The following is a 488,696-nucleotide window of genomic DNA, read 5'->3' as shown; positions in this document are numbered from 1 at the left end:
GCGCGGGCCCGGGGGCGCGCGCGGGGCGGACGCGGACGCGGGCGCCCGGGGAGTCTGCGCCTCCGCGTTTTGCGCGCGGCCCCGGGAGGGGAGGCGGCGGCCTGGGCCGGGCCCGCCCGTTTTGGGGTGCGGAGGAGGACGCTGGGAGGGGCGGGCCGCCCTCCGCCGCCTTTTTCTTTTCCTCCTTTCCCTCCCTCTGCTCCCCGCCCTCCGCTCGCTCTCGTCCTCCTCTTTTTCTTCCGCTTCTCGGGCTCTGCCCGCTGCTCTGCCCGCTGCTCTCCGCCCACTCCCCTGCTCATCCTCCGGCCGCCCTCGCTCCGGCGAGAAGTCCGGCTCTCGGTCCGACCTGCCCCGAAGCTCGCCCTTCCCCACCTTTCCAGGACCCGCCGGTGCTCCCGGCCGCGACGCTCAGGTTTTGCGTCCGTCCAGCTGGCCGTGCCCTGAGAGCTGCCCGCACCCTCAGCCCGCACCCAGCGCGGCTTACACCCGACCGGAGCAAGGGCGTGTTTGTAAATCATCGCTCGCGGACCCTATCGCCTGCCTCTGCGGGGCTGTCTTCACTTGCATCTTGTGTAGGACTCTAGTGGGCACGTGGGGTAGTTAAAGGACCTGCCCTAGTTATTTATCCCGTCGTTACTCGCTGGCGATAGACCGACGACGTTGATGGTCAGCTTTTCTTGATTTTGCAAGTCCAGAGCCTTAATTTAGAAATCATTTTGCATCCCAAACTAATTACCGCAGTACTGGCAGGTGCCGAGTCCAGCCAGAACACTTGTACTACTGAGTAAAACTGCCTGTGAAAGGGTAGCTGTTACGCACCTGCAAAGACGCCCGCGGGGATGTACCAGCTAATCATTTGCTGAATATGTATTAGTTCTGCCTCCAGGACGCTGAAATATGTAAGGGAAACAACCATCCCCCAGCATTTCACTATTGTTTCACCTCATTGCCGGATTCACGAAGTTCACAAAACAACTACACTGAGCTGAAGAACGTCAAGAAAAAGAACACGTTGTTTAATCCTACAAGAAGTTTGGAGGGGAAAAGAAAAGGAAAAAATCTTGGAGGGCACATGTCCTCTTAGAGCGTACCACAAAGATCGCATAGGCTACCATGTTTTAAGATTGCCTAATTGAATGCTTGATTCTAGAAATGTCCTTTATATTTTAGCAAACGTAAGCTGTACTTTGCTAGCCTACTTACAATCTCTTGAGCCAGTGTTATTAGTGTTTAAAGAGACTGCACCTGCTTGATACCCTGGTCAGAAATTTCACCAGTGGTGACAGCCCCTCCAGGCCAAGGAGGCAAACAAACAAACAAAAAAAGGCAGAGGCAAGGGAAGGAATGAGAAGCAGGCATGTTGGGAAAATAGATCAAATTTTTCACAAAACACTGTAAGCATCATTTCCAAGCCATGATTGTTTATTATTCAATGATCATAAAGTCAATAGAGCACAGTAGAATGAAGCCTTCTTTCCTCATAACTGTCTTAAGAGTGGTCCTCACATATGCTATGAAGACAAGATTCTATTTCCCTGAAGCTTTGATGTAAAGGTAGAAGAAAAACATGGCAGAATTGGAGGGTCGGGTTGCTGATACTGGAATCCCTGAGAAAAGTAATAGGGAAGATGAGTTAAGAACCAAATGGCTATGGCAGCAGCATCATCTCCCAGGGGTGGATTAGAATGATCGCAGCAATGGGTAGACCAGATGGAGACAATAGGTTTCTTTGCTTTCAGGTTGTGGCTTTGCTTTCTTGCCTCAGTTATGACTGTTGTTCTTTGTGGGTATAGAGAGAACCAGCTAGAAGTTTGTGGACTGATAACTGGGCTAAACTTCAGCACACAGTTGCCCTCAACTTAGCACAATTGTGGGGGCAAGGGGACAGAGACATACCTGGAGTAGGGTTCCCAAGCAGTGGGAAGGACTGATGGCAATGTGAGCCACAGTTTGCTCCTACAGCCACAGGAGAAGTCTCCTCGGTAGCCCTGAAGTAGAGGGGCTTATGGAAAGGAGGAGAGGGAGTGGTCGATCAGTCCTGGGCATTAGTAATTATTTTAGAGTCAGCTGTTTCATGGAGAAGGTGCAGGAAAGAACAGGGAACGGTAGACTAGATATACAGTCAGTCAGAACCCTGCCCTTGCAAAGTAAGCTTCAGACTCTTTAGAGAGGTGCTGCTTAGACCAGCAGGACCCAGAGGCTGGGGGCTGGGATCAAAGTCAGGCCACAGAAGTGGTGATTCCAAACCAGAGTGGTTTCCTTAAAACCAACAACCTTTATGATACAACCTGAAACTTGTTGCTCTATGCGGATCACTAGTCTGTTTTCAAACGGATCAGGCCATTATCAAATTCAGCAATACAAATTGCTCACAGTATACAAAGCTTGATTCTGAGATTTTAGTAGCCGAGATAATTTAAAGACTCATGTTTTGCTCTATGCACTTAATCCAAGGTTTAGGAGAGCTGAGACAACTCGTGGAATATATAATTACTTAGGCAGTGTTTAGAGTTGGGGTGAATGGCTGGTCTCATGAAACGGGTTTCATGAGAAACCCGGTCTAGCTCGGGAGAGGCTGTTGCTGGTTAAGTTAGGGAGACAGAAAATATTTCCTAGGGGTTGGTGGGTCAGAAGTCCCATCAGAGGTTAATTCCAGGGCTGCTGGGTATGGTTGTACAAGAAGGATAGGGGCACCTGGGTAGCTCAGGCTGTTAAGCGTCTGCCTTTGGCTCCGCCCCCTGCTCGGGCTCCCTCTCTCTCAATCTGCACTCTCTCTGTCAAATACATAAAGTCTTCTAAGAGGTGGGGTAGGATGGAGGAAGAGTTGGCGTTCACTGTGTCCGCTCTTGTACTTCAGAACATTTCTTCCTAGTTTAAGAAAAAAAGGTAACTTTGAAAAGGCCTGAAAACAAAACACCACAGATTTCTAACAAGATATATTGTATCAAAAGAAGTCCATCGTTCGGTCGTAAGTAGAAGAAGCAGGATATAAAACGATATTCAAAGTAAGATTCCATTTTTTAGTTTTTTAAGATGTTATTATTTATTTATTTGAGAGAAAGAGAGAAAGATTTGGGGGTGGGGGAGGGGAGCAGAGGGAGAAGGAGAGAATACTAAGCAGACCCTGCACCGAGCACAGATCCTGAAGCGGGTGCTGATGTCACGACTCTGATCTCATGACCTGAGCTGAAATCAAGAATCAGACACTCAACAGACTGAGCCACCCAGGTGGTTCAAGATCCCATGTTTTAAAATTTATTTATTTATTTATTTGACAGAGAGAGAAAGAGAGATCACAAGTGGGCAGAGAGGCGGGGGTTGGGGGGCGGGGAAGCAGGCTCCCCATTGAGCAGAGAGCCCAATGCGTGACTTGATTCCAGGACCCTGGGATCATGTCCTGAGCTGGAGGCAGAGGCTTAACGCACTGAGCCACCCAGATGTCCCCCAAGATCCCATTTTTTAAAAAATGTCTGTATGCTTACATCTATATGAATATAAATATGCTTATGAATGCACACACACCTGCATATTTAAAGGTACATATAGCAAAATGTTCGTCCAAGTGACTTTCTCTGGATGGTGGGAATATAGATAGTATTTTGCACTGGAAGAGAAGTCTTTGGCCTACGACTCAGAGTTTGAAAGGACTTTACAAGCCATAATTTGTTCATGTTTTCCTCTAATCACAAAAGAGGCATTCATTATTTTAAACACACGAAGTTTGATTGCCAAAATGTTGTGGTTGTTGCATGGAGTAGAAACCATACCGATCTGAATGTCAAATATCTGAGAAGTCTCTTTTAAACCACTGACCCTTGACTCTTCCTTAGCCCTAATCCACAACGGGGGTCGATCCTGAATGGGCTACCTAAGGAAGCTTCTTGGTGTCCCGTGTTTGACCTCCCCGCCTTGAAGTGTTTTTCCTCCACTTTCTTCTGGTTTTCTACAGTAACCGTGGCACAAATGAGATGTGGGTTCAAATATTAGCTTCAGCACTTAACTGGTCTGTGCAACTTGAACAAATTAACTTCTCCAAGTCTCTATTTCCCCTTCTAAAAATGGAGATATTCTTAACCTAGGATTTTCTTAAGCATCCAACTAGGTAATGAGTGTAAGTGTTTAATCAATCCTAAAGTTTCATACAAATGCAGGGTAGGATGGTCCTTCTTAGCTCTACCAAGTCTGCATGTTGGAGAAAGAGCGCTGAGAGCTCCCCTCTCTGAAGCTAGTTCTTCCTCCCAAAGGACAAATGTGTTTCCCTCCACTCCCTGTGACTATGGGATGATTCATGGAAGGAAGTAGAAGATTAACATTGCAAACATGCACCATTGCCCCCCATCCTCACCTTTAAATTGTTTTCCGGTGAAGGTCATAGTGCCTGGATTCTCTGAAAATGCTGGTTGAAAGACAACCCAACGGGCGCCTGGGTGGCTCAGTGGGTTAAGCATCTGCCTTCAGCTCAGGTCATGATCTTGGGGTCCTGGGATGGAGCCCTGCATCAGGCTCTCTGCTCAGCAGGCAAGGAGTCTGCTTCCCCCCTCTCTCTGCCTGACTCTCTGCCTACTTGTGATCTCTCTCTCTGTCAAATAAATAAATAAAATATTTAAAAAAAAAAAAAAGACAACCCAAGCAACTCCCATGACTTCCCATCCACTCTTAATCGAAATTGCAGTGGGTACTTAAGAGTTATCTCACTTTCCCACAGCTGGGGAAAAGTTTCTGCCCACCTAAGTGTGAAAGTGAACTCCATGTACCTATTACCCAGGTTTAATAATATCATCAGTTTGAGACGAATTCTCTTTCACCTATCTCCTACCTCATCTCTTTATCTCTAGGGAATTAAAACCTTGAAACAAAGTAAAACATGCCAAAACTTCAACACCAGGAGGAAACTTTTTGGGTGATGGCTACGTTCATTATTTGTTGGTTCCCCACGATGTTCACATATCAAAACTCACCAAATTAAACACTTTAAATTTGTGTGCAATTTATTGTAAATCAATTATACCTTAACAAAACCTTTAAATTTTTAAAAGCTAAATAGCTAAGAACACTAAAACAAATTGACAAACCAGAAGAAGACCAGTAGAAAAACCAGTTGGCCCTTCCTCATGGCATTTAGCTGCCCTTTCCCAGGGCACTAACACAAGGCCACTGTGTCTGGTAGGGGACAGTCCACTTTTTGTTTTTTTTCCATTCTAGTACACATTGAGCTACAGCCCTATGGCAGGCAGTTTGCTACACCCAGGAATACAGAAAAAGAAGATATGTTCCCTGCCTTCAGGGAACTCAAGAGTCCTTCAACAATAGCCCAAAAGGAGAGACCTTCAGCCCTGGAGTGGAGTGTTATTTGAAGACATACAGTCCAATTACCAAAAAGAAATAAAGTTAAGGGGATCCTGGGTGGCTCAGTCTTTGGGTGTCTGCCTTCGGCTCAGGTCATGATCCCAGGGTCCAGGGATCGAGCCCCATGTCGGGCTCCCCGCTCAGCCCGAAGCCTGCTTCTCCATCTCCCACTTCCCCTGCTTGTGTTCCACCCACCCCAATAAATAAATAAATAATATTTTCTTTTTAAAAAGAAAGTTAAAATTAAAATAATGTAATTTATTTTTTCAAGTGCCTCAAAGGGAATCAGGCAAAAGCCAATTCATAACCAACCTCCAACTAGACTTTTCAACCGCCTTTTTCCCTCTTTCTTCCTTGCCACACTCATGGGGACTTCTCACATTCTCAATAGATTTTCATAAATCCCCTCACCCCCCAGAAATAGTTGTTCCCCTACCCACAGCTCTATAAGCTTTTTTTTTTTTTCACTCTCTCTCCTCCCCTTTGTTATTTTTTTATAACCATTATTATATATTGTTTTAGGCAAAACCTATCTCCACCTCTCCCTTCAGGGCAGGGCCCTCTTCTGTACCTTTTCTCTGATTTTGCATCACCAGAAGTCTAGGATGGGTTTTAAACAGGGTAGGTTAGCGGAGGAGTGAGTTTTAAGGCAGCTGAGCAGAGGGTGAGCTGGCAATGACCAGCTCTAGGGCCATTTGCATGACAATGAAAGCTAGGTCCTGAAATATTAGTATAGTGTCCTATACGTTTGTTATACTTTTGCTATAGTTTGCTATAAGTTGCTGCCCTGGTGAGGCCAACAGATACACTCTCTGTCTCTGTGTAACTTACATTCACTTTGTGCTTTGAGTGGGAGAGGGAAGGAAGTCTGGGCACACTTCCACCTGGCAAAATTGAACTCACATATGCTCATTTCCATGTTTGATGACAGTCCTCCTTTAATGCACGTGCATAACCACCTTCAAAACTTTGATCTCGTTTTAGTTTGGATGTTTCGTGTTGCATGCAGTAATGGAGGACAAACAGCACCACTTTCACCAACTGGCAGAGGCCAAGATTCAAACAAAACTTGGAGAAGCAGCTCAGAAGGTATGTCCAACATAGTTTATACAGGTGGATCAGGAAGTGATGTAGAATGCCGGCCTCCTCTGGGGTGGCACTGTTTTGCAAGGTTCAGTGGAGCGGTGAAAGCTTGGTTCTCTTAAATGCACACTAACTACCCTTTTTTTTTTTTTTTTTTTTTTTTTTTTTTTTTTTTTTTTTTTTTTTTTTTTAATACAGACTCTGTGATCTGCAATTGAGTGTGTGTTTGGCATGGCCTTGGAACTAGAATGGTGAGCCCTTGGATTCCCAAAGCCTTGGAGTCCATTCAAATGTTGTTTCAATTTCTGTACAAAGTGTGGCCGGCTCTAACATATAGGAAGAATAAGGGAAATATTTTAAAAGGACACGATTTATTTCATAAATACTGATACAGCACGGATGGCCTGTGTGAGCACCGTTACAGATATTGGGGATGAAGAGTGGACAGAATTGACAGTTTCAGTGGGTAGGTGGGGAGCATCAAAGCTTGTTTGGAGGGGGTTTCAGGGAGAAGGGAAGAAGAGAAATTGAAGTGAGAAATTATAGAACGCTATTGCAAACCAGGGCAAAAGAAGCAGAGAAGGGCAGCTATGTCCCCAGAAGCCAAACTATGGAAAGAGCCCAGATGTCCATCAACAGATGAATAGATAAAGAAGATGTGGTTATATATACGCAATGGAATATTACTCAGCCATCAAAAAAATGAAATCTTGCCATTTGCAACGACATGGATGGACCTAGAGGGTGTTATGGTGAGTGATACAAGTCAGTCAGAGAAAGACAATTATTGTCTCTTCTCACTTATGTATGGAATTTAAGAAACAAAACAGAGGAGCATAGGGGAAGGGAAGGAAAAATAAAACAAGACAAAATCAGAGAGGGAGAAAGACCATCAGAGACTTTTTTTTTAAATTTTAAAAATTTATTTATTTGACAGAGAGAGAGAGATCACAAGTAGGCAGAGACACAGGTAGAGAGGGGGAAGCAGGCTCCCTGCTGAGCAGAGAGGCCGATGTGGGGCTCCATCCTAGGACCCTGAGATCATGACCTGAGCCAAAGGCAGAGACTTAACCCACTGAGCCACCCAGGTGCTCCCAGAGACTCTTAACCATAGGAAACCAACTGAGGGTTGCTGGAGGAGATTGGGGGGCATGGAATAACTGGGTGATGGACATTAAGGAGGGCACATGATGTAATGAGTGCTGGGTACTATATAAGACTGATGGGTCACTGAACTCTACCTGTGAAACTAATAATATGTGAATTAATTTAATTTAAATTTTAAAAAAGTAGAAGAGGGTGGTCACTGAGCTCTAAATACATCTTTTATCGGCAAATAACATTACATTGGTGTGATAATGGGAACCACCCTGGAGCGGAAACAGTAGATAGATCTGTCAAGTAGGTATATTGACTAAGTACGGTTCATAAGTGTTGGGGAAGAAAAAAAATTTCTCTGCCCACTTAGGTTCATTGTTTGGAGCATGTGAATTAGACCGACAAATGACATATTAACAGGAGAGAAGACCGAGGTTTATTCACATACCTATCCAGAGGCACACAGAAAAATGTCCCTCAAAGGGGTGGTTAGAATTTGGGACCTATCTGACATCTTAATAGAGGTAGGAAGGAGAGAAAAAGGACACATACTCAAAAAACAAATGACTTTTAGAGAGGATAAATGGGCCTTTAGGAGAATAGATGGGAAATGTGGTATTTTGTGACAGTATCTGTTCAGGTGACTTCTTATCCCAGTGATTTCATTGACAATGATAAAAGTTAGGAAACTCCCCAGGAAGGGGTTTATGACAGTTGAGTTCTTTTGGATGGCTCTGTTTTTAGGCAGATAAGGAGAATGGAGTTTGCGGCAGAGCAACCCTGAAAAAGGTTCAAGTCCACAGGCAGTCCCAAGAAAAGTCACCCTTGCGGTCGAAGTTGTAGATTTCATTCTCTTTTGGAATGTCTGGCAATTGCCTCAAGTAAGTGAGGAGGCAGTCTCAAATGGCGGGTACAGTATGCATGTCTTCTATTCAGTGGACGGACATTCTTCATCCCAAGGGGATCTAGATCCACCTGTATGGATGATAAAATACATTAAGCCTGCAGCGTTTGGGGGCACCTGCATGGCTCAGTCAGTTAAGCTTCTGACTTTTAATTACAGCTCAGGCCATGATCTCAGGATCGTGAGATTGAGCCCCATCCCCTACCCTCTTTAGTCTCTGAGCTTGGCAGGGAGTCTGCTTGAGGATTCTCTCTCTTTCCTACTCTCTCTGCCCCTCATCCTGGGGCGCTCTCTCTCTCTCTCTCAAATAAATACAAGAATATTTTTTAAAAATAGCTGTGGTGTTTGTATGATTTCATTGATCTTAAAAATAAACTATATACTTGTATTAGAGAGAACTGGACATAGAAGGGCTTTCAACAGATTTACTTTGTGTTTCTAATTTCAAATGTGCAACCGAGTAATGGATTTAGACGGTGATCTCAAGTTGAAGTCATACTGCCTTTATAGGCAGAAGTAAGGCACTTCAGAAAATTTGAAGATTCATCAGTTTTACAAAGTTTAATCCCTTCGATTTATAAAACTTAAGGAGTAAGTCTTAATGGGGGACCTGTGTTTGCCAGACAATTGGTACTTCACCATAGTTTGTTAGGGTTTTCTTGAAGCATCTCTAAAGTGATTTGTAAATAAAAGAGTAAGATTTTGTAAATTGAACTTAAAAGCTTAAGGAAGAACGTAAAAACTTTTAAAACTTAAAAATTATATTATAAATTAAAACTTAAAAATTTTTTAAACTGCAACATTAGTAAATTTAAACATGAAGGTTAACAATATGCTCTGAGGGTTTTTCTGGGAAAAACAGAAGAAGGACAAAAGTGGGACATAAAAACTCACGTTGACCGTGTTAAATAACAACATTCAACCAAGTCAGTTTGAAGATGTAATTGGCTTTATTCACCAATTCATGAATCAGGCAGTCTCCCATCTGCCTAGTTGAGGTGTTCCCAAGCAGTGCAAAATGGAAGCTGTTATAGAAGAAGGGAGGGCAAGAAAGTTATCAGCAAAAGAAAAGAATTATTCCAGGTGAGGCTGCTTTCTAGCAGGAAAAGCAAGATGTCTTATCACATAGATTACCTCCTCTTTCTTCGGGGAGCCACGGAGAGGACCCAGGTGGCAGACACACTGAGATGGACTGAAAATTTTCCTGGTTGACGTGTTAAGTACGACTACATTTCTGGGGAAATGGATTGTATACAAAGCATCTATCTGGGAACTTGGGTCTGAGTGACGCCATCTTCAGCCTGTGCTCTTCTTTTTAACAACAGCTTTGTGGGTGATTTTATCTTATCCCCAGGCTTACATGGAGATATTTTTTTTTTCCTGCCCTTGTGCAAGGGTCTAGGAACTGTGGGAAGTCCAAGTTCCAAAGCTGGGGTCCTGTGTGCCCATACATTTCTAAGAATGCATGAGTTGTTTTCCCAAAAGTACCAAACACATCTTGAGAGGGAAGTGGACTAAAAGCTGTCAAATCTAAATTCTTTACCTTTAAAACTTGGTGCTTCCCTGAGAGCCTAGGAGTCAGGAAGCAAAAAGTGGTTTGAGCTAAAGCTATAGGTATGTAAAAATATGTACCTTTGTGTAGAAAAGAAGATCTAACGTGAAAAAGAATCTGGGCTACAAATGGCTCTATAGCCTTAGAAAACAATGTGAGTGGAATTTCAAAGGAGTGAATTAATTGAACACGGAAAACATCCCCTTGATGTCAGCTGCTCTCACACAAAAATAATGACGTCCAGGGTAGTCTGCCCAGGCACAAACAATGGTATTCTTTGCCCATTTGGACCAATGAAATATAAATGATAAATTTATAAACACCATCTCTAAAAATACCTGTAATAGACACCAGATCATTTAGCACTCTATAGCTAACCTAAACAGACTTGATAACTTACACAGTTTAGCGGGAGAGAATGACAATAAAAAAGCACTTAACATTTCTCGGGGGCTTAATGATGTCCCAGGAGCTATTTTAGGCTTTTTTAAAAAAAGATCTTATTTATTTATTGGAGGGAGAGCAAGCACAAGCTGGGGGTAGGGGCAGAGGGAGAGGGAGAAGCAGACTCCCCTGCTGAGCGGGGTGCTGGGATCATGACCTGAGCCCAAGGCAGACATTTAACCCACTGAGCCACCCAGGCGCCCCTATTTCAAGCTTTTTACAGGCAAGTGTTAACTTATTCAACCTCACATCATAGGAGTTGGTGTTAATATTATCCCCCACGTAACCTACAAGGAGCAATATGGAGAATACAGAGACACTAAGAGGTAAAGTTACATAGGCACTATCATGCAACTAGGAATTAGCAGAGCTGAGAGATTTGAACCCTGGCAGCCTGACCCACTGCGCACGTCCTAAACCCGTCCACTCACCGGTCTGCCATGTGCAATGATGGGTCTGGTGGCATCAGCAGGTGCCTGTCGACTCTACATCTTGACAAGAGGAATTCTCCTAAATTGGTTCTCTCTACGGTAGCATGGGATTTTTTTCTTTTTTCTTTTTCCAGTTTAGGAAATCGTTTGGTGAGGAACTAAAGCTGCGGCTGACAGAATGTAAATATTGAAAGAGTCGGAGAGAAGCCAGTCTTCCATCTAGTGGTGTGAGAATGATTTGTAGCGGTTGAGTGCAGAGCTTCCTTAATGGAGCTCAAAGTAGGAACAAACAGGCAAAACAAATATTTCAACACCTCTATCCAAGTCACTACCTCTTTTGTTAGGCTTTTCTCCTTCGACAGAGTGTATCATTCACCTAGGAGCTCCCAGACTCAGCAAAGAGCAAAGATGTTGCAAAGGAACACAAACTCCAATGTTTGATACATTGTTCTTCTGCAACTATGTTAGTCTTAACCTAAGACGGTGAGAATCATTAATGAATAATCATCTGTTTTTGTAAGCTAAGAACTAAAAAAGGCACACACAGTGGTTGTGAGCTATCCTGTGTTTGTCCTTCCCTTATGTGCCCGGGAGGATTCTGCTTTTATTTGCAATCATTTATCACAGGGATAGAATATGGTAAAGAAAGATCATATTATGGAGACTATCAAAGTTGGATAGCAACAGACGGTGAATGGTTTATGGTTCTTATGGCTTTTCCAGTGCAGTTTCTTAACCACATACTAGCAAAGTCACTAAAACTACACTTGATTTTAGCCAAAAGGCTGAGAAGCGATAAAGTCCCTAAAACTGATAAAGATGTCTTAAACTCAGGGCACCTGGGTGGCTCAGTGGGTTAAAGCCTCTGCTTTCAGCTCAGGTCATGATCTCAGGGTCCTGGGATCAAGCCCTGCACTAGGCTCTTTACTCAGTGGGGAGCCTGCTTCCCCCTCTCTCTCAGCCTGCTTTTCTGCCTACTTGTGATCTCTGTCTGTCAAATAAATAAATTTTTTAAATTTTTGAAAAAAAATTCTCTGGTATATAAATGACACTCTAGACAGACTCCAGCCACATACCCCCAGTTTTATACCATAGGTGTGAGTAAAGTGTTGCGAATGAACTCTGCTACAGCTCCTTCTAAGGGGTTAGATATCTGACCATCAAGACAAAAATACCTGGGCAAAAAGTTTCTGCTGGACTTTGCATCAATAAAGAGAACCAGGCAGCCCTTGGGCATGTCACTGGTGCGGTCAAGTTTGTTTCCATTTACCTCTTTCCCAACTCAGTAGTGTTAGAGCCTCCCTTTACCTATTAAGTATTCCTTTCTTTCTGTGCCCTGTCTTTTTTCTCTTTCTCCCCCAGCCCACCCCCTCCCCCAAAGCTTATCCCTCGCAAACTCTGGGACAATTATCTTTTCCTATTCAGTCTCCCCAACAGCAAGCTTTATAAAATCCTTTCTTTGTACCTTCCCACTTTCTGGCACAACATCTAGCACATTCCGGCTCCATGCATTCCACATCCAATAAATATTCCTAGAGTGCCCACTGTGTACAAGCAGTTACTAAAATAAATTCCTTCTTGCGGTGGAGCTTCCAAATCAGTGGGCTAGGCTGAACTGAACCAGCAGAATCCCAAAGGGAATCTGGTCCCCGCCCTTCTCACATTGACCCAAGCCATCCGTTGCTTGTTAACTCCCTCAGTTGATCTTCTTTGCATTTTTAAATCTTTTCTATCTATCTGCGGGTTGTCTTTCTGGCTTTTTAGGTAAGTCTTCATGATCGGGGAAATGGGAGAGACTTGAGAGGACAGGTAGCCTTCTCGACCTTGTCATTCCAGCTTTACCGAGGGTCATGGAGCCACATCCCACTTTTGGTGCCTACGAAATGGGAGATCATGAGAAGGGGAAGTTAATCAACCTCTTCCCTCTTCCTCCAATCCTTTATTCCCCGTCTCTGCCAGGAAGATGATTCTCAGGGAGCCCCAGGTTTCTGGGGGATGTTGCCCAATCTCTCCCTTTTTGTGCCCAAGGATGCAAACTCTAGAACCTGTCCTGTCTATCAGAACCACGCTTGCCCTGTCCTGTTCTCTCCCTGAGTCCTCACGGCTCTTCCTCCATCCCGATGCCCCCATACCCTCATGCCCCTGAAATCTCAGTTGCTCCAGGGATGGCCCTCCTGTGCTCTATCCTCTCAAGCACGGTAGGCAGAGTGCATGGCCCATGGCTTCTGATGCTACTCAGACGTATTCCTGGATCCTTGGAATTGGAAATGGAAGCTAAGCTTCCCATCTTCAAGAAGCTCAGGGCCAACTTGTTTCATCTAATGGCTGATTATCTTTGGACGATGCTCTGACTTCACTTACAACTAGATCATAACCATAACAGCGACCTTTCACTCTTTAGTTTAAGTTCTTCTGATTCCCAATTCAAGCCATGAATCATCTTTAAAACTTACTAGGATAGGGTGCCTGGGTGGCTCAGTGGTTAAGCCTCTGCCTTTGGCTCAGGTCATGATCCCAGGGTCCTGGGATCGAGCCCCGCATCAGGCTCTCTGCTAGGCAGGGAGCCTGCTTCCTCCTCTCTCTCTCTCTCTGCCTGCTTCTCTGCTTACTTGTGATCTCTGTCTATCAAATGAATAAATAAAATCTTAAAAAAAATACTAGGATAAGTTTGAAAAGCTCTTATCTGAAGAAGGTCTTTACGGAATTAAAAAAAGAAGGACTTAGTAAGAAAACTATTTACAATACTTCTAATTTATCCTTTCATAAAATTCCATTTTCAGACATAGGGTCTCCTACAAAAATATAAGCACACCCATTTCTACCCACTGCAGTGTCTAGAAAATGTTGGCTTATTGGACTGAACTATCAGACACCAACCTTTTTTTCTCAAAGAGTCCTGGGGAGGCCCGGATGGATCAGTTGGTTAAGTATCTGACTCTTGATTTCAGCTCAGGTCATGTTCTCATGATTGAGATTGAGCCCTATGATGGGCTCCATACCCAGCGCAGAGTCTGCTGGACGTTCCCCCTCTCCTTCTGCCCCTCCCCTTGTTCTCTCCCTCTTCCTCAAATAAATAAGAGCTTTGAAAAAATAAAAAGAGTCTTTTGGTAACATAAAGTAGCCTAAGAGTCACCAACTTGCCTCCTGCTGCTTCATGTGAGAGTTAAATAAGTATGTGTATTTTAAGGAAGGGCGTGCAGGATATGGAGCGATCCTCTCTTGTTACTGTTTCTGGATGCTGCAGTTGCACGTCCCCAAGGCATATGCAAAGTGGATTCCCTTTTATTGGAAAAGATTCCATGTAGGTTTCAGCGGCAGCTGCCCGAGGTGCTGGACCCCTTTGCATCCAGACAGAACCAGGCAGGGGCCCCAAATTAATGAATCTTGAAAGAAAGAAAGAAAGGAGGAAAGAAAGAAGGAAGGAAGGAAGGAAAGGAAAGAAAGGAAGGAAGTGAAAAGAAAAGAAAAAAGAAAGGAAGAGAGGAAACACCACTTACAAATGGGGATGAGGGAGCTGGAGCTTCTTGAACAAAACAAAGTGGAGAGCTAAAGGCAATGTGAGTGTTCCTGAAACATCCAGAGAATTAGAGCCAAAAAAGTTTTCCCCCAAATGTTCAGGAAAAAGTCTCGTGTTTCTCCTTCCCCCTGCATTGGGTGCATGGGACAATGAGAACCAGCCAGAACAAATCAGAAGCTGGGATCAAAACCCAAAGCCCTTCCATCCATATTTCTCCCTTTTAGTGATCTTAGCAACTGAGATACTTTGTAATTTACAACAGGCATGTCAGCTTGAAAGGAACAGCAATGATAGGTTTCTAGTGACTCTCTCCAGAAAGGGCGAGTTTCTCAAAAACAACCTTTATTTGTGCCCCCTCTTTTGTGGGGGTGTTCTTTTTTCATCTGAACTAGTATTTGTTTAGCTTTTTTTTTTTTAAAGGGCTCAGATAGGCACATGGTAAAAATACAAATATTAGAGAAATGTTTTTCTCCCCACTGCCTCCTCCCTTCCCAACCCCCAGAGGTAATCTCTCTATATACTTGCCTTTTAAAGAAAAATATTCATGTTGCACAACACAGTGGCTTGATCCAAGTTTTTTAAAAAGTGAAAGACAAAATGCTTCAGATAGCCTCCATCACTGCCATGCCCAACCGACGTATCAGCAAATTTGTTCCACTAGACATTTGGAATGAAAAGGTTAATGGGCCCCCCCATAAGTTAGGATCTCATTTTCTAGCTACAGCCAATAATTTCTTCGCATGTTTACTCAGCTTTAGAAGAAATCAGTAAATGTTTGTTGGTCAAATAGGTTGTTTTTGGTTCACTAAAGGGCCTTCTAATGAGAAAATTATAAACAAACACATGATCACCACCTTTTGCCTCTTTTACCACAAAAATATGTTCTAAGGCAGGTTTCCGCCGATAAAAGAGCCTCAGTGAATGATCAGAAATGTAACCTGGCCTGGAGAGATGGAGGGAGGGAGACACACACACACACACACACACACACACACACACACGCAGGGTCTTGGAAAGGCCTCTAGTGGATTCAGTCCAAATGCTTTATTACTGCTGATCATCCAAGTGGGGGCCAAAACCCTCTTGGACTTTTTGTGAAAAGGACTGGAACTGTAACTGTAGAAAAACTCTGTTTATTAAAAACTCTGTCAATGTCAAGTTGTTACGAAAGTTGATACTCTTTTGTCTGAGAGATCTGTAAGCCGAGGCCTGCCGCCCCTGGTTCCCACTCACTGTCGCTTTGCTCCCAGATCAAGTGGTGCCCCTGGAGAGGGCTGGGTGAGCAGCTGGGGGCTTGCTGCTTGTCTAGGCTCACAGAAAACCCAGACAGACAGCCACAGCTTGGAGTCCTCCAGATCAACCTTCTGAGGATTTCTGAGTAGCAAACCAGTGGTTCTTGATAGTAAGACAGATCAGAACTTTATAAAAAGCAAACAAACAAAGAAACAGGGATTTCATGTCTGTTTTGTGAATTTATACTCAAATAAATAATTACATTTCTGCAACTTCCTGATAGCACTTCATGGATCATCCCAAAAGTGATGGAGAGAACGAGGGTTTTGGAGACAAATAGATCTAGGTGTACTTCCCAGGGGCAATCTATTTAGTTGTGTGACCTTGATAGATTATTTGACCTCTGTGAATCTTAATTTCCTGTTCTGTAAAATGCAAATAATACTGGAACACCTCCCCCACCACCACCACCACCAGACACTACTGGGAAAACTTCTTGGGATAATGGACATGAGGCTCCAAGCTCAGTATCTGGAACATAGTAGGTGCTCAGTAAATATAAGTTCCCTACCTAAGGTATGTAGTAGGGGTGGAAGAAAGAAAGGATCTTTAAGGAAGAACAAAAAGCAGAAAAGGAAGGGGACATCAAGGGCCAGCAGGACTAAGACTAAGAAGGTAACAGAAAGCTTTTTGTGATGAGAAAATCCTCGTTGCTGTGAGCACTGGGCTGGTACCTCTTCCAAGGTCTCCCTCCTCCTTCCTGCAGATCAGCCTCTGGCCATTTCAATGCTCATTAGCACCTGCCCTGGGAAGAAGGAGAGAGAGTAGCTGAAGCCCAAATCAATTTCGCTGTTAGCAAGTCTTGTCAAGATGGAGTCAGGAGCAGAAAAGATGCAGGCAAAATAAAGGTGAGAGCTTGTGTATGTTTCTGTTCTCTCTCTCCTCTTTATTCTATTCTCTCTGTAGAGACATGTGGGTCCTACAACTTGTCTTCCTCAGCCTGCGCTCATTGTCTAACCCTTGTCGTGTGTCTTCTACCACACCCTACTCCCAACCCAACGCTCTACCCAGCCCACCCTTTCCAAAGTCTTTAGTGACTTCTTGGTTGCCAAATTGTATGGCCTTTTCTTGGCCTTCATGTAATTACTATGACTGACCTTAAAACTCACTATTTCTGCAGCCAGCTCTGCCCCTGGTGTCTGAGAATACTAGTTGTCTACCCAACGCCTTTTGCCCCTTATTTCTTGCTAGCCTATTCTGGAGCCTATTCTGGAGACGTTGTGCTGCTAAAAATACCATGGGCTCCTTTGCAGCTAGAATGTCCAGACAGATGTAAGCAGGATTATGTGCAGGAAGGACAGCCTGAAAGGTCGTCCCCCAAGTCTTCTAGTGGCTTGAACAGAAACTTGACTGTAACTTGCTTTTTCACCCAGCCTTGGGAAACCAGAGATCATTAAGGAAACATTTCCCTGGGACTTACAAGATTTCAACTCTTCCCTCCTGTGAGTGTGGAATAAGTATTGGTGGTGGGGGTGTTGGCGGCCTGCTACACCTTTGGGGCCCCTAACATGGAAAGTGGAAAACTCATTTGGGAGAGAAGGGTTTCTTCCTTCCTTCCTTTCTTTCTTTTTAAAAAGATTTTATTTATTTGACAGACAGAGATCATAAGTAGACAGAGAGGCAGACAGAGGTGTGGGGGGGAAGCAGACCCGGAGCCTGATGCGGGGCTCGATCCCAGGACCCTGAGATCATGACCTGAGCCGAAGGCAGAGACTTAACCCACTGAGCCACCCAGGTGCCCCGAGAGGAGGGTTTCTATGTGAAGTGTTGTAGGTGAGTCTTGGTTGTCCTCACTGGTGGTAGGGCGACATGTCCAGAGGTAGTGGAGTTGCAGTGAGTAAGAAAGAGAGAGCCCAGAGTAGAGGGGCCCCACCCTCAGTACAAGGAAATGTCAGTCTGGAAAAGAGGACCTTTTAGTTAAAGCGGAATGGAAATGCCCAGGTTCTTGCTTGTGCCCACAGAGTCCGAAGAGGACACAGAGGGCAGGGTGCTCTGTAGAGGTCCCTGGAAGAGGTCAGCTGGCCTGAAATCTCAGCCAGGGATAGAACCCTGTCTCCACTGGGTGGGGGGGCGGGGTGGAGTTGAAACAGGGTGGGGAGCAGGCAGCGTGGGAATGATGGGGCACTGTGCAGAAGAGCCAATCAGGAAAGGATCAGTAAGATATGGAAAGGTCACAGGAGGGTGCATATAATCGGAGTGGGGGCCCCTGAGCCCCAGTGAGTCACCGCAGCACAATACATACTCCCTGCTGGTCTTGTTTTCTTAGTGACATATCTTCCTGATACACTGCGGTCACTCTACTGGCTGATCTGGAAGTTTGTGCCAGCCTACTTAGTCATCGCCTGGAAAGTCTGTCTTAGGTATTTAATATCTCTAAAGGATAACTCGCAACATAGGAGGGAAGTATCTAGGAGTCAGATGAATCCCTATGACTTTGGACAAATCCTTTTTCTCTCTTGAGACTTAGTTTTCTTGACTGTAAGTTGGGAATAATAATAAAACATTCCTATTGGTGTTGTTTTCAGGAGTAACTGAGGTCACATATTGAAAGCCCTGGGTCTCCCACTTCAGCCACCCGAAGAATGTTAATCGTGTCGAATTTTTATTAATTTAAAACATTTTTAATTCATTAATGAAATCTTTTCAATCTCATTAAAATGGGCCCTACCTCCAGAGTTTCTGAATTAATAGGTCCAGGTGGGGCCTCAGAATTTGCATTTTAAGTAAATTCCTGCATGATGCTTCTACTGCTGATCCCAGTCCCACACTTTGAGAACCGCTGTTTTTAAAGTATTTAGGCTCAGAGTGCCTGGGTGGCTCGGTCAGTTGAGCCTCTGACTCTTGATTTGGGCTCAGGGTCGTGACATCGAGCCCCAGGTTGACCTCTGTGCACAAGACAAGAGTCTGCTGGACTTCCTTTCCTCCTCTGTCTTTCCCTCTCTCTCAAATAAATAAATAAATCATTAAAAACAATAAAGTATTTGGGCTCTTTCTGAAACTTAGACATGGATTTAACAGGTTCCTTTTCTTCCTCCTGTCCATGCCATGGGTATCTCGAAAACAAGACTTAGGCTTTTGAGTCATTTCTTTGTACAGATACTATTAATTAGTGCTATTAATGCTATTAATGTTATTAAAAAATAACATATATAGTATGGTCCTTCTGAGGAGAACAGTAACAAAGCTAACATTTGTATAGACCCTTCACAAATATAATTTAATCCGATCGTTACCAAAGCCTCATTTTAAAGATGAGGACATGGACGTTGAAGAGGTGATGGGACTAGGTCAAACTCACACAACTGGAAAGTTCAGAGTCTGGCCTCATTCTCAGCTCTTCTGATCGCTAAGCTGCCATTCTTTCCATCAAATGCTGCGGACATCATTTTTGCTGTTGCCATTGTTATAACCTAGTAGGAAGGTGGGCTTTCCCCCCCTGCTGACCCTGGTGAGGCACATGATCACTGTAGAGTCTGTAGGCTGAATGGCTTTATCACCTACAGCCCCCAGCAGCAGCCACAAATGGTCTTAGGGGTGAGTGGTTTTCTAGTGTTTGCTCACGAGACATGCTCGGTTTTAATCGAGGAAGAAGCTAAAGCGGGTCATTACAGGAGAGATGCTGCCGTGTCTCGGACTTGCCCCTTCAACAGGGATACCTATCCCTGCCCCGGAGCACCACCCTGGCTATGTGTTGTAGAGAAGAAGAATTCTTGTCCCCTTCGAGGTCCTTCTAGCCAAACTAAGAATCAAATGTCATGAGACAGATTAACAGCAGAAAATAAAATTTGATGGTGTTTGTACAGGAAACCTACAGACACGGGAATTCCAAAGATGGGCAAAACGAAGTGTGATTGTCATTCTGAACAAAGGAGAGGGGCTAGGGGCCTGGGTCTTCAAAGGGAAGGAATGCAAACTTCAGGTAGAGAGAAAAGGGAGAATGTTTGGTAGACAAATGTTGGCTGGGCAACTCGGACAAAATGAGACCCAGAGGACTTTAATCCAAACAGCCTCGCTAGGTTCCTCTCTGTCTGTCGTACCTCGTTCATATCATAATCATATCTATGGTGATATGATGCGTATCATATCTGTGGTGATAACTCTCTTTCTGGAGCGGGTTTTCCGTGTAAATTCTTTCAAGGCAGTCGAGTGCGACGTAAAGAGCTTCTCCTGAATCTGTTGGGTTTGAATTGCTTTTCAGCTCAAAAGTGTCTTCATGCCAAAGGGGTCCCTTTGGGGGCTGCCGGCCCTTCCTTGGCCCCTCCGGTGTTGAGGACGAAAAAATTCAGAACCGCATTCAACCCATACAATTGCTGAAAAGCAAATGGAAATTACACTCTGTCCAGGGAAAAGGAGAGCCGAGCAGTGATGGAAGCTCGTAAGGCTGGTAAAGTAGCATCTGGCGTCATTTGCAGAGGGATACGGCGCCAAAAAGTCACTCTCACTCCAATGCAATTAGGGAATTACAGTTTTGCTGTGAGGAGCACTGCAGGAATGGCATGATGATGATGGGAAAGAAGACAGCGGCTAGAACCAGACGAATCTGGCTGCCGGGCTGGGCCCTCCCCTTCCTGGACAACCCTGAGCAAATTCCCAGCCTCTCTGACAACATCTACCTGCTGCTGTGGGAACTCAGTGGGTCTCTGTTAGTGTAGTATGCACCAAATATGTGGGTTCTCTTCCTCTATACCCTGGGATCCCCTTATAGGGAATGTCTGGGGGGGTTGTTTTTTGTTTTTTTGTTTTTGGGGGTTTTTTTTGGGGGGGATGATGGATATTTTATTTTTCTTACCTTACACCAGCACATGCTTCTTATTTGGGTGTGAGTCTTGGGGCCACAGGCTCTGTCTCCCTTTATGGAAGGTGGAAGAGCCTCATTCTCCTTCCCCCTGACCCTGGAAGACCAAGTGTGTCGATGGATTGTGCCAATGGTGAACTTGCATTTCTTAGCTTGAGTTGCCTAAAAAGCAGAGCCAGAGACAAGGACTCAGGTTTGGGGAACTTATGGTGGAGAGAATCCCCAGGAGCAAGCCTGCAGGGGCAGGGAACGAGCAATGGGGGAAAAGGGAGCACAGTGAAGGGTGTATTACTGGGCTGCCTCCAGGGTGGGCCCTGGGGCTCCTCCATCCAGCGGGAGACCATCTGGAGAGCAATGTAGAATGAATCTCACAGTTGTCTTTAAAAATTGAAAGACTAGAGGGGTGCCTGGGTGGCTCGGACGGTTAAGCCTCTGACTCTTCTTTTAGCTCAAGTCGTGATCTCAGGGTCCTGGGGTCGAGCCCTGCTTCAGGCTCTGCACTCAGTGCAAAGTCTGCCTGAGGATCCTCTCTCTCTCTCTCTCTTTCTGTCTCCCTCTGCCACTGCCCCTGCTCGTGTGCTCTCTCTCTCTCTCTCTCTCTCAAAAAATATTTTTAAAAAAGAAAAGCTAGAGCAATTCCACTCCTACTTGTATACCCAAGAGAAATAAAAACACATGTTCCCACAAAAACTTGATCCCAGATGTGTTTTATAGCAGGATTGTTCAGAATAGGCAAGAGAAACAACCCAAATGTCCATCAGCTGATAAAGGAATAAACATAGTCTATCCACACACTAGAATATCGTTTAGCCACAAAAAGGAATGAAGTATGGACACAAGCTGCAACACGGATGAACCTTGAAAACAGGATGCTGCGTGAAAGATGCCAGACACAGGAGACCACACATGATGTGATTCCATTCACGTGAAGTGCTCAGAACAGGAAAATCTGTGGAGATGGGAACATAGGGTTGTCTAGGGTTGAGTGGGTTGGGGCAGAGGGTGATAGCTAGAGGTGTAGGAACAAAGGGGAGATTATTCACAATACAACCCAGTAATTCACTTTTAGTTACATCCCCAACGAACTGAAAGCAGGGTCTGGAAGGGCTCTTTGTATACCGGGGTTCATAACCACATTATCCACCATGGGAAGGAAACCAAGCCTCCATCAACAAAGGAATGGATATCAAATATGTAGGATATACACACAGTATCATTCAGCCTTAAAATGAAAAAAAAAAAAAAATCCGGTTACCTGCTCCAACACGGATGAACATTAAGGATGTGATGGTAAATGAAATAAAGTCACAGAATGACAAAGACCATAGGATGCCACTTATATGAGGTAGCTAGAGTGGCCAAACTTATAGGGACTGGGAATAGAAAAGTAGCTTCTAGGGGCTTGGGGGAGGGGCCCACGGGAAGTCATTTCATGGGGACCGAGTTTCAGTTTGGGAAGATGAAACAGTTGTGCAGATGGATGGTGGTGACGGGGCCATGGCGGTGAGAACGTGCGGCATGCCACCCACCCAAACGCTTGCTGGGAATGTAAATGAGTGCAAAAAAAGAAAAATAAATGAAATAGAAATACAATATGATCTAGTAATTACCACCCTGAGAATTTATTCAAAGGAAACAAAAGTACTGGGACACTTGAGTGGCTCCGAGGGTGAAGCATCCGACTCTTGATCTCAGCTCGGGTCTTGATCAGAGGGTGGTGAGTTCAAGCCCCACACTGGGCTCCAAACTGGGTATGGAGTCTGCTTAAAAATAAAGCTAAAAATTAATTAATTAGTTAATATTAAGAAGTTGAGTTTCTTAAAATGTTTATGGCTTACTATACAAGTGGGTTTTTTTTTTAAGATTTTATTTATTTATTTGACAGAGAGAGATCACAAGTAGGCAGAGAGGCAGGCAGAGAGAGAGAGAGAAGGAAACCGGCTCCCTGCTGAGCAGAGAGCCTAATGGGGGACTCGATCCCAGGACCCTGAGATCATGACCTGAGCCGAAGGCAGCAGCTTAACCCACTGAGCCATCCAGGCGCCTTACAAGTGGGTTTTTAAAAAGATTTTATTTATTTATTTACTTATTTATTTATTTATTAATCTACAAGGGACAGAGCAAGAGGGAGAGAGAGAGACTCTCCAGCCAGCTCTGCACTGAGCACTGGGAGCCTGACTCAGGCTCCATCCCAGGACCCCGAGATCATGAGCTGGGCTGAAATCAAGAGTCTGACGCTTAACCGTCTGAGCCAACCAGGGGCCCCTGTAGAGATATATATATATTTTTTAAGCACTGGGGGGGAGAGATTATTCACGGCAGTCACGTTTCAAGTCCTGTGGTCTCTGGTCCTGTCTGCCCAGCGCCACAGGTGGGTTTCCTGCCGCTTCTCCTCCTCTGGTCCTGCCTTTTCCAAGCCTCATTCTGCAGCCTTCTGGCAGAACCCACAGATGCCCTGATGTGCTTCTAATGCATTTCTTTTGTGCTTACAGTTGCTGGAGTTACTTGCTGTCATTCGAGGCTCAGAACCCTGACCCACAGACATCTGGGATAGGATGAGCAGAACAGAAGTTTCAGGACATTTTCTACTGCAGCCATTTATGAAGGTAAATCTTAGGGCCAGACTTAACATCAAGGACGTGACTGTTCAGCAAAATTTAGGCTTTGTTAGCCGCAACATTAAGCAGGTCCGGCTGGTGATTCAGGAGAAGTGGGCTTTGGGAAATGCCCATTCCTGGTGTGGGTGGGAGCGGGGTCGGGGGCACTTTCCATCGGCCTTCTAGAAAATGTAATTGCTATGACTGTGGGGCTGCCGCAGCTATCCCTGGTTGACCTCAAAGATGTGTTTGTTCCTCAAAGATGCTGAGGGCAATGCCAAGAGCGGGGAGCCAACCATGGACTCCAGAATTACTGAGGAAAAAAATAGGTCTTTAACTGGGGTTCTTCTCTCCATTCCCCACTGGTTCCCCTTCCTAAGAAGGAGGGGCCAGCATGGCACGTCCAACAGCACATTGTGGATGGATCTGCAGAAACAAGCACATGAGAGCAGCTAGAAGGCAACACGGGAGGCAGAAATGAGCAGAGGGGAGGTGGCTGTTGACTCGGAGTGTGCACAAGCAGGCCTTTTGCATGCAGTACCTTCAGGGCACTGAAGGGGGCCTCAGAGCAGTTTGGAAGGGCACTATTTCTGAGACCACAGAGCAACAATGTCTGAGACTCTGAGACCATGACTTGGTGGGACGCAAGCTGATCTGTAACATTTTGGAGGCCAAAGAACAGCTTGAAAGATGGTGGTGAGGAGGGACCAAGGCCTCGGCCCTAGCTTCTGCCCCACTTTGCCAATGCCTCTGAAGGCAGAGAACTCTATGACCAAGAGAGAGGGTGGTGGGACCCTCCAGACTCTCTTGGGGTTGACCTTTCTGCTAGTCATTGGGTAGGAGCCCAAAACAATTGGAAGCTGATTTTGATACATAAAGTAATGGGATTTTTGCTGGGTCTGAATTCACACTCAGAACATACCTTTCTCACTTTTCAAATTCCAGCCTCCCCTGTTGATGGGGCTCAGGACAGTCCCCCCAGAATGGGCCACTTTGGCATGTGGGTTATGGAGAGCCAAAGGCTCTTGAGATCCTGCAGGCTCCAGAGGAAATTTTTCCTCCTTTGCCCACACAGAAGAATCTAAATTGGGCTCTTTCCCAGAACAAGGGATTAACAGAGATCATTTTTTTTTTTTTTGAGGGCCCCATCTATTTGGACAGGACAACTATCTCATTACCAAACATCTGCTCTCCTTAACCGTCCATGAAGTACATTTCTGCCCTCTGAAGCCCTCCGAAGACTTCGCCCTTCGCCTCAGTTCAGAATGATATACAGACCCCATTTTGCCCGTGTTTGGAATTTCCATGTCTACGAGGATTCCCCTTCGCTACACCTATCAAATCAGGTTTCCCCTGTTAATCCATATCATGTCCATTTTAGTCTTCATCCAGCTAGGAGGACCTTTGAGGGGACAAGAATTCTTACCATAGTCTATGACTGTACAAGCAAGCCAGGTGCGTTCATTTTGTTATAGAAACGATGTGTGTGCGCAAACTTCCCATCTTGGGTGAGGGCTCTCCTCCCTTTCTTGGCTCTCCAGGGGCCTTCTGGGACCTCAGGGTCTTATCCCAGCCCCTCTCCTCATCCAGCCACTTGAACTAATTGGACAACTACTTGAGGACAGCAGTCCCCAGCCCAGTGGCCCTCAAACTTGTCAGTGCATCACAACCACTTGGAGGAACACAGAGACTCCATCCAAGTCCTGAACTGAGGTCCCATTGAATGAGAGGCTCCAGGAATGGGGCCAGGCATCCAGATATTCAACAGCCTTCCCTTGCCATTCTAAAGCACTGCCAGGTTTGAGAACCATTGTCTTGGCCAGAGCTCCTGGAACTGCCTACTTCCTAACCACGGAGGAGAATCAGCAGAGAGCCCCTGGGAGGAATTTGGGCCCATAGATCAACTGCCTATTAAAAGCCACAGTGCCTTGGAAGGCTGCTCTTTTGTCTTCGAACTCATTTGGGTCCAGATTTCTTAACAGGTCAGCTCTGCCCTCTCTGACTGCTAGTCTTTTTTTTTTTTTTTTTTTTATAAATTTTTTTTTAAAGATTTTATTTATTTATTTGACAGAGAGAAATCACAAGTAGATGGAGAGGCAGGCAGAGAGAGAGAGAGAGAGGGAAGCAGGCTCCCTGCCGAGCAGAGAGCCCGATGCGGGACTCGATCCCAGGACTCTGAGATCATGACCTGAGCCGAAGGCAGCGGCTTAACCCACTGAGCCACCCAGGCGCCCCACTGACTGCTAGTCTTGATTTTCTCTCGGTGTTTGTATCACCAGCAATGACGAACCCAAGCTTCCCATCACTCCTCACAGAGAAACACTTGTACTCCCTAAGTTACCATGAAAATATAAATGCAGTCCCGGGGGCTTTATGTAATTAGCGCGATCAGACCCTTACAACAACATGCACGGAGGAGAATATGGTACCCATTTCACAGATGGAGGAAGCTGCAGTTCAGATACACGACATGAGCCAGGAAATGACAGAACCACAGCTTTTCTCACTGTTCGTTTTCCATTGTGGTAAAAGGTACATGGCACGAAATTTACTTTTTTGTCCATTTTTAAGTGTAAAATTCAGTAACATGAAGTAGCTTTACAATGTTGTGTGACCATCATCACCATCCATTTCCGGAATAATTTCATCCCAGACAGAATTTCTACCTGTAAAACAGTCACTCCCCATTTCCCCACCCATAGTCCCTGCTAACCACCGTTCTGCTTTCCCTAGGAACTGGCCTATTCTAGGTGCCTCATATTTGTGGGATCATACAACATCTGTACTTCTATACCTGCTTTATTTTATAAAGCATAATGTCATCAAAGGGCAAGATTCCTCCATATTGGAGCAGGTGTCAGAGCCCCCATTCAAACCCAGTTCTAACAGATTCCTAAATCCATGCTCTTTCCACTTCCCATTTTGCCTACAAGGGGGTAGAAGAGGAATCAACCAGATGTTTCTGCTCATGGAGCATAGAAACAATATCATCGGTGGAAGTTTCGGAGAGGCCAATTCCAAAAGGTTGAAATCATTTTGTCATTAGAACGGACTCAAAATATGGGGCATTTGGGTGGCTCATTCGGTGAAGTGTCTACCTTCGGCTCTGGTCATGATCCCAGAGTCCTGGGCTCGAGCCCTGTATCAGGCTCCCAGCTCAGTGGGGAGCCTGCTTCTCCCTCTCCCTCTGCCTCTCCCTCTGTTTGTGCTTGCCCTGTCAAATAAACAAATAACATCTTAAAAAAAAAAAAAAAAAAAAAAAAAGAACAGACTCAAAACGAAATGCAGCCATCCCATTAGGTAGTGAGTTACCAGTCACTGGAGGTGACCAAACATAGGCTGAACCACCAAGTACTAGAGCTGCGCCCTTCTCCTAGCCCATGGGATTTTGTTTGGGAGACGACAGGGACTGGGAAAGAAAGAGCTCTTTTCAATTGCTGCTCCTGAGATTATACCAGAATCACCTGGAAAGCTTTTTAAAACCAGGACCCCTAGGTCTCCCTGCAGATTGTGACTCATTGAATCTAGAGTGGACTCCGGGGTATGTTTTGGAAGACCTTTTGAAGACCTGGATTACATAGACACCCCAACCCCAATAAGATCTTTGAGTCTAGGCTAGGTAGGCATTCTCTGCCAGAGAATTTAAGTTCCAGCTCATTTATTAAAGGGACAAGGTCTGCGCTGAGACAGACTCCAAAGACTGTTAACAGTCTCTAAGAGACAGAGGTCAGGGGTAGGCAGCTGTGTCTTGGTTATGACTCAGGCACCCAGGGAAGCATTAGAGCGGCAGAGTGTTCAAGCCCATTAACATCATGAAACATTGCCAAACTCGGGGGAAATAGCAGGAAGAGTCATTTTCGTGTCTTTGGAAGTAACGAGACCAACCTCAGCATCCCCTCTGGAACTTACTGCTTGTGGTATGCCAGCCTTGTCCTCTAGCTAACAGTCTGCCCCATCCCTCCCTCCAGCACTGCTGGGTCCCCCCCTATCCCCCGGGTATGCAGGTGGACCAGGAGTAGGTGGGGAGGGGAGGCACAGCAGTCTAGAGCAGGCTGGTCCCTGGATGGAGTAAGCACATGCTTCACCTGGGAATCTTGTTAAAATGCAGACTTTCATTCAGTTTGGGGCATGGCAGGAGGGACCAGAAATTCTACTTAGCATTTTCACCAAGCTCCCGAGCGATACTGATATTCTCCACTGCCATATCCCTGTTCTGGGAACCACACTTGACCAGCAAGGGTGATGGGTTCACGGGGCGGGTTCTGGGGTCAGAACGTCTGAGTCCGAATCCCAGCCCTACATCATAAGAGCTGCGTTAGCCTGGGTAAGACACTTAAGCTTACGGAGAGCCCCAGTTTCTGCATGTGGGAAAGGGGGACATAATCGTACTTATGTCACAGAATCGTTGGAACTGTGCTCCAGCATTAATAAACGGATGGAAGCTCCTGGAGCCCGGGCTGGGAGGGGAGGCAGCGCGGACAGACAAGGTGCTGAGCTGGGCTCTGGGTGTGGCCATCTCTTCTGCTGGTTCTCCATCCCACCCCACGCATTAATGCTCGACCACGTGTGAGAGCTGCTGGGAATTGCTGCTACTTGGTCATCTGCGTGTTTTATGAAGCTTGTTCCGATGGTGCCGGTTGAAACCCACATCGCTGGTGGGAGCCGCTTAAGCGGTGCCCTTGAATTTGGTGCCGTGCCTTGATGTGCTTTGGATCAGCCCTCCCTAAATTGCCATCCTGTTGCTTCAGCCCAACTATAGAAAAGCCAGTAATGAGTCCAGCCTGATGAGCGATTCAGGTAGGAACATTTTTTTTTTTCTTTCCCCGGTGAGACTTCATTGACTATCCAGGCAAGACCCAGCTGGAGCCCTGAATTATCATCATCTTGTTAGCAGCCGTGGCTTACCATTGGCCGGGTCCTTGCAGAGTGCGGCAGAGCATGCTGGGGAGGAGGGGAGGGGGTGGGCAAACCCTCAAGCAGGCCCACTGACCTGTTCTTTTTTGCCAATTTCCTGGATTCTCAGTACACCTCTTTGTCCTATTTCTTTTCTTTTTTTTTTTTTTAAAGATTTTTATTTATTTATTTGACAGAGAGAAATTACAAGTACACTGAGAGGCAGGCAGAGAGAGAGAGAGAGAAGGAAGCAGGCTCCCTGCTGAGCAGAGAGCCCGATGCGGGACTCGATCCCAGGACCCTGAGATCATGACCCGAGCCGAAGGCAGCAGCTTAACCCACTGAGCCACCCAGGCGCCCCTCTTTGTCCTATTTCTGCTGGACATTTAAGACTCTGATATGTGGTCTGTGAGCTCATCTTTTATTTGCAACTATCAAAACCTGGTGTTACTCAGTGGGCAAAAGAAAAAAAAAAAACTTTCTTAGGAACATTGGGGAAAAAAAAATCTCTGGGTCCGTGAGGGTAGTATGAAGAAGCTGTTCGAAGTCCCTTCTAGAGCAGTCTCATGGGGCCTTAATTAATTAATTAATAGCATCCCTGGGTGGGCTTGAACTCATGATTTCTCTCTGATTATTCAGAAGGATGAAGGAACAGGTCAGCTCCTCTGGGCTTCTCTTCTGTTATTTCAGGAGCATTCATAAGTTAAATTCAGACTCCTGGCCTTTCCCATGGATTGTGTCCAGTCTCTCCAGGCTGAGGGCTAGAGCGGGGTGCAACATGGAGCCCTTTAACAGTAAAAGTGAGATGGAAGAAAAGTGAGATGTAATTGCTCTGGTGAATTACACCTTGAACCTCAAGAGCCAGAGCATTTCTCGCTTTAACCATTTCTTACACAGATCTTTCTAAAATACACTTCGCACATCACTCTATGGAAACCTCAACCCGTTTTCAGGGGCTCGCCCACCACCGGGATATCCATTATTTCGGCGACAAGTTCAAGAAGCCTGGAGGTGTCGTTGACCCTTGCACAATACGGTGCTGGGTCTCCAACTTTTTATAATTAACCTTGATTGGTTTTCCTGATTATAGAGTGAGAGTCTTAACATTTAAAAAAAAAATTATTCCTTTTGTAATAGCTTTCAGACTATTTAGCTACCTACTTGCTCCCTTTGGCTCTCTTGAGTACATTCTAGCACTGTCCCTCTCTTTGGTTAGGCTTGATCTAGATTTAGGCTGGGAAGCCTCGCAATCAAGCGGGCTACGATTGTGTGTGAAGAGTGCCCTCAGCATAGACAGACAGCCAGTTAATATCTCTATTAGGATAGAACTTTCTAGTGCGTTAGGAAAGAAAGGTTATGGAATCAGATACGTCCAAATATGAATTGCTTTTCTTCTTCTTTTCTTTTTCCTAGTGGCTTAAAACAAGTATTTTATTATATCTCACTGGTTTGTTGATCATAAATTTAAGATTCTGGTGATTTGTCTTGTGAATTGCTTTTCTAACTCTTACTGGCATTGGGAGCATCTGCAAATGAACTTACCACCCTCAGCTTCTGTTTCCTCAATGTTAAATTAAAATAATGACACCTAACCTACGTGGTTATCATAAGGACTAAAAGTTGGGACACAACCATCATAGCCTTTGGCTCTCTGTGAGCACTTGTTCTCTCTCCCTCTGCCTCCCTCCCATGTATCATGATGTCGTAGAGCAGAATGCCTCTAGGACAGTGATTCTCAAACTAGAACTTGTGTCAAAATCTCCTGAAGGGCTTATTAAAATACAGGTTGTTGGGGGCACCTAGGAAGCTCAGTTGGTTGAGCGTCTGACTCTTGATCTTGGCGCAGGTCATGATGTCAGGGTTGTGAAACTGAGCCTCATCGGGCTCCACGCTGGGTGTGGAATCTGCTTAAGATTTTCTCTCTCTCTTTCCCTCTGTCCCTCCATCTCCCATTCTCCTCTCTAAAAAAATAAAATAACATAAAAACCAACTGCTGGGCCCTACCTCGAGGGTTTCTGACTCAGAAGGAATAGGTTGGGGCCTGAGAATTTGCATTTTGAAGAAATGTCCAGATATGCTGGTGAGGCTGATGTTACTGGCCCAGGGGGCCACACACTGAGAACCTAGAACTGGTCTAGGAGATAGGTTTTGGTCTAAATACTGATGGCTACTCAGTAATTGTGTTAATTAATGCATATCATCTAGCTTCTTTGAGCCATGGTTTCCTCATCGAAAATGTTAAGTATAACTTCTGCCTCATGAAGTTATAATAGACATTAAATGAGATGGCAGCTGGAAAAGATCTAGCAATTAATAGGTCTTAATAAATCTTACTTTTTCCCTCGTTGAGGCAGGGTCCCTTCCTGTTCGGCTTATGGATTTTTTAGTGTCCCAAGGAACTGTAACAACCTGATGATTTTTGCCCCTAAAATTACATAATTCTTCTCCTCAGATACATCACAAATGAGTCATCTGTCACACACCCAGGAAAAGCAATGACAGACTCTGTAATATGTAGCGAATATTGATCCCATACAGGTAGCTCAGCAGATCAATTTCATTAACTTCTTACCTGTTTACCTTGTTAGAGCAGTGATGGATTGATTTTAAATTATCCCCCCTGCAGACTAGAAAGTGTTTCACAGGTGGGTACACACAGGTCAACAAATGCTATCTCCAGTTGTAGAGATGGATGGGTGAATGTGGGTTGTGGGCTGTGGGCTGTAGGTTGGCGCAGCTATTTAAACTCAGATGGAAAAGTATACTCCAGGGGCGCCTGGGTGGCTCAGTGCGTTAAAAACCTCTGCCTTCGGTTCAGGTCATGATCTCAGGGTCCTGGGATTGAGCCCGCATTGGGCTCTCTGCTCAGCAGGGGGCCTGCTTCCCCCTCTCTCTCTGCCTGCCTCTCTGCCTACTTGTGATCTCTGTCTGTCAAATAAATAAATAAAATCTTTTTAAAAAAAGTATACTCCTAAGTTGCAAAGCAGGTGCAACTCTAATCATATTTATTCTGTTCCAATGACACACTCTCCAGGAAAAAAAAAAAAAAAGAATGTTTTTCTGCTGTGAAATTGGTTTGCTGGGGTACTGCCAAAAGGAAGCCTTATCATAGTAAATACATCAGCTTTAATTATTCATTTCTATTTGCTCGAGGAAATATTCTTATGTGACATACATATGTTCATACATTTTCTTGTTGCAGCAACATGAATTAAATAAGTTACTTTCACACATAAAATGCAACTCCAAGACTTATTATCGCTAACTTGTGTTCTCTATACCATTCACACATTTTCCATTCAGCTGGAGTAAAGGTAGTGTTTGGATGATGGGGGAGAATCATGGAGCAAAAGATGAAGATCTTTTTAGTGTTCTTTCAAGTAAAGGGGGGGGGGGGAAACACAGGCTACCATCTGCTATTGCTGATGAATTGAAACATCTAGATCTATAGGGATTCGTGGATGTACAACTGGTTCGCCCAAGTCGTCTACTCAAGCTGCAGAACCAAAATGAGGTGCACTTTGGGGGGCGGGGGGGTCTGTTTCGCCACCTGGTGTCCATTGAAGGAAACGTCCGCTGAGACCTGAATTAAACAACCAGTGTTTCTTGTACATTATTGGCTGTTGTGAAATTGTTGCTCTCTCAGTGAAAGACAATTCCAGAATGTCTGTCAAATTCCAATAGAAGACAGCGGTTTGTTTCGAAACATTAGTTTGGAAGTAGTTAAGACATACTGTTCAATTGCAGTTGGGATCTTTTTTTTTTTTTTAATAAGATTTTATTTATTTGTCAGAGACAGAGAAAGACAGAGCCCAAGCAGGGGGAACAGCGGGCAGAGGGAGAAGCAGGCTCCCCACTGAGCAAGGAGCCCAATCAGGGACTTGATCCCAGGACCCTGAGATCATGAACTGAGCTGAAGACAGATACTTAACCAACTGAGCCACCCAGGCACCCCTGGGATCTTTTAACTCGTACTCAGCACACAGCTTCCATGGATGTTACAGAAGATAAAATTGGCCCTGGTCCCTCGCTGTCTGTGTCTTTCTGATTTCTAACCTCCTCTCTCTGCTTGGACCAGTCACACACTGGTTGCTTTGTTCTATCTATCACCAGGACTACCTACCTCTTTCAAGACTCTCTTTCCATTTCAACCAAAATGCTTCTTTCTTGAATGCTACCATAGCTGATATCTGTGCATTTATCATATATTTATAATATATATTTGTTATATTTATCATCCTATCAAATCAATTTTTGTTATGATATGGATGAGACTTAACTTTTCCAAGAAGCACTTGTACTTTCCAAAGAAGTTTCTTAGCAGAAGTGAATCGGAAGTTGGTGAGTGTTGCTGGAGAAGTGGCTTTGAACGACCCTGTTGCCTGATTCCTTTCTTCTCCCGTCCATCAGCTGACAGCTGTTTATGTTGCATTGACTTGTGTCTTGGGTCCTGTTCTAGGTGCTGAGGATGCAACGGGTGAAGATGCATGAGTCCTCAACGGGTCTGCACTCCAGGTGGAAAAGTAGATGGTAAATACACAAGCAAATCAATAAAGGTAATTCCAGGTGCTGGTACATGTGATGAGGAGGTGAAGCAGGGCGGTGTGGGTCTGAGTGAATGGGGGGTCAGGGTGATGTTTTAACCAGGTTGGTAGAAGGCAGGAGCCCCCAGTGATGAGAAGGAGAGCAACCCAACTATCTGGGAGAAGGGTTTTCCAAGCAGAAGAGAAACAGTACGAAGACTTTGGCCTGTTTCAGGGAAAGAAAATGAGACTGCAGATTTAAATACCACCAATAAACTCCCAGATTCATCTCTCCAGCCTAGATTTATCTCTTCCATTCCAGATTCTTCTATCCAGCTTGACTTTAGTAGGTGTCCCAAATCTATTGGGTAAAAACCTGCACTTCTGGTTGCATGAACCAACCTCAAAGTCAACCCCATCCTGGTCTCCTTCTCTCCACACATGGCATCTCTATTTCTCCGATCGCTGTAACTTATAACCTGGGTCATTCCTGACCGTCTCTTCTTCTGGAATCTCATATCCCATCCATCAGCCAAATCACAATGACTGCTTCTTCCAAATGAGTCTGATCACTGCTCCTGACTTGGTACAAGCGTAAACAATGGTTATTGCCTCCACAGGAGTTAGGGTGTTGGGTAACATGCTGGACTAGAAATACCACCCTAGCTAAGTTGTGGAATTAAAATACAGGGGTTCAAATAAGGTAGCTGCTTATTTTTCTCTGGCCAAGATGTAGAGGGCTCTTTGCTGTCAGGTCCTTCAGGTCATCCTTCTTGTGTCTCCAGGATTCCTTAAGTTATTGTTCTTCCCTTCATGGTTGGAACAGGCTCAACACCACATCTTCTTTTCCAGCCCACAGCCAAGGGAGAGAAAGAGCGTGAGGATGTGTGAGTGTGTGTGTTGGAGAGAGGGGGCTGGCTTCCCTTTTAAGGATGCAACCCTGTAGTTGAACATATCACTTCCTCTCACATCCCATTGGTCAGGAAGTGGTCCCACAGCCACACTTAGCTGCAAGGGAATTTGGGGAAATGCGGTATCCAGTGGGACAGCCCTTGACCCTGATAAAACTTGGGGATGTTCTTAGATAGAAATGCATAAAAGAGAAACTCCTACAGTTTCTGCATCTACCTTTGTGGTAGTCACACAGAGGTACGACCAGAATCTTCCATCAGGGAAGATTGCTGCCCACTTATAGGAAGTGTGGCCAGCACAGAGCCCCCCACTGTCCTCTCCTTTGATGAAGACCTACGGTCTTTTCCCGATGTCATGCCTGTCCTGGGCAGTGTGCATCCTGTACCTGGGTCAGAAGGGGACATAGAGGCCCAACTGATTTAGGACACTGACAGACAATACTTGCCCCAGAGCTCCCTAGTGGTTTGCCCAAGGCTTGCTGGCTTTCCATGTCAGTTCCACTTCTTTCTCTGCCAATCTAGCCTCTTCTCCTTTCTTCATTAAGTGTTGGTTCCTGTTTCTAATAAACCTCCAGCCCCCCAAACTGTCTCAGCGACTATTAGAGAGGCCAACTTCTAGGTCTTCCTGTTCCTGCCTGTGTTTACCTCGAGCATACTCCCCACATAGCCACGAGAGGGATCCTTTCCCCATGAGCTCCGCTACCCTCCCTTCCCTGTTCTGTCCCTTCTCCATCTCAGACATTACTCGCTCCTTGCTCACTCCCCTCCAGCCTCGCTGACCTCTTCCTGGGACATGCCTGTCACCTTCCTGACCTGCAGCTGTGTCCCTGATGCATCCTCAGGGATCCCTGGGGCTCAGGCATCCGTCTTCCTTTCCTTCAGATCTCTGCTCTAAGTCACCTCCTCAGAGAAACCTGCCCTGATTGCCCTATTTCAAATAGGACTTCCTTCTTTCATTTGCTATTCCTTTTCCCATATTTATTTTTCCTCATAGCACTTACCACTTGACACTTCATTTATTTGTTTATTATTATTATCTTCTTGTCTTTCTTCTTCCACTAGAATCTTAGCAACTTCAGGACAGAGATTTTTGCTGGCTTTGTTCACAGCTGTCTTGGCATATAGTCATCCTCAAAGAATAGTCACAAAATAAATGAATAAATAGACAAAGAGCAGAAAAGGAGAGAGAGAACTGAAAATATAGGTCAGCAGGGACCAGACTATGGAATGTGCTATAGACCACAGTGAGGAATCTGCATTTTGTTCTAATTTCAATGGAGAGAACCATGGAGTGTCTAAGGTTGATTCCAATGGAGGGCCATGGAGTGTCTAAGGTTGATTCCAGTGGAGAGCCATGGACTGTCTAAGGTTGATTCCAATGGAGAGCCATGGAGTGTCCAAGCAGGAGAGTGGGCTGACCTATTCTTGGGATGATCATGCCTTGAACTCGAAGGACCCAGAACCTTGATGTTACCAGGGACAGGACACTCACCATTTCTTAAAGAAACCAATGTTATTGCTGAAAATCTTTCATTATTAAACATTTGTTTCATATATTGAATCCTTCTTCCCTACCAATGCTGCTCGTTCATCTAAGTTTTGCCCTCAGGAACAATTCAAAATGGATCTTGAAAGATTTGGAGACAGCTTTCTAAGTCTTCCTCCTCTCTAGGGTAAACATCCATGATCCTTTGAATTATTATCCCTTTACATGACTTGGAAACTATTCATTGTCTCTCAGAGAGTTCTGACTTCTCAATATACTTCTTAAGAACTGCCAAACTTTGGTCTGACCAGCACAGGACAAAGAAGCAATTGTGTCCAAGACTGGATTGCCTATGTCTTTGAACACAGCCTACATCAATTACATTTCAGCCCCAACCTAGGAGTCAAGCTAAACTTGTGGTCAGCAGAAGGATCTGGAAATTCTTCAAGCGAGAACTGCTCCATCCCATACTCAATCAACCTACATGCTGTGATTTACATTGCTCTTGTGAAATTTACCCTGTGGTTTTTGGCTGATGTTGCCTTTTTTATGATCAATTCTGCATTCTCTTGGTTTGGGAAACATCTGAAAACCCATGGGAGTGTTGTTTAGACTTTATCTGATTGTTGACAATATTAAACAGAATAGAACCTGGGACAGAATTCTCTAGTTTTCTTCTTGCAAGTTTTTCTACATTATCAGCTTTTTGTATAATAGACTGAATAAGGAGAGGAGTGTAACCCTATGCACACAGTGCAAAGATCCTTAGCTCTAGGATATGGATAGATCAAAGGAAATATTAGAAGCAGGATGAGGACATGAAGGTGGGTGTGCGGTGTTGAAGAAGCTGACATGAGAACTCACAGAAACAAAGGGGAAGTCATGAATGCCCTTGACAGGTTAAATGGATTTGTTTTCACCCAGGAGATAAGCGAAGTCATCTGTAAAGGTCCTTGACGGGTTTGTGCAAGTTCATATAATTAGATGCCTTAGGAATGTTTCTTAAAATCCATGATCTTTGGGGCACCTGGGTGGCTCAGTGGGTGAAAGCCTCTGCCTTCAGCTCAGGTCATGATCCCAGAGTCCTGGGACCAAGCCCCGCATTGGGCTCTCTGCGCTGCAAGGACTCTGCTTCCCCCTCTCTCTCCACCTGCCTCTCTGCCTACTTGTGATCTCTGTCTGTCAAAGAAATAAATAGAATCTTTTAAAAAAAAATCTATGATCTTCTTGAGCGGCTCACATAAATCAACATTGTTGGGTGTCTATATCTACTTTAAATGTAAAGATTAAATTTTTTAGTATATGTGCTGCTGAAACGAGCACATTTTTTAAAAAAGCCATAGATCATATTCGTGGGAGAGATTTATGCCTCCAACTGTCTTAAAATAGCGAACCACTCTCAAGACCTCCCTTGCTTTCACATAGTCCAAGGCTATTGGAGCTACTAACCCCCAGTGGGGTTTGGTTGTCTTGTTGGAGCTATTGTACAGACCTTTTCACATACACTTTGTACAAGTACTTGCTAAGTCAACTAATAATATGTTGGTCTGATCCACACTTCATTTTTTTTTAAGTTTTATTTATTTAATTTAGAGAGAGTATGTGCACAAGCAGAGAGAAGGGCAGAGGTAGAGAGAGAATCCTGAGGCAGACTCCCTACTGAGCATGGAGCCTGAGGTGGGGCTCGATCCCAGAACCTCAAGAGCATGACCTGGGCTGAAATCAAGAGTCAGCCACTTCATCATCTGAACCATCCAGGCACCCCTTTTCTTAAGTTTTAAAATTTATTTACAGAATCTCTACACCCAGCATGGGGCTTGAACTTACGATCAAGAGTCCCACGACTGAGTCAGCCAGGCGTCCCAGTCCAAACCACTCTTCAACAGCCTCTCCCGGGATTCTATCAGAAGGGAAGTCATCAAAGGCTTTGTTAAAATGGAAACTCACACTACAGCTGGAGTATTTCCCTGCATCTATTAACCTAATAACTGTGTCAAAATCAGACTCATTCTAAACCTCTTAGAGGAGAACCCACATGGGTTTTGGGTGATCATCTCACCTTCATCCAAGTGCACAGAATAACGCATACCATTGGGCTGTGTCAAACTATGTCAAACGTGCTGATCTCCATTTTCACAATCTATGCCTTTTCCTCCTCTATCCTCAGGAATCTCTCTTCTTTATCATTTTTAAAAATTCATTTTTTTCTCCCCCCACATAGTTTTACAAACTCATTACATAAACTTTGGAAATGGAGAAAACAAGAAAAGAAAATCTCTCCTCCTACCTGAAATACTCTGAACATTTTGGTGCCTTAACTTCTAGCATTTTTTTCTATGTATATTCTTTACAACATCACGATGTTGTGCATGTATGTTTTTAAATCAAATATTCATGTTATCAGATGGTCTTCCTTACCATCCTATATTTTAAAGATTAATGGCAGTGATGTTGGGGTCAAAGCTACAAGTTCTTGCAACCTGGGATATATTTTTCTGGGTTAATAGCCCTGAAATGCATTTTTTTAAAAAAAAGATTTTATTTTTAAATAGAATCCCAATGTGCGACTCGAAGTTACAACCCCGAGATCAAGAGTCTGATCTATATCTGATGAGCTCAGCTATAGAAAGAAAAGACGTGCTAGAAAGAAAAAAAGGAAGGAAGAAAAAAGGAAGGAAGGAAGGAAGGAATGTTCCACCGACTGAGCCAGCCAGGTGCCCCCCTCTGAAATGTATTTTGGACAAATAGTTGCTCATAGAATTTTCTAGCTGAGCTTCCATTCATCTTCATGATGTCTACCTTAACTTGCTTTGTGTGAGTATAATCATCTTTGCTAAATAAGCCAGAAGAAGACTAAAAATCAGATAACTGAGCTCTCTCTTTGCCCTATGTTTAAATCCTTCAAGCCCTGGAGGGTGGGAATGTAAATTGGGCTAATCTTTCTGGAAGACAACCATGTAACATGTATCAAGATATCCTTTAAAAATGTTTTGCTCTTTATTCAAGTCCTTCCGCTTCTAGAAATAAGATCCTAAGGAAATAATGCGTTCAAAGTTTTTGTAAAAGGATCTTCACTGTGGTGTTCGTCACAGTGGTAAAACATACCATCGAAATGTCCGAAAGTCAGGAGATGATTAAACGATGCTTGATGAGGGATAATACAGTCCCTTTTCCAAAGCCTGCCGTTAAGGCGTAAGTAATGATCTGGGCCAGTGCTTATGAGATGAAAGTAAAACACAAAACTACACGCCGTGTATGATCCTGATTTCGATTTTGGTCTATAAATATGCTGCAAGGACATAACTCTACGTGGCGAGATTATAGGATTTTCATTTGTTTCAAACGTTTGTTTTCCAGATTGATGAGACAGATAGAACATGCCTTTATCATGAGTAGAATAAACATAGAATTCTCCGCTGTATGAACCTTCTTCTTTGTGAAGCAGAACACCCACCCCTGTTCTCCCTGTTCTGACTCCCACCTTTGTTGTCCTTGTAGCTTATGAGATCTTCATCTCAACTTGGACTTGTTTGAGTCCGTTGAGCTCCTGATATTTTACAGGCTTGATTTATGCTGCATTTGTGTTCCTGCCATGTGCTGTTTCTCTCCTAACGTCCATCCTTCCTTCCTTCCTTTTTTTTTCTTTCTTTCTCGCATGTCTTTTCTTTCTATATCTGAGCTCATCAGAGAACTTCTTGAAAAGTCATGTTAGTTTCTCTGGCTGCCTCCTCATTTTCTTCTCCATCAGATCATCAGTGAACACGTTTTCAGCATTTTATTCTCAGGCCCTCATCTGTTAAGCCTCATCTGTTCCCTTCCAGAATCTCCGGTAATGAGATCATATGGATCTTTCCTTTCGATTGCCTACAATATGTGTTTCTAAATAGTGGATGACATCGATGGGAAAGATCCCAGTGTTCTCATCTTTGTGTTCCAAAGCGTCAAGGCCTTTTTGTCCCAAATGGGCCCTAACTCTGAATTGCATGTGAAGCAGGGACCAGGAGTTGGGACCAGGCACCAGATCCAGGAGCAGGGGGGCTGAGGAGCCTGACTCTGGGGGAACGGGCTGGGGTTTCTGGTGATCACTAGACATTACCTGGGTGACATGATCACTCTGCTTCTATTTCTCCCCAAATTGGAAATAGAATTTCTGTCTTATCTACTGATCGGTTTTGAAAAATCAGTGAAAGCAAAATAAAACAAAAGCTTGACATAGTAACATGAAGGAAGAAAGTAAAATACTTCTCTTCCACCACCTAAAGATAACTGACCTTTGCAGGAGGGATGGAATGTGGCTCTTTTGTTTTGTTTTGTTCTTTTGTGTTTTCTAATAATGAACAGCCATTCACTGAGCCTTATTGAAACCTATTACAGTTTTGTGTGGGGATTTCCAGGTCTTGGGGGTAAGACATCTGAGTCACTGATATTCATGATAAGACGATGGTTAAGGAGAACAAAATTTTCTCAAGCACTCGGTATAAACCAGGCACATTGAAAGCACTCTGCATGCATCCCAGTTTAATCCCGACCATCAGCATTCGCCATAGGTTTTCTTTTCGTGCCCATTTTAGAGATGAAAACTTGATGATAAGAGTATCGCTTGCTGAGGATGCCGCAGCTAATACGACACAGAGTCAGAACTCAAACTCGACGTAGTGTGATTAAAGCCTGTTTTTGCTGGGACACCGCCTTCCCTCCATTGTGGTGGCCAGGACACCCTTCCCCCACGGAGTCACCCTCCAAAGAATGACACACTGCGCTCCGTTTCTCTATTTGGCTCATATTCCCCTCCGTAGACTCTATACCACAGTTATATCTGGGCACAATTCTCCAAATCCCGTTTAAAAACCTGAACATCTAGGTTAGGGACTCTGCCAGCGAAATTCCCTCCAGTTCGGACTGCTGTCCTCAGCCCTCTGCTAGGAGTCCATTCTTTGGGAACAAAGTCCTTTATTCCCTCGGTCCTCCCTTTCACTACCTTCAAACTCCTAATCACAGAATATAAGAGGCTCTGTTACCTAGATCCTACCCTCCCTCCAGACTCGTCTCCCGCTATTCCATACCTGAAGCATTCTGCTCCGGCCACATTCAACCGTTTGCAGCTCTTGGAAATACAGCTTTGCCGGCGCATCTCCTTGGACTGTCTGATCTTTGCCTTGCCGTTCCTAACCCCCCTCGCCCCCTTGAACCACTAAGGTTCTGTCAAACATAATCCAGATGAAGCACCCTCTGTGATGTTTCTGCCGTCGCTTTTAAGGAGAATAAGTTATCTTTGACTTTCTTCTTCTTCTTTTTTTTTTTTTTTTAAGATTTATATATTTATTTGACAGACAGAGATCACAGGTAGGCAGAGAGAGAGGAGGAAGCAGGCTCCCCGCTGAGCAGAGAGCCTGATGCGGGGCTTGATCCCAGGACCTCAGGATCATGACCTGAGCTGAAGGCAGAGGCTTTCACCCACTGAGCCACCCAGGCGCCCCTTTTTGACTTTCCTCTATTATTTTATTTATAACACTGTATTTCAATCCTTGTCAACTGTGATTGCCTTCCAGGCAACAATCAAGTCATGTATTTTTCTGAAATTCCAGTATCAGCTACAAAGCACAGCTTAGTAAGGGCTTAGTAAATGTAAGATACCGGATGGATTTGGGGTGCCTGGGTGGTGCAGTTGGTGAAGCATCTGATTCTTGGTTTCAGCTCAGGTCATGATCTCAGGGTTGAGCGATCAAGCCCCACATCAGGCTCTGTCCTTAGTGCAGAGTCTGCTTGAGATTCTCTCTCTCCCTCTCCCTGCCCCTCCTGCTTGTGCTCTCTCCCTTTTTGTCTAAAATAAATAAATCTTTTTTTTTTTTTTTTTTTAATGAATGAACTCATGGAACCCAGAGGTAATCCACAAGAGCTCAAGGAGTCACATAATACATACAGAAAGTATGGAGAGTAACATCACTTTGGCAAGAGAGAGTAAGTATGTGGAGGAATCCCACGGGTTGAACTTAGGTAAGTATTAACATGATGAATCAGAGGGTCTTAACCCTCACTGCAATCGTAATTATCTCAGCACTTAAAAAAAATTAATCAATGCCTAGACCTCTACTACCCCTCAGAAATTCTATTCAACTTTTTAAAATTTAATTTAATTTTTTAAAAGATTTTTTTTTATTTGTTTATTTTTTAGAGGGGTGGGGGAGCAGTAGGCGGAGGGAGAAGAAGGCTCCCTGCAGAACAGGGAGCCCAATGGGGGACTCAATCTCAGGACCCTGGGATCAGGACCTGAGCTGAAGGCAGACACTTAACTGACTGAGCCACCCGGGTGGCCCTTACTTTTATTATTTTTTTTAAGCATTCTGGGAGATTATAATGTGCCACCAAGGTTAAGAATAACAGCTCTAGGTGAAGACTGAAATTGTAGTATGTAAAAGACATTAGTTTTTTCTCTATTTACATTAGGGAATTTCAAAATTCACACAAAGGTGTTTCAGTGCTGACTTTGGCTGACCATGTGTGTATTTCTAGATGCATATAATCATGCCCATTAAGCCCTGTGACAATGGTCCTTTGTCCTCTCAGCAAATACGGACATAGTTCCTGATATTCTGCTATCACAGGAGCAAAGGCACTTGGATCTTTCTGTTGGGACCTTGTTGGTAGATGTTGGCTAGAATTCCATCCCAGAAAGAGACAATACTGAAAGGGTTTTTTTTTTTTTTTTTTTTTTTTTTTTAAATCTAAACTGTTGCTAAATGTTTAATGTTATGGTCAAAGTCTCTGCTTGTAAAGTAAATAAGAACTTGTAAAGTAAATAAGTTTTGAACATGTGATGCAATGTGATGTTAGGAATACAGAACCTTGGTCTCTGAGTCTAGGTCTCTATAGTTCAATTTACAAAGGAGAATAGGGAAGGATATGTAAGTAACATGTTCAAGTACAAAGTCCTGTGTTTCTTATAAAACAAATGTTTTCACGTACTCTTCAGCCCAAGTGTCTATGTGTCTGTGTGTTCCCGTCCATGGTTAACAAAGCAATATACCAAGTCCAACATTGAATCCAAGGGTTGGTTAATCTTTAGTGGTGAGTATAAACCTCAACAATACGAAACAACCACTTGCTTTGCCAAAATTCCTAGGGTTCTTTTTTCTTAATAGTTTCTCCCTTTGCTCTGCCAAATTAAACTTCAATGGTAAGTTTAAATGTGTCTTCAAAGTACCATGTAACCTTGATGATCAGCCAGCTTCTCGGTTATTATCATAAGGTAGTTAGTGTGAGTTGAACTATAGGGAGAAGATAGATCGGACTCCGGGCCAACCACATGGTGCTGAAGTTACGCAGAGAAATGACTCACCCATGCAGGGTGAATGATTGCATCTCATCTTAAGGCTCATTGTGAAGGCTTTCATCAGACCCATGTGTGTTTTTGGAAGAACATCTCGTAATTCTCAGACATGTTCAAGGGCAGTACACTCAGGACTAATAATAATTATAATTTATTAATTGTGCAAAATACTATCCATTATCTTTATATTTAATTATACAAACAAGGAAAAATTTTACTAACAAAAATAAGGGGGGTTAAAGAACTCCCTCTCCCCCTACCAAAACCATAAACACATGTGACTCTTCTCAAAAGCTGTCAGACTAAGTTTGATTTCGTTGTTTTCTCATTGGCTTGTTACTGTATTTTTGGCACTATTTTCCATAGCTTACTAGGCAACAAATAGGAGTGGGATGTCAATGGCTCAAAATTAATGTGTATGCATAATATATATAACTACTTAAAGCTCTTTTGCTTTATACACATGCACATACACACATATATGAAATTAAAGTTGAAAAAATTCTGTCCATTACACTTATTTTTATGGGGTGATGCCAAAAAAGTTAAGGTTTGGCTTAAGAACAATATTTTATTGGGCGTCTGGGTGGCTCAGTCAGTTCAGCATCTGCCTTGGGTGCAGGTCATGAGCGCGGTGTTCTGGGATCGAGCCCCACGTCAGGCTCTCTGCTCAGCGGGGGGTCTTATCTCCCTCCCTGCACTGCACATGCTCCCCCCCCCCTCTCTCTCAAATAAATTAAATCTTAAAAAAAGAACAATATCTTATGAAGACCACTCTCAAGGAAACCACAAGAAAGGAACATATTCCTTTTCACTGCTGTTATATTTTTAAGCAATTTCACATTTCAAATACACAGGAAATTTCCAAGAATAGAACAAAAGCCTCCATATACTCCTTACCCAGAGACTCCATTCAACCTTCACCAAAATCCCCTCTGGCTCTCTCAGCAATGGCATGGGACATGCCCTTGGCCACTCTCCCTAGGTTCCCCCAGTCTTTCTTTGCCTTTCATGACCTTTGCCATTTTGAACTTCACAAGTTGGTCATTTTGCATATCATCCTTGAACTTGAGTATGTGTCATATTTTCTCAAGACACAACCCAGGTCTTTATGTTTAGGGCAGGAGTATTGCAGAAGAGATGCTGTGTCCTTCCCATCACATCTTATTCACGGGGCACACTATGTCACTTTGTCCCATTAATGGTGGGAGAACTTTAATAATTTGATTCCGATGGTGTCTGCCAACTTTCTCCACTATAAATTCCTTTTTTTCCCCTCTCTTTGTAATAAACACGTTTTTAAGTGGAGACGTTTTTAAGGCAATATGAGTGTCTCATCTCTAATCCCACTATACCTCCTCGTTTTAACATCCATTGATAGCTCTTGCCAGAATTCAGTATTTCTCTGATGATTTCCAAACTGCAATTTTCCAATCCCAGTACTCTTATTATATTAATTAATTGGCATTCTACCACAAGGAAGAACTTTCTGATCTTCCCATATACTTGTTAATATGTTTATTGCTATCAATAAACATGGACTCATTGATTTCCATTTTAGTCAATGGACTGTAACTTATTATATCATTACTTAACTTAACACTCAAATGGTCTCATCTCTTCAAACGCCTTCCGGGTCCTTCGAACATGTCCCTATCATTCTCTGAGCATTTTCTGCACTACTCTTCACAACACAATGTTCCAGAATTGTCTTATAGTTTCCACTGGTAGAATCAGCCAATTTTTAAAGGAGCCTTGGTGCCTTTCCATGGATAGTTGTTGTAGAAACCAAGATCTGTGCTTATGGCTACTGAGTATATTGTCATTCCCAGGTCATCTTGGTGGAGAGAGCTAGGAGTAATATGTATGTCCAGGCATACATACATACACACATGTGCACAACTTTGTATCTATAATTTCTGTGTCTGTCTAGGTGTATGCAAAATTTATACCAATACCACTCCTTCCAATCCAACACTACAGGGTTTATTAGAACTTTCCTTCTTCCCCTTTTGCTCCCTCTTCTCACCAGTAAAAATCCCAACTCCCATTATCCCTAATATATTTGCTTGTTTGCTCAATCCCTTTTTGTAGCGAATCCTGTGACAACGCTGGGTTGTCATCATCACAAGGGTCAATATGACTGCCCCACTGGGTTTGCCCCAAGACTTTTGGACAGAATTAGGAAGGAAGGACAAAAGAATGGAGGGAAGGAGGGAGAGAGAGAGGCAAAAAGAAAGGAGTGCATCGTTTTTAATTTGAGGTATAATTAGCATATAACAAAATACACAGATTTTAAATGTTTACTTGGATAATTTTTAATATTTAATAAATTATTCTTTTAAAAATTGAAGTATAGCAGACACACGATGTTACATTAATTTCAGGTGTACAGCATAGTGACTTGATGAGTCTATCCATGATGCTGTACTCACAGGTGTGGCCATCCTCTGACACCATACAACGATATTACAGGTCCGTTGACTTTATTCCCTATGCTGTGCCTTTCCTCTCCATGACTTACTCATTCGGTGACTAGAAGACTGTACCTCCCACTCCCCTTCACCCATCTTCCCCATTCCTCCTCCTCCTCCCCTCTGGTGACCATTAGTTTGCTCTCTGTTATTTAAGGGTCTGTTTCTGCTTTTTGTTTATTTCTTTGTTCATTTGTTTTCCTTAAATGAGTTTTGATCATTTCAAGTACCCTAGTAACAAACATGTAAAGTATAGAATGTTCCGGCCCCTCCAGAAAGGCCTCTCAGGTAAGGGTGCACATCCATTAGCAAATACTGTGAAAACCCCCTCTTCTGTCAATGACTCCTCTCAACGACTATCACTCCATTTACATCTGTTGCCCAAAACATCTCTTCTTAGTTTCACCCTTCTCAAATATATTTTCCTGATGCCCAGCCTGTTTGGTTTCTCTCTCTCTTTCTCCATCTACCTCAGATCTCTATTATGTAGAACAACTCGGCCTTATTTTCTTTAGTTTCTCTCTTCTCCACACATTGAGGAAGTTCTCCACAATAAAACAGAGCCCGTGAATGATCTAGAAAAGCCTTAGAAGGGGAAGGTTGAGTGAGTGTATGTGTGTGTATAAAGACTTTGATTTAATTACAGAGGGGGAAGGGCCACAATATTTTCTATTAGTGGGAGTATACTTTTCTTCTTGTTACAGAACACAGTGTTCATCAGAAGCAAAGTTCAAGAATCACTGCCTGACAAGAATTCTTCTTAAACTAATGTGTGTCAAGCAACTTTAGACCTCAAAGGCCATCCAAATAAGAACCAGCAAAGGCAACTGACTCAGAGCTTGCCATGACAAGGGAGTCAGCCATCGTTATTTGTGTTTGGCAGAGACTCAAAGTCAGAGGAGTAGTCAAACTTGATTGTGGACACAAAGGGCAAATTTCAAGTATGTCTTGATGGAAGGTTGCTGGTATGATAAGGGCAATGGAGGTGTACTAACTAGAAGCTGGGCATCCTATGTGATTGATTAAAGAACATATTTGGCTTTTTCTAGTTTGTCCTAAGCTGGGTTGATTGCTATGGAGTTTGGGATTTGGCTTGCTGGATTGGTTGCTACAGACACTAGGGGTCAGAGTTCTATCTTTATATATCTTCTGGCCATTGTCCACCTGTATATTCAGTCCCTCCGAAAGTGGAGGATGCATGAGAGGACTAGGGAGTCATGGCTGGTCCTCTTTGAACCCTCCAAGCAATGTCATCATCATTGGCCATTGTCGCCTCCTACTCAACTTCTGTTCTTCTCAGAGTCCCAGATTGTAACTTCATGTCAACTTTCTAAAACAGATCTAGAAATCTGCCTAGACAGATCTAAGAAGTATTAGGAGTGACGAGAAGGACTTCGTGTTGACTTGGCGTGAGAAGACCGAGGATTTGAGGATAGCTTTGAGGTTGCACCTGGAGGTGCCAGAATGATCTGTTACTAATTGCCAGTAAAACAGAAATCTGGAAGAAATCATCGTTTTTCTGAGGGAAGAAGATGAACTCAGGTTTTTAGGCATTGTCGTTTTAGATGCCTCCTTGTGGATGTTCTTCAGAATCTTACATCTGGAAACAAATATCATTTTAGAGATGTGGACACTGAAAGCTAGAGATGGTCCAAAATTTCTACATCAAGACTGTGGGGGAAGAAGGTGCTCCAGGCTTCTGATTTTCCACCCACTACATACACAAAACTGAGGATGGAGGATGAAAGGTCTGGAGTAGAGCCCTGACAATCTGGGAATCACCAGAATTCTATTTGATGATAATGGACCATGTTGTGCCATTAAAATAAATGTTATGAAGATGGAAACCATTTGCCAAGGATTTCACAACAGACACACAGAAGTGAAAGTAAATGATTAAAAAATGTAGGTCTCAGAGTTCCTTTCAAATTGTGATATTTTACCTTCTATTTACAGAGGTAAAAGAACACAGGAGAAAAGGTTAATGTTTAAGCACTTTTATATTTGCATCCCTCTTTTTAGCAGAAGAAACCATTTGGGTAGTGCCTGTGTGAGTCATCCACAATGATTTCTCTGGGGCTCTTCTTGTTCTCAGGTTTTCTCTGCCATGTTGCTACTGCAGGACGGAGTAAGTACTTTTTGCTTTTGCAAATATAATTAATACCTCCAACCCCCTAGTATATGACAGGGATCAGTAATGATGATTAAAATTCTTTCTAGTGTGGATGCTGGGGAATCTGGATTGATACTGATTCTTCACTATTGCCACACTTAAAGCTCCTCCCTAAGATATTCAGCCTGATGAAGCCTCGATGTATCGACCTATAAAAGGGGGACACCTATAGTACCCTTCAAAGTTGAGGAGATTAGATGAGATCTTGCATACGTGAAATATTTGGTACAGAATTTAGCATAGTTACTATTGGCAGCATTAGTTTTTTCATTTTTGTGCTAGCCAGGCTTAAAAATGAAAATATAGATTTCTTTTTAAAATGTTGTTTAAGATCAATTAACATATAGTGTATTACTAGGTTCAGAGGTAGAGTTTGGTGATTCATCAGTTGCATAGACCACCCAGTGCTCATTCCATCAACTGCTTCCTTAATGCCCACCAACCGGTTACCTCATTCCCCCCACCGCTTCCCTTCCAGCAACCCTCAATTATTTCCTACAGTTAATAGTCTCTCATGATTTGTCTTCCTCTCTGATTTTGTCTTATTTTAGAAAAATGTAGATTTCTTAACTAAACACTTCATGCTCTATTTCAGCCTGTCCCAAACCAGATGAGCTACCATTTGCCACCGTTACTCCATTAAAGAGAACCTATGACCCAGGGGAGCAGATTGTGTACACCTGCCGTCCGGGCTATACGTCCCACGGAGGGATGAGGCGGTTCATGTGCCCTCTCACAGGACTTTGGCCCGTCAACACCCTGAGGTGTACCCGTAAGTCAGTGCCTTCTCTCACATGCTGTCCCCTCATTGGGATTCAGGACACTTGGCGCATAAGCCCCCTTTGTCATGCTGGGGGCACAGAGGGCCAGGCGAGCCACAGAATGGAAGGCTGTGAAGAAACCAGAGGGCCTGGGTGGTGTTCATGGGAGGGGAGAATAGAGGTAACAGGTGCTATTTAGAGAGGAGGAGGTGAGCATAGCCCAGAACTAGAAGAGATGTAAAAAAGAGACCCGCTACAATAAAAGAGAGAGAGAGAGAGAGAGACTGCAAATGTAAAAAAAAGATGTACAGATATTTGGACCTGGCCTCAAAACGAAAGCATCCTTAATGGAATCATTGTATTATAATAATCTATAATAAATATAATAACATAAATTATATATGATTATATAACCATAATTTATAATAAGTTATAATATTATATGTAAATATAATATAAAAACTTAAATATAAATTTATTGCTCTCTCCTTATGGTAGATGGTTGCTTTTCTTTATTCCTCAGCACATGGTTCTGTGCTAACATACCAGCATTACTTTTTATAGTTAAATATGGAGCAATTAACCCGAAAGAATTTCTGACCATTTAAGTAGAAGTTAAAGAGTAAAAATCACTTTATGGGTCTCTCTGAGCTCTGGTTGTTTTGGTCATATGGACAAGACCTTGGTGAAACTCCTCTATTTCATACAAGTGATTTGGTCTGCTTTTTGATTCAAAAAGGACTAAACACGATTTTTCATGAAAAACAGCTATAATAGGGCGCCTGGGTGGCTCAGTGGGTTAAGCCACTGCCTTCGGCTCAGGTCATGATCTCACAGTCCTGGGATCGAGTCCCACATCGGGCTCTCTGCTCAGCGGAGAGCCTGCTTCCCTCTCTCTCTCTCTGCCTGCCTCTCCATCTACTTGTGATTTCTCTCTGTCAAATAAATAAATAAAATCCTTAAAAAAAAAAACCAGCTATAATAGCATGAGGGAAAAATTTTCTTTAAATTGGTCATAACTGGAATACTAACAATTTCATTTTTTCAAGTTACTTTCCATGTGTATATTTTTGCATCATTGCAGAAAGTAGGTACCATTTTATATTTTTCTATATTCATCGGCATAAATATTGATAGTGTCTCCATAGTCTTCGTAATTCATATTTTGTTGGCTGCCTAAGAGTTCAACTGTTGATTTACCATAATTAATCAAGACAACTACCTGTTGTTAGGCTGTCTGATTTTTGTTATTAGGCAGTGCAATGAGCCCCTTTGTGCATATATCATTTGGCTAATTTGAGTTGTTTTCTTAGAATAGTTAACAGTAGAGTTATTGGATCAAAGAACAGAAATGAGTATATATATATATATATATATATATATTTTTTTTTTTTTTTTTTTTTTTTTTTTGACAGACAGAGATCACAAGTAGGCAGAGGGGCAGGCAGAGAGAGAAGAAGGGAAGCATGCTCCTTGCTGAGCAGAAAGCCCAATGCAGGGCTTGATTCCCAGGACCCTGGGATCATGACCTGCACCGAAGGCAGAGGCTTTAACCACTGAGCCACCCAGGCGCCTGAGTTTACATGTTTTTACTCTAATAAAAAAACTCTATAAATTGAAATTTACCTCTCTATCTTTAAATTACAGCCAGAGTATGTCCTTTTGCTGGAATCTTAGAAAATGGAGCTGTACGTTACACAACTTTTGAATATCCCAACACGATCAGTTTTGCTTGTAATCCTGGGTAAGGACTTCTAGCTAACAGAGGCAGAACCATCTCTGTGCCCTTACATTAAATATCAAGACATATTTTATTTTTGGCCTTCAGGCTGGAGTTGCTGAATACAAATTATTTGTAGTCCTGCTTTTAATCTGTACCACAGTGGCATTGGGATGGGGGAGGGGTAGAGACTTGAACAGCTAGTGACACATGAAGTTGCTACTGGTATCCAACTTCCCCTCTGGTCAGTTACTTAACTAAGGAGGTGCATTGGAACCCTTAAAACTGGATGGTAATTCTTTATCATCTCTGGGACTTGGCATGAAGGTTAAAATACTTTAGGAATTGGACTTGGGCTTTAGATATGAACCTAATTTGATTGACTGACCTGGGACTCTCCAGGAGGGTATTCTCTTGTGAAATAGGGAGTGTGATGGTCTAGAAGGCAGTTCCGTTGATCAGCATCTCTAGCAAGAAAGCACGTCCAGTTGGTCACATAGCTCAGCTGCCTTATGAGCAAAGTCACCCCCAATGACATGGTCGGTATAGGTCAGCTGGCTGTACCTTAGGGCAAAATTTTACTGAGGATTCTTATTTGGGATTGGAAATGAAGAAATACTATGTGTGAAAGAGAAATGAACTCTTTTCATCCGAAACACCAATTAACTTGTGGGTCTGATGAAAAAGGACCTTGAAGCAATTGGTTGGATGAGACAATGTTACATTTTCATTGGAAATAGATGCATTGTTTCTACCCATTTATCTCAGTAGAGTGAATAGTTTTAGGAAATGAAGAGTAGCCATGACTCAGTTTGATTCAGTTTTGTGACCCTGAAAAAGAGCTGCTTCTTCGCTCTGCCTATGAAGCAGTTATTTTTGGTCTACTGATTGGAAAGAAGGGATCTGGGGGTTTGGCTTCTATGCCTCCAGCTGTGGAAATTTCTCATTCTTCCATGAGTTCCCTGAAGCCCTGGGCTGGGAGATTTGATGAGCCTTAAGAGTGCTGAGCTCCTCAAGAAAGCAGCCTTACAAAATAGGGGAAAAGTTGGTAACATGACTCCGAGGCAATGCTCAGTGATGAGGACATTTGAGATGCCATCGTCGGGTGATTTTACTGATGGGTTATATTGTCCTTTTGCAGGTTTTATCTGAATGGAAGTAGTTCTGCTCAATGCACCGAGGAAGGAAAATGGAATGTTGACCTTCCTGTCTGTACTCGTGAGTCTGTGGGTCCCCAGTTCTGGGGAGAGAGATTAGTTGTTTCGCCTGGGACTTTGCTGGCCTCAACACTGTACACTCCCTGGCCTGGAAACCCCTCAGTCCTCACTCCTTGGGATGGTTACTCATCCTTACAGAGAGTGTTCCTACCAATATCATCTTACCTTGGAGGATGCAACAACCCTTTTGGAAGGACAGAAGGGAAGCATTCGACTCTAATCACATTTGTATCCTTCACCTGGTGAAACCAGTGGTATTTGGGCTTATTCTTCCCCTCACTCTCACAGTTTTTGGCAGGGGCTTGGCTACATGTGATATTGGTCAACCTGGGATGGCCATCATTTGACTAGAAGAACTGGAAACAATCTTCCTGCCACTCTGGGATCTCATTCATTCATTTATACATTCACCCATTTATGTATCTCATTTATGAGATACATAAGAGATATACATATGAGATCTATCTCATTTATGAGATATTTATCTCATATGAGATCTCATTATGAGATACATAAATGGGTATTGGGGACCTAATGTGGGTCATGTCCTGTTCTCAGCACTGAGGCTGTATGGCTGAAGGAGACTTTGGTCTGCCTTTCGGCGAGTGTGTCTAGTGATGAGGAACATAGGAAAGTAACCTTCGCAGTGACCTTAGATTCCATCAAAGGGCCTTGCCTCATAGGAGTGAAGTGGGTTTGCTTCAAAACACACTGCTGGTTTATTCTGGGACCATGCAGTCAGGGGCGGCTCTGGACATTGCTGATGGAGGCAAGGGTGTTCTGATTGTGAGTCATAGGAGTCCCATCTTTGACCAGGAGTCCCACACGTCACAATCATGGTTATGGTTCCCCAACATTTCAGTGAGATCTGTCCTAACAAGAGCCAGTGAAAAAGTCAAGCAATTTCAAATCAATGATCATTTGAGTAAAGTTGAACTACCCAAACAAAAGGTTTTTAAGGCTAAATTAGAGTTCTTTACTCAGCAGTAAAAATCACCACTGTTCCTCTAGTTTCCCTTGGAAGCAGGTTTACATCAACTATGTAAAGTCACTTTTGCTTCTTGGTTACAAACAGAAAATCTGCTTTAGCTTCCATCTAATCTAAACCAACACTCCTTGTACTTTAATGGACAGGTGAATCATCTGGGCATCTCGTTAAGAGGCAGATTCTGATGCATGAGTCTGGATGGCGTCTGAGCCGCTGCATTAATAGCAGGCTTCCCACTTGGAGTAGCAAGGATTTAAATAATTCAGATTAAATCACATTCTGCTCTGCACTAACTTCCTTTACGTTAGTATAACTCTCCCTGGATTTATTGAAACCCTATATTAGTTAGGTCAGATGACAACCCTGACCATATCTCCATGTAAAGTTACTTGTGCAAGCTCCAAGCATTCAGAGTGCAGAAGCGGGAGATGTTCAGTGGGAACAAACCCATGTAAGACAGCAGTGGAATGAAGATGTCACAGAGGACGTTGTACCAAGCACTCTCATGAGCATTCATGAGAGTTGTCCATCCTCTACTAACTCTGACTTCCAGAAACATCTAGCATTTGGATCAAAGCCTTATGGAGACCTATGTACTGTGTCATTGTAAGAAGCAAATTCGCAGGGACAAGACTTAAACTTACTTCATTTTTCAGTCTTTTCACTGGTTCGGTCATCTAATTTTTCAGGTCATATGTTCTTCCATGACTTTTGTAAGTGATTGTTTTTCCCCTGGAGTTTGATTCCACTTTGCACTTCCTCAAGTTAATCTTTGCTTGTTTGTTTGTTGTTTTCTTTTTCTGGAAAGAGTAGCTTTAAAAGACTCAACTATTTCATAAAAGTGATCGTTCTTTCTTTTTCCAGCTGTAACCTGCCCTCCTCCATCCATTCCTAAGTTCGCAACCCTTAGTGATTTTAAGTCATTGACTAAAAACCACTCCCTCTATGGAACAAAAGCTGTCTTCGAATGTTTGCCGCATTATGCCATGTTTGGAAATGATACAGTTACCTGCACAGCACATGGAAATTGGACTGCATTACCAGAATGCAGAGGTAGGTACAAGGACAAGACAAAACTATTATGATAGTGTAGAATCCCATTTTTGAGAATGGAAAATTCCACTCTCATCGACTGTTTCCAATGGTCTTGTTTAATACATGTTTATTGGCATCTACCACAATCTGGGCAGTGTGCTGGGTGTTGGGGATACCAGATGAAGGATGCCTGGCTTCTGACGTCAGGAGAATTCTACATAATGCCATGAACTATTTGGAGCTGCTTGGGAGGGCTTCCCAGAAGAGGAGAAGTGGAGAATGAGGGGAAGTCATGGGAATTCAGGGAGCCGTGAGAGAACAGGGTGTATGCATGGACAGTCAAATATGGTAGTGAGATTGGTGGGGAGAAGCCAAGATTAAATTGGGGAGCTCTAGGAGATGACGGTGAAAAACTGGGCTGTAGTCGGATTGTTCCAAGCTTTTATTTTTTTTTTTATTTTTTTTATTTTTTTTTTTGTTCCAAGCTTTTATAGTCCACCTAAATTTAAGAATCACAAGAACATTTGATTTAGGGGCACCTGGGTGGCTCAGTGGGTTAAGCCTCTGCCTTCAGCTCAGGTCATGATCTCAGGGTCCTGGGATTGAGCCCTGTGTTGGGCTCCCTGCTCAGCTGGGAGTCTGCTTCTCCCTCTCCATCTCCCACTGCCCCTCCCCCTCCCCCTACTCATGCTCATTCTCTCTGTCTCTGTCTCTCTCTCAAATAAATAAATAAATACAATCTTTTTAAATAAAGAATGATCCCCTGCCTTTTTAGTAGTCTTTACTTGACATTTTTATTTTTATTTATTTATATTTTATTTTTATAGAGAGAGACGGAGTGTTTGCAAGGGTGGGGAGGGGCAGAGAGAGAAGGAGAAAGAGAATGCCAAGCAGACTCCATGTCCAGCGTGGAGCCAGACCTGGGGCCCAGTCTCTCAACCATGAGATCACAACCTGAGCCAAAAATCAAGAGTCAGATGCTTAGGGATGCCTGGGTGCCTGGGTGGCTCAGTTAGTTAAGCATCTATCTTTGGCTCAGGTCATGATCCCAGGGTCTTGGGGTCGAGCTCCACATTGGGCTCCTGGCTCAGTAGGGAGCCTGCTTCTCCCTCTGCCTGCTGCTTCCGCTGCTTGTGCTCTTTCTTTCCCTGTCAAATAAATAAAAATATTACCAAAAAAAAAAAAAAAAAAGAGTCAGATGCTGCTTAACTGACTGAACCACTCAGGTGCCACTCCTTGACATTTTTAAAGAATATAGGCTAGCTGTCTTGTAGAATGTTCCATACTCTGAATCTAGGTGATGATTTACTTGTGATTAGATTCAAGCTAAATAATTTCATTCCATCACATCAGGAGGAATCACTGATCATGGTTTGTTTCATCCCTCGGTCAGGTAGGTTGTGTCAGATCTCTTGGTAAAGGCATCTTTTCCTCTTCGGAAGCAAATGGTGGGTGATACTTTGAGACTGTGTGAATATCTACCCTCTCACTGACATTTTAGCATCCTCTGGTGACGCCCAACTTAGTCAATTACAACACTGGTGGTTGCAAACTGGTGACTTTATATCTTTTCTCCTATATTTATTAGTTTGCATTCTTCTACAGAAAAATGCTTTACTTTTCTTCCATGGACTATTTTTAAAATATTATTATAGACTCATAGATTCAGGTGCCAGGAAAAACATCATGTTTCTCCCTCATATTTCATTCTGGCTTCTCATATAGACTGAAGACATTCATAAGAATTAGATTTGACATCTAGGTGTTACCTGGGTGACTCAGTGGGTTAAGCCTCTGCCTTCGGTTCAGGTCATGATCTCAGGGACCTGGGATCGAGCTCTGCATCGGGCTCTCTGCTCAGCAGGGAGCCTGCTTCCCCCTCTCTCTCTGCCTGCCTCTCTGCCTACTTGTGATCTCTCTGTCAAATAAATAAATAAAATCTTAAAAAAAAAAGAATTAGATTTACCATCTAAAATCCAATAATGGTGAGCTAGTGTGCGTGGAGGGAGACTTTGTGTTCTAATTTCATGGTTTGTTGATTAAAAGAGGCAGAATCATTTTTTCTTTTTTAAAACCCACCATTTTAGACTGCATGCAGATGAAATTTGGAATAAATAACACTTTGCTATTGTATGAGAGCCCAAAGCACTTGGTAACTCATTGATTTACTTTCAAAGTATTGTTTTTTCCTTTATAACATCTAGGGTCCTGTGAGCATAAGAAAAGGGGGACCGGATTAAGCACCCAGGTCCCTAGAAATTGAATTCCAGTTCCAGGAACACCCAGTGACTCAATAGGGAAATGGAGATTAGAATGTAAATATTTTGTAACTGCGGAAGAGTACTACATATATACTAACATGTCTTACTGAATATACTTTTTAGAAGTAAAATGCCCATTCCCATCAAGACCAGACAATGGGTTTGTGAACTATCCTGCAAAACAAGCACTTTATTACAAGGATAAAGCCACATACGGTTGCCATGATACATACATCTTGGATGGCCCAGAAGAAGTAGAATGTAACAAATTTGGAAATTGGTCTGCACAACCAAGTTGTAAAGGTATGAAATAGGGGTGCAGTCTTCCTACGTCCCCGAACTTACCCAGTGGATTACTTTTACTTGCCGTTTTCTTGTTCCAGTCATTTTCTGCTTGTTGCTCAGACTTGCTTCACAGTTATTTGTATGTGAAAGACTTTAGGACTCACATGTGCCTTGGGGAGCTTCACGCTTAGCAAGTGTGTTTGAGATGAAACTGTAGGAGATACACAGATCCTTTGTAAGCATTGATGATACGTTGGAAAATGGTGTGGGTTTCCTATGCTCATTTTTCTGTGAGCATCCTTTTCTGCTTTGTCCTAGTCTAGACTCTTCTTGTTGCTGCAAAAAACCAACCACACATTCAAGCTAGTTCAAGGAAATAGGGATTTATCATAAACAGGCTACAGGTGATCATATGGACATTGATGACGAATGACGAACACATGAAATGCAACTGGTCCTCCTGAGGATTTGAACTGAAGCCAGGCCCTATGGCTACTCTTCCCGTATCTCAGTGACCTCATGTTCTCTCTCTCTCATCTTCATGTTTCCCTGCTCTCTCTCCTCAAACCTGCCTTGACTTTTGCACCAGGACCTCTTAAGCAAAGGGCTCAACACTAACTGGCATCTTTTCCTGGAAACACTGGTTCCTTATGAGTTAGGTGTCTATCCTTGATCCAGGGTCATGCTTATGCAGAGAACAGTTACCTAGCTCTGTATTTCTATGCTGGTTGTTATAGGGCTGGGAAGTTTAAGCAGAAAAGGAAACTAAGCACAGCAGGCAAAATGATGTATTATTATTAGTGTCTTATGTTGGGGTCCCCTAAAAACAGAGCCTGAGACAGGGATTCAAGTGCAGGTGATTTACTCAGTGAGTGTCTCAGGAGAAAGTGAGGCAGGTTGGCTCGAGTAGGGCACTGGTTCTCAAACTTCACTGTGTCCCAGAATCATCTGGAGGGCTTATTTAAACCCAGAGTGTTTGATTCAGTAGATCTGGGATAGGACCTGAGAATTTGCTCAAGTTCCCAAATGATACAGCTGCTGATGATCCTGGGACTAAATTTTGAACAAACAGGTGGTCTCAAATAGAGTCTCGTTTTAATTTCATCCCCTTGGCAGCTCTGGACCATGAATTCTACCCCAGTTGATCCCACCAAAAGGCATGGGGACCTGCTTTTTGTATCCCCTTATTGGTCCGTCATTGGCTATGGGCTGCTCTCTTCCCTGACCCTGGTGTGGAGGCTGATTTCTCCTGGAAGAGGTGGCTCCCTTATGGCTGAGGGCAACTTTTCAGAGAAAGGAGCATTTGTGAACTATCATCAGCCAACTCTCACAGTAGCTGTTGGATGGCTGCATTAGCTCAATAAATGGGATGTCAGTGGGGCAGTGGAGGTTTACATAAAATGGCAGTATCTCGTAGAAGTTCTTTTTCTTGGAAGCCTAAAATCTGACACTTCTGCTCTGACCTTATTATGTGGGTACTACAGGGGGAGAAAAGGGCGTCTTGGAAGCCATGATTAATGGTTCCATGGATAAAGAACTTCTATTGGCCATGACACTGACGTTACTCACTATGAACATTCTTGGAATCTTCCTGTCTTGAGCAATGTGTTTGAAGCATACTCAACTACTGATTCAACTGCTACATTGTCCTTAAGGAAGACTCACTGAACTCCCAAGTCTTGACCACGAATATTGTGTCTTTCAGCTTCTTGTAAATTATCTGTTAAAAAAGCAACAGTGCTGTACCAAGGACAGAAAGTAAAGCTTCAAGACAAATTCAAGAATGGAATGCTGCATGGTGAAAAAGTTTCGTTCTTCTGCAAGAATAAGGAAAAGAAGTGTAGCTATACAGAGGATGCTCAGTGCATCGATGGCACCATTGAAATCCCCAAGTGCTTCAAGGGTGAGTCCGACCCTGGTGATTTTAGCTGGGATTCTCTCTTGCCTCTCACCATAGGAAGTACTTTAATTACATATGATTACAAGAAGCCATGTGAGTTTGGCCTCTGGATTTTCTTTCCTTTTTTTTTTTTTAATATTTTATTTATTATTTTACAAAGAGAGAGAGAGATCACAAGTAGGCAGAGAGGCAGGCAGAGAGAGAGGGGGGAAGCAGGCTCCCTGCTGAGCAGGGAGCTGGATGGGGAACTCTATCCCAGGCCCCAGGAATCATAACCTGAGCTGAAAGCAGATGCTTCACTGACTGAGCTACCCAGTTGCCCCTGGCCACCAGATTTTTAAAAAGAGCAGGGGAGTAGGAGAAAACAGTGAGATAAAGCAATAAATTGATTCATTTTCTCCACTTGCATTAACATTTTCCTTTCCAATTCTTTTCCTTAAAGCTCAGGGTTGCAGTTTTATTCAGTGAATACTGAGATGAATTATGCCATCTTGCATAATTCTAGATTAAGCTCAAAAAATAATATTGCATGGAGTATTGAATAATAATAATATTTACTTGGGGTGCCTGGGTGACTCAGTGGGTTAAAGCCTCTGCCTTCAGCTCAGGTCATGATCCCAGGGTCCTGGGATGGAGCCTGCTTCCCCCTCTCTGCCTGACTCTCTGCCTACTTGTGATCTCTGTCTGTCAAATAAATAAATTTTTTAAAAACTTTAAAAAAAGTTGGGGATTTAAAAAAAATAATATTTACTACCCCTTGGTCCCAAATTACAGAAAACTCACCCCAATTACAAAGTAGCTCATGGTAATGGTGATTAGTTTATAGATCTTCTAACATTTTTTCCTCTTTCTTCAGCAATTCCTGGACTTTGAAAAGTCTTCATTAGGGCAAAGTATTCATTAGAGCAAAATACTTCAAGGAGGATGAGGTTATGTTTGTGTGAGATCAAGAAGTATACAATGATCAGCATTTAGAACTGCCAAATTTTTAAATTTTCAGGTTTAGGGCTTAAATAGCTTTGTACTATGAAGGAAGAATGAACCAGAGGCTGAAGGCACTATTGCCTCTTAGTTTAGAAGTGGGATCCAAGAGGGATGCCTGGGTGGCTTAGTTTCTGCCTTTGGCTCAGATCATGATTCCAGGGTCCTGGGATCCAGCCCCACATCAGACTCCCTGCTCAGCGGGGAAAATACTTCTCCTGCTGCCTGCTGTTCCCGCTGCTTGTGCTCTCTCTCTCTGACAAATAAATAAATAAAATCTTTTTTTTTTTTAAAAGATTTTATTTATTTATTTGACAGAGAGAGATCACAGTAGGAGAGAGGAAGGGAAGAGATCACAGAGAGAGAGGAAGGGAAGCAGGCCCCCTGCTGAGCAGAGAGCCTGATGTGGGACTCGATCCCAGGACCCTGAGATCATGACCTGAGCCGAAGGCAGCGACTTAGCCCACTGAGCCACCCAGGCGCCCAAATAAATAAAATCTTAAAAAAAAAAAAAAAAGTTCCAAGAACGCTGACAGCCGTATACTGGGCAGGCAGGTTAGAGAAGATGAGGGGTTTGAGAAATGACTAGCTAGAGACAGAAAAGGGGATGAAAATATCACCTACTTCATAGGTTTGTTTACCAGAAATATGATCCATGCCACAGAGGAAGTGCTCAAACAATGATAGTTATTATAATCACTAATGGTTAGAAATGCACTGGATAAATTGTTATTGTTTCAAATATAGCAGACCCCCCAGGCAGATATTAAATACTGAAATTGACAGAGCACCTGTAGCCTCATTCAAATCAGTGCACAAAATATTAGAAGAGGATAATTTTAAAAAACCAAGCTGAGTTTTGTTGATGTATTTCTTCAGGCCATTGTTCCTTACAGTCTTCAGACAGATATGGCACTGTTAGTGCATCGAGAATAAATAAAAGGCTGATACAGTTGGTTTTTTTTTTTTTTTTTTTTTTAAATCTTGACTGTCAGAATTAGACAGAACCTTTTATTTTCTCTCTTGGAAATGAGTGCCTTATCATTTCCCTGATGTTTTCTCCTATCACTGAAACCTCACAGTCCATGGTTTTATTCATATAATTAAATTTTCCCACCCGTTGGTAAATTCTATTTGATTTGGCTTAGGCACTTAGCAAATTTAAGAAATGATCATTTCTCTTAGAGTCTTTCTCTTTCTCTTTCCGAACAGAACACAGCTCTCTGGCTTTCTGGAAAACCGATGCATCAGATGTAAAACCGTGCTAAACTGGTTTTCAGATTCAAAATTAAATGGCACACTTGAATCAGTGTTTGTCCAAGGAGCATGAAAGAAGTGGAAAAATAAAGTGACTGAATTTATTCCATTTCTCGCTGCAGCGTGGTAGCTTCCTTTTAGTTATGTTAGTTGGTTAAGAAACCCAGACACTTGGAACTTGGCCGTTTCGTGATGTGGAATAGGAAGGGTACATAATTACCCAGGTAACCTAGTTAGGTCTCCCTGGCTCTACTCAAATAATTTCACCTTAACCAACTGCAGTATTTTTCCTAGAATGGTCCCGAGAACCATCACACGAGCCCTCAGCTCTGCCTGGCAGTCTTACCGTATTTCTCTAATTTGTGCACTCCCCTCTTCTCCAAGGTGGCTACTTCTCTTCTCAACCCTCCTCAAGCCACCTTCTCTCCCCTCACCCTCATCTGATAATCTTCCTCTTCTTGCACCAAGAAAATAGAAAAGACCCTTTAAAAGACCTTTCTATAGGGCACCTGGGTGGCTCAGTGGGTTAAGCAACTCTTGATTTGGCACAAGTTATGTAATCTCAGGGTTGGGGAAATCGAACCCCAGCAGGGAGTCTGCTGGAGGGTCTCTCTCTCCCCTCACTGGTACATGCTGTCTCTAAACAAATTTTTTTTAAAAATAAATAAAATAAAAAATCTTCCCATGACCAAATCTGTCAACTTACTAGTACCTGTACCAGATTCTCTGCCTTCTGTCTTGTTGCAGTGGATAAACTCAGTTTCCATCTAGGGGCAAACCATATGCACTGGATCCCATCTTCTCTCTCCCACTTAAGGATTTTGCTCCTGCCACGAGTGATCTTCCGTTTTTATTTTTTTTTCTTCCTATTGGACCATTTCTATCAGTGTAGAAATATACGGTAATATCACCCTTTACAAAAACCCTTCCTATTGTCTGACATCTTTTTCCAGCTACTGCCCTGTCTTTTTCTCCCTCTTTTTGTTTTTATTTTGTTTTAATTTATTTTAATTTTTAATTATTTTTAATTTCTTATATTCCTCTTTTTTATAAAAGTACTAGAAAAAGGTGTTTCTCTTTGCCAGCTCTACAAATAAGTCCTGTCACTACTCTTGAAATCTGTCTCCCCAAAATTCCCTCACTGATGCTTTTTCATTAGGGTTTGACCTGCTTGCTGTGGGTGGGGGCCAGAGCTCTCTTCCAAGATATTTCTCTGCCCCCACCCCCAAGGTGGTCATTCAAAAGCTCCACATTTCCATTACTTAACCTTAAAAAAGTTTTACTTTTCTTCCTCAATCTTTCCTTTCTGTATGGTCTTTCCCTCTCTGGGTCTTTGGGTTTGGGTTTGAGACCACTTATTACCCCCTCTTTGTAAACCAAAAAGCCCTATTTGGGGACTTTGCTGAGCAAAAGAGCCTTCTGCTCTGGACTTCCTCTCTTAGCACAAAACTTTACACCCACTGTTTCCTTTTACTTCTTACATACTATTTTTTAAATGAACCTCCCAGGGTACCTGGGTGGCTCATTCGGTGTCTGACTCTTCATTTTGGCTCAGGTCATGATCTCAGGGGTCGTGAGATAGAGACCTGCTCCACACTCGGCACAAGTCTCTTTCTCTCTCTTCCTCTGTTCCTCCCCTCCTCCTAATATCTCTCTCTAAAAATAAATAAATAAGTAAAATCCTTAAAATAAAAAATAAAAAAATAAAAGAGACCCTCCCCCCCATCCCGTGTAACAGGACTAAGAATGAAAAGACAGCAGTAAAAATTTTAGAGCATCTCCTTTTGCTCCAGACGTGATAGCAAGGTTTGCTCCAGAAAAGGAGAGAACATGTTTTTCTATTATCCTCCTTTTTGTTACAAATGTTTTCCTGATTAATTTTATTATTTCAAAATTTTAAAAATACATAGGAAAAAATTTTAAATTGCTCACTGTCCCTCAGCTCACTTGAACGGGACTATGGAGCCATGAATGTCAGTGATTTTCTTTATTTGGTGAGTGGTTATTGGGGGACTTTCTAATGCCGACCTGAGCTTCAAGGCCTTTTGCTCTATCTCTGAGGGCCTCTTTTTAATAAAGACTCACAATTAAGCTTTCCTGTTCTTTCACGAGGCCATTACCTACTTGGATCAACTGAGACATAATCCAGAATTTTTGAAGTTCTATAGTCTAGTTTATACCCAATGAACAAACATACCCAATGAGGGATTATTTACTTAAGTATTACCACCCATCTCAAGGGTATAACCAGTAGGATATGGGACAATCAGAATGGATGGCTGTCTTGGAGTGGGGGCTGGGCTGGGGTGTTGGGGCTGAAAGCCTCCCGATGTATGAGGTGTTACCCTTCAGTTAGACTGGTGAAAGTAAGGCACAAGGTCTTATGGGAAGAGCTGTTGGCCTCGTGGTTGGTACTCAGAGATTTGGGGCAACAGCTATCTATCAACTGGTGTAAAAGGTTTTCAATATTTTCACACCGTGTATGTCCTACTATGCCTCCTTTCAAGAAAGATTTGGAACATCTTGATATTGAAAGGACGTAAACAACATAAAAAGAAAAAAACCCACATGCAACAAAGAAAACAGAACAAGAACATATATTGTATATTTAAAATTATTATACCTTTTATTTTTTAATGCTTTATTATTTCTTTAGAGTAGTTGTAGGTTTACAACAAAACTGAGAAGAAAGTGCAGAGGTTTCGCACACACTGCCCATCCTCACACACGCAGAGCCTAGCTGTTATCTGCATCACTTACCGAAGTGGTACATTTTTAGCCAAAGTGAAACCTACACTGACATATCACCCCAAGTTTACCTTGGTCTATTTCTGGGCTCCCTGTTCTGTTCCATTGATCTATTTGTCTATTATTTTGCCAATACCACACTCTCTTGATAACTGGACCTTCATGTCTGTTGTTTGGTAAGATCAGGTGTTCATAGTGCCAGTTTCCTGAGCCCAGAACTCCTATGTTCAACCTACAGCATCTCTTTACCTCCTATGCCCTTAACCTGCTCCACAAAGAAGCTCCTAGAACATTGTAGGTTTGTTGAGGATGGCGTTTTGCACCATTTTTTTTTTTTTTCCAATGGAAGGCATTTCAGGCTTCTGGATAGGCTTGGGTCCCTGAAAAATTAATCAGAGTAGACTTTAAAGCTTAAGCCATAGTCCCGAGTCTTCTAATTTAATGATATTTTTATAGAAAGAAAAATCTGCTACTTTGGCAATTTGGATTAGAAGGCCCAGTCAGTAGAAACTGCCCAGTTCAGCCCTCCATTTCATGATTATGTGGTCCATTTAGCGACACAGGTAGATTGTCTTTCCCAAATGCTTTTCTTCTTAAAAGCTTTGGTCATCAGGTCACCCAGCATTAAAATTCAGCTATCCCCTCCCTAGTAGGTGTGCAGTGCTGACAGAGCAGGAAGTGCCTCCTTCCGCCTCCCACAGGGTCAGACAGAGAAAGAGTGAAACTATGGTTAAGGAGCCGGTTATCATCCTATATTTTAGCATCATTGAATTCATCTTCCCATGTTATGTGATAGAAATTAACTAGCAACAGCAGACCCCACCAACACTATAAGCTACATATGGCCAAGGAGGACTTCTCTCAAGACAAGGAGGTCCCCAACTGTGCCTCCTAACGCCCAGCTTTCTTCTCTTGGATGATGGCTGGTTAGATTTCTCCATGCAAAGGTGTCCATGTTTTAGCTTTTCTCTCACACTGTCCTATGTATTTGTCAGGGGTTTAGAGTATCAAAAATGACTTCTCTCATTTCTAAGGCATTGACCAGTCTTTCAATATACAGGGTCTCATTTCTGAGGCCCCAAACTCAGTGACAAATATTCATCAGCGAAATTTCTCATGTACCCTGAGGATCATTCCCTACCTTAATCCCTAAGTGAAAGATGGAAAAGATACAAGAAACAGAAAAAGAAAAGAAAATCACCTGGGATGTGTGCAAGTGTGTGTGTGAGTGTGCGACATATGAGTCGACATGAACGTGTGTGTGTGTGTGTGTGTGTGTAACTATGCAATGTATGCTTGTGCACAAATGTGTGGGCGTGTGAGAGAAATAGTTCTTTATGGGCAAATGCTGCCTCCTAGTGGCATCTCTTACTTTCAAAAGTGTTTGCGAGAACAGTTGGCAATGAATGAAAGAAGATAACCAAGTCTCCTAGGGTCAAGCATCAGGCAACTTTCCGTGTATCTCACCTTTGTTATTTTTATTTTCCCAGTTATACCATTGGGAAGGTAAAGAAACTCAAGCTCGGGGAGGTTATGTCACTTCGTTTATCAGAGTCACAAAGCTAGTGACAGTTACCCAAACTTCAGAACTACGTCTTTCCTACCACTCTCACGCTGCTAATTTAGCGATTAATTTTCCTGGTGGTTTGTCAAAATGATGGCAATCTAAAGTTAGAATTTCACAGCTTTGGGAGAAGTGCTGGAACATTCGTGGAGAGATTTCCTGGCAGGTGGTTGCCAGCGTGTAAGCACGCTGGCTGGGGGATATGCGTATTTCTGAAGGGGAGAGGAGCCGGTGTCTCTCTGTTGATAGCTCCCTTATGGCTCGTCCAAGAGGGCAGGATAGAGCAAGCCACAGGGACAGGGATCGAACGCCAGATGCAGCTTACTTCCGGCGTAAGGATGGAATCCAGCATCACTGTAATAAAGGTGGTAACTCTTTTTCTTCTTTTTTTCTTAGTAGTGAAGAAAAGAAAATAATGCCTCGCAATTCTGTTCCTGCTCTCTTTACACTGCATCTATCTTTTGTCTTACGATTTCTATTTTATGACCTGAAAATAGGAAGTTCTGAATCATTTCCTATCCAATTTAAGGAATTTGCTGGCTGTAGGATTATTGTGATATCGACCTCTAATGTGTTTACATAATAATAATCATTCTTGGTATTTGTAAATTGCTTTCCATTTAGATAGCTGAGATTCATTCATTTATTTCACTCTAATAATACAGAGTATCTTGATAATGCAAAATGGTGAATCAACTGAAACTTGAGTAGTTAGATTCTCAGCTCATGCTAAGTACTGTGTGCAGAGGCATTATTGGTTTTGAAACGATAAATCAAAATATGGAAGTTACGGACCTCATGTCAAATTCTAGAAAAATGGGCAAAGGGCTAAAGGGGTCCTTTGCAAATGAATAAAAAGAAAAAAAAACTAATAGAGATTTTAAAAATATATCAATTTTTCTAAGAGTGGAAAAGGCAAATTAAAGAGGACTGTTTTTAATATACAATTAGCACAGATTAGAAAAATTGTTAATGTGAGATAGCCTCTCTCAGGGACCATTGGGTGGGACTGGAAATTTGCAAAACACTCCTAGAAAGAAATTTGACAATACTGATCAAAAGCCTTAATTTTTTATGCTCATTGGAATATCTTTTATGGAGATAGCTGAAACTTCAACCAAGGTGCATATATTTAAAGATATTTATTGTAACATTATTTATAAGAGTAAAAAATTGCTAATAACTTACATGTCCAATCATGGAAGAAAAATTAAGCAAATTTTGTTGGATCCAAATGATGGAGCAATAAGTAGACAGTAGAGCAATTACACATGCACACACACACACACATACAATTTGAGGAAATATATGCAATTATTAATAGTGGTTATTCTTTAATGGTAGAATTATACATAATTTTTATTTTCTTCTTGAAACCTTTCAGTGTCTTCCAATTTCCGTATAATAGCACTAAAATTTTGTAATCTGATTTAAAAAACAATTCAAAAATCTCCATCTAGAAAAAACATTTCATTTCTCTTTATAGGTAACTTTTGATTTATTATTATCATTTTTAAAATATTTTATTTATTTATTTGAGAGACAGAGAAAAAGAGAATGAGCAGGGGGAGAGGCAGAGGCAGAAGGAGAAGCAGTCTCCCGACTGAGCAAGGAGCCAGATGCAGGACTCAATCCCAGGACCCTGGGATCCTGACTTGAGCCAAAGGCAGATGCTTAACGGACTGAGCCACTCAGGCGCCCCTATTATTCTTGCTAGTAAGTGGGGATAACTGCCTGATAGTCCACTGAAGTGATCCAAAGTCACTAACATTTGTTCTTAGGTATTGTACTTTCTCTTTTATATGTTTATTATTCACAGTCTTTCCAAATAGTGGACAAATTCACATTGAAGCTCTTGAAGCCCTGACTCAAAAAAATTTTAGAGGAAAAATAGAGTAAATTTCAAAATTTTGGGTCTGAGTCCATTTTCCCAAAAGAGTGCTATTTTTGGAGAGATTTGAGGCTATTTAGAAAGCAAAGCAGAACTTAAAATATGTTTAATCACTTCACCTAGAGAATCACTGGCCACATTTGATTTGTATTCTTACATGTTTTCCTTTCTTTGTGTGTCTGGCACGTATGTAAAATAGAATCATCATATTTTGTAATGCACTTTTAGTATTTATTAGTGCAGACTTCTACTTTCGATATGACTCTTTAAGGCAATTAAGGTATCACAAGAATGCCTTTAGGAAATTGTAAGTTGCGTTTTTTTTTTAATTTAAAGATTTTATTTATTTATTTGACAGATCACAAGTAGGCAGAGAGGCAGACAGAGAGAGAGGAGGAAGCAGGCTCCCTGCTGAGCAGAGAGCCCGATGCGGGGCTAGATCCTAGGGTCCTGGGATCATGACCTGAGCTGAAGGCAGGGGCTTTAACCCACCAAGCCACCCAGGCACCGCTTATGGTCATGTTTTTACTATCATGTTCATATTCTATTATCGACTGTGTTACCCTTGGTTTTTTAAAAATTGAGGTTAAATATTACTAGTTTTTGAAACAAACTTCTTTCATTTAAGTCACTTGTAGCTGATAGAAAATAATAGGTATTTTTGGAAACAATATTTTCAATGATAATGTTTCAATTTCAATCCGGTTTCTAACGCTGGAGCTAAAACAAGGTTGGGTATATATTTTCTTATCCTGACTTTATAATGACTATATAGTGTTTGCTTTATCTCCCCTCTATTCCCATAACATACTTTTTATATACCTTTCAAGCCAGGTGATGTAATCTGATTCCAAATATGGTTATTTGGTGTTTGTCTTATTACCTCCTACTATACGTTAAACTTTTGGAGGGTGGAAACTCATCTTTGTTTTCAAACTCCTGAAGCTTTGTTGAAGCTGGAGCCATTTGTGAAGTCCCCTTCTCTGAGAAAGGAATCCTGATCCTTGTCCTTCAGCACAAAGGTGAGCTACTAAAATGTCACGTTAATACAGCGGGATGCCCCATTTCCTGACCACACAAGTGTTCTTCCTTGATTCAAATTAGACCAATCAAGTGCACTCTCCCAGGAAGAAGTTTGGATTCAGAACAGTTAGTCTTCCGGGGCCTCTTGAATGAAAGCTTTGTAAACTAGGAAGTTAAGGGTGGCCATGTTCCACCACAGGTGCAGAGAAAGGCTCAAAAGACCCGTCTGCCTTCATTCTTTGACTGATAAACATTTACAGATTGTCTGTAAGTGGCAGGTATTCTGCAAGGTGCTGAGTCTCCAATGATAAACACAGCATATATGGTTCCTCTCCTTGTGGATCCTACAAACATTTGAGAAAGATTGCTAGTTTAGTGAATAATTGATTACAAATTTTGATAAATGCAATGAAGAGAAGGAACAGGGGCTTTGAAAGAGAATAATGGGTGCATTAAGAATCGATGAAGGATTGAGTAAGTGACATTTAAGCCGAGGTGAAGAGCAAGGTGTTAGAACATTCCTGGTAGAGGAAACATTCCCTGTAGATACATACTAGATGTTCACTGACACCTAGTAGCATTCAATAAATACATTTTCAGCTGAAAATTATCATGCATTGTAAGAAAACCAGACACAGAAGTCCTATTAGTTGGTTGCCCTAGGTGTTTGGCCTTAAAAGGTTTATGTGAAGCTCTATTTTTCAGGCCACATAAGCTTGGGGCCATATTGCAGCAGTCACAAAAGAGTATTTATCTGTCTTCACCCTTGAGGTCCCTGAGTGAACTCTGATTCTCGCCATTTCTTCCCAAATATTAATGAAGGTTCCTAGGGTGGGTCTCATGCATGCTGTGTATGTTACTAAACTATCATAGGCTTGCATCATTTATTTTTCTCTAAGTGCCCGTAGCTATGAGGATGCTGTTATTCTCACTTCTTGTCTCTGATGCTTGATGAAGGTGTTCCTGGTGCTAATTTTCACTGATGCTGCCTTGAGGTTGCTGGTGCCCACACTAGGGGCAATGTTGTCTGTACTGAGTGTGCTACCTTCAGAAATTACATTCACAAATGCCGGTTATGGCTTCTGTTCTCAATGGTTAAATGGGTAATCAATCCACACCCAGGAGTTCTTAACCTAGATTCTATGGATGGGCTTCAGAAATTCTGGAAACCCTTTGATTTGTATCCATATTGTGGGGCATGGGGGCATTTGATGGTGAAGGAGGAAGGAAGGAAGGTTATACATTTTTAATATTTTCGAAGGATGTTCCTTACCTCTAAAGATTAGGAATGACTCTGTTACAACAACAGGAGGAGAACTGGAAGCCATTCCAAGGCCAGCACTGTGCTTTATGGAGAATAGCCTTTCTCTTCAATTTTTTTTATCGTCATGGAACCAGACCTGCTCACCATCTCTTAGGATGAGTTACTTCCTAGCAGTTCCTTGATTCTCATGTAAAGAGATTCTTTATATTTTCCACCAGACTGCTCACTAAGATGTATATAGGCTTAAATCCCAAGAGAAACGCAGCTTAGTCTCAAACTGGTATCCCAGCTTCATATTTATAACATAAATGACACTAATAACCTCCATGCATATCATAACAATATTTTCGTCTGCATAAATATATATGTATGTACAGTTGACACTTGAACAACATAGGGATTATCCATGTTGAAAAGCCATGTGTAATTTTTAACTCTCCCAAAACCTAACTACTAATAGTCAATTTTGACCAGAAGTCTTACTGATAACACGAATAATTGATTAATACATATTTTGTGTGTTACATGTATCATTTACTGTATCCTCACAATAAAGTAAGGCAGAGATAAGAAAATCATAAGGAAAGAAAAAAAACATTTACAGGACTATACTGTTGTTATTTATGGGAAAAAATTGGTGTATAAGTGGACCCAGGCAGTTCCAACCCATGTTGTTCAAGGGTCAATATACTTTTTTTTTTTTTTTAAGATTTTATTTATTTGACAGACAGAGATCACAAGTAGGCAAGAGGCAGGCAGAGAGAGAGAGAGGAGGAAGCAGACTCCCTGCGGAGCAGAGAGCCCAATGCGGGGCTCAATCCCAGGACCCTGGGATCATGACCCAAGCTGAAGGCAAAGGCTTTAATCCACGGAGCCACCCAGGCACCCCCAATATACTTTTTAAATGAAAAAATTGGCAGTCTCATAGTTCTTAAAAGTGGAAAGGGAGATTTTCTTATCTTCTTACCTTCTTTCACTTATTTAGGGAAAATACTTAAGAAGTCTACTTTCTTAATTTTTTTTAGTAATGACTTTTTACTTTCAATCATATTTTTCCTGCAATTATTTCTGCTCAGATGAACTTGACTTTATTTTTACCTTTGATCTCTTTTTTCACCTTCCTTTTTTTTGCTCATTTCATTTAGACATCAATTGTCAAAAACTCATTTCACGTTCTCCCTTCAATGTGGTTATATATTTCGAACTTCACTGAGTGGTCAAATTCTTGCAGTTAATTGCTTGCATGGGTTTTGCATCCCTGAATCTCATTGCAAATGATCTGGATGACTGATCATTCTTTAGCCATAAACATGCTTTGGAAATATGCTTTGGAAAACTAATTTCTAAAGCATTTCAGTTTCCTTCCTTTAGCCTTTATAATTTGTCATGGAAACAATGAAGAACTGTTGATGCTTATTTCTGGTAGGATGAGTTTGAAAAAGCACCTTGGAGAGAATACGATTTCCCTCTGGAAGCTTGAAAGTAACGAGTTACTTTCTTTATGGAAAAACTGAAAAGTTGCTTCAAGCTGTGCTTATGTTAGATTTGGCATCACACTGAGTGTATCGCGGATACTGCAGAAGAAATCCTGTTGTGAAATTAGATGAGAAACAGTGGTAAACTGAATTTCACTTAAGTGAGTGTTTTTACAATTTAAATTTTGTTTCTGCCTGGTATTTGGATAAATATACTTCAGAGCTCTTCCAGAAATGTAATAGAAGACCAAAAAATATCACAACATAGCAACGCAGACATGGAGACTGCCGTTGAGGTGCTTGAGACTTCCTGGGAGTAAAACAAATTACATTTTCCCACTGGATCTTGCTATTCTACACAGGACTGGTAAACACAAAACCCTTTATTTTATTTCAGCATCCTCAGAATTTGGGGCCCAGTTTCTTTAGACCTCGGAGAGTTCTGAATGCAAAAAACCAAAAACCAAAACCAAAAACCAAAACAAAACAAAACAAAAAACAAGCTAATGCTCACTTTCCCCCTTTAATCCGACCTCATCATTCACCTTTGGTTCCCACTTCTGAGATACCAGGCAGTACATTCTCACTTCTGTAGACTCAATGACGTCTGTCCACATGGGCACACCCTTCTGTGAACACCCCTCCAGCTATTCTATTTCTTTTTACCCTTTACCTGTTTCTTCTCTACAACACCTAAAATGTTCACAAGAGACTCTCCTCGCTGGATGACCCAGGAGAGCAGTGTGCCGACAGCGATCGTGTTACCTTGGGAACCTCTGCCTACGTACCATCAGGCTGCTCAGCCAGCTTGGAGGCTGCGCGACACCCGGGAACGTCGCCATGGCAACAGCGCCCGGCGCGCTCACCGGGATCTGGAGGGAACGAGTACGGAAGTCCCGCCTCCGAATTGCCGGGAGCGTCGCCATGGCAACGGCGCCGCGCGCAGGTCGCGAGCGGCGGGGTGGGAAGGGGGCGGGGAATGAGGGCGCGGAAGTCCCCGCCCCTGGGCTGCTAGGGCGGCGGCGACCGCCGCGGCCCGCAAGGATTTGAAACCGTTTTTTCTGTGGCGGAGGTGGCGGCGGCGGCGCGGCCGACCGGAACGCTTGCATGTAGGGGCGCCAGGTTCTCGACTTCCCGAATTTCCCCGCCCCGACCCTACACCCGGGTTCTCGAGTGGAATTTTGCGCGGGAGGGCGGCCGCCCCTCCGTGCGGGCCCGTTCGGGGAGGGGCGTCGCCCCGCAGGCCCCGGGCCCGTTCGCAAGGCCTGTGGGGCGCGCGCCCGGCTGGGGGGTGAGGGTGAGGGGGGGTATTGAGGGTGGGGCTGGGGCGTCGGGGCGCGGACCGCTGCGATTCCACTTGGGGGTGAAACCCATTCCCGGAAAGTTCTGGGTAAAGTTTGCTAGATGGATGGAGCTGGTCGGCAGGACGCGGTCCCGAGGTCGGACCGCAAGGTTGGTGCTGGGGAGGAGAAATCTGTGTCCTGCACAGGGCAGGCGAGCGGCCGCGGCCTCGCGGGCTCGCAGCCCCCCGCCCCGCGCCCGCTGGCCGCTGAGACACGGGAAGTTCCTCCGAGGACAGGATGGGCGACCCCGGAGTTAGGGCCGGACGGGTGTGCTGGCTCCCGTGTGGGCGACAGTCCTGACGCCCGAGTCCTCGGAATGGCCTGGCCCGGCGTCACGGCGTGCGTGCGGGGGACACCGAGTGTCCCCGAGGTCCGGGGTTCAGGAGAACAGCACCGGTGCAGACGAACAGCTTTTGTTCTGATCCTTGTGTGGCTGTTTTAGCATTTGTCCATTATATTCAGAGATGAGTAAAAATAAGGTACAGAAGGCGAACGGAGTGACAGGGGCCTCTGCGTGGTGGCCAGGCTGCAGTCTAGACGGCGCGCACGACGGCGGGCACACAGTGTCCAGGCCCAGCTGCCACTTTCCGTGAGACTGACTCTAGGGCAGTCACTCCACGCCGCTGAGCCTCGACTTCCTCCCTGGGGAAATGGCCATGAAAGAGGGCCGGTCTCCCAGGGCGATGACTGGGAACCGTTTGTAAAGCGCACAGCATGCTGCTGGCACCGTCGGGGAAGTCCTAGTCCGTGCTCTGGTAACTGTCCAAGCATCACGTGCACCTGTAAAACTTCTGATTTACCGAGGGACGCAGGTCAAGTTTTCTGGAATGACTCACCATGCATTTAAAATAATGGTTTGAGGAAAACTGATTTTTGCAACTTCCAGGAGTTTGTTTATTGTGTTTGGCCGAGGTGTATTCTTTGGCAGTGTGGCTTCTTTTCTCCCAAGGCCTTTTAATATGGGTGGCTTGCATCTGCTTTGCTGATGCCTGTGGAGGCTAAGCACCTTGAGAAGGTCTTAGCCCATTTAATAGGTGTCCACATGTAAATAGGTTTAAAAAAAGTCAATGCCAGTGAGTTAAATAAAAGACGTGGTCAAATATAGATTATTACCATAAGCAAGAGTGACCCAACTGAGTTCTTTTTTTTGCTTTTAAAGTAATTTATGTGATTGGGTAGGCACATGAGACATACTGAAATACAGTTTTAAGTAGTGATCAACCTTTTTGCCTAGTTGGAACTAAGTAGATAATAGTTTGTTTACAAGATGTAATTTGGGTAGCAAGAATTCCTTGAAGGTTTGAAATAACTTAATTTTTTCCTTTTTGCATTTCTTAATTTTGTTGGCAAATAAGTAAAGGATAAGGAGATGTAGATTTTTAGCTTTTTCCCAATATCACATTGACCCTTGATTGAGTTTTTAAAAAAAGTGTACTCCACTATTGTGTCATTATAGTGATTGCCTTTCTGCTTTTCAAAATATGTCTTTATTAGTTGGAGATGTCTCTGATGTTTATGTAAATGCCCAAGAGGTCAGATATAATGGATCTGAGAGCTAGGGATTTCAGAATTTTAATCTGAGCTTTGTGCTTAATTTCATGGCTTTGAGGCAGTATTTCAGCTGTTGAGTTTTAGTTTTCCCTAATATTAAACACTAACATCTCCTGTGTGTGTCAAAGGATTTATTGTGAATTAGTGATTATTAGAAATTTTTTTGTTTTAGCTTTATCTATGGGTGTTCTCAGGCAAATGTTTGAGCACCTGTGCAGGTTGCACTGTTTCAGTCTGGGAGTACTCCTAGGCTAGAGTGGTGCTTAAAATTGTGAGTTTGGGAGGTTCTATTTGTGTTTTCATCCATTTTAATAGTTACTTTTTAGCTTTATGATCTAATATCCTGCAGTAGTAACATAGCCCTCTGCTACCAAGTACCTTAACAGGTGTAATTATACAGGAATGCCATTAGTTAGTGTAGGAATGCCAGATGACCAACCAAACATCCCCAAGCCAACTAACCAATCAGAACATGCATTTAAATAAAATTTGACTTAACCATGTCTTACATTTGAAAATATGTTTCTTCTACTGTGATGCACCAGGTAGGATGACCAGTTATGGTAAATAAGAATTAAGGCCATGTACTATTTCTATTCTAGAAGATCTATTTGGTACTTGCAACAGAATATTCTAAAAGAATTATTAGTCTCACTTTAAAGTGGGACATTATTCTGTATTGTTAGTATTTATGTACCAGTCAGTTCTTGAGCTTCTAATAAGGTGCCACATAATGTGCCAGGTACCTACCAAGACGTGTACGTCATGGGCCCTGCCTTCCAGGAGCATCTCACAGATGGTGGAAGACATGTAAAAAACGAACAGAGATTTACGAAAAATAATGGCACAGTGAGTGCCGCGCCACACATGTGATCAGTGCACACGGAGAAGGGAACACAGGAGTCTGGGCCGAGTGGGGCAGGATTTTCTCTGAAGCGCCATTTGGGCTGCATTTTCCTGACTGCGGGCAGAGGGAACCCCCTGTGAAGAGGATGTGGAATCATGTCAGGGCTTGGAGTGTTGCAAGAATGGCGCAGAGGTCATGGGCAGGGATGTGGCCCTTGGTGGGTAGAAGAATTAGGCAGAGAGGTGAGAGGTGGGCTCAAATGCAAAGGCACTCGTAGGCCCAACTTTGGGTTTGGGTATATGTTGATGCAGTAGGTCAAGAGAGATTCTTAAATAGAGAGTGATATGCTTAGCTTTGCACTTAGGGAACTTACTCTGGTACCAGTGACTGAAGTAGGGAAACCAGACGGTGGGGAGGTCGGCTGGAGGAGGGCAAGGGAGTGGTGGGAAGGGCTTTCTCGGAGATGGTGACAGTGAGAAGCGAGACACCAGCAGGTCTGGAGACATTTCTGAGTATTTGTTGCTATATTGGCTTGAGGGGGGTTTAGAGAGTGGGAACAGTGGAGGGGACGGAGGCCATGGGGATGGAAAGTTTGGACCCACGAGGAGGTAACTGAGAGGTGATGGAAATCCTGGCATTAGAGACGATAGTTAATGCTTCAGACACAGAAGCAAAGGAGGGAAGGAGGTATTCTGTTCTCTTAGAGGTAAGCCACCACTGGATTATTTTTCCCATGAAAGAGGAGGTAAGATTTTTTTAAAATTGAGAGTGAGGGGAGACAAGAGCAGTTTGAGGGGCTTTGAGCAGCTTTTAAGCTGCTTTGTGGAGGAGGAACTAGGGAAAGACACGTGGAGGGCTCGGTAAGGTGGGAAGCTGTCTGACTGCAGGCAGCGCCATCTTTCTCCCAAGCCCCTTCCTGAGGGAATGAAGGCGGGCGTCGCGGGAGCGCGGTCTTGCTGAGGAAAGTGTGCGGATTTCTAACTTAAGGAATTTCTTCAAAACCTATTGACTTTTGGGATTCACCTTCTTATAGGTAGTGTTTTTCTTGCCAATTTGGAAGAAATGCGAGGACTAATGTTAAGGTTTTTTTGAGGGGAATTAAAAATTTTGAATGTACAGTTAAAAATCACTTTTTTGGTATACAGTTCACTGAACTACTACACATGCATAGAATAGGGTCTTATAACCTCCTGTGCAGACAGTAAACAGAACAATTTCCAACACCCCAGCTCCTTCCCTTGTGCCACTTCTTTGTATTCAGCCTGTCCCCCAACTGCTAACCCCTGTGAACCGCTGATCTGTTCTCTATACTCCTACTGTTCGCCTTTCTAGAATGTCATACAAATGGATAGCTTGAGTAGATAGCCCTTTGAGGATGGTTTCTTTCACTCCGCGCAATACATTTGGGGGTTATCCATGCCCTGTATGTTAGTAGTTGGTCTCTTTTCTGCTGCTGGGCCCTCCCTCCGTTGGGCGGATACACCGCAGTTTGTTTCCCCGCTGAGGGACATTTGCATTATTTCCTGTGTTTGGTGATGATCCAAGAGCAAAGCTGCTTCAAGCCTTATATTCAGGTTTTTGTGTGATTATAGACGTTGTTTCACTTGAGTAAATACCCAAGAGTGGGATTTCTGGGTCATATATGGTAAGGGTGTGTTGGACTGTGTAAGAAACTGCTAAATTGTTTTCCAGTGTGGCTGTGCCATTTTGCATTCCTCCCAGAAATTCGTGAGAGTTCTTGTTCCGTGTTCTCACCAGCATTTGGTATCGTTTGTTTGGTATTTTTTATTTTAGCTGTCCTAATAGGTAGAGTGAGATCTCATTGTGATTTTATTTTTATTTTTATTTTTATTTTTTTTTTTTTTAAAAGATTTTTTATTTATTTATTTGACAGAGAGAGATCACAAGTAGGCAGAGAGGCAGGCAGAGAGAGAGGAGGAAGCAGGCTCCCCACTGAGCAGAGAGCCCGATGCGGGACCCGATCCCAGGACCCTGAGATCATGACCTGAGCCGAAGGCAGCGGCTTAACCCACTGAGCCACCCAGGCGCCCTCATTGTGATTTTAATTTGCATTTCCCTAATGGTTAATGACACGGAGCGTCTTTTCATGTGTTTAGTTGTCATTTACACATTTTCTTTGGCAAAGAGACTCTTTTTTTTTTCCTACTTATTTTTGTTGTTTTTTTCCCCTTATGATTGAGTTTTGAGAGTTCTTTGTATGTTTTTCATATAAATCCCTTATGAGATATATGATTTACAAATATTTTTTCCCAGTCTGTGGCTTATCTTTTCAATCCCTTAATGGAGTACTTTGCAGAGCAGTTTTTTATTTTGGTAAAGGTCAGTGTGATAATTTTTCTTTTATAGGGAGTGCTTTTGGTCATCATATCTGAGATATTTTGTCTAATCCAAGGTCATGAAGATTTTCTCCTATGTTTTCTTCTAAGAGTATTATAGTTTTACATTTTACACTTTAGGGCTTTAATTTCTTTTAATTTTTGTATGCAGTGTAAGGTCTAGGCCAAGATTTATTTATTCACTTTGTATATGGATGTCCAATTGTTAAGGCGTTTAAAACCTCTGTTATAAAACCTGTTATTTCTCCAAAAATTGCACTTTTGTCAAATACTAGCTGTCCATACCTGCATTGGTCAATTTCTGAAATCTAGTCGGCCCTGTGAGCCTGTGTGTCTTATGCTCTCACCAGTACTACATGGTCATGATTCCTTAGCTTGATAGCACATCTTAAGATCAGATAATTGAGTTCTCCAACTGTGGGTTTTTTTTTTTCCCCCAGAATTGTTTTTGATATTCTAGCTCTTTTACATTTTTACATAAATTTTAGAACCAGCTTGTGCACATTTACAAAGAATACTGCTGGAATTTTGATTAGGACTGCAACATATCTATAGGTCAATTTGGGGATATTTAACACTATTTAACACTAATGAGTTTTTCTTGATCTCTTTCATTAGAGTTGTGTAGTTCTCAGCAGACAGATCTTAATATTTTAATTTTAAATCTTTTATAGACTGAATTATGGAAATTGGAAGTGAAGAAGAAAAATGGGAGAAGCTGGATGCAGAATTTGATCACTTTGTGGTAGATATGAAGCCCTTTGTTCTAAAATTACCCCATAGGTCAGGTAAGATTATGATTGCAAACCAGATTTTAAGATTAATTTTTCTTTATATTATCTTTTCAAACCAGTGAATTATCACAATGAAGAGAACGCTTAATTTCTTTTTTTTTTGGTGAAAGATTTATTTATTAGAGAGTAAGTGTGTGCATGTGAGCAAGGGGAAGGGGAGAGGGAGAGAGAGAATCTAAAGCAGACTCCTTGCTGAGCGCAGAGCCCGATCTGGAGCTCGATCTCACTATCCTGAGATCACGATCTGAGTTGAAACCAAGAGCTGGATGTTCAACTGACTGAGCCACCTAGGCGCCCCCAAAAGCTAAATTTCTTTAATCACAGTTTCATGTTAAGCTGATGTAGAATTGTGTGCTTTGAGCTATTCAAGGGTATATAGAAATTTAGTGATAATATCCTAGTAAACTGTGGGAAGATCTAGTAAACTAGATCTGTAAACTGTGGAAAGAGTGTGATATCACTCTCAGACATCATGAGTTTAAAGCCCGTGGATCTCTAATGTTAGCTACAGCTGTTTCTTCCTGCATCTTTTTCCTCCCTGAAGTGCTTCCTCTTTCAGGAGCCTACTACTATCCATCTGTTCTCCGACAGTTTTATTTATCAAAGCAGAAAAAAGAGTCTATTGATCTTGTATGCTTATTGGTTGACTGAATGAAATCAATTGTGAATGAGTTTTTGTTACTATCTTGTCTGTGCTTCCTGGCCTGTTTAATAATGGGATGAGAGTCTTTGTATCAAGTCAAAGACTTTCAGATGACTTAGGCATCAGAGAACAATTGGAGAGAGTTTGGGGAGCCAGGATGATTCTTGAAGCCATTGTAGGCTGTAAAGGTTAATGGCATTTGTTAGTGGGGAATAGCGCCAAGATACTCTGGCTTCTACCCATGTTTTGTCCAAGTTCCCTGTTTCCCTGAGGTGTATAAGTCAAGTCCATGTTCAAAATGAGGAAGCAGCTTCATATTAGATATTTGTTCCAGGGGTCTGCACTGGGAGAAGGGAATGTAGTGTATGAGTTATACATTCTGTGGTCACCTTCTATTCTGGGGCTATGGCCTTACTTAGGATAGCTTGGCATGGTCTTCCTTCTAAGCTTCTTTCTCTACTCTCTTCTTTTGCCTCATCAGACTGCATCTTTTTCCTCCCTGAAGTGCTTCCTCTTTCAGGAGCCTACTACTATCCATCTGTTCTCTTCATTCTCCCTTTGCTAGTCTTTAAGATACATATTTCATGTCCTGTGGCTCAGTCATGATCATTTGTATTGTTTGTACATTATTTGATTAATTGTATTTCTATTTCATGATATCTATACTGTGTTCTTTTCTGATATTTCCTACCTTTTTTGGGGTCTTTTTTATTCTATTCTTTTGTATTTCTATTTCTCTTCTTTTCTATTTCATGATATCTATACTGTGTACTGTGTTCTTTTCTGATATTTACTACCTTTTATTTTGTCTTAGATCTGCTGATTTGGACAAATTTGTATTAAGTCTCTCATATTTCATTTAAAAAAATTTTTTAAAAAGATTTTACTTATTTATTTGACAGACATATCACAAGTAGGCAGAGAGGCAGGCAGAGAGAGAGAGAGGAGGAATCAGGCTCCCCGCTCAGCAGAGAGCCCGATGAGGGGCTCAATCCCAGGACCCTGGGATCATGACCTGAGCCGAAGGCAGAGGCTTAACCCACTGAGCCACCCAGGCGCCCCTTCATTTTCTTTTAAAAATGGATGTTAGGTTCGGGCACCTGGGTGACTCAGTGGGTTAAAGCCTCTGCCTTCGGCTCAGGTCATGATCCCAGGGTCCTGGGATTGAGCCCCTAATCGGGCTCTCTGCTGAGCGGGGAGCCTGCTTCCTTCTCTCTCTCTCTCTGCCTGCCTCTCTGCCTACTTGTGATGTGTCTGTCAAATAAATAAGTTAAATCTTTAAAAAAAAAAGGATGTTAGGTCGTAAGGTTGGATTAATTGTAATCTTTGGTTCATGACTCATTGTCAGTATTGGTATATCCTGCCCTTTAATTAATTAATTCATAATGAATGTTCTAGAACTCACATCCCAATCAAGAGCTGGAATAATGATGAAAACGTATATCTTCTTATAGCTAAATGCTACTTAACAATAATGGCTTTCCCCAGTACTTTAAGTAGAGTAAAGAATTCTTTTCATGGACTAAATTATACTAAATTTTGGCCATTAGGTTATTATTTAGATTTCAGTTTGCAACAAGGTATATAGAAAGTACATAATTTGAAAAAAGTGTTTTCTTAAGTTTATCAGTTTCACTTTTTCCCCCCCTCAAAATACACCAAGTATTTCATGAAGTTTGCTTTGTGATTATATAATTTTCAAAGCTAAAAATACAAAAGTTCTTTAAAGGTTAGCCCTCATACCTGTAAGTGATAAATCTGGTATAAGCAAAGTGGTAAATCCGGCCTGAGTGATTTTTGTAGGTAAAACAGTAAATGAATATGACCTTTAGAAATAAGAGATTAAAGCAGAGTTATGATTTATGTTAGATATATAATCCTTAAATTGAGTTAAACTGATAAAAGATTAATCTCAAAATAGTTTTCATGAGACAGGAAAATAATTCTGTGTAGTGGTCAGATAAGGTAGTCAATGGGTCATTTTATGTGGATTATATGTATATTTTTAAAGTAGTTTTTAAAGGGATAATTATTTTGCTAACTTACATGTTGATAGCCCTCAATTATTTTTAGAGAGGTTAAAAGAAAACCATGAATTAATCAACTACAAATCTGAAATTTATCAGCTTAGTAAATAAAACACTTGAGATTGAATTTTAGGGTAAGTTTAAAATGCTTAAGTAAGATTGCATTTCAGCTCTCCTTTGGTTTGTATAATTAGAATTACAGAAAGATTTTTCAGCCCAGCTAAAATTATCTTAGAGATGTATTTATAGCATAATTTTTCTCAGAAATTATTCAATAGCGATCAGAGATTTTATTTTTGAGAACATATTTCATTTGATCAGGCATTTGTCTTGCCTGATCACTAACTAAAAAAGTTAACCTTTTCACGGGTTGGCAAACCATAGCCTCCCAGGGCCAAAACCAGCTTGCTGTCTTTTCTCTAAAGTTTTATTAGAAAATACTGCTGCCCATTTGATCACATGTAGCCTGGGGCTGCTTTCATGTTATGGTGGCAGAGTCAAGTAGTCATGTCAGGGACCGGCTGGCCAGCACAGCCAAAAATGACGGCCTGGCATTTTACAGATAACGTTTGCCGCCCCTGGTCTAGACCAAAAAAGATGTTTCGTAGGCCTTTACTGTTTTATTTTCTGAAAAATCAAGTTTCTAATGGTTCTTATGTATTTCTAGAACGGCAGAGGTGTGCACTCTGGATCAAAAAACTGTGTGAGCCTTCAGGAACAGGTGCAGGAATAATGGGCAGGAAGAATCGGAACCTGTATGCCAAACTGCTACTGCACATGCTGAAGCGAGGAGTGCTCGAAGGCCCCTTTACACACCGACCTGAACCGGGGACACTGAAAACCTTACCTTCGTACATGGTAGGTGTCATTTACCAAGAGGTGTCTCAGCTTCATTTCTTTAAAAATGTGAACTCATCATCCCAGTTGGGAATGGTTATATTATTACGTTACAAGTCCTGGATAATATATAAGTTAAAACTGTTTTTTTCCTTCCTGATTCACTTTTTCCCCCTTTGAAGAGAAACCAGATATTGGCCTTATGGGGATTATGCATATTAATCTAGCCATCCCACAATATTCTCCCGAATTTCTGAAAAACAGAAAGTAAACTTCTTAATATTGAGCCTTCGTTTCCCCACTAGTTTTCACTGGACAACATTAACCATTATTTATGTATATCAGTGAATTTTAGTTTATTAATCTCACATACATCATTTAAAAATCATGAGAGGTTGGATTGAGTGACTTTCTACTCCAATAAAATGACGATAGTAAGTTGGAGTTTATACTTCATTTAATTTCACTATCAAAATCAGCTGTTACAGAAATAGTTATAATTATGTTTGATTGGTGAGTTGCCACTGTCTTGATCTTTGTAACCATGAAATATGCCTTGGTTTGTGTGGTGTTTGAATACTTGAGAAACCTGACTTGAGTACTTGGTATTGATAGCTGTTATTAGGATATTTATCTATTTAAAAAAAATGACTTTGGTTAACTTAAACCAAAATGCAGTGAAGAGGCCTACTGCGCACTAGATGGTAATTTTGTTGATCAAGGAGAGATGCCAAAAGTTGTAATGCTGGTTCCAACTGTATGGTAAAGTAGAGCCGCGTATTTTCCTTCATCAGTGGGCTTGGGGGTAGTAGTAAAGTTTCTGGTTAATGCAGAGTTTCCTTCAGAAGTGTGTCAGGAAGCTCTGCTCACTTTAAAAGCAATTAGTGGGCCACTGCCATTCTTCTTAAAGACTGAAGGTAGAACCTTGTCTGAAGCACCTTCAGATGTTGAGATATGGGTATGTTGCGTCATGTTTTTCCATTCATACTCATTTCACAGACTCATTGGAAGGTTTGATTTCACAAATAGTAACAATGAGAAGGCCCAGGGACCCACCTTGAATCTTCTAGTTAGTTTATGGCCAGAACTAAACTCCAGGTCTTCACCTCTATTGCTCCTCCTTTACCTTATCGAGGGATTCTTAATTTCTGTTTCTGATTTTTATGGATTGTGGTTTCTCTGTCCGCTGATTTTTTTGTGTGTGTGCAGAGTAATTAGTGGTGATCACAGAAAGAACTAGAGCACATGATTTAAAAAGAATTTTCGATTTATCTTTTTTTTTTTAAACTGGGATTTCTAGTATTCCATTTCATTTTCACTATCAGTTTATTAGCCATATCTCTCCTTTTTAGTAGTTGCCGTAGGGCTTACAAATTGCATCTTTAAGTTATGGTAGTTTACCTTCAAACATATTATACCAATTTATGAATTATGGAAGAAGCTTCTAAGATTTCCTCCTCCCATTCTTTGTGCTATAAGTTTTCATCTATTTCACTCCTCCATGTATTTTATTTTTAATTTTAATTCCAGTATAGTTAACACATAGCATTATATTTGTTTCTGGTGTATAATATAGTGATTCAATATTCTGTACATCATTCAGTGCTCATTGTGATAAGTGTATTCTTTTTTTTTTCAGGTTTTCTTATTCCCAGTTTTATTTTTTTTTAATTTAATTTTATTTTTTCAGTGTTCCAAGATTCATTGTTTCTGCACCACACCCAGTGCTCCATGCAATACTTGCCCTCCGTAATACCAGCCACCAGGTTCACATATTCCTCCCCACCACTCCAAAACCCTCAGTTTGTTTCTCAGAGTCCACAGTCTCTTATGCTTCATCTCCCCCTCCGATTTCCCCCAATTCACTTTTCCTTTCCTTCTCCTAATGTCCTTCATGTTCCTTATGTTCCACAAGTAACTGAAACTATATGATAATTGACTCTGCTTGACTTATTTCACTCAGCATAATCTCCTCCAGTCCCGTCCATGTTGATACAAAAATTGGATATTCATCATTTCTGATGGAGGCAGAATATTCCATTGTATATATGGACCATATCTTCTTTATCCATTCTTCCGTTGAAGGACATCTTGGCTCTTTTCACAGTTTGGTGACTGTGGCCATTGCTGCTATGAACTTTGGGGTACAGATGGCCCTTCTTTTCACTACATCTGTATCTTTGGGGTAAATACCCAGTAGTGCAATTGCAGGGTCATAGGCTAACTCTATTTTTAATTTCTAAAGGAATCTCCACACTGTTCTCCAAAGTGGCTGCACAAACTTACATTCCCACCAACAGTCTACGAGGGTTCCCCTTTCTCCAAATCCTTTCCAACACTTGTTGTTTACTGTCCTGTTAATTTTGGCCGTTCTAACTGGTATAAGGTATCTCAATGTGGTTTGATTTGAATCTCCCTGATGGCTAATGACAAACATTTTGTTGTGTCTGTTAGCCATATGTATGTTTTCTTTGGAGAAGTGCCTGTTCATGTCTTCTGCCCATTTTTTGACGTGAATATCTGTTTTTTGAGTGTTGAGTTTGAGGAGTTCTTTATAGATCTTGGATATCAGACTTTTGTCTGTAGTGTCATTTGCGAGTATCTTCTCCCATTCTCTGGGTTGTCTCTTTGTTTTGTTGACTGTTTCCTTTGCTGTGCAGAAGCTTTTTATCTTGATGAAGTACCAAAAGTTCATTTTTGCTTTTGTTTCCTTTTCCTTTGGAGACATGTCTTGAAAGAAGTTGCGGTGACCGATGTCTAAGAGGTTACTGCCTATGTTCTCCTGTAGGATTTTTTTTTTTTTAAAAGATTTTATTTATTTATTTGTCAGACAGAGATCCCAAGTAGGCAGAGAGGCAGGCAGAGAGAGAGAGGAGGAAGCAGGCTCCCTGCCGAGCAGAGAGCCCGATGTGGGGCTCGATCCCAGGACCCTGGGATCATGACCCAAGCCGAAGGCAGCGGCCCAACCACTGAGCCACCCAGGCGCCCCTCCTGTAGGATTTTGATAGATTTTTACCTCACGTTGAGGTCTTTTTTCCATTTTGAGTTTATCTTTGTGTGTGGGGTAAGAGAATAGTTGAGTTTCATTCTTCTATACATAGCTGTCTGGTTTTCCCAGCACCATTTATTAAAGAGACTTTCTTTTTTCCACTGGATATTTTTTCCTTCTTTGTCAAAGATTATTTGACCATAGAGTTGTGGGTCCATATCTGGACTCTCTGCTCTGTCCCACTGGTCTATGTGTCTGTTTTTGTGCTAGTACCATGCTGTCTTGGTGGTCACAGCTTTGTAATAAAGCTTGAAATTAGGCAACATGATGCCTCCAGTTTTGTTTTTCCTTTTTCAATGTTTTCTTAGCAATTCCGGTCTTTTCCGCTTCCGTACAAATTTTAGGATTGTTTGTTCCAGCACTTTGAAAAGTGACGGAGGAATTTTGATCGGGATGGCATTGAAAGTATAGATTGCTCTGGGCAGTATAGACATTTTAACAATGTTTATACTTCTGATCAATGGGCATGGTATGCTTTTCCATCTCTTTGTGTCTTCTTCAATTTCTTTCATGAGTATTCTGTAGTTCCTTGAGTACAGATCCTTTACCTCTTTGGTTAGGTTCATTCCAAGATATTTTATGGTTCTTGGTGCTATAGTAAATGGAATTGATTCTCTAATTTCCCTTTCTGTATTTTCATTGTTAGTGTATAAGAAAGCAACTGATTTCTGTACATCAATTTTGTATCCTCCACATTACTGAGTTGCTGTAAGTGTTCTAGTAGTTTGGGGGTGTGATAAGTGTATTCTTAATTCCCTTCACCTATTTCCCCCTTCCCCTTCACCCACCTCCCCTTTGATAACCACCAGTTTGTTCTCTATTAAGTGTCTCTTGGTGGGTTTTTTTTGTTTGTTTGTTTCCTTTTTTTTGGTTGTTCATTGGTTTCTTAAATTCCACATATGAGTGAAATCATATGGTCATTTATCTTTCTATAAAGCTGTAATTTTTTATAATATAAATAATTATCAGATTTATCTGTTATGTAATTTTTTTCATTTATCAGATTTCTTATACAGCAAAGCATAACTAAAATGTAAAATGGTATCCACTTTATGTTTTTTAATATTTCATAATTCATTATGCATTTTTAATGTAATTGAATTTAAGTTGAGTATTTGAAAGGCTCTTACCAGACTTGAAACTTGGTGGAAATCTTAAGTATTTCATCATAGTACATTTTGAAAGAATAATTTTTCTAATTTTTAAACATCAGTCCATCTATTTTGATGAACCAAATTCAGCACGAGCAAAAGGTTCAAGCCCGGAAGGATTACCAGACTGGGTAATGGGTGAGCTGGGGACCAGTGAACACAAATCAAATGAATCGTGGAAGCTTTCATCTGGAGAAGATTACTCTTTGGGGCAGTCACCAACTGATGTACACAGGTATGCTATGAAAGTGGGATTTAAACATGATTCATTATTTAAACTGTCTTCAGATCTGGTTCATATGTTGCTTTTCCTTGCGAGTTTTTTTTTTTTTTTTTAATGGTAAGTAGTTGGCTTAGTTTATAATTTCATTATATTCGAGGGCTGTGAAGGGATGTCAGGTAGGAAAAATAACAGTTTTGCTGATTCTGTTCTAATTTTAGCCACTTTTTGGGTATTTGTTATATATATATATATATATATATATATATATATATAACTTCTGAGTATGGGATGGATATATACATATATATCCTAATGTTCACGGATATATATGTATATATCCATCCCATACTCAGAAGTTAGTGCCTGAGAACCTTTAAATAACTTACTTGTTTTCCTTTATGACAAACATGAATTAAGAACATTGTTAATGACTTTGCCAAGATGTAACATCCTGCGTATTCATCTTGAAACTTATGCTTGAATTTCTCTTCTTTTCCCCTCATTGCACAATATTTGTTTTGACTTAATAAAATAATGAATGTGAAGGTAAACCCCAGTCAACTGTGTTTTCTCACCAAAGCATGAAACTTAAGTAGGATTTTTAGTGCAAATAAGAATAAACTTCTAAGGTTTTCAAATACACAAAAAGTTTATTATTGTTGTAGTATAACTTTTGGCCTTTAGGAGGGATAGATTTCCATTGGACTTTTATCAAATTTTGAATTTAACTTGGGCATTGTTTTCTGAAAAGTTAAAATTTTGGACAGTGGCAAATTGACATGGAGCATACTTGATGCTTTACGCCTCACCTTTCTCTTGCTAGAACTTGATGTGATTAACAGTATAATCTTTCTCTTTTTACTGTCATTATTTTTTTTTTTTTGGTTTATTCCTTAATCAGATAGAGAAATGTTATTAGTAATTTGAAATGTTTTCATGGTTGATGTAGTCTAGTTACAGGCTTTTCAGACCGCACATAATATGATGAAAAAGAGCAGACAGATGAACACAATCCAAGAAATCCAGTCTACATGAAATTTTTTTTTATTAGAAAGGGGAAAAAAAATGGAGAGGCAATAAGGAGACATTCAGAAGATTAAAGAGAAATGAACAGATGAGTTAATAACAGGTGGTGTTAGATACTTATTTTTTGCAGTCACAGGAGATTTAAAAATAGAAGAGGGGTTATTGTGGCATTTTTGTCAGCCTTGTAGTTGGTAAATGGAGGTATAAAAAGATAAGAAAAACAATTCTTTGTTTGGCTGCAAAATCCATTAGGTGTTTGCCAAAACATTTCTTGAGTGTCCAACTAAAAGCTACGTTCCTTTCTAAGTAGTAAGTATGGAGATGACGGTATAAAGGTGAACTAAAATAGTTTCCTATGTCTTGGAGCTGAGCAGAGGTTGGATACTGATGATCTTCCTGGACGGAATGAATCGTGGGGTGGAGAGATTTGTTTTGTTGGATTTGGAGAGTGTCTTTAAAGATTTTTTGAATGAGTCATTCAGAATTAATAATTGGGGAATTTCATATAAATACCTAGTTTTTTTGACTATTATAAAAACTGGAGACCCAGCTGTCTTTCGAGAAGACAGCCATAGGTTGGAGATAAGTAATTCTTGGTTATTCCCCTGATGCACCGTCACTGTTTGCTGCTTGTTTCTGACACTGAGTTTGACTATGAGCTCTTTTTCCCTTTTAAGAAGGGTTGAGAGGTGAAAGAAGTACTTCTTTTCACATTTTTACATCCTGTCGCAAGTGGGAAGAAGAAAGGTGAATGAAGAAGGCTCATATGACTCAAAAATAGGAGAGAGACTGCATCTTTGTAGAAGTGAAGACTGTTCCTACATCTGGCAGTGTAATCACTCATTCGTTACCTGGATCCTACAGACATTGGATTGTTAGGGGTACTTTTAGATAAATAGGGAAGAGAGTTAGGTGCGTGGAGAATTTCCATAGGTGATTGTGGGGATTTTTGTGAAGATTGAGGTGTGTGTAAAAGTAAGGTTGAGGGTAGGAATTTTTTTTTTTAAAGATTTATTTATTTGATGAGAGAGAAAGAGAGTCATCACTAGTAGGCAGAGAGGGAGGGGGAAGCAGGCTCCCTGCTGAGCAGAGATTCCGGATGTGGGGCTCGACCCCAGGACCCTGAGATCATGACCCAAGCTGAAGGCAGAGGCTTAACCCACTGTGCCACCCAGGTGCCCTGAGGGTAGGAAATTTGAGAAATCAGGAGTCTAGGTGAATGGGCTTTTCTTCTTGGAACAGAGGGTAAAGTTTAAGAAAATATAGTGAGAATATTCTTCAAATATTATTCAGTGACTTTTCTGGAAAATGATACCATAGTAAAACCTCCACAATTTTAACATATAACTTCTTTTTCCTTGTTGCTCACCTGTAATAAAATGGCATGTAATGCAAGTTATTCAAATAATACATAATTGATGGGAAAAGCAGGCAGTCATTTGGTTCTCTTAAGTCCTTCAGACCTTACATTTCTAAAAAGTCTTATTTGACACCCCAGGTCTGTTTGAGGGACTCTGTTTCCCTGGTGCGCTCTTGACATTCAAGGGTTCTATATCTGTCCTCTGTGCTAGAGTGTAAATGTCAGGAGGCAGAGACTGTGCTTTTCCTATTTGCACTGTGTTTCCAGCATCTAGTGCTGGGCGGGAACCTCTTAGGAACTCTGTAAGCATTTGTGCTTGTTGAGTGCTTATGTGCGTGAGTGAATGGTTCTGGGCACCGCCACATACTTAATCTGTGCAAAAACCTTTTGAGACGGGTAGATTGTGACAGAGAGGATGGCCCACGAGGATTAAAATAAAACTTTCAGGACAAGTTGAGGAAAGGATAAATTTTAGAAGTTAAGAGAAGCAGTATAGGCTGTAGAGATGCCCTTCACACACCGTGAGGAATATAAAGATAGTGAGCCAGAAAAGGATACTGAAATATCTTTCTGGTCAAGTATCAGAATACCACGAAGGCTGGAGTCCAATGAGTGCCACAGAAGAAAACTTCTCAGAATATCTTTTCTTATGTTTTTCTCTTAATTTTATCTATTTTCAAATTTTAATTTGATTTAAAGTTTTAATCCACATGTACATGAATTAACAGATATTTGTAATTTTATATACATGAAGGCATTTAAAAAATAAAACTGACTTTTACTTTAGCTAAGGGCAATAAAACTGATTTAAAAGCCAAATACATAATGTGTCAGATGAGATCAGAAGTGGTGGTAAGAGTCTACTGATGGCCTGTCTCCATTTTTCTAAAGTTGCTCCTTTACTAAGTGGTCATACTGTGCTAATGAAAAAGTTAGTATCTGCTAGTGTCGGCCTAATACAGCTAATCAGTTCTGTAAGAAATTGTTTTAAAAAGTTTAAGAGGCTTATAATATTTGACACATGTATGTTTTTATAGTGAATAATTTATTGTTACTTAGAACTGAAGTTTAATGCTGCCTCATAAATTTTACAACCACTTCAACTTGTCCTTTGAAAAACCTCTTTAATCTTAAAAGATTTTCCCCCTTAGTGTTTCTTTTTTGATCACTTTATAAAATCCTGCTTTACTTAGACCTTTTTGTCTGTGAAGTATTTCTAATGGCATTTTAGATTATGCTGTTTGTGTCCTAGCCTTTTCATATTATTAAAGATGCAGAGCCCTTCTGAAGCCTCTTTGTTAGGCCTCCCTATTCAGCGGAGGTGACACCTTTCCTTTACCTTTATTCTTCCTGTAGGATGTAGGCAGTAGCTGCGTTCTAAACATGTTAGAAGTAGTAGGAGGTTATATTCTGCCATGCTTATTCTCATGCCTCCACCTCCCCCCCAATACACATCATACCATGAGTAAACTTAGCATTTCACATCAGACAGCTTTGACATGTAGCTAGTTCCATCCTGGTTTTGTTCTTTGCTTTCCTTTTTCATTATTCTTAGTTTAGGCTTAGGTTATTATCTGTTTTCTTTTACAAAAACCACTTTTCACATCATTTTGCTATTTTATTAGGATCTATTGCTGCATTTAAGTGGCAGACATCTGCTTATTTTCTTGGCAATGAAATATTTTACTTACATTTGAGTTTGGAGCGTGACTTTACAAAATGTTACTGATAAGACCATAGACTTAGATCTCATCCCTGCACAGTTTGGCTGATTTCATTTAGTTCTGCCACCATGAGCTGTATCCATATATATTGTTTCCTGATCATCCTTCAGATACTTACCACTGTGATCTGGTAAAGACTTAATTATCTTTGTGGTAGACAGACTTTCAGGTGGCTCCATGGTCCTCCTCTGGGTTTACACAGTCTTGTATAATCCCTACTCCTTGGGTATGGGTAGGACCTGCAACTTGCTTCTAACTAATAGAATATGGCAGTGGTGTTGGATGTCACTTCCATGATTATGCTGTGATATGTAAGACTCTGTCCTGCTAGCAGACTGGGTCTGGAGTCTTGCTGCCTTTGAAGAAGCAGGCTGCTGTGAGTTCTCTAGCTATTGGACACTGAATGCTGCTGGCAACCCTACGAGCGGGAAAAGTGGATCCCTCCCCAGGAGAGCCTCCAGATGAGAACCCAGCTCTGGGCAAACCATGATGGCGGCCTCATAGGGTCCTAAGCAGAGGGCCCCGCTCAGCTGTACCTACACTTTGGACCCACAGAAACTATGAGAACATATGTAAAACATATGTGTGTTGTTTAAAGCTCTTCAGTTTCTGATACTTTGTTATGCAGCACTAGATGCCTAATACAGTTTTTGTCCTCCTTTTAGGAAGTTATACAAACTGTATACAATACCTGCTTCTTGTAAAAACGTCAGTGTAGAAACACGTGGAGTAAAAAGTCAAAGCCCTACTCTCCAGATCCTCCTATTCCACTTGCCTCACGGGGTGAAATAGTCATCAGCAGTTTGGTGTGTATCATTCTCTGGTAGACACATAGCCACACAGAGGTAATTACAAAGTTAGGGGCTAGTATACACTCTCTGCACTGTTCTGAGACTTGCTCTTTTGCCACTTGCCCTTGTCTGATTCTGTCATGTAGTCCGTGTGTCTTTTTAATTGCAGATCATAATCCATAGTGTGGATAGACTGTAATTTAACCTGTCTCTGTTGCTTTTAAATCTCTATTGTTATAGAGAATGCTTTGGTTAACATTTTGGTACATATATGGCTCTGCAGCTGCCTGCATTTTGGACTGTTACTGTTGCCGAGAAAAGAAATCACTGTTTCAGTAGCTAGGTGCATTAACAAGTTTAATGGATAAACTTGGTGGGATAATTAGCAGGTGCAACATTTTGTGAGTTGGTAACAAAAATCTGTATGGGCTCGTATGGGGAAATATCTAAGATATATAAGTTTAAAAGAAGTATATGAAAGTATAGCGAGCTTCTATTTGTGTGTGTGTGTGTGTGTGTGTATGTGTGTATTTTAAAGAGAATATGTGGATACATATGTGCACACGTGTAAGGGATATTTCTGGGTGTCATGTTTGAAACAGTTTTACTTTTAGAGTATGGGACTAGTCTGGTGTGGAAAGTTGAAAACTTTTATTTTGTACATGTGTCTGTGTTATTTTTAATAGTCTACACACTTATTTTTTTGATAGATTCTGTTTAGTTGCCCTCCAGAATATCATCTTATTAAGATGTTTAGGCATGGACATCATTAACATTAACGATGTACACTTAACTATAAGAAACAGATATACAAGTTTAAACATAAGAATGAAATTTTCCCCCAAAATGAATACTTGTAGATTTCACTTATATTTCTAATTTGTGAAAACAGAAATCAAGTGGGACAAGTTGTACCATTTATGGAGCATCTACTGCATGCTGATACTATTCCAGACATCTTTTATGAGTTATCTGATTTCATCCTCCTCCAGTTCTTTGAGGTTGCCGTGATGGCCCTTTGTATTTATAGATGAGGTAACAGCTTCAGTAAGGTCGTGACACTTCTAGTCCCGGATCCAGTTTCGGAGACTAGGTCTTGATGATTCCAGACCTCACGTTCTTTCTAGTCGACCATGTAGACACACGTACTTTCCGCAGCAAATAAGGAAATTCCGCTTTCATCTGTCTTTTCCCCACTTGAGCTGCATCAGCAGTCCTGGGCGACGGTGCCTTTGTTCTCGGTCATTTCTAGGGTGAGCTGAAAGGAGGCAGTTTGCCTTTGTTCAAATCTCACTTCTGACTCTTGGCAACCATGTGTCCTCAGGCAAGTTACTTAATTTCCCTAAACCCTGGTTTCATCATTTGTAAAATGGAGATCTAGAGCCTCTGACATGAGACCTGGGAAGGTGTTAGCTGTTCTGGCCACCAGCATTGCCGACATGATGATTGTTATTTTAATAGTTCCTGCAGGGCCTTGCTTCTTAGTTTATTTGACCATTCTTTGCTTTCTCTAATTATCCATTCTTCCTAAAGGATATTATCTTAAAATCAATTGGTCAGTTATTTTGAGTTACAAAAAATCATTGTGTTCTTGAGAAAAATAAATTAATGGGTATGCAGAAAGCTTCTCATTGTAAATATGAACCTGCACACTTTCAGAATAAGGAGTGGTAGGAGTAGTTGAAAAGAGGCTTCGAAGGAATCTTTATTTAGGTAAGTCAGCAAATCCCTTTCCCCTTCAGACAGAAGAAATACACTGTCTCTGGCCCCATGCCCTACTTTTTTCTTTCTTTTTTTTTTTTTTTTTTGCATTTGGCCATACCCTAAATTAGAGGCTGCTTAAGTAATAGTTAGACATAAGTTCATGTTGTCTCTGTATATTCTTTTTGTGCATTATCCCAAACACAGAATACAAAGATAATAGGTTGTATTCTTGTCTTATGATTCTGTGGAAAATGTTTTGAAGCTTCTTTTTAATGGCTTGTAATTATTTTTATGACTTTTCAGTGAAGTATGATGTGGTTTGGTAGCTTATCACTGAAGTGAAGTTAGGGTCTAGGATAGAAAAGATGAAAAAGAATGCTTTAATGCCACTTATTATTTTTACTTGAAAGTTTGCTTCAACGTTATGTGTGAAGGGGGCGTTAAGAAGAATCATCCTGCTTCCCCGTGGAAGAAAAACATGGATTCTGCTTATTTTAGAGGACTTTGTTCATGAAAAAGAAAGCATTGGTTTAGATTTCTTTAGATGCCATCTTATCGAGAGCTACCATCTAGATTACATAAAAATTCTAGGAATATGCAAACAGAATTATTATTTATTGTATATTACTTTTACCATATTAGGTTTAGGTTATCTTTATATGAATTAAAGTTTTATCTCTGAATTTATGTTGTATCCTCTAAATTATAAATTTGTTCGTATCTATAGAAAGGACTTGGAGAATAATTATCCTATTTTAAGTGATTATAGAGGACTATAATTTTTTTGCATCTAGCTTTAATGAGATCCTTCCATGGGTTATTCGATGCCAGATTTTAGTTTGGAGTGAGGAATCTAATTATAGCCCTGCCTTTATGGAAAATATGATTTGCTTTACAATGATCCTCTTTATGATGTGGTTTTCCAGGAATGCATTGCAGGAAAAAGCTGGGACCGTGTATGTCCTTTAAAAATGTCTCCCAGCAGAGCAACCATTTCATTTGCTTGTGTAGTTTACGAACATGGCCAGCAGATGGCGATCAAGTATAACAAAAATGTAGTAGTGATTGCGCATGTTGATCTATGTGAAAATAACATTTTTCACTTTAAAAAATAATGATGTAATTCTTTAGTCTGGATACTTAAAAAACTGTAAAAAATATTTTTACTTTGTTAAGCTCTATTTTTATATCTAAACGACCTTAACACTATAAATAGCCCCTATTCCTAGATCGTTGGATGAATATATGGGGGAGCCGATCAAAACCTTTCCTTCCTAGGGATGCTTTATATCCACTGGCATAAATAAATACGGTTGGGATTACACGTAGTAAAACATCCTTAAATGTTCACTAAGTACATTCATTATATTTACAAATAGCCCCGCTGTTTGGGCAAAGATACATTCTGCAGCAGCACCTTCCAGTAGAACTTACTGCGTAGAAATGGCCTATGGCTATGCTGTCCAACACAGGAGCCACTATTCACATATGACTGCTAAGCACTTGAAATGTGACTAGTGTGACTGAGGAGATGAATTTTACATGGTAATTAATTTAAATAGCCATCTGTGATTTAGTGGTTGCTCTATTGGGCTTGGAATGGTAGACCCGGGTCTTCGGCAGGGCCCTTGTGTTGTAAAACCTGAGCTACCAGTGGAGAGCTGCCATCTTGGTGGGGCTGTGGGATGCAGACAGGGACTAAGAGTTGGGTCTTGGTGCATATAAACCGCCTCTGCCCCAGAAGAGACCTTTAGTCTGTGCTTCCTTGTAATTTCACAGGTATCTCTTCTTTGATGATAATCACCCATGATCAGCACCTGGTTGCATTTCTTTCGGTCAGTCTTGGGTTTCAGAGGAGCTCTTGCAAATAAATATTTTTGAAAGAAAGAAAAATTAATCATTTTTCTTAATTTTTTTCACCATTTTGTTTGGGTAGAACCCTTAGGATGGATTACATCTGATTAATTGGATATTTTTGATATAGTGGCCACTTAACCTTGAGCTCTAGAAATAAGTCTGCTACATAAATGAAGAATGAAAACTGTTTCTTAGGGTACTCCATAAAACCTAACATAATATTTCACTCTCATAAAACCATTTAACTACTCATTAATTTTCAACATTCGTGTACTAATTAAATATCATTCTTCGATGTTCACCAAGGCTAGGAAGTGGCAACAGAATTGTAACTGGGATGGAATTGCATTGAAAATAATGGCCTTGTTTTTCTCTTAGACTTTTTTTTTTTTTTTAAAGTGAGTCAGATTTTTTACAAACATAGTCACTTTCTAAAAAAATTTTTAAGGAGTAGGGCTTTGTAACAGCATCTTTTTATTTCACAGGCAAGTTTCTTTTTGTGAGATTATAATATTGAACAGTTTTGATTGTCCTTTTTTTTTTTTTAAAGATTTTATTTATTTATTTGACAGAGAGAAATCACAAGTAGATGGAGAGGCAGGCAGAGAGAGAGAGAGAGGGAAGCCGGCTCCCTGCCGAGCAGAGAGCCCGATGCGGGACTCGATCCCAGGACCCTGAGATCATGACCTGAGCCAAAGGCAGCGGCTTAACCCACTGAGCCACCCAGGCACCCCTGATTGTCCTTTTAATAAACAAAAAAAGATGACAGTAAGCTTATATTACTATAAATCTTAATTTTAAGGGAATAAAAATACTAAGTGTTGTGCTATTAAACCAGAGATCTATTATTAAATGTTTACTTAATTGTATGATTTTTAAGGACAGTTTTTATTTTTAATTTTTAAAATTACATGTGTTATTTTAAGGTAGGAAATGGGGAAAACATGAAGTCTTTAGTCTATGACTCTGGTCATTTTTTAGTTTTGTTAAGCATCTAATTTTTTTTTTTTTCATTTAGTTTTTCTTTTTATTCCTAATAGAGTTCCCTTTGAAAAATTAAAATAAGTATGTTATGGGTCATTGAAAGTTATTTGTATTTTCTTATTTTCAATGTTATTTGATAGTTTACTGCATTATTAATTGTTGTTATTTATTTTTATGTTTCATTCATATTTAGCAATACCCTTAGAAGACAGTTCTTCAGATGGTTGTGTAACATTATGACCCACTGCTCAGATTAATGCAAAGACATGAAATCTAGTTTGTTCTTGCTTTAATTTTCTGATCATTTATAATGCAGTAGTTGTGCCGAAGTTGTACAACTCTGTGATATTTTACAACTTTGAAACAGCATACATGTAAAAAGTGTACAAGAATATACAGGTACACTTTAAAGAACAATTACAAAATAAACATCTCTATCCTTTTGGCGCACCCAAGAAACATCATGTTATAGTACTCCAGGAGACCTTTGGGTGTCCTTCTCTGTTGGCTCCTCTTCCCGTCTCCTGAGAGGAGCATTGTCCTGTCTTTTATGTTAATCATTTCTTGGCATTTTATTTTTTTGAACGTTATATAAGTGGGACCATACTTTTTATATTATTTTGAAGCTTCTTTTTCTCACCATATTTCTCAGATTCATCCATGTTAATAATGTAGCTGTAGTTCAGTCTTTGTGGCAAACTTCTAAAATCAACATGTAACATACAACAAGACACAAAATCTCATGTCTAAAGCTTGATGAAGTTTTACAAAATGAATACCTTTATAAACCACCTTTTAAATCAAGATAGAGAACATCATCGGCTCTCCAGAAACCTTTGTCTTTGTCTTGCTCCTTTGCAGTCATTTATCATCTCCACTCTGCCAAGTAACCACTATTCTGCATTATATCACTATAGATTAGTTTTAACTGTTACTGATTCATAAAGTATGTTCACTTTTTTCTAGCTTCATTGGCTCAACATTATTTTGGGAGATCGATTCATATTGTTGCATTTAGCAACGGATTTTTTTTTTTTTTAATTTTACTACTGTGTGAATATATCACATTTATATATCCATTCTACTGTTACTGGGCATTTGGGTTTTTCCAGGTTTTGGCTATTAGAAATAATTCTGCTGTGAACATTCTTTTACATGTCTTTTAGTGCACATATGTATGCTATGTTGACTTGGAAGTGTAATTACAGCAGATACTGCCAAAGAATTTTCCCATATGGTTATTGCAATTTATATTTCCGTAGTAGGACTTCGGAGTCTGTGGCTCTCCATCTTTCCCAGCACTTGGTTTGTCAGTTTCTTTTAGTTTTAGCAATTCTAGGATGGCGTTTTAACTTGCATTTTCTCTCATGACTAATGACATTGAGCACTTTTCTCCGTGCTTGTTGGCCATTTGGAAGTCCTCTCTTGTGAAGTTCCTATTTCTTTTTAATAAAAAATGGTTTGTCAGTCTTTTCTGTATTGGTTTGTCATAATTCTTTATATATTCTGCATACAAATTGTTTATTGATCCATGTATGGCACATATCTTCTCCTTTCACTGTGTATTCTGTTGAATGTTACTAAGTTATAATGTAGTTTTATTTGTTATTTGTCTCTGATATCATTTGTGTTTGTTTGTGTGTGTCCTGTTTAAGATTACTTGCCTTATCTATCCCAGGATTATGGAGATACTTGTCTGTGTTAGCTTCTTAAAGCTTTCTAATTTTATCTTTCTCATTTAGGCATGTGCCACATCTGTAATTGATTTTTACATATGAAGTGAGGTAGGGCTCCCACCACACCCCTGCCCGCCACTGGCCCAGGATAGCAGATAGCCATTTGATATAGCACCTTAAAAAACAAAAAACAACCCCCCCCCCAAAATAAAACCCTATTCTTTTCCCTCTGCTGTAGTTGGCGTCATTATTGTAAACTAGGAAATCTGGCTTGTGTGGGTTTGTTTCTGGACTCTTATCTCCTACATTTGTCTGTTTGTCGATCCATGTGCTAGTCTATGCTGCTTTAATTACTGTAGCTTTGAAATAAATCTTGATTTTTAGTAGTATAGTATGTGCTTACCTTGGTTTTTTGCATTTTCATTTAAATTTTATAAATAGCTTGCCAGTTTACACACACACACACACACACACACACCCCTCTGTTGAGATTGTGACTGTGTATGTATTGAGTTTGTAAGTCAATTTGGGAAGAATTAATATCTTTATAATACGGAATTAAGCTCCAAGAATCAGGCAAGCAGTGATCTGCTTTTTGTCTCTATAGTTTTGTCTTTTCTAGAAATTTCATGAGTGGAATCATAAAGTATGTAGTCTTATGCATTTGGTTCTTTTACTTTGTGCATTATTATTGAAATTCATTTGCATGTATCCATAGTTTATCATGAATAATGCAGCTGTGGGCATTCATATTGTGAATTTTTCTTTGAACAGGTGTTTTTCATTTCTTTTGGGTGGATATCTAGCAGTGGGTTGTATGATAAGTGTATAGTTAACTTTTTAAGGGAAATATCAAACCATGTTCCAAAGTGGCAGTACCATTTTATATCCCCATTAACAATGTATGAATGTTTCAGTTTTTCACATCTTCAACTCTTGGTATTATGTAAGTGTTTTTGATTTTGATCATTTTAATGGGCATGGGTAGTATTGCATTGTGGTTTTAATTTGCATTCCCCTAATAACTGTGTTGAGCATTTTTTCATGAGCTTAATGGTCATTGGTATATCTTTGGAGAAATGTCTGTTCTAATAGTTACTTTCTCCCCACACACCCAACTAACAATAATCATTATAGACATTTCTAAAAAGGAGAATAATGGGAGGCACAAAGCAGTCATTGGTCCATAGCAATTTTGAAATCTAGTTAGGCAAACATTAAAAATTCCTTAGTTAAGGGTCCAGACCTTGGAATAATATTCCATGTCTCTTGGCTCTTCCCACTGGGTTCTTGATTCCATCTTGTGAGTTCTTCCTTTTTCATGGAAGAGAGCACATATTTGCAGCTGAGTAGTTTTCTCAACCTGCTTCCTTCCAGAAGAATTTTGGGGGTCCACTGACCCCTTCTAATTTTGTATTCTATCTTTTCAGTCCAGGGGAGCAGAGATTTTGCTGATATGATTATCTCAAAAACTTTGTAGACCTCCTAAACATCTCATTCATGTTCATTCCATTAGACAAAATCTACCTATATTAATCTCATTGAGAGTCCCTTTCTATGTTGGGTTCCCTGGGAGAAGATTGAGGGCAATGACCTTAACCTTTCTGGAGACTTCATTGTTTGATTGAGAGAATCTGTATGGAATAGGCTTAATCTTTTTAAAGGTCTCTATGTGTCTGTATAGTACTCTGATGTACCACCTTTAATCTTTTTGATCTTATAAAAAGGTTTTTCATTTCTACTGTATTTCAAGGCAGTGCCCAAACTTCACTTGGATGCCATTTCTTACTTTAGCATCTTTTGCCAGCTGGAGACTGAAAATTTTTAAAACCATGAAGCCCTTGTTCTTTTTTCTTTTAATTTGTTACTCTCCTCTTGCATTTTATTGTAGGCACCAAGAAATACTTTGTTTGGAAATCTCATTCACTGTATCACTTATCTAATTTATTAACAACATTTTCTATTTTACATGTTACTGAAGGTGATAGTGGGCTTTCTGCTGCTGTATAAAAAGGATCCCTCTCCCTCTGGTTTTTATTAACGTCTCTCTCATTTAATCTTGAGCTCTTACTGGCAGTGTCCTCAAATTCCAGATTTCTGCCTACAGCTTCTTCAAGTCAATTTTGTCTTTCTCTGGCATACTATTCAGAGTCCTTCCAGACGCCCACCACTATCTGGTTCACTTGACATTTCCAAGTTTTTAGGCACTATCTCACTTCCAAGTACCAAAATCCATATTAGTTGTTGTCTATTGCTGCATAACAAATTACTCCAAGTCTTAGCAGCTTAAAAACAATAAACATTTATTATCTTGTGGACATGACTTAGCTGAGATTTGTGGCTCAGGTTCTCTTATAAAGCTGTAGTCCAAGTATTTGTGGGGTATTTGTCTGAGGGTCTCAGTCTTACGGCTTTCATTCAGAGGCTTCCTTGTGTTTCTTGTTGTTTAGACTTCTCCAATGGACAGCATGCAGCGTGGTCGCTGGCTTGCATTAGAGATGATAAGCAAGAGTCTTTTTGTAAACTAATCTTGGAAGCGATATCCTACCACTTGTGTTAGATTCAGGTTATTAGAAGTAAATTACTAGATTCATTGTACAGTTTAGGAAAAGGGCTTATACAAGGGCACGAATACCAGAAGATGGGGATCATATGGAGTCATATTAGATGTTGTATAACATATACCTAGAACAAGTATTAAAAAATAGAATAGAAAGACCTATAACCAGGAAGAAATATAACTAGAGGGATTAAAATGGAATATAGTAAAGTAGTCAACACAAAAGAAGATAGGGAAGGAAGAACCGGGGAACAAAGAGCAGATGGGACAAATAGAAAACAAATAGCAAAATGGCAGACTAAATAGAACCATACCAATAGTTAAATTAAATGTAAATAGATTCAATAGTCCAAGCCAAAGGCAGTGATTGATATATTGGATTAAAAAAGCAAGAACAAACTGTGTATTATCTATAAGAGACATACTTTAAAATACAAAGACAAGTAAATTGAAAGAGATGTAGAATGTAAAGAGATGTAAAATGAAAACAAGCATAAGGAAGTTGGAATGGCTATATTAAATGTCAGTTAACTAGGCAGTAAGCTAAGGAGAACTATTAGAGACAAACATAATTTTCTAATGACAGAAGGGTCAGTTCATAAGCATGACATAACAATTATAAATGTGCGTGTAGCAAATAGTAAAGCTTCGAAAACATGAAGCAAAACATAACTGCTAAAGGGAGAAATAAATCCACAAATGTTGCAGATTTTAACATCTTTTCTGATGTAGCAAAAAAACCAATAATGATAGAGGACTTGAAAAAATGCACTGACCCACCTCAGTGTTCTTGACATCTATAAAATACCCCACCCAGTAAGTACGGATTATACATCTGGTAAGTGCACACGGAATGTTCATCCAGGTAGGTCATCTCTGGGTCATAAGAAAAATTTCAGTTGGTCTCAGAAGATGAAGGACATGGAGTATATATTCTGTCCTTATTTGAACTTAATGAGAAATGAGTAATAAAAGTATTGCACATCCAGAAAAGCCCTCAAACATTTATAAATTTAAAAAACCTACTTTTAAAAAAAGATTTAATTTTAAATGATTTCCACACCCAATGTGGGGCTCGAACTCATAACCCTGAGATCAAGACTTGCTTGCCCCACTGACTGAGTCAGCCAGGTGTCCTCAAAAAAATCACCTCTATGCAACCCATTGTTTAAGAAAGAAATCACAAGAGGGGCACCTGGGTTGCTCAGTGGGTTAAAGCCTCTGCCTTCGGCTCAGGTCATGATCCCAGGGTCCTGGGATAGAGCCCCGCATCAGGCTCTCTGCTCAGCAGGGAGCCTGCTTCCTCCTCTCTCTGTCTTTCTCTCGGCCTGCCTCTCCCCCTACTTGTAATCTCTGTCTGTCAAATAAATAAATAAAATCTTTAAAAAAGAACAAAAAGAAAGAAGAGATTCTCACAAGAGAATTTAGAAAATATTTTCAAACAAAAAGTAAGGAAAATGGAAAATTTATGAGGTATAGCTGAGGCAATGCTTAGAGGGAAATTTAGAGTTTTTAATGCTTGTAACAGTAAAGAGATATCAGGGTTCCTGGGTGGCTCAGTCGTTAATTGTCCGACTCTTGATTTCAGCTCAGGTCATGATTTCAGGGTCCTGGGATTGAGCCCAGTGTCAAGCTCGATGCTCAGTATGGAGTTTGCTTAAGATTCTTTCTCTCCCTCTGCCGCACCTCCCAGTTTGTGCACACACTCTCGCTTTCTCTTTCTAAAATTAAAAAAAAAAAAAAAATCTTTAAAAAGAAAAGAAGAGATATGTAAAATCAGTGATCACAGCTACCCCCTTTGGAAGCTGGAAAAATAAGGTGAGTGGACCCAATGTAAACACAGTGAAGGCAAAAAATAGATGAGTGGAAATCAATGCAACAGAAAGCAGTAGAGAAACATTAATGAAACAAACAAGCATTGATTTTTTTTTTTTTTTAAGATTTTATTTGTCAGAGAGAGAGAGAGAGAGCGTGTGCGCACACAAGCAGGGACAGCATTAGGCAGGAGGAGAAGCAGGCTCCCTGCTGAGCAAGGAGCCTAAGGCGGGTCTTGATCCCAGGACTCTGGGATCATGACCTGAGCTGAAGGCATACACTTAACGCCACCCAGGCGTCCTGCATTGATTTTTTTTTTTTTGAAAAGCTAAATAAAATTGATAAATTCTGGTCAGACTGATCAAATAAGAAATATAGGGATAAATATAAAATCCTGTAGAATTTTAATTTTGGCTTATAATTCCATTTTTTGTTTTTAATAGGAGTATAAAGAAATGTGCATAAAATAATCATAAATATGTGTTAATGAGTACATGGTATAAGTAACAAAAAGCTGTGGGGAGAGACCTGGAGCTGTAAAGGAGTAGAGGTTTTGTATCCAATTGAAGTTTAAAATGTATTGTTGTAACTATAGGATGTGTGTGTGTGTGTGTGTGTGTGTGTGTGAGAGAGATCTTCCTGGTAACCACAGAGAAAATATACACAAAAAGCTATAAGAAGGGAATCAAAACATGTCACTACAAAAAGTCAACTAAATAGAAAGGGCAGGCAGTAAAGAAGGAAATGAGAGGCAAAGAAGTTATAAGAATACAGAAGATAACAGAATGGCAGGAGTCTTTGTCCATCACTAATTGTACTTTATATGTAAATGTGTTAAACTCCATAATGAAAAGTCATGGTGTAGAAGAATCCAACTATATGCTGTTTATAGGAGACTCACTTTAGATCTAAGGACACACACATTGAAATTGAAAGGATGAAAAAAGATATTCCATGTAAATAGTAACCCAAGGAGAGCAGAGGTGGCTATATATCATATAAAATGGACTTTAAATAAACTGTTATGAGACAAAGAAGAACATTATATTATGATAAAAGGTTCAATCACCAGGAAGATTTAACAATTATAGATTGCACCAAACCTCAGAAGTCCTAAATATATGAGGCAAACATTGACAGAACTGAAGAGAGAAATAGCTCTTAAAATAATAGTAAGAAACATCAACCCTTATTCAATAATGGGTAGAACAATCAGACAGAAGAGTAATTAAGAAATAGGAGACTTGACGGGCGCCTGGGTGGCTCAGTGGGTTAAGCCGCTGCCTTCGGCTCAGGTCATGATCTCAGGGTCCTGGGATCGAGTCCCGCATCAGGCTCTCTGCTCAGCGGGGAGCCTGCTTCCTCCTCTCTCTCTCTGCCTGCCTCTCTGCCTACTTGTGATTTCTCTCTGTCAAATAAATAAATAAAATCTTTAAAAAAAAAAAAAAAAAGAAATAGGAGACTTGAAAAACTATGGACAAATGGGACCAAGCAGATATACACAGAGCAAATCACCTAACAACTGTAGAATACACATTTTTCTCAAGGGCACATAGAATATTCTCTAGGGTAAATCATATGATAGTCTACAAAAATTCTTAATAAATTTTGAAAAATTGAAATCACACAGTATATTTTTCTGATCAAAATATGGGGAAACTATAAGTCAGTAGCAGAAGTAAAACTGGAAAATTCATAAAGGTATGGAAATTAAATAACTCACTCTGAGCAGGCAATGAGTAAGGAAGAAATCAAAAGGGACATAGGAAAATATCTTGAGATAAATGCAAATGAAAACACAATGAACCAAAACTTGTGAGATTCTGTGAAAGCAATGCTAAGAGGAAAATTTGTAGCTGTAAAAGCTTGCATTAAAAAAGAAGAAAGATCTCACATTGACAACCTAAATTTGCATCTTAAGGAAGTGGAAAAAGAGAAACAAACTTCAGACTTAGCAGAAAAAAGGAAATAATAAAAATTAAAGCAGTGACCAAAAATGGAGGATGAAGAACATCAGGGAAAAAATAAAACCAAGAGTAGCTTTCTTAAAAAAAAAAAAAAATCAACAAATTTGACAAACTTTTGCTGAATTGACTAGAAAAGAAAGAAAACTCAAATAACTGAAATTAGAAATGGGAGAGGAGATATTACAACTGATTTTATGGAATTGGAAAGGATTATAGGGGAGCATGATGAGCAAATACATGCCAACAAATGGGATAAACCAGATGAAATGGACAAATTATTGGAAACACAATCTGCAAAGAGTGAATCATGAAGAGATAGAAAATCTGAAAAGACCTGTAACTGGTAAGGTGATTGAAGGAATATTTAACAGTCTCACGACAAAGAAAAGCCTAGGACCAGATGGCTTCATGGGTGAATTTTCTTGAGCATCTAAAGAATATTTAACACCAATCCTTATACTCTTCCAAAAAAATTGAAGAGGAGGAAACACTTTCAATTCATGATATGAGATAAGCATTACCCTGATACCAAAGCCAGACAAAGTACTGAAAAACTACAGACCAATTTCCCTGATGAATATTGATGTAAAATTCTTAAAAGAAAGAAAAAAAGAAAGAAGGAAAGAAGAAAAGAAAGAAACACAACTAGCAAATAAAATTTTGCAGCACATTAAAAGGATTATATACTGTGACCAAGTGGGATATTCCTGGAATGCAAGTTTCAACATAAGAAACTCAATCAATATAATACTTGCATTAATAGAATGACAGGAAAAAACCCACATGATCATCTCAATTGATGAAGAAAAGGTATCTGACAAAATTTAATACCCTTTCATGATTAAAAAAACACTTAACAAACTAGAAATAGAAGGAAATTTTCTCAAAATATTAGTCCACACATGAAAAGCGGATAGCCAACATTATACTTAACATTGAAATACAGACTTTCCTCCTCAGGAACAGGACAATGATTCCCACTCTTGTCACTTCTATTCAGCACAATTCTAGAAGTTCTAGCCAGAGCAAGTAGGCAAGAAAAAGAAATAAAAGGGAACCAAGTTGGAAAGAAAGAAGTCATCTGTATTCACAGGTGACATGATTTTATACATAAAAAACCGTACACATCCCATAAAAAACTATTAGAACTAATAAATTCAACAAAGCAGTGGGATACAAAACCAACACAACAAAAAAATCAGTCGTATTTTTTATATACTAATAGTAAGCAATCTGAAATAGAATTAAGAAAACAATTCCATTTACAATAGCCTCAAAAAAGAATAAAATACTTAGGAATAAGCTTAATTAAGGAGGTGAAAAGCTATAAAATGTTGCAGAAAGAAATTAAAGAAGACACTAGAAATGGAAATACATCCTGTGCTCATGGAAGACTTAATATGTGAAGATGCCAATACTCCTCAAAGTGATATATGAATCCAATGCAATACTATCAAGATTCCAGGTTTTTTTCCCCATGTTTTTTTCACCATGTTTTTTTCCCCTCCAGAAATACAAAAATCCATTCAAAAATTCATATGGAATCTCAAGTGACAATGAATAGCCAAAACAATCCTGGAAAAGAGGAGTTCTCACTCTTCCTGATTTCAAAATTTATTGCAAAGCCACGGTAATCAAAACAGTGGTATTAGCCTAAAGACAGATCTATATATATAGAATAACATACCGGAATAGAGACCCCAGAAATAAACCGTGGCACCATATATGACCAAATTGTTTTTGTCAAGGGTGCCAAGAGCACTCAATAGGAAAGGGACAGCTTTTTCAACAAACCGTGTGGGGAAAACTGGATGCAAAACACATTCAAAAGAATCAAGGTGAACTTTTACCTTACACTGTATACAAAAATTAACTCAAAATGGATCAAAGACCTAAACATAAGAGCTACAACTATAAGACTTTTAGTTGAAAATATAGGGGAGAAGCTTCACAAAAGTGGATTTGGCAGTGATTTATTGGATATGACACCAAAAGCAAAGAAAAATAGATGAATTGAGTTACATCAAAATTAAAAACTTTTGCATATCGAAGGATGTAATCAACAGAATGAAAAGACAACCCATGCAATGGGAGAAAATATTTGCAAATTGAAACACGGTTAATTTTCATAATAAATTAAAAAAGTCTACAACTTGGGATGCCTGGGTAACTCAGTCAGTTAGGCATCCAGCTTTTGATTTTGGCTCAGGTCATGATCTTGGTGTGATGGTACTGAGCCCTGAGTTGGCCCCCGAGCTCATCTTGGAGTCTGCTTAAGATTCTCTCCTTCTTTCTCTGCCCTTCTGCCCCCTGGCGCACACACGTATGCCCTCACTCTTAAAAGAACAAAACAAACAAAAAACTTCTACAACTCCATGACAACAAAAAACTACCTTGTCAAAAAATGGGCAAAATAACTCGAATAGACATTTCTCCAAAGAAGATAAGCAAATAGCCAATAAAACACATGAAAAGATGCATAACATCAGTAATCATTCTGGAAATGCAAATCAAAAACACACCAAGATATCACCTCACACCTATTAGGATGACTACTATTTTAAAAAAGAGCCCCAGAAATTGTTAGCAAGGATGTGGAGATATTGAGACCCTTGTGCGTTCTTGGTGGAAATGTAAAATGGTATAGGCTACTATGAAAAATAATGTGACAATTCCTCAAATAAATTAAAAATAATTTCCATATGATTGAACAAATCCAAAAGAATTGAAAATAGGAACTTGAACAGTGATTTGTATACCCACGTTCATGATATTATTTGCACAACCAAAATGTGGAAGAATTCCAAGTGTTCATTAGTTGATGAATGGGAAGAAAATGTGGTATATACATACAATGGAAGATAAGTGAGCCTTAAAAAGGAAGGAAATTTGGACATGTTACAGCATGGATGAAACTTGAAGATGTTATGCTAGGGAGAATAAGCCAATCACAAAAAGATAAATAATGTATGTTTCCATTTCTGTGAGTTACCTAAAGTAGTCAGATTCGTGAAGGCAAAAAGTAGAATGGTGTTTGCCAAAGGCTGTAGGCAGAGAGGAATGGGGAGTTATTTAATGGGTAAGAGTTTCAGTATGGGAAGAAGAAAACATTCTAGAGATGGATGGTAGTGATGGGTGCACAGCAATAGGCATATACTGTTTTTTTTTTTTTTTAAAGATTTTATTTGTTAGAGAGAGGGTGTGAAAGCATGAACTAGGGGAGGAGCAGAAGGAGAGGGACAAGCAGACTCCATGCTCAGCATGGAGCTAGATGCAGGGCTTGATTCCAGGACCCTATGATCATGCCCTGAGCCAAAACCAAGAGTCCAATGCCTAACCAACTGAGTCACCCAGGTACCCAGGTACATTAAGTAGGAATGTACTTAATGCCACTGAACTGTATACTTAAAAATTGTTAAGATAGTAAATTTTATGTTATGTGTATTTTGCCACGATTGAAAATTTAAAAAAAAAAAAACCCACAAATTAACCGTATCAAGAATGAAAAGGAGACACCATATGGATCCTGCACACATTAAGAATATAATAAGAGAATAATATAAATAATTTTGTATCACTGAAAACTTTAAGTAGACACGTTCCCTGAAAGACAAAGAACCAATAGTGACTCAAGAAGAAATGGGAAATTTGAATGGCCCTGTTATCTACCAAGGAAACTTAATTCATAATTAACCACCTTTCCACTAAGAAATCTCCAAACCCAGGTGGCTTCCTTGGTGAATTTTATCAGGCTTTTATGGAAGAAATATCCTACATGAAATTTTTCCAGGAAATAGAGGAAGAAGGAATGCTTCCCAAATTTGGGGAATTGTTAATTCAGTGTTATGTTGTTTCCAAAAGAAGACAAAGACATTATAAGAACATAAAACTGCAAACTGGTATGCAGTATGTTTAAATCAAGAACACTTAAACATTCTTAATTAGCAAATTTATGCAGAAGGAGGATAAGAAGGATAATATATCGTGAATGTATGGGGTTTTTCTCAGGAATATGAAGGTTTTTGGCACTTGAAAATCTATATATTTCATCACATAAACAAGAAAGAAAAATCATGTCACCATCTCAGTGGATGCAGAAAAAGTGTTTAGCAAAATGCAATAACCATCCATGATAAAAACTCTCAACAAATTAGGAATAGAGGGGAACTTACCCCTCCTTGATTTAAGTTATCCATTAAAAACAAAAGCAATTAAGAATGAAAAGAAATTAAGGAAAGAAAAGAAAGAGGACTTAACATTCCTGATTTTTAGAATTAAGGCTACAGTAATAGAAATATCAGTGTTGGTGAGAAGATAGATAAAGCCATAGATTAGAACAGAAATTCTAGAAATACATCTGCACATATATGTTCGGTTGATTTCCCACAAAGATGGAATGGAATAAAAGGAATTAAATCAAATTATGGGGGAACAACTGGATATCCATATGGGAAAAAATGAAATGGGTCAAAAATGCTTAACACCAGAGAACTTTTTTTTTTTTTTCAAGATTTATTTATTTATTTGAGAGAGGGAGAGAGAGAGAGAGAGAACAAGCCACCAGGAGAGGCAGAGGGAGAAGCAGACTCCCTACTGAGGAGGGAACCTGATGTGGGGCTGATCCCAGGACTCTGGGATCATGACCTGAACTGAAGGAAGACAATTGACTGACTGAGCCACCCAGTTGCCCCAAAACTAGAGAACATTTAAAAGAAAACAAAGATCTTGATGACCTGTGAGTAGGCAAGATTTCTAAAATAGAATATTAAAAAAAAAAAACAAAACCCACAGTGAAGGAATAAGTTATAAACTGGACTATCAATATTGAAACTTTTTTTTTTGAACGACATCATTTGGAAAATAACCTGACAAGGCACATAATGGGAGAAAATATTCTAAATACAAATATCTGACAAAGGGCTTGTGTCTAGAATATGTGAGGAACTCTTTACAATTCAAGAAATAGTAGATAACCCAATGTGCAAAAGATTTTACAGGTACCTCACAAAAGAAAATATATCAATAACTAATAGACATGTCTGAAAAGATGGTGAGCATCATATTTGATTAGAGGAATGACCATGATCAAGCACAATGTGATACCACCAAACACACATTCAAATGGCTGAAATGATAGACTGTGAAAGCCATATATGGTGATGATGTGATCAAATGGGAAGGCTCCTACAATGTTACTGGGAATGTAAAATGACACAATCACTTTGAAAAACAGTTTGTCACTTTCTTAAAAAGTTCAGGATAACTTACCATATGATCCCATAATTCTGTTATTTAGTCAAGAGAAATGAAAACGTATATCCAAGTAAATAGTTGAATGTTCATAGCAGCTTTTTTCATAGTATCCGAAATGTGGAGACAATCTATATGTCCATCAGCACATGAATAAATATGCAAATTATGGTTCATTCATAAAAGGGAATACTGATCAATAAAGATAAGTGAACTTTAAAAACAAAGATTTATTTATTTGAGAGAGAGAGAGAGAGAGACAGCATGTGAGCAAGTGGAAGGAAGGGCAGAGGGAGAGTATCTTTCAGGAAGACTCCCCCTGAGTGCTGCATCTCACAACCCATGAGGTCATGACCTGAGCTGAAACCAAGAGTTGGATGCTTAACCAACTGAGCCACCCAGTTGGCCGAGGAAATGAATTTTTGATACATCTAACAATATGGCAGAATCTAAAAAACATTTTCATCAATGAGAGAAGCCAGATATACCAATGTATATGCTGTTTGATTCCATATCCATGAGATTCTACTAAATGGAGGTTGTCTGGGTACAGAAGATTGATAACAAAGGAGCTCAAGGGAACTTTTAGGTGCAATGGAAAGAATCTGTATCTTTATTGTGGTGGTTATACAGGTATTTGCCAAAACTCATCAAACTCTACATTTTAAATGAATACAGTTTATTTGTGCATCAATTATACCTCAATAAACTTAATAAAAATCAGGGATGCCTGGGTGGCTTCATTGGTTAAGCGTCTGCCTTTGGCTCAGGTCATGATTCCAGGATCCTGGATTGAGTCCCATATTGGGCTCCCTGCTCAGTGGGGAGTCTGCTGCTCCCTCTGCCTGCCGCTCCTCTTCTTTTGCTCTCTCTCTGAAAAATAAATAAATAAAATCTTTCAAAAAACTGAATAAAAATCATATCCAGGTGTAGTTGAGGCTTCCTTGGAGTGCCTTCCAGTCCAAACACCTGTGAACTAAAGGATCAAGTTATTCCCTCCACCCCCAGCCATCCAGCCAGGACAAGGTAGAAGGCTGGAGAACTCCCATTCACAAACCAGGGAGAACAAGAAATACATAGTGATGACAATTCTATAGGAGTTCTGAAATCTAGCCAGGCATCTGTTGCCTGTTTCTTGATTAGGGTTTAGTGCTCCTTCGTGGGCTCTTGGCTCTTCCCTCTGAACGGGGTGTGTGTGTGTGTGTGTGTGTGTGTGTGTATTTTTTTTAAGTTATAAGGAATGATCTTCTTTAAGCTGAGTAGTTTCCCAGCTTGCCTTCTGTTTGTAGGAATTTGGAAAATAAGTATCTCTTTTCATTTTGAATTCTGTCCCTTTCACATGAAGCTAGTCTGATTCCTTGGTTTTGAGGCTGTCTGTGACCTTTGCCTTTCCTAGGCATATGGTTTCTTATAAGCCATAGCTGTCAGAAGTGATCACCCGCATTGATTTTTAGCTTCCTATCAAGAGCAAGGAAATCCATCCCTGCCTCTGGATTTTTGGAGTTTGGCTTTGTTCCTCTACGTTGGGGAACTTTGGTTCCCTACTAATTCTCCAGAGTCATACTTCCTGCTGTCTCTAGTTGTTTCTGGAACCAGAACCTGGCAGACCTTTAGTTTCCATCATTTTCATGGCATTGCATTTTTGTTCTAGCTAAAAGTGGCATGCAATCTTGACTGGTACTGTCATTACTATTTCTTTAATTATTATTTCCCCAGTTTCTGTTTTATTTATTCCTTCCGGAATTCATGTTTTTTTGATGTTAGAGATTGTGAATCTTTCTACCTTATCTGTTGTGTATTTTCATTTATTATAATTATCCCTTTAGTTTTTCCTTTGTGTTATCTGAATATTTCTTGAACCAGTTTAATTCAGTGATTTGATTTTATACTATATTTAATCCGCTATTCTCTTCTTCCATTATGATTTTAAAATTACCAAATTTTACCAAAATTTTAAATTACCAAATCATGTTTTTCATTTGTAAGCACGTTTTTATGATCATGGATTATTCATTTTCTTTTTACATCTGAAATATCCACTTGAATGACACTGGAAACACAAAGATACATTTAGAAGCTTCCCTTTATATATATAAATATATATGGTAAGTTTCTTTGTAGGAGGACATTTGATTGATCTTCCTTTAGGCTTTTAAATCTTACATGTCCTGTGTCTTATCTCTCTATTTTATGGGGACACGTTTTTGTTTCTCTCGTATTTGGAATCAGGAATAATGCTGAGAGAATGGCTCTGGATTCCTGTTGAAATATTTTAGCATTAGGAAAAAGTGAAAAGGAAAAATTTAGGAAATTATATTTCCTACAGTTCTATTCCTTCCGAGGAGGAGAGAGGCATTTACATGTCAGGAAACTTACTAACATGCTTGCTGTGTTAGTTTCAGTACCCTGAAATTGATTAAGCCACAGTCCCTCTCTTCTCACTGATGCAAGTACCATAACCATGAACTCATGTAAATATGTCCCTGTACCAGGTACTCTATGAGCACCGCACCTTGCTCTTCTGTGTGGTAGACAGTACCTGTTATTCCTGAAGAGGCTTACAGGGTTGAGACTTTTCTCCTATCTTCTCTCTCACTGTCACCCTAACCTCCAGCCCCGTCACTGTGAGTCTGAACTATCTACTTTGAGTTCCAGTTAATGTTGTTTCCAGCTGGAGACAGTCCCAGTGGCAAGAAACTAAACTTCTGTGCCTAATGTCCTGTTATCCAGAGTTTAGCAGTGGTAAGCCCTCCTTCATTAGTTGTCTCAACTGCTTGCACAAGAGACTGGCTTCCGCAATGCCTCTGCTTTATTTGGCCTGAATTGGAGCATGTTTTAGGGACAATAAAATGTATTTAGTTTTGGACACATTGAATTGAAAGTCAGTAGGGCTTTTCAGTTTGTATTTGTAATGGGGTTGGAGGCCGAGAGAGAGCAATTTGGGTTGGAAATGTAGATCTGGTAACCAGAGCTCCTTGTTATTTGAAAAACAGTCGTTTTATTAGCACTTTGGATTGTCCAGAGGGAATGCACGTAAAAGGGAATAAACAAGGTTAGACCCAGAACCTCAAGATTATAGTATGGTTGGGGTGTGCAGGAAGGAAAAGCTGCTGAAAGTTATTGTAAAGGAGATTTCTGAAGGATTGAATGAGAACCGGGGAAGAATGTTTCTATGGAGCCAGTGAATGTGGCATCTTTAAAACACTGTACCTAATGTTTTAGTGAGATCCACTAGGGTAAGGACAGATAGCATCTCATTTGCTTGAGCAATTAGGAGATCGTTGATGACTTATTATAGCACTTTCAGGATGAGTAGAAGTTAGATTGCAGTTGATTGAAAAGTGTATGGCAGGTTAGGACATGGGTCTAATAACTTATTTTGAAAATTTATTGTGAAGGGAAAGAAGTAGATTGGTACAGAGGACAGCTACAAGTGAATTAAAGGATACGTTGTTTTATGTATGCACCCTGTGTAATAAATAGATAAATGTTTCAGTCCTCTTTTTTTATTAATATTTTCTATGAGAATTTCTTTTAATATTTAAGCATTTTTCAATTTTTAAGTTAGCTCTTTTTATGATTGTTTAATCTATTCTTAAAGAAGGACAGGCCACTGCTTAGTATGGTGTATCAGGTTGCCTCTTCCCACATCCTTAGTTTTAACTGTTTATATCAGCTTAAGCACATGGGCGAATGAAATTATTCTCAAAATATTACTTTTTCTATTTTTCTGATTTGTTTTTAAGTATTTGGATAACCCGGGGCATTGGTATAACAAATTAATAGCTCTCTTTAAAACAGCTTTTTCAGACATTTTACATTACTTAGTAACTAGTCTAAGGAATATTAATCTTTTGGTGTTACTAACAAAAACACATTTGTTGTCATCTTGTCTTTTTCAACTACTATTCTGTCTTTGGGAATACTTCGTATGGACTAGTATTTGTGAAGGGAATCCTGATAGGGCTTGTGGTTAAAAGTTAGTGAATTTACCTCATTCTTTAATGGTTAATTTCCATTTTATGTATCTTGAAGGAGCTGTTCAGAGCATAGATAATCATAATAATGAAACATTCATTGAAGTAGCTTGAGTAAAAATATATGAGAGACTCCAGGCTAAAGCAGAATATTGAGAATGATATTTTTAAATTATGTTTTATATTGGAGAAAAGCCTTTTTGTTCAAATTCATTTGGAAGCTTAAATCATTTTCCTATTTATACTGCACTTATAACATTTTACCTGAATTAACGTGGTGTATTTTAAATTTAAGACTGATTTATCTGTACTTTCTGACTTGGTTTCAAATTAATCCAAATTTTCAGTACATGAGGGTTTTTAAATTTTATGTATCTAACGGCTTCATCTTGAAGTACAACAGGAATCAATAAAACTTACTAACCTTTAAAAACAGTTATCCTCTTCAAGAATATATGTTTCATTTTTCTCTTGTTCTCTACTTAGGAAAAGAGGGAGGAAGAAGAAAAGATTTAAATACATGTAGTTTATAACAGTTCCACTTAAAAATAGCATTTGTTTATAAGCAAGTCTGTGGCATTTAGGTGACATTTTATTTATATTTAAATGAAAATAAATGTGAGAAATACAAATGGTCGTTGTATGCTTTTTTTCTTTGCTATGGAAACATCATTGTTAAATATAAAAAATCATGTCATTTCTAAAAGAAAAAAATTAGTAATCCTAGATTTGAATGCCCTCTGTGTTCTGAATTTCCCCCATTCTGACTGTTACTGTTTTGGTCTGTTAGTAGGGAACCATACACTTCGAAGTTCCAAATGCGATCCCATTCTATGAGTCCAACCTCCAGAGAAGATGGACAAAATATTACCCCAAAGAGTTGTGTAAGATCAGATTCTACTTTCGTTTGTTTGTTATTTTAAAATAACTCCACAAATTTTTAGTTTCAGGTTTGTGAAAGTTCCAACAATTACTTAAAAACATTGTATACAATGTAAAGGTTTTGGTGAATGCTCTGATATCGAAGAACATTGTAAAGGTTTTGGTGAACGCTCCGATATCGAAGAACATGGTATACTCCAGAGTGTTCCTTCTGCTTTCTTAATGGTTCTGAAGCATCACATGAAGCAGTGGATTGTTTCTTTTGTGTGTCGAAGAATAACTTTGGAAAGCTTCATTTTTTAGCTGTTTTTTTCCCCCTTTTCCCTTTTACTTTATATGTGTGTGTGTGTACACACACATACACACACACACACACACATATGATCTGACACCCAGTGGTTATACATTTAAAAAAACAGATTAACTTGTAGCGAAGTAGGGTACACTGCATTTTTGCTGAAGTTGAGCTGTTTATGTCCTAAAATGTGAATGCCTCTTTTGCAGCTCATTGCTTATTACAGTTTTGGTTTGAACAAGGTGCTAGTGAGCATTCCAGTTAGCTTTCTAAAGAGAAGAATTTTGCCTGCTTACTCTGGCCTTCCTTGCGTAACTCTGGCTGGTCTTGGGTTACATGACTTGTAGTTACAAGGAGATCATGTGTGATGCGTGACTGTTCAGCACATATTGCTCTAAACATAACTCACTGCATTTTCTCTAGTGATAATTTGGAACTTTGGAAAATATTTTAAGGGCAGCGTATTTTAAATATTTGTGGGCTTATTATCAACTATTACATTTACTCAAAATAAACAGGGCAGGTGCTTTTTCTTAAGATATTCTTCTTCACAAAGAAAAACATGCAAGAAGCAGGCCCCATAGTAGAAACAATAATGAATTTTAATAGAGTATATGTAATAAATTCAACATTTTGTTCAATAGAACAATAATAGATAATTGGAGATAATAAGATTTTAGTATATTTTTTCATCTCAGGGTAAGTGATCGTAGGTAAATAGTTTCGTTTACTAGTCGTGAGGTTTTCTAAAAGTGTGGAAATGATGTGCCAACAAATTTAATTTCAAAATACATTTTTTGGTTGTACTGTATTATATACATTATTATTTTACACAGATATACCTTTCTAAGTTTTTAGAGCTTTTAGATCATTGTCCATTTCTGGGCACAGATTTTAGGCTGTGCTCAGTTACAGTTTTAATCTGCTTTGATAAATGTGTAATATAATAAGTTATATGGGAGAGAAAAAGCGTGCAATTTTAATTTTTTAAAAAAGTAAAATTTCACCATAATTGTATTCTCATGATGTGAATCCAAAGTTTATTTCTCTTTATATTCAGTGTATGAATGAGAATTAATTTAAGAACAAAGAGCTTCTTGGACATCAACACAAACTTCCCTGTTAACTAATTTTAAGGATTATAAATAATTCATCTTTTCAAGTGTTTCCCCACCCCCCTTTAAAGCTACTGTGGTATACCACAATTAAAACTTTTTGTAAAAGAACTTAAAGAGAAGAATCTGGATTAATTTTTAAAATATTCTTTTGATGTGTGGGTTTTTTTTTTTTTTTTTTAAATCTAGTTACTGTGTGAATATATTGTGAAGGCACCTCGTAGCCCTAAGCAGCTATAATAAACAGTCATTACTTAGAATTGAGAACTCTAGCTCAGCTGTAACTTAAACCTTTCCTTTGAGGGCAATGCAGCACTACCAGAAAAGCACACAGAACTCTCATTACTCTGAATGACATATATTTTGTCCTGTTTTCTGTCTTTTCTCTCCTTCTTTCTTCTCACTATCCCTCTCTTCTTCCTTCCTTTTCTCTGCTGTTCCTTCCTTCCCGCTTTCCTTCCCCCGCTTCTTCTCTTTTGTCTTTTGTCTTTCAGGAAGCTCATTCCAAAAAATCTGCTGTGTCTTTGGATGACAGCGACATCGAAGCTCGCCTTAATAGTTGGAATCTTGGGGTAAAAAAAAAAAGTACTTTATGTATGTATATCGATGTAGGAGAATTGTATTATATTTGGAAAACATCTGAACTGATTCTGTGTAGTGACTATTATTGGATGTCAGCCTCAGTACTGCAGTAATACTGTGGGAGAAGGACTTTGAGGACGGGAAAGAGAAAGAACGTTCCAAAGAAGCATAAAGCAGTCCCTGCCCTCAACAAGCTGATTTTCTTATTGGTTAAATAGGAGATACACACATACCTAGTAAATAATAATTGAAGATAGTGTATGGTAAAATATCAAAATGAGTTAGAAAGTAGAATACTAAAGTGGAGGGAAGGGGAGGGAGGACTTGGAGAAGCAAGGTTATTACGGTTAAAAAAATTAGGAGACATCCTGGATGAGCTGCCATCGTGGGCAGCTGTTTTTGGTGCAAAGACCGAGAGGGGCCTGGATGTTTCTAGACAGGCGTGGAAGTGCAGAGCTAGGAAGAGAGAGGTCTGAAGAAATGTGGGTGGTGTAAGTCAGCTGTCATGACTGGATCTTTAGGACTTATGTAGTGGGTGAGGGGCAACATTGATCAGGTGGATTGTATTGGAGCTTTGAATGCTAAATTGAGTGGTTTAGCTTTTACATTTTAGGCAATAGTGAGCCCTGGAGGTTTATTTTTTCCTTCCATGGTCCACTTTGCCTGATGCCATTTAAAAGCTTTGAGGAAATGAAAAGGGGGTTAGAACAATTTTTATCGCATTTTTTTTTCAAAGATTTTCTTTATTTATTTGACAGAGACAGATCACAAGGCAGGCAGAGAGAGAGGGGGAAGCAGGCTCCCCGCTGAGCAGAGAGCCCGATGCGGGGCTCGATCCCAGGACTCAAGATCATGACCTGAGCTGAAGGCAGAGGCTTTCACCCACTGAGCCACCTAGTCGCCCCACACTTTGTTATTAATAAAATAAGTTGTAATTTGAAAATTTGAAAAATATAGAAAATTAGAGAAATAAAGTATGTTTGAAAATCTTAACACTGAGAGATGATTTAGCCTTTTGCTATATATTTTCTCCCCTCCTTTTTTTCCTGTGTATATTTATAAAATTAAAATTAAAACAAAATTGGGGTCATATTACAAATACCATTTTGCACTGTTTAAATTTGCTCTAAGTTTATAATAGTTCTATAAATATGATTAACCATAGCACTGATTTTTCTTTTGGATGGGTATTCCATAACTTATTTAAGCATTCTGCTATTTTTGGACATTTCGGTTGCTCCCAGTTTATGGCTAATGCAAGTAACACTCATTAAGAATCTTCGTGTACAGGGGCACCTGGGTGGCTCTGTGGGTTAAAGCCTCTGCCTTTGGCTCAGGTCATGATCCCAGGGTCCTGGGATCAAGCCCTGCATTGGGCTCTCTGCTCAGCAGGGAGCCTGCTTCCCCGTCTCTCTCTGCCTACCTCTCTGCCTACTTGTGATCTCTCTCTGTTAAATAAATAAATAAAATCTTAAAAAAAAAAAAAGAATCTTTGTGTACATATTTGGTTGCTTTCTCAGGTTATATCCCTTCCTGGTACATTGCCCCCAGAAGGCATATACCAATTTATTCTCCAACCAGCAGTATGTGGGATTGTCTATTTTTCTTTTCTTTTCTTTTCTTTTTTTTTTTTTTTTAACCTCTTCACTGACAGTAGGGATTGTTATTTTAAAAAACCTAAAACCCTTTCTTCTAATAATGGTTTTTAATGAAAGCGGTGCTTTGGGAAAATTGACTTGGTGGCATTTTGAAGGTTATGGTGGATGCAAGTAGGAATTGGAGAAAGGGAGCCAGTCGTCTTTTCAGTGTTTGTGGTAAGCTGCATGTTAGTGTGATTTCTGTGAAGATGGAAAGTGTTGAAAGAAAAGACATTTCAAAGAGAGTAAAGGATGCTAGTGACTGATTGGTGAGCTGACCGGAAGGGCACCTAAAGGTTTACTTCTAGGAAATGGGAACATTGGCTCAGTTAACTGTCAGGTGGGGGAAATCATTTGAAGAGTTACAAGTTTCCTTTTAGATGGGTGGAGTTTGAAGAGATGGTCGGACCCATTGGGGAGGTCAAGGTTTGGAGGTTCATGAGACTCGAGGGCTGGAATCCTACTTCGTAGTTGCACTGCTCGAGGTGGTGGCTACACCCAGAGGCTGGACAGCTGGTCTTCAGGGGGCAGAAAAGAGATAGTTGACTCCATAAGGGGCATGATTAGAAGGTAGGGAATGGATCAGAAATTAAAGCAATATGAATCTCCTAGCCATTTTGGGAGCATGTTAGTGAAAGAGAAGAGAGAGAATTAATAACAAGAGGGGAATAGTAAGTTAAAAGAAACACTGTTATGTTTGAAGGTGGAGGGGAAGCGGCCACTGGAGGGAAGGCCCAAGTTACCATTGTGGAAGAGCACAGGAAAAACCCCAGAAAGACAATTTGTTTTGATATTTGCCAGAAAGCAGTATCAAAGTGGAAAGTGAAATTCTGGGCTATCCTTTTAAACTTGCCTTTGCCCTTAGCTATTCGAAACTTCTGATGCCCATTTCTTAGCACACACAGTACTTTGTCCAATTATTTAACTGTTCAGAGGGTTAAATTTTTCATTTATAAAATAAAATTAAAACAAAAGATGTAAAATATTTTGAGGTAATACCTTAAAACTAGGTCTGCCTGGGTTTGGTTTCACACTTTTTTTAAAATTTATTTTTTATTGAATTTCGGCATAACAGTATTCATTATTTTTTCACCACACCCAGTGCTCCATGCAATCCGTGCCCTCTGTAATACCCACCACCTGGTACCCCGACCTCCCACCCCCCCTGCCACTTCAAACCCCTCAGATTGTATTGTTCAAAGAGTTCACTAACAGTGTAAAATATGAAAGTGTTGCATTTTTATATATTTATAATATTTATACATTAATCAGGCTGAACTATATCTTTTGATCACAATAGAATAATTTAAGAATCCAGTGTATTAAAAACGTTAGATTTTGCTTTGATTTTAGTTTGGTGTGAGAATGTGTGATGGACTTTTTTTCTTCCTGTGAATGATCGGTTAATAGTAGTTAATTTTAGTGCTTTGCATTAAGGGTGCATTTTTTATATTGCTGGCATGCCTTTCATACACCTTCGTTCTGATGCAGTAGATGTTCCAGAATAATTTTCTAGATTTTGTTAAACATACATTTTTTCCATCAAATATATTCTTTCTTTCTTCAGAAGTGTGTCAGTATTTTTTTTTTTTTAGGAATTCATAATTCTAAGTAGAAATTAACTTATTAAACCTAGCAATTTAATTTTCTTCCTCTTTTTTTTCCTTCTTCTCTGAGCATTTTAACCTTTAGTTTTGGGGAGGCTTTCTTACTCTGCTAATATAATTTATGTGTATTTCATGCTTTACTATCTTTACGTACATTTTTTTTCCTTTTTCCTTTTTCTTTTTCTGAAGCCGTGGCTGGGGGCTGGGAGGAGGACTTTCCAGGGCCTTCCATCCTGGTTCCTAGTCACCTGCCCACTCCCCCTGTGGGTTCACATGCTGATCGCAAAGCCTCACTCCCACCAGAAGCAAAGGAAGAGTGAGGACTCTGTGCCGTAGCCCCAGAGCAGGGTCTGGGAGGAGTGTGGGATTAGTGCAGGGCTAGCTCTCAAGATAGGCAGTGGGAGCTGGGCAAGGTCAGCAGGAGTGAGTGTCCCCAGATCCCACAGGTAGTTCCAGGGGTGGACAGCACTCTAGAGGCAGGCAGACCCACCTGGACGCTAGGGGCCATCTGGGAGGAGTGAACCTGCCCATCAAGGGCTAGGGGTGCCTATAAACAGTTAGCAGGTGGCAATATGCCTTTACTCTCCCGTCGGAAGCCTGGCTGGTCTGCTCACTGGAGCCTTCCTCCCTGGAGCCTGTTGGGAACTGTCCTAACTAGGCACCTGGGCAGCTGTCCTGCTGGTCTAGTAAACAAAAGAGGAAGAGGAAGACAAAGAGTAAGTGGAGATGAGTGGTTCCAACCGATGAGTTGCCCAGCTTTCTGACCCACAGAACTGTGAGCTCAATAAAATGGGTGTAGTTTGAAGCTGTGAAGCTTTGGGGTAATTTGTAGCGTAGCAGAGAGCTGTTTGTTGGGTACAGAATACTGCCCGACTGTTTCTGAGGTGACTGCTGGGTTTCCTCCTCCTCAGCCAAGGGCCAGCTCTCATTTCTCTACTTTCTCTTCAATCCTTGGGATTGTTAGTGATTTTTTTTTTTTTTTTTTTACTTAAAAATATTTGGCCATTCTTGAGAGTGGTTGGTGACATTGCTTTGTGTGGTTTTTGTATGTATTTTCCTGGTGACTAAGACAGTTAGGTGACCTTTCAGAAGTTGTTGACAGTTTAGATGGCCTCTCGCAGGGTGAAGTGCCTACTTGTGCCTTGGCCAGGTTTCCTGTTGGGTTGTTTGCTTTTTTTCGTACTGATATGTCACAGTTTTGTCTCTATTTTGGGTAAGAGTCCTTTTGGAGTATTATAAATATTTTCTCTTACTTCGTTGCTTTCCTTCAATGTCTTACTGGTATCTTTGATGAACAGAAAATGGATATTTTAATGCCGTTCATTTTCTTATCTTTTCACTATGTGATTAGTATTGTTTTGTGTTCTATTTAAGATCTTTGACCATCTTAAGGTCCTGAAGATATTCTTCTATGTTGTCTTCTAGCAGCCCTGTTGTTTTACTTTATTGTGTTGTATTTGTTTATTTTTTAAAGTTTTTATTTATTTGAGAGAGATAGAGAGAGAGAGAGAACAAGCAGGGAGGAGAGGGAAAAGCAGGCTCCCTTTCCGCAGGGAACCCAATGTGGGGCTTAGCCCAGGACGCTGAGATCATGACCTGAACTGAAGATAGACGCTTAACCGACTCAGCCACTCAGGTGCCTCACTTTTTCTGTTTAGATTACATCATCTGGAGGTGATTTCTGTATATGAGATAGAGTGTTAAGATTTATTTTTGTCATATATATATATATAATCTATCTCTAGGTGACACTCACATTTATTGAGAAGACTATTCCTGATGTACCACAGTTTTATTTGTCTCATAAATCATGTAATAGTACGTGTCTGTTTCCATTCTGTTCCTTTGGCTTTTCCGTGTGCCAAGGGACTATGCCGTTATATATCTGTATTTAATTTGTGCTCAATATGTGTGTTGAAATGTGAGTAGACCAATGAATGAACTTCCATTTGTAGTATTATTTCTGAGGAAAAGCGTTTTTCAAATTCTAAAATGCTGACTTAAGAAACATTATTTTGGGGGCATCTGGGAGGCTCAGTGGGTTAAGCCTCTGCCTTCGGCTTGGGTCATGATCTCAGGGTCCTGGGATCGAGCCCTGCATCAGGCTCTCTGCTCAGTGGGAGGACTGCTTGCCTCTCTCTCTCTCTCTGCCTGCCTCTCTGCCTACTTGTGATCTTTCTCTGATTTATTTATGTAATAAATAAATTCTTTAAACAAAAGAAATATTATTTTGGAGCATAATTAGTTTGACATTGAGAACTGAATTTATTTTATGCTATCGGGAGAATTTTGGCAGTTCTGACTGATGCCGTGACTTAAAAACATTTATTTTTGTTGTGGTGCTAGTAATATATTGCTTGATAAAGCCCTTTCCTATAAGGCAGCTAAAATATTAGATAAAATGTCTTTCTGTTTTTCTGGAATCATAGACCCTCTCTAATTGGTCAACATTAGTCTATAAGGGATATTTGATCAGTTTGACCAAAATCCTGAATAATCCAAAGAAATAATCTGACAGAACCCCTTGTAACCAGTTTGGCTAAAATACTAACCAAAATAAAATGTTAAAAGCCAATTTTCATTTGGGGCGCCTGGGTGGCTCAGTGGGTTAAGCCGCTGCCTTCGGCTCAGGTCATGATCTCAGGGTCCTGGGATTGAGTCCCATATTGGGCTCTCTGCTCAGCAGGGAGCCTGCTTCCCTCTCTCTCTCTCTGCCTGCCTCTCCATCTACTTGTGATTTCTCTCTGTCAAATAAATAAATAAAATTTAAAAAAAAAGCCAGTTTTCATTAGAAAGCATTCAGGTATCTGTGTTTGTGTCTAGTTTAAACTATTATATATTTTATTACTGTGATTTTGTTTGCTCTTTAAACAAGAAGTGTTTGGTCATGTGAATCTTTCTTGCTATTGGAACTTAATTTTTTTGGCTTTGTTTTCTGTATAATATTTTGTTAGACTTTAATGTTTTCCATAAATCCTTTTTATCTTCCATTTTGGACATTCTTTATTGTGGTCTTCTTTCTTGAGGTATTATGAGAGAACAAGAAATTTTCCAAAAGAGCATGAAAAAAGTAAATGCTAAGACTGTTTATAGATTGCTTCAAGTCCATTTGCTGGTGGATTACAAAGTGGGAACATTTAACTTCAAAGCACATCTGGCTGCTGTTATAAAAATCAGAAAATAGATTGCTTATTTCCCCCAAGTAGACACAAGAACATGCTTTACTATAGATAATTCTCATTACATATTGAAAGTGGTTATGAGACAAACTCAGTGTACTGTAAATGAACAACAGAAAGAAGATTTATACTTGTTTACAGTGTTCATTGTTGCTCTTAAATATTATAATAGACTTTTTCATTTTCTTTCTTTTTTTTTGGTCAACTTGAGAAAGAAAATTTATGATAACAGAATGAGTCTTTAACTTCTGTATTTAATGGCTTTTAAAGATGCAGAGGATGAAACAGGAGTCACTTCTGCATAGTTGAAAGGCTACATTGTAATTAGCTAAACCAATATTTTGTGCTCTGCTTGTAAATGTGGAGCTGTGTCAAAATAAGTCACAGATGGTTTTCTTGGCTTTTGGTTTTAAATTTTAAGCTTAATTAGAGCCTGAGCATCTTTGAGAATTCCGTTTCCCCCTTCCTTTATTTTTCCCCTTCTATTTAATTCTGCTTCATGAATTAGGGTTTTATGTATTTGCAGGTTTGGGTGTGTTTTTGAAGAACTTACTTTCTTGGCTGGTTTTCTCCATTCCAAAAATAGAGAATGGTTACTTACTTTTCATATATATACCTTCAGACAATAAATATTTATTGAGTGTACTTTGCTGCCTGCTGGAAATTTGCTGCCTCTGTTTTTCAAAAAGCTGTGTGTATATATAGTACAGTGTTATTTACTAAAGAATGTGCCTCTTTCTCTGGTACGGTATTTAAGTGGGTTTTATTATTATCTCTACTTAATAAATGCTTCCCAAAATGAATGTATTAATTCATATACCCACCAGTGGTGCACCATCTGGAACACTTTTATTGTCAAATTTTTAATGTGTACCAATCTGGGGGCTATAAAATGCCATCTCGCTCTGGAATTACTTTACATTTACCTATTTCTGAAAACATTGCACATATATTCCTACGTGTATTAGTCATTCAGATTTCTTTGTCAGTATAATGTGTCTCATGTTTTTCACATTTAAAAAAACTGTATTGTTATTTCTTTTATTAAATTTTAAAGACCTTCTTTACACATTTTGGAGACTGATCATTTGTGCAAACATCTCCCAGTTTATGGCTTATCTTTTCATTTTACTCATGATATCGTTTTTGGAGAGAAGTTCTTACTTAGTCAAATATTTTAATTTCCTTTTTGTTTATGCATTTTGTTTTGTTTTGGTTTGGTTCTTGCTTAAGAAATCTTTTCTACTTTGAGGCTATAAATTCAGGGAGAGGGAGAGAGAATCTTAAGCAGGCTCATGTCCAGCATGGAGCTCCACAAGGGGCTTGAGCTCATAAGCCTGAGACCATGATCTCAGTTGAAATCAGGAGTTGGACTCTTAACTGAATGAGCCACTCAGGCACCTCAAGTCATTCTTTGAAGTTGTCTTCTGAAAGGTTTTATGGTTCTGCTTTTAATTGTAAAGTATTTTTTCTTAAGATTTTATTTGTCAGAGAGAGAGGGCACAAGCAGAGGAAACAGCAGGCAGAGGGAGAGAGAGGCAGGCTCCCCACTGAGCAAGGAGCCTGATGTGGGACTCGATTCCAGGACCCTGGGATCATGACCTGAGCTGAAGGCAGACACTTAATTGACTGAGTCACCCAGGTGTCCCTAATTATAACTATTTAATCCATTGGAAATTTATCATATGTGGTACAAGAAGGAATCAGATCTCACTCTTTTCCACTTATTGAACACAGCTTTATTTTCTCAACAATTCACAAAGCTAGATTTTTCATGAGTCATGTTGTCATATTTATTTGAATTTCCAGTACTCTCTAGTTGATTCCATTGACTTATCTTCATTACTGTAGTTTTATTATATCTTAGTAAGTCACTTCACCTTGCTTGTTTTCTTCAGGCATGTCTTGGCTATTCTTGTCTATTTATTTATATACATCTTATAATGAGCTTATTAAGTTTTACCAAAGCCCTATTGTGATTTTGGTTTGGAAAAATTTAGTCACTAGATCAAGCTAAGGAGAATGTCATTTTTATAATATTGAGACTGTCCAAACACATGGTTTCACTATTTATTTCATTTTAGTATTTTTCAAAAAATCTGAATTATTTTCTGCACAAAGAGCTTATGTATATTTTCTTAGATTTGCTTTTAGGAATTATATGCTATTTTGTGATTACAAATGATGTCTCTATAAAATTATTTTCTTTTCCTCAGTGACTTTTGCTAATTTACAGAAATGAAGCTGACTTTTATGTATCAGTTTGGCATCTCACAACTTCACCAAGCTCTTACTTGGTCAGCTCCTGTTCAATGTCTTTCTGTTTTCTGTCTTTATTTGTAGTGTTCTTTACGAACTTCCTGAGATTATTTAGAAGTTATACTTGAATACATATTGTCCTGGTGGTGGAACAGAAACATCGTCAAACGTTGACCTGCAGGAAAGTGGTCTGCGTCAAGTGGGTTGCATAAAAAACCCTAATGAATGAAAGTCCTGACACAGGGGAGGCCAAAGGAGGCCCATATTACTGTTTTCTTCTATTTCATGGCTTTGAAAAAAAGTAATTCCTACTACTGACTGGTTTTGATTTTGATTTTCTGTTTTTTATAGGAAGTTTTTATGGATGTTGGATTCTTTTTGTTGTTGTTCACGATTACTGATCTTAGATGTTTTTGAACAAGAGGTAGCCAGTGGCTGTATAGGATGGATGGCTTGGGTAACTTACTTTATTTCTTGGTTTAGGAAAGCCTTCTTCTCCGGCTCCACTGAAATTCACTTTCTTTAATAAGTTCTGCCTCTTGTGGTTGTCATTTTGACCCGTCATCCTCTGCTTCTTTGCTTCTGTCTTGTTTCTCCAGTGTTCTTTTTCGTCAGTTCCTTCTTTCTTTCCCTCCATCATGGACAAACTTCTGTCCAAGGAGCCTCTCTCTATTGCATAAGTGGTTCCTTCCTAAGAACCTTCTCTGGTTCTTTACACTTTTTCACACCCTTCTTTTGATTCTTCTGGCTCCAGCACTCTGATCCATCAGGTTTTTTGGTGCGACCCACGAAAGGTAGACCACTCTCCTTTTACAGGTCAATATTTGATGACATTTATATTCCAACACCACTAGGACCCTGAGGCACTTCCCTTTTTATTCCATGCTGTCACTCTGGTTTGGCTCAGGATCTAATTCTGCTGATCTGTTATCTTTCTTTGGTCACTTACATGTAAATCGAGGGTTTTAGTAATGTCTTCTTGTTATGTTGTAGACATCAGTGATGGGTTTTTTAATGTGCTTTCTTTGTTGATCTGTATGGGTTTCTGGAAGATGGGGAGAGAAATTTAAATTCAGACGGTTGCCATTACTTTGTAGTAATCGGTCTTCAGGCAAAAGAAAATTGTTTTGTAAATTAATCCTTATCTAGATGCTAAAATATAGTTACTCTTCAGATCTTATCTGTTGCTATAGAGGCTTTTCTGTTTTTTAAACATGAATAATCAGTTCTATTTTTAATTTCATTGCTGCTGTATTCTTTGATTAATTGGTCCGTGCATCCTTATCTTTATTATGAACTTGGGTATGGGTAGTTTATTTCTTTGATTATAAACCTATAATAAGTCATTTGAGGAGCTTTTTGAAAACATAGATTTTGGAAGAGTAGATTCTGATAATATATGTTTGACAAAATTTGTCATTTGATGCCAGTGGTGTACTTCAGGGTAAAAACCGTTCTAGGTTGAAGTCATGGTTACTGTTGTATTTATATTCTTGTACATTTTGAAGTTATCTCTGTTGTAAATTGTAACTTTAAGATGTCAGGAGATTAGAATTCCATGATAATGATTTTTTTTAAAGATCTCATTTATTTATTTGTCGCAGAGAGAGAGAGAGAGAGAGAGAGAGAAAGCACAAGCAGGGGAGGCAGCCAGCAGAGGGAGAAGCAGGCTCCCCGCTGAGCAGGGAGACTGATGTGGGACTCGATCCTAGGACCCTGGGATCATGACCTGAGCTGAATGCAGATGCTTAACTGACTGAGCCATCCAGGCATCCCTTTGATAATGACTTTTAATTATCACTTCACTTGTGAACAAAATAGTTGGGGTAATAATCGGTGTTTCTAGTTTATCATACAGTATATTCATTCAATAAATACTTCCTTGAAAGGCTACTACAGATTAGGTATTGTGCTAGTTACCAGGAATACAAAACTGAGACATGATTATCTTTGCACTTGTTGTGCATAAAGACTGATAAACACTTAGAATGTGCAGTGAGAGACACATAGGATACTTGAGGAGCTCGGTTAGAGGGAGGGATCAGGTCCATTGTGCCCCTTCCTCCTTCTTCCCTCCTTCCATCCTTTCTTCTTAATGCATATTTATTGGCACCCATCACCTGCCTGGCCCTTTGGTGGATGCTAGGGATAGATGGGTTGTGACAGTCATAGTCTGTTTTCAGAGTTTGCACTCTTTTACAGAAGACAGATGTTCGATTGTAGAAGGGTACTCTCTGAGTAGGAGGAACTTAATTAAATTTCTTGGGGAAGAGTCTTGATTAAGTGAACCATAGGATGAAGTTGGGAGAATGAGTTCATAGGTTGCAAAGACTCAGATTTGAGAGAGAAGGTAGTGCTTTTCAAGGTAAGGCAAGTCGTTTAGTGTCCGTGGAATACAGGGTGTACTGAGGGGGTACGTGAGCCTGAAAGGCAGATACAGGAGGAGTCCCAAAGGAATTCTCTACTCTGGTAAATATTCTGGAGGTGAATGTCAGGATTCATGCTCTGAACCTGCCTGGCTGTATAGTAATGAAATGGAGACCTTAAAGCTGATTAGGTAGGGGTTAGAGGGGCACAGAGTGGTGCCTAGAGGTGGAGAGGCACAGGAAGACTACCATACTTCAGTAATGTAAGTCAGCCAGGGTCCTGGGGGTATAAAACGTGTTGGGAGGAGTAGTGGAAACGAAGCTGGGTGGTTAGGCTGTAAGAGGGTCATGAAGGTGCATTTCTGTCTGTAAAGGAGTCTAGGTTTTATTTTTATTTGTTAGTGGGCTACCAGAAGCATATCATACGATACCCATCCTAAAACACAAACTAAATATTAAGATACATAGAAAAAATTTTGCATAGCAGCTTAATTCTATATTTTATCAAATAATAATTAAAATGCAAAAATTAAAACTCAAAAATATAATTAATAATTAACACAATTATTAATTTCTATCTCAAATTTTCAGATAGAAAATCCTCGATACCTGAGACAGAAGCCAATCCCAGTTTCTCTGGTAGGTGGGAATGTCATTGGCCTTTTCTATGGACAGATTTTTTTTTAAGACCTTATTTATTCATTGAAGGAGAGTGAGTGAGAAAGAGAGTGCATGCACAAGTGCGGGGAGGGGCAGAGGGAGAGAGAATCCCAAGCGGACTCCACAATGAGCATGGAGCCCCAGGACCCTGAGATCATGAACCTGGGCTGAAATCAAGAGTCAGGTGCTCAACCCACTGAGCCACCTAGGCGCCCCCTATGGACAAGTACTTTTAAATAAAGTAATTGTTAGGTCATTTACGGAAAAGAACAAAAGTCTACATTATGAAGCATAATAGTCTTATGAATCCTATCACTTGCGAGTTAATAAATCACCTTTTTCTCCTATGTCAGTATTACTTTGGTGTGAACTTCAGGCAATTTAGTTTCCTTTTTGGTTAATGATAAGGCAGGCCAAAAAAGTATTGAATAACTCTTACTCACTCAACAGATGACTCCCAAATTCAGTCTGAGAAAATCCAGCAGTTTCCACGATGATCATCTCTTCTCTCGAATGCATGAGAAGGAGGTAGGATTGAAGTATTTCTGAGTATCAAATAATGAACACAGTTTTTGTATTTTTTATCATATGAGTTTTCAGGTCTGAATAATTATGCGTGGGAGGGAGAGGTTGTCTTTGGTACAAATGTAAAATAATGATGCAGGGTAGGCAAGTCTTGTTTTTCTGGGTTTTGTGTGTGTGTGTGTGTGTGTGTGTGTGTGTGTGTGTGTACATCTCCCACTTTTTGCGAGTGCTGAGGGGACTGTCTCCTGACCATCCATTCCTGCGTGTCAGGGCCTGGGGAGAGGACAGGTTTCAGAAGCGGTGTCTTTGACCTCAGGGAATCCCTCCAGCCTGCCTTTATCTCAACCTGATTTTAATGTAACTTTCTAGTTTTGCTATTCTTACTGTTTCTACTATTTAAATTGATCTGCAGAATTAAGCTATGCTATGGTTGATATATAACATAATATACTGTCTTTTTTGGTCATTGGAAAATAGAATTATCCAAGAAGCAGTATTGTTTATTGGTTGAAAGTATAAACTATGGAGTCAAGAATACTTGGATTTAAGTCCTACTTATTTGCTGTGTGAAAACGGGCAGATACTTGCCCTCTCTGAGACCCAGTTTCCTTGTCTAATTTGGGAGACACCTGCTTTACAGGATTAGTATGAAGATTTTATGGTCTGTGAGTACCTGTACGCTTCACATATAGTAGACATGAAATGAAGGTTAATTTGCTTTATGATTTCTTTTTAAAATTTCTGTTCTAGGAAATCTGAAAATCATCATTATTTTTATTTTTGCTTATGACACTAGTAAAACACTTTGGTCATCTGTGTGGTGTGATAGAAGACTGTCAGATTAGGAACCTGAAAAACTATGTCCTTAATTTGTCTTACCATTCTGTAGTCATATTAGCCAGGGAAGTCAAGAATATTAGTTTAGTTTTTGCTTAAATAGAGGGTAATTATTGATTTCACAGGGTCATTACCAAAATTAATGAGAATAAGGAGTATGTATGGAACTTGTAAATTATAGTTTAAATGTGCAAATATGAAAGATGTTATTGGACTTAATGTTTCTAATAAATTTAATTAAATAATTTTATTTTTCATTATTTTTTTCTTTCATTTTAATGAGGATGCTTCTAAGAATTTCTAAACTTTAATTTCAGTTTGGTGATTTTCAACATGAAAGGGTTTTCTTATCACCCTATTTATAAAATATCGCAAAGGACATTGATTTTTTTTTTTTTTTTTGCTTAGATATTCCAAACAATAGCGTGAGCATATAATTTGTTTTTTGTTGATAATGGAAGAGGAAAGGCAGTTTTTTCTTTTAACTTTAAATCTGGTGGAATTATTGCTGCTGATCTCAATACTATTTGTCATGAATTTCGTGGTTCCAGTTTAAGGCATGTGGGGTTTTGTTTCTTGGTGCAATCTTAGTGTTTAAAAAAACTGTTGAAATAAAAAACAACTACATTTTAAAAAGCCTTTGAGGAAAATACTTCTCTATATAGACACATCTTTTGAGCTCTTATTTTGAATTTCTTTCTTTTCTGAATTGTCACTAATTGTTTTTACGAGTCATTCCAAGTCATTCCCAACCACTTTTCTTTTTACTTTTGTTTTGTACTAATTCTTAGTGTTGAGGCTGCTTACCATAGAATAATTAAAATAATTGAAAGGAAGTACTGGCTTTTTGAATCTTTTGGGGGTCTTTGATGAGTTAATATCTTTATTCTTTATGATGACACCTTGGGTCAGGCATGAACATACCAGTGCGACCCACATATGTGTTGAGTGAGAGAAAAAAGCGTTTAAAGCTATCATGTGTTACATCAGAAATTCATTTTTAAATGTGTGTGGCTTTATTTTTTTCCACACCCTTATGTTTTTGTTTTTCTTTTTGGCATACTACAGGAATATTTTTGGCATCATTGAGAGGTTTGCATGTAAACATCAACTTACGTCATATCTTAAAATATATCCAGTGCATATATTTTGGCTAAAATAGTCCTTTGTGCAATTACATAGTTGTTTTGGACTTTCTTATGAAATTTTTGTTTATCATATTTTTCTCCATACTAAAATATTTAAAGTATATGCTGAGCTACCCCCGTGTGAGAATTATCTTAGTTTCATCTTTCTTTTAAAGTGCCATTTATGATTATAAAATAATTTGTGGATTTTTATTGAAGAAATTTTGGAAAATATAGTCATATCTAAAGAAGGAAGTAAAAATCGCCAATAAAACCAACTCCTAGAAATAAAAACACTGGCAAAATATTGTATTGCCTTTTAGTTTTTTCTTTATGTATCCCATAAATCTAAATTCTCCTTAGAAATTTGAGATGATACAGTATTTTTTTGTATAATTTGAGTAATTTTCATTCTGTTAAATTTTGTTCATAAGCATCTATTTTTAATGGCTGAAACATATTTCAAATTATGGAAGTATCCCCAGTTAATTTAACTTATCCTTATTGTTGGGAATAGAGATTTTTATGTACTTTCACTAATATAAATAATCCTGGGAAGAAGAGTCTTAATCTCTCTATCTTTAGGTGCATCTCTAAATATTTCCTTGGGGTATTGAATTATATCTTAAGACATGATAAAATTGAAATGATGGATTTCTGTAAGTTTAGTATCATTCATTAGCAATTTTACTTCTAGAATAAAAATTAACACTTACAAGCCCATTGAAAATTGTGTGTTACTATAAGATACAAGTAAGGAATATACTACGTGCAAAAATGAGAATGAAAATAAAAAGAAAGATAGGGGCACCTGTCGGTTAAGCATCTGCCTTCGGCTCAGATCATGATCTCAGGGTCCTAGAATTGAGGCCCGCATTGGACTTTCTGGTCATTAGGGAGTCTGCTTCTCCCTTTCACTCTCCCTCTGTGCTCTCTCTCTCTCAAATAATAAATAAAATCTTAAAAAAAAGACAAAGATAAACAGGAGCCATTTGAAGGCGGAGGAAGTAGCAATTTATATTGCCTTTGTAAATACATAAATACTAATTCTATTTTGTAATACAAACATGTATTTGCAGGATAGAATTTTTTAATATTTGCATATTTGAAATAGAAAATACCAGTCATATTGTCTTATTATTTTTGTCTGTTTTCCAGAGATATTTTTCTAACTTGGATTTTTTCCTAAGTTTAAATACATAGTTATATTGTGATATGCATAGTTATCCTTTAGGATAATCTTATGTCTACTTGCTTAAGTCACTTTTATTAAATATTTACTGGTGGATATGATGATATATGGTTTTCTGTTTTGAAGTTTGGTAGAACCTTGCATGTCTGTGTAAGAAAACCCTGGTGTGTCTTTTGCATCTTCTCATCTAAAAATGCTTTTGTTGGGGCACCTGGTTGGCTCAGTGGGTTGAGCCTCTGCCTTTGGCTCAGGTCATGATCCCAGAGTCCGGGGATGGAGCCCTGTGTTGGGTTCTCTGCTCAGCGGGGAGCCTGCTTCCCTGTCTCTGCCTGCCTCTCTGTCTACTTGTGATCTCTGTCTGTCAGGTAAATAAATAAAATCTTAAAAAAAAAAATTACAAAAAAATGTTTTTGTTGGGGCACCTGGGTGGCTCAGTGGGTTAAGCCTCTGCCTTCAGCTCGGGTCATGATCTCAGGGTCCTGGGATCAAGTCCCATGTCGGGCTCTCTGCTCAGCGGGGAGCCTGCTTCCCCACCTTTCTCTGCCTGCCTCTCTTCCTACTTGTGATCTCTCTCTGTGTGTCAAATAAATAAATAAAATCTTAAAAAAAATCTTTAAAAATGCTTTTGTTGTTGCTGGGTGGTGTTTTAAAAATAATGAAGAGCATTGTTTAAAATGAGTTTATTTTATTTTAAAATGAAATATGAAATTAAAGATGTAATCTTCATTTTCTCAACATCTAATCCTCTTCCTTCAGAGGTAATCATAACTAAAAATTTAGTGTATATTCTCTTTAAAATTTTGTAGGAATAGCTTATTTTTCAATACAAATAATATCATAAGCATTGCTTCAGTTTGTTTTTTTAACTTAAATATATAGTCTGATAATATTTCTATGTAGAAATTGTCTTTATTTCTTTTAAATAGTTACACTGTATTTTACTTTACTGCTATACCAGTATTATAGTAATATAGTTTCTGATTGAGCTATATAAGTTATGTATTATGCTGTAATAGTGTTTGAGGAACATCCCTGTGTATATCTTTGTGTATGATTTGCTTCTTTTTTTTGGGGTGGTGGAAGGGAAAGAGGGAGGGAGAGAATCCTCAAGTGGATTTCACAGCAAGCACGAGGCCCCACGCAGGGCTCGATTCCACCACCCTGAGATCATGAGCTGAGCTGAAATAAAAAGTTGGAGGTTTAACTACCCAGGTGCCCCTCGCATACTTATTCTTATATGATCCATTCTGTGAAATGGAATTGCTCGTTCACAGGGTTGCACACTTAAATTTTTTATTGTCATCATCAGATTGCCCTTCAAATAAGATTCTGTGTGTATGGCTGCCGGTGTAGGAAGAATGGGAGAGTGATGACTAAGGGATATGAGAATTCTTTTGTGGAGTGCTAAAAATGTGCTGAAATTAGATTGTGAGTGAGGATGGTTGCCTAATTCTCGGATACAGTAAAAGCTGTTGAATTGTTACTTTAAATAGGTGAATATTATGGTGTGGGAATTATGTGTATTTCAACAAAGCTATTATTTTTTTTTAAAGATTTTATTTATTTATTTGATAGAGAGAGAGACAGTGAGAGAGGGAACACAAGCAAGGGGAGTGGGAGAGGGAGAAACAGGCTTCCCGCTGAGCAGGAAGCCCTATGTGGGGCTCTATCCTAGGACCCTAGGATCATGAGCTGAGCTGAAGGCAGAGGCTCAACCCACTGAGCCACCCAGCTACGCCCTTCATTAAAGCTATTAAAAAAGATTATGTCTGCTTATATTTGCACCAATAGTGTATGAGAAATGTCTGTTTTTCTCATTTCATCAACATTCAATTCTAAACATTTTTCATTGTTGTTGACATGAAAAATAGTATCTTGTTTTGATATTTACATTTATCAAAATGAGAATGAACATATTTTTTGTCTGTTTTAATTTTACTTTTAGGAGCTGTCCTTTCTTATAGTTTCCCATGTTTTCGTTGAATTGTTTGTCTTCATTGTGATTCCTGAGCCATTTCTTTTTATTTTTTCTTTTCTTTTTTTTTTTTTTAAGGGAGTCTCAGATCTCTTCTGATTACACCTCTTGGTATTTCCTGCTCTCTCTCTCTCTCTTTTTTTAAAGATTTTATTTCCTCTTTTGAGATAGAGCATGATGAACATGAGCATAAGTTGGGGAAGGAGCAGAGGGGGAAGGAGGCTCAATCCCAGGACTAAGCCACCCTTCCTGAGCAATTTCTATGTTAAAGAATTCCGGTCCTGGGGCGCCTGGGTGGCTGAGTCAGTTAAATGACTGCCTTTGGTTCAGGTCATGATCTCAGGGTCCTGGGATTGAATCCTGCATTGGACTCCCTGCTCAGTGGGGAACCTACTTCTCCCTCTACCCCGCCGCCCCGTTCATGCTGTCTCTCTCTCTCTTTCTCTCTCTCAAATAAATAAATAAATAAAATCTTAAAAAAAAAAAAAAAAGAATTCCAGTCTGTGTCATATATCTTGCAAGCATTTTTCTCTATGTCTTTGGTTTATTTGTATTGTTTTGTTTAAAGGTTTTATTTGACAGAGAGTGAGAGATCACAAGTAGGCAGAGAGGCAGGCAGAGAGAGAGGGGGACAGCTCTCTGCTGAGCAGAGAGCATGATGCAGGGCTTGATGGGGAGCTCGATGTGGGGCTCGATCCAAGGACCCTGGGATCATAACCTGAGCTGAAAGCAGAGGCTTTAACCCACTGAGCCATCTAGGCACTCCTGGTTTGTTTTTTTTTTTTTTTTTTTTAATGCAAGTTTTCTTTTAAAAGCTGGATCTATCAGTCTTTTCTCTATGGCTTCTGGTTTTTGTATCATACCTAGAAAAACACTTTTTGTTCTAAGATTATGAAAAAAATTAACTCATGTTTTTGCCTCTCCTTAAATCTTATTTTTGTATTTAAATTTCAGATCTATTTCAGAGGCTTTTGTCCTGAGTAGTGATGATAATGTAGGGCTGTCAATTTTAAGGTCTACAATAAAACATTAGGAGGTTTTAATGTTTAAGTTAAAGAAGGCAGGTAGTATATAGAGAATTGATTGATATGAAATTTTATACATATTACAGAGTTCATCTGTGTCATGAAGCATTCAATGAAGGACTTGATTCTGTTTAAACTTTAGAGAGTCCTGAAATAGTTAATTAGTCTTAAGAAATAAAACTTTAAAAAAATACAACTTTCATTTTAAATTTATAATTGTGTGGTAAATACCATGGATGTTGCATGAGTAATATTTGCAGTATTATTTTATTACAGTTAAAAACTGATAGTTTTTTTTGTGCTTAAAAATATGTATACCCATAAGCTATTTAAAAATGTTCTTTTACAAAAATGTTCTTTTAAATTTCCAATTAATTTTGGGCATTACGGGAAAACATGTTCAGAGACAGTGATCCTTATTTTAACTTTAGCCTATCATTCACAAACTCACTTGAACTTGTTTGCCTTTGTAATCGCGAACACATTTCCTGTGATATCTACATCACAGAGTTCTGTGACAGTGAGCATCATTAAGCAGTGGGTTTTTTCTTTAGTATTCTTAAAAAAGATTTCTCACATAGATTAAGTCATTTGGAAAACCGTTGTCACTGAAAATGAAGTAAGAAACAACACAACAAGGGAGATCTGTTTTCAGAGCAACCATCAGTTTTCAGAGAGCAGATGGTAGAAATTGCTCTTTTTGTGAAGTAAAATAGAAAATTTCCTTTGAACATCACCTTCACTTATATTGAACATTGTTACTTATTGTGTAAAAAGGGATGTTGCTTCCTTCTCACATGTGATGCCGATTAGGCATTTTTACCTTTGTGAATCTGCTAATTAAATATAGAATTTAAATAAATACAAGATAGCAAAATTTACACTATTGACCTAATAAATGAAAAAAATTGATATTTTCAAACATTTCATATGAATATAAATTCAGATTCACACAGTCTCACAAAATATAATAGTCATACAAAGGAATACCATTGTAAAAAACACCCAGGCAAGGAATTAGATCGTTGCTAATATTCCAGAAGCCTGCTGTCTGACCCTTCCCAAACATATTGTTTCCATCTTCTTTCGCAGTAACTACTGGGGCACCTGGGTGGCTCAGGTGGGTAAGTGGCCAACTCTTGATTTCAGCTCAGGACATGCTCTTGGAGTCCTAGGATCGAGTCCTGCATCCAGCTTGGTGCTCAGTGAGGAGTCTGCTTAAGGATTCTCTCTCTCCTTCTCCCTATGGCCTTCTCCCTACTCACATGTGGGCTCTTTCTCTCTAATAAATAAAGAAGTCTTTAAAAAGAGCAGCTACTATCCTGATTTTGATTTTTCTGATGATAATTTACCTCCTTTGTTTTTAAAGTTGATCTTACCACCAATGCCAGCCTCCTTAAAAGTGAAAATATTTTTATTTTAGTAGGTTTTAAATTTCATGTAAATAGTATGAGACTTTATATATTCTTTTTTTTTTTTTTTTTTTTTTAAGATTTTACTTATTTATTTGACAGAGATCACAAGTAGGCAGAGAGGTAGGCAGAGAGAGAGGCAGAGAGCCTGATGCAGAGCTTGATCCCAGGACCCTAGGATCATGACCTGAGCTGAAGGCAGAGGCTTTAACCCTCTGAGCCACCCAGGTGCCCCTAGACTTTATATATTCTATCACTTCTTTTGTTCAGTAGTAGATTGGTGAATCTGCCATTATCATCGCTGTTATGCCATCTAGATTTCTATTAAATGACTCGGCCACTTTTCCTCTCCATTTTATGGATGAGTCTATTCTAATTTTTGGCTTTTACAAACAGTAATTGTATGGACAATCTTGTACATGTGTCCTGACAAATGTGTGAGAGTTTCTCTGGGTAGCAGAGCACTTCTCAAAGTGCTGTCCATGAGCCCGCAAGACTCTTTTATGAGGTCTGTGAGGTCAAAACTTGTAATGATATTTAAATGTTATGTAATGGTATTTAATGTTTTTGTAACAATATTTTGTAATGATACTTAAATGTTATTTATCTTTTTACCATGTTGACGATGGTGCAGATGCAATGCTGGGTGAACCTGTATGTTGGCCCAAATCAAGGCAGTGGCACCACATTGTTCTTTTGGTGGTTCTGTTCTGCAGGGCCACACAGTCACAGGGGAAAAGAAATGAACAATTTTACTTAGGAATGTTTCTGATGAAACAAGCCATGAAACTCTTTATTTTATTAAATCAGATATGCATTCTTTTTGATCCCGAGCAAAGGAATGGAGCTTTGCAAAGAGAACTTAACGTTGCATACTGAAGGATGAAGGCTGCCCAGAGGAAACACGCTTGTGTGACTCTGTGAGCGAGGAGCTGTTGCTGTTTCTGCAGAAGATTTTTTTTATTTGAAAGAATGACTGACGAACAGTGGTCATTCAGACTTGGATATCTGGCTGACATTCTCTGAAAAACGAACAAAATGAACCTGTCTCATTGTGAGCTTGAGAGCTTTCTAAGACTAAGACTTTTACTAAGACTTTTCTGATGAGAATGAGCATTGATATTAACCAATGTGAAGTTTCAGTATTGTACTACAAAATTTTCCATATTTGGAAATCTACATAACTCATTGAACTGATGTTTTCCAAATGAGTAATCCATGCTGTCCTGACATCACACAGGTTAAAAAGTCCATTCCACGTTCAGGGTAGACAGAACTTACTGTGACAGAGCATGACAAGTTTCAGATTCCACAGCGCAAGTAACTTTAAAAATCTAATACTTGTGAGAGGCAATCCACAATTATCTGAAAAGGGTGCTGAAATGCTTTTTCCCTTTCAAACTACATATTTATGTAAGGAAGTATTTAAGGAAGAATGAATTCCAGTATTATACATATTCTTTGAGCTAGTAGAGGAGGAGGGAATACTTCTCAATTCATTTTATGAGATAGACCTGACACCAAAACCGGAAGAGAAAAAAATTAAATATCAGTAAAAATAAAAACTTAATAACAAAATTTATTATCAATACACTGAGAAAAGATTTTTAGTTAATAAATGACGCTGGTACAATCTTTCATTTACCTGGAAGAAAATAAAATTAGATCATCGTCCTTTAAAAACAAAAAGAAACAAAAACAAATTCTGGATGTACTGAACAATCTGTAAAGGCCCAAACAAAAAGCCTCAAGACAACAGAAATCTTGCAAATAAAATAAAACTCTAGGAACCAGAAGATCTTTCTGACCTAAAACTTTTCCAAACCCAGGACATATAAAATAAATGATAGCAGTATTTGATTCAAGTGAAATAAAAGGCTTTGTGTAGTAAAAAAAAAAAAAATAACAACAAACAAGATCAGTAGAAATATAATAGATTTGGGGATAATATTTAGGACAGGCTATGTGTTAACGCGTATAGCACACTAGGAGGTCCTACTGACCAACAGACAGAAATTTGGATCAAAATTGTGACAGGACATTTTCCAGAACAGATTCTTATAGACTCAGAATGTGTGAAAAGGGGCTAAGAGTAGTTTTCAGGGGAATCCAAGTCAGAGTAGTAAAGAGGTAATCACTCTTTTGGGAGAAAGAGAAATTTACTTTACTTTTATTTTATTTTATATTTCTTATATTTTATTTTATTCTATTTATTTTATTTTATTTTATTTATTTATTTTTTTGCCATAGGGGAAGAGACATTTATTCTGCCCTGTAAGCACCTGAATTTACCTTTACCAGAGGGCAAAATCTAGTAACATGTATCCACCATGGACTCATCCACCTGTCTTCTGAGAATCTATAGCCACCCAAGCCCTGGTGTGTAGGACGCATGTATGAGAATTATTTTGTGGTGGTGTTTGGATTAGAAAAATACTGAAAGTAAGGTGAATTTGCATTAAGGGAACAAATTTTGTTTCCATTAGGGAATAGGTGGTAATAATGTAAAGGAATGAATAGAATCTACAGCAGGTGTTTTTTTTTTTTTTTTTTTTTTTTGCTTTTTTTGTTGTTGTTGTTGTTTTTAAGATTTTATTTATTTGTTTGACAGACAGAGATCACAAGTGGGCAGAGAGGCAGGCAGAGGGGGCGGGGGGAAACAGGCTCCCCACGGAGCAGAGAGCCTGACTCGGGGCTGGATCCCAGGATGCCAGGACCATGACCTGAGCTGAAGGCAGAGGCTTCAACCCACTGAGCCACCCAGGCACCCCTACAGGAGGTGTTTTAAGAGGGATTTCCATGAGATGTGCAGAGAGAAAAGTGAGATGCAGAAAAAATATATTTGTGTAAAACATTCATAATAAAACAATATGTACTGCTGAAGGTATAGTGGTTTAAAGAAGGGAATTTGGTTTAACTCACACTTAACAGCCCAGGGTATGTAGGGAGTGCTTTGCTCTGTGACATCATCGGGGACCCAGGCTCCTGGGGTAGCTCTGCCATCTTCAGTGTGTGACTGCGGTCTCTGGGTTTGAGGGGGTGGTTGCTTGCTGGTACCTTCTCTTTTAAGAGTCATCCCTCAGAAAGAAAGAGAGTGCGAAAAGAAAGCCACCTTATTTTAGATATCCAGTCAAAGTTGCCTGCAGCATTTCTGTCCCAGTACCGCCCTCAACCATGGCTAGTCACGTGGTCACTTGCAGCCTCTGGTGGTACAGCCCAGCCCAAATTTGGTGGTGGAGGGGACTCAAAGAAAGGAAAGGAAGACAGATATCTGAGGACACTGGCAGTCTGTGCTACAAAACCCCTTCCTGGGGTATGCCTGTGTATGTTTGTATATGAGCTGTGAACATGGCAGGAGATATGCAGATGTACTAGGTTGTTATTAAGGGATACATCATGCGGGTATTAACACTTCAGAAGGACATGGGGAGGAGAGGGAGAGAGTCAAATAAAAAGTGAACACCAAAGAGTGCAGAGAAGCTAAACAAAAATTAAAAAAATAAAACTCAGTATAGAATAGGATTGGGATTATGTTTGTGTTGCATGTAAATTATGTTTGTGTATGATACATAGCAAAATATAAAAATTAGAAGAAAAATACCAGTATGCACTGTGTATGTTTAAATACCACTTCTTCTCTGACTGTAAAGAGTTCTGAGGAGACTAGAAATGACTTCGGAGAATGCCGTCCATCTCTAAGCCCCATGGATAAGGTAGCAAGAGAGATAGATGCATTGTTCTTTGTGCTGTGTTTAGAAATAAGCACAGTGAGTAACAGTTGGCATTATGGAATACTACAAGTGAACATTTTGAGAGTAGGGGGGTACACTGGAGATGTTAATCAGGAAAAATCTTAATTATCAACACATGATGATATCTATCCCCTGACTAGTATAACAATTCTCTAAAAAATGGTTGTAACAATTAGGCATCTGAGTTAGTACAGTGATGATTATTTTAGAAACAACGTCCGCAATTTGCTGCGGTGATTGTCGAGATGTAGAAAGTGGGAGGAAGCAAACACACCATGCGGTTGTGTGGCTTTGGAAATTGCTGGGCCGTGCACATGGGTGACATCAGCAGTGTTTTTGAGCTTTTCTGCCTTACAGTTGACTTACTGTGTAGTCGCAGTAAATAAAGGCAGCCAATATTTCCAAGTATGACATTTTCTGCTTCATGGAAAACTCGTAGTTTGTCGAGTTTTTCTCTGCATCAGAATAAATCTTTCTCTTTTTGCATATTTTATTCTTTTTGATATGATTGTGGTAGTTGATCAACATTAAAGCTTTGAAATGACATTAAAAGGAGTTCGTTGGTATTTTAAAATATGTAGCTGATACCTGCTTAAATAACTTCAATACATTTTTTCCTTACAAATTCATTAATAGTTATTATGCCATTTTATTTTGGTATTGTATGGATTTCAGTATCAAATGTTAAAGTTTGCACCTGCAAAACTGCTAATCATAAAAATACCGTTCTGAATAAGAAATTTGCTCTTCTGTAAGAGTCAGTGTTGAATGCCTGAGTGAATAGACTGGTAAGTATTCCTTGTTTTCTTTAGAAAAAAAAAAAAAACCAACACTGGGGGTAGGAGAAGAATAAATGAAACAAGATGGGATCAGGAGGAAGACGAACCATAAGAGACTCTTAATCTTACAAAACAAACTGAGGGTTGCTGGGGGGAGAGGGTAGGGAGAAGGGGGTGGGGTTATGGACATTGGGGAAGGTATGTGCTATGGGGAGTGCTGTGAAGTGTGTAAAACTGGCAATTCACAGACCTGTACCCCTGGGGCTAATAATACATTATATATTAATTTAAAAAATTAAAAAATAAAAAAAATACAAACAGCAACAACAAACTAACCCTTGATTCAAGGCTCGTGAGTATTTAGTTAAATAAAATGACAATGGTAATTGTCCTAAAACTTAACTAGTTATACTGTAAGTGGGATATTTTTAAACCCAAGGAAATTCTCTAATCCCAAGTGAGTACCTTCATCAGTTTTATTCACTTGGAAAGAATGTCCAACGTCAGAGCTATTCTTTGAAGCACATACTACAGAGAAAATTAAGCCAAATGGACTTTCTAAATAAAATTTCGTAAGGTCTAAGTATAAATTTTAAGAAATTCTCTTAAAAATAGCCTGGAGGCATGTCCTGTAGAGAGGGTGGCGATCCATTTTCAGATCCTTTGCTTTGGCAGTAGGTTGTCCGTGGAATGTCTTGTCACACATGCCTCGTGTTCCCGTGGCATCGTCTCATTCTCTTGGTGGCTGTATGCTTCTTTTTCTAGGAGCGGGTGGTTTAGCCCTGAGGTGGTGGTTCAAGTAATTGATTGGAACTTCCGGTCCTTTTGCGCAGGGACTTGGTCAGAGGAGGTAAAGCTCTCCTCTTTCCACTTACCCCAACTGATTCTTTGAAGATATTTTTGAAGGGGCAAATGTCTTAGACAGGTATGTTGGTTTCAAACCTAACTCCTTTTACATCAGAGAATCGATAGATGAAAACACGTTGAACAATAGCTGATCTTAGAAATAGCATAAAAGTCCTCGAGTTTCTTATGCATTGCTTTCAGCAAGGCTTCTTTGCCAAGTCTCCTTAATGGCTCTGTCTTCTTACTTGACATCAAAACTTCTATAATTTAGGCTCAGTTTTTCATTTGTCTAAATTTTAAAACTTAACTTTAACATATTCATACTTGTGTACTTATATGTCTGCATAAGTATTGTGCACAAAGAATACAAATGGGACTACAAAGTTTAATTATTTTATTCAGCAAATGTGATGAGAAAAGCCCCTAAAACTTATTTTTCAGGTCCAGGAAAGAAGGAAAGAAAGTACAGTGCAAACCAACTGTGGGCCATGTTGAATACAAAGTGTTACAAGGGATACTGAGGAAGGAAAAGTTGCTGTTTTCTGGGAAGCCTGAGGAAGCTTTCATGGAGGGAATGGCATTTGAGCCATGAGATGTGAAAAGGCAAAGAAGACATGAAGCAGGAAGCCAGAGTGTGTGTTTAGCTGCAGCTTGTAGACCTCCTGGCTGATGGTACAGGGAAAAGAAAAGAAGAGGGGGTGTGGTGAAGTGACACATGTATGTTGTTGCCAAGTCAAGGCCCAGGGAGCTACTGAAGTTTCCACCTGGCCTTGAATATCGTGACTTGGGGATGTTAAGGGTCAGGAGGAGTAAAGATAAGGAGTTGTTTATATGGAGTGACTATTATTTTGTATCAAATGTTGAATTGTACTAGAACAACCAACAGGAGTTAGCTAGGAGGTGGTAGAAAATAGGAAAGATCTGAGTCCTGGAGATGGAAGGTTGGGACTCACCTGCATGGGAGATTAGAGCTCAATCCAGATAAAATCCCCAAAGGCAGAACGTGTACAGGAATATACTTGTCAGGATATAAAATCAATGCACAGAAATCAGTTGCATTTCTATATACCAACAACAAGACAGAAGAAAGAGAAATTAAGGAGTCAATCCCATTTATAATTGCACCCCAAACCACGAGATACCTAGGAATAAACCTAACCAAAGAGACAAAGAATCTATACTCAGAAAACTATAAAGTGCTCATGAAAGAAATTGAGGAAGACACAAAGAAATGGAAAAATGTTCCATGCTCATGGATTGGAAGAACAAATATTGTGAAAATGTCTATGCTACCTGAAGCAATGTATATGTTTAATGCAACCCCTATCAAAATACAATCAATTTTTTTTAAAGAAATGGAACAAATAATCCCAAGATTTATATGGAACCAGAAAAGACCTCGAATAGTCAGAGGAATGTTGAAAAAGACAGCCAAAGTTGGTGGCATCACAATTCCACACTTCAAGCTCTACTACAAAGCTGTCATCATCAAGACAGTATGGTACTGGGGCACCTGGGTGGCTCAGTGGGTTAAGCCTCTGCTTTTAGCTCAGGTCATGACCTCATGGAATAGAGCCCCACATCAGGCTGTCCTCAACAGGGAGCCTGCTTCCCCCCCCCCCCCCCCCCCAACGCCTGCCTCTCTGCCTACTTGTGATCTCTGTCCAAAAAAAAAAAAAAAAAAAGACAGTATGGTACTGGCATGAAAACAGACACATAGATCAATGGAACAGAATAGAGAGCCCAGAAATAGACCCTCAACTGTATGGTCAACTAATCTTTGACAAAGCAGGAAAGAATGTCCAATGGAGAAAAGACAGTCTCTTCAACAAATGGTGTTGGGAAAATTGGACAGCCACATGCAGAAAAATGAAACTGGACCATTTCCTTATACCACACACAAAAATAGACTCAAAATGCATGAAAGACCTCCATGTGAGAAAGTAATCCATCAAAATCCTTGAGGAGAACACAGGCAGCAACCTCTTTGACTTCAGCCACAGCAACTTCTTCCTAGAAACATCGCCAAAGGCAAGGAAGCAAGGCCAAAAATGAACTATTGGGACTTCATCAAGATCAAAAGCTTTTACACAGCAAAGGAAACAGTTAACAAAACCAAAAGACAACTGACAGAATGGAAGAAGATATTTGCAAGCAACATATCAGATAAAGGGCTAGTATCCAAAATCTATAAAGAACTTACCAAACTCATCATCCAAAGAACAAATACTCCAATCAAGAAATGGGTAGAGGACACAAACAGACATTTCTGCAGAGAAGACATCCAGATGGCCAACAGACACATGAAAAAGTGCTCCACATCACTTGGCATCAGGGAAATACAAATCCAACCACAGTGAGATACCACCTCACACCAGTCAGAATGACTAAAATTAACAAGTCAGGAAATGACAGATGCTGGTGAGGATGTAGAGAAAGGGGAACCCTCTACACTGTTGGTGGGAATGCAAGCTGGTGCAGCCACTTTGGAAAACAGCATGGAGGTTCCTCAGAAAGTTGAAAATAGAGCTACCGTTCGACCCAGCCATCACAATACTGGGTACTTACCCTAAAGATACAAATGTAGTGATCTGAAGGGGCACGTGCACCTGAATGTTGATAGCAGCAATGTCCACACTAGCCAAACTATGGAAGGAACCTAAGTGTCCATTGACAGATGAAGGGATAAAGAAGATGTGGTATATCTACAATGGAATACTATGCAGCCATCAAAAGAAATGAAATCTTGCCATTTTTGATGACGTGGATGGAACTAGAGGGTATTATGCTGAACAAAATAAGTCAACCAGAAAAAGACAATAATCATATGATTTCCCTGATATGAGGAAGTTGAGAAGCAAAGTGGGAGGTTTTGGGGGTAGGGAAGGAAAAAATGAAACAAGATGGGACCAGGAGGGAGACAAACCATAAGAGACTCTTAATCTCACAAAACAAACTGAGGGTTGAGTGGGGGAGGGAGGAAGGGAGAGGGTGGTTGGGTTGTGGTCGTTGGGGAGGGTATGTGCTGTGGTGAGTGCTGTAAAGTGTGTAAACCTGGTGATTCGCAGTCCTGTACCCCTTGGGCTTATAATACATTATATGTTAATAAAAATTAAAAATTAAAAAAAAAATCACCAAAGGCAAGTGTTTCCCTATAGTGAAGGCAGCCACCGGGCTGAACAGAAGAATGGCAGAGACAGAGAAACCGTCTCTGAGGAGTGAGAGGAGAACCACAACAGCAGAGACAGAAGCTGAGGAAAAACCTGATCCTCCTGCAAATCACTGAAGACAAAAGCATGGACTTTGCCCTTAGAATTGGTGATCAAAGGGCTTTTGGAGTAAGAATTGCAATTATGTCACATTGTGACCTTTGAGATTGCAGTTTTAATGAAGGGTGGAAGACATTCTTAAAGGAAGGGAAGAAGTGGAAGTACAGAATGGAGAATATATGCACGATGAAAAGGTCATTAGTTAAAAAGGGGGAAAAAAGAAAAAATGAGTAATAGTTTGTGGGGGAAAGCTCAGATATTGAAAGAACAATTTCTGCCAGTATTCTTCAAATGGAATTTAAAAAAATTAAATATTAATTTAATTAATCTATTCAATATCGTGAGGAAGATGTGTGTAAAGTACTAAATGATCTAAAAAAGGTAGGAGCTCTTAATCTTAAAACATTAAAAGAAGTTTTTAGGGAACAGAAAATCATAGCATGTTTTAGAGTGTCAGTGACTTATGGGTTATGTGCCTGTCCCTCCTCTCTTCCCTAATTATGCCAGTTTTTCTGTCCCAAGCAAACATTTCTCATTAAAACCATAAGACTATTTAGAAAGCATCTTGGTTTTTCTATTAGCAGAGGGAGAGAATCTCAAGCAGGCGCCACTCTCAGGGCAGAGCCAGATCAGGGCTTGATCTCAGGACCTTGAGAACGTGAGCTGAGACAAAATCAAGAGTTGGGCACTTAACTAACTGAGCCACCCAGGCGCCTCTAACTCTCATAGTTAACCCTTAGCTTTATTTAGCTTGCGTTCATTAGCTGGACCCAGACTGCTGAGTATGAATCAGGCTTCATACTTCTATGACTGGGTGACTTTGAGCAGCTACCTCTTTGTGCTTTAGTTTTGCTATTTGTATTTTTTTTTTTTTTTTTTTTTTTTTTTTTTTACTTTTTTTTTTATAAACATATATTTTTTATATACATATATTTTTATCCCCAGGTCTGTGAATCACCAGGTTTACACACTTAAAAAGGAGATGGTAAAAGTACCCACTTGCAGATGCCATTGTGAGAATGACATGAAATAATGAAGCAATCCATATAAATTTTTAGGATCAAAGCCTTGCAAGTTGTTTTATTTTTAATTTTTATTTTATGAACATAGAATGGATTGCTTCAGGGGTACAGGTCTGTGAATCATCATCTTACACAGTTCACAGCCCTCACCATAGCACATACCCTCCCCAGTGTCCATCACCCCGCCACCCCATCCCTCCCACCCACACCCCCCAGCAACCCTCAGTTTGTTTCCTGAGATTAAGAGGCACTTATAGTTTGTCTCCCAACCCCAGACATTTCTTTTTTTTTTTTTTTTTAATATTTTATTTATTTATTTGACAGAGAGAGAGAGAGATAGCAAGCAGGTATAGAGACAGAGAGGGGGGAAGCAGGCTCCCCGCTGAGCAGAGAGCCCCATGTGGGGCTCCATCCTAGGACGCTGGGATCATGACCTGAGCCGAAGGCAGAAGCTTTAAACCACTGAGCCACCCAGGTGCCCCTCCCCCAGACATTTCTGCAGAACTTTGTAATTTTTATGTAATCAGTCATGTATTTGTTGTTTTTCTGCTTCTGTAATTTTTTCTTTTCACTCCTTTCTGCTGCTGCTACTGAAATTGATAACTACAGATGGTCCTTGACTTAAGTCAAGGTTTGACTCAATGGTTTGACTTATGCTTTTTCGACTTTATGGTGGTGCTAAAGTGATACACATTCAGCAGAAACCATACTTCAGATTTTTAATTTAGCTCTTTTCTTGGGCTAGTGGTATGTGGTGCGATCATCCCTTATGACGCTGGGCAGTTGTGTTCTGTTGCATGAATACGCCATAATTTGTTTATCCATTGATCTTTTAATCACCCTTTGGTTTGTTTTCAGTTTTGGCTGTTATGAATAATGCTACCATGAAAATTAATGTACAGGTTTTTGGTTGATTTACGTTTTTAGTTCTCTTGGATAAAACTGCTAAACTGCCTTCCAAGTAGTTGTACACTTTTGTACTCCTATCAGCAATGCCTGAGAGTTCAAGTTGTTCCATATCCTCACCAATACTTGATACTGTCAGTTAAAAAGTTATTTTAATTTGAACAGAGCTATAAACAGCAAAGAAATTGAATCAGTAATCAAAAGTCTCCCAACAAACAAAAGTCCAGGGCAGATGGCTTCCCAGGGGAATTCTACCAAACATTCTTTTTTTTTAATTTTTAAAAAATTTATTTGAGAGCAAGCGAGCATGGGAGCACAAGTGGGGAGGAGGAGTAGAGGGAGAGGCAGAAGCAGGCAGCCTGCTGAGCAGGGAGCCCAACACAAGGCTCAGTCCCAGGACCCTGAGATCATGACCTGAGCGGAAGGAAGACACTTAACTGGCTGAGCCACCCAGGTGCCAGTTTACCAAACATTTAAAGAAGAGTTAGGCTTATAACAAATCCAAAGAGGCAAAACATCTGTACTCTGAAAACTATAGAGCACTTATGAAAGAAACTGAAGATAATACAAAGAAATGGAAAAACATCCCATGGTCATGGATTGGAAGAAGAAATATTTTTAAAATGTCTGTGCTACTCAAAGGATTCTTCACATTTAATGCAGCCCCTTTCAAAACACCAGCAGCATTTTTCACAGAGCTAGAACAAACAATCCTAAAATTTGTATGGAACCACAAAAGACCCTGAATAGCCAAAGCAATCTTGAAAAAGAAGAGCAAAGCTGGAGGCATCACAATTTCAGACGTCAAACTGTATTAGTATTGTGAAGCTGTAGTTATCAAGACAGTATGGTGCAGAAAAACAGACATATAGATCAATGGAACAGAATAGAAAACCCAGAAATGGACCCAGAATTATGGGGCCAACTAATCTTTGACAAAGCAGGAAAGAATACCAAATGGGAAAACATCTCTTCAACAAATGGTGTTGGGAAAACTGGACAGCCACATGCAGAAGAATGAAACTGGACTGATTTCCTACACCAGACACAAAAGTAAATTCAAAATGGGTGAAAGACCTAAACGTGAGATAGGAAACCATCAAAATCCTAGAGGAGAACATAGGCATCAACTTTTTTTTTTTTTTTTTTAAGTAGGCTCTACACCTAGTGTGGAGCCTACCATGCATGGGGCTTGAACTCACAACCCTGAGATCAAAGCATGAGCTGAGATCAAGAGTTTGACACTTAACTGACTCAGCCACCCAGACACCCCAGACTGCAACCTCTTTGACCTTGGCCATAGCAACTTCTTACTAGACATGTCTCTGGAGGTAAGAAAAACAAAAATGAACTATTGGGATTTTATTAAGATAAAAACCTTGTGCACAGTGAAGGAAACAATCAACAAAATTAAGAGGCAGCCTATGGAATGGGAGAAGGTATTTGCCAATGATGTATCTGATAAAGCGTTAGTGTCCAAAATGTAAAGAATATATCAAACCTAAATACCCCCAAAATCCCCCAAAATGACAAATAATCAAAAAACAAATAATCCAGTTGCAGAGGGTAGGAATGGGTTTTCCCAAAGACACACAGATGGCTAACAGACATATGAAAAGATGCTCAACATTACTCGTCATCAGGGGAATGCAAATCAAAACCATGATGAGATACTGCTTCACACTTGTCAGAATGGCTAAAATTAACAATGCGGGAAAAACAGATGTTGGTGAGAATTGGAAGAAAAGGGAACCCTTTTATACTATTGGTGGGAATGCAAAGTGGTACAGCTAATTCAGAAAACAGTATGGAGGTTCCTCATAATGATAAAAATAGAATTATCCTACAACCCAGCAATTGCACTACTAGGTATTTACCCAAAGGATACAAAAGTACTGATTTGAAGAGACGCATGTACCCTGATGTTTATAGCAGCGTTATCAACAATATTCAAATTATGGAAAGAGCCCAAAAGTCCATCCAATGATGAATGACTATGTCACACACACACAGATACACACACACACACACACACACACACACAAACACGAATATTACTCAGTCATCAAAAAGAGTGAAATTTTGCCATTTTCACCAACATGGATAGAGCTAGAATGTATTATGCTAAGGGAAATAAGTCAGTCAAAGAAAGACAAATACCCTATGATTTCACTCATATGTAGAACCTAAGAATCAAAACAGATGAACGTAGGGAAAGTTGTAAAAAAAAGAGAGGGAGGAAAACCTTAGGAGACTCTTAATGACAGAACAAACAGGATTGCTAAAGGGGAGGTTGATGGGCTACGGGCTGGATGGGTGGTAGGGATTAGGATAGCACTTGTTGTGATGAGCACTGGGTGTTGTATGTAAGTGATGAATCACTAAATTTTACTCCTGAAACCAATATTACACTGTATGCTAACTAGGATTTAAATAAAAACTTAAAAAATAAAGATCTATTGACATACAATGCCAACTTAATTAAACTTTCTAAATAAAATTTCCAATACCCTTTTACAGATTAAGAGTCCTGTAGGAAATAACTAACAATAAATAATCTAATAACATAAAGATATAGATTTGTTTTATAAGCTTGGGTAAATATGAAAAAGTCATACTTTTAAAGACATCTGTGTATAGTATGTGGAAGCAACAAAAACTAGATTAACTAAAATTCCAGAATGAGAACTATCTTGAAATAAACTGATACCAGTTGCCATTAAGAAAAATTATTTTAGCCCATTGAAGTTGTATCTCATTGTGGTTTTAAAAAATAATATTTGACTTTATTTTTTAGAATACTTTCAGGTTTAGAAAAATTAAGTCCCTATTATTACCATATTGTATTAGTATGATACAGTAGTTAGAACTGATGAACCAGTTAGAACTGATGAACCAGTTTTGATAGGTTAGTATTAACTAAAGTCCATGAATCACTTGGATATCTCTTCTTTGGGATATATATATATATATATATATATATATATATATATATATTTTTTTTTTTTTTTTTCTCTAGGTTTTGACAAATGTATAAGGTCACGTATCCACCATTATAGTATTGTATAGAATAGTACACCCTAAAACTCTTCCCTTCTCCATTTCTTCTTCTCTCCCTTCCTCCTCTGGTACCATTGATCTTTTTACTATCTCTCTAATTTTGCCTTTCCCAGAATGTCAGGAAGTTGTCCTTTCACATGAGATTGAAGACCAACCAGCTGTATCAGGGTGGTATGGCCATAGACCAGAATGGCGGCCTTTCAGAAGGACTTCTAATTAGCAATGTGCATTAACGTTTCCTCCATGTCTTTTTCTGGCTTGATGTCGTGGTTGTTCTAATTTGTGTTTTCTGATGGCTAATGATAATATCTTTTCATATGCTTTTGGCCCATTTATATATCTTTTTATGTGAAGTATTTGTTTAATGCTATCACATTTTTTAAGGATTTTTTTATTTTAGAGAGAGAGAGAAAGCCCAGGGGTAGGGGCAGAGGGAGAGAGAGTCCCAAGCAGACTCTGCATTGCCGACAGAACTTGACAATGGGCTTTATCTCACAACCCTGAGATCATGACCTGAGCCGAAACCGAGTTAGGTGCCCAACTGACTAAGCCACCCAGCCGCTCCTCATGCTATTACATTTTAAAATAAATTTAATTTAAAGTAAAATAAAATTATTTTATTCAAAATAAATAAATTTAAAATAAAACATTGTCATTTTATTATTAAGTTGTAAGAGCTCTTTTTATATTCTGGACACAATTATATTTTATATTCTAGATACTTTTTATATTCTGGATACAAATTATATTTTTCAATCCTGCATACAAATGGGAATTTTGTTATTTGACAGATACATAAGTAGGAAGTCTTAATATTGCTAGGATGAATTCCTGTATCACTATAAAATATCCCTCTTATCTTTTCTTATAATTTCTTGGTTTGTGTGGCATATCTTTTCATGCTCTTCAATTTTTGTGTCTTTATGTTTAAAACAGATCACTTGTAGACAGCATATAATGGGGTCATTCTTTAACAATGTAGTCTGTCTCTGTCATTTATTAGAGTGGTTAGTTCATTTAAATTTAATGTAATTATTGATATAGCCGGTTGGTTTTCAATGTACTTTCTTGGTATTTGTTTCCACTGGTACCTTATTTTTTCCACTCCTTTGTTGTCCTATTTTCATTTATTCATTTAAAAACTATTGGGGTGGAGAGGGATGGGGTGGCTGGTTTAGGGACACTGGGGAGGGTATGTGCTATGGGGAACGCTGTGAATTGGGTAAGACTGATGGATCGCAGACCTGTGCCCCTGAAGCAAATAATACATTCTATGTTAATAAAAAAAGTTATTTCATTTAAATTTTTCTATTGAATTCTTCGTTATATATGCTTTGATTTTTTTTTTATTGGTCATTCTAGGGCTAAACACGTGCCTCCTGCCCCTGTCAGAGTCTGTGTACGGTCAATACAGAACCACCTCCTGCTAGACCGTCCCGCTCTATTCTTCCTATGTGGCAAATCTAATAATTCAGAAACAGTATAATGCAGTTTAATCCTGATTCTCTGTGCTATTGTTGACATAGTTCTACATACATTAAACCCCACCTTCCAGTGTTGTCAATTTTGCACTAAATAGTTGTCTTTTGAGGAAATTAGGAGAAGAGAAAACCGCTTTCCTGTATGTATCCACTTATCTACTCCTCCAGGTCCTCCTCTTTCTTTCAAATCTGGGTTTGTATCTGGTATAATTTCCTTTCATCCTTAGGAATATCTTTTATGATTTCTTGTAGTGCAGTTCTACTGGTGACAACTCCTGTCGGCTTTCCTTTTATCTGGAGTGACTTTTTTTCATTCTTATTATTGTTCCCCTGTAGATCATGTCTCTTTTCTTCTGGCTGTTGTAAAAGTTTTCTCTTTATCTTTGGTTTTCAGCAGTGTAATTGTAATGCGCCTAAATGTTTTCTCAGAGTTCACAGAGCATCTTGGATCTCTAAGTTAGTATTTATTTTTCCTCAAACTTGGGAAGTTCTTGGCCATTATTTCTTTAACTCACTTCCCTCTTCAGATATATTAGACTCTGATTTTGTTCCACAGCTGCCTGAAATTTTGTTCATTTTTCATTAATTCTTTAATTTTTTTTTCCTTCTCAGTCATTGGCTTAGATCATTTCTACTGGTGTGTCATCAAATTTATAGACACTTTCTTCTGCCATCCCAAAGGTATTGCTAAGCTTATCTAGGGATTTTTTTTTTTTCCCTCTCAGTTGTTATAATTTTCTGGAATTTCTACTTGTTTCTTTTTATAATTCCATTACGCCGCTGAGATTTCTTATCTGTTCTCTCATTAAAATGAATACTTAAGTTTTTAAATATATTTTCCTTTAGTTCTTTGCAGTATTTATATTAACTGCTTTAAAGTCTTATGTGCCCAGTAGGTTCCTCTTGGGCCTTATTAGCTCCTTTTACTTATTTGTTCTTGCCGATAGACAACATTTTTCTTTTTTTTTTCATGTTTACTAGTTTCTGTGTATAAGACATTGTCATTGTGGAGGATACATTTTGGAGACCTCTAGATTCTGTGGTCTTCTGTCATACGATGCTGATTTTTATTGTTGTTGTTCTTATGGGTTGTTCAGGTATTGGTCAGTTACCTCTGACTTGTGTAAACTTGACTTTACATTCTATTAAGGCAAAAATGTGGAAAGCCAAAGATATTTCCCAAACTCCTCCAGCATGGTGGGATCTAATCTACAAGCTCTGTCTCTTCTGAAGATCTTGTAAAAGGCTTGCTTTTAGACTTTACTGGGTAGGTTTAGGATAAGCCTGAAGTGTGGCTTTAGGTGGATGGGGAGGTCTTCCCAAGTTGTTTGGAAGCTGTCTTCAGTTTGCTTGGGCTGGGCCTTCAGTGTCTCACAGCACCGTGTCATCTGGTGTCTGTTGTATTTCCTACTTTAGAGCAGCCCAGCTGTGTTGTTTACCCAGTGCACTGGGTGCCCAGATGCACACACATTCCCTCCCCGTGCTCAAGGGCTGGCAGGGCTCCTGCTGGCAGTTCCCACGTTCCTGGTGCCCTCTACCTAAGATTCCAGCTTCTTCAGCTGTCCTGAACTCTGACCTTTGCCTTCCCACTTAAGTAGAGCTTTGGGGTTCCACTTGGATGGTGCTTTTGCCCATGCAGGGAGCCACAACGATAGTGGGACTCCGCTTAGGAGGATGGCAGTGTCACACTGCCTGTTTCCTAATACCTGGGAATGGTCACCTCCAGTATTTCATCCCGTTTTGTGCTTGTTAACACTGGGAGGTAAATTTGGTACTAGTCACTCCATTATAACCTGAAGTAGACCTCCATGGTTCTTCAGTTTGAAATTGATAGTGTATATACTGAGCTCAGTTAAAGAAAACTTAAATGTTGTTTGGAATAGACTTACGGGAACAGGGGGTCAAACAAATTAGGAGTGCTGTATTCAGTCTTTTAATTTCAGTCTTTGTGTTAAATTAAGCAAGGCTGTTTACTCTCTTTCCATATGTATATGGTATATGTATATAGATGCGCATAGATGTATGCATATCTATATATCTGTATCTTGTGTCCTGTATTGTCTTTATATACTATACTAGTAAAATTGCTTCTGTATTCTAATCCTGATAATTCGTCATGAATCATGCCCCTGAGTACAGGCAGAAATATAGAACTATTTTTTTGGTGTAAAGGTAAGAGTTTCCAGAAAGAGATACTCCTTTATTATTATTATTTTAGGATGGCAGTAGAAAAACTATCTATTTAATAGTAACCTGATGATAACTTGTTCTATTAACCAAGTTATCAAATGCTACATTGGCTATATTAGGACAAACCATCCTCTTCCTAATAAGATGGAATTTAAAAAGGACACATCACATTAAGTTAATGTTGCCAAAATCTAGTAAATCTAATGATCAGGAAACATCTGACAAATCCAAACTGAGGGACATTCAGTGATTCCCTATACTCTTCTAAAATGTCAAGGTCAAGAAACAAAAAGAAAGGCTGCCCTAGATTAAAGGAGATGCAGTTGATATGTTACTTAAGGGCAATGTGTGATCCTGAATTGGATCTTGGAATGGGAAACAAAAAACCAAAAAACACCTACAAATGGCATTATTGTGATAACTGATAAAGCTTGATATAGACTGTACATTAAGTAATATTATTGTATTGTTACATTCTCTGATTTCAATAAGGGCTGTGGTTATGGAAAATGGCACCTTTGTTTTTTAAGGAACTATACACTGAAGTTTTTAGGGACAAAGGAGCAGGATATCTCTAGCTTCCTCACAAAGGGTTCAGAAAGTAGTTTTATGTATGTCTCTAAGTAGATAGAGATATTAAAAATGATAAAGCACATCAGGCAAAATATAAACCGTATGTGAATCTGGGTAAAGGGATATGGGAGCTCCTTGTACTATATTGTAACTTTTCTTTAAGTTTAATATTATACCAAAGTAAAAATTATAGCAGAAAAGTCAAATTTAGATATATCTCTGTGGATGCAAGAACAGAGATCCATCGAGCTTCCCTGAAGTAAAAAGGAATACAAAAAACCTTCAAATTCAAGCACACTTACTGTCATGGACACTATTAGGGCCTGAGTTTGCTTACTTGACATCGAAGATACTGTATGGTTTCTAGTCTTTGCTATGTTGGTGTATGTGGTTTGCTCTCTTCTCTGTAATGGATTCCTTTACTTTCTCTCAGTTGCTGCCCCTCTAGAACTTGTTTGTTCCTCAAAGTTGCTAACTTGCTGCCCTAGGTCACATAATCTTGAGAGAGAGCATCAGAACGATTATTCTCCAACTAATGGATTGGTTAAGCATGTGTCAGGTGTTTATTCCTAATCTGGTCAACCAAGATTGAAGTGGAACAGACGGGAGGAGGTGGTTTGGATTATGGCAACATAGTTCCATGGCATTTAGGGCTCCCCTCAGAAGCAAAGGGTATGACAGATTCTCTCAAAGGTGTTGGGGAAAGATACTGCAGTGAACTGTGTCTCCCATATCTGCCCAGCTTGCTTATACTGCTTTTTGAGTTTAATTACTTTTTAAAAGACTTCTATAATGCTTCTGTTCAGGATCTTCACACAGACTTGGATCACCCAGTCCCCTTTCTGCTAAAATGAATAAGTAACAAAGGGAGTTAGAGGCAAAAGAATGGAAACATTCACAGTTTCTTCCTTGTGTGTAGTAAATGAATGACTGCTTTCCTCTTAACCACTCATTGTTTAAAAAATCATGAGACTGTTCACTTTTGTTTGTGAAAGTTTTAAATTTCATTTTCCTGTGTTGACTTGATCGTGCATGTTTCTCTTAAGTTCAGTTTCATTAGTTTTTTTGAAATAGCAATTGAAACATATAAAGTGTATTTCAGAAATTTTCAAGAGAGTATTTTGACAGGACATTTGTAATATTTTAAAAGAAAATTTTCCTGAAGGTTGTAAACTAATTTTTTTGTCCTGAGTATAGTTACTTAAACAATATCATTGAAAATAAGCTTCACAGCTCATTGATGTAAGGGTAATTAATCTTAACTCTTAACTAGGACAAGATGAAATAGAATCTCAAAGTGGTGACTTGCCCAAAGTCACAGCAGTTAATGTAATGGGATTAGAATTCGAAATAGAAATGAGCTCTGTCAGACACCAATGTATATACTCTTTCAGAGGGTAAGGAATCAGGCGGTCAAACACGTTTACATTTGAGATAATTTCCTATTTTTCATCTTAAAACCCGTCACTATTATTCTTTTAATTCTGAGATGTGCCCATTATTAACAAGGATTCGTTGCATTTAGGCTGGCTTCACTCAGAACACTGGTACAGTAGGTGTTGGTTTGATAAGAATAGGAGTTATTAATGAATTCTAGAAAGGACATCAAGTTCCTTCCTTGAAGTAGTCAGGGTCTGCGATTCCAGGAGACAGAAAATCTGTTAAGAGAAATGCGTGATGATCAGTCATATGCCATGATTGTGGATGTCCACGGTCATATTTAGGGGCGCCTGGGTGGCTCAGTGGGTTAAAGCCTCTGCCTTCAACTCAGGTCATGATCCCGGGGTCCTGGGATCGAGCCTCACATCGGGCTCTCTGCTCAGCAGGAAGCCTGCTTCCCCCTCTCTCTCCGCCTGCCTCTCTGCCTGCTTGTGATCTCTCTCTCTGTCAAATAAATAAATAAAATCTTTTTTAAAAATGGTCATATTTAAGTATGTAGGTAAATAAGAATACTTTTAATGAGCACATAAATGTGAGAAAAGAAAAAAGTAAAAAGGTTGAGTAGAGGCTCAAAAATAGAAAACAAAGGCTAAACTACTAGTGAATTTAGCAAAATATCAATTTAAGATGACTTCTTTTGGGGGTGGAGTGGGGTGGGGCTAAGTGCTGAATCTGTATTTAGTAGTCTCCGTTTTGCCTGTGCAGTGAAATTCATTTGAAAATGAGCTTGGAAGTAATCAAAGAATGTAACCAACATGTTGGTAAGACGATGTGATTGCTAGACCAGTGGCCGTAAGAAAAAAGTGGAAAATGATACTTTCACATCAGGAATTCTTTTAATTTAATTGTGAGCTTTTGCCAGAGGGAAAGTATGTTAATAACACCTTCAAAATGTTTTTCTTGAAGTTGGACATAAAAACAAAAATGCTGGAAGCTAAATGTCATGAGGAGAAGCTTAAACTGCAGCAGAAACATGATGCCGACGTTCAGAAGGTAGGGTATCTGCCGGAATGTTCTAGGTCTTGTAACCATCAACTCTGCATCTACTTATTTATGTACTTAGAACAGTCTGGGCTATAAATGGAATTTGCTAAATTAATAATTTGGCAAAAGTTGATCTTTAAACTTCATCTTCTGAACAAATATGTCCATGTAAGTATCCTGATGGTTTGCCTTGCCCTTTAGTTCTTCCTCTGTTTGAAGGCTGGCCTTCTCGTAGTCCAGAATCCGCATGCTGTCATTACCTTTGTAAAGCCTGAAGTAAGACATCAGCTGTAGACACGAGTTTTTCTTTTAGTCTGATATTCTGTTGGGTTTCTGGAAATTAAAATTTTCTTTTTCATTGGCAAAGGAACTTTTGGGCTTAGTTCTGTTTGGTGTAGACTGCATGCATCGTTCACTAGCTCATTGGATTTATGCCTTTTAATGTTGCAGTTTCTTTTTTTTAAGGAAAACTTATTTTTCTTCTTAATGGGCACAACACCAATAATAATTAATTTATAGTTATCCCACATGGAATTTGAATGATTAGTATATTTTAGTATTGATTTAAAAAGTTGAGTGATATTTTTATATATTTTAATACATGAAGGTTAATCTAAGTAGAAATTTGGCATTTCCCGTTTCACAGCGAAGCCTGATCCTGCTTCTCAAAACTGAGTGACAGAGGTGGTAGCAGGGACTTGAAGCCACGCATCACATACCCAAGCTTTCTTAAAGCTGAAAATATATTAATATTTAGTCAGGTGTCTGTTTGGCTCATTTTCTTTCAAAGCAACAAGAAGGAAACCACTGATTGAAAATTAAAAGGAGAAAAATATGTTGAATCCTTTCCCTTCTTCTTTCTTCTTTCCCTTTCACATTTTAAAGGCCTGAATTACCTTCTGCTCTTACTAGAATTTACCTTAGCTTAAATTGGTTAGATAAAAACAGTTCTCTATCACAAATATGTTAGAGATTTAGTAACGTAATTTTAATATAACATAATTATATATCCAAATGAAATAGAATATATTGATGTATAAGATAAATAAGTATAAAAATATATTTGGAAAATCATGGTAATAGAGTTTGAAATAGGCTTCTTGGTATGTCCGTTACAAAAATCTATTCTAAGAAAAACATTTAATAATAAAATTCTTTCCAGGAATTTCTCTTTTAAAATAAATTCTGCATGAAAAAAGAAAGCAATGCAACTAGTTTGAAATGCCAGGTAAAATATAAATAAAATCCTTGACCTTATGCCAGATTTGGAAAGTATATTCATCAGCTTGTTGCTTAGATGGCATTTTCTAAGTGTCAGGCATTGGGGAGGAACAAAATTAGAGTGTTTTATTTTTTTGCATACATTCTTTTCCTTTTGTGCTTCTTTATGAACATTACGATCAAATTAGCTCCTTTTCTTATTTACCAATCATTCTTAGAGGTGGAACTAAAACCTTGAAAGGTAAAGTAAAATGCTGGTAATAAAAGCACTAAGAAAAAGTTGGTTTGACTTCCAAAAGTTGGAAAGACTGGTGAATAATGCCCCCTGCCATTTTTTTTTTTTAAAGCTGAATTTGGTTGAATAGGAAATGTACTCCAACCATAAGAAAAATGGATATTCCTACTCCTGCCTCAGTTTCAATTTGGTTTTCTTTTTCCCCTTTGTTAGCACATTTTTTGTCCTACTTGGTAGCTATTACATTTATGGTTATTTCTCCAGGTTTTCTTTTCATTTTCTTTCTTTTTTTTCTTTTATGCCTGTATGTGTAGATGTATGTAGGAGTATAAAATAATATATAATATATATAATATATAATATATAATAAATAAATCTTATAAAATGATTCATTTAAAACTTGTGGCAAAGAAAAAAATAAAAAAAGTAAAACTTGTGGCACAATACAATTAATGATGGTTTGTAAAAAGTTGGTTTGACTTCCAAAAGTTGGAAAGAAAAATGTTGGAAAAAATGGTTTATAATTAACATTTTACATCATTCATTGTACAAAAAATATAAAATATTTTTACATGTATATCATTAAAATTTTTGACTTATTTTGAACTGATTTTTTGGGTTCATAATAGCTAGGTATAAAAGAAGCATAATACAGCTCAACTTCCCATGTTTCTAGGGATTCTTATTATTGTGCATGAAAAAGAAGGGACATCAGAGAGAGGGAGGATCCAGGGACCGCTCCTCTGAAGGTGTTCTGTCTCGGTGCTGGGGAGGGTGGAGGGTGGATTGTGCTGTGCCAACAGGCCGATTTTCTGATGGCTTCTCTCTGCTACTTTATGACCCTTTAATCTCTGAATTACATTTTAGAGAATCACCTAATTTATTATTTATATTATCAAAAAATCGATCATGAAAATTGGAAGCTGGTAACATTTCTTTCAATAATCAGTTATTCTAGTATATTTGATATTTTCTTAGTGCACTAAAATATAATTTTTACATTTTTTTTGGAAACCATTTATGGGATTCGCTGAGATAGATTTGCAAAAACTATTGTGCTTATTCAAAAAAGTTCTGTGTTCTGTGTATAAAAAATAGTTTACTAAAACATTTTAAATTCATTTGCAGATTTTAGAAAGAAAGAATAATGAAATAGAAGAATTGAAAACTTTATATAAAAAGAAACAAAATGAAATGGAGGAGACTATTCGAAAACTTGAAAAAAAAGGTGATGTTGTATGGTTACATTAATTTTTTAAAAGCGTTTCCATTTTATTTTGGTGGTTGTATAAAGTAAAATTTCATTTCTGACCTTTTAGCGTGACATAGGGAGGTTTATATGGGCTTTCATATGACTGAGAAAAAACTGTGTGTGTGTGTGTGTGTGTGTATGAGGTATGTGGTGTGATATATATATATATATATATATATATATGTACGGTGTGGGGGGTATGGGGTATGTGGTATGTATGTGGTGGGGTATGGGGTGTGTATATGTGTGTGGGGGGGTATGGGGTATGTGTGCTAGTGGTACGTGGTGGGGTATGTGGTATGTGTATATGTATGTGTACATATGGGGTGTGTGTGTGTATATTTGGGTGTGTATGGTATGTGTGTATATGTGTGTCTATGGGGTACATGGGTCATGTGTGTGGGGGGGAATGTGATGTGTATGGTGTGTGTGTATGTGTGTATGTGTGTATGGTGTGTGTATGTATATGTGCATGTGGGGTATGCGGGGCGTGTGTGGTTATGTCTGGGATGGGGGGTTGTGGTGTGTGTGTATGTGTGTGTGTGCAGGTTTGTGTGTGTATGGGTGGTCGTGACGGCAGGGTGGTGGTTGGTTTGGTTAAGGAGTTGAAAGAGTCTGTCATTGTTCCTCCCTCTTCCTAACTCTCTCATTATTGGACTGGAGCTGCCCTGGGTAGTTTACACATTAGAGCTTACTGGCCCTCACGGGAAGTCTAGGGAAATGACTCCTCCTGGTCTAATAAAATTCATTGCATTAAGTACCTCCTCTAAGCTTTGTGGTATATGCTGGTGTCATGATTGACAGAATAAGCATTTAAGAAGTATTCCCCATTTGTACTTACATGACGAAGGAAAAGAAAGCATGTAATCAAGTGTAAAATTGACTGTGACTGAAGGTGAAAACATTGAAATGCAGCAGGTAGGCAGAGAGAGTGAGTGTTGAAAGTATGTTTTGGAGAAAGGAACTTTAAAAGTTTTGTAAGATTTGATTGGTTCAAGAGAAGAGCTTTACAAATAGGGGCAGGAATGCTGTGTTGTCCTGTGGGGGGCGGGGGGGATGCTGCCAAGCCGCCGGGCTGGAGTGGATGTCCTGCGCATTAGAAGAAGGGTTGCAAAGGACTAGACTTGGGACTGGTCCTGACTTAAGCATGACCTTGAATTTCAGACTTAGAAGTTTCAAGTTTGTCCTGTAGATGGTGGGGAGTCAGGGAAGATTTTTGAGAGGTGACCTTTAGGACCTCATGTTTTAGAAGAAGTAGCCTGGTCATGGTGGGTGCGCCAAACAAGGTGAGGCTGGCTTCTAGTCTGTTCTAAGAGAGGCAGCATGAGGAGAGAGCGAGTGAGTGAGAGAGAGTGAGAACATGGGCTCTTATTAGAAACATGGGCTCTAATCCCAGCCCTGCTGTTCAGGGTCTGCTATATGACATCGGGAACTTTCTGCGCAATGGTGTACTCATTATAAAATGGTGAGGTTGGAATAAGTAATATATAAAGTCCCTCCCGACTCAAGGATGTTCTGCGTCCGTGCTTCTGTAACTTTGCATGTGGGGTCACAAGGACCAGGAATACCTGAATGATGGCAGGGGTGAAGAGGCTAGTGAGAGTGAAAGGGAAGAAGACATTCCGGAGGGTTTGGTGAGTGGTAAGATAGAAGCGATGGGCGAGTTTTCTATTTAGGGTTTCCATATGGAACTTTCTGGCTTTCTTCCAAACCACCAACCCTGAATGTATCTGAGAGAATGGTAATGCCCTTGAAATTTAGGGTGGCAATTACATATATAAGTTGACTAATGAAATGGATATTTTTAGGTTTATTTCCAGCCTTAAATGTTAGTGAAAGTAATTAGAAATTTGTTCAGGTTCTTTTGCCAAATATCAGTGGCTACAAAAATATTTAAAATTTTTTTCTAGGTTTTCGTTTCTTACCCTGATTCAAACCAGGCAATTTAAACATGTCTAAGATTTAAAAATAATATTTCCTAAGGCTTTTTGAATTGCAAACAGATCTTAGTTTTAATTTTAGAATTGTGAAGTAAAATGTTGTAGATGCTAAAAACTAATATTAGGTTAACTTGGATTCTGCACCTTTTCCCCTCCTATGTTGCATAGTTGGGATACACGAGTGAAAGAAGTTTCTATGTAAATGTTTATGAAAATTTTGCAATCTTAAAGTAGGTGAAGGAGAACATATTCAGTAATCTAGGAAAATAGTACTTTCAAGTAAATGTACAACTAAATTTATTTTACCCTACAGAATTTATTTTACATGAACATATTAAACAAATTTTCACTTAAATCAGCAACAAGTTCAAATCATTTAAAAAAAGAAGATAGAAATTTAAATGACTTATAAGGGAAATGTTTTATATAATTTAAAGCCTGTTTCATTTCAGTAACATAAACCTTGCAATGTTAACATATCTAGGAGTGACGATACATTGAAATGTTGAGTTCCTCTATCTATGTATTCAGGACACATCTTTTTGAGTACTTGCCTGTGTGGCAGTGTTTGTTATGCCCTGTAGATAAAAAGTTGAAAGAAATGTCTTTCTCCTCGGGAGATAGGCAAGCAAGCCATTATAACGCATAAAGTAATGAGTGATTTATTGGAGAAATAGATGAGGTTTCCTGGAAATGAAAGGATTTGCTTTCTGGCCCTGCAAGGGGAGAAATCTGGTTGGTGAATGGTTCATAAAGAAGGTGATACTTGAATCGAGACCAAGGTTAAGTAGCGGCTTTTCAACAAGGGAGGGACAGTCATTCCACCTGATAAACAGTCAGTCTGGCGTGAATAGATGAAAGATTATGGCCTCGGGAAGCCACAGACAGGTTGGTGTGTTTACAGTACAAGGTTAAAAAGATGGAAGTGGTGAGATATGGCCAGGAAGCAGACCATGAGGAGTTGTTTTCCATATTAGAGATTTTTGACTTTTACCTTTCAGGTGAGGGAAGCTGTAGAAAGATTTCAAGTCTGGGGGTAACAGGGCTGGATTTGCACTATAGAAAGGCTTCTTCACAGCAATGAAGGACCCACTGGAAGGGAACGATGCGGAGGCCAGCGCACTGTTTAAACTGTCTAGAGAACGGGTAATAATGGATTCAACGAGGGCTGTGGTGGCGAAAATGGAGAAAGGAAAGAATAAGAGATACTTTAGACAATTGAGAAGACTTGCGGAAAAATGGAGCTGTTAACTGGTAAACCATATTTTTGTCATCAGACTCTTATGAGGTAACTAGGATTGGCTTAACTGTGTTTTCATCATTTTTGACAGTTCAGACCCTTATACGTGACTGTCAAGTTATCAGAGAGACCAAAGAAAACCAGATTACAGAGCTAAAAAAGATATGTGAACAGAGTACAGAATCTCTGAATAATGACTGGGAAAAAAAGGTAAGCGTCATAAAATTGTGACGGAAAATGCAAAGCTTTATGCTTCAGAGTAATATATTTTATTATAAAAATAATGGATGCTCACAGAATATACAGAAAAGTATGAAAAAAGAAAATAAAGTAACATAAAATTCAAGACCAACTGTTTAGAAATAACTACTGTTCATGTTTTGATGTATTTTCTTCTAGAAGTCTAATGGTTTTGAAGTAGTTTTCACTCAGAAAACTTACTTTTGACCAATTCTTGAATTTCATGTTCTGAATTTTTTGTCATAGCCTATAGCTTTTAAGAAAAATTAGTAGGGACAAAGCAATAGGATACTTTTTGGAGATTTTACCTTTCTAATTTTGGATTTAGGCCATTGGATCATTTCTTTTCTGAAGTTTCAGATAACACAATATTTATAGTATAAGCTTGTTTTTGTTGTAAACAAAATCAGTAGTGGATGGGTTATTCTTGGAGAAGCATTTAATTTAATTAAGAAACATATTTTCATATAAATTAGCAGTGCCAAGAGAAGTGTCATAAAAATACTTCTTAAGGACAAATCTCACACACATATAGTACTTTCACTTAAACCCTTAGCCATTAGCTCAAATTATAGTATGTGTTTAAAATAAAGTATGTCACTTCTTTTGAGGTATTCTGTCATAAAGATAGTGTTAAATCATATTCTCTCAATTATGGTAGGGGTTCAGAATGTTTTACTGAAAGTTATAAATGTCTTTCCAAGCAGACACTGTTGGTGTGAAATGCGTCTGGTGATGGCAGCTTTAGGACAAGTCTGGGAAGTACACTGCAGATATAGCATAATGTGGAGAGTTAGCTCTTTTCTGGTTTTATTTTGTCAATTTAGGTGATTTTTTCCTCTTTTTCACGTTTTGGTTTTACCTTTTCTGTAAATTTGGCATATTTTTGTGTTTGTAGCAAGTACATTTCATACTTAGCAGGTCCCCTTCCTCAAGCCTCTTTTCTGTCACAACCCTGCACTTCTTACACTTTTGGACTGGCTTCACAGAACTTTCCCAGTTATCTGACTCCACCATGCTGTTTCTAATCTGTGGGCCTTTAAAAATATTGAATATGATTCACACACTATAAAATTCATCCTCTTAAAGTGTATTTACAGTTCAGTGGTTTTCATTATATTTACAAAATTGCATCACCATCATCACTATCTAATTCCTAGGCATTTCTGTCATCCCAGAGAGAAACTGATTGTAAGTTACTTCCTGTTCCCCTTTCATCCAGCCTCTTACAGCCACTAATCCATTTTCTGTTTCTAGAGTTTTGCCGATAGAGTCACATAATGTATGGCATTTTGTGACTCTCTTCTCTCACTTACCATGGTTTTTTTTTTTTTTTTTTTTAAGATTTTATTTATTTATTTGAGAGGGAGACATTGAGAGAGAGCATGAGCAAGGAGAAGGTCAGAGGGAGAAGCAGACTCCTGTGGAGCTGGGAGCCCGATACGGGACTCGATCCCGGGACTCCGGGATCATGACCTGAGCCGAAGGCAGTCGTCCAACCAACTGAGCCACCCAGGCGTCCCACTTACCATGTTTTTAAATTTCATCATGTTGTGGCATGAATCAAGAGTTCAGTCAGCATTAAGGCTAGATAATGTATTGAATGGACATACCACACTTTGTTTATCCATTCTTCAGTTGATGGGCATTCGAACTGATTCCATTTTTTAGATGTCATGAGTAATGCTGTTATGAAAATTTGTGTACGAGTTTTGTGTGGACATATGTTTTCATTTCTCTTGGCTATCACATGGGGAAAACCCCTGCCAGTATTTTCCTTCACTCATACACTCATAATACTTCTGACTCCAGATATGTGAGTTTATTACACATCAAGCAATTTTCTTGGATGCCAACTGGATGTCCTGTCATTCAACTAAATTTGACACTATTTGCCTAGAGTTAGTAAGTGTCAGAGCCTACAATGTAAGGGCTAAATCCCACAAGACTGCCTCCACTTCAGATGTCAATCAAAAGTCCCAGGTTAGGGACGCCTGGGTGGCTCAGTGGGTTAAGCGGCTGCCTTCGGCTCAGGTCATGATCCCGGCGTCCTGGGATCGAGTCCCACATCGGGCTCCTTGCTCAGCAGGGAGCCTGCTTCTCCCTCTGCCTCTGCCTGCCATTCTGTCTGCCTGTGCTTGCTCTCTCTCCCTCTCTCTCTCTGACAAATAAAATCTTTAAAAAAAAAAAAAGTCCCAGGTTATTACCTGTACTTCTTACTAAACAGCTATAAATAGGAGTACCATGAAACCCTTTCAAGGATTCTGTGATTTGCTGGAATAACTCACAGAACTTACGGAAACATTACTTATATTTACTGTTTTATAGGGCACATTATAGTAGATGTTGGTATAAATAGCCAGATCAAAAGATATGCAGGGCTAGGTACGTGGATAGGGACACAGGGTTTCCGTGCCCTGTCCTGGAACACCACTCCCGGAGTTCCTCCACGTGTTTACCACCCTAGAATCTTTCCAAACCCAAACTTTTGGGATTTTTAGGGAGGCCTTATTATGCAGGCACAAGCAATGGTAAACTTAATCTCAGCTACTTGCCTCTTCCCAGAGGATGGGGAGTGGGGCTGAAAGTTATAAGCTTGTAATCGTGTGGCTTGACCATCTAGGTCCCCAGCCTCCATCCCAAAGCTATCCAAGAGCCCATCCAACGCTGCCTCAATAGAACAACACATACTCCTATCACCCAGGAAATTCTAAGGGATTTAGGAGCTCTATGCCAGGAACCAGGGCCAAAGTCCAAATATTGGAACAAAAGATGCTCCTGGTGCTCTTGTCACTTAGGACATTACAGGGATTTTAGCTCTGTGCCAGGAACTGGGAGCAGAGACCAATATGTATATTTTCTCTTATTTCACAGATAAACCCCTAGGAGTGGAATCTCTGGGTTATATGGTGATTCTGTGTTTAATAATTTCAAGGAACTGCCCACTGTTTTCCAGAGAGGCTGCACCATTAAACTGTGGCCTTTTACAATACTTCTCCATCTATTTAGACAGATTGCTAGGTTCTCTGGGTCCTTTCTAGCATGAAGCAATTACATGGTCAAATGTCTGGGTGAAGGACCCACATGTGGGTTGCTGGGAAGGCCTTTTGCATCCCCCGTACCCATTGCCAAAACCTGGCTACAAAAATAGATCTCCTCCTTATCATATGCCTGTTTGATCCTCAGGCATGTCAGCCAAATTAGAGCATACATGTTGCTGGCAGGATCATGTTTGCCCTTGCAGTCTTAACTCTTAAGTTCCCTGGATGAGATAGCTTGGGCTGACTAACAGGCACTTCTCTGGCGTCAACAGGCACAGTCCCCTTGTAACTCAGTTGTGGGATGCTCCTGAGAAACCATGCTATGCTAATGGACTGCTAGATGACAGAGATTTGCAGGATTCAGTAGACGTATGTCCTAAGACCTCTGGGAGACCACAAACATAAAGAAACCATTACAACATGTGTAAAACCACAGAATTCGAAGTGACCTTTTGATCGCTTTGTCAGAGTTACCCGTAGGTCAGTTGATGGCAGTGAAATTTAGGTGCTGTGGGCCTGACCACATTCATGTGCCCACTCAGACTGACTTCTGAGAGGCAGACATAACACCAGTTTAAAACATACACTTTGGCAAACATTGCAAATCCAACATACCAGGGATTTGTGGGGCCGCTCAGAAATAGCCCAAACGGCATATGTAAAATCTGTGAAACTCGAGTGTGGTTATTAAATCTTTATTATTATTAAATAAATATTATTACATTTTATTATTTATTATTAAATCTTTTGTGTGGCTATTACTGAGCCATCCCCACTTTTCCTGGTCAGCTAGAAGTGAGAAAAGTTATTGGGGCCCTTGCCAGTAATGAGTACAGTTCCTGCCCGCATTCTGCCTCCCCTTCCCACCATGTCTCAGGGGGTTCTCTCTCGGTTCAGTATCTTTCCTGTAAGTCAGAATCTCTATGCATGTGTTATATCCTCATCTCTCCTAGTCATGAATGGGAAATCAAGTCTGTCTTGGAATTCCTTCTGGTGTCTTTCCTCTCTGCCTATGGAGTGAGCCTAGGCTTAGTGCGGGGATAGGAGTTAGACTCAGAATTCACTCCCATTAAGATAAGTAAAGGAATATCCCCAGCCTGGGAGCAGATTTTTAACTCCTTTTGGAAGCCATCCACTGAACTGTGTTCTCTTTACCTTAGTTAAATAGATTATTTTGGTGCTTCATCCATTTAAACGGTGGATACATCATCTTTATAAAAACTTGTATTCAGGAGGACATGTAGTATACATTTCTACTTCGTGAACGCTTTCCCTATTTGATTTATAAATGCCATCTTTAAATCTACTTTTGTATAGACTATGAAATGGGTAAAAATAGTTTCTTGTCAGGGGTTAGGGTGAAAGGGAAAGCATTTTTAATACTACTCTTGTGCAAAATTTGGTGCAAAGGAGGTGGAAATCCTGACAGTGAGATAATGTTCCTGGTCAATAACAACATTATAAATATTTCTGTTTTCTTATTTTAGGCAAATACTAGTGTTTTTCAGCGAAGACATTGTGTTATCTGTATGATTTATTTACTATTTCTACCTGAGGTGGATAATTCCCTTTAATATTTGTTTATTCATTAGGATTTTCAGCTCCGGGAAGTCAAGAAAAAACTGTTTCTTTTTTCTATTTTTAAAGATTTACTTGTTTATTTTAGAGAGGGAGCAGGGTTAGGAGCAGTGGGAGAGAATCAGAGAGAGAATCCCAAACAGACTTCCTGCTGGGCCTGGAGCCCAATGCCTGTCTCTGTCTCATGACCCTAAGGTCATGCCCTGCGCAGAAATCAAGAGTTGGATGCTTCACCGACTGAGCCACCCAGGTGCCCTGAAAAAAATTGTTTCATTATTATGCTCCACATAACCTCTTTATTTGGAACGTTTATTTATGAGTTCTATATCTTTTGTTGTTCAGGTCACCAAATAAATAAATAGAGAAATACAGGAAAACTTTTTTTTTTTTTCTGAATTGCAAAGTAGCCTCTTCTATAGTCATAGTGACAGGGTCACTTCTTGAATTCACTGTGTAGCTCCACAATGCCATCGCAGAAATGGAGAAGGAAAAGTTTGATCTTCAAAAGCGGCACACAGAAAATATTCAAGAATTGCTCGAGGACACAAACGTGCGTCTGAATAAGATGGAGGGGGAATACCTGGCGCAGACGCAGTCCACAGTGAGTCTCTGTTGCCCTTTCTTGCTGCTCCTGCTAACCAGCCTGTTAATCTCCATGACTCCTGCTTCCTTGATGTGTGCAGTGCATGAATAAATGTGTTACAGAATTTAAAAAAGCATTTTACCTTCTGACTCGATACAGGATTATACGTGACAATGGACAGTCTCTTGAAGTCTGCTGTGGGGTTTCATTCTGGATTGTTCACTGCCCCTTTTTTTTTCCTTAACCCCCAGAAGCCTTTACAAATCTTGTTTCTTGCTTTGTTGTTGTCTTTGTTGTTTACTGACTTTCAGTCTAGAGACCCTTCCTTCCTTCCTTCCTTCCTCCCTCCTTCCCTCCCTCTCCCTTTCTCTCCCTTCCTCCTTCCTCTCCTTCCTGCCTTCTTTCCTGCCTTTCCCGTCCCCTCTCTTCCTTTCCCCTCTTTCCTTCCTTCTTTCCTTCTTTCTTTCTGTTTCATTTCAACTTGATTGAGGGACCAGACCCAGATACCACGTGGGTAAACCCCAAAAGTTCGCTTTCTGGGAGGACGCAGAAGGAAGTCCCTGGAGTATCCAGGAGAGAGACCAGTCACTTCCCCTGAGGAAAGATGAGGGAGTCTCCTCAAGGCCACCTCAGGGAGCACGTGGTGGCGGAGGCTAGGTCTGAGAGAGTGAGCATCTTCAGCCGTTGAGCAGGTTAGCTGACTTCCTGAAGTACATAAGCCTGAAACGGGTAGGCTCACGGGTACGTGGACTGGGCTCCTCAGATCCGAGGCACGTACACCTCATCCGTCTTGTTCCAAATATATGATATGAACTTACAGAACTGTAGAGCCTTGTGTCCTAGGCAAAAACCCAGTTCTCCTTTTCCACTGACAGTCTACCCAGGCCAGCCTGACTGGGCCCCATACTTCCTTGAATCTAAAGCTGTGGAATTTGAACAGGAGTCAGTTACTCAGGCTTTTCTTGGAGACCCCTAAACCAGTTCTACAGCTTGTCTCACAGAGATTAAGAAATGGGAAGCAGGATCCGTGGTCACTTGGAACTTGGGCTTTAGGGTCTTGGGTTCAAATTCCAGCTTGAGTGCCGTGTGGGTTCTTCACGTGTTAATTTTCCTCATCTGTTAGATAGGCTAATTGTAGTACAGTGTAATAGATGTTGTTGGAAATATTTTTAAAGAGATTTTATTTATTTGAGAGAGAGAAAAATAGCAAGAGAGAGAAAGAGAGAGAGAGAGAGTGTGTGTGTGTGTGTGTGTGTGTGTGTGTTCCAGTGGGAGAGGAAGAAGAAGAGGGAGAAACACTCCCCACTGAGCAGAGAGCCTGGCACAGAGCTCAATCCCAGCATCTCAGGATCATAACCTGAGCTGAAGGGAGATGGTTAACTGACTGAGGCACCCAGGCATCCCCGCTGGAAAATTTTAATAAGTTAATATACATAAATTAAGTTACATAATAAGTGCTCAATAGATAATTTTTAAATACTGTGTTTGAAAATGTAACATACAAGAGTGATAGTCAAGGGAGACATATAAATGAAAAAATGATCAAGAAGTTAGTCAACATTTGCTCAAAGATGGCAGGTTGAAGATTGTGTTGGCCTCCATCCCCTCCCACAAAAGTGATAAGAAAGGGATAAAGAAAAAGGCATAAACCCAGACAGACAAAGAGCATTTGGCAGTAGTAAAATTTGTGGAGTTGGAAAGGCAATGGGTGAATTGAAACTGACCAGTTCAAGAAAGCAGAACCCTAAATCAGCACTGAAGAAATCCACAAACAAGCTGGGTGACACCGGGGGTTCTCATATAGAGGCTCAGGACTTGTCAGCACCGGTCACCTCTGGAGGAGGAGGTGCAAGTGGTACTTCAACACATTGGATTCCTAGAAAGTTTGTTTAAAAAGCAGCTAGATGAATAAATAAAAAAATTTTTTAAAAAATCTTTAAAAGGGTGCCTGGTAGCTCAGTGGGTTAAGCCTCTGCCTTCGGCTCAGGTCATGATTGGGGTCCTGGGATTGAGTCCCGCATCAGGCTCTCTGCTCAACGGGGAGCCTGCTTCCCCCTCTCTCTCTGCCGGCCTCTCTGCTTACTTGTGATCTCTGTCAAATTAAAAAAAAACAAAAACAAAAAAAACCCACCTAGATATTGACTTTGGTGCTGGACACAAATGGCTTTATCACACTACTCCTTCTACTTTTGTATATGTTTGAAATGTCCCATTAAATCTTAAAAAAAAAAAAACAAAAAAACTTTTTTTTTCATTTATTTATTTTCAGCATAACAGTATCATTATTTTTCACCACACCCAGTGCTCCATGCAATCCGTGCCCTCTATAATATCCACCACTTGGTAACCCGATCTCCCAGCCCCCGCCACTTCAAACCCCTCAGATTGTTTTTCAGAGTCCATAGTCTCTCATGGTTCACCTCCCCTTCCAACTTACCCCGTCCTCTATCTCCTCTATGAAGCCTGGGATCCTAGCAGAAGACATGAGGGTGTTTTCTGAAGAGATTTCTTACCACAGCAGTTCTCGAAGTATGGTGAGCACATCTTAGGGAGTCCTTGAGGCTCTTTGGAATCCTTTGAGTGGCCAGACTGAAACTCCATGAAATTAAAATTCCACCCCCCTAATAAAGGAAAAACATCAAAAACTCAGGTCATCTATAAGGGGAAGCTATTAAGCTTCCCTCAGATTTTTCTGACCTTAATATTTGATACCAGAAGACAATAGAACAACACTGAAAGAAAAACACAAGAAGGGTGGCCTAAAATGGTTTTTACGTATAGAGGATATGAGCAGTTTTGAACATCCACAAATATCTTTGACTTATTTATAAAAGTATTTATATAGCAGAGTTTCAGTCTTCCAGAGGTGACCGGTACTGACAAGTCCTGGGACATTTACATTTACAAAAGGACCCAAGGAAATATCAGAGGAATCCATGTAATAATCTGGGAACAGCATTTCAGGCAGAAGGAACAGCCAGTGCAAAGATCCTGATACTGGGATGCATTGGGCAAGTTCAGGGAACAGCAAGGGGGCAGTGTAGACCTAATACTGGGAGCAGAAGGAGGCATGATAGGAAAAGCAGGGCTCAAATCAGAGAAAGCTGTGTACACCATTGTGATTGATTTTTTTTTTTTTAAACAGATTTACTGAGGTATAACATATATTGCAAAATCATTTTAAAGTGTATAATTCAGTTAATTTTTAGTATATTTGTATTAAATCTTTAATGAGTTGAACACATGGAAGTGATTCCATCTGATGAATATTTTAAACATGCTTCTCTGGCCCTGTGCAGAGAAGAAAGTGTGAGGGGCAAGAATGTGAACAGGGAGACTGATTAGGAAGGTATTATTGTAGTCTAGGTAAGAGAGGGAGGAGGTGGCTTGGACATAAGTATCAGTCCACAAATGATGATGCTGTGCAGTGCGGAGGCTAGAAGTAGATCAAGTTTATTGGGGTAAAAAAATTCAAGAACTTATTTTCTGGATAATGCATATAATGAAGTATCCAAAGTCATGAATGAACACCAAACTTATATCTGAAATACGTTTTTGATCATCTCAACATCCTAAATTTTAGCAAACACGAATTAAACGCTATAATTTTAAAGTCGAAACTTGTGAAACATATTGATTGCCCAAAATGCTGACTACATAGTTAGATTTTATTAAATAATATACAAGCAAGATCTTTCACACTGGGATTTTTAATTTTTCTACATTTGGGATGTAAAGAAAAGTGATGCTTTGGAGCCAAGTGGTCATTATCAAAGAAATCTCATTCTATTTTTAATGAAAGTTGAAGTTAAAAATTAGCATTCAGACCTTGTCATTAGGTAACAGTAAATATAGAGAAAAATGGACAGAGTCTGTCAGCAGGATTGAATTTAAGAATCATCAGAACTAGACAGATCTTGCTGGGCAGCTCCTGATTTAATAATTAAATAAGGTGGAGTTCAAGGCATGGCTTAAGATGAAAGACGGGACTGTCACTGAGAATTAGTTTCTCAGTTTTGTTGTTCTTACAGGCTTTTTATTTCTTTCTTTTTTTGTTGAGTCTTGTTTTGTTTCATTGACATTTGTTGTAAGCAGATACTTCTATAGATTATATTAGACGTCTTTTGGTATAGGCAGGGATTTTCTAGTGTGAAATTCATAATTAAAATATGTAAACATTGAACTTTTAAAACAATATATTAGAATTTATAAATATGAAAATTAAAGATGAATTATTAGGCGCTTGGGGAAGTGACAACTGTAAAATATAGGGCTCTATTCATATCAATGCTTAGACGCACTGAAAGTCTGTGGATGACTTTGTTGCAATTTTAGGCTCTGTTAGTGGGATTCTTTACCTTTTTTGTATCATGAATCCTGCTGGCTATCTTATAAAGTCTATGTAGTCCTTCTCAGGAAAATATTTTTAGGTTTAATAAAATATTAAAATTACAAAGAGAAGAAATTTTATTGAGTTATAGTTATCAAAATATTAACAAGTAAAAGTCATGATAAAGTAATATATGTTTCTAAACTAATGCAATAAATATCAAGATTTAGCAGGGGGTCTGAGAAAATTCTAATTTATGAATAAGGATGAAGATAAGCAATATTTAGTGATTATCTCAAACTATGATGGACTATAAAAATATCTGTGATATATGATCACTACTTTGGTTTGCTGACCATATTCTTAGTTGAAGGGAAATGCTGAAGGCCAGTTAGGATAGTGAAAATTAAGATGAGATTTCCAGTTAGGATAGTGAAAATTAAGATGAGATTTCCTTCTCCATTCTAATTTCCTGACACTCTGAATTGTGTTCATGGACCTGTATCAAGTTTAAGAACCCCAACCTTAAAGAGTCTCAAAGGGTCTTCGACACCTGAGAATTTTGTTAGCCGTTACCAGCTGCTGTTAGTAGAGACCCGTGATAACTCGTGGCGCGGCTCGCCTCCCCTCTGAGCGGCCTGGAATTTGTCATTTGTAGTCGCCGCCAGCAGTTCTTCTCCCAGCCTCAAAATGATAAAGAAGCCCCAAATAGCAATAGTTCATCATTTTGAATTCAATAATCATTTTTTTTTAAAAAGTAGATTTTATCTTTTTTTAAAAACAGTATTAGATAGGCAGAAAATCTGAGAAGACTGTACACAGTTTCCGTACACCCCCCCATTTCCTATATTATCATCTTGCATTATTTTGTCCCGCTGTTACAGCAAGTGGATCAGCAGTGATACATTATTATTAACTAACTCCACAGTTTATTCAGTTTTCCTTAGTTATTATGTAATGTTCTGCTGACCAGGATCTCGTGCAGGACGTCACATTACATTTAGTTGTTAGGTCTCTCTAGTTGACTATTGGTTGTGACAGTTTCTCAGGCTTTCCTTGTTTTTTATGACCTTGACAGTCTTGAGTAATGTGGGTCAGGCGTGCTGTAGGATGCTCCTCTGTTGGATTTTGTCTCGTGTTTTCCTTATGATTAGTCTGGGGCTCTGGGTTGAGGCCGTAGGATCCCACAGGTGCAGTGCTGTTCTCATCACATTATATCCGTGGTATGTGAAACTAATGACATCACTTAAAAAAAAAAAAAAAGATTTTATTTATTTATTTGAGAGAGGGCGAAAGTGCATGCAAGGGAGGGGAGGGAGGGGGACAAGCAGACTCCGTGCTGAGCGCAGAGCCTAACGCTGGCTTCCATCTCGTGACTCTGGGGTCACCACCTGAGTGGAAATCAAGAGTCGGATCTTAACCAGCTGAGCCACACAGGCACCCCAGTGACATCACTTTTGATACTAACCTTGATCACCGGTAGGGTAGGGTTTGTTAGGGTTTTCACCCTAAAGTTACCCCCCACATTTCCATACTGTCCTCTTTGGTAGAAAATGACTCTGTGTAGCCCATGCTTAAGACGTAGGGCCTTCCGCTCACCATACTTGATGATGGAGTAGCTATATAAATTGTTTGAAGTTTTTCTGTGTGGGAGATTTGTCTTTTCTTTCTCATATATTCATTTATTGAGTCATTTATTTATATCAGTGTGGACTTGGGGTATTTATTTAATACTCTGGGTGATAGTCCAGTATTTCTTCATTTTGTTGTTTACATTGTTCCAGCTTTGGCCAGTGGGACATCTTTCAGTGGGTTCCTGTGCCCCTCTGACATCTCCCCATCAGTGCGGATACCATGGAGAAGGTATCAGAAAGCAAGATCTGTGTGTTAGGTGCACTCATTACTGTTGGGGTGTCTTTTCTTTTATGCCCTTTTACCTGATGGAGCAAGGGAGTGTCTGTGCTTATACTAACCTGTGCATATATGCATTTCTCTAAATATGTAATCATCTCTATCTAAACACAATTTTTTACTTATATCAGTAACTCAAATAAATTACCACATGGATTGTTCTAGCCTCTTCCCATTGTGAGTCTGTAAATTCTTAATCCAAGTGGAAACTTGACTTCCACCACCCTCCTTCATTGTTACTTAATTGTTGCATTCCCGTATACGTGTATACCGTGTATACCGGTATCAGAGTTATTAATCCATAACCCATGAGAACCAACTTTGAGTGCAGTACTTGTGAGAGCTCTTTTTTGCTTTTGGTCTTACAGGCTCTACTCATTTTAAAATTGCTTAGGCTATCACTTCTACACCATCCCTTCAATGAGTTTTTTCATATAATATAACTAGATTCCCTTGTCAGTCTGCATTTCTTCCCAATTCTTAAGTGATTTTTAAAATTTGCATAACATAGAGTTCATTTTTTGTGCCTTAAAATTCCATGTGGTTTGACAAGTGGATCTTCTCATGTATCCGTCATTATAGTGTCCTACATATTTTCACTGTTCTAAAAAATCACCTGTGCTTTACTCTGTTCATCCCTTGCCCCTCTCCCCAGAATCCATGGGAACCACTGATCTTTTTACTGTTTGCCTAGTTTTGTCTATTTCAAAATGTCATGTTATTGGAATCATACAGGATGTATCCCTTTCAGACTGGTTTCTTTCACTAAACAATTATACAAATAAGGATTCTTCATGTGTTTTCGTGGCTTAAAAACTCATTTCTTTGTATTGCTGAATAACATTGAGTTATCTGGATGTACCATACTTTTACTCATGTATCTATTGAATGATATCTTGTTTATGTTGCTTTTTGGCAATGATGACTAGAGCTGTTATCAGTACCCACTTAACAGAGTTTTGCATGGGCATAGGTTTCAAATCAATTGTGACTCAAATCATTTGCAAATTCACTGCAGGAAGTGTAACCAAAATAAATCAGTGCATATATATGTACCATAAAGTATTTATGGAAGTGTTAATAAGCAACATTATATATATATATATATATATTAATATATTTTATTTTATTTTAATATATTTAATATATTATTTATATATAATATATATTATGTATATATTATATGTATATATTATTTTTATATAGCCAGACACTGAAAACAGCCATCAATAAGTGGATAAATTATTTTATGTACATTCACACAAGGGAGAACTATATATAGCAATGAAAAAGTTTTAATTATGGATATACCCCATGACATGGATGAATCTCTCAGACATACAATATGCATGATGAAACCTGACCCAAAACAGTACTCTATGATTCCATTTATAGGAAACTCAACAAAGCCAAAGTTAGTTTTTTTGTGATGAAAGTCAGAATAGTGGTTGCTTGTGCAGAGAGGATGACAAACAAGGCTTCAGAATGGCTGGTAAAATTTACATCTTATAGTGGCTCATGGGTGTTTTCAGTTTGTAAATAGATATTAAAGTGTGTACCTAAGATTTGTATGCCTTTTTGTCATATTTCAATAAATTTATGAAATAAGATAAAATATGTCACTCTTTTTGCCACTGTAAATAGTTGCTGAGTTACTAACCCTTTCTAATTTTTATCTCCTATAGCATTTCAAATGTTTGTGTGTAAAATTCCAACATTTGTATCTCCAGTCCTTATATCTTATTCTAGCATAACCGAAGGCCCATTGGTTATTTTATAATTTCTTAATAACTTGGAAAATCTTGTTTTATATTTCCTACCAAAATAATACTCTTTGCTGAGCTTTCTCTAATTCCCAATGTCCTATAATTCTCTTGGCATATTAGATTTTGAGCCTGGAAGATTTAGAATTCTTGCTGTTTGTCATCTTCTTTACTTGGTATTTTACCTAATCATACTATTTACTACTCCAAAAATGTTCTTGGGTCTTCTCTCTTCCCTTCTGTTTCCACAGCTACCAGTTGAGTTCAGGCCATTGTTGCCTCATTCCAAGACCCTTCTAGTAACCCGCTAGTTGCTCTCCCTGTCTCCTCTTGTTCCATACCCCACAAATGCAGTTTGTCCCATTTACCCATGATCGAGAACTTTAGGTACTAATCTAATGCCTTTTATAACTTCTACTTATAAGCCATGCCCATTCAAGAACAGCAACCTCATCTTCCGGGTGCCACCTTTGAGTTCACGATGTGGGAAGGTATTCTTGGCACACAAGGTAATCTGTTTGTCATTAACTATACAGTTACTTGTTCGTTTCTTTATCCTGATCTTCTCTACCCAGAATTCTCCTCTACACTGTCTGTCACAGCCTGCAAGGCAGTGATTCAAGAGCATCTTTTTTCCTGAATAATTTTTTACCCCATTTTGAGGTTTCTGTTACTTTTTTATCCTCTCAGTTCTTTGTATACAGTTTGAAAAAGGTTACTTTGCCTAAATATTGTTGTCCTTAAGGTATTTCAAAATACATCTAACTGCTTTCCCTTAAATTTATTTTACTTACTCTGGGTCTATTTTATGTAAGACAACACGAGAGTTAGGAAAATGCCTTGAAAATGCATCGTAAAAATAAAACAATGATAAATTAAAAAAATAATAAAATGAATAACTGTCTTACTATGCAGGGTGATGATAAAATGACCAACTCGCCACATGAGTGAGTTCTGTTGCATTTATTATTCTACAGGTGCCGTAAGTCCTCTCATACTTTCCCTGAATTGACCTCAGTCATAATTCGCTTCCTGTGAAGTTGGCTTTGTGTGATTTTTCACCTAGCCCAGACTTTCCTGCTTATTCTTTGATGCCAGATTGTGTTCAGAGATGCTCTAGTCACAACTTGTGTATATGTTATTGTTGAACCAAGCAACAGATTATTTGCATCCCACTTAGTTTGGATAACTATGTTCTGATGACATTTTCTAAGATCTCCAGCCATGGGTCATGCTTTCTTGGAGTAGTCCTACATTTCTATTTGATCATCATTTCATTTTGCAGATCTTCCTCTGTATTTTGAGTCATGTAACATTCCTCACAGATTTTTAGATTTCAGTATCTGGGCCGTTCTGCATGTTGATTTCTGTTTTATTTTTTTCCTTCTTGATTCTAATTTTTGATTGGCCTGGTATTTTCTAACTGAATGCTAGACGTTGTGTATGAAAGATAGTAAATGCTCTGGATCACGTTATCTTCCCCAGAGAGATGCCACTGTGACCCAGGAGAGGTGTCTGGTGTGGAGACAGCTCCCCTCGATCCATTCAGGGACCGAGGTGACTCAAGGCTGGGTTGCAGTCCTTGTACCTCTGATTCACTTCCACTCCTAGGTGGCCTTCTACACAGTTTGAGGTCAAAGTCTCTGATGTTACCTGGGGCCTTCCTCCTTGAATAATAATCTACAATTTTTTACTCCTAAGTACAGTGACATGCCGAAAACACGAGTCTGCATTTCAGAGTATTTTCTCTTGGTTTCTTAGCCATCTGCCCTGTAAATGTTAGGAATTTGGGAAATTCCTTGAGGAGAAAACTGTTTGGGTGAAGCCCCTTCCTACGTGCAGCCATTCTCTCAGAGATTTTGGTTTCTCAAGTGTTGGCTGCCTAGGCCATCCCCTGCTCTAACTGCCTTGCCTCGTCCTCATTCTCCAAGATTGGGGAATGCCTCAAAGGTGAAAGCAGCTTACGGAGTGTTGACTCAGCTCTCTGAGGTTTCTTTCTCTGGCCCCCTTAAGTCCTACCTGCCTTGAAACTTCTCCAAGGCCTTTGAATTTATTTTTTCTTGGTGTCTTTTGGGTTTTTCACTTTTTCTCGGTGTAAGTGTGATCTGCTGTAAGCTATTCCTTCATAGGGAGAGATAGAAGTTCCTCTCCTAGGGTTTATTAAGACAGAGTTTCATTTCTGTTTCTAGTGTATCTTGTCTCTTTTGTGTAATTTCCAAGAGAAAAGGGAATAGAAATAATTTTTTATTTCTGCCATTTAAAACTGGAAGGCCAAGTATGTATTCTTTTCTTTGTTTCTTCCAGTCAATCGATATTTAGGAAACAAGGAGAATTTAGAATATGTATTGGAAAATTGAACTATCTTCTAAAAGGAACTCCCAAGGCAGAGGGATCATTAATAATGAGGCAGAGTGAATAGGATCCATGGAGAAGAAATCTGAGCCTCTGATATGTGTCAGACTCTGAGCTAGGAATTGTATGTATTTTCTATATACCGTATCTATATACCATGTTTTTACATTTTGTGTAATTATTTTCATTTCTCAAATTCAGAATCTGTTGCTTCCAAAATTTAAATTATATACCTAAATTTGTATTACAATGAAGAAAGGATGGAATGAATAAAGAATGTTGGGGTTGTAATATTATTAAATGCTTAAACTTTATTTTAAATGTTTATCTTAGAATGAATATAAAAAGATACTAATTGGGGGCACCTGGGTGGCTCAGTGGGTTGGGTCTCTGCCTTCGGCTTGGGTCATGGTCCCAGAGTCCTGGGATCGAGCCCCCTGTCAGGCTCTCTGCTTGGTGGGGAGCCTGCTTCCACCCCTCTCTCTCTGCCTGCTTCTCTGCCTACTTGTGATCTCTGTCTGTCAAATAAATAAGTAAAGTATTTTTTAAAAAAGGATCCTAATTGATTAGAGCATCATCCTAACCTTTTCTAATTACTTATACTTACTGGAAGTGTAATTGTTAAGATGAAAATCAATTGTCCCTTCAGCTAATGCCTGCTTACCCTAATTTTAAAGTATGTAGTCATAAACATGTTGATCTAGTTTTATAAAGATGAAAAATTCAAAATAAGTTAAACATATAATAGGGAAATGATTTAATTATGTGATATTTTTGAAAACTTTGGAAAATGCAGTGCTTGATAAAATGGTAAGTAAATAAAAATATGAAACAAATGAAATTTCATTTACTAATACTGCAACTATGAAATAAAGTATTTTATGCCCTAATGTGATAGGTATATTATTTTTTAAATAAAAATTGTTAATTAAAAATATTATTACATTATTTTTATGATTTTAAGAAGTTTCTAGAGCTTCAAGTGAAGAGTAAAAAACATTGCCAAATATATATTTATTAGCAGTTGCATAAAGAGAATGTAACTTTTGTGATGATAAGAACTTCGTCTCTCTTATTTACTGGTTTGTAATTTGTAATTACTTATTTGTCTCCAGATCCTGAAATAATACCAGATTCAGTAATTACTCATTGAATGAATGCATGATTGAATGAATAGCTAAAAGCATATAATCATGATGTTCTTACTCTTATGGGAGAAAGCTTTTTTTTTTTTTTAAGATCTTGTTGAGTTAAGGGTTTATTTAATTTTTACGAGTATGATTTATGATACATTTATTTTCTATATTCTTATCTGTAATAGGGTATATATTTTCTAAAGGCTACTTAATGATACAGAAGTGTTATAAAGTCAGAGGCTTTCCTAACAATGTCCTATTCTTTCAGAACCAGGTGGTCAAGGAACTGGAGTCCCGTGTCCAGCAGCTGACTGGAGAAGCAGAGAATAGTAACTTACAGAAACAAAAATTAATTCAAGAAAAATTAGAAATTGAAAGATGTTACCAGATAACATGTAATGAATTACAAGAAGTAAAGGCAAGGTATTGTCTGAAGTCAGATATCTATCAGATGTGGCTGTAAAGTACTGATCTTAACTAAAAATTATTTACCAAAATTAATCACACCTGTGCATTTAACCTTGAGAAGTTTCTGGTTTAAATATTGCCATTTGTTAATTTTAGAAGTCCTATTTAATAGAAGAAGCATAACATTTAAGTTAAACTGTTAGTGTGTGGTTAAAATGTGGATACTTGGGGCACCTTGGTGGTTCAGTGGGTTAAAGCCTCTGCCTTAGGCTCAGGTCATGGTCCCAGGGTCCTGGGATCAAACCCTGCATTGGGCTCCCTGCTCTGTGGGGAGCCTGCTTTCACCCATCTCTCTCTCTGCCTGCTTCTCTGCCTATTTGTGATCTCTGTCTGTCAAATAAATAAAATCTTAAAAAAATATAAAATAAAATGTGGATACTTGCTTATCTATTGAAAGATAATGCATTTGAATTTTGTTCACTAAAAAATTTCATTTTTGGTATTGATTCTAAATGTTAGAAGTATATTTTATTATCTTATGCTTTTAGGCGCAACATACTGCATAAAGAAAAAGATCATCTTATAAACGATTATGAACAAAACATGAAACTATTACAAACCAAACATGATGCTGATATAAGCCTTCTGAAAAAGGAACATGCTCTTTCAGCTTCTAAGGTATTCTGTGCGGGTAGATAGAGCCATGCAGAGTAGTTACTTAATCTTACTGGGCAAAGAGCCGTATGTAGCCATGTGGAAGCAAACTATTTGGCATTTGAAATTTGTCTCTTTTTTGCTTAATTCTTGATAAAATTGAAAATTTAATAATTTTTATTGGTATTTAAAATACTGAAAATGCGGAATCTCTAATACAGAGCATAATAAAAATATTTAATAAACTAAATTCTGCTATAAGTTAACCCTTTTAAGTACCAACTTTTTTTAAAGGAGTAAACATAAAAATTCAAGTAGAAATGCTCAGTTGTGTCAATAATGCATCTTATAGAGTAAGTATATACCCTGTTACTATTTGAAATCTGGGTCATTCTTTAGCTTTCCTAGTATCACGTACACATTCATAAAGGAGTCCATAGGCACACTCACTGGCATCCACACACTTTTGTGTCTGATACTGAAACTTTCCACAAAGAGAATCCTGTAGCTCTAATTCTAAGGTAGTCAATTACTTGCTATTTCATCACTTAAGTATTCCAGTAGATTTACTTTGAAAATTAAGATTTAAAAGGTTTTCTATAAGCCCATTGTCTTTACGTCAGCATTACATTTTGGTAACTCTAAGTACTGTGTAGAATTTAGTTTATATTTTGACTTTAAAAGATTAGTTTTTAAACTTTTAAAAAAATATTTTTCATTCAGATTTATAGATGATTTCAATTCTGATTAAACCTTCAGTCAGGGGGAAAAGTAAATATTTTCACCCAGAAGTTCTAGGATGGTACTGTTTTTCATTATTCTTAAAATTCTTGTAGGCATCTGGTATGATTAAAGAACTAGAAGAGAACATCTGTCAATTAAAACAGCAGCTCCAGGAATCAGAACTTCAAAGAAAGCAACAACTAAGGGTGAGTCCTGTATTTTTATAAAGAGCAGTGGCTAAAACTCACCTTTCCTTTTCTTGATTATATGTATAAATAAGAGTCAATTAAGTAAAATCCTCAGACATACAGGGAGCCATTTTTTCTTTTGTTGCATTGTATCATTTTTCATCTTATTTATTTTAACAAAAGTAGATGCTAATGGGATATAGAGACTAAAGAATAATTTTATTGAATATTTTTTGATTCATTAAAAAAACCAACTTTGTTTAAATACATTATTATTTTAGAATAATTTCCTCCCTTTAAATTACTCTCTACTAGTCTTCAAACTTCCTCTTTCTCCTTCACATTTTCTAGATCCTTCCTTTTGCCTCATGGTCAAGAATTGCTGAAGACTAATATACGATATAATTTCAAATGTATTATTTCTGTATTGAGTCAATTGATTACCTTTAAGTAATCTCCTAATCCTAAGGGCCAAAAAGGTTCTCTTCCATTGTAAAGAAGTCTCTTTTGAGATAGGAGCATCCTCAGATAACTAAAGTTTTCTATTCTGCCCTCACACATAGCTACTCACATTTCTGTTTGTAGTTTAGAAGATTGGACAGGTAGGGCTCTTGTAATAATATGCAAAACTTAAATAAAATTTGTCATCAAGTAGATTGATTTATTTCCTTAGATTGCAAATTGCGTTGACTCTAGTAGCAACTTTAAGTGTAATAAAAATATTTATTATTCACAGGATCAAGAAAATAAATTTCAAATGGAGAAAAGTCATTTAAAACACACCTATGAAAAAAAGGTAATATGTTTTGTGTGACACTGTAAGACATTTAAGATGGCCCATGAGGCTTAAGAATGAGGGCTAGTTTCTATGAAGCCATGCATTCTAGCCCTTAAAGGATCAATTGGTTTCTTAAGTTTATTTCAGCTAGCCAGTATCAAATTTTGCTTCATTTTTCATGTTTATATACATTTTCATGTTTATAAACAGCTTCTTTAGTTTATGAATTGTATCAATGTAAAAATACCCCTTGTGTATTTCATGTGTGTAGAGTATTATGGTGTTAACCTCTTATAATAAGACTTTGAAATTATATATTTTTTCTACCCGTTTAGAAGTATGGTACAACTGATGGGAGCTATTTGTATTCTGTTGTATCGTATGTATAGTAATGCTAAATATTTAACCAAAGAATATAAAACAGTTAAAGAATTGTCTACTACTTGGAAATGTATTTGTCATTTACAACAGTGAATAATTCTGCATGTGCTCATCCATGTTATCGGTAATAACTGGGGGTTTATTGACAGAATTTAACACCTGGTGATAAAACCTAGAGTTCTATGGTTTTGTGACTTTTATCCTTCAATTTTGAATTTGTTTCCTGTATGACATGGAAAGTAAAAGAATAGTTGAAATGGCAAAGATTTTATTGTTGTTTTTGTAATTATTTACTGTTGTAATATTAACTAAATTAATACATTTGTAAAATACTCACCTATTGAAAAGTGAGTAAAACATTAACCCTTCAATAATTAAATACATACAAATTAAAATAGGTTATATAGCACAATATATTTTTTTAAAGATTTTTTTTTATTTATTTGTTTTAGAGAGAAAGAGGGAGGGGCAGAGAGAGAAGGGAAGAGAGTCCTAAGCCGACTCTGCTAAGTGTGGAGCCCAACTCCTGGCTGGCTCATGACCTGGTCTGAAACCAAAACTCAGTTGCTTAACCTGCTGAGCCACCCATGCACCATGTAGCTTAGAACGCTTTGTATATCTCATCTTACTTATCCATATGGTCACTCAGCAGATATTCATTAAATGCTTTTCCTTGTTAGAGGGAGGGGTGGGTTAAGGATGAATTAACATAGATTCTGCCTTACAGGAGTTTAATGTCTAGGAAGAATGTTTCTGTCATTTGGAAAAGTGAGTATTTCAACCGACATGTATTGACCTGAATACATGCCCTTTCAAATTATAATTTTCTAATTGCTTAAGTTATTTTGGTTTTATTTTGCTGATGTTTTATACAGTCTCAGTGCAAGGTCTTAAATACATTTCATGTCTACAAAATGACATCTGAACAAGAGAGATAAATACTGCTTTCATTGGAATAAAGATTTTTTATTTATTTATTTATTTTTTTTTAGTTTTTACTCTTGAGCCATGCAGCTTCATAAATATTTGACTTGGTAAAAGACGACCATACGTTATCATAAGCCTTACCTCCGCTGTATAAGGCGTCCTCTGGGTGTCCTTGTTAGTCCGTTGTTCATTCTTTGGGCAGATGTCTGGCTTCCTGTTCATTAAGGAACACCTTCTTGGCCCCCTGCTCCACTAAACTCTGTGGTCACCCTTCTTCCTCAGATGATATGTGGGTACCTGTGAGATAGGGAGAGGGGTTGGTAGCAAAGAGAAAGGCATGCACTGACTAATTGTAAAAGAATGTGTTTCCCAAACTTCTGTCAGTCCTACTGAGGACTATTTGATACAGGGATGGAGCTGGAGAGACAATCTTTCTTCTACCGCTGTCTTTGCTTGGCTGGTTAGCCACAAAGGACACTAAGTTTTCTGGATTAGCCCCTTTGCCTGGCAGACACACCCGAGAAACAGAAGGTTAGAGCTCAGCTGGTCCCTATGCAGTAGCCTTCCACCCATGCCCGTTCTGTTTCGCTTAGGGAGTAGACTGAAATTCTTTTTGTTAAGCATCCTAAGGACAGCTTTTCCCTTTCCACAAAGTGTCAGTTGGCCATAGCTTTTTAATAATGTAACTAGTTAAAGCGTGTTACTTGTTTTCAATGTAAATAAGAAGTGTTTAAAATAATAGCCATCCTAAAAAGAAAAATAAGCTCAGTTGTTGCCGTTGCATATGTTCTAACATTGTTTATACTGGAAGAATGCTGCTCAGCAGGTCACTTTTTGTTTTACAGTTAATTCCACAGTCTCCCCCTTTTACATTGACATCTGTTCTTCTTTCTTTATTAAACCCGCTGTGATCTCAGTCCTTGAAGATTGGATGTCTCGTACCCCCCTCAGGGAATATCCTTTCTGATTGCGCAAAGAGCTGGCATAAATCTGACATGGTCCTGGACTGTGGAAGTCAGTAGCTAAATGGGTTGTATAGGTTTTTTGTTTGTTGGCCAGTGTTACAGGTGTGTACACTCAGTAACTCTTGGTAGACAACTTAGTTCTGAATATCTTTTCGGGAGGAGGAAATGCCATCTGAGTGACATTATTTCCTCACGCCAATAAGAAAGCAGCATGAGAGATCCTAACTTGTCTTTGAGGTAAGAGAAACAGCTAGCATCAAATGCTGTCCCTAATTTAGGCACACACACATTATCTAATGGTTTTTATTGATCTCTAGTGGCTATTGCCTGCTCTTAAGATCTTTGAACATCAAACAAATAATAGGTAGTAAAACTAAATGTCATTGTTTGATGAAGTGTCCTAATCTGTTAAATCAGGAAATGGTTAGGCTAAATGATTTTACTAGCAAGGAAACACCTGCCTCCTACAAATAACCTATTGATTGTTTTCCACAGTCACCAAAGAGTGAAAGGTGGTGCTGTTTACCCAAAAGAAGTTCGGGAGACAGATGTTAAGCATGTATATTCTAAAACGTGCTAGAATTCGAATACCTGCTTAAAATTTTTCTGTTGTAACCATGTAACAGATGAGATAGAAAATCTGCTGGAGTTCAAAACCATCAAAAGTAGTATTCCAGTATTTTGCATTCACTTATAATTCTTTTAATTATAAATTTAAATAATTTAAAGTGTTCACAGCTTTACACATAATATATTATGTAGTATTTTACAACTACCAGAGGCATGATTTTCTTTAAGAGGGCAATGTGCCTTGAGTCAAGTTTTAAACAATGAAATTGCACAATGCAGCGACTTATACAAAGAAGTCATGCAGCCCGGGCCCATGTGCCTCCCGTGGGGAGACTTGGAGCTGGGGCAGAGTTAGCCGGACAGTGGACGTGTGGGTGTGCAGCAGTTCACCGCCCCTTCCCACGCCAGCGTGGCTGGCACCCTGTGTCCGTGTCCTTGTGCAGAGCAGAATCTCGTTCTTGTTTATACAAGTGCTCCTCTCTCGATTACTTCAGTTCTTGGGTTGCCAGGGAAAATATTCATAATATTTTACATATGTTTACATACATTTTACATACATTTCCCTACATTTAGTAAATGTTCAGTAATTGTGTTTATGTCTAGTGCAATCAATTATTTACAACAAACTCTCACGTTGGGGAATATATGCTGTGTCTTTGACTCTCCGGTTTGTGTTTTCATTATTTAAGTTATTAAGATTCATTTTTGGTATTAACCATACAGAGTAGGGAAAGGATTACAAATTGGTTTGGATTCTTCTCCACTGCCTTGCATACATTAAAAAGCAAGGGTTGACGGAGCATTATCTTCATCACCACAACTATCTGGAATATAGGTAAAAACTAAAAATAAAATCCCTAAAGGCCCTTAACCACACAATACATATAGGTTCAATTAAGGACAAAAAAATTTTTGTGTGTGGGCCTGGTATTGTGCTGGGTGCTGGGGATGTAGAAATAAATGAGAAAGAAGCAGTGTCTCACTTTAAGGACCTCTTGGCTCAAAAGTCTTTGCATCGACACAGGTATGTTTACCTCAGAGGGAAGCCTCTCCTTGTCCCCCTCAGAGAGTCCCATTCCTGCTTCAGAAATGGTTCCAGTGCTTTTAGAGGCAATAAATCAGATCAAGGTGCTTGTGTTAGCTCATTGACCAGCATCAAGAAGTCACAGCTGCAAACCTGACAGAGGTTAAGATTGAAGAGAGTGATAAAAAGCACTTTTACAAGAGCGCCAATTCATAGTGATGCAGGGGCCTCCTCGGAAAGGGCGGCCTGGGGGATGTACTGTATTGTGCCACCCCGGGGACTTCGGTCTTCACAACGACCTTGAGTTTTCAAGAAAATGTTTAGGTCTAGAATATTCAATCTGAGAAGGTAATGATAATAATTTTTAACATTTGTGGGGCATTTATTATGTTCCTAATATTGTTCTAAGAGCTTTACATGGAGTAATTTATTAACTTATCACAATTACTTATTTCCCATGGAGGAACTTATTAACCCGTCACAATTTTTAAGATCTAGTTACTGTTACCCCTGTTTTTTCAGGGGCCACAGCTGAGGCACAATGTTAAGTAAGTGGCAGAGAAGAAGGGTCAAAACCCATGCAGTTTGACTGCAGAGCTCACGCCCATAATCACCATGTAATTTCAGATAGATTTTTCTCAAAGATGGGTAATTTTTTGAAGTTTTAATGGGAAGAGCTAAACCTCAGTTATGCTTTCACGCAGAGAGTTCTGAGTCCCAGAGAAAAAGAAACAGAGGGGAAATCCCTGGTCGTGCCATGCATGGGAGGTTCAGTGCCAGTATGGAAAATATTGGTGACGGATCTAACTCCGCCAGCGGCTCCTTGTGAGTTCTCCAGGTGGCCTGTGGCTTCGGAGTCCTGCAGAAGTGAGCTGTGAGGTGTGCAAAGAAACCCCTCCTCGTGGAGATCCCCGGTCCACCATCCTGGGAGCTTCCTGGGACCCGGACTGGCACTGCAGCCCTGAGGAGGAGGCCACACTAGCTGACATGTAATGGAAGCACGGTTCTGCCCCCTGCCTTTTTGCTCAAGCACCAAATCCAAATGGATAATATGCCATTTACAGATGAGTTGGAGAACAGAGGCATGATGGGGTCTATGGCAAAACAGTGCAGAGCAAAGGAAGGAAAGTATTTTACAGAAGACTCCAAGAAAGGAGCGTCTTATGAAAGGTATTACTCCAGAAGAGAGCATCAAAAGTACTGGAAGACATGGTATGTAGGAAAGGGGAGCAAACATCATAAAGAAAAGAATGGGGTGAAGGTAGAGGTAATTGTCGTGGGAAGGATGTGGAGAATGTGAAAACACGGCAGCAGAGGGGACATCCCCGTGGGAGCTGGGGAAGGTGGAGACGGTGCTGTGGAGCGCCCCGTCAGGGATCTGAAGGACAGACCTTTATCCCGCAGCCTGCAAAGGACGGGCAGAGAATAGATAACGTAAGCAGAAAACAGAAAACCAGTAGACAATAATCAATATTCCTGAAGGGGGTTCAGAATCAATTAGCATGAAGGGAAGGTAGGAGAGAACTTTCTTGAAGGTCTGTTTATACAGATTGAGAAGAGTCACCCTTTATCAGGTAAAATCCACTGAAGAGATTTGGTAACATTTGGTCCTCTGTACAGGGAGTGGTTTTGTAAGCATCCGGGCTGGGGTAAGAAGAGGCAAAAGTCAGGTCAGTTGAGCCTCCTTGGTGGCAAGTCTCAACGTCTGAAGACAGTAGAGTGACATATGCTCCGTTGTTAGGCCAAAATGTTATGACTCAGTAACAACTTTTCCTTCATGTGTGAAGGCAACAGCTGGCCTTCTTAGATGTGTAAAGCCTCAGAGTTAGATCACCAAGATACTTTTTGAAAATAAGATTACTAGGTGGTGAACTTTCATCCACCTAAGGATAAGCAAAAGATCATATCAAAACAAAACAAAACAAAATACTCAAGAATAAAATAGAAGTAGTGTTGGATGCTACAGTGAACTAAAATAGAGTTTAATTTAAATGTATTGTGTACATGATATAAAGTAGTGCAGCTGTTGTAAAAATTTCTTTAGAGAAGGGATGCATAGTTTAAAAATGTGAAAACGGCCATCTGGATCAAATCAATGAGATTATTGAAAAGAAAAAAATGGATAGGAGAAGAGGTCAATGTGCTAAGCAGTTATTTAAAAAAATCAGATACAGGTTGCATTTTTGCTCATTGACGGTTAGAGAGGTATGGGTTAAAAATAATTGTGAGCTGGCGCCTCGGTGGCTCGGCTGGTTGGGTGTCTGCCTTTGATTCAAGTCATGCTCTCAGAGTCCCAGGATCAAGCCCCTCATCAGGCTCCCTGCTCAGTGGGGAGTCCGCTTCTCCCTCTCCCCCTGCATTTCCCACCCCTCAGATAAATAAAACTTTAAAAAGAAACCAAACTGAAAACTAACAAACATGTTTCCAAAATACCCATATTGGGTCATCTCTGAGTTTAATTTTGGGCTTTAATTTCTTTGATTCTGTACATGAAAGAGACCAGATCAGCGTTGGGGTGGTGCTTCTGATGCTTTATTAATGCATCTACTCCAATTTAGCTTGCCTACTGTGTGCCAAGTCTATAATACATACCAGGGATCCAATATAAGTAAGACAATAATTTCAGTATAGGACCTGGTAAAATTCTGGACAATTTACTTTTTTTTTTCTCATGTGAAGTAAAATAAATATCGTGGCAGAAATTGGTAAAGCAGGTTAGTTGCTCTTTCTTTTTTTAATAAGGTGGATATTTATGAGGTATTTTACTTTTACCATTTAAGATATAGGGGAAAGGGGTCCCCTGTCTTTATTTTCCTGAGGTCCTACCCTTGCCACCACCCTATATGTTCCTCTCTCCAGTTTTTTTCTCACCTCTTGGTCTCATAGCAGCCAGTAGAAGCTTTTTGATATTCTCATGGAATATGAGAACATGAACAAACTCATGGAAGAATGGAAGATTTCTTTCTCCTCTCTCTCCCCTTTCAGCCTACAAACAGTTGATTTTATTTATGTATTTATTTTACTAAACCAGCAATGGAGAAAAACACAAGAAAATCATCAATGGAAAAGGTCATAAGATTTTTGAATTGGAGACGTCTCCATCCAGACTAATATAAATAGCCAAGTGCAGGCATTTTGGGCTAGCGCTGGGTCAGTGTTTGGAAAGGTTTGTGAATGCGTGTGTGTGTGTGTGTGTGTGTGTGTGCGCGCATTGTTGGTTGTATGCTTGTCATCCTCTCCCATCCCCCTGACCTTGATGCTGTCACTCTCACCTAGGTTGCCAGCGGGTGGCCCGCTGGTGTCCTCCCCCCACTAAGTGACTTGCATTTTCTCACCCACCAGCATAGCTCCGTCCCCTCCGTTGTCTTGTTTGTGGAAGCACGGCTGCCCTTTCACTGCTCCCTTTCCGTCTCCTTTCCCTGCAGATCCATATGTTATCCAGGTTAGATATGCTTCTCTGTATTTGCAGTGAAGAGCTTTCTGTGAGGAGGAAGCTTCCTTTAGCCCTCATTATTCATGCTGCCATCCCACCGACTCCAAGGATGCTACATTTAGGGAAGAGATATTCATGGTGGGGGGACTGCCTCCCCAACTCAGTGAATGGGTTTCCAAATCACTGCCGGCAGTGGAAGAGAAACCTGTGTATGTTTGTGGAATACAGACACATGATTTACTGTATTCTCCCGAATCTCGTGAGATTCCTTTCCTTTGGCTACTGTGTAAGTTCAGGAAAATTCACAAGTGACTGCTCCTTTTGAATTTCTTACACACAGCTTATTTTACAGGAAATCCACGTACAGGTAGCCTCAAACAATTACTAACTTCGGCCCGGCAACTGGTACTGAAGTATAGTATTGACATCGTTGGGTGGTAAATGGTTATGGTTAACCAAGTCTCTGTCTTGAAATATCTAAATCTAATTTTACATTAAAAATATATTGAATGAGTTCTGTGAAGTGTGTAAACCTGGCGATTCATAGACCTGTACCTGTGGGGCTAATAATACATTATATGTTAATTAAAAAAAAAAGTTCACAATGTTAAAAAAAAATAGATTGAAAATGACTGTTCGATTTTTGCATTTCTCCTCTGAGTGCTTGTCTTCTGGTAACTTTTGCATGTTGTTGTCGTGGCAGATTCATGACCTGCAGAGTGAACGTGATAAAGAGAAAGAAGATGCTCAAAAGAAAATCCATAAATTTGAGGAGGCACTGAAGTGAGTAAAACTGTAGTGTATTTAATTAAAAAATGCTCTTGTTCTAGACGGTGAGCCACATTAAGTAACTAGAATTAAACATATTTTTCTAAGAGCCTTGCTGTGGTTTAGTTTGGTTTTCCACCATGAATCTCCATTTTCTGAATTTTATTGCTAGCCAGCACATATTTTTTTTTTCAAAGGAAAAAATCAGTTCATCTGTTTTTAAGTGATAGGAATGTAAGAAAATAGAACTTAGTGGTTTTAGATGCTTTCTTCCTCTTAAATGAAAGCAGATTAAAAAAAGAAAAAAACCAAGATTTAGGTCTTAGGACATTTAGAAATTCTTCTGTATATTTTTTTTGAGAAATTTTGGTAATGAAATATTCCAGTTATATTTGAAAATGACTATTACATAGGCATTGTTTGGAAAAGATTTTGTCTCATGATATAACACTTAAATATACACATTAAAGTGTCAGATTTTATCTTCTCCATTCATTTACTAGGTTGATTAGGTCCTACTTATCAGTAGGTTTTATCATTCAGTTTTTAGCTGAAAAACATCGATTTAGTCAATAAATACTGAGTTTCCACCACGCGTCAGGCAATGCATAGTCTCTTCCCAGAGGACCTTTGAATCGGTTGGAAAGATTTTCAGAAACTTTGGCAATTATATTACAGAGTGATAAGAACAGGGTACCTGACTCAAAAAAGTGATTTAAGAAGGGAAGCTAACTTGAGTGTTATATCTAGCTACCCCCATCCCAGAGAGTTAGCTAATTTGATTTTTCTTTCTCCCTCAAACCTTCAAACAAGAATAACTTGCAGAAAGGCCAAAAAGAACACCCAGAACCAAGCAAACTTAGTATCAGATTCTGCCTGGCAGATGATGTAATCATTTCTTCTCCCTTGTTTTGCTTGTTAAGAAAATGTATTAGCTGAGTTATCGTATAGGACATCTTAACAATAATTTATGTACTAAGACATTATGAATATCAATTTTTATCTGCACAAGGACTTAGTGCTTATTTGTTCACATCACCATGTATGAATTAGATAAAGTCAGATGAGAACCATAATATTCATTAAAGATTAATAAGTGTATTTTATACTCTAATTTGGTGAGTGATCAAATGAGAGTGTTCTTGCTTCCTTCATGAAGGGATGCCCTCCCTTTATTCTTCATTCATTTTTCCTCCTTACAATGTTGATTAATAACTTTGTTCATCTATCCAATTTGTAGTACTTCTCATTTCTCTTTTGTTCTACTTTGTCTCTGTTCTTTTTAAATTTCTTTATACTTTTTCCATTGGTTTATTGATTCGCATTTTATACCCCTAATGGAAGTGATAACCCCTTTAAATAACAGTACACCAACAAATAGTGTTTGGTACTTAAAGTGTCTATAGATTGTGGTATGATGCTAAAATAAGTAGAAGGTGTAGAGATACAGCTCAAGACAGAATGCTATTCTTAATGATTTGGTATAGTCCACGTTAGGCATTTGCGAGACCAAATACTCAAGTTGTTGACAGTAAGTGCAATTGGAAATTCAGAAAGATTTTTTCATTGGGATATTGGGAGTTTATGTGTAAAACAGTATAGTATCTTTTATTGTTCACTGATACATTTTGAAAGAACCCTTAGGCCTCTTGGTTTTCTGTATACAACATTAGCATTCCCTGGGCCACATAACACTCATTAAAGCTTTAAGGATCCTTACCAAAATACCAAATTTTACTTGGGATTGAAAGGCTATTTACTAAAATTCCCCCGTAGGCCTTTTTCTCCCATTCCCTGTGTAGGTAATGTTTTCATTTCAACTAAAAGTCTGTATGATCCTCACAGGATAGCCCCTGGGGTAGCAAGAGCAGCTGGGCCTGAGAGAAGCAGAGGAAGTTCTTGTGTGCCCTGAACTTTAGAGTGAACAGCACGAGCTGGCTGCAGTCCCAGAGGAAAACAGTCTGGAGGGTAGAGGGTGACTGCTACTGCTTTTGAATCTAAGAATCATGTTAGACCCAGTGGGTCCAAAGCCAAGTCCATGTTTTCTAAGAAACAGCTATATGGTATAGAAATTTGCCTTAATTATTAGCAAAACCTTTTCTGTAATTAATACGTACAAAATGGAAAGTCTCACTTTAGAATGTAGTGGCATTCATTCATGTAACCCTCCTTTCGTCCGCTTATTAAGGGTTTATCCTTAATAAGGATAAACGTGTTGAGTGTATGGTAGAGGACAGCAGAGAACAGGAATACAGGAGTTCATACGTAGGAATTCATACACGTGTGAACACATGATAAATATATTCAACTCAATCTTCAGTTAAGGGGTCAAGCTGATACCTGAGAGCCTCTTGTTTCTTAACAGGAGCCCTGATTTGAGGTCGGCATTCGCTGTAAACGCTAACTCCTTAAAGCTCATTTGTCTATTGTTACTGTTCTTCAGAAATAAAACTAGTTTGATATCATTGTACTACTTAGAGTTTTTATTCTACACACATCCCAAGTGTTTTTGCTTCCTACTTTATTTTTATCCTAGCAAATAATTTTAATAACCTCCAATAACTGAAAGCTGTCTGAAACTATCAATGGTATGATTTGTATGTGTTCATTTTTTGTTCTTCAAAGATAAGTAATTGAAATATGTGGGCAGCTTGGTAGACTAATGAATGGAAAATAACCACATATAATAAGGTAATTCAGTATAACTCTTTGAAGAACTAACACTGAATAAGTTTTTGTTTTTGTTTTTGTTTTTTGAGAAGTTAAAATCTATGGACAATAGGGGTAAACAGTATAGATTTGGTTTATTTCTTTTTCAATATTCACGTATTTAACAAATTTGATATTTAAGTTTTTGGTGCTATAAAAATAATGAAGTATTGTCCTGAGATTATTATATACATTGTCTTTTAAGATTTTATTTTTTATTTTAGAGAGAGGGCATATGTGCATACACACACACACACATACATATATATGCTTAAGTGGGGGATGGGCAGAAGGAGAGGGAGAGCGAGAATCTCAAGCAGAGTCTGCACTAAGCATGGAGACTGACACAGGGATTGATCTCACAAGCCTGAGATCACGACCTGAGCCAAAGCCAAGAGCTGGGCATGTCACCAGCTGAACCAGGTGCCCCTGTACATTGTCTATTTTAAAGTATTTAATGAAACATTCCAAAGTCATCTTTTTAATTGATACCTTTCAAATTCTTCTTTTGCAGTAAAATATAAAACTGCCTTGAAACAGATTTATTCTGATCCATTTTAACTATTTTTTGCATTGTCAAATTATAAATATTACAACTATTTCTACCCTCATGCTACACACACACACACACACACATGCATATATATACATATATATGCATGTATATATGTATATATACCCATATATGCATGTATAGCATGTATATATACATGTGTGTATAACATATAATATATACATGTGTGTATAACATATACATATATGTGTATTTGTGTGTGTAGCATGTATATATGTGTACATATGTATATATACACATACATGGGCTTTCTGGTTTTTATAATTATCTGTCTAGTTAAAAAAATTAGGCTTTTTGTTAATACTACTGAGCATGTATAGTTCAACAAAGGAAGAATTGATACCTTTTAGTGTTGTCTTTTTATGTAAGAAGATGAGAGGCCTTCCCATTTGTTAAGGTCTTTTTTTCTGCCATTCTACAGCTCTTTTTTTGAGAGACATTAGTCATAATAAATTTGTGTTACTTAAATAGCACAAGTTGGTTCTTCTGTATTAAACATGTGTGCTTAGTATTTTGACTATTAAGGTATGTAATGTGAAAATTGAAATACGTAGGAAGTTGTATGTTCTAGGTTTGACGTTTCACACAGAATGAGGTATGGATTTTATATCCCTGCACTTTTGTACAAACCATGTGATTCTGTATGAAGAATGCAAAACTCTTTGGGGCATCACTTGCTTTATGTATACTTCTCCTGTAGCCATCCAGTGCCTTATATCTGATTTTAATCAAATATGTTTATGAATTCCTCCCAACACCTATTTTCTCCTAGGATCTTTGTTGGCATTGAGTACACAGTACGGGACAGAGCAAGCAAGGGCTCGGCTGTGGCCACTGTGCATAGCTGTGCAGGCTTTGTGTTGCATAATACACTATTTGTTAGTACCGTAGTATGGCTCACTAGGTATTAGTGCCCCCAAGATGGAGGGCACTGTCCACACAGACCACTGGGTGGTGTTCTGGAAGTTAGATGTGTTTTTCCTGCTTTAGTTGATAACATCAGATATTGTTGATTTCATTTTACTAACTTAGTATAAAATAGTTCTTTTGCCTTCCATTAAACTATTGTTGGGATTGCTGCACTGTTTGTAGAAGTAGAAATTTTGTATTGAAAGGAAAAATAAGTGTTTCAGGCATGATTTCAGGAGTTCAGGTTGGTAATTTATAGGAAACCCAGCATCAGTCTGCTTAACCACCTCTGCCCATGATATCCTTTGGAAGTGCAGTTGCCTGAGCACCTCCTAAGTGTCTTTGCTGCTCAGTCGGCTTTGCTTGACCAGTTTCTGTCAACTCAGATTTTCAGACTGTGTCACATTCATCCTTTGTGTGATGTTTTTCTCTGCGTGTATGCAGAATCTAAGTCAGTATTGTTTTCTTCTGGAGAAATAGTAGTAACTTCTAGTAGAGTTTCTTTCAGCAAGTAAATAGTTCATATATTTATAATAATGGTATATAATGGATTTATAATACCTAGAGTGAATGAATTATAAGAAAAGTAAAAATCTATTTTTAAAACAGACTGAAATGACTTTTATAATATAAACAAATATTAACATAAAATTAAAATATAACATAGTCATGTAGAGAGGGACATATTATTGTACCAGAAATAAAATTATTTCTGTATTTAAATTCTAAATTTGCCCTGGCCTAAGCTCTTTGATATGGTTTTGGGAGGCATTAGCATAGGTTAAGAGCATGGACTCTGGACCCAGGTGTCACAGATCCGAATTCCTGCTCAGCTTACTAGATGTGTGACCTTGGATGTGGTGCTTAACTTCTGTGCGATGCAGTCTTTACATCTGTAAAATAAGGACAGTAATAAGATCTTCCTCCTAAAATTGTTGAGAGGCTTGGACAAGTTAGTATAAGCATTTAGAACAGTGTCTGTTCCATAGGTATATGAGCTCTTAATATTTTGTTTCTCATTGCCTTATCAAAGAATGCAAACAAGTTCTTCCAAAGAAGTAATCTTTCTCTGGCATCATTTTTTTTTTTAAACAAGCAGCTTTATTGAGGTATAATTATCACACCCTAATATTTACTCATTTTAAGCATACAGTTCAGTGCTTTTTTAGTAAATTTACAGTATCACCATGGTTCAATTTTAGAACATTTCCATCACCCCAAAAGATCCCTTACAGCACCAGATTTTAGAAGGAAATTATCATAATTGATTTTTTTCGGACCAAAAGGAATAAGTAATAAGGGACAAGATCTTTGACAATTATTTTGGGGTCAATGTTAACGGACCACTTCTTATTTTGACCTTTAGTAAAAGTTGAACTTCTCATACTGAGATTTATTTCAGCATTTTGTGGAGATCTAAGCTAATGTAGCCCTAATATGTTGCTTCTTGGTTATTTAACTCTCTGATGTTTCAACTTTGTTGGAAGGATACATTGAGAAAGCAGATTGTGTGTGTGGTGTGTGCACATGCGCGTGCACGGGGATGCTCCTGCAGATGCGCTGAAAACGGCCTGGAAATAGATATAAGTGACCGTGTTTGGTGCTAGAGTAGGAGTGACGTTCCCTTTTTCCTCTCTGTTCCTCTCTATTCCAATACGAAGAATGTATGTTATGTTTGTAGCTTAAGAGTAAAAGATAAAAGAAACCAATACAGATTTTAGAAGGAAGAATTGTGCGGTATTAATAATGGGGGGCTCTGCTTGGCAAGAATAAGGTACTTAAAAAGAATTCATGTATATTTTACATGTCCTAAAATACATGTGTCCCACAGTTCCTCACAGTCTCAACACCCTTTCAACGTGACCTAAATCTCTTTGTCAACATGGGCTAGAGCAGGCGATAAATCCGGATAGCCTCTGGAAATCCGAAGTCTAATTATTTGGGGTTTTGATTGGGGAAAAAAGAAAACTTTCTTGTATTTCATATAATAAAAGGCTAGGTGAGAATACGTTTTTTTATAGGTGAGAATTTTTGTCACCTAGAATGAAGGGATACTGTGCTACAAGATTTTAAGATAGGCCATTAGGAAGCCTATGGAATAGAGAATAGGAAATACAGCTTTCTAATAAATGTACAATTAGGATATTCTTTTTTTTTTTTAAGATTTTATTTATTTATTTGACAGAGAGAGATCATAAGTAGGCAGAGAGGCAGGCAGAGAGAGGGGGAGGCAGGCTTCCTGCTGAGCAGAGAACCTGATGCGGGACTTGATCCCAGGACCCTGAGTTCATGACCTGAGCCGAAGGCAGAGGCTTTAACCCACTGAGCCACCCAGGTGCCCCCAATTAGGATATTCTTAATGAAAGTAAAAGGTATTCACCATGAGAAATTATTTTGACATTTTTGACATGCCTTAAGTTTTCTTATGGGAATTCACATTTAATACATAGATTCATTTTTCACTTTTAATTTATGAATCTTATTTTATAAACTTGAATCTGATTGTAATACACATATTTTTATTCCTAATGTCAGAGCAAATTACATGCACTGGTTATTAATCCCAAGAGTATAAAGCACAATGCACTGGTTCCCAGTCCCTAGGGAGGGCTCCAACTACATGGAGTATAGCAGAGATCATCACAGTGCCAACCACCAGGAACAGGAGTCCAAACATTTCTGCCTACTGTGTCTTAGTATTGGAGTCATCAGGAGCACAACACAATCAAGCATTGAATGGAACAACGCTTTACTTACATAGAGAAGAGATAGAGCAAGATTAGCTTCAGGAGTGGGCTCAGTCCACCATGGACCATGGCTCTCTCCTGATGGCTGTCCCAAGGCAATTTGCCTAGTTCTCCTATGCTGCAGTAGAAAGACTCTGTACTCTCCTGTAGAGGACAGATCTAACAGTGGGTTTGGCCAGGTGCCAGATGATGCACACACTTCAAGCAAAGACAAAAGAGCATCTTTTAACCTGAAACAGGGAGAAATACTCCCCAACAAGGTGATAAGCCCAGCACAGGCTCTGGGGGGTCTTTCTCTGTTGAGAAGTGTTCCAAGCCCCAGGCCCGTTCTTACGTGGCTGAGTTGGGGGAGGGGGGCTCAAAAGACTGCATGTATGAGGCTGCCTTTCCTAACACCTAAATATCCTAATATTTCAAGGTAGGTGAATCTCATGCCTGACCTGTACTTTAGGGAGATTATCCTGGCAGGAGTGAGAATATCAAACGTATGAGTAACAAGAAATTGGAAACAGGAACGTAAGGGAGACGAAGACCCAGTAACAGTCCATGTGAAAGGCAGCAGACTGAAGGCAATGAGGCTGTGGCAGGATATAAAGGCAGCTTCTCTGGAACTCTTCAGCTTCATCACAGTGCCTTTTTAAAAATTCAGAGTCAGAATGAACTTTCACAGATAAATTCCGAGAGATAACACTGACGGAAAAGCTCCCCTGCTTTATATTTTTATTCTGTGTAGGAGTAGCATAGATGGCTGAGGAAGTGGAAACATGAAGTAAAAGGACTTCACTTGAAAATTTTATCTCATAATCTCAGGAGAAACACATTTAAAGATGTTTACTTTTTATTAAAATTTGTTGCCAGCTTTATTAAGGTATAATTGACATAGAACATTAAGCTTAAGGCATACAGTGTGTTGATTGGATATACTTTTATATTATGAAATGATGATCACTGTAGCCTTAGCTAACACCTTTGTCAGCTTGCAAAATTACCATTTCTTTTTTGTGGTGAGAACAATTAAGATCTACTTTCTTAGCCACTTTCAAGGGTATAATACAGTATGGTTAACTCTAATCACCATGCTGTGTATATTCGATCCCAAGAACTTAATCAACTAGTAACTGGAAGTTTTGTACTCTTTAACAAACATCTCCCCCTTGTCCCTTCCCTTCTAGTCCTGGTTTTCACCGTTTTACTAGTTTTCTGTGAATTGGGCTTTTTAAAAGATTCGTTATATAAAGGATATCACGCAGTATTTGTCTTTCTCAGTCTGACTTATTTTACTTAGCATGATGCCCTCAAGGCCACTTCATGTTGTTGCAGATGACAGGATTTCCGTCTTTTATGGCTGAGTAATATTCACTGTGTGTGTGTGTGTGTGTGTGTGTGTGTGTGTATGTTATACATATCACAGCTTCTCTATCCATCCGTCTGTCGATGGACACTTAGGTTGTTTCCATGCCCTGGCTATTGTAAATAAGGCAACTATGAACATGGGGGTAGAGATACATTTTTGAGTTGGTGTTTTCATTTCCTTTGTGTATATTCCCACATGTAGTATTGCTGGAGCATATGGTGGTTCTGTTTTTAATTTTTTGAGGGTTCTCCGTACTGTTTTCCATTAAAAGATTTTAGTTATTTATTTGGCACAGAGGGAGAGAGAGAGAGACAGTGAGAGAGGGAACACAAGCAGGGAACACAAGCAGGGGGAATGGGAGAGGGAGAAGCAGGCTCCCCGCTAAGCAGAGAGCCTGATGCAGGGCTCGATCCCAGGACCCAGTGTTCATAACCTGAGCTGAAGACAGCCGCGTAACGACTAAGCCACCCAGGTGCCCCTCAGCCATCATTTCTTTAAATAAACTTCCTACTCTCTTCTCCCTTTGTCTGAAACTTCAGTAATTCGCCAATTGGTTCTTTTGATAGTTCATGTAGGCTTTATTTATCCTTTTTCATTTTTTTTTCTTTTCCTCCAACTGGGTAATGTCAAAGTTCCTCTCTTCCGGTCTTCTGTCTCATAGATTTTTTCAGCCTGATCCATATTGCTCTGGATGATGTCGGTTCTTTCTCTTTCTCTCTGTTGCATTCATCGTCTCACTCCTTGTATTCTTCAACTCCAGAATTTCTATTTGGTTCTTTTTCTAATAATTTCTGTCTCTTTGTTAAACTTCTTATTTTGTTTATATGCTATTTTCTTGATTGCACTGAATTGTCTTTTGGTGTTTCAGAGTTTCCTTTAAAAATGTATTTTGTATTTATCATGTACATTGCAGATCTCCATGTCTTTCAGGCCAGGTGCTAGATGATTGTGATCCCCTGGTGGCGTCATGTTTCCTTGATTTTTCACATTCCTTGAAGTTCCGCGTTGCCATCTTCACATTTGACATAGCAGTCTCCTACCAAGGGTCTTTACTAATTGCCTTCAGGAGAGAAATACCTTCCTTCAGCCCTGCTAGTTATTCGGAGGCTTTCTCAGCCTTTGTAGAGTATACCTGCTTCGTGCTGCTTCTTCCCTCTTGTGGTGGGATTCTTAAGCTTGTGTGCCTTTTTTTTTTTTTTTTTAATATTTTATTTGTTTATTTGACAGAGAGCTAGAGAGAGAGCACAAGTAAGCAGAGTGGCAGGGAGAGGGGGAGAGAGAGAAGCAGGCTATCTGCTGAGCAGGGAGCCCGATGTGGGGCTCGATCCCAGGACCCTGGAATCATGACCCGAGCCGAAGGCAGCTGCTCAACCAACTGAGCCACCCGGGCGCCCCCCCCCCCCTTTTTTTTTTTTTTTTGATCCTGCAAGATATCTGGCCAAGAGCCCACAGACTCTGCTGTTTTTACAGAAATGGCGCTAATACCCACGTCTGTGGGCTCATCCTGGCCCTCAGATTTAGACTGGCTTTTTATGCTTTCTCATTAGCCATTTGCTCAAGCTTGCTCTGGTTGCTGCCACCGGGCGCTCACGCAGGAGCTGGCCTGTGCATAGGGTCTTCCCAGTGGCTCATGGGAAGGCTTCTTGGTGGAGTCCATGATGCAGTGACTAGGACCTGAGTCCTGTGAATGCCCCACGAGAGTCCCGTCTGCCATTCTCCCAGCCTCTTCACGCAGCTCATCCTCCAGTACTCTGGATGCAGTTGGACAGGAATGAGCTTCTCTTGCTCAGACTTTAGGTTTGTGAGACCGTATTGTTACATAGCATTGTAGTTTATTCTCATTTGTTGAATAATATTTCAAAGTGAACATACCACAAAGTATTTATCCATTCTATGTCAGTTCCTACCTTGGGGATGTTAGTAATAGTGCTGCAATGAACATTCCTGTTAGGTTTCTTTTGGTAGGCGCATATACACATTTATGTCAGATATATGACTTCATCCAGATTTTTATATTGTGCCAAGCTAGATGCATATATGGAGAAGACAGTCTTTTCGACTATTTAATGGCATTATCAAAGAACCAAGTGAAGTTAGCAGGGGATTCAGGTGGGCTGGGAATGAAAGGGAAGAAATTATTGGAGGCCTTCCCTCACTTTTACTTCACCCTTGTGTAGTTTTGAACCTCTTTTGCTGAGAACACAGTCGTTATATGAATCAACTTTGTTTGGGAGGATCAAAGACACGAGTGATCTGATTCATGGGCATGCAAGTTGGTGAATGGGTGATGATAAGCTAATTGAGCAAGTATTACAAGTAAGGAAAAAATATGACAGTTTCTTGAAGACTTATTTTATTATTGATTTTTAAAATGTTCCTGCCTCCATTAAAGATTCCTGCTATCAATAGCTGGTTTTTAAAAAAATATATGATCATATTTTCAGGTACCACTGCTTTGTCAAGTACAATTTAATTTGCACATAAAATTATTAGGAAAAAGTTCTTACTATTTTCTATAGTAATTTAGAATGTTCTTGAATTATGTATATATAATGTTCTTAAGTTTTATATATATATATTTTTAAATTTTTTATTTTTTTATTTTTTTGCTTTGAAGCCAACTCTTAATGTTAGTGATAGTCATTAAATGTTTACCATTTCGTTTATTGGAAGTCATTCTATAAAATTATTTATTTATATAAAGATGAGTAGCATCTCTTCTTTTGCTTGACTTCATAGTTTTGTTTAAAATGAGGAAATTTATGAAATACTTTTGGGGTGTTATTTTTCCAACACATTTTAGAAAACACGGTCTTTTCTTGCTGAATATACACAGTATTTATAATGTCCCTTCAGTGGAAAACAGATTATTTACCCCTAAAGTTATATTTTTAAGTAAGTTATATTTTTAAACGTGAGTGGAAAAGCTTTCCTATAAGGTTCTTGAAAATCTCCTTCATTTATCTTTTGGTTGTTTGTTGTTATAAATCAACATTTAAAATATTAGTAGGAATGGGGATTAATCTTCAAATAGGAATGCCTTAGAGTGTAGATAATAAAACTGCAATGTTAAAATGACAGTATTTTTGTACTTTTATTTGCTGGAAACTAATCTTAAAAGAAGACAAATGGAATGCTAAATAATCTTGTGATTATTCCAAGAGGGAATGAGCTACATGTTGATTAGGTTTGTTTTTTTAATGGAACATTGCTTATTTTAAAAATTTGAATGAAGTTCCATTAAAATAACCTTCCAGTTTACCCAGGAGCTTGAATTTTGCATTTTGGTAGAAAGGGAGAGCTAGGTTCAATCAGTCTTGTGCAGGAGGAATTTTAAAGTGTAGCTGAATCGTATAATTCTAAATTCAGTTTTACATATTGCCAAAGTGAGGGATTGCAGCTTGGTCATTTTGTTTGTAAGGTTGGTAAAAAATAACTTAAGGTATTACTAGTTATATATACTTTAAAATGGAATAAAAAAGTGAATTAAGGAGCTATATAGAAAGAAGCTAAAATTTCTGTGCATAGCAAGTGAATGAAAACATCTTTTCCTTGATAAGAAAAATTATTCTGTTTAGAAAACAAATTTGTTTTCTTTTAAAAGAAATTTGTCTTCTTTAAAAAGTTTTTTTGAAGATTAATTATAAAAACTGTTCCACTACAATCTAAAGTAACCATAACTTATGATACTTAATAAGGAAGATGGGTATTAGTTTTAACGAAGACTATTTAAGTTGAAAGATGAATTCAGTTTGCAAATTGTCAGATACAATTCATGATGTATTGTTCAATGAAAATATGTCAGATTTTTATATCTGCCTATAAAGTTACCTCCAACAACCTAGATATTTTGTAGAGCAAGGAACAAGAAGATTGCTGTGAATGATAGCATTGCAGATTCTACATAAACGGAATTAGATTAATATGTTAGGGTAGGGTTAAATGTAACCAGAAACTGTTAAGTTATATTATAGTTGAATTATTTAAACAGTTTGTTATTGGTCACTGCCACTTTTGTTCTAGGCCAATCCAGGAGATAAATACTTTTTTTCTACCACTGGAATAGAGAGCGTATGTTAAAATGAACCTATGCAGGGTCCTTGGAGGGTGAACTCTGAATACTGACATTATCTAGTGAGAAAACTTTTTGAAGTATCTATTGTTTAGCTTCGTTTTTATTATAAAACTAGTATATTCTTACTGTAGAAAAATTGGAAAATTACAGAAGAGCACAAATAAAATCCAAATAGCTTATGATCACATTAAATAGAGCTATTGACAGTTACTCCATTTTAATTACTCTGAGAACATAAACCTTGAACTCTTATACAGTGATAACATTCCCTCCCATACTCTACTCTTTTTTCTTTTTCCCACACTCTTTAAAATTGTCTTAGCCATTCTTATTTGCTCTTCTATTTCAATTTCAGAATCAGGTTTTACTAAAATTCTGTTCTTATTTTATCATATTTGCATTGTTTTTGTAGATTAAGTAGAATTAGAAATTTTACTAGATTGGTTTATTTCTCCCATAAATTGTATATTTCTCTATTAGTCTATTTTAATAGATTTTAAGCTTTATTTATTTGAGGGAGAGAGAGAGCACACATGAGCTGGGGAAGGGAGGAAAGGGGGAGTGAGAGAGAGAGAGAGAGAGAGAATCCTCAAGGAGACGCCCCCTGAGCATGGAGCCCGAGACAGGGCTCGATCGCAGGATCCTGAAATCATGACCTGAGCCAAACCCAAGAGTCAGAGCCCTAACTGACTGAGTCACCCATGGACCTCTATTTTAATGGCTTTAAATGTTTACAACTTTCTACACATATATTTTACATATTTTGTTAATTTATTCTTACATATAGTTTATGATCCCATTTTGAATTTTTATCTTTTTTTAATATATTTTCTAATTGAAAGGTCCAGCAGACAGAAGTACTTTTTTATTTTTTATTTTTTAATGAGAGAGAACATGTGTGTGTTTGGAGGGATGGGAATGAGGCAGAGAGAGAGGGAGAGAGAGAATCTCCAGCAGGCTCCACGCTCAGCATGTAGCCTGCCACAAGACACTGAGATCATGAAGACCTGAGTCGAAGGCAGGTGCCCAATCGACTGAGCCAACAGGTGCCCCTGGCTGAAGGTTTTTGAGTCCACTTTATCAGGTTAAGGAAATTTCCTGTTCATTTCTAATTTTCTAAGAGTTATGTCTTAAAAAATCACAGATGGATGTTATAATGTACCCCTCAAATTTTGTTTTATTACTATTATCATGTGCCTTCTTTAAATGATTTTTATTTATTTATTTGTATGTTTGTTTTAAAGATTTGTTTATTTATTTGAGAGAGAGAGAGAGTGAGAAAGTGAGAGTACGCTTGTGGGCACAGTCCGGGGTGCAGAGAGAGAGGGAGAGAGAATCCCAAGTGGACTCCATGCTGAGCGCGGAGCCTGCCGCGGGGCTTCATTGCAGGACCCTGAGATTACGACCTGAGCTGAAACCGAGAGTCAGGCACTTAACCAACTGCATCATCCAGGCGTCTCTTGAAGTGATTTTTAAAAATTTACATTCCACTTTAAGCAAATTTCAGTTATACAATACAGTGTTACCAACTGTAGTTACCATATTATACTTTGGATCCTAACTCCATATTCATCTTACAGCTGAACGTTTGTATCCCTTTCCAACCTTTATTCTCCCCATGTCTAGCTCCCAGCAATCACTTTTCTACCTTCTGTTTCTGAGTTACCTTTTTTTTTTTTTTTTTTTTTTAAAGATTCCATGTGTAAGTGGTATCATGCAGTATTTTGTCCTTTTCTGCCTGGCCTATTTCACATAGCATAATGTCCTCCAGGTTCATTCATGTTGTTATAAATGACAGAATTTCCTTCGTTTTTAATAGAGAGTGATACTACATTGTATATGTACACCACATTTTCTTGATCCATTCATCCACAGATAGACACTTCAGTTGTTTCCATACTTTGGCTATTGTGAATAATGCTGCAAGGAATATGAAAATATAGATACCTCTTCAAGGCCATGGTTCTGTCTCCGCTGGTTATAGTTCCAGAAGTGAACTATGTCCAGATTGCTGGATCCTATGGTATCTGTTTTTAACTTCTTGAGGAGCCTCAATACTGGTTTCCATAGTGGCTGCACCAGTTTACGTTCCTACCTACAGTGCAGGAGGATTCCCTTTTTCTGCATGCTCGTCAGCACTTGCTCTCTCTTGTCTTTGTAACAGGTTTGTGGTGATATTTCATTGTGGTTTTGATTCACATTTCCCTAATGTTTACTGATGTTGTATACATTTTCATGTAAATTTAGGGATTTGGTGGGGAGATCTTTCTTTCTTTTTTTTTTTAAATGTAGGTGTTATCACTATCAACTATCCTCTTAGACCTGCTGTGGCTGTATCCCATAATTTTGGTTGATGTGTTTCCATTTTCATTGGTCTCAAGATAGTTTTGTAATTTCTCTTTTGATTTCTTTGATCCATTGATTATTCAGTAGCATGTTATTTAATCTTCACATATGCATGCATTTTCCAGCTTTCTTCTTGTAATTGATTTCTAGTTTCATACTGTTGTATGAAAGATGCTTTGTGTGATTTTAACCTTAAATTTATTAAGACTTGTTTTGTGGTTTAACATCTGTCCTGGAGAATGTTTCATGTGTACTTGAGAAGAATGTGTACTCCACTGCTACTGGATGAAATAGTCTGTAAATATCTGTGGGTCCATTTGTTGTAAAGTGTAGCTGAATTCCAGCGTTCCCTTATTGTTTTTCTCTGTGCAGGATCTATCTGTTGTTGAAAATGGGTTGTTGGTATCCTTACTGTTACTGTACCACTGTCTTTTTTCCCCTTCCAGTTTGTTAATATTTGCTTCATATATTTCTTTCTTCCTTTTATTGGGTGCATAAATATTTACTAATGTTATATCCTCTTGATGAATTGACACTTTTATCATTATATAATGACCTTCTTTGTCTCTTGTTACAGTTTTTGGTTTGCAGTCTGTTTTGCATGATAGATGTATACATCTACCCCTGCTCAATAACTTTTTCCATCCCTTCACTTTTAGTCTATATGTGTCCTAAAGCTGAAGTGAATGTTTTGTAGGCATCAGGTAGTTGGGTCTTGTTTTACCCACTTAGCCATTCCATGTCTTTACATTGGAGTATTTAATCCATTTACGTTTAAAATAATCATTGATAGTTTGTGGATTTACTGTTGCCATTTTGTTAATTGTTTTCTGGTTGTTTCATAATTCCTTTGTTCCTTTCTTGCTCTCTTTTTTTGTGATTTGATGATTTTTTATAGCAGTATGCCTTTTTTCCTTTTTCCTTATTTTTTGTGTATTGATAGGGTCCCAACTCTGCTCTTCAGGGATAAGCTGAGAGTTGGGAGCTTCTTCCCTATTACACAGCATTGTGCTGGGGGTGCTTGTGACAGGTGTGTGTGTGTGCATTTCAGCCTTTCTTACCCAATGTGATGCATCTCTATTGTATATTCATGAGTTATTCCTGCAGACATTAAGAACTACTTCTTTGTTTGCATAGCCCTGTGGGACTTGTAAATGCAGGCCCCATTCTCTATCAGAGCCAGGCAAACATAGGAGTTACTCAGCTAGTTTCTGGATTTCTTTCAGAGTTAATTACTCCACTTGCAGCTGTACATTTTGTGTCTGTGGGAGGAGGGGCATCCTGTGACTTCATCTGGGTTGACCCCCTCTAATTTGGACTTGTTTTTCCTCTTCTTTCTGAAGAAAGAAAAATATATATAACACAGATATTGTAATATATGTGTATGTAATCACATGCAATATACATGCACCTACATGTATGCGATGTATATAATATGTAATATGCATGTATGCTTATACATATGTAATATACATAATATCTAATAAATATAAATATATATTTAGCATATATAAACATTTATAAATATGTATTTAGTATCCTCCTTATATATAATATACATTATATATGCTAAATCTATTAGCATAAATGTCTATATATTTATATGCGATATATGCTAAATATGTATTTTATGCTAAATATGTATTTTATGCTAAATATGAAACATATGTAAATATATATTTATCATCCTCCTTCTATGTCCATTTCCATGTCTTTTATTCTTTCATATTTCAAATTTTCTTATGTTTTTATTTGTGTTTTTGTCCTCTGAATGTATGTTTAAGATGGTTTCTAAATCACTGCTTTGACATTTCGCACTTGCATTTCTCCTCTTTTACACTTCCATGATGAGTTTTTCTTCTGCTCTAAATTTTTCTTTTTTTATCTCTTCTTTATTCTAATCACTTCCCAGCCTTAAGTCTTAATTGTATCCTTTTTATCTTAGATCATTCTTAAGATGTAACCCCCTATTTCATAGACACCATCTTCTGTATTCAGACTCCTCACAGTGTTCCTGTTACTTTCTTCTGGATATTAAAGGGGACCGTTTTGACAAGTGACTCTTCCGTGTATTTGAAGTGTTTCTATTCCCAGGTTCTGTAGTAGCTTTCAGACTCTAGTTGGTGTTTTCATACCTTATTACTTAATCTTGAACAAGGTAAATTTTGTGCAGTCTTGTTTTTTTTATTTCACAAACACTGAACTTCTACTGTGTGTGCATTTTTGCAGATACCATCTGGCATTAGTATACCATGTAATCTGGGGATGCATTGTCCTGTCTCTGCTCCATGTCTATTTGTATAATGTTCCTGTTCTGTTGGAGAGCTGCAGCTAGCTAGGAACAGTCTTTGTCAGCTGCCAGTGAAGTTTGAAGTTTCTAGGAAATATTACCCATAGAAATTTTGCTTTACTGATGGCATGCTTTCTCATAGGCTGGGTGATGAGTCTGTGTTCTTCTGAACGAATGCAAGTTCTATAGTTCTGAGTGCATATCGAGCTCCAATTTCTTCCTATTTTTGTTTCCATCTATGTTACTTTAGTTGTGGAAATTACAGCTCCTGGCATATGGTATACCATCATTCATTCTTTACGCTCAATCCAGATGTTTTCTAGGACTTCCTGGCTCTGAATGGATGTAAATAAAACATCTGTGGACATTCCTCTGATGTTTTCTGTTATGTGGAAGAATCCCAGCTACCTTTTTTTTTTTTTTTTTTTTTTTTTTTTTTGTTTAGACACAGAATCTTTTACCTGAAGGAGGAAGATGGTGTCTTTCTACCTCATTTTTCTCTGATTCTATTTCCTAAGACCCATTTAGATGTGCTGGCAGATGGACCTGTTTAGGTATTTTTTATCAATCCATTTCCATTTGCTTTGTATTTATGGGCAGTTCCTCCCAGCTTTTTTCATTGGGTTGTTTGTTTATGTCAGTTCTTATTGTTATTGGGATCCCCTGCCCCCCACCCCTCTTCCCCCTCTTCTCTTCCTAGGTATTTTAGTAAGTGCCTACAGGATTCAGGAGATGTTAGTTAGCCAGATGCCATTTCTGTATATGGAGACTAAAACTATTCTTGACTTATTTTTTATTAGAATTCTCTTTGAAATGTAATATATACTCTCCTATCTTTTTTGTCATTGCATAATGAAAACATTTTATGGTAAGTCAGAATCGTCATCTTTAGAATCAGTTATTGTGATTTACTATAGATTCAATTACAGATTAGTTTGTGTGACTAAAATCTAAATACACAGTGACCTTCCCATGACCTTGAATCTTGATTTTCAAAAAATTCCTTGATCTCCAGCTTGCTTTGTGGTCTTTTGCCTCTTTTTCAGGAGGACAGTAAGCCATGTGGAGCTGTATGACCTCCTGAGCAGTGGAACACTGTTAGCTTTCTGCAAAATTAATAAGCGAATCAAAGGCTGACTCAGATCTCCCAAATGGTTTTTTTCTAACTCCAGAAAACCATCATATTCTGTGTTGCCATGAGTATTCTTTAATTTTTTACCCCATCGATATATGTTTTATGAATACAGTAGACCACAGTCATGTCCTTTGGAGCTTTTATCTATATTGGGCTTTTTTTTTTTTTCCTGATACTCTTTGTTCATGGAGCATATAGGGAAGCCTTTGTCATCACTTTGTCATCTCCTCCTCACCTGCCTCCTGTCACTAATTACATGTAAAATGGGTGCTATTTCTATCCTTGCCTCTCCAAACTCAGCTAGTTTCTACTTAATGTCCTCGCTTTAGACCCTTACTTTCCTGTGTTCTGTGAACTGACAAGGTCATCCCTCACACCTCGCTTCCCACTTATTCTCTGGTTCCTTTCCCAATTATTGCCCGTTTCTCCATTGTGCGGACTAATTTAAGACCCCTTTATTATCTCTCAACTACGTTGGTCCTTTTAACATGTAGAGAAGAGTAGGTATCCATCTTAAAACACCCTTTCTCACCCTAAGCGCCCCATCTGCGATCTTTTCCCCTTTCTGCTCTCATAGACAGGTTTCTGCAGTTATTTTGCGAATTTAGTCTGCGTTCTCATATTCCATGTTCTTTCTTCAGCCCAGTCCCATCTGTCTTCTTTCTTCCTGTTACCAAAACTTCTCCTAAGGTCACAGTGACCTTTGATCTGGATTTTGTTCAGTTTCCCTTCCCTTCAACATTCTCTTCTTCAGTTTTTGGGACACAGCCTCCTGATTTTCTTCCTTCCACCCAGTCTTGATTACATGGTCATTCCATGTTCTGTTGTCTCTGGATCCTCTCCATAGACAATCCAATCCAAGACCATAGCTTTAGAAACCATTCTTCGATACCGATCTTACAGCAGTGACTTACACATGTGTATCTTAGTCTCAGACCACTTATCTCCTTAATTTTTTATAGCACTTATTACTATATATTTGGATATTTGTGTTTATTTTCCACTTTTTAAACTCCACTTTTAAATTCACTTCCTACAGAAATTCAGAATGTCACAAAAGCCTTCATTGTCTCTCCTTCATGGTACTCTAATCTTTGCTATCTCTCTGCTTGCTTCTTGTCTGTTTTGATGTTCTCCTCCCAAGTTCCTGCTTTCTTGGGCTGCTGATTGAGTCATTCTGCACATGTGTTCAGTTTGGACTGAAAAATAGTTTGGAAAATTTGAATGAGTTGCCAACATTATAAAATTAGGAGATTTCACATGAATTTGAATTTCTTGTTTCTCTGGAAACATGCAAGGTCTGGCAGCACTAAGTCATCTTCTCTCATGGTGACAGGTGGCTGGAGCTGATTGTGTAATTCTTGGATTAAGTCATAATGGAAGTCACAACAGTTTTCAAAGAATCATTGTCATTCTCTTCTGTTTATGGGGCGATTAAGTTAGTAATCAATAACAAGCAGCCAGTTTTCTTTTTAAACCCTCAGGTTTATCAACTTAAAATTGTACTTTTAAATAACCTTAAGTTTAAAAAGGAAATCATAATAAAAATTTCCAAATGTTTAATAAGAGTATTCCTCATCAAATATTAAGAAGTTTCTCTAATCCAGTGTCCAGACTGAAATGACCTCAAGAAGCTAGATGAAGACAACATGGTCATATGAAGACAATAAAAGAAATAAAGCTAAGGGCAGAAATCCGTGAAATTGGAAACACGATGTAGAATATCACCCAAACCACTTTGAAAAGAAGTTAGTAAATGAGACTTGTCTCTGTTGTACAGATTAAAAAAGAAGAGAGAAAACTAAAGGAAAAAATTAACAGCATTAACCAAAAATCCCAAAGTTGCAACAGAACTCTATGCAGAGAATGAGGTTTTGGGGTCATTCTTCTCATTTCTGTTACCTGGTCCTTGTACACATTTTCATCTGGGCTCCTCTCCACCGTTTTAGTTGTTTTGTTTTTTTGTTTAGTTGTTTTGCTTAAATTTGAGGTGAAATTTACATAATATGAAATTAACCGTTGAGTGACTTTTAGTACATTTACAATATTGTGAAACCAACATCCATATCTAGTTACAGAACATTTGCATCACCCCGCAGTAAAGCTCTGTACGCATTTAACAGCTTAATCCCTAATCTCTACCTGTTCCCAGATCCTCGCAACCACCAATCTGCTTGCCCTCTCTGGGTTTTACCTATTCTGAATATTTCATATGAATAGAATCCTGCAACGTGTGACCTTTGTGTCTGGCTTTGTTTCCACTTACATAATATTTTCCAGGTTGTTCCATGTTTTAGCATGTATTGTTCCTTCATTCCTTTTCATGGCTGGATAATATTTTATTGTGTATATACTACCCTTTTTTTTTTTTTTTTTTTTTTTTTTTTTATCCATTCACTGTTGATGGACATTTGGGTTTCTGCTTTTAGGCTGTTGTGAACAGTGGTACTGTGAGCATTCATTTCACAGGTAGTCCGTTCTTTTGGTTTATACCAGGAGTGGAGTTGCTGGGAAAGCTATTTGTTTTCGTACTTGGCTTTTGTTACTGGGTCTTCAAAATGATACTCTGGCAGGTGGCACACATATTTCCTTGTCAGTCTAGTTTCTGCTGCTGCGATAGCCCACAAAAAGGGAATCCCTACTGAGAATTATGTAAACAGCTTCTAGGCATTTGCTAAGAATATTCTTTTCTTTTCTTTTCTTTTTTAAAGATTTTTTAAAAATTTTATTTATTTGACAGACAGAGATCACAAGTAGGCAGAGAGGCAGGCAGAGAGAAAGGGGGAAGCAGGCTCCCTGCTGAGCAGAGAGCCCCATGGGGGGCTTGATCCCAGGACCCTGGGATCATGACCTGAGCCTAAGGCAGAGGCTTTAACCCACTGAGCCACCTAATATATACCCCAAAATATTCTTTTCTAGTGGACTAGCCTATTCCAGTAGGCAAACCACTGATTAAATTATTTTCTGATAGAATTATAACAAGGAGAGTTTGATGTTCTTAAGTCTCATTTGTATCAAATTAGAGTGAGCAGTTAAGTTGGGTGGGTTGCCTTCCCTACTTTTGGATCTTTTCACCAATATCTCCTTTGTTAGGCTTTGCAAACAAAATTTTCTTCTGCTAATTGGTGCTAAAAGTACTCTGACAGATTTTTACTCTCCATATCCATCCATGTATAATCATTGTCATTAAAAAATTATAAATTAAGATGATCACCACGTTTATACCAAGAGAGTCACAGTAGAATTGTTAGGTTTTTACACTTTTTGGCCACTGGGCAGTATGGGAATGTTGTCTCCCTTTGCTATAGCAGCTCATTTATATGGTCATGTTAATATTTTATTGTATTTTTGCAATCAGAAAAATAGTGCCAAGGCTAGTGATAAGAAATCAACTCTTACAAACAAAGCATAATTGACACAAGATAGAGATCATCACCCATGTTGAAAGTGATGTTTCTTTAAGCTCATTTAATTTCATATTGGACTTAAGCCTGTTTGCTAAAAATATAAAGGAAGAAAGCAAAATTAAAAACACATCTGAACTATTGGAAAACATCACTAATGATCATTATTTCTCACAGTTACTTCTTCATGGAGACTCAGAAAATAAGTCTAATCAGTAAAAAATTCGTATAAGCTAACTCTAATAATAGATCTCTTTCTGATGGTATCCGCAACGTATACTCTGAACACAGTGTCTTATGTACCTGATACATTTATTCTTACATATGGTAAAAGTCATCCAAGAAGTTGGAAGAGTGTGAACCTACGATGGAGGGATGGAGAGTACAAGAGGGCATGTGAGGGAACTGGAGAAAAGGAATCCACTTGGATCAGGAGTACAGGAGCCTGAGCAAGACCCCAAATCCCCCCAAAGGTGGGGACGGAAGGATGTACTTTGTTCCACAGGGGACGGCAGATGGTTAGAGAATTGGTAGTAGTGTGGTCTGTGATGAAACTGACATTGGAGGAGGACTGAACTTTCCTGAACATCTCTCTGCAATAAAACTAGGTTTTGAAGAACAGAAAACAAGCTGGTGGAGAAGAGGGAATTTCCCTGCCAGAAGAAATAAAATGTTTCAAGACATGTATGTGGTAATGTGCGAACGTCCAAGCATGAGGTTAGGAATGAAGCAAATAGACCTGATTTTCTGGAAGAAAACACTTTTGTCAGACAATAATAAACAAGAAATAAGCAAATGTCAAACATTTCCATCCTTAAGAAAAACACGCTTTCATTTCCTTAACTCTGTTTCCTTTATTCCTTCCTAACTTACAGTCCCTGAAGTTCGAGGTCATGAAATTTAACAAGGAATTTAAAAATTGGGGACTTTGTTAAAATTTGGATCTTCTAGTTTTTTTATTACTTGTTAGAACATTTATTCATTTTAGGTGTGGAATACACAAATGTCAAGGAACTTTGAAGAAACTTTTGGTAATTTGAGCCATATATTTCTATTCTTAGTGAACAATGAAAACACCCCGAAGGAGGTTTGATGTGGAGTAAAGTAGGTCTGGAAATGGTCTCTATTGAAAGACCTAATGGTCTTTTGATGTCTGATTCTTTGATTTTGCTTTTGCTTTTTAAAGGGGTGCTATGTGATTATAATGAGAAACATTTCAAGTTCTTTACTGGGGAAGTTAATTGTTCCTTAGCTTGCTCTGTTACGACTAATCGGTGGTTTTGAACAGTAGCAGTGTTTGAAATTATTACTGAGGAGAGTCACCCTGTTTGGTAGAGAAAGTTCCAATTCATCATGAAAGTTTATCACACCCATAAATTGTCATCATCCCTTCTCTAGTTTTTGGCTACAATGGGAACAAACATAATATATAGTTAAAGTTTCAGTGTAAAAATTTTCTAAGTAATTAATAGGAGTAGAATAGTTTGTTTTTCTTGCAACGGGTACCATGAAATTTGAAGTTGAAAATTATGGATAAATCACTAGAAGTCACCATCAAAAATTCATACTCATTTTTGTTAGGTGACTTGAAAAGTATTCAGTTTTGCACTGATGCAGACATTTGTGTCATCTTGAGAAAAGTTATCCCTACACTTTGGAAAGTGCCCACAAACTCTGAACATAATTTTCTTCTTGAAAAATAGCACTGTTGAATGTCGATGGTGGTAGGTTGGGGGGGACCCATCTGTTCTCTTTGCTCTGCTTGAGCATCTGAAACCATTTTAGATGGAGAGCAAAGTTTCCTGTTTCTTGTAAGCATTCCTTAGCCCCAGTGAGCATGCTGACGTAACCCTGCCTCGAAGAGGCACGGTGGAAGGCTTAAAGAGAGGACAGAAATATATGGTGACCTCGCTTCAGATCGAAAAGGAAGTTTCTGTTCTGTTAAGTACTTCTTTGTAGATGCGTCTTTACAGAATCCTGCACTGCTTAGAGGACACACTGCTTTACATCAGTGTCACTGTGATATAATGGTCAAGAGGCCTCTTATTGGCTGACATTTGTGACACTTTCACACAGTATGTGTGGCTTTTAGGTTTATTAGATTCTTTCTTCAGGAATTAAATTTGCTGAACTTACTGTTTTAAGCAGTTTATATATTTAGCTTCTTGAGTTTTACTATAATCAAAATTCACTTTAGCAATGAAATGTGGTGAAATAGACTTAAGCTTGGTGGAGAGTTGATAAACGAATAGAATATAGCAATACTTTATTTAATGCATTATAGTCAAAATGATTTCGGTATATACCCTCTTTTTTTTTTTTTTTTTTTTTTTTTTTTGACAGAGAGAGACACAGCAAGAGAGGGAACACAAACAGTGTTTGTGGGAGAGGGAGAAACAGGCTTCCCACAGAGCAGGAAGCCTGATGCGGGGCTCGATCCCAGGACCCTGAGATCATGACCTGAGCTGAAGGCAGAGGCTTAACCCACTGAGCCACCCAGGTGCCCCCACAGTATATATCCTCTTAGTTCATCACCAAAAGAATCTTTAATGGTTGTTTGTGATTATCTGCATTTTAAAGGGAGAAACTGAGGTTTAAAGAGATTAAGTGATTTAACCAGTGTGGTGCTGTTCGTATGTGACTGAGCTGGGACTTACTTCTAGGCCTTCTGATTCCTAATTCAGTGCTCTTTTTCGGATAGCATGCAGTCTTTCACTTTATGTGTCACTCAGTAGATCTCCTTTTGTGCCTTTTAAATGACTTGATCCCAGGGACTCATTGATGGCCGCAAATACCATGTATATGTCATGGCTTATTCTTCCCCCGAGTCTCAAATGGGAGAATGTGCCCCGCCCACAGCTTCTGATGGCAACTCACCATGTTCTCTGCATAAGACCTCTCTCCTCCTCTGCCATGTACATGGGGTCCAAAGTGGACACCTGATCTGAAGGTAGCAAACTTATTTTACTCAGATAACAAAGAGCTTAACGTGACACAGCTAGTAAGTGGAGGTGCAAGGTTTCGAAATTGTATGTGTTTGACTCTAGAGCCCTTAGTCCCAACCATTGTGCTATAGGCACTGCTCCTCCTTCCTGATCTTGGGAATTTGGAACTGGAAAACCTAGAGACTGAATCAGGGCAGAAGCTGGAAACACAGAAGATGAAGATTGGCTGGGCAGCCACAATGGGCTGTAATGCAAACTCAAGTTCTGAGTAGAAATGTTTAGGCCAAGGAAAAAATGGAGCAGATGCACAGAGAGAGGCCGAGAAGCTATAGGAAGTGCAGCCTGTGTGTACAAAAGCTTTGTCTCCTCCAGCTCCATCTCAAGAGGGACTCTTCACCAATAGCTCCCATCTTTACAGTGACAGCCATTTTATTCAGGTAGTGTGAATTAGAGGGTATATTAAAAATTTATTAAATAGTTATATTTATTTTTAAAAATAGATTCAATGTGGCCTATATAATGTTGTTATACACTATATTTATTTATTTATTTTAAAGATTTTATTTATTTATTTGACAGACGGAGATCACAAGTAGGCAGAGAGGCAGGCAGAGAGAGAGAGGAGGAAGCAGGCTCCCTGCTGAGCAGAGAGCCCAATGCAGGGCTTGATCCCAGGACTCCGAGATCATGAGGTAGAGGCTTTAACCCACTGAGCTGTCCAGGTGCTCCAAAACTATATTTATTTTTAAAAAGACATTTATTTAGCTAACTGGATAAAAACATTTATTACTTTGATAAGGTTTAATTGACATTTTTCTTAATTTGTCACTTTATTTTGTAGAAGTCTCACAAAGATTTGAGGGTTGTTTTTTTTTTTTTCAGGCTTTATTTCTTGTGTATTTTTCACATATGAATATAGTTTTCCTTGCTACATTAAAAACTTACCTTTGGGGGGCACCTGAGTGGCACGGTTGGTTAAGCATCCGAGTTTTGGTTTCAGCTCTTGTCATGATCTCAGGGTCAGGGTTGTGAGATGGAGCCTACTTTGGGCTCCAAGCCAAGCACGAAGTTAGCTTGTAATTCCCCTCCCTCTCCCCTCCTGCTCATGCGCTCTCTCTCGCTCTCTCTCTCTCACTGAAATAAATAAGTAAATCTTTTTTTTTTAATGCTTAAATTCTGGAGTAATTAAAAAGAGATGACTTATTGTAGAACAAATAAAAGTGAACTTAAATGTCCTCACTGTCAGAACTACCACAAATTCTTACTAACAAAGCCTGAATTAGGAATGCCATGCTTCTATAGATTTCCTTAGGAATTTTAAGGAAGATTATTTATGATACTAAAATTGTGATTCTGTTTTATTAGGAACAGCTAGGGTCTATTCAGTAGAAATAAATTCTTAATGGAAACTTGTAAAAAAACCTGAAAAATTTGTGACATTTTTTATTTGGAAGAGATTGGAAGCTCCTAAGTAACACCTCCTTTTCCTCTCAAATTTATAATTAATTTGAAAAAATAGAAGAATCAGGTAGCTAGGGCTGTGGTTTAGGTGAGTGGTGGCCAACGTGCGGCTGGGGAATCCTCCCTTGTAGAATTAATGTACTCTGGTCTGGTCACAGCCCGAGCAGCCAGCAAGAGTCTGTGTACAACAGGGGATATTCCTGGAGAGAGGAAGGCGCTGGACAGTGCCTTCATGATTGTTTCTCTCAAAGCCCCCTGCTCGTTAGTGGGTGTGGGAGAGAGCCAGACCAAGATGGACAGAAGTTCTCTTCTTGTTGAAGGAGCTCATGTCTTTTGAGACTTTTTTTCTGTTGGCATTTCATTTTAGAATCGTACCCCCCCATCCTCATTAGTTTTATTCTTTATTTTTTGAGTAAAGGAATATTAACATGATTTCAAAAATGAGACCTGCATGACAAGGTGTATTCAGAGGAACAGAGTCCCACCTCTGCTGCTTCTGCCCTTTCTCCTCCAGCCCAGCCCCGGCCGGTGGGTGACTTCATTTGTCAGTCTTTGACATCTTTTCTGTGTTTGTTTTTGCACAGATGAGCAGTTTATATATATTTCCTTATACTTTGCTTTATCCATTTGTTATAAATTAGAGGGCATTCATACATCAGCATAGTATGCTATTGTGTGGACAAACCACAATTTATGCAACAGCTGTCCTACCTGCGGGCATTCAGTTGGTTCAGTTTTTGTAATTACAGTTGATGCTATAACGAATAACCTACTAGGATGTGTATTTTTGTATTATCTGATCAAAAGATTAACATATATGTAGTTGTGTTTTATATTGCTAAATTTATATATATATATATATATATGTATATATATATATATATATATATATATATATATATAATTTCTATTGGCTACATATTAGAATGATTTTTAACCTCCCAAACAGAATATATTTTTTAGCTTTTTTGTCTGATAGATGATAGGTGATAAATAGTATCTGAATATAGTTTTAACTTGCAGTTCTCTTACAATAAGTGAAGATAAATATATTTTAATATATTTCAGGGCTATTTTAATAGCTTTATTGAATTATAGTTGAAATATAATACATTTCACACAAAGTATAGTTTCACATTCTGACATACCCTATACACTTGTGAAACAACCAACACAAAATCTGTCTATGTGAGCATTAGTTATTCCCAAAAGATTCCTTATGCCACTATGAAATCTCTACTGCCCACTTTTCTCTGACTTCTCCTTATGCAGGCAGGCACTAATCTCATTTCTGTCACTATACTTTAATCTCTAGAATTTTAGACAAATGGAAGCATATGCAATATGTACTTTTTGGTCTTTCTTCTTTCCCTTGGCATAATGATTTTGAGGTGTTTTACTGAATATCAATAGTTCAGTCCTTTTTATTTTTGAGTATTATTCCATTCTATGGATATACCATATTTTGTTGACCCATATATCTGTTGATGGATATTTAGGCTGTTTTCAGTTTGGGGCTATTACAGATAAAGCTTCTATAAATATTGGTTTTTGTGTGGACATTTTCTTTTTGTTATTTTGAATAAAAACCCGAGAGTCAAATGTCTGGACCAAGTGGGAGGTGTATGTTTAACTCTTTAAGAAGCTGCCAAACTATTGTCCAGAGTGGTTTGTACTATTTTACATTCCCTCCAGCAGTATGTGAAAGTTCTTCTTCCTCCCCATCCTTGCCAACACTTGATATGGTCAGTGTTGCTATTTTCACAATTCCAACAGGCTTGTCCAAGCACTTCATTGTGGCTTTAATTTGCATTTCCCTAGTGACCAATGTTGAAAAACTCACCGTGTCCTTTTTTTGCCATAAGTATATCTACTTTGGCAACTGTCTGTTCAAATCTTTAGCCTCTTTTTTATTTTTAAACTGTGTTGGTTGTTTTCTTAGTATTGAGTCTTGAAAATTCTTTGTCTATATTGGATACAAGTCCTTTAATAGATACATGATTTGCCCATGTTTTTCTCCCAGTGTGTGGCTTTCCTTGTCATTCTTTTAATGGTTTATTTCAAGGAAGTGGTGTTTTTAATTTTGTTGAAGTCCAGGGTATTTATTTGTTCTTTTACAGATGGTGCTTTTGGGATCACATCTAAGAAGTCTTTTCCTAATCCCAGATCACAAAGGTTTTCTTCTGGAAGCTTATAGTTCCAGGTTTTACATTTGGGATTGTGATCCATTTTTTAAAGTTAATTTTAAGTTAATTTTGCTGGGAAATATGGCTTAAATTTCTCTTTTCTCTTTCTTTCATAATATGCCTTCTTGTCCTTTTAATATGTATAGACTCTGCAGTGTAGAACCTCTCTCATTTGTAATGTTGATTTGTATTGTCTTTCTTTCCCAATCAGTCTGGCTGGAGGATTATCAATTTTATTGGTCATTTTGGGATTAGGTAATCTAATCATCATTGTTTTTTTTTTTTTTTTTTTAAGATTTTACTTATTTATTTGAAAGAGAGATAGCACAAGTAGGCAGAGTGGCAGGCAGAGGGAAAGGGAGAAGCAGGCTCCCTGCTGAGCAGAGAGCCTGATGTGGGACTCTATCCCAGGACCCTGGGATCATGACCTGAGCTGAAGGCAGCCTCTTAACTGACTGAGCCACCCAGGTGCCCCAGGTAATCTAATCATTATTAAATGTATTATTAGATCATCTAATACTGAATTGTTCTTGCCTTCATGAAGATGTCACCTCATTGTCTTCTTGCTTGCCTTGTATCTGCCAGGAATCTGCTGCTTTCCTTACTTTTGTTCCTCTGGAACATGTCTTTTTTTCCAGCTGTTTTCAAGATTCTTTTTTTGTGGGGGGGCAAATCAATTATGTTGTGCCTTCATGTAGTTTTATTTGTCTTATGCTTGGAGTTCTTGGATCTGTAGATTTATAATTTTAATTAAATTTGGAAAGCTTTTGGCCATGATTTCTTTTAATATTTTTCTGTCCCCCATCTCTCTTTTCCTTTAAGGGTAACTCTAAATATATGAATATTAGATTGCCGACAGTTGTCACCAATGCTTTGTTTTTTATTATTCTGTTTTTCGTTCTGTGCTTTGTTTTGGTTAGTTTTCACTGCTAAGTCTTCAAGTTCATGAACCTTTTCTTCAGCAGTGCCTGTAATCCTATCCATTATGCTTTTCATTTCATACAATGTAGTTTTTCTACAAAGATATGAAAGTTCTGTCTCTAGAATTTCAGTATGACAGGGTACTTCTCAGCCTTATCACAGGTCCATGTTCCCTGCATTGCCATCTTGGCCCCTATTCGCTTCCCTGATTTAGCTGTTTTGCAGCTTCTCTGTTATCCTTTGTGCTGAAATACCCTACCCTGCAGGGTACGGTAAGAGGATCCAGTGACTGAACTTATTACTAATCACATATAAGATAACCACTGGAGCCTTTGGAAAAGTGTAGTATGAGGTAGGGAGAAATGGTGAGTGAAACATGGGTGATTTTTGTTTATAAATATTGATTTTTTTTTTTAAGATTTTATTCATCTATTTGACAGAAATCACAAGTAGACAGAGAGGTAGGCAGAGAGAGAGGGGAAGCAGGCTCCCCGCTGAGCAGAGAGCCCGATGCGGGGCTCGATCCCACAACCCTGGGATCATGACCTGAGCCGAAGGCAGAGGCCTTAACCCACTGAGCCACCCAGGCGTCCCTAAAGATTGATTTCTTAAAACTAACATAAATCCAGCTAATACACTTTTTTATACACTTTTTGATAAGAGTGTGTGCTTTTTATAATCAGCAAAAATGGTTGCATATTTTATTATATCTGAAACAAAACCTTATATTTAGAAATTACCTCTATCATGTTCATCTTTCCCTTGAAATAAATAAGAATCTTCTGATGGAGATTTGCTCTTCTCATGGAAAGTATGATGGCAAGGAGGAAAATAAAAGGTATTTTACAAATATCAAATAAAAATATGTATTTAACAAATACATACCCATTTTAATACACAGTTAGAAAACATATATATGTATATATTACACCTCTTCAACATTCTTTGTGACGATCCTACCAAATGACCTGCCCTTTATGAAGCTTTTCTGTTTTACCCTAGGCATAATGAATTTCTCCAGTTCTTATTTGTTCATATTATTATGTTCATATTATTGTGTAGCTTTTATCATACTGAAAGTGGTATAGTTTGTCTTCTTTTCTATATTGAATGCAGGGACAGTGTGTTGATCATTTTTGTATTTTCAACACCAAACACAGATTCTGGCATACAATAGGTGTTAAGTAAATACTTGATAAATATTTTAGCTTTCAAATGTTCTGAAAGTGGTTTGATATGCAAATATGTTATGTGAGGATAAATTATAATAAGTAAGCACCTACTTGTAAGTTCAACCAATTAACATCAGTGATTTAGTTATGTATATTATATATACGCATGTGTGTGTATATATATACACACACACACACACATACAGGTTTAAAGAAGTAGCATGGTGTAGTAGAATGACTTTGGACTTTGGGCTGCTTTAATTTCTCATTCTGCCATTGATTCTGTAAATACTTGGGCAAATCACTTAACTCTTCTAAACTTCCTTATTTTCACTGGTGGAAAAAAGTAAGTGATAACTTTCTTATCGGTTTAAAAATGAAATAGTTCACGAACTACCCCAAACCAATGAGCATAGTGAACATTCAGTAAATGTTCCCTCTGTTTCATCATTTGTGAAGACATTAAAAATTATGCTTACACCATGAATGTTATCGTTTGTAGCAGCTTCATCCATTGGAAGTACTGGAAAGTATCTATTATGACTTTTTAATTATTTCACATAATTTAGAAATCATTTCTGATAAGCAAAAAAACTCCCAATGATAAATATTACATTTATGTTTGGTAAATAAAGAGAAAATTTTCCTATTTAAAATTTGATCTACTTGTGCATAGTGATGAATGTAAGTGAGAATATTTTCTACCTACTTTGAAATGTTGAACTGCCCAGGGACAAGGCATGGATGATGTTTTGAAGGAAATAAATATTTCAGCTTCATGTTTCAGCCTTTCTTCTGTATTCCTTTGATCTGGCTTTGGTTTACTTATTATTCTGCTTGAATGACTTCACATTGCCTTTTTTCCTCTCCTGAGTAGCAGGAAGTGGTCCTGTACCTATTTCAATGTATTTAGGCTTTGTCGTTTTATAGGATGAACGTGCCTCTCATTATTTACTGATAAACGACTGCCTGTAAAGTAAGCTGTATTGGTGGATATGTATGTAGCTTTGCATGTATGATGAATAATTTATATATGGAACTTTTAATCAGTACTTTCTTAAATATAAGGAACATAAAAGAAAACATTAGATTAGGGATTTTTTTGAAGTCTGAGGTTTTAAAGGAATTTTTCTTCACTATCCACTCTAGCTATTTATGTTTAAGAATCATTTTCTCAAGGTTTTCTTATTTTACCATGAAGATTTCAATTGCTCTTCTGTTTGCTGGGATAGAGGTCTTTTCATTTTTTTAATAGGCCTATATTATAGGGAGAAGTTAGTTTAGCACAAAATTAATACAGAAAACTTTAAACTGTATAAACAGGTCATCACATTTACCTACATTATTTTATACTTCACACACAAATCTTCTGATCATCTGGGCTGTTTTTTTTAATTAATTTATTTATTTTCAGCATAACAGTATTCATTATTTTCTCACCACGCCCTGTGCTCCATGCAATCTGTGCCCTCTATAATACCCACCACCTGGTACCCCAACCTCCCACCCCCGCCACTTCAAACCCCTCAGATTGTTTTTTAGAGTCCATAGTCTCTTATTTACCCCAAAGATACAGATGTTGTGAAAAGAAGGGCCATCTGTACCCCAATGTTTATAGCAGCAATGGCTATGGAAAGAACCAAGATGCCCTTCAACGGACGAATGGATAAGGAAGATGTGGTCCATATACACTATGGAGTATTATGCCTCCATCAGAAAGCATGAATACCCCAACTTTTGTAGCAACATGGATGGGACTCGAAGAGATTATGCTGAGTGAAATAAGTCAAGCAGAGAGAGTCAATTATCATATGGTTTCACTTATTTGTGGAGCATAACAAATAGCATGGATGACATGGGGAGTTAGAGAGGAGAAGGGGGTTGGGGTAAATTGGAAGGGGAGGTGAATCATCTGGGCTGGTTTCTTATACAGATTCTCACTGACTCTTTCCATTTGTCATGGTCCCATGGCACTTAGAGTATATATTATATATAATATTACAGTACTACTTGATTTTTTTTCTTGTGTTTTCCCCCATAATCAGACTATAGTTTCTCCAAGATTTGATCCATTTTTATACTTCTTCTAGGTCTTTTGCAGGTATCTGACTGAGTAAGTCTCAAAATTTGCTGCCAGGACCCTTGCCTCAGCTCCTAGAACACAGCCACCTTGCTGAAAATGTAGCGTAGGAGGTTGATGCCAGGATTAGTTCTTTTGAGTCATGATCATGAATTTATGTATCTTCTAGCTGAAATCCTTGTGTTTTCAGGGGATTTTTGGATAGCTGAAGGAGATTCCTCATTCTTCTTCATAGGTTAAATGCTTCAAAACCAATAATGGTTCTTCAAGATTGGAGTCTGGCTCTGGGGACACAGCCTGCTGGGAAAGCCTAAGTCATTGACAATACAAGGTCCTTGTCAGAAGAGAGTTCATTGCATTTCTTCATATTGTACCATGCCCTTTTAGAGTGTTTCCCTTGGTATCAAGAGAAGAGTCTTTAGCTGGTTTAGCACTGGAACATTATAGTTTCATTGAGTCTTATTGTGTGTTTGCCCTTGATTCTATCAATGCTGCCCTATTTGAGCCAAATTGATGGTGGGAACTGCTGGCTTTTTTTCTTCTCCGTTTATTGTTGCTGTACATAAGCCCATTTGCCTCTGAGGGCCTTCTAAGAAGGTTGTTCTGATTCACTATAATATGATGGAGATTCCTACAGCAGAGATCTCTTTCCTATAGATCCATCTTCTTCATTGAGTGGATGGAATGAAATTTCTCTGAACCCTCACCTTCTGTTTTTCAAGACCCTGTGTTTAAACCTCTGTTACAATATTTGGAACTTATATATATTTTTTCCTTTACCTGGTGGCATCTTGGTTTGTCACATAGCTTGTTCCTTAGTGAAAGTTAGTGATTAACATGTCATATGTCTTAACCAATTTTTGATGAATGACTTAATAAGAGGTTGGATGACTCTGTTGTAAACTCAAAATATTATGTTCTTTTAGGAGGAAGAAGAATGTAAAACAATCTTCTCAACTTTGCTATGGACATTTTAAACATCAATTTGTTATCCTTAGAAATATATTTTATTTGTTTTTTAGGCTTCAGTGATTATATGATTATCTTCTACACAGCCTACTCTGTGATTCAGGAAAGCACTTTGTCCTTGTGTATTTTGTGTATCATCCTTATGCAGGGGTCATGCTAATCTTCTCTGTATTGTTCCAGTTCTAGTATATCCACTGTCAAAGTGAGCACTATCCTTGTGTTTTCTTGGCTCATATATTTTTTCAGATTTTATTTTATTTTTTTGTGATCTCTACACCCAACATAGGGCTCAAACTCACAACCCTGAAATCAAGAGTCACATCCTCTATCTACTGACTAGGCCATCAAGGTGCCCCTGTCCTTGTGTGTTTTGAATTGGACACCCAAACTGGGTTTCAAAATTGTGATACATGTCTTTAATATGAGGAGTACAGAAATGCTTGGCAGCATCGTTTCCTTGTAGGGCCTTAAAACTTCTCCATACAAACTCACTTTAGCTGTGCATTGGCATTCTTCTTGGGTCTTTCATAATCCCTGGGGTGCCCTGGAGTTTTCAACAGCACCTCGTTCCTCATTATCCATTGTACACTTCTTTTCTATGCCAGCTTCTAGTCTTAGGAATTTACTTTTGAAAAACAAAACTTTCCTTGGTCACTTCTTCCTTTTGCAAGCCTTAGCAGTCATTCACTGATCTCCAGAAATTTTAGTTCCTAAGCATACTGATTCCCTGCACTTAACCACACTGAGAATTTGCATGTTTGGGCAGATGCAACTTGGTTAAGGGGAAAATCAAAACAAACTGGACAGTCTTTGGACAGTTTTACCCTGGGTCCTATCTCATTCAGGTTTGCCACTATTCAATGTAAATACGCTCTTTGCGAAGAAATAATTTGACTTTTTAGTGGTTGTTATTTTTGTTTTTTTAAACCTGGTGACATTACCCAGAAGGAGTTAAATAACAGAGCAAAGATGAAAACTTTAAATATTCAAAGACTATAGCAAATTTAACCTATGGATTTTTTTTTTTTTTGCCTTATTTAACTTTTAAATTTGTTGAATTCCCTACTTATTTTTTTGTTCACAGCATTATTAAGGTAGTTATAAATATTTTATATATATATACATATAAACATATATAATATATATATATAAATAATATATATAATTATATATATAAATAATACCTCAGAGATCCCTTGATGTGTTCTAAGGTTTGAATATATACTAGTTTTATTAGGTGTTATTGTTTCCTTTTACTGCTGTACCACAAACATAGTCTCTTAAGATAATTCAATGTATTATTTTACAGTTTGGAAGATTAGAAGTCCAGAATAAAACTTAGGGCTGAGATCAACGTTTGTTAGGACTGGTTTTTGCTAGGAGATTTTAGGGAAGAATCTGTTCCTTGCCTTTTCCGTCTTCTGGAGCCTGTCTTCCTTCCTTGGTTTGGGAGCCTGAATCACATTGTCTTTTCTTTGCCGCTGCTTCTCTCATACTGCCTTGTCTCTCCTTTGACCTTGGTCTTATAAGGACCTTGTGATTACATTTCAGGCCTATTGTCTCCTGTTTTTAATCTCTTAAGGTACTTCCATACTCTTCCATGGTGGCTGTACCAATTTACATTCCTATGCACAGGGCTCAAGGGTTCTCTTTCCACTACATCTTAGCCAATACTTGTTATCTCTTGTCTTTTTTATTATGGCCATTCTAACAGGTTCAAAACAATATCTCATTGTGGTTTTCATTTTCATTTCCCTGAGGGGGGGTGATGTTGAGCACTTTTTCATTTATCTGTTGGCTATTTGAATATCTTCTTTGGAAAATTGTCTATTCTGTTCTTCTGCCCATTTTTGATAGGATTGTTTGGGCTTTTTTTTTTCCCTCTTGAGTTATATTGACTTCTTTATATGTATACTTTGGACATTAACCCATAACAGACATGGGTTTTGAAATATTTTCTCTTATTTTTTGGCTGCCTTTTCATTTTCTTGTTTTTTTTTTTTTTCCTGTACAGAAGATGTAGTCTCATTTGTTTATTTTTGTTTTTGTTGCTTATGCTTTTGGTGTCATATTCATGAAGTCATTGCTAAAACCAATGTCAAGGAGCTTTTTTTTTTTTTAAAGATTTTATTTATTTATTTGGCATTCAAAGATCACAAGTAAGCAGAGAGGCAGGCAGGGAGAGGAGGGAAGCAGGCTCCCTGCTGAGCAGAGAGCCTGATGCCGGGGCTCCATCCCAGGACCCTGGGACCATGACCTGAGCCGGAAGGCAGAGGCTTTAACCCACTAAGCCACCCAGACACCCCAAGGAGCTTTTATCCTGTTTTCTTCTAGGAGTTTTATAGATTCAGGCCTAACAATTAAGTCTTGAATCCTTTTGAGTTAATTTTTGTGAGTGTGAAATAGAGGCCCAGTTTTGTTCTTTTGCATATGAATATCCATTTTTCCCAACACCATATTGAAGAAACTGTCACTTCCCCATTGAATAGTCTTGGCTTTTTTGTCAAATATTAGCTGACTACTTATGTGCGGATTTGTTTCTGGGCTTTCAATTTGTTCTATTGGTGTTGTTTTTGTTTTTTTTAAATAGCAGTACCATACTGTTTTGTTTACTGTAGTGGAATTTCTGGGAAGTGTCCTGCAGTACTGGGGGAACCGGATGTCTACCTTAGACTCTCCTTTTTCTACTGGAGAAAGCAGGGTGGCTCTGTTGGTGCAGTGTAATGCTAGCCTGGGGTGAGTGGATGGTGATGCAGAGTGCAGCCACTCCTCTTACCTCTCTTATGTGACCCATCTCAGTCTCTGTGGCCCATGGGGGTGTTTCATTCATATCCTTGGGTCTGGGATTTTCAGGATGGTGTCATGTCTATGGATAGTTGCTAGTTGGTCTTTTGGTGACAGGCACTGAAGTTGGGACTGATTGATGTCACCATCTTGATGACATTACTTCAAATGGGCTCTTTGATGTGTAGTGCATTTGAAGTGAAGACTTCTGTGTTCCAGAGATGAGCAGAAGTTTGATCTAGAGCTAAATGTCAGAGTCCCAAAACAGAAAGCAGACTATACCTTATCAACCCATGTGTAGCAGGCTGATCGGTAGCCCCCTACCCCCCGTAGATATGTTCATGTCCGAATCCTCAGAACTAGTGAATGTTTTTATTTAACAAAAGGATCTCTGCAGAAGTAACTGAGTTAAAGATCTTGCGATGAGGACATTGTCCAGGTGGGTCCTAAAGCCAACCATGAGCATCTTTATAAGAGAGACACTGGAGAAGGGACGTAGAGGAGAAGGTGATGTGAAGATGGATCAGAGAGAAATACAGTGTTCGTAAGCCCAGGATGCCAACAATCTCCAGAAGTTGCAAGTGCCAGGAAATGGATTCTCCCCAGAGCCTCCAGAGGAAGTACAGTGCTGCTGACTCCATGATTATACACTTTTGGCCTCCAGAATGAAGAGGGAATAAATTCCTATTGTTTTAGACTACTTAGTGTGCAGTGATTTGTTATAGCCAAGGGAAACTGCTACACCAGGCTACTTTCATGTATTGTTCTGTGGACTTCAATACTGAATTAGCTCTCTCTGTCCTACATTGTGTCCATAATGCTGATAATCTCAATAATCACTCTTATTCTGTGCAACAATTTTTTAGCTACCCCCATTCTCTTATTCATATATGATCTCTTCCTACACTTGATATTTTTGGATGTCATTCATTTTGCCTTTCAGAGTTTGCCTTTTTAAGACTTAACTACTTCTCTTCCTTTCATATCTGAATTCACTCTCTTCTGTCACTTTCCAAAGGTCATTTGATAAACTAAAGGAATGAATCATGGCATTAGTCCAACTAGATAATTACAGAACATGCCTTCTTCGACACTGAATAATCTATGTATGTTAAGTACAATTGCCATGCAGAGTATACTCTCAACTAATTATAGTTTCCAGTTTTGTCCCTTACTCGTTTTTACTTCCTCTTTAAAATTTTCCATCAGAAGAGTGTCTGGGTAGCTCAGTCAGTTGAACAATCCACCTTTGGCTCAGGTCATGATCCCAGGGTCCTGGGATGGAGTCCTGCATCAGGCTCCTTGCTCAATGGGGAGCCTGCTTCTCCCTCTGCCTGCTGCTCCCCCTGCTTGTGCTCTCTCTCTCTCTCTGACAAACAAACAAACAAAAAAATCTTTAAAAAATTAAAATGAAGTAAAATGTTCCATTAGAAATATATACCTAGGGGCACTTGGGTGGTTCAGTAGGTTAAGGGTCTGACTTTAGCTCAGATCATGATCCCAGGTCCTGGGATTGAGGCCCATATCAGGCTCCACACTCAGTGGTGAGTCTGCTTATCTCTCTCCCTCTGCCCTTCCCCCAACTCTTTCTCTCTTTCAAATAAATAAATAAAATCTTCAAAAAAAGGAGAGAGAAATGTATATCTAGTTGGGAAAATACATAGAGAATCTCAGAACTGTGAAGAGGTGTGCAAGCATGAATGGTATCATCATCATCATCATCACCAGCGTCGTCGTCATTGTTGTCGTCATCAGTTTAGGATTATCTGCGTCTTCTCTCTCTCTCCAGGTCAAAAACACCTACAAGGCACATACTGTAGGAACAAACAATTCCTGGTGGTGGAGCCGTTATAATAATTTATAAGCATTTATGGCTTTGAATTCTCTTAAGAAGTTGGATGGTAATTGCTCTTTTAGGTTATTCCCCATTACCAGTATCCTAACCCTTGAAAATCAAACACCCAGAAACTAAATACCTAAGTCTTCTTTCACTCTGTGGAATTTGATAAAGAACCATACTTTCTGGCCTACTTGTTCTCAATCAGGCATGATTTTACCCCCTCCAGGGCGTATTTAGCATGTCTGGAGACATTTGGGGATTGTCAGAGTTGGGGATAGGACATTGTCACTGGGATCTAGTGAGAAGAGGCCAGGGATGCTGCTAACCATATTGCAATGCATAGAACAGGTCCCCATGATAAAGAAATAATCTGATCAGAAATGTCAATAGTGCTGAGGTTGAGAAATTTGCGACATTCCATGGTTTAGCTCTGGGTCTATCTAGATGATATAATATGAATTTATGAATCAAATATTGAATTACTCTATACATGTAGTATGTTCAACATATGGTTTATAAATATGAGGAAGACATGGTTGTGTCCCCACATCCTGCATTCCCCTAGCCTCAAAGAGATTTCATTATCCTAGAACAGATAAATACATAAATTAACAACTGTAATGGTACATATAAATGCTGTGACTGTAACCAGACTGGGTAGATGACAGCTGGATTTCTAGACTGGCCACAGGATCCATTCACCTCCCAGGTGACACTGGAAGAGACCAAGTGGAAGTGGAGTGGGAGATTGTTGGGGGCCTGGAGACCCTGTGCCTGAAGCTGCCTGCCACGGTGACTGCCACCCTGCAGCGCAACGAAACCCACTATGCCATGTTGCCCAATCTCATGAAAGCCAAGAAGATTGAGGGCATCAAACCAGGAGACCTGAGTGTGGACCTGACCTCCAATCTTTCCATGGTTAGTATGGAGGACCCACCCCTGCATACAGCTGGCATCAAGGTAGAGACTACAGATGCCCTGGTGGTCAAGCTGAAGGAGACTGGGTGGACTTGACCCCCTTGCCTGAAACCCAGCAATAAAACCATGACCCTCCCAGAAAAAAAATGCTATAGTAGCAGTATATAGAAAGTGTGGACAGGACAAAAGAAGTAGCTAGCAAGTCTATCCAAAGAGTTGGGATTTGAACCCCCTAAAGAATGAATAGTAATCTGCCAGTCAAAACAACAAAGAAGTGGGGAGGGTTCCAGTTTATACTATGGCCAAGTAAGCTCCTATCAGACTAATCCTCCCACAAGTGGAAGCTCCGTGCAAAATATAAAATAGAGCTACCTGATGGCCCAGGAGAATGAATAAACACAAAGAAAGAGTGTTTGGGAATACATACTTGTAAGAAGGAAAAGTGAATTTCCCACTTTTATATTATTTATTCCTCCGCATTTGGTGCCATATGGTACAGTTAGAATTTAGGTATATACCTGTGAATTTAGTGCTTAAAGAACCGGATGAACGAATGAGGCGACCACTGGTAAATTAAGATGGTGAAATACCCAGGAAATAAGTGAACAAGTGAGATGGGAAGCCCAAATTCTTTGTATAATCTCGGTCCATGTTTCTTACTGATTCTGAAACATGCATAGTTGGAGAGGATTCTAAGCAGCCCAGGTAAGATTAAAAGAGCAGAATTTATATATGAACTTTTGTCACCTGCAGAGGAGACAGAATTTATAGGTTTTGTTTTTGTTTCTGTTTTCGTGTTTTTGTTTTTTTTTTTTGGTAGGTAAGCTACATTTATTGGTTCATAAATATGTCCAAAATATATTTAAAAATATAGTTACAAAACTATAATGATGTCAAGAATTTATAGTTTGAGTTCAGCCAAGTTACCTGCATGCTGAAAACAAACAATTGAAATTAATTATATTAATACTATGAATACTCTTAATATTATTTGGAGGAAAATAACAGAATCCACACTCTCTAATGTCTCATTCATAAAGATACAAGCCAAAATTACTCGACATAAGAAATAGGTAACCTATTTATTCTTAAGAAAATAATCAGCAGAGACCACTTCAGGATGAATTAGATGCTAGGTTTAGTAGATAAAAAATTTTAAGTAACTATTAGAGTTGGCTCAAAGATATAAAGAAAAATTGGTAATAACAAGTGAGAAATCAGGAAATCTCAACAGAAAAACTGAAAAAATACAACATTTGAGATTTAAAGTGTGGGCTGATTATAACAACAAGGTGAAGAATAAGAAGACTCAATGAACATGAAGATAAATCAATAGAAATCAGCCAATTTGAAGACAAAGAGAAAAATATACTAAAAAATGAGCTGCAGGAACTTGTATGACAATCACAATGTATAAATCATAGTTGAGTCACAGAAGCAGAGGGAAGAGAATAATAGAGGCAAAATATTTTAATAAATAATAGCCAGAATCTTCCAGTTTTGTGAAAGGGATAATTATTTGGATTCAAGAAGCTTAAAAAAAGTACACACAAGGTAAATGCAAAACAGAACAAAACAAAACAAACACTTGTTCCTGTCTGTCTTTTGATTACAGCCATATGAGAGGTTGTATAATGATATCTCATTGTGGTTTTGAATTGCAATTTTTGAATCACTACTGTTATTGAGTGACCTTTCATTTGCGTATGGCCAACTGTGTATCTTCTTTGGAGAAACATCTATCCAGATTCTTCACCTTTTTTAAAATTGTGTTCTGTATTTTTTTTTTACTATTGATTGGTAAGTGTTGTTTATGTATTCTTGATATAGGTCTCTTTTCACATATATGACTGGCAAGTACTTTCTCCTCTTCTGTGGATTTTCTTTTTCATTTTTGATGATATCCCTAGGAGCACAAGAGTTTTAAATTTGCTGAAGCTGTTTATCTATATTTTACTTTTTTGTTTATACTTCTGGTGTTATATTAAGAAGGCTTGGCTTAGCTCAATGTCACCCAAATTTACTCCTGTTTTCTTCTAAGAGCTTTGCATTTTTAGCTCTTAAATTTAAGTCTGTGGTTTATATTGAGTTACTTTGTGTGAATTGTGTAAAGAAGGAATCCAGCTTTATTGTTTTTGATAAATGGACATCCGGTTGTACCAGCACCATTTGTTGTACAGACTGTTCTTTCTCCATCAAATTGTCTTGGCTCCCTTGCTGAAAATTCACTGATCATCAATGTAAGGGTTTATTTCTGGAATCTTAATTCTATTCCATTGATTTATATGTCCTTTCTTATGCCAGTAGCATGCTGTTTTGATTAATCTAGCTTTGTAATAACTTTTGAAATCAGGAAATGAGAGTTCTCCAACTTTGTTCTTCTGAGATTGTTTTGCCAATTCTGTGTACCTTGCATTTCCATCTGAATTTCAGGGCTCACTTGTCAATTTCTGCAAAATCCCACCTGGGATTTTGACTGGGATTGTGTTGAGTCTGTAGATCAATTGAGGAGTATTGTCATCTTTCCAATATGGAGAGGAATACTACTTTCCATTTTACTCAACATTTCTTTCTGACTCTTGAAGTATCAAAAGTTTCATTGTTCACAGTGTTTATCATTTTTTAATAAGAATTTAGCAGTGACAATTAATTCTGGAACATTGAAAAGAAATTTTTAAAAAATTAAATTAAAAAAAAAAGAGAGAATTTAGCAAAGACCCCTAGTCTTAGTAGTCATGTGAAGAAGAGGCCAAAAAAGTTCCTTCATTTATCATGCATAGTGAAAGGTATTATTATTAGTGCCTTTTTTTCTTATTTTTTTTTATTATTAGTGCCCTTTAAGTCAATTTTATGTTTTTGACTAACTCAGTCTTATCGCCTTGAGTACCAATGAGCAGCCATGAACATAGATGATAGAGCTGCTCCCAAGACTTGTTTTCCAGCCCAGCTGGAAAGAGAATGGAGACCTCTCTAGCTGTTTTTTAGACACGTTTGAAGTTTTTTTGTTTTGTTTTGTTTTTCTTGGAGTTTCCAGTGGAGATGCCACGCTGGCAGCAAATGAAGTATCTTGTAATATGAAGCCTTATAAATAGATTTTGGATCACTGCCATTATTATCAAAAGTGCTGGTACAGAAATGTGCAAAGGGAAGATTTTCAAATTAAGGTTGGCCTGTACATACAAATGTTAGCTTGTAAAGCTCAAGAAATACTAAATTGTAGTCTATTAGTCTCCTACATTTTATTGCCTTTTTGGAATAATCATGTACTTCAGAACATCCTTTAATCTGAGCTGGCTTGTGGTTGTATAAGAATGCAGCTTCTTTCTTCTTTATGCTTTATGTTCTCAGACGAGGAAAATTTACTGCATTTTATAAATAAATCAGAACTGAAAAGCAAATTTTCTTCCCACCTTTTTATCTTCATGGAGGCCCTGCTTTAAGGAATTTGAATGATGCAGTTATACTTGGCCCCACAACTAGTTCCACTGGAAGAAACAATCTTCAAAGTCTTTTTTTTTTGCTTCTTAGAGGGTGTACTCTGGAATCATGGTACAAGGAATTCTGTTCTTAGCAGCAGACCTTTCTCTTTTTCAGATGCTGAACGTTTTCACTTCTACTTCATTACTTTGATAGAAATTAAGATGGATCCCTCATTAAGATGAATATCATCCCTTTATTTAAATTAACACATATTTTATTTATATTAAGAGAGAAGCTTCCTAAATATCAGTGGAGCTCAATGTGTTTGTCATGTTGAACTGGACCGAACAGTGATTAACATTGAGTGAGACCTTTTTTGAAATTTAGCTTTACTACTAGCAGGTATGGTAGGACTGGAACCACCTGGGAGATTTCCTCAACTCCCCATGCTTGCTGTTTAATATGCAACAATGTTTTCTATTTGTAAGTCATGATAGAGCTTATCAACTAAATGCAATGTGCATTACCTACGCAAGGTTTTAACAATATCTTAAATATGGTCATAATGTATACCTGATTTTAGGTAAAGTTTATGACTCTGATTTATGTGGCTATAAGTTAGTTAAAAAGTCAATGACTAAATTTGGTAGGTAGGAATGAAATGACACAGAGAAAATATTTTCCCTATTAAATTGAAAGTGTTTATATTAACTATATAGCTCAGGTGACTACTAGGGCAAAAAAAAAAAAAAAGAAAAACAGCTGACTTTTAGCATTCATAAAACAGAGTGGATATCTCAGCCACTGGGTCATATGTCTTATAAAATGTGTTGGCAAAATTTTCTTTTGCCTAAGCAATGGTACATAATTTTTAAATTATATGATAACTACATTTTTAAAGTTTTCAGATAGTGTCGAATGTACTTTTCTTTTCTGTTTATAGACAGACTGACCAAGCAAAGTAAACCTTCGAAAAATTGTATTCCTGATAGGAAATAGTCCTTTCAAGTGCTTTCAGGAGGCCTGCAAAAATGAAGGAGTAACAGAGGAAGAAGTGGTCACTGTGGTCCCTGGGTAGCATGGCAGGAGCCCTCATGGCGCCTAACCCTAATCCCCTACAAGGGGACATTATTCACCAACCACAGTAGCCCTTTCCTCCAAGCCTGGTCTCAGAATCCTTTCCACAGAGAGTTCTCGGCAGCGCCATACCGTCATCTGGGTCTTTCGCACCAGAGAAAATGTCCGTTAAACATTTGTAAGAAAATGTTTACAGCAAATACCCATCGAATTTGTCAACCTAGGTCTAGGACATGGTACCCAGTATCCCACACATGACTCTATGCTGTTCTCATTTGTTTTAGTATTCAAATATTTATTTTTAATAAGTATTTGAATATTTAAACAAAACATTCAGTGTTTGTATCTGGGAAACCCTAGTCAAGCCTTCCTCCTCCTTGGGCAGAGTGATAGAAGAATGAAAATGGTCTGGGCCAAATTCGAATTCCCTGTTGCCATCAAAGCGCTCAGTCGTTTGTGTGGTGATGTCTCTTGAATCGGTCTTCAGCGTAACATCCAGTTACTAATCACTGTTGTCTACTAGCTAATATTAACATCATATGACAAAGAAACGAAACATTAAGGCCTTAGAATTCGGCAACCGCTTAACATTAAAAACATCTTATTTTAGCAACGTGGGAGAAAAATGAGCAGCAAGGTATTCAGGTTCCTGTTGAATAGGCAACTGAAGGAAACCACTTAAAGAAAAGGTTTTTTTTGTTTGTTTGTTTGTTTTAACATTTTATTTATTTGACAGACAGAGATCACAAAGTAGGCAGAGAGGCAGGCAGAGAGAGAGGAGGAAGACGCTCTGCTGAGAAGAGAGTCTGATGCAGGGCTCGATGCCAGGATCCTGGGATCACGACCTGAACCACCCAGGCGCCCCTTAAAGAAAAGCTTTTAAAAAAAGTTCCAGAAGCCTGCACCACATTGCTGTAAAAGGCAGTAACAGGAGCTGAATCTAGCGTTGCAGCACCATCTAGAATGGCTTCCCTTTCCTGGAGGGCCCCCCCCCCCAACTTTGGGATGGAGTGTAGAACCCTTAGCTCATTAAAATGGTGGCCCCGCCCATGAAACAGACGTGTAGAACAGGGTTTCCACAGAAGAGCTGCTTTGTTTAGCGCAGGGATGTATTGATTGGGTCATCTTCAAATAGAAGGATCTGTGGTGGGTACAAAGATGTTGACACAAATGGTTTATCATGAAAAATAAAGGGAAGGTGGATTTGGAGTAAGTTCATACTGTGGAGTACGCAGAGAGCTGCTTGCTTCCAGATCCAACCCAAAGGGGGGAAACTCTAAATGCTCATTGCCCCATTCCTTTACCAAGAGCCAGGAGAAACCTGCTGAAGAGGAAACTAGGGGACACTCTTTCTTATTTTTGCATTCAATCTTTGAGAAAGTTCTCAGTGTTTTGGAGAAAGTTTGGTATTATGGTATTTCATATCACATATGTATTCTTATTAGAAAGCTTAGAAATTGTTAAGTGTCTTAGAGGGGTTTTTAAACTCAAATATGAGTAATTCCAAAAAACTCAAATTACTTTTTGCCTACCTCTTAAGACAGTAGCATCATTATTTGGGAAATATCCACCACCACCACCACCACCCCCCGCCAACTCCCCATCATGATGTTTCTCTAAAATTCTATTTGTGTGCATTAAATCACCCCATCTTCCAGCATTCTTTGGTATGATAGTTCATCAGATAATGTTTTCTATGTGTGTAAACTTTTGCCTTTAGGGAAGGCAAGCCAAGTTACTCTTACCTATGATGTGTCAGTTCTCAATGCTGTAAAAAAATACCACTGACTGGGTAGTTCATAAGCAACAGAACTTCATTTCTCATAGTTCTGGAGGGTACGAAGTCCAGGATCAAGGCATCAGCATGGTTGTGTTCTGATGAAGACCTTCTTCTTGGTTCATAGCCGGTGACTTCTCACTGTGTCCTCACATGGTGGGTGGGGCATGGAAACTCTCTGGAACCCCTTTTATTTTATTTTAAAAATTTTAAAGATTTTTTTTTTTTTTGACAGAGATCACAAGTAGGCAGAGAGGCAGGCAGAGAGAGAGAGGGGGAAGCAGGCTCCCTGCTGAGCAGAGAGCCTGATGTGGAGCTCGATCCCAGGATACTGGGATCATGACCTGAGCCAAAGGCAGAGGCTTTAACCCACTGAGCCACCCAGGCATCCTGGAACCTCTTTTAGAAGAGCACTAATCTCACTTCAGGGGGTCACATTCAGACCATAGAGTATGGCATCTGGAAAATCAGGAAAGCAGCAGAGCCTAGTAGCCAACAGCATGAGCTCTAGGATCAGACTGCTAGGACTAGGCCTGATTAAATTTACTACTAAATGTATTGCCTTGGAACCACTCTCTAAGCTCCAGTTCCCTGCTCTGTAAAACTGGGGCATAATAATACCCTATGTAAGTTTGCTGTGAGAGTAAAGGAGAGAAGATGGATAAAAGTATTTTGCACACTGCCCAGCATGTAGGCAGAACTCAGTATTAGCCATGGTTAACTTCCATGCATTTGTAACATCAAGCCTGTATTTTTTCCTTCTATCAGTACATAAAGATTTCTCTTCTGTTGAACCCTTTTGACCATATAACTTGAGTTCAAGATGTAAAGAAATGAGACGTGTATCAGTAGGCAAGTTTACTAGAAGACAGTGGAACAGTCGTAGGCCATCAGTCTGCTCTGTTGCCTCTGTCACCCTGCAGGTCAACTGCTGCTAGACATGTCTATTAGACACATTTCTAATGGTATGTTGTTTTGTTTTGTTTTAATTGAGATATAATTTACATGCTGTAAAATTTATCCTTTTCTAAAAATACACATTTCAACAGATTTTAGTATATTCACAAAGATGTGCAGCCATCCCCACTATGTAATTCCAGAACATTTTCATCACTGGAAAGGTCACTCTATACGCATTAGCAATCACTTCCCATCCCCCCGATGCCCCCCCACCCCAGCCCCTTGCTACCCCCGATCTACTTCCCATCTCTAAGCATTTATCTATTCTCGGCATTTCACATAAATGGAATCATAGAGTATGTTGCCTCTTGTATCTGGCTTCTTTCGCTTAGCATGGTGTGTTTGAGGCTCCCCATGCTGGAGCGTGTGTCACAACTTCAGTGTTTTTGAAGGCTGAATAATACTCCATTGTACAACTGTACTATATTGTCTTATTTATCCATTCATCAGCTGATGGAGATAAATGGGTTTAACTGCTTTATTTTCAGGGAAATCATTGAAAGTCATTTGAAAGAAGTCTTTGAAAGTAGTCATCAGAACACTTTACCTCTTTTTCTGCAGGCCAAGTATTTTATGGTCAGCTTTTTAAAGGGAAGTTTTATGTAATTTGGATCAAAAAATTGAAATCTGAATGTTATTTTAGAGAGGGTTAAATCTTGCTCTTTCATTCAAGCCTCGTCCTTTTATTTTTCATTTCAACTGTGAAGCTTCTCTGGACTTTTCCAGGGAAAAAGAGGAACAGCTGACACGGGTGACTGAAGTTCAGAGGCTGCAGGCCCAGCAGGCAGACGCCGCTCTGGAGGAGTTTAAGAGGCAGGTGGAACTGAACTCCGAGAAAGTCTACGCCGAAATGAAAGAGCAGGTGAGGAGGCCGCTAGGTCATCCCTTTGCAAAGTCACTCTCCGTGGGAAGGTACATTCTAATCTTTCTGTGACAGAAACATATTTACTCTTTACAAAAGTTGTATCAAAATTAACCATACAATTGGGTCAGAGATTCAGAATGAAAAAGGGAAATTAGCCCGGGCAGAGGAGGCTGCCCATCTCCCCAGGAGCTCGTGGTGGACCCTGGCAGCCGAGCTGGAGTGCCTGGTGGAGAGGGCTCAGCCAGCACCCCGAGTGTCCTGCTCCCCACAGAGTGTGCCAAGGGAGGAGGCCACAGTCAGCAGCGCTGGCAGGCCTGCTCTGGGCTCCCCTGGGCCACTAAGTGGGCGCTGATCAGCAACTGCTCGGTGGCGGTGTGTGGAGGGAACAGGGAAGACACGCAGCGGGAGCGGCGCAGTCAAGGAGACGGGTCCTCCCGCCTCCTTCAGGATTCCTTGATTCACCTCCAAGCAATGCCAGCATCATCATTTTAAAGTCCTAGCTACAAATGTAGTAATGGCAAGAGTGACTCTTGCTTTAGGAGTGTGGATCAGCCAGCCTATCAGTACATTTCCATGAGCCGTTTCGTAGAGCAAGGGCTCAGGTTACCCATGTCTGTGCTTGTTTATGTTCCATAAATAGTGTTTTATTGATCAGCAACAGCAACGTGTTTGCAGCTGGCATTTCAGGAGGACAGAGACCGTCTCTGGTTCTTGTACAAGTCAAGGGGTATGCTTTTGAGTATTTTTTTTTTTTTAAAGATTTTATTTATTTATTTATTTGGCAGACAGAGATCACAGGTAGGCAGGGAGGCAGGTGGGGGGTGGTGGGGAAGCAGGCTCCCTGCTGAGCACAGAGCCTGATGTGGGGCTCAAACCCAGAACCCTGAGATCACGACCTGAGCTGAAGACAAAGGATTTAGCCCATTGAGCTACCCAGGCACCCCTGCTTTTGAGTTTTGAGAGAAAAATAAAAAATTTGGAGAGAGGAAACAAATACCTAGGTGCCCATCATGAAGACTCAACAATTGTCAACACTCTGTTTATTTAAACTAAAACATTACAGATGAAATTTAGTTTGCTTTGTTACTCATATCTAATCACATTACTCTCTCTCCACTTGGGAGAAAACCACTGTCATTAATTTAGTGTGTATTATTTCAGTCTCTTTTATAGGTTTGTATGTATATATAATTTCATGTATCTTACATGCATATGCTCTCTCCATAAGTAGATATTACATGCATATATAATTTTTGTGCATCTATTTTTTAAAAGTTAGGTGAGAACTGCAGATTTATGTATGCCTTATTGGCTCTTTTATATTTAATTTTTTTTTCCAACTGACTGCTTGGAGTTTATTTTCCACTTGGTGCAGGGCTGTTGCTCTTTAATTTTATATATCCATGCCCTATCCACGTTGATTTAGTGCAGTCCTTTTCACACTGAACATATTTTATCGTATGAATATACCACATTTTATTTATCAGCTTCTCTATTCAAGGGTGTTCGGTTTATTTTCGAGTTTTCTTGATTCTAAAAAATGTTGCAGTCTTGTCTGCGATCTCATTTTCAGCCAAAGTTATCTTCCTCAGGAACCCCAAGCACGCACCGGGTGGTAGTAACATCCGTGTGGAAGGTTTTATGGTGGGTCCCTGTATGGTTTCTAGTTTGGAACTGTGCTTTCTTGTCATTTTCTTGATTCAGATTTCCACTTCTATTGAGTTGTTTAAATTTGGATTTTGAGAGGGGCGTTTCTGAGATCCCATTCCTCAGTTTTCCCACCCACTGCCTAGGGCAAAAGCTGGATTCCTATGGGGTGTTTGAGCCAGGAGGTGGAGACCAGCCCCTGGGGCATGGCTGTGCATCTTTCAGCATCCTGCTAGCATCAGGGGCCAGGCCCTAGAATGTATGTTTGGTCCAAATATGCAGCGGAGCTGCATAGGAAACTCTCTGATCCCCTTAACAGTTAAAGAATACAGAAAATATGGAAGGAAGGGGCCTCTGGTAAAAAGTTTTAAAGATAGATTCAAGAGGGCTAAGAATGAGGCATTTGAAAATGCTAAGACAGTACAACTTCTGTGAGAAGCTGAGACCATGACAGCTACTTTTGGCTCAATGAATTCACCACTTGGGGCTGATGACATAGTATTAGCAGGTCACAGCATTCATGGGTAAGGAGGGAGAATAAAACAAACAAACAACAGGGAACCTGCGAGAACATTCTGTAGAACAAGAAAAAGACATTTATTTGTATTCAGCAATCACAGAATCAAAGTGTACTTCTGAAGATAATCTAGGGTAGAATTTAGGGGGGAAAAAAAAGCAGAAAAGTAGTATTTTTATAAGAAGACATGACCTACATGAAAGAGGCCACACATCTTAAGTAAAATTAATGCAATGAAACCTAGATACATTCTGGAAAAAGAATTGAATCTCAAAAATAAAAATGAAAATCCCACAAGTTTCTAGGTGGGATGAAACTGGCAAAGAAATTAGAAAAATAATGGAGTAATATTTCAGAGTTTTGAAGGAGGAAGGTTGTGACCCAATTTTATACAAAACCAAACAGTTTTTCACTTGCAAACTCAACAGAAAAACATATTCTTATTAAGAGCTCATATGATGTATACTGCTTGTTTCTTTTCTGGAGAGAAATTGTATGAACTCATAAACAGATCCAGAAATGAAGCAAAAGATTTCCCACACATCCTTAACCCATCATATTTAAGGATAAATAGGTAACAATGGAATCCAACAGTGTAGAAACAAATTAAACAAATTGTTATAAATCCCATTATAAGAAAGAATGCTAATGTTTATTGATTTTTAGAAAAGAAAGTATTTAAAGTAGAAAGTATAAATTTAATAACAATTTAAATCTAAATCTCTTGAATACATTAACAAAGATCAGGATGGAGAAGTGGTTAGGGAGTGGGTGAAAGGAGCAGTATACTTAAACTCTTGGCCATGGAATGTAGAAACATAGGCATTAATAAAATTAAAAGGGGTTACATTCTCATAAAAATCTTGAGAAGATAAAGCAAAACTTGAGATACTGCCAAAGGAAGGTAAGAAGAAACAGAACAAAATGTCCAAAATAAGACAGAGCATATAAGTATAATAATAAATATTAATAGGTTAATTCTTTTAGCAAAAAGATACTGATTAGTTGACTAAAATCCATGCATATGCTAATTATAAAAGACATGACTAGTTTATACAAAAATTATATTAGAAAATGATGAAAATATATCACTTGTATTCAGAAAAAAAAGAATGTAATACCGTCATATAAATCACCATCAGTACAAGTTAATATACTGGACAAATGGATTAATTTTTCATGCTAAAGGAAAGAATACTTAAATATGAAAAAACTATTAGGAATACTTGGAGAAATTTACCTACATAGTCCCGGAGTGCTTTAATAAATTTTTCTTCATCTTTGACAGATCAGAGGGCAAAAAACCAAACACATAGGAGGTCTAAATAATGGTTTGTAAAACTTTTATATTTCTACTTTCTACCCTTCAAATATGACACATTAAATTTCTACTCCATTGGAACAGTTGTGAAACTCAGTAGACCATAAAGAAATACTCAATATGTTTCTAAACCTTGACATGACAGAGAGTACATATTTTTCACCACAATGCAATAAAAACAGATATTAAATTTCAATTAAAATCGCTATATTCCACTTCGCCAAAATTAAAAACTTTTGCTCTTTGAAAGACACCATTAATAAAACAACAAAAGGAGGTAAGGCAAGCTGGAGAATGGGAGAAGAGATTCACAGATATTTCCAAGAACTTGTATCTAAAATATAAAAGAAATCTTACAACTCAGTAATAAGACAAGCAACTTAATTAAAAATAGGCAAAATTTTGGACATCTTATAGAGAAAAGATTTTAAATGACTAATAAGCACATGAAAGATGTTCAGTTTCAGTCATCAAGGAAATTAAAATAAAAGAAATGCCACTATCTATGCTTGCTAGGATGGTTAAAATTATGAAGATTTGTTGATAACGCTGAGTGTTGGTGAAGATGTGATGAAATGGAGCCGGTTCTTAACAAGTGAAGCATTCAGTGACCATCTGTCAGTCATTCCATCCTATGTGCTTAAGCAAGTGACATGAAGATAAATCCAGACAAAGACTTGTACACAAATGTTGACAGCAGTTTTATTCACAATAACCCCAAACTTGAACAACCCAAATGTTCCTCAAAAGTTGAAAGAACAATCTAAGCGTCCGACTTTTGATTTCAGCTCAGGACATGGTCTCAGTGCTGTGGAATTGAGCCCCAAGTTGGGCTCCGTGCTGAATGGGAGCCTGCTTGAAATTCTCTCTCTTCCTCTGCCCCTTCCCCTGCTCATGTGTGTGTGCATGCTTGCTCTCTCTAAAGTAAAATAAATAAATAAATAAATAAATAAAATATTTTTTTTAAAGTTGAAAGAACAATCAAAATGCAGTGTATACACTGGATACTTCTCAGCAGTATAAAGGAATGAACTACTAATGCCCAGAACAACTTGGATGAGTCTCAAAATCCTGATGAATTTTGTATTAATTACTCTCTGAGTAAAGTTAGAATTGCCTAGATGATCTTGAGTTTTTTATTTTAGCAGATTATCAACCCAGTTTATTTCAGAGTGAAACTCCTGTCTCATCTTCTGTGGGTGGGTTCCAGTTTCAATTAAGTTCCAAAGCCTTTGCTATGCTGTGTTGGGTCTGTTTAGATTGTGCCAGTCTGAAGTTGAGTCTGAGATGTGGGTGGTATTTAAATCGTTCCACCCGGTAATCCCTCCATAGAGGCATTTGTGGGACATTCCTCAGGAGAGACCATCTGCTTGGATGCAAAACAATTCTCAATAATTTTTAGAAGGATTAAAGTCATGCAAAATGTGTTCTCTGACCCCAATGAAAATAAATTAGAAATAAACAATAAGAAATCTGGGAAGTCCCCACGTATTTGGAAATTAAATAACATGCTTATAAATAACTCATGGGTCAAAAAAGATATTACAAGGAAAATTAGGAAATATTTTGAACTGAATTAAAACAACATGACATATCAAAATTTATGGAATGCAGCTAAAGCAGTACTTAGGGAAAAGTTTATAGCTTTAAACATCTATATCCCAAAAGAAAGTTCTCAAATCTTAAGAAGTCAGAAAAAGGAGAGCAAGCTTCAGCCCAAACAAGGAGAAAAGGAAATACTAAATATTTTTGTATTTTTGCGGAAAGCCAAAAAGTAGAAAGCAAAAAAATAGAGAAAATTAATGGAGCCAAAGCTGGTTCTTTGAAAAAAATCAACAAAATTGACAAATCTTTAGCAGGACTGATGGGGGAAAAAAGTGAGAAGAAAGAAATTAACAAGGTTAGGAATAAAAGAGAAGGGGACCCCATTACTGATCTATAGAAAATAAAAGAATAATAAGGTATTTTATAAACTTATGCCAACAAACTATAATCAGGTGAAATGGACAAATTCATATAAAGATGCAAATTACTAAAACTCTCTCAAGAAGAGATAGAAATCTGAACTGTCATATAATAAAGATATTTAATTGACAATAAAAAATTTTTTTCACAAATAAAAGCCCAGGTCGAGATGGCTTCACTGGTGGTTTCTATCAAATAGTAAAGAAAATATAATTTTTAATTTTTTGAAAACTCTTCCAGAAAATCGAGGAGGAAGGAACTCTTTCTAGTTCATTTTATAAGGCCATTAGTACTCTATTATCAAAGCCAAAGACACTGCAAGAAAGCTGTTATGAATGTAGACACAAAAATCCTTAGTGATATTTTAAGAAATGGAGTCTAGAAACAAATAAAAATGAATCCCAGGTGGTTTAAACATTTGAAAATCAATTAATGTCATGTAACATTTAAAAAATTTTTAATTTTTTATTAGCATATAATGTATTATTAGCCCCAGGGATACATGTCTGTGAATCGCCAGGTTTACACACTCATAGCACTCCATATAGCACCTACCTTCCCCAGTGTCCATAACCCAGCCATCCTCTCCCTACCCCCTCCCCCGCAATCCTCAGTTTGTCTTGTGAGATTAAGAGTCTCTTTTGGTTAGTCTCCCTCCCAATCCCACTTTATATTTTTTCCTTCCCTACCCCCCAAACCCCTTTACTTTGCCTCTCAACTTCTTCATATCAGGGAGATCCTATGATAATTGTCTTTCACTGATTGACTTATTTTGCTCAGCATAATATCCTCTAGCTCCATCCACGTCATCACAAATGGCAAGATTTCATTTCTTTTGATGGCTGCATAGTATTCCATTGTATATATACCACATCTTCTTTATCCCTTCATCTGTCGATGGACATCTAGGTTCTTTCCATAGTTTGGGTATTGTGGACGTTGCTGCTATAAACATTTGGGTGCACATGCCCCTTTGGATCACTACATTTGTATCTTTAGGGTAAATATCCAGTAGTGTGATTGCTGGGTCAAAGGGTAGCTCTATTTTCAACTTTCTGAGGAACCTCCATGCTGTTTTCCAGAGTGGCTGCACCAGTTTGCCTTCCCATGAACAGTATAGGAGGGTTCCCCTTTCTCCACATCCCTGCCAGCATCTGTCGTTTCTTGACTTGCTAATATTAGGCATTCTGACTGGTGTGAGGTGGTATCTTATCGTGGTTTTGATTTTTATTTCCCTGATACCAAGTGATGGAGCACTTTTTCATGTGTCTGTTGGCCATCTGGATGTCTTCTTTGCAGAAATGTCTGTTCATGTCCTCTGCCCATTTCTTGATTGGATTATTTGTTCTTTGGGTTTTGAGTTTGATAAGTTCTTTTTTTTTAATGTTCATTTATTTTTTTTAATTTACTTTTTATTTTCTGCATAACAGTATTCATTATTTTTGCACCACACCCAGTGCTCCATGCAATCTGTGCCCTCTATAATACCCACCACCTGGTACCCCGACCTCCCACCCCCCGCCCCTTCAAACCCCTCAGATTGTTTTTCAGAGTCCATAGTCTCTCATGGTTCACCTCCCCCTCCAATTTCCCCCAACTCCCTTCTCCTCTCTATCTCCCCACGTCATCCATGCTATTTGTTATGCTCCACAAATAAGTGAAACCATATGATAATTGACTCTGCTTGACTTATTTCACTCAGCATAATCTCTTTCAGTCCCGTCCATGTTGCTACAAAAGTTGGGTATTCGTCCTTTCTGATGGAGGCATAATACTCCTTAGTGTATATGGACCACATCTTCCTTATCCATTCGTCCATTGAAGGGCATCTTGGTTCTTTCCACAGTTTGGCGACCATGGCCATTTGGATACTAGCCCTTTATCTGATATATCATTTGCAAATATCTTCTCTCATTCTGTCAGTTGTCTTTTGGTTTTGTTGCCCGTTTCCTTTGCTGTGCAAAAGCTTTTGAACTTGATGAAGTCCCGATATTTCATTTTGCCCTTGCTTCCCTTGCCTTTGGCAATGTTTCTAGGAAGATGTTGCAGCGGCTGAGGTCAAAGAGGTTGCTGCCTGTGTTCTCCTCAAGGATTTTGATGGATTACTTTCTCACATGGAGGTCTTTCACCCATTTTGAGTCTCTTTTTGTGTGTGGTGTAAGGAAATGGTCCAGTTTCATTTTTCTGCATGTCGCTGTTCAATTTTCCCAACACCATTTATTGAAGAGACTGTCTTTTTTCCATTGGATATTCTTTCCTGCTTTGTCAAAGATTAGTCGATCATAGAGTTGAAGGTCTATTTCTGGGCTCTCTATTCTTTTCCATTGATCTATGTGTCTGTTTTTGTGCCAGTACCATACTGTCTTGATGATGACAGTTTTGTAATAGAGCTTGAAGTCTGGAATTGTGATGCCACCAACTTTGGCTTTCTTCTTCAACATTCCTTTGGCTATTAGAGGTCTTTTCTGGTTCCATATAAATTTTAGGATTATTTGTTCCATTTCTTTGAAAAAAATGGATGGTATTTTGATAGGGATTGCATTAAATGTTTAGATTACTTTAGGTAGCAGAGGCATTTTCACAATATTTGTTCTTCCAATCCATGAACATGGAACATTTTTCCATTTCTTTGTGTCTTCCTCCATTTCTTTCATGAGTACTTTATAGTTTTCTGTACAGTTATTTGCCTATTTGGTTAGGTTTATTCCTAGGTATCTTATGGTTTGGGGTGCAATTGTAAATGGGATTGACTCCTTAATTTCTCTTTCTTCTGTCTTGTTGTTGGTGTGTAGAAATGCAACTGATTTTTGTGCATTGATTTTATATCCTGCCACTTTACTGAATTCCTGTACAAGTTCTAGCAGATTTGGAGTGGAATCTTTTGGGTTTTCCACATAAAGTTTCATATCATCTGCAAAGAGTAATAGTTTGACTACTTCTTTGCCGATTTGGATGCCTTTAATTTCTTTTTGTTGTCTAATTGCTGAGGCTAGGACTTCTAGTACTATGCTGAATAGCAGTGGTGATAATGGACATCCTTGCTGTATTCCTGACCTTGGCATAAAAGCTCTCAGTTTTTCTCCATTGAGGATGATATTCGCTGTGGGTTTTTCATATATGACTTTGATAATGTTGAGATATGTACCCTCTATCCCTACACTTTGAACAGTTTTGATCAAGAAAGGTTGCTGTGCTTTGTCAAATGCTTTTTTCAGCATCTATTGAGAGTATTCTATGGTTCTTGTTCTTTCTTTTATTAATGTATTGTATCACATTGATTGATTTGAGGATGTTGAACCAAACTTGCAGGCCTGGAATAAATCCCACTTGGTCGTGTTGAAAAGATTCCTTTTCATGTACTGTTGGATCCTGTTGGCTAGTATTTTGGTGAGAATTTTTGCATCTGTGTTCATCAAGGATATTGGTCTATAATTCTCTTTTTTGATGGGATATTTTCTGGTTTGGGGATCAAGGTAATGCTGGCCTCATAAAATGAGTTTGGAAGTTTTCCTTCCATTTCTATTTTTTGGAACAGTTTCAGGAGAATAGGAATTAATTCTTTAAATGTTCAGTAGAATTCCCCTGGGAAGCCATCTGACCCTGGGCTCTTGTTTGGGAGATTTTTGATGATTGCTTCAATCTCCTTACTGGTTATGAGCCTGTTCAGGTTTTCTATTTCTTCCTGGTTCAGTTCTGGTAGTTTATATGTCTTTAGGAATGCATCCATTTCTTCCAGATTGTCAAATTTGCTGGCGTATAGTTGCTCATAATATGTTCTTAAAATTGTTTGTATTTCTTTGGTGTTGGTTTTGATCTCTCCTCTTTCATTCACGATTTTATAATTTGGGTCCTTTCTCTTTTCTTTTTGGTAAGTCTGGCTAGGGGTTTATCAATCTTGTTAATTCTTTCAAAGAACCAACTCCTAGTTTCATTGATTTGTTCTACTGTTTTTTTTGGTTTCTATTTCATTGATTTCTGCTCTGATCTTTATTATTTCTCTGCTCCTGCTGTGTTTAGGCTTTCTTTGCTATTCTTTCTCCAGCTCCTTTAGTTGTAGGGGTAGGTTGTGTATTTGAGACCTTTCTTGTTTCTTGAGAAAGGCTTATATCACTATATATTTTCCTCTCAGGACTGCCTTTGCTGTGTCCCACAGATTTTGAACCGTTGTGTTTTCATTATCATTTGTTTCCATGAATTTTTTCGATTCTTCTTTAATTTCCTGGTTGACCCATTCATTCTTTAGTAGGAGGCTCTTTAGCCTCCATGTATTTGTGTTCTTTCCAGATTTCTTCTTCTTATTAAGTTCTAGCTTCAGAGCATTGTGGTCTGAAAATATGCAGGGAATGATCCTAATCTTTTGGTACCCGTTGAAACCTGATTTCTGCCCAGGATGTGATCTATTCTGGAGAATGTTACATATGCAGTAGAGAAGAATGTGTATTCTGTTGCTTTGGGATGGAATGTTTGGAATATATTTGTGATGTCCATCTGGTCCAGTGTGTCATTTAAGGCCTTTATTTCCTTGTTGATCTTTTGCTTGGATAATCTGTCCATTTCAGTGAGGGGGGTGTTAAAGTTCCCTACTATTATGGTATTATTGTCAGTGTGCTTCTTTGATTTTGTTATTAATTGGTTTGTATAGTTGGCTGCTCCCATGTTAGGGGCATAGGTATTTAAAATTGTTAGATTTTCTTGTTGGACAGACACTTTGAGTATGATACAGTGTCCTTCCTCATCTCTTATTATAGTCTTTGGCTTAAAATCTAATTGACCTGATGGCATGCCTGGGTGGCTCAGTGGGTTAAGCTCTGCCTTCGGCTCAGGTCGTGATCCCAGGGTCCTGGGATCAAGCCCCGCATCGGGCTCTCTGCTCAGCAGGGAGCCTGCTTCCTCCTCTCTCTGCCTGCCTCTCTGCCTACTTGTGATCTCTGTCTGTCAAATAAATAAAATCTGTAAAAAAAAATCTAATTGATTTATATAAGGATTACCACCTTAGCCTTCTTTTGATGTACATTAGCAGGGTAAATTGTTTTCCACCCCCTCACTTTAAGGTGTCTTTGGGTCTAAAATGAGTTTCTTGTAGATGGCATATTGATGGGTTTTTTTATCCATTCTGATACCCTGTGTCTTTTGATTGGGGCATTTAACCCATTTACATTCAGGGTAATTATTGAGAGATATGAATTTAGTGCCATTGTATTGCCTGTAAGGTGACTGTTACTGTATATTGTCTCTGTTCCTTTCTGGTTTACGACTTTTAGGCTCTCTCTTTGCTTAGAGGACCCCTTTCAATATTTCCTGTAGAGCAGGTTTAGTGTTTACAAATTCTTTTAGTTTTTGTTTGTCCTGGAAGCTTTTTATCTCTCCTTCTATTTTCAATGATAGCCTAGCTGGATGTAGTATTCTTGGCTGCATGTTTTTCTCATTTAGTGCTCTGAGTATATCATGCCAGTTCTTTGTGTCCTGTCAGGTCTCTGTGGATAAGTCTGCTGCCAGTCTAACATTTTTACTATTGTATGTTACAGACTTCTTGTCCTGAGTGCTTTCAGGATTTTCTCTTTGTCACTAAGACTTGTAAGTTTTACTGTTAGATGATGGGGTGTGGACCTATTCTTACTGATTTTGAAGAGGGTTCTCTGCCTTCCTGGATTTTGATGCTTATTCCCTTTGCTATATTAAGGAAATTTTCTACAATAATTGGCTCCAATATACCTTCTACCCTCCTCTCTCTTTGTTCTTCTTCTGGAATCCCAAATATTATAATATTGTTTCATCTTATGGTATCCCTTATCTCTCGAATTCTCCCCTCATGGTTCAGTAGTTGTTTGCCTCTCTTTTGCTCAGCTTCTTTATTCTCCATCATTTGGTCTTCTATATCACTAATTCTTTCTTCTGCCTCATTTATCCTAGAAGTAAGAGCCTCCATCTTTTTTTAAAGATTTTTATTTATTTATTTGGCAGACAGAGATCACAAGTAGGCAGAGAGGCAGGTGGTGTGGGGGAGGGGGAGAGCAGGCTCCCTGCTGAGCAGAGGGCCCGATGTGGGGCTTGATCCCAGGACCCAGGGATCATGACCTGAGCTGAAAGCAGAGGCTTTCAACCCATTGAGCCACCCAGGTGCCCCAGGAGCCTCCATTTTTTATTGCACCTTATTAATAGCTTTTTAAATTTCAGTCTGGTTACATTTTAGTTCTTCTATTTCTCCAGAAAGGGCTTTTATTTCTCCAGACAGTGTTTCTCTAATATTTTCCATGCCTTTTTCGAGCCCAGCTAGCACCTTGAGAATCGTCATTCTAAACTCTAGATTTGACATATTACCAACGTCTGTATTGATTAGGTCCCTAGCCTTAGATATTGCCTCTTTTTCTTTCTTTCTTTCTTTCTTTCTTTTTTTTTTTTTTTTTTGAGGTGAGTTTTCCTGCCTTGTCATTTTATCCAGATAAGAATATATGAATGAGAGAATAAAATGCTGAAAGGGTGGGAAAGACCCCAGAAAAGTATATGTTAATTAAATCAGAGGAGACCCCCAAATCATGGGGAGAAGAAAGGGGGTAAAAAGAAGTTACAAAAATTAAGAAAAAAAGAAAATATACATTTTAGACTGGTGAATAGAACAGAGCCAAGCACTTTATTTGGGGAGCATTTTGGTCTCTTAGAAGAAACTACCTCCCAAAATTTTAAAGAAAGAAAGACACACACACACACACACACACACACACACACACACAAGGGTAAACATGATGAAGGGATGGAATATGGCTGTAAAGATGAACATTTTTAGGGGCGCCTGGGTGGCTCAGTGGGTTAAGCCGCTGCCTTCGGCTCAGGTCATGATCTCAGAGTCCTGAGATCGAGTCCCGCATCGGGCTCTCTGCTCAGCAGGGAGCCTGCTTCCCTCTCGCTCTGCCTACCTCTCCATCTACTTGTGATTTCTCTCTGTCAAATAAATAAATAAAATCTTTAAAAAAAAAAAAAAGATGAACATTTTTAAAAAGTTCTAAAAAAGGAGTTGATAAGATAAGTTGGTTGGGAAAAGAAAGAAAAAGAAAGTGGAGAGAATTTTCTCAGGTTGGAGACTAGAACAAACCCTGTGCTAGATTTAGGGTATATTTTGATCTATTAAAAGAAGTTGTATCCCAGAATTATTTAGAAGAAAAAACCCTATGTGTATACAAAAAATAAAGTTAGATACAATGAAGGATAAAATATGACTATAATTATGAAGGTTCAAAAAGATTTTTTTTTTTTAAGAAAGGTGTTGTTAAGATAAACTTTCAGAAAGTGGTCGATTTTCTGTTTCTAGAATTGCTGCTCTTCTTCCCTTCAATCAATTTGTAGGTGTTTGGAATGATTTGATAACTATCTAGCTGATCTCCTGCTACCTGATGACATCTCAGCCTGCTGCTCCTCTGCCATCTTGACTCCTCCCCCTAATGCCATGTAACATATTAATAAAGGAGAAAACAGCATGATCATCTGAGTAGAGACATAAGAAACATTTAAAAAGTTCAATACCATTCATGATAAAAAAAGAATTCTTGGCAAATTAAGACTGAAAGCAAACTTACATAACTTAATAATGGACATCTATGAAAACTCTATGGCTAGTGTACTTAACATTGAAAGGCTTAATGCTTTCCTCCTAAGAGTGAGGAAACCATGTCTGCTTTTGCCACCTCTGTTCAACATTGCATTTGACATTCTAGCCAGTGCACTAAGGCAAAATAAGGAAAAAATGGAAAGAGAGAGAGAGAGAAAGAAAGAAAAGAAAGGAAGGAAGGAAAAGAGGGAGAGGGTGAGGAAAAGAAAGGAAAAGCAAACATATTAATTGGAAAGGGAAAAGTACACATATCTTCAGATGACACAATGATCTTTTATGATCAAAATTTATACAAGAAATATGAGAATTAATAAATGATTTCAACAAGTTTTCAGGATACAACTTTAAAATATGAAATGTAGCCATACTTTTATATACTAGCAATGAAATATCTGCAAATGAAATTAAGAAAACAGTTTAACCCACAATAATGGTAATTCTTTCAAGTTGATAAATTTTTTTTTAAGATGAAAAAGTAGCCTGTGTTGTATGGCAGAACTGAGAGTCCTGGGGATAATGTCGTCTCAGGAACGATTAAATGAAGAACCCTGCCTAGGCACAGAATGGACTGCCATAAAATATGGAAATCCAGGGATGAACAATGGTATGTGTGGAACTGATTCTGGAACCACCCTTAATTGTTCTACCCTCATATGTCTGACTGTTCTGCTATGTGCCTGGTTCATGGTCTTTCTTCTATTTTGCTTCACCAATCCTGCCAGATGCATTTGATTCTCCCACTTCTGGACATCATTGAGTTCAAGAGTTCCTGCCTTCTAAGTATCATATCTTTATGGACTGGTTAAATGATCCCATGAAGGACCCATTGGGTCCAAGCCTCTGGGATTCCTTTCTTCCTCCATATAACCCTACTCCTGTGTCCTGTCTTTGTGAGTAGTTATCACCCTGTCTGATCTGCCCCAGTGGTGCTTGATTTAGGCTCTTTGAAAAATGACAGTGATGGCAGCCAATGAGCAAGAAATTCTTTTGATGGTCTTCTATTGAAGAAATAGTCTTCAGTGGTTTCCATCATAAATAGTTTTGCCAAATGCAGTTGGGTTTCTGAAATAGAGATAGTACCTTTGATGTGAGTATAACAATAAGAACATCATCTATGATGGAACCCTTTTATAGCTGGGCTCATTCACAAATCAAATAATTCTTACCTGGCAAATTTTAACAAATGTTAAGAAAATATATATGTCAAAACATGGTAAATTAGAAGTCCTCTACTCCAGATTATCAGTTAAAAAGTATGCATCCGATGTAGCTCAAATTCTTTAAAAAATCAGCAGATTCATTATTTGGAGAATCATGTTTTCAAATTTTTTCCATAGTCTATATTTTTAACAGTCTTCTTTTTCTGTTGTTGTCTTGAACTGCTCATTTCTTTCCTTACTAAAATCTTTGTGTAAAAGCCGACAGAGCTTAGGGCATCTTTTTCCATTTGGAAACTGCTGCAGATAGCAGACAATGGGAATTTGAATTAAAAAAAAAATAAAAGCTTTGAGTTTGTTTTTGAAAGTGAATTGCTATTTCAAAAATGAGGCCCAGGAGAGAAAAATGGAACAGAGAAAGTTTAAAAAAAAAAATTGCTTCACACTGTTTCTTTCACTTTGAAGAACTTTTTATCTCATTTAAGATTGCTTCAATAACCTAATTTTTACTCCAGTGGTGAACTCTATTATAAATATTAGCTATCAGCAATTAGTGATATAAAATATACATATTTTAATTGTGAAAATGTACTACTGTGGTAGAATTTTCCACTTATACATATGTAATCACACTTTTAAAAGAAATAGTATTCTATATTTACCTATTCTCTGTGAAACAAATAGATGACTGAAAAAGACAGCTATGTTTTTGAAGTACTGGCAGGAATTCTAAAGTGAAACTTTTTAATCTTTTAAACTGACTGCATGAATGTCAGCTAACTAGTTCCTCCTGGGGCTTCCACTAGCCACTTGACTTCTAGTTAATTTTTCTACCCTTGAAAGTACATCCTCATTAAATGGTATTTGCTGCTAAGCTGCTAAATATGTGACTTTAAATTCAATTCCTTTTTTTTTTTTTTCTTTTTTCCCCTTTTCTTTTAACTGTCATCAGCTACCTGATGTTAGCTTTGGACTTGGAGAACCCACTGGCTTGCCATGCAAACAAAATTCTGAAACACAGCTGTTGACTAGTGAGGTTGCTTCTGGCTCCTCTTACACTTGTAACTGGTTAGCAGTTTCTTACATTCTTAGAGATTGTAAATTTAATTCATCACCCTATTATTGCTGTTGAATACCTGAAAAAATATTCTCAAGTTACAAGGAAGAAAGAATTCCCTCTGGATATATTTGTGTCATTAAGTGTAAATGGATAACAGACAAAGAAAGAGTCATCATATGAACCATTCATTGTGACTTAGACCTTTGTCCTCTTGTCCTTTAAGGGTCCTGCTGGCTCATGTAATTTTAAGTAAGTTTTTTTTTTTTTTTAAGACAAGTTTTAAGATAATAAAAGATCCAATATAAATAGAAGCATTTTATCTCAGTTACTTTTTGATGATAATGGAGACATCTCTCTACCCTTTTAACATTTGGAATTTTGTCTTTAGATGAGATTAGGTAGTGGAAGTAAAATTCTAAAATTATATTTAAATGTTTCAATAGAGGCTATTATGATAATTCATCAATTCCAAATGACAACATCAAGAGAATATGTATAAGTATTTGGCTTTGAAAAACAAAATTAAATGACAGCAGTAGCAACAACAAAATGAGTAATTAGAAGAAATTTCAACTTTTATCCTTAAATGCTTAATTTAAGAGAAATAAATGAAGCTTTTTCCTTGTAATATTCATCAATGACTAATCTCTTTTGCAGACAAAAATAAGCCAAAAAAAAATCTACTGAGGACATTGGACCAGAAAATATGTCATTTTTTTTTCTGCATTTGACTGATTGGAAGGGTTTTTGATTATGAAACAGTAACATTATTTTTTAATACTTCAGTTATTTTACTGACTTAATGGCCAAGGATACAACAGATTTGACTTCTTCATTCATTTATTAAAAACTTATGAACACTTGCTCCATATCAGCCATTGTTGTTTCTGGGAATTCAGAGATTATTTAGACATGTTTATGGCTTGTGTGATAGGCCAGCACATTAAAGTGTGTGATTTAATAAGTGGTGTGACTGGTGGAATAAACTTTAGTCAGAGAACACGGGGAAGGGACATTTAAGCCAGCCTCTTGAGTTTGGCATTTATCTGCAATTGTGGAGTCTTTGTTGTAACTACAAATTTCTTAAATGTTTGCTTATTGAAAGGTTGACAGTAATGAATTTAGTAAAGTCACTGAGTATAAGAGCACTTAGACAATGCAGTTTTATTTCTATATCAGCAGCCAACAAATAGAAAATAAACTTTGAAAAAGATGTCAGCGTGAGAAAGCTTCACGTCAGTACCAAAGAATAAATCCAGCAAATAACGTGCAAGACTTCTGTTTTAAAAACTGGAAAACATTATCAAGAAAAGAAGACCTAAATAAATTGGCAGATTCAAAGGCTCAATGTCATAAACATGTCAGTTCTCCCCATATTCATGTATAAAATCAACACAGTTCTGAAAATCAAAATGTTAGTAATGGGTTTTTTGGGCTTTGGGGGGGGGGGTTGGTATGTGGTTTTTGCTTGTTTGGTGTTTGTTTTTTTGTTTTGTTTTGTTTTTGGTGGGGTGAAGGGAAGTGAGAGAAACCGACAGCTGATTCTAAAATGTATATGAAAATACAAAGGGCTAAGAATTGCTCTGGCGATCCAGAAGAGCCCAGTGTATATGACCAGCTACTGAGACTAATATTCAGCTTCACTAATTAGTACCGCATGGTTTGGGCACAAGGATGACCACATGTTACAGAAGACAGAGACTCAAAATTAGACTCGCACATACATGATCCGTCTGATTCATGTTGAAGGGGGTGCTGCAGTGCAGCAGGGAAAGAATGATCATTGTAGGAAATGCCACCGTGTCAATTGGATAGCCACATGGGGAAAAGAAGAGAATCTTACCTCTTATTTTACCCATGCACAAAATTAATTCCAGGATTATAGATGTACAAGTGATAGTTTCAGTGATCATTACATAAAACTTTCAGAAGAAAGCGTAGAAACATATTTGATAGTTGGAACTAGTAAGGATTTTCTAAATAGGAAACAAAAAATCCCAAAATGTTGAATATAACGTTATTAAAATTAAAAAGAAAAAAACATGCTCATTAAAAGAGACCAGGAGAAAGTGGAAAGGCAACTTCAGAGTGCAAGATTCAGGTGTGGAGTCCGAAATTCATATCCAGAGCAGATCCAGAACTCCCACAAACTGATTGGGACGGGTACCATAGATATCATCTGTATTCTATCAATTTATGGTTTTCTCTCACAAAAGAACTGTAGATATAATCAACTAATGAGTTCAATGGTATTCCTGTTAAGGATATTAGTTTCTACGGAGTCTTTAGCCAACCATAGAATTAATGATCTGCTTTTCTGCCATTTGTATCTATCTGCCTGCCTGCCTGTTTCTGTCGATCGGCTGATCGCTCGATCGATTAATCCAAACATACTTGAAGGACAGTTTTTTATAGTTTACCTACATATGTATTAAATACAAAAATATATTTTGAATTGTATATTCCTATACAACTGTCTGCCTATTATAACGTGAATTGTATGTTGAATTATTCCGAATATAGTTACACAAGAGTACTTTACTAGAGAAAGAGCATAATTTACGACCCTATTTGACAGTGACTGCCAGATGTCCACGCCTGCTTTCTTATTCATAGAGCCCTGATTTTATTTAGGGCAACATTAGACACAGTTTTAAAACTGCAGTTTCTCACCTTGCAGATGGAGCTTACTTTTTAATGTAGTTGAGATGAATGAGACGCAACAGCATAATTAATTTGCGATTGACAGGAACTTGCAGAAAAGCTCCTTAAAAGGGTATTCAGCTCAGCTATAGGACCCTTTGCCCTTCCCTTCCCATATGTTCAGAGCTGTAGAGGCCATTTTGCAACTATTATGGGAAGGCTGAATTGCAGAGACCTTAACCCTGACATCTTTGAACTGCCAGTATAGCGGCCCGTTTCTGAACTTGTGGCACAAGGAAAACATAAAGGGCCTATGTCGTTTAAGCTCTGCATGGTCACTTGGGTTTTCTCTTCTGTGTAGCCAAGTACCTAATGCCTGAGGCACCAGAGGAGGAAAACACCCCCCCAACCCCACCCCTTCCGTCTTTAAACACTAAATGTTCACAGAAATACACCCAACCCCTTTTTGCTCTGAAGTTGACCACTGAGTTTTACTCCTAGGTTTTCTTGAAACCAGAGTTACACAATAAAGGAGTGCTGTTGTTATTTTCCTAGCCCTTGAAGTTGAACGGAATGTGGAAAGATGTATGAGGAAGCAGAATCTTTTGTATCTATGGCAACTGAGAGAACACTGTGTTTTTATACAAACTAAGTATTTTACAAGACTTTTTAAGTTGTTTTGTTAAATTATTGAAGGAAAATGGAATGGGGCCTTGCATTTTCGGTCAGTATTATCTAAAATGACACACATTTTCATTTTCTTGTATCAGTTATTTACTTCGAATTTGTTTTAATGTTTAGGTATAAAAGGTCTTTTTATGTGTTTTAAATTCGTACCTGTTTTGGTTATAGAAGAGGATTTTGTTTTTTCTTGAAGATACTCTATTTTTGACAAGCTTTGAGTACATAAAACATTTAGTTTTTATTTTAAATTCTAAATATTTTAAATATTTAAGTATCTTATTTACTTTTAGTAGTCAATTTGTGCCGAGATAAAATAAGAACTTAAAATCAACTTCATGTGAAGATCTGTCTTAAAAGTACTAAATAAACCAGATCTTCCCTCCTTGATGTACCTTCTCTTTTTTCGATCCCCTTTTGCTTTTGCCAATCATTTCATTCATCCTTGAGGATTTAATGCATATTTATTGTGCATACCATACCAATTAATAATTAAGATATAAAAGAATTATAAATCATAGATTCCTTTTATTTGGTAGCTCATGATCTAGATGAATAAACAAAGCTCACACATTTGAAACACTTCTGTATTACAGAGAGAAACACAGCTTGCCATGAAAATAGATGTTGAGTCCTTGAATGTAAAGAGAAGGAAGGCCCTTATGTCAGTTGGGGGGATTAAAGAACACCTCACAGACCGGAGAGGAAACTTGAGTCAGCCTTGAAGACTATCAGTTTGGGCGAGGGAAAACACAAAAGGGTTTTCCAGAGAGTGCAAAGAACAAAAGGCTAGGATCAAGAACAGACATGGCTTGTTTGGGAAAAGCCAAGGATCTTGGAGTATAGGGAGCGCAGACTGCTGAGGACAGGCTAAGGAGCCTTCTGCTTGAGGTCTGATGTGACAACCACTGAAGGAAAGAGAGCCTTGAAACCCACATCTTGAGTTAGAAACAAAAGAAAACAAAGTGCACTTGAGTATTCCTTAGTAAATTTATTCATGGCCACAATACCAACTACCTGTAGATCAATAATCTTTTAACTCTGATCATTGAATTTGGAAGCCGATGACTTAGTATTATTAGGGTGGCACCCTTTGGATTTTTACAAAGAAGTAGGCTAAATTTCATGCTATAGTTTAGATCCTTCAGACCTGGGTGTGAGAAACAGACTCTGGAATGGACTGTTGGATAGCACAGCAGTGAGTGGCCATATGCATTTTATTCTCCTCCAGTGTGACTGGGTGCTCTTCACTGAAGAGCTTTGTTCCTAGAGCCTTAAAGTTTAATCATGTCTTAGTAAATGCATTTGAATTTTTTTTTTTTAATTTAAGATGAAAAACTGTGAAGGAAGGACTTTTAGGATTCATTTCCCCTAATGTTCATGTTTTGTCCAATCCTAGCAGTTACCAAAGGTAACCCGCAAGAGAGCATTGGATACAAGCTGGGGAAGAAAAAGAAAAAGAAATATCTCAAGCTATCAGTGCAGCAGCAGAATAATAAATAATATAAAGTAGCCAGTGGTAAGATGATTATCACATTAACTGACAGTTGTCTCAAGAAAGATATCTTCTGAGACAAAATCAAATCAGGGGAAGAAAGACAAATGAAAAACTGTACTAGGAATACAAGGTGTGATTTTCATATTATAGGAAGCGATTTTTCATTACTATCTGTGAGAATATTTCTTTCTTGGCACATATAAACAAGAATCTGGCAAGAGCAGAGATAATCATACATTATCTCTAATTTTATGTGTGACAAATGTCAGATTCAACATGATCTTGTATGTTATCGAAACTCTCGCACTATTAAATGTTGAAAATTACTTATTCATCAAATCTCAAACCTAGTTTCATACACTTGGTTTGCCTTTTTTCTTTTTCTTCTTCATTTGACTACTGAGGCCCTATAGGTGCTGGGCAGGGGGCTAAGTCATTGGGATACATGGGTGAACGTGGAGTTCCTTTACCATGGGTGAGGCAGACATTAAAATGAGCCCTAAGGAGTAAGTAAGTTGTATAGTATACTTGAAGGTGATATGTCCTATGATAAAAAGGAACAGTAGGTCAGGGCAAAGGAGACTGTGATGACGGGGAGGTGGGCTGCTATTTAACTAGGCTGGTCAGGGAGGCTTCAGTACAAAGATGACATCTGAACAGAAACTTGACTTAGAGAAAGAAGCTGTGTGACCATCTGAGGGGAAGCTGCTGAACACCAAGGCAAGAGCATCTCTGGCATGTCTCCAGCCCAGCAAGGAGACAGGTGGGCTGGAGTGGTGGTGGTTATATAGAGTAGCAGAGATGAATGGAGAGAGGTACCTAGGATTAGATCATGTGAGACCTCATGGAATATGGCATAGTGTTTGACTTTTAATTTTTTCTATAATAACACCTTTATTAAGATATAACTCACATATGGGGTGGCCAGGTGGCTTAATTAGTTAAGTGTCCCAACTCTTGTTCTCAGCTCAGGTCTTGATCTTGGGTGGTGAAATTAAGCCTCGAGTTGCCCAGCATTGAACCTACTTAAAAAATTTTAAAAGGGATATAATTCACACATAACAATTCATTATATGTGTACAATTGAATCATTTTTAATATATTCACAAATTGTGTAACCATCAGCACAATCAATTTCTTAAAAGATTTATTCATTTGTTTTAGAGAGAGCGTGAGCAGGAGGGGCAGAGAGACATGAAAGGACAGAGGGAGAGGGAGACAAGCCCAAGCAGACTTCCACACAGACCATGGAGCCTATCTTGGGGCTCCATCTCATGACCCCAAGATCACAATCCAAGCTGAAACCAAGAGTCAGTTGCTTAACTCACTGTGCCACCAAGGCACCTCCGCACAATCAATTTTAAATTACCATTGCCCCCAAAAGAAATCTGATACCCTTTAGCAGTCAGTGCCCACCCCCCAATTCCCTCTCTCCCTAGGCAACCACTAGTCTGCTTTCTGTTTCTATGGATTTGCCTTCTGGATATTTAATACAAATGGAATCATATAACACATAGTCTTTTGCAACCATCTCCTTTCACTTAGCATAACACTTACAAGGGTCATCCATGTTATGATGTATAACATGTATTAGTATTTCATTCCTTGTTGTGGTTGAATGACACTCCTATGTATGGATAGACCTGTTTTTGTTTATCTGTCATCCATTGATGAACATCTGGGTTAGTTCTTCTTTTTGGCTAATGAATAATGCTGCTACGAACATTTGTACACAAGTTTTGGTGTGGATGTGTGTTTTAATTTCTCACTGAGGAGTGGAATTCCTGGCTCATATGGGAACCCTGTTTATCCTTTTGAGGAACTGCCAAACCATCTTCCATTTCACATTCCCACCAGCAGGGCATGAGGGTCCTGATTTCTCCACATCTTCACCAACACTTGATATAATTGGTCTGGATTAAAGCATCCTTTGATAGTGGGTATGAAGTGGTATGTCATTATTGTTCCAATTTGAAATTGCCTAATGGCAGTGATGTTGGCATCTTCTCAGATGCTTATTGGCCAGTTGTGTATCTTCTTTGGAGAAGATACCTTTTCTGTTCCTTTGCCCATTTTAAAATTGAGTATAATTGCCCATTCATTACTGGGCTGTAGGCATTCTTTATATACTCTTGATACAAGTCCCTTATCACGTATATGACTTGCAAATATTTTCTCCCCTTCAGCACATGCCAAGGCCTTAAAAATTCTTGTTGAATATTTGAATGCTCAGAAGTATATTTCCATTACAACGTTATTATAACATTAGAGTTTAATAAAGTATGTACAGTATTAATTTCCCTGGCTTAAACTATTAAATATATATAAATAAATTGATATAGCTTTCATTTTCTTATCATTTTTAAATTCACCATTATGATTGATAAAGGGTATTTAAAATCTGCCATTTTAATGAATAGATAAATTACAAAAGCATGAAAAATTAAATTAAAAAATTAATTTTTTGTTTAAAAATATATTTGATTTTTAAATTTTATAGATGGAAAAAGTGGAAGCAGATCTAACTAGATCCAAGTCTCTTCGTGAGAAACAATCAAAGGAGTTTTTATGGCAGCTGGAGGATGTCAAGCAACGATATGAACAGCAGGTTGGTCTTTCATTTTGATGCCATTGAAATTTTTAAATGCATTTATAATCTCTCTTTTAAAAATCTCAGTGGCACCTATCTGGCTTAGTTGGTGGAGCATGTCACTCTTGATCTTGGGGTTGTAAGTTTGAGACCCACACTGGGTGTAGAGATTACTTAAAAATAAAACCTTAAATATCTCATCATAACATCAAATCCTTGCACAATGAAAATATTACTAAGAATGTTATTACTGATATATGTGAATCATTTAAAGCAAAATGTTTCAGTAAAATCCAGAAATAGGATGTTAGGTCTTTCCTGAAGTCTATTCCAATGATTTGTTAATCTGCATGTTTAATTGAAGCATTTATTGTGATTCTTGTGTCCTTCTGTTCCTGTCAGATCAGAAGTCTGACTTGTTCATTTATTTAAGAAGTAGTTTTGGGTACCTACCATGTCCTGATTCTGGGCAGAGCAGTAAGTTAGACTGACAATGGTCCTTTTCTAACAGTGCATATACTACATTATTTTATAATAATTTTTTAAAATTTTTTATTTAAATTTTATTAACATATAGTGTATTACTAGTTTCAAGGGTGGAGTTGAGTGATTCATCAGTCACATATACACCCAGTGCTCTATATCACATGCCCTTCTTAATGCCCATCACCCAGTTATCCTATCCCCACTAGCCACTTCCCCTCCAGGAACCCTCAGTTTGTTTCTTATAGTTAAGAGTGTCTTATGGTTTGCCTCCCTCTCTGTTTTTATGTCATTTTGCTTTTCATTCCATTCCCCGTTGTTCACCTGTTTTGTTTCTTAAATTCCACATCTGAGTGAAATCATATAATTATCTTTCTCTGATTGACTTATTTCGCTTAGCATAATACTCTCTAGTTCCATCCATGTCATTTTATTTGTTTATTTGTTTTGATAGCTGAGTAGTTTTCCATTATGTACGTATGGCACTTCTTCTTTGTCCATTCATGTGTCAGTGGACATCTGGGCTCTTTCCTTCTTTTGGCTGTTGTGGACATTGCTTTATAAACATTGTGGTGCATGTTTCCTTTGAATCACTATGTTTCTATCCTTTGGATAAATACCTAGTAGTGTAATTTCTGGGTCATTGGGCTTCTATAAAGAACTTATCAAACTCAGTACCTAAAGAACAAAAAACAATCCAGTCAAGAAATGGGCAGAAGACATGAACAGACATTTCTTTGGAGCAGATATCCAAATGGCTAACAGAGCATTTACTGAATTTGGGCAGGTAGCTAGGCCATTAATAAAAAACAAGACAAAACAAAACACTAAATAATTTCGAAGTGATTTCTGAAGGAGAAAGAAGGTGTGTACAGAAGCCTTGTTGGGTGGAGGTGGGAAGGGGATTACCAGCATTGATGGATGGTCAGGGAATCCCTCCTAGCTGGGGAGCTTTGTGCTAAGAATCTTGAAAACTCTGGGTGAGCTAGCCATGAAGTCGCATGAAGTATTCTAGGCTGGGGAAACAGAGAGTGCAAGGATCTGAGATGACAGCAAGTTGGAAGTGTTCGAGGAATGAAAATGACAGAAAAGGCCGGTTCAGCACAAGTGTGGAGGTGAAGGTTTCAGGTGTAGGAGAGGGGGTGAGAACTCGGTTTGGGCTAGGACCAGGATGTCTGGGGCAGTGTAAGAGGTTTGGATTTTGTTCTTAGTGCTCTGTGTCTTATTTATTCTATAAAAAATTTTTATTTTCATCTTCTCTAAAAATATATTCCTGCTAATTCTTAGAATATTCAAGGTGGTTATTAATTTTTACTTGTTTGTCTAATTTGCTTGCCTTGTTTCCTTAACATCTGGGAAAATGTTAGTTAGCTTAATCACGAAGTTAAGAAACATTTTTTTGAACCTTTTTATTCTGAAAACTTGAGTAATTTTTTTATTATTGGATTTGCAATTCCTTATAAGTGGCTAATACATCAAAAACTAATTAATGCCTCGTGATTACTAAATTGAATCTCACTCCTAAGTGTAGCAATTAGGGCCTCAATTGAGTTCCATGAAAAGGAAATCTGATCTGACATGTGACCCTATGGCTGTGTGTTGTTGTCGTTCACTTATCAGAAAATGTTGGTAAAAATACCTGAGTTACTTTCATAATGATGGTGTGAAGTTTGCAAATTGGTCCTTCTTTGTTATTTGTATTATCTGCCTTATCTTCCTCCATTCTGTCTGCGCAAATCATGCCCGGGTTTCAAAACTTGCTTCCTGCTCCAACACTTACCTAAAATGTCTTGTGACCTTTTTGGCCCATTTCTTCCTTCTCTGAAATTATGGCATTAATCATCTCATTATTCCGTACACTTAAATCAGTTCTTGTATTGTAAAATATCATAAAGAGTTCTTTTTTCCCAGAATGGAGTGTAGTCTACAATGGAACAGAAACTTTCTCTTCTATTTCTTCCAACCTCTATTAAATTATGTTTCTGTAACTGAGTTGATATGAGAAATACATGATAGAATTCATTGCATTGTTTAATAATTAATTGGATTGGGAAGTGGGGATGAGAAGGAAACCGAGATGACCAAATATAAATAAGAATTTTTTTGAAGATTTTATTTATTTATTTGACAGATAGACACAGTGAGAGAGGGAACACAAGTAGGGGGCTTGTGTTCCAGGCTTCCCACCGAGCAGGGACCCGACTTGGGGGCTCGATCCCAGGACCCCGGGATCATGACCTGAGCCGAAGGCAGATGCTTAATGACTGAGCCACCCAGGTGGTCCTATAAATAAGAATATTAAGGAAGGGCAAAATGTGTTACATATTATTGTGCTTTAGTTATGAGATATAATTGAGATCATTTGGGGATTAAAAGCAACATTAAAAGCAAAGATAGAAACAAGAAAAACGTCAGTTCCTCTGAGTAAGCTGGTGGAGGAACACGGAAGAGAGGAAACCCAGCAAGTTAAAAACCGTTTCTATGACACAGATATGACTGAGCAGCTATTGTGTTTCAGGCTGAGTATAAGGGGGAGAAGCATTCTCTTTAAGACTTTAAAAAATTACATTTTCAGGTGTGTCTGGTAGGCTCAGTCTGTTGAGCGTCTGACTCTTGGTTTCAGCTCTGGTCTTGTCATGATCTCAGGGTTGTGAGATCAAGCCCCGAGTTGGGCTTTGCGCTCAGTGAAGAGTTTGCTGGACATTGTGTCCCTCTCCTTCTGCCCCTCCTGCCCTTCCTCTGCCTCTCACCCCCCATTCACTCGCTCTGTCTCTCAAAAAAATAAATAAATTTTTAAAATTATATTTTCATTTTGATGATAACCTTGTAGATGACAAATTTCTTTTTTTTTCTAAGATTTTATTTATTTATTTGACAGATCACAAGCAGGCAGAGAGGCAGACAGAGAGAGAGAGAGAGAAGCAGGCTCGATCCCAGAACCCTGAGATCATGACCTGAGCCGAAGGCAGAGGCTTAACCCACTGAGCCACCCAGGCACCCTGTAGATGACAAATTTCTAATCATATATAGCCAAGTGACTTCAGTGCCTGATTTGCTTTTATTTTGTGATGGATTTGGCACAACTCGGGCTTTTTAAAGTTGGGCACATAAGAAAAACCCACCATGGGAAGTTAGTATTTGACTAAATAAAAATTATTTTAAGTTAAAACAAATACTATTTGCAATGAATGTGATAGGCAAAGAATGACTCTCTCATGAAATTGGTAAATATATAACAAATAAAAATATTTAGCATATAAAATAATAAGCACAAATCATAAGAAAATCATTACTGTCCCAACAAATGTCCCGGCAAAGGACAGAAACAGATAAGAAATGAATTGAATAAGTGATGTAAAAACATCTCCAGCCTTATATTAATAAAAATGCAAATTAGAATTAAAAATGATAAACCTCTAAAGTTGGCAAAAGTTTAGTGAAATTTGTACTTCATATATTGCTGATGGCATTTAAATTAATGCAGCCTTTTTGGAGAGAGTTTCGGCAGGATCTACCAAGAGTCATAAGAAGTATTTACTCCACTAACCCAATTATTTTTAATCTCAAAAATACTCAAACAATAATGTTAACTATTTTTTAGGTGATAGAATCATGGTCGATGCTTTTTCTATACTCCCTACTTTCCACATTGTGATTTTTTTTTTAAAAGATTTTTTTAAATTTATTTGACAGAGATCACAAGCAGGTAGAGAGGCAGGCAGAGAGAGGAGGAAGCAGGCTCCCTGCTGAGCAGAGAGCCTGATGTGGGGCTCAATCCCAGGACCCTGAGATCATGACCCGAGCTGAAGGCAGAGGCTTTAACTCACTGAGCCACCCAGGCGACCCATGATTTTTTTTTTTTAGTGTAACAATCATGTTTTTAATTTAAAAATATACTTACACAGTGATGAATCACTAAATTCTACACCTGAAACCAATTTACCATATATGTTAACTAACTTGAATTGAAATGAAAACTTGAAAAAGAAATACACTTACACAAACTTGTTTGAAAGAATGTAAGTTTCAAAGGCTTTTCTCAGAATGATGGTTTTAAAAATCTACCAAAGTTTTGTCTTTGTATATAGTCTTCCTTAAAGATACTTAATAAGGAAAATTATTTTTTTAAAGAATTGATACTATTAATAGAAACGGCATGCTGTTGGGATGCCTGGGTGGCTCAGTCGGTTGGGCATCTGACTCTTCATTTCGGCTCAAGTTATGATCTCCGGGTTGAGGGATTGAGTCCCATGTCCAGCTCCGTGCTGGGCGTGGAGCCTGTTTAAGATTCTCTCTCTTCCTCTCCCTCTGCCCCTGCTCATGCTCTCTCAAAAGAAAGAAAGAAAGAAAGAGAAGAGAAGAAAAGAAAAGAAAGAAAAAGGTGGGGGGCCCTGGGTGGCTCAGTCAGTTAAGTGCCGTGATCCCAGGGTCTTGGGATTGAGTCCCACATGGTGCTCCCCGCTCAGCAGGGAGCCTGCTCCCCCCTCGGCCTCTGCCTCTGCCCCCCACCCTCTGTCTCTCATGAATAAATAAATAAACTCTTAAAAAAAAAAAGAAAAGAAACTGCATGCTGTTGCTTTAATTTCTGTACTTCATTTTCTGTACTTCATTTTCATGAAAAAGGGATAAATGGCACAAGAGTCCTGCAAATGTGCGACAGGAATTTTTTTTAAAAAATTCACACAAGAATCTCTCAGATCTTGGTGATTTCACCCATTTTATTCTTCTTATATCTATAGGCACGTTCATTAGACTCGGTGTTGAGAGTGAAGATTCCAGGCAGTCACTCACTAGGGAAAGACAAAGGCAAGAGGAATATGAGCCAGTAAATTTTAGGAGAATATTTATTGATGTGATAATATACCAACTTTTTAAAACCCTTTCTGGCAGAAAATTTTATTAACTGGAACAGTATTCCCCCAGACCACTCCAAATTGTTAAGATTTTTACTGTGAAAGTTTATCACGAGAAATGATAGGCGTATAGCTGTGGTTCCTACAAGCTAGCACAAGTTCACTGAAAACGAAGCCGATTAAACTAAGCTCATTTCCTTCTTTGAACGGGGGTTCAGGCCGGTAGATAAGGCAAGGAGCGCTGGGCTTCACTGAGCCATCTGGTAAGGTCCTTCATGAAGGCGATGTGGGAAGACATGGTTTAGGTATTGGTGCATTTTATGTGGCTAAGTGATGGTTCAAAGGGCCATCTCTGAATGACCAATTCTCGACTTGAAGTGAGATTTCTCAGTGTGTCCATCACCAGATGACGAGACGGACCTAAATTTCCCTGCTTCCCTAGAGCTCAGAGGAGCAGTTAACAAGTAAGGCATGAAAACCAGTACTCTGAAGCTTTAGACAGCTGAAATTAAGATGATTAAATTTATTAGGATTGAATATAAAATCCTATGCTTAGATTTAAAAAATTATTGGGAAAAAAACCCCAGGCCGGGTGGGGTTGGTGAGTATAAAGGATGGAAACAGCAAGGCAGACAGAAAGACACGCCTGGGGTGATGGCATAATGGGCCCAGTGCACTGTTTCCGTATCAGGTCATGTACGGAATATGTCCATTGTGGCCACTACATTTGAAGTAGGACACTGGCAAAGCTGTGTTCAAACGAAAGTCTCCAGAATATAGAAAGACTTGGAACTTGATAAGAGAAAATATTTAAAGGAATTTGGAAAAGAGAAAATAAGCCTACAGAGAATAGCATATCTGTTGGTTCTTAAATTCAAGGTCTGCCATCTAGGAAATAGTAGGATCAATCTATGTGGGAATATCCCAGTAGCCAGCAGTTAGAAGGACCGGTTCGGGGCCACGTACCGCCTTCTGGGTACGTGTATGAGTTCAGCCACCTCCCTCCCCACAGCTGTCTTGTGAGGCAGAGACCGGTAATTCTTTTTTTTTTTTTTAAATAAGATTTTATTTATTTATTTGACAGTCAGAGATCACAAGTAGGCAGAGAGGCCGGCAGAGAGAGGGGGAAGCAGGCTCCTCGCTGAACAGAGAGCCCCATGTAGAGCTCGATCCCAGGACCCTGATATCATAACCTGAGCTGAAGGCAGAGGCTTAACCCACTGAGCTACCCAGGCGCCCCGAGACCATTATGTCTTATCCCCATCTTCTAGATTTAGGAACTGAAGCACCTCCTCTTAAGGGACCTGACCAAGCCCCCACACCCTTAACAGGTGAAAGAATCCGACCCTGGTCCCCAGCCATGCTCCTATCCTCCACTCTAAACGGACTCCCCTTGCCCTTCCTGGGGGCAGAAATGGAACCCCTGTATAGATAATAACTGGGAGGCATATTTTGAGTCGTTTCAAAGTCATTCTTCCCTAAAACACTATTCAAGTGTGCTGCGGTTTATCTTGGAAGAAAGTAAGTTTGAAGTAGCCCTTGGGAGTATTGTAGGGGGACGCTGTACATTGGGAGGCGGGGCTGGCCTACCGCTGAGGTCCCGTTTAAACCAGTGTTCTGTGATTGTCTGTTCTTTTGCCTGATGAGACACTCAGCCCATGTGTGTATCTTGCAACATATGGAGAGATCTCTGCCCCCCCACTGACCTGTTTACTTACCTGCCTGTCTAGCTGGCTGTCCTTCAGGGCTTCTGCCTCCCTTCTCAGCTGCCATTTTGTGCAAGTGTGACAACGTCTCTCTTACTCTGACTTTTCTATAAAGTGTGATATACACGGGCAGGGAACGTAGACTCCCGTCACCCAGGCCCCTGTCTCCACTCAGCCCGGGGTGGGTGATCCTGGGGTGGTCAGCCAGGGCCAGGGGGTGTGTGGGCCGCATACAGGCTTCCTGGAAGGTTGGAGTCACTTGGTTATTTTGTGGGAAAGCGAAGCAGTTTTACTACTGAGGTAACAATCATATTAAAACAAACAGAGACTTTCCTGTTTTGAAAAATGCACAGTTCTCATGAATTTTTGAGATGAAATAGGACATTTCAAAGAAACCTCCAGCTTGCAGAGTCTGCTTCGGGCTATGCCCTCAGATTGCCCAGAGGGGTGCTATTTGTTTTCACTGCTGCTGGGGGTACTTTGGTGGAAAAGTTTAGAAGCCCTTATCTGGCCTCATCCTCCCATTTGATAAAGAGGGACTTGCCGTCCAAAGGAAATGAATGACTTGTGCTTTTGGGGTCTCAGTTTCCTTATTCGGTTTTCATTTCTGAGCCCCCCCCCCCCACCCTGTATAGGAAGCATCATGCCAGGAACTGAAACGAAGTGAAAAAAGCAAAGTGGTATTTTAAAATATTTTTGCCAGAATGCAGGCATAAAGTGAGCAGATGTGGAGAGAAAAACATCAAACGCATGGGCTAAACACTCACACAAATATCCTGTAAAGCCCAAGCTTTCATCAAGATTTCCTGTTTCTTTCCTGTATAACCCATTGGAACAAAAAGACAATTCTAATTGTCTGCACAAACCTCATTCAAGCTGGAAACAAACAACAAACCAGGCATGCTAGGATTTCCTGAACTATGGAGATTTTTTTGGCAATCCTGTCGTATCATTCTTTAGTCTTCTATTTTATATCTTCTCTTTTCACTATAAAGCCTTTAAAGGGAAATGTAGTTCAACAGATAAACAAGTGGTCAAATTCTCGGGAAAGAATAAATACTTATTGTTAATGATCATAAAAAACATTGAAGGGACCAGCTGCTTACACGTTACTCTTATTTGAAACTTCAAAGTATTTTGGTAGCAAAGACAGGGTAAGGATGAGACAAATTATGCAAGATAAGTAGTTGGGAAGTTTTAGGATCAGTTGAGATATTTAATTAGCAGATAGCATGCAATTCCCAATTTTCCCCTGTAAATATTTCAGTTACCTCGATTTTTTAGGAACATAGTCTAAAAACTTGGGTAGACTTAAAGCAGGCCTCCTCTTCCTAGTTATTTGTTTTTAACTTTTCTCATCTAGGTTAAAACAAATGGCACTTTTATATGGAGTGGGAATTAAGTGGGCAAAGATGAACACAGTTCTTTTCAAAAACTGTGGTATGAAGTTTGTATGTTGTGTTTTAGGATACTTTATTTTAAAGATGTTTCTTATGGGGCACCTGGGTGGCTCAGTCACTTAAGCAATTGTTTCAGGATTTCAGCTCAGGTCATGATCTCAGGGTTGTGAGATCAAGCCCCACGTTGGGCTCTGTGCTGGGTGTGGAGCCTGCTTAAAATTATTTCTCTCCCTTCCCTTCGGGACCTGCCCCCACCTCCCCCAGCCCTGCTCATGTGCTCTCTCAAAAAAGGAAAAGAAAGTAAAGTAAAAACTACAAAAAAAAATTTTTTTTTCCTAGATAGTGATATGGCTGATTAATGATTCCCATTCCCTAGATAACTCAGAAGTCTGCAATAGAAGCAGTGTCTTTCTAATCATTCATTATTTGACAAATGTTTATTGAGCACCTACTTTGTGCTAACCATTGTTCCAGTGCCTTAGGATGTGGCAGTGAACAAAATAGCGTCTCTGCTCTTATGGTAGAGGAGACAACAGCGATACCTCTCTCTCTCTCTTGCCCAAAAGTAAGGTAAGGTAATGATAATTGCTATGAAAGGATATGCTATGAAAGGTGTTCAGAGTGAAGGGCAGTTTTATACAGGGTTGTTGTTTCACGTAAGGTGTTATTTTAGATGTGGCCTGTGAAAGGCTCTGTAGAAGTAATACTCAAATTAAAACCTTCATGAAGGGAAGGAGGAAACTATATAAAACTTGGAGTAAGGAGAGAATATTTTGTGCAGAGAGAATGGATTGGTATGTGACTGGAATGGAGTGAGTTAGGGAGAGAGTGTTAGGAGTCAAGGTTAAGCTGTGGGCAGCTTATATCAAATTCTGTGAACTGTGGTGGAAAGTTTAGGTTTTCTTCTGAGTATGACAGAAAGCCATTGGAGCATTTGAGCAAAAACTGGTCTGAGTTTCAAAAAGATTTCTATAGGGTGCCTGGGTGGCTCGGTGGGTTAAAGCCTCTGCCTTCAGATCAGGTCATGATCCCAGGGTCCTGGGATCGAGCTCCGCATCGGGCTCTTTGCTAAGTGGGGAGCCTGCTTCCCCCTCTCTCTCTGCCTATCTTTCTGCCTGGTTGTGATCTCTGTCAAATAAATAAATAAAATTCTTTAAAAAAAAAAAAAAAAGATTTCTCTAGCTGGTGTGTGGAGCGTTGTTAGGGATGCGGGGTCAGAGGGCTAGTTAGGAGAGATAGCAGGCATCTGTTGAGAGGTTACCATGGCTTGGACCTGGGGGCTGTGCTGGGGGTGATGGCAAGTGGTCAGATTGGGATGTGTTTGGCAGGAAGGACTTGTTAATGGATGTGAAATGGAGTGTGAGAGGGAGGAGGGAACTCAAGCGGGACTCCTCCGTTTTCTGGCCGAACAACCAGGTGAAGGGTGGTGACAGACATGGACCCATGAGTAGAGAGAGAAGAGAAAGGAAGTCCCAGTACTCTTCCCAGGGTCACTATGGTGCTTAGAGATGGGGAAGAGATGGAGGAAAAACAAGAGACTGGGTAGGAGTAGCCAGTAAGGGAGCAGGGAAATTGAGAAGGTCTGGTTTCACATAACTCGTGTGCAGCAAGTGTTTTCCGAAGGAAGAAGTGAGCAGCCAGTTGTTTCAGGGGCTGCCAACTGGGGAGGTTAGATGGGGACTGAGAACTGACCATTGGATTTGGCAAGAAGGCCTCTCGCCACCTTGTCAAGGCCAGTTTCAGAGGAATGTGGGAACAAAAGCCTGTGTAGACTGAGAATGGGATACGAACATCCCGTTTGAGGAATTTTGAAAGAAAGGGGAGCAGAAGAATGAGGTGGAAGCTTGAGGGATATGTAGGGCCAATGGAAAGTTCTTAGAAAATGAGGTAAGTACAAACGTTTGTTTGTCGATGAGCATGATCCACTGGAGAAGAAAATGGCGACAAGGTAGGCAGCGGTGGGATGATTGTGGGAGCAAGGGCTTGATCTGGCAAGAGGGGAGGGCGTGGTGCAGAGGACAGCGCTGAGGTGACAGCGAGGACAGCTACGCACTCGAGGGAAGGCAGAGACTAGGCAGGTAGACACGTCAGTTGATGACAAGGAAGATGAAGTAGTTCCCCTCTGACTGCTTCTGTTCGGCTGTTCCTGAATGCCACCTGTTCCATTCAAAACGATAAGTGATCGTGGAGCCTTGGAGTAGGTGGTGTGCGGAAAGTAAAAAGAAAGTAAAAGGATAGGCCATATTTGGAGGAGTTTATAGCTTGGTTGAGCTGCTTGTCTTTCTAAGTTCCATACTAGCTGGGCAACTGTTGATTTTTGTCTTTCCTATCGTTCAGCAGCACTGATGTGCCAGGTCAAGAAGACTGAATGTGTTTTAGAGGAACAGATAGAAGGTAAAATAAATTAAAACTAAAATGTACAGTGGAGACATGTTTTCCCCCAAAATGTTGAACTCTATCTAAGAGGGTGAATTCTTAGTTAATGAATTTTCTCAAGTTGAACAGCTTGAATTGACCATCATTAAATGACGAAGAAAAAGCTTGAAGGATTTGACTATCTGAACAAATCCTGGGTTTTCATTGAGATCTGGCAGATAAACACACAGAAAATAGTAGCAAATTTTTCAAAAAGTAATAAAGCATAGGGTCATTATTGCCACCCACGCCCTGCGGGTGGCAGGTGACTGTTTTAAAGCGTGGAAGGAGACTGCCAAGAAGTGTACTAGCTTCCCACCCCCACGGCCTTCCCGGCATCCGCGTTCCTCCGTGGCCGCTGCTGCACCTCCAGCCTCTCCCCTTGGGCCTCCTGAGCTTCCCGAGCCTCAGCAGCCACGTGTCGAAGGCTGTCGAAGCCTCCCTGGAGAGGCAAAGGAGAACCGGCTCTGTGTGCTGGCCGGTCCTCTTTCCGTCTCGGAAAGCAGCGAGCTCCGCTACATTGTGTTCTAAAAAAGAGAACTTGCCTAACTAAACTGAACTGTTGACAAAGAGCTTTCATAGATGGGTTTTCTTGTTGTAGTGGATGTCACCTAGGCCTGGAGCCACATGGCCACCCACTAATCACAAATTCTTCTCCTGCTCTTCACACTCTGACGACGTTTTGCTATTTGCAGGGGATGGGGCCATGCCTAGTCAGACTGTGCTGTGCATTTTCTGTGCTGACTTGTGCTTAATTTTTACTTTGACTCCAAAAGCTCAGAGCAGATTTATATATGTCCTTACATTTATCTTTTTTTTTTTTAAAGTTTTTATTTGGATTCCGGTGAGTTGACATGCAGCATGTTAGTTTCAGGTGTGCAATGTCGTGACCCAGGTGTTCTACACGTTACTCAGTGCTCATCGTGTTACACAGACTCTGACTCCCTGAAAACTCCTTGTTGTTTTCTTTTTTTTTTTATGGCTCACTCTTTATTTAAAAAATTTTTTTTAAAATAACAAAAAATATTTCACTAAAACATAAGATCTACAGAAATTTCCAGAAAGCCATTCAAAATGGTCACAAGCTTTTTCTTAAAGGAAGGATTCTACCTTTGACAGCAAAGTCACAATGTTATTAGTGAGGGCTGTGATGTTTGTTTAATGTTCCCATTTTGGTTTAAACAGTCAAGCCTGACCAACTACAGCATCTAAATAAAGTTAGACATAGCCTAGAGAGCATATTCGAAAGAACTGGTTAGCTGCTTTTAACTAGTGCAATTAGATCCCCATAAAAAGGGGGCAAGGAGCCCATAAAATTAAAGTAGAACTTCTCCCCCTCAAAAAAAGGTAATAAAGAAAAACACCCACCCCCCTGCAGCTAACCCTGACAATTACCTTCATTCACAGTGCTCTACACTTAAATCAGGATAAGGAAAATGAATAAAAGCAGAGAAGGGCCACTGCTTTTAAAGGTTTCACAACCATCCAGATGGTACTTCTAGCCTCTGCTCATGCTTTACAGTGATTCACAGTGCTCATGATTCACGGTGAATCAGGACAAGACACAGATTCGCTAATGTGTATTTAATCACCAAAGGACTGAAGATGTCTGGGCTTTTATTGTGTGGTATTTCTAAGACTATGTCCATTAAATGCAAACCAAAAAGAAAGAAGTCTTGGCAGAACAGGACAAATGATGCACACTTGATGATCAGATCGATTTTAAATATTATTTATGGCATATAGCCTAGTCCATGCTCTAGCTGTTTTCTATGCGTGGGCCCTGTTCTCCCACTGCTCTGCTGCATCCTTTGCTAGTGGACCATCTGAATCGGAGCACATAACAAAGCCGGGATCCATAGCAGACCTGTGCAGATCTGCCGTGCTGGGGACCACTTACCTTTCAGAGTATCTGAATGTACTCTTCCCAACTTGTCTACATTAGGATGATAAATTTTGGTCATGAAATGTTCGTTAGGGGCTGCCTTTGGGTATTCTTCTGGTAGGAATAGTTCAAGCTTAAAAGTCCCTCCCTCAAAGGGGGAATCCTGGGGCCCAGCACAAAAATAATGGGTGTTAATCTCATCTGGTTCTGCTTTAATGCCAGGAACTGGTTCTGCCAGCAAGTGCTGGGTTTCCTTGATAATCCTGCAGGACGGCCTGGCCATCTTGTCAGATCCCGAGATGGCCTCTGGTCAGTGGCTCCCTCTTTAAAGGAAAGTACCCCTTGAACTACCCGATACGTATAATTGCTCACGGTATTTGAACTGACCTTCATCTCTCTTTTTAAAAAAGATAGCACATTTACAATAGCTGATGCTTTTACTAGGCAGGGGTCTTTCTTACTACTCCACTCAAATTGAACCAGGGAGGACACGCCAGAACTGCTGTCACATAGTATTAAGGAAGAGATTAAAAAAAAAAAAATCTCAGGAAAATAGAATATTAGAATGATTTTATTACTTTAGACCAGATAATCTACCCCGTGGGAGGGACCAGAAGTACTGCCTTCACTGAGGTGTTGACGAATGCACTGATGGTGGGAGCCCTGATACCGCTGAGCAGCTACGTGGTGGCTTCCTCCATACACTGGCACCAAGAGTTTAAGATGCTGCTGCGGCACTGGGCTGCCCACTTCCTGTAGGATGGTAGGGTTCCAAAATGGCAGACACCAGGTGAGGCACTCAAATGTCTGAAGGTAGAAGTGACTACTGTAATGGGCCCCAAGGCTAGGGAGTTAATTAAGGTGGTTTGCCTGCAGGGGTCTTTGATGAGAGTGAATAGAGCATGTTCTTGAGGCATAGGAGAGACAGAGACCAATGAGAGTACTATTTGTACAACACTAGGAAGAAGTCAAGACTGGGCAAGGGAACTTTAGATAGTTCTCCACTTGCGTGGAAAATCATGGTCCTTCATTAAGTTTCTAGATCTAAGTTCACAGTTCACAGACCCAGAGCCCATGTGTTTGAAGGGAGACCGTGTTCCTTGATAAGGGCTCTTAAAATACCACGTAAAGGCCATCCAATGTGGTACTGCACACAATGGAGAGAGCTGAAATTCTACCAAATTCTTATCTTCTGGTGGTGACTACTGTGAATCGGATATAAGTATAATTCCTGGTATTTCTGAGACATAGATAAGTAGAAGGGAACATAGATACAGAAACAAAAACATTTTTTAAGAAATGAGATGATGCTGTTTCTTACTTTTATTAAAATGATTTTATGTGAAATTAGATGAAGTAAAGAAAAAGGAAAACAAGGAATTTCTGAAGTTTAGAAAAATGTTCCTTCGCCTGATGAGAGGTGGTTTCGAAGAACAGTAAGAGATAAAGATTAAAAATACATTGAGGTTTGGGGCACATGGGTGGCTTAGTTGGTTAAGTGACCGACTCTTGATTTCAGCTCAGGTTGTGATTGGAGGGTGGTGGGATCAAGTCTCACGTTGGGTGCACACAGAGAGTGGAACCTGCTTGGTATTCTCTCTCTCCTTTCCCCAACCCCCCACACCTCCACTTGTGTGTGTGTGTGTGTATGTGTGTACTCTCTTAAAAAATGCATTGATGTTAGAATCATTTTGAATTTTATGGCTCAATTTTGAAAGCATTAGTTTACTCACTATAATAAAAAAATAAATAAAATTAACATGCTTAAACCTCTTCCACCCACTTCTTCCACTCTATTTTGTCAATTGTAGTATTCTTTTATACATTGTGGAGAGTTGTATCATTTGTATTCTCTTCTCTAACCATGATTATCATAATTACATGGAGTTAGTTTCTTATTTAAATCATTTATATGCTTACCACCAGGACTTTTAGTACAACTTCCCCACAGTGGATACCTTTATTTTGATTCATCTGTTGAATGCTGAGATTTCATCATTAAATCGTTTTTTCCAAGAAGAACATATCATTGTTGTATTCACTGCATTTTTGCATGCTTGAGAATCACTGTGTGTTTCCCTATTTTGGGCTGGGCGTAACACACTCTGGTGACCCACATTTCCCTAAAACTTTGTACGTGGTGTTCCACTGTGTTTTGGCACAAAACATTGCCCATAACACAGCTCCTCTAGTCTTCTCTTGGTTGCCTGAATTTCATCCTCAAGTTTTTGTTGTTGTTTTTTTTTTTTTTCAAGAATGGTTTGGGTTCAATAGTTTTGAATTTTGCTATAGTATTCTTGAGCTGTTATTTTCCTCAAGAACAGCTTTTGTTGGTATACAGTGTGCTATTTTGATATACACACTTAGCTCTTCATTCATTATAGGGAAAATTTCTGATACATCTGTGTGTACGTGGGTTTTCTTTTGCTGTTTCCTCTCTACATCATCATCTCTGTCTGTTTCATTATCTCGGATCCCTTGTCCATGCTAGTGATTTGATTTTCAGCCATGTTTATTCCGTTGATTGCCATTTCTAATTTAGAATTAACTTTGTGATCAGGTAATTTTTGGTTCTTGGTTAATTCTGTTTTATCTTCTCATCTTTGGGTTCTTCTTTCATTGCCCTCATGGTCTTACTAGGACTCCCTGTCAGCTCCACTTGTTCCTGATTTTGAAGGTATATTTTCTCCCCTCAAGAACGGTGGTCCTCCCTTCCTTTCTTCCTGCTTCCCCCCCACCCTACCTCTTTAAAAAAAAAAAAAAAAAGTTTGTTTTTTACTTGATGTAATATTTTTATAGCTGTTCAGACATTTTTCCTTTCATCTCACTTGGGCATTAAGTGAGCAGCACTGTCCAAATTGACTATTCATTTTGGTATAATATGCATGAGTTCTCTCTGACTCCTTGTCTGCCCTTATTTTCAGCTGTATGTCTTCCTCTGAGTTGTAGTTGGAGCACTTTCTACAGCTTGAGATTAGGATAAGGACAAGGAGAAGAACTTAGTTGGGGCTGTGAGCAACTCTTGTTAGAGAAACCTGTATCTGCTAGGCCTTTTAACATTTTACTCATGTTCTCCCCAGGATTTGCTGTCTATATTGGAGGGATTTTTTCCCTTTTGAATGGGTGCTTTGAAGCCTATGCTTCATCAGAACCAGCCATAATTTTTCACTTTCTCAGTTTTATTCATCTCTTCCCAGCAGCCATTCGTCCTCCATGCAATTACCCTCCTCACCTTCCTCTTAGAAGATCTTCCTCAGCATTACTGCTGAGGGACAGAGTAGTGTGTCTCACCAGGTCAGAAACTTGCTTTCTTTCCTCAACTACCATCATCTGACATGGATGGCCAATGTGCTAGCCCTCTTTCCTTGGGTTCCTGCCAGTGAATGTTCTGTTTTTAACATTTGTTTTGTTCTTCTGACAACTTTTCAGCTGTCTTCACTTAGAAGTTCCAGTGTCAGGTGTGTTCACCATGAGGCATAAGTTGCCTTGGAAGCCATTTGTTCGCTTATTACTAAAAGCATTCCAGCAGCAGCTGAGTGACTGTCAGGGTGTTGTGGGGAAGCTTCATGAATGAAGATTGACACCGTATTGCTTAGGTAGCCTTTACGTCTCTCCAAACTCTTCGGTTTTCATACTACTGTTCACTTGGAATTAGAGCAGCTACCATTCAGTTGTAAGACATATCTGTCCCCAGGGCTCCTAACTGGAGATTCCTTCCCCTTCTTTCTTTCCCAGCCAGAGCACAAGGAGGGCCTCTTTTTCTAATTCCTGTAGTTTTAATCCATTCTTCAGCAAGGTTTGTAGAATATAGATTTGTAATTTCATTATGGGTAAGGTTATTTTAGTTAGTATTTTTTATCTAAAAATGTGTTGAACCCATTCTATCACTTGCATAATTTATGTTTCTGGTTTGGAATTTCTGACTTTGAGGTATGTTATTGAGATGTATTGTTTTCTGTGGGTTATATACTGAGAAGTAATGACTTATTCCATCTCCTTTGTCTTTTTCTTTATGAGATTATTAAAAAGTGTTCGGGCCACATTTGCCAGCACTGATTTCACTCTAAAACAGTTACCAGGGCTTAAAAAGATATATTCCAGGACCCCCAGAGACTTGGCTATCTAGTGGTTCCATCTTGGTCTTTCTCAGAGCCTGTAATGTACTTCTGCTTTTGGATACTTACATCAAGTCTCAGTTAGAACAAGGACATCATCATCTGGTTGCAAAATTATTTAGTCTGTGATGGAGGGCTGCACTTTCAGGGATTTCAGAACTTCAGAATTTCACTCTTGAACTTCGTGTGTAGTGTGGGGGTAGCATAGTGGATAAAGTACCATCACCTGTTTTGACCTACAAAAATAACAGTTTCAAACTAATAGTTTCTAGGCAGTAAAACCATTTTCTCACCCAAGCCCCAACCATCAAGCCATCAAGCTCAGCATATCAGGGAACTACCAGATTGTACCAGATGCTCGCCCTTGAGGGCTACTCACTTCACTCCCCCAGAAGACATGCCAGTCTGCTTTAATACGTGCTGAAGGGATATACATAGCTATTGTAGTTACCTGGCACAGAACCCATTGCTTTTGGATTAGGGAACTTGGAGTTTTCCCTCCTGTGTTACAGGGAGCTCTTTAGCTGGCCCTACTTAAGCAGGTTCCTTGGTGATGGTGCATCCTATTCTCCCCGGTAGGAGATATCATCTTAACACAGAGATCTCATTGACCACTGAACATTCATTCTGGAGGAAGCTGTATACTTCTACATCCTCCACATTTTCCATGATTATCAACCTCCTGATCACCACTGATTCCATTAGACATTATTGTTGGCCAACTGAAAGTATTTAATAGTCCAGGATAAAGAAGATACCCCATTCATTGTTACCACTGAGATATGCCTATAAGTAAAGGACTGAACTGAGGAGCACCTGGGGGGTTCAGTGGGTTAAGCATCTGCCTTCAGATCGGGTCATGATCCCAGGTCCCGGGATCAAGCCATCGTTGGGCTTCCTGCTCAGAAGCGAGTCCACTTCTCCTTTTCCACTCCTGCTGCTCGTGTTCTCTCTCAAATAAATAAATAAAATTAAAAAAAAATAAAAATAAATAAGTGACTGAACTGGAAAAGTAAAAAAACCTCTTTTAATGTTTACTTACATGGAAGGGGCTAGCAACCAGTACAATCTTGAATTTAAACACAGATCCACTTTGGTAATGGCCTTTGTGGTTATGAATCTCATCATTAAGATGTTTCTAGACCATTAGGGTTTTTCTTCAAGACTCTACCATGTATTAGGACGAAACATGTCTGCCAGATGATGCTAGGAGTGAGGAATCTTAGGCAAAGACCAGAAAGGGCTTATAACATCTAGAATTTGGCCAAGTAGTATGGATTCAAGCAGACAAACCTGAGCTATTTCACTTTAAAAGGCACCAGCAACCCTGAGATTTATTCATTCATTACGTAGCATCACTGAGCAATGGGCCCTGACAAAATGACAAACTACTAATAATTTATGAACATCTATCTTTAAGCTCAAAATTCCACTATCTCTATTTCATTTGTTTCTAATTTTTAAAAATGAGTTAACTGAAATCTGAGCATGGAAAGGGTCATTGATCAGTCTACCAGAGCTCTTCAAATAACTCAGAGGAAGATACTTTGGAAGTACATTATTTAGAGCCTAGAATGAGGCTGCACCATTACAAACGATTTCATAGTGACTACCATTCATGTGTTTTTTCTTGGGGGAAGAATTCTGTAATCTTTCTGCCTTGATTATGGGTCAACTGGTTATTTTTCCCTAGAGGATATGAAATATTTTGTTTTCTGTCAATTTTAAAATCACACCCATTCTCTCAATTTTTCTGAGGCTTTTAAGAATCAGATCTCAGTAGTATTCTCTACCTCCATCTATTTCTTTACAGTGTGTTACATACTTAAATGATTTTAACTAAAACTTATAAATTTATTATAATAATGCTTGGTAGTATAGCACTGAGTAGAAATAATAATGTGTCCAAGAACTAAAAATATTCTAACTCAATAATTCATAAACTCAGATGCCTGAAATGATGCAGTAATATCAATACAATTTTCAATTCTCTCTTTTGTTGGGATTAACATTGTAGTTGTGTGAATCAGAGTAAAGCATGCACATTAATTTTAAATAAAGAAAACTTAACTACTTGGTATGTGAGAAGATGTGTATATTATTTTTTTCTATATGTTGCCAGCAGTAAAATAATTAGGAAGAAAGTTCCCTAGATTTGAAATAGACACAAATTCACTAGGCTGTCTTTGTTCTCAGATGCAAAATAAATGTTTCTCTATTACTTCATACATTATTTTGTTCTGGTAAGTGTATGTAATGAAAAGTGGGTTCTTCTCGATAGTATCATACATTTATAAGTGGTCAGACATTTCCTGTTCATTTTCCACTCTAAGAAAAATCACAATAAGGAAAAATGTCAAAACCCGTGTTTATAAGCACATTCAGTTTGTGTTTTTGCAGTTAGAGGGTGAGGATATCAAATCTCAAAATAATTTCTGAAACTTAGTGTAGCATGCTCACGTGGAGAAATGAATGCTATCGCTTTAAGATAAGGTAGTCTGATGATTCATTGCACGAAACAAGAAACAAGATCGATTTGGAGCAGGCTCCTACTGTTAGCTTTTTTGAAGATGGATTCTCACGCCGAAAATAACACAACATATTCTAGATAACGGCAGTTTTTTCCCCTGAAATCCACCAAAACTGAAGAAAAATCCAAGTGACTGTTCTTAGCAGCTGTGTGGCCTGGAGTTCACTGGGGAAGCTGGCTTCCTGCAGTCCCTATTCATCACCTGCTTCAAAGACAGCCTGGCTGGCTATAGTTTGCAGGCCAGGTAGGGTGCCATTGTGCACAGTCTGGGAGGATTAGTATCAAAGCTGCGGCAACCAGGCCCTTGGTCTCGGGCTGCCATTCAGTCTAGCAGGGAGAGGCTAAGACTGGCCAAGGTCACAGTCTCCAGTGTGGAGTGGACTGGGAAAGGATCCTGAGAATAGAATGCTCTTTATGAAATCATGGCGCAAGCTTGCAGCACAGCAGGTGCCCTTCTGGAACACATAACATCTGTTTATGTTGGTCTACCGTAGCTGACAACGAGATAATAGAGCTTTGAAATTTATCATTTTATTTTTTAAAAAGACAACTGTATATACAATAATCCAGATGCGTATTTAGCTTCGAGCTTTTATTTGAAAATTATAAAGAAAACGGACTGATTTAATTGCTGCTTTTACATGTATATATTGAAGCAAACAGCAAAGCGTACTGCCTATTAACCATTTATAACCATTGCTGATCAGTAATACCCGGAATCTTGGGTAGGAAATACCTAGCATTCAACATAATTTTTTTCAATGTTCAGGCATTTATGCCAACAGATTGCAGAACGATTTCCTGAATATGCCCAACTGTCTTGAATATTAGGTTTGGATAAAATCCCCACCCCTCCCCCCCCACCCCCCCCCCCCCCCACAGATGAGAGTATTTCAAGGGTGAGGTAATAATGACGCAAAAATAAAATTTCCAACTTGGACAAATTAGAGAAAAATTAAGCTGTCCATGAGTTGTCATGACGACAAGGATGTTCTGTTGATGAACTGTCCTCCTCATTGTCCAATCAGATAGTGGAGCTGAAGCTGGAGCATGAACAGGAGAAGACGCACCTATCACAGCAGCATAGCGCAGAGAAGGATAGCCTAGTCCGAGACCATGAACGGGAAATTGAAAACCTGGAAAAACAGCTTCGCGCTGCCAATATGGAGCACGAAAATCAAATTCAAGAGTTCAAGAAACGAGATTCACAGGTAATTATCAATAATATTTGATAAAACGGGTATCTATTTTTAAAAAGTCATCAGCGTTTAGTGTTTTCTTCTTATTCTTCTTGGTGCACGTTGTTTGATCATTTGCAAAACTGACATATAAATGTGATTTTTTTTTTGTTTTCTTCTCCCCACCCCCCCGTTTTGAGGATGAATAAGGCTTTAACTACAGAAACCACAGGTAGCCAGATTAAAAATCCCATGGCGCGCTATAACTTGGCCCCTTTTTTATAATCTTGTCTCAGTTCCTTTCATGATGGATTTTTTTAAGGTATCTGCCCCTTACCCCTCCCCTCAGCTTCAGCAAATCCCTATGAAATATATCAGCCTCACTCCTTGCTTTTTGTTTTAATCTCTGTAGGTAATCAAGCAGCTGTTTTAATATTTGCTTTTCCTTCCTGGTGTTGCTTTTTTTTTTTTTTTCTATTAGACTCTATATTTGATTAGATCACTCAGATGGTAATTGATAAAAATGACTCCAGAGAAGGGCTATTTCCCATCAGGTCTGTGGCTTATTCCTACATGCGCATGCACATGCCTCCTAGCCTCCATCTCTGTAGTCCCTGTTGGAAGCCATTTGGCAGAATAACCCCCAGCTGTGGTAGCATTTGACTCTTCAAACTTATGGATGAAATGTGCACTGTCAGCATGGAAAATTATCTTTATAAATTTCAGATGAAAAAAAAATCTTATTGGGTGTGTGCACCTTTGTGCTACAAATATGTTCTTTAGGGTATATGTAATCAAAGGCCTTTAGTGTATCCTCTTGAGATTGCTGTGAAATTTTATTAAAGAAAAATTGGGGAGCAATTGATCACAAAAAAGATAATTTTCTTTTCTAATAAAACCATATCATATACGAGGTCTAAATCCCTCTTTTCCCATGGAAATCTTAACCATATTATTCATACCACACATAAGCTTCTTCCTAGTTATCCTGTCTCCCAAATAATGTAATTTTTAAACAGTGAAATAAGCCTTCTATTTGTGATGACATGTGTTTAAACGATTTTATGATCATCTAAACAATAATAATGCTACTGATTAAATAAGGTGTTTCTTTCTTGGCTGGAGGGCGGGAGGTGGTAAGGCAAAGAATAGGAATTATTGGTTATTTTTCATTTGACCTTGAGTTGTCTTTCACCTTCGGAGAATGACTGGGGCACTATGAGTATACTCGGCACAGGTTTTTTTTGGTCAATAATATACATTTATAGGAAAACTATTTTCACTGTGTTTTTTGTGGGGGTTGCTAACTGAAAAGGTAGTCATTGTAGTAGCCATGGTTCCAGCAGAGTCAGGTGCTTCCTGCTAAATCAACGTGTATTGTATTTTCCCACCAACCTCATTAGAGCCTTTATGAAAATACATGCTGATCTTCTGATTGTTAGCCATATCATTTACTAAGAATATTTTCAAACTTACATTCTTCTTCAAAGATGATGCTTAGCCTTACCATTGTCTTCTGTGGTAGAATATTTGGGTTCTGAGTCTGTGTAAGTTCTGTTTGCATAGTAAAATCGAATACTTGATACAATAAAAGACATTAATTTATATAACTTCCTACTATTTTGGTGCTGTTGTGGAAAGCCGACAGTAGCGGAGGCCAGATATAGAGGAAATCTTTGTGATTTTTACATGCGTCGTATCTGCCATATATAGGGTGCGGTTCATCCAATAACAAAAGGGAAATTTTAGAATTATTACATATAATTAAGCCACAGGGAGAGTACAATAAGGTCCTTAATTGAATTTCTTCTAATTGAAGTAATCAGCATGAGGACCATATGACCTCTTGAAATGCTGTAGCGTATGATTGTGTTTCCTCCTATTTTGTGTCTTTCTTGGAACAATTGGAATTGCTATCCTGCGAGTGCTAGTAAAGCAATGTAAACTAAAGCTAAATGCATTTTTGATCTGAATGAAAATGATTTTTTGTGTAACCTAGACTTGGTTGTTTTTAGAGAATGTATTTTTTTAAAAAATTTGCCAATAAGTTATATTTTTAAAAACCCTATCATGTATACCAAAATGCTAATTATTTGTATTTATTTTGGTTATTCATTGAGGATATTAATTCAAAGTTTCCTTCAGGTACGATCTCAATTTTCCAAATATATCTTTTCATGGTTATGATTTAGGTAATGTAACGTAGAATACCTTTGAAGTCCTGAATTCCATTCACGAATTTCAAGAAAACCAAGTGGACATATATTTTTTTAAAATAGAAGAATTTCTTTTCAAATCATTGTTCTGTGTCTTGGTACATGTGTAATGGATCTTAAATACTGGATTGTACAATTTTTCAGTTTAGATTTAGAGAGATTTGATTTTCAGTTCATATTCTGCTGCTCCCATTTAGCAGTGGAGGCCATTTTGTAAAAAGGTCTGTTGGAAATACTTAACCAAGAGAGGACCAGTGAAGTACCTATTTTGGATACTGTGGCTTTGCTTGCCACTCTTTCTTCCATCAAATTGTTGAATGCAGACAATATACTAAAAATCTACTTTTGGCTTCCTCCAAATATACAATGTATTGTATACTGATAAGAAATCCATTATTATAAGGTATAATTCCCTACCATAAGGTGAATCATATATCAAACAGGAACTCCCTTTTGGTGAATATGCTGTGTAATTATTACAGATTAGTTGTTATCCAGGTAATTTCTGTTTTATAGAGAAATCCTAAGATAGTGTGATACAACTAAAGACAATTATTTCTCCCATTTTATTTTGGTGCATTTAGCTAATTATTTGTTGCATATATCTTTGTCATAACTTGATTTTCAGACAAGTAGGCTCTATTATGTTGTGATCCTTATATTTGCTAAAATGCACATTAAATTTTGTCAGCCTCATACAATATGGTCAGCCTTGTGTCTACCTAGGGTCATAATGTTTAAGAAAAAACATCCAAATCAGTAGGTAATAAGACATATTAGAAAGTTACAACCTCATTGTCAGATATTTCTCATTTGCGAGATATGTCTTGTTGAAATTAATTTGGAGGATGATTTGATTGACTTACTCACGTTTTATAATACAAAGAAAATTTATCATTCTGTTATGACCACCTTAAGAGAATTTCTTCTAACATGGTGGTTCTGCATTGCATTTGGCTTTTGTATTGCAATGTAGTGAAAAACTTGATACAGTTTATTCCCTTGAATTACAGGAAAAATAGAACTTAGATTCTTCCACCACTTAGTTATCCTTTAAGGACCCTGAATCACTTGGAGATCGCTTGATCTTTCATGTTTGTTGCCAGAGTGAATGGTGTATATGCACACAGTAGAGAACTTTTGTGGTCTGCCCCAGAGGTGGGGTCACCATCATAGGACAGCTGTCTATGTCACCTCTTGAGGTACAGATACATGGAAGACTCAGGGTGGCCCCGGCAGCCTCTGTGATCTACCATCAGTATAATAAGGCAGATTAAAACAGCAGACTTGGAGAAGGTCATCGCAAAATCCAAAACTACATCAAACTTAAAATTTGTATGTAGGAAATTGGATCTTGCCTAACATTGGCATCTTGATGTCTTTCTTGATGTCCTAAACTGAGAATCATGATGTTCATATGGATGAGTTTTGCATAATAAATGGACAGATCATCTTGATTTTGCCATATGGATTCACAGCGAGAAGCTCCCCTGCCGCTAATTCTAAAATGTAGCATTTTCAGAAATCCTCCTCTTTCTCTCTTCTAGTTAAGAAAATTTTCCAGAAAAGATATTTGTGGTAAGACAGTTTTAATTTTTAAAATAATATCTCAGTCACATTACCTTATGTATTACCTTTTTTCTTTATTACTGAATTTGGTAATTCGGGCCCAAAATAAAAATGTCCATTTATAAACTGGGTGTGCATCTGTGTGCAGCGGATTGAGTACTGGCTATCATTCTTCAAAGATTATTTATGGAGGAATTTAGCAATATGTATGTTCTGAACATTTCTGCTAAACCTGTGCATGGTCTTTGGGCTTTTTTAGGGGAGCATTTTTCCATTGAAGACATTGAGTTTAATTTCTTTATGCACCAACCACTTTCAAAAAGGATTTTAGGCAGCATTTTGTAATAAACACACACTTAAACAGGTTAAATATAACTGAAAATAATCTTGAAGCAATAAATGAGATTAACCCCACCAGAAAACCTATACTTAAAAAAAAAAAATGCTTTAGTTAAGTACAAGTTTTAGCTCTCAGCTCACCTAGAAGCCACAGCAAAGAGGGAAACAGGATGGACCGTGTAATTCTAATTATCTATGAAAGAGATAGTACTACTTTATTTTTTTTCTAGTATTCAGTTCTGAGAGAAATAGATGACACAGGACTTAGTCTAAAGGACACTAACCAGCATAATTGACAATGATCTCTGTATGTTAAGACATTGGAAATGAAATCTGGTGGGGCCATCTTTGATTCTTTAAGTACTTTCACAAAATGTAATTAGCAGGTTTTATTTTAATGTGCCCAGATTTCATTTTAATTAATGGAGAATACAATCATTTTCAGTATCAAAAAACACACCTGCTTCAGGAGATCCAATATTGTACACATTATGAATCAAATGAAAGCATATTTGAAGTCATGAGCTTAGCAAATTCTACTACTTCATTATATGGTTGATCCTGAAACCCTTACAAAATGTCTCAAGGAAGTACAAATTAGAAGCATGGCTGAGATTAGAGCTGGTATAAGAGTTAACACCCTACTGTTAATTTCCAGGAATGCTACTCTCTCTTCTGATTCTCTTGTCCTCTGAATGTATATTATAGAAAACTATAAGAAATAAAAACAAGTGGTTATTTGGTCCAGGAGTGTAGGATATTTGTAACCATAATAAAACAGTTTGGTTTCTACCTACATAACCAAACTGGTATTTCATCATCAATATTTATTCACTAATATCATTTACTTGGTTTTGAGGTAGTAAATATTTTTATTTCTTTGGGTTGAACTGGACTGATCACTTGGAAAAACCAAACTGTGTAAATACTTTTCTCCCCACATCATGAGGCTGTTGCTCTTAATGTAACCCTGCTTTTTGTTCCTCTCTTGTCCCTGGTGACACACACAGTCACATCAGTGGTTGCCTGGTGTTCCAGCTGTGTACACACCACACTTGGATACTTACCCCCCCACACTGACTTATCTGTATTAGACGGAAAGAGGAATGGAATTAAGTGTGTTTTAAGTATTAAGTGGGTTTTTGCTGCAATGTACATAACATTTAATGTCAGACATCAGAGTTGGTGGGAAGATGTTTTTAACAATTTACTTCATTACTCTGCAAAAAGAAAGTAAGACTTTTTGAGTGGATTTCGTGGTAAAACCATACATTACAATTTTCATTGTATTTTCCTTAGATGAAGTTTTATAGTATCGAAATGCTGCGTTTAAGATAGGTCAAAAACTTAAGTGCATTCATTTAGAATATAAACAGAGGTTTTCTTAACTAAGCCATTTTAAAAAGCCTATGGGGAAATATAGCTTCTCTGATACCAAAAGCATAGGTTATACAGAATTTCCCAAATAGGGCCAAAGTTCTTCTCATCTTTTGACACAGATGTATCGATGTGAAAAGACCTCATTTGCTAGTATCCAATGGTGGTTTGTCTAATGGTATTACATATGAATTTAATAATTTGTTTTATTTATATATTATATATACATTTCTGTGTATAAGAATATTATATACAGGAGAAAAGATAGGAAGATGACCTTTCAAGTAATGTTTACATTTTTTGTAGACCACTAGCTTTCTTTTTCCGTTATGGTTTTAAAATTCTGTAGTTATTTTCATCTTATAAGCACAAAAATAGCGTATATGCCTATAATTAAACTATTATAAATAATTCAACTTGGTCCTCGTTGTGGAGAAATTATATGAAGTTGAAAAAACAAAAACAGGCTGAGACAGGGAAATCGATTTCTCTAAGAATGATCCATTTGTAGAAGTGTTATACGGTGTATCTTTAGTCCTGTGCATATTTTTTAAGTGTGGCAGTTACCATGGAAACCACATTCCATGGCATGTGAGTCCACTTCTAGATAAGAATATTCCTTTTAAAGACAAACCTCCCAAATCATAACATGAAGTATTCCCTTTGAATTAACACCTCCATGTCCATTGAATTCTTGCTTTAAAAAAAAAATCTGTTTTTTGTTCTCAATACACGTAATAGATTTCTTAGAAATACTCAAGTTGTTCTTTAAGAGGTAATAATTAAATGCTGGAGATATTTAAAATAGGGGTACAATGTGATGACTCTGCAGTGGTGAACATTGGGGAGCTGGCCAGGGAGCACAAGTCTGTGGGTCCAGGATGTTGTGCCGGGCACGCACCTTGTGGTCATGTTAGGTGTCTAAGCATCGTGCTGTAATGCGCCAGATTGAGTAAAGAGATGACCACATCCAAATATTTTCAGTTCACAGATAAAAAACTTCTGGTTCAAGGACATTATCTTGCCCAAGGTCACAGAACGAGCAAACCAGGGCCTCTTAATCTTAATTCAGTGCTCGTTCTCTATCTCACAGCCTCTTTCAAGAGAGATTTTAGATTTTTGGAGAGACTTGGGCTTAGCAAAAAAGGCACAGGGTTATATGAGAACCTTTGCTTAGCAGGAGAGAGAGGGAGACACTGGTACTCTTTGTTCCCCATGCTGAGATTCTCGTCGCAATTTGCATTTCTTTCAGTGATTCGCCATACTTGACGTTGCTGCAAAGTCCTAATTGAACCATGCTGCGTGAGTTCCAGTTTTAGTGAGCAGCGCCTCCTAGAACAACGCTGAATTTTTATGCTTGTTTGTGTTTAACAGCAGCAGCAGCAGCAGCGACAAATATTTATTGCATGCTTCCCAGGTACCAGGCCCTCTGCTAGGTCTCTCACACCGCTTCGTCTTGTTCCACCCTTCCAGCCCTTGCTAAGGATTAAAGTTCCCATATGGAAAGTCTGTTTTGACCTTCTTACCTGGGTGGTGAAACAAATGTATCTTATTCCGTTTTATCGGTGAGAAAAGTTTCAGAAAGCCTTGGTAAAATGCCCAAGGCTACATAACTAGTAGTCAGTGTAGTTAGGACTCGGTAATGTCTTCTGCCCTCATGTGCCTGCTTACATATGCGCTTGTTGTCTCTGAGTTTCATTTAGTCGGCAATAAATTCCATTGTATTTTCGATTTTGGATTGTTTATACGTTGCTAGATTTAAAATATTGTTACCCATAACTCAGACTATGTAAATCCAAATCAAGATTTAGCCAGTAGTTTCAAACTTTCTCCAAAGCCACAAGCCATGGCTGTATCTCTATTCTGAGACCAATTAAACTCTGAAGAGATGCAATTCTTAATATTTTATTTGGAGAAGAATTCCTTCCCACAAATTTCAGAATTTGTAGAATGGAAAAATGAATATGATTTTGAGGTGGGTTTACTTTTGACTTCTACATTATTGCTGAAATAAAAAGATATGTTTGGAATAAGAATCCGGGAAGCTCTTAAGTCAATGGACCTACCCAGTCTCTATAAAAATCAATTTGGGATTTGCATTTAATACTGGTGAGATATGGTTTGTTGTGAATGGTTTATTATAGGTGAATATCTGTTCTATGCACACAGTAATTTGGAATATTACATATGATCCTTTCATTTTATGGAATGAATTTCTTTTTAATTTTTATTTTTTATAAACATATATTTTTATCCCCAGGGGTACAGGTCTGTGAATCACCAGGTTTACACACTTCACAGCACTCACCAAAGCACATACCCTCCCCAATGTCTTATGGAATGAATTTTTAAATGCCAAAGTCTTCAATGTTAGCATTTTTTCCCCTAAAGGAACCCATATAATGGTCATTATTGGTTGTCAGCACCTAGCCAAAACCTTCCAGAGATGAGGTCAAGGCAGTTTGGTAAGCTCAAACTGGGAGACTTTCTCAATAGAAATACAAGGAATGACTAGAAAATGTGTTTCCTTTAGAATCCTCAAAAACAACTTACACTGATGCAGTTTTTGTTTCAATCTGGACTTATTGTGGTCAAAATGAGAAGTTTTCAGATGAATTCTTTTTTTTTTTTTTTGTAACTTAAAATACCCCAGAGATGAATTGTTATTCCACATACTGAATGTCATTCCCATTGACATAAGGAAAAATGCCTTCCGTTATTTTTAGCATCGTGCTCTCGTCCTTTTCACCTCTGCCTCAGTGAAATTACTAAGACTGTTGGCAGAAATTATCTTTGAGGAAATATTGGATGAATAACTCTTCTTTCTTGATGTCTTGGAAAAGGCATTTTTGGATTTCTGACTCAGTCAGTTCTCTCAGAGACATCCTTGATGTCTTTATTTAGATATTTGAGGTAATTTTTTGTGACAGGGAGGTCAGAGCCAAAGTGCACGAAATGATTGGCAAAATGATGATATCATCAAATGTTCAAAGAGCTGGCAAATTGAAGCTTATTAAACTGTCATTTTGTCTTCCATTCAGGCCTAATTGGAATCATGCCTAGTTGCATGATAGGAAAGATATTTAACACCTGAGAATTTCTCACGAGAAAAATGATAGGAATTGATGTCAGGGAGACCTTAAACTCATGTTTGAGGAGGAAAGCAAAGGAACTACCTGAAAATAATAATCTATTTTCAAACTACTTTAATATTTGTTTGGAGAAAATGTTTAGATAATAAAAATTGGCCTAATTGAGACCGAAAACATTGAAATTGGTGGGTTAATGTGAAACTTGAGGTAATGTTTTTCAGATGAAACGAATATTAAAGTTCAGTGAAACCCATTTTTCTTCGCTTGTTTTACATTGTTACCTGACAATTATTTTAAATTGTTACCTGACCTCTCAAATATTTGGGGGCATTTGTGTACTGGGAGGTTGGAGAATGATCACAAGGAATCAGGAAGAAACAGTACATAATTAGACTTGGAGGGTTTAAAAAAGTGTGTTATTTTCCCGGTTCGTTTTGATTTGTTTTCCTTAGGTTCGAGGTCAAGGCCTAAAAGTATTAGCAATATTTGAAAATGAGTTAATGGCCTCCTCAGAGAATGAAGTTTGCTGAAGTCTGTGGCCTGGATCTGGAGTCTCTTCCTTTGTTAGTTGGCGGAGATGGGGGAGTAGTCACAAGGCAGCATTAGTCTTGCAGTGTGTGTGTGTCTGTGTGTGTACACATGCACACACGTGAGGATGCGTGTGTGCATGTCTCCTACTGATATCATCACTCTGTGGTACAGAGGAGCTTTCAGTGAACATTAAACCAATAGTTCAGCCAGGCCTAGCATTTCAAAACAAGGGAATTTTCCAGTGGAAGGACTTAAAAGTTACAGGTCTTTAAAAAGGTTAAAATTAAACTGGTGATTCATTCATCTTAAGTTTGCTCCTTAAGTCAGTATTTATTAATGAAACAAACCCCAGATCCTTGGGGTCAAGTGGGACCTTATTTATTTTGTTATTTGCAGAGATGTCATTTAATGTACAAAATGCATGTGTTCACCAAATGTTTCCTGAAAAGCTAATTTTTTTGTAATGTAAATGTTATCCTCACTTGTTGGGCTAGTTTCAGAGTAGCTCCAGATAAAGTGGTGTTGGCATGTGCAGCAAAAGCGGAGTGTGAGGTTTGAAAACGTTTGTTCTTCAGTTACTCAAAAATGATGCCAAAACTGTTGTTAGACAAAAGCCTTGAGTTCAAGAGGTACAGTGTGTTGCCAGCCCCCATTAAAGTCCATCGTGACTGTGCGTACGCTGGTTCAGACTTGGGGAACATGGACAGGACTCTTGTGCTTTACCTCTCCGGTCATTTCTGGTGACTTGCGGTAAACATCCCGATCTGTTACTGTAACGTTGGCGTTTCTCAGAATAAGTCATTCAACTCAGAAACAAGAATAGTGGAGTAAGTCTTCTCTGAAAATCATAATTATTGTTAACTCTTCGGATTGCTTTTCGAAGTCTTATTGTTCCATACAGATGTTGACAAAATGGAACTGTCACTTCAACACTTTTATAATTGCGTCTCTTTGGATAATCTATAAATCAAGTTTATTTCCATATACATTTTCCTATCTGTAAAAATTGGGCAGAATTCTGTATATGGGATTTCCTTATGACAGAGACTTTTTTCCACATGATTCATTAATGTAGTAAAGATTCCTTGAGTGCTGTTCTGTACCAGGTCCTGAGTCTCGGTGTTTTAGGAGGTGATTTTCCCATCAGAGTACACGTGAGTGTTGTCCCAGGCTTGCACAGGGCATGGACGGTCTGGCCCCACGAGAGTTCCTCCTCTGGGAACAGCAAAGAACAAGGGACACCGATCCTCTGCTCTAAAGGAACTCACACTTGAGTGGGGGAAGACAGGTGATAACACACACAAAAAGCCCCGAAGTAACAAGGGAGAAGATCACATAGCAATAACTAGCAGGTGGAAAATTAACGTGGAGAAGTCAAGTCACAGGCAAGTGACTGAGTGACCATGTGAGCCATCAGAGAAGACCTCTCCAGGGAAGAGCTGTGTAAGCTAAGAAAGATCTGAGGGATGAGAAGCCATCCGGGCTGCGGGAACAGCCCGTGCGGAGACCCTGGAGGAGAATAAACTGGTACATTCAGGAAATAAAAAAGGAGGTCTAATGGCATGAGCTTAGGAGGTTCAGGGAAGGACAGGAGAAGAACTGAGAGTCCAGTTGAGATATGACTAGAAGACAATTAGAGGATTGTCAGCAGTCAGGTGACACGATCCGCTTCATGTGGCCATCGTGTACAGCCAGGAAGTATGTGACATGTATTTGAGCTAATAGAACTTTCTGATGGGCTAGGTATGGGGAGTGAGGGAAAGAGGAAGCTTGACGGTTTTGTTCTGAGCAGCTCGATAAATGGTGGTATCAAATATGAGCATGGTTTGGGGGAATAAAAGCAAAGGCAAGAGTTCTCTTGTCGCCAAGCTGAGTCTGAGCCACATGTTTAGCCTCCAAATGGAGATGGGTCAGATGGGGATTTGGATATGCAGGTCAAGATTCCAGATAAGGAATGTGGACATCATTGACCAGTAGATAATTAAAGCATGGGCCTGGAAGCAATTTACCAATTTCTTATCAAATATGAAGACAGAAATGCTGTTTCCTGGACAGTCTCTACCACTTACTGGCCCTTTAAACCTGAGAGACCCACTTCATATCTCTGATCATTATTTTCACATCTGGAATATACATTCACTCATTTAGCATCATCTGTTGAGATTTTCCTGTGTGCCAGGCACTATACTAGACCTTGGGATATTAAAAAAGGAACAATCCCTGCCCTCTAGCTTATAGTCTCTGGGGAAACAGGCATTGCACATCTGTCATAAAAGGAGGGTAATAATAATGGTTCATACCAATGGATAGGAGCAAAGAATGTCTTCTTTTAACATAGAGAAAGGATGCGTCTTATCACACATCAAAGGCTGCATGGAACAGGAGACACAGTAACACCCCTGGTCAGAAGGATACGCTGCTCTGGCCCATGAGTCCCCTTGAAGGCATATCTTTGCCAATGACCCCACCTAATATTTTCTTCACCATTCAGTGGAGTGGAGAGAAATTAATATTCTCCCAGCCCCTTTCAACTGCTTGGAAACTGTCTTCATGCCTGCCTTGTCCACTGTGTGTAAAGAACTGGTAATAATGTTGGCATGGAAGTGGACAGTTTTATTCTGTGGCCTCTTCTAGCAGGCCCACCTTTATATATTATATCTATATAATATATAAACATATATATATATAAATATATGTAATGTGTGTGTGTGTGTGTGTGTGTATATATATATATAGAGAGAGAGAGAGGTAGAAAAAAGTGATAATGCGGGCGCCTGGGTGGCTCAGTGGGTTAAGCCTCTGCCTTTGGTTCAGGTCATGATCTCAGGGTCCTAGGATTGAGCCCCGCATCGGGCTCTCTACTCAGCAAGGAGCCTGCTTCCCCCTCTCTCTCTGCCTGTCTCTCTGCCTACTTGTGATCTCTGTCTGCCAAATAAATAAATAAAATCTTAAAAAAAAATGATAGGAAGGGACACAAGAGACCAGTGGTATTTCAGGAGCCAGGAAAAATCTCAATACCTAACTCCTAGATTGTTCGTGGGAATTCAAAATGGGCAAGTATTCTTGAATAAGAGTTTATTTATTATAAATAAATATCAGCTTATTTCCATTTGTGAACTGTGGCCACATGACAGAAACAGAAACTAATGCACCAAATGGACAGCAGTCTCTGAAGTCAGACTCGGCAATCCTGTTGGCTTGGAGGGAAGCCATAGGGAACCCATTTCAGAGATGGGAAACATGAGACCTAGGAGAATGAAGCACCCCAGTGGGGGGATAGTGGCAGAGTCAGGCGTGGTTTACAGGCAACCCTAAACCAGGCTTCCTCAGCAATGGGGTGGGGTGGGGGTGGGGTCTCAGCTCTGCACTCAGCACTGGGCCTGTGTTCCCTCTGCTGCTCCTGGGAGCAGTGAGGTTTCAGGTCCATAGAGAGCCTTTGCAGGCTGGGTACAGAGAGAGTTTCCACAGCTCGCCTGCGGAAGCAGGGAGCACCCAATGAGACACAGATGGTCAAATTTTGCCTGGGCCTACGTCAGAGCCAAGAGTTAGAGGATCTGAGATGGGAGGACATATCTATCATCAGCGGACAGGAGAGAAGGAGATCACAGGCTTCTCTGAAGCTCTCCTAAAATGCCCAGATTCTCAGGTCGAGTCACTCGGGTGTAAAAAACCTCCTGCCCGAAATAGTCTACCACTGTGCCTGGGGTCCCTCAGTTCCATTGCTTGAAACTCTCTCGGTAGAGTCTGGGTTGGCGAACATTCCCTCTCTTGCTTGCCCTTTTCTTTATTGAATGCCTTTGCCTTGACTAGGTAACCCATGTGTGCATTTAAAATTTCAAAATAGATAAATCCATACAGTAAAATGAATTTTCAAATGGATAATTCAGGAACACTTTAAAAATTTATGTGATTAAAGATTAAAGGTATATGGTAAAAAGAATGAATGATCTCTTTTAAGATGGAAATACATCTATGATTTCTTCATTTTTCTCTATTCATTCCTTTTTCATTGAATGTTTTTGGGTACCAGTCACTATGCTCAGAGAAGGTAACACAAAAACAAGACAAAACTCTTCCTTGGAGGAGTTCACAGTCTGGCCAGGAAGTTTGGCAAGTACACATCGCATTGCAAATGAGATAATTGCTGTTATCTGGTTATCTGCCCTGCATCCCAGGTCAGGGAAGTCTTGACAGAAGGAAAGTTCGGAATGACATTGAGGTGGAGAGGACAAGAACTGTCAAAGCCACCGTATTGTGGAATTGTTTCTCATTAAATTGCTCTCGTCAAGCTGAAATCCATTACAGCGAAGGAATGGGAGTTTTGATGGATGAAAGAGTGTGAAAGGAGGAAGAAGATGCATAGGGGGTTTGGAGTCAGAAGACTGGGACATCTGGAGATGGGGGAGGGAACAAAATGACTCAGGAAGTGCAAGCAAGGAGGTAGGAAGATGCTAAGTCAGGCTTCACTGGCTTTGAAGTTGTGCCTGGGGTTAGCAGTGCCCAAACTAAGGGCACCTTGAGACACAAAAGAGGAAACAGCCCCTTCTTTAGGGAAATAAGCCCCAGGATGCTCCCTCCAGTCCTCATGAAAGCCTAGGGGCAAATGAGAGGCTACAGGTCAGCTCCTCTAGAACAAGGCTGTAGGTCTCCTGCCTAGGAGAGATCTGCTCTCTCTGGGTTGGGGAGTTCCTCCTCCTCCGGTCTACTTCCCAGATCCCATTTGAGCACTTTATTCCCTCTCCCTGGTACCCCATCAGCTGAGCTGCCTCCTGCGATGTGCTTGCAGGACCGGGCTAACGCTTCGCTGTCACAAGCGAACAGGTGTACACTCAAGGGTTTGACCGGTCACGGCTCGGTCAGATTCCAGCATAAGAAAGAGGCAGTACCCACGAGCTACTGGAGCAGTGGGGAGTTTCAATATCCACTTTCAAAAGAATGGCCATTTTCATTAAAATGGGATTCTGTTGTATAAACATTTTTTTAACAAGAAATGGCCTAGTGTTCATTGTTCTGTGTATCGTTTATTTTGAGAGGGGAATCAAGCATCATGTTATTATGCGCTAGATACTTTCACGAGCTTTCTGGAAGGATGTAGGTATTACCTCAGGTTTTCCGGAAGGGAAGGCAGACCCAAGCTGTGCAGCTCTGAAGAGCCCAGGTGAGGACTTGAACCCAAATCTGCCTGACTTCAAAGCCTGGGAACTTCCTCTCCCCTGCACCTCCATCAGGATGGAAATTAAAGGCATACCCATCGGTGGGAAAGCCTTTTCTTACTACTGCTCACTAGTGACTTGTGGTTAACATTCATGAATATGGTGAGGGCAGTTTTACAGAACAAATCAAATCGGCGTGTCAGGACTCTTTAGAAGAGCAAATAGTTCAGGGAGACTCCGAGTCCCTCCCCCGAATCTCGGCAGAACATCCCCCAGCATTTTACACGCAGTGTTGAGGCTCCTTCTGTTTGCGTAGTCCTTAGTGTCACACTGGCGTGATGGCTGCAAGTCTTCCCTGCCCATTACTCCCCCCAGCCCCCAGCAGCTCTTTCCCTTCTGAAACCTTGTGGCAGCCCATGGTTGTTTAGATCGAGCTCAGCAATGTTTCTAAACGTTAATTTGGTTTGACATGACTTGGTGCACAAATTAATTATTCAGGCACCTCCCGCTCCCCGTGCATGAAAAGAATGAAATGTAGTGAATCACATTGTACCGACCACATGTGAATTGTAATGTTACCAGCGATCAGACTATTAGAGAACAAAAGCTGGCAACATATAGTAGCTCTGAATTCGGCCAGTCCCACAACATTAGCATAAACATGCGAGGCAATCAGAGCAGTTTTGAACTTCCCAGGAAAGTGTCCCCATTCTTACCTACTTCTAAAAGAATGTGGAATAAACTATTCATTTAACCAAGTCTAAAAATATGTCTGCTATGCAGTTATAATCATGTGTCATTAATCAGAAAATACTGCAGAAACTCTGACAAATTAAAAACACAAGGATGTGTCTGCAGGGTTTGCAGCCATTAAAAAGCTGCTTCACCTCTCCGGCGAGTTCTTTTATGGTAACTTCTTGCTCAGTGTACTGACATCTTCAAAGGCTCTGACATCTGTCGGCCTTTGAACTACCATTAAAAAATATTATCCCATTTCCATTCTTTTATGCCCATTTTTTTAATTATAGCCCTTCTTTCAAGTTGGGAACATGGTTGGTTTAAACGATGCTGTCCTTTCGTTTTCAGCCACCCAGCTGCGGTTTGAATAAATTGATGTAGAATCAAAGGCGGGACTTTAAAGGAAAAAGGTTTGATGGACTTGGACTCCGAACCAGATGAGGTTTTATGATGAAAAGGGGTTTAATCCCAGCACAGGCAATGCTTCTATCAGTCGAGCAGTACAAAGCAATTCATATATATAGGTTCACGCGAAATGATCTATTTTTTTTAACAGCACAGATCTCTTCAGGACTTGCAAATGTGGCATTAGCTAATATTCAGAGAGCTGATTTCCTTTCATCCACCAGAAGCTTATGATTATAGTACAGTTCTCGAATTGGAAATGAGAGCTGCAACACAGATTTAAAGCTGCTGTCTGATTTGTATTCAATATACATGTCACTGCGGGACAGGCTAGTCTGGGCCAAGCTGGTTCAATACAAGGAAAAACAGTTTCATCATCGGAGATTCTTCAGTCAAAAATATCACCAGCTAATTAAAACAGCAGTCTCATGACTATTAGCGAGGTGTTTGGTTGATTGGTATCTCTTTAAATTTGACAGGAAGGATTAGGAGACGCATCCTCTCTTTTATTACAAATTCTTCTTGCAGTGTTAATGTGTTCAAGTGCATTTCAGGGTAATGAAGTGTAATCAGTTAACTCAAACCACTTAAAAAAAAAAAAAACATGATTTGAAAACAATTGCTGCTTTTGCATTGAAACATTTCCCCTCATTTGATTCTTGGTCTGGAAAAAAAAAAATCATTAATGAAAGCAGACTTTAACATGGTCATTGCTCAGTATACTGTTGAATGGTAAAAACTATCTTGAGCCAAATAATGAAGTAACTAGGTAAGCAGTTTAGGATAATTACAAACCTAGAACATAGATCTAAGTCCATGTTAGAGTAAAAAGTGATTATTTTTAAATTTTCTCATAATAATTTAGGATAAATAACCCTTTCCATCCATTAGAAAATTTTCTTAAGATAATCTGCACCTGCTTTACATTAGAAATTTGCTGTTTACTTCTCACAATAAAAATGCTTGTTCCATTTACTCGGCCAACTTGGTACTATTTAATTGTACAGATCTGGTCATTCTGCACCACTTATTTTCAGCCTCTTCAAATAGAATTTCTATTTAAACTACAAATTCATATCCAAACTATAGTTTGAAGAAATTTTGAATATGTTCAGTTTCAAATGAGCATAACAGATGTCAGTAAGAGGAGCAATACTTTAATTCTTCTTTTACTCCAGTCCACGGTCTACCTCATTCTAGAATGTTTCTCTCTCCTCCTTGAAAGGAAACCTTTTTCAAAAAAATAGAATTTTCCAGGAAATACATTTTGCTAGTTCTTACATATATTTTTTGTAGATTCACAAGAGTTTATTGAGTTACTTGACAGAAGTTGGATTTCTCTCAGTTATAATTGTCATGGTTTTTTGCTCTGTGGTACCTCGTTAAGCCCCCCCCCCCCCCCCCGTGTTTATGATACTGTGACTGGCCAGTCTTTCACTGCCTTTAACCATGTAGTTGGGTTTTAATCACTGAATACACTCCTTTTCCTCTCTCCTACCGGATTCTATCTTCCACTGAGTCCTCATTTTCCTCCTGCTTCTCCCACATGTCCATCTTAGTTCAGCTTCTTTTTTTCTCTACCAGCTCCCCTACCTCTCCACTAAATCTTGGAGTCTTGGAGTCTGGCTCCTTCTCTTTTTTTCTCTTCATTCTTCTGTTAAGTAATCATCTACATCTCAGGGGCCTTAAATAACTCTGTGCTAATAACCTCAAAGTTCTTATCTCTCATCCGAGAGCAGCCTCAAACATCCAGCTGCCTCTTGGTGTCTTCTCCCAGCTAGCTCACAAACACCTCAAACTTCACACATCTAGAACTGAAGCTTCCACACCCATCTTCTCTATATCTATGAATGGTATTACGTTACGGTCTGTGCTCAAGCCAGAACCTAGACACCATTCTTGCCTGGCTTCCCTTTCTCTTGATTTGCCAGTAAATACTGTAGATTCAGCCCCCAAATAGATTTCACATCCATTCACTTCCTTCTCTTGCACCTGTTGTCCCGGTGCAGCTCACCAGCATCTTTCACCCAGACCTCAACAGCAGGCCTCGGATAGTCCTGCTTTCTCTCTCATTCTTTTCAACAGCCATAGTGATCAAAATGTATATTGGATTAGAAAACTCTCCTGCTTAGAATCCCTCAGCAGCTCTTACTTGGAATAAAATCCAAACTTCTCAGTATGGCCCGCAAGACCCTGCATGACCAGTTCCTCCTAGTGTTTCCTCCCCAACAGCTTCTCCAGCTGTTCTCTTCTTGCCGCCCATACTTGAGCTACAGTGGCCTCCATTTAGTTGCTAAAACACACCACACTCTCTGTTGCCTTACAGCTTTGGCTCATGATGTTCACTGGAAGTGGAAGGCATTTGCTCTAGCCCTTTGTATGAGAAGCTCCTTGGCCTGATCATCATCTCTTCCAAGAGGACTTCTCCAACAACTCTGAGAAGGACAAGCCCTGCTTTTATCTATCAGAGCACCTTGCTTGTGAATTTCACAGAACTTTCCAATTCTTGATCTGGAAAAAAAATCATTAACAAAATGATTCTATTTAACTTACATATTTATTGATTTTTGTCCATTCCATCAAATAAACTGAAAAAAGGACTCTGACCCTTTTCCTCACTTCTGTATACCTGTGCCTAAAAGATTTCTGGTATAGACTGTGGCCTCAATGAACATTTGTGAAACATCTGTATTAACAAGGGCAGATTCACGGATCAGCAGAGCCACACGACAACCAAGTGAGGCTCTCCTCTGAGGAGCGAGTAGTGGCTTCAGGGTTGGATTAGGTCACAGGGGAAGAGGCTGATGGTTGCCATGCTCTCACAGAAGCCACCAATTCATGTTAGTTGCTCTTTGTTTGTTTTTGTTTCTAGTTCTGTTAGTTTTTTTTGTATGTTTGTTCTTTTTGTGTGTTTGTTTGGATGGTGTTGTCAGTGTACTTACTGTTCCAACCTCTTGAGTTCCCACAGAACTTCTAAAATGCTATGACCATATATATATATATATATATATATATATATATATATATATATATATTTCACCCATAATTGCTTTTATGTCCTTATTAATTACATGTTTGTGTCTTCCAGAGGAAGGACTATAGTTTCTCTGTCTTTGCATCTTTCAGAACCAGAGGGCCTGGCCCAAGTGCTGATCCTTTGTCAGCTAATGAAATGAACACAAATCAATAAGTTTAACCATTTTGCAGGGATTGGTCTATGTCTGGGCTTTGCTTATACCCATATCCTATCTTTTAACTTTCTAACTTCTGAAATTTGTGGAGGATGCTTGTGAAACCTTCAGATAATCATCACTTCAGAGAACTGGTTATTATTTTGATGATATGATTAAAATTATACCATATTCATCTGGCATATGCTGAAGTCCTCCTTAGTGTCAGGCACATTGTTAGCTGCTGAAGACGCAAAAATGAGTAAGACAAACTTACTCATAAGGAGTAGAAGACAGAGAAACATAGATAAGAAATAATGGGCTAAGCGCAGAACCGGAGACGTAACGAAGACTTATGAACCATGAAGGAGACCTAAGTCCCTCTGGGAGGTGGCGCTATCTGTGCTCCTTGGATCCCACTCCTGGGGAACTTTCTTTCAATTGAAAAGAGTGTCCTTTTCCTCCTTTATTATTTCTTTAACGTTTTTCCAATAAATGCATAATGATTTTATCTCCATGTTGTTTCTGGCAGCCGAGGCTGCCAGGTCCATAAGAAGCAAGAACATAATCAACAAAAGTCCTTTTTTAGTTCTTCGCTGAAAGCCACCACGATCCCTCAAGGAGTAAATTACACTACTGAGTCTGTGGTATTAGAACAACATTCCTACACAATTTAGTGGTCCTCTCTAATTTACATGAAAATCTTCAAAAGGGGGTTCAGTATAGAGAACATCTTTAATTTTGTTGTCCTCTGTTAATGATCATTGAGATTGATACGGTTTTACCTTAGAGATTTTCTAGGTGCTTCTCTGGTACAGAAAATGAATTCCGTGTGTAGAGATCCTCCTTTCATACCATTGAAGTGTTGCCACTCCAAGGACAAATGTGGTGACTATGTCATGGTGTACTGTGGTACCATGGGGCCATCATTCATTCTTTTTATCCACGTCCAATGGGTATGATGCTATAATTAAGGATAGTTAGTTGGCAAAGGGAATGTAGTCTGAGATCATCTTCAGGAACTTCTTTAGCTCTTTTCCAGGCAGTAAATTAACTTTTGAGGGCTAAAATAATAAGACAGTTGTTTGAAGCTATGTCTGATGGCCAAGGGGGAAAAACACACACATGCCTGTGTGTGTGCGCGCGCACGCACACACACACACACACACACACAGACACAGCCTGTTTTCAGCTTTGCCTCTGAAGTTAATGTATGAAGTTTGCTGTGTCTGTTCTTACAAGAATGACACAAAGGGGGAAATCCATTAGTTATAATAAAGTAACATTGCTCTGCTCTACAGAAGGCCTTTGACTTGCTACTCCTAGTTTTTGTCTTCACCATAATTATAAACTTTCTCATCTCAGATTAAGAGTGAAGAATCAGTAAACACTGTTCCTCTATTAGTCAAAGACTTTGAGGTGGAACAATCTGGAGATTTTATCACTTGAATAAGAAAAGTTAAGACAAATGGTGTCTAACACTGGCCACATGCCTCATACCATGGTCAAAGGTATGAGACAGTCCCGTCCCTGGCCATTTTTCGCTCCTCAAAACCACAAGGTGGTTAATTGCCTTTATGAGGCCTGCTCTCACTGTAAATCAAAGGCCTCAGAAAGCCTTTGTGACTGTTATTTCCTCAGATTTCTCTTCATTTTGTCTTTTACTCAATGTTTTTTGCAGATTTCCTTCCTTTTATACTCAAGAATCATATTTTTAAACCCTAAGAGATCTTTTTGTACTTTTGCTATTTATTTTTCAGAGCATCTTGTTTTCATTTGATAGATGTAATAAATTTTCCTCTCTCCACGTTTATGAATGAGAATGTTTTTTAGTTCCAGTCCCTGAATTATCTCTTTCCTCCAGAGTTGGTTTTTTCTATTTATCTTTCTATTTGTCGTTCATATTTATTTCTCTCAGTTTTCTTATATGCCTGATGATTCTTACTTTCTGTTGAGATTTACAAAAGATAAATGTGTCTTGGTTTCCTACTACTGCTGTAACCAGTAACCACAACAACAGAAATTTATTATCTTACAGTTCTGAAGATGAGAAATCTGAAGTCAGTCTTAATAAAACTAAGCTCAGGTTGTTGACAGGGATGAGTTTTTCTGGAGTTTCGAGGGAAGAATAGGCTTCCTTTTCTTCCCTGGCTTCTAGAGGCCACCTACATTCCCGGTTCATGGCCCATGTGGCCTCTCCTCTTGCTGCTTCCATTGTCTTATGGCCTTCTCCCTCCCTCTTAAAAGGACTGTTGTGACCACATCAGGCCATGTGCATACTCCAGGATGATCTTCCATCCCAGCATCCTTAATCTCATCTGCAGAATGTCTTTGCCATATCAAGTGTGTTATGGACAGTTTCTGAGGGTTAGAATGTGGACATCTTTGGGTAAAGGAGAGGGGACGTGTGTAAATGGAAATTTACCCACGTCCTAGTGTGTCTCTTCCTAAGTAGGAAATCATAGTGAGTCCTGGGAAAGGTGTGACATGTGGACTGAAAGATATGTCAGAATCCAGGCTCCTTAAATGCTGGAATGAAGAGGGCCGCACTGTGGGGTTGCAGAATCCACACTTGAAGCCTTAGCTTTCTCTGGATAGTTGCTTCTCTTTTGTAGGGAAGGGCTTCTGGTTTTCCCTGGATTGCCCGCACTCTGCAGGTCGGAGACCTACTTCTCCTGTACACAGGCCTTCAGGAGCTTGTTTTTATTTTGAGCTCTCACTGGGGTCTTTACTGTCTTTGTAGTCCATGAGGCTGAGCCCGTTGAGAGAGTTGGCTGGATGGGCTCCCGCTCCTCTGCCGACTCCCTCTTGGTTCAGCTTTCCCGGGCTGCTTCATCTCTCAGCATCTGCATGTAGCCGTATCTACTTCCTGTCCTCCAGAAATTTATTGAAAACTCTTCTCACTTGGTGACTGTCCCCCAAAAGTGCCTATTCTTGTTCTCTTTGTTTCTATAGCTGGCTTCATTTTGCACATTTACAGTTTTATTTTATGCAAATTTACTTCTTAGGGGCTCACTGAATTGGTTAAAGCTCACCAAAAGCCAAATTCTTAATACACCATAATATTCCCTTAAAGATGTAAAAATATTTGTGTGTATAATGACTCTAATACTGCTGCATTCAAGGAATGAAAATCAGCTAAAAGTCTTTGCTGGTTTATGTCTCCTATCACATCAAAAATAGGATGTACATTAATTTTTAAACTAATAGCTATTGAAATCGACTGGAAGGAAGGATAACTAGACATATTAATAGAAATCCAGCCTGCCACTTCCTCTGCAATTTTACCTTATAAAGTAATGTAATCACAAAGCCCATTATTAGAAGCTTACATGTGCGTGATGTTGTGGAGGTTTGGGTTATTCGGAAAACAGTGCCGTTACAAAAATTAGTATGCAGGTAGTTTCTGGGGAGAAGGGTGGGGATTCCAGGAATCCAAAGTGAGGGAATGGGGAGAATGAGCAAGGAAGCAAAAAGCCAGTAACAGGTTCCTCATGGACTGAGTGACTCTGGGTGCACGGGGGACTCCTTCCACTGAAGACCCTGGAGAATCTTTTAAAACACACTGTGGAATTATCCCACCCAAGAATGAGAATATGGAGCATTTATCCATGAAATTTCATCCAGCTCCTTCCAATTGAGGTACTCCAAAGAGGCATCACTCCCTGGGTTTCCTGGCCACGCCTACTCCGTGCCTGCTCCTGCATGTCCTTGGCCGAGTGCCCTTCTCGGTCTTTGGAGAAAACTCAAGGTGGCAAAACTGAGTCACACCATCACCTATTCGAGGTGAATTGAGTATGTGTTCCTGCTTCGGCTGGACTGTGGTCGAACTGATCAAAGAGATGTGGCCCAGAATACACGAAGCATCTAGAATTAAATGGAAAGAGTGAAACTGGAATAATAATAAACAAGAGAGTCTTCCGTACATAACTGCACTAAAACTGCTTTCGGAGATTTGAATCATGTATATTTAGCCATAGAAGCCTCGGGTCGTCAGACCATATGGGTTTATTCCCTGACTTTTACAAGGCCCTGTAAAATGATAATGAGGGAATCCCAAAGACCTAAAACTACCACGGCAAAGAAAACCTGAGAGAGGACACCAGCAGACGAGAGACTTAGACACATTTCTGGAAGTGGCTGAGATCGCTGGCATCTAGCTGCATATGAGAGTTCAGCCTAGGGAAGAGCCTGTCTTCCTCATAAAACCCAAGAGAGGCTCGGGACTCAGCAATGCCAGGAAGGAAGGATAGCAGAAGACAGATGTGAGGTTGAAAATAGGATTCATTTAAAGTCAGCATGTAGTGTAGGCGATTTCTCTCTACCACGAGCCCAGAATGGCCAGCTGGAGGCATTTATTCCCAGGCGGAGAGAAACGGATGATCTGTCTGGGAGGAGAACACGAAGCTGGTGTGGGAAATGACACCTTGGAGCCAAACCCTCTGGTTTCCAGCATTTAGAAGGATCTCCATGCTCACGGCTTCCTCTGCTCTCACTCACCTTCACCCACCGTGACCCCTTTAACATATAAGCTCCTGCCCCTCAGACGTACAGAGTTTCCAGTCTGCACTTTACCTCTTTGATCTTGACAGTGAGCAGAAAACCCAGATCAGCCGACATCTGAGGCAAAGCTCAGAGGCGCAAGAAAGAAAAACTCAACAGATGACTCCAGAGAGAAGGCACTTCAGGGAGCAAAAAGTAAATTTAAGGAAAGCAAACCTGAAATACCAAGCCTGGTATTATATTCACAAAAGAAGAACAGACTGCTATGAAAGTGTAACAATTATAGGAATAAGAAAGGGCTTTGAAAATTAAAAATTGGTTTCACTGTTTGCCAAAACTCATGTCAGGAACATCTCCCACGAGATAGAACAAAAAGCAGAGACAAAAACATAAGTATAAAAATACATTTTTTGGAAAATATACTCCAGCAAAAGAAACTAAGTTGTATAAGCCATAGCGCTATAGGAATTATATCTAAGAACTCATACTCTTTATTATATCAATAAATTACTAAACCAATATAAAAAATACATTTTTTATAATACATTTAATACATTAAGCCACAGTGCTCAATATTTAGCTGATGTTCAAGACACAGAAAATAGAATAAAGGGATTTTTATCAACGTAATGAGAGTAGTGAAGTTCCCAAGGCAAAAGGATGTGCGTCCGCAAACTGAAAAGATAAGTAGGTCTGCATCTGCACACGTCAATAAGAGATCCTACAGTCTTCCAGAGAAAAACGAGTCCCCCTACCCAGGAACAAGGTAGATGGGCATCCTGTGTCCAATAATGGTAAGATATAAAAATGCCTTCATCAGAACAACGAAAGAGAAATTTTTTCAAACCAGGTTACCATACACAAGTCAAAGTTCGGATTAGAGAAAGACATTGCACACATGCAAAGATCTGGAAAGTTTATCTCCTGCCTTTCTTTGGAAGTTGCTTGTAGCTGTTCTTCCCTGAGCTAAAGGAGTAAATATAAAAGAACTATAAATTCAAGGATTCAAGCAACAGTGGATCCAAACAGGAGAGGAGGAAAGAGAAGTCCCAGAGACTGGCTGCTCAGTGAGTCTAGAAAACTTCCGGTCCAGATCAGAACAGATGTGGGGTGAAGGGAGGAAGAATCTAGAATCTAGATACTATCCACAAGAATTCTTAATAACGTGAGGAGGCAGTAAAAGCAGAAAATTCAAGGGTGATAAAGGAAAGCTAATGAGAAACCTCAGGTGGGAATGGGTAGGAGGGAACTACCAGAAGCAAAATGTAGTTATATAATATATTGTCTCATTGTGCTTTGAACAATAACTAGAGTCTATGTTTCAATTTCCCCTTTTGAGATCAATTTACATATAAAGCACAGGAAACTTATTCATGTTTATAGACATTATAAGAATGTTACCACCCTTAACAGAAGTATAAACTCTGATAAAAAAGGTTTTGAGAATGATTAGGTCAGGTGAAGTTTAGGCAATTCTAATATACTCATTGAATTAAGAGAATTCATTCTTCTCTTAATTTCCAGCCCATCTGTAATTGCTGGAAAAGTTGAGTTATTTTATTGAAAGTTGTATTTTCAATTTTGGGGGGAACCTCCTTACTGTTTTCCATAGTGGCCATACCAGTCCGCATGCCCACCAACAGTGCACAAGGGTTTTCTTTTCTCTACCTCAAAAAATTAAAAATACAACTGTTATATGATCTAGCAATTCCACTTCTGGGTATTTGAAGGAAATGAGATCACTATTCTGAGATGTCCACACCCCCATATTCATGGTATCATTATTTTCATTAGCCAAGACATTGAAACAACCTAAGTATTCATCAGTGATTGAATGGGTAAACAAAATATGGTATATATATACACAGTGGAATACTCTTAAGCCACAAAAAAGAAAATCCTGCCACTTATGGCAACATGGATGGACTATAAGGGCCTTATGCTAAGTGAAATAAGTCAGGCAGAGGTAGACAAATACCACATGACCTTGCTTATGTGTGAAATCTTAAAAACCCAAAATCACAGAAGCAGAGAAGAGATGGTGGTTGCCACAGGCAGGGCATGGGGGTGGAGAAATTGGGTGAAGATGGTCAAAATGTACAAATTTCCAGTTAAAAGATAATTAAGTTCTGAAGATGTAGTGTACAGCGTGGTGACTATAGTACCACAATATTAATAATATTGTACTGTCTATGTATATTTGAAAGTTACTAAGAGAATAAATCTTAAAAGTTCTCATCACAAGAAAAAATATTGTACTTAAGTGAGGTTGATGGATGTTAACTAAACTTACTGTGTTGTGTGCTGATTGTTTCATATACATGTCAGATCATTGTCATGGACGCCTTCAACTTATACAAGGTTATATGTCAATTATATCAATAAAACTGGAAACAAGTTAGAAAGGTAACCAATAAAGAAACCAAAAATGGTGAAGCAACATACAGTTGCTCAAAGAAGGAGAAGGAGGGAGGGTGAGGGTGTAAGGAAGCTGAATCTTTATCTTTCACAGCAGGAAATAGAAGTAAAGACGCTAGTAATTAACGGAATATGTAAAGGTATGAAAGTCATTATCTGAAGAGGCAAAAACACAACTGAAAGAATTAAATGTGTCTACCTCTGGAGGGTAGCTTGGAGATACGAAGTCAAAAGCAGTAAAGTGCTGTTTCCATGAAAAGCCCTTCCAGCCCATTGGGTTTGTTTGTTCATCGGTATTTTAAAATACTAAAGAAACACTTGAATGAAAAAAATTCATAAAGAAGACTTTTGTCAACACAAATCCAGATTTGTCTTTTTCTGCTCTCATCTACTCTACTCTCAGTTGACTGAAATGTTATACAGACATAGGTTCCTGAACAGTTTGGGCAAATTTCTTACTAGTTCATTCCTAATGCACTTTGTCAGAGAAATTAGGAGGTGTTCCGAAGACTTCTCCAACTTGTGTCTGATACTTTGGAATGCGGTTTTCTGCACCCTGCAAAATGTTATGGTACCCTCAATTACTGTGTGCCTTAAGAATAGTCACAAAGGTATTCCGGTCATTGGTGCAAGAGTATTTACATTTGAGGGTTAGGAAAGAAAGGATAAGTATCAGTTGGAGCAATTATTGGCATGAATAACTCAAGATAGTACCGGGGCAACCTTATTTATACTCCAGGTAGTGGTCATAGATGCATTAAGTAAGAGGGACGTGTTTTTCTGATGTCACGGTGAAGAGCAGAACACAGGTGTAGTTTCATCAGTGTGGAGAGTATATCAGATGGCCCCCATGGTATGGTAGTCAGTGTCGTAGTAAATAGAAAATCAAAAACCTGAGTAGAAGAAGGACCCAGAATAATGCTCTGAGAAATAGAGACTGCATGGAATATTAGTGGGAATAAGTAGAAGACTGATTGAGGCAAGACTTTCTTAATAAATCTTGAACATCTTGTTGAAATGTAATTTCATGATGCCATAAAATTTGAGGTGAGAAGCAAAATATCAGACTTTAATAAAATGACACTATTTCAGTTAGGTAATTCACCAGTACATAGCAAATCACTCCACGTGGAAGAATCCAACATGTGTTTTTTTCCACTAACGTTATTTTAGATTTCTTTAGCATTGACACGTTAGTTAAATCTTTTTTATTTATCCAGCTGGCAACTGTTTTTAAAATAAAATTAATAATAGTCATTAAAGATTTTAATTAAAAAAGTTTAAAAGTGCCCCAGTCACTGGAGTCTAAACTTCTGTGCATATTTCTCTGAGTTCTAGGGCAAGGAGCTTTGATTAACTAAAGCACAATGCTGTCCAGTAGAGCTGATGAGGAGATTCAGAGGCCCTGGGAGCCAGTCCTGATTGCTACTTGCAAGGTGTTTGCACTAAAACAGATACCTTAATACAATCTTTCAGAGCACCCATTTTATTATTTTTCATGGAAATTTTAATACCTACATATTTACTATAAAGATTTCAAGTAGGTCTGTGAGCTGCTTGTAAAATTTTGAAACAATCAGAATACACACACACACACAAATTTTCTAAAATGTAGAATTGAAATGGAGAGGGTTATTTAAGTGATGTGGTTTGTATTATGCATAACATTTTAATTAACAGTTTAATTAACAGCATCCACTTTATTATATACATTCAATTATAGTCCTACAGGACTGGGAAAATTTATTTCTTTATGATGTTTGAAATTGATGTATGATATATACCCACATTCAAGACGTCTCTTACAATAAAAACAAACAACCCTTTATATAATTTTCTGTTAATAAAAGTAATATGTACTTTCTGATTTCTTTGATTACATTCTCCATTCTGCGTTCCTGTCTCTTTATTGGCTACTTTGCTGTGGAACTGCATAGAATAAAATTATGGTCACAAACAGTTCTGTATCCATAGCAACATGCATTTCTGTTACAATACTTTGCAGGTATTAATTTTCATTCTTATGCTTTCTTAGGGTTTGCTGGTTGCTTTAGGGGCATAGATGGCTCAATAAATGGCCTGAGAAAAAAAAATACAGTAATCTCATTGCACTAGGGCATGACAAAGGGAGGAGACCAGGTGGCTGGCATTAATATGGGCCATTAATGTACTGGGAGGTCAGAAATTTAAGGAGGTCAGTTTTAGAATAATGAAGTCAGATCAAGAGGTCATGAAAAATCCCAGAGAATCCAGGTAGTTAAAACAAGAGACCCCAAAAAAGATGTAGTTACATAATGTCAGGAATCGAAGCACAACAATAGATTTGGGAAACCGGTAGTAATCCTAATTTTGAAACGTGTAACATCAGGAATCCAAATCCCAGATTATTCAGTGATTGAGGGTAACAAAAAGGTTTCAGTCAAGCAGGTGCCCAAAGTTCATGGCCATGAGCCTATCTTGGCGGCAAGGTCTCTTTTGGCTAAAGCCCTTTTGGGTGTGCCCTTCCTTAGCAGGGAATGATTCCGTGAGTGGATGGGCAAGTGTGAGCTTGTGCTGGAGGTTAAATGGGAGAGAGGGAGGGAAGGGAGTTTCTGAAACTTTTGGGTTGATTAAAAGGAAAACTATCTCATAAATCATGTGTCTCCTATGCATCAGGTGACTGGTCAGTACATTAAGTACTACAGACAACTAGAAGGCTACCAGTAGTTTAACAGGCATTAGAAACCTGGTGAATACTGACTAGTAGACATTATAGGTAGTTATATAGCAAGAGCTTTTAATCAGAGAATGGTTTTAGAAGAGTTCTGTGTTAAATTATTTAAAATATTTTTGTTAACAAAACTGTTGATCATAAAATACATTTGATGTCTGTTAGTACTTGGTGAAAAAAATAATGTATCTATCAGAAATGTTAGGCTAATTGACATATTCAATTTTTTTTTGTTCATTTCTGAGTTTACTTACAAACATTTTTCTATAGGCTTTGAAAATCTTTCAGTATCATGATCTTGATCGAGATAGCTTTTGTTTTTTAGTTTGTCTTCAAAGTTTAGACCAGTATGCCCATAGTTAACTGTATGAATATCTAAGATGCATAACTTTACTTAGACTTAATAACTGTCCAATTTTACCAGATGGAAGAATATAATGTTGAAAAGAGTTTAACATGACATCTAGTAAGACAAATTCTTAAGAACTAGGGCGCCTGGGTGGCTCAGTGGGTTAAGCCTCTTCCTTCGGCTTAGGTCATGATCTCAGGGTCTTGGGATCAAGTCCCACATCAGACTCTCTGCTCAGCAGGGAGCCTCCTTCCCTGCCTCTGCCTGCCTCTCTGCCTACTTGTGATCTCTCTTTCTCTGTCAAATAAGTAAATAAAATATTAAAAAAAAAATGAATGATAGTCTAGGGGTTCCTGGGTGGCTCAGTTGGTTGAGCATCTGACTTTCGATTTCAGCTTAGGTCATGATCTCATCATAGGTCATGAGATCAAGCTCCACATTGGTGGGGGGGGGGTTCCTGGTCTCAGCAGGGAGTCTGCTTGAAGATTTTCTCTCTCTCTACCCCCACACATGCTCTTTCTCTTTCTTTCTAAAATGAATAAAATAGGTCTTAAAAAATATAAAAACAGGGCACCTGGGTCATTCAGTCAGTTAAGCAACTGTCTCCAGCTCAGGTCGTGATCCTGGAGTCCCAGGATTGAGCCCTGCATTTGAGCCCCACATTTGGTTCCCTGTTAGGCAGGGAGCCTGCTTCTCCCTCTGCCTCTGCCCCTCCCCCCTGCTCATGTACTCGCTCTCTGGCTCACTCTCTCTCATAAATAAATAAAATCTTAAATAATTAAATAAACAAATAAATAAACATTTTTACAAGATGGTAGTCTAAATTCTTCTATAAATTAACTTAAAACCTTTATTTTTAATTATATCATTGTTACAAATCATGTTTCTAATGTCTGCATGCCAGTTACTATGGAACTATTTATAACTTTTCAGGGGGCTTAGGTGGCTCAGTCAGTAAGTGTCTGCCTTCAGCTCAGGTCATGATCCTGGGGACTTGGGATCAAGCCCCCACATCAGGCTCCCTGCTCAGTGGAGCAGCTTCTTCTCCCTCTGACCCTCACCCCTGCTCATACTCTTGTTCTCTCTCTCTCACAAATGAATAAATAAAAAATCTTAAAAAAAAACTATTTATACTTTTTGAACATACATTTGAATATATTTAGGAACGACCTTTTTTATCCTCTTATAGAGCCTCAACACAAAAATGTTAATAAAAGTAATTTTAAAGTGAAATGGCTAATTTATTAAAAATTAACAATTATATTAGGGCGCCTGGGTGGCTCAGTGGATTAAGCCACTGCCTTTGGCTCAGGTCATGGTCTCAAGGTCCTGGGATCGAGCCCTGCATCGGGCTCTCTGCTTGGCAGGGAGCCTGCTTCCCCTTCTCTCTGCCTGACTCTGCCTAATTGTTCTCTCTCTCTGTCAAATAAATAAATATATAAAATCTTTAAAAAATAAAATTAACAATGACACTTTTTATATTCACAAGCAGAGGCAAATACTATCACCATGGATTTGGTTAGTGCATTTTTTTAGTTATTTGCTTTGGCCATGAAATATCTCTTTACATTAGGTAAATTCATTCTATGAATAGAGAAGTAAAGCAGCAAATAACAGGTCATGAACAACAATACAAGTTATTATAGTACATTAAGTTAAAGTTTCTATATCTCTTGGGGTCACTCTAGTGATGTCAGAATCATCCAGGATGCTTTTTCAAGTAGGGTGGATCCAGAGCGAAGTAACCTTCCTCTCTTTTGCTGAACATAGTACCAGTATTCTGACACCAAGGATATCTTGGGGAGGCCCACCTGGGCAGTAAAGCTGTTCTTTATGGTCAAGTTGACAGGGGAGGTTCCTGTGCTACCTCATTGGCTGGAGAAGGGATTTCCTAGATACTTATCTTGAGCTTCTTTCAAAAGCCCCAGAACTAGATCTATCAAGAATTTTATGCAGTTAGTGAAAGGAATACTAAACTAGATATCCTCACTTGTAATCTGATGCATGGGAGGAAAAAAAGGCTGAAATAATACTATCATTTTTCAGATTATTGACTTATTTATATGTTTTTTTGCACACTTCAGTTACAAACGTGGTTTACATAGTACTGACTTAAAATGTATCACGTGACCCTTCTGTATTAGTTTCTGCATATATTTAAGGAATTGGTTGCCACAAATATACACAGTGCATGAAAAAGCACACATCATGGTGAGACAGGAGGCCCTGTGTCTGTCTGAGACAGGCAGTCGTGGAACCAGCTGCACCTTTCCCAGCGGGTAGGACTAGTCTCTCTTTCAACAGCTCATTGTTAATCAAGTCAACTGTTTGTGCTTCTGAATGTTCTAGATTTTCTTGTGTTTAGTTAAGCAGGCAAACTTGTGAATACTTAGCTTTAGTAAAGTCATATGGTTGTTAGCATAGTAATCGGTGTTTTCCGAATGGCACTGGGATAATGTGTGGGCTCTTGTGACCTAAGTGTGTGTAGGATGTTTGGATAGAGTGGCTAATGCGGAACTGGCAAAAAACCTAGGCCAAACTTTGTTTTCCCAGAACAGAGAAGTAAGTGTAGACAGTATTGAAATCTTCTTTCCAATTACTTAAATATCATTCTTTATAGAAGAAGGGTTCTAGTCAAGAAGAATTCAGCCTGAATTTTATTTTTCTTCCAAGGCCAAATAGGTTAGCTGTCACTCATGGAAAACACACTGTCATGAAAAGTCGCTTTAAGTGTTTCTAGATGCTGCAAATAACATCTTCTGGACACTGATTCATCAGTTGTATAGATCACCCAGTGCGCATTCCATCCAGTGCCCTCCTTACTGCCCACCATTCAGTTACCCTAGCCCCCCAACTCCCTCCCCTCCAGCAACCCTCAGTTTGTTCTTTACAGTTAAGAGACTCTTATGGTTTGTCTCCCTCTCTGTTTTCATCTTACTCTATTTTTCCTTCTCTTCTTCTTGACGCAGTTTCTTTTTAAGGCCATCATTCTTAAGTGGAATATTTCCATTCTTATAATTCCATTTGAGGCTAGAAAATATATAAAAAATTTATATTTTGTACTTCTGTAATTATTTGTATAATTTACAAAATAAATTCTCATATGAGAATCATTTTCTCTCTCATAGACCTTTCATTTGCAAATTTCCAAACGGGGCCAAGGCGTTAGGAACCCTCTTATTTTCCTTTCAATTTTAACCTAAACTACATCTTTTATTCACTTTCCTCAAGACCTGTTTTCAAAAAGATGGTTTGGGTGGTACTTTTAGAATAACACTAGAAATTTCAACATCAGTTAGGAGTTTTTAGCAATATCGTCATTACTCACAGAAAAACAAATGCAGCAATAATGTTTGCCAGTTCGCATGACTCATTACATGTTCTACTTCTTTTGAAGCTTTTTTTCTGCAGATAAGCATGTAAATTACTGAGGGCTTTTCTTTCGTATTTTTACTCTTCTCATTCTTTCTTTGTATTCTCCGTGTAGAACACTGCCTTCTTTTGCAAGTAAAAATGTATTTCCTTTCTTAAGTCCTTTGTAATATATTCCCAAACTGAATATTTGTTGTTCTGAAATTTTTACCCCAAATAAAGTTTTCTTGCCTTTTCTATTTGCCAAGCTCTGTCATCTCTTTCATCACATAACTTAGTAGTGTTCTTGCAAATAACAGTATTGCATTTTATTTTAATTTTGTGTATAGAATTCCTTCCAGAGCTAAGTTAGTCTCTTGGAGTTTGGAGGAAGTCTAGCCCATCTATCTCTACAAGTTGCAGAGGATATATTTTCACTGAACCACAAGGTGGGCTAATGATTTATTTTTTAGTTAGTAGACCTAATACCTGGAGAACAGGAGTCAACACAAATGTCCTTTAAATATACCAGACATGCATATTAGATGTCCAAGAAATTGTTGAATTATTTAAAGGTACATCTGCTGGCTTTTAGTTTTAAATATCTCTCCATCATTTAAGGGATTTAAAACATATTTTCCATTTGATAGAACCCCAGGATCATGGTTCAAGAAAGTTCTATTTGCAGCTTAGATGCAGAAGGTTAAAAATAGACAATGTGCTGTCCTAGGAATCTGAAGACCCAGTTTCTTACCCAGACTTTTATGAGACTACCCACATCCCTTAATACTCTTTTTTCTACTTTTATCAACTACCTATCTTTCCTATGGTACATGAGAGCACATTTTAAAAACCTTAGCCCTATAAAAATGCTATAAAATATAAACTTTTATTTCAAAAAATTACCTTACACAGAAAATAATTTTCTAGCACATAGCTTGACTTGAAATGATTAATTTTGCAAAAATGTTAAAAAGTATATTATGTGTCATATGATATAATTATATGGTAAAATTCTGTTTTCACTATATGAATTTCAGTTTTTAATGACAGCAAATATAAGATCTCATGTAAGATATACAGTTTTATGCACAATATGAATTTACTCTCTAAAATAGGTACATTAAACCTTTCCAAATATTTTTTATTAATCCAACAGTAGTTCCTAAATATTCTATTGACTTTTTAATACATATGCTGTCCCTCCTTGAATTGAATATCCATTTTATATATTTTTTCCAATTCTATGTATTTAATAAAATCTCAAATTCATATTCCATTCAATGTATTCCTTTCATTAGAAAATGAAATGAGACATTTTATTTTGGAGGAGTGTAAATTCTAGAAGAATAAGAGCCTGAAGTTTTCCTTTAGAAATAATGTAGCCATAGGAGTGATCAACAATCGAATATAACAAAGGAAGCTTTAGCTATATTTTAATTTTTTAAATGTAATAATTGATATTATAAATATATAATAATATAAACTAATAGCAAATGTATTATATGCTAGATTATATATCATAGCTAACAGTAATCTGTATTTTCAAACCTAGTCATCAGGGTTTTTTCTTCTCAAAATTATTTTAAGAAAACAGCCATGGGTTTTTTTCCTTACAAGCCAGCAGCTTCAATACTGAAAGTTAATCTCCCAATATTTTCCTTTGACAAAAATCTCAGTGAAGTTTGAGGGACATATAATCAAGGATGAATTTTGGATGTTTACATAAAGCACATTTAAATTAGGGAATATAGAAAAAATAAAGCTAAGTTATTCTCTAATAAATTCCTTATTAAAGCAAAAGGAAGAAGTAAGGATAATTTAAATGTATATGCTTCATAAAAGTAAATAGCAGATAGCAAGGATTTTTTTTTTTTTCCAAAATTACTTTGACTTTGAGGATATTCATCTGGTCACCATAGATTAACCCCAATCCCTTTATGCATTTATGTTACTTTACAATGCTAATTGGTATTTATTATAATGACCTGGAATTATTTTATGGTCCTGGAATATTTTCAAAATCTTCAAAGAAAGATTAAAGTATTATTCTAAGTATATATGTAGCAACTTGCCCTCCTTAGTAAGGTGCATTCATTTCTTTCAATATGTGATATTTGCAATGCATTGTCTGAAGTCTCCCAGCCCTGTAGACCAACTGCCCTAGTGCTTCCTGGATGAGAGAGAAAGGAAGGACCAAGTGACTAAGAGAGGGAAACCATAACCTATCAAGGCTGCTTACCTGCAGGGTGCTGGAGTACTCTGACCTTTTTCTTCATGATGTAGCCAGCCAAGAAATTAGATGGTCATTTCTTCACATCTTTACCTTTCTGTGAGGTCTTCATTCCTGTGGCATTTATATGTAACTTCCTTGAAATGACGAAGTTGCAGTGTTTTACTGTCCTGCCCTACATCCTCTGGAGATGAGCAGGCACATCCCAGCCCTTCTACTCTATCCTCATAATTCCTGTAAGAAATACAGGCCTGGTTGAATTCTGTGCCCCCTTGCTTTTGAAGCCTGTATAAGCACCTACGATAGCTAACTGAACATTATCTATGTCTGTACTATTCTACTTCCTAATTCTAATCTCTGTCACCAGCCAAAGAATGTCTGAGGGAGGTGGCAGAATGGTGTCAGAGCCCCTATTCTTAGGGTCTTAACCTTTTCATTGTGGGAAGATATTTCCAGTGAGGAGGATGTTAGGAATTTGGACTATTTCTCTTGAAATGGAATCCCAAACCATTTCCTCTGAGGACTCTACCTCCTTGAAAAACCTTGTTACAAATGAGAACACAACTCTTCAGAAATGGACACTGAAGGCTCATCGGTAAATATAGCCTTCCAGCTCCTAAAATATAATTTGGTGAGGGTAATGGATGTTTAGATGGCCAAACCAACCAATGGCTGACAGCTGGCCAGAGAGCTATGAACCCCTTACTAAGAGTCAAAGGTCTTGAAAGACTTGAGACCCATGTCTCAGTAAGAGTTCACTTGGAGGTACTCACCCTTCTGTGAACACCTCTGCCTCAGACCATTCTGAATTCCAACCTCCTACCTTTTTATCACTTAATCTCTTTTTAATCCTGTCTCTCCCTATTGTCTGACCCTACCACTGCCTGAGCCATGGTGTTCATTACACACCAGAACAGCGCTGAGTTGTGTAACTGTTGTATTTAACTCGTTAGGCACACTAATCATCTGTCATTATTTCTGGTACTTTTTCTTTGAGAGACAAAAGCAGTGTTTTCTTACAAGGTTAAATTCTCTTTTATGCTAACGTTTCTATGGAAGCTCTTTAAAATAGGAAGTTCTATTGCATTTGATATTTATAAAATAGTGTTAGAAAATCAAAAGAATGTAATTTGAAATAGGATGTTTTCTTTGAATCTGTAAGCTTAAATCCAAATATTTATCATTTCCAGCATAATGAAAAAACAAATTATTTTGATGTTTTATATGACTTAATAAGTTTGGTGGCCTTAATATTAAACATAAGTAGCTAAAATGTGTTCTAGAACTCATAATATGTTTTTCTGAAGAAACCATATTAGTTTAAACATTTTTATGTAATAAAGGTAAAAAATAATGAAGTAATGTGATATTCAAAGACATACACGAAATCAAGGGTCCCCTGTGAAAATCCAAAGTAAAAGGAAAAATTGTTATAGGATTATGCATTTGCATAATACAGACTTTATTAAAAATGATGTATTAAATTTTAAGAAATTATTCCATATTAGAAGCATTCTCTTTGCCACTTAGGTATAAAACATCTGCATTATTTTTTTAAAGTTTTGTTTTATTGTGTCTTATACATAAAAAGAATATATGTCATAAATAATACTTAAATACTAATGCATGCAAACAAAATGAACCTCACGAACTGACCACCCACGTTAAGAATTAGAACGCTGCTAAAACCATTGTCTCTAACCAGATGCTCCTTCCTCTCCCAAGCTCCGGGTATCTGCCCCAGAAGCAACCTGTGGCCTTAATTGTGTATTGATAGTTACTGAATGTTTTTTTCAGGATAGCTTTATCACAAATCTGTTCCCTAAACAATATGTTGTTTGCTTTTGCTTATTTTTGAACTTCACAAAAATGGTTGCCAAGTTTAGGTAATCTATAATTTGAATTTTTCAGTAGTTTATTTTGAAGATTCATTCATTCTCTTGTGTGCAGCTATAGTTTGTTCATTTCTCTGGATATAATAATATCCCATATGGCAAGTCAATTAACTGTGATACACAGTTGAGTCACCTCTAGTTACATAGTTTTAAAAACTCCACTATGTGCATTCTTGGGCATGTCCCTGGTATGCATGTAGATGAGTTTCTCTACAAAATGTTGGGACATAGCTTATGAAAATTTTCACCTTTTCTAGATAGTGCTAAATTAACTTAAAATAGTGTTTTGTCACCTCACACACTCATCATGTGAAGAGTGCCATTGATAGACATCCTTGCCAACACTTGGTAGTATCAGACTTCTTAATTTTTGCAAATACAGTGATTTTAAAATCATACTGCATTTTCTGATGACTCCTAAGGTTAGGCACCTTTTCATGTGTTTACTATTAAAATGTTTCCTTTTATGAAGTTCCTAAGTCATGCCTTTTTCTCATTTCTATAAGAGAGAATTATTTCTATTTCTCTTTATTTATTGGTATGCTTCACAAATTCTGGATACTGCTCTCTCATTAATTAGGTTAGAAATCTCCTTTTTTAAGGTTTTTATTTATTTTTTCATTATCTTTATATGGTGTCTTTTGATAAATAGAGGTTCTTAATTATACTATAGTCTAACTTACCAATCTTTTCAACTTCTTGCCTTTAGAGTTATGTTTAAGAAATCCTTCCTTATCTCGAAGTAAAAAAGCCCTCCCTGGTATTTTTTAAATTATGATCTTTCACATTTGGTCTCTGATCCACTCTGCGTTGATTTTTAGAATATTAGCCTTATTAGTATATAACTTACATATAATTCATACAATTCACCTATTTAAAGTGTACAACTGAGTGGGTTCCAGTATGGTTCACAGAGTTGTGCAACTATCACCCCAGTGATTTTGGAATATTTTATCACCTCCTTCCAAAAAAAGGCAACAGTCAGCCACTCCATTTTCCCCACAACACTCCAACCCGGGGCAGCTACTAATCTAAATTCTGTCCCCCCAGATTTGCTTTTTCCGGCTGTTTTTTATGAGTAGAATCATAAAATGTGTTGTCTTTTGTGACTGGCTTCTTTCATTCAAGGTTTTCAAGGTTTCATTCGTGTCATAGCCCATATTAGTTCTCCATTCCTTTTTTTTTTTTTTTTTTTACTGAATAATATTCCATTGTTTGTCTATACTATATTTTATTTGTTCATTCATCAGTTGATGGGCAATTTGACTGTTTCTACTTTTTGCTGTTGTGAATAATGCTGCTATGAACATTCACCTACAAGCATTTCTGCAGAGATATATTTTACTTCTCTTGGGTATATATCTAGGAGTAGAGAGAATTGATTTTTGTCTGTTGTATAAGATAGGGATCGGATTTCATTCTTTCCCATATGAATAGCTTCTTGACTTTGGACCATTTTAAACGGATTCATCATTGCCCTACTAAAGGGCAATACCAGCTCCGTCCAATGTGACCTTGTTTCTAGGTTCACTGTTATGTTCCATGAATCAGGATGTTTCTATTCTTTATGATTATACTGCACTGTATTCATTTCAGTGACGTTATTTTAGGCCTGACATGTGGTACAGAATGTCACACCAGTTGTTCTTTAGGCGTATCATGGTACTGGGCTCATCCTGTGCATTTCAGATTCAGCTTGTCAAGTTTTTTGGAAGCTTTTGTTGAAATTTTAATTGGACTTGCATTGATGCTATAGATCAATCTAAGAGAACTGATGGAGAGACTTTCCATCACCCTGATCTATCTCTGACTTATTTAGATCTTCTTTAATGTCTTTCAAAAAGGCTTATGATTTTTCCTTGAAAGTTTTGCACATCTTTTGGTAGACTTGTTTCTGAGAACCTTATATTTGTTATAGTTATACATGGTGTCCATAATTTTTTTGCTGGTGTATAAACACTGCAAACAATTTTTAAACTTGGATCTTTAGTTCAAACACCTTTCTAAACTCTCTTACTATTTCTAATAATTTTTACATTCATTTTGCATTTTCTCTGTAGACAATCATGACTCAAGACAGTTTGTTTTCATTTTTTTTTTGTTAAATACTTACAAATACAAGTAGGCATATTTTTTCTTCTTTCTGATTTTAAAGGCAGTAGTTTCACAATAAATAATGAATAAAATTTGCTGAACTTTTGGTAAATACCTTTTATCTCATTAACAGTGGTCTCCTGGATTCCTATATGGCCAAGAGTTTCTGTCATGGACTTTTCTTGAATGTTTTTCTATTTATTGTGATAACCATAAGGCCTTTTTTCCTTTAACACATTAATAGAATAAATCATATCATAAGCTTTTTTTTTTTTTTTACCATCACACTAACATTATGTCCCATACATTTTTAAATGATGTATTATTGCTGGCTTCAATTTGCTAATGATTGTTGAGAGCAACCTGAAATTTTCCTTTTTAGACATGTGTTTTAATTGATATTATGCTAGCCTCACAAATTGAGTTGCTAAGTAACATTTTTTCTATTCCCTGAAAGAACTAATGTAAGAGTGAATTATTTGTTTCTTAATAATTTGGTGGAACTGGCCAGTAGAGCCATCTGGGGTTGATATTTCATTTCTGGGAAGATTTTTGACTACTATTTTAATTTTTCTAATAGTTACAGGACGATTCACATTTTCCAATTTTTAAAGCCAGTTTTGGTAAATTTTTATAGTTTTTGAATTTTTCCTTTCCATTTAAATTTGATATTTATTGGCATTTATAGATTTTGAGAAATGTTAAAATTCCCTTGCATTCTCTACAACACAGCAGATACATATTTTATTTGTATACATTAACAGTCTTGGTTTGCTAATAATTTATTTAGGATTTTATGTCTGTGTTCATGAATGAGTTGGCATATAATTTTTATTTCTCTTCCTATTCTTGACATCCTTTGGTATCAATATTATGACTTCTGAAATAGTTTGAGAGTACGTTTCTCTGTCCTCTGCAAGAGATTATAAAAGACTAGAATGATCTATCTTCTGGGAAATTTTTTTAGAACTCACCTGGAAATTATCTAAGCTTGGTGTTTTCTTTGTAGGAAGATTTTTCACTATTCTTTCAATTTGCTTGTTAGATTGTTTTATTTGCTTTCTTATTTTTGGCAGTCTATATTTTCCTAGGAATTTGTTTCACCTTGGTTCTCCAGTTGTTCACATAATATTTTATGGTGTGATCTTATCTTTTTAATCTGTGATAGATCTGTCGTATTTTTTTAAATTTTAGTATTAATCATTATCTCCTTTTTATAGGTAATAATGCCACAGCTCTATTTTCAGCCTGGATATTGTTTATTTATGCCTTCTTTCTTGTTTCCTTCATCAGTCTTACCAGAAATTGTTTTATCTTGTTAATTTCTTTAATCGGCCTTTTTTCTTAACAATTAAACTTTTAAAAATAAATAGCATGTTGTGGCTACATATTTCCTTCACTTTCGTTTCATCCTTCAGGATTTGATAAAGAATATTTTCATAATCAATCATTTCTGAGAATTTTTATTTAAATGTTAAGAATTTATTTTTTTTTAATTTTTTATTTTTTATAAACATATATTTTTATCCCCAGGTCTGTGAATCACCAGGTTTACACACTTCACAGCACTCACCAAATCACATACCCTCCCCAATGTCCATAATCCCACCCCCTTCTCCCCAACCCCCTCCCCCCGGCAACCCTCAGTTTGTTTTGTGAGATTAAGAGTCACTTATGGTTTGTCTCCCTCCCAATCCCATCTTGTTTCATTTATTCTTCTACCCATTTAAGCCTCCATGTTGCATCACCACTTCCTCATATCAGGGAGATCATATGATAGTTGTCTTTCTCTGCTTGACTTATTCGCTAAGCATGATACGCTCTAGTTCCATCCACGTTGTTGCAAATGGCAAGATTTCATTTCTTTTGATGGCTGCATAGTATTCCATTGTGTATATATACCACATCTTCTTGATCCATTCATCTGTTGATGGACATCTAGGTTCTTTCCATAGTTTGGCTATTGTGGACATTGCTGCTATAAACATTCGGGTGCATGTGTCCCTTTGGATCACTACATTTGTATCTTTAGGGTAAATACCCAATAGTGCAATTGCTGGGTCATAGGGCAGTTCTATTTTCAACATTTTGAGGAACCTCCATGCTGTTTTCCAGAGTGGCTGCACCAGCTTGCATTCCCACCAACAGTGTAGGAGGGTCCTCTTTCTCCGCATCCTCGCCAGCATCTGTCATTTCCTGACTTGTTGATTTTAGCCATTCTGACTGGTGTGAGGTGATATCTCATTGTGGTTTTGATTTGTATTTCCCTGATGCCGAGTGATATGGAGCACTTTTTCATGTGTCTGTTCGCCATCTGGATGTCTTCTTTGCAGAAATGTCTGTTCATGTCTTCTGCCCATTTCTTGATTGGATTATTTGTTCTTTGGGTGTTGAGTTTGCTAAGTTCTTTATAGATTCTGGACACTAGTCCTTTATCTGATATGTCGTTTGCAAATATCTTCTCCCATTCTGTCAGTTGTCTTTTGATTTTGTTAACTGTTTCCTTTGCTGTGCAAAAGCTTTTGATCTTGATGAAATCCCAGTAGTTCATTTTTTCCCTTGCTTCCCTTGCCTTTTGCGTTGTTCCTAGGAAGATGTTGCTGCGGCAGAGGTCGAAGAGGTTGCTGCCCGTGTTCTCCTCAAGGATTTTGATGGATTCCTTTCGTACATTGAGGTCCTTCATCCATTTTGAGTCTATTTTTGTGTGTGGTGTAAGGAAATGGTCCAATTTCATTTTTCTGCATGTGGCTGTCCAATTTTCCCAGCACCATTTATTGAAAAGGCTGTCTTTTTTCCATTGGACATTCTTTCCTGCTTTGTCGAAGATTAGTTGACCATAGAGTTGAGGGTCTATTTCTGGGCTCTCTATTCTGTTCCATTGATCTATGTGTCTGTTTTTGTGCCAGTACCATGCTGTCTTGATGATGACAGCTTTGTAATAGAGCTTGAAGTCCGGAATTGTGATGCCACCAACGTTGGCTTTCTTTTTCAATATCCCTTTGGCTATTCGAGGTCTTTTCTGGTTCCATATAAATTTTAGCATTATTTGTTCCATTTCTTTGAAAAAGATGGATGGTACTTTGATAGGAATTGCATTAAATGTGTAGATTGCTTTAGGTAGCATAGACATTTTCACAATATTTATTCTTCCAATCCAGGAGCATGGAACATTTTTCCATTTCTTTGTGTCTTCCTCAATTTCTTTCATGAGTACTTTATAGTTTTCTGAGTATAGATTCTGTGTCTCTTTGGTTAGGTTTATTCCTAGGTATCTTATGGTTTTGGATGCAATTGTAAATGGGATTGACTCCTTAATATCTCTTTCTTCTGTCTTGCTGTTGGTGTAGAGAAATGCAACTGATTTCTGTGCATTGATTTTATATCCTGACACTTTACTGAATTCCTGTATAAGTTCTAGCAGTTTTGGAGTGGAGTCTTTTGGGGTTTCCACATATAGTATCATATCATCTGCGAAGAGTGAAAATTTGACTTCTTCTTTGCCGATTTGGATGCCTTTAATTTCCTTTTGTTGTCTGATTGCTGAGGCTAGGACCTCTAGTACGATGTTGAATAGCAGTGGTGATAATGGACATCCCTGCCGTGTTCCTGACCTTAGCGGAAAAGCTTTCAGTTTTTCTCCATTGAGAATGATATTTGCGGTGGGTTTTTCATAGATGGCTTTGATGATATTGAGGTATGTGCCCTCTATCCCTACACTTTGAAGAGTTTTGATCAGGAAGGGATGTTGTACTTTGTCAAATGCTTTTTCAGCATCTATTGAGAGTATCATATGGTTCTTGTTCTTACTTTTATTGATGTGTTGTATCACATTGACTGATTTGCGGATGTTGAACCAACCTTGCAGCCCTGGAATAAATCCCACTTGGTCGTGGTGAATAATCTTTTTAATGTACTGTTGAATCCTATTGGCTAGTATTTTGTTGAGTATTTTCGCATCTGTGTTCATCAAGGATATCGGTCTATAGCTCTCTTTTTTGGTGGGATCCTTGTCTGGTTTTGGGATCAAGGTGATGCTGGCCTCATAAAATGAGTTTGGAAGTTTTCCTTCCATTTCTATTTTTTGGAACAGTTTCAGAATTTATTTTTATTAAGAAATATGTTAGCATCAATCAATTTAAAAGTCACAAAAATAGATATAGTAAAGTATCTCCCATGCTTCCCTGATTGTTATACTAACTCCCTCATAACCATTTAAAACAGTACAAATGTAAAAAAAAAAAAAAAAAAAAAAAAGTCTTGTGTCTTCTTCCGGAGATCAATTCTAAGTTTTTAAAGTTAATTTCATTTTGAACCATAGGTTGGTTGGTTGGTTATTTAAGAGAGAAAGTGTGGTGAAGAGGGACAGAGAGAGAGGGAGAGAGAGAACCTTAAGCAAGCTCCATGCCCAGCACAGAGAGAGCCCATTGCAGGACTTGATCTCACGGCTCCGAGATCATGATCTGAGTCAAAATCAAGAGTTGGATACTTAACCAACTGAGCCATACCGGCACCCTGAACCATGAATTATTTAAAGTATATGTTTAAAATTTTGAAGTATATGGGGAATTATTTTAGTTTTGCTGTTACTATTTTTGTCATGGTTCCTAATTTAATTGAATTCTTGTTGAAGATTTTTTTTTTTCTGTTTTATACCATCACTGTTTTTGCAATATGTTGACACTTAGGTTTCATGGTTTCCTGAGAGAGAAAGAGAGAGATGAAATCTCTTTCTAGAATGGCAGATTTTTCCATTTTCCCCTGTAGTACCATTAAATTTGTTGTATATATAATTTGAGCCTGTTTGATCACATGTATGTAGTTTAGATGTATCTGATGAATGAAATTTTTAAAAATAATTATTTAATGATACTCTATTTTGAGAGTATCTTTGTTTAATATTTTACTGGCCTAATTTTTTCATTTCCTTAGCTTCAGTTTCTTTATGTCTTCAGTATGTCTCATTTAAAAAAGGGTAAATTTTAATTTGTTTTAAAAAATCTGAACTATCACACTCTTTTAAGTAGTTACTTTGGTACATTTACACTTTTGTAATTATTAAAAGACCTTTTTTTCATCTTTCCCACTTTTTTCTATATATCTTTCTTACCCTTATTTTTAAAATAGACTGTATTTTAAAAACACTTTTAGATTTATAGAGAAATCAAGAGGATACTACAAAGAGCTCTCATATCCCTTGCACCCAGTTTACCCTGTTATTAATATCTTATATTAGTATGATACATTGTTTGCAATTATGTACCAATATTGATATATCATCATTAAGTTTATTTTTACCTAATGTCATTTTCTTGTTCCAGGATCTCATCTAGGTTATCACATTACATTTACTTGTCATCTCTTCTTGGTCTCCTCTGCTATGATAGTTTGTCCGATTTTCCTTACTTTTGAAGACCTTGACAGTTTTGAAGAGTACCCATTTGGAATTTGTAAAATGCCTTTCACTGTAATTTGGAATTCTTCTGCAAGGAAGATTTGTTTATTCTCCCTCATCTTATTAATTTAATACATCATTTATTTATATGAGTATGTACTAATGAATATATATTTTGTTCTTTGGAATATATTCCAGTCCTTTTTTTCTCAAATTCTTCCAGCTTTGGCCATTGGGAGGTCTTTCAGTTCCTATATCAGTTGGTTCCTATATTTGATATTCTCTCAGCAATGAACACTTCCTTAGTGAATGAACACTCGCTAGTACAGAAGATGTTCTGATTCACCTTATGTGTTTCCTTGCTTATGTATTTCCATTCTTAGAATCAGCCATTTGTCCAGGGGCCACTGGTTCCTTTTGTTGGGGAATGGTACTAGAACCCAAAATCTGGGTGCTTAGTGTACCTGTTGCTCCTGGGATGTCATTGACTGAATGTATTCTTTGCCTGCTTTTTAAGTTTTTCTCTTTGTCTTTTGTGTTCTGCCATTTCATTATCTAGTATACAGATGTGGAGCTCTTTCCTTCTTTTCTTCATTTTCTGTGTTTATTCTGCTTAATGTTTCTGTGGATTCTTGCTTTTCACCAGTTCTGGAAAATTCCCAGTCATTTTTGCATATCCTCCCTATTGTCTCTGTCCCCTCCTTCTGGAACTCTAAAGATATATTAGGTATTTTTATTTCAACTTTCATAACTTTCAACATCTCACTTATAGCCATTATCTTCTAATATTAACATGCTGTATTGAGTAACTTATTAGGATCTCTCTTCTCTTTCATAACTTTTTGCTTCTGCTATGTTTAAACTGCCTTCACACATCTATTCTTTTATTCAAAAACCTTATTTTTGGAAATTATGTTTGTTTTTTTCTCAAATCTGGTAATTTTTGCTTAATGTCTTCTGAAATCGTTTTGTGATTTCATCTTTTGCTGTTTAAAATATTTAATGCATGTTATTTTATCTTATTTTTCTGATAATTCTCATATTTGAAGTACTTGCTAGTGGGAATCCATTTTTGCTAACTCATACCAATGGTGGTTTTTTTCTGGGTTTAGTAATTTTTTTATTATGAGCTCATTTTCTATTTATCCTAATTTATGGAAAACTTAGAGACATTAAACTGAAGAAGCTTTTCTCCAGAGGGAATTTGTTTTAGTTTCAGGCAAGAGTAAATAACACTATGGACCTGGAACCACTTTAGTCCTATTCCGGGCTCTGTGACCTAATTCTGTGGAATCATGTTCAACTCCCATATTCCTTGCCCCTGAAGCTACAATGCTAATAAAGACATTTGTCCTCAAAGATACCTTGTCTTTTGGGCATGCTTACTGCTCATTATCCTATTTTTGGCAAATGTAGTTTACATATGTGATTTTTTGTTTTCTTTTGGTTTTTCTCTTTGGATTTTTCTCTTACTTCCTGTGAGCAAAGAAAGAAAACATTGTATTTTTTTTAAACATTGTGTTTTATACAGAACTAGTTGTTTCATCTCATGAGGGCCTCTCCAATATCTAATCTGCCAAACTGCCTGAAGTAACTATCCTAAATCACGAATATTCCTGTCTCTTCTTTGCCTTCAACAAGGACAACTACAACATGCAGTTGTTTAGCCCTCTTAATTCTACTTCTCAGATTGTATTCCCATCCATTCCTGTCTGCTGGCCTTCCCATCTCTGGTGTCTCTAACCCATTATATATATACTACCTCCACATTAGTCTTTCTTAATAGAAATTCAGGGGTATTTCTTTGCATACTATCCCCACATACAACTCTCCAGTATCCAAGTATCTTACTGGTTCTCCAGTGCCTTGCTTTTCAGCCCTTGTAGTTTAATATCTTCAATGTCTGCAAAAATGTCTGTTTTCTGAATTTCCCCTATTCCTTTTTGATGCTCTGTTTTTCTTCCATGCAGCTCATTCTTTCTGCTTGAAATATCCTATATTCATCCCTTTCCCCAAATGGTACTATCTCTTAAGGTACATCTCAGATGCATTCCGTTTTATTCAGTTTTCCAGAATTCTTCCTAGCTCAAAGTAACTTTCTGTCTTTTGAACTTTTATGGTACTTTGTCTTCCTTTGTGGCTTCATGGCTTGTGTCTGTACAAGTGTGTGTAGCTTATATATTTTATATATTACAATCTGAACTCTTTAGAGAATTTTTTTCTTCTAGAAGTCATTTATGGTGGCTTCCACATCATAGATCCTAACAAATAATGAATTATATATAATTATAAAATAAAGAGTAGCATATTGGAAATATTTCATACTTTGGTAGTAATTACTCATAAACTTTCTGTGAATATACAAAGGTAACCTAATACATCAATAACTTATTAATGTGTCTTTATTCCAAGAGTACCTAAAGAATAATTTTTCCATTTTCAAAATAGTCCAAATGATTCTTTCTTATCCATGAACATGCTATCAACTTTTAGATACATTTTGCTTTCATAAAGTGTATTTTTGAATTTTGTTTGGGGCTACTTTGATGATAATCCTGGCAATCCACAATCATTTACAAGGTGTTTCAACCTCTCACTTCTTTTGCCAGAATTGTCAGACTCAGAGTGGTTTCAGAGTCATTAGCTTTCTAAGGAAATTGGTGTGTATGTTTGGTGTTCTTGTGGTTTTTTGTAAATTGTTTTTTTATTGTAGTAAAATATACATATCATAAAATTTACCATTTTAGCCATTTTTAAGTGCACAGCCTGATGTGGTATTAAATACATAGACATTTTTGTGCACCCATCAGCACATTCATCCCCAGAACTCTATCTTGTAAAACTGAAACTCTGCGCCCATGAACTAGTAATCCCCCATCTTCCCTCCAGCCCCTGGCAACCACCGTGCCATTTTCCGTCTTAATGATTTTGACTACCCAAAGTATCTCATGTAAGTAAAATCAACAGCATTTGTGTTTTGGTGAGTGCCTTATTTCACTTAGCATAATGTCCTCAAGGCTTACCCATGTTGTGACATAAGGCAGATTTTCCCCTTTTTTGGTTGAATAATATTGCTTTGTATATAGAGACTCTATTTTGCTTATCCATTTATCTTGTCAATGGACGTCTGGGTTGCTTCCATGTTTTCTGGTCTGTAGTTCTTAACTTGTAATTGAAATCAGCTTGATTAGAAGTTGTCCTTATAGTGTGTCTCTGCTCTTTTATATCAGTCAAATAGATGAAGCTTTCTAGGTCACTATTTATAATATTAAAGAAAATTGAACACATCTATTCCAGATTGATCTTGGCAGTTCCATCACTTTAGTTATCAGCACATGCTAAGGACTGAAATATTAAATACCCTAGGGAAATCTTCGGCATTAAGTTCTTTCATTTAATGTTTATTTCTTCCATAATTAGTTGATTCATTTTTCAGTATAATTTTTCTATTTGAAAACCATCTTTGGACTACAGCCAATGTATATCAGTGTGCCAGCAATTTAAAATGCCTTCCTTAAGTTATCATCACATTCCTAGTCAACTAATAAAAATATACAAAATTATGAAGTAAAGCAGTGGCAAGGGTGTGGAAAGACAGGTTCACATACCCACTGTTGTTCACATTGGAAATGGATCCAGTGTTTCTGTAGAGCAATTTGGAAAGAAAATTAGAAAGTTTTTCTTATCTTTTAACCAAAAAATTTTGATAATATAACCTAAAAGCAAAATACCAGTGTAATTTATTCATAGATGTTTCATATGTAATAATGACTAACTGAAAATAAGACCAATATCCAAGAATAATGATTAAGTAAATTACAATGAGTTGCAATGATGAAGTATCAAAGAGCCACTAAAGTGACAAATACACTAAAAAATGGGAATGAAGATGTAAAGTTAGGTATAGGAAAAGGTAGAACAGTATCTAAACAGTGATTATATCATTAAAAATATTTGTATGTACAGGGACGCCTGGGTGGCTCAGTTGGTTGGACGACTGCCTTCGGCTCAGGTCATGATCCCAGGGTCCTGGGATTGAGTCCCGCATCGGGCTCCTAGCTCCACGAGGAGTCTGCTTCTCTCTCTGACCTTCTCCTCACCCATGCTCTCTCTCACTGTCTCTCTCTCAAATAAATAAATAAAATCTTAAAAAAATATATTTGTATATACATTGTCAAAGACTGAAATTCAATTTGGGGTGGAGTCAGTGGTTTTGGAAAGCTAACTTTTTTTGGTTAATTTTTTATTTTTTTATAAAGACATTATGACCATGCAACTTTGGGATATAACTTTATTTTAATCATAGTGAAAATTAGAGGTGAAGTATACAATAACAGTAAATTAATAAAATACAATAAATGTCATTCCCTATAAAAAATTCTTACTGCTTTGATACAATATAGTATGTGATAAAAACGAAGGCTTTCTTATCAGACTGAATTTAGATAAAATCTTTGCATGTCTCTTTTTCTTGGAGTACGTGTCTTAGTCTGTTCGGGCTTCTACAACAAAATACCGCAGGCTGGGTGGCTTCTAAATAACAGAAATTCATTTGTCCCAGTTCTGAGGCTGGGAAGTCAGAGATCAAGGCATCAGCACGGTTGTGTTCTGATGAGGACCCTCTTCCTGGCTCAGAAGTAGCACCTTCTCGCTGAGTCCTCACATGGTAGAAGGAGCAAGGAATCTCTTGAGTTTCTTTTGAAAAGGCACCAATTCCATTTTATAAAGGCATTTATTACATCCTAAAGGCCCAAGATGACCTGTGTACTTGAAAGAAGAGGAAAAATTGGACCTATGTGTCTAGAAATCAGGGAACACTGTGGATTGTCAGCCGCCATCAGAAGGTAGAAGGGAGCCATGGGCCAGAGTCCCTCTCGGACCTCCAGAAGGAATCAACCCTGCCAGCACCTTGATCTCAGACTACTCATCTCTAGAACCATGAGAGAGTAGATGTCTGTTGCATTAAGCCACCCAGTTCATGGTACTTGTTATGGGATCCTCAGGAAACTAATATGCCCCATATGTTTGGGAATTAAGAAACCTGCTTCTAAATTGTTTATAAGTCAAAACAGAAAATAATGAAGGAAGTTAAAAAATGTTTTGACCTAAAGGATCATGAAAATCTACACTTGAGAGATTAAACATATGTAAAAGTTGGAGGAGTACATATTCTTAAGTTCATAAATCAGAAAAGAAGAAAGTATAAAAATAAATGAGCTGAATACTAAAAAGAAGAAATCAGGAGGAGGAATATAAAATAAACCCAAAAATGTAGAATGCTTGACATCATGAATTAAGAGCCAGTATCAATGACATAAAACCAAAGATACCATAGCAAGCACTAGATGAATCTTAGGAACATAACATTGAATATTTGAAAAAGCAAGTTGCAGAAGAATACATGTGACGTTCCACTTACATAGATATTTGAGACAAATGAAACTAAACATGTTGTCTATGGGAAAAAGGTGTTAGGTAGAATTTACCTCTAAGCCAGGAGGGAATGGCATGGGATGGGGGAATAAGTGGAGGAGGGCAGGAAGGGGGGAGGGAGGGAGGAAGGAGTGAACTTGTATGTTTGTTAACCTTTGGCAATTCTTCTTTGACAATTTTCCTATTCATATCCTCTGCCCATTTTCCCATCTTTAAAAACAAGGTTATTGCTGACATGGAGGCCCAAGTGCACAAGCTGAGAGAAGAGCTGATTCACGTGAATTCTCAGCGGAAGCAGCAGCTGATAGAGCTCGGTCTTCTTCGCGAAGAGGAGAAGCAGAGGGCTGCAAGGGACCACGAGACTGCTGTCTACAAACTGAAGGCTGAGTCAGAAAAGATGAAGATGGAGCTGAAAAAGACTCATGCTGCGGAGACCGAGGTGACGCTGGAAAAGGTAAGCTCTCCAGCTGGATTTGTGCAGACCACTGAAACCCATGAGGGTGGCCCCACTGCTGCCACCCTCGCATTTAATCTCTACAAAGTGGTGAACATAGAGCTGCTCCTGAAACCTAACAACTCTTCAACGGAGCCATTTAAGTGTCTTGCTCTATGTTTAAGCACCACAAAAATCATCCAGAGAGTTAGGTTTCCTATTTTCCCTTGACGTTCATGGAAAGGATAGTATGGAATATCCCATTCCGTAGTGATTAAACGTACATTGTTATACAGCAATGTAGAATACTGTCCAATATTGCACTGAATAGGGATACTTGAGCTGTAGCTCCAAGTTTTCCTAGGTTAAGACTAGGTTCCATATCTTTTTCCATATCTTTTTTGGTTTCCTAATAGTCATTTCTAGATTTTACAGTCTTTTGTAACATAAATGATGACATAATTCCAGATTACTAATCTGATTACTTAATCTGAAATAAGGAAAGTTTCTTGAAAATTACATATTTTTGAAATATATGTCAATATAAGGTTTACACATTTTGAATCAAATGATTTTCCAGGCATAATCTCAAATATTTGTTCTTGCAATGTTCTGGAAAGGTGGGAACATTGTAATTGTGTAATAAATGTGTATTAACAATAACAACTGTAAATTTCCTCTTGAGTTCCTTAAGACCAGTCTAATCTTGAGATTAAGAAACTTGGAAAGGGTAATTGAAGAGTCTTTCAATTCTGCTTACCTTTTTTTCAACCTTTTCTTCTTCATCTTTAACTGTTACGCCTTCATGGAGCGCACACCACCTTTCTAGGCACTGCTTTCTTGGTTTTACATGGATTGTGAGTCTAAGGTGCTTCTTTTATAGCATCTTAAGTTATTTGAGACTCAGACTTCAGCAGATGTTGCCCTTGGCTGAACCCAGAAATAAATAGGAACCAGACTCTAAAGAGGCAGAAGTGAGCCTGGCTTGTCGGAGGAATAGCATGGAGGCTGATATGGCCAGAAATAGTGACCAAGGAGGAGGAAGAGGAGGAGAAGGTTGTGATGAGGTCAGGGAAGAAACCTCGGGGGGTGGACCTATGTCCTGTGGGTCTGTGAGGGCTCTTGAGAGGGTTTTGCTCTCTGGCGTAAGACTTCACAGTTTTTGAGCAGAGGACTGGCATGTGTTGATTCACATTAGAGTAGGATCTCTCCGTGCATGCTGAGGACAGACTGAATTGAGGGCAAAGAAGGAAGTAGGGAGACTAGTTAAAAGGCCATTGTGGGCACTTGGACAAGATGACAGAGGCTCAGGCCTGGGCAGCAGCAGCAAAGGGTAGAAACTGATAAAATTCAGGGTAGGCTCTGAAGGTGGAGCTGACAGTGACCGCTGTTGGTTCAGATGTGGGGTGGAAGAGAGAAAGAGGGACACGCTGTTGAACAGTCAAGGGTGAAGCCGAGGTGACTTGCTGGAGCCGGTGGCCCAATGGACTCCGCCTACTGGTGGCCGAAGGAAACTGGTCAGAATAGTAGGTGGGGCCTGTGGGGCCTGTGGGGCCGTGTTCCAGTTGAGATGCCTTTTATACATCTATATGAGGCTGTTGGGGGTAATTCCGTCAAAGTAATGCAAAAGAAGAATGTTTTGATCTTAAAATATGGAAAGTTTCGGGAATTAGAGAAATTCCAGTAGTTTAGAGAAGTTTTACCCCTCTGACAATAGCACATCAGTGAGATGGATAGGGAGTGAAAGGGATGTTTTTGTATCCTCCCTAGAGATTCTTTTTTTTTTTTTTTTAAGATTTATTTATTTGAGAGAGAGTTCATGAGCAGGGGGAGAGGCAAAGGCAGAGGGAGACCAGCAGACTCTCCCCTGAGCGAAGAGCCTGATGTGGGGCTCCTTCCCGTGACCCAGAGATCATGGCCCTAGGTGAGATCAAGTGCTGGATGCTTAACTGACTGAGCCACTCAGGCTCTCCTCTCTCTGGTGACTCTTACAAACACCTAGCCTTGGGTCCCTTTGTCTCTGCCAACAGTTCAAGGTATTTCAGAATAAATGTTCTTAAATGACACACATACCAGTGCACAATGATAAGAAAATCGGGCATACCAAAACCAGACTTATAAAACATACAAGCTTGGCCTTAATTGTCTTGCATTATATATTCACATTCCAAATGTTTCTTTTTAGTAGAAGATGAACCTTTTCAAGTATAGGTTTATATGTGTTATAACTAATTATCAGGTTATAGGTAATAAAAAATATTAGAAACCATTAGTAATTTATTTGGCAAACATTTCTGGGAGATCTTCTATAACCCTGAAAGGCATTATCCCAGACACTATGAGGATATATAAGAAAAAGGGAAAAAAGGCACAGTCCTCAAGGAGATCATAAAATTACAGTGACATCAAGACATACACACATACGAAAATAACTGTAATGCAAGGTGGAGTGTGAATTGGGGGAAATTATTTCTGTTAATGAAATCAGGAAAAATTAACTGGACGAGATGTCACTTTTACTAGGATTTTGACCAGTAGACATGCAAGATAACATTCTAAGCCCAAGAAATAACACCAGCAAGAGCAAGCAAAGGCATGGAGGTTAATCAAGGGGAACGGTTAGTAGTTAAGCTAAAAGGTAGCTTGGGATCACAGAGAGTCTCCAAAGCTGTCATAGTATTTTAGCTTTGTTGGGTAAACAGTGAGGAGCTGCTGAAAGTTTTTAGCACTGAATGTCACAATTCAAGTGATTCTTAGGAAAATCTTTCTGTCCATGTTGTTCAGATGCCCTTGCTGTAGGAGTAGTTGGCAGGGACCAGATTAAGGTAAGCAGGAGGTCCCTGAGGGCATGTTCAAGGTGCAGGAACGTAGTGAGAGCATAGCATGACAGAGGGCTAAAGGGGACGTTTGAGAATCATCTCAGAGATGGCATTGATTAGACTTGTGAAGTATCACCCAACCCTTAATAAACTGGGAAAGTGGGAGACGTCTGGTTTGGGGAGGAAGAAGGTAGGTACCATTATGAACTTTTTGACTTTGAAGTGCCTCCACTTCACCCAGTTGGGCTGTTCACTTGCTGTGGAAGGAACGTTTGTGGGTAATCATAAGAGAAGGCAGGACTCGAGTAGACAGCTGTGGGGATCACCCACAGAGAGGGCCTGTTCAAGAGAGAGACACAGGAGGAAAACAGACAACTGTGAAGAAAGAACTGTGTTGAAGAGTTTGGAGATGAAATAGTCAAAGAAGGGTCTTCAAGGTAAGAGGAATCTGAGAAAAATGAGTTTTCATGGAAACAAAGGAAGAGACTATTTGGAAAGATGGATTTTCAAGAATGTGACAGAAAATCAGGAAGGATGAGGGAGGAGGAAAAGTCCTGGGATTTGAAAGTGAGAAGTCACGGATAATCTTGGACAGAGCCCTGAAAAGGAGAGCGTGAACAGAAACGCTATCGTGGATAAATGAGACCATGGAGCTTTGTGAATACTCTATTGTTTCAGAAAATCTGATATTAAAAGGAAAGTGTCATTCCAAAGGAGTATACTTTAGGCTGAGAATGTCTTGCAATACACAAGAAGGGACCAGTGGAGAGGAAGAGCTTAGTGATGCCGAGACCCACGGACACCTGAGAGCTTGCTGAGACAGAAGGGTCTGGATGAAAGACCAGCACAGGCACACCCTTGCCCCTTGGCCACAGGATCCAGCCACAGGAGACCTCAGCCTGTTCCTGGAGTAGGCCTCACGCTCTCCTTCCTCCAGGTCTTTACACCCACCACCCCTCTGTCTGGGATGTTCTTCCCCTAGATTTCCTGCGGCCATCCTCCTCCTCCTCACTCCATACTGTTCAGTGTTCCTCCCTGACCTCTCTCTGTAGAGTCATGCCCAGCTCTACCACCTTCACTGGTCCCGTTGTCTTCATAGCTCATCTCACCATCTGGAATCATCTTTTCATTTTTCTGATTGTTTATTTTCTATTCATACCCACCCCCCACTCCCCCCATCCCCCCATTAGCATATCTGCTCCATCACGAGGACCTTGTCTGCCTTGCTCACTTCTGTACTGCTAGTGTTGAGAAAACTCGGCACATGGTAGGTGCCCTCCTAGTACATACTAAGTAAGTGAATGATGGGAGCCATGACTTTCAAGGAGGAAGGAAGAAAGGAGAGGACTGGCAGATATACAAGGTGGTTCTGCGGCGAGACTTGCAGAGAGCTTCTATCTGATATCATCTGTGTTTCTAGTAGAAAATAGCAGGAGTTTCGGAGTAAGGAGTTCCAGGACCAACAACATAGCCTGGCTTCATGCTGGGCCAATGGCTAGAATGTGGCTGGAAGGAAGCAAGAGTAAGTGCATTTGCCGAGGTAGAACTGGGATTCTGCCGGTCGAGGCGGGAGGATGGCAGCATGAGTCTGGAAGAATGAAATGCTCTTTAATTGAACTGAGGACAGAAGTAGCATAAGAAGAGAGAAAGGGGTTTTATCATGGTAGAACTTTAGCTGCCATGGTTAACGGTGCTGGCAGAGTTCATGAGAACATAGGGACTTGTGGGCAAAAGGAGAGTCTGGGGAAAGGGACAAAAGCATTGACTAAGCTAATGTTTAGTGCCATGAGTTTGGTTTTGGTTGAGTTGGTGGAATTAACCAATCCCAAGGTCCATATGATAAAATACAAGTGGTGGGCTCCTGACATGAAGAGGGATTTCTGTTTCCAGTTGATACGTGTTTTTACTCAACTGGTAAAAGGAGTTGAGCATTTCTAACTGCAGGAAGACCAGGAGTCCCTTGAAAGCAGTCCTTTTGAAATGCTTATTTCTAAAGTGCAGAATCCCATGTGGCACCTCCCACAAAGTAGCCATTCATAAATATTGAGAAAATGAAAGAATGATGGTGAACTGAGAAAATCAGTCTAGCCATGTACATGGTAATATGAATAAATAAGACATTGGTTTTGATTCATCCACGTTTGACTTCAACCCATTCTAAATTCTTTAGATGGGGCAAAATACCTCTCTATAGTCATATCTTCATTTCTTTAGTGTTGTAATTTCCTCCTTGTTACTTAGCAAGTTAAATGTATAGCATCAAAGGTTTTTTCAGACAGAGTTTTATATTTTTGTGCACACATCAGTAGAGTTCTTTTTTTTTTTTTTTTTTTTTTTTTTTTTTTTTAAAGATTTTATTTATTAATTTGACAGAGAGAAATCACAAGTAGACAGAGAGGCAGCCAGAGAGAGAGAGAGGGAAGCAGGCTCTCTGCCGAGCAGAGAGCCCGATGCGGGACTCGATCCCAGGACTCTGAGATCATGACCTGAGCCGAAGGCAGCGGCTTAACCCACTGAGCCACCCAGGCGCCCCATCAGTAGAGTTCTTAACCTGAAAATCTGATTTAACACTTGTGAACTGGTAAGATAATCTCATTGCTGCCTGGTGTGTCATTGTGCATGCTGCTTGAATTCTTCCACTGTATTTTAGAAAAGGCTTAATGTTTTATCATGTTTAAATCAGAAGACTAAAATATTTGCCAGCAGCTCAAAATCCTGTCAGAATTGAGGGGTTTATGAATTAATTTTCTTTCGTTAAGTATAAAATCGAGGTTCAAAGAGGAGAGGAAAATAACACCAGAATAATAAATAATCCAAATGAAACATTCCCGGTGGGTCTGGGTTTTGTCAGTGGCACTTACAACCTTGAGGTTGTGAAGGAATCCCCGAGTCCAGACCCTACCTGGGTCTCTGTCAGCAGCAGCTCCAGACCTGCTGCCATCTGCAGTGGCTTTAAGAGAAGCATGAAATCCTCCACCAGGTGAGAAGACTTGATCTAGAGAATCTGAGAGAGTCTGTGATTGACATTTGCAAAGTGAAAGCTTCTTTTCTAGCCTTTTGAAATCTTTTCAAACCAAATTGAAACAAAGTCCCTGAAAAACATGAGCTTTTGACAAATTACAAACAATTACTAAGTGAGGGTAGTGAGTCATTTTCAGAAGTCTGGTTAAAACTTTGGTATTTACAATTTACCATTGTTTCAGAAACGTATTGGGTTATTTTTAAAATAACCCTTCTTGGGACGCCTGGGTGGCTCAGTTGGTTAAGCAGCTGCCTTCGGCTCAGGTCATGATCCCAGCGTCCTGGGATCGAGTCCCACATCGGGCTACTTGCTCCGCAGGGAGCCTGCTTCTCCCTCTGACTCTGCCTTCCACTCTGTCTGCCTGTGCTCGCTCTCACTCTCTCTCTCTCTTACAAATAAATAAATAAAATCTTTAAAAAAAAAAAAATAAAATAAAATAAAATAAAATAAAATAACCCTTCTTGAAATAAGAGGCTATTTGAGAAAATATAGGAAATAGAGAAATGTAAAATTTCCTATTATTACCCCCAGGTAGTGATAACCTAGTGATAATTTAGTGTGCATATAAAATAGCACATTATGTGACTTTAGAGGACCGAGATCACACTTAATAAACAGTGTAGTCTTTTGCTTTTTTAAAAGTCATGCTAAGTATATTCCAAGGTCATTGGAGATTCTTTGAAAATATAGTTTTCATTGTTTCATGATACTCCATTTTATGGATGCAGCATAATAGAGTGTAGTTTTCTCTTATTTTTAAACATTTAGCTTTTTTAAAAAATTGCCTACATTGACACAGAGATGAACATCTTTATATATAAATTTTTGTCAACACTTCCATTGTTTTTGTCTTAGGTTAAGATCCCAGTAGAATTACAGGGTCAGATTGGTTGTGCTAATTTATATTGTTCTGTAACAGAATATGTTTTATCTAGCCAGTCCTTACCATTAATACTTACCTTTAATTTTTAGTAAAAAAAAGTTTTATTTTTAATTTGCATTTTAAGGAGTTAACTCAAACACTTAAAATAGATTCGTGTGTGTATTTCATTTTCTGAGAATTGCCTATTCCCACTCTTTGACAGTTTGTCTTCTCTTAGTCTCCTGATGTTATTCTCATCACCTTGCAGGATGAAAAAATTCTTAGCCTTGTGGCAAATATTTTTGGTGCTTGCTGTTTCATTTTATCATTTAACTTTATACAAAAGATCTTACTTGTACTTAGTGTAATCTGTCCATCATTTCCTTTGTGAATTCTCTATTATAAGTAGTTGTTTTAAGCTTCACTGTTTGAAAATATACTAAAAACTAAATATTTAAAAATATAGGAACACATTAAACATTTTTCGCACCGTACTCACTATACTAAGTAAAAAGCACTTATGAAATTTACATAGCATTTGCCAGCTTGGGTTCCTGGTCTGTAATTTTAATAGTGTCTGAAGGATTATACTGGAATTCTGCCAGCCTGAAGTCATTAAAAGGCTTTGAGCAACAATTCAGCATCTTTTTCAAATTTAAGAAAAGCTCCATATGGCATAATTATTCAAAGCTAAGGTCATAGAAACTACTTAAACCTTTGAAATTTATAATTAAAGGATTAATATTAACTTATGAAGACGTTGTCATTTTGGCTTAAAATGGAATTCTAATCTCAACTCTGGTCCCTTTGCTTTGATCTTTTCCCTGACTTTTTCCTTTGCTAAAAATATGAAGTTTTATATCCTCAAATTTTTAAATTAAATATTATCCTCAAACAGTTCAGACTTACAAAAATTGATTGACAAACAACATCCACTCTAAATTTTACAGTATTTCACAAATGTTGGTCTTCAAGTTGGCATTTTCCTCTGGCTGCAGCTTAATATAATGGATCACAATGATACTTCTAAACATAACAGTAAATTAATTTACAAAAAACACCATGCAAAAATGGCAACTTAGAAAACCGTGGGTGTGTAAATAATTTGAACGTGATGAATTGGTGTTCTTTTATATGAAGACTTAGAATTTTCAAATAGTCTTCAAAGTACCTGCATCGAAAACCTTCTTGAAGTGGTGAATGGGAACTGTGTCTTGTTTCACACCAGAGCTAGACTTTTTTGTCATTTGGACAATATCGACAAAGCAGCACAAACCAAATATTTTAGTTAAAGCAGTTAACATATCTCCTACATAACAAGAGGAAGTGTGTGTTCCTTAGAGACACAGTTTTGCATCGATCCTCAGGTCTCCCCTACTTTTTCTGGTTCGGGTATGAGGCACCTGTTTCACAGTGATTCCACGAAGTACTGGAATAATGTCTGCGGTGTCTTTTTATTAAACAAAAAGAGCTGATGTTGGATATTTACACTGTCGGGCTTTTACCACCCCAACCAGGGGGCGGGACTGCCACGCTCATTGCAAATCAGGGATGCAGATGGCAGCAGGCTGCCCCCCACTGAATGCGGCTCTCCCTGTTTCCCAGAGAATCTTTTGCCAATTCTCCCTCTGCCTCTTCGCTGCATGTTCAAGAGCACTTCTATTTTCTGGCAATCTGGAAGAGCATATCAGTAGCTTAACTTCAAAGTCTAGTTTTCCTGGGCTAGGGAGCTATATTTTCCTTGGAGAAAATTAAAAGAGTATATTCCATGTTAAGGCTATTTCAAAATAAAATCTAGAATTACAAATGAATCATTGTTTATATTTAAAGTAAATATTTACAATTTATAAGATTAATCCTCCCTTGTCTTTGTTTGCCCTAATTTCCTAATATTCTAATCGTACCATTGTAAATGAAGTTCTGCCATTCACCAGAACTTGTTGGTTTTATCCTTTGGGATTTTCTTAAGGGAAGAAATTTCTACCTAGAATAAAAGGAAAATCTCTAGGTCAGGATAGCAAAAGATGGTATTTTGATTTGAGAAGTTGTTGAAAATAGAACAATTTATTTGGCATCTTCGGAGATTGATATCCCAACTGAGAGAATTCGGAATAAAACAAGTAGGTATTTGTGCGAAAGGAATTTATGTGTGTGTTCATTTTGGTTTTTGTGAAGTTTTCTTGTTATGTATTGTGTGTGTGTGTGTATGTGTGTTTGAGTTGAGATTAGCATTGATAATTATACAGTCCTTTCAATCCTTTCAGCTTCATGGCTAAACCTGTAGGAGTCTTATTGGCAGTGAATCTTTTTTTTATAACATGGAAGAAAATAAAATGAGGAGCACCTGGGTGGCTCAGTGGGTTAAAGCCTCTGCCTTCAGCTCAGGTCATGATTCCAGGGTCCTGGGATCCTGCCCCGCATCGGGCTCTCTGCTCTGCTGGGAGCCTGCTTCTCTGCCTACTTGTGATCTCTGTCTGTCAATTAAGTAAATGAAATCTTTAAAAAGATAAATGAAATTAAAAAATATGTATTTCATTAGTATCTTCAACAATGATGAAGTGATTACAGATGAGAACAGAAAGAGTAATTTGTGGCACTGTCTTGGTTTACCATAAATGGGGGGGCGTGTACATCCCAACTTGCCTAGGAAGGTCCCAGTTTGCACCTGTTGTCCCAGGATCCTGAATGATTAAACATTTCTCCACCTCTTTCAATCTTAAACATGTCCCAGCTCGAGTGTTAAGCTCTGTGATTACCCTAAGTAGGAGGGTGCTTTTTATGTAAAGGAGGCATCTTTTCTCTTTATATATCCTGTGATTTAATTACTGAACATTATAATGCTGACTACATATATTTTAAATGAGTACCTTTCTGAAAATAATACTGAACTTATAGATAACTAGACTCTAATTATTTTAACATCCTGACTAGCCTTCTGATCGATGTTTTTTCTATCACACACCAACATTTCAGTAACATTTTGATGCACTTCGATTGAAAGTATTTTCTGTTTGTTAGGAGGCTCAAGGAGATCAGAATGAAGAGGCACAGAGCCTCCCTATCCATAATCCTGCCTGCTTTATTTGGAGACTTTTAGAAGGGGAGGGCAGAGGATGAGCTGATGGGCATTTGGTATTAGGCACTGAGGGCCTGATGTCACAGAAAGGCCAAAGGGCATAGCACATTGGAAGAGCACTGGGCTGGGAGTCAAGTCTCCTTCTAATCATGGTTCATAGTAGAAGGGAGACAATTACTCACTCTGGAATGGGGTTTCCTAATTCAGTATTGTGAGGATTAAATTAATAGTTGAATGGGGTGCCTGGGTGGCTCAGTTGGTTAAGGCGTCTGCCTTCCACTCATGTCATGATCTCAGGAAGGCCCTGAGTCGGGCGCTCTGCTCAGTTGGGAGTCTGCTTTTCCCTCTCTCTCTCTCTCTGCCCCCTCTCCCTGCTCATATGCACTTTCTCTTTCAAATAAGTAAAATCTTAAAAAAAATTAATTAATAATCAAAAATGGTCATTTAACTAAATTGAATATATTATGGGACACAGTAAAAATAACAGAAAAAGTGTAGTTAGTGTAAATATACCTCTTCATCCTCACGAGTAATTAAGGAAATGCTAAGACAAGACATTACTTTTCATGTATTGAATAAACAAATAATTTTAAGTGATACTATCACTTTTAATTAATAATACCAAATACCAAAGATGATATGAATAAATACTCCAAAATGCTATTAGTGAGCATATAAATTGGTATAACTTTCCTGAAAGCCTTTAGTTATCTATATTGTGGGCTTTTAAAATATTCATCTCTTTTGATGTAGTGGTCTATTTTTTGGTCAGCATAATATCAATACCAAAACCCAAAAAAGATATCCCTCTAAGAACAGATTAATCTCAGAAATCTGTTACATTTCTATACAGGAGCAGGAAGAGGTATTAAGATAACAATCCCACTTAAAATTGCACAAAAATAAGATACCTAAGAATAAACGTAACTGAAGAAGTCAAACACCTCTACTCAAAAAACTATAAAACACTGATGAAAGAAATTGGAGAGGACTCAAAGAAACAGAAAGACATCCCATGCTCATGGACTAGAAGAGCAGATATTGTTAAAATATCTATACTACCCAAAGCAATCTGCAGATTTAATGCAATCCTTATCAAAATAACAGCATTTTTCATAGAACTACAACAAAAAACCCTAAAATTTGTATGGAACCAAAAAAGACCTAGATAGCCAAAGTAGATTTGAAAAAGAAAAGCAAAGCTGGAGGTATCACAATTCTAGACTTCAAGTTATATTACAAAACTGTATAAAACAGTATGGTATCAGCACAGAAAATGGGAACATAGAGCAAAAGAAAAGAATAGAAAACTCAGAAATAAACTCATAATCATATGGTCAGTTAATCTCTGACAAAGCAGGAAAGAATATCAAATGGGAAAAAGTCTCATCAACAAATGATGTTGGGAAAACTGGTCAGCTATAGACAAAAGAATGAAACTGGACCATTTTTTACACTATACACAAAAATAAACTCAAGATAAATTGACCTGAGGGGTGCCTGAGTGGCTCAGTCAGTTAAGCATCCGATTCATGATTTTAGCTTGGGCCGTGATCTCAGGGTTGTGAGATTGAGCCCTGTGTTGGATTCCTTGCTCCAAGTCGAGTCTACTTGAGATTCTGCTTGAGATTCCCTCTGCCCCTCCCCCAACTCAAGTATGCACACACTCTCTTTATAAAATAAATGATTAAAATCTTTTTTAAAAGTGGATTTACCTGAAAGGATAAAAATCCTAGAAGAAAGCAGAGGCAGTAATGTCTCTGAGTTGGCCATAGCAACATTTTTTAGGTATGTTTCCTGAGGCAAGGGAAACAAAAGCAAACATAAATTATTGGGACTACATTATTAAAATAGAAAGCTTCTGCACAGAAAAGGAAACAATCAACAAAACTAAAAAACAACTTACTGAATATGAGAAGATATTTGCAAATGATACATCCAAGAAAGGGTTAGTATCCAAAATATGCAAAGAACTTTCACAAATCAACACCCAAAACCAAATAATCCGATTTTAAAATGGACAGAAGATATGAAGACATTTCTTTGAAGACATCCAGATGGCCAACAGACACATGAAAAGATGCTCAATATCACTCATCAGGAAAAGGCAAATCAAAAAAAAAAAAAAAAAAACCACAATAAAATATCACCTCACACCTGTCAGAATGGCTAAAATCTAAAACACAAGAAACGAGAGGTATTGGCCAGGATGGTAGAGAAAGGAAAACCCTTTGTGCTATTGATGGAAATGCAAACTAGTATAGCCACTATGGAAAACAGTATGAAGTTTCCTCAAAAATTTAAAAATAGATCTACCCTATGGTCTAGTAATTGTACTAGTGGGTATTTCCCCCCAAAATACAAAAACATGAATTCAAAGGAATATATGCACCCCTTTGTTTATAGGAGCTTATTTACAATAAACAAGATATAGAAGCTGCCCAACTGCCCATCAATAGATGAATGAAGAAAGAAGATGTGGTATATATCCAATGGAATATTATTCAGTCATAAAAAAGAATGAAGGGACACCTGGGTGGCTCACTTGGCTAAGCCACTGCCTTCGGCTCAGGTCATAATCCCAGGGTCCTGGGATTGAGTCCCACATTGGGTTCTTTGCTCAGTGGGGAGCCTGTTTCTCTCTCTGCTTCTGCCTCCACTCTGCCTGCTTATGCTCTCTCTCTTTCTCTCTCTCTCTCTGATAAATAAATAAATAAATAAAATCTTAAAAAAAAAAAAAGGACAAAATCTTGCCATTTGCAATGACATAGATAAAGCTGGAGAGTATACTGCTAAGTGAAATAAGTCAGTGAGAAAAACACAAATACCATATTATTTCACTCATATGTGGATTTTAAGAAACAAAACAAAGAAGCAAAGTTAAAAAGAGACAGAAAGAGAACAGCCAAGAAAGAGACTCTTAACTATAGAGAACAAACTGATGGTTACCAAGGGGATGACTGAAACATGGAGACTGAGGAAATCGCTCATCATGATGAGCACTGGGGGATGTATGGAAATGCTGGATCACTCCACCATACACCCAAAACTAATACTACACCGTATGCTAATTATAGTGGAATTAAAATTTATGAATAAATTAAAGAAATAAAAGAAGAATGGATGCTAAGGGACAGCTAGCAGGCAATGGCACACTCTTAATGCCTTCAGCATTTGATGCCTATTTTGTGTATAGCAGTCCTGGATTACTTGATACAGTGATGATCAAAACAGACAGATATTCCCGTCTCCTCAGAGCTCACATTCTAGCTGGAGAGACAGATAATAACTAAGCAGTGGACATGCCACTTATTTAAGAAGTGTCTAAGTGCTACTCAATAAGAAATGAAAGAAAGGATTAAGGGAGACTCTGGAGTACCAGAGTTGGGGCCTATTTAAATAGTATGATTAGGGTTGGCCTCATTGAGAAGGTCAACAAGGAGTTGAATTAGCTATGTGAGTATCTGGAGGAAGAACTTTCCGATGGAGTGAACAGCCAGTGCAAAGACCGAGCAAGAGCATGGCTGGCGGGGTTAAGGACCAGTGGGGAAACCAGTGTGGGGAGAACGGAGGAGACAGGGAGAGAGTAGAAAATGAGTTTTGAGGAATCCCAAGGGTCCTGATCACATAGGACCTTTGAGGCTGTTGTAAGGACTAACTCTGAGTAATGGAAGTACATTAGGGTATTGTGCCAAGGAATGCTATGATCCAACTTAGACTTGAAAAGATCATTCTGGCAGTGTGAGGACAAAGGTGGGAAACCCATTAGAAGAGCACTGCTGGACTCTGAGGGAGAGATTAGGGGGACTTGGACCAGAGTGGCGCCAGTGGAGGTGGTCAGATTCTGGGTACATTTAAAGGTGGAGCCAACACAGCTTCTTGACAGATTTGATTTGGGATGTGAGACAAAGTGAGAGGAAGTCTTGGATAAGTGTACACAGGGGTAAAGAGCAAATATACTAGTTCATTTCTCTGGGGTATGGGATTAGAAATGATTTTTAAATGGTATCATTCAGTTTTTCTAAATATTCTCTATTATAACCACACTATAGTCCTAATGGTGATATACAAGTCACCACTGGTTATATTGTCCCCCTGCCCCAAGCCCTAGGACATCTTCAGCCTGCTTCTTCTTTCTACCCTGAGACACTGGAGTCACAGAGACAAGGCTGGGCTGGCCCTTCAGTCCTGGGATTACATTTGCTGACACCAGAAACCAGGCAGTGTGATTGTGACGTCAGCAGCCCCTCCTCAGCCCTGCCTGTGAGGTTGGGATGTTCTCCAGTGCCCCTTACCTTGACCCAGGTTATCTTTCTCTCAGGGCAGGGAGGCTGTTCTTCAAAGAAAAGCAGAAATATTGCCTACCTGACTTCGGCCTGCTCACAGGGCTCTCATTTTTGCTTCTGCAACATTAATGAGCTCAGGAGGAAATGTGGGCCTCTCTGACTTCAGACTACGCCTCTCCCAAGAGAATCCAGCCCAGGGTCTGATAGGGAGGAAAGGAGGAGTTGGTCATGGTCCTGAGACAGGGCAGGCTGGTAGTATGAGACCCCTGAGGGACACGGGACCATCTGGCCTCAAAGAGAAGAAGGTAAGACTGAGATACTCTCTCTGTTCCTGAGACAAGGATCTTTCTAAAAAACATATCTCAGGGACTGGCCAAGCTGGCTCAGTCCGTAGAGCATGCAACTCTTGATCTTGGGGTCATGAGTTCAAGCCCCATGTTGGACAGTACAGCTTACTTTTAGGAAAGGAAAGAAAAAAACAAATCTCCTTGCTGGGCTGGATTAGGCACTGGTAATATCAAAACAGCCTCTCCCTGCAAAGAGATATCCTTTAATGGGGCAGGGATAATGAAACAAATGACACTATGATTACACTGAACGGAAATCAGAGCCATTGCCTAGATCTGTAGGCCAGCATGCTTGAGAAACTCCCAGGAGGTCTGCAGAGAAAGGGTAAAATCAGGCAGAACCTTCTGGACAAGGTAAAGCATGAGCTAATGGCATTTCCCTCTCTTGCTTAAAAACTTACAAAGTGCCATTGCCCACAACAAAGTGAAGTTGCCCCAGCTCCTTAGCTTTCTGGCCAAGGATTTGCATAATCCCACTGCTCCTCGCCTACCTTTCCTCTTTTCTCATTTATTTTAATTAATTTAATTTTTCAGTCCACGGTTCATTGGCATTGAGTACATTTAACCAACTGAGCCACCCAGGCGTCCCAGGCATTGAGTACATTTAAATTGTTGTGCAACCATCACCACCATCTCCAGAACTTCTTCCATCTTGTGAAACCTGAACTGTCCCCATTAAACATGAATTCCCTATTTCTTTGTCCCCCAGTCCCTGGCAACCAACATTCTATCTTCTGTCTCTATGTATTTGATGACTCTAGGTACCTCATGTGAGTGGAATCAAAGTTTTTATCTTTTTGTGATTGATATGTTTCACTTAGCTTTATGTCCTCAAGGTTTATCCATGTGGTAGCCTGTGTCAGGGTTTCCTTTTTTCAAAAAAAGAATAATATTCCATTGTCTTTCTATACCACAGTCTGTTTATCCATTTGTCCCATCAGTGGACATTTGAGTTGCTTCCACTTTTTGGCTATTGTGACTAATTCTATTATGAATATGGGTGTGCAAGTATCAGTCTGAGCTTCTGCTTTTAATTATTTTGGGTATAACACCCAGTGTGGAATTGCTGGACCATATGGTAATTCTATTTTTACTTTTTTGAGAAACTCTCCATGCAATTTTCAGCTGGTGCATCATTTACATTCCCACCAGCAGTGTGCAGGGCTTCCAGTTTCTCCACATCATCACCAACTCTTGATTTTGGTTTGTTTTGTCTTTATAATTGATATCATAATGAGTATGAAGTGGTGTCATCTTCTACCATTTTTAACTGTCTCCTCAACCACAGACACACTGTGTGCTGTGCTCACCCCAGAAGACTCCCTTTTCCACAATTAGGCTGGAAGCATTCTTCCTTCGTGGCTTCACATGAATTTTTTCTCTTCACCTGGAAGACCTGGTGAACTTAACATCCTCATTCAAAGATGTTACCTGTCCTTGTCTTGCTCCTTCTTAACACCAACTCCAGAATAAATCAGGCTCTTCCTTGTATCAGGCCTCTTCTTTTTAAAACATTTTTTTTTCAAGATTTAATTTACATACAGATGCTGTTTAGTTATGCAACTTTGACAATCATGAGCACAGTCAAGATAAACAACTATTCATCACCTCAGATATTTCTCCAGACCCTTTGTTGTCAATCCCACTTCCTTCCTCTTGCTCTGACCTCCTGGCAACCACCCATCTATTTTCTGTGACTATTAGATTTGCCTCTCCTGGAATATCGCATAAATGAGTCACTCAGCATGTAGCCTTTTGGGTCTGGTTTCTTTCCCTTTAGCATAATGTGAGAGTCATTCATGTTCTTGTGTGTAGCGATAGTCCTAATCTTTTTTTATTACCAATAATATTCCATTGCATGAATGTACCAAAGTTTGTCTGTTCTCCAGGGGAGAAATATTTGGGTGGTTAAACATTCATATAAGGGTTCTATGTGAACATAAATTTTTCATTCCACTTAGGTAAATAACAAGGATTGGGATGGCTGAGTGGTATATTTACTGTATCTTTTAACTTTAGGAGCTGCCAAACTGTTTTCCAAACTGGTGGTATCATTTTGCATTTCCATAAAAAATACATATAATACATATGGGTTCTCGTTGCTCTGTGTCCTCACCAGCACTTGATACTGTTGAATTTGTGACATCATTTTAACCACCCTAATAGGTGTATTTCATTGCATATAGATTTCCCTAATAACTAATAATGTTGAACATCTTTTCATATATGTATTTGTCATTTGAATATCTTTCTTGGTAAAGTGTTTAAATATTTTTCCAATTTTATATTTATTTTCTTTTGATTGAATTTTGATGGTTCTTTATATATTCTGTACACAAGTCCTTTATAAGATAAATGATTTGTAAATACTTTTCACAGTCAGTGGCTGAACTTCTCATCTTTTAGCAGCATCTTTCAAAGAATAGGGATAATAGATCATGCTTTTGGTGTCATGTCTAAGAAATCTGTGCCTAACCTAAAGTCACAAAGATTTTCTCCTGTTTTCTTTTAGAAGTTTTAAGTTTTTTATTTAGATCTGTAGTCCATGTTGAGCCAGTTTTTGTGAATGGTGCAAGGTACAGATGAAGATTCAGTTGTTTCAGGACTATTTGTTGAAAAGACTTTCCTTTCTCTGTTAAATTCCCTTTGCAGCTTATTGAAAATCAATTGACCATAAATGTGTAGTGTGCTACTGAACTTTCTAATTTTGTACAATTGATATACATACTCTTCTTTTCTAATAATTCCAGTGTCCTTTTTTTTTTTTTTTAAGATTTTATTTACTTATTTTAGAGAGAGAGAGAGAGTGCATTAGCAGGGGAAGGGAAAGGAAGGGAAAACAAATCTCAAGCAAGACTCTACATTGAGCACAGAGCCTGACCTGGGGCTCGATTTCATATCATCCCTGAAATGATAACCAGAGCTGAAACCAAGAATTGAACATTTAACTGACACCAGGCACCCCATACAGTGTCTTGATTACTGTAGTTTTATAGTCAGTCTAGCAGACAGGTAGTATAACTTGTCTTTGTTCTTTTTCAAAATTATTTTACCTATGCTTCCTTTGCTTTTCTTAGAATCAGCATAGTAAATTCTACACAAAATCCTGCTGGGAGTTTTCAAACACCTTGTTAAATCTATTTCTCAGTTATGAAAGAAATGAAATCTTACTGATACTGAGTTTTCCAGTCCATGAACATAGTATATCTTGTTGTTTATTTAGGTTTTCTTTAATTTCTTTCATCAGCGTTTATTGTTCTCAGCATATAGATGTGGCATTTATTTTGTTTGACTTACACCTAATCATTTCATGTTTTTAACTTTAAAACCCAATTTTGCTGCTAATATATAGAAATACAAAAGATTTCTTTATATTAATCTTTTATCTTGTGACCTTGCTAAACTCATTAGTTCTAGTCAGTCTTTTTCTAGATTCTTTGAGATTTTCAACATAATAAGTACCTATTATTTAATAGTTTTCCTTGTGAGAATTTTTTTTAATGAAGCTGTATATATCAAGATATTTTCTTTTTCAGTACTCTAACACAATTATTTTAATAGACTGGTGAATTTTAGAAAACAACTTCTCAAAACAAACCTAATGTAAGAAGAATCAAATGAGATCACACCAGTCAGTAAAAATGTATATAGGATGTGGAAGCAGGTGCATTCATAATTTCCCAGTTTATTTTATTATGTCCTATGATATATATAATATGATTTTTAAAAATAATAATACACACAAACATATAGGCAAAGTCACAAGTATTTTTAAATACCTCTTTTTAAGATACAAATTATTCTTGGTCTTGGCTTTCCATATTAATCATTCTTTTTAAAAATCAAAATGATTTTTAAAAGTTCTAAAATAATTTATTTTATAAATATATTTTAAATATTGCATTAGAGTAAAAGCCTCAGCTATTTAAAATCATAAAATTTTTGCAAGTGTTACAATATTGAAATCAGGCTCAAAACATATTTCTTCTACACACATATTGAAAAATTGGTAAAAACAAAAACCCAAACCATTGTTTGTGATGAATGACCTTTTTAAAAAACAATATTACTTTGATAGTTAAGTCTTTTTGAAGTATTAGACTCACCAAATTGTGTAGAAAATCTCTTTAACTTCCATGTTTGGAATTACATTCCCTTTAAAAACATTTTTTTTCTTTTTCTTTTTTCCCTTAAGAATATTTTTAACTGGTTTATTACATCATGGGAGTGTGTTTTGGACTTTATGTTCTGATTCATGACTAACTCTTAAGTAACTATTTGGGACATATGTCATATATATATATATATATATATATATATATATATATATATATAATATAAATAGATAGATATCGAGAGAGAGGAGTGAGAAAGCCTTCCCTTCATAGATTTACCTGAGCTATATGTCCAAAAAAGTTACTAATGTGTACATACATACACATACATATGTCCACAATTTGAAATACACTAATCAATTCCAATAATAATATAGGCTGTATCATTGCACTTATGACTAAAATACTAGTTAGCCTGCCAGGTGTAGAGTATTGTATAATATTTTCGTATTTTCCAGAATGTATTACAAATTGTTATTGAAAAAAGAAAAGCTACATTTTTAAGTGTGTGCAGATGTGAATTTTGGCTAACAGAACTATTTTTAATATTCATCTATGGTATTTACTTGGCAAAGAACATGGACATTTGTTCCCACTGCATGAATTTAACAGATCAGTAGACATCCTAGGGATACTCTAAGGAAGCAACCTTGGGTCATGGAAAATATCTCATAAAACATCTATATCTTTGAATCTTATTTTGACAGTTGCTTATGTTACTATACATTTTATGTTATTATTGAATGAGGGATTTTAACAAATCTTTAAATGAACTTTTAAAGAGTTATAATTCAGGCCTATAATTCTATTAATTATTACAATTCTAACATGGATAATGGTGTTTATTCAACCCAGACTATTTTGTTAGGTTGAAGGAAGTATCAACCATTTTAGAAACTTCCTGAGATCAAGAAATTATTGGAATTACCATACTTAGATCATAACAGATGGTCCATTTAGTCCTATATTTGGTGTCAGATAGCACAAAGAGGGAATAAATGGGTGATGTGAATTTCCAAATCTCTAGTTTCCTTAATAATTTGTGGGTGAAGGAGTCAACACACATTTAGCAAGCATTTACTATATACTTAGCTCAGTGCTGATCCCAAAAAGGAAGGTAACTTTGTTCCTGCTTTCTGGAAACTTTTATTATTGTAGTGATAATGAGAAATACAAGCACAAAAGAGCTTTTAAAACTATATAACTCTGTATAATAAAATTCTAGATTAAGGTACGATGCTGAGAAATCTGAGAAGGTCTGTAGTATTTAGGGGATGTTTTATGGAGGAGGTGGTCCTTGAAGTACAATGTTTGGATTGGCACTAGATATAAAGAATTTCCTGAAGCAGTCCAAGAGGATAAAATGGGAAGCCATGAGCTTAGGATGAATTGAGAGAATGTCAAACACCAATTAGGAAAATCTTATATAAAAAAAGATGGACAGTGACTTTTGAAACTTTTCCATTTTAAAACTTTTTATTTACACTTACTGAAAAGTTACAAAAATAGTACAGAGAATTCCCAGGCACCCTTCACCCAGCTTCTCCTGTATCTACATCTAATTTATCTGTAGTGCAATCAATAAAACGAGGAGGTTCATATTAATACTTTTTAACATTGACAAAATGCATTTACATCAGTCAATAACTGTAGGCCTTATTTGAATTTCACCAGTTTTTCCACTAATGTTCCTTTTTTGTTTTTCTAGGATCTCCCACCACATTTACTTGCCATATATTTTTAGTCTCCTCTAGTCTGTGACAATTCTTCAGTCTTCCCTTATCCCTCTTGACCTTGATGCTTTGGAAGAGTACCAGTTATCTTGTAGACTGTTTGTCTTTGGGTTTGTCTAATGTTTTTGATGATTACACTAAGGTTATTCTTTGGCAAGAGTGCTACTGAAAGGATGTGCCTTTCTCAAGTGCATTACATCAAGGGGTTCAAAATATCTTATTTTTTTTTTTATTTTTTTATTTTTTATAAACATATATTTTTTATATACATATATTTTTATCCCCAGGTCTGTGAATCACCAGGTTTACACACTTCACAGCACTCACCAAATCACATACCCTCCCCAATGTCCATAATCCCACCCCCTTCTCCCCAACCCCCTCCCCCCGGCAACCCTCAGAATATCTTATTACTGGTGACTTTGACATTGATCACTTGGTTAAGGTAGTATCTGCCAGGTTTCTTTGCTATAAATTTATTTTTTTCCCTTTGTAATATGTAAAAATATCTTGAGATACTTAGAGGCTACACAAATATTCTGTTTCTCCTCAGACTCACATCCACTAATCTTGTCATCCGTTTGTGAATCTTGCCTGCGACACTAGTATTATCTTTTTTTACTCAGTTCCTTTGAAGTTTTGGCATTTTCTGGCTTTAACTTATGCTGAGGTTTTTGTTATTGTTGTTGTTTTAATTTTTAGTTTTTTGTATCTTGAGGAGAGAAAATATGAGGAGTCAAGGTGACTTTTTAAATGCAATCTTTTTTTTTTTTTTTTTTTTTTTTTTTTTTAGTGTAAGGAATCAACTCTAAAGGAAAAAAAATAAGATGAAAGCAGATGTAGGGCTTGGTAAAAAGCAATGCATGTTACAAGGGTTTGTATACCTAGAAAATGACCTCAATTTGACTGCATTTTCCAGGAACAAATGGTCAGAGAGCATCATAATTAGAACAAGATTCAGTGCAACCAGATTTTAAAAATTAATTAGTTCAAGTTCCTGGAGTTGAAATCTTCAGAGAAAAATTTTCTAAAGGTTCTCACAAAGAAGTCAGTGTATGATGTGGTTAACATCCTCAACAATAATCTAATGGAATATAACATTTTTATTGGGTATTTTCTTAAAATGGAGGAGTAATAGCTATTACTTTGACTTCAACTTTTCTAAAAATAAAGGAACTATTACCATGAGATAAAACATATTAGAAGTCAATCTGAGCTCCGGAAGTCCTCAGAAGGTTCATGAAGTTATTTTAGGACCGAACAAATTACTGACCAGATAGTATTTACGTGAAGAAAAATTGAATCCCTGCTAGTCAAATGCTGCTGTGTTAAATAGCCAAAACCTTATTGTAATAGTATTTTCTTTGGAGTAGGAATCATTCGTCTCAAACTATGTAAAGGAGTTAAATAGGAATGTCTCAGAATAACCTTGTTATGAGATAGTGCCACAGTATTAACCTTGAGAAGACAGTTAAGGAAATTGAGATTTGCCAAGCTTTGCTTTATTTGTTGTACTTCTTGAGAGATGTTTCAAGTTTTTCTTCTGATGACAATTTTATCCCCTGGAACTGAACACTGAGAAAGGATGTTAGAGAAGTAGCAAGGAAGAGGAAGGGTAAGCACATACTGCATAGCTTTTCTCTTGTTCATTTTCTATTTCTAGAGCGCTGAAGCTATTTACGATTTTGACATTATCTTCAAATACTGACTTTTGATCTGCAATGAAGTCTTGGCTATTTTTTTTTTAAGATTTTATTTATTTATCTGACAGAGAGAGACACAGTGAGAGAGGGAACCCAAGCAGGGGGAAGTGGGAGTGGAAGAAGCAGGCTTCCTGCCCAGCAGGGAGCCTGATGCAAGGATTGATCCCAGGACCCTGGGATCATGCCCTGAGCTGAAGGCAGACACTTAACGACTGAGCCACCCAGGCACCCCAAGTCTATTTTTAACAAAAAGCTTAAACAACCTTTTCACATGATTTAAATGAATAACTGCCTATCTGATGGATGCGAAGTAAATATATGTGTACATTTAGAACAACTTTTAGCAAAGGAAAACTAAATGGGTAATTCTTTCATTGTACATCACATAAGCATCTGGATCTCTGGATTATTTTGCAAATTGCTATATCACCAGTTTAATTCAGTTGAATTTCATATTCGGGTTAATGTGAGCTAGGGAATGGATTATGTATGGAGACTACAAAGAAAACATAACATTATTGATTAGGACCTAAGGAATCACAATGTATTTTAACATAGATTACATGTTAGTTTATTTCCTATACCATATGACTGAGAATAAAATAGCCCCAACATATATCAGTTCACATTAGATAAAGAGCTCACCCAGGGTCAGTGGACTATATTTGGCAGGGTCTGTAGAAGTTCCATGTTATCTGCATTTATTAGGTTATAAACTGAAAATAAAATACTATAAAAGTTTCCAGTCAGAGTGTTTTGGCATGATTTTTAACTGCCCTGTGCCATCTTTTAAAAATGTGCCTTATATGGCCAAAGAATTAGACAGCAATTTAATAAAAAATCCAGATGTGAAGATTGATTTTTTTTTAAATACTCTGTGAGACCTTGGGAATAGAACCAAGTCAAAATTGGTCAATGCTAGAGACCCAATCTTTACTATTCAGAAGCTAGAAATAGCACAGTTTTTGATAGATGATTCTTGGGGAAATCTTAGATTTTTAAAAATCACAGGAGCAGACATTTACATGAACATGAAAAGAGTCTGATGTTGACCTTGATCAGCTTTTTCAAGAAGAAAAGAAGAAAGTTACTTAGGGGAAAACATTTTGTAATCTTTTTCAGTTAAATAACTATTGGTTGTTTCAGCTTTCCACATTTTCACATCAAGTATTTCAGCCACTGTTTTATAATAAGAACAAAACCAAAATAGTATCTTATTTAAATAATATTTTGGTTTTGTTCTCATAACTTACGTAGTTTCCCTAATCACCTAATTAAAGGAAGCACATTGGTCAGTGTGCTGCATATTGATATTTCACTGCTAATTAATATGTACCAATCCCCTTTATAAGGTGTATGTTCATAAAATAGCCTTTAATATTATCTTATATCCAAATTAATTATATATTATATTTACATATATAAGTTACTACCTATATTTTCTGATCACACAAAAAATATTTTTAAGTGAGTTAAAAAAAAATAAGCCAGGTAACATTTCACATTTTGCTTTCATGAATACACATTTGGCAGTCTCTTGCCAGTTTTCCTGGAAGAAAGAATCATAAACAACTGCTTGGGGTGCCTGAGTGGCTCATTCAGCTAAGTGTCTGCCTTCAGCTCAGGTCATGATCTCAGGGTCCTGGGATTGAACCCCACGTTGGGTTCTCTGCTCAGCAGGGAGCCTGCTTCTTCACTCCCCCTGCTTGTGCTCTCTCTCTCTCTCTCTCTTTCCCTCTCTGTCAAATAAATAAATAAAGTATTTCTTAAAAACAAAACAAAAAAAAATAACTACTTGTACAATCTTTTTATGGAATTAGTCCAGAAACAACAAATGAATTAACAAGTACATTTTAGACAGATGACTACACTGATGAATTCTGTCACCACATTTAAGAAAGAAATAATACCATTCAGCATGACCAGACTGGACAGTATATGGGAAGAAAACTACAGACTACAGATATAAAAACTTCCTTATCAAAATATTAACCAATCAAACCTAGCAATATATAAAAAGGTTAACACATCCTGGCCAAGTGGGACTTATCCTAGGAATGCGACGTTGGGTTCAACATTAAAAAATCAATCAATGTAGGTGCACCTAGGTGGCTCTGTCAGTTAAGCGTATGACCCTTGATTTTGGCTCAGGTCATGATTTCTAGGTCATGAGATCAAGCCTTGTGTCAGACTCCATGCTCCGTGTATAACCTGCTTAAGATTCTCTCTCCCTCACCCTTTCCCCCCTGCTCGTGAACACTCACTCTCAAAAAAAAAAAAAAAAAAAAAAAAAAAAAAATCAATGTAATTGACCATGTTAAAAGACTAAAAAATAAAACCATGATATAATCTCACTAGATACAGAAAAAGCATTAATACCCATCTGTGATAACTCAGAGAATTGGGATAAAAAGCAAATAATAGAAAAATAGAATCTACAGCTATACTTAATGGTGACATACTATATGATTTTTCCCTAAGATTAAGAAAAAGACAGGAATGTCCATTCTCATTTATAAGTCTACCTTATACTGAAGGTCCTGGTCAGTGAAAAAAGAAAGAAAAGAAAAAGCATAAATTAAGGAAGAAAGAAGTAAAACTGTATTTATTTGTAGATAACATGTCATGTGCCTGAAGTAAACAAAAGGAATCTGCAAGCAAACACCTGTACTAGAACTAATAGGTAGGGCGCCTGGGTGGCTCAGTGGGTTAAGCCGCTGCCTTCGGCTCAGGTCATGATCTCAGAGTTCTGGGATCGAGTCCCGCATTGGGCTCTCTGCTCAGCAGAGAGCCTGCTTCCCTCTCTCTCTCTCTCTGGCTGCCTCTCCATCTACTTGTGATTTCTCTCTGTTAAATTAATAAATAAAATCTTTAAAAAAAAAAAAAAAAAAAAAAAAAAAAAAAAGAACTAATAGGTAAATTGAGCAAGGTCACAGGGTACCAGGTCGTCAATTGTATTTCTGTATACAAGTAGTGTCTTATGTAATAATGGTTTGAAATTTCAAAAATCAATACCATTTAAAGTGACAACACAAATACTTCAAATTTTAACAAAACATATGAAAGACCTGTACACTGACAATTATAAAGCATTGGTGATATAAATTTAAAAAGACCTAAATAAGGGAAGATAAATATCAGACTCATGGATGAGAAGATGCAACATTGTTAGAATGTCATTTCTCCCAAATGATTCTTAGATTAAGCATAATCCAAATAAAAGGTCTCAGCAGTTTTTTGTGTTGAAATTGACAGGCTGACTCTGAATCCGTTTTGACAATGCAAAGCACTGCCAAATCAGTTTTGAAAAAGTGTAAAGTTGGAGGATGCACACTGCCCAATTTCATGACTAACTGTAGACCTACACCAATCAAGAGAAGGTGGTATTGGTGTAAGGAGAAATCTTTCGATCAATGAATCAATGTAAGGCTCTGGAAATAGACCTACACATTTATAACCAACTGGTTTTTTTAGAAAAATGTGCTAAGATAATGAGTGGGGAAAGGATTGTCTTTCAACAAATAGTTCTGGAACAATTGGCTATCCATGTGGGGGAAAAAAGAGCCTTGACTTTTTCCTCACACTTACACAAGAGTAGTGTGAAGTGGATTGTAGACCTACATATAAATAATGAAAGTATAAAACCCTAAGAGAAAATCTTTGTGATGTTGGCTTCAGAAAAATTCTCTTTGATTGGACTCAAAAAGTATGAACTGCAAAAGAATAAATTGGTAAGTTGGACTTTAAATTCTTACTCTTCAAGAGATACTTTTTTTTTTTTTTTTTTAGGGGCACCTGGATGGCTCAGTGGGTTAAAGCCTCTGCCTTTGGCTCAGGTCATGATCTCAGGGTCCTAGGATTGAGCCCCGCATCGGGCTCTCTGCTCAGCGGGGAGCCTGCTTTCCCCTCTCTCTCTGCCTGCCTCTCTGCCTACTTGTGATCTCTCTCTGTCAAATAAATAAATAAAATCTTTAAAAAAAAAAGAAATAGAAATACCTTTTTTTTTAAGATTTTGTTTTTAAGTAATCTCTACACCCAATGAAGGGCTCAAACTCATGACCCCAAGATCAAGAGTCACATGCTCCATCAACTGAGCCAGCCAGGCACCCCGAGGGATACTCTTAAGAAAATAAGGCCGCACACCAGGAGAAAATAGCTGCAAAATATGTATCTTCTGAAGGATATTTTTTGGAAGGATTTTTAATAGAAGATTTTTATCAAACATATAAAAATTCTTATAACTTAATAAGACGACAATATGCTTTTTAAATATCAGAAAAATCATTTAACATTCTTTGCCAAAGAAGAAGTACTGTGCTAACTGAAATTTTAACTCTTTTGTTGGAGCACTTGGCTTATCTAACTAAACTTGAAAATCTATGCAAATTGGAACTATGCACAGTAGGAACTGCCTATATTTAACAATCACAACTACCTTCAAAGTATGCGAATCCTCTGGGTTTTCAGTTCCACTAAGTGTCCAATAAGGGATAGATACCCTGTGTTGTTTTGGGGAGCATCACACCCTGTGTATGCCAGACATCTGGTAATAAACACTCCTTGCCCAACTTAATTACTCTTACTGACTGATAATAAAAATGGCCCATGTTTCTTGCACCAAGTGTCAAGCATTGTAAAGGCTTATCTCATTGTCCCCTCTCATTGAAGTAAGGGCTGCCATTCCCTTTGCAGAAGCTTAGATAGATTCAGTAATTTGGAGAGATGAGATTCAAGCTCAGTTTGACTCCAGAACCCATGCCCTAAATTCTCTTATCGTACACATGGTGACAATATGTTTGATGACTGTGCCAAGAAGGGAAATATAGGGAGATATGAGAACACACCAGAGCTGACAACTTGATCTTCGGTTGCAGAAAGACTTGTCTGAAGAAATAATGCTGATACTGCTCCTGTGGTAAGAGTGAATGCTAGACACACGTGCAGGGAGAGATGTGGGCTCTAACCAGGCCCCTGTCAATGACTAGTTGAGCAGTCCTTGGATCTCTTTGAACATGAGTCTGTCTTTCACTCACAAGGTTGTCTTTTCAAGCTTCAGTTAATTTTTTTTTTTTTTTTTACTTTCAGCTTTTTTCCCAGTTTGAATTTTTATTATTTATTTTTATCTTTTATTCAAGTATAATTAACATACATCTTAAATTAGTTTCAAGTGTACAATATAATAAGCTTCAATTCTTAATGCTTTCTTTTTCTGTTAGGAAAAATGGGCACCTTTGATGGACAAAGATTATTTTTTTTTAAAGATTTTATTTATTTATTTGACAGAGAGATCACAAGTAGGCAGAGAGGCAGGCAGAGAGAGAGAGGAGGAAGCAGGCTCCCTGCTGAGCAGAGAGCCCGATGCGGGACTCGATCCCAGGACCCTGAGATCATGACCTGAGCTGAAGGCAGTGGCTTAACCCACTGAGCCACCCAGGCGCCCCTGGACAAAGATTATGCTTTGCAAATGCTTACTTTGTTTACTGCCCTCTGTCCTATCTCATTCCCATCCCAACAATTTGGTCAGGCAATGTAAGATTTTTTTTTATAGAATTATTCTTGTTAAACGTTGACATTTTCATTTTCATAAAACAAATTAATGATCTTCTGTACTTTTGTCAGGCTAGCAAACACAGGTCCTCTGCTTTGCACTTAACTGTGCTCAGAAAGGTTCTTGAAAATAAGTGATGGAAGTTAAAACAATTGAGAAGCAAGTTCAGTTTGTATTGATCTAATAGAAGAAGATATCTGTTGTATGCCTACCACGTATCAGGCACACGGACATATGTTCTCTACCTTAATTCCCACATTAAGCTGCTTTAATTCCTTTGAAGTCAGATTCCCTCAGTATAGTTGGAGATACTGAGGCCCAGGGGAATTAAGTAGCTTGCTCAGTGATACAGAGCCACAAAATGCAGAACCAAGATTCTAATTCCAGTTTCTTTCTCTGAACACATGCAAGAAATTGTTTGTTTTCCATGTCATGACCCAGCAAATCCAGCCATGTGCTGGCTCAGATGGGTCACCAGGAGCAAAAGATAGAAGCAGCTCTTCTCCACAAGATAATTGGCTTTCTGAGTCAATTCATGCCTGTTGCCACCTTCCTCCTTCCCAGCTCCTCATTACCCACACCTTTCCCTCACAAGCCTCCTTACCTATATTTCTGATTTCTACCTTGATTGGTCTCCTGGAATATTTGGTAGCTGATTTCATCTTTCAGCTCTTATTTGATTGCTTCGGACTTGACCTCAGATTCGTTGGACTTAATGGAATTCTCCTAATGTACCTTTTCTAGTAGAATGATGGGACCATTTCCCTAGACAAACATCAAATCTTCCCCTGGTGCTTCTCTGTAGAATGACCAGAAGTGTAATGCTCCCGTAATGTCCAGCTAGTCCTCCGAGTGCTTTGGTATCAGAGGAAATGTTAATGTGCAGTATCTGATGTGTTTCCAAATTCGTCTTCTGATTTTTGCTTTGTGCTTTAATTTGCACTTTATTAGATTTTTACGTTTATAAGAATTTTTTTTGTTCAAATACTTCCAGAAAGCGGTTCTTGCTTTTGCTTTCAGTCTTAAAAATTTTGAAAACAAGGGGCACTTGGATGGCTCAGTGGGTTAAAGCCTCTGCTTTCAGCTCAGGTCATGGTCCCAGGGTCCTGGGATTGAGCCCCACATCAGGCTCTCTGCTCAGCAGGGAAGCTGCTTCCCTCTCTCTATGCCTGCCTCTCTGCCTGCTTGTGATCTCTGTCTGTCAAATAAATAAAATTTTTTTAAAAAATTGAAAACAAGCTTCTATCCTGTATAAACTCTAAAGTTGTATACTTTATTTTTCAATGTGTTAGTTCCTTTTTAAAAATGTTATATTGACATCTGTAGAAAACTCTGTTCATGTAAATAACAGTGCTTAAAAGTCACTTTGACTTTCGAAAGCTGCCAGAATCCCTTATCGTTGTCTTTAGAGATTAGGATGTTTGTTTGGAGGGTTGTCTTTTTTTCTAAATAAAACTGAAGTTTTGTTGTTCCATTATAATATTTCATTTTAATCTGATTGGTTTCTTGCAGAGATAATATATAAAAGAACCCAAAATAGTTCAATAAAAAACCTTCAATTATAAATAGGCTGGCTGTTGTTGGATGGCTTTCAGTGTCCTTGTCAGCTTCATTGAGACTGCTGCTTTTGATAGATGTGGAAGAATTTTCTCTGGGCTCTTAGTGTCTGTGTTAGAGTATAAAACAATTCTGTCCTCTTGACTATGAATCATCTGCAAGGGGGGAAAGCCATTGTTCCTGTAAATATCCTGGAAAGCAAGAAAATAAAATCAAGGAACAGTAGGACATTTTTCAATAAGAAAAATATTTTCAATACATACGATGGTCATTGGAAAACAGCAATGAAAAAAATTGTGTATTTGTGGGGGAAAAAAAAACACCCAAGAATGGTTTTACGCATATTTTAATAGTAAAGTGCCACTTCAGTTTAGAGTGGTAGACCAAAAACGAGGCATTTTTTTTTTGTTGCAGAGATGCATGGCTCTTCATTTAGCTTTCAGTTTCAAATAGATTGATAAACGGAAGGAGAGCATAATTTTTTAAACTTTGATTGAATTAGGCAACATTATCTCATAGAGCTTGACATTCACAGCTGTAACTTGTATGTAATTAAGCTGGTATAGATGGAGCAAAGCACGTCCTAATCCAGCATCCAAACCGTTAGCCCCACCAATTTCCACATTCCATCAACTTCCTAATGTCTTCACTTCCCAGCTGGTTTCAGAGTCTATCAATGTAATCCCTCCCTTGAACTACCCTCACCTTCCTTATCTCTCTTGTCCTCTACCTTCCTCACTGGCCAATCCTCAACCCTGGTCAAACCAAATACTTATGTACCCTACTCTTGTATATAATCATGTTCAAGAGCAGAGGCACTTAGGCTAACTGGTCTCCCTTCAACGTAAGACTAGAAAGCTGAAGTGGGCCCTCCTCATCGCAATGGTTTATTCCTTTCCCGCTGTCTAAGAAATGTTCCTTCCTCTTTCTTCCTCTCAAACCTCACTCTCTCACTTTATTTCACTAGAAAAGTAGCAACAACAGAAGAGAACCACCTCATCCGTGGTTCTCCGTATCCACCTTCTAGCCACATCTGTATCCATGTGTTTCACCTTCCCTCCTCTAGAGTGCTTGGTACCTTATTTAAAGATGTGTGCCTCTTTCAAAGGCCTTTGCGAGGGTCCTGTACTCCATATCTCTGCCAAAGGACTTCTTCCTTTAATTATCTGTTAATTTTCTTATATCAACTTGCTCTCTACTGTATTACAAAATCATAAAAAAATGCTGTAATCTTTTATTTTATTTTTCAAGATTTTATTTGTTGCAGAGATGCAACAAATTTGAGAGAGAGTGAGTGAGCGGGAGGGGGATGGAGAAAGAATCCAAAGCAGACTCCATGCTGAAGTGCAGAGCCCAATGCAGGAGTCGATCCCACGACCCTGAGATCACAACCTGAGCCAAAAACCAAGCCAGCGCTTAACAGACTGTGACACCCCAGCGCCCATGCTGTAATATCTTAAAGTATTCTTGGACCATCTATGCCAAATTATATGTTACAATGTGTTAATAAACTGATTCCCAAATCTCAGTGGTTTAACAAAGATATATTGTTAAGTTAAACCATAAGAAAGTGCTGCTTTTGTAGGTTGAAACTGGTTCATTATCAATGACTCCTGTGATTAAGTAAAACTGTTCCAGACTGTGCGTCCAATATCGTTCCACAGGGAGAGTCCACTATCTTGAATACCACCGGTCCCCTGTGGTCAGAGAAAAGAGGGCATGAAGAACTACCTGATTCTTTGTGCTTTGGCCCACAAGTACAGTCTACTCCCAGCCCTTCAGCCAGCACTAAACAGGGGGCCCCGCCCACCTGCATGGGGCTGGAAAATGGAAGTGGGGGATACCCGGGAGGGATATTCAGCAAGTAGTGAAGGCTCTGCTCCTATCCAAATCCCGCTTCAACTACTGTGCCATCTCTACCTTTCTTTATAACCAAACTCTCCGAAAAGTGTTGTCTGCTTGCTTACTGCATTTCTCGTATTTTCTTCTGGCGCCCATGTCAATGGGGCTCTCAGCCACTTCGGTGCCCTGAAAACTTTGTCCGGCCAGCAGTGACCTCTGCACTAAATGCTGTGCTCATTCCTCAGTCTTCATCCTCAGTGATGCCTCAGCAGCTCTGCCATCACCTGTCTGTCACTCTCTCTCTTCTGTAAACTTTCATCACGTGATCAGGGCTAGCTGCTCCTACTCCACGTATTTTACTGGCTATGCCTCATCTTCAGACCTCTTAATGTTTCTCTATCCAGTCCCTGACTGTTCTCATCCAGTCCCACAGCTTCCTGTGCCTTCTACATGCTGAAGACTTCTGCTTTGTATCTCTTATCCTAGTCTCTCCCCTGAGCTCCAGACTTGGCTATCCAACCTCTTCCTAGACATCTGCCCTGCAGTTCTAATAGAAATCCCACACTTAACAATTTCTGAAACAGAAATCTTGATTAATGCCCCCGTCTTCTCCAAACTAGCAACTAGGACTCAGAGTTACTCTTGACTCATTTCATCCTTCCACACCCTCATTTTTCTTATCCGAAAGTCCCGCTGATTTTATCTTCCAAATGTATCCCACATCAGACCGCTTCTCCTGCATCAGACCACTTCTCACATTTCTGCCACCACCACCCTGGTCCACAAGCACCTGGTTTCCTTGTTTTCACATTTGCTTTCTCTAATAGTCTGTTCTCCACACAACAGTAAGATCTTTCTAGAAATAAATCAGAGAGTGTATGCCCCTGCTCAAAACCCTCCAAGGGCTTCTCATTATTAGAGCAAAATGGACACTCCTTAGCTCTGTCCTCAGGGTGCTGTGTGATCTAGCTCCTCCTTGCCTCTCCACTACCTCCTGATCCTCTCTCCGACAAGAGAGAGGCAGATCCCGCATGCAGCTTTCCTTTTATAAACGTCCCAAGCTCGTTTCTGTATACAGCCTTTACATTTACTTTTTCCATTTCTCCTTCAGTTTTCATATCTCCTAATGACCAACTGGTCCCTGCCTAGGTGTTAAGTTCCCCTACCACTTTCCATGATTGTACCCACACTACTCACTTCTTAGGATTTATTATTGTTTACTTGTTTATTATTCTGTTTGTCCTGAGCCTAGAACAATGCTTGGCACATAGTAGACATCCAATACAGATGTACTGAATGATGGTTAGATGGATGGGTGATTATTGTTTTTTCAATTATGGCATCCCCATTAGATTTCATAAAGAATGAGAATCCCAAAAGATTTCATAAAGAATAATTCTTGGGCTTTGATTTCACCAACTAATAAAATTGACACAGACACTCTAGCTCTCTAGACACAGATCAAAACATTTTTGCTATTATTGTATAAAATATGACTTGAATGTATCCATAATAAAGCTTTAAATTATGAAAATAATACAGAACTGGTAAACATTTGAAAGATGATAACTAAGTGATAAAGGGAATGAAGCAGCTTCCATAGGAAGAATTTTTGTAATTTTCATTTTAGGCAGAAGACTAAGAGATTTTTTGGATCAGATTCTCTGATCTTCTAGTACCATGATTGGGTTAATTCAGATTATTTTTTCAACAAAGCACTGTTTAGAAAAATTGGAAAGAGTAGTTTCAAGACAAATAAAAAGAAGTATAGGAATGCTTCATTCATCAGATACTTTCCAGGAATAAAACACTCCAGGTGTCAGTTTCCAAATAACTAAAATGTAATTCCTACCTATGTGCCCAAAACTAACATTTTGAATACCATTTCTCTAAGATACCCCCTGACTCTTTTAAACAAAAATGCTGATGACATTGGACATCAGCAACCCTCCCAACAACTCTATTGTCCCTGTGGACACTGTAGTGCCACATGGAAAATGGCTTGCCACCAGCATGCCCCATCCTCATTCTGGCTGTCTCTTTTTACTGCTCTAAGTCCACTTCTCCAGATGTCACTTTATTCTGATGATAGCTGCTTTCTATCTATTGACTGGTTTTCTATACCCAATGGTATGGGCAAGAGCCTCAGGGCAGTTCCTAAATAACATAGACAATTGATGCTGGAATTCTGATCTCTGGACAAGCGAGGTATTATAGTGGTAGTAGGAATGGTAAAGTGATCTAAAATACATACGATGATGGTGCTGAGGAAGACCTTCATGACTCTAACTGGTTCTTTAAAGATTACTTACACAGAATCTCTTCTGACTAAATGGTCTGTGAACTTGACGTAGCAAAGTGGTATTTAATGTTATCCCATTAACAATATATTGAAGATATCATTTATATTTAGGATGGCCATATGTTCTAGTTTCAATGCCTTTTTTCTCAATGTAATTCTTTTTTTTTTTTTTAAGATTTTATTTATTTACTTGACAGACAGAGATCACAAATAGGCAGAGAGGCAGGCAGAGAGAGGGGAAGGGGAATCAGGCTCCCTGCTGAGCAGAGAGCCCATTGCAGGGCTCGATCCCAGGACTCTGGGATCATGACCTGAGCCAAAGGCAGAGGCTTTAACCCACTGAGCCACCCAGGCGCCCCTCAATGTAATTCTTAACACTCCATTCACTCTGAAAAGTCATCCAATTTTGACAATAAATGATATTCCCCCTTTTACATAATACATTTTAAATCACAAAGTACTATTAGTTTTTTTCTATTCATCCCAGAATGTAGTTACCTGAAATTGGGAAATAAAACTCAGATATGGGATTTCTTATGTGATGGCATCAGAAACGTACTTAGTGAAGGTCACCTCGGGTGGCAGAGTCAGTTAAATGTCCAACTCATGGTTTCTGCTCAGGATCTTGAGATGGAGCCCCATGTTGGGGTCTGTACTCAGTGCAGAGTCTGCTTGAGTTTCCCCCTCCCCTTCCCTTTACTCCTGACCACCTCACCCCCACCCCTGCTGTGCTTGTGCCCTCGCTCTCTCTCTCAAATAAATGAATCTTTTAAAAATAGAAAAAATATACTTAATGAAAAATTATGCTTAATTTACTAGGCAAAAAGAAATGTGAATTGAGGAAGTTTTTCCTGGTGACTGAAAAATATAGATCTCTTTTCGGGGAAATTTTGACATTTTATACGTATCTGTTGAGTGAATAATTAGATTTACTTACATTTTAAGAGTAAAACTAAAATTTGTTTTCTAAAAAAAGCTTTATGGACTTAGAATACAGAAAAATTTCTTGAGCATAGATTGCATATCTAACTTTAATAATATAGAGAAAAATATATTTTAAATTTGTGAATCAAAATACAAAGCTTTTCTTATGTTTACTTAAACTAACACTGAGTTTGCTCATGTAAACCAGGCAAAAAACACATTTAAAAAAACTATAGGTAATTAATCACAACTCTTTTAAGACATGCTGAGAGGTTATTGAAAGGAGGCAGATTCTTTTGGATGAGGCCTTGTTTATTGTTTAACTTTTTTGTTTAACTTTTTTATCTGTTAAATAAAAATGTTAGGAAAGCATCTGTTCCGAAGAAATATGATCTCAAGATATGAACAGCTATTAGCTTCAGGTTAAACATGTATTAAAAAAGAATCATTTCTGTCATTGTGGATTTGTCTACATCTAGGATATATTACATAATTGATGAATACAAACTACTTTTAAATTTATTATCACTAAATGTGTGAAAATTCAGAATTAACAGAAGTGCTCAATGATTCATAAAAGGACTCTTTTGATTAGAAAACTACTAAAACACATTAAGACATTTAAGACATTTAATTTAGCAAAAATTTGCCTAAGAAAAGTCAATGCATAAAACATGATACATTTAGATATTATAATGCTATCAACTTGTAATATGAATGATCACAAAGTTATCTTTATGATCCAGAGATTATCTCCATGAAATTATTTATTTGGAGGGAGTGGAGAATAGAGTTTTCAGGATACCATATGGAGCTGGGTTAAATTATGCAATCAAATTTTTAAGAAAATAATGCAACCCCTAGGTATTTGGGGAGAAGTCTTCCTTTCTAGATACAAGTTAATTTTGCATCTACATAAATTACATTCTGAAAACTTTTGACACAAGTAGGAGATACTTGTTTTTTTTTGTTGTTTTTTTGACAGAGAGAGATCATAAGTAGGCAGAGAGGCAGGCAGAGGCAGGCAGAGAGAGAGAGAGAGGAGGAAGCAGGCTCCCCGCTGAGCAGAGTGCCCGATGCGGGACTCGATCCCAGGACCCTGAGACCATGACCTGAGCTGAAGGCAGCGGCTTAACCCACTGAGCCACCCAGGCGCCCCGATACTTGTTTTTTAATCATATATTTATCACTCTTTTCCACTTATAAATGATGCATGGTAGAGAAAGAAAAGAGGGATATCATGCATACACCAAGATACCTCTATCATCTTCATTCCTTCATTTTATTATTTTTATCTGTCATCTAATGTTATAGGACAAACCACAGCAAATTGCAATGGCATCAAACTATAACATTTATCGTTGCTTAACTTTCTGCGAGTCAGGAATTTGGGAGCTATATAACTGAGTGGTTCTGGCTTGGGATTTCTCATGTGGTTGCAGTCAGACAGTAACTGGGCTGAGGCCATTTGAAGGCTTCTTCACTCACATTTCTGTTTTTTTTGCACAAGAAATATTCAAGCAGCTAGGGCTCTCTGACATCTCTCAATCTGTAGGTGGTTTCTCAACATGGCAGTTTCAGGGCAGCTGGACTTTTTACATGATGACTTAGGACCCCAGAGGCTCATGTCCTAAGACAGAGAGCCAAGGGGAATCTATATCACCATTTTGACCTATTCTCAGAGATCAAGTTGTGTCATTTCTACCATATTCATTTGGTCAAGGCAGCTACAAAATTTGCCTGATTCCAAGAAGAAAGATCTTTGACTTCATCTATTAATACAGGAATATGAACACTATATTTTGGGCAGAACATGTAGGAAAGGGTATATTGGTGTGGCCATCTTTGGAAAATACAATCTGCTGCACTGAGAAAATGTATGACTAACTATAATGTGCTAGGCAATATGATGAGTTTGGGGAATAAGAGGATGAATAGTATATAATTCCTGCTTGTATGATGCTGTAGTTTAGTAAGGGGAACATCCATGTATATAGCTTTTATATAAGGGGATAGGTGTAGTAAGACAAGAGAATGATTAGCTTTGTGGAAAGTAAGATGTTGGCAGATTTGATGGAGGAGGTATTTAATGAAGACTTGAAGATAAAAGTGAGTAATCTAGAATGTCTCCAAGTTTTCTGGTTTGGGTAATCAAGTAGATGAAGGTTTTAAGACATTTTGGGCTGGAGACACCTATGAGATATCCACATAGAAATCCACATAGAAATGGCCATCAATAGGCTTTCAGAGAAAATGTTTGTGTTGAAGATATAAATTTTAGAGATACTAACTTTTGGGTAGACTCTGAAGACCTACATATGGATGATATTTCCCAAGGAAATTTTGTGGAATAAAAACAAAATACAAGGGTGCCTGGGTTGGCTCAGTGGGTTAAGCCACTGCCTTCGGCTCAGGTCATGATCTCGGGGTCCTGGGATCGAGTCCCGCATCGGGCTCTCTGCTCAGCAGGGAGCCTGCTTCCCTCTCTCTCTCTCTGCCTGCTTCTCCATCTACTTGTGATTTCTCTCTGTCAAATAAATAAATAAAATCTTTAAAAAAAAATACAAGAAGTGATATAACACATCAGGAAGTGATGTGGAAAACAACACTCAATGAATGTGCTGGGGTGGGTGTCAGGATAAATGTCAGAGTAAGGACCTCAAAAAATCCTTTCCTCCATGAAACCTTTGAGAAAACAGGCAAAAATGACCATAATCAACCTTTTCAGTACTGTGGAAATTAACAAGAGGCTTACGGCAATCTAGGGAACACTCATTAAAAACAAAAACAAAACCTAGCTGAACCCAATAAGAAGAGCAGGTTTTGTGATTTTTTTTTTTAAACTTATGCTCTTCCTATCCTACCTTTCTTTCCAGCTCTGAAGTAGCATTGAAAACTAACAGCCAGCAATCATGGAGAAAATTAGTAGCCTGGAAACCACCAGGGAGGGCAAAACAGGTAGCTCCTTCAAATCTTAATTCCTGAGAACTATTGTTATTTGACCTATATTATCGATCCCAGAGAGAACTATTGTTATTTGACCTGTCTTATCGATCCCAGGGAGATCCCACTCAGAAGGCCGTCTTTATGTGTCCTGACTTGAGGACCAAGCTCATACTGAGCTCACCCAGTATGAAAACCCTTTTCTCTAAGAATAGTTTTCAAAAACAATTAGAGATCATTGTTTAAGATCATAGCTGCCTTAGGTGGTATAAGACACTGGGGCAAACAATAGACTAACCCAAAGTCTTAAGATGTAAAACTGGAAAACAAGCTGTCCAAAGGGGCTTTGGTAATCTCCAATACATTACTTGGAATCTAGAATGCCATGTACATTTGTATGGCCACATGCTCACCCCGGGCCATGTACATGCTCAGGAAAGATCTGAGAAGATTCTAAGCTCTCACCTCTGGCCTGCACAGATAGGAAGAGAAGACTCTTGAGACTCTGAAAAAATAGGAAGAGAAGGCTAAGGCAGAGTTGTAATCTGCCATCTTAGTGCTGAAGGTACTCATCAACATGTACATAGAAGCCCTTGGCAAAAACCAGAAGACATTTGAGGAAGCCTCTGCCCAATCATTAGTACACCACTATCAAGCAGAGACTTTAGTGACCATTTATGGCAGAATACATACTTCTCAGCATTAGTTTGGAAGTCACTAAAAATAACAGCAACTACGATAAATCCCAGCAACAACAAAAACCTCTGGGGAAGGGAGAGAATCTGATTTCACAATTGCCACATTGTAAGATTCAGAATGTATAGTTATTATGAGCAAACTATGGCCTATCAATAGAGACTGTCCCTGAGGAAGCCCAGATGTTGGACTTAGTAGATAAAGACTTTAAATCAACTATTTGATATATGTTCAAAGAGATAAGGAAACTATGTATAAAAAACTAACAGAAAGATCAACAGCTGATTTCTCATCAGAAACCATGGAGGTCAGAAGGCAGTGGAATGAAATATTCAAAGTCCTGAAGGAAGCAGACTTTAACGAAGAATTCTACATCAGGTAAAATCATTTTTCAGAAAGACAGGATAAATAAAAAGGTTCACAGGTAAACAAAAACTGAGATAATTTGTTGATAGCCACCCTGCTAGACCAAATGTAAAAGCTAAAGTTATGAAACCCCTAAGAGAAAACATACCATCCATCTTTGTGACCTTCGGTGGGCAGTGGTTTCATAGCTATGACAACAAACACAGAAGCAACAAAAGAAAAAATAGATAAATTGGACTTCGTCAAATGTAAAAACTTTTGTGCTTCTAGGTGCATAACCACCAGAGATCAAAAAGATAATCCACAGAATGGAATAAAATATTTGCAAATCATCTATATGATAATGGTCTACAAACCTATACGAAGAACTTTTATAACCCAACAATGAAAAGACAGATAATCCAATCTTGAAATGAGCAAATGGTTTGAATAGATTTTCTCCGAAGAAGGTATATAAGGGACCAATAAGCACATTGAAAAAATGCCCAACATTATTTGTCATTTCAGAAATGCAAATCAAACACACAATGAGATACTACTTCACTACTCACTAAGATGGCTATAATCAAAAAGACAGATGATTAGAAGTGTCAAAAATGTGGATGAATTAAAACCGTCATATTTTGCTGGTGGGAATGTGAAATGGCAGCCACTTTAGAGAACCATTTGGCAGTTCCTTAAAAAGTTAAATATAACATTACCATAAGATCCAGCAGTTCCACTTTTAGGTATCTCCCCAAAGAATTGAAAACATATGTCCATGCAAAAGCATGTACATAAATGCTCATAGCAGCATTATTCATAATTGTCAAAAAGTGGAAACAACCCAAATGCCCACTCATGGTGAATAAATAAGATATGGTATATCCATACAATGGAATATTAGTTGGCCATAAAAAGAAATGAAGTACTGATTCATGCTACATGGATAAACCTTGAAAATATTATGCAAGTGCAAGAAGCCAAACACAAAAGTCTACACATTGTATGATTCCACTTTTATGAAATGGTCATAGACAAATCCATAGAGACAGAAAGTAGACTGGAGATTTCCAGGGGATAAGGGGAGGAGTAAATGGAGAATGACAACTAATAATACAGGGTTTCCTTTGGCTGATAAAGTATTCTGGAATTAGATAGATGATTGCACAACTTTGTGAATATCTAAAAACTGCTGAACTGTGTACTTTAGAAGGTTGAGTAAGATAGTAAAATGAACTATATATCAACTTTAAAAAGAGCATGGATTATGAAAAAAAGGCAATAATATTGAGAAAGGAATGTATCAAGAGGTGGGAGAATTCATGAGAAATTGATTCCACATCCACGCGAGGATAAATTTCTCATCCCCGGGTTCTGAGGAATTATTTATGACACACCCATAGTTAGACCTTTCGACGCATATTTCATTTGTTTCGGTTGCACTCTGAAAAATGTGCCAAAATTAAGCATCTTTAAACAAGGAATTACTATAGGAAAATGCATTTGTGAATTGGTCAGTATTTGGGTGAAAGATAGATGGTAGAAACGTGCAAAGAGTTGAAAATGCTATTATTTCCTTTTGTTTGATTTTGTGTTTCCCTAATGCAGCCTTCTCCTTCAGAAAGAGGCACGAGGCTAGGAGAGCCATGGTTCATTTCCTTTGTCTCCTCAGTTACTGTTGTCTCATTAGGGCTTTGAACAAAAGCCCTCACCCATTGGCAGCAGCTCTCTTTGACTATTGCCACAGTTATCTGCTCTGCTTTTCTGCTTCATTCTCCATGGTCCCAGGCGAGCCATCTTCTCAACAATAGCTTTACTAATTTCACTCGCTGCTCACAAACCTTGAATGCATCCCACTGCCTCCAGAATAAAATGCAAATTCCTTGGCCTCAGATTCCTTGATTTGGCCCAAACCCTGAATTTTTGGCTCTGAAGTCAGAATTGAGTGGGAGACAAACAAGAGAATAGATATAACCAATAACGTGTATGCCTGGATAAAGTGGGAGGGTTAGCATATTGGGAAATTATATCAAGGGTATTAGCAACTTTTTGTCTAAGCTGTCAAGGACATAGCATTTCTTATTGGTACAAATTTCTAAAGATATGTTGGTGGTCACACATTTTATTTCAAATGTAAGGAATGAAAGAAAACAAACCTTTTTAAGGAAATTGTGCATAGAAAACATTTCCTCTTTATTTCACCTCAAGATAAAATGGAAGTAACACAGGAGAGTGAAATACTACACTCAAATTTAAACTTTGAAAAACAAGTGGAAGGGCACAGCTTTTGAGTCTATTTCATGTGAAAACGTTACGTTACTATTATACCTTTGATCAGTCAAGGAAATTTAAAAATTTAGTTTCCACCTGTTCAGCTAGTAAATTATTTAGTTCACATCTTCTGTTTTTGTTTGTTTTGTTTTGTTTTAAAGATACTCTGAAGGCTTGTGGCCATTTTAAAAAATTAAGAGCCCACTAAAACACTCCAGAACAAAGTCTGGCTCATGATATATTTGTACATAGGGTTTTATTTGGTCTTTATTTGTAGGTGAATTGAAAACCACAGTCATGTAGTTCATTAGAAAAAGCACTTCAAGGGTTTTAGGAGCTTTAGATCCTGAATCAATTAACTACAACCTTTCCAAACAAGAGACAGTAAAAATGCCTGGACTTTTTCCAAGTTCTGTTGTGAGATTATAGCACTGGAGATGCCTGTTCATGACAACCTACCAGTGTCAAGCATGTCGAGAAGCTGGTTTAGGGTGTGAGCAAAGTTATGTGCAAATCTCAATGAAATGTAATAATGGCTAGAACATAGGATAACATCAAATGCCCTTCAGAACCCGGGTCTACTGTGGATTTAGTCTATCTGAGTGTGGTAACCTACACAGGAACAACACTGAGTTTTTAGATGTGCAAAGTGGGGAATCAGATTGTGATTCACAGTGGATTTCAACAGGTTAAATGCACCTTGTGGATGGTTTCACAGGAAATACTTTTGGAATACTCTTGGAAGTTAGCTGACCAGCCAGCCTTCCCAAGCAGTACCCTAATATAGAGAAGAATGTTTCATCCAAATGTCTATAAGAAGATAGTAAGTTTCAAATTTGAATATATAATATATATAATTGACCTTTTATAGCCAAACATCCTGAAGAGGTAATAAGGAGGTGAATCCCCATGGATTGGGTCATAGGCTGACAAATACCCTAATATCCATGAGGTAGGAGTCTGGGGGCATTTTGTTGAGAATCACAGTGCTGGAAAACCAGTGAGAGTCCAGAGAGAACTTGGAGTTCTGCCAACCCAGCCAGACCCCATTGCTGAGGCTCCGTATTCAAACACCATCCAGTTGTCTCCAAGGAGCTAGACAAGCGAGCTGTAAGCATCTCCCTCTTGTCCCACTTTGGCCAGGAGTATGAGAGACCCTCAGACTCATCACCACCCCACAGCGAGGACCATCGGGACCCTTTAAAAATTGGTCTCAAAAATCCTGGAAATTTTGGGTTGAAAGAGACCTAAAAGCTGTCTGGTCTGACCTTTCCCTCCCTGGATGCAGACTGATTTTCAGGGAGAGGGAATTTTAGAGAAACTTCAACCCTTGCAATTTCAAAGACAACACATCATTTCAGTTATTATACATATGGAGCCTAATTAGCTAATCTATGCTTTTTCTATATCATAACCAACTATAGATTTTCTTTTTCTAGAGTCTCCTATTTTCCCACGTTTGTGTTTCTTCACTTATTTCAAATTCAGTGAAGAAATTTAGTCCTTTTCTTTGAGGAAGGAACATCAGTAGTGACTAGTCCTGCATTGTTTTAATGAGAACAAAAGCAAAATGTTCCAAAATTACTTGCTTGCAGCTACAAAGCATGTTGAGGGAATAAAAATTTCCTTCATTAAATACGTGAGGAGGAAAAAAGAATTGTTTTGAAGTTCTTATGATCAGCTTGTAATGGCTTCATTGTAAACTGATGGTAAAGGGTCCCCATTATGATCTGTAGATTTCGGTGCCAGAAGGTTTTTTTCTTATGCTGAATTATTAAGTTCTGTCAGCTGCTGGGCTGTCATATAGAGATATAGTAAATCACATTATATTTTGTCATGGATTACACAGAGCAATAAATTTGGGAATAAAGATCAAAGTAGTTCCACAATCACATCTGGAGGGATGTTTAACTTGTAGGAAACTGATTTAGGTGAAGCTGTTGCGGTCCTTGTGTGAATTCGAAATGAATTTGGATATTTGGCTGAAAATGAGGATCAAATCCCAAAATGACTTTGAATTTTTGTATTTAATCCAGAGAGGTTAATGCTAACACCTAGCTTCATGGTTTGAACTAGACGATGAGAGCGGAGAGTGGCAGGCTCTGTGAAAACGCTGTGTATGTATTTTAATTGCTTTCATGAACAGTGTATTCTTCTCTGTTTTTATTTTGGGTGTTGGGGGACAGTGCAATTAGTTAAATGCTCTGGCAGTAATACCATCTGACTCCTTGGAGCTGACTGTTTGCTTTTCGGGCATTTAAAGCCATTAAAAGTAAGCCAGCTTAAGATCACTGAGCAACCTTGATTATTTAGATCTTGATGGTGATTATCTTTGTTCTGTGTTACCACAGCAACTCTTTGGGGGCTATCAAAGTTGATGATATTCATTTATTTAAAACAACCAGCCTCAACTTGTTGGGTTCTTTTCAAAGAAAAGTCACAATAGAAATGAGATAAAGTAGCAGTAGTATAAGCAGAAATTACGTGCTTTATAACTTTTTTTTTTAATTTAAGAAAGTACTCTCAGTCATATCGTCAATTAGCTGGAGCAGTGGTTCCCAGACCTGGCTGATTATTAGAAGCAATGGGAGAATCTTTAATATAGATTCCTGGGCCTCAAGATCCCAGAGATTCTGAATCAATAGGTTTAGAATCTCAACATCTTTCTTCTCTCACTCTGGTGTCATTTCTCCTACTCTCTCCTTTGTCGTAATCCTGTCTCGGGAAGTGTTTCTCAGTGCTGTAGTCTATTCACAGATAATTAAGCTGAGCAAAATTATTTCCCAAGATTTCGGTTCCTTGTTTTATTTTTATTAGTCTATCACCATCCTTTTGTTAATTCTAATTGATTTCATTAATTAAGTTTCATTTTCCTTTCATGAAATCTATAAGGTTTACACTATAGCTGTAGTGAACCAATCTGACATCTGACATAAACAAATCATCCCCAAAAGGTCATATGAGGATTCAGATCTCTCCATTCCAAATGGAATCAGAATAAAGTGTAATTGGGATATGGATAGGCTGGCTTGTGTGCTGATTTTGGCCCAAAAGGAAACAAACGGCCAGTTGGTGAGCGCATGTATTAGGTTATCTCCCCAAGAGAGCCTTCAACTAAGATGGAAGGTTTAGCAGTGATGCTACAAAGGCCTCGTTGGAAGAAGCTGGACAGTTTGAAGAACCCAGCCTCAGAAAGGGGATAGAAGGCACCCTTCAACAGTAGATCATGGGGATTTGACTTACAGGCCTCAGGCTCTTCTAACACTCTTTCTCGTGTCTTCTGACAATGCTGTGATGCTCCCGAAGTCTAATGCTCCCAGATTGGAGCCACTATTTTAGAGCAGCTCCATGAGAAACCAAAGGCAAGTAGAGCTGTCAGAGAATGACCCGAGCCCGTATGTTTGCTACTACTTCTGTGCGAGGGATCAAAGGAGCCAACCATACTACTTCATATCCACTAGGAGGGCTACAATCAAAAAGAGAGAAAATAGCAAATTTTAGCAAGGATGTGGAAAAATTAGAACCCTCATACTTTGCTGGTGGGAAAGAAATATGGTGCAGCCACTTAACAAAATAGTTGGGCAGCTTCTTAAAAAATGTAACGTAGAGTTACCATATGACTTAGCAATTCTACTCCCACTGAGGAGCTTGAGGCCTGCAAATAGAATCTCCGTGATCATCTTCTGAAGGATGAACATTGAAAATATATTTCCCCTCCCAAAAACGCTTATCAGAATGTTCACAGCAACATTATTTATAATAGCCAAGAAGTGGAAACAACTCAAATGTTTTTCAACTGGTGGATGAATAAACAAAATGTAATGTATCCATACAATGGAATATATTATTTGACAGTCAAAAGGAATGAAGTGCTGATCTGTGCTGCAACAGAGATGGACCTTGAAGATGTGCTACTCGAAAGAAGCCAGTCACAAAGGGGCACATGCTGTGTGACTCCATTTATATGAAATGTTCAAGAATAGGAAAATCCATGGAGACAGAAGAGACTGGGGGAGAGGAAAATGGGAAATAACTGCTAAAAGGTGCGGGGTTTCTTTCTTTTTTTTTTTTTTAAGATTTATTTATTTTAGAGAGAGAGAAATATTCTCACACACACACACACACACACACACACACACGCTCCTGGGGGAAGAGCAGAGGGAGAGGAAAATAAGTGGACTCCGTGCTAAGCAGAGATTCCCGATGCAGGGCTCCATCTCTAGACCCCACGGTCCTGACCTGAGCCCAGATCAAGAGTTGGACGCTCAACTGACTGAGCCACCCAGGCGCCCCTGGTGTGGTGTTTCTTTTTGAGGTAATAAAAATGTTCTGGAAGTTGATAATGGTGATAGATATACAGCTCTCTGAATATACTAAAAAACCACAGAACTGTACAGATTAAAAGTGTGAACTTTATGATACGTAAATTATGTCTTACTAAATCTGTTATTAAACATAGGAAGTCTGACAATGCTAAGTAGGGTTGAAAGTGTGGAACAAAAAGAGCTCTTAGACACTCTGGCGAGGCTATAAAATGTTGGTGGCATTATCCTTTAAAGTGGAGCATTTGATTTATGGACCATCAGTTCAGCCCTTTAGCATATGCCTAGGAACTCGCAGATATGCACCAGAAGACATGCCTGAGAATGCTCATAGCAGCGTGGTTCGTGGAAGAAAAAGCAAAAAGTGCAAATGCCTGTTAAGGAGAATGAATGATTTTGATCTGTTCCCACACTTGGATATTCTCAAGCAGTAATTAAGGAAATCTGCCTCAAATGAAACATCATGAATGCCTTTTTTTAAAAAAAGTGTGAGAAACAGCATGTTGCAGGAAATTAAACAGGGCATGATTATGTTTGTATAAAGCTAAAACCAGTATGTTGGAGACACCTCCGTGTGTAGTACATTAAGGCAAGGCAGTAAATAAAATTTAGGATAGTTGTTCATTCTCGGGAGGAGTTAGAGGATGCAGTGGGCTGGGAAGAACCGTAGACATTTGCAAAGCTAGATGTTACATGGTACACTTGCTGTAGGAAGGTTCTTTATCATCTCTCAGAAACGTGGAGAATATTCTTTTGCATGTGCCAATTATATAATTTAAGCAGTTTCAAATTAAAATGGTTAGTAATATCAAAAGCAATAGAGTACCCCATTTCGGGGGACATGTCAGGAAACAAAAATTGCTACCCCAGTGAAGAATCTGAGACAGCGGTTATTTCCGAAGACCCAAAGTGAAAAAGGCAACAAGAAAAAAGTAACAAGAATTTAATGCAAAAGACTGATTTTGACAGCTGACTTTTCTAGTAGTCTGATCCTACAGTTTTGTAAGCTCAGCTCTCCAGTAAAGTAATTCTGTCTTGTTTCCACTTTATCTATCAAAAAATGCAGGCGTGCCTTCAACCTCAACATTACTCAGCTTGTTCACCTCCATGATCTCAGCCCATCAGGTTCTCCTTTTGATCACTCTTGCCTTACCTTTTATTTTTCCTGTTCCCTCACACATAAAGAACCTGGTCTTTATCCTCCGTCCAGTGCTCAGTCACCACTCTCTGATCCCTTGCCATCTTGAACTTCCACCATTCCTACGTTGCTGAACCTTGGTCCTATTTAATCTTCATTGTCAACTTTATCGGCACATTATAAAATAATGCCCAGGAATGTTCAATAATTTGCCCATGGTCACACCACCCAGGGTGGTTTAACTTCAAAGCTTGTGCTCTTTGTTTGTTTGTTTGTTTCTTTTTATTGTCTGTGAAGTACAGCACTGAAAACGTATCTCTGAAATCAAACCAATCAATTACATTATTCAGCTCTCCAACCTCTCTATTTTTGCCTATTGCTCTGTCAAGGATTTTTTTTTTAATTTTTTATTTTTTATAAACATATATTTTTATCCCCAGGGGTACAGGTCTGTGAATCACCAGGTTTACACACTTCACAGCACTCACCAAAGCACATACCCTCCCCAATGTCCATAATCCCACCCCCTTCTCCCAAACCCCCTCCCCCCCAGCAACCCTCAGTTTGTTTTGTGAGATTAAGAGTCACTTATGGTTTGTCTCCCTCCCAATTGTGCTCTTAACCATCATGCTCTACTGCTTACCGTTTGGCAACGGTTGTTGGGATAGTCAATGAGAGTAACTTGAGTTGAAGAAAAAGATGATTGAAGTACTTTTAAGGGTCTGGGTGATGGAAAATTCACCTATACAGCAACAGAACCAGTTGAAGACCTTATGTGTGCAGACAAAGTGGGGGACAGGACATAGTTTTGTTTTTGTTTTAAGATTTTATTTATTTGAGAGAGAGGGAGCACAAGCACGTAGAGGAGTAGAGGGAAAGGGCAAAGCAGACTCCCCACTGAGCAAGGAGCCCGACATAGCACTCGATCCCAGGACCCTGGGATCATGACCTGAGCCGAAGGCAGACACTTAATGACTGAGCCACCTAGGCACCCCAGGACATGTTTAATATAGACATCAAACTCATTGTTGTCAAACATTTTGAGTATTATTTTTAATAAAGTTGTATGGTAAAAAAAAAAATTAAAATAAAAATAAATTGGTATGGTAATTCTAGCTCAATATAGATGACCCTGGGAAGCTGGATAAGCTCTAAGTCATCTTCAATTAAGAAGATCCGATAACTGAATCTTAAGAATGTCCTCCCAGTACCTATTTCAAACTTCCAAGCTGTCCAGTAGAGAAAACAGAGATCTTGTTAAGTATTGAGATTTATATTGAACGGCCTACAAATCTAACATAGCAACTTCCTGTAAGTGCGTTATTTCATAAGCTTTCCAGTTAATATTCATTACGCTCTATTTTCTTATACAAATGAACCAAAAAGTAGAAAAATTTCCAAAACAATAAACAAAATAATAATGGGATTTATGAGTATGACAAATCAGGACTTCTCTAATTCCCAGATTCAAAGCTTATTTCAAATAATTTATTACTTGACCAACAATTCAATTAACATCATTTGGCCATTGGATAATAGCGTCATGTTTTTGATGTCTAAAGTCATATATTTGAGATAGATCTTCTATCTGCTTCCTTAAAGTACTATACCAACAAATGTGCCGCTCTTGAGTAAATATATTTAGTAAATTTAAAATGTATATTAAATATATTAAAATTTGTTAAATACAATAATCATTTTTCTTTAAGTTCTGTCAGATCATGCAACCTTAGATTTTGGTGTAAAGCATAACAGAAACAAAGGCATAAAAATATTATAGAAGGTAGAGATTCTTAAAAAAATTAATTGGCCCCATTTACATTTGGTCTTTGATGATAAATTCTTTTTTGCACATCAGAGAATAGTTGCTTCTTCCCTAGAGCAAAGTAAAGTTTTTTTTTTCTCCTTCATTCTCTTAAAGTTTGTATTTCTGCCCAAGTAATAAATGAGTTTCAGTTTCTGTGGCCTCTGCTTCAGAGTGTTCCTCTGAGGGTGAGCTTTTGAAATATGATTAGATCTTAATTCTTTAACTATTTCCATAAGCTTGTTTCACAGTTTGCTCTCTTATTCAGTGAGTGCGGTGGAAATTCATGTAAATCTTATGTGATCATTTATGGGTGTTAACCACATAAATACCTATGTTGCAATGGCAAGAAAATTAGTCGTCCTGAATTGCAGTGACGGCAGAAAACCAACTGCCCTGTGTTATTCTATAGGTTATCTGTCATTAAGTGTACATGATTTAATGTAGACAGAGATTGTATTCAATACTAATTGGGCATCGTCAGAAATAGGGCCAAATTCAGGAATATGGGCACTTTTTCTGAGAACGGATCCGCCGATATTTACTGAGAACTCAAGAAATAGTGATTTTGATAATGATACCGCAGCCCTTTTCCAAAACTGTCTGGTTTCTTTCTTCCTTTATGGAGGATGTGGCTTCTCCCTGGAATTCTTACAAAATAGTTAGGCAGTGACAAAAGCAGAGTACTTGGAGTTCCTAATTACTCGATTCTGGTTCTGGGTAAAGCAACTGTATAAAATGACTTCATCAATTTTTTAGAAATGAATTATAACTAAAGAGTCACTCAGTACAGAGCACTGACATCTGCAGGTCAAATGTTAATTCCAGCTTGGAAGGAGGGAGTCTTGGCCTCACGCTCCATCTCACTCCCACACCCACGGTCCGGGGCGCAGAACCAGCCTGTCCTCCATCTCCCGACTGCTGCCATTCCTCCTGTGGATGTCTCCTTCCTGGAGGGGAGGCATGATGACAAGGGGGAGCTGAGCCAAATGCCACCAAAGTCTCACCCAGCACTTAATGGTGACCCACCTAAAATGGGTGCAAATCCCAGGTCCTAAATTCAGATGCGCTTCTTTTGTTACAACCCCAGTTTCTGTTTTGTGTCACTGTTTGGCTGCTTGGCAAAAACTTGATATGTGTCCTCGGTCCCCTTGGATCTCAGTCAGTCTCCCCTTCCCCAGGATAGTACCTGAGTGCATGGGCTCCATCGTGCCATGGGCCAGGGGATGAAGCATGGAGCCCTCTGCTCCTGGGTCCAACCTGCCCATGCAGGCATCCACTGAGACATCTGTGGCCCCCGCGAATCTTTGGTGGTCACTGGACCCGGGTCACCTCTCCGTAATCCCTCCTTTCTCTTTGAAAGCCCACTGGGCCTTACATTCTCTGTGCTACATCCATGCCGCTCTCAGACACCCAGGAGGTTTTATGATCTTGTGTTTCATCAGGGAGAGGTGAATACACTGGAAACTGGGTACAGCGGTCTTGCTGGCCAGCTTAGACACACACACCACACAGCTCATTTCTGCTGTGGCCCCTGTATCCATGCCAGTGTGCCTAAGAACTCAAGGTCACATGGCCCCTTGCCTCTGTCTAGCATGTGATCACAGGCCGCTCTGGGATTAGAGTAGCCCTCTCTATTTGTGGGGCTGCGGGGGGTGGGGTCCATGCATTCCCCATCCTTCAGGCTTGGCCCAGAGAATAGGACAAGAAACAAGGTCTTTTCTCAGGAACAGACTCACGGATAAACATTTTCCCCTTCACTTCAGCGGATGTCTCGTTGCCCCCAAGCTAGAGAATCATTTTTAGTCTGGACAGGGGAAACAGTAGGGCAAGCAGATAGAGTAAGACCCACTGTGACTGATACACTTTTTGCCCGGTGTCGAGTCCTGCTGGCCCAGATTATAGAGTCACAAGCCAAACACTACCTTCTTTGTTTCCTCTGTACTTCTGCTGTATCTTCCTTTTGGTAGAGGTAGTAAGGGCAACATCCAAGCTGGGATGGGTTGGAGAATGGAAGAAAATGCCAGGTTTAGGACTTCAGAAATATCCTGGTACCTACCAGTAAGTTGTACATAAAAAAAAAGATGTCAACACTGTTACTCTGGATGATGGATTACAAGAAACTTTATTTTATATGTATATTATTTAATGAAACAAAAACAAATTTTATGTGTGTATTATATAAATTTACTTTTTATATATTATAACTATTCAAATATATTACTAAATATTAAAATATTAATATGTGCATTAAACTAGACTATTAAATGCATACTGTGTCCTATATTAAAATATGTATTTTAAAATATACTAAAATATTAACATATATAATTTTTATACATTCATATGTTTGCACCTGTTATTCTTCCCATTTGGAGTTTTCTTCTTTCTTTTCCAAATAGTTGACTCCTATTCATTCCAACCTGATAACCTCACACAAGCCTTTTCACCTTTCTGTCTCTCAGTTTCGCAGTCTATAAGTGAGGATAATGATCGTGGCTACCTCACAGTTTTGGGGAGGGTTAAATCTGTTAATATATGTAAAGCATTTCAACAATATGTGTCAGTAGAGTAAGAGCAAAATAAATACCGGTTCCTGTTTTGTTGTTGCTCTCATCATCATTATCTCCATCATCATTAGCCTTTAATGTTCACCTCCTTACAGAAGCCTTTTCCGGTGTGAGGTATCGCTTAGTCTTTCCCTAATAACACTCTGCACATAGCTCTTCCATGACACTTGTGCTGTATTTTATCGACTCACTTATTTGTCACCTCCTCAACCGCGTTAAATTGTTTACCTCTGTAAACGTAGAGTGTCCGACGTAGAGGAGGTACTCCACAAAGTAAATGTTCATGAAACCATCGCAGGGATATAGCAGGATTTCAGGGCAGGCTGTGTGAGTGAGTGTGTGTGTGTGTGTGTGTGTGTGTGTGTAAAATTAGCCTGTTACAATCACCTGGAAATCAATCAATGTAGAAGAAAATATTGGTGATGTGAAAGGAAAGGAGACAGGGGTGTCAGACTCCTGATGGTGATAAGAGGTGGAATCCATGTCTTGGTGGAGAAACAATGCTCCCTTCAGTTACTGTGACAATTTCTGCATGGTCTATTTTCTGGAAAAGTTTCTGTGGAGTTGGTATTATTTCTTCTATTAATATTTGATAGAATTCACTAGTGAAGCCACTTGGGCTTCAGTATACTGTGTGAATAACTGTGTGTGTGTGTGTGCGTGCGCGTGCATGTTTAATACATACAGCGATGTATGACTCTTTGAGTTTTTCTCTTCTTGCCTTACTTTTGGTGATTTGTATCATTTAAGAGACTTTCATATTTTGCCTAAATTATCAAGAAATTTTTGGCAATATGTTATTCATAATATTTCCTTATTGCCCTCTTAATCTCTGTGGGTTCTGATAGTCATGTCCCTGTTTTTCTCATTCCTAATCTTGGTTAATTTGTATCTTCTCTCAGTATCTTGTATCTTCTGATAAGTCTACCTAGAGATTTATCGATTTTTTTTTTTTTTAAATCTCAGGGAACCAGCTTTTGGTTTTGCTGATTTTCTCTGTTGTTTTTGTTTCCTATTTCATTTATTTCTATTCTGGTATTATTTTCTTTCTTTCCTTATTTTGTCTTTAATTTGCTATTCTTTTTCAAGCTTCTTTAGGGGGCGCTCATATCAATATCACTTATTTTAGATTTTCCTTTTTTGCTAATAAAATAATTCAAAACTAAACATTTCCCCTAAGCACTGATTTAGCTGCATTCCATAAACATTATGGTTACATTTTCATTAATTTTAAAATATTTTCTAATTGCCTTTGTAAATTCTTTTTTGGCCATAGAAATTAGGTGTATTTTTAAATTTCTGAATATTTTGAGAATATCAGATACATATCTATTATCATTTCCAATTTAATTTCATTGTGGTCAGAGAATGTACTGTGTGTGATTTTAACCCTTTAAGAATTTTTGAAATTGTTGTATGACCCAGAATATGGTGTCTGATTAATAACGGTCAAGTTGGTTGACAGCGTTTTTCAGATCATGTACATCCTCACTAATTTTCTATCTCCTGTTTTTAATCAATTCCTGAGACAGTAGGGTTGAAATCTCATTTACAGAGGTGCATGGGTGTCTCAGTCAGTTAAGCATCTGCCTTCGGCTCAGGTCATGATCCTGGGATACTGGGATCAAGGCCCACATCAGGCTTCCTACTCAGCAGGGAGCCTGCAGCTCCCCCTGCTTGTGTGCTTTCTCTCTCTCTGTCAAATAAATAAAAATCTTCAAAAGAAAAGAAATCTCATTTACAGTTTGTGGATTTGCCTGTTTCCTCTTTCAGTGCTGTCAGTCTTTTGCCTCATGTATTTTGAAGCTCTTGAAATTAGGTGCTACATGTTAGGATTGTTCTATCATTTTTATGAATTAAGTTTTTATCATTATTGAAATATTCCCTTTTTTCTGCTAAGTTTCTTTGTTGTCAAATCTACTTTGATATTAGCATAGCCTCCTCACTTATGATTATTTTTTTCATGGTTCATCTTTCTTCATCCTTTTACTTTTAACATGTTTAAATATATAGTGTTTATTTTGAAAATATCATGGTTATACCTTCTTTTAGATCCAGTCTGACAATCTTTGTCATTTAGATAAAATTTTTAAACTATTTATATTTAATGTAATTATTGATATTGTTGGGTGTTATTCTATTATTCTGCTACTTGTTTTTGATTTGTCTCATCTTTTTTTCTTTTTTCCTCTTTTCATAGCTTTTATTCAATTCACTGAGTACTGATTAATATTCCGTTTTATTTCTACTATTGTCTTAGTAGATATACCTTTTTCTTTTTTCCTTTTTTTTGTGATATGGAGCTTTATTAAAGTCTGCCTTCATGATCTCTTATACCAGTTTACCATAAAATATAAATGCCTTCATAACAGTGTAGCTCTATTTTTCTATGCCTATCCTGTTTCTAAATATAGTATAACCCCCCCAATATACTTTTATTATTTCTGATTTTTTTAAAAGATTTATTTATTTTAGAGAGACAGCTCATGGAGGGGGGGTAGAGGGAGAGGAAGAGAGATAATGTCAATCAGACTCCATGCCCAGCTTGGAGCCCCACATAGGACTCAATCCCAGGACCCTGAGATCATGACCTGAGCCAAAATCAAGAGTCAGCCACTTAACTGACTGAGCCATCTAGGTGTCCCTATTATTTCTGCTTTTAAAAGTACATTTTCTTTCAAAGAAATTTTAAAAGGGGGGAAAAGGTAATTTCTCTTTATATTCTTATTTTCTCTGTCCAGTGCTCTTAATTCTTCAAGTTCATCCAGGTTTGCATTTGGTATCATTTTCCGTCTGCCTGAACAACTTCCTTTAGCCTTGCCTGTTGTTCACTTCTGCTGGTGACAGATTTTTGTTTGAAGAGGTCTATAGTTCATTTTCAGTTTTAAAGGATATTTCTACCAAATACACAATTCTAGATTGACAGATTTTTTTTTTCTTTCAGCACTTTAAAGATTCAATATGTTATCTTCTGACTAGCATAGTTTTAGATGAGAAATCCTCATTCTTATCTTATAAATGCATCTACCTCTCTGGCTGCTTTTAAGATGTTATCTTTAGTTCTGTTCTTGCAATTTGATTATGATGTATCTTGATGTGGTTTTCTTTGTGTTTATCTTTTTTGTTCATTGGTCTTCTTCCACTGGCGGGTGTACAGTTTTCTTCATATTGCAAGATTTGTACCTATTATGTCTTCAAATATTTTCCCAAACTTTTCTCCTTCTGATACACAATTATGCATATGTTAGATGCCATGATATAGTCTCATACATTACTTAGATTGTTCATTAAATTCAGTCTTTCGTCTTTCTGGCAATCATCTTTTCCTCTGTTGTGCCAAATCTGTTATTAATCCCATCCAGTGAAATTTTCCTTTCAGATAATATATTGCTATGCCCTGGGCTATTTAAGCTTTGTTTTGTTTTGTTTTTTCGCCTGTCTTTCATTTCTCTCCTCATTATGTTCATATTTTCATTTAAATATTTAGGTGTCATTTTAATAGGTATTTTTGAAACATAATGGTAGTCTTTGTCTACTGATGTCACCATCTCTGTCATTTCTTAGTCTAACTTTATTGACTAATTTTTCTTCTTCTATGACTTACATATTTCTGCTTCTTATGCCATCTTTTATTGAATGCTGAACATTGTAAAATACAAGTTCTTGAATACTGGATTTTCCTGACTTCTTTTGAAAAATATTGAGATCGTTCAGGAAGGAGTTACTTGCAGTGACCAGTTTGATCCAATTGAGCCTTAAAAATTAAAAAAAAAAAAAAAAAACTTTAGTAGAGCAGATTTAAAATTAACTTTACTCTAAGGCTAGTTTAACCCTGTGACTAAGTGTGACCTTCCTGGACGTTATATGAGAACCATTCAGTTTGGCTGGTCAGAAGAGAAATATCCCTCAGCCCTGTGTAAGCTTAGGAAATTGTTTATTTTAAATCTCACTAGTCACTTTTTACTTGACCTTGTAGAACCTTACCCATACATACACAGCTCAGTATCAGTAACAGACTCAGAGGGAACCTACGTAGGTGTCTGGAGCTCTTTCTGTGCATAGCTCCCTTCTGTCTAGTGCTCTGTCCCCACAAACTCCAACTGCCTCAGCCTTCCCAAACTCCAGTCTTCATCTCCTCAGCTCACAATCCTGCTATGCTATAATTTGATTCCCTTGCCTATGTTTAGTTCAGATGTGCCTCCAGAAAGAAAGGTGTGATTGGAAGGTTTAACCTCACTTGTTTCCCCTTCTTCACAGGGTCACAGTCCTAAACATCCTAAAACAGTTTTTTCCCCCTTTATTTTGTCCAGTTTTCTCGCTGTTGACTGTAACAGATTAAGTAAGGGCCCAGTCACTCCCATCATAGCCCAGGCAGAAATCATTAATTTTACTTATGCTTCACAAAGCTATAGCTTTATTTTGAGGTAAAATATAGGCAACTTCAAGTTTGGAAGTTCTGTAAATATTTTAAATTAAATTAAATATAAATATGTTCTATGAATTTTCTGATTTTTTTTTTGTTTTTAGGGGCGTGCGCAGTTATATACTAACATCTGGCAACAACTGGCCATAACTGTTATTCAGAGTGTTTGGAGAAGCTTCAAATGGATGCCTACAAAGTTTTGAGTAGAAAGTACTGCATAATAGGCTGAGGTTTATGTTATGTTTCAAGTATCTGGGAAGCATCCTTTTCGTAAAGGCAGATATTTAATTCAAAAACTAATGCTGTTATATTTTAAGGAAATTTATCTTTATAATATCTGGACTTGCCTCAGATTTTAGAGGAGCCTCCTAATTCTCCTCTAAATTACCTTCATGGAAATATGAGTGCCTGAACTTTCACCAATAATAAAAAATGGAAAATAAAGGAATGAAAGACTGTTTTGAATGAGGACTTAATGCAAAGTATCCTGCAAGGAAAAAGTAGCATATTATGATGACTAAAAACCATCGACACATTGGTTTATTTTTTTCCATTAAAGTTTTAACCCAATATTTTGATAGGAACTGTGTAGAGAAAGTGAACCAATACATTGGTGGCTTTCTAACAAGGAAGAGTGAACTGAGAAAGAGACCCTAGGAAAGCAGAGGGGAGCTAAGTGCTTGGTGGAGGGTGGAGGGCATGACCAGCCATAATGGGAGCAGTTAGGAAGAGCCAGAGATTAAAACAACAGCAATGACAAAACAACTTTGCTCACTTCAGAATTGTGATTTTCCTCTCATCTGTTATTCCACATCTGTTCAGGCTATGCTGCAGATGTTTGAAAATTGTCCTTCTATGTAGTAATGATAGCTATAAAAATAAGACTTGGATTAAAATAACCATAACTTAAGTTTATGCATGGAAATGTATAAGTCAATACCATCCTGAGAATAAAATAATTCAAAACATGTTTTAGGGATGGTTTGCATGATGAATTTTCTGTGGATGTTCAACCATGCTAAACCAGAACTTTTTTTGTTTATTGTTTTTTGTTTTTGAGAGCAAGAAACGGGGAGAGGGCACTTGGGCAGAGGGAAGGAAAGAGGAGAGGCAGAGAGGGAGAGAGAATCTTAAGCAGGCTCCACATCCAGCGTGGAACCCAGCTTGGGGCTCTATCTCACGAGCCTGAGATCCTGACCTGAGCTAAAATGAAGAGTTGGACACAACTAACTGAGCCAGGTGCCCCTAAACCAGAGCATTTTAGACTTCAGAAATTTTAGAAGTTTAGAAGCATTTTAGAAGTTCAGAAATTCAGGCAATTGTAACTTAGTTTCACATACATAATAGAAACCTTGATGGGTGATAAATTAATTTTATTTCTTCAGTCACTCTTATTATTCTCCAAAATAGTGATTCTTTTCTATTAGCTATTAGCAAGTTCTGGAGGTATTCATATATTACCAGCTGGTCTCCCTTTGTTTGTTTGTTTGTTTGTTTTTAAAAGATTTATTTATTGGGGCACCTGGGTGGCTCAGTGGTTTAAAGCCTCTGCCTTTGGCTCAGGTCATGATCCCAGGGTCCTGGGATGGAGCCCTGTATCAGGCTGTCTGCTCAGCAGGGAGCCTGCTTCCTCTGTCTCTCTCTGCCTGCCCCTCTGCCTACAGACAGATCTCTGTCTGTCAAATAAATAAGTAAAATCTTTTTTAAAAAAATATTTATTTATTTTAGAGACAGAAGGAGAGAGTGAGCATGGGGATGGGCAGAGGGAGAGGGAGAGAATCTCGGGCAGACTCCCCGCTGAGCATGGAGCCCTACATGGGGTGCAGTGTCATGACCCATGATCATGACCTGAGCCAAAATCAAGAGTTGGCTGCTCGACCAACTGGGCAAGTTGTGCCAGTTGGTCTCACTTTAAATTCAACATTAGTGATTTTAAGTGGGCCCTAATGCTTCCTGGAGACCTGAGACTCATACTGCATACCTTGGTCCTATCCCTTTCCCACTTTCCTAGACGAGACCATCCATACCCTTCCCTCCTACCTCAAATCTTCCACCCCTCTCTTCTATGGTCCTCATGTTTTCTGTGAATTTTTCCCCCTCCTTCCCGGGGAAGGTGGAAGCAACCAGTACTTGCCCAATGGGGCAGGTGTGATTTACGTGGACTCCTAGCCAAGGCCCTCTCCTCCCCTGAGCTCTAGATCCTGTCCCCTCTCCTTTACTCAAGAACATGTCTCTGGGGTGCCTGGGTGGCTCAGTAGGTTGAGGCCTCTGCTTTCAGCTTGGGTCGTGGTCCTGGGGTCCTGGGATCGAGCCCTGCATCAGGCTCTCTGCTCAGTGGGGAGCCTGCTTCCCTCTCTCTCTATCTGCCTCTCTGCCTACTTGTAATCTCTGTCAACTAAATAAAATCTTTAACAAAAGAGAGAGAGAGAGAGAGAGAGAGAGAGAGAGAGAGAGAGAAAGAAAAAGGAAAGAACAGAAAGAAAGGAGAGAAAGAAAGAACATTTCTCCTACCAGCCTGCATGCGTGCTGTTAGTTCTCTCATCATACAGAAAACCAAACAAAACAAGTCAGCCCTTTCTTCGCCCACTTCCCCTGCAGCTTCCAGTCCATTCCTCCCTCTCCCCTCATGACAGAACTCTGTATGACAAATTGTATGTGCTCCACTTCCCCTCCTTCTCTGGAGCTTCTACACGACACCACAACTGCCTGTGTTCAGATCACCATCGTCCTCCGCAGGCTCAAGCCATATCCTTACTTTCCAGTCTTCGTTGCCCATGACCTCTCCGTCGCTGGAGCAGCTGACCCAGAGGAATAGTCCTGAAAACACTTTCTTTACTTGGCTTCAGGACTGCATCTTATCCTGATTTCTTCTGTCTCAGACCCTTCCTCCGGTTTGCTCTCCTCCTCCTCTCTAGCCTCCTGACATTTGCAGTACAGGGCTCTGTATACCCAGACTTCTGGGGTTCTTGTACACTCAAAGCCTTGAGGTCTCATCCAGGAGCATCATTCCATCTACCACTTATATTCTGATGATGTCTGAATTTATACTTCTAAACTAGACCTCTCCACCGGACTCCAGCCTCGACTACCCAAACAGTCACCTCAACACAGATGTCTAAGAGGCATCGCCATGTGTAACATGTCCGAAACCAATCTCTCCATCTTCCCCCCAAAACCTGTTCCACCCACAGTTTTCCTGATGAAAGATAATAACAACCCCACTTCTCTAGTCGCTTGGGAGAAAGATCTTGAAGTCATCTTGGTTTACCTCTTTTTATCCTACAGCATATGCAGTTGGCTCTACCTTCACATCTTTCAAGGAACCTGACCACGTCTCAGCACATCCTCAGTTACGTCGCGGTTTGTGTGTGACAGCCTCCCAGCTGGCTGCTCTGCTGGGTTCTTGCCCCACACAGGAGCTAGCATAATCCTGTGACGACTTAAGTTCAATCCTGTCACTCTTGAGCTGAAACCACTTCAGTGACTCTCCGTTCCACTCAGATTAAAAGCCACATTCCATACAGTTGCCCACGACACCAGGAAGGATCTGGCTCCTTGTTCTCCCTCAGACCTTATCCAAGGGAGACATTGCTCAGCGACCCAGTTTGAAGCGAACTGGCCGCCTCACCGTGCCTTGAACGTGCCTCTGCCCCTGGGCTTTTGCATCGGCCCTCCCTCTGCCCTCCCTTTCCCTCAAGGTCCCCGGGACTCCCCCATCTCCTGCATGTCGGTGCGCAGCGAGGCTTTCCCTGACTCCCACATCCTAACGCTGGAAACGACCCCCGCCTTCCGTCACTTCCCATCTCTTTCCGGCTTCGGCCTCTCCATAGCACTCGCACCATCTAAAATATTGTCACTTCGGTCAGTTATTTCATTTCCTCACTAGGACAGAATTTCCGTAAAGGTCGGGAGGGATGTTTGTCTGCTTTATTCACCGCCCTCGTCCCAGTTGCCTGGAATGGATGAACGAATGAGGTGGTTGCAAAGGCATGATGTGAGCCTGTGGCATTCCGACACAGGTGGTCCTGCGCGAACCAGCATCTCTGACTCCACATTTTTTAGGGAAAATAACATAATCTTTATGGCACTGTCATTTTTATATTTTCTAGTAAATAAATATTTTTAAAAGGCTTACAGCATTGTCTTGCCCAGGGTGAGAGCTCTGCAGGTGCTTATTAAATAAGCAAAAAATACTTACCGTACATTTTGTGATTTAAAAAATATTGGCGGAATGTGAACCACAACAAATCTCAGGAGGCTCAGAGTGGCCTCCATTCTACAATGGAGAGTGGCTTCCTTCGGTATTGAGGTAGAATAGCGTCTGATGGCTTAAGGGGAAAAAATAGTAATAGTCACATGCCCTCTCTAGTCTGAAAAAACAGAACTACCCAGTGTACTGAGTGGGACTATAGATATGGAGAGATTTTGCAATAAAGTCTAAAGAATCGCTTTCGAGCTCAAGTCCGTAAAACACATGGCTATTGTCTTAGTCAGCTCAGGTTCTATAACAAAACACCATAAACTGGGCGGCTTATCAAGAACAGACATTTATCTCTGATAGTTCTGGAGGCTGGAAGTCTGAGCTCAGGGTGCCAGTGTATCAAGTTCCGGGGAGAGCCTTCCTCTGGGCCGTAGACTCCATCTTCTTGTTATCTCCTCACAGGGCAGGAGAAAGTGAGCTCTGTGGCTTCTTATAAGGGCTCTCATCCCATCCCTGAGGGGATCCCCCCCCCCATTACCTAATTACCCCGCAAAGGCCTAACCACCAAATCCTATCCCATTGGGATTAGGGTTTCCGTGTCTGCCTCTGCCTCCACCCCTGGTTTGCTCTCTGGGGAGACGGCATGAGAACGGGAACGCGGGCGTGGCTGGGGGCAAAATGAAATTGGGATTGTGCAAGAGCTGGTATCCTGAACCTTCAGCAAACACCAGCAGCCAGATCTCTGCCTCCTGGAAGTAGGCTGGAGGAGACAGCTCGGGGCAAGATGGCCCAAGACAAACGTCCAGTCAGAGACAGGCAGGGAGAGTCCAGGCCCTTCTAAGACACCCGTGATGGGACGTCCATGCATCCAAAGCCTGCCTGTTTTAGAGGCCTCACTTTAAATACAAAATTTCACCAGACAAGTGAGGAAAGTTTCTAAAAGGAAAAACGGACAAAAAGTGGTTGGCAAAGCAAATGCATGAAAGTAACTCAGAAAAAAACAGATGCTCTAGAGAGCAGAAAAATGTTTGGGTGTGTGTATGGACATTCAGAAACATATTAAGTGTATTTGGATCTAATAAGCTCAGTAGAGAGAGGCAGGCACTGTGCTCAGCCTGACTGAGTACCCATGCTCCACTGAGTGGGGTTAAAGTGGCTTCTTTACTTCCCAGCTGTGTGGCACTGGGCAAGTTACTTAACCTCTCTGTGCCTATATTTCCTCATCTTAAAAAGCAGATAGACGGTGCTACTCAAAGAACAACAACAACAAAAACCTCTTAGAAATTACGAATAGTATGGTGGGATTTTTTTTTTTTTTAATCCAACAAAAAGTTTAAAATTAGGAGTCGAGAACTCCTTGTGAAAGATCAAGAAGACAAAGAAATGGAAGATAGAAATGAGAAAAAGAGATGATACACCTGAGCAGCCCAACAGCAAAAGCTGCAGAGACGGACGGACGGACAGACAGACCGATAAAGGGGGAGGGCGGGGGAGAGACCTGGGAACAGAGAGAGGAAACTTTGAGAGTAATGACCAAAGCTCTTCCAGAAGCAGAGGACACAGTCGGGTCGGAAGGGCCTCTTTGGTGCTTTTGCACAATGAATGAGAAGAAAGGCCCAGTCCAGTGTGTCACGGAGCCATTCCGAGCACTCAGGATGCGGCGAGCCTCCCAGAGGGTCCCATGCGGAGGATGGGAACTTGAGTGGCAGGAGAGATAGTCGAGCTCTAAGTAATGCAGACTTACTCTGGGAAGGCCACCCTCCTTCCGGGACATGAAAATTATTTGATGTCGATATATTTGTCACTTGAAAAAAGTAGCCCTTGTGTGTTAGGCAGACTAGGGGCACATGTCTTTGCTAGGTGAGTCTCAGAATGGCCCCTCTGCCTCGGTCCGGTCCGGGAGCACCCGTTCTTTCATCTTTCAACAATGGGGAAGAAGATTAACTTGACCTTTTCCCGCTTCTCCTCCTCTCTTCCCTCCCCCTGTTTCCTTCGCTGCTTCTGCGGTTCCCTCCTTTACCTTCCGAGCCTCGCACTCTTGCTCAGTCTGTTTCTGCCGCCTCTTCTCGCTTTCTCTTTCTCTCCACGGAAGTCTGTGTTTGTCTCATAATTGGCAGGAGATTTTTTTTTTTTCTTTTGCTTTTTGCTTTTTAAGTGATGAATAGTTGGCATGAGATCAAAGCCAAGCCCTGTGGTTTTCTGGCTGCCCCAGAAGGGCGGCGCGGCTGGCAGCCGGCCCAGCTGCCTGGTGATAGGCGTGTGGAAGAGATACCAAGCTCACAGGTCACCGTGTGTGTGTGTGTGTGTGTTCATGTTCGTGTGTTTTTCAGGCCAACAGCAGGCTGAAGCAGATTGAGAAGGAATACACTCAGAGGCTTGCCAAATCTTCACAGGTAAGAATGTTGAAAGAAAGAAAAAAAAAAAGCAAAACCAAAACAAACAAAAAAGAAACCTACACATAAAACCATTTGTCCTTTAGAGTTAAACTTAATTCTCTTCAGTGTCTTTATGGGTCAGTATCATTTTTTGATGATGGATAAATAATACATGCTTTTAGTATTTTAGCCTTCTTAAAAGATTTTTTTTAATCAGGCATATTGAACCATTTGAACTAACATACACACACACACACACACACACACACACTCTCTCAGATGTTGTAAAACCAGCCAGTGCACTTGAACAAGCCCAGGCTGCAACATATTTCACAAGGGCGGGAAATGCGCACCTACATTTGTGATGCAAGCAGTTTGATACCATCTGTGCTTTTTTGCAATATTCCATTTAGTTGTACCTGAAGACTGCTTAGCAATAAAATTCAAAATGATAAATGTTCTATGTTAAATTATCTGCTCAACTGTTGACTCCTTTTGGGGAAAAGGAGAATGATTAAGTCCCTACATTATATATATCTGGCTTCCTGGTCTTGCTCTAGCAGTTTTAGTAGAAGGCCAACAACTGAATGCCTGTCTCAACTCGACATATGATGCTTAAAATACCTTTTCTGTGTAAGCTGTTATAATGATATCCTATAGTATCATTTAGGGAATCCCAAGAATTCCTTAGTTTTATGAGTAATTCTAGAATAAAAGATGGCAATTTTCATTGTATAGATGGATAGGTTAAGCCATTCACTTTCGTGGGCATCATATTTAATGATTTTAAAATCAGCTCTTCCTGGTAATTTCGCATTTGCACAGTGATGTGTGGCCATGAACTGAAATTTCTGTGCCATTTTATAAGTTACCACACAATGACAAAAGAGTAATAAAATCAAGAATTTTATGGGGCACTAACCATGTTGACTCCGTGTTCATGCATGAGAACTCTGGGCTTAAGGACTATTATTGGCCCCATTTCCCCACTGAGGAAACAGGCTCAGAGAGCTGAGGTCGTGCTGGTTAGCAAGTGACTAAGCCAGGACCCCTCCTGGATCGGACCAGAGAGCAGACCCTCACAGCCCGATGCCACCAGCCTGGCTCAGTCTGCACCACCACTCCCCGAACTCTGGGGATAACTCATAAAATTTCTTTGATTATACAATTATTTCTAAAATGTGCATATGCCATATAATTTACATCCCACTCGGAAAGCAAAATGTCTCTGTCCCAGTGAAGATTTACATGCATTTACTTAAGAGATTATGATATGTCCTGATTGCCATCATCCCAGACCTCCTTTGAAGAAGGAGCACGGGGAAATAGTCTTTTAAATTCTTTTGCAAGAGTCTTCATATAAGAAGAATCTTGTAATCAGAAGAAATATTATGACTCCTGAAGTTACACTTTAAATTAAGACATGAAAAATAAGTAGCTGGCGTACTTATGTCCTGCTTATTTTGCGTTATGTTAAATGGGGGAGGCAGACCGAAAGTGAGATAGAAGATAGCCCGTAAAAATGCTTAAATAATGAGAGTGTAAACAGGAGTATTTAAGTTTATCTAAAGGAATGTGTGAAGAAGCTTGATTAGTTCATATTAAAGCAAATTAAACGTCAGTTAATGTGGAAGAAAGCCTACAGCTTTGGAGTCCAACCGACCCGAATTTGAATACCAGCCCTACTACCTATATGACCTTGAGCGAGTTACCTGGACTCCCTGGAATTCAGTTTCCTCATTTGTAAAAGGAGGGGGTAGTGCTTACCTCACAGGCTAGTTTTAAGTATTTAGTAACGTAAGGGGGAAAACAGTGCTTAATAGAGAGTGCTTAGTACACAGTAAAGCATTTAATGGCTGTTAGCTCATATTGCAGCAGGATGAAAATGGAAATAGAGACAAGAAAAGAGGGAACAAAGAATTTAAAAGAGATACGGAAGGAACAAGAAGTTATTTTTAATTATTTTTGGGTATTCAAGAATTGATCAAATCTCCCTCCAAAATGTGGAAAGGCACAGGGGGTTGCTAAATATTTTCCCAAGTAAAGACATGAAGAAGCAGGAGGAGGAGGAAAAGCCAACTAGTGCCAGCTGTCATGTCCTATAGCCTATGCAACACCAAATAGGAAAATAAAAGTCTTTGAAAGACAGTCCATCCTCCTCATAAAAGGTAGGATGACAACCTTATGTTGATAATATTTTGTTTGTCCACCTCTAAATACATGTAAATATTTATATGTTTATAAGCATATGTGTATATTTGTATCTGTGTACGGGCATTGGGGAAACATTGGTCTACAATCCAGTCGGTTTAAAGAAACATTATTTGAAAATGAACATTACAAACAGAACCATAGACTGACTTTTTCTGTTTTCTAGTGATAGTTTGCCAAGATCCCTAACTCCTATCTAATTTGAGGACAACACCAGAAGCAAAGTTGCTTAACTCTTTATCAGGTTTAAAAAAAAAAAAATCCCTCTCTGAAAAAAAAAATTTTTAAGTAATATGATGAATGCATTTATAATGAATGCATTAGTATCCAGGAGATCATCAGGTTAAATTTGGAAAATATTTTAAATATTTTCCTTCCTTAAAGGAAGTCACTTAATCTTTGAGATTTTATCAAGCTTTTGGGATCTAATGGACCATGAACACCAAGCCCGTGGCATACCCAGGACTGTGCCCCTTCTGAGATTCTCCATGTTCATCATGATGGCAATGACTGCCTCATCTCTGGGCACACTCCCAAATATGATTTCCATCAGAATCAAAACTTTGTTCTTTTTGTCTTAATATGACATTTTCACTTTGCCTTTTCAGTATTAGCACAGTTGTCCCCATTCAGCTGGCTCACCTGGCGGCCATTTTTCAGAGAAAGATACCGCCATGTTGCAAGAAGACAGGTCACTGTGGACAAGTCTAGAGCCGAATACCAGTAGAGCTCGCCCACTGCGAAGAGCCTGGCTCCCCCCAGTGCCCTCACCTGCTCCCACGTACCTGAGGCAGATTATGCCTGGACATATTCCACAGGTCCCTCGTGCCACAACCTTCATGTCATTCTCCAGGGTGGCAACCCAGAAGCCAAACGTGCTGGGGAGCCACTCTTCCCACTTGTTTGATGAGGCTCTCAGTATCTACCAAATCTTCCCAAGTAGGCCCTGCTATATTTTAAAGAGGAGTTTTGTAAAAATCTCAAGCTGTACTACAATCTGGAAAACATCAGAGTGAGTTAAAGAGGAAATCTCAGCCTCTATTCAGAATCCTCTTTCTAAGACTTAATAAGACCCACTAAACATTTTTTGCAAAGTGTTAAATGCTTAGCAATAATGAACTATTAGAGCTTTCGTGAGTTAGGTTGCTTATGACATCAGCTTGAAATAGCTCTCCTTTTGCTTCCCAAAATATTAATTTTTAATAACGCATGGAAATATTCACATCTACATCTCTCTCTGAAGCGAATGCAGGGTAAACATTCAGTTGAGTGGTGACATTTTAATTATGATTCAATCAAAACTGGTGGGGTTTATGGTTGCATAGATTAGTTCTGATTTTTCTCAGAAACTTTTAATATCATTATTCTATGAAAAGGCTAGATCATCTCAATATAACTTGTCAGGTAATTATTCTTTTTATTTACTATGATTATAGTTCTACTACTAAAATATTAAGTGCCAGTTACATGCACTGAGCTAAGATGAATATAATCTACAGTCTTTTACTCTATGTCTATAACCAAGTGAGTTTTATTCTTTACCCAAAGCATATTAATCAAGTTAGTATTAATTGGGATCTTAAATCTCAATTCTGGCTTTAAAAATTACCCACCTTTCAGCTACCTCTCTATATCCATCTCATCTGTCAGTGTGTCAACCACTTTATCTACTCACCTACCTACCGTGGTTCACCTTAAATGTTTTGACACTCTCCCTGAATCATCTTTGTCAGATTTTAGAATAACTTTCCAAAGATAATCTCATTACTTCATCCCAAGAATCTCATCATTCCCCCCAAGAATGTAAGGTTTCATTTTCCATACAAAAGCAAGCATGCTCTCCTCAGAACATCCAGGACTTTGCTCATAGCTCCTTCCAAAACCTGAATTTATTTCTTTTTGATGTACTCTTATCATTAAGCTTCTGAAAATGAGAGATCCTTGTTTCTTGCCCTTACGGTCACTTGAAGAACCCACAAATACGTTTATCTTCAGTCTTGGCCAATTAAAAGCTAATCTAATCTTACTTTTCTTTAAAGCAACAAAATTACTTTGTACTTTAAAAACATATTACATGATTGTGGCAGTGGATATATGAATCTGGACATGTGATCATACTGCATATCACTAAACATACACACACATACATCCATGCACATATGCACACACACACACTCACACGTACCGAACACACACAATGAACACATGACAGACTTAAGCTCACCCCTTTACAAAGCTGTAGTTTACTTAACTTGAAACCCTCCAATAGTCATTGAAATAGTGAGTTATTTTTACTATTTGGCTCCATGCTCTTATAAAATATCAATCTTAAGTTTCATGCTGGGCCAAGGAAATTTGGCTCTTTCTTATCTCTGGCTCCTCTTGCTCTGTGACTGTGAGTGAGTTGATTATTCTGTGCCTCAGTTTTTGACATTCACTAGAAGAATTTAACCTTCCCTGTTTCATAGAAGTGCTGTGAGAATTCATTGAATTGATGCCAGAATGGGAACAACATTTAATCAAAATTCAGAAAACAGATGAAAAACATCTTTATTCTCAGTAAATGGATTCTTCCACTCATAGCAAAAGGTCCAAGTTCGTATTTAAAAATATTAATGTACTGCTAGTATGTATTTTGCCATTTATTTCACAATGGTCTTAACATGTGATTTACAAATCCTAAATGTTAAACTTTGGTACAGTGAGTTTGCTCACTTCTAAAAGCATAGAAACTCCATATTTTATTGTAAATATGCTATCATTTATATCCATAGTAACAATTAATATTTCTATAGGACTTGGCTTCTGGCAGACTTCACAGAGTCTCTATTTATTGTCTTACAATACCGTACTCTAGTTTTGCCACCAAATACTAGGTGGAAAAATTGAACTTCAAGGAAGATAACTGAATTGCCCAATGTATCTCACCAACCAGCCCTTTTCCCATAGAACCAATGGAATCCTATTCCAACCAGGGCTAAGGTTGTTTTTGTTTTGTTTCGTTTTGTTTAGTTAGAAGAAGAAACAACTATTGCCTGCTTTTAAGAAGTCACGACTATTGAATTTGAAAGGAAATGTAGCCATCCAAACCCAAGGAAGAGCCATATTCTCAGTTCATTTAAAAAAGTCCCTCATTCCTTGGGAGAACTTAGAGGGGACCCATTCGTGGAGAGAACCGGCTCTCCAATGTAGAGAATAGTACAAGGGTCTCTGGGTAAACTTCCATGGATATCTATCTATCAGTTGGTCATGATAAGCTTCTCTTCCACACCAAAACCTTGTCTAAAAGAAAGAAAAAGGCTAGTGAGAGGAACCACTTGGTACAGTGATTGATCTGACTGTGTGGCTCAAGTTCTGCCTGTCTTTTTAGTTCGATGTCATTTCCGACAGTGGGAAATGTATGACCTCTCTCTATGCCTCTGTTTCTCCATTTATAAAAGACAGGTGATAATAACATTTGTAAATGACATGGGAACTTAAGGCACTCAACACGGTGCACAAACCTTAGTGAGCACTCAAAAATCGTTGTGTAGAATTAGGTAAGGAAAAAGGAGCCCTGTTCATTTTTCCTTTGGTTCTTACAGTTCCAAGTATTAGAAAAGGCAAAATCGCTTTCTTCATTCTAATAAGTCTTATTTCTCAGCGAAATAAAATCTGACGCTTTTCCTATTTTTGAGATCACAGATGTTCTTTCTTCTGGTGAGTAAATATTGTGGAATGTTATAGTGGAAATGTCTTCCAAATATATTTGATTCAGCAGTTGTTCACCATTCACAGTTTTATTATAGTCTTTTATTGTGTGGAATTTCATGCATTATAGTGCGCGATATGTTAATTGAAAATATTTAGTTTGTGGATTAGAGTTTTGCCAAATCCGCTCTTTTGTGAGGCATAAATACATATAAAATAGATGCCTCGCACTGAAGAATTGGAAGTCACAGCATGCTGTTTTCATTTTAGATCATAGCAGAACTTCAGACAACCATTTCCTCTCTGAAAGAGGAGAACAGCCGGCAGCAGCTTGATGCGGAACGGCGGCTCCAGGATGTTATACAGAAGTTTGAAGATGAGAAGAAGCAGCTGATTAGAGATAATGACCGAGCAATCAAGGTAATCTGAAGACTTCAGTAACCAGTGGTACCAGCTGCTTTAATGTAATTAAAAGGAGGGCTGGAATCGCGGCTGCGGGCCGATGGTGCAGGTATCTGGCTTCCTCGCGCGGCCTGCCGGAATTCCATTCACTGGGCTCTACCTTTGATGTATCCAGTGACTCAGGCTGACTTCCCTCGAAGAGATCACATGCCAGCATAAAAAGTCATTTTTGGCAAGTCCAGTCCATTCACACTGCACAAATATTTGAAAAATACCCTGTCCTTTTTCTTGAGAACCACTTTGGAACTGTCTCTTGAAATTAGGATGACTGTTTTAGCCCAGTACTGCTGGCTAATAAATTCAGAAGTCAGCTTCCAATTTACATTCTATTCTTTGCCCACATCCTTTCATTATGTATTCACATAATGAGAAATAACCTGTTTGAGGTTTGGAATGCCAACCATTTGATGTGCTTTGACATAGTACAGGGTAGATGTGTTGCTGCTGAGAACCTAGGCTGTTTCCAAATGGCTTCAGAGAATCACGCCTTTAATAGCAACAGAAAGTTCCCTGGACCCTGATTCTTTAGGTGATAGGCAGTTAGATCTCAAAGTAGTTTTTTCTTGGCTTCATAGCAGCGAATATTATTATAAGTGTCTACATCACGCTGTGTTTAATCTGCGAGGATAAGCATCTGGAAACCTTTATAAATAAGATTTAAAAGAGAACAAAAATTTTTTAAAGAATTTCCAGCAAAAGATTATTTTTCAGTGATTTTACTTTGTTATAACAACGCTTAAAGCGTGTTGAGCAATCGTACAAAGCAAGGAAAAATAAAAGAAACATTTGGGTTTTATCGCTGCCCTTTTCTGCCTAACCCCTCCATCTTTCTTTTCTATAGCCTATTGTAGGCAATCTGAGTAATTTACCAAGAAGCTAGTGCTAATGTAAGTTGCTTTTTAAAATATACTCTTTAAGCCTGGACAAGACTGAATGGAATTAAAAAAAAAAAAACCAAAAACACCTTCAGATATCGACCAACTCTTGAAGGCCATTTCATCCAGCCTCCTCACTTTAGAGGTGAGGACTTACTTTATCTTGTTCTTAATGAGATTTTCCCTATATATTGCCATCAGCCAGCCTCTTTTCCCCCTACGTGGGGTATGAGACAAAAAAGAGGTTTCTTTTTTATATTCTAGTAATTGAAAAAAAATCTCTGAAGCTCTTCTCATTTATAAATGCGCAGGAGTTACTCATTGATCTGTGGAACTATTTTGCTTGGCATGAGCTGAGCTGAATACTTTGTTTAAATTCCTTTAGTTATATAAAAATTTCATTTTAAGTGAGTTTCTCGATATCCAAATACCATGCACTAGGCAATTTCCAAATTTCAAATAAATAATTGAATCCCAACATATGCAAAAAGGGAAAACATAAATTTACTCCATAATGGCGTAGTTTCTAGTATTGTCTCTTTTTTATTTTTTTAAAATTTTTTATTTTTTTATCTAGTATTGTCTCGTAAGGTTAAAAAAATCTTGAAAGAAATATAATTAGTACATCTGCCTATTTTTAATTGTTTTTGCAGTTTTAATCCACTTACCTGTTAAAACGGAAAACCATTGTGATCCTAATTTCCAGAAAAGTGTCAGATCTTAAAGACTGAATTCAAAAGATGTACATACATATTATATTAAAATATATGTTATATGATACTTATGACCTCCAGGACATAGGTACATGAAAATAACTAAAATTATAATGTAGGTAAGATATAGTTCAGTTTTTTGTTTTGTTTTGTTTAAGAGGGGGGAGAGAGAGTGCGGGGGGGAGCAGAAGGAGAGACGAGAGAACAGAGTCCCTGCCGAGCTTGAAGCCTGACACAGGGCTCCATCCCAGGACCATGAGATCTCAGCCTGAGCCCAGATCAAGAGTCGGATGCTTAACCCACTGAGCCACCCAGGCGCTGCAGATATAGTATGGGTTTGATTGACTCAATTAGATTATGCATAAAGTGAATGACCTTTGTGGGGTTCTTTTTACTAACCTGCATAAGATAAGTAATTCATTAGCACTCCTCGCATTGCTTTTCTTTTCCAGACTATGTCACCAAAAATAAAAGGAATAATAGCTCATATTTATTTAACATGGCCTATGTACCAGGCTCTCTGCCAGACACTTTTATTCATCACCAGTCCCATTATGCATTTAGGCCTTCTTGTCATCTTTACAAGGAAGGTATATCTATCCTCCTCATCTTACAAGTGGGAGAACTGAGACTCTAAGGTTCAATACCCAGTCCCAAGTTCATACTGCCCAACAACTGTCATAGCCAGGTTCAAGCCACGGTCTTCATGACGGGAAAGGCTCAGCCATGAGCTGTTGGACATACCCCAGTCTCTACATTCTGCCTGCGAAAGCCAGGCATTGGCCAAATGCACAAATGAACCCAGATAGCCTCATCTCATTTTCTGTCTGCCTAAGTGATAACAGCATGTCTGCAACAGCTGTTGGATTTGGGCACTCTAATTGTGTTTGAGTGTTTTGTACATACAGGTACATAGATCCAGATACTCAGAGAGAGGCACAGACACCATAAGGCTTGTATTTGGTTTTCTGAAACCAAATGCATTTGTCTGCATCTATTTTAAAACAAGCTCACATGTACTGAAGATTTTGTGATGTTAAATACTACTGTATTGAAATATGAGAATCAAAGAGTGCCATATAAAGAGTGTGCATGTTGATTGTGAAATGCACTTTGCCCCACTTTCTGGGTTGGGGACAAGCTGAGCCCTCAAGCTGGCAGTCGGGGGTGAGGGTGGAGAGTAAATCTCTTACTCACCCTTCCAGAGCTTATGATAATGTCTCCGTGGATCAGCAGACCTTTTATTAAAGGAATTCTTGAGAGAAAGGTAGCCTATCACAATCCACTTTTAAGGGCCACTGGTGTGGTATAGTGTAACCTGCTAAAACATTTCTGGAGAATACTTTGGCAATACCTACCATTATTACATTGCCTGAGAGACATGCCCAACTTTTGACCCATTTCCAGAATGTGCCCGAAGGTGGCAGCTAAAAGGCTGCACAAAGCTTTAGCTAGCCAAAGGAAGTTCATTCTAGCATTCGCCCATCTATGCAATACGTATTTATCAAGGTCCCATTGTAGACAAGGCACCCACAATACTCATATTTCCTATTTCCTATCTATATTTTTTGCCATAGTACATAAACTAAAAACGATGCACTATTGAAAATGGTGTTGGGGAAGGATATTTAAGGATAGTGAAAATGTTCACAAGGTAGTTTTCAATGAAAATATAGTTTACAGAAATTATATACGAAGTCATGTTTGCAAATAAAAGTACATATAAAGAGAAAAAAGACGGGAATCATATATCAAAATTTTACTGGAGGACATCTCTGCAGGGTGGAATTTGTGCCAATTTTCTTTTACCTTAACTCCATATTTTTAATTATAACATCACTTTTGCAATAAGAAACAGCTAAAAACTAGTGAAAGTGGAGGAGCCGGCAGTCCAAGGGAGCCCAGTGGATGTTAATCATGGTAGTGGAGACCAACAGCGGGCCTGATTCTGGCTGTCTAAGAAACAAGGGACCAAGCGAGGTCTTTCACAGAACAGGATTCCTGGAGTAGAAAAGGAATAACAGAAACAAAAGCAATCCTATGGGCAAATCTTTTATACCATAGTATGCCCTATTTTGAGAGCAAAAAGATCTTTATCACTTATCTACTGCTTTAGCTCACTCCTTACCTTTAAAGTCAAGCTTCTAAAAAGAGCCAGCTCTTCTGCATAACAAACCACCCCAAAACTTAGTGTTCTAAAGCAACAACCATTTTATATGCCTAGAATTCTTTGGATCAGAAATTCAGGCAGGGACAAGCCAGGTGGTTCTTCTACTCCATGTGTGGCATGGTGGAGTTACATTCAGCGGGAAGCTTGGCTGGGGCTGCAACATCCAATATGGCTCCAGGTGCTCTCCATATGGCCTCATGCACTGGGTGCTCAGACCTTTCACATGGAAGCTGGCATCCAAGAGGAGTATTCCAATAGGCGAAGGCAGATCTGCACTTCCCTTAAGGCTACTGTAGGGATTCACAATGGCACTTCTACCACATTCTCTTGGTTGAGATAGGTCCCAGGGTCAGCCTGGGGATCAAGGGGAGTGGAAATAGTTTTTTTTTTTAAGACTCATGGTTCTGTCTTCCCTGAATTGTTCATGTTTAAGAACATCTGCCCATTTACCTTTATGTTTGAACACCATGTCAGATGGACACATCTTCCTGGTCACGTGTTTTCTCATAAGAACTGTAAACATTGCCCACCTAGCATTTAATATTGCTGTGGGGGAGGCTGGGCAAGACTAGGTTTTCCCCTGTGGAAATGATTTGCTTTTTTTGAGGGATTCCTAAAGAAGTCTTTCTCTATTGTGTTAAGGTTAGTAGAGTAACCAGGATAAATTCAGTAATTAACCAGAATACCTCTACATATTAAACATTCAGTATATGTTTCTGAAGCATCATGATTGTCTCCTCTCTGTAAGAAAAGTGATTTGTGATGTCTGTGCATTTTATCTAACCTGAGAGGAGGGAAAGAAAGAGCTGGAGTGGAGGTGTGTGTGTAGTCTGGTTGGGGCGAATGTTCTGTGTTTCTGCGTTCACACTACCTAAATGGGAGAGGGCATCTGATATCCCTTTGGGGTCTGAATTATCCCAGTTTGGCATGCATCCCTAAAGTCCTATGACCTTCACTCTGCTCAGAGATAGACAGCCCTGATATTTACCTGTTTTTCCACTACATCCATTTCCACTTCTCACTTTGGAAGAGGAAAAAGATGAGGTCACTCATATAGCTTTTTTCTCTCCACATTTGATGATACTAATGAGATTTCTCAGGATTTTGTTGACGTCTAACAAAATAATGAATTGGGGGACATAGGCAGATATGGAGGTTTTTGTGCTCCAGAGTCATGTTTCTTTCCTTGACTATAGGCTTTTGAGAGTTTTTTGCTATTATTTACCTTACTACCCGATTTCAGTGCTCCAATGCATTTTTGCTAGTTTTCACTCTTATTTAGTCACTTCATTTGGTGTTGCAAAACCTTCTATTTGATCTTAGAAGCCCGTTTGTCTCCTTTATAACATTTAACAAGAACATGTAGTCATCAGCTATTGCCACAATAATGCTGCATAACAAACAAGGCCCCCAATTTAATGACTTATAATAACAAGCATTTATTTAATTGTTTGCAGCATATGTATGGATTATTGCTGTGGTTTGGATTCAGGCTGCTGATTGGTTTTATTGGACTCCAGGTTTTAGAATGAGTTCAGGACAACTCTACGTGCCTGGACAATCTCCCTAGACTAGTGGCTTCCTGGGGTAGCCTCCTCATGGTGGATTATGAGGAGTACAAAATGATGAGCAGGGAAAAACATCCCCGCAGCCCAGCCTCATTGCATCCACATCAATGGGGCAAGGAAGTTATAGAACCATTCTAGTTAAGAGTCCGTGAACATCTGTGAACAAGGACTTAGTTGGCCACATAAACAGCCTCTCAAATCTCCCTTAGCTCCGTGGCAACACATGCTCAGTTCATCCACCATCCTGAAACCCTCTCTTCCATCCCCATTCCCTGTCCCTTGTTCCCATTTTTAGCACTCAAATAGTGGCAAGACCTCTTCTGTTTTCTTTGTATGCCTCCCGGACATTCTCACCCCTTCATGTATGTAGTTTCTGTGCAAATGAATTGTAAATCTTCATCTCCACATAGTCTTTGTTTCTGAGACCTCAGTCCAGATTTCTAGCTACCATCCCACATTTTCACTTGAAGACCCACTAGGCTGCCCAAACTAGACATCCTATAAACTGAACTTCTCTTTCTCTCATTCTTACCTTGCCCCCAACCTGTTTTTTCTTCTTATATGATGTGAATTAAATACCACTGCCCGGTCCCTCAGGTCAGATTCTGGAAATCCCATTGAATAAATCTTTCTGCTCCCTCACCTCTCTGAGGTCTATTTCTAGAAATAACTTCTAAATGTCTGCAAGCTCATACCCCATCCTGCAGTCACCAGTTCCGCCTTCTTAGTCAGCCCTTCATCGTCTCGTCCTTGCCTCTTACAATCCCTCCTATATAGAATCATGCCAATAACTCAACAGTCCCAAGTCTGTCCCTCTCCCTGTTGATAAGCAGTCTCTCAAAAACACAAATATGAGCATGTGGTTTGCTTCTTAAAATCCGTCAGTGGCTTTCCGTTGCCCGCATGGCATATGAAACACTTGATATAATCCAAACCAGCAGTTCTCACAGTGTCCTCAGACCCATGTGAGTCCCTACTCTCTTTCCAGGAGCTCCACAAGGTCAAAACTATCTTCATAATAACACTAAGCCATCATGTGCATTTTTCACTGTGTTCACATTTGCACTGATGGTATAGAAGCCACACTGGATAAAATTGCTGGTCTTAGCACAAAACACAACATTGTCACCCACCCCATTAGTGATTGGCTCCTTCACCACCATCTACTTGTGCTTTAAAAACAAACAAACAACAACAACAACAACAAAAACCCTGAAGCAATAAAGTATTAATTCTATTAAATCTCAACCCTTGAGAACACATCTTTTTAATATTAATAGGAAGTACACACAAAGCGTTTCTACTGCAGACTGAAGTAGGGTGTTGTCTTTAGGAAAAGCAGTTCTGCGTGTGTTTGAGTGCAAGCTGAACTCTTGGCACTTGGAAGGAACGATTGACAGGCAAACCAGGCTTATTCAGATATGACTTTCTGGCAGAGGTGTTCTTGAGAAGGAAGGAAGTAAACCTGACACTTCAAGGCCCACAGTTGACTATATTGTTGCTAATGATAAAATCGGAGCTTTCAAGCAGAAATCACAAATTTGGAAAACCTTGTACCATCACTGTAAGCTTGACAGCTTCCCAGTACTTAAAGACTTTTCTGATGAGATCAGTGGTGTTACTAATGATGTGAATGAGACGAAAGAGGGAGGAATATAAGGACATATATCAACATTTAGAAGATTTATATAACTCACCAAACCAGTGTTTTCCAAATAACCAATACCCGGTGTTACAAAATCGTGTGTGGGTAAAAGATCCTTACAAAGTATAAACGAGAACAATGGGTTTCAGTGGAGCAGTTGGCAAAGTTCACGGCTAAGAGCGTCAAATTGGGTATTATAGCTGACCTTTAAGAAACTACCACTTGTAAAGTTTTGGGTGTTTGGGTTTTTTTTTTTTTTTAAAGATTTTATTTATTTGTGTTAGAGAGACAGAGGGCACACATGAGCAGGGAAAGGAGCAGAGAGAGAGAGGGAGAAGCAGGCTCCCCACTGAGCAGGGAGGGACTGGATGAGGGACTTAGTCCCAGGGCCCCAAGATCATGACCTGAGCCAAAGGCAGATGCTCAACCAAGTGAGCCACCCGGCACCACCACCACTTGTCAAGTTTTTATTTGTCCCAACGAGTATCCACAATCATCTGAAAAGACCACTAAAATAATCCTTCCTTTTCTAATTACTTATTTGTGGGAGATTAGATTGTTTTCCTGTACTCAACCCAGAACAACACATTGCAAGAGATGGAGGACAGAAGCAGACAGGAGAATCCAGCTCCCTGCTATTAAGCCAGACCCACTCTTCTAATTTTTTTGTTTTTTGCTTTAGAAAATAGTTATTATTTTTTATTAAAAAAACATGATATTTATGTTCACACACAATGGATTGATGGCTTATTTTTAAATTAATAAATATCTTAATTTTTCTTAATTTTAATTTCTAATACAGTAAATATCATTAACTATAACACACATTAAAAAAGCCTCTTTGGGATTCTTTTAAGAGCATAAAGGGATCCAAAGACGAAAAACTTTGAGAAATGCTTGTGTAGATGCTGCCCTTTTGTCTGCCTCATCAAACAGCCAGTCCTCAGCATTCATGCCATGGTCCCTGTGCTCCCGTGAACTGTGTGTGAGGTCCTTCCCTTTTAAGATTTAAATGTCATCTTTTCTGTAACATGTGAGAGTAGGAAGCTCACGCCAGCTTTGGCCATGCCTCTGGTGAAGTTTTTGCTGCTCTGTCATATTCGTCTGAGAGCCCCGATCAAGACCTTGGAGTCGGCTAGGTTTCACCAATCAGGCTCTGCTGACTCCAGGAAGGTGGTGCGGTCCTTGTCCTTTATCGTTGGTGGGGTGGGGTCGGCACACTGCGCCCAGACGCACAAATGCACAGTGAAACTGCCCGTATTACACACGGGACAAAAAAGGGCTAGGAACCCTGGCAAACATCAGTGCAGTTTTGTTGCCTCGCAAGTGAACCGTAACCTTTCAGAAATAATTTGTGGTTTGCAGAGGATTTTGAATTCCAGGATTGCAGATAGGAGATTGTGAACCTGTCTTTTGATTGACTTTCTTACTGACTGGACTCTGAGCTTCTTGGGAGCAGGCACTTGCCACAAAATTTGGTCCAGCAGAAAGTGCCAGAAATATGCTGAATGAGTGAATGATACTACCTCATAAATCCAGGCTCTGAGGACCAATAGTGTCCATTTATTCTCATGTTATCTTGTGGATGGCAGCAAGCTTGTAAATATTTGGGGTGTTACAGCAGATAGATGTAAATAATCTCGATCTTGGAGTGTTGTGTTTTGTCTAATTAGGCAGATTCGAATAAAATACCCTTACCTCGCAAATATTATACCTTGCATAGTTTGTCTACCCCCGGGAAGGCTCCAAAAGGCTGTCCACCAAAGCAAAGTTATCTATATGTTAGTTAGCTCTAGCCACTGAACTCACAGAAGTTCACTGGGGGAAATTGTTAGAAATAGTTCTATAGAAAGACTGTGGAACATTCTTCTGGCATCACCGCCCCACCAGGGCTAAGCCCTTTCTTTGAAGCTAGTGTATTGAAAGTTCCTCACTGTGAAGCCAGATGTCCAAGCAGAGATTTCATATCAAGGAGAAATGTTGTAAAATTTTTGCTTGCAGGCATAGAAAAGAGATTTTAAAGCACTGATGCTTCTCTCCCTTGGCCACTGACTGGAGTTCACGAGAAAAGGTCGGCTGCCAGTAGGACATCTAGAAATCTGGTCTGTATTACCAGAAGGGCTTCAGGGGGAAAAAGAGAATATTTCATAAGATTGGGCAATTCTCACTGTGCTAAAAGCTTACAGGAATCCATTTCCCAAAGAATAAAATTATAAACCTCATTGTGGGGTTTTAGTCATTGAGAAACAGAAAGAAATCTCAGTGCCTAGCATCAGATGGCTTTGTTTGGGACCTGTTCATTATTTAATTCCTGTCTCCCCTGTATGCACGTCCTAAGGGCGGGGGTGGGGGGTGGGTAATGGCATTTTCTTTGTGCCCTCCTGGATTAGAATTAACAATGCTAAGAATAGAAATGTATTTTCCATCCCACCCAAGAAGGCTTGCCCGTGTACTCAGAAAGGAAGACAGAGCCATTCATTCATTCATACTGGCAAAAGCCCTAAGTACCATTTTCCAGGAAGAATACTCTGGAAGTTAAGATTGGGTACAGCATAGTAGTGAATTATGACCTTGCTTCCTAGAGCAAAAAGAAGCAATAACAATAAATGATGAGCAGAGAAGAAATGAACACTTCTACCGCCCCCCCCCCCCCAGCGCCTTATACTCCCCTACCTTTCCTTCAGTTCTGTTCTCCGGCAAAATTTTACTTTATTAAAAACTAGTTGAAGATCATTTGTTCAGTGGACAAAATCCATCAGGCATTATGAAAAGTATTTTTAGCCTCTGGGACACTGCCTTATATATACTAAGAGACCAGTTAGGGTTCAGTGAGAGAATGTGGGAGTGACCGAGTGTGATTCAAAGAATACAAGTGAAAACAGATTCTCCTTCACCAGTAGCTCTGTAAACGCTACTCTTTGGAAACCACTCTGTGAATTTTGTTACTGCATGGTCCGAAATATGAATGGCTTTAGTGAATCAAATATTGGCATATATAAACATCAGTTTCTTTAATATTTGAAAAAAAAATAAGAGCTATTTAGAAATATTTTGATCTTTAATGATTCTGAACTATCTCAGAAACTATCTCAAAGTCAGTTAAATGAGCATAATGAACACTGAAATACATAGTTGTAAGCCTCCATAACCAAGATTACTATGTATATACATGTGTTTATACACATATATATATATATATATATATATATATATATATATATTCATATCCATGTGTATATTCAGAAGCACTGCATTATAAGAATTTTAATTATTAGAAGACTTGATAATGACTTAATATATTTGTTATATTAAGTAGCTTTATGATGTCTTGATTTAATTGACTATTGGCCCATTCTCTCCGGCAGAAGCTGGGCTTCTGGTCAGTTTCAGGTGACTTGATAAAGCTTTCTTTTCCTATTTATCAACGGTGAAATATATGCCTCTTCCTTTTATGGAGCATAATACTATCTGTTGCTTCCTCGGTTTTATTCCCAAAGAATTCAGCATGTTGCTGCTGTCTTCCTATACTCTATCCCCACCTTGGGCATGGGTGGCAGCAACACCCGGTTGGGCTACTGGCCCAGGCTTGTGCTAGCTTGAGTGAGCTGATTGTTACATTGTCAGGAGTTCTGCCTGCTGGAATGTGTACACCATGGAAATTGGTACACACTGCTACAAAGACTTTTTTTTTTTTTTTTGGAGCGACAGTTATTAAACATTTACTAGGGTACTGCTGCTACAAGAGTTCCTTTTCTCCTACTTCCTTTGTTTCTTTCTTAAAGATCATTTTTTAAAAAAGATTTTATTTATTTAATTTGACACAGAGAAAGAGATCACAAGTAGGTAGAGAGGCAGGCGGGGTGGAGGGGAGCAGGCTCCTGTTGAGCAGAGAGCCGGTTGCGGGGCTTAGTTCCAGGATGCTGAGATCGTGACCTGAGCCAAAGGCAGACACTTAACCCCCTGAGCCACCCAGGCGCCCCTCTCCTCCTTTCTTGATGAAATCAATTTCCATCTATAGTCGCCATGCTCATGGTGCTGCCCAGCCTTCTCAGAACAAGGGGTGTGTGGATGGACAAGTGGATAAACAGCATTCTGTTATCCCTCTTGCTGCGCTTTCTAGCTACTGGCCGGCCACCTGCTCGCATTTTTTGGATAGGCGCTATATGACTTAGCTCTTCCATATGTTCCCTTAAAGTCCATTTTCTAAGCCCAATATATGGGCAGTTTACAAAGTAACTAACCTATTACTACTTCTCTAAATTCAGTGGTGCTTTTCCCACTTCTAATCATCCTCTAACTCCATGCAGCCTTTGACTGTACTGACCAACAATTTTCCTTCTAGAACAGAGGTTGGCAAACTTCTTCTGTAAAGGACCAGACAGTGACTATCTTAGGCTTTGTGGGCCATATGATCTCTGTGGCAGCTACTCAGCTCCTGCCTCTGTGGTGTGAAGGTAGCTTTAGACAATAAGTCAGCAAGTGGGCATGGCTGTGTTCCAATAAAACTTTATTTACAAAAACTGGCTGGGTGCCAGAGTTGGTCTGTTGGCCATGGTTTGCTAACCCCTGCTCTGGATTTCTATGATACTACTTTTACTTATTTCCTCTATTGATCTCTCTTCCTCCCTGTGGGTGTTTCTCTCAAGTCTCTGTCCTGTGTCCTTCACTTCCCCTTTTCCCTTCCACCATGAGCTCGTCTTCTGCATGGCTTCAGCTGTCACTTCCTTCGGGATGCTTCCCAGAAGCCTCAGCCTGATTCCCGGTTGGGTCCTGTATCTCTTCCTGCCTGGAAACCATCTTCTTTTGGAGACTACACTGCTGTTTCAAACTCAGTAACTACAACACTGAATTACCAGCCTCCCTTCCAAATTGGCTCTTCCTTAGCCTATCAGGGTTACCCCCAGGCTTTCTGTTTCCTGTTAGAAACTTTGGGTTCATCTTTGTCCTTTCTTTCCTTCATCCCAATTTACCTCAAGCCTATCACCAGAATCCGAGAATATCTCTTATTCCTCTGCTCTGACCCTATTCAGAGCCCTTCTCAACTTGCATTTGATTTAAAACAGCCTCCTCTCAGCTGGTGTCCCTGCCAAAAGTCTCTCAGCTCAGTCCAGGATGAAGAACTCTGCCAGAGAAGTCTTAAATCACTAACTTCCCTGCCTTACAAAGGGGGCTTGAAAAATCAATAGGAAAAGACAAGCCGGTGGACGAGAAAAGCAAAAGGTGCAAACACAGAATTCACAGACAAAAAGCAATATCCAGCAAACCTGTGAAAAATAAGCGAATACTCATTCATAATTAAAGAAATGTAAATCAATACTACAAAGTTGTGAAGGGCCTGGCTGCCATTGAATAGGCATAAATTTTGAATTTGCAAAAATACCTGGCAATGCACAGTTGTTGGGAGCGTAAGTGGGGCAGCCTCCTTGGAGGGCATCACGGGCGTCTACCCCAACCTGAAATGCACAAAGCCTTTGACTCAGCAGCTCTAGGGGTAGGAATTTATCCCAGGGACATACTTGCAGGAATATGCAATATTATTTGAGCAAAACGCTAGGGAAAGCAATGAATTACGGCACACACATCCATACAATGGAATACCATGAGGCCATTTTAAAAGACTGAAGTGGATCTGTGGGAAGGGAGACAAGATGGCCACCATGTTGTAAGTGAAAAGAAGGCAGAAGGGCACATACATTTAAATTTGCCTGAATGAGTTTCAAAATGGGGCAACTGACCATTTGGGGGGATAGGACATTTCGTTTCTCCTTTTCTACATTTTGATGATGTTTTAATTTCTTGCAAGGCCATCTCAAGGTCCTACCTGCCTCCTCTAGGAAACCTTTCTGACTTTCTGACTGTCCCTTCCCTGAGGACTTTTACTTTCATGAAGCTCTCTTTAAGGCTTAATGATTCTTTCATTATTTCTGGCTTTTGCGTAGTAGCCGAATCACTGAGCACCCAAGAATACGGACTTAATATAATAAGAATTATAATAGAATATAATCTCTCATTATTAAATGCTCAATCTTAGGTCTGTTATTGTATTTTTTAAGGCAGCTCGAAGTGTATCATCCCCAACCTTGTAGTTAAAAGAGGTAGGGATACACATACACACACATACACACACACACACACACACACACATCTGCAGTTAACTATCTAAGCCTTTGGGTTATCAAACTCTTCTTTTAAGATGCAGACATCCTTGATGTGTTAACATATTAAAACCACTTGAAGTCGTTCACGCTCTAATGTGAAATTGTTTAATCAGAGACTTTCTCCCTAACAATTAGATGAGATCATCTCATTTGAAGGACTAGGAAGTGGTATCTAGAGCAGGAAGCAGGGAATGCAGATCTACGGGGTATCGGGGGGCCTGAGGCACAGAGCCAGATGGGGCAGGAGGGGAGGCCACAGGGAACAGGGAGGAGGCTAGACAGGGATGGGAAGAAGAGCCCCTGGGTTCCCATGGCCTGGTGGGACCTTGTTTACCATCATCTTTGTTGCTACAAAAGTTAACATCTGACTTCATAAGTTGACTCTGTTTTACATGATTCTATGTTGACGGGTATTGGTTTTTACAAAAGGAAATGGAATGGATGCTTATATGTATATGAAATGTGTGTGTGTTGGTATGTTGGTGTGCACATGGTTTTCCAAAAAAGATAGGATATGTGTCCCTATGCATATATATGGCATGTACATTTTCCAGCAGTTATTACATATTCTTGGTGAGACAAAAGTGAAGCTGTGAATAAACAGCTGTAATATCATAGCTATAAGTGTGCCTTATAAGCTATGAAACAATATTTAAGACAGGCCTAGCTCATTCTGCTTTATGTGCGTGTGTGTGTGTGTGTGTGTGTATGTAGTTAGGACATTTGTTCCAGGAGATAATATAGAATATAGAGAGTTAATTGACAGCTTGAAGAGAATTTCTAAGGAACTAAATCAAAATAAATGCATCAAAATAAATCTAATATTTGTATGTGTATTGTGTTTGCCAAATGCATGTAATTGACAAAAAATCAGAAAAAAACTGATGCGATGCCTTCGAGCCGTCAGGGCAGACCAAAATGTCCTTTTCCAGCTTGTCAAGAGGAGGCTGTTGCTACCAGGGCACAGGGGGAGCAGCTGAAACCAAAGATTTGGAGCGAAAGAGATCTGGGGTGGTTGGTGGGTTACAGGAATGCTTTAATGTTGGAAGCACAGAGGAAAAAGTGGAATTAAAAACAAAGCAACAGACCCCATTTTCTTCAAGAGGCAGAACCCTTTTGCTTTTATGTCTCTGTCACTTGCTCCAGGATTCTTCATAAAGCCCTCTAACCACCTAAATAAATATTCATATGGCTGTTCACCATCTCATTAATAAAACAAGATTTGGTGGTACAGTATTTCAGAGTAACATGCGATTTGCATCTCACCCTTGTTTAACTTTAAATCTCAAGCAATTAATAAATTAGACTCGAGAGCTTTTTAAGAAGTAACATCCTCTATGCACCACAAATTGCATTATTTTTATGTGTAAATAATGATGAAAGGAGAGATTGTTCCTTTGATGTCTATAAACTACTCTGTAAAATATGCAGAAAACATTCTTGAGTTCGGTTGCAGCCAAAACAAATAGACTAGTTCATAAAACAAAGCAGCAGCATTCTTAGAAACGAGCATTATTTTTCTTTTCATCCCGATGGCTCTTTTTCCATCTTATATGCTCGCCATTCCTAGTGGCAGAGTCTTTCCAAATGCAAAAGCAACGCTGGGCTGCATTTTCTCATCCCGAGGAACGGATCCCTCCTAGGTTCCTCCCCAGGAAAGTTGTCTTCCACTACAGCTCTGACCCGACCTCAGCGGGTGGACAGGCTTTGCGGAGGGAATCATTTTTGTCAGTAGCATTTCATTATTGCTTTCAAAACGATTTCAGATATTAGCACATGTCTGTGTCCCTCAAAGAGACATCTATTTACTTTCTTCTTGATTTTCCTATCTGGCTTATCTGGGTTTGGTTTCTTCTTCTTCTTCTTTTTTTTTTTTTTTTTAAGATTTTATTTATTCATTTGACAAACAGAGATCACAAGCAGGCAGAGACGCAGACAGAGAGAGAGGGGAAAGCAGGCTCCCTGCTGAGCAGAGAGCCCGACGTGGGGCTCAATCCCAGGACCCTGGGATCATGACCTGAGCCAAAGGCAGAGGCTTAACCCACTGAGCCACCCAGGTTTCTTCTTGAATGGGATCTGCAAAGTTTACAAAGTCTGAGTTTGGCCTTTTTTTTTTTCCCTTTGGGTAGAGTTCATAAACAGCACCTCGTTGTGGGTGTTTACCTACCCTGGGAAGGGTACAGACATAGTGTGGGTTCCTGTTCCAGCAGGGCATCACAAGATGGTGTGTGGTCTAGATTGGACGCTGCGTGTGTTCTTGTCTGAACACACTGTGTGCAGCCCAAGATTAACTACTAGGACATGCTTATTTGGAGAGGCCAAAGATGGGTGCTTAACCGCAAGTCCCTCCCAGCCTGAACAATGGATATTCTTCCCCGGGATCAACTCTGCTGTGGTCCCTGTTTCCACCTTGCCACCCTGTCTCCTGTTTCACTTCTTGGCCTAATGCGCTTTCATTAAAATGGATCCTGAGCTCTGATCAATTCAGATACCGGTCATGTCTATCAGGTCCTGTGTCACATTTCCTCCGGCGAGCCTTTCTTCTGATTTCTCTTTTCTCCTTGACGACAGGTTTCTACTCGAGCTCACCATCTCTCTGTTCTCGAACATCATGTTCTCATCCATCCTTCCTGTCATCCTTGCTGTATTCTTAACAAAGTTTAATGAGCAGATTCTGAAAAATAGTGGGTATTCATGTGAAACTCTCTTATACCAACTGAAATCATGGTCCCATATTATTTCACTGATTACTAACACCTTCAAGCAGAAAAGAATCTTAAAGAGTTGTCCCATGGACCTCGCTGACCTCCCATTCTCCCCATCCTTGTCCCTCATTTCGCAATTAAAAATCTCGAGCCCCCCTGGGCGGGGGCAGTGCCTGGTCACACCGTTATTGGCAGCACTGAAGCTTGAACCCGAAGCCTTCTGAGGCTTTAGTGTTTTCCTCCTACTCCGTGGAGGAAAATGGAATGTACATACGATTTATTTTTTTTTTAAGATTTTATTTATTTATTTGACAGACAGAGATCACAAGTAGGCAGAGAGGCAGGCAGGCAGAGAGAGAGAGGGGAGGAAGCAGGCTCCCTGCTGAGCAGAGAGCCCGATGCGGGGCTCCATCCCAGGACCCTGGGATCATGACCTGAGCCAAGGGCAGAGGCTTTAACCCACTGAGCCACCCAGGCGCCCCGTGTGCATACAATTTTTACTGTAAAATGGATAGGGCGTCTTCTTCACGGTCTTCTATGGCTCCTCACGATCTAAGCAGCGCTTGCCCTTGGCTTTAGAGTGGAGCTCAGCAAAGCCATTTCTCATTTGGACTGTTTAAGAAATGTTTCCTTCAGTAGTTGGCCTTCGTGCTTGCTGTGATTTTAAAAATTATCTTTAGCTGTCCTTGGAAACAGAATGTTCAAGGCCAATTTAGAAAAGAGGTCATGATTGGAAAAGTAACTTTGTAAACACTTTACCTAATTTAAAGAGCGTTCCAAAGGAAGGAAATGTTGACGAATAATGATCTCTTCAGCCTTCTAGATGCAGAGGGTTCAGCAAAGACACTTGGGCCAAGATTGATTTGCAAGAAGGCTGAGGATTTTGTTTTCCGAGAGGAAACCAATTATTTGAGAATCCATTTAGTTCACACGCTTTTATGTCTATGATGTCAAACGATCAATGAATAAATAAAAGGGGTCAATACAGCAGCACTCTGGATTTGGGGAAGGCCACTGGCGCAGTGGAAGGAAGGTGGCTGGCTCCGCATTGCTTTGAGTGATTTTTCAACCTTTGCCAAACTGTGAAGTGTTACATGAAAGCCGATCTTTTGAATGTTGCCCCTGTGTCATTTTTCTAAGGCTCCCACTATCCTCTTGGGTGATCCTGCATGTTTTGTGTTAAAGAGAGGTGTAGAGCTTCATAGCCTGCATTCTGGAGCCAGACGGCCAGGGCTTAAATCTTGGCTCTACCATGTAGAAACTATGGGGCCTCAGACAAGTTCTCTGTGCCTCCATTTCCCCATTTCAAAAAAAAAAAAAAATGGAAATGATAAAACTTTCAGGAACTTTTATGAGAATTAAATAAGGTAATGCTTGAAAAACATTTAGAATCGTGTCTTCTACTAAAAAGTCCTATTACATGATCACTAAGTGATTTTTTAAAAGGCTCTAGCCAAGGGGGGCCTGGACGGCTCAGTTGGTTAAGTGTCTGCCTTTGGCTCAGGTCATGATCCTGGAGTCCTGGGATCGAGCCCCATGTTGGGCTCCCCGCTCAGCAGGAAGTCTGCTTCTCCCTTTGACCCTCCCCCTTGTTGGGCTCCCTCTCTCTGACTCTCTCTCTCAAATAAGTAAATAAAATCTTTAAAAAAAAAAAAAAAAAGACTCTAGCCAATAAGAGTTGAGGTGTGCTCAAGTGTAACCCAGAGAACAAACCCGTCTCGATCCCCTGCCCCTTCCCACTGCTGTGTCTACTTCATCCCTGCTCATTTTTTGTTACTTGACAGTCTGACGTCTGTCACTCTGCAGAAACTGATGTTTGGGTTGCCAGTGGCTTCCATGTTGCTAAATCCACCAGACACTCTGTCTTTGTCTGCTTGACTCCCCTACAGCACCTGACACGGTGGAAGGCAGCCCCCCTTACTCCCGTTTAGGGGCCTCTCTCGCCCTCAAAGCCCATTGTTCTTCAGGGGGATTGTTCTGGGCTGTTTTGCTTTTCTGATTAAGCTCAGTGATCTCTCGTAGGCGATCTTGTCCACTACCACCTATATTTTGAAAACTGGCAACTTCCTATCTCTCCCCCAGATCTCTTAGATCTTACTGCATTCCAGCTCTTTCTGGAAGCTTCTTGGTTATCTCCGCCGATCTTGACGTGTCCTGCAGAAGCCTGAGAACTCACCGTATTCGAAACTGAAGTGATGACCTGAGCCCCTTGTACCTGATTCTGCTCCTGTGTTCCCAAGTGCAAGTAATGCCGTGATCCTTCCTTCCCACAGGCAGCCATTCCCCGGGGTCCAATCTTCACTTGGGCTCACCCTCTTCCCTTCCCCCACAAGGCCCGGCCCCTCATGCAGGGACCCACCAGCTCTCTCCTGATTCTCAAGCCTCAAGGCTCACCAGACTCCAGGGCTGCCCAGCCTGACTCTGCCGCCTCTCGCCTCCCCTCCCTACACCCACATCCCCACCATGACTCACCCTCAAACCCTTCAGCTCTACTGAGCGTCTCGCATCCTGTTTTTGTCCGTTCCCCCGCCCAATCCTGTGCATCCCACGGCCTCATCCTAGATGGCTGTGTCCCTGGGAAGCCTTCCCTGGCCATTCCAGCCTCCCAAGACGGGCTTGCGTTCCATCCCTTTTGTTCCTCTTGTGCCCACTGTCACAGAGACACACTACTCCACAGACCACTCTACTCCTCTGCACCGCCCCCCACCCCCGGCCTCTGAGCCCCACGAAAACAGGACCACTCACTGTCCGCCCTGGGGCCGGGCACGGGGCCTGAGACATGCGACCACTCAGGCAGAGTTCATTTGTCAACTCACCGGCTGTTCCCGGCCCCATAAACCCAGGGCCCGTGTCCACCCCCGCGTGGACTGTAGGAAGCAATAAAAGTATGGTTTCCTTTACGAAGCACTTTCTTCTTAAAATGGTATGGGAGCACATATGCAGAGAAAACAGGCAATTCAACTTCTTCAGTACCTAAAACCTCTTACACTCTTGACGTGTTTTGGGGTGAAGCCTCTGGTTTACTTCCCCACTCCCCTCTCTCCCCCTGTCGCTCTGCACCTCGCTGAGGCAAATCATCAGGAGCATTTCTTTGAATTTTTCATGTGGAAACACTCAACAGATTTTAGAGCTAAAAGAACAGTCCTACATACAGGCGTCACCCCAAGATGAGAACATTTTCTGGTCTGTCCTCTCTCAGTCGTAAGCCCTAAACTATCCCAAAGCTCTGCGAAGTTGGATTCCCCTTTCCTTTCTCTTATGATGTCTATCCAACGTTTTGTTTCATCTTGTCAAGGCTAGATTAGTTCATGACATAAAAATTCCTTTCATTTTATCAGTAAACATAAACAACTATGTCAAAAAAAAAAAAAGAAAAAGAAGAAAAAAAAAGTTAAACTACATCCTTCTGAAATAAAATCAATAGAATTGAATCCGCATTCGTGTTGAACTACTAAGATCGAGGGGCCCGTGGGAGGAGGCTGTCTCCCTCCTGGGATGCACTGAAGGAGGCCCTTGGCAAACATTTAATCATTGATTAGCTTCTAGGGAAATATAGTAAATATTTTATTGAAATTAAATTAGTAAATGCAACTTCCAGTTAAAATGTGACATGATGCCGCCTTCACATTCCAGCACCTTTGCTTAGTCAAATTTGGAGAGCTAAAGAGAGGAGTCAAGTTTTATATTAATAAACATCGTCAAAAAATTTTATTGGGGCTCCCTTTGGTTTTTTTTGTTTGGTTGATTGGTTATTTATTTATTTATTTATTTGATAGACAGAGATTACAAGTAGGCAGAGAGGGAGTCAGAGAGAGGAGGAAGCAGGCTCCCTGCTGAGCAGAGAGCCTGATATGGGGCTCAATCCCAGGACCCTGAGATCATGACCTGAGCCGAAGGCAGAGGCTTAAACCACTGAGCCACCCAGGCACCCGGGGACTCCCTTTGTTTTATAGGGGAAGGTTCTCAGCAGCCAAGACAGCACTCGGCTCCCTGTCTTCTATTCCTGTCATTTCTTCTTGGTCAAGAAGTCAGGAGCCCTTTGAAACATTTTCACCTTCAGCTGCCCGTACCTTCACCTGGGCACAAATTCTCTAGCTGCTAGTTTTCTAAGAAATTGTGTTCAGAAAAATTAAAACTTGAAAGCCAGGAGAATCTGGGGGGGAAAAAAAGAATTTGGGAAAAAGACATTTTTCAAAGCAGTGCTTTGTATTATCTAGTATCTATAAAGTTGACCCACAAGGCTGGCGGACACAGAATGTGAGTCTGGACTTTCAAACACCGGCCTTTAGGTTAAACCCCGAGCCAGGGCCAGTATGCAAAAGGCAGAGAGGAAAAATTGCTAATCAAAAGAACAGATAAAAATGAAGTAGAGTGGTCAAAATATGACATTTCATTCCACTTGATGAAAATCATCAAGTTTGAAACCTTATTTTTGTTCTATTTCTGGTTTCTTTTTGGACTTCTTCTCTCTCTTCTGGGACTAACCTGTTTTCATATCTGTGAGATCATTATAGTTTAAAGAGAATATGTGTGAGCTGTGCACTACCTGTCCAGTCACTTGCCTGAGGCACATGACATCCTTTCAAAGGCTGTTTCCAGGGACAAGGCAAGTTTGTAAATTCAAAGTAAAAACTTTTAAGTGTGATACAGTAAGAAGTCCTAAAATATACATGCGTGTTTAGCTGAGCAAATTGTATTTCCCAATGACAGCCCAGCCATAGAGGGTAGCATTTTTCTATTTTTTAAAGATGTATTTATTTTAGAGAGACAGACACAGATACAGAGGGCGGGGGTGGCAGAGAGAGAGAGGGAGAGCGAATCTTAAGCAGACTCCACCCTGAGCACAGACCCTGATGTCGGGCTCAATCTCATGATCCTGAGATCAAAACCTGAGTCAAAACCAAGAATCAGACCCGCAACTGACTGTCCCACCCAGGTGCTGGGTTAGCATTTTTTCTAGGAATTAAGTAAAATGGATCTCGTAAATAAAAATTTTATTGCAACTGAGAATGTCATCACGCTTAAATTCTCTGCACCATTGTTTAGAGACTCCTGGCTTCTATATGTACAAAATGCAGTTTTTTAAAAAGATTTTATTTATTTATTTGACAGACAGAGATCACAAGTAGGCAGAGAGATAGGCAGAGAGAGAGAGGGAGAAGCAGGCTCCTCACTGAGAAGAGAACCCAATGCGGGGCTCGATCCCAGGACCCTAGGATCACGACCTGAGCTGAAGGCAGAGGCCTTAACCCACTGAGCCACCCAGGTGCCCCCAAAATGCAATTTTTTACCTAAAGTGTACAACAGCAATAATTTCTCAAGTCCACATTTGTGATCATACTATGATTCGTAGACTCCCAGTTCCTGTGCCTTCCTGTCCCGTCATGTTGCCAGCAAGGCCCTCAGTATCACGTCGTCCCTTGTAATGCTCCTTTATGGCATCATGTTCTCTGTTTTTCACCTCCTGGTCTCAGAATCCTGTCTCTCATTAACACCGTGAACCCCCGCATTTGAACTGACTTCAATACCAAGACTACTGTAGGGAAAGATGTGTTCCTTGCATCCCAGATGGAAACTCTGAGCACATTTTTCAAGGGAAATACTGTTCCAAATGGTGAAAGGGTCCCACAGTACACTTAGTACAATCTAGTATGTCAGACACTAAAGGTTAAGTAATCTTGTCCAGTTCTTCCCCCAAAGAACCGAAATTTGACTTGACTCTGACTCATACCCCCACCTAGACCAACTTTCCCCTCTCTGCCTGTTGCAGCTCCAGGTTCTTACAAAAGTAGGACTCAGCTCATCTCTGCTTTCTCGCCGTGCATTCTTTCTTGTTCTTTGCTTTATACCCTAGTGCCCAGTTCAGTATCTGGCAAACACTAAGACCCAGTACATTTTTGTTGAATGAAGAAATGAATTTGGGATTTACATCTACCAACTAGTAAAAACACATTCTTAGAAATGACGGATTTGGGGCACCTGGGTGGCTCAGTGGGTTAAAGCCTCTGCCTTCAGCTCAGGTCATGATCTCAGGGTCCTGGGATCGAGCCCCGCATCAGGCTCTCTGCTTAGTGGGGAGCCTGCTTCCTCCTCTCTCTCTGCCTGCCTCTCTGCCTACTTGTGATCTGTCTGTCAAATAAATAAATAAAATCTTTAAAAAAAAAAAAAAAGAAAAGAAATGACGGATTTCCTCCCACTTCCCAGCCAACTGTCAGCAATGGTTGTCGCAAAGTGATCGCACCAATGATGATGGTGGTGGGGGTGAGATCAGTCATGCATCTCCCCAGCTGCTCTGAACAGCCTTCAGTTCTGATAACTACCTCCTTGAAATTCTCTTCTTCCTTGGCTCCCTGGATTTCCTGTTATACTTAAAATGTCTTCTATGGCTATATTCATTGGCTCTTCGTTTCTCTTCAGGAGCCCTCAATATAAATTCTGCACGACCACTGTATGATTTTTTTCCCCCTTATTCTATTTCCCTCAGCAAACAAAGTCCAATTCCAACTCTGATTACTCTGCAGAAGAATCACAACTTTGAACTCCTGACCCTGGTTTTCCCTCAAGTTCAAGACTGAATAGACATGTCATTAGGGATGATCTCGGCATCTAGAACTCAACACACTTCCTCCTCACTCTTACTGCTCATGACATAACTTAAAACTGAGATCCTCAGCTGATTCTTCCCTTCCTGGCCTCCTACACAGAACCAGTTGTTTCTGTGCCTTAAATTCACCCTTTCCTCTCTATGAGCTTTCTGTCAGTCTGATGTGCACTTGTGACTTCTCTCCTGGACAATTCCTCTGTCTCCCTGTTTCCTCCCATCCAGCTCCTTCATGTATCACCCGAACAGATAAATCAGCTGTAGATCTAAACAGACCTAATCGTATCACTCCCCCACCCAGACCTTTGAACTGTTCCTCATGGCCCAGTGAGACATAAACAGCTCAACCAGCCCATCCACCCCTCTTCTATTTCCACATGTACTTGAAGCATCAACCAGAGTAGACCTTTTTATTGCCTAACTACACCCACTGTTTCCCTGTATATAAATCTTGGATGATGCTGTTCCTTTTATTAGATCAGCATATGGGATTGCTTAATTTGTTAGAGATGCGCCGATTCTAAATAAGAAGAGGATATATGTATGATACAGCAGTAGAGTGGATTGCCAAAATGGAGGTGAAGTTAAGGTTTTCAGAGGAGAGAAAACGATGGAACTAGGAAGGTGACTAGGGACACTGATGGCTGATTAATGAGGACCCTGAGGTCCTATGATTGTAGCTGAGAAGGAGGAAGGCCAGGACTGGGTCACGTTCTGAATCCACAGGTAACAGGACAAGAGTGAACTGACAGATGCCTGTACTGTCAGGCGGTTTCATCTTTATGTAAGTGGCCAATAAATACCAAGTCAGTGGTAAAAACTTCCAGCGATATAGAGAGGAGGACAACAGGGGAATTTTGTAAAATATCTGGCTGGGTGACTTTTGTACATTTTGATCAGTTGGGTTATCGCAACTCAAAGTAAATTAAATGTAACAAACAGAATCGCCTTAAAAATGTTACACATTTACATGGCGAGGCGAGAGAGAGAGAGAAGGAGGGACAGAGGGAGGGAGAGAACAGGGAGAGGGGGAGAGAGGTTGTGTTTGGAGCTCAAAGGGACATAGTCTCTCGGGAAACATCAAATTCTTTCTGAAGAAGAGAAGGTAGCAGATGCTTGCATAATTTAGGTGAGGAGCAGATTCCAGGTTTAAGGAGCTGGCATTCAAAGCCTCCTTTAGAAGGGTGGCTGAGAAGCTGGTCCGCACAGATGAAGAGAGAAGAGGCAGATCAAGTCTTCTTCAGCTCCTCAGAGAGGAACTAAGGGAAGAAGGAAAGGAAACTGCCCTGACACGGAAGGAAATAATAGCGATTAAAGAATTTGAGGGATGGGAATAGACTAGATTTGTGAAAAATTTGAATTTTGCCTCACCTGTGTGTGTGTCTGTGGGAACCAGTGGGGGCAGCACGATAATGTGGTATAACTCTTAAAATAACTTCAAAATTGTTCTTTAGGTAGTATAGGTTTTCCTTAAATGGCTATATTTAGATTTTCTTATGTTTTTGTTTCTAAAGTTAATATAATTTGTATCCTTTGCAGAGTTGGGCTTGTAATTCCCCAAAATAAGAACAGCAATTCCAGAAGGCTGTGTTATAGTGTTAATTATCTCAGCAGGTTCTAATTGGCTGCATACCCGGTGACCCCTGGGACCACGACTTTGTGCTCAAAAGCCACGCTCCCCTCACATCCTATGTTCTCTATTTCTGTAAAGCTACCAGAATACTCACTTGCCATGAATCATCTACCTGCCTTCCTCCAAGGCGCAGGAACCCCGTAAAGCACACAGGGAAAGTGAGCATGGGTGCCGTGTGGAGATTATAGTGTGGTCTGGGCTGTCCAGGTGCTCCCCTTTGAAGACTTCTCTGGTGTTTTCCCGTTTCTTCTGTGCCTCCAGCCCACCTTCCCTGAGTTTTATGCCCACTTTTTCCTTCCCTCCTGGCCCAGCATGAGCCTCCTCAGCAGGACACTGGTGATTTTTGGCACCAACACGGGCTCTATGCTGCGAGCCCCGTCCAGCTCCCGCTTCCGGGTGTCACCCCCGGCACCCACCTCCTTCCGGGTGTCACCCCCGGCACCCACCTGCTTCTGGGTGTCACCCCTGGCACCCACCTGCACAGAACGGAGACTTGCTCACATGCTCTCATCAAAAGTGAAAATGAGCGCCAGCCCAGACAGCTCTGACCCTGCTTACCTTCTGATACTATTTTGGTCACTATTTATATTTGCTGGTGAGAAAGCCGAGGCTTTTTTTGTGCCTCAAAACCCTTTTGAAGCCCCTTGGCACAGCAGAAATTATATGTTTGTCTGGGCCCTGCCACTCAGAGGGAAGAGGGCCGTCGGTACACAATGAGGGGGCGGTGCGGATAGCCCTGGCCTGTTTCATGTTACTTTCTCAAGCATTCGTAATATGCTGTATTTCAAAACTCTTTGGAAGTCCTCCTGCCTAGGATATAAGCAGTATTAGACATCATTTTCTCTGGGCTCCTTTCCACCTGACACATAAATACTGAATACTTTAGTCTCCTCAGAGATCTAAAAGAGGCACATGAAGAAGTGTTTATTTTTTGTTCTACTATTCCTCTTCTGTTGGTCTTCTCCATGAGTTATGGGGAGCAGTATACTTCCTCTGTGACGGCGAGCACCGTTAATTTCATGCCCTGATTTCCCTCACGTAGAGCATCTCAGAAATTGTTCCGTTGGACACAGTGGGCCTTGGGTACATAATCATTAAAGGGGCCTGGGGCAATAGAGTCCCACTCGGTGTGCCTTCTCTGTGCAGAAGAGACAGAGGTGAGTGAGGAGGGCCACTCCATCCTCACGCAGGCCAAAATCAATGTACAAAGAGAACCGCAGCCAAGAGCGGAAGCCCAGGAGGCAGGGTGAAGACAAATGTTAGGAGGTTAGTCCCAGGGGAGCGTAAATTATAACAAGTCTCCAGTCCGATCCCAGCCATCACCAGGGATGTTGGGGTGCAGGGTTCCCCCAGGACCACCCACTTGCTTCAGGACCTTGGGTCAAAGAGAAACGGAAAGCAAAAGTATGTTCATAATAAGCCATAGAATGGCACTCAGGAGTCCTTTAAATCTGTCTTACCTTAGATGAAATTGCCTTTAGGAACAATTTAAATTTGTCAAGAACAATCCAAATGGAGTAACAGTATGTGTCCAATTTAAAGTCACTATCAGACTAAGGTGAACCGAAAATCAGGGTCCCTTCTGAGTTTTCACCAAGGAATGGGAGAGAAGCTACCTCCGCTAAGCAGGATTTCAGGAACAGAGGATGGGGGCTCCCATGATCACACTCAGTGAGTCCTGCAAGTTCAACATGCTGTGTCACATGCGTGGGGGAAAGCCACGGTGTGAGTGCTAGTTATGTCTGAGTGCAAGGAGTAGGGAAGTTTATTTTCCTCTTTATGCTTGATTTTCCCTCATGGCACTTATTACTTGACAATTAGAAGTCAGACGTAAAAACTCGGGCTGCGGTGGAGGGGGGGGGAGTAAAACAAGTGTTTAAAATTGATATCAGGTCCTAGAACAAAGTTTCCTCTACTGGTGAGAGGTTGAGAGGTCTTAGCTATTCAGAAGTTGAACTAAGAAGCCATACTAGCAATAAATCAATGAGGAAACAAAATTTTTAAAAATTAAAACGTTGGATTCCCTAGACCACATCTTTTTTAAGGATATGAATCAGGTAATGCACTGAGATGAGTTTTGTCCATTTTGGAGAGAAACAACACTCATCTGAAGCCGTAGGTGTTTGGTTTGTGGTGGTTCATTTCAAAGGGGCCGTGCTGGCCTCCTAGTTTCAGTTCCAGGCATAATTCATTAGTAAAGGAAAGTCTTTGATGAAAAGTTAAGGTTGAGAAGTATGTTTTGGCTAAGCTCTGCCAAGAACCAGCCTTGGTTTTTTGGTTTGGTTTTGTTTTGTTGCTTAAAAAAATTTTTTTTAACTATTTGCTTCCCTACTTTAAGTGTGCTGGGTCCAAGCTAGTTCATGAAATCATGGTTCACCTTGCACATCATTGCCTCTGATTAAAGCTGTGGAAGCATTATTATGGCCTTTTCTTTGTATTTACCATGTACTGCTGTACAATGATTGAGGGAAAACACATTCCTGACAATAGCCATTGTTAATCCAGTAACTCAAAAAAATTTTTAATCTTTTTCGTTTTCTTAACTCACATGGGAAACCTCAATATTACAAAAAAAATCCATTTGGAAACTTCTGAAACTTTCATCTTCTTTTTGTGTGTGAGCTCTACACCCAGTGTGGGGCTCAAACTCATGACCCCAAGATCAAGAGTCGCATGTTCCACCGACTGAGCCAGCCAGGCGCCCCTCAGAAACTTTCATCTTAAAAAAAGCAGCATAAATCATCAAATTAAAGGTCTCATAATTTCATCATGAATGTAATTTTTGCTGCATATTTAGGAGCATCGAAGTTCATGTTTGTTATTGTACTTTCATACTGGAATTCAGAAATAATTCACATTTCTCTGCCCCCACTGTCAGCAAGTTTCATTTCTCAGGAGAATGAGCTTTTTAATGCAGTGGCCTTTAAAATCCTTCAATGCCAAGACCAGCCCCTGCCCTCATGGGAAATATGGCTCAAAGGAGAGACAGATGCCAGTCAAAACAATCACAGATGTAAATTAAGAGTTATGATCCTGATGGGGCTACCAAAGAGAGGCCATGGTGCTCCGGGAGTTCTAGCAGGCCTGACTGGAGAGGTTGCTCCACAAGAGTGATGTCTAAGCTGGGATCGAAAGGATGTGTGGAGAGAGATCATTAAATATTAAGTGGCAAAATCATGCTCCAGATAAAAAGGAATATATAAAGCAAGATGGCAGCAAAATAACAGGCACGCCAGACTCAGAGAGCCGGTGTGGCTGCAGCAAGAGGGGTAGCCAAGGGTGGTGCATGGTGGAGACAGACTGGGAGGCAGGAGTCCTAGAGGCAATGCCTGAAGACTACGCATGAACCTTTGGAATATTTTTGAGAGAGGAGGACATGACCAGATACTCTACAGCAAGTATTTATTGAGCCCCTTCTAATATGCCAAGCTCTATTCTCGGTCCCTGAAATTCAGTGGTAAACAGGATCCATTCCTGGCCTTCATAGGGTCTTCTAAAGAAAAGAGAAACAGAAAATAAAGAAGAAAAGTATCAAGTGGTACTAAGTGTTCTGTGAAGACCTTAGGTGGGATGTCATAAAGGATGACCAGGTGGCCGGTGTCGGCTGCATGGTCAGGAAAGGCGTCCCCAAGGAAGCGCTTATGATCTGAGACTAGCTCCAAGAAGCTGACCATGTGAAGGTCATGGAGACAATGTTCCTGACAGAAGGGAAGAGCTAGTTGCAAGTCTCAACGGTGGTAATAAATTTGGTGATGTTCAAAGAACAAAAGGAAGCCAGCGTGTGGCTAGAGCAGGAGGGCCAGAGAGAGGCTGATAGAGGAGTCCAGAGGGACATGTGGCAGCCCAGTAGTGAGGGCCTCACCCGCCTCAGGGAAAGTGGGGTATTATTCCAAGTGTGATGCTAAGCCACTGGCGAGTTTTGAGCAGGTGAGAGCCATTCACGCTTGAGATGGGTGAAGCTGACTACTGCGTGCAGAAGGTGTAGGCGGAGAGGAAGGGAGACCAGAGGCTACTGCGGGAGTCTTCAGGTGAAAGGCAGCCATGGCTCAGATGGGGCTGGTGGAAGCAGAGGTGGAGAAGGGGGTGGGTTGTGTGTGTGGTAAGGTAGAGTCAACAGAACTTACTGATGAATCGCAGGTGGCAGGGGAGGTGAGGGAGGAAAGAGATTGGACGATAACTTCTAGGTAACTCCTGGATAATTGGCTGCTCTGTGGAGAACTGGCTGAGAGGAGCCACCAGGAATGAGTAGAGACGAGAGAGGAAGCTCTGACAACACAGTCTGAGAATGTCAACTGAGATGGCGCCACGTGGACCCAACCAAAGGTATTGAAGAGACTGAATCCACAAGGCTTAGTGAGGAAAACCAGGACTCTGGGGGAGGGGAAAGCCAAGTTGGTGAGGCTACCTCCTGAGCCTTCTCCTTGGAGATAACTGTCTGGATTGTGTGGGTGTTGCTGGTGCTGTTCATAGACGTGGGAAGAAGTCGATAGGGACATTACTGTGGCAGCGGAGAGTTGGAAAGGAGAGACCTGTGCCTGCGTTCATAGCTCAGGGGAGAATCAGCAAGGGCAGTAACAGTGGGCCGGAGAAGAGAAGCAGTTGGAAGGCAGGCAGATGGTCTAGCAGGAGGTGTAAGGGTAAGGAAAATTCAGGCGTATCCTCAAGCTTCCTGGTTCAGATGACTGGAGGAATATGGGGTCCATTGATCCAGCTCTGAATACAGAGGGACATAAATACACTTAGGCAAAGGGGTGGGCTGGGTAGGGGGAGAGGGGAAGAAAGTTAGGAGACCTGATAATCCATCCAGTTCTGGATGTGCTAAGCCTGGGACGTGCGTCATTGGTATCTAGGAATTAATTACGCGTACTTTTCTTAAATGTAAGCACAGCACAAAAGGGCATCTCCTCTTCACCAAATTGTATAAACTCAGCCTGGCCTTCAAGGCCTCTTTGCTCTGAACTTGACTGTTTTCAGGAGCACCTTACCTTCCCAGGGGCTGCTTCTTTGGACTCCAGGTTCTTGGCTAAGTGCACCCCCACTTTCCTCTTATTTACTTTGCAAATGCTGTTCCTTGGGCAGACAGTTCCCCCCTTCCCCCATCTGCCCGTCCAAATCGCAACTGTCACTCAAGGTTTCCCCCCAAGAGCCACTTTCCTCCTGAAGAATTTCCTGATAATTTCATGCTCCTGCCTCACCCCACCCCATGTCGTTTTATTATTGTATACAAATATTTTTAAATTTTAATGCGAAAATTTGCACACCTACCCAACATAGAGAGCACAGACCCTCTTTACCCAGCTTCAGTAACTGCCCATCACGCAGCTTCAACATTAACAAGCTCTGGCTGCGGGGACTTTATCTTTTTTCCCCATTTAGCAGCCTATCCCCTGGCTACTTCAGAATGCCTCTCCGAAAATGTGGACATTGTCCCACACAGCCACAGTGGCACTGTCCTATCAAAGAAAATTAACCGTGGTCTTTTAGTGTCCTCAAACGCCCGTTACACAACTAGATATATCCCCCCCTTGAGTTTAAAATGCCACTTTGCAGTTGATTGGTCCGAATCAGGATTCAAGCAAGATCCAAACATTACATGTGGTGCTCTTTGCCTTGTGTCTTTTTCAGTTGAAAGCAGACCCTTTCTTCCTTTTGACTCCATGCTGTCGACTTCTTAGAAAAACCAAGCCACTGGTCCTGTAGGATGTCCCCCATGCTGTATGTATGTGCCTGCTTCTTTGTGGTGTCCTTGAACTCGTTCCTCTGTCCTCCCTCTTCTCTTTTGTTTTCTCAGTCGGAGGCTTAACACTCGGCTCGTGCTCCCTGCTTTTTGTCCTTACTGCGCACCTTCTGTGGTGGTGTAAGCTCCTTAAAAAGTAAGACCACGCCGCACCCAACTTTTTGCTTTCCAGATGAGGACTAAATGTACTGCATACATTTTAAAAACATTATTCAGTGGAATTATTTAGAAAGACTTTTTGATTCCCCTTGGGAGAATGTGAACTGGAGTTTTTCTCAATGTGAAGAAATTTATACGAGGACGAAGTTGCCAGAGAAATCTCAATGATGTAGGTCACTGTTTCCTAATTGGCACCGAAAGAATTGTAGGCAAACTTAAAGTGTCCCATTCTTCTATCTGAAGAGTCTTACAATTTAAAGCATTATAAAACATTTAAGTGAAATTTCCCAGTCCCCTCCTCTGTCTCTGGGTCCCATAGAAGTGTTTTCGGAGATCACTTGTGCTGTGCGTTCCACATGAAAACTAGGTCACTAATCATTTTTCTGATCAGGAGAATTTAATTTTGCTTAGTAGTTCAGAAATCAGACTAGAAGACGGACTCTAAAAACACTATCACATGTGTGCTTTGTTGTTGATAACCAACTGCAATCCAAGCTTTCATAACGAAAAGGGAGTGGAAGAAACTTCAAAAGGTTGCATGATAAATGTTTTTGACAATGTGTCAGCTGAACATTAAGCAGGATCTTTGTAAATCCTCTCATTCTAAGTGGTTTAAACGGAAAGTTTGAAACTTCTTTCTTTGTAAGTATTGGCTCCCGATATCATAGTATCTTAGGAAAAAGAAAGAAGGAAGGAAGGAAGAAGGAAGAAAGAAAAATAAAACAGAGAGAAAGGGAATACTTTATGTGGCATCTATAATTTCCATCCCTCTGTGAATGTGGGAAGGCCAGAAACAGGCTTACCTAAGAACTAAGGTAAGTCTTAGTCCACTAAGACATGGAGCAAGACTCCACGTCTTGGGCTTCTTGGCTTTCATGGTATAGGAACACAGCAGTGTTTTGCTGGAACGACTGCCTTTATAACCTGATAGAAGCATGGACACAAAACGGTAGACATGCCAATGGATACATTGGAGATGTATTGGAGAAAATCTCCAAGTTTCCAGATTGCCACATAATGACAATGCTGTTGGTCCTCACGTGGGCAAAATGAGGTCTAGAACTAGGTAGTACAAAAGGAATGTGCATGCATGTGTGTGTTTGCTTGTGGGGGTGTGTATGTGGGTGTGCACATGTGATAGTGTTTCAGAGAGAAAATGCGTTAGACACAGGGAGCTCCTTGGTATATGAGTTCCCTAGGGCTGCCATCACCAAGTACCAAAAATTAAATGGCTTAAACAACAGAAAGTTACCATCTCACAGTTCTAGAGACTAAATGTCTAAAATCAAGGTGGAAGCAGGGCCATGCCTCCCTCGTTCTGTACCTCCTGGTGTTTCCCAGCAATCTCCAAGGTCCTCTGCTCGCAGATGGCTCTCTGTCCAATCTCTCCTTCCAGTGTCACATGGCCAGCCTTTTCCCATGTTTCTCTTTGTATAAGAACACCAACCCTACTGGATTAAGGGCCTACTCTTGTCCAGTATGACCTCTTCTTAACTAATTCCATCTTCAAGGACCCCATTTCCAAATAAGGTCATGTTTTGAGGTTCTGAGGGTTAGGACTTCAACATGTCTTTTTGAGGGCATGCAAGTCAACCCAGAATATGATGTAATGCCCTTCTCTTGTGACACCATACTCTGATAGGCAAACCACTGGCATCATTACTACTATTGAATCTGTGACATAGAAACTTTTTTCTTCCTGCCTTTTATTTATTTTTTTAAGACTTTATTTATTTATTTAACAGACAGAGATTACAATTAGGCAAGAGAGGCAGGCGAGAGAGGAGGAAACAGGCTCTCTGTGGAGCAGAGAGCCCGATGTGGGGCTCGATGCCAGGACCCTGGGAACATGACCTGAGCTGAAAGCAGAGGCTTTAACCCACTGAACCACCCAGGTGCCCCTCTTCCTGCCTTTTATACATTTTGATTCATTAAAGACTAAGTATCTTAAGACCAGACCCAGATCATTTGGAGTCACTGAAAGCTTTTGAAGGAAAGCATTAGCAGAGACAGTCGGAGGCATTCTAGATAAGATGAAGAAAGGAACAGAGAACAGAGGCCCACAGGGCGGGGGGGGGGGGGGGGGGCCGGGGGGCATCTTGGTAGCAGCAAGTGGAGGCAGAGAGGCAGAAGAGCCCAGTGCTCAGGCAGCACCATTCCCTCCTTCCAGGTGTGGCTGACCCGGGGCCAGTTACTCTCTCTCTGACTTTCTACCTGGAAAGCTTGGGCAATCTGTAGCAGCCTCAGCTCCCTCCCTCCCAGTGGGGCTTCTCCGAGAGTTATTGTGAAAAGAAGGGGAGTACTTAAGGCTCCTAACACAGGGCCTGACATAGGAGCTAACATGTTAGCCCAGCGTCGGACGTGTGGGAGCGGACGCGGGAGCTTTGAGTTATTACGCTGCGCACAGTAAGCAAAACCGTGGAGGGATTCAGAACTAGGTAGATGGATGTTAACCTTGACAGGGTTAAGTGATGGTCAGGCATTGATGTTTCCAGAGATGGAGAATGACATAAAAAGATGGTCTTTGCAAAAAATTTTGTCTCCCAAGGGTTGCATGGGGTCACAACCGGGAAAAATGCGGAATCCCAGTATGCAAAAATGAAGGCAGAAGTAAGAGTGCCTTCAAATAGAGTTTGAAGGATCCCGGGCAACTAACCGGGCCTGAGAGTTGGAAGAGGGCCGGCCCACAGGGGGCTGTGAGTTTAAACCCAGGTGGTGGCCGAAAGACGCTGTACGGCTGGCTGATGGCAAGGACAGCAGGGAGGGAGCCGGGGGAGGAGGGAAACCCCCTGAGTCTGGTCTTAGACGTGATGCATCTGAGGTGACGGTGAGGCACCCATGTGCACACACAGACAGTGGGAGACCCACACCAGGGGACACGGGAGATGCGTGTGGAGATGAACTAGGGCTCTCAGCAGGAAGGCCCTTGCTGGAGCTGGGGGGTCACTGCCCGTGGGACAGGGTGACGCTGATATCATGGTGCGCGCTCCAGCTCGAACACTCAACTCAAGATCTCGCTCCCCCAGACTGCTTCCTTCATGAGCGCTCGCGCGCTCTCTCTCTCTCTCTCTCTCTCTCTCTCTCGGCAGTGTGCGAGCGCGCGGTCATCTCGTACTACCATTGAATCTGTGTCACACAGAGACTTATTGTCTCTCTTCCTTTCCATATGTTTTAATTCTGCCCTGTCCACCGTCCCCCTTGGTTAAGGACAGCACCCAGCCACCTCCGCAGGGAGCCCCGTAGCCATTCAACTGCCTTGTCTCTCAGCCGGCATGTCCCTTCTTCAGTTTCAAAGGAGGAAGAAGTCCGGGTTTGTTGGAATGAATGCTGCAGGCCCAAGGGATCACGCGTGTGGATGATTCGCCATTGTAAGAAAGTCAAAATGGAAATGAATGACTTACGGGCGCTCCCTCTTCCCTGAGCTTGTGCAGAAGGGGGGTGGTCTGCCAGATGTCCACACTTTTCACTCTTCTGCCCTCCTCCATGATCCTGAACCATTCTAGCTGTGGTTCTTGAACTTAATCCTCATTTCTACTACCCGAGATAAGCACCTGTGCTCTGGATTTCCTGAGTAGAAAGATACTGGCTTCTCGAAGAGGAGACGTGGGTCAGGTCAGGTGGGTCTTTGTGTGACTCAGGAAACACCGATGGGGTGCGTCAGGGGAAGCCAGCTTCCCTAGGTCGTGGTCTTGGAATAGCATGATTTCTGTTCCTAAAACCCGGGTTAAGACCAGGAAAGAGCAACATTTTTAAAAGTGCATTTTTAGGACTTTTGAAGGAAGTTCTTCAGGAATTTTAAAAGCCTGAAAATGGGCACGTACATGAGAGAGAATAAGTTTTTTTTTGTTTTTCATGCTGGCCACAATACTTTTGCCTTTCATGATGAATCAGTAGCCTACTACGTACTATAGCAATGGCTCACGTCCAAGTGCAATTTCTCATACATGTGGTTTGTTGCTACAAGGACTAGAAACTTTGCACCTGAAAGGAATCTTGCTTGATGTGAAGAGCAACATATGTATGGAGTTAACACCCCCCCAAAGATCTCCTTTTCTTCATACCAGTACCACTGGAGACTGAATTATGAAGGTTAAAAAAAGAAAAAAAAAGTGCTTGCTTGGAATGTGAAAAAAAAATTAAAAACCTGACTGTAAGCCACAAAAAAAAAAATATATATATATATATAAATAGAGAGAGAGAGAGAGAGAGACACACACACACACACACACACTGTTATGTTTTGAATACATTAGCAGCCTCTGCAGTATCTGTGGTCCTGGTTTTCTTTAGATCTATAGTATGAGCCCGTTCTCTTGTCACTGTAGAATCACTAATAAAAATTTCTTATGGTTTGTTATTCATCCTGGGTAGGTCTCAATGAAGAAATCACTTTGAAAGAAATCTTGACTGGCATTTCAGTTGAAGACTCGTTATTTTTGTTAGTAGATTTAGCCTATTACAAAAATAATAATAAAATCAGACAGGAGCTACAGTGGCCTGTGTACATAGCCAGGGAGACCCCCCAGGAAAAATGTGACTCTGCCTTTGTGTCATCTTCCCTCTCGCTCAGGGTCAGAGCTGCTCATCTGGGGGATTGGGCTTGGTGTTCCTGCTGTATCCTAGTTGCTCAAGATGTGCTTTAAAAAAAAAAAAAGTCTATAAATCTGGCATAAAAATAGTGAGATTTTGTTACTTTTCTTTCATTTTTCCTTAGCTTTTAGTTAGCAATAGTAGAAAGAAAATCACCTGCTGTTTCCCTGTCCATTGACATGCCAAAGAAAACCGACTCGTCAGAAATACTGTCAGCACCATTTGTAAACTGAATCAAAGTGGTGCTCCTTACACAAATGTGGGTGTTATTGAAAAGGCAATTAAGGTTTAAATGAGAGTCACGCCTCTTTCCTCTTCATAATTAGTGTCTCTTCTCTGTAGTCACAGATCAGGTGTCATTTCTGGTTGATGGATAAACCAATCAGGGGATGATGGTTTATATCAAGATTTTATAAACTTACTAGGTATTTTATGACACAAACTTTTAAGTCATCTTCCATGTTTTGAATAGAAAACAGACCCCTTCCATTAAAAAATTAAACCTGGAATTTTACCATCCGTAAATTATATCCTAATAAAAATATAAATAAGCCTTCCCTTTCTAGTTATCTTCTCCTTAGGCCAAAATATGAACATCACTCCTTGCATTCTTAACATATTTAAAATACACATGGGGAAGTCCTTCTCTATCTCTCCTACCCTTTGAACGATGAATGAATCATGTCTTCTCTGAAGTGAGATAGTAAATTCAAACCTCATGAAAGATATGGTGACTTCATGTTTTTTAAGTAAGAGAAGCTTAAAATTTTTTTAGCTTTTTATTATGGAAACTTTCAAACATACACAAAAGTAGGGGGAGTAGTATGCCAGGCGGACTTCTTTTGGGCAGCTTCTTCGGTACCAATATTCTGATTAAACTCCGCTGCGCTTATTAAACTGTGGCACCTGCTGCTAATGAGGCCTCTTTCTGCATTTCACCCACCAGAGGCTCATCTGCTTCCTCATTTCGTGACCACAGACCTAACCCAAAGTCTTCAAGATCAATGACTTTGAAGACCCCAATGTTGTGTCTATACAGGGCAAAACTTAATCCATGATTTTATGGTCTACATATGCTTTAACCCAGTTTCTTCAAATAAAAGAACTCTACGCTATTCAAGATTCCCACTTCCCAGAGAACATGTAGAACATGGTCTAGGGGAGAGAACCAAGGAAAGGGTCCTTTTATCCTTTGCCCCTTAGTGTGTGCTTTGTGAAAACGTCAGACATAGGCATTTTCCCAAAACTTGGCAACACAGGATGAGGGAGAAAATAAGTGTAAAATGCATGAAATGTCAAGTCAGTGAGAACTGGTCTGAAAACGCTTAAAAAGCAGGAAGGCATGCTCCTACAGTCTGCACAACAAAATGGTAAGTGCTCACTCCCCTGACAGTATTTCCAGAAGTGACTCAAGGGAGGGTAGCTTTTTCCTGTTGATTCTGTTCTGATTAGAAAGTGGTTTTTCCAAATTTCTTGCAACAGAGCTTTCGGTAAAGATGGGGGAGGCAGAGAGTTTGAGATGGCAGTCTCTGGTGAGAACCTGGAGGCCAGATATTCTGGGTGACAAGCTGAAGACAAATTTGCTTGCCCAGGCGGCCTACTGAGAAAGGATTATAAGGTCATGGCTCTCGTGGGCCAGAGTGGATGCCCACACTCACCTCCATCTATGGAGCTGGCCAAGAGGTTGGCTAAGGGCAACATCAGATCTCTAGAAAGACTTCTGGTCATACTAAAAGACTAAGTGTGAAAACCTCTGTCATATGCCTTGTATACTGGGAACATTCCGACATCTGTATAGCTAGCTAGCTGTCCATGCATGCACCCATCCATCCATCCATCCATCCAAGCAATCTCTCCACCCACTGTGGGGCTCAAACTCATGACCCCAAGATCAAGAATCATACGCCCCTCTGACTGAGCCAGCCAGATGCCCCATTTCTTTTTTATCACAATAGCACAATGTTTCTCCCTTCCGATGACTTTTTCCTTCATTAAATAACTTTTCAACCACTTTATAATTGAAGTGAACTCTTTTGTTTCATTTCTTCATTATTAAGAGGCATATATGTGCCATCATTTCGTGTTCGTTCAATTGATTCAGAACTGGTTTTTAATAAGACTACAAATAATTCCTTAATGCATGATTTACAAGTTGAGTGGTTTGCTTTGAATTGTGTTTATAAATTTTATGAAAATAACATCGACTGTAGTTCCCTTTCTTTCCCCCAGACCAACAGCAAAGCTCTGGTACCGACACAGGTGCCATTTACTGGGCAATTAGCCACCAGCCCTTCCCCTCACCCCAGAAGTCCATTGACATGTATAATCCTTCAGACTTCAATTTGCCCTCATTATTTTCATATTTTAAACAAACAAATCAAATTATCTTATAACGTGCTCCCTTTTAAAGAGTGTGGCATACCCTCATTGTCCTGGCAAAGCTTATTATGCCATTTACATTTTTCTTCTGGAAAGTGTCATTCTTTCTTCCCAACCACCACAAAGCACTCTGAGAGTCAGCACAGTGTAGCTTCCTTCCTACAGCAAGCTGACTTATGTGGCATTTAAAGGCAGGCTTAATTGGAGAAAAGAACTGCCTTTTCAGTAATGATGCAAGTTAACACAGCAGAGCTGAGAGACGGGGAATGATTTTGCAGAATAAACAGTTTAACAGGGCAAGTTGGATTCCGTTTTCCATTTGTGACCCAGTGCTGGGCATTCTGTCCTTCCAGTATCATGGGCTTTTCTCAGGAATAACCCAAAAGTTGTGATTGTGTGTGTGTGTGTGTGTGTGTGTATCAAATGTCAGATCTGAAGGCTTTTGGATCAAGAAGCCACAACTCGAAAGAATGTTCTGCTTGTGCTGATTGAGTAATTGTGGTCACTTTCACATTGTCCTTATGTCAGATTCCGAGGTTGGAACTCTAATGGCCTAATAATTCTTTAGAATCTGAGACCAGGAGCAGCTGCCAATCTAAACTGTCATTTTACTTTCATCTAAGTACATCTTAACTTTTTTGAGAGTGGTCTATTATTTGGTTACTTTTCAATTGTTTAAACTGATTTTTTTAACAGATCATAAAAGTGATTTCTAGACATACTGCTTTCTCCAATTAACCTTAAAAAGATTATGTCTTACATCTACATCTTTAAACTATGAGCAAATTTGAAAAGTGGTACCTTTCTCACAAGCAAATGCGATTCCGCTTCTGGTTTGATAATACTGATAAAATGTGGTTGACTTGGTCTTTTCCCTCTGTGGAGTGTGGAGAAAGGGAGCAGATGTAATTCTGTGACCTGTTCTGTTAGAAACACTTTCTGCTTAGCATCCTGTAAGGCTAAATTCTGAGCCGCTCCCTGACCCCCAAGTTCTCACTGGCCTCCTCTCCCTCTGCCTACTCTTCCGTGGGGCAGGAAGTCAGGGTCTCGAACCACCTCTTTTCTTTCAACTTACATCCCCAAGAAAGTGTCCCATCTGCACCTAATCTGAGACCCCTCTCTGCTGCTCAGAACCTCTTCCCAGTATGACTGGTCCCCTGGGACGTCCCACCAGCACCTTAAACTCAACTTGTCAGAAACCAGCCTGCCCTTACTGCTCTGGTTCCTTGTCCTTTCAGTAGTCCATGGTGCCATATTCTGTGGTCGCTCAGTGTCACAGCCTTGTGGTTATCTCTGAGTCCCTCTTTCCCTCGATGCCCCATTCTGGATTCCGCCACACCCACCCCAGCTCTCCTGCAAGCCCCTCCCACTTTGGTGGCAGCCTGCCTACTTCAGCCCTGGCTTCACTCTGCCGAGTTAGTTCCTCAAGTTCAAGGGCAAAAAACACTGAGGCTCATGGCCAAATACCGCCATGGGATGAGCAGAAAATTGGCTTCTGGCTTTGGCGTTCGGGAGGTAACAAGTGACTGTGATGAAAACGGACTCAGGAGTGTGGTGGGGACAGCTGGCAGGTGCGCCGGGATGCCAAGAGGGTAGAGAGGAGGACAGGCACGCTGCATGTGGCCGCGCCCAGGCCTCTACTGGAGGAGGAAGGAGACGAGGCAGGAGGCCAGGAACTATGTTTTGTTTAAGACAAGAAAGGTACACCTCTCCTTTATTTTCTTCTATGAAATAAAAATTAAAACCAGGGGTGCCTGGGTGGCTCAGTCGGTTGAGTATCAGACTCTTGGTTTCGGCTCAGGTCATGATCTCAGATTCCTGGGATCGAGCCCTGCGTTGGGCTCCACGCTCAGCAGGAAGTCTGCTTGAGGATTCTCTCTCCCTCTCCCTCTGCCCCCCCACCCGCGTGCATGCACACGAGCATGTGTTCGCTCACTATCTCTCTCTCAAATAAATCTTAAAAAAATAAAATAAAGATAAAAATAAAACTAAAAAAATAATAAAGGAAGCGTTGTATTTTTTATTGTGGTAGAAACCGACAATATATCACCACAAGTAACGGTAATGTCATACACATACATATATGTGTCTAGATACAGATATTCGGAAGGTGTAGTTGTATATTCTGTGTTTTGAGAAACATAATAACCTTTAGTTTCATGTGCTGCATGAAGGACATTTGGAAACCTTGAAGACCGAAGTCCATCTCCTCAGGAGTTCGTTCAGATATTTATTAGCTCCTTCCATGAACACGAATTCAGGGTCAAGTGTGTGCCAGGCGTCAAGCTGGCCTGGCGCTAGGCTTGCAGACCTGAGGGGGAGAGAGCCCCAAGCTCCTGCGGCCATCAGTCCTGAGTGGACCCGGACGCTGACTCTCTGAAGCCCCAGATGGATAGCAGCCCGGAGGAGTCCACCTCAGCTCTCAGGACTGACGCCCTCAAGCCGAGCAGGTGCAGCAGCTTCTAGGCAAAGAAAAGGGAAAACAGGTTCAGAGGGAGAAAGAGGCAGCGCGAGTAGCAAAACGTACAGAATGTGAAGTTGGTGTTTTAAAATTCCAGTCTGGTGCCTGAGTACCATCCACGGGGACCTGAGCAGGCTGCGGAACCTCGCTGACCCTCAGTTCTGTACTCTCTAATGCAGAGAAAGCAACACCTGCCGCCCAGGGCTGCAGTGAGGGTTAAAAATAAACCCCACTCCATCCCCAAGAGCTCCCGGGGTTACCCGATCCTGGCCGGGGCAGCAGTGGGGCACTGGGGCTTCAAGGGGCTCAGCCTGGCCAGAGCCAGAAGACAGAGGTCCCTGCGAGCCATGCCCAAGAGCTTGAGCTGCATCTCAGGGATGCTGGAGTCCTGTTTGAGTATTTCCAGGGGTACGGACATAATTAGATTTCGGCTTCAGAAGATCCCGCTGCCAGCAGGATGAGGGCGGATGGGAGAGCAGGAAAGACCGGGAACAAAACATGCAAACATTCTTCCCACTCCAGTAATCCTTCCTCTCCCCGATGATGCCATCAGAGAAGCGGATGCGATCGTATCTGTTGGTAGCTACCAAAAGGAAAAAAGAAACTGCGACTTGATCAGCAAACACAGGAACAGTTGCATTCACAGACCGCAATAACAGAAGTAACAAGGACACCTTCCAGCTCGTGGGCACACTTGGTTGAACTGGAGGTTTTTTAATCGGACATAATATCAAGGAGCCCCTAAAGCTTTTAACCTCATCCTCAAAGCCTTTTGCTTTTTAAATGAGAGGCTCTTGGCCTGGGGTTCATCTCTGGATGGGCTTCAGGCAATGTGTGGACTTCCTGAAATCCAAGACCAAATCATAAGCACAGTTTTTCCATGTTGAGAGTGACCATAAAACATTGATGAGATGCTGCCTGGATCTAGAACTGCAGAAGAGGTGAGGAGCCACTGTAGATGTCTGTGTGCAGAAAAGACTGGCGTCGCTTTGAAAAAAATCCTGAATGGACACTGACCGGGACATTTCGGTCTGAACTTCAGACTCTGTGCCTAGCTGCAAGCCCACGTCTTTGCTCGGATGCGTCATGGGCATCCCAGACTTACCGTAACGCATCCTAGGCTGGACAGATGTTCTCCCCTACCCCTCCCTTACATTCTCCGACTGCCTCCTCCTACCTGCTCAAGCCAGGATCCAGCGGATCTTGTTATTTTCCATGCTCTGAATCCACCCCTTGGGGATGTCACTCTATCTTCAAACCCCCAACTCCTACCACCCACCACCCTGGTCCAGTTCCCCATCGTCCTTCCCCAATATGTTTCGGTGACCTCCACCCTGCCTCCGTGCTTCTGCCCTTACCCCTTCTCCATCTGTTCCTCACATCAACCGAAGCCACACTTGCCCACACCTTCCAACAGCTTTTCCTTCTACCTCTGAATAAAATCTCAAGTTCTTATTTGCCCTCTGAAGCTTTGCATGACCTGATGCGACTTAGCACCTATGATGTCCCTGACGGTGTGACTCTCCCAGTGCCCCTCCATGCTGACCTGAAAACCCCCACCTCAGGACCTTTGCACATACAGTGTCCCCTACTTGGAAGGCTTTGCCTACAGATATCCGTGACTTGCTCTCTCTCCTCCTTTCAATATTTGCTCAAGTCTTCCTGGGCCATCCATTTAAGATGGCAATACCTTCCCTGGCCCCATTCAAGAATATCCTCCTGTCCTGATTTATTTCTCTTCTCCACTTACCACTAATATATTACACTTATTTGCTTATTGCCTACCCCTCCAATGTAATATAAGCTCCAGGAGAACAGGGAACTTTTTGTTGTCTGGTTTCTTTTGCTCTTCTATCTAGAGTGCCTATCACAGTTCTTGACACACAGCCGGAAGTCCTTTGTCTTGACTGAATTTTGTTTTGAGAATTTATTTGGCACCTTTGCAGTTACCATGCTATGTGTCCTCCTCACTTGTAACTTTCTATGTATCATATCCATATTATGTCAGATTGTTTGAATGCATTCTGTTTCTTTTCGAATTCACCTCTTAAGATAGTAATGGAGGCAATGATGCTTATTGATCTCAGGGTTCCTAAATTCCCCATGTTAACCTAAATTCTGTTTCCAGCAGCCACTTGGCCACTGAAAGAGCTCCTCTCCATACACTTCTTACAGACTTCTCAAATTCCACACCATCCTTCATGACTTAATAGAAAGATTCTTTTAAGGTTACTATTAGTATGATTTGGAAACCTGTCCTGTTGGTCCGCCATTACATTCCTAGGCTATCACAACGCTTTTCAGAGTGCCCTGTACCCTGCAGGTGGACTGAGAGCTACTTTCATTAGAGATGGCTTTATGCTTTGCTGTGTGCTTGTGGCTCTATGCTGGGAATAGTAGAGACATTTTTCTAACCGGAACTGACACCTGCTAACGTGTCTGTCTTCTGTTCGGAAATTGTTACGCCAGTGATTCCTAAAGCAGAAAACAACTGGGTGTGACCTTAAGAGGCTGGTTTTGTTTGCCTGAGCTCTGGGCACCAGCAGTAAGGGCTCAAGCCGAGGTTTTCAGGGCAGTTCAAGGGGTGAAACTTCTTTTCGAGGATGCAATTTTTTAACGTGTATGTGTTCATCTTCCACTATTTCAGGCTTTACAAGATGAGCTAGAAAACCGCGCCAGCCAGGTGCGATGTGCAGAGAAGAAACTGCAGCACAAGGAACTAGAATCCCAGGAACAGGTAGGTGCCCTCCGCGCGGCCGCGGGCTGGTTGGCTGCTTCCTGTCTCCAGGCCGAGCAGCTTCTGTAGCTCCAGTTGCCCCTGGGATGCGTTGGCTGCAAGGAACAGAATAGCCCAGCCCTGGTTGGCATAAACGGCTTAGGGACCCATGACTTCACATGACCGGAAGTCTGCAGGGAGGGCAGGCGCCGGGCCCAGTGCTTCGGGGCCTGGCTCTGCTTCTCTGCCATCCCCACGACTCTAACTCCTGGAATGGCTTCATCCTAAAGCAATCCAAGAGGGCTACAGCAGCTCTGGGTGTCCCGTGCAGACCTGGCAGGGTCCAGAGCGCCCTTCCGAAGAAGCCACCACACGCCTTCCATGCAGCCCTTCCCATCTCATTGGGTAGAACCAGTCACGTGCTCAGCCTGGCCTGTCCAATCCCAGGCAAGTGGATTCAGGGGACCTCCCCCCGCCCAGACTAGCCTAGACGGGTCAGGATGCACCTGCTGGGGAGGGTCTAGGAGAGGAAGGACCATCTGGGCCGAGAGGAGAGGAATGGATGTCCTCTGTGCGGAGGGCACACGTCATCACCCTCGTATGTGTGGACACTCTCGTGCTCACGCAAACCAGATTTTCCTTCGAACTTTAATTTTCCCTCTCTTCTCATGTTGGAGAGAGAAGTCTAATAGAACCTGAAGAATCTGGCTATGACAGTAGCTAATGACCTATTTTATTTTCAAATGGCAGGATTATTTTCATCCAGTTCTTCTGGTTATAGTGAATTATTCTTTGTGGTAATTTTGACAGCTTAAATGAAAAAGTCAACGTTATCAATAGAGATCGTGAGTCTTAATGAAACCTTTGATAAACATAGTGTCCCTAGCCATGGGGTAGAGCACTGCTAACGTTCTTCTAAGTGCCACCAGCCTTCATGCACGAAAAGCACCATAGGTACTGATGGATTTCCACCCTTCAGCTGTCTTGTAGAAACACGAGGTTAGATGATTATGACCTCGTGGGAAGAGTAAACACTGATGGGCGGCTGAGAGGGCAACTTTTTTCATCTTTGCAGGTGCTTACAAATAGGATCCGAGGTAGGGGTTTGCACAAAATGGCAAATGTGAGCATCTAGTAGACGCTGAGTATTAGTGCTCAATGACTTGACTTGACCTCGTAGAACTCCTTCCTACTCTCTCATCTATGTCCCTTGTAAAGTACCTGCCATGTATCTATGTGTAGGTCATGTCTTACATCACAGGCATAAGCATGCATGTCTGTGCACATACGTGGACCTGCGTGAATTGCCTAGAGTCTAACGTACAGTTGGTAGCAGGATCACAGCATAAGACGGTACCAGGATGGACCATTTAATAATAACTACACTTGATCAAAGGCCCGAAGGTTGCAGACACTGTCGGAGACATGTTACACATGGTGGTTCCTTTGTCACAGGGCCAGGACTGCTGCCCCATTTCATGGAGGGCACACAGAACCCGGAGAGGCTGAGTAACTGGTCAGGCTCACACAGCTGGTGAATAGTAGAGGAGGATTTGAACCCGGATGGGTCAGAATTCTGAAGCCTTCCTCCGGCTGGTGGCCTACGATTGCAGATCCCCGTGGCTCAGTAGCAAATGCCACTTACTGGCCAGGGGCTGAGCACAGCAGAGGGCAAAGGCACCCAAAGCCGAGCCTATCTGGCAACAGGCCATGATGGCTCCCTAGACCTCGGACACCGCAGTGTCATGTTCAGGTGCGGCCCGCACAGGCCTGCATGCTGCACAAGGGCTGCTGAGCTCACCCTCCGTCTCGGATGCTCGAAACTGGGAGGAGACCAGCTGCTTAAAAGCTGGGAACGGGGCTCCCTCCTGGGGCTCCTCCGATTCGTGATAAAATATGACTTAAGGTAAAACTTTGTTGACGTCACTCCAATTCATGGCAAAACTTCACACAGAAAATTCTGTAATGTGTTGAGAGTAGGGAAATTAAGAAATCCCAAATGAACAATAGGGAAGGATTCAGGGGCCATTTTTTGTCTTTTTTTTTTTTTGCTTCTTTTTGATCATCAAAGTTGCTTTCATCTCTGTAGTGACAATGGCTTTTTAGACTATTTCTTGCGCTAATTCCTGATATCTTCTGTTAGGGCTACAGTTTACCAAAGAAATGTCAGGAAATACCCATGGGTAAAACTGAGTATTTCGTAATCGTCGCAACCATAAAACGTTGAATTCTTTCCACAAGATCCTAGGGTGTGGCTAGGATTCGATGCCAATTGTTTCAACAAAACTGAAGAGCAAATAATGAGCATGTAATAAATCCTATTCCTCTATCATTCACTTAATTTAACTTCGGTTTTATCTAAATTTGACCTATGGCCTCCTTTCAACTTGTGACACTCATGGAAATAGTCAAAAATAATTACAAATATCACCATGGACATTCTGGAGGGTCTCCTTATAGATGAGCTTACTTAGAATACTTCAGATGTTGAAATTGTGTCAGGTTTTCTTCTTTTGCATCTGTCAAAGCAACTGCAGGACCAGTAGCCGGCCTGACATCAGCCTATCAAATAATCAAAACAGCTTCTTGGAACTTTCTTCTCTTTCTTTTCGACCAAATAGTATTATCCTGATACTCATTGCACAAAGAATCAAAATTGAGACTGGCAGAATTACAAAGGACAATTTCCTGGCCTTCCTTTTTTAACTTGCTTGCTTAAAAAAAAAAAGTTTCTGTTTTTCATTTAAGAAAAATTCCTGTGTTTTGAGTCTATAAAAACAAAAAATGAATGAGGCATTTTAAAAGTTATGTTTTTAATTAAAAACAAAAAGCTGCTTCTCATCAGGTCTTGATGGGCGGTATTCTTGCCGCCCGCCCCTTGCCTGCATGCCGGCATCTCTCCCCTCACCACGGGGGCCTCAGTCAGCGGAGTCACCAAAGAGGTGTTGTTCACCCGTAGTTCCAAAGGGTTAATTTGCTCTAATGCACTTTCGTGATAACACAAATAAAATGAGAAAAATACTCAGTTTCTAAGTCAGCCCTATAGAAGCACATGTCCTATAATCCACAAATAACAAAGTAATTTTAAAATCACCTTTATCTTTTTCCATACCAGGAGTTAATAATTTCAAATTCTAGATTAGATCGAGCAAGAATCCCATAGGTGCAGCAAGGCGGGGGGGCTTTCAGAGCTCTGAGCAAACTTCCTCATTGTACAAGGAAAATGAAGTCATCCGAGGGGCGCCTGGGTGGCTCAGTGGGTTAAAGCCTCTGCCTTCAGCTCAGGTCATGATCCTAGGGTCCTGGGATCGAGCCCTGCATTGGGCTCTCTGCTCGGTAGGGAGCCTGCTTCCTTCTCTCTCTGCCTATCTCTGCCTACTTGTGATCTCGGTCTGTCAAATAAACTAAAAAAAAAAAAAAAAAAAAATCTTAAAAAAAGAAAAGAAAATGAAGTCATCCAAAAAGGAAATGAATCCCTAACATGGTAGCAGTGGGCCTGGGGTAGGACTTCTCCTACCCATGCGCTAGGTGGGCAGCTCACTCCCAGGCAACTGCTTTCCATTATATTGAGCCCTCTGTAAAATGAATAAATGTCATGTATCTCTTAGGTTCAGATATGTATAAAACCAAATCTCATTCATGGAAGGAAACAAGATTTCATTGTTTGCAATGAGACTAAGTAATTTGCTAGCCCTGGCCAAGATAATTTGGTCTAATAAGTCACAGAAAAGAGAGGAAGAAAAATAACAGTCTAACATTTTACTTGATATTTTTAACACTATATAAAGGCACCAGACAATGTCAGATAATAACATACATGGGACAAAACCCCTCCTTTGAACTGAGTACCTTAAGTTTTGAAAGTATGAATAGCTTTGATGACATTGGTCATGCAGTTTCTCAGAAGATGATTTTAAATAAGTTAGTGAGAAAAAAATAATACCTTCAAGATCTAGTAAATAAAGTATAATGCTGTGCATTTCACTCGCAGGGTCATACCTTTTTTTTTTTTTTTTTGCACATTTCATTCTTTTGATAGGCATATTGTGCTGGGCAGCAATAGGTGCTGAGAAGACATAGATGAGTAAGTCATAGTCCGGGCTCACAGGATGCAGAGAGAACACACACACATTGGTACTGCCATCCATCTTCCCCAAGGGGAAGGGATGGAAAGCTCTCTAGCTGGTAAAAGGGTAGGGTCCACCTCCCCAGGCAGAGCTCGGAGCTTGCAGGCAAGCAGTGGTTTCAGAATCCTTCGGCCTTCAAGGGAACCAGGTCCTTGCTGAGTAGTGGTTGGGGCGGGGGAGAGCAGTGCTGCCGCCAGCTGGAACGCCTGGGTGCCTACCTCATTGTGTTGCCTGGGACTACCCCTGGAGATCCTGTCTGATTTGATGGCTAACATTGTGGGGCAGCCAGCTGGTTTAACTCCTTGTCATATCTGGTGTGCCTAGGCCTGAAGGGTCTGGTCTATACTGACAGAAGTAACTCGTAAATTGTCTTAAAATATCGAGCAAAGGCAGCCTACTAAATGGGAAAGGCTATTTGCAAGTGATATATCATGTAATGGCTGACATCCAAAATAGATGAAGAACTTACACGACTCAACACCAAAATAACCCAAGCCACCCGATTAAAAAATCGGGCAGAGGACCTGAATAGACATATCTCCGAAGAAGACATCCAGATGGCCGTCAGACACATGAAAAGATGCTCAAGAGCACTAGTTGTCAGGGACATGCAAATCAAACCACACTGAGATATCACCTCACACCTGTCAGAATGGCTAGAAGCAAAAGGACAAGAAATAACAAGTGTGCGAGGATGTGGAGAGAGGAACCTTCGTGCACCGTTGGTGGGAATGCCAACTGGTGCGGCCACTCCAGAGAACAGTGTGGAGGTTCCTCAAAAAATAAAAAAATAGAATTACCATAGGATGCAGTAACTCTGCTTCTGGGTATTTACCTAAAGAAAACCAAAATATCAACTTGGAAAGATAAATGCCCCCTATGTTTATTCCAGCATTATTTACAACAGCCAAGATATGGGAGCAACCTAAGTGTCCATCAGTAGAACAGATAAGGAAAATGTGGCATATATATATGTGTGTGAGAGAGTGTGTGTGTGAGAAAAGGAGAGAGAAATTGGAAAATAAGTGAAATTTGTATAAACAGGATATATAAAATGGAATAAATACTCTCTATATATGATTACACACAGTAGAATATTACGCAGCTATAAAAAGTGACAGGATCATGCCATCTTTAACAACAATGGATGAACCTAGAGGGTGTTATGCTGAGTGAAGGAAGACTGAGAAAGACAAATACCATATGATTTCACTCATGTGGGTTCTAAAAAAAAACATGAATAAACAAAAAGCAAACAAAGACAACAAAGATATGTCTATTCAGGTCCTCTGCCCGATTTTTTAATCGGGTGGCTTGGGTTATTTTGGTGTTGAGTCGTGTAAGTTCTTCATATATTTTGGATGTCAGCCATTACATGATATATCACTTGCAAATGAATAAACAAAATCAGAGCTATGACAGAGAACAAACTGATGGTTGCCGGAGGGGAGAGGCATGAGACAGATGGGCAAAATGGGTGCGGGCAGGGGTTGGGGAGGGAGATACCAGCTTCCAGTTATGGAATGAATAAGTCCTGGGCATGAAAGGCACAGCCTGAGTCGTATAGTAAATGATACTATGGAGGCATAGTATGGTAACAGACGGTAGCTGCACTTGTGGGGAGCGGAGCGTAAGGTATAAATTTGTCAAGTCACTATCTTGTACACCTGAAACTAATGGAACGTTGTATGTCAGCTATACTCAAGAAATTGGAAAATTACTAAAACGTGCAAACACTAAATCAATAATGTAATATATATTACATATAATATACTTGCACATATATGCTGGATATAAAATCCAGTCACACTTAACATCTCAATCTCAGCTTTGTAGCAGCTCACTTTATATTTAATTGAACTAGCCACATCAGTTAATTTAGGAGAGAATCTAGTGAACACGTGATTGTGTCTGAGGCGGGAACAAAGGTTGTCCCAGAGACCCCTGCCAAGACACAGGGAGGAGGAGGAGGAGAGGCGTCAAGGAGCGTGTGATCTGGCAGGGAAGCCCTACTGCTTCCAAGTCGATCTTGTCGCTACTGGTCGCGCGCTCTTGGGCAAGTCACGTAACCTTTTTGGATACCAAGTTCATAAAATGTCGGTAATCATACTTTCCCACAGGATTGATGTGAGCATCAAAACAAGATAATGTGTGAGAAATACTTCAAAAAGCATAAAACATAATGCAGATGAAATGTGTGTCATTGTAGTTGCTCATAAAATACAAGGGGACGTGTGAGCGAGGCCTTAGCAGGAAGGAAAGACATCTGGAACAGACCGAGGGAAGCCGTGAAGCAGAACAGGCACAAAAGGCTTGGGGAATAGTGACTAATATCGGGTCAGAGAATAGCATCATCAGTGAAGAGGAGAATCAGAGCAGAGAGCTAGCTGGGTTCATTTCATCCATGCAAAAAAAAAAAAAAAGAGAGAGAGAGAGAACAAACCTGGTTTATTACCTGTTCTTTACCAAGCAGAGTGTGTTAGGAGCATTGGTGACCAATCTGGCCTGGAGTGCTAAGGAAATCACTCACTGGTCAGAAAGCAGTTGTCCGCCATTGAGAGTTTTTGCCCTTTAACTGGGTAGTGCTCTAGGATTGCATTTATACTTTAGAAAGATTATTCTGGCAGCAGAAGATGAGATGAACAAGGGATGAAAAGAGATGAATTCAGAGGGTATAGCCCTGAAATTCTCACAAGTCACAATTCATGAGTCACAAGAGACCAGGAGGGCTCGAACTCGATCTTGTCAAAGGGAGTAGAAAGAAAGGAGGCGCTGGGGAGACTCACTTGAAATTCACAGAACACAAAGATTCAGAGGGCAGGAGAAAAGCATAATACCACGTCTTTGAATTGATAGGCTGACGAATAGTGTATTGTCCACAAGATGTTGAGTCCGAGAGGCTACCTGCAGGACGTTCGTTTGGAGATATGTAATAGAAAACCTGAACTAGAACTCAAGAAGGAATGGAGGCATGTCTGGATCCTCTTGATGGGGGAACCTAGCAAAGCCCAAAGGATGCAGGGGATACAGAGAGGCAGGCGACAAGAGGCCCGCGGGTAGATGCGTGGACATGGAAAGGTAGTGGAGGATCCAAAGAGGGTTTTAGAGGATGACTGGTCAAGGAGAGAAGTGCAGAGCCAGAGGAATTTAATGTCATAAAAGCGAAAAAGAGTTCCCCCCTAGACTTTCAGCTCCTTGAGGGTGATGGCCCTATGTAACAACTCAAGGCACCTCCCGGTGCTTGTTGTCACACTGAATTGCTCAGTAAAGTCCTTGCTGCCCTGAATCTCATCCTCAAAACTCTCCTGCCCACTCCAATGTCCCTCTTTCATCTGTGCTCTTTGAACACTTTCTGTGAAACTCTGTTGCTCTTGGCGGATGGGCCCCTGAGTTGAAACTCTATCATATTCATTCTTATAACTCAGCATTCGGCCCTGTGCTGGGCCCATGTGGCACCCGGTGAATTCTTGGAAGGAAGACAGGAAGGAAAGAGGGGGGCGTAACAGCACCGTCTCCTACAAGGAGTCTGAGAATGAAGAATTCCAGAAGCCACTGAACTTTGAACTACAGATCATTTACATTGCACCCCCTAACTATATGCGAAGTAGACTTTTTCTGAACATATTCTTGTCTAGGCTTAGAATAAATATTATATTCCTGTATAATTGTCCTCTGCAGCGAGTGGGATCATTGCGCGTTCTCCAGTCTTATGTCATGGCTTATCTGGGGCTCTCAGAACGGTTCGTAGGTTGGGGAAAGCCAAGAGAAAGCAGAAGGCCGACACCCTACCCACTACCCACTACCCACTTGCCTCTTTTTTTCTCAGTCATTTTTTTCCACCTTTATTGAGGTATAATTGACAAATAAAATTGTATATATATTTAAAACAAACATAAGACAATGTGATGATATGATATACGTTGTGAAATGATTGCCACAATTAAGTTAATTAACACTTCCATCACCTCACCTACATACTGCAGTGTGTGTTGTGGCAAGAATGCTTAAGATCTACTCTTGGCAAATTTCAAGGAGACAACGCAGCCTTATTAACGACCGTCACCTCGCGGTACGCTAGATCCCAGAAGTAGCTTAACAACTGCAAGTCTTCACCCTTTACCCAACATCTCCACATGCCCCCCACTCCCCGGCCTCCGGCATCACAACCTTTCACTCTGTGTCCATGAGTTCGCCTTTTTTCCGTCTTTTTAAAATTCCACAGAGGGGGCACCTGGGTGGCTCAGTGGGTTAAACTGCTGCCTTCGGCTCAGGTCATGATCTCAGGGTCCTGGGATCAAGTCCCGCATCGGGCTCTCTGCTCAGCAGGGAGCCTGCTTCCCTTCCTCTCTCTCTGCCTGCCTCTCCGTCTACTTGTGATTTCTCTCTGTCAAATAAATAAATAAAATCTTTAAAAAAAAATTCCACAGAGGGGTGAGAGCCTCTGAGCTCTCTGCATTATTTCTCTCAGCCTGCTGTTCTCTGGGCAGCAGTGTGACACCCTTGGTGTCTCGAATGCCATGCAGCCCAGCTTTCTGCTCCTCTCTAAACCAGGGCCACAAGATGCCCTCAGAAGGACAAAGCAGGAGAGATCAACACGAGTCAAGCCCTTTATTTTCTCTGCAGATAAACTTAGCATTCGGCAGCTTCCTTCCCAGGTTCCTGGGTTTAAGAATAAAATTGGATCCCTTTAGTATCGGTGGCTTTGGGGTCCCGTTACCCATCTCTGGCAGTCTTAGCTGCTTCTCCCTGGTCCACACTTACGATGCTCACAATTTGTATTCCCAAAGACTTAATTTGCCTCCTACAAAGCCCAGTGATCTATGGGGGAGTAGCATGGATCTTTGGGGGAAGCAACATCAATATCTTTAAAGTTTCCATTGGGTAGCACTCTTTGCCTTTAAACCACCTCAGTCATCCGGAGTAACTAACAAATCCGTAGAGACACGGGCAGCCCTACAGAGGAAGACGCTGCGTAGACAGAAAATCAATGAGGCAATAATCGTGACAATTGTTAAGAGGAAGAATTGGTCTTTTGCAGATTTCCAAGCCTTTAATTTCTGTTTTCCATAATGGATTTTAAAACTTCACAGCCGTAGCTGCTGTTGGCTAACTCATCTGCAGTGGAATCTATTTAAAAGTACTAACAGCTCAAAACTATGTTTTATCCCAAAGCACATTATGAAAACAGGAATAATAATTGCAACAGAAATAAAATTCAAAGACTTTTATTGACTTTTCATGTTTAATGGTTATTATTCTGGCTTGTTTCGAGTAATTTTAATAACCACAGTTTATTTACAAAATTCAGACTAATTCTTTTGTTCCCATGCCAACAAAATACATTTGTTCCCAGACAGCTGGTATGATGCATCATTCTAAAATTTGTGTTGTTATGAGGGACAGAACCACATTTAATTTTGGCCACATCTTATTCTCAATGAGCGTTTATTTGAATACTTGTCTCTATTTTCTGAAAAACACTTGAAGCACAGTGTCAGGGACATGAGTATTTTCGTTAACATATACATCACCTCAAAATTTTCCTTATAAATCAGTTCTCGTAGAATTCTAGCAGATTTTCAGGGCAAAGCAAGTCAACACTTGTACACAAAACCTCTACTACAGACTGTGCCCGATGATCACAATGCTGTTGTTAGAGGAGAACTTAAGGCAGCTCTTCTGGGATGAATGTGCTCTGCATTTCATCTTGGCTTTCTTGAGATTCCCTTTGTTTTTAACTTCACTGGGCTGGTTGTGGAAGAGGGGGAGATGAGGTGTGTTTTTAATCCTGTGTAAATCCAAGTGTCAGCAAAGAACCCACTGCATCATTGCAAGTGTTTTTCCATAAAGCATTCTCTACATTGTTGGAGTGGCTCTTTGTCCGTGCAGCGAACTCTGGGGGACGGTGGGGAAAGGGGTGAGAGTCACAAACGGACTGCACGGACGGGACTCTGATCTCGAGCTGCTGCCTTCAAAGCCTTGCTGTGTCTCCCTGGGCCTGGGTCTCATCTTGCACTCCCGTAATGAAGTAATGTCATAATACATTCTTACTTCTTGTGGTTTGATTTTTTTTTTTTTAAGGTACTTTTGGCTGGAATTTTAGTGGGTTTTTTTTTAATTGTTTTTTCTTTAATTCCAAAAATGATTTACTCCAAATCAGTCGATTGTGGAGACATTTAAAACCCAAGAATAAAAGCTCAAAACCAACTTTTCTTCTATGCCACCTTTTTAAATTGGGGGACAAGGAGCATGATGACAGGCATTAACCTGGGTAATGGAATACAGTCTCCCAGGAAGAGAGAAAGGAGGATATATCCCTGAGCAGTGTCCTCTCAAGGCTGAGTTTTCTGGCAGCTGCTAAGCCCTGATTTCATGGAACTGAGCGAACAGCTGGAAAGAGGAAGTCAAAGAAGAGAGAAACACAGAGATGGTAAAAGAGCGTGAGCGTGAGTCAGCACGGTGGCAGGGAGAAACATTTGATGACTACTTTCTGTGCCTGTCACGCTCAGAAAACTTACCACATATTCTGAGCTAACATTTACTTAGAAATTCCTGTTCTGCTCTCGTCCAGCCAGAAAAGATCTCCTTCCTGTTGAAAGGGGCTATTTTGAGGTAGAAGCGATTGAAATTGTTTATCGTCAAATAAATGACAGAGCCCAGGTATTTTAGAGGCCTCAGATGTGTATCAGTTTAAACGAGAAATAAGGAAAGAAAGGTGATATTTTTACACAAAGGAAAAATCAGAAATTTAAAAGGCCCTTTGAACATACTTTACATGAAGGTAACCTTTTGGATTTCTATACAGAATTCGAGGACAGTTCCAACTGAAAAAAATTTTGTCATAAAATGTTCAAGTGCAAAGAATGACTTCTTGAATCACATGGAGAAATTAGAACTAGTGAAGAATAGAGTGTCATTGGCATAATTAAAATTGTATGAAACGTGACACCTGTTTTGAAGCAGACAGCCTAATAAGCGTATAGAGTTGATGTGGAAACCTTGTCCGCTGGGAGCTTCTGTTATCATAATAAAGGAAATCATCATTTAAAGATCCATTTTTGGTTTTGTATGTGAGATTTACACTCAGGTTTACTGAGAAGTGGCAAGAAGTAGGAGTAGAAAGCCCTCTGATAGGAGATTTTTCCAATTTTAATTAAGGAGTAGGGGAGGGTTTGGCCTGTGTTAGCCAGGACAGACTTAGGTGGGGGGCTCTTCCCGGCTCAGATGGGTAGCAAGGCATGGTAGAGAAGAAAGGGCCCAGACGTCATGCTTACGTATACTTGGTTCTTTCAGCAGCAGCAGAAAGGATCTGACAGGCAGCGCCTCAGGCCTGGCCCCCCACTATAGAACCAGAACAACAATTTATCTTGTTTTTCTGCCCTTCTGCTTTAAGATGTTTTTTGCATGAATGCCCATGCAGAAAGAATGGGGAAAAATTGGAAACCTCGACCAAATGATTCCACATGCTTCATTTGGCTCAGAAGATTTTGAGGTTCTGCCTGAGTTGGTAAACAGAGGAAGGTAACTGAGAGGGTAAATCAGAACGTGCCCTGGTAACTAAATGACAACCCAGGGTGAACTCTCTAAACTCCTAAGTGGTACATTCAACATTTCAATTCAATACAACAAAGACCTCCTGAGTACTTACTCTATATCAGGTCCTTTATTGGCCTTGATAGACATCAACGAGCAAAGAAAAATCCTTGCTCTTGTGAGGCTTACATTTTAGTGATAGATTCTTCATAGCCTTTTGCATTTCTATATAAATTTTAGACTCGACTTGTCAATTTCTAATGTCTCCCAGTCCATGAACATAGTATATTCCTCTGCTTTATTTAAGCATTCTGTAATTTTTTTATTGTTTTATGTAAAGACATCTTACACATCTTATGTTAAATTTATTCCTATTTATTTTACATATTATGATGCTGTCTGAAATGGTATTACTTTTAAAGTTTTATTTTCTCACCATTGGTTCCTGGCATATAGAAATAAAGCTGACTTTTGTGTAGTTTCCCTTTATCATTTTAAGAAAGTTTCTTTCTACTCATACAAAGATTTTTTTTTTTCACTTTAAAATTTAAATAGGTACTTCTTTTTTTTTTTTTTCCCTTTAGCAAGGGCTTTATTTGTCAGAAGGGCATTATGCTTGACCTCCAAATTTGGCTGACAATTTACTGATGAGATTCATAACCTTTGGGTTGCCCTGATATTTTGACATATTCGCTGGGTTCTGGGCCACATCCTGGAAGGCCACCATAACTTCTGGATCCTGCATGGCTGCAAGAACTTCCGGATCACTAAGAAGTTCATTGAGCCCAGGCATTCCTGCCATTCCAGGCATCCCCCCTGCCATTCCAGGCATTCCTCTAGGAAAATTACCAGGCATTCCCCCAGGAAAGCCACCTGCGAAAGAGCCATACTGAGCTCTTGATTGTGTCTGGCTTCTTCCTCCCTCTGGGCTCTCTCGTGTTCTTCCCCAGCCTTCTTAACCCTTCCTATTCTTTCTTTGATCTCTCGCTCTTCACGTTTTCGCTCGTATTTTCTCCGATGTTCAGCAATTTTCTGGGCCCTCGGTTGAACTTCTTTCAGCATCGCACTAGCATCTTCATCATAATCCAGCTTGCAAGCAAGGGCAAGATCATGTGCTGCTTCTTCCCAATGGCCCAGAAGTCTATGTGCTTTCCCGCGCCACTTATAAGGCTGAGCTGAATCAGGATTTATTTCAATAGCTCTGTCACAGTCTCGAATGGCAGCATTTGGCTTCTGTAATTTGATGAAGACACTGGCTCTCTTGGCATACAGAATGGCCAAGCGAGGATTTAGTTTGATGGCATCTGTGAACAAGTCAATGGCTTTCTGTAGTTCACCATCATTTAGGGCATCAATGGCAGCCACTTTTTTATCATTTGCCTGATCCATCATTTCCTCGGTTATCTCTGCATTTTCCATCTCCCATTTCTTGAGGGGCATCAGTATCTGGTTCAATCACACCTTCATTGTCAATTTCTAGATCACTCTCCTCACTTGATGGTTCATCTGTCTTTATGTTTTCCTCCACCTTCTTACTATCTGGTTTTTCTTCCTTGATACTGTCTTCTGATTTATTTTTATGAGTGGCAGGTGGTATTTTACCCCCCATGCTCTCCACCCACTCCCGCAGGAAACGCATTTCCTCGGTGTGCAGAACGCTCGGATCCTGCTTACACATTTTCACGAAAGCCCAAAGCTCGCTCACTTTGCGGGGGTCCATGGTCCAGAGGCAGTGGCAGGTGGCAGGCGCGGCTGGGGTTGCGACCCGATTCCAGGTGCGGGTACTAGCTCAGCGTGATCGTGTAGAAGGGGGCCTAAATAGGTACTTCTTAAATGACCTTTTCTCCATTCTTTGAGGTAGTCATATGAATTTTGCCCTTCATTCTGCTTATGCAGTGAACTTCATAGATTAGTTTTCTAATATTGAATCATCGGTGTTGAGTTTCTAGAATAAGCCCTTTTTGATCATGATGACTTACCCCTTTCTATCTTTTGCTGGATTTTGTTTGCCAATATTTTGTTTAGGATTTTCACATCTTTGAAAATCTATGAATGAGATTAGCCTTTACTTTTCTTTTATTATAATGTTCTTACTAGATTTTGGTATCAAAGTTTGCTGTCCTCATAAAACAAATTGGAATGTCCTTTCTTTATCTGTTTCCTGAAAGAGTTTGTCTAAAACTGAAATTATTTCGTCTTTAAAATGGTAGATGATGGGGCACCTGGGTGGCTTAGTGGGTTAAGCCGCTGCCTTCGGCTCAGGTCATGATCTCAGGGTCCTGGGATCGAGTCCCGCATCGGGCTCCCTGCTCAGCAGGGAGCTTGCTTCCCTCTCTCTCTCTCTCTGCCTGTCTCTCTGTCTACTGTGATCTCTCTCTGTCAAATAAATAAATAAAATCTTTAAAAAATAAAAATAAAAAAAAATTAAAAAAAAATAAAAAAAAATAAAATAAATAAATAAATAAAATGGTAGATGAAGCCATTGGGACTTAGAGTTTTCTTTGTTGGAACATTTTCAGTTATCATATATATACTTTCTTTAGTGGTTATAGTATCAGATTTTCTTTTTTTTTTTTTAAGGTTTTATTTATTTATTAGAGAGAGTAAGAGAGTGCATGAGAGGGGAGAAGGTCAGAGGAAGAAGCAGACTCCCCACAGAGCTGGGAGCCCAATGTGGGACTCAATCCCATGATTCTGGAATCATGACCTGAGCCAAAGGCAGTGTCTAACCAACTGAGCCACCCAGGCGCCCAGATTTTCTATTTTCTATTTTAATGTCTGCCTGACTCTCTGTCCTCTTTTTGAGACTATAATTTTATGTATGTTAGACCTTCTAACTTTGTTCCCTATTTCTGTATTTATTCTGAGTATTTTTTTAATCCAACTTCTAGTTTCTTTCCTTAACTGTGTTTAATCTGCTGTTAAACCCATTCTTAATTTTGAGAATCCATTCTTAATTTTGGTTATTGTATTTTCCAGAGCTAGAATTTCTACTTAGTTTATTTTAGTTTTCTGTCCTGTGCTGAAGTTTCACAACTGTTTTTTCTTATTTTGTTGAACATATTTATCTCAGTTCTTTTAAAGTCAAAGTCTGATCATCATTATGTGGAATTCACATGGAATTTTTTTTATTGCCCTTGTTTCTCTTGGCTTTGGGTCATATTGTCTTGCTTTCTTGTGAGCCTGACTATTTTTGATTGAATGCCAGATATTTTATAGAGAACTTCATAGAAATAATTTGAGGCCTACCTAGAATGATGAGAATTTCCTCCAGAGAGAATTTACATTTGCTTCTCGGTAGGCAGGTGGCGGCGCTTGCTGTCCTGAATAACCTTAATCCATTTTCAGGGATTGAGATGATTTGAAGCTAGTTTTAGAGAGGGCTGGTCTATTTCCAATTCACTCCTTCTCATAGGGTGTGAAATCCACCCAAAGCATGAGATTTTACCAGGCGCTCCTGTTTAGTGAGACCTGGGCTGCAGCTTGTGTCTCTGGGGCTTTTTTTTTGTGAAGCTGTTAAAAGATCTGTTCAGCTTCTGAGCCTCTTACCAACCATTCTAGAGTTGGCAAAGGCACTACATAAAAATGTCCCAAATGCCAGATGTACAAGCTCTCTTAATATCTATCATTTCCAGGATCTTGGTCCTGCAATTCTTCCCTTCCTTGAGTATTAGTTCCCTAATACTCTGAACCAGACTTTGAAGAGAATTATGTAAAGTGTCCATTACTAGAAGTGGAAATCCAGGATTTGCATTTCTGTGAGTTTCTTCATCACACTCATTGCTAATTTGTTCTATCAGTTTGTTTTATTAATTGGACCTGAAGAAACTAATTTTCTTACATATTCTGTATCTTAGTGGTGTGATAAGTTTGCAGATCCTTTCAGTTGCTTCTCCTATAATTTTATACTCAATATTTTAATTATTTGAGAATATTATTTTTCATTTCTTCTTTATGGTTTCTAAGTTTGCCTAGGAAGGTCTTCCCTACCCTAAGATTATAAACTATATCTTCTTTGTAAATGTAGATAAAGTTACTAATCACTGACTTCAAAATAAGGGGGTAGGCCTAATCTAAACCCATGACCACTTAAGGGCAGAGAACTTTCTCCGGCTGGAGATGTGACAGAAGGGAAGGTCAGGGAGAATTGTAGTGTGAGAGCGATCCGGTACACCGGTGCTGATTGAAATCGGAGGGGGCGATATAAGGTGGCCTTCGGGGGCTGGGAGAGGCTCTCAGCTGAGCGCCAGCAAGGCAGTGGGACATCAGCCCTTACGGCTACAAGGACCTGAATTAGGCCCCAAACCTGAGCTCAGAAACAAATGCTCCCCCAGAGCTTCCAGATGAGAGTCTAGGCTAGCCAACACCGTGATTTTGGCCTTGTGATACCAGAACAGAAGAAGCAGCTTGGCCTCTTCAGACTTATGACCTGATAAAATTGGGAGATAAGGGATTTGCATTCTTTCAAGCTGCTAAATTTATGGTAATTTGTTAGAACAACAGTAGAAAGCTAATGCCGGGATCGTACCTTATGTTTTTATATTTTATTTCCAAATAGATAGCCAGTTATTGATAGCCTTTACTGACGGAGATATCCCTCCCCCGCTTATTTGAAATGCTACCTTGGTCAAGAATCAGATTTTCCATATATGCACAAATCTGCCTGGGCCTTTGTATTCTTTCCTAGTCATCCATCCACTCGTCATTTTTATGGTGTTTAAGAACATGAAGTCTGGGGGGCACCTGGGTGGCTCAGTGGGTTAAGCCTCTGACTTCAGCTCGGGTCATGATCTCAGGGTCCTGGGATCAAGCCCCGCATGGGGCTCTCTCTGCTCAGCGGGGAGCCTGCTTCCTCCTCTCTCTCTCTGCCTGCCTCTCTGCCTACTTGTGATCTCTGTCTGTTAAATAAATAAATAAAATCTTTAAAAAAAGAAAAGAAAAGAACATGAAGTCTGGAACCACAGTGCCCAGATTCAAATCCAACCCTGCCACTTCGACTTACTTGCCCTGGGACTTCAAGCAACTTACCTTGCTTTTTTTTTTTTTTTTTTGTCTTGAAAATGGGTTAATAATAGTACCACCTTGTAAAATCAATGTGAGAATCATCCATTATTATCGGTTATTACAAGTAACATCTTTAGAAAAGCACCAGTAGGTAGTACCTTTGAGCTCTAGGGAAAGATTCCCTTCGCAATCTCTTTTTGGTATTGCCTGAGTCATTCTTAAGCATTTATACTTTCATGTGAATCTTAGAATAATCTTGCCAACCGCTGTTTTGTAAAATCTCGGATTGGTTGGTTGGAACTGCACTGAGGTTATGAGTTACTCTGGGCAGAGTGAATGTCTTTGTGATATTGAGTTCACCTCTTCAGAAATGTCACATCTCTTCACATTCCATTCTGTCTTTTTTGTCTTTCAGTACACTTGGAATGTATCTTTTTACGGATGTTCATCTCTTATTAAATTTATTCCCAGGTATATTAGGGCATTGTCCCCCCTTGGTGGGTTTTCCCCATATAGTCTCTAAAAAGTCATGACTTATGTTGAGGAAAGTGCTTCATATGTTTGGTTTGTCTCTATCCAGCCAACCAGAACTCTTCTCAACCTTAATTCTATTGAATCTTCCAGTGATTTCTTTAAGAAAACTTACGTACGTTTTCAGTTAATTTCTTACATTGATCTAAGGAGACAATTACATTGTTCCTTAACAGATAATGCTGTGTCTTCCTTTCCATCTTTCATCTGTATTTAATTTTGTTATTGCCCCAGGGGAGGCCTCAAGTTCAGTGTCGAGGAGCAGCCCTGTCAGAATGCATCCCTGTCTTTTACGTGTTTTTAACGAGAATGCTTCTTGCATTCTGCAAGTGTTTTGGTTTCTGAGGGTTTCTGTGATACTCTGTGGGGTTGAGACATACCACCTTCATTATGATTAGTTATGTCCATGTTTTGTCTTACCACCAGGCTCCTTTAAGAGCCAAGTATATATTAGAGTATATATTAGTATATATTAGAGTATCAGTATATATTAGAGTAGGAATACACACACACACACACACACTGGTGTGTATATATATACATCTACCTAGATCATGTTTCTGTGCACGTGTGTGTGTAAGAGACATCTGCCTCCTAGTCAGCTTCAGCACAGAGAAAACAGAGTTTATCTCCAGTTGTACAGGGAACCCTCAGCAATTAGACCGATACACAGAGAGCCTTAGAGCCCTCCTGCTGACCTGTGCCGCCATCCGCCACCAGTGACTTCTCAGCCCACTCTTATTACACCAATGGGGTCTCTGACACACCACGCAAGACCCTCATCTCTAAGGTGTAGAATCCCCCTAATGGGGTCAGAGGGTACGTCTCCCCTTACTGCATATACACGCTCCCTCCCAACTCCCCCTTCTGGATACCTTCAGGGGCTGTCAGGGGCAGGTTTCTGTGAAGTCACTCTGTGGTCTGACCTTCAGATTCCCGGCTCATTGACTACTGTTTTCCTATTTGCCACCTGCTTACAGTATTTCCCTTTGCAACCAGCTGCATTCTATTTGTTTTCCTCCTCCCCCCGCAGCCAAACAACCTCAAAGGACATCTGAGAAACGCGTTTCCTTTTAGAAACAGTAGTAGACATGTCTTTCTAGATGTTAATATATCTTATCTAATATTTTCTTTACTTCTTCATAATAGTAAGTTATTCTTTCAAGGACAGTAACATGAGTTAACTCCCCAGTCATTTACATCGGGCTTAATCTGGGTACCTGCCCCTCAACCACAGCATCCCCCCAGCGCTTGGCACAGAGTTGGTATGCAGCCGCTTGATCTGTGAATATCTGAATAACACATTCCATACGTTTTTGGACTGAGCTGCCTGACTCTCTGATTTATGATTTTGAAGTAGTGTCAACCTAGTTTTCATTAATCCTTAAAACTGCTAAATTCTGGCTTATGCCTATGTTGACCTTTTTAATGAAGTTTGCATATGTAAAAATTATGTTAGTTCACTGCTGCCCGTCCTACTCCTTTGTGAGCTGTGACATTTAGGAGCAGCTAAGTCTGGGCAAAACCAAGATGAGGGGGAAGCCTGAAGTTTGCATCATGTGTTGTAAAGTTGGCACTTTTTGGTATTTGGTTTTTAAAAAGGTGACAGACAATGATGAAAGGGTCTGCATTTGTGTGTACAAAGATGTTGCCAGGAAATAGAAAGTTTCCTGAGAATTTAAATTATGAGTTTTTAAAATTCCAGCTGAGCTGTAACAGTACACAGCATCAGGACCCAAATAGTGAGTTGACTTGCTTATTAGGCGAACCTAGATGTGGGATCTGTGGTGCTGTATCAGGGTATATTAAGAGCATATTTTAAAAATGATAGAACACAAGAGTTTCAGACCCTCTTCTAAGCATCAATAAACCTCAAAGAAGAGATGCCTCACTGATGGGAGAAACAGGCTTTTTTAATAAGAGATGAAGCCTATTCATTCAGCAAATATTTATTGAGCACCTACTATGGGCCAGGCACCATCAGCCTGGAATGTATGATGAGTGAGAGGAGCTTTCCTGGAAGAAGCTCTTGGAAGAGATCTCTTCTCATGGAAGAGATTCTTGAAGTTAACCTGTATTGCCCTGTTGACCCAGCGTATTCTCGATTTTTCTGCCCCTTTTTAGACCTCCCTCACAATCTCTTCTAATGACTTCTGGTCTTTGATGGTTGCCCTTTTTGTAGGTAACCTCTGCTTTCTGGTTTTTCTGACTTCTCAGCGCTATACATTCTGTCTTCCTTGGGGAGATCATCTATCCCCAGGGGCTCCAGCACTCATTTATTACAGTGATTTCCGAATTTCTAGTTGTAGGTGCACCTCTTTGTCAAACTCAAGTCCTGCATATCTATCCATGTGGGGACACAGGCACCTTAGTCTGGCATATCAGACCCTTGGGTCTAAAGCCAGCGTCTTTAGAATAAAAACTCCTTGCTGCTAAGTCTCGGTTTTATAGTCGATCTAACAGCTGGGGCTCAGTCATCTTCAGGAGGGACGAAAACTGAATCATTAGTCATAGGCAGTACAAATAGAGTTTGTCTTAATACAGAGCAGTCAAGCTAGTGGTATGATTTCAGTGAAGACGGGGAAGGGCCAGCTGCCCCTTTCCCCAAAAATGTTTCCTCTCCTGACTTGATGAAAACTGAAATTATGGGGCCACAATTTCAAGTAGCAGAGACCAGATTTTATTTTTCAATTAGAGACATACTAGGGCAAGATATCCCTCAAAACAGTCACCCATCACCACTCTTACCAAAAGACATTTGGCAAGGAGAAAGTGGTGAGAAAATGTGAAAATATTGGGCACCAGAACAGGATGGGGGAGGAGGAGAAGATTCTGTGTGCGGACAGAGGGCTAGTTTCGCATGGTGCTGGCCCAGGAGTCAGCCAGAGCCTGTCTGGTGATGGGCTAGTGAGGGGCGCCCTTGCTGGGCTGAGCGCCGGCTGTTGTACGCATGTGTTGAATCACTGTATTGTACTCTGGGTGCTAATACTGCCCTGTATGTTAACTAACTGGAATTGAAATAAAAACTTAACAAAAAAAAAAAAAAAAGAAGAAGAAGAAGAAGAAAAGAAAAAGAGCCTTTGCAAACCTGTATTGGCCTAAAGGATGGTATGAACTCTTTCTGTGAATCAGTAGTGCTGCACTGAGAGAAGACAGACTACTCAAATTTTAGCAAAATGAGAGGAAAGAGGTGCCTGGGGGGCTCCGTTGGTTATGTGTCTGCCTTCAGCTCAGGTCACGATCCCAGCATCCTGGGATCGAGCCCTACATGGGGCTCTCAGCTCAGCAGGGAGTTTGCTTCTCTCTCTGCCCCTGCTCTCTCTCTCTCTCATAAATAAATAAAATCTTTTTAAAAAGAGGGGGGGAGCTGGGAGAGAAAGGGAAACCCTTCTTCCCCACCTGGGACAGGGGGGACACGGGCTTAACTCTGCGTTGCTGTGAGCGAGCACTGTGATGCCAGTCCAGCTTCTGTAATCCCAGGAACGTTGCTCCCCAAAAGCCACCTGCAGTCAGCTGGTTTTAGAACTTTCTCTGTCCGCATGGTTAAGAGTGATGTAGACCTTTAGGCCTTAACCACACGGGATTTTCCAGGTTGGGGGTCAGATTTAGGAAAACGAAACGACTAAAACTCAAGTCACTGGGGTAATAAGGTCTCTTTGTGTGGAAATGGGGTGACTGACCTAAGGATGGGGTGCTGGGCTTCGGGCCCCACCCTGAAGGGCGGGGTGGCTGCTGTGCCAAGACTTCCGGGTGGTGGCAGATGCTGGACTGACTGACCACCAGGCCGGACGGATTCTTCGATGTCTGCATTGTTGTGTGTTTCGTTCTTTGTGGTTGTCGCAGAAGTGAAGTTTACTCTCGGTGTACAAATAAGACAAGCTGGCCTTCGTGCTTTCCACTTTTGTCTGCCCGAATGTATGAAATACGAAATACACTTGTTCCTGGAATTAATTCTTACCCTAATTCCCATTGCTAAGTGCGAGTCTCTCTTGGACTCCTTTCAATGGGCCTTGTGTTTTTGCATAAAAGTCAGAATGTTTTTAAAATGCGTATCTGTGATATAATAAATTATAGAGGTATTAAGAGAAAAGAATATAGGATTCTAGAGTTTGGGGGTTTGTTTGGGATTTTTTTGTTGGTTTTGTCTGGTTGGCTTTTTTTTTTTTTCTTTCTAGTACATCAGAGTGGGACCACAGTTTAAGTCAATCCTATAATGGATGCCAACTCGGAAAATATGCTTTTATTGCCTTACCCCATTGCCCTGAAGTTGTGATTACTCTCCGTAAGTCCTTGGGCTTCTACATTTGGTTCCCTGGACATTTTCCCAAGCTTGTTCAACCATTAGCCTTCTGGACTTCTGGGTTTAAGTACTGTCAGATCAGATTTAAATCATGTGTTGAGGCTTGGTGGGTCCATCATTGTCCTCAATTTAAGAAGCATTATAGAGGTCACGACATTGCTACAAAGAAGGTGGCACTAATCCCTCACTTTATAAAAGGGAACGCTGTGGTATGCGTTACAGCAAACGCACCAGCCCCACCAGCACCAGGACCCGAGAGCCAGCAATGCAGTCATTTCTTCGGCTCTCGCTGTGTACTTCCAGGGATGGGTAGTACAAAACCAGATGTCAGGTCTTTTTCAAATACTCCTCTCTGACTTAGCATTAAATTTCCCTGAGACCAGATGCCAGTGTTTAAATAATATCCTGGAAGATCCAAAGAGAAGGAATTACTCATCGTGTTTCATTCATATAAAATCTGAAATAAAGGGGGAGAACAGTACAAAGAAACCAGAGTACCTTGACTACGTCTTGCCAGACTCTCGTAATGTGGAAAGAATATTGCCTTGCTTCGGAAAGCTCAGAGGTGAAGTGTCCTTTCTCTTTAATTACCGATCGAGCCTCCCATTACTGGTTATTAGTGCTTCTTAGTGAAGACAAAAGCAATTTCTCTCGGAGGCAGTTTGGTTCTGTTTTCAGGAGCTTGGGCGGCACTGGCTTTAAAGCAACTTTGCCCTTAATCACGTCTACTTATTTTATCGACTTCGACCTTGTTCTCTGAAATTATTGCTTTGAGGGTCTGCATCAATCAAGATCCACAGCAAATAACTGAACCCCTTGTCTCTGAATAGTTATTCTCCATGCTGCTCCCCAGGTGGGACCCACAGCCTGACGGGAGCACAGGTGCCCTCAGGGCTTGAATTACAGCAAGGCCAGTCATGGGCAGATCGTCAGCAGTATTGGCTGCTGGGCGTGTGGGTCTCTCGTGAGCTAGAAGCCATGTGGAAAAGGCCCACCACCCAGTGTACAACAGAGGCCAGCCAAAGGTTTGCCACCAATGGAGAAGGTCCACTGAGGTTAAATAGCATGAATGTGTAGTTGACCCTATCAAAATAGTGTGTGTGTGTGTGTGTGTGTGTGTGTGTGTGTATTATTGTTGCTGACTTTCTGCAGCAGCAAAAGAGAGCTTCTGGCTGGGGAAAGCAGGTGGTGGGCATTTCCCAGAGCTGGGCTTTGGCCCGGAGAACCCAGTAACATCAGATGTTAGTGTGGAAAGTCTAGCTTAAGTCAGCCAGAGAGCCCACACAGGAACTAACTCACTGATTGGGAAAGTAGAGAGGCTTTGGGTAAGCAGAGTTGGAGCACAGGTAACAGTGTGGGGGGTGGGCAGGGGCAAGGTAGTTGGAGGTGCAGAAGGTGGTGTGGGTCTTGGGGCAGAGGTCCAGAGCCCAAGGATCCAGGCCGGTGAGTGTGGTGACTTTTAAATAGTGGCCCTCCTCACGCCATCGTTGCTGCTGATGGGTTGGGTCAGCTCGTTGGTGCCAAGTCAAGAGTCTTGTCAGAGAATCTCAGCCCCTGTCAAGTAATCCACTAGAAATAGCTGGTCGAAACTCATACGGGTTGAAACAGTAAGAACGCTTTGTTTCCTATAACTGAGAAGTGGTATTGGCTTCAAAGGAGGCTTAATCCAATTACTCGAATTATGTGACCAAAAGCCAATTCTCTCTCCATTTTTAGCTCTGTGTCCGCATTGCTGGCTCCATTGTCTGCAGGCCGTCCCCCTCGTGGTTGCAAGGTAGCTGCTAGCACTTCCCCGGCCTTTGTTTCCAGGTTCAAATCCACAGAAGAGAGAAAGTTCCCTTTCCACCAAAGCAGTCTTGGGCCTGGTTTCATTGGCCGCAAGCTCTAATTCTAGCAGCGGCCTGGGGCAGAGAAGGCAGAGGGGAAAGGCCATTCATGCAAACCAATGGGGTTAATGAAGCAAACCACCATTGCCTGGGGCCTAGGGCCACTGGGTCCTGAGTCCGCTAAAGAGAGAGAACTCCACTGTCTCCGGCCGCTGGGCCTCAGTGGCTAATGTGCCTCCTGTCCTGACCTGCTTCGTCTCAGCAGCTCCTAGGGCTGGGCTTGCAAGTGAAAAGGCGCTGTGACTCAAGCAGAATGTGGCTGAAAATGATCTAGAATGCAGAAATGGTCATCATTCAAAGTGAGGTGTAGTCCCGGGACTCAAGCAGAATGTGGCTGACAATGATCTAGAATGCAGAAATGGTCATCATTCAAAGTGAGGTGTAGTCCCGGGGTGCCTGAGGGGCTCGGTCGGTGAGGCATCTGACTCTTGATTTCAGCTCAGGTCATGATCTCAGGGTGCTGAGATCGAGCCCTGCACTGGGCTCCAAGCTGAGTGTGGAGTCTGCTTAGGTTTCTCTCTCTCCTTCTGCCCCTCCCACCCCTGCTTGCACTCTCTCTCTCTCTCAAAAAAAAAAAAAAAAAAAAAAAAAAAGTGAAGTGGTATTATGGGCTGGATGTTGATGTCTCCCCCAAATTCGTAGGAAGGCCGCCAGATCCTGACACAGTTGGCTCCCTGGCCTTGGACTTCTCAGCCTCCAGAAGCGAGAGAGGTAGATGCCTGTGTGGGGGCCACGCAGGTTGTGGAGTTGTGTTACAGCAGCCCAGCTGACCTAAGACCAGCGAGAACCAAGAGGCCAAAGGTGTGGAGATAGCCCTTCCGGGAGGACATCCCTAACCGTGTCGGCAGGATTGAGAGGAAGCCTATGCCTGCTGTTGCCTTGGCCTCTGCCTCCTCCATCAGTCACGCCTGATAGCATCTCATCACCGAGTCGTGTGATTTCTCCCTCCTCTTCAGTTCTGTTCGTCCTGTCCACCCTCCTGGCTGTCATCTCTGAATCCCCGTCACCCCGAGTTTGGAGGAAATGGCCTCTTCCTAGCTGGTGTCCCTGCTTCTCATCTCTAACTACTCTTCCTTAAATACCACTGCTGTGGTGTTTTCTCCTGCTTGAAGAGATTCCTCTGCCCGATTCCGAGGGCTCTTGTGGTCAGATGACTTCTCCAGGCTCGTGTCCCGGCCCCCAGCCCCGCAGGCCGGCCTCCACTCAGCAAGCCCTCGGCCTCCGCGCCAGTCATGCTCACGGGGCGTTTTTCTTCACCCGGAATCTCCTTTTGCCAAATGTCTGCTCAGCCAGCTGCTGTTTGCCTTGGGGAGTACAGCTGAACACCCACCCACCTGCTCCCCTCTGACCTGCCCAGGCTGTCTCAGGCCACAGAAATCTCTTTTTCCAAGTTTCTGCGATGCTCCATTTCCCCATAGCTGAATGTGTAATGTTTGTGGGCTGCTCTGGTTTCCCAACAAAACTGGAAACTCCTTGGAGATAGAGTCTGATTCTTCCTCTGTGTTCCTGGCTGGGCATGGGCCGGTACTGGGAAGGACGAGGAGTTCGGCACTCATCAGGAAAGCCGAAGAGGTGAGCACAGGCTCAGAGTGTCTGGGGGGAGCTCTGAGCACTTCAGTTCAGAGCCAGGCTTCCCGGAGGCAGTGGCTCTGGTCCTAGTCATTCCCACCAGACCACCCAAAAGGCCCTGCATCCCATCGGCATAGAATTGTTTAAATGAAGATGTGAAGGTTTTCCCAGAAATTCTCAGACAGTAGTTTAAAGGCCCCTGTGCCCAAGCCTAGCCACCCTTTAATTCTCCTAATCCTCATATCGCCAAACTGGCCGCCCGCCTTTCTCCCAGGCTGCTTCTGGTCACGGCACGTGGCCTAGCAACACAGTTGAGCTACCCACACTTCCGAAAGTGCTCATCCCATCAAACATGTGCTCTGCCTTACGGGACATTTAAAGTATATAGTAACCTAATTTTGCAGTCAACAACCCTAATTTTTCCAAGATCATTGAACATGACAATGGTTCACTTTGCCAGGGACTTGGGCCCACCTGTTTAAAATCTCCTTTAAAAAAGAAAAAGAGGGATGCTGGGTGGCTCAGTCAGTTAAGCGGCTGCCTTCGGCTCAGGTCATGATCCCAGCATCCTGGGATCAAGTCCCACATCAGGCCTCTTGCTCTGCAGCGAGCCTGCTTCTCTCTCTGCCTCTGCCGCCGTTCTGTCTGCCTGTGCTCGCGCTCTCTCTCTCTCTGACAAATAAATAAATAAAACCTTTTTAAAAAAAAAAGAAAGAAAGAAAAAAAAAAGAAAATGAAATAAAATCTTCTTAAGGCGGGGTGCCTGGGTGGCTCAGCGGGTTAAGGCCTCTGCCTTCGGCTCAGGTCATGATCCCAGGGTCCTGGGATCGAGCCCCACATCGGGCTCTCTGCTCAGCGGGGAGCCTGCTTCCTCCTCTCTCTCTCTCTCTGCCTGCCTCTCTGCCTACTTGTGATCTCTGTCAAGTAAATAAAATCTTTTTTTTTTTTAATCTTCTTAAGGCCAGGAGGAAGCAAGATTAATTTTCTCAAAGAAAATCTATCACAAAAAGATTTTCTTGAGGCTGTAAAAAAAAAAAAAAAAAGTTAGCGTGATGCAACATAAGTGGTATCCTTGTTGCCCAAGTCTCAGACTTTCTGCTGCCACCATTGGTTTTAAATATATGTACAAGATAAAGAGGGGAGTAAAATGATTACAGAGTTCTGAGCAACCCACTTGGGCACTCGAGCCACACAGAAAGATCTGACAGCAGCCTCTAATAGCTTGGAAATAAATAGCAAAAACAAAACCCCTAGAATTCAATCTGAATTAGAAAAGCCATTCTTCCTGTTTGTTTTCACATATAAATGAGGTGGTTGAAATGTTCGCTATAATATATTTTACCTTGAGGGCCAGTAAGCATGAAGAATAACACTAGTCACAATATCAGCACTTAATGTTTAGGAAATTTTTTTCTATTTTTAAATAGTGATTTTTGTCTGTCCTTGAAGTAAAGAAGAAAGCTGTCCCTATGAGGATCTCTCAGCCAGCAATGCTTGTCGAGAGCTTTTCCCTTTGTGTCTTGACTTCTCCACCATGAATTCTTTTCAGACATCATCAGAATATGCTTCTAGATTTCAGTACATTTTTAATATTAAAGAAATGTCTTCAACTGAAAGAACAAAATCTTCCTGCTCTTTACTTGACCTTTGTTGGTTTGATGTGTTTTAGAAAAGATCTGGGCAACAGTTTTATAAAGAATGCACCGAGACATTCCTGGAAAAACACACTAGTGCAAATAATAATGAAAAAAAGATTAGAAGAGGAAGCCTCTTGCTCAGTCTAACGGACTGCTAATCTCCCCACAGTTTCTTGGGGTTGTGTTGGTTTTATTGAAGACAGGAACAATGTACCCAAGTTTTTTAAAAGATACTTTAATGTAACTATTTCCAACAGAAATTTTACTGTTGCATATGTCTCAGTAGACCAGGCCAACTTAATATTCCTACCAGTGTGTCTGATGTGTGAAAACAGAAACCCTGTCTGTCTCGCACTAAATGTGAGCTGCTCTTGGGCCATTTCTCCATCGGACCTAGAGCAGGTGTAGAGCCCAGAAGTATGCGGTCAAGTGTGTTTTGCTTCGTGCAAACTCCAGCCTGCATAAGAGGCTGGTAGAAATGCCTGTATGTTGGTAAAAAAAAACAATCCTTATATAATGTTTTCAAGCTTCAGCTCAATAATGAGGTAATCTTATTTTCTTTTTCAATAACATTGACCTCCAGTTAAAACATAGAACCTATGCTCAGGGGACCCACTAAGAGGAGAAAGCAGTGAATAAATAATTACCCTGTGACAATGAAGTAAAACAGAGGCCCTGGGTAAGGAAGACCTAGATACAGGTCCTAAGGCACCTGCTAACTAGCTGAGTGGCTGTGACGAAGATACAGCCGCTCAGCTGTTTCTTCATATGTAAATAGTCCTGCAGGTACCCCCTGGAATTAGAAGGGAGAGTTGATAAACTAAAATATATGCGGAAGGATGCTCGTGGCGCGTAACACAGAGAAAACAGTCATTGTCAGCCGCCGCTGGTGATGACCGCCCGCTGTTAGATGCGTCAGGCCGGCAGGTGTACTAGGAGGGAGTGGTCGGCCTGCCTGGACAACTAAGGAAAGGTGTCCCAGCGAGAGGGTCTGTGTGAGAACAGTGAGGAGCGCTCCAGCTGGTCAGGGGGAGAAGAGAGAACAGAATGATATGTGCAAAGGCACGAGGCACAAAAGGGCGTGGGATTTTGGGGGTGGGGTGGAGTGCACGGTCCCCCCTGGAGGACAGCCTTAGGAAACAAGATCAGCCGAGAAGGCTCTTAGGGGACCGGTGCCAACAAGGTTGGCCTTGGTCTATAGGTTAAAAGAAAAAGTCACTGAAGAGCTCTCGCGATGGGGGGTAGGCCGCGTGGTCAGATCTGCATCTTTAAGAAATGGGCAACAAGCAGTTGAAGGAGAGAAACAACAACGAGGAGCCGCCTCTCCCTGCCTCCTTCGCCCCCTGCCCACTGCACGACCCCCATCCACACCCGACCCCTTGGCTGACCCGAAGCTCGCCACACGCACTCACCTGCGTGCCTCCCGCTTTCCCTGTCCTCCGTCCAGAAAGTTCCTCATCATTCCACGAAGTCCCAGCCAGGTCTCATCCCCTCTCTAAAGACTCCCACTAGCCCACGGAGAAGCGATCAGTCTCTCCGATTCCCTTCCTTGGCCCATGATGCTTCAGTTATGTCTTTATGTAGCTCCTTTTGACATGTCCGATGTCAAACGTGCAAGCTTCCAGAGGACAAAACCCGTTCTCCACGCCACACAGAGCTGCACGGAGTAATCACCCGGAAACGCTGGCCAGATCCAGATCCCGACCGTCGTCATTCAGAACGCCTGAATGGGGTCTTTGGATAACTGCACGTTCCCTAACTTTTAATTGAATGAAAATTCCTTTTATCTCTGCTGTGTAAAGGTGAACAACGCATGAATGTAGTCAGTGACTGTTTACAATGGTGTTTTGAAATTGTCTGCTCTGAGGTTGGGGGGTCTCTGTTCCCATTCGTTGGGAGGTAAGGGGATTCATGCACAAAATCCTCATTAGTGTTAATTGGAACTGCCTAAGTAAATCCCGGGGCACCAGTGGGACAATGACCGCCTTTGTATTTCTATTTTGTGTTTTGTATAGAATGCTCTATCTGGCAAGACATGCCTTCTCAGACATAAGGAGATAATTGGTACTTTGAGGGAGAGATTTAACTTATTTATAATTGTCAAGAGTTTAAATATGCAGAAAAGAAAGAGCAGTCATAGCTTGCCTCTTTTAAACAATGCCCTCAAAGCAGGTCAGAAGTCTCAGACGAGGTCAGGTATTCGGAGTGACATTTAAGGGAAGGACAGATGCGGATACTCCTACTGTAATCCTTGCTTTAAAACGGGAAGCAACGTATTTATCAACAAACTACTTCCATCCTAACCCATTCGTATAGCGTCGCTGTTCACCCACGTGTCTCGGGCCTGCCAGGCGGTCTAGATGGCTGGCCACCTGGGGGGCAGGTGATGCCCGTGGACCCTGGCCTCCCCGCGGCTGCCCCTGCCTGTGAAACCCAAAGCCGTGCTCCCCACCCTGCTGCCTCTCAGCCCACCTCTCCTGCCATTCCTGATGTGTCTCTGGTTCTGCTTCTCCTGCGCCCTGCGCGGGGAAGCCCCTCGTGGGTGACCCTCTGCTGCTGGGGGGTTCTTAGCCTCTCCTTCCCCTCCAGAGCGCCCTTCCTTTCCCGAGGCTTCACGTGCTCTTCCAGCCCAGGCTCTCAGGCCTCCAATCTCGGCCTTTCTCGTCAGCTCCACGGCGGCCTCCCCTCGCCAGCATCTCCCAGCCCCTACACTAAGTAAATGCCAACCCGAAGCGTGTCTCCTCCCCCACCCACGCGCAGACAGGCTCGCTCCACCCATTACCCTGTCTCTCCAGGGACACGGCTCGTCTGGGTACGTGGCTGAGGCCTGGATTCTCATTCAACTCACCTCTCACTCTTGTTTCTTGCGAGCCAGCTCAGGGTCAGCATCTGTGATCGGACCTTCCCACCGCCTTGCCTTTGAACCTGCGCGCTCACTCTCCTAGATCACTCCAGCCACTCCCGCTGTCCCTGAGGCTCAGGCTGTTCCTCTCCTGACTTCTCTCTGCAATATTTCCAGATGAATCCTCCTCACCCCCCACCACGTCCCAGGGCCCTCACCGTGAGTGGGCACAGTGCGGGTTTAGATGTCTGGTGTCAGGGCCAACTCTAGCAGTAAGTCACTGTGGTCCTATTTCTTCGTCTGTGAAATGGGTGATACTATCTGTCTCCAAGTGTTCTGGAAGGACTGAATGGCATCTTGACCACAGGTGGAAGGTGATGCACCCGTTCCTCCATACGGTGCCCGCCATAGCAGGTGTCAGGGTTGATTTCTCTTTATTTTCTGTTACATTCAACCAAAACTTGGTGCGATGGCTTCTCCTGCCCTCCATAATTTCGGGGACCCGACTACCAGTTCAACCATAGCTCTGTTCGTCATTAACTCATAAGAACAATGTTCGCTGAGCGTTTACCATATGCCAAGTATTTCAACCTTACTTCAGGGCATGAAGAGTAAATATCAAATAGACTCCGAAACCCTGACCAGCCATACCAAGTATCAGTGTCGCTCCGTACGTCTTCATGGGTCTTCTATTTAAGAAAGTCAGTTAAAAGTCTCAGGAGCCTTTCCCCTCCCCGCCTTGGGTGTGATTTTGGTCCTCTGTGGATGGACCCTACCTTTGCACGAAGTCTGGCCCCACGCAGAAAAGGCTGACCCACTCTCTCCGAGAGGAGAACAGTGAAAACCACCCCGTCCCTCCCCAAAGTGTTCTCTTCAAACCCTTTCAGAGGTGGATCTTCCAAAGTAAAGTGGACACGCTGCGACCCTTTAACTCCCGTAAACTCGACCCTCCCGGTGTCCACGTTTTCCAAGACATACCTCCCCAGGCTCCCCATGCCACCTTTCTCAGTCTCTGCTTCCAGCGATGGTATTGTTCAGAAGACAAGCATTTAGAAACCAAAATAATATATTGCAGTGAGAAAGGAACCAGCATTTAATTTCAGGAGAAATGCACACCCATACACACACACACCAGGAAGCAGGGGTCATCTAATGTGGCGACCCTATAGGCAGTCTGGTGGTTGAGGAAGCAGGGGAGGAAGCTGGAGGAGGGGGCAGAACAGGGATGAAGCCAGCTCCCCTCCCTCAGGGCAAATCTCAGCAGCCCTGCGGGCCCCAGGGTTTGCCTCCGATGTTCTCAGCCCTGAAGCCGGCCTGCTTATCCGCAGCCTCGGCGCTGATTACAAACCACAGGACCGTCATGGTCTTCACAGACAGAATCTACTCTTGGTATTACGGGAAAGGTTTTGTGATTTGTTTAATCTAGACATTCTGAAGCTCCTGTGGTCTGAAGACAAGACGGACCTAGCACAGGGCGCTGTGAAGTTTGAGTCATTCATTCACTCAGCAAATGTTTGTTGAGCTGTGACCAGGTGCCACGCCCCGAGATAAATGCTGTCGGCCGCAGTCGGAGGGACAGCAGGACAAGCGTGCGGCCCACTTTGTGGTTCTCAGTCGAGTGCAGGGGCTTAAGCTTAACCTGTGGAGTCTCTGTCAGAACCCTCAGCTCTTCCATTGTCATGTAAAAGCAGCCACCGATAATAGGTAAGCCAATGAGCATTCCTGTGTTCCAATAAAGCTTTATTTACAAAAATAGGTGGTGGGCCAGCCCTGGCCTGTAGGCCACAGTTTGCTGACCCTTTGTCAAACAGACACAACACGTAGATGCAAGTTAATATTTTCCCTGTTCTCTCTTGTTTCAATCACGACCATTTGAGTTGCAGGTGACAGAAAATGCAACCCAAACTGAGAAATCTAAAGGACAGGGCGAACTTCGGGGTCAGCTGGACAAAGGACCCGGTTTCTCTCTTCAGTTCTCAGGGCTTTTTCCTCGGGATTGTCTCCCCTCTCAGTCCAGCTTTCACTCATGGTAGCAAGATGGCCAGCGAACTCCAGAATGACATCCCCTAGGTGAAGTCTAGTGGGTGAGAGGGTTGGTCCCCTGTCCCTCTCTCGGTGACTCCGGTTACCTCAACTTGGCTCATGGACCCAGGCACCAGATGATCCCAGCACAAGGGGAATGTGATATGATGACTGGCTAGGCCTTATCACATACTATGTGCATGCGACTGTGTGAAGGGAGGGGTGTATTCCAGGACCCAGAAGCCTCTCGAATGAGTGCTTAGAGGGTGAAACAAATATCCACCACACATTATCTTGTGAAATTCGAAATGAGTACCTCTAAAGGCCACATTTGTTTCTAGGAGCTCTAAAATAGGGTTTCGGATTTTTCTCCGACATCAGGAGGGAAGGCGTACTGCTTATGGGCAACATGTCCTCCAAAATTTTAATATTCATGCTTGTTTATTTCCTGCCATGACCTCAGTCTTCTTATGTATTTAGGTCTTTGCTTCGTGGGCAGAGTTGGGTAGTTTATTGGTCATTTTCCGGCCTCTGATTATCATACCTGATTCCCGTCTTTTCTATATGTGTTGATTCTTATGAATAGACTTATGAGACCTGGCTTTCTTTTTGCGGTCAGGAATCTCTTCGACTACCTGCAGCTGAATTTAGAGCATCCAAAGCTAACTGAAGTGTGTGGCTCAGACCACTGTCTTCACCCTCAGGCCACCGCTTTCTCCAAAGTACCAGAAAACTGTTCCTTCCTCCTAAAACCACAACCCTTTCCAGAAACTAGTTCATGCTCTCTCCTCCCACTAGAGAGGCTGATGGCGGCTTCCTTAATCAGCCACCCCCTTTCCTGGGAGGCTTGGGGTCCCAATGTACACGGAACGAGGGAGTTCTATGAGCCACTGCCTCGGTCTGAGGGGACCCCCGTTGGAATAAAGAACCTTAAGATAAAACCATATAGAAGAAAGAGGGGAAAATGAAATATTTTGAAGATTGTTGAGAAAATTATGGTTCCTTCTACACCTTCACTTTGTATTTGAGAATCAAAGTGCACCAGCTCAGCCGCAGAGCACCTTCCTTAGAATGGATCTCTCTTGGCAGTTGCTGTGGCAACGCATAATACCTTAACCCCAATAAAAATGAGATTTCTTAGAAGGCAGAGCATTTTTTCTCAGCTGCACTGGAACATTTTTTTTGGCATCATCTTTTACTACAGTGTCTTTCATTCTTATTCTTTAAACCACATTGGAATTCAGTATCAAACCAATGAGTTTCCTATACTCACACCCCTAAAAGCCCATGCAAAAACTTTATGGTGCACAAAGGCCCTCTGCGGAGAAACATCCCCCGCGTTTCTGTTCTCCTTCTATCAGATCCCCCCAGTAACCTTCCTCTCTGTGTCCCCCACCTCTTACCTGCCTGTCACCACCCTTCAGAAGCCCAGCGTCCTTTTGATGTCCTCCACTTACTCCAAACCCCCCACTGTAGTGCCTACCCGTATTCAGCCGCTCTCGGAATATACGCTTCAAATTTACCTCTTGTTCTTTCCCTCCTCTCTGACCCCCTGCAACTTACTCAACAATCCAACTCAGTTTGCTTTACGACATTCAGCTAAGCCAGGTGTTAGGACACAGCTCTGAATACACGAATTCACAATGAGAAGAAGAAGCATCTGATAATTCCCCCCAACGCTCCCGTATATAACTAAATGATAGAAATCCAGGCAGGATGGAGAGGGAGTTCTAAGCTGAGATCCTTTCCTTCAGGGATTCCCCACCTGTGAACCAGAGCTATTGACAAGGCTCTGAGAAAACTCACATATACGCCAATCACGGTCAGTACCCAGGATAAATAACACAAGTCAGAAACAGGTACTACTGCTTTCCAAAGATATGTTGATGATTTTAATTATAAAATCCAAATTCAATTAAAATCAATCCCGAACTCCTAGAAGCTTTTGTCATAATGTACTTTCTCAACCCGTAAATACTAATGTGAAAAGAGACTTAAATGGAGCCCTTAAGGGCTAAGTTCATTGCGAATATATGCAAATAATTGGCTATGAGGATTTCTAGCATTGCAAATAATCAGAAATCAAAAAGTATAGTAGTAGAGGCTTGGTTAAATAAAATTTATATATATATATGTAATTCATAATATACGTAGATATTATGTAATGAAATATATATGGATAGTCTCCATTATATGATGTAATGATAACTAACATTTATTGAACATTTATTTACTAAGTGCCACTCTTGTAAAACTTCTATATATATTAAATTACCTAAATCTCATGGCAGCCTCAAGAATTTATAACTCCCATTTTCCTGATAAAGAAACTGAGGCACCGAGAAGTTAACCTTCCCAAGGCATGCAGTTAGGGACCCAACTCAGATTCAACTCTGACATTCCCGCTCCAGAGTCTGGGTTCTTATTGTATTAGGGAGGTATTAAGACTGTATTTAAAAAAAGAAAGAGAAAAGTTAAATGGGGGCACCTGGGTGGCTCAGTCGGTTGAGTGTCTGCGCTCTGCTCAGATCATGATCCCGGGGTCCTGGGATCGAGCCCCACTTAGGGCTCCCTGCTCTGCTCCTCCCCCTTGCTCATGCACTTGCTCACTCTCCCTGTCTCTCTCCAATGAATAAATTTTAAAATCTTGAAAAAAAAATAGAGAAAAGCAAAATGTATTCAGAGTCAAAAGCAGGATGGACATCCACATGTGATTTGGAAACAGAACAGAACCCCAGAGTGATGCCAGTACGGGGTCCCGAGCCCATCAGCAGGCAGAGGCAGCTGGGAGAGAAGTCCCAGGAGTAACTGCAGACAAGACTGCTGAGAGGGCTCCTTGCCAGCTAAATGACAAGAGAGTGGGTCACAGCTTGAAAGAGAGGGCTGGTGTGGCCCCCATTCTCCAAAGGAAACTGAGGAAGACTATTGCATGGGACAGGAAGTAGGCAGAAGAAAAGGAAAAAGGGCCTATTGTGAAGAAAATCACCCAGGCACCTGGTGAACGGACAGAAAGAAGCCAACGAACCTGGTATCTGGAAGTGACAGGACCGTCCCGTGATGGAGGATGGGAGGTGGATAGAGGCCAGATTGTGGGGGACCTTGTTGGTCTCACTAAAGGATTTTACTTTGATTGTAAGTTTTTTTTAAGATTTTTATTTATTCATTTGAATGAGGAGGGCAGAGGGAGAGGGAGAAGCAGGCTCCCTGCTGATCCAGGAGCCTGATGTGGGGCTCGATCCCAGGAACTAGAGATCATGACTTGAGCCAAAGGCAGACGCGCCACCATCTGAGCCACCCAGGTGTCCCTGATTTCAAATGTTAAGAAAATTTGAATCCAAAATCAAAACCAACATACCCGGTATTGCCGTGGGTCGGGTGTGAGATGAAGGCATTCCAGACTGGGATGGTCCTGGGGCGACGCAGAAAAGTGGGGCAGTCGCTTAGAGATGCCATCAGTAGAAGTCTGACTCAGTTTCTTCTTTCCTCTGCTGAGCCCCAAAATTCTCAGTTGGATTTTGTAAAGTCGTATCAGGCACAGTCATTTTCCCAAAATGCTTCACTCTTAACTCAGAAAACAATTCACAAATGACTGTGCAGGGACATGTGACATGGGAATCCCAGTGGGCACCAGTGGCCTCCCCTCTCCTCACCTCTTCAGAAGTGAATGCCATCTTGGCTCGTGGAAGCTTACAATAAAATACCCCGTGGCTGAGACACCGTCCCTAAGCTGCAGGCTTCCATCTTACTTGTTGTTTTGTTATACCACAGGAGGGGGACATGTTTCACATGGTTTTGACATGTCAACATGACTAGTTGAGAATGTTTTTTAATAAAAACACCACAAAATGTGCTTTCATTCTCCTCCTGTATTTTCAGTGCAATTGTAAGGTTTTCCAGGTTCGCTTTTTTCAACCATCACTTTGGGTTTTTGGTCTCCAGAGATCCCATTGGCTCGAATCAACTGCCAATTCTGTATGGTCAGTAGACTCTGGTTTATCCAAATTTGGCCGATCTCCCGGGCTTTAAGTTTTACTTGAGTGTAACACTGAACTCCGGTTATGGATGTTCTCTGTCTTCATGGTCCTTTTTAAAAATTAAGGGAAATACTGTCAGCGCTGTGCTTTTGAGGGAAAGGCGGACGATCTGTTGCCATGGCGCGGGGCACAGCTGTCTTTGGTCACGTGGGTGCTGTATTATACCTACACTCTTACCCCTCTGCGCCCAGGGGTCTTACTACATTACAGGAATGTCATGTCATCGTCATGACATCCTACGATTCCTAATTTTCCTTTGCTAAAGGAAAGAAGGTTGAAGGAAAGGGAGACGGGGAGGCTGATGTCTATTTGGCATGAGGTGGTTGAGGAACGTGGAAGAGAAGATAATCACACCCAGCGATTTTAGAGGACAGGGGGAGTGCTGAGGCAGGGTGAAAAAGAGCCAAAACTTTAGTCCTGAAAATGCCCTTCCAGGATTACTCAAGTGAGCATGGTCTTTGAATGCTTCTGCATTTAAAAAACTAATACCGCCCTCACTAGTATAATTGGACAGTGTATGCTAATGAAAATTTGAATATTCAAACCTAATAATAAGATAGATTTATATATAAGAACTTTCGTTTCCCGTAGTTAAAGGAATTGTACGTCCATCAAACCCTTTGCTCCAATCAGCTTGGCTTCCTCTGGCTCCTTGATCTGTTGTAAGGCCACATTCAGACCACAAGGGAAATGTGGGAAGGCAGGAAGATGAAGGGAGATTGGCGTGTTTGGCAGTTCATAGACTGATTAGTCTATAGATAAGTATTATCACCCCCTCAATATTCCCCCTCAAACACATCCCGGGTCAAAGGTGGGGATAGAAAGATAGTAGCAGGAGTCCAAAGTGATATGAAGGAATATAAGCTAATCATTTCCTTCCTCTTTCTCGTTTTGCCATGTGACGAACTTAGATACAGCCTTCACTGGCTGGACCTTAAAACTGTGCTTCTGTGGGGGATTTATGGAACCTCTAGTTTAGGGAAATAAGTGCATTGCATTTGTAGAGATTATTTTAAATTAGTCTTCAGTTAAAATTTTAAACCAATGGGAGAGTATGAGGAATGAATTATTATTGTCATTGTTGTTATTGTAGTCATCAAAAAAAAAAAAAAAAAAGCAAAGAACAGATGGACGTCTGGAAGGACAGTCATGCACCCGCCCCCTTCCTTGGCCTCTGTTCTACTGGGGAGAGCACCAGTGTGTAATGGATGAAAGTTCCTTAATCGGTTGTGTCTGTGGTGTCCTTTTCCTTTGGGGCTGGAAGAAACATCTCAATATTTGAAAAGGTTATTTGAGAAACAGCAGGGCATGTGGCTAAGAATGTGTGCTTGACAGTTGTTAGACTCCTTGAGTTCCCGTCATGACTCTCCCGCCTCTCTGTGTTTACCTCGCGGGGGTGTCAGAAGGATTCACACTTATTAAAGCACTTAGGATTGGATCCAGCACATCAGAAGTACTCCATAAATGTTTGCTGGTAGTAACATTATTGACCTTATAAATAGAGCAAAACAGATTAAAGTTTTCCATGACTTTATTAAGGTAACAGGATTCTGCTTGGTATAATGATTTTCAAATTCAGGATATGGGTTTAAAGATTCAGGGTAGTAATATTTTCCTGGTCGATAGTCTCATTCATAAGTGAGGTCACTTCAGATTTTCCAAGAGCTCATTTAAGTTTACTCAGATTCATTGAAATCATAAAAAGAAAGGAGTAATTGACAGGAAGTGGAAATGCCCAGGTCCTCATAAAAGGTTAGAAAATAGAGCCTACTGAATTGAAAAGTGATGCGACTGGGTGATCAAAGGGCAGGTTTGCTCACACACCGCTCTCTGCTATCTGTGGCCCAGCCCCCAGTAGGAGGAAGCCATCAGATATGAAAAGTGAAGCAGGGACAAGGGAGTCAAGAGAAACTATGAGAATTAACAGAAGCTAAGGGCTTGGCCTTCACCACCAAAGTACTTAAAACTGAGGGAAGACGGCCCCAAGAAAAGATGGAAATGGCACACACAATGTCCCAAGAAAAGTGGTCATCATTAGAACCAAAACATACCCCAGTGGAGTTCCTGAATCGAGGAAAAAGAAAATCACATGGGCATCCAAGCAGAGAAAGAAAGACACCTTCACTACAGCAAACAACCCAGCCACCTTCAGACTTCATAGGAACACATGATGCCAGAGGACATTGCAAAGAAAGTCACCAAAGTCCTCAGGGAAAGGAAGTGGGGCTGCGCATTATTATACCCAGCTCAGTGGTCTTACAAATGTGCAGACAGTGGGAAGATACTCCAACCAAAAAAGGATACAAGACAGTCAGCACACACAAGTCCCTTTTGAAGGAGTAGTAGCTCAAAATTTCAGAGCCGATGTTGAACAATAGAAAAATCTAGTCAACATAGTAAGTAGCTTGATGACCCTCAGCAAATGTTGCCCTTAAAATCTGGTTTATAAAGCATATGTTTTGCTTTGCATGTGCCTTTCATTTTGATCTAGCTATTGAACTTGAGTCCAAGAAGAGAAGGTGGGAAAAATCAAATATTACATCATGGGGAGAGATCCTGTTTCATTATTTCTCTTTTTCCTTTTAGGTGTAAATCACAAGATTATAACATATGTCAAGAAACACTTTGCCAAAAATTGAAAAATCATATTCTAGAACATTTGCAGTGGGATTTTAGTGGATAATGAAATGAACTGTTAGAACACATTTCTTAATTCAGTTTAGTCTAAGAAAAGTTGGGAATTAAAGGCTGATCATTTTAAATTATCCTCAGTAAATCAATGCACAGACTTGTCTAACTGAGCTCAGTTGCACATATTTTCATAGTATGTTACCTTATTTTCAGATGTGTCCGATGAATCATTTACGGAATACTGTGCAATTCTGCTTTAATATTTGGTTAAGTTACATGCAATAGCTTTTTTTAATTCTGTTGCATCTCAGATTAGGAGGAAGAGAAATCAACAGGAGAAAGACACCAAGACACACACGCGCGCGCACACACACACACACTCACACTCATGTACCTCTCCCTCCTGCACAGACGTAGCCCTTCAAAGACCTTTCTTCTGCCTTCCTCACTTTTAGGGAGATGAATGCGTGAGCCACCAAACTCTGCTTTACCAGCCTAGGGATCTGTCAGTTAGCTGAGCCCAGGCTTGATTGCGTTCTGGAGGGAGAGGGAAGGCCAGGAGCCAAAGACCCTCACGATGGCAAGACCGTGGACTCTTGGAGGCACAGCTGCACAGATTCTTCTTTATTCCTGTCCTCATTATCCTGTCTGTTCTCTCAGGCACCCACATACCTAGCCAGTTGGAGGGAGTGTCTTAATCAAAACAATAACATAGCATGAGTTGTCCTCAGATCACAGCACATCATGACCGTAAGCCACATCCTGATCAGGAAAAGGTCAGTGTAGTGTGATATCACGAGTGGTGAGGAGACAACAGGTGTTTTACTTATCACGTGCTGAAAATTGTATTAAGAGGGATTTTCAAGGAATACAGGTGTTTCAGGCTCTGTCCCAGACTCGCAAGGGCAGACCAGTGCCTTTCCAGTTTGTAACTCTGTCTCCTGTTGTCTTTATTGGCCACATGCAGCAAACTTACATTTGTGATAAATAGATACTATTATTTACTATTTTAAATGTAAAACAATCATTTTTGTGGAAGAATTGGTAAGCTGTCATTTTTTTTTTCACTTTAGATAACCTATATACGACAAGAATATGAAACCAAATTCAAAGGGTTGATGCCAGCGTCTCTAAGACAAGAACTGGAAGACACCATTTCCTCCCTGAAGTCTCAGGTAATTCCTAGAATCAAGGTGTTTCCTCAGGGTTCAGGTGGTGTGTATATACTGAAAACAGACTCACAAATAAGCTTAATTCTGAATTGATGCCAGAAATTAATGTAGTAACATACATAACATAAGGTACAACTGAGGATGAATTGGTTTTTGTTTGGGTTTTTTAAAAGATTTTATTTGTTGGAGAGAGTGAGCGAGCATGAGCTGGGGGAGGGGCAGAGGGAGAAGCAGAACCCCACCCCCCGACCCCTGTATTGAGTAGGGACCCCGATGGGATGTGGGGCTCAATCCCAGGACCCTGGGATCATGACCAGAGCTGAAGGCAGACACTTAACCGACTGAGTCACCCAGGTGCCCCTGTTTGGATTTCTTTTTTTAAGTTTTTCTTACTAGTTTTGGAACTCATTGTCTCAATAAGACTTTCTTATGAGCTCCCGTGAAATTGAAGTGTTCAGTTATGGTTACTTTCCCTCATTTACAGCGCACATTCCCATACAGCTCCCCCTTGCTCCTCTTGGTACCAGGCCTCAAATGCCATCGCTTGGCACAGTGGGGGATTCCTGACTGTGCGAAAGGGCAGAGAAACAGAAACCATGGTTAAATTAGTATTTTTATTCTGGTGTGTTCTGTACGGTTGTTAGACACAACAAGATGCATTTTAAATCCCAAGCAGGATAATGACAGGGTATTCAAACAATTCAGTTAAATATTTCATGCCAAAATGTGTAGTTCTTGGTATAGGTTATGAAATACAGTGTGAGAGAGGCGATGGGTATAAATTTAGATGCTTAAAATTACTTCACAACTTCCAGCATCAGTTTTCTCCAGGTACTTCTAGAATCTGGTCTATTGCTAGTCTGATCTATTGGTCTGACATCTGATCTACTGCTAGTCTGTCTAACCTGGGAAAGAATCTACACATTCCCATTTCAAATGCACTTAGGAACCTAAAACGCACTTTTCCCCTAAAACAGTCATGTTCCCTTTATATGTCTAAGAATCCTCATATGACTGAGATGGATGAAAAATAATAGCTAGGACCCAGAGTAGCCAAAACCATCTTGAAAAAATAAGAATGAATTTGGAGGGCTCGTGCTTCCCAATTTCAAAAGTCACTACAAGGCTGTCGTAATCAAGACAGTGTGATATTGACAAAAGGATAGACACAGAGATCAATGAAACAGAACTGAGATTCAGGGGGAACCTTTCATAGATAGATAGATAGAGATAGAAAAATATAATAGATATATTAAAAATAAATATTTTAGATTTTTTTTTTTTTTGGTCAGTTGGTTTCCCAATGTTCCAAGACTGAGGGAAAATGGAAAGAAAAACACTGGGACGATCAGATAATTCAACAAGTGAGCACAAAACGGGTCACAGACCTAAATGCAAGAGCTAAAAAACTACAAAACTCTTTGAAGAAAACTCTAAGAAGTCTTCTTAGATCAAGGAGTGACTGTGCGCCTTAGGTTAGGTGGGAGTTATTTTTTTTAGCTGTGACACCAAGAACACAAGCAGCAGAAGAAAAAAACAGATGAACTGAACGTTGCTAAAAGTTAAAACTTTATACTTCAAAAGACAACATTCAGAAACTGAAGAGACAAACCATGGCATAGGGGAAAATATTTGCAAATCATGTCTCTGTTAAGAAACTTTAAAAAAGGGGCACCTGGGTGGCTCAGTGGGTTAAAGCCTCTGCCTTCGGCTCAGGTCATGGTCTCAGGGTCCTAGGACCGAGCCCCACATCCGGCTCTCTGCTCAGCAGGGAGCCCGCTTCCCCCCCTCCTCTCTCTCTACCTGCCTCTCTGCCTACTTGTGATCTTTGTCTGTCAAATAAATAAATAAAATCTTAAAAAAAAAAAAAAGAAAGAAAGAAACTTAAAAAAAAAGGAAATCATACTTTTTTCTAGGAAAGCGGTCTTGGTTTTCTGTGCCAAGAACAGTGCCTGCCACATAGTAGGTGCTCAATAAATTGATTTATGAACCGGTAGGATTTGATGATATTCGCATACGCTCTTTAGAATGTGCAGGACAAAGTGCGGGCAGCCAATGTCGGCCGCCCCGTGTGTATTCCCCTCCATCCAAAGCCTCTTCTCTGAAGATGAAATGTTCATTCCATCATTTATCATTCCGTGGACTACGGTTGGCTCTGCTCCTGCCTCCGCTGCTGCCTATAATCCTAAGTACTGCAGGAAAGCATTAGCGCAGAAAGGGTTAAATCTCCCCCTTGCATCGTGGTTTACCCATTAACTTTGTGGGAGAGCTTCCGTGGGGTCAGCAGTGGAGGACCTGGCACCTTCAGAGGACTGGGTTTTTTTTAGAAGAAAAGAACTAAGAAAAGAAACGTGATAGCCACCTGCGGGGCTTCTGTTATCATTCACATCATTTCGCTGTAATAAAAGCCACTTCAGCCTCAGAAAACCGGATGTTGACCCAGAAAGAGAGGGCTGCCAGCTGCGTGAGGGCCTCAGCACTGGCAGCTGCGCAGGGGAGTCGCCGGCCGGGAGTGTGCAGATTTAGTTTGAAAGCACAGGTGCCTGTATTTTCTGAAAATTGCTGGGATTCCGATTGCAAAGCAGGGTGGGGGAAGGGAGGCCGAATCGGCGTAACCCTTGCATCTGTCAACATCATCGATCGTCCCGTGGGTCATTTGAGCAATGGGCTGGAGTGAAAACCGGGGTGGTATCATAAGTAAGCGAAACCGACGGGGACCCCTTGGATATGGACCCACATCCTCTCGCGCAAGCACGTTCGCTGTTCTGCCGGCTGTGTTCTCTTGCCTAACTAGGCTTCAGAATCAACCGTTGCCATGGTTTCCGTTCAGAAGTGGCAAAGGTAAACAATTCTGAAATGATGGGATGCCGCTGACTGGATTACATGGAGCCAGAGTAGAAGTTACCCCCAAACCGCTTCTATTTGCTTGTGTAAGGTGCTTTTGAAGTCATACCCAATACAGGGATCTTTAATACTATATAGAAATGTATGCTTCCCAAAACACCACACTGTGCAGATCTGATTTACGAGAATGTGCTATGCGGCTTCTACTGGGCTTATCACGGCCTCCTCCTAACCTTGGGAAGCAGCTGCCATCAGTCCCATTTCCCAGATGAGGCATCAAGAGCTCAAGTAACTTCCCTAGAGCCTTCAATGCCAAGCCAGGACTTGAATCCAAGCTGGCCCGACTCTGGCTTGGGCTCTTTCCACTACCAGCATTGCCTCTCCAACCTCAGGGACGCCCCAGGACGGACTGAGGTTTCCAGAAGACAGTACTTTTCTTTCTCCTCCGTCTTTCTTTCGTCACATGCTGGCGAACACCAGCGTCCCACCCAGCCCCCTGAAAGAAGCTGGGGACACAGAGATGAAGAAACATCCTCCTTGTTCCAGAAGAGCTCTCCAGTTATTTGAAAACAAATAACCCCAAGGCAGTTCAAGAAGTACTAATAATGGAGCCCAGGAGTAGGAGGCCAGAGGAGGGGCCCTGACTTTGCCTAGGAGGCGGGGAGCGGTTGGGGAGGCGTCCAGGAAGTCAGTAGGAGAGGTGACAGTGGAGGATAAACGGAAGATGGTTAGCCAGGCATTCCAAAGAGAGAAAATGGCCCATGCCAAAGGGCAAAGGAGCCGGGAGGACATGGTGTACAAAGTGGTGATGGTGGGGAGGATGAGATGGGGTCCCCGGGACGGGCTGGGGCCAGACCAAGATGGCTCCACAGTAAGGAGATCCGATGGATTCTCTAGGCTCGGATGGATTTTCAAGAAGGATGCTGTGTGAGCAAAGGTGACAAGTACAACACTGACATTCAACGAATCCTCTGCCTGTTATCTAGGGAGCCACGTTATTTACTCCCCAATGCCCTTTCAGCCACATTCTCCTCTGCTCATACATGGTGTCTTTCTCTAGGTTAACTTTCTGCAGAAGAGAGCATCCGTCCTTCAAGAAGAGCTGACGACATACCAAGGCAGAAGGTACAGCCCCACTCTCCTAAGGCCTTCTGATTAGTTTCTGTTGCTGGCACCTGTGAGTCTCCTGGGTTGACAGTAGGGTTTTTATTACAATCCTTACACATAGTATCAATTTTGGGGAAAAAATACTGATTTTGTAAATTAAATAGCCCATCTTGGAAGAGCCACCCACCTCTCATAATCACTGTGCTTAGCACGATCAGAGCAGAATGAGAGGACGCGCAGGTGCCTGACAAGTCTGGGCCTCCCCTGCACAGTCCCGACAAGACATTGTCTTGAAGCCCAGTTGCAGGGTTAAGGAGACTGTCTTTTAAGATAGCGAGGTGATGCAATCCGCAGCCTGGTAGCCCACATCTTCAAAGGCCCGTATCCCCTGGAGGTTTGGCGCTGCTTACAGATGTTCTCCAGCCCAAAATAGATAAACGGCTTGGTGGTGTGGCAACACCGTGACTTTAGTACCCTCAGCGTGTGCTTCGCAGGCTGCCTTTTTAGTCCAGGGTTCCCAGAGAGAGACATCACGGACATAGATTACATTAACCTGCTCTAAGTCAGTCAGACAACCTCCCTTTTCGTGCAGTGAAAGGCCAAAGCACTTATTTGGCATTGGATTAGAAGTTAAGACCTTGTGAATCATTCACCTTTCAAAAGATTCTGTTGCCTGGTACAGATGGGCTCAGATCCTTTCTGGGCATAAATGATGAAATTTTGATATCAAATACCTTTTTAACTGCTATCCAGCCCCTCCCGAGTTAGGACCTCGTTTATCGTTGACATGCCCATTAGACCTGGAGAAAATCATTAACGGAGTCTTTTGATTTTCAGGTAACCGCAGGAAGGCTTACCTGTGTAGCTCAGGGCGAGGGCAGTGGACGTCACTGTCCAGGCCACACTGTGGATTTCTTCCAGCAGGTTTGAAGACTTGGATACTGTAAACTGTGAGATCAATGGCATTTTTTAATACTTAAATGTAATTAAGATCATAAACACATGCATCACTCATATGCTTTGGGGTGGTTTTATTTGTGTCTGCCTAAGTTATTATTTTTTTAACATTCCTTTATTTCACATTTCCATATTCGCGTGCGTTTGAGCGTGTGCTGAGAATTGCGTATATTGGGGAAAGAAATGATTTCTCGTAATATGCCTTGTTGATGCTTTTGTATAGAATTTTACCGGTTCCATATGATCAAAATCACGTTTGTAGTATCGTATCACAGTTTTTAACATGCTTATATCGTTCTCATGTTCATGTTCATATATTATTAAAACATTATATTTTGTACTTATCAATTTTATTTCTACTTTTTATTGCACCTCATTTGCCAAAATAAACATGACCCGTACCTGGTATTTTTCCCTAAAAAGTCCTAACTATCTCAAACTGCACTTTGGGGGAAAATACCTTGTGTCCCGTCGGAGATCACATCCATTCATTTATTCAGAATAAAAATCGCTGGGTCCTCGGATAGTAGTTTGAGTTGTCGCATTGGCGTCGTCTGACCCTGGGACATCAGAGTGGTGTAAGAATTTTATGTAGTAGCCATGGTTTTATTTCTGCTTTCTCTTTTTATGGTGGTGGATTTCGTTTTCCTATTAATTGGTGCTCTTTAAGAAAACCTAAAAGCATAGGGGTGTGTCCCAAGGACACGCAAGCCAGTGGCAGGTGGTGGCAGATGAGCTGTGATTGGTCCCGTTTTCCTCTGCGGATATGGTGGTGTTCCCGTGATTGGAAATTTGTCTCCACCCAACTGGCCAATCAGCACATTGACTCTAATTGGTCATTGCTGATTGGTGTGTGTCCTATGCTGAATGGTCAGCCGCGTTTGCCGAGGCAATTTTGCACTGCAGTGGGTGGACGCTCGGTCTTCTCTCGGCGGTCGTGGTGTGCGCCGTGGGCCCTCGGAGAAGCTCGGAAAAGCCGGACGGCGGGCAGGGCCGTGATCATCGTGTTCTCTGTAACAGGACAGGGCAGAGCGTTTCTGTGTGCTTTTTCAAAACTCGTGCATGTCCCCACGCCCATCTCTGCTGTTTGCCGTCCAAGGATTAGCCTCCCTTCCCTGCAGTGTAACTGGGACCAGACATGGCAAGGAAGTACCAGGTTTTACGCCACTTCCAAAGCCAGGCCAGGGGCGGCATAGACGCGGCCGTCGGTGCAAACCCTTGCCTCCCCACTCCAGATGACCTCTGCCTGGTGACGTCTGTCCCGACACCTCCTGTGGGATAGAGGCGCCTGTCCTTCGAAAGCTGGGGCATTCCTTGCCTTTATGACACATTATAGCACCGGCTTGAAGAATGTTCAGGAAAAAGCAAAATTGAAGCAGATGCTTTTAAAACCACCTACCCAATGAGGACAGTGGGTACTCAGGCTGTGATGTAGCGCCCCAAAGGGAAAGATTAAGGCTACACGATTAATTTGTAAGTGCGTCTCTACAGACGGTGAAAAAACAGGTTGAAGCTCAACAGATTTCATGAGTAAGGTGATTAGCTGCCCGAAGTGAAAATACTTGGTGAATTGTATTGTCTGCTGGAATTGGAACTCCCACTCAAGAATATTTGTTTTCCATGAGTAAATATCAGTAGGTGTTTTGGAAAGTTGCCTGCTATTCTTTCTTTTCCTTATTTCAAGGGTTATGAAATCACAAATACTGGTGAACCTTTGACATTCCCCAGATCCTGTTTCCCTTCTGATGCGTGTCGCATGAGTCTGGGAGTAAGCGCGCTGAAACTTTAGGGCCGTTTGGTTGCGTGTGATAGGACTGGGCGGCCGACACTCGTGTTTTGGGGAATGTCCTCTGATAAAAGAAGGGAAAGAAAAATTGCCTTTGGCACCTTTAAAAGCCTTCCTGAGCGGAGCCCCGGGCATATCAATGGCTACTGGGAGGACACGCAAGTGCTCAGGAAATGAATTATAAACATTGTGCCTTATTATAAAATCATCTAAGATTTCATCCCTGCTTTTATCTGGTGGAAGATCGATTGTTCAGCCCAAGTACCTCGTCCAGTTCCATGTCAAGTCGTCGTTCTTGGCTCCTGCACCTGAGTCACCCACCTGTGCGTGCGACCGTCCGTGGCGGGGGGGGGGGGGGGGGGGGGCTGTGATAAGGCGTTGGGAGCGACCCGTAGGAAGGAAAGCCGTGGGTGCTCATGTTTACCCAGCCGTGGGGTCGAGCGCGGGAGAAGGTTAACGCGCAGGCCAGGCGTCCCTCCTCTGCCCGTGTCACGGTTTTGTTGGAGTCCTACCACTTCTGCGTCACCAAGGCGCGAGCCCTTTCAGGGGTCTGACCCCTGATGTTGCAACCTCCCCACTCAACAATCAACTCCTCAGAGGGCAGCCATCCGGCGGCACCATGGAGCAAAAAGGTCCGAGGAGGGGGTGGGGGTCGGGGACAGAGAATGGGTCGACTGGCTTCGCAGTTTGTACAAAAGAATCGGCTGTGACTCGAGGGAAATTTCTGGATTCAGGCGTTATCCTGTAATGTCACCTAGTAACCGTGGATTCCTCAGAAGCGCGCATATGCCCGTCGTCATGCGCAACCTCATTAAAGGCGTCTGCAGAGAAAGTGCAGACGAGAGAAACTATGAGTTTGAATTAACAATTAACAGCATCCCCGACCACGGAAGGCAGTGGTGTTTTAGCTTTCGTTCTGAGAGTAAAAAGCAAAGGTAAAACATCAAACGTGGTTGGAGAAAAGTTTCAGAACACAAGGTCATTTGAATTCATAGTTTCCTTAAAAGAGCAGTCTCTTCGGAGCTTTCATATTTTGTTCAGAAAGGTCGTCTCTTTTAAGCCTTGTCATTAAAGACAGTTTGCTCTTTAAAGTGAATTATCAAAGTGTGTAGAAATTGCAAGTTACTGAAACTAAAATGCATGATCAATTTTAAGTCTGCTAACTAAAGCTTACTTAAAATTGGATGTGCTTTTGTCCCAGCGGCCCCTTTGATAAGACCAAAAAAAAAAAAAAAAAGATACATAGTTGGTCATTTCAAAGTAGGAGAAGAAGATAATTAGGTAAAACCTTTTTTCACCAGTTGAAGTGGTTCTTGGACTTGGAGGCTTGATTGGGAAACTGCGGCATAGGCTGGAATGGTAAAAATCAAATAGCCCAGATTTTGACCTGAATTAACATTCTTCCCTGTACTGTTTTAAGAACTGAGTCAAACTTCAGACCCTCTTGTTTACCTCACATGGAGAAAGAGAGCTGGAATTTGTAACATAAGACTAAAGGAATTTCAAAATCTGGATCCTTCACCAACATCTAGGTCAGTCAAAAATTCATTCTTCCGGAGATTTCAGTTTTAAGCAAGGATTTCCACCAGGCGTATGTTTAAAGCCCAAGATGTTGCTTCAGATTCTGCTGTATTTAGAAGCAAGCTTAGTCTAGACGTCAGGCTAATCAACACCCTTATATCCTCTTTGGGAGTCTCCCGTTTGAGAGAGGTCTCCTGGAAAGCAGCTAGCTGGACACAAAGGCTTGATCATCGAGCAGAAAGACAGGGAAGGCTACCCAAGGAGAAGCCCTATATGTTTAATTAGCTGAAACGTGCTTGCGTAAGTGAAACCTTGTCGGCCATACCCCTTTACTGCCTCTAGAAAAGAAACGTCATTCACAGGTGGAGTCTACCAGTTAGCTTGGTTTCCCCAGGTAATTCCTTTTTACCTCTCTGGGCCTCCCTTTGGTCATCTGTAACACGGTCAGTATTTCCCAAACTCTACCATTTCAAGCTCTACTTCAGCCTTCCTCCCACTAGCATTCTCTCAAGCCCTGTTCTGAATGACTTGTCTTCATATCTTCAGGTGGCATATTTAGGAACTGTGGCATGCTAGATCCCCCTTTTAAGGGCTCCCCTTCGTGTCACTCCCTCCCTCACCCAGCCATTCGTGCAACACATGCTGAGTGCCTGCTGTGTGCTGGACAGCACAGTAACCGCCTCCAAAGCTAGTAGCCTCACTATGACTTATCATCTCCCCCGGTGCAGAGGGCTGACCAGGCTCAGCCTGGCTCTTCTCGCTTGGGCCTCAAGCAGGTGCAGTGACCGTGATCACTCGCTCCCAGGGCGGCTGTCAGGAGCCCTCAAGGGCAAGTCAAAGGTGACTTTCTGGTGACGAGAGTCACCAGAAAGAGGTCACCAGAAACCTAACATAGTAAGCCCAGGGAGGGCACAGCATCCCTTCTACTGAACTTCATCTAAGACAGAGCCCACCCAGAGTCAAGGGTAGAGGACACAGAGCCCAGCAGTGTCCAAGCTCCTGTGGCCATCTCCATCTGCCACACCTGTCTTTCACCTGAACTCTCCTTAAACCAGGTGATCCACATAGCAGACATATTTTCTTGCCTGGCATACTGGGAAGCACTGACTAGGGACCAAGTCCAGGTGATTGCTAAAAAGGCTCTTCCCTTGCAACGTTCTGCTTGGTAGTCTCTGCCATATTTCTATGATGTCAGGTTAAATGGGATTTGGAAATACCGCTTGGGAAGCCCCGAGTTACGAGTATTCACTAAGACTGTGTCTTCCTCTGTGATTCTTTCAAAAGATGGTAGCAACCACAGGCCAGTGTTTCCTCGACTCTTTTCTGTTTGGGACTTGGTGTGTATTGTTTACTGTAATTATCTTAGCAAGCGTATTATTGTAAAGGTCTACCAAAACACATACCCTGTGCTTAGCGTGGTTTTGCCTTCTTTCGTGGAAATATCAGGCTCATGGAAGGGTGTGGTCTTGATGAGCTTGTGAGGGAAAATCCCCTGAACCACAGAGCACTCAGAAGCTACTCAGCTAATCATGCAGATAAACAAGTGAAGCAGTCTCCTAATTGCCCCGTTAGCTTCCTGGCCACTGCTGAGTTATCTCTGTTCATGCCCCTGAGCCCAGCTCCGGGATCTCACACCAGCCTGAGCCTGAACCTGGGTGGGGGAGGTGAACCAGGAACTGAAGCCCCGAGACCACTCCTCCGCCTTCTAACTCCCAGTCTCCCTGAGTGCCAAGGCTGACGGATTGATTGGGCCTGGTGATCAGCGTGTGTCTAGAAAACATCAGAAGCCTTGGTCGCCGGGAGTTCAGCTCTGTTCCACCAGCAGAGCCTGACAGTCTAAGCAGGGAGAGGAAACAAGAAAAGACATCGTCTCCCCAGGAAAGAGGAAATATTTTCCTAACAGGGTGGTAGTAAGTCCTGAGAATCTTGCACTTGTTGCAGAAATACCTTGACAATCGGCTGAGGTTTCTCCAAAGCCGGTTTGCGTTCTCCACGCTGGCTCCGCGCAGGCTTGACAGATGCTGTCATTTACCTGACATCGACCATGATGTTGCTTTTCAAGTTCTCCGCAAACTCTGACGTGCTGTCCGGCTCCCCCATGTACATTTTGTGTTTCCCAGCTACCGCGGTGTCACAATCCTGTGTAAATTCCTTTTCAGAACTGATCATTTGGCCCCTTACTTATCACTGTGTTTGTAATAAAAATATTTATCCAAGCAGGGCGCAGCAGTTACGGCGTGAAGCCTCGGCGGGATGGCCTCATCGTGTCTCCACCTGCTCCCTCCCAGAGTTAAGGATCTGGTAGCCGTTTTCTGCCTAGAGTGATATTTCTTACAGTGCTAGGGAACCTTTCTCTGACTGAGTTCCCACTTGTGTTATCTGATTTTCTCCTTTGGTATTTTTATTTATGCACTTGGGCATGTGAGCTTGGAATCTGCTAGAATACAAATTGGGTGGATTAAAGGAATTTTTTTTTCTTTCAAAATCATTTCTGTAATCTCATTTGGAGTGTGTGTGTGTGTGTGTGTGTGTGTGTGTTGAATTTTTCCTATTAGGCTAATTTTTTCCTATTAGACAGCAAACCCAAGTAGAGCACCTGCCCTTGGCCCCTATCAGGTACTTTCCTTAAGACTGTCTAATGGTCACTGTCTCTGCCTTTTTATCAGTAAAGGAGAAAGATTAACTGGCTTCCTCTCTGTCTCACATTATAATTATTGTTCTCTCTGTGGTATCACCTCTACCATATGAGGAATATTTTTACCTCATCCAAGCGGTAAACTGAGCTCAGCTCTTCAAAACTTGGATACATTTACTCCCAGATTAAATACCCGACAGACCTTTGCTGAGTGCCTGGTGTGTCCCAGGGACTGAGCCTAGCAGATGAGACGCACACAGATGAATGAGACCTGCTCCTTGCCTGCAAAGAGTTTGTAATCCGTCTGCAAAGATAAGACATATATAGGGAAGAAAAAAAAAAAAAAAAGATAAGACAGAGCAGATCTTCCTATAAGAGAAATGCCAAATATTCTGGGAATTTGAAGGAAGTGGTAACATTTTGAAATCGTCTCATAGGAGGAGGTGACATTTAGTCTGGACGTTGGAGTAAGAGTGAGATTTCAATCGGTAGAAACGTGGGATGGGCCCTCCAGCTGGAATGCTGAGCCAGGAGAGTCCTTCACGACCTCTGCATCACCCACGCCAGGAGGAAGGGAGTACGGGAGAAGACTTAAAAGGTGTGTTGGAGACAGGTCGTGGAAACCAAAGGGAACTTACCGACCACCTTAAGTGCCGAGCGGGCCTCTTAGCACATGTGGCGGAGGGCTTTGGGGTCACAGGGATCTGGAGCTAGGCAAGTCGCTCAGTCTCTGAGCCTCGGATCCCTTATCTCAGAAGGTGGAGGAAATAGTAGAATGCACTTGCGAAGACTGAATGAGATCATGCATTTTCAAAGTCTAACATGCGGTGAACATGCAGTAAGTGAAGGCCCTTTTTATTTTCTGACCGTTCTCAATGATTTCACGAGCTCAGTGCAATCCATGCTTAGCTCGGGATGCCAGAGCAAAGAGAGGTTTGGAGGTTTGCCCAAGGCCCAGCTTCGAATACGTAGTGGAAGCAGAGGTTGGAGCTCATGGCCCTGTAATTCGTCCCTCGCTCCTCCTGCTGTACTGCATCGCCTCCACGGGGGGAGGGGAGGTTTGGACTCTATGTTAAAGAAAACGAGGGAGCAATTAAACTGCTTTGAGCAGGGCAGTGACACCATGAGAAACTGCCGCATGAGCATTTGTCCTACAGCAGCACAAGGCGGCATGGTCGGAGGCTGGAGGCAGAGAAGGAGACAGGAAATGGACAGGAAATGTATGCAGGAGTCCCATAAGTGCTAGCAAATCCCCAGGGAGAGGAACACCTCTCCCTCTCTCTGTCTCTGTCTCTCTCTCAACAGAATGTAGGTCAAAGTTTTGGTGGTGACCGTGGCACCCGAATGAATGAGATGCTTGTGAAGGAGAAAGAAACTTAGGGTCAAGTCTCACAGCCTAAAAAGATGCAGGGTGCAGATCTGGGAGTGGGGGTGATGAGTTTGGTTTAGACACGCTGCACTTCGTCAGGTAACTGGAAGCCTAGGCCAGGGCCCCGAGATCCATCAATCAGGACCCTGTGGGTGAGAGCTGGGGTGGAGAAGTTGATGGTTTCACCGAGAAGGGGAGCGGTCTGGGGGAACCAGGAGAGGAGAGGGAGCAGGGACTGGAGGGAACCAAGAGGGAGCACACAGTTCCATTGGCCATTGAAGAAACGAGTTGGAAAGAAGTAGGGATAAGGAGAGGGACGGAGGCAGGATGAGGAGTGTGCCTTGGAGGACTGAGCAAACCCGAGGTTGGCCATGGAGGAGACAGCAGGCAGGACGGTGAGTTAGCGGGGCCTCGTACATTCCTCAAGCGTCCAAGCTGAAGGGCACAGTGCCTCCCAGACATGGACAACCGTGAGGTGCGTGGTGGAGAGTCAGATACAGAGTTCTGTGGGCTCCTTAGGGGTTGGAGGCAGGGTTTCCTCCTCTGATCCCAGATAACAGCTCGCAGTTGGCAAAGGT

At 39.8% G+C, this 488,696-nt stretch overlaps 2 protein-coding genes, 1 long non-coding RNA gene, 1 other non-coding gene and 2 pseudogenes across 11 annotated transcripts; 2 read left to right on the top strand and 4 right to left on the bottom strand.

Annotated features, from left to right (window-relative positions):
- Positions 1 to 22,086: 22,086 nt before the first annotated feature.
- On the bottom strand, positions 22,087 to 40,021 carry LOC131816799 (uncharacterized). The gene is made up of 3 exons (XR_009348188.1): positions 39,937 to 40,021; positions 36,701 to 36,773; positions 22,087 to 22,223 (listed from the first exon to the last, which is right to left on the bottom strand). It is a non-coding gene; the product is annotated as an uncharacterized LOC131816799 (long non-coding RNA).
- Positions 40,022 to 46,690: 6,669 nt separating this feature from the next.
- Positions 46,691 to 59,361, top strand: APOH (apolipoprotein H). Its single transcript, XM_059149576.1, has 8 exons — positions 46,691 to 46,802; positions 47,443 to 47,619; positions 49,256 to 49,352; positions 50,470 to 50,546; positions 52,398 to 52,586; positions 54,953 to 55,132; positions 56,820 to 57,017; positions 59,208 to 59,361. Exons 1-8 carry the CDS (start codon positions 46,739 to 46,741, stop codon positions 59,261 to 59,263), a joined length of 1,038 nt encoding a protein of 345 aa, XP_059005559.1. The 5' UTR covers positions 46,691 to 46,738; the 3' UTR covers positions 59,264 to 59,361.
- Positions 59,362 to 70,211: 10,850 nt separating this feature from the next.
- CEP112 (centrosomal protein 112) lies at positions 70,212 to 481,151 on the top strand. Of its 8 annotated transcripts, none has more exons than XM_059147617.1 (27): positions 70,212 to 70,326; positions 75,990 to 76,103; positions 79,447 to 79,637; positions 83,879 to 84,051; positions 111,524 to 111,614; positions 113,517 to 113,594; positions 125,244 to 125,291; positions 125,763 to 125,840; positions 153,630 to 153,716; positions 156,292 to 156,391; positions 159,687 to 159,805; positions 164,912 to 165,055; positions 176,798 to 176,952; positions 177,486 to 177,615; positions 178,428 to 178,520; positions 179,239 to 179,298; positions 187,284 to 187,363; positions 234,128 to 234,263; positions 256,856 to 256,963; positions 277,361 to 277,543; positions 326,702 to 326,932; positions 388,094 to 388,156; positions 394,310 to 394,459; positions 436,543 to 436,632; positions 475,801 to 475,902; positions 479,804 to 479,868; positions 480,688 to 481,151. In XM_059147617.1, the coding sequence occupies exons 2-27, from the start codon at positions 75,998 to 76,000 to the stop codon at positions 480,689 to 480,691; spliced, it is 2,865 nt and encodes a 954-aa protein (XP_059003600.1). In that variant the 5' UTR covers positions 70,212 to 70,326; positions 75,990 to 75,997; the 3' UTR covers positions 480,692 to 481,151. The 8 variants fall into 8 exon arrangements, with proteins under 8 accessions (XP_059003600.1, XP_059003599.1, XP_059003602.1 ...); XM_059147616.1 differs by having other exon boundaries at positions 111,521 to 111,614; XM_059147619.1 differs by lacking the exon at positions 256,856 to 256,963 and having other exon boundaries at positions 111,521 to 111,614.
- Positions 220,729 to 220,831, bottom strand: LOC131817143 (U6 spliceosomal RNA). The gene has a single exon (XR_009348352.1). It is a non-coding gene; the product is annotated as a U6 spliceosomal RNA (small nuclear RNA).
- On the bottom strand, positions 269,525 to 269,978 carry LOC131815741 (ubiquitin-conjugating enzyme E2 N-like; annotated as a pseudogene).
- Positions 448,865 to 450,008, bottom strand: LOC131815740 (hsc70-interacting protein-like; annotated as a pseudogene).
- Positions 481,152 to 488,696: the final 7,545 nt, after the last annotated feature.

Source organism: Mustela lutreola, chromosome 15, assembly GCF_030435805.1.
Source record: "Mustela lutreola isolate mMusLut2 chromosome 15, mMusLut2.pri, whole genome shotgun sequence".
NCBI lineage: Eukaryota > Metazoa > Chordata > Mammalia > Carnivora > Mustelidae > Mustela > Mustela lutreola.
This window is presented reverse-complemented; position numbering and strand designations above follow the sequence as displayed.

Bases quoted from the DNA above. Each gene is read 5' to 3' on its own strand.
- APOH (XM_059149576.1), top strand. From the start codon at position 46,739: ATGATTTCTCTGGGGCTCTTCTTGTTCTCAGGTTTTCTCTGCCATGTT. The intron at 49,353-50,469 runs GTAAGGACTTCT...GTCCTTTTGCAG, and splicing joins AGTTTTGCTTGTAATCCTGG to GTTTTATCTGAATGGAAGTA. The intron at 57,018-59,207 runs GTGAGTCCGACC...CTTTCCGAACAG, and splicing joins AATCCCCAAGTGCTTCAAGG to AACACAGCTCTCTGGCTTTC.
- CEP112 (XM_059147616.1), top strand. From the start codon at position 75,998: ATGGAAATTGGAAGTGAAGAAGAAAAATGGGAGAAGCTGGATGCAGAA. The intron at 125,292-125,762 runs GTAGGTGGGAAT...CTCACTCAACAG, and splicing joins AGCCAATCCCAGTTTCTCTG to ATGACTCCCAAATTCAGTCT. The intron at 326,933-388,093 runs GTAAGCTCTCCA...TGTGTTTTTCAG, and splicing joins CCGAGGTGACGCTGGAAAAG to GCCAACAGCAGGCTGAAGCA.